The sequence below is a fragment of the Rhodnius prolixus genome, unplaced genomic scaffold (assembly GCF_049639745.1).
Source record: "Rhodnius prolixus isolate KJV_2025 unplaced genomic scaffold, Rpr scaffold_14, whole genome shotgun sequence".
Classification (NCBI taxonomy): domain Eukaryota; kingdom Metazoa; phylum Arthropoda; class Insecta; order Hemiptera; family Reduviidae; genus Rhodnius; species Rhodnius prolixus.
Genome location: NW_027411594.1, coordinates 1,405,874 through 1,982,589, shown reverse-complemented (window position 1 = coordinate 1,982,589; position 576,716 = coordinate 1,405,874). Strand labels below are relative to the sequence as shown.

General features: G+C 35.3%; 6 protein-coding genes, 3 long non-coding RNA genes and 4 other non-coding genes across 21 annotated transcripts; 7 read left to right on the top strand and 6 right to left on the bottom strand.

Moving 5' to 3' along the window:
• Positions 1–114: 114 nt before the first annotated feature.
• Positions 115–5,078, bottom strand: LOC141451639 (uncharacterized). Of its 3 annotated transcripts, none has more exons than XR_012456968.1 (4): positions 4,680–5,078; positions 3,954–4,056; positions 2,829–3,123; positions 115–1,408 (listed from the first exon to the last, which is right to left on the bottom strand). It is a non-coding gene; the product is annotated as an uncharacterized lncRNA (long non-coding RNA). The 3 variants fall into 3 exon arrangements; XR_012456966.1 differs by having other exon boundaries at positions 127–1,408; positions 2,829–3,085; XR_012456967.1 differs by having other exon boundaries at positions 129–1,408; positions 2,829–3,085; positions 4,806–5,078.
• A 12,761-nt stretch (positions 5,079–17,839) lies between these two features.
• Positions 17,840–22,273, top strand: LOC141451927 (uncharacterized). Its single transcript, XM_074123758.1, has 5 exons — positions 17,840–18,738; positions 19,964–20,063; positions 20,931–21,035; positions 21,361–21,516; positions 22,116–22,273. Exons 1-5 carry the CDS (start codon positions 17,969–17,971, stop codon positions 22,170–22,172), a joined length of 1,188 nt encoding a protein of 395 aa, XP_073979859.1. The 5' UTR covers positions 17,840–17,968; the 3' UTR covers positions 22,173–22,273.
• Positions 22,274–38,271: 15,998 nt separating this feature from the next.
• On the bottom strand, positions 38,272–40,153 carry LOC141451638 (uncharacterized). Of its 2 annotated transcripts, XR_012456965.1 has the most exons (4): positions 39,990–40,153; positions 39,301–39,467; positions 38,728–38,854; positions 38,272–38,405 (listed from the first exon to the last, which is right to left on the bottom strand). It is a non-coding gene; the product is annotated as an uncharacterized lncRNA (long non-coding RNA). The 2 variants fall into 2 exon arrangements; XR_012456964.1 differs by having other exon boundaries at positions 39,301–40,153.
• Positions 38,305–43,894, top strand: LOC141451637 (uncharacterized). The gene is made up of 3 exons (XR_012456963.1): positions 38,305–38,442; positions 42,792–42,888; positions 43,603–43,894. It is a non-coding gene; the product is annotated as an uncharacterized lncRNA (long non-coding RNA).
• A 2,583-nt stretch (positions 43,895–46,477) lies between these two features.
• On the top strand, positions 46,478–61,755 carry LOC141451635 (uncharacterized). Of its 2 annotated transcripts, XM_074123094.1 has the most exons (5): positions 46,492–47,469; positions 50,931–51,030; positions 51,913–52,017; positions 52,485–52,640; positions 53,887–61,755. In XM_074123094.1, exons 1-5 carry the CDS (start codon positions 46,565–46,567, stop codon positions 53,941–53,943), a joined length of 1,323 nt encoding a protein of 440 aa, XP_073979195.1. In that variant the 5' UTR covers positions 46,492–46,564; the 3' UTR covers positions 53,944–61,755. The 2 variants fall into 2 exon arrangements, with proteins under 2 accessions (XP_073979196.1, XP_073979195.1); XM_074123095.1 differs by lacking the exon at positions 52,485–52,640 and having other exon boundaries at positions 46,478–47,469.
• A 390-nt stretch (positions 61,756–62,145) lies between these two features.
• LOC141451636 (uncharacterized) lies at positions 62,146–73,873 on the top strand. 3 transcript variants are annotated; one of them, XM_074123096.1, is made up of 7 exons: positions 62,146–62,416; positions 65,836–65,926; positions 66,088–66,247; positions 66,662–66,761; positions 67,651–67,755; positions 68,052–68,207; positions 72,204–73,873. In XM_074123096.1, the coding sequence occupies exons 2-7, from the start codon at positions 65,920–65,922 to the stop codon at positions 72,258–72,260; spliced, it is 585 nt and encodes a 194-aa protein (XP_073979197.1). In that variant the 5' UTR covers positions 62,146–62,416; positions 65,836–65,919; the 3' UTR covers positions 72,261–73,873. The 3 variants fall into 3 exon arrangements, with proteins under 3 accessions (XP_073979197.1, XP_073979199.1, XP_073979198.1); XM_074123098.1 differs by lacking the exon at positions 65,836–65,926 and having other exon boundaries at positions 66,147–66,247; XM_074123097.1 differs by lacking the exons at positions 65,836–65,926; positions 66,088–66,247 and having other exon boundaries at positions 62,152–62,416; positions 72,204–73,871.
• A 21,495-nt stretch (positions 73,874–95,368) lies between these two features.
• Positions 95,369–564,882, bottom strand: LOC141451631 (lachesin-like). The gene is made up of 11 exons (XM_074123088.1): positions 564,714–564,882; positions 482,092–482,191; positions 225,032–225,156; positions 201,675–201,882; positions 151,438–151,611; positions 124,930–125,058; positions 117,739–117,877; positions 117,506–117,654; positions 109,220–109,288; positions 101,413–101,457; positions 95,369–97,370 (listed from the first exon to the last, which is right to left on the bottom strand). The coding sequence occupies exons 2-11, from the start codon at positions 482,153–482,155 to the stop codon at positions 97,099–97,101; spliced, it is 1,374 nt and encodes a 457-aa protein (XP_073979189.1). The 5' UTR covers positions 482,156–482,191; positions 564,714–564,882; the 3' UTR covers positions 95,369–97,098.
• Positions 98,268–98,338, top strand: TRNAG-GCC (transfer RNA glycine (anticodon GCC)). The gene has a single exon. It is a non-coding gene; the product is annotated as a tRNA-Gly (tRNA).
• On the bottom strand, positions 134,794–135,010 carry LOC141451941 (small nucleolar RNA U3). Its single transcript, XR_012457205.1, has one exon. It is a non-coding gene; the product is annotated as a small nucleolar RNA U3 (small nucleolar RNA).
• Positions 169,472–169,542, bottom strand: TRNAG-GCC (transfer RNA glycine (anticodon GCC)). The gene has a single exon. It is a non-coding gene; the product is annotated as a tRNA-Gly (tRNA).
• TRNAG-GCC (transfer RNA glycine (anticodon GCC)) lies at positions 170,126–170,196 on the top strand. Its single transcript has one exon. It is a non-coding gene; the product is annotated as a tRNA-Gly (tRNA).
• On the top strand, positions 211,552–217,400 carry LOC141451633 (phenoloxidase-activating factor 3-like). The gene is made up of 6 exons (XM_074123092.1): positions 211,552–211,703; positions 212,983–213,156; positions 213,258–213,475; positions 214,607–214,800; positions 214,922–214,979; positions 217,132–217,400. Exons 1-6 carry the CDS (start codon positions 211,699–211,701, stop codon positions 217,308–217,310), a joined length of 828 nt encoding a protein of 275 aa, XP_073979193.1. The 5' UTR covers positions 211,552–211,698; the 3' UTR covers positions 217,311–217,400.
• Positions 383,988–412,648, bottom strand: LOC141451632 (uncharacterized). Of its 3 annotated transcripts, none has more exons than XM_074123089.1 (2): positions 412,343–412,648; positions 383,988–394,435 (listed from the first exon to the last, which is right to left on the bottom strand). In XM_074123089.1, exon 2 carries the CDS (start codon positions 393,474–393,476, stop codon positions 392,400–392,402), a length of 1,077 nt encoding a protein of 358 aa, XP_073979190.1. In that variant the 5' UTR covers positions 393,477–394,435; positions 412,343–412,648; the 3' UTR covers positions 383,988–392,399. The 3 variants fall into 3 exon arrangements, with proteins under 3 accessions (XP_073979190.1, XP_073979192.1, XP_073979191.1); XM_074123091.1 differs by having other exon boundaries at positions 412,343–412,606; XM_074123090.1 differs by lacking the exon at positions 412,343–412,648 and adding an exon at positions 395,635–399,372.
• Positions 564,883–576,716: the final 11,834 nt, after the last annotated feature.

The window sequence follows — 576,716 nt, the reverse complement described above, 5'->3', positions numbered from 1 at the left end:
GCTGTCTGTTTTACCTCTCGTAACCTTCCTTGCACACTCTCAAGACTTTGGCAGCCATTGTTGTAACCTTTCTATCTTCTTACACACTCTCCAGACTTCGACGGCCATTGTTGTAACCTTTCTATCTTCTTACACACTCTCCAGACTTCGGCGGCCATTGTTATAACTTTGCGTACTGCTTCTTACACACTCTCCAGACTTCGGCGGCCATTGTTATAACTTTGCGTACTGCTTCTTACACACTCTCCAGACTTCGGCGGCCATTGTTGTAACCTTGCAATCTTCTTACACACTCTCCAGACTTCGGCGGCCATTTTTAACCTTTTTTTTATATTTTCTTTTTATTTCTCCGCATTTTTTCAATTTTTCATATTATTGAGAGATTAAAAGGGAAAATAAATACAATATTGTTATAATTAAATGGTTTATTATTTATTAATAATTATTTATACATTTTTTTTACAATAAATTTATATGAAATCTTTACAAAGCATAACATTATTATTTTACAAAGAAAACATGCAATTTTTAACAATCACAGCATGCTGGTGACTCTCAAGACTTACGTAGGACCACCTTACTCTCACATTTAGCCATGTTGGTGACTCTCTAGACTTATGTAGGACCACCTTACACTCAAATTTAACCGTGTTGGTGACTCTCAAGACTTACATAGGGCCATCTTACACTAACATTTAACCAGGTTGGTGACTCTCTAGACTTATGTAGGACCACCTTACACTCAAATTTAACCGTGTTGGTGACTCTCAAGACTTACATAGGGCCACCTTACACTAACATTTAACCAGGTTGGTGACTCTCTAGACTTATATAGGACCACCTTACATGCACATTTAACTATGATGGTGACTCACAACACTTATGTAGGACCACCTTGCACTCACATTTAACCATGTTGGTGACTCTCTAGACTTATGTAGGACCAGCTAACACTATCATTCAACCATGCTTGACACACTTTACACCTACATAGGATTACTTCACATTTACTTTAATTTTTACTACGTTACATGCACCTATTTATGTATGTTTTATTATTTTATTTTATTTTTATGTCAAGTTATCAACTTCCATCTTTTTATTTATTATATGCGCAATTATTTTTATTAATTTTTTGCACCTATATAAGTCCAGGGAGTCACCAACAAAATATGAGATGGTTCTCAAATAATTTTACAAAGATTCACGTGTTACTTTTAACTACAATTTCATTCATTGTCAAATAAACATGCTTATTACTTATAATAACTACATAATACTTATTTTATTAACTAATTTCTTACAAAATTTGTTTGTTAATGCTAAATGGATAGATGTTTTACGTCTTTTTCTACTTTTGCTGTTACTGATAAACAGTTTTGCAGGCAGCAGTATGGAGGTATTTAATCTGAAAATCAACATTAATTAGTGTAATTGAAATATCGTGTTTACTGAGTTATGTCTTAAATTAGGAAGCTATAGAAAAACATTTATAACTGATATAGTATTAACAGTAAACATTTTAGAAATGTAACTACCATTAAATTAAAACATTGATATGTTCATTTAAATATTTTCTTAAAGAACTTAAACTTGTTTATTCAATAACAATGAAATAAATTTCTACAAAATACATCTATTATTTATAAAAATAAGTTTAATTTGATTGAATAATACAATAAAATAATTCTTAATAATTCAAATAAAAAAGATTTAAATTGTCTGAGCTACATAATTAAACTTCTAGGGTAAGAAAGTTTTATAAAAGTCTAGCGAGTCGTCAACGTGGTTAAATGTGAGGGTAAGTTACTCCTCACATATAAGTCTAGTGAGTCAGCAACATTGTTAAATAAGACTGTAAAGTGGTCCTATATATGTCTAGTGAGTCGCCAACATGTTTAAATGTGAGAATGTAAGATAGTCCTAAATAAGTCTAGTGAGTTGTTCATATGGTTAAATGTAAGTGTAAGACTGTTCTGCATAAGTCTAGCGAGTCTTCAACATGGTAAAATCTGTGATTAAGATAGTCCTAAGATAAATTAATTATTATAAATCAGGACTAACGTTATCATAATAATTTTATTTAGACGTTCTACAACTGGTTAATCATGATTAAATGTGTCACGATTGAATTTGGGATTTAGTCGCGACTAATCTTTTAAACGCAATTATGATGAAAATATTAATCGTGACTAAAAATTTTGCCCAACTCTGTTCAAGTTTTGGGGAAAGACAAAAACAAGAAATAAGAATTAATCATACTTTCAAGAATGTATCCCTCTGTTATTGGCCCAGTAGTGACGCAAAATTATTCGTTTGCCCTAGTAGCTAATTTTACTTCACATGGACTTCAGTGAGAGAAGGAATAGTCCTATTTCGTCATTGTGGCTCCGATAAAAAGAGCAAACTCAAATAGCGTTTTAAGTAAGTGGAGATTTAAGGCCAAAGGGTAGATCTCAAATCCGTGTGTATTCGCATTTGTTTCGCCCTTAAATAGAGAAAGACTGATGTGAATATGTAGTAATACTTTATTTGGAACATCAACAGGCTCTGTATGAAAGAATAATCTTTGGGTCTCTTTTTTTGACGTAAATTTGCCCGCTGATTTGCGTGTCGAGTAAGGACAGTCCGCAGGCAAAAGGAATAAAAGGAGAACCAAGTCATTTCGACGCAAAGATCCTCTTTCATACACATTTAGAACTAAAGTTTGACAACATCTACGACATATACCTCTACTCTGTACGTCATGTCCTACCGGTGGGTGTTAGCAAATGTTGAATACCGCAAATCAATCGGCTGTTATACTGAAAATACACAAACACACTCACATTGTTAGCCAACATATTCATCATGTGATACCCCGCTTCTATTCTCCGCCCTCCTAACTCAGTGTGTCCACTATCTCATTCGGAGATGTCTGGGGACCATGTGAACAACATGGTTTGTTGGGTTTGATGGGAACAAATTGGCAACAGCTGTATCCTTCCAGTTCCTGGCTAGATTACTGTGGCGAGTTAGCAAATTTGTCATAAAATATGTCATACGGCCGGCTAAAGACAATAACTTCTCACTAGTTGGCCGAAACCTGCCAACAGTTTCCACAATATTTTCCAGTCAGCTTCTCTTTGATTGATTAGAAAAAATAAAATGTGAAGAAATTAGTTTGATTAAATCTCAATTTTTAAATACAGATTTTGACAAAGAATACTGTTATCCTTTTAGGTTTTGATGGAAAAACAAAGTTTTAATTGATGTAATGGCATTTCATCAGTGAAAAATCAGTTATATTCTTAGAAATTGCCCTGAGACCGGCCGATTGATCAGAGAATTTTGAGATACTTTTTTTTATAGAAGAAGGGAGAAGTTAAGCAAAAGCCTCTGGCTAATCACATTCTTTTGTAGCCCTAGCATCAGTACTTAGTAGTAGTCAGACCAAGTAGAAACCTTCCTTCATGTTTAATAGTGAAAATTTGCAACCCCAATTTACTCCACTGTCCAAAGGAGGGAATGATCAAGAAAATATGTTTTCTTCCTGATCTTTTTAAAATTACTCGACTTCCCCAAAGACACAAAATTCTAGATAATTCAGTTAATTCTTCTTTTTTGAGATGATATATTCATTAAAATTTCAACATTCACCCACGAATAAACTGTATTCCTCGCTTTGAAGAAGCTGATTTTTTGACAGATAAAAGCCAGCGTAGGAAAGTAAAATTAGTTTCTAAAAATGGGATTCCTTAAGCTAGGTCAAAATTGGTTTGATGGGTTTTTATTTAAGGTTACTAAAAGGGTAAAGTTACGGAAAACCAACCTTTAAGAAATCTTTCAGCTAGAATTCTGAAATATTTATTTCCAGACATTGTACCTGAGGTATGCACAGCCAATTCTTGAAATTAGATAAGCCAAAAACTCACAACTAAACTAGGCAGATAATTGAGATTATAAGTAGTTACCTTCTCAATCCCTTTGGTTACCGGTTCTTGTTAGTAATTAGTTACCATACGTTAACTGAATGTTTTGCAAAGCCAAGCAACTCTCTCCACTGTTATAGTACTACTGTAAAATTAATAAAAATCAACAAAAGCCATATAAACTGAAACATTAAGCGTAGACACTAAATATTCTATAACAAGATTGCTTACAAGCAATAGCGAAAAGGAAAACAGTATTCAACCTTACAAAGCACAGAAATGTTAATTGTTAATAACATACTAAAAGCTTGCAACATTAAAGAATAATAGCATGTAAATAAATGATATAATTTACCAAGCAATAGTATTGTAGATTGAGTACTGGATAATATATTTATATAATTCAATTTCAACGTTCCGAAAAGTAAGCACAGATTTTCAACATACATACATAATTATAATCTTTAAAAAGATTTTAGAATAAACGCTAAATAAAAGTCTAAAGTTATGTAAGGTTGACAAAATGTGAAATTAAGCAATCCTTCAACTATTTACATAAAAAAAGAAAAACTTTCTACACAACTAAACTAGGAAATGAAATAAATCTAACTCCAGCTTTTATAAAGAATGATTAAAATTTAAACAATTAATAAAGTATACTTTATAGTTAAAAGTTGAAATGAAAGCTTGTTCAAATTAATTAGAAAGTATTATATAATAATGGATTGATTGTAAGGTAAGTTTTAACTTAAATAAATGAATATTTACACATGCTCTTGAGAAATTGTCACTGGAACTAATAACATTAGCAAGGTAAACGATCATAAGTTCTGTTTTAGGCGGAATAATAAAGAAGCTGAAGAAGAAGAAGGTGACCTAGAGCCATGCACATACCTTTCCTTTTACTTTTTAGAATATTAACTTCAATATTCTTTCTTATCATTTAAAGCAAGAATAACTGCTCACTCTTCGGCCTTACGTTAGTCACCACTTTATTCTACTGTATCCCCAATATATCTCTTGTCCTCATTTTTCCTTGTACACACAGATAATATTCACAGTTTTTCTACCTCAAAGACAATTGGAACACAAGAAGAGTGCAAATAACATAAATCTATAAGAAACTATAGAGATCACCCGACATACTTAATGAAACCTAGCAGACTAGCTATAAAGTAACCTGGTGTTACCTTCTTTCCACTTACACAGTGTTGCCTTCCGATTACTAAATCTTGTTATATTTTTTTATTTATTTTATTTATTTATTACTCTGTTTATACCGTTAGGTTTACAGAGGAAAATAATATATATATATATATATATATATATAAATTATAATTCTTTACCTACCAAAATAATTGTTCTTTATAAATGAAGGCAAGTAAAGACGCCGAATCATAAATAAAGGTGTAAAATAAGGAGAGGGAGAAAGGAGATTTATTGAAGTTACATTAATAATAATAATAAGCCACTAACATTAAGATAATAATGAAATTCTTAATTTAAAACTTGCAATACAAAATAGGTATTGCATAATTGGCAGTGAGGACAAGTTAAATCTGCATCAAATTAATAGTACTGGTTATTAACATTAGATCTGGGTTGTTGCAAAAAAATACAGTTATAAAGGAGGGTTTGCCCTGTAATTTAAAGAAAATTTGGGAATTTTATCTTTTATAGAAAAAGAGAAATAAATTGTCAAAGTTGGGTGTTTTTCAACGTTCCGCATTTTCGTGCAGTTTTTGACGATCAACCCTTATACAACTGCCCTACCGGACAGTTTTAATTTATCGACACATTTTTCTATTATAAAGTTGTAGTTTTACTACAAATCTGAGCTTTCTTAAATGCATGTTTAACTTAAGGTGCGGCTCATTTAAATCATAAGTACTTAGATTGCGATAAGTAAGATTGTATCTACTATTTACAATGCCTTCAACATCATGGCTTATTAGATTATTTTTAAAACACATTAAAATAGACATATTTTTCTTCAACTAGTTTCAAATCGTTTGCTCACCATACATTGTCAAAACCTATATTATAAGAAAGATACTGTTTAAGCTCTCTTGCCCAATTGAATGGAATGCTTATATTGTTTACCAAATCTAATTGTTAAACTTAACTTATTTTAGAGAGATTATAATCACGCATTTTCAAATAGACAGCCACTAACTTAACATTCTGCTGAAAACTTTATATGAATAGTATGTGCACTCTTCCACATTTCATTTTAGCTTAATGGTTGGGAGTACTTTTCTAGATAAATGTAGCAGTAATTTAAAGAATCTCAATTGACCCTTCTCAATTTTGTCTGAATATCTGCATGCCCAAACCTTTTAAAGATTTTAAACATTCATTTGGTATTAAGTCTAGACCGACTGCTTTATTTGTTTTGCTTTTATTGTTGCTTTCTTTTTTTTAACTTCCTCTAGCGTTATTACCGAATCAAACCAAACATCGAAGGGGCAACAAAAAAAAATATATCTTTCATCAAAGAATTAGAATAAAAAGTGTCCCAGTCTCGAGCAGAAATTTCATTTGACTTTTTGATGGTTTTACATTTAAATTTGTTTAATTACCTGCCAAAATTCAGACGAGTTTCGTACGTTTCTTAAAGCAAGAGTTGTTTGCTCAATATACTTTCTTGTATTTATTTTTATGGCGGTGCGGTATTCTCTTTTTGAGATAAGTCTTTTTATAATGCGACGTTCTCTGAAGACTCATTCACAGATGACTCTGAAGACTAATAACCCTTTTACTCCTCAAAAAGAGATCAATGAAGTATTTAATACATTTTAAATCTCTGAGCTCATCCTATATTGCACATTAGTGGTGAGAGTTGTAATTAAGCCACAGTTAACAGCCTCCGCAAATCTCTGACAACTTTTTGAGTTAAGTTCAATGCTCAGTAGATGGATCCTTCCTTTTCTACCTTTAGATGGATATGCAGCTTCATCAAATGAGTATCGAAAAAAGACAAGGAGCAGAATTAAGTATTCATAAATATTTCAAACATAAACGCACACTTGTACTTATGTCAAGCAATAGTTGTGTTTGTTTTTTGTTGTTGTAGTAGAGAGGACTTTTAAAAGAATGATGCTTTTTTCTTTCTGCGTTGGGAGAGGGCAGATAATGGTTCTCCATTATCCCTCTGGTTTGCTGGTTGAACGAGTAACTTTACAGCAGTGCTTTTGTTTCTAGTTTTTGCACGGTCGATTTGCGCTCTCAGGATGGTTTCAAGAAGTCAAGAATTGTAGTAGAGAGTTTGGTAGGGTGGTGAAGCGAGAAGCTGGATGCTGCAAAGAGTGAAGGAAGGAGTTACATTGTTGGCCAAAGTCCAAGTATTACTTGTCTGGAGGTTGTCGGTGGAGGTCTTTGTATTTCTAACGCCGAAAACCTTTAGCCCAAACGACTTTACGTTTATTTTTAGTTTGTTTTTTTAAAAAGGAGAACAAAAAGTGGGCAAGTGGGTAAATATACAACTACACCATGGAATGTCATTCTCTTCTTTGGCATCTATCTACGGATTTCTACCCAATTCTTGTCTCTATAGTTTTGATCTCTCCCAAGTGTTAGTTTTAACTTTTGAGATTTAGGGATATCTTCACTAGGGTATCCTTATTCACACATAAAAACAATTTGTTCCAGTATATTATATGCGACGCTCATTTCCGTACTCAAGTACTCTATTATTTTATTTTTTTTTTTGCGTTTATTTATGCTAGAATCAGCGCGTTGGCGCTACAAGTAACAGTGATAACCGAGTAACAAACGATAAGTGACGAGTGGAGAAGTTACCCAGTGGTAACACTCCCAAATATTAGGCTATTAGTCGCTCTCTTTTCTAGAGAGGAGATCACGAGGCCACTGTCGTTTAAGACGTCTTGTCCGGGTTGTCAGGAAGAGTTCTAGAAGAAAGATTTTGAGCTAGAGGATTTAAATGAGATTGCAGGCTGAAGTGGAGTTTTCTGTATCTTGTTTTAGCAACTTGTGTGACAAAAGGAATGTTAAGGTCAGTGTGTATAGTCCAGGTTGGAGACATAAAAAGCAGCGTGTACAACAGTTCGAAGTATTTTGATTGTAGAGATTGAATCCTTTGGAGATTGGAGGTACTCTATTTAAAATTGATAAACAAATAAGTCTAAGACTTTAATAGCAAATTAAACTAACATTACTTTCTGTTACACAAAGTTTTAGGTTACAAACCTTTTTCCCCAAACCTGAATATTTGAGTTTCATTGTATTCTTTCCAAAATGTTAAAGTTTGCATGCAAATATTGTACACAAATGTAACAATACTGGGGGAAGTCTACCTTAACCTCTCCTCGAGTACTGTTCTAAAACTAACTGCACTAAAAATGATAATAATAAAAGTATAAATAAAAAGATTAAGGAATACCTTATGAACCATTTTCGAGAAAGTTAAAAACACATTGAGTAATAGGAAAAAGTTTATTTAAACTCGATTTTAGTTACAAATTTAACCCTCCTAAAGTGTACTATTACAGAAAATGGCACGTTAAAAACAATCTACTCTGTTCTTTTTCCCCAGATTAACTCTAAATAAATTTCTCATGAGAAAAAGTGACCGAGAACTAGAGTTTGCATGTGGGTACACTCGGAGGGATACCAAGCGCCCGGAAGAAGTGCTCTAATCCACTTCCTCCCTTAGGGAAGCGTATTGTTAACTCCTCTTCCATGGAAGCCACGTTTAGTCTCACGTTACAGTGGATGATTATTCAAGTCCTAACTAGAAGACACCAGAATGACGTTTAAGGCGACAATTTAGTGTCTTAGGGATGACTAGTTATTAGTACCCTCGACATCCACTTCCTCAGAGCTCCTAAATTCACTCACACCTTCTGACCCAGAAAATGAAAAGGGGCTAGAGGGGCCATACTTACAGCGCGACCAAACTATATACCATAAACCCTGTTTCCTGCGTTTACTTTGTTTTGGGCTAAAGTTTGCAAAGCCAAAACCTTGTAAATTTTCAAGTTAGTTGGCCGTCTCCCCTATACTATTGCCGATATTTCTCCACCGCAGTTTCAGACCATTGGTGTTGTTGAAGAAGTAGTTGGGTTTTGTGGGTGTGTGGGTAAATAGAGCGACATCTAGTAACAACAGTTTGCCCCCTTCTACTTCTTCAGCCACCTTGCTGTTAGGAATACACTGCCTGGAGGCGTTGTTGCCTTCATGGTCGCTATAACGACGAAGTGGATACGTTAAACGGGCAAACGGTTGAGAGTGAACTGAGTGCCAATTTCTTGTACAATAACTCATCAGTGTGTGAGTCTTGGACAAACTGCCGCACTGTCTGAACTTTACTCAGTTAAAACTCACCCTTCTTGGGACAATACTTCAGCCCTACTTGCCGGCCTAACTCTCTTCTCCGTTCTTCGTCTAGCACAAATTAACAACTGTTCTGATTTACAACACGGCTAGTTATACTTGTCCCTCTCTTGCCGCTTACTCACACACAGATCTCCACTGCAGAATATCATCCTTCCAAAACAATATTACCTTTTACCAACGAAAATTATTTAGCTTCGCCTCCTTGTTGCAAAAACCCATTGTCCACTACTTTACCCCATTTTTCTCTACAAGAGCGAACAACTTTACTCCTTTTCTCCTGTTAGAAATTACAAAATCATCTTAAGACGTACTCAGCATACTGAGTAACACTTTTCTTCTCCATTTCCAGGTTTAGGATATTGAACCAGCTTTGTTGTTTCTTGTTACTTGTTTTCTTTTTGTAATGAAAGGAATTTCAAAATGGGATTAGGTTAGTCGATTTTCCAATTCCCTTAAAATCCATTTAAATGCGGGAACTGTTCACGGTTTTATAAAATAATTATGTCGAATCTAACTCCCTGACGACTTCATCCTCCTTACTGTGAAACAATTGACAGTTTCATTTATAGCTATGAATGCTGTCTCGAACAGTGAGAAAATATCTGTTAGTGTAAAACAATTACAAATAATAATAAATCAGGTCACAAGTAAAGATGGACGAAATGAATGAAAAGGAACTGTTTCAATTTCAGCAGAATTCAGGAGATTTTTCTCATGTGATGTAAAGAATTTAATGTAATAATAATAATAATTTTTTATTAAAAGAGATTGTAATTACTGTTCAATATTTTTGGTGACTGATTCATTGTTTCAATATAGGATGAATAGCCACTGTAGCCGAGCGGTTAGAGGCGAGACTTGCGAAGCTAATATGTATTGAGGTACTGGGGGTTCGATTCCCGGTCTTTAGGCCTTGGATTTTATTTAATGGTTAATAAAAGAAATTTACAGTAAAGTATGTTTGCTAGTCGCCTCCGTCCACGACACCTAATTTAGTAGTTGGACGTTAAGCCCCGCCTGAAGAAATAGGCGATTACTTTACTTTTTTTTTATATAGGATGAAAAATTACTGCCATTTTCAGTATTTTGTATATTTTTATTATGCCGAGCTTTCGTCCTAGTAGAGACTAGATCATCTTCGGGGCTGTAGAATATGTTTACAGTGTGTTAACAATAATTATATTAAAATGAATACGTACAATGTAACTTATTTTACAAAATTATTTACCTAATTGACAATGTAATATTTTACATCATTAAAGGGTTGGTGTCAGACAGGAGACACTCTAAGCTTTAATGATGTTAAAATATTACATTGTTTTTTTAGCCCTGAAGATGACCTAGTCCCTAGGTCCAAAGCTCGGCATAATAAAAATATATCATGACTGAAATTGGCAGTTATTTTTTCATCCTATTGAGATTAAAATGTTTATAATTAACTTAGTAATCTAAAAATATTTACTCAACTTTGGCGAACACGAGTTTAAGTAAAAATCTCTGATAAAAATAGAGGACCTTAAATGGCATTAAGGAAGTTAGAATTAGCAAAACGTCTAATACACAACTACTAAACCTTTATTTAGACTATATTTCGTAAGTTTGTGTTTTCATTTCTTAAATTAGAATGTCCACTCTCATATCTGTAACATTTACAAAGAAATAAATAACTAATTCAAACCTTGTTTTTGGAGGGAGAGGAGAGAATCTCAAAATGTGTAATTCTAATGGCAGCTTTATGCGGTCGCTCTTCTATGTCTAGTAAAAGAAGGTTGGAAAAAAACATAACAATAAAAACAGCGTTTATAAACAAAATGGCTGGATTGTAAAAAGGCAAATGAAACTAGTTCTCGAGTGGCTTTAGATGGGCACAATTTGTCGATGTCACCCCCTTACAAAAATAATAATAAAAATAAAAGTGAACACGAATTAGAGAACGTATCTGTTAAGATAAAGAAGAGGCACGCGTTGTAGTGGTGCGGGCTTGGAGGGGAAAAACGCTAAACCACAAGCACTTGGCTGAACGTGTTCAACCAACATAACCATTGGGAGGTGGTTGGCTTTGAGGGGAGAAAAAAGAGAAAGTAGAAACTGGTTGTATGCTATCTTAGTTTTTATTTTATTTGCCAGAGTATTGTGGCAGAGGTTTGTGTTATGTGCCAGGCGGCTGTTGCCCCCAAGTAACAAACTAGCCGCCTCCAGTCCTTAAGCCTTCACACAATGAAGCACTCTCTACTGCTTCGTTTTGCATATGCAATTACAGTTAGGACAACAGCCTATGCTAAAAAAAAAAAGAAAAACAGAAAAAAGCCGCGAGTTCGTGGAACTCCTAGATAGTGGTAGTGACCAGGAGTTCAGATTTGCTGGAAAACAAATATACATATATATAACCTCTTTTCTGCATTCATAATTGTAATTTTTCCCTCTGCACACTCTGCCGAAATATATTAACATTATATATATCACACATGAATCAAATTTATGGCTACAATGTACTTTCTTTTTCCTGAAAATGAGAGAAATTAAGGAGAGCTAACTTCAAATTCATTTTCCTCAGAATTTATTTGCAGCAAGAAAAGAGAACCAACAAGAAAAGATCACAATTTTCCGATCTTCAAATCATTCTTTGCTACAGAGAACTTACGTATTCATTCATTCAGGCAGGAAAATGTTAAGAAGGTTCATCATTGATAACAACCCTATTCTTTAAGCAAGACTACTATAGTGGCTAACACTGGTGGCTATTGTGTGGTGGCTAACACTGATGGCTATTGTGTGGTGGCTAACACTGATGGCTATTGTGTGGTGGCTAACACTGGTGGCTATTGTGTGGTGGCTAAGCTTACGAGTAGAAAAACGATCCGAGCAGTAAATATTCAGCTAGTTTCTTTAAGCGTATTCGTCGTACCAAATAGGTTTCTTGTATCCATGACCGAGTTTCGGACTTTACCATCATTAGATATCATCGAAGATATAATAACCAGTGCTGTGGATCTTTCAATTCTCCAGTTATTATCATCACAAACCATTAACTCGCCAATATTCACTAAAGTTACATGTTATCATCAATGATCAACAGGATTTTTAATCTCTCCTGTAGACTACAGCATCGTGTACCAACTAATTGTGCGAAAACTCACACTATAAATTCCAAAATTGGGAGGGCCTAAAGTTTTCAGTCAGTTTATTCTTTACTAAGATTAGTCTGTGAAAACAAAGTACCTTCTGAAATAAGACGGATGCTAATCATTTTAACTCCAACTTCCTAGATAACTAATAATCTTATAAATCAAAGAGGATACCCTAGGCTTGCTAAATAATAATAATAGCAATACAGGAAGGTATTAGCTGAATGGTTAGCACAAATTGGATTCCAACTCTGAGATCTCGGGTTCGAATCCAGCTGCTGGTCCTTAGCTTCTTACAGCTTACTGCTGTCTGACATGAGAGAACTCTGTCCGGAGAGCTGAAGTGCACTGAGAAAAGCTCCGGGTGCCAATAACCTCAGATGTTGAGGCGCCTCTATTGAAGTTTAAATTTTATCTTTGGTTAAGGTGCTAACAATCGAACTAAACAAGAATGTGATAGGATAAAAATCAGCTGATTGAAAGTGTCATTTCAATATTTTTGGTGATTTTCCTATTTTCTTTTAAAAGTTGGCTACGATTTTTCTTAAAATTGTCAGAATCAATTCATAACTTTTATTTGAATCATTTAACCAGAGCGAAATTCGATTAAAACGTTAACCGCGGCATAGATATCGATTACTAGGCGTTTTACAATGAGTTTACATGTAACTCTTGTAATAGAAATAAGGGACAGCATAACAAATAACTGGAAGCATTGAACAAAGAGTGAATGCACGCTTCTTTAAATGTTAAATAAAGCTTACATCCGCAGGTGGGAGAAAATAATTAATAACAATTGGCGAGTAATTGTAGCATTTAAATGTCTGTAGGCAATAATGCCATGCTCAGAAATGACAGTCTAGCGTGCCTGGAGCAGATTTATAACAGGTGTGCGCGCGTACGTTTGCGCATGGAATGGAAGGTCTAATATGGTTCGAGAGTTTAAATGGTAATGCTTACTTGTGTATTATATTACAAGATGTCGCCCACTGTCACTGAGCAAACGTAAATAGCCTGGAAGATATAGGCGGCTAGGAGCGTGTAGTTCCGTCTGTATGCGCGCACGTGTGTAAAAGCGAGTGTAACAAGAAAAGGGCGGCAAACCATCACCTCCAACATACACCCTCACCACCTCTCGCCAAAGCTAACCGATTTTACACATCCGCTCTGTTTCGGCCATCTTGTTGGTAAAGTGTAAAACCAGCAACAGCCGTTCTAGTTAGGGAATTAAGTTTTTGCCGGCTTGCAGGTTTGAACATGCATAGTTTTGGGTCGTTTTCACTTCCGCTCCACTCCCGAGCAAAATGGTTAAAGTAAGATTTTGAGGCTGCTAGCTAGCAGCAAGGGTGTGAGAAATTAGACGGCAATTAGGGCGGAACCCCTCTTTCTATGCCTCCCAGTTCCCCACACTTCTCCACTTCTTTAGCGTATTGGAATATATATCTAGGTTTTTGCAGGAAATCTTTACATACACTGACTTGCCTGCCAGTAACTCTAGGTTTACTCCTGTTTAAACCTGTTAAACCTATTCAAAAGAAGAATTGGCTAAAGAAGATGAAGTAGCATAGAAACACGTTCAAAGTATTATCGCATGCTTCATCACTCATTCGATTTTAATAAGAATAGATTAGTTAAGTTTAAAATTTACCTCATGCCTAATTTTTGGAGAAATTAATGTTTCAATTAGAATTTCAATAAGAAACTGTTTTGTAAGTGTATCAAGCAGATTTTTCTTTTTATTTCACTGTGTTCGATCTTCGAAAGGATTTGCGGCCCCCCTGCCTAGAATTCCTCTTTTGGCGCTGATAGCGCATTATTGCCCAGTTGGCAGAAATGGAGAAGAGGATTGAGAGGGGGCTACAGCGTGTGCCTGGGAGTTCGAGCTAGTTGCCCGGGGGCTTCTCAATGATCACGAAGTCTGTGTCACCTTGTATGTCAGTTGCCGCCAAGTCCTGTCATGATCTAGATTAAGATGTCGTCCTGCTACACCGGCGTGTATGTCCCCTGTCCTGTGCCTCCTTAAAGACTTTAATATAAATATTTAATGGCCATTAATGTCGCGAAGTCTATGTCTATTGTGTTAAGGTGTGAATTAATGTTGTAATAGCGAGGGAACATAAATTGTAATAAGAAGCCAAGCACGTGCTAATTGTAATTGTATGTCTCGTAAGGTACCAAATTGTAAGTCTTTTTAATATATATTTTGTATGGTCTAGACCAGGGGTCGGCAACCTTTTTCTGTAAAGGGCCACATAAGGGTATTGGTTTTTTACCGAGAGCCGCAAAAGGTTATTGGTTTATTACCGAGGGCCGCAGTATATACATATATATTTCTTTTTATATTTATTTCGGGTTCTTATGTATTAATTGTTTTTTTCTATTTAAAATACAGATTATTAATTAAAATGAAATTTATTAACAAATCAACAAAAAAAAAACGGCATTAGTTACTTCTATGAAATTGCATCATATCTTCCTTCATCATTGTTTCTATTAAAAGCCAGACGAGATAAAAATAATGCGATTGCATTCACATTCATATATCACCATAAAATATATAACTAGAGAAGAAGCGAAAATCCGTAGCTTCGACGGCGACAACACGCTTTGTGTCGGTGTAAAAATGGCGTACTAAAAGTCGAGTGATCAGACAAAGAAAGAGCGCTGATTACTAATCTAAAGATTTGAACGCTGAGACAATAATTGTACTAGCGAAAATTACCAAACTTTATTAACATCAAATTTGAAATATTTTATGATTTAAATTTTTATTATTTGCCGTTTTGTGCCGCGGGCCGCAGGAAAATGTTAAAAGGGCCGCAAGCGGCCCGCGGGCCGCACGTTGCCGACCCCTGGTCTAGACCACATTTTGTGTGTTTTTGTACAATTTGCTGAATTATTTAAAAATATATGATCATTTCCTATCCAATCTCTGTTAGTATTCTGAATGTTGGTGGCGTCCCCCACCCTTCCCAACTTTATTATTAATTAGTCGTAATTCTCATTTTCAGTCTGCTCTCCCAATTCTTTCCTTTTAATATCTTTATATTTCTCTAATTGTCCCCCCTCCTCCTAGTATTTTTCACACTGAATGAGATGTTTCAAAATGTATGATGGCCGCTCGTTCTGATTATCAACAATGATAGCGAGGCAAAACCATTTTAAGATTTTTCGGTTTTAAGGCAACTACATAGAATTTATTGAGAGAAAAAAATAAAATAAAATTACTGTAGTACTAAATTGTAGAAACTCAGTACAAAATATATCACTCTGAATCCCTTTAGGGTATACAACAGTGACTCACACGCCCTGTATCTACAAGTGTGTACACAAGACCAGTAGTTGTACTCCACTTAGCGCTTGGACTTACTAGTTCTGGTTTCAAGGGCGTTTTGATTTCCCTAGAGATCACAAAAATGGACGAATAAGGTGTACAGGTGGTAGTAGTAGAAGAAGAAGAAGACGTTTGAGATAATTCTTTGGACAAACCTTTGTTTATAGAAAGAAAGAGAGAACACATCGTATTCTTGTGTCAATTCAAACTGAGTTTGATTTGCTTTAGTCAAATTGAATACAAACCAAAAACAGAAATCAACAAATAATTTTCAATATTAAAATCAATTTTACTTCACACTTGACCGAGAAAGCATTGTCCCCGTTAGCATTCCCCTTGCACAGCTTTAAATTTGTTTGTAATCCTTTTATAAATTAATATTTTCATTTGAGCTTTTATCTAGCTGAACTGGAAAGTCTTTAGACAGCGAAAAGTCAGGATAAGACAGGTTTTTTTCATGCTAGGATCAACTGCAGGAAATTATCACTGATTGGTAGTTAGTAAATCGGGAATGTCAACAGAAAATTGTATAAAGAAAGAGCTTAAAAATGAAGGGAAATCAGTACATAATGTAAATGCCCTCTGGAAACCAGATCTGGAAAGAAAGTTAACAATTTCTCTCTCGAAATAAAGACAAAAAATAGCATGTAAAATGATTAATTTAGGAATGTACCATTCAAATAATAGGAGACAAGCTACATCACATTGATTCGCTCGAAATAATATATATATATATATATTATAATAATATATATTTTGGTAAATATTCTGTAAGTTGGTAAATGTACTGATTGTAGCTGGCGATTTCATAGCAGATTTATAAAATAAGAATTGAATATTGAGATGACACTTGCCTGGGTGAAAACACAAACAATATATCATAATCCTTGCTTGCTCCAGGATGAAAAATGAGAGTTCAAAGTGTATCCAAGCCGAATAAGAGTTGGGCATTCAAGTCTGGAGTAACTGCATCCCCTCTGCTGACTATGTTTCCCTTCACTTTACCTATCGACGACCCTTTCATTTTTTTTTAAAGCCCTCTCCCCCACACATATGAAATATTTAGGGAAATCAAATATCCCCCCACGTCTTGCCTAACCTTTGTGACAAGTGGAGAGGCAGGCCTTATTCTATGTGTTGCGGAGACAGAATCGTTCTTCATTGTTCTTGTATTGGTGTGATTGTTTCTGTTAGTAAGAGGGTACATAGTACTCATAATGTATACATACATAGTGATTTACTACCACTTTGGGACAAATATATACTTTGGCCTTGGATGTTTTATCGAAAAATAAAGCATCAATTGCTGTAGATTTTCCCATGAAGTCTGAAGCTTTTTCGCCCGGCCATTGGCACTTTCTAGTGAGTGTTGAGTTTAGGCTGGGTAACAATGAAAGTGAGCAACCTAGACAAGTGAGCATCTCTGTAAGCCATGCATCACCATAGTACAGCCTCTATTTCACATCTACCCATGAATTTATATAAACCAGACTCCAGTATTCCCTATGTTCCTTTCTGAATCCTTTCTACTCAACTTCATCCCATTAAATCATTAGTTACTTATTTATTTCTTATCCCACGGAAAAAGGAAAATTAATTTTTCCGCACCATCGTTGCACCTTCCCTTATTAATCAATAGAGAGAAAATTAGGTATAATTATCTGTCATAAGAAGGGCATGAAATATTGCTTTTTAAAAAAGAAAAACCAAAGTTTATGAAAATTTTGAAAATACCAAGTTAAATAGTTAACAAAATAATAATCTATACTAAGAATTATCGATCCAATAATGTAGTGTAATAGTTTTATTAGTGTGAAAACCCACAAATCTAGTCTGGAAAAAGTAGAACAGTAAAACTAGAGAACATAATTTGTTTGAGGTTAGTAAACTGACATATTTAAGATATAGAGATATTTACACAATGAATTACTGAAGGTGTTGTTGATTCAAGTAGGTGGTCGTATCTAGCAGATAGAATGAATCATAAATAAGGGAATAATTTTTCCTTTATTGACTTCTAACCTGGTTATAAGTTATCAAATTGACATTATTCTTAGATAGTAAGGATAGTGCAGTGCTTGTAAGACCGACAGTGTGGAATAACCATGGGTATCTTGCAAAGATTTAAAGATTTCCTCCGTGAATATGATCGAGATAATGATGAAGTTGTGGATAAAACAATCTTCGATGAGTTTAACTATTTATATAGGATAACTTTTTTTTATTTAAATTTGAAAACAATGAGAATTGTTGGACTACAAATTATTCTTTTGATATTTTATCTAAGTTTCATTTTGTTACAAATTTTCTTTACATTTATGGGAGCCATATTTTCTGATGGAGATTTCTTTTTGATGGCACATTCTCTGCATATTAGCTTTATATATTCGTTAATGCCAGTGTTGACTTTCACGGCAATCACTCTACGCTCTCATCTATCTAATATATACAAAATTATTGGAAACGGATTTTATGAATACGATGAAGTTACATCCAAAGAGGGAATTCAAATCAAATTGAAGTATTTTAAAATGAAAAGAAATTTGAAAATTGGTTTTCCTTTACTTGCTTTTGTCGCTATGTTATTGGCTGTTACAGCAATCCCATTATCAAATGAATACTTTGGATTGGATGATTCAGTCATGATCAATAAGAAAGGTGTTAATTTGTGGTTGCCATTAAATGGTTGGTATCCTTTTGACTCAAGCGAGGGTTTACCATTTTGGATAGCATTCTCTCTGCAAGGAATATCCATGATTCTTGTTGCAAATATATATGTAGCAGGTTCAACCACTTATTTTACCATCGTTTTACATGTTATTGTTCAATACCATATACTAATTTGGAAATTACGTAACATAACTAAAAGAGCAATGGTTAATTATTTGAAAATTAAACCATATCTGCAGGGTAAAAATAGAAGCAGGCCTAATTTCGAGGATATGGAATTCCAAAAACAGATGGTGTTCTGTTTGAAACAAAATATACAACATTATCAACAAATTATCAGGTAACAAATCGATTTTACTTTAATACTAAAATTATAATTATGTTGGACGCCATAATAGCCGAGCAGTTTGTGACGAGGATCTTATGTCTAGCAGAGTTCTTTCTATTTCTAGTGGAATTTTATATTTTTATTTTTAACTGGGACAATTCCCTTTCGTAAAACGAATACACTATTATCTGAATTATATGAATAAGTTTTATAAATATTCAAGCTGACTGTAACTTCACATATATTTGAATGCCTTTCTTAATAATCACAAGACAAATGAAAAATAAAAATATCAACTCACACAGAAATACCTCAAATAAAAATACAATGCACATGTGTATTATTTACCATCAAAAGTTAATCTAAGATTGACCAATCGTTTTCCTAGTTATTCTGATTTTTGTAAAAAAGAAATCAATGCTGATAACACTAGCATATCTTTATATTCTTTAGAAGAGATGTATGAAACAAATGAATAGTTAATAGAAATTAGATTAAAAAGTCTGATATGAAAGGAAGTTGTACATTCAATGAAGTTTAATTATTGAGAAGCGTACAGTTTATAAAATTACTTGAAAGTTCACAAACGGAAATTACGTCACTAATTTGCTTTCCAGTTTCTAGTGAACTTATTAACAAATAAAGACTCCCATTTATTTCCACGAAACTATTGTTATCATATTTCAAAACGAATTCACTCATTTACCTGCTACTTATTAAAATCTTGATATTTATTACAATACTTATGGCTCGTTATATTTTATAAGTGAGAAGAAACTATTGGAAAATTACAAAATTATATTTTATTTTATGTCCTGTGCACCTAGATAAAGATAATCTTCAGTATGACAAGTCTAGGAGTTTCAAATATCTAGGAGCGGATGCCACCGAGCACATGTCACAGCTGAGGTGAAGGCCTGACTGATTGCAGTTAACAGATGTGCGCTATTTTGCACTCTGAAAATTCTTTTGGAGTATGAAGGCTGCCAGGGAACAGGGAGGAAAGACTAAAATCAAAAGATCCTTATGAGGATCTTGCTGCCATAGAGAAAGAAGAAGATATACTCGTACGCACCTATGCACATGCACATATTCACTGATTGACCCCGAAAATGACAGATTGAGTTAACCTCTCACTGGCGTCAGATTCTCCCTCATGATCCCCTCCCCCATTATGTGAGGGAAGGCGGCATGTTCTAATGACTATTGTATATCTATTTTTTGTTTTTGATTTCAGGGTCGTTAATCTGTATGCGGAAGTGTTAAAAGTGTCTGGATTTATTGTATTTCTCTGCATTACTTTCATTATCGCCCTTTCTGCATTTATAATAGTAACGGTGAGCATATTGATTTAGCTGGCATTGAGTAGTATATTGACGAATGTCTACTTAATAATTGACGCACAATTATATTTGCAATATAAAGATGTGGGAGATCCGCAGTTCGAATCCCGCGTAATACAACTTTTTATTAGTTAGAAAATTTTTTTTATTGTGATATATGTGCTTCCACGCCTGACGGCGACATCTAATAGTTAGAACTCGCCTGAACAAGGAGTTGGTTTGCTATGTAAGTTCGTTTTAAGTGTTTTTCTTAAAGGCTCCAAGGACTTCTCTTTTTTCTAAATCGGTAGTTAGTTAGGCTTTTATCTAAAATGCCATTAAGTATCATACATGATCCTGCTAAAATACCGAGCTTCGAGAGAATTTCACACCGGGAGTTATTATGGAAGGAGACTTACTGTGCATACACTGCAACCACATTAGATCTATAGCGGCACATTTAATGATTTTCTAACGAAATTCGGTCTCAGGGCATTTCCTAGCAGAAAGGAAAGTAGGCTTTCCTCAGACGTAACATTTGCAGTAAAAAAAATGAGCAGCATTTAATGAATACAGAAAATGTATTTTGTAAGAGGAAGTCGTGGACGTGATCGTCGATCTATGTTATTATGAACGCGTGATTATTTACTTCTCTTTCGAATTTCCGTATAATAGCCTAACCAGAATCAACAAAGTTTAATTATATTTTCGCCTGCACTGTTGCTTTTTTTTTGTCCTTCGCTTGGATATTTATTGATAAAAATAAGTAATTCTTTTATTATCGTAATTTTTCTTATAAAAGTATTGCTTTTATGATAACTACAAAAAGTTTGTTATTAAGCAGGTAAATGTTTTTTTTATTCTTATTGTTACCTTGTACAGGGAACAGCAAGACCAGGGATTGTATGTCTCACATTTGGTATTGCAACAGCAGAATTAGGCTATATGACAGCCCTTTGTGTGCTTGGACAAATGATAATCGATTTGGTAAGTGGAAAACTTTAACGTTAAATTTTAACCAGAAGCTAGAATTTACTCCACGTTGTCCACTGTTAAACCAGCAATGGACACTAATTTTCAGCACGATCGTAGGTATTATATTTCGTATTATCGATCAATTTCTTTTTGTATTTATCAGATATGTCACTTCTATTAATTGATATTTTTATGCTTAGCTTAATGCGCAACAACATCTTAGGTCATTTGCGTCAGAACCTTTTTCGGACAGTGCTGCCGAGGATTCGCATTTCTTCCCCGTTAATATAATATCCTATATTACCCATCCTGATATGAAATTGGTAATCTGTTTCAGAATGAGCAACTCCATTTTGAACTATACAATATACCGTGGTACCGTTGCTCTAAAGATTTCAAACAATGTATGAACATTACCCAAGCTCGGATTGGGTATGGCGTCGCAATAACAACTCTGTTTGATTACGTAATGGATATGGACACCTATTGTAAAGTGAGTCATTGATCAGAAGTAAATAAATCGCTTTTATATAAGGTTTTACAAATCGATAGCTATAATCATACCCATTAAATATTTATGTAAAAGAGTTTCTAAGTGGTAGTTTTCTATATAAAAAAAAAATCAAGGCAGATCGAATTTAGGTCCAATATTGAGCCTCTGGCCTCAGTTGTTACCTAAGATTCCCAGCTGTCTAAAACAAATCAAGTAACAACCTAAATGGCAACCAACCAGCCTAAACTCTTCCACCTACAACTTTGTTCCAAAGTAAAGATCTTAAACCTGACCATTGTAAGACCATGCTTCAGGCGAGAACACAAGTTTTCAGAACCTTCAGCCGAACCCAGATATCCGAGTTAACGAGTTAATTATCAGGTAACTTAATGATCGTTAACCAACCTCACTGAAAGGTAATCTTACATATGTATATGAATGGCCAAAGATATACGTTTTTACTATTCTATCAGAACAGAGGCTATTAAAAGGGATTTTTGACGTTTTCCCTATTAGACATAAAAGTGTTGATAATAATCCAAAATTTTAAGTTTAGACTTCAAGATATCCTCTGAATTAACTAAATTTTTATTTTGCAGTTGGTGAACACTTCATATTCATACTTCAGTCTACTGTTGGCGTTCAAAAGTACTTAATATTTTTTAATATTGTAGTCAAAAGTATAATTGTAGTGTAACACAGTAGTAGAATTAAAAATATATCGTTGGTAAGCACAAATTTGTAGGTTGTAAGCATACAGTAGTATGATACATTCTGAGTGGATGTAATTAACATTTTAATAATAATTCATAAAACTTTAGTTTAATGTGAAATTGCAATTTGTACTTGCTTTGTTAAATAATTGAAAAATAAATGTTTTTAAATGTATAATTTATTATTTATTTAAAATAACCTTAATTAATGTCCATTATCTTCAATCACATCACAACTTGATCTTTACAAATTAAAAGTTTCGAACTTTTTTTAAGTACCACTTTGTTTGATACAAAGTTTCTGTCACATCTATTGGAAGGGAAGAGATGATGAACAAAAGTTTTCGAAAAACAAAAAAATATCTAATTCTCAAAACTGCTTTTAGCACCAATAATACTACAATAAGTTTTACTTCCGTTTATTTGAACTAGTAAGAGAAATTATAGCAATTATGATAAATTTTAGAAACATGCTGTCTTCAATAAAGTGGTTTTTATAGATGTGTGTCTACGTTTTAACAAAATACCTCAAAAAGTAATTGCCGGAAACTGGAAATTTCCATTTCAATTTAGTTTCACAGAGGACTGGACTGTAACTTAGACACTGCTGCTAAAATATCGCTAAGATATTCGACTTCAATAAAGAAATGTATTTCCTTGATTTCAGAACTAAGTCGTAGGTAGTTTTGTATGTGATTTAATAAAGAATGAAGCATTACTTCAAAGTTTAAATACTTAGATTTTTTAGCGAGTAGTTAGTTCTTAAATCTACCAAGCTCTAACGAACAAGAAAATATTTTTAACCAAATAATGCATTCTAAGAAACTATTCATTCGATAATTAGTATTCTTAGTACGATATCTGAAATTAACGGAATGAAAAGAAGTAGATATGGCAGCGGAATCATGATAGAAATGATAAACTTCTCTAAGAATAAAAATTATGGCGCACTGCTGATTTTTCGTTAATAAATATTTTAAATGATAACTCAGACCACTGGGTCAGCCGAGTTGTGCAGTTTATCATAAAAGAAGTTCAAGTACCCTACCCACCAGGAACTTGGCGACTCCCAGACTGGGAAAGTTGAATTATTTAAATAGGATCTAGAATGGAAAATGACCATGGGAGAAGTATCAATTACTTGTACGATTTGTATTCTGAACGTGATAGAACTTATCAATTCATTGTACTGTTTGGAAGCAGGGTGTAGTTCTTTTGAGTAAGAAAAGTAAGGAGTGTTGGGGTGCTGAAGTTCTATAAAACAGCACCCGAAGACTCAGGGGAACGGTTCTTTATTTTTATTTTGGTTGGGGTCACAGAGTGTTCAGAGGGACAGAACTCGCCAAGTTGTATGCCTAATCTTAGCAATTATCCCAAAAAGGGTCAAGTTCTGTCACTGAATAAATCAGCAGAAATGATTCCTTGAAAATGAGGCTAACCTTTCTGCACTAGTTAAGCAAAAAGTTTTCCGCTTTTCAGTTACATTTCAGGAGTAGATGTTACCACTAGATTGGAATATTTTCTATTCAATCACTGCTACAAACGAAAGAAATATAAGAAAATTCGAAGTAGTTAGACCATGTTTTCCGTTTATGAGAATGATTATACCAGCCAGCACTACATCTTAGAACTAAGGTGGATCTTATTATATACACTTCCCTTATATTTTGTTTAGCAGTTTGTGAATATAAAAAGATCCACCCTAGTTGTAACATCCAGAACTGTAGTGAATTGTTGTTCTCATTAACGCAAAATACCTATTCTCTGGCCGAACTAGTTCGCATTTCCTTTTATTTCCATCGTTTTTACCGAAAAATGAATAGAATAAGATCCACCTCAGTTCGAAGATCTTCTGTTGGCAGGTATACATCCTTACAACCGAAATACGTAGTTTATCATACATAACTAGCTTGCCTTTCGTTATATTTCTATCGTTTTTAGCCGTGTGTTAATAGAAAAAGACCGACTCTCGTTGTTACATCCAGGACTGCTATGTGTTGCTGTTCTCATTGACGCAAAACACTGTTTCTCTGATCTAACTAGCTCATATTTCCTTATATTTCGTTCGTTATTAGCAGTTAGTGAATAGAATAAAATTCAACTTAGTTGTTTCATCCAGGGCTGTTCTTCTCCTAACCGAAAATTCGTTTAACCTTCTCCATTGCAAGCATTTTCTTCGTTTTTTCCGAAGAGTGAAAAGACTAAGATCCACCACCGTTCCAAGATCTTGGATTAGCAGGTACAGAAATTTTTATAACACGAAAAATTCTTTTATCTGGCCTAACTAGATCTCTTCTCTTATTTATAGCTGTGTAAGAATAGAAAATGATCCGCCTTAGTTGTAACACTTGTTGCAGGGCTTCTAAAGGGGTTCTCATTACCGGAAATCTCCTTTAACCGCCTGATCTTGCGCGTTTTTCCTTCTAATTCCTAACATTTTACCGAGGAGTGAATACAAAAAGATCCAATCTAGTTGAAACATACTGGGCCGTGCTGTATTATGTTCTCAATATAACTATACCTACAAGCCAAGCAACAGATGTTACAAGAAGGGTGAATCATTTTTCTGTTCAATCGATGCTAAAAACGATGGAAATATAAGAATGAATGCCTGCTATTTTGGCGACTCAAGTGGTGTATTCTGTTATAACAACAACAGAGAACAGCCCTGTATGTTACAACTAGGTTCTATCGTTTTCATTTCGCTCACACCAAATAACGATGGAAATATAAGGAAATGCGAGCTAGTTTTGCCAGAGAAACGGTGTTTTCCGTTAATAAGAACAACAATACCGATCAGCCCTGGATATTAGAACTGTGGTGGATCTTTTTCTATTCATTCGCCGATGAAATCGATAAAAATATAAGGAAATGCAAGCCAGTTAGGCCAGACGAAATTTTCCGGCTATAAGAATGTACAACTGCCAACACAAGATCTTAGAACTAAGGTGGTTCTTATTCTATTTACTTTTCGGTAAAAACGAAGCAAATATGAGCAAGGTAGGCCAGATTAAATATATTTCCGGTAATGAGAAACACAACAGAATCCCAACGACGGATGCTACATCTATGATAGATCTTTTTTCTATTCACTCACAGCAAAAATCGATAAAAATATAAGGAAATGCAAGCCAGTTAGGCCAGACGAAATTTTCCGGCTATAAGAATGTACACCTGCCAACACAAGATCTTAGAACTAAGGTGGTTCTTATTCTATTTACTTTTCGGTAAAAACGAAGCAAATATGAGCAAGGTAGGCCAGATTAAATATATTTCCGGTAATGAGAAACACAACAGAATCCCAACGACGGATGCTACATCTATGATAGATCTTTTTTCTATTCACTCACAGCAAAAATCGATAAAAATATAAGGAAATGCAAGCCAGTTAGGCCAGACGAAATTTTCCGGCTATAAGAATGTACACCTGCCAACACAAGATCTTAGAACTAAGGTGGTTCTTATTCTATTTACTTTTCGGTAAAAACGAAGCAAATATGAGCAAGGTAGGCCAGATTAAATATATTTCCGGTAATGAGAAACACAACAGAATCCCAACGACGGATGCTACATCTATGATAGATCTTTTTTTCTATTCACTTGCAGCAAAAATCAATGAAAATATAAGGAAATGCGAGCTAGTTTTGCCAGAGAAACGGTGTAGTCCGTTAATAACAACAACAATAGAGATCAGCCCTGGATGTTACACCTAGGGTCGATCTTTTTCTATTCGCTCACTGTTAAAAACGCTGGAAATTTATGGAAATGGTAGCTAGTTTCACCAATGAAGTGGTGTTTTCTTTTAATAAGAACAACAATACCGATCAGCCCTGGATGTTAGAACTGTAATGAATCTTTTTCTATTCATTCGCTGCTAAAACCGCTGGAAATATAAGGAAATACGAGCTAGTTTGGCCAATGAAATGCAGAACTGCCCTGCATGCTACATCTAGGGTCGATCTTTTTCTATTCGCTCACTGTTAAAAACGCTGGAAATTTATGGAAATGGTAGCTAGTTTCACCAATGAAGTGGTGTTTTCTTTTAATAAGAACAACAATACCGATCAGCCCTGGATGTTAGAACTGTGGTGGATCTTTTTCGCCGATGAAATCGATAAAAATATAAGGAAATGCAAGCCAGTTAGGCCCGATGAAATTTTCCGGCTATAAGAATGTACACCTGCCAACACAAGATCATAGAAGTAAGGTGGATCTTATTCTATTTACTTTTCGGTAAAAACGAAGCTAATATGAGCAAGGAAGGTCAGATTAAATAGATTTCCGTAAAGTGAAACACTATAGAATCCGAACGACCGATGCTACATCTATGATAGATTTTTTTTCTATTTACTCACTGCTAAAAACGAAGGAAATATACAGAAAATTCGAACTAGTTTGGCTCTATGAAATGGTTTTCCGTTAATAAGAACAATACAGATCAGCCCTGGATGTTACAACCAGGGTCGATCTTTTTCTATTAACTCACAGCAAATAACGATGGAATTATAAGGAAATGCGAGCTAGTTTTGCCAGAGAAACGGTGTAGTCCGTTAATAAGAACAATAATACAGATCTGCCCGGGATGTTACAACCAGGGTCGATCTTTTTCTATTAACTCCCAGCAAAAAACGATGGAAATATAAGGAAATGCGAGCTAGTTTTGCCAGAGAAACGGTGTAGTCCGTTAATAAGTGCAATAATACAGATCAGCCCTGGATGATACAACTAGGGTCGATCTTTTTCTATTAACTCATAGCAAAAAACGATGGAAATATAAGGAAATGCGAGCTAGTTTTGCTAGAGAAACGGTGTAGCCCGTTAATAAGAACAATATAGATCAGCCCTGGATGTTACAACTAGGGTGGGTCTTTTTCTGTTCACTCACTTCTAAAACCAACGGAAAAATAAGGAAATGCGAGCTAGTTTAGCCAGAGAAACGGTGGTATTCGCTAACAAAATACAAAATACAGAACAGCCCTGGCTGTTACAATTAGGGTGGGTCTTTTTCTATTCACTCACTGCTAAAACCAACGGAAAAATAAGGAAATTGGAGCTAGTTTAGCCAGAGAAACGGCGCTATTCGCTAACAAAAGACAAAATACAGAACAGCCCTGGATGATACAACTAGGGTGGATCTTTTTCTATTCACTCACTGCTAAAACCAACGGTAAATTAAGGAAATGCGAGCTAGTTAGGCCAATGAAGTGGTGTTTCCTATAATAAGGAACCACAATACAGAACAGCCCTGGCTGTAACAACTAGAGTGGGTCTTTTTCTATTCACTCACTGCTAAAACCAACGGAGAAATAAGGAAATGCGAGCTAGTTAGGCCAATGAAGTGGTGTTTCCTATAATAAGGAACCACAATACAGAACAGCCCTGGCTGTAACAACTAGAGTGGGTCTTTTTCTATTCACTCACTGCTAAAACCAACGGAGAAATAAGGAAATGCGAGCTAGTTAGGCCAATGAAGTGGTGTTTCCTATAATAAGGAACCACAATACAGAACAGCCCTGGCTGTAACAACTAGAGTGGGTCTTTTTCTATTCACTCACTGCTAAAACCAACGGAGAAATAAGGAAATGCGAGCTAGTTAGGCCAATGAAGTGGTGTTTCCTATAATAAGGAACCACAATACAGAACAGCCCTGGCTGTAACAACTAGAGTGGGTCTTTTTCTATTCACTCACTGCTAAAACCAACGGAGAAATAAGGAAATGCGAGCTAGTTAGGCCAATGAAGTGGTGTTTCCTATTAATAAGAACAAAAATACAGAACTGCCCAACATTCTACATCTAGGGTGGATCTTTTTCTATTCACTCACTGCTAAAACCTATGGAAATATAAGGAAATGCAACCTAGTTTAGCCAAAGAAACGTGTTTTTCGGTAACAAAAAACAAAATACAGAACAGCCCTGCATGTTACAACCAGGATCGATGTCTTTCTATTCACTTACTGCCAAAATCAACAGAAATATAAGGAAACGGGGGCTAGTTCGGCGAATAAATCGAGCTTTTTAATAATAAGAACCACCATACAGAACAACTCTGGATTTTACAGCAAGGATCGATCTTTTTATAATCGCTCACTGATAAAAACGATGGAAATATAAGGAAATGCAAGCCAGTTAGGCCAGATAAAATTTTCCGGTTATAAGCCAACATAAGATCTTAGAACTATTAAAATAGAAAGTACTATTGAACGAAGGATATTTAAGGAAATTCATGGGGAAATGGAGGGTACTCAGGAAGGTGTTCGGAAAAAGTATTTCTGATTGGTGAGCAATTAGGCTCACAAAAGGATACAGCCAAAGGGAAAACTTTGTCTGAAAAACAATGAAAATGATCTGAACAAAACAAAACAACAAAGAACATCAACAAAGAGAAAACGAAATTCAAGAAACCACAAGAAGACGATTATCAATGAAAAGCGAATACAGAAGCGTCGGCCTAAATAAATTAAATCTAATACGACAAATACGTTAAATTGCACAAAAATGAAACCATTAACGTGTAAAATCGGTGATTATGTTTTTGGTCGCTAATTACTGTGTAGAATCGTTCAATCGGCTTTAATTGAATAGTTTGGGATCATTCGTTGGTCAAAGATTCTAAAAAGTAAAATGTAAATTTATGAATGTGTGCGTCTGTACAGTGTGCTAGATTTTGGGGAACATGTACGTATTGTTCGTGATTTTAAGCTAGGGTACCCGCAGGGACGCAAGAAAGTGTTATTGCTAATGAAAATTTGGAAAAATTATAATTTTAATCTACTAGTGAGCATGAAATGTTTACTGTCTCTGTTAGCCTACTCCCGGGAGTAGTTGCCCGGGGAGCACCTCGAGGAGGTAGAGATCAGTTTCCGCTCCCCAAAGAACGCCTTTCTACCCATAACCGCATTCTAGTTGGTCTTTTAAGCAGGCATTGGGGTAGTAGAACTCCAGAGACAATGGTAAAAATGAATCTGGAGAAAATTGGAGGGAATAAAGGAATAGGGAAAACAAATCGTTTAGTTATTAAGGGAAATACAGGGAGATCTACCTGCTTAGACCAGTGACTAGAATGACGGAAACCTAGGTTTGGATTGGGCAATTAGGGTAATAGGAGGGATAATCAGAAAGGCGTTCGGAAAAAAAGGGTTTTTGGGCTGGTTGGTAATTGGACTGACAATAAGATACAGACTTGAAGAAAACCAAGTCAGCAGTACCAACAAAGAAAACAAAATTGAAGAAACCAATAACCACTACAAAAGGAAAACAAAATTCAAGAAATCACAAGAAGACGATTAACAAAACGAACGCCTGACAAAAGCCTTTGCTTGAAACTAAACAAATCAACCAAGAAACGACAAAAGCTGAAAAAACTGAAACGTGTAATCTGTAAAATCGGTGCTAGTGTATTTTGTCACGAAGTGTTGTACAGAATGTGTATCCGAAATTAGTGAGAATAATTGATTCACAGTTGGTCTAAAAAAACCGAAGTAAAACATTTTTAGTGGCCACTAAAATGTTTTAAATAATTATAATTCCAAGTATTCATTTAGGTGATTAGTGAACATGCAATTAGTGAAATGATTTTATTTGCTCATGCATTATTATCATGCTATTAGTTACACCATAGTAATTGAATATGAAAATGTAAAATAAGTGGAATTATAATTATTATTAAAACGCAAGATTATGATAGAAATTTGTAAAAGTAAGTGAATCAATTATTAATAATAAAACTCCTAAAGATTTCCGACTGAATGCGAACCTATTAATGTGGAAACAATCAGACTCCTAAAGACTACCTGTTGCTGGGGAAAGTTTTCCATAGAATCAGGTTATCCAGAAACATAAAAAGAAGATATCCTGTCCATAGAATCCTCATAGACTCTGAGTGGTTTGCTTCTAGGGATGTATTCTAAGCTAAGCAAAGTGATTACTAACTTAAATTTCTACCGAACTTAAAGGTAGCAGACTATAAAGGGGTTACTTGATGCACCCAAACGAAGACTTTGAGAATACTATCAATAATAGCTAGAAAAGATCACCTACTCTTATGTAATAATAACTACTTATTAACTAATGTTAGATCCACTAGTGGGCGTTCCAAATTATATGCTTTTCTTCGGAGCTGAAGGATGGATACTGCACCAACTTACAAGCTAACTTATAAACTAATTACTTAAGCTATCCATTGAGGTTCTTGAGATACGGTTTCTCCGAATATAGCAAGGGCATAGTGCCCAACTTACAAGCTAACTTACAAACTAATTACTTAAGCTATCTATTGTGGTCCTAGAGATACGTTTTCTTCTGATATGGCAGGGGCATACTGCCCAACTTTGAAGCTAACTTATAAACTAATTACTTAAGCTATCCATTGAGATTCTTGAGATACAGTTTCTTCTGATATGGCAGGGGCATACTGCCCAACTTACAAGCTAACTTATAAACTAATTACTTAAGCTATCCATTGAGGTTCTTGAGATACGTTTTCTCCTGACATGGTAGGAGCATACAGCCCAACTTAAAACTATGATTAAGCTAACTTATAAACTAATTACTGGCCAACATACAAGCTAACTTATAAACTAATTACTTATGTTATCTATTGAGATTCTAGAGATACGTTTTCTTCTGATATAGCAGAGGCATACTGCCCAACTTACAAGCTAACTTATAAACTAATTACTTAAGCTATCCATTGAGGTTCTTGAGATACGGTTTCTTCTGATATGGCATAGGCATACTGCCTAACTTACAAGCTAACTTATAAACTAATTACTTAAGCTATCCATTGAGGTGCTTGAGATACGGTTTCTTCTGACATGGTAGGGGCATACAACCCAACTTAAAACTATGATTAAGCTAACTTAAAAACTAATTACTGCCCAACATAGAAGCTAACTTATAAACTAATTACTTAAGCTTTCCATAGAGGTTCTTGAGGTACGGTTTCTTCTGGTATGGCAGGGGCATACTGCCCATCTTACAAGCTAACTTATAAACTAATTACTTAAGCTATCCATTGAGGTTCTAAAGTTACGGTTTCTTCTGATATTCCAGGGGCATACTGCCCAACTTACAAGCTAACTTAAAAACTAATTACTTAAGCTATCCATTGAGGTTCTAAAGTTACGGTTTCTTCTGATATTGCAGGGGCATACTGCCCAACTTACAAGCTAACTTAAAAACTAATTACATAAGCTATCCATTGAGGTTCTTGAGATACGATTTCTTCTGATATGGCAGGGGCATACTGCCCAACTTACAAGCTAACTTATAAACTAATTACTTAAGCTATCCATTAAGGTTCTTGAGGTACGGTTTCTTCTGATATGGCAAAGGCATACTGCCCAACTTACAAGCTAACTTAAAAACTAATTACTTAAGCTATCCATTGAGGTTCTTGAGATACGATTTCTTCTGATATGGCAGGGGCATACTGCCCAACTTACAAGCTAACTTATAAACTAATTACTTAAGCTATCCATTAAGGTTCTTGAGGTACGGTTTCTTCTGATATGGCAAAGGCATACTGCCCAACTTACAAGTTAACTTATAAACTAATTACTTAAGCTATCCATTGATGTTCTAGAGATACGGTTTCTTCTGAACAAGCTAACTTATAAACTAATTACTTAAGCTATCCATTGTGGTTCTTGGGATACGGTTTCTCCTGACATGGTAGGGGCATACAACCCAACTTAAAACTATAATTAAGCTAACTTAAAAACTAATTACTTAAGCTATCCATTGATAATCTTGAGATACGGTTTCTCTTGACATCGTAGGGGCACACAGCCCAACTTAAAACTAAGATTAAGCTAACTTATAAAGTAATTACTGCCCAGATTACAAGCTAACTTAAAACTAATTACTTCTGCTATCCATTGAGTTTCGAAAGTTACGGTATCTTCTGATATGGCACGGGCATACTGCCCAACTTACAAGCTAACTTATAAACTAATTACTTAAGCTATCCATTGAGGTTCTTGAGATACGGTTTCTCCTGACATGGTAGGGGCATACAACCCAACTTAAAACTGATTAAGCTAACTTAAAAACTAAATACTGCCCAACATTGAAGCTAACTTATAAACTAATTACTTAAGCTATCCATAGAGGTTCTTGAGGTACGGTTTCATCTGGTATGGCAGGGGCATACTGCCCATCTTACAAGCTAACTTATAAACTAATTACTTAAGCTATCCATTGAGGTTCTTGAGATACGATTTCTTCTGATATTGCAGGGGCATACTGCCCAACTTACTAGCTAACTTATAAACTAATTACTTAAGCTATCCATTAAGGTTCTTGAGGTACGGTTTCTTCTGATATGGCAAAGGCATACTGCCCAACTTACAAGTTAACTTATAAACTAATTACTTAAGCTATCCATTGATGTTCTAGAGATACGGTTTCTTCTGAACAAGCTAACTTATAAACTAATTACTTAAGCTATCCATTGTGGTTCTTGAGATACGGTTTCTTCTGAATGGTAGGGGCATACAACCCAAATTAAAACTAAGATTAAGCTAACTTATAAAGTAATTACTGCCCAACTTACAAGCTAACTTATAAACTAATTATTTAAGCTATCCATTGAGGTTCTTGAGATACGGTTTCTTCTGATATGGCGGGGGCATACTGCCCAATTTACAAGTTAACTTATAAACTAATTACTTAAGCTATCCATTGATATTCTTGAGATACGGTTTCTCCTGACATGGTTGGGGCATACAGCCCAACTTACAAGCTATCTTATAAAATAATTACTTAAGCTATCCATTGAGGTTCTTGAGATACGGTTTCTCCTGACATGGTAGGGGCATACAACCCAACTTAAAACTATGATTAAGCTAACTTAGAAACTAATTACTTATGCTATCCATTGATATTCTTGAGATACGGTTTTTCCTGACATGGTAGAGGCATACAACCCAACTTAAAACTATGATTAAGCTAACTTAAAAACTAATTAATTATGCTATCCATTGATATTCTTGAGGTACGGTCTCTCCTGTCATGGTAGGGGCATATAGCCCAACTTAAAATTAAGATTAAGCTAACTTATAAACTAATTATTGCCCAACTTACAAGCTAATTTAAAACTAATTACTTAAGCTATCCATTGAGGTTCTTGAGATACGGTTTCTTCTGATATGGCAGGGGCATACTGCCCAACTTACAAGCTAACTTATTAACTAATTACTTAAGCTATCCATTAAGGTTCTTGAGGTACGGTTTCTTCTGATATGGCAAGGGCATACTGCCCAACTTACAAGCTATCTTATAAAATAATTACTTAAGCTATCCATTGAGGTTCTTGAGATACGGTTTCTCCTGACATGATAGGGGCATACAACCCAACTTAAAACTATGATTAAGCTAACTTAAAAACTAATTACTTATGCTATCCATTGATATTCTTGAGATACGGTTTTTCCTGACATGGTAGGGGCATACTGCCTAACTTAAAACTAAGCTTAAGCTAATCCTAATTCTTAAACCTATATCTATTAATATAATTAAATTTTAAAACTACACCTACTAGTTTTACTAATTCTTAAAACTATACCTACTACTATTCCTAATTCTTAAACCTAATTCTTATTCCTAATTTCTATAACTAAATCTTAAAGCTATACCTACTAGTATAACTAATACTTAAAACTATACCTACTACTATTCCTAATTCTTAAAACTATACATACTTCTATAACTAAATCTTAAAGCTATACCTACTAGTATAACTAATTCTTAAAACTATACCTACTTCTATAACTAAATCTTAAAACTATACCTACTAGAAAAACTAAATCTTAAAACTAAACCTACTACTATTCCTAATTCTTAAAACTATACATACTTATATAACTAAATCTTAAAACTATACCTACTACTATTCTTAATTCTTAAAACTATGCCTACTTCTATAACTAAATCTTAAAACTGTACCTAAAACTATTCCTAATTCTTATAACTATGCCTTCAACTATAGCTAAATCTTAAAACTATACCAACTTCTATTCCTAATTCTTAAACCTAATTCTTATTCCTAATTTCTATAACTAAATCTTAAAGCTATACCTACTAGTATAACTAATACTTAAAACTGTACCTACTACTACTCCTAATTCTTAAAACTATACCTACTACTATTCCTAATTCTTAAACTTATACCTATTTCTATAACTAAATCTTAAAACTATACCTAGTACTATAGCTAAATCTTAAAACTATACCTACTTTTATTCCTAATTCTTAAAACTACACCTACTTCTATAACTAAATCTTAAAACTATACCTACTAGTATTACTAATTCTTAAAACTGTAGCTACTTCTATAACTAAATCTTAAAACTGTACCTACAACTATTCCTAATTCTTATAACTATACCTACTTATATAACTAAATCTTAAAACTATACCTACTAGTATAACTGATTCTTAAAACTATACCAACTTCTATAAGAACACCTTAAAACTATAACTACTACTATTCCTAATTCTTAAAACTATACCTACTACTATTCCTAATTCTTAAAACTATGCCTACTTCTGTAACTAAATCTTAAAACTATATGTACTAGTAGAACTAATTCTTTAAACTATTCCTACTTCTATTCCTAATTCTTAAAACTATACCTACTTATATAACTAAATCTTAAAACTATACCTACTAGTATTCCTAATTCTTAAAACTGTAGCTACTTCTATAACTAAATCTTAAAACTATACCTACTACTATTCCTAATTTTTGAAACTATACCTACTTCTATAACTAAATCTTAAAACTATACTTACTTCTATGACTAAATCTTAAAACTATACCTACTAGTATAACTAATTCTAAAACCTATACCTATTTCTATAACTAAACCTTAAAACTATACCTACTTGTATAACTAAATCTTAAAAGTAAAATCTTAAAACTATACCTACTAGTATTCATAATTCTTAAAACTGTAGCTACTTCTATAACTAAATCTTAAAACTATACTTACTTCTATAACTAAATCTTAATACTATACCTACTAGTATAACTAATTCTTAAACCTATACCTATTTCTATAACTAAATCTTAAAACTATACCTACTTGTATAACTAAATCATAAAAGTATACCTACTACTATTTATAATTCTTAAACCTATATCTATTACTATAATTAAATCTCAAAACTACACCTACTAGTATAAGTAATTCTTAAAACTATACCAATTTCTATAACTAAATCCTAAATCTATACGTACTAGTATAACTAATTCTTAAAACTATACCTACTTCTATAATAACACCTTAAAACTATAACTACTACTATTCCTAATTCTTAAAACTATGCCTACTTCTATAACTAAATCTTAAAACTGTACCTACAACTAATCCTAATTCTTATAACTATACCTACAACTATAGCTAAATCTTAAAACTATACCTACTACTATTCCTAATTCTTAAACCTATCCCTATTTCTATAACTAAATCTTAAAACTATACCTACTACTATTCCTAATTTTTAAAACTATACCTACTTCTATAACTAAATCTTAAAACTGTACCTAAAACTATTCCTAATTCTTATAACTATGCCTTCAACTATAGCTAAATCTTAAAACTATACCAACTTCTATTCCTAATTCTTAAACCTAATTCTTATTCCTAATTTCTATAACTAAATCTTAAAGCTATACCTACTAGTATAACTAATACTTAAAACTGTACCTACTACTACTCCTAATTCTTAAAGCTATACCTACTACTATTCCTAATTCTTAAACTTATACCTATTTCTATAACTAAATCTTAAAACTATACCTAGTACTATAGCTAAATCTTAAAACTATACCTACTTTTATTCCAAATTCTTAAAACTACACCTACTTCTATAACTAAATCTTAAAACTATACCTACTAGTATTCCTAATTCTTAAAACTGTAGCTACTTCTATACCTAAATCTTAAAACTGTACCTACAACTATTCCTAATTCTTATAACTATACCTACTTATATAACTAAATCTTAAAACTATACCTACTAGTATAACTGATTCTTAAAACTATACCAACTTCTATAAGAACACCTTAAAACTATAACTACTACTATTCCTAATTCTTAAAACTATACCTACTACTATTCCTAATTTTTAAAACTATGCCTACTTCTGTAACTAAATCTTAAAACTATATGTACTAGTAGAACTAATTCTTTAAACTATTCCTACTTCTATTCCTAATTCTTAAAACTATACCTATTTCTATAACTAAACCTTAAAACTATACCTACTTGTATAACTAAATCTTAAAAGTAAAATCTTAAAACTATACCTACTAGTATTCATAATTCTTAAAACTGTAGCTACTTCTATAACTAAATCTTAAAACTATACTTACTTCTATAACTAAATCTTAAAACTATACCTACTAGTATAACTAATTCTTAAACCTATACCTATTTCTATAACTAAATCTTAAAACTATACCTACTTGTATAACTAAATCATAAAAGTATACCTACTACTATTTATAATTCTTAAACCTATATCTATTACTATAATTAAATCTCAAAACTACACCTACTAGTATAAGTAATTCTTAAAACTATACCAATTTCTATAACTAAATCCTAAATCTATACGTACTAGTATAACTAATTCTTAAAACTATACCTACTTCTATAATAACACCTTAAAAATGTAACTACTACTATTCCTAATTCTTAAAACTATAACTACTACTATTCCTAATTCTTAAAACTATGCCTACTTCTATAACTAAATCTTAAAACTGTACCTACAACTAATCCTAATTCTTATAACTATACCTACAACTATAGCTAAATCTTAAAACTATACCTACTACTATTCCTAATTCTTAAACCTATCCCTATTTCTATAACTAAATCTTAAAACTATACCTACTACTATTCCTAATTTTTAAAACTATACCTACTTCTATAACTAAATCTTAAAACTATACCTACAACTATTCCTAATTCTTATAACTATACCTACTTCTATTCCTATTTCTTAAAACTATAGCTACTTCTATAACTAAATCTTAAAACTGTACCTATTTCTATAACTAAAACTTAAAACTATACCTACTACTATTCCTAATTCTTAAAACTATACCTACTTCTATAACTAAATCTTAAACCTATATCTACTACTATTCCTAATTCTTAAACCTATACCTATTTCTATAACTAAATTTTAAAACTATACCTACCACTATAGCTAAATCTTAAGACTATACCTACTTCTATAACTAAATCTTAAAACTATACCTACTACTATTCCTAATTCTTATAACTATACCTACTTCTATTCCTAATTCTTAAAACTATAGCTACTTCTATAACTAAATCTTAAAACTTTTCCTATTTCTATAACTAAACCTTACGGGAGGTGTTATCATTACTGTATTAATAAAGTATAATTAAATTTGGAAAATGATTAATTTGAAAAGTGTACTGTCTCTGTTAGCCTACTCCCGGGAGTAGTTGCCCAGGGAGCACCTCGAGGAGGTAGAGATCAGATTTCGCTCCCCAAAAATTATCTTCCGATTGAAGTAATAACAATATGGTATAGGGATATCTTTTCTAATTAATGCAATGTACAAACTTAAAATCTGGATGTTGTTTTTAATAACTGAGAAAGTTTGAACATTCTTAGTTTCGACGTGTAATAAGAAATTCAAATACGGAATAGTGATTTAGAAAAACTAATTGAATCAAACTCATGTGAATCGAAGTAAAAATGTTATGTAGATTCGTTCACATGAACAGTATAAAGAATATAAGAAATTAAAACATTATTATAACTAGCTGTCAAAACTTTTTATAAAAACAAGTTTATTTTTAAATTTTAAAAATAGTTTCAATTAATTATTTACAATTTATATATTTATTTAAAACTGCATAATACCCTTCAACACTGTCTTTCTGCAAAAGTGGGGACACAGAATTGTAGAAGGTTTCTTCCATTTGTCCCAAAAATTTCTTGTGGTGAAGTGAGGTAGATAATGAAGATTTTTAAAATGGTGATTTGGTTGTTTTGTGTCTAATATTCTTAATTTCAATAGAAATGCAGTCAAGAGATAAACTTCCGGCTGTTTCAGTTGAAAAATTCGTGTGAAATAGTGATTTTCACCATGTGATCTTCTTTCTGTTTCCAGTTTTATCTCCTAGCAATATACATTTTCTTTTTAGGCCAGTAAGAAAGTAAGCATGGTTTTAGTTTTTTTTAAAAGACTTTTAGAATTTTAAATCAATTAGAACTCAATTTTTAAAAAATCTGAACTAAAACGAGCCTGCGTTCACTTACTGCAGTTCAAAGTTAATTTTAATTTCTATGAACTCAAATTCATCACATCATTTTTATTTAAATTAGACGTAACTTATTTTAGTTTACACCTTATTTTATTTCATGATGTGGAATCAATTCTCTTTTGCTTTGTATTTTATTCATGTGTAGGAACTCTGAATTATTTAAAATTATAGGCTTACCTTATATCCATTAAATTTAGATGGAACATTTCGAATTGTAGTTAATTTCAGAATGTAGTTTAAAACGTGAAAGCAAAATGGTATTTACCACATTGTTTTTAATTGATTCCCTCACACCAAAAATTCACTATTTATGAAAATATTCAAAAAAATTGAACTTCTATTGAAAAAAAATGAATTGACTGAATCTTACTTATTGCTAAAAATTCTCTTGATAATCTTTTCGAACTTAGAAACTGCTGATTTAGGATTACTTACTGTCTTAGTTTTTATTCAATGTTTAATACTTATGTGAGGTTTATCTTTCATATTTTTTCAAAATTCAATCTTAATTTTTTTTTGTTAAATAGTCAAACTTATCAGATAATAATCTAACTCTACGGCGTCATAATTTCGTATAAAATCTAAATTTAAACTTCTTTTATTTAAAAAATTGTAGACTGTTTCTACATGTTTCACTTGAATCCTTAACTCATTTCATTAATTCATTTTAGTTTAAGCTATTTGGATTTTTATTAAACTTTTTACCTTTGCAGTTTGTTATGAAATAATATTATAAGTATTATTACTTACTCGTTTTTGTCTAAAATTTACTTAACCCTCCGTACTTCAAGGTAGGTAAAGACAATAGCCTGTTCTGGGAGACAGTTGCTTCATGAGTTGTAGTAAAGTTGTAAAGAAATGTCCCAAGGTACAAAGCTACTTCAAGATTGAAGTTGCAAAAAAAAAGCCTACTTTGGCTTAGTGGAAAAAAGAAACAAATTTTTAAACATATATTTTTCCAAGAAATACTTTACACAAATTTCTAAAGGTTCATTCTCTCAAATTTTGTAATTAAAAAACAAAAAATATATATCTTAGTATCTTAAAAAAAATAATAATAAAACTAAGCACAAATTAATTCAGAAAAATTAATTTAAATTTACTTACCAGAAATGGATTTAAGAAATTACCACAGATTAAAGAAAAAATCAATTATTAACAAAAAAATAATTACAATAATAATAATAATTAATTTCAAGTTAAAATGTAAAAATTAATAAACGCAAATTGAAAAAAAAAAAGGAATGATAATCACTGCTTGTTCAGGCATGCAAGATTCATTGGTCGACCACGTGCTAATTTAATTTTTTAATTTTTTTAGTTTAAAAATATCTAAAACTGCATAAATTTAGTATAGTTGTATCACTAATTTAATTTTCCATTAATTTTAATAAAAATTTGATTGAATTCAATTAAAAAAATAATAAAATCTTACTTACAAGTACTGCATAGATGTTCACTGGTCGGGAGCCCAATGGCAACTGACTGCAAAATCCGTTAGTCGGCCATATTTGAACTTGGATTTTTTTATAAAATCACATTTAAGTATAATTCTGTTTAAAATAGATTAATAATAAGTTAATTTAGATATAAAAATGATTTTCCCCACACTAATAATTGTTTAAAAGTCTTTTTTTAATAATAAATTTGGGACTACTTTATGACGTCATACCTAAAGCACGTGCTGGTGCGCAAGAACACTAAAAGTAGTTCCAATTAATAATTAATAATATTGATTATTTTCTTTTAAGAAATGTCTAAATTTGAAATAATAAAGATGAATTGAATGTTAAAAGTGGAATTTTTCTCTAGAAATTCGTTTTATATGGCAAAAATGAGCACCTATAATTCTGATCTTCTTTTACGAATTTTAAAAAAATCTGCTCGATAGATTTTCTTTAAAATTGGAGTTTTCATTGAAAAATAGGTAATGTTTAATAATAAATTAGTGGTAACACTTAATCTTATATTTAAATGCTAGTTTACGAGTTACGCCTGGGGCTGGAGGTTATTGAAGATAGTACCCCCAACAAGTGACTTCTAAATGAGATTTCAGAAAACTATTTTCAATAAAGTTTATAGATTACTATCTGATTATGAATTATACAAAGTTTGAACAAAATCCTTGTAGCCGTTTTTAGGGAACTTCTTAAAAACTACTTGACCTATTACCTACTCTTACACCTGGTGATTTTCCTTAAACCTACTAGATTAATTACTGTTTAAAGTTAATATTTTTGCAAAATCTTAATTGCTTTTAATGCTATATTGGTGGTAAAACCTTAATCTTATATTGAAATTGTTTGACACGTTAAGTTTAACATGGAAAACCTAGTTTCGTCATGATTCTTTCAAATTGAAGTTTTAGTTTGCATTTACTGATCATTTACTCATTATAATTGAATTTTACGTTATATAAAGGAATAATGATTAAGTTTAAACTGAAACTTTTATCCTTGAGCCTTTTTTAAAATAATTTCTTTCAGCTTTTACCCAAGTATCCTTTTTTTCCTTAAGATCATTCAATCAGTTTCCTTTTTATTGGTTAATATTAATCAAACAAACAATATTTATTATATGTTTTTATTATGTGCTTAGTTTAAACTAGTTTTGGGAAGCCTAAGGGCATTTTAGACCCTAAATGTAATGAACAACTCACCGAAACAGCTGGAAAACTAATTATCTGTACTTACATTCAATATTGTCATCTTCTAAAATTCTAAAACATCTTCTCCATGTATTCATTGAATGAATGCATTGATTATTTTAGTTTTCTCCGTAAAAGTATAAAGACTGAATCCTTTTTAGTTTGCAATATGTTCTATGTTAAGTGTTCCAAATCGTACCTGCTTACACTAACATTTAACCATGTTGGTGACTCACTTGACTTCTCTAAGACCACCTTTCACTCACATTTAACCATGTTTGTGACTCACTAGACTTATCTAAGATCACCTTTCACTCAAATTTAACCATGTTGGTGACTCACTAGACTTCTCTAAGACCACCTTTCACTCACATTTAACCATGTTTGTGACTCACTAGACTTATCTAAGATCACCTTTCACTCAAATTTAACCATGATGGTGACTCACTAGACTTATCTAAGACCACATTTCACTCACATTTAACCATGTTGTCTACTCTCAAGACTTATGTAGGACCACCTTACACTCTCATATGAACGAATTATGCTGATAAGTTAGTTTACTATCGTTTCTTAATATTACCTTCCTAAATTCAAAGACCTTGTTCAGGAATTCGAGCCCTCAAACAACTAATTATTGCTCACTTAACTACAACATTTCTAACCAGCCCATTAATCATAGGCCCTACGTTATTATTTAGAAGTTAAAAAAAAAAAAAAAAATCAACGAAGCCCTTAGTATTTATCGTAATTATGCATTTACTTCAAAGCGTGTACCTGAGTTATAGTTTGTTTTAAAAATGTTTTTAATTTAATTTCAGTAGATAAGAAAAGTAATGCGATCAATTTTCGAAATACAATAACAATCGAAAAAACTACAAATTTTATTCGTAACACTTTCGGTAAAACAGATAGTTTAAGAGCACTTCTTGGATAGGGTTGCTGGTTAGGCTTACCTTAAGTTCTATTTCAGTATTATGTACTTGTTCTTCTTACGTGATTATAATGTCGTAATAGTCTGTATTGCTTTAAATTCAAAGTTTGAAGAATTAACAACCAGAAGTTGTAAAAGGTGCTAGAATTTTTCGTAAATGTTTGGTAATTGTATCTGTACACGTTGCATGCATATAGAAAACTTACTTTCGTTTGAATAATTGTTATACCTACATTCTTTATAGAAGTGAATTACAGTAGCTTCCTCCAAAGAGTATACGAAATAATACGAAGTTATGAAGTTTAAAAATCGAGATAATAATTAGTAATAGTTTAATATTTAATCTAGAGCAGCAAATATGTGTAATACTGTAACTTTTTCAATAAAATGAAAACATTTTGAACTAAATTAAACCTTTTTTCATTTATCATGATTAAATACTTACTTTTCAACGAAAAAATATTTCAATTCTTGGACAAGTTTAATTCGTTTATTAAGAGGTATTGTTGCTACAATACAAACTGTATTAATAATAATTTTACAATATTGAATACTGTTATTAACTTAGGATTGAATAGGTACAAATAATTTAGTGAGTTCTAATGTAGTTTTTATTATTATTGTTAATAATTATCTTCGTTTGTCCTTTCTGCCTTTTAGGTAAAGGTCTTTAAATCCAGCAACCACAAAAGTTGAGGTGTTTCGCAATCCATTCCAGGGAAATCAAGCCAAACTATCTTATGGGGCTGTTTTTCATGTAAGCTTGACTTTTTTTAGTACATTACATTTTAGTACGTTGAATAGTTAAAACGTTTTATCAGATGAATCAAATCTTCCCCTTGAAAGGTTTTAATTTGATTGAAGTTCAATCGTTGTTGGTGAATTCTGTAGCTTCGTATATTTCTCTTTTATAAAGTTAAACTTTTTTAAATTTTGTTTATTCTGTTCAACGTACTGAAGTGTGGTAATAATAAAGTTATGTAAAAATGATATAAATAACCCGATCATCAGTTAAATCATAATTTTATTCTTATAAATTTAATTCTATGTGGTTGATAAAAACGTTTAAGTAGTCAAAAAAGAAATGTATGTACTCGTATACATATGTATATGCTATAGTTTTATTTGTTTTTCTTTAATAATTTAAATGTGCTAAATACGTGCTAAAATAGGCGATTACTTCAACTAATGCACGTATAACTTACGATTGTTTTTCAAGTAAATTTAATTCAGAATAGTTTATTTTGATTGAAGCAAACTAATTTGAGTGGAAAAAAATATCGGAATTCTTGATTAAGTTTAATTTGCTTAATAAAAGGTTTACAATAACAGAAAAAAGCTAGAAATGCTGCAATAATTTAGTAGCGAATAAAATTCAAATAATTTACAATATTTGAACATGTATTATTGAAAAGTTAGCTTTTTAATTCTGACTCAACACTTTATTTAATTGTATAATGTTGATTTTCAGATTAAAAACAGGCGTTACTGGAGGTCCTGCCTTCAAAATTGACCAAATTTAGGCCAAAACGTAAAAGACGAAAAACTTATGTCCAATGGAAAAATACAAAACGCTTTTATCTGAATTTGTAATTAATAAATGTACTCCAAATGAAATATAAGGTGTATTTGATTTATAATATTAATAAATATGTGTTAAATTGAGAATTTATACTTAATAGTAGTATATATTGTGTTAAAACTGTCTGTAAAAATGTATAATTACTAATAGAAGAAAATAAAAACCTTATTCAATTCAATAACATCTCTATTTATTTACCTATTGAACTAATGAAAGGAAAAAATATAGTTCGAAAAATGGCCACCAGATAGCCACACCTACTGGACCCTTATACGTTAACAGAAAATTGCATTTATAAAAAATGGCCGCCTGATAGCCACGCCTACTGGACCTCTGAACATATGTTTTTAGTTCACATATTTGCCACCAGGCAGCACTAAAAGTATATATACTGCTGTCAAACAAGATGTCTCCTCAGTACTAATGAGGAGGGCGCTATGTCGCTCGTCGCTCCAAAAATATCTTGGCTAGTCCAAACATCTACCTCCACCAAGAAATCTTCATAAAGTGTCATATTGTACGGTAGTAATGGTTAGAGTGATGTGTTCACCTCGACGGTCGGAAGGCAAATCTTCGCCCCAACCGGCCCTGCCCGCGCGGCGAACTTTCTTATATACCTTATATACTCTCTGGATCGCGTCATATCACTATGACAACGGGTTTCCCCCTACTTCTAGTTCCACCAGCTGTCACTAGATCGCTCGTGATGTCTGTTTTACCTCTCAGCTATTGTTGTAACCTTGCTATCTTCACATCCCTGGCAGTGAATCGCCAAAGATATACGTTTTTACTATTCTATCAATACAGAGGCTATTGAAAGGGGTTTTTGACATTTTCCCTATTAGTCTTAAAAGGGTTGATAATGATCCAGAAATAAGGACTTACAAAGGGTCTATTGGATGTATTGTCAGGGAAACAGGACCTAATCTATTCTGCAAAACATCCGCAATATATCTAAGAAAAATTCAAACCAAACACCTTTTACTGCAAAAGAAATCTTCTTCTCATAAAGATGCCACATGTGCATTTTAAGAAATCTTCATTCTAACATTAAGAAGAAATGCAATAACATAATTACATTTGCACTATTATATGCAACGCCAGAATTTACAGAATCAATTCTTTATTTGCAGTTCTTCTTCAGTCAGTTCTTGCTCAAAATAGATGAGTGATGATTTTAAAGATTTAGCTCATTTAATATAATGTTTTAACGCAGTAGTAGAATTAGAAATATATCGTTGGTAAGCACAAATTTGTAGGTTGTAAGCATACAGTAGTATACATTCTGAGTGGATGTAATTAACACTTTAATAATAATTCATAAAACTTTAGTTTAATGTGAAATTGCAATTTGTACTTGCTTTGTTAAATAATTGAAAAATAAATCTTTTTAAATGTATAATTTATTATTTATTTAAAATAGCCTTAATTAATGTCCATTATCTTCAATCACATCACAACATGATCTTTACAAATTAATAGTTTCGAACTCTTTTTAAGGACCACTTCGTTTTATACAAAGTTTCTGTCACATCTTTTCTCAGTAGGATATCAGAAATTAGGGGAATGAAATGAAGTAACTAGATATGGCGGCGGAATCGAGATAGAAATTATAAACTTCTCTAAGAAAAAAAAGTTATAGCGTTTCGTTAATATTTTAAATAATAACTCAGACCACTGGGGCAGCTGACTTGTGCAGTTTATCACAAAAGAAGCTGAAGTTCTCCATCCACGAGGAACTTGGCGACTCCCAGACTGGGAAAGTTAAATTATTTAAATAGGATCTAGAATGGAAAATGACCAGGGAGAAGTATCTATTACTGGTACGATTTGTATTATGAACGTGATATAACTTATCAATTCATTGTGCTATTTGGACGAATAGGATCAAGCAGTGTGTAGTACTTTTGATTAAGAAAAGTAAAGAGTATTAGGATACTGAATTTCTATATTATTAGCAACCGAAGACTCAGCAGAACGGTTCTCTACAACTTAGGGACAAATATACTTTGGCTGTTGTATCGACAAATAAAGCATCAATTGCTTTAGATTTTCCAACGAACCCTGAAGCTTTTTCGCCCGGCCATTGGCAGTTGCTAGTGAGTGTTGAGTTTAGGCTGGGTAACAATGAAAGTGAGCAACCTAGAAAAGTGAGCTTCTCTGTAAATCATGCATCACCATAGTACAGCCTCTATTTTACATCTACCCATGATTTTATTTAAACCAGACTCCAGCATCCCCTATGTTCCTTTCTGAATCCTTTCTACTCAACTTCATCCTGTTAAAACATTAACTTATTTATTTAAATTTATTTATTTATTTCTTATCCTAAAAAGAAATATTAGTTTTTCCGCACCGTCGGTGTACCTTCTCTTATTAGATAGAGAAACGATTATATATAATTATCTATCATAAGAAGGGGATAAAATGTTACACGTTTTTTTATTAAATAAAATACTTAAAGTTTATGAAATTTTTGAAAATACCAACTTAAAATGTTTATAAAAATAATATAAAAATTATCGATCTAATAATTTAGTGTAATAGTTTTATTAGTGTGAAAAACCACAAATCTAGTCTGGAAAAAGTAGAACAGTAAAACTAGAGAACATAATTTGTTTGAGGTTAGTAAATTGACATATTTAAGATATAGAGATATTTACACAATGATATTACTGAAGGTGGTATTGATTCAAGTAGGTGGTCGTATCTAACAGATAGAATGAATCATAAATAAGAGAATAATTTCTCCTTTATCGACTTCTAACCTGGTTATAAGTTATCAAATTGAAATTATTCTTAGTTAGTAAGGATAGTGCAGTGCTTGTAAGATCGACAGTGTGGAATAACCATGGATATCTTGCAAAGATTTAAAGATTTCCTCCGTGAATATGATCGAGATAATGATGAAGTTGTGGATAAAACAATCTTCGATGAGTTTAACTATTTATATAGGATAACTTTTTTTTATCCAAATTTGAAAACAATGAAAATTATTGGTCTACAAATTGTTCTTTTCATATTTTATATAAGTTTCATTTTGTTACAAATTTTCTTTACATTTATGGGAGCCATATTTTCTGATGGAGATTTCTTTTTGATGGCACATTCTCTGCATATTAGCTTTATATATTCGTTAATGCCAGTGTTGACTTTCACGGCAATCACTCTACGCTCTCATCTATCTAATATATTCAAAATTATTGGAAACGGATTTTATAAATACGATGAAGTTACATCCAAAGAGGAAATTCAAATCAAATTGAAGTATTTTAAAATCAAAAGAAATTTGAAAATTGGTTTTCCTTTACTTGCTTTTGTCGCTATGTTATTGGCTGTTACAGCAATCCCATTATCAAATGAATACTTTGGATTGGATGATTCAGTCATGATCAATAAGAAAGGTGTTAATTTGTGGTTGCCATTAAATGGTTGGTATCCTTTTGACTCAAGCGAGGGTTTACCATTTTGGATAGCATTCTCTCTGCAAATAATATCCATGATTTTTGTTGTAATTATATATGTAGCAGGTTCAGCCACTTATTTTACCATCGTTTTACATGTTATTGCTCAATACCATATTCTTATATGGAGTATACGTAATATAACTAAAAGAGCAATGGTTAATTATTTGAAAATTAAACCATATCTGCAGGGTAAAAATAGAAGCAGGCCTAATTTCGAGGATATGGAATTCCAAAAACAGATGGTGTTCTGTTTGAAACAAAATATACAACATTATCAACAAATTATCAGGTAACAAACCGATTTTACTTTAATAAAATTATAATTATGTTGGACGCCACAATAGCCGAGCAGTTATTGGCAAGGATCTTATGCTAACGATGTATATTTGGGTTCTATTCCTGGTGGAACTTTATATTTTTATTATAGCTGACACAATTCCCTTTAATAAAAACATTGTTTCCTAGTCAATAAAAAGTTCTATAAATATTCAAATTAACACGTACATCACATGTATGATGTATTTACATATATCTGATATATTTACATCTTATCTGATATATTCACGTATGTCTGAATGCCTTTCTTAATAATCATAAAACAAATAAAAAATTAAAATATCACCTTACAGCATCCAATTATTTACCATCAAAGTTTAATTTAAGATTGACCAATCGTTTTCCTAGTTTTTTTTTTTTTTTTTTTTTTTTTTTCTGGCGCATCGACTGGGTTGGTCATTAGCGCCCACTAATACTATTCTTTTCACTTTCCAAATACTACTCGAGCTGGGATGGCACGTGCAGACCCATAGCTCTACTGCACCTTGCTCTACAAGGTAGGATGGAGTCTGGGTCCGCAAGTGTGTCTCTACACATCCCCTCTTATTTCATCCACCCTATCGACGAGGGGGAGTGTGGAATATGATTGTGCCACCCCTTTAATACGCTAACTTTTATAATAAATATCTATATAATCCACATCTATACATATTAATTAATAATTTTAGTTGTAAACTATTATATTAACTTTAGGCAGAACTAAAAATATTTCTGTTTCCATTTCCTTATTACTTGGGCTCTATTATACTAAACCCAAGGAGACTCTACTAGTCGGTGAGATGCGCAATACTTTGAACTAAGAATCCTGCTCATCCTAAATTAAACTAGAACTAATTAAAATAACCTAATGGGGTTGAAATACTTGTATAAAAAACCTAACCTAAACATACATACGACTTTCTCGTCAATAAGTACATTCACATCAATAAATACACTAACGCCAATAAATACAATCTCGCCCATGAATACATATACACCAATAAATACATTCACAGCTGTAATTCATTCACACTACACTTCCACAACAGAAGAGGAAAGTACTTGATATTCCTTTCCCCTTTAAAAGAACTAACCTAATTATTAACCAAGATTTTTTTAAATAAATTAATATCCTTTAAATAAGTAAATAGCCTCCTTACATAAGGAGAACCCTCTTGGAGAATTGCGCGCTGGTCATGTGGCAGGCCTGCTCTTTCTCTTTGGCTACGCAGTGCCTGACACCCTTCCAACACGTGCGACACTGTCAGCCTTTCTCGGCATCGTGGGCACCTCGGCCTTCTTTCGGCAATGAGGAGGTACTCATGAGTCACACGTATATGTCCAATCCTTAGCCTCGTTAAAATTACTGATTCATGCCGCGGGTAGTTCTCGACTTTAGCATTTCGCACACATGGTTTAAATTCTTTTAGTTTTTCATCTACATCATCCCACTGACTTTGCCACTTTTTATTAATAATATTTTTCATATATTGTAAGTCAGTGGGCCGAACAAGGATGGTATGGTCGGTATGTGTAGAGGCTGCTCATTTTGCAGCCTCGTCCGCCCTTTCGTTTCCAGACACATCAATGTGACCCGGCACCCAGGCGAATACCACCTTTTGACCATGTGCGCTTAGCTCAGACAGTAAGTAGTAAATTTTCATGACCATTGGGTCTGTCGAGAATCTATCCCGGAGAACCATTATTGCACTTAAGGAGTCTGTCAGTATTAATGCTTTGGTGCAATAATTTTCTTTAATGAACTTCATATAGCATACATTTCAACTGTGTACACGGTTGCACAATGCGGAAGTGTCCAACTAAGGGCGACTCCCTCTGTGTACAAAGCATTGCCAACTCCGTCGTTTACCTTCGATCCGTCTGTGAAGATCGGTCGGAAATCATGATAAAAATTTAAAAGTTCCAGCAGTCTTTGCCTGTAATCACCATCATAATTCAATCACCACAATTGTAATTATAATTTACCCCAATCCATCACCGAACATAATTGTATTCCCTCCGCGTTTAAGAGCTCTTTGGCCCGAACCCGAAGTGGGCGTGTCCGCGAGCGTTGTCTCCAAAATTCATTTTCATGTGGCCTCTCGAATTTGTCGGGAAACAAAGGATTGAATCGTTTCCCCCATACTCCGGCTGTGTAGGTCAGGGTAAGCTGTTCTCTTCTTAGCTGAGGAGGCAGCATCCTCCGACTCTACATAGAGGCTTTGTAAGGGACTGGTTCGGAAGGCGCCTGTAAATAATCTGATACCTTCATTATACACTCTGTCTAATAGATTCAGGCTTGACTTACGCGTAGAACTGTAAACTGAGGCTCCATACTCAAGTTTATAACGGGTGAGGCATGTAAAAATACGTTTCAAGATTTCCCGCTCTGTGCTCCATTTGTAGTTTCCTAGAAATTTCAGGATATCTAGGGCTCTCCTTGCTTTTGTACATGTGTACTCAATATGTTGCTGCCAGGTTAACTTAGTGTCGAATACGAGGCCCAGGAAACGAATACTCTCTTTATATAGAATTTGTGTGCCATCCAAATACAGTGTTGGAAGTATATGCTCATGTCTTAGACGGCAAAAGTGTTGGCACACTGTTTTGGTTTTTGAAAACTTGAATCTGTTCCTGGAAGCCTCGTCAGCCACTTTAACTACTGCCTGTTGTAGGGGATTCTCTGATCTCTTCAAGGTCCTTTCCTGATAAATAGATAGCTAGATCGTCGATATATAACGACACTTGGGTAACTTCGTTTTCCTAGTTATTCTGATTTTTGTAAGAAAGAAATCAATGCTGATAACATTAGCTTATCTTAATATTCTTTAGAAGAGACGTATGAAACTAATGAATAGTTAATAGAAATTAGATTGAAAAGTCTGATATGAAAGGGAGTTATACATTCAAAGAAGTTTAATTTTTGAGAAGCGTATAGTTTATAAAATTACTTGAAAGTTCAAAAACGGAAATTACGTCACTAATTTGCTTTCCAGTTTCTAGTGAACTTATTAACAAATAAGTTAATATTTAATAAGAGGGAAGAAATATTGGAAAAATACAAATTTATATTTTATTTTTTATATCCTGTCATTATTGATGAGCCTGTGTCTAACCAAGGAATCCATAATGTGCTGTACACCCAGACAAAGATAATCTTCAGTATGACAAGCCTAGGAGTTTCTTCAAGTATCTAGGAGCGGATGCAACCGAGTGCAATGTCAGAGCTGAGGTGAAGGCATGACTGATTACGGTTAACAGATGTGCGCTACTTTGCGCTCCGAAAATTTTTTGACAGATTGGGTTAACCTCTCACTGGCGTCAGATTCTCCCTCATGTAGTCCCCCCATTATGAGAGGGAAGCCGGCATGTTGAAATGACTGTTATATGTGTAATTTTTGTTTTTATATTTCTTTTTCATTTTTTTTATTTCAGGGTCGTTAATCTGTATGCAGAAGTGTTAAAAGTGACTGGATTTTTGGTATTTCTCTGCATTACTTTCATTATCGCCCTTTCTGCATTTATAATAGTAACGGTGAGCATATTGATTAAGGTGGCATTGAGTAGTATATTGACAAATGTCTACTTAATAATTGACGCACAATTATATTTTCAATATAACAGATGTTGTTCATGTGTTTATGAAGATTGCTTTGTGAGTGGGAGATCCCAGTTCGAATCCCGCGTATTACTACTTTAATTTAGTTAGAAAAAATGGTTTATAGTAAAGTATGAGCTTCCGCGCCTGTCGGCGGGTTTTACCCGCCTGAACAAGGAGTAAGTTTGCTATGTAAGTTCGTCTTAAGTTTTTTTTTTTAATGGCTCCAAGTACTTCCCTTTTTTTTTTTCAAATCGGAAGTTAGGTAGGCTTTTTTCTAAAATGCCATTAAGTATTAAGTTGGTCCTGCTAAAATACCGAGCTTTAAGAGTATTTCACACCGGAAGTATTGACTTTATGGAGGAGACTCTCTCTGCTTACACTGCAACCAGATTAGATCTATTTAATAAGTTTCTAACGAAATTCGGTCACAGGGCATTTCCTAGCAGAAAGGAAAGTAGGCTTTTCTCTGACGCAACATTTGTAGTAAAAAAAATAGGCAGCATTTAATGAATACAGGAAATGTATTTTGTAAGAGGAAGTCGTGGACGTGATCGTCGATCTACGTCATGTTGAACGCGTGATTATTTATTTCTCTTTCGAATTCCCGTATAATAATTTAACCGGAATCAACAAAGTTTAATTATATTTTCGCCGGCAGTATTTTGTAGCCCTTCGCTTGGATATTCATTGATTAAAATAAGTAATTTCTTTATTATCGTAATTTTTCTTATAAAAGTATTGCTTTTATGATAACTACAAAAAGTTTGTTATTAAGCAGGTAAATGTTTTTTTTATTCTTATTGTTACCTTGTACAGGGAACAGCAAGACCAGGAATTGTATGTCTCACATTTGGTATTGCAACAGTAGAAGTAGGCTATATGACAGCCCCTTGTATGCTTGGACAAATGATAATCGATTTGGTAAGTGGAAAACTATAACGTTAAATTTTACCCAGAAGCTAGAAGTTACTCCACGAATCACGTTGTCCAATAGACACCACCAATTTTCAGCATGATCGTAGGAATTTTATTTGGTTTTATCGATCAATTTCTTTTTGTATTTATCAGATATGTCACTTCTATTAATTGATATTTTTATGCTTAGCTTAAGGCGTCACAACATCTTAGGTCATTTGCGTCATATCCTTTTTCAGACGGTAATGTCGCGAATTCGCATTTCTTCCACTTTAGTATACAATAATATCCTGTTTTTGGATTGCTTTAATCTCTCTTTCACTTTTGTATACTTTATTTGATTTTTTATTTATTATGTCAGTCATAAAAGGATTATAAATCGTAATGGCCTTCGCTAGTCCCCTCACACTACTCGAATTATTAGATTCAGTCATTCATTCCCAACCTGTTATGAAATTAGAATTCTGTTTCAGAATGAGCAACTCGGTTTTGAACTATACAATACACCCTGGTACCGTTGCTCTAAAGATTTCAAACAATGTTTGAACATTACCCAAGCTAGGATTGGGTATGGCGTCACAATAAGAACACTGTTTAATTACGCAATGGATATGGACACCTATTGTAAAGTGAGTAATTGATCTGAAACAAATTAGTTGCGTTCCCTATAAGATTTTACAAATCAATAGCTAAAATCATACCCATCAAATATTTATTTAAGAGAGTGTCTAAGTGGTAGTTTTCTATATAAAAAAAACGGTGTACAAAGCAAATCGAATGTAGGTCCAAAATTCAGCCTGTGGCCTCAGTTACCTAAAATTCCCAGCTGTCCAAACAAATCAAGGAACAACCTAAATGGCAACCAACCAGCCTAAACTCTTCCATTTACAACTTGTTCCAAAGTATAGATCCTAAACCTGACCTCCTAACAATATACCTAATGCTGATTGGTGGACTAAGAAGGGAACCAATCTCTCCTCTTTATCCAAAATCCCTAGATGACCACCGGCACTCAGTGACTAGGAGTCTGATCTTTAACTGATCATGATGAGCTAGCCTAGTACCCTAGAGCATTGTAAGATGATCATGCTTCAGGAGCAAACACAAGTGTTCAAGAAGCTGCAACTGAACCTGGTTATCCGGGTTAACGGGTATAATGCCCCATTTATCTGATAGTTCGGATCCTGACAACTTATCTGAAAAACTTCATAGAATAGCCCAAACCTTGGTCTAGACAACAATGGTTCACTACCCAAAGAGTACCATCAAATATTCTTCCGCGGCTTCTAGTCAACTAAAGTAATTAGCAAGCAACTTACTGGACAGATCCATCGTTAACCAACCTCACTAAAAGGTAATCTTACATATATAAAAGGCCAAAGATAAAGTTTTTTACTATTCTATCAATACAGAGGCCAATAAAAGGGATTTTTGACATTTTCCCTACTAGTCTTAAAAGGGTTGATAATGATCCAGAAATAAGGACTTACAAAGGGTCTATTGGATGTACTGTCAGGGAAACAGGACCTAATCTATTCTGCAAAACATCCGCAATATATCTAAGAAAAATTCAAACCAAAATCTTACTACTGCAAAAGAAATTTTATTCTTATAAAGATGCCACATGTGCATATTAAGAAATCTTCATTTTAACATTAAGAAGAATTGCAATAACATAATTACATTTGCATTATTATGTGCAACGTCTGAATTTACAGAATCAATCCTCTATTTGCAGTACTTCCTCAGTCAGTTCTTGCTCAAGAACTGAGCAAGAACTGACTGAGGAAGTATAATTCTTTATATTCTTTAGTATAATTTTTTAAGTTTAGACTTCAAGATGTCCTCTGAATTAACTAAATTTTTATTTTGCAGATGGTGAACGCTTCTTATTCATACTTCAGTCTACTGTTGGCTTTCAAAAATACTTAATATTTCTTAATATTTTATTCAAAACTTTAATTGTAGTGTAACGCAGTAGTAGAATTAGAAATATATCATTGGTAAGCACTAATTTGTAGGTTGTAAGCATACAGTAGTAATGAAACATTCTTTCTGAGTGGATGTAATTAACACTTTAATAATCATTCATAAAACTTTAGTTTAATGTGAAATTGCAATTTGTACTTGCTTTGTTAAATAATTGAAAAAATAAATGTTTTTAATTGTATAATTTATTATTTATTTAAAATAGCCTTAATTAATGTCCATTATCTTCAATCACATCACAACTTGATCTTTACAAATAAAAAGTTTCGAACTGTTTTTAAGTACCACTTTGTTTGATACAAAGTTTCTGTCACATCTATTGGAAAGGAAGAGATGATGAACAAAAGTTTTCGAAAAACTAAAAAATATCTAATTCTCAAAACTGATTTTAGCACCAATAATACTAAAATAATTTTTACTTCCGTTTATTTGAACTAGTAAGAGAAATTATAGCAATCATGGTAAATTTTATAAACATGCTGTCTTAAATAAAGTGGTTTTTAAAGATGTGTGACTGTGTGTTTTAACAAAATACCTCAAAAAGTAATTGCCGGAAACTGGAAATTTCCATTTCAATTTAGTTTCACAGAGGACTGGACTGTAACTTAGACACTGCTACTAAAATATCGCTAAGTTATTCGACTTCAATAAAGAAATGTATTTCCTTGGTTTCAGAACTAAGTCGTAGGGTTTTGTATGTGATTTAATAAAGAATGAAGCATTACTTCAAAGTTTAAATACTTAGATTTTTTAGTGAGTAGTTAGTTCTTAAATCTACCAAGCTCTAACAAACAAGAAAAGATTTTTAACCAAATAATGCATTCTAAGAAACTATTCATTCCATAATTAGTATTCTTAGTACGATATCTGAAATTTCAGGGAATGAAAAGCGGCGGAATCGTGATAGAAATGATAAACTTCTCTAAGAATAAAAATTATGGCGCACTGCTGATTTTTCGTTAATAAATATTTTAAATGATAACAGACCACTGGGTCAGCCGAGTTGTGCAGTTTATCATAAAAAAAGTTCAAGTCCCCTACCCACCAGGAACTTGGCGACTCCCAGACTGGGAAAGTTGAATTATTTAAATAGGATCTAGAATGGAAAATGACCATGGGAGAAGTATCAATTACTTCTACGATTTGTATTCTGAACGTGATAGAACTTATCAATTCATTGTACTGTTTGGAAGCAGGGTGTAGTTCTTTTGAGTAAGAAAAGTAAGGAGTGTTGGGGTGCTGAAGTTCTATAAAACAGCACCCGAAGACTCAGGGGAACGGTTCTTTATTTTTATTTTGGTTGGAGTCACAGAGTGATGAGAGGGACAGAACTCGCCAAGTTGTATGCCTAATCTTAGCAATTATCCCAAAAAGGGTCAAGTTCTGTCACTGAATAAATTAGCAGAAAAGATTCCTTGAAAATGAGGCTAACCTTTCTGCACTAGTTAAGCAAAAAGTTTCCTACTTTTCTGTTACATTTAAAAAGTAGATATTACAACTAGATTGAAATATTTTCTATTCAATCACTGCTAAAAACGAAAGAAATATAAGAAAATTCGAAGTAGTTAGGCCATGTTTTCCGTTTATGAGAATGATTATACGAGCCAGCACTACATCTTGGAACTAAGGTGGATCTTATTATATACACTTCCCTTATATACCTTTCTTTAGGAGTTTGTGAATATAAAAAGATCCATCCAAGTTGTAACATCCAGGGCTGTTCAGAATTGTTGTTCTCATTAACGCCAAACACCTATTCTCTGGCCGAACTAGCTCACATTTCCTTTTATTTCCATCGTTTTTACCGAAAAATGAATAGAATAAGATCCACCTCAGTTCGAAGATCTTCTGTTAGCAGGTATACATCCTTACAACCGAAAAACGTAGTTTATCAGACATAACTAGCTAGCATTTCGTTATATTTCTAAGGTTTTTAGATGTATGAGAATAGAAAAAGATCTACCATAGTTGAAACACTAGTGCTGGGCTTGTATAAGGGTTGTCATTACCGGAAATCTCCTTTAACCGCCTTATCTTGCACGTTTTTCCTTCTAATTCCTACGATTTTTCCGAGGAGTGAATACAAAAAGATCCAATCTAGTTGTAACATACTGGGCCGTACTGTATTATGTTCTCAATGTAACTATACTTACAAGCCAAGAAACAGATGTTACAAGAAGGGAGGATAATTTTTCTGTTCAATCGATGCTAAAAACGACGAAAATATTAGGAAAAATGAGCTAGTATGACCAATGAAGTGGTGATTTTTGTTATTAAGAACAGAAAATAGGACAGCTATGAATGATACAACTAGGGTTGGCCTTTATCTATTCACTCACAGCAAAAAAAGATGGAAATATAACGAAATGCGAGCTATTTTGGCGAAGCAAGAGCGGTTTTCTGTTAATAAGAACAACAATACAGGACAGCCCTGGCTGTTACAACCAGGGTCGACCTTTTTCTATGAACTCACAGCCAAAAACGATGGAAATAAAAGGAAATGCAAGCTAGTCTGGCAAAAGAAGCGGTGTTTTTCTTAAAAGGAAACAAAATACAGAACAGCTCTGGATGTTACAACTAGGGTGGAACTTTTTCTATTCTTCTTTGCTAAAAACAAAGGAAATAAAAGGAAATGCAAGCTAGTCTGGCAAAAGTAACGGTGTTTTTCTTAAAAAGAAACAAAATACAGAAAAGCCCTGGATGTTACAACTAGGGTGGAACTATTTCTATTCTTCTTTGCTAAAAACGAAGAAAATATAAGGAAATACAAGCTAGTCTGGCCAATCAAACGCTGTTTCTCGTTAAGAAGAAACAAAATAAAGAACTGCCCTGGATGTTACAACTAGGGTGGATCTTTTTCCATTCACTCACTGCTAAACCCAATGGAAATATAAGGAAATGCGAGTTAGTTCCACTAAAGAAACGGTGTTTTTCGTAAGAAGAAACAAAACACAGAACTTCTCTGGATGTTACAATTAGGGTGGATCTTTTACTATTCTTCTTTGCTAAAAACGATGGAAATAAAAGGAAATGCAAGCTAGTCTGGCATAAGAAACGGTGTTTTTCTTAAAAAGAGACAAAATACAGAACTGCCCTGGACGTTACAACTAGGGTGGACCTTTTCTATTCCTCCCTGCTAAAACCAATGGAAATATAAGGAAATGCGAGTTAGTTCCGCTAAAGAAACGGTGTTTTTCTTAAGAAGATACAAAATACTGAATTGCCCTGGATGTTACAACTAGGGTGGACCTTGTTCTATTCCTTCCTGCTAATAACGAAGAAAATATAAGGAAATGCAAGCTAGTCTGGCCAATCAAACGCTATTTCTCGTTAAGAAGAAACCAAATACAGAACAGCCCTGTATGTTACAACTAGGGTGGATCTTTTTCCATTCACTCACTGCTAAACCCAATGGAAATATAAGCAAATGCGGGTTAGTTTGGCCAATAATGTGGTGTTTTCCATGAATAAGAAAAACAATACTGATCAGCCCTGCATGCTACAGCTAGGTGGATCTCTTTCCATTCACTGACTGCTAAAAAACAATGTTAACATAAGGAAATGCGGGCTAGTTTGGCCAATAAAGTGGTGTTTTCCATGAATAAGAACAATACTGATCAGCCCTGCATGCTACAGCTAGGTGGATCTCTTTCCATTCACTGACTGCTAAAAAACAATGTTAACATAAGGAAATGCGGGCTAGTTTGGCCAATAAAGTGGTGTTTTCCATGAATAAGAACAATACTGATCAGCCCTGCATGCTACAGCTAGGTGGATCTCTTTCCATTCACTGACTGCTAAAAAACAATGTTAACATAAGGAAATGCGGGCTAGTTTGGCCAATAAAGTGGTGTTTTCCATGAATAAGAACAATACTGATCAGCCCTGCATGCTACAGCTAGGTGGATCTCTTTCCATTCACTGACTGCTAAAAAACAATGTTAACATAAGGAAATGCGGGCTAGTTTGGCCAATAAAGTGGTGTTTTCCATTAATAAGAACAACATTACAGAACAGCCCTGCATGCTACAGCTGGGTGGATCTTTTCCTATTCACTCACTTCTAAATCCGATGGAAATATAAGCAAATGCGGGTTAGTTTGGCCAATAAAGTGGTGTTTTCCATGAATAAGAAAAACAATACTGATCAGCCCTGCATGCTACAGCTAGGTGGATCTCTTTCCATTCACTGACTGCTAAAAAACAATGTTAACATAAGGAAATGCGGGCTAGTTTGGCCAATAAAGTGGTGTTTTCCATGAATAAGAACAATACTGATCAGCCCTGCATGCTACAGCTAGGTGGATCTCTTTCCATTCACTGACTGCTAAAAAACAATGTTAACATAAGGAAATGCGGGCTAGTTTGGCCAATAAAGTGGTGTTTTCCATGAATAAGAACAATACTGATCAGCCCTGCATGCTACAGCTAGGTGGATCTCTTTCCATTCACTGACTGCTAAAAAACAATGTTAACATAAGGAAATGCGGGCTAGTTTGGCCAATAAAGTGGTGTTTTCCATGAATAAGAACAATACTGATCAGCCCTGCATGCTACAGCTAGGTGGATCTCTTTCCATTCACTGACTGCTAAAAAACAATGTTAACATAAGGAAATGCGGGCTAGTTTGGCCAATAAAGTGGTGTTTTCCATGAATAAGAACAATACTGATCAGCCCTGCATGCTACAGCTAGGTGGATCTCTTTCCATTCACTGACTGCTAAAAAACAATGTTAACATAAGGAAATGCGGGCTAGTTTGGCCAATAAAGTGGTGTTTTCCATTAATAAGAACAACATTACAGAACAGCCCTGCATGCTACAGCTGGGTGGATCTTTTCCTATTCACTCACTTCTAAATCCGATGGAAATATAAGCAAATGCTTTTTATAATTAAAAACCACAATACAGAACAACCCTGGATGTTACAGCAAGGATTGATCTTTTTCTATTCCCTCACTGCAAATAACGATTAAAATATAAGGAAATGGGAGCTAGTTTCGCTATAAAAACACCGTTTTTCTGGCCAAACTAGCTCGCATTTCATTATATTTCCATTGGTTTTAGCAGTTAGTGCTGCCCATATTATTTAATAATTTTAAACTTTCTTTTATTTTTTGTATTACTATAATGTTTGTGAATAATAGTTAATTTCTAGTTCTGTCAAGTGCTACCGGTATTAATAGTAGTTTTCGTCTTTACAAAACACATCTTTATTGTTGAAACTTGCCATAGTTTCAAAATTGTTCTTTGTTTTTTAAAATGCAAGTAAAAATTAGGTCAATCATTGTTGCAATATATATAATCTATTTCTGGCTACTATTTGTAGTAGTTTTCACATTACCAAACACTCTGCTTTAGCGAAATGTTTCTCTTTTTTCCTTCTTTCTTTTAATGTTTGTCAAAAAAAGGTACAATCTAGTTATATCATCAATATTCTAACAGTTTTAATCGAATTTCAACATTTTCTACTCTTAAAATCCTATTTCTATGTTAAGGCTAAAATATACACGTCAGGTCGACTAGGTATAGATGCGTAAGTTCATAAAAATGAGAAAAATGGAAAATCTTTGCTAGTTTTGCTAGAAATTACTAGTTTCTTAATCTAACGTTCTATTTTTCCATGCTATTTATTTATTTCGCTGATTCAGTGTGTTTGTGGGTTCCTCTTCTACACACAAGCTCAAAATGTACATGTGTGAACTAGCTAAGTAGCATTTATGTATATATTTTGGTTTCCTCATCAAAGCTTGGTTCCACATCTTCATTATCCTTGAACTTAATTATTATCTTAACTATACTTAAAACTAACTGTTTGGAACAAGAAAGTAAAATTTGTTAAGTAAACTATAATGTTATTTCCGTGAAACGTCACTAAATAAACTAGACATAAACTAACGAAAGGCCTTCTATAATTCAGTCAGGCCAGAATGTTTATTCTACCATGAAGTATCGCTATGTACGAGGTATGTTCAAAAAATAAGGTGAATTTTCAAATTTCGCGGGCTACGTACATTCGAATTTCGATTGTCTTTTTTTTTTATGTTGGTACACTTGTCTCGAACATATTTTCAAAGTTGTAGCTATATAGCATGTTTAGGTTGTATGTTAGAGGCATAAATAAGACAAGTGTTTTGCGAGTTCGGCGATTTTCTTCTGTCGAAAAAAATGGATCAACGAATTTGCATCAAATTTTGTGTAAAAAATGGAATTAAGTGTTAAAAAACACTTGAAATGTTGAGAGTGGCGTACGGTGAGAGTACTCTGTGTCAAAAAAATGTTTACAAGAGGTACAAGCTTTTCACAGAAGGTCGAGAAGATGTGAATGACGACGCTCGCCCTGGACGCCCCAGCACATCAACAACCGATGAAAATGTTGAGAAGAATCGTCGAATCACAATTGGAGAAGTTGCTGAGGTTGTCGGCATATCGGTTGGCACATGTCCTGCAATTTTTTTCGGAAATTTTGGGCATGAAGCGTGTGGTAGCGAAGTTCGTTCCAAAATTGCTGAATTTTGATCAAAAAAACCGTCGCATGAGCATCGCTCAGGAATTGTTGAATGACATTATCATGTTTCAGCCACCGTATTAACCAGATTTGGCGCCCTGCGACTTTTTCCTGTTCCCATGATTGAAGAGACCCATGAAAGGACGGAGATTTGCGACGATTGAGGAGATAAAAACCGAATCGCTGAGAGAGCTCAAGGGCATACCAAAAAGTGCATATCAGAACTGTTCCGAGGATTGGAAAAAACGCTGGCACAAATGTATTATATCTGAGGGGGACTACTTTGAAGGAGACAAAATAAAAATCGATGAATAAATAAATATTTTTTAAGAAAAATGAAAATTCACCTTATTTTTTGAACACACCTCGTATATATTTTTCTGTTTATCACTTTTACTAGTTTTTGTAAATAAACCATTATTGATTTAAAAAGAACCCTGATTCCTAGATTAGTCCAGAAATTGTATATTTACCTGGCAATAAATTTTTCGCTAGTTAATTTAAGTTTCGATCATAAAAGGTAAACAGCAAATTTAAGCAAACGATGACATCAATGCAGAAAAAGGTTGAAAAAATTAAGCCCGCTTGCTGGAGTGGAAGAAATAACTTGACGAGATCTTATTAGTTTTATTTCAAGCTCGAACTGGAGCAGTAGTAGTTTATTTTTTAGCAAGGATTGTTACATATATCTCAAACGTTCGCGATACTGCACCAGATAACACTTTTATATTCTGCAATCCTTTTAAAACTGTACTAATTTATTGTTTGTAACCATTTCAAAAGAATAATCATTTTGCTTGGCTAAAAGAAATACGTCGCGGTTCTTAATCGATTAATCGACGGCAAGCCAAAACAGACAGAAAATTCTTCTGCCTGTTTTTAATGTCGATTGGGATAAGAAACATCATCTTTCAGTCCCATTTCCTAGAAGGCCTCCTTTCATCATTAAAATGTACACGGGTCACCAAGTTAAAAGAGGAACAATAATGTATGTACATTTGTGTAAGATTTGGTTAACGTGTATTGTTCGTGTTGTTAGGCTAGGGTATCCGCAGGGACGCCAAGGTCCCTGAAGAAGTGGCTAGTCCACTTCCCCCTTACGGGAGGTGTTATCATTAATGTATTAATAAAGTATAATTAAATTTGGAAAAATGTTTAATTTGAAAAGTGTACTGTCTCTGTTAGCCTACTCCCGGGAGTAGTTGCCCAGGGAGCACCTCGAGGAGGTAGAGATCAGATTTCGCTCCCCAAAAATTATCTACTGATCGTCGTAATAACAATAAGGTATAGGGAAATCTTCTAATTAATGCAATGTACAAACTTAAAATCTGGATGTTGTTTTTAATAATTGAGAAAGTTTTAAGATTTGCGGTTTCGACGTGTAATAAGAAATTCAAATACGGAATAGTGATTTAGAAAAACTAATTGAATCAAACTCATGTGAGTCGAAGTAAAAATGTTATGTAGATTCGTTCACATGAACAGTATAAAGAACATAAGAAATTAAAACATTATTATAACTAATTTCTGAAGTTTTTATAAAATCAAGTTTAATTTTAAAAATAGTTTCAATTAATTATTTACAGTTTATATATTTATTTAAAACTGCATAATTCTCTTCAACACTGTCTTTCTGCAAAAGTGGGGACACAGAATTGTAGAAGGTTTCTTCCATTTGTCCCAAAAATTTCTTGTGGTGAAGTGAGGTAGATAATGAAGATTTTTAAAATGGTGATTTGGTTGTTTTGTGTCTAATATTCTTAATTTCAATAAAAATGCAGTTAAGAGATAAACTTCAGGCTGTTTCAGTTTAAAATTTCATGTGAAATAATGATTTACACCATGTTAGTGCTCTGTTTCCCAGTGTTATCTCCTAGCAATCTACATTTTCTTTTTACGCCAGTAAGAAAGTAAGTAATAGTTTTTGTTTCTTTTTATTTTAAACTCAAAGAGTTTTAAATCAATTAGAACTTAATTTTTAAAAAATTATGTGCTTAGTTTAAACTAGTTATGGGAAGCTTAAGGGCATTTTAGACCCTCACCGAAAAGCTGGAAAACAAATTATCTGTACTTACATTCAATATTGTCATCTTCTAAAACATCTTCTCCATGTACTCATTGAATGAATGCATTGATAATTTTAGTTTTCCCCATAGAAGTTTAAGACTGAATCCTTTTTAGTTTGAAATAAGTTCTATGTTAACTGTTCCAAATCGTACCTGCTTTCACTCACATTTAACCACGTTGGTGACTCACTAGACTTATCTAAGACCACCTATCACTCACATTTAACTATGTTGCCTACTCTCAAGACTTATATAGGACCACCTTACACTCTCATATGATTGAATTATGGTGATAAATTAGTTAACCATCTTTTCTTAATACTACCTTCCTAAATTCAAAGACCTTGTTCAGGAATTCGAGCCCTCAAACAACTAATTATTGCTCACTTAACTACAACATATCTAACCAGCCCATTAATCTTAGGTTCCAAGTAATTATTTTGAGGTTTAAAAAAAAATAAAAGATGCCCTTAGTATTTATCGTAATTATGCATTTACTTCAAAGCGTGTACCTGAGTTATAGTTTGTTTTAAAAAAACTGTTTTTAATTTAATTTCATTAGATAAGAAAAGTAATGCGATCAATTTTCGAAATTGAGTTTTGAGGTCCTCTGAATCAGAAAAAATAGTTTTTAAAAAAATGTCTTAAAAAGTAAAAATCACATTATGAATATTCATGTTTGGATCGATTCTTCTAGCAGAACTGCCACCATCATTTAATGAATTATTCACTTCTTTAATTTAATTTAATTTCGAAAATAGTCCCAATAAGTTTCTTCAAAATTTGAATATCACCTAATTGGTAGTTGGATTTTAAGTCTCTCTGGGGGGGGGGGGGGGGAAATAAGCGATTACTTCACTTATTGTAAACACTTATTCAACTACAACTTTTATTCCTAATATTTTCGGCAGAACAGATCGTTTAAGAGCACTTCTTGAGGAGGGTTGCTGGTTAGGCTTACCTTGAGTTCTATTTCAGTATTATGTACTTATTCTTCTTACGTGATTATAAGGGCGGAATAGTCTGTATTGCTTAAAATTCCGAGTTTGAAGAATTAACAACCAGAAGTTGTAAAAGATGCTAGAATTTTTCGTAAATGCTTGATAATTGTTATACCTACATTCTTTATAATAAAATGAATTACGGTAGCTTCCTCCAAAGAGTAATTAAAATTTCGATTACTTCTATTTTCCTAGGTTCCGGTGGAAGATTAAGGCAGTTTGGAGAATAATTTATGCTTCAAAATGGTGTCAATTTTTAGGAAATTTATCTGTCTTTCTAACCATGTCATCAGAATCGAATTCGGACTAAAACTTTCTGAGTAATAACATTTTTATTGGAAAAAAGTAATGATTTTAGAAAAAAACTTTAAAGTGACGTCACTCAAGAACAAAGGAAAATAAGAAGTTGGCCAATACGTTATTGAACTCCACTTTAGATGTACTACACGCAGTAGGCCTATGGACAATACTTACTGGTTCACCCTGTATATATATATATATATTTTTATTTGTAATAAAACTGTGAGTTGGAAAATGTGCTGATTGTAGTTGGCGATTTCATAGCAGATTTATAAAATAAGAATTGAATATTGAGATGACACTTGCCTCGGAGAAAACACAAACAATATATCATAATCCTTGCTTGCTCCAGGATGAAAAATGAGAGTGCAAAGTGTATCCAAGCCGAATAAGAGTTGGGCATTCAAGTCTCGAGTTATTGTATCCCCTCTGCTGACTATGTTTCCTTTCACTTTATCTTTCGATGACCCTTTCATTTTTTTTTTTAATCCTCCTGCTGAAATCCCTCTCCCCCACACATATGAAATATTTAGGGAAATCAAATGTCCCCCCCCCCACGTACCTACTTCTTGCCTAACCTTTGTGACAAGTGGAGAGGCAGGCCGTATTCCATGTGTTGCGGAGATAGAATCGTTCTTTATTGTTCTTGTATTGGTGTGATAGTTTCTGTTAGTTAGAGTGTACATAGTACACGTAATGTATACATACATAGTGATTTACTACCACTTTGGGACAAATATGGCCTTGGCTGTTTTATCGACGAATAAAGCATCAATTGCTATAGATTTTCCCACGAACCCAGAAACATTTTCGCCGCCCGGCCATTGGCAGTTGTTAGTGAGTGTTCAGTTTAGGCTGGGTAACAATGAGTAATAAAAATATTTATTAATGAGTAATAAAAATGAGTAATGAAATAAATTTACTTATTTATTTCTTATCCCACGGAAAAAGAAAAATTAATTTTTCCGCACCATCGTTGCACCTTCCCTTATTAATAAATAGAGAGAAAATTAGATATAATTATCTGTCATAAGAAGGGCATGAAATATTGCTTTTTAAAAAAGAAAAACCAAAGTTTATGAAAATTTTGAAAATACCAAGTTAAATAGTTAACAAAATAATAATCCATACTAAGAATTATCGATCTAATAATTTAGTGTAATAGTTTTATTAGTGTGAAAAACCACAAATCTAGTCTGGAAAAAGTAGAACAGTAAAACTAAATAATATAATTTGTCTGAGGTTAGTAAATTGACATAGTTAAGAAAAAGACATATTTACACAATGATATTACAGAAAGTGGTGTTGATTCAAGTAGGTGGTCGTATCTAGCAGATAGAATGAATCATAAATAAGGAAATATTTTTTCCTTTATTGACTTCTAATCTGGTTATAAGTTATCAAATTGATATTATTCTTAGTTAGTAAGGATAGTGCAGTGCTTGTAAGATAAAAAGTGTGAAATAACCATGGATATCTTGCAAAGATTTAAAGATTTCCTCCGTGAATATGATCGAGATAATGATGAAGTTGTGGATAAAACAATCTTCGATGAGTTTAACTATTTATATAGGATAACTTTTTTTTATTTAAATTTGAAAACAATGAAAATTATTGGTCTACAAATTTTTCTTTTCATATTTTATATAAGTTTCATTTTGTTACAAATTTTCTTTACTTTTATGGGAGCCATATTTTCTGATGGAGATTTCTTTTTGATGGCACATTCTCTGCATGTTAGCTTTATATATTTGATAATGGCAATGTTGACTTTCATGGCAATCACTCTACGCTCTCATCTATCTAATATATACAAAATTATTGGAAACGGATTTTATGAATACGATGAAGTTACATCCAAAGAGGAAATTCAAATCAAATTGAAGTATTTTAAAATCAAAAGAAATTTGAAAATTGGTTTTCCTTTACTTGCTTTTGTCGCTATGTTATTGGCTGTTACAGCAATCCCATTATCAAACGAATACTTTGGATTGGAAGATTCAGTCATGATCAATAAGAAAGGTGTTAATTTGTGGTTACCATTAAATGGTTGGTATCCTTTTGACTCAAGTGAGGGTTTACCATTTTGGATAGCATTCTCTCTGCAAATAATATCCATGAGTCTTGTTGTACTTATATATATAGCAGGTTCAGCCACTTATTTTACCATCGTTTTACATGTTATTCCTCAATATCATATACTAATATGGAAAGTACGTAACATAACTAAAAGAGCAATGGTTAATTATTTGAAAATTAAACCATATCTTCAGGGTAAAAACAGACGGAGGCCTAATTTCGAGGATATGGAATTCCAAAAACAGATGGTGTTCTGTTTGAAACAAAATATACAACATTATCAACAAATTATCAGGTAACCAATCGATTTTACTTTAATACTAAAATTATAATTATGTTAGACGCCACAATAGTCGAGCAGTATTGGCAAGGATCTTATGCTAACTATGTATCGTTGGGTTCTATTCCTGATAGAATTTTATATTTTTATTATAGCAGGCACAAATCTCTTTAATAAAATGACAACATCATTATCTAGTCGATGATAAGTTCTATAAATATTCAAATTAACACATACATCACATATATCTGAGTATACTCACATGTATCTGATGAATGCACCTATGCCCATGCAAATATAAATGGTTGACCTAATAAATTACAGATTGGGTTAACCTTTCAATGGCGTCCCTTATCTTATCCCCCATTATGTGAGGGAAGCCATCATATTGAAATAATTGTTATATTGTATTTTTGTTTTTGATTTCAGGGTCGTTAATCTGTTTACAGAAGTCTTAAGAGTAACTGGATTTTTTGTATTTCTCGGTATTACTTTTGTTGTAGCCCTTTCTGCATTTATAATAGTAACGGTGAGTATATTGATTAAGCTGGCATTGAGTAGTATATTGACAAATGTCTACTTAATAATTGACGCACAATTATATTTTCAACATAGCAGATGTGTTCTAGTGTTTATGAAGCTTGCTCAGTAAAGTGGGAGATCCCTAGTTCGAATCCGCGCATTACTAATTTTTATTTGTTAGAAAAAATTGTTCATAGGACAGTATGAGCTTCTGCGCCTGGCGGCAACATCCAATAGTTAGTACCCGCCTGAACAAGAATTAGGTTTGCTGTGTAAGTTCGATTTGAAGTTGTTTTTTGGGGCTCCAAGGACTTCTCTTTTTGTCAAATCGGAAGTTAGGTAGGCTTTTATCTAAAACGCCTTTTAGTATCCTACATGGTCCTGCTAAAATGACGAGAATTTCACAACGGAAGTATTCACTTTATGGAGGGGTCCTCCTGTGCATACACTGCAACCACATTAGATCTATAGCGACACATTTAATAATTTTCTAACGAAATTTGGTCTCAGGGCATTTCCTAGCAGAAAGGAAAGTAGGCTTTTCTCTGACGCAACATTTGTAGTAAAAAAAATAGGCAGCATTTAATGAATACAGGAAATGTATTTTGTAAGAGGAAGTCGTGGACGTGATCGTCGATCTACTCATTTTGAACGCGTGATTATTTACTTCTCTTTCGAATTTCCGTATAATAGTCTAACCAGAATTAACTAAGTTTAATTATATTTTCGTCTGCTTAGTTTTTTTTTAGCTCTTTGCTTGGATATTTATTGATAAAAATAAGTAATTCTTTTATTATCGTAATTTTTCTTATAAAAGTATTGCTTTTATGATAACTACAAAAAGTTTGTTATTAAGCAGGTAAATGTTTTTTTATTTTTATTTTTACCTTGTACAGGGAACAGCAAGACCAGCGATTGTATGTCTCACATTAGGTATTGCCGCAGCAGAAATAGGCTATATGACAGTCCCTTGTATGCTGGGACAAATGATAATCGATTTGGTAAGTGGAAAACTTTTAACATTAAATTTTACCCAGAAGCTAGAAGTTACTCCACGATTCACGTTGTCCACTCCTAAACCAGCTATGGGTACAACCGTCGGAATTTAATTTGGTTTTATCTATCATTTTTTATTTATGTATTTATCAGATATGTCACTTCTATAAATTTATATTTTCATGCTTAACTTATGGCGCCAAAACATCTTAGGTCATTTGCGTCATATCCTCATACTTCTTGAATCAGCAGATTCGGTCATTCATTCCCATTCTGATATGAAATTGGTAATCTGTTTCAGAATGAGCAACTCGGTTTTGAACTATACAATACACCGTGGTATCGATGCTCTAAAGATTTCAAACAATGTCTGAACATTACCCAAGCAAGGATTGGGTACGGCGTCGCAGTAACAACTCTGTTTAGTTACGCAATGGATATGGACACCTATTGCAAAGTGAGTAATTGATCAGAAGTAAATTAATCGCGTTCTCTGTAAGGTTTTACAAATCGATAGCTATAATGATACCCATTAAATATTCATGTAAGAGAGTGTCTAAGTGGTACTTTTCTATATAAAAATAAATACGATGTACAAAGCAGGTCCAAAATTCAGCCTCCTGCCTTAGCCACCTAAGATTCCCAGCTGTCCAAACAATTCAAGCAACATCCTAAATGGCAACCAACTGGCCTAAACTCTTCCATTTACAACTTGTTCCAAAGTATAGATTCTCAACCTGACCTCTTAACAATATACCTAATGCTGGTTGGTGGACTAAGAAGGGAGCCAATCACTCCTCATTATCCGAAATCCCCAGATGACTACCGGCACTAAATGACTAAGAGACTGATCTTTAACTCATCATAGTGAGCTAGCTCAGTACCCTAGAGCAGTGGTTCTCAACCTTTTTTTACTCGTGGCCCTCCAAAAAAATATATTTGCACGCGTGGCCCCCTTCCCACTAGTAAAAAAATGCATTTATTTTATAATTTTTTTTAATATGTTTTATACTGTAAGGCGCGCTGGCCGCTTTAATTACATTCTTCTTTATTTAATCATTTGAGTAATTTTACTGTGCATTAATAATTTTTTAGTATTTATTAGATGTCACAGACCCAGATTCATTATAACATTTTGTTATAATAATGATAAAATGAACATTACATCTTCATAAATAAATAGGCACTATATTTTAACTCTATCTGGCTAATACGAAAGGAGATATAAACGTTTGAATTTCGAACGAATTTGAAACTACATCGAAAACATCTAAAATTTTACCTTCCATATCTCATTACCTACTATCACTAGAATACTGCAGTTTGTACAATACCGTAAAGAATACATTAAAATCTGAACAATACTAAAAGAGGTTTAATCATTGTAAGGGGCGCTTGCCAACCCGCACGGTGAGGAAACAGGAACTGGTCACTCCAACCACAATTCAATATAATTACAGATTTCGGCCGTAGTATTTATTTACAATAATTTAAAATAATTTATTTACAATAACAAATAAAAAGGACAAACAAATTATCAACAAAGACCCCAAAGTAAATCGGATCCTACGGTTCATCTCTTACATAAACCCACCCAGTTGAATATCTTATACAATTCTCTATCTAACCTCGCTTCTAATACACTCTAATACGTATCCCCACACATCAATAAGTTAAGTAATTCATTCATTCACCTACAAGTAACCTAATATACTATACAATTATCTATCAAAACCTCGCTTCTAATACATTCTAATACGTATCCCCAAACATCAATAAGTTAAGTAATTCAGTCATTCACCTACAAGTAACCTATTCAATCTTTGTAACCACTGAGTCGACCATACTGGGGCTAAACAAATACCGCTATTAAATTACTACTGGGCTACACTCACCAGCCACAAGCCAGCCGACGAACCTCTTCCACAGCAAGACCACTGGCTCCTCCGCAAGGCGGCTGGCTCCTCCGCTGGACAACTGGCCCCTCCGCAAAAAGTGTGAGACCCTGGCCAGCCAGTAGCCCAGTTTTTATATATGATACGGTGTCGACTCAGCGGTTCCTACACCTTTCGTAATTTAATTATTGCTTTTCCTCCTTGTCCTAATTCTTATAACCCCGATTACAAAACAATTCAGAGAGTAAAATACCTAAATTAAATAAAATTTATTTTCTTGTTTTAAAAACTAAGTATCCCAATGACTTTCTACAAAATGTTATGAAAAGCTGGACCCTTACAATACAATATACATATAGAAAAATAAAAGTGCAGTGCACGAAAAAATTATATCTTATTCTATAAAATTTCTCAAGGATCTCATTAAGAAGTTTTATTTAGTGAGATCCTTGCGCCTGATGTAAACTGGCCAATTTTCTTATATCTGGCTCCATAGACAGACGAAGGTCTGTAATGTTTTATGATGCTTTTTCAAATTTTTTTTCGTTTAAATAAGTAAAATTGTTTTTCTATTTAGTACAAAAAAGATTGCTAATGGTTTATTAAATTTATCTGAGGTTTACGTTTTCAAAAACCATAACCTAGAAACAATCCCTATGCACACATTTATCCATAATTTCTGTATTCAGTAAGATTATACAGGGTGTTCATTTTAAGACGGCCCAAATGCATTTCATGCTTAAACCTCAGAGTCTGAGATCTGAGCAAAAAAATGGTAGAGGTAAACTTTGTTACCCACAACTCTAGTTTCAGAATTTGTGACTTGATTTTAGATTCCTGCCCACATACGCGGCTGACGCGCGACCAAAAGTGAGGATTTGCAGTTGACCCCCATTTTCATATACACAGTTTTAAATAGTATAAAAAGTTATGAAAGAAACCGGAAACCGCAATTCGATATCTTCAATATTAAAGGTGCTAGGCCATTTCAAAATCTGGTTCTTATTAATCATATTTCCATATCTTGAACAATAAACTTGTTATCAAAGAGAATGAAGAGCACCGATAGGTCATTTTTATGTATTTTTCATCCCCTGTCTACTAAAAATATTGCGAAGGCAGTAAAGCTAGTATTTTTCTTAATATCAAGAAATAAGTCGTTTTCCGAGTGATTTTTCTAAGAAAAGCCAAATGTTAAGAGCTTTAGATGTTCTCAAGCATACACAAAATGGCTAAAAATTAATTTTACATCTGTTACAAACTAGAAGGTTTAATAATTTTTTGGTAATTTTGGGAGAGTTGCGCTTAATTACCAAAAAAATTGGAAACCACCTGCCCCATATTTAACTGATCAATATTTTTCATGTAAAGGATCAAACTTATTCCTTAATTTATCAAATAATACACTTTACTCAACTTGTGAAGCATGTACTGTGCTTTTAAAGGTGCCTTCTCTGGCTCGCAAGCCAGGTTAGCCTGGAGGTTATCAACTGCTCTCTGTATCTGAGGAGGTACCTTTGAAGGAACAGTACATGCTGCACAAGTTGAGTAAAGTACATTATTTGATAAATTAAGGAATAAGTTTGATTCTTTAATCCTTTTTTAAATATTTAAAATAGTGTTAGTAAAAATCTTTGTGGCCCCCCTACAGAAGTTTCCGAGGCCCCTCTAATTTAACTTTTTTTTCTGAGGCCCCCTTAAAACACGCTGTGGCCCACTGGGGGGGGGCCATATGGCCCTCGTTGAGAAACACTGCCCTAGAGCATTGTAAGATGATCATGCTTCAGGAACAAACACAAGTGTTAAAGAACCTTCAACTGTACCAGGTTATCAAAACTGGTATACACCCCTATTTACCTGATAGTTCGGATCCTGGCAACTCATCTAAAAACTTCATAGAATAGCGTAAACCTTGCTCTGGAGAACAATGGTTCACTACCTAAAGAGTATCATCAAATATTCTTCCGCGGCTTCTAGCCAACTAAAGTAATTAACAAGCAACTTAATGGACAGTTCCATCGTTAACCAACCTCACTAAAAGGTAAGCTTACACATATGAATGGCCACAGATTTACGTTTTTACTATTCTATCAGAACAGAGGCCATTAAAAGGGATTTTTGACCTTTTCCCTAATAGTCTTAAAAGGGTTGATAATGATCCAGAAATAAGGACTTACAAAGGCCCTATTAGATATAATGTTAGAGAAACAGGATCTAATCTATTCTGAAACATCCACAAAATAAAAAAATATCCATATCTATGACAAATTCAAAAACCGAAAACCTTTTACTGCATAAGAAATCTAGTTTTTATATTTTAATAAAGATACCTATTGTCCATATTAAGAAAACTTCATTCTAACATTAAGAAGAAATGCAATAACATAATTACATTTGCATTATTATATGCAACACCTGAATTTACAGAATCAATATTCTGTTCTTCCTCAGTCAGTTCTTGCTCAGAATAAATGAGTGAGGATTTTGAAAATTTAGCTTCTTTAGTATTTTTTTTAAATTTAGATATCCTCTAAATTAACTAAATTTTTATTTTGCAGTTGGTGAACACTTCATATTCATACTTCAGTCTATTGTTGGCGTTCAAAAGTACTTAATATTTTTTAATATTGTAGTCAAAAGTATAATTGTAGTGTAACACAGTAGTAGAATTAAAAATATATCGTTGGTAAGCACAAATTTGTAGGTTGTAAGCATACAGTAGTATACATTCTGAGTGGATGTAATTAACACTTTAATAATAATTCATAAAACTTTAGTTTAATGTGAAATTGCAATTTGCACTAGCTTTGTTAAATAATTTAAAAAATATGTCTTTGTGTGTGTTTTTTTACAAAATAACTCAATAAGAAAATTTCCATTTCCGTTTAGTTTCACAGAGGACCCGGATGAAATCTAGACTTTGCAACTGAAATATCTCTAAATTATTTGATTTTAGTAATGCAATGTGTTTCCTTGATTTCAGAACTAAGTCGTAGGCAGATTTGTGGGTGATTAAGTTTTATTAAAGAATGAAGCATTACTTCAAAGTTTAAATACTTAGATTTTTTAGTGAGTAGTTAGTTCTTAAATCTACCAAGCTCTAACGAACAAGAAAAGATTTTTAACCAAATAATGCATAATAATAGACTTTTTATAACATGAAAAATTCTTTTTTCTGACTTAACTAGATCGCATGTCTTTATATATCTCTTGTTTTTAGCTGTGTAAGAATAGAAAATGATCCACCTTAGTTGTAACATTTGTTGCTGGGCTTCTATAGGGGTTCTCATTACCAGAAATCTTCCATAACCGCCTTACCTTGCACGTTTTTCCTTTTAATTTCTTCGATTTTACCGAGGAATGAATACAAAAAGATCCAATCCAGTTGTAAAATACTGGGACGTACTGTATTATGTTCTCAATATAACTATACCTACAAGCCAAGCTTCAGATGTTAGGTTCTATCGATGCTAAAAACGAAGGAAATATAAGGAAATATGAGCTAGTTTGACCAATGAAGTGGTGTTTTCTGATATTAAAAACAACAATACAGATCAGCCCTGGATGTTACAGCTAGGGTCGATCTTTTTCTACAGCAATAAACGAACGAAATGCGAGTAATGCAACCTAGTTAGACCGGAATTTTCTCTATTAATATAGAAAGTAATATTGAACGAAGGATATTTAAGGAAATGCATGGGGAAATGGAGGGTACTCGGAAAGTTGTTCGGAAAAAAGAATTTTTGGTTGGTGGGAAATTAGCATCAAAAAAACATGCGGCCAAAGATAAAACTTTGTCTGAAAAACAATGAAAGTGAACAAAACTAAACAACCAAGAACATCAACAAAGAGAAAACGAAATACAAGAAGACATTATCAACGAAAAGCGAATACAAAAGCGTCGGCCTGAAGTAAATTAAATCTACATAAATACGACAAATTGCACAAAAATGAAACCATTAATGTGTAAAATCGGTCATTGTGTTTTCGTCGCTAATTATTGTGTAGAATCGTTCAATCGACTTAAATTGTATAATTAGGTATCATTCGTTGGTCAAAGAATGTAAAATGTCTGTATTGATAGTGAAATGTAAATTTTTGAATGTGTGCGCCTGTATAGTGTGCTAGATTTTGGAGAACATGTATGTATTATTCGTGTATTTAAGCTAGGGTACCCGCAGGGACGCAGGGAAGTGTTATTGTTAATGAACATCTTTGTATTTATAAAGATTAAATAAATTTGGAAAAAATTTTAATCCAAGCTATTTCTAATCTTTAAAAATTGTACTGTCTCTGTTAGCCTACTCCCGGGAGTAGTTGCCCGGGGAGCACCTCGAGGAGGTAGAGATCAGTTTCCGCTCCCCAAAGAACGCCTTTCTACCCATAACCGCATTCTAGTTGGTCTTTTAAGCAGGCATTGGGGTACGTAGAACTCCAGAGCCAATGGTAAAAATGAATCTGGAGAAAATTGGAGGGAATAAAGGAATAGGGAAAACAAATCGTTTAGTTATTGAGGGAAATACAGGGAGATCTACCTGCTTAGACCAGTGACTAGAATGGCGGAAACCTAGATTTCTAGGATTGGGCAATTAGGGAAATAGGGGAGATAATCAGAAAGGCGTTCGGAAAAAAAGGGTTTTTGGGCTGGTTGGTAATAGGACTGACAATAAGATACAGACTTGAAGAAAACCAAGTCTGCAAAACCAACAAAGAAAACGAAATTCAAGAAACCAGTAACCACTACAAATGGAAAACGTAATTTAAGAAATCACAAGAAGACGATTAACAAAACAAACGCCTGACAAAAGCCTTTGCTTGAAACTAAACAAATCAACCAAGAAACGACAAAAGCTGAAAAAACTGAAACGTGTAATCTGTAAAATCGGTGCTAGTGTATTTTGTCACGAAGTGTTGTACAGGATGTGTATCCGAAATTAGTAAGAATAATTGATTCACAGTTGGTCTAAAAAAAACCGAAGTAAAACATTTTTAGTGGCCACTAAAATGTTTTAAATAATTATAATTCCAAGTATTCATTTAGGTGATTAGTGAACATGCAATTAGTGAAATGATTTAATTTTTTCATGCACTATTATCATGCTATTAGTTACACCATATTAATTGAATATGAAAATGTAAAATAAGTGGAATTATAATTATTATTAAAACGCAAGATTATGATAGAAATTTGTAAAAGTAAGTGAATCAATTATTAATAATAAAACTCCTAAAGATTTCCGACTGAATGCGAACCTATTAATGTAGAAACAATCAGACTCCTGAGGACTACCTGTTGCTGGGGAAAGTTCTCCATAGAATCAGGTTATTGCTATATCCTGAAACATAAAAAGAAGATATCCTGTCCATAGAATCCTCATGGACTCTCAGCTCACTTGGAGTGGTTCGCCTTCTAGGGATGTATTAAGCTAAGCAAAGTGATTACTAACTTAAATTTCTACCGAACTTAAAGGTAGCAGACTATAAAGGGGTTACTTGATGCACCCAAACGAAGCCTTTGAGAATGCTATCAATAATAGCTAGAAAAGATCACCTACTCTTGGACGAATTTGAATTGAAACCTTCTCGACAAGATTCCCAATAACCAGCGAACACAATCAACTTGTTCAACCGTTTTCTCCTTCTAATCAATGTCACTCTTTCACCTAAATACTACCTGGTTTTATATGATTAAAACGTAGATTAATTTATAAAAATATATTGCCAGGAAATATACTCTATCTGTTCCAAAAGAAACAAAGTCCCTTAAATGCACCAATAATGCTATGTGTACGAAAAAAATATAAGCGAAATTTAAATATATACTAATACTTCATGAGCACTTCAACAGTCTGCAAAACAAAATTGAAGTGTTCACCTAAATTAGTTTAGGATGTGTTTTTATTAGATGACGTGCACTGAAATTACTATTATAGTCGGTATGTAACTAATTAAACTATTTGTTCCAAACATTTTCCTTAATAACTACTTATGAACTAATGGTAGATCCACTAGTGGGGGTTCCAAATTATATGCTTTTCTTCTGAGCTGAAGGATGGATACTGCACCAACTTACAACTAAGCTAACTTATAAACTAATTACTTAAGCTATCCATTGAGATGCTGAGATATGGTTTCTTCTGATATGGAAAAGGCATACTGCCTAACTTAAAACTAAGATTAAGCTAACTTATAAACTAATTACTTAAGCTATCCATTGAGATTCGTAAGATATGGTTTCTTCTGATATGGAAGGGGCATACTGCCCAACTTAAAACTAAGATTAAGCTAACTTATAAACTAATTACTTAAGCTATCCATTGAGATTCGTATGATATGGTTTCTTCTGATATGGAAGGGGCATACTGCCCAACTTAAAACTAAGATTAAGCTAACTTATAAACTAATTATTTAAGCTATCCATTGAGATTCGTATGATATGGAAGGGGCATACTGCCTAACTTAAAACTAAGATTAAGCTAACTTATAAACTAATTACTTAAACTATCCATTGAGATTCGTATGATATGGTTTCTTCTGATATGGAAGGGGCATACTGCCCAACTTAAAACTAAGCTTAAGCTAACTTATAAACTAATTACTTAAGCTATCCATTGACATTCGTAAGATATAGTTCTTCTGATATGGCAGGTATTTCCCAACTAATTACGTAAGCCATCCATTGAGATTCCTATGATATGGTTCTTCTAATATGGCGGTGGCATAATGTCCAACTTATAACTATTTACTATCTAACTAAGCTAACTGCAGATGATGTGAATAAAAAATAGAAATCATTTAACTAATATCGCGTACTAGGCTATAAGCTTAAATTATTCTATTCCTATAAAAACTAATCACGTTTGACACACGTGATATTCCAAAGATATGGGTTTCGTCTGACATAAAGGAGTATTTCGTCCAACTTACAGCTAACTTAACTTACTAACTAATCACAAATTTAACACTTGGATATTGCTAAGAAATGGGTTTCCTCTGACCTGATGCAGTATTTTGTCCAACTTACAGCTAACTTAACTTACTAACTAATCACCTTCGGCACTCGTTGATATTCCTAAGTTAAGGGTTTCGTCTGTACTGAAGCAGTATTTCACCCAACTTACAGCTAACTTAACTTACTAACTAATTCCATTTGGCAACTTGCAACTAAGCTAACTTATAAACTAATTACTTAAGCTATCCATTGAGATGCTGAGATATGGTTTCTTCTGATGTGGAAAAGGCATACTGCCCAACTTAAAACAAAGATTAAGCTAACTTACAAACTAATTACTTAAGCTATCCATCGAGATTCCTAAGATTTTGTTTACACCTAAATTACTAAATTACTTGCAAGTGATGTGAACACCAGTAGGTGAAATCTTAGAATACTAACGTGATCTTTTAAGGCTTAATCTAATCTATTACTTTATAAACTACACACCTGTCGCTCCCAATGTGATTCGTGGAATGTGAATTTGGTTAGGCCAAATCGTGACTCATATGGCTTTCTTCTGTTATGATTGGTAAAACATCCTCAACTTATAATTAAGTAAACTTAAAAACTAATTATAATTATAACTAATATTTTAGCTAGGCTTGGGATTTATAAGACGTAGATTTGCGTAATATGGTGGTTTGGTTTACTTCCATGTTCTAGCTGCCAACAGAAATAACAGCCTACAAAGAATTTATGAACCAAGGAACATCAAAGAAACATATAGCAGGAACAGCTGTACATCTATTTACTATCTACATAACAAAAGTAACTGCCTTTAAAGAAACAATTAACTTCCAATGGACTACTTTTGTCTCGAAGAAGATCTATCGAGAATTCTCTAATCACAAAGAACACAAACCAAACAAAACGAAACGCTGTGGATGCCTAACGATCTCCTCAGCTTTCGCAGATCAAGGTGAACGGAAATACAAAATAAAAACAGTACATTACTTTATACTTTGTGGTCGACAAACTGTTTCTAGAAGAACATGAGCTTCTAAATATTTGATAACTAATAGGTTTAAAATTTACATAAATCATAAAAACAAAAATACTTTTATCTAACTTCACACGTTTCGAATCTAAAAAAAGGGTTTCATCTATTGAGAGATTAACCCCTGTGGATTGTTAATCTACTGCAGCGAAAACAAGTCCATGAACATTAAACTCTCAACAGAAAGAAAAACTATCCCAAACAATAAATTCACAAACGTTGAAGGTAATAAATAAAAGCACATTTTTTGAAATTATGTAAAATTTAACACCATTTTCTCATAAAAATTGAAGAACATAAACCGTTTCAACTTTTAGTATTGCATTTAAACCTTAAATTAAAATAAGTTAAATGGAACATAATGAGCTTTACTTTCAGCAAATACGCTGATTTCCTTGCTAATTTGTTGCTCCAGAAAAGCATAAAGTGTAATCAAAATTGTTAACCAAAATCCTAATATACACATAAAACCATACAAATAGCCTATTTGAGTGAATCAAAAATTTGTTATAGTCATGGTTTTTTACTTAATAATTATCTCATCAAATCAACATCTTTAGCAACAATCTGTGTCAGAATGTGTAGGTAACCGAATTCGAAGCAAGACAAGCAATTTCACTAAATTAGAACTCATACATGCTCTGCACCCAGTTCTACTTGGCACATTAATAACAGTAAATTAATTCTTTGGCGACATATGCCGTATGTAATTGTTCTAGAGATCACATACGTCCGAAATACAGCGGTAACCGATTTAGTTCCGTTTGCCAAGCCGTATTACTTCCCGAACACGCACGGCGCCGAATAATCTGGAATAATAACCGAATATCGGACGGTGGATATTCTATACCGAATTGCTTCGATGTTCACGGATTATCTAAATACCCGGATATCTGATTTTATCGTTCGCTAGAAGACCCGCCGATATTAATATCACCACAACGATTTATTCTTCTCCGAAATAACGTAAATAATTTAGTCGCCCGGATATTAGTAGTATGGTACCATACTGTTAAAATATATCGCATTAGTGAACCCTAGAAGAATTGTCACATTTAAGGTAGCAATTATATTTTTTATTAACGTGCAAAGAAACGTAAGGTGCAGATAGTTTTAGAGGAATAAAATTGTAAAATTGCAATTCTGGAAATTAGTATCAAATTCACTTATCTGAGATATTAATTTGTTATAAGACTATGTTAATGTCAATCTTATGACTGCAACCAAATTTAAGACACCCTTTAGACTACTCTATCTGTAGGTTATGTGTTACTAATTCTTTAGTTAATAAATGATTCATTTTAATTCCATTATTTGGAGCAACAAATAAAAATAAAATCCAGGTACTTGCATAAAGAAAGTTGCATTATTTTTTGAGTGGAGCTGGCTGAAGCCTGTTCACTTTTAATGCAATTTCTTGCCCAACTCCTTCAATGACACAAATATGAATGGATAGTGGAACTAAGTTTCAATTTTTGAGTCGTCTATTCATGACTAATAGTTTTAAACAAATTAGGTTAATTATCTATTAAAACTGAATCTCTCAACACCTGAACTTTTTTAATGAATGTAAACTGATATGATGGCTTTTAAATGTGCTTAATTCTAAACCTACTTCTATAACTAAATCTTAAAACTATACCTACTTCTATAACTAAATCTTAAAACTATACCTACTACTATTCCTAATTCTTAAAACTATACCTATTCCTATAACTAAATCTTAAAACTATACCTACTACTATTCCTAATTCTTAAAACTATACCTATTTCTATAACTAAATCTTAAAACTATACCTACTACTATTCCTAATTCTTAATTCTATACCTACTTCTGTAACTAAATCTTAAAACTATATCTACTACTATTCCTAATTCTTAAAACTATACCTATTTCTATACTAAATCTTAAAATTATACCTATTTTTATAACTAATACTTAATTTAATAACGATTTCTCTAAATTAATACTATACTTAAACTAAACTAAACTGTAACTAAAACTAGTGCCATCTATCAGTATTTATTGCCACTTATGATAGAATCAGTTTCAATTATTACTTTCTAACATATAAGGAAAAGATTTACTAAATATTTTCGCATGAAATGTTTAATCAAGTATCATAGCTAAACACGTTATAATTGGTATTAAAAAACACAAGGATGGTAGAATTAGAGGATGTTAATACTGATGAGTTTCAGGAGAAATGAATGCCTAAATAATTAACAAAGTCTGTGCTAGGAGACTAACAATAAAATAGTAAAGATTAGAACAGTGTTCACAAGTTTGCTTCCCAAAGTATTGCGCTCCATTGATAAGTAGCAGCTATTATTAATCAATCAATATTAATTACTACTAGGTCTGGGACTGAAGGAAAGAATTGTATATAAAGTCCATGTGAACCATTTTTTGGGCTGTCAATTTAATAACTAGCAATCAAAGCCAATGTGAGAATATACAAACTACAATAAATCTAATCAACATTTTCACAAAAGAAAGAATAGGAATAAACAACAACCATAAGACTTTGCGACAACGGAAGAACCAATTTCAACAAAAACCAAATTGTGTAGAACAAATTCTTTTCTCCATTGTCCGCTAAGCCATCTGCTATTACATCCAATACATTTGTAGGACTGTTAAAATTCCACTCCATCCAAATCCACTTAACTAATCCATAAGGTCATCATTTAAAGGAAATCCCAGCCTCATTAAAACTAATTCTTAAAACTAAGTTTTTTTTACCTGGATGAGAATTTGTTCATTAAAAAAAAATCCTTCTATTTATTCTCCCATATGTAAAATATTGTAGAATAGAACTAGTTGCCATTGTCTATTTATCCATCTCATGTCTGACATCAAAGCTGGTACATGTGCGAATCACATAACTTCTTATTATAATACACACCTTCTGGATTATACTTACTTAAGAGTAAGTAAACTAACTAACTTAACTATGTTTGAACGAATTTTTGGTATTCACATCACCTCATAAAGATTATAACTCTCTTATAAAACTAACTTACTATCTAAATTAAGTTTGAAAAAATATTGGTTTCCACATCACTGCATTAGAGTTATAACTATTATTTAAAACTAAATTAACTTAATCACAGGACGATGTTTGGTTTTCTCATCACAGCATCAGCGTTTGCGTTTTCTTAAAACTAACTTATAACTAACTATCGATTAAATTATGAGTTGTTTCCACATCCCAGCTTCTTAAAACTAATTATCACTTAAATGGTAATTGGTTTCCTCATCGCAGCTTGGTATTAGCGTTCCTTTAAACTATCCTATAACTAACTAACAACTAAACAATAACAGGTTTCCCGAATAATTTAAGCTTTTTCCTAAAACTAACTTATGTTGAGAAAGATTTTGTTGTTTTCACATCACTGCATCACAGTTATATCTATAAATTTACTAAATTAATTAATTTAAAACATTTCACTCCCACATCACTGTGTCAGGATTTGGCTCACTTCTAAAGATACTTAATTACTTAATTTGTATTAACGATTTTTGACTTCCATATAGCTGCTTTGTCCTTGGTCGTACAATTTAATGTCATAATAGTGCTTAATAATAAGAGGATTAGGGAGAAAAAGAGAGAGACATCTTTTTTCTAAGTACGCTTTTAATGCTATGTACAAACTTAAAACCTCTTAATACTAACTTAACTAAACGAAGTTGGTTTCCCTCATCATAGATTGGAATTAGCGTTTCTTAAAACTAACTTATAACTAAATAGCATTTATATTTTTTGGTTTCCTCATCAAAGCTTGGTTCCACATCTTCATTATCCTTGAACTTAATTATCTTAACTATACTTAAAACTAACTGTTTGGAACAAGCAAGTAAAATTTGTTAAGTAAACTATAATGTTATTTCCGTGAAACGTCACTAAATAATCTAGACTTAAACTAACGAAAGGCCTTCTATAATTCAGTCAGGCCAGAATGTTTATTCTACCATGAATTATCGCTATGTATATATTTTTCTGTTTATCACTTTTACTAGTTTTTGTAAATAAACCATTATTGATTTAAAAAGAACCCTGATTCCTAGATTAGTACAGAAATTGTATATTTAGCTGGCAATAAATTTTTCGCTAGTTAATTTAAGTTTCGATCATAAAAGGTAATCAGCAAATTTAAGCAAAAGATGACATCAATGCAGAAAAAAGTTGAAAAAATTAAGCCCGCTTGCTGGAGTGGAAGAAATAACTTGACGAGATCTTATTAGTTTTATTTCAAGCTCGAACTGGAGAAGTTGATTTATTTTTTAGCAAGGATTGATATATATATCTCAAACGTTCGCGATACTGCACCAAATAACACTTTTATATTCTGCAACCCTTTTAAAACTACTAATTTATAATTTGTAATTATTTCAAAAGAATAATCATTTCGCTTGGCTTAAAAAAAATACGTCGCGATTCTTAATCGATTAATCGGCGTCAAGCCAAAACAGACTGAAAATTCTTCTGCTTGTTTTTAATGTCGATTGGGATAAGGAGCATCATCTTTCAGTCCCATTTCCTAGAAGGCCTCCTTTCATCATTGAAATGTACACGTGTAACAAGTTAAAAGAGGAAAAATAATGTATGTGCATATGTGTTAGATTTGGTTAACGTGAATTGTTCGTGTTGTTAGGCTAGGGTATCCGCAGGGACGCCTAGGTCCCTGAAGAAGTGGCTAGTCCACTTCCCCCTTACGGGAGGCGTTATCAATAATGTATTAATAAAGTATAATTAAATTTGGAAAAATATATAATTTGAAAAGTGTACTGTCTCTGTTAGCCTACTCCCGGGAGTAGTTGCCCAGGGAGCACCTCGAGGAGGTAGAGATCAGATTTCGCTCCCCAAAAATTATCTTCCGATTGAAGTAATAACAATATGGTATAGGGATATCTTTTCTAATTAATGCAATGTACAAACTTAAAATCTGGATGTTGTTTTTAATAACTGAGAAAGTTTGAACATTCTTAGTTTCGACGTGTAATAAGAAATTCAAATACGGAATAGTGATTTAGAAAAACTAATTGAATCAAACTCATGTGAGTCGAAGTAAAAATGTTATGTAGATTCGTTCACATAAACAGTATAAAGAACATAAGAAATTAAAACATTATTGTAACTAATTGTCAGAAGTTTTTATAAAAACAAGTTTATTATTAAATTTTAAAAGTAGTTTCAATTAATTATTTACAATCTAAATATTTATTTAAAACTGCTTAATTCCCTTTCAACACTGTCTTTCTGCCAAAGTGGGGACACAGAATTGTAGAAGGTTTCTTCCATTTGTCCTAAAAATTTCTTGTAGTGAAGTGAGTTAGATAATGAAGATTTTTAAAATGGTGATTTGGTTGTTTTGTGTCTAATATTCTTAATTTCAATAAAATGCAGTCAAGAGATAAACTTTAGGCTGTTTCAGTTGAAAAATTCATGTGAAATAGTGATTTTCACCATGTGAGTGCTCTGTTTCCCAGTTTTATCACCTAGCAATCTACATTTTCTTTTTAGGCCAGTAAGAAAGTAATAGTTTTTGTTTTCTTAAAAGACTTTTAGAATTTTAAATTAATTAGAACTCAATTTTTAAAAAAATCTGAACTAAAACGAGCCTGCGTTCACTTACTGCAGTTCAAAGTTGACATATTTTCTCATAAACGGTTAAAAAATTCACGACTTCTTAATTTCTATCAATTCAAATTCATCATATCATTTTTTAATTAAATTAGACGTAACTTATTTTCGTTTACACCTTATTTCATTTCATGATGTGGAATCAATTCACTTTTGCTTTGTATTTTATTCATGTGTAGGAACTCTGAATTATTTAAAATTATAGGCTTAACTTACATCCAATAAATTTAGATGGAACATTTCAAATTGTAGTTAATTTCAGAATGTAGTTTAAAACGTGAAAGCAAAATGGTATTTACCACATTGTTTTTAATTGATTCCCTCACACCAAAAATTCACTATTTATGAAAATATTCAAAAAAATTGAACTTCTATTGGAAAAAAAATGAATTGACTGAATCTTACTTATTGCTAAAAATTCTCTTGATAATCTTTTCGAACTTAGAAACTGCTGATTTAGGATTACTTACTGTCTTAGTTTTTATTCAATGTTTAATACTTAAGTGAGGTTTATCTTTCATATTTTTCAAAATTCAATCTTAATTTTTTTTTGATAAATAGTCAAGCTTATCAGATAATATCTAACTCTACGGCTTCATAATTTCGTATAAAATCTAAATTTAAACTTCTTTTATTTAAAAAATTGTAGACTGTTTCTACATGTTTCACTTGAATCCTTCACCCATTTCATTAATTCATTTTAGTTTAAACTATTTGGATTTTTATTAAAATTTTTAGCTTTGCAGTATGTTATTAAATAATATAATAAGTATTATTACTTACTCGTTTTTGTCTAAAATTTACTTAACTCTCCGTACTTCAAGGTAGGTAAAGACAATAGCCTGTTCTGAGAGACAGTTGCTTCATGAGTTGTAGTAATGTTGTAAAGAAATGTCCCAAGGTACAAAGCTACTTCAAGATTGAAGTTGCAAAAAGAAAGCCTACTTTGGCTTAGTGGAAAAAAAAAAAAAAATAGAAACAAATTTTTAAACATATCTTTTTCCAAGAAATACTTTACACAAATTTCTAAAGGTTCATTCTCTCAAATTTTGTAATTAAAAAACAAAAAATATATATCTTACTATCTTGAAAAAATAATGATAAAACTAAGCACAAATTAATTCAGAAAAATTAATTTAAATTTACTTACCAGAACTGGATTTAAGAAATTACCACAGATTAAAGAAAAAATCAATTATTAACAAAAAAAATATTTAAAATAATAAGAATAATTTCAAGTTAAAATGTAAAAATTAATAGAAATAAATAGAAAAAAAAATAAAAGAAATAGGAATCACTGCTTGTACAGGCATGCAAGATTCATTGGTCGACCACGTGCTAATTTAATTTTTTAAGTTTAAAAATATCTAAAACTGCATAAATTTAGTATAGTTGTATCACTAATTTAATTTTCCATTAATTTTAATAAAAAATTTGATTGAATTCAATTAAAAAAATAATAAAATCTTACTTACAAGTACTGCATAGATGTTCACTGGTCGGGAGCCCAATGGCAACTGACTGCAAAATCCGTTAGTCGGCCATATTTGAACTTGGATTTTTTTATAAAATCACATTTAAGTATAATTCTGTTTAAAATTGATTAATAATAATAAGTTAATTTAGATATAAAAATGATTTTCCCACACTAATAATTGTTTAAAAGTCTTTTTTTTAATAATCAATTTGGGACTACTTTATGACGTCATACCTAAAGCACGTGCTGGTGCGCAAGAACACTAAAAGTAGTTCCAATTAATAATTAATAATATTGATTATTTTCTTTTAAAAAATGTCTAAATTTGAAATAATAAAGATGAATTGAATGTTAAAAATGGAAATTTTCTCTAGAGATTCGTTTTATATGGCAAAAAGGAGCTCCTATAATTCTGATCTTCTTTTATGAATTTTAAAAAATCTGCTCGATAGATTTTTTTCAAAATTGGAGTTTTTATTGAAAAATAGGTAATGTTTAATAATAGATTAGTGGTAACACTTAATCTTATATGTAAATGCTAGTTTACGAGTTACGCCTAGGGCTGGAGGTTAATGAAAATAGTACCCCCAAAAAGAGACTCCTAAATGAGATTTCAGAAAACTATTTTCAATAAAGTTTATAGATTACTATCTGATTATGAATTATACAAAGTTTGAACAAAATCCTTGCAGCCGTTTTTAAGGAACTCCTTAAAAACTACTTGACCTATTACCTACTCTTACACCTGGTGATTTTCCTTAAACCTACTAGATTAATTACTCTTTGAAGTTAATATTTTTATAAAATCTTAATTGCTTTTAATGCTATATTGGTGTAAAACCTTAATCTTACATTGAAATTGTTTGATACGGTAAGTTTAACATGAAAAACCTAGTTTCGTCATGATTCTTTCAAATTGAAGTTTTAGTTCGCATTTACTGATCATTTACTCATTGTAATTGAATTTTAGGTTGTATAAAGGAATAATGATTAGGTTTAAACTGAACCTTTTATCCTTAAGCCTTTTTTAAAATAATTTCTTTCAGCTTTTACCAAAGTATCCTTTTTTCCTTAAGATCATTCAATCAATTTTCTTTTTATTGGTTAATATTAATGAAACAAACAATATTTATTATCTATTTCTATTATGTGCTTAGTTTAAACCCTAAATTTAATGAACAACTCACCTAACCAGCTGGCTAACCAATATTATCTCTTTTCTAGTTGATCAGTATTCATCTAAATTGCAGTTTTAGATCAAATTAATGTATATTTAACAATATACCATCTAGATACCTGAGCATTAAGGTACCAACCAAGTATTTGAATGTCTCTGGTCTCATATATCAATCATATTACTATTGAGACCCATCATTTAGTAAACTAATTTTTTGTCTTGAATAGTTTGCCGTAAAGAGCGATGTGTGGCTTTGGCGTTGTTAATTTTTGTAGTGTTAATTTGATGTATTTTATTTAGTTCGGAGAGAAAACGTTTTTGCCTGTTCCTTTGCTGGTTTATTTTAATTTCTTTTGTGAAAACAGCCTATTTGCTAGTCTGTTGATGGACATCGTGGAGTATTTAGGAAATCTTTATAGATGGAGTATGTTCTTTGCGTATGATATAGAAATAGAGTTAGTTAATAGCACAGTTAATAGTAGTTGGTTGTAGTTAATAGTAATTAGGGAGTATAGTTAGTTTATAGGATAGTTAGTTAGTAGTAGTTAGTGAATGTAGTTAGTTAATAGGATAGTTAGTTAGTAGTAGTTAGTGAATGTAGTTAGTTAATAGTATAGTTAGTTAATAGTAGTTAGTGAATATCGTTAGTTATTAGGATGGGGCTGAGAACTAAAATAATCCTATTCTTTCTGAATTCATATTCATCGAATTTTTAGTCTGGCAAAAATGAAATTAGTATTGCATGTTATTATAAACAGTAATGTTAGCATAGAATCTTAGTTTGTGAAGATGTTATTCTTGACATAGAATGCTGAAGCTAATTTGTAAAGAAAGCTTCGAACTGTTTAAATAATTATGAATATTTTATGGACATATCACCAGCTATCTTTATAGGTAAATTTCTCCATTTATGATTTTATTTCTTCTTTCAGTTTGTAAGGAGTTCCTTGGAGCATGTGGTCATAAGACGGCTTGGTTATCACCATTAGCGATCGGCAGACTTACGCTTTCTCTTGAAGGTTGCTACAATATAAGTTCTTTTACTTATTGAATGGCCATGTAAGCTAAAGTATTGAGAGGAGATGCTCTGCTTAGACTGGCCAAAGGACTGGTTGCTTGTCCAACGGCTGTGGAAGCTATCCAAAAAACAGTGAAAACTCATTGTCTACTTTTGTTTTCACTCATCGGAAAAACGAATAAAAGGTTTCTTTTTTACCGAAAACTCTACTTTAATAACTTCAAGCCGTTTCTGATTAATAACTGAAATAACTCTTCCACTGTCAGTCCAAACACTCATAGACAGTTATGGAAGTGTTCAGCAGTGTGGGTTTATAGAACTCACAGTAAATCACATAAAATCAAACATTCATCTATCTTTGCTTCTCCAAATTTGTTTGTAATGCTGGAAGTTTTGAGCTTGAAGACCAGACATGGCCTATCACAAGGCTTGTTTATGGCCAAGTGCTCTTACCCTTCAAGAGAAGGACGCCAGCTGGTAATCACGAAATATTACTTTTAGAATTCATCCACAGATGGCAACACTTACTGTGCTTTGAGCAAAGCAGTTAGATCAACAGTCGCGCCCACTAGATGTCAACCTTGAACAGCGGTACATATAGTTAATTCTGTAAAATGCCAACAGAGTGCACCAGGCTTTATTAGAACATTGTAGCTAAATAAATGGAGTTAGCTACGTGCAAACTGCCATAGAGACTCAAAATAAATAAATAAATGTTTTATAAATTAAGTGCAGCAGTTGAATAGTAATTTAAAAACTAGAATTCAAGTAAATTTGCGTTCACTTCTCCTTGTTGGTGCTGGTCTCTGTTGGTGATTTCTTAAACTAATATTTGTTTTTATAATGAAATTTTTGTCATATGGCTAAGTTATAATTCTTTTTTACGCCCCTTTTTAATATTACAAAAGTTCTTAAAAATCACTGTAATTCTCACCATTTTTAAGAACTTCACTCCCCCCCCCCACAAACAACTCAATAGTATTTTTTGGTAAAAGTTTGTCTTCTAGTTATCCGATTCCCTTGAAATTCAAATTCTAGCTAAACCCTAATTATTACTTTATATTTTTATGGCGACGATTACCTCAAAAATATAGGTTTACTCAAAATTACTAAGGATTACATTTTTTTCATTATCAGAGTACCCCAAAAAATGCATTTTAAATTAAACAGATATAATATTCAAATATATCTTACGAGTACTTGTTAACTCATACCAATTTAATGTTTTAATCTCTGGTTTACCAGTAAAAGTTCACTCTAAATTGGTCTTTCTTTATTTGCCAAACGTTTCTGAACGAAAGTGTGCCATCATCAGGTACGGAAATCGTAGAAGATGAAGGTGTACTTACGTGAGAGGAGTATGAAGGTTATAATACTCTGTTGAGGTTACAACCAGGTGACTGTAGCCACTGTTTTCTTGATGGTGACATTATTTGTTACTTGAAAGATTAACAAATTAGGTTTATTCCTTTTAAGAATGTAAATTCAATTTATGTATCATTTCGGTACATTGGGAAAACAGTTTTCTATATGTAGGAGCTCAGTTGAGATTTTTTACTATTAAATTTTTGAGTTAATCCTGTTATTTTAAACAGCAAATTGAGTGTCAATACGTTTTTAGTCCAATAAAAAAATCCAAAGATGGCCCTCGTAATTGTTATTTGAAAAGTTCTCCTAGAGTAAGCTAGAAGCAGCACTGTCGAGATGCTGTAAGGTTCCGCAAGATAGCTCTTGCTTCTCAAAGAGCAGGAGAAATTTGATTAATTCTTTAAATTTTTTCAGCTTGAATTTTGTTACATAAAATACCTTTCTTGAGGTCCTCTGAGTCAGTAAAAATTAGTTCTTAGATAATAGTTTTTGAGAGAGAGAGAGAGAGTGTATGAACAAAATACATCAAAAACTATGTAGTGAAACTGTATATTTGGATTCGATCTCATCATGGGGACCCGAAAGCATTTTCAATTTTTCTGAGATCTCTTCAAAAATAGTTAAGGCATTTTTTTCTAAGCTTTACTTACCCAAGAGCTATAATTATAATCGTATGATTTGTCTATTAAAATTTGGTTTAAGGCATTTTAAGGAGGAACCGGTATTCTGATATTGTTGAGGTTTACTAAACCTTTTTTAAGAATCATCCAAAATATTTAATTCCCAACGAATATTGGAGCCATTACTTTAAACTAGCAGCTGACATTAAATCCTACTTATCCAGTATGAACAGAGATAATCTGGTTTTAAAATCTTACCGTTCTGTTCACCAAAGGTTAACTACGGATGAACAAATCCAAACTTTAACAAAGTAAAATAAAAAAGTATACAGGAAACAGATTTCCCTTAGCCGTAAGATTGATCCCTCTAGGGCTAAGGTCATTCCCATTAGATTCTTCCAGCGAACAGTTCTATTCTGCCTTCAAACTTGAATGCTATTTAAGTACGCTCTTTGGTATCTTTAAACTTTTTAGTGGGCGCAAGAAAAATACCTGTACTTAACAATTTTTTTTTAAAACTAAAATGGTACTTTACGAGAAAGAATATCCCCTCCTTTCCCAAAAGCTCCTTTAAAAGTTGAAAGAAAATCGTAAAAGTCGTTAGAAAATTGGTCCATTTAAAGTCGAATTCCCCAAGTAAAATTTTTCAATTTAATTCCAAATTAAACTAGATTTTTACTTAAGTAACAATCCAATAAACATGTACTAAATTGAATTGAACGTACGCAGGTTAGGTAACAAGAGAAAAACCTTTTTAAATTGATGGCTATAATGTTAAATTGAATTCCCTCTTGTTCAATCAATCACAGGCGATACTGTTAATAAACTACTTGACAACTACGGGTGGAAATCAAAGACTAGTTTATCTAATCTTCAAAAGTTGGTTGATAAATGAAATAGAAAAGGAAATAACATAAAAGGCAGTAACGTGGGTCTCACAGGCTGTCAATAAACTAATTGATGAGTTGCAGCAAAATTAAACCGGAAATGTGTTTACACCCTAGAGCACTTTAATTTGCACAAATCTACTCTCCCATGTCTGTCAACTAGATGAAGAATGTGGCCTCTTTCATTACTGATTTCCAACATTTTCCACTAGTTTTTTTGGGGTGGAGAGGATGAAACAAAATGCTTGATTTCCTTTCTAGGGAAATGCACCGATTAAACCATAAAATGTTTAGATACCAAGGTTTTTGGTTAATAATTTTAGATTCAATAGAGAGTGGACTAGCCACTTCTTCAAGAATTTTGGCATCTCTAAGAGTATTCCGGCTTACAATATACGGGCACACAACTAATACAGCCCCAGCAGAAGTGGTTGCTGGCTACAATTGCTTGGGTTTAGCGAACCCACAGGCAAACTCAAGCTGATTACACTCACCCTGATGAGTGCAATTTGTAGACGCCTACAATTTACTCTCATCTGGGCAAGGCGCTTGGCGTCATCAACCTTTCGTCCATCATGGTTTCAATCATAAAAATGTGTTTTCTTTTAGTTTATACAATCGATTCCAATTACATTGCTAGCTAAGTATTTCTGAAAACTAAGTGCAGTAAAAGAGATGATCAAGAACGAGAAGTATGGAGGATAAAAGAGGACAGAAGAAGACCAGTGGAGTTATAAGAAGAAGAAAGTTATTCTGACTTCCAAAGCAATACACTAACAAAGTCAGCGACAAACTTGCTTTATGGAGCCGTTGAAAAATACAAGAAAAAAAAAGTGCTTCTCAGAGAGATTATAGTAAAAGTGAAAAGCAATGGTATCTTCTTCTCTTTCGCTCTCTTCAACGACTGGGTTTGCTCCACAGAATCGTACATTTAGGAGACGAGTGAGGAACAATGGGAAAGCGGTGTCTACAAAAAAAAAAAGTATAAAAGTTGTTCTTACCTTAGTGACACAGGATGGGCTTTAAAAGACCATCCTAGTTGCGCGTATTTCCGGCAAAACATTCAGACGGAAAAGAAAGTGTTTAAGTCGTACATTTTTCCCTAGCTTTCTAGTAGCACATCTCCCCTCCAACCTACTTGCCCTTGGTAAAGACAAACAGCTAGAGATACAAGGAGCGAAGTGAGAAGGCAGATTTTGGAGTCATTGTCTCGACTAGACTGCCAAAAGGAGGGGGGGAGTTTGCTCCAAGTGATAACCCTTTAGCTAGTACAGTTCGCCTCCTCACTTCCACTCTTAAGACATATGTAGTTCTTCTTTTAGACACTTCCAAAAGATGCAGAAAGTTCCAAAACTTCCATAATTTTTATAGAACTTACTACTTCATAAATTCTATTTTGACTTTTTTGTGTTTTTGTTTTACATTCTCTTACTATTTATTATAAGTTTCGCCTGTTTATAGGTCTGCAGAGTTGAGATGGAAACCCATTTTCTAAAATATGATTTTTCTTGGGCCCCTTTGCTGTACATGTAACAGAGAGAAAGAATCAGGCGCCAACCAATGTATGTACGAGTATGTACTTGGGAATTGCATTAACATCGGGACTTTAATATAACCTTGTAAGAACAGATTACTGTGCTAAGAATTAGCGACTTTGAGAGAGGCAAGGTGCTTTCCTGAGAATTGAAGCCAACGGCAGGCGATTGGGTTTGGAGGTTAATGAGGAAAAAACAAAATTCCTCTCCACTGACCCAACACAAAAAGACCCACTCCGCATACGGGACTACACATTTGAAAATATAGCTGAGTTTGTTTACCTGGGATCTCTTGTGACAGCCGATAATGACGTCTCCCAAGAAATAGGAAGGAGGTTGATGTCGGCTAACAGGTGCTATTATGGCCTAAATAAGCACCTTAAAAGTAAATTGCTGACAAGAGGCACCAAGCTTAGGCTGTACAAGACCTGTCTTGGCATATGCCTCAGAGACCTGGACCATATCAAAGACAGACGTACACCGTTTGCAGGTGTTCGAAAGAAAACTACTGCGCAAAATCTACGGCCCAATACGTGAAGGCACGACCTGGCGACGTAGGAAGAATAGAGAGCTATATGATCTAATGAAGGAACCCCCAGTAGTAGACTGGATTAAATTAAACCGGCTGAGATGGGCGCAGGCCATGTGGCGAGGCTGAGTGCCGATGAGATTCCCTCCAAACTGCTGCGCGAGACCCCTGATAGGAGACGGAGGGTAGATAGACCTAGACTGCGTTGGACTGATGGAGTTGCTCAGGACGCGAGGAATATCCTCGGACAGCGTAACTGGATGGCGGCCGCTAGAGATAGAGACGACTGGCGGAAGCATATTGAGGAGGCCAAGACCCACATCACTGGGTTGTAGAGCCAGGAAAGAAGAAGAGAAGGCAAGGCATTCCCGTCCTCGTACCAAATACATATTACACTGCAGAGCAAAGCGTTCACAAAAAGTCAAGCAAAGATCTCCTCCCTCTAACGAAATTTATTTCTGCAAAAAATTTATAACATGCGAACAGAATTCTATAGTAAATTTAAGACATTAAATAATAATAATAAAAAAAAAAAATCTGTAATCGTACACTTGAAGCTCTGAGTGATAGTGGTTTCAAATTCTGAAACCTAAATCAAAGAATTCCAATGAATGGAAAATTCACTGAAATGACCCCGGTTAAGATTCATCCTTTTTTTTTTAGCCTGGTTTTTGGTATAAAAATTAAGCCCATTATAGAAGGCACCTTGGCAGAGGATGCGAATATTATAAAGGAAAGAAAGCGCCACAGTAGCGGAGCAATAAGAGGTGAGGCCTGCAAGGATAATGTGTATTGTGGTTCTAGGTTGGATTCCTGGTCTACAGAATCTTCGATTTTATTTAATGGTTAATGAAAGGAATTTACAGTAAAGTATGTTTACTAGTAGCCTCAGTCCACGATTCCTAATTTGGTAGTTGGAAGTTAAGCCCACTAGAAAAAATAGGCCTTAAATTACTCCTACTTTACTTTATAAAAGAAAGAAAATAAGAGAATTTTGGACTAATTTTCACACCCCCATTTTCTGATAAAATCCAAATTTAATAATACATTAAAATGTTTATTTTTAATTCATTTCATTATTACATATTTCTTTTATGTTTGCTATATTATAAGAGTACAATAATTACCTATCATCAACAATTATAACAAATAGATTATTATTCTTATTTTTGTTTTCTCTTTAAATTAATTATTATTTATTGTAATTTTAATTAATTTTTAATTCTATGTTCCAATTTGTTTTTTTATTATTTTGTAATAGAAATTTATCAATTACAAAAAGTTTTGTTGTATGTATATATTTAATTAACAAACATACGAAACATCTTAATTAAAATCGTGGAATACATCGTTCGTTAATTACGTTTATATATTCACATTTAATTCTTCATTTTTTTTTTTTGTATTAATCCATTTAATTAATTTTTATTTTTAATATTATAGCTATAAAATTACAATGAAACACTTATTTATTTGTTGGGTCTTCAGTTTTGTTTCGGATAAATTAAAGTTAAATTGACAAACTTAAGTACACATTAACGTCCCATTAAGATTTATTTATTTTATTATTATTAATTTTTTTTTAATTTGACCCAGGAAGAGGGACGGCAACCGACAATTTTGCCACCAATTGATCTGTTCTTATCTCTTTATTATTATTTTAAATTTAAAGGACGCCAACAAGGGTTATTGGCGCAAGGAGCTTTATTCATTTCCTGCATACAGTTTTCTTATACAACAGACCACACATTGTCTCTTGGATAGTGAGCACTAAGAAGCTCCTAGGATTTAAAAATCTAAAGGGCCGGCAGGTGGATTCGAACACGGGATCTTCTCCGCGTTGGAATCCATTATACATTAACCACTCAGCTAATCGATTCCCTTTATTTTAATTTTTAATTTAAATTAAATTTATTAATTATTATTTTTATACATATAAATTTCATTATTATTTACATACAATATGTTTTTGAGCTTCCATTTTTTTTATTCTTTACACCTAAGCATTACTTTATTTTTGCCAATCAAATTTGTGATATTTACTTATATATTTTTTAATATTTATTTAATTTTAGTAATTTATACAGGTATATATTTTGTATATATCTAGCTTTCATGTTCGTGCGACAAATAATTTCTTTTAACCTAAAAAATGTCTTAAATATTAAACAAAACTCTAGACATTTACAAATGTAACTTTTATCATTGTCCCAATTGCTGGTATGAATTCAATAATTAAAGGTGCTTTTTCTTTTATGAAATTGAAAAGGCAATCAATTAGAGTGTCCACATGTATTATAATAGAAGTTACATGAATTTCTGAAAATAAAGGAGATACCGTGTGGGCAGCGAACACGATTCGCTGCAGCTTGCATTTAAATATACACTTCGCAATAAATAACCTTCTGTCATTTTATTTTCTTGTACAAAGGTGTGAGGAGGAAACTACTGTGATCCAGTCAAATTTCTGGATTTCCAAATTTTCCACCGCAAAATGGCCGTCTTGAAGTCCTCCAGAATAGTAGAGAACAGAATTAGGAATTTCAAGATTTTTTTAAATGACTTGACAAAGGTGCATTTTTTTTACTTTATAACTTCAAAATGCCTAAAATGAGAATGTCTACTTTGTAAAGACCATTTTTTTTTTCGGACACAAGGTACTTTATTTCATGTGATAACCCAAAATACAGGATCCTGTCAATTGCATAACTTCTCTAACTTTACTTGTTACATACAAAAGGTTAAATAACAGTAATAATCATAAACCAAAATGTTGTATTTTTATGATCTAGCTTACTAATGCAATTTAACAATTGTAGTTATTTACTTTTCTTTGTATGTACTACTACTTCTTACAACAATAAGTTGGCTACAAAGTAAACAATTAAGAATAACAATAATTATAACAACAAAAACAATAAAAATAAAGATAAAATTAGGTCAATGATAGAATGTACATATGATAAATGACTGTTGATATCACATTTGTCGTACGATCATATGATCATTAATCATATTAAATGCCAATAAATAAAATAAACGCCCCAAATATGGGATATGCATAAAATGATATGTACAATAAATTTGAATTTAAATATAATGTATATATTTTGTATTTACAAATTGGGATTTAAATTTTTTTATGTATATATTTATTTGAGGGCTATATTATAGTTTATATAAAACAAAATATTAATAATTATGTATTTAATTGAATTATTTTTTTTTTGTATATTTTTTGAAACATTTTTAATATAAAACTGAAATAATAATAATTTTTTCTTTTAAAAAAGTTACGACTCACGAAGTAAAGCGGAAATATAGCGATCATTTATAATTTTCCCAGTTAAAATTTCACCGGAAGTCGTAGATGTTTTCCAAGGATGTATTTATACTCAAAAAGACTTGACAAAAGATGTTCAAAGACTTCTCAATGCACTGCCAGACTCTTAATAATGTTCTCTTCTTAGATATTTCCTTTTTTTTTTTTTTTTTTTTTTTTTTTTTTTTTTTTTAAATGAAAAATGATCTGTGACCTCCAAAGGCTGGCTGCCCTAAATGTAACATTGGGTTAGTTAATTAAATTACAGAACCCCCGTTAGGGGGAGACTTTGCGAGAAGCTAAAATAGCCTCTGTTATTTGACTAACCAATTGGCATAATGATTGGTTAAGGGACGGAAATCAAACTGCTCTCTGCGATGTTCCACTTAGCCATGATGTCCTATAGGACTGGATAATGGCGTCTCTTATGACACTAAGTTCTTTCATTGATTAGATTATTACATTAAATTTGAAGCAACTAAAGCAGTGGTTCTCAACCTTTCTAATGTGAGTGACCCTGCAATACAGTTCCTCATGTTGCGGTGACCCAAAACCAAAAAATAATTTTGGTGTCATAACTTTAATTTTGCTACAGTTATGATTCGGAATGTAAATACATGATAGATAGAAGATTAAACTAGGGCGGCCTCAAGGCCTACGCCACTACGACCTCTTTGGATCTATTGTGGCTCCCCTCACTCTAAAGCTCACCCTCCAGACCTGTCCTTTTAATCAGACTCTTGATGCTGGAGAGCGGCTCTTAGGTAAAGCTCACAGGCCTTGGTTTTTCATCCCCGAGAAGTAACATCCTTAGCCATACGAGCCCCTCGCACTGACACAACACGTACAGTGCCGTCCTCTGTCTCCTCCTCTTCCTGACAGAACAATATTTAATTATAACGGCGTGCGTTCCAGCTGAATAGCGCTGCTGCAGACCATAGCGCGGCTTCTCAGCGGCTAAAGCCATCGGAAATAGGTACTTTCCGATGTCTTTAGGCGACCCCTGTGTTTTGGTCTTTCGATCCCCGTCGGGGTCGCGACCCCCAGGTTGAGAACCGCTGAACTAAAGGATTATAGGAACTAAGGAATAAGAGCTGAACTCTATATCTTAGAGGAATTTAAGAACCACAGATGGACAGTGCTACGAGTCAAGTACTGCCACAACATAAATCATCCCCTTATTACTAAGTCCAGGATATACCCACTAGTTTTCGTTGAGATATAATCTCCTTCAGCTGCACATGCGCTAAATATCTCCTATTGCAACCTCACGCAGACAAAACAGGATAACCAGTTTCCTCCTTTTCCCAGACATAGTCTACACAGAGGTTCTAGGTTTTAAATCCACCCTAATCCTGTGAAGATGTTTCCTGAACCTACAATGCACTGTAATTAGGCCAGCAAGATACCAGGATGTGTGCTACTTTAAGTTAAATTGAGTACCATAGGGGTGTACTTACCTAAACGAAATATAATGTTTGAACAGCCTGTGTTTGTTTTTTAGTTTGTGAACACGAGTTATTTACGGGAACTCAAAATGGAATTCCCGGTGAAACCCACTGAGAATCGAAAACTTAGCATCGCATTCTCCGTAATATTCGCAATAATAAAAAACAGCCTTACGAAAAAAAAAATTGCCTGAAATATTTCTAAAATTCCTTTCCCTCCAAATTTTCCAATTACATGTACTGATATTTATCTTATTTATAATTAAAATTACAATATTTTCAAAATTCTTTAAATAAAAACCATTCAGTCTTCTTTCTGCACAAAATATCAGCGCCTCTACTAATATTTTACCAATAAATTTTATCAAATATTTATAGAAGAACATACTATATTTACTGTTCAAATTGTTTCCAAGTCTATAATTTCCGTTGGTCAGCTGATGGCGATTAACGTTTTAAGCGCAGAGATTACAGCCGTTATCAGTGTATAAATAATGATAACATCATTCGCTGAACATAATAATAAAGACGACGTAGTTCTAGCTAGTAGAGAACCAGTCGCGGTTGAGGTGGCCGCCGACGATGATGAAAGTGAATACTGTTGTCTTCGGCGACTATTTCTACCACCACTCTTTACACTGCTGCTGGTATCAACTTCATTGTTGTTTAGGAAATCTTCACGATAGACTGGTTCCATTGTTGTGGCTGTAACAATAAAAGAAAAGAAAAACAAAAATTACAAAGATATTACTGAGCGTAATAAATTGGGATTCATAATTTAAAACTTTAACGGAAATATTTAGCTCAATAGATATGTAACTGTTGTCCACAATATTCGGTGATTGTAACGAGAAAACACTGCGCAGAGGCCGGCAGGCACCAATGCCTGAGATGTTGTCGCCTCTTAAAAAAACTTTTTCTAACAAATTAAAAGTAAACTACACACGGAATGCGAACTAAGTGATCTACCACTTACAAAGCCATGTTCATGACCACTAAACCAAAGCCCCGCCCCTTGATCTTTTATTATTATTACACATCTTATGTTTACTCGGGTCCTATCCCAGATGGACACCGATTGACCACTTGCACGCTGTGCTACTAGATGTCGCTAGTGTGGTCTACCACTGTTTACAACTTAACTGAAAGGTTTATTCAGTCTTTTTCGAACAGTGGATTATTACAAAGACGCAAAGCTGTACAACAAAGATATAAACATAAAATTCTGAAGCATATCTTGCTGTAAAGTAACTTGCATTTTAAGTTTTTTTTTTAAATTCTATTACTTTTTTAGTGTATGAAAGCAGATGACCTCAAACACATTTTGATGCAGTATTTGTAAATAAATGAATTTCAATTATTACACCAGTGCTATGCAAAATAACACCAATCTATTCATTGAAACATCACTTATGATAGGCCAATTTTCTTAAAATTTGAAATATAATTTGGTTACAGATGTTTCTGTGCAAATTCGAAATATAAAATTTAATACATACAGATCAAAATAGTTCTCATTTGTAGTAAAAAAAAAAAAAATAAAATAACAATCTGTACAAATAGGCCTATGAGAGAGATTCCTCGCCAAGCAGTATCGTAAAAGCATCGGTGGTTCAGTGGTAGAATGCTCGCCTGCCACGCGGGCGGCCCGGGTTCGATTCCCGGCCGATGCAGTTACTTTTTTTTTTATATTTTTATGTTGACAATTTAATTTGATTGAATACAAAAATGATTTAAATAAAAATGTGAAATAAATATGGATTTTTTTGAAAGGATGATTCATAAATGAAAAAAATTGTTCTTTCATTCACTAATTTCCATTTTATGATCCCTGAGCCACCCACCTCCCAAAGAAAAAGACGAAAAGTTTTATAAAAGTGAACACACATTCTCAAAAAAAAATCGTATTTTCCAAAAACTCTCAAACTTGTAAACTACAAAGTTGACTACAAACGTAAACGTGATATTAATTTAAATTTTTGTAAAATATATTTTACATTACTTTTATCATAATTCCTCCAATAATTTCTCCTAACATTTGAAAAAAAAAAAAAAAAAATCACCAAAGAAGGGCAGTGACAATAAATGAGAAATGAGACCAAAAAATGGACAACAAAGGACCTTGTCTATGTTTGGATGAATATAACATGAGTACACAATCAACTGATGTGACATCACAACAGCTTGTAGGGAACATGTGACACTCTGTGCATTGTTTGATTGGTATAGCTATCTAGGTGGCAGAATGTTTTGTTCAATAAAGGGCTTTTTTTTGATTGGCTGGAAAAACATCGTTATACATGAATATTGTACTTAGTAATTTTTTCATATTTTCTAACTGCAATATTAATAATTCGGAGGGGGAAAAAAAATATAGAAAAAATGAAAATACTAGTTTTACAGTTTTTTTGCTTTTATTTAGAGTATCCCCCCAAAAAAAAAATTCTTATAGTGTTATTTCCGTTTTGGATTTAAAAGGATTGTAGGAAGCGATGGTAAGCCATTCTTTCACAACATAATAAAGTGAGGCGAAGCCACGACAAGGTTTTAGTTCTTTCTCCAATCCCTTATTGAATCTAAAAAATCTTTTTTCGCAATAAATTCTTAACAAAAAAGAAATCTCTCATACACTGCGTACCAATTTCTCGCCATTACAAATCCTTCTTTCTAAAAGGCGGGAGAAGGTTTTAAATCTACTATCTAGGACTCAATTTTATTATACGATATACACGCTAGGTTTGTGTATACGTTCTTTTTTTTACTATCAGATTTATTTCGGATATTTCCTATTTCCCTTGTTTTGTATCAACTCAGATGTACATCTTCATTACAAACTAATCTGCATCTTCTATTTTACACGGCCTACTTAATAATTTGATCTTCCAACAGTTAATTACTTCAGTAGTAAGAAAAGAATAATGCCAATTCAGTCATGAATTTTTTTTTTTTATTCTGCGAAGCTTTCGAGACCTAGGGATTAGTACATCATCAGGGATTATTGACAATATAGTATTTTAACATTATTATAAGGTTGGTGTATCTTCTGTCCTGCTACTTAAGAACTGAGTGTGATCTAATATAAATATTTAATTAACTTAAATTTAAATTATATGAATATATAGTTTTCGTGACCGCAAATTGTTAAACTTAGGACGGAAGATTTGCGAGGAATCGGTCAAATAAATGACAGTACCTCGATAGGGAATTTCAAGTGAAATTTTCTTGAAATGTGCCACATAGTAAAACAGAACAACACAGTTAACTTTAGGACAGACACGTCGAATTTGGCCAACTGCTACAATTTCGTCATTAAAAAATAAATAGATATCCAAATTTTGTAAATAATTATTGCTGGGTTTTGTTAAATTTACTTCAAATCTTTTGGTTATTTGTTATTTAGTTCATAAGGGTTATTTGGTTTCTCCTGTGTTTTGTGTTTAACGGTTTTTGTTGTTAAAAGAAATTTCCCAATATTTATTGTATTTACTCTTTTGTTGTAATTAGTCTATTGTATCTGTCCCATTGTAATTACCAAAATTCCTGGGTAAGTCCCGCTATATCTGTATATATACAGGGTGAACCAGTAAGTATTGTCCATAGGCCTACTGTGTGTAGTACATCTAAAGTGGAGTTCAATTACGTATTGGCCAACTTCATATTTTCCACTGTTCTTGAGTGACGTATCTGAATTAGGTGTTACCCAGTACAACTAGGTGCCTTACAAATAAACTTCACTTATCCTGTTACCTTGGTTTCAAATTTTTCTATCGTACCATAACACTGTTGAGTGCTCGTGAACACGTTTTCTTGTAAAACAAACGTAATTTCTCATACGAAGATAAAAGGAATCCTGGAAAATGATATACCGTTTGAAAGCCCATTAAACAAGGAAACTTTTATAAAAAGTGCCAGCACCTAGGTCGGACAATGATCTCATAAGGGCCTAATGAGTTTTCTTCAAAAATTTCGATTACTTTTATTTTTCCAGCATTCGGAGGAAGATTGAGACTGTTTAGAGAATAACTTATGCTTCGAAATGGTATCAATTTTTAGAAAATTTATCTGTCTTTCTAACCGAGTTATCAGCATCAAATTCGGACTAAAACTTTTTGAGTAATAACATTTTTAATTGGAAAAAAGTAATGATTTTAGAAAAAAACTTTAAAGTGACGTCACTCAAGAACAGTGGAAATTGTGAAGTTGGCCAATACGTCATTGAACTCCACTTTAGATGTACTACACACAGTAGGCCTATGGACAATACTTACTGGTTCACCCTGTATATACCTGCTTCTCCATTTCTGGCTCTTAGTTTCTGTAAATCAACCAAACCCGCATAGCCACGTAAGTTTCAATAATTATAAAGAATTTATTGTATTTTGCTGTTTATTTTTATATTACTGATTTTCTATGTTACTGAATCTCTAAATTGTTTTGTATTTGTAATATCCAGGCTCTGAAGAGGACAATATATTTGTCGAAACGTTGGCAAAGAGACGAGTTGTTTTATTTGACCGATTCCTCGCAAATCTTCCATCCTAAGTTTACTAAATTATATGTTGCTTTCAGAAATCCACGTTGCTGAAAATCATTGCAACCCTACTTAAATAATTAATAACTAAAACTGAAAAAAGTTAAGTCGCATTTCCGGTGGGAGAGAGAAGTAAGAGAGATTGAAAGTATCAAATATCCACACAAAGTTGTAATAAATTTTAATGCATTAATAATAATCTAATTATTTACTTACAATCTGTGTAAATGAAAGTGGACAACTCAGATGTACTTGGTTCTTCTGAAAACAAATTAAAATAAAAATGGAAGAAAAATTAATAGAAAACAAATATGATTTCTTAAATTAAGAGCAAATATTGCATCATATCCCGGTAACTATAATGCAACTATCTCATTTGGCCGATTACAATATTTTGGTTTAAAAAGACACGGCAACTCAGCTTGAACTCGAGAAGAAACCCGCAAGGATTAAGGATTATACCCTTTTTTTCCCCCCTTTAAAACAGCAAAAGTCGTGAGAAAGGAACATTTTTTGCACATCGAGGACCTTAGAATCCTCCCTATTTTAGAAGCTCCAAGGTGGGATATTACTTTAGGACAGCCCTAAAGGCCCTCAGTTAATGGGTTTAGTAATTTACGGTCCTTAACGGCCCAAATTTTGGTAGCGGGTATCCAAGGCCAGGAACCTAACTTTAATAATCTGGACCTGCTATATCTTCGTTATATGATCAAAAATCCAGAAACGAAGGAAGTGTTGGATCAGGATATCAAAGACAACCTCATCCAAACATTGTATCTTAATAAAGATGCTCCTTTTAATAGAATAATAAATAGATTAAATATTTATTATAATAAATATATACAATACATAAAATAAATATAGAAGTATAAATGTACAAAAACATTTCAACCTTCTTAACAAAGTGAAGTAAGAGAAAAGTTAGGTGAGGAGGATTGGAATGCAGGGAAAAAGGAGGAAAAACCTGCAGCTAGTGTAGACAGTTGGAGTAGGATATGTTCTAGTCTTCTGTGTCTGTATGTTGTAGAAGGATCTGCGGGAGGCTATGTCGCGGCATAGTGGATTGGGATGGCAGTCTAGGATGGAAAGGAGTTTGAGCAGACGATGTTGGATAAAGGAGTGTACCGGGGATAATGAGAGTCGCAGTCTCCGTGGAGTGAGTCAATTCTAGTGCGTCGTGGAGAGTCTGTTGCGAGTCCGTAGAAATTTGTTTTGCGTTATCTGAAGTTGCTTGATGTTGCTACTACAAGTCCAGGCTCCAGGCGAAGCAGGCGTAGAGCAACATCGGCCTAATGACTACTTTGTAAAGGAGTAGTTTGTTAGTTACAGTCATTTTGGAGTCACGTGAGAGAAGAGGAAATAATAGTCTTATAGTCCAGTTTGCCTGCGTTTACTTTGTCCTGAACGTGCATAGTGAAAGTCAGTTTGTTGTCTAAAGTTAGCCCTAAGTACTTCACGTGGATAGACCACGGGAAGAGTGTGTTATTACATCTGATTTGTCGGTTAAGAGTGGGTCTGCGTTAGGTGAAGAGTATAACGTTTGTCTTGTCGTGGTTAATTTTAATTTTCCATTTGCTGCAGAATTTTGTAAGTCTGTCTATTGCAAGAGTAAGTCTGTTGGTGATGGTGTCCATTCCTTAAGATGACGTGTATAAGGCCACGTCATCAGCGTACAAGGCAAGGTTGACATGAGGAGGTTTGGGTAGAGATGCTACTTTTATTAACAATGGTATTTACGTACTTCTGATCGTGAAACTTCATACGATTCTTTCCTAACTTTTCGGCTTTTCTATTTTTCCAACGAAATTGATTATACACTGTTAAGAAGTTTTCTTTTAGCCAAGTTTTCATCTTAAGTGTGAAGAAAAATAAAGCGATGCAAGAAGATATTGTCTGGATCAGAAGGGCAGCTGGGCAAGAAAATAAGAGAAATTGAAGAAGGATAAGAAAATAGATCCTCAGAAGCGAAAGATCATTCCTGTAATGGTTAGGCCTACTCTGGGAAAAAATGCATGGTCAAAACCTCTTTTGGATAGGTGGCCACGAGGGAGGAGTTGAAGAAGACGGACCAAGAACGACATTCCTCGAGGAACAATACTAGAAGAATAGCTCGAAAGGATCACACAATATAGGATCAGGAAAATATGACTAAAATAAGAGGGAAAAAACCTTCAGAACAAGGAAAAATTCATTGAAAACATATCGCATGAGTTATAATTTTCATGGCCAAACTTTCACCTCATCGTAGAGTTAAATTATATTTCGCTTTTCATTATTACAAAAACAAAATAAATGGAGACGATTTTACCTTAATTATGAAAGTTGGAAAATGAACTACAAATGAAAAAAAGGTTTTCTCGAATCATTTTCCTGGTAAAATAAATAATTCGCAGAATAAAATAATCATAATAAAATCTAAATTGTTAATTAAGATGTATTATTATTTGTGTTTAATTATATTTTTTGACACTTTTGACAAATTTAGAGTTCACTTCACTTAGAGTGCAGAGTTTAATTTATTTTAAGGGTGAAAATGGTCTGGGATCCCTAAGGGAGTTAATATCCCTAAATCAATAGTATTTATTTCCCAATTCTGATGAAGATGAGATAATAGGGTACTGAGTGCCGCTACAAAAGAATTTAGAAAACACAGCACTACTTTCAAGGATTTCAGTAGTTGGGTCTTAGATTTTCTAGGAGCTTTTTCTTACATCTCATTGTCCGGTGATTGAACATTGGTTGTCTGTAAAGAGAGAACCACTGTTCGGCGGCAGTAAAAAACTGCTAGCTAGTAACACGCCTTTAAAAATAAAATGAGGTTTGCGAGTTAGTTGGTTTGCGAGCAAACGAGGTTTGTTAGTTAGTTGTTCGTGCCATTAACTAACTACAACTTTCAAACGATTATATCTCTTTTTTTATATTTATCAGAATTCTATGATATCTTAACCGAAATGTAGAGTAATGTTAGGTGTATAACTGGTACAAATTGCGATTTACTGGAGATAATGGTTAACGAGATATTAAAGATTAAATTTTGGAGGTTTTCAAACTCTTAGAATTTTTAAACGTTGATATCCCTTTTGGTACGAGGGTCGTTTAAAAAGTCCGTGCAAAGTCAGAGAGATAGCACCACTGGCGCGTATCGAGGTTATGTTTAGTTAGTAGCATCTCTTGGAAGAACACACACCAAGTTTCAGCCAGATCGGTCTATTTCTTTGTGTTTGGCATTCGTTTGAATCGAGGAAGTCGAGTGATTTTCAAAAAATGGACGAAAAAGTATTTCGTGTGTTGATTAAACACTACTTTATGAAAGGCAAAACGACTCAGGAGACTAAAGAGAAGCTTGATAAACATTATGGTGACTCTGCACCCTCGATTAGAACAGTTTATAAGTGGTTTCAAAATTTTCGGAGTGGCCATATGGGCACAAGTGACGCTGAACGTTCTGGACGCCCTGTTGTGGTTACTACTCCAGAAATCATTGATAAAATCCATGATATGGTGATGGATGACAGAAGAGTGAAGGTGCGTGAGATTGCTAGTGCTGTGGGCATCTCGAATGAACGGGTACATAATATTTTGCATCAACATTTGGACATGACAAAGCTATCCGCAAGATGGGTGCCGCGATTGCTCACGCTTGACTAAAAACGAAATCGTGTGCAGTGTTGCAAGGACGGTTTGCAGCTGTTCCAGAAGAATCCGCAGGACTTTAAGCGTCGTTTCGTCACTGTGGATGAAACATGGATACATCACTACACTCCTGAGACCAAAGAACAATCTAAACAATGGGTTACCAAGGGGGAATCTGCGCCAAAAAAGGCGAAGACCGTTCCTTCGGCCGGAAAGATTATGGTGACTGTCTTTTGGGATTCTCAAGGAATAATCCTCATCGACTATCTGGAAAAGGGTAAAACTATTACAGGTGCATATTATTCATCGTTATTGGACCGTTTGAAAACCGAGCTGCAAGAAAAACGCGTTGCAAGAATGCAACGTTATTGGTCCATAAAAAAGTCCTTTTCCATCACGACAACGCACCAGCTCACACCTCAGCAGTTGTGGTCGCAAAATTAATGGAAATAGGGTTCCAACTCGTTTCACATCCCCCCTATTCTCCAGACTTGGCTCCCTCGGACTACTATTTCTTCCCCAATATGAAGAAATGGCTGGCGGGAAAAAGATTTTATTCAAACGAGGAGGTGATTGCAGAAACGAATGGCTATTTTTCAGACTTGGACAAATCCTATTATTCGGAAGGGATCAACAAACTAGAGCAGCGTTGGACGAAGTGTATAAGCCTAAAAGGAGACTATGTTGAAAAATAAAAAAGGTTTACCCCAAAAAATTAAGTAGTTTTTATTTTTGCACGGACTTTTCAAACGACCCTCGTAGTTCATGAGACATTCAATACTGAATATTCAGACGTTATCAAATTCGTTTCGAATTCGATAAAAAACAATTAGGGGTTTTAATTTGATTTTCTGTAATTTATTAGTTATTATTTCAGCGAGAGAGTAACTGCACAAATTTAAATCAGAAAATTAGTGATGAAATTCAGCTGCTAACTTAGTTTTTTTTTTTTTTATTTTCACTTGCAGGTAATTAATTTAGTTATTATAACTAATTTTTGACCACTTAGTAGATTATATAAGTTACACCGCCATGCCTCAGTCTTTTCGGCTGAACTTACTGCCATCAATAAAGGTGCAAATCTCTTGGACTCGATAGAGGCACAAACTATAGACATACTTTCTGACCAGCAACAAGTGTGCTCAACAAGTTAAGATGTCCCGGGCATAACGCTGAATTCACCGTCCACGAAACTGTCCACCTCCTAAAGAGAGCGGGTCTTAATGGAAAGATGGTACGATTGATATGGGATTAGGGGCCACTCAGGGATACCTGGTAATGAAATTGCAGACTGCAAGGCTAAGGAGGCAATACACCTGGAGAATCGAATGCTTGAGAAAATGTTAATTGCAGATGTAAAGAACCTCTTTAAAAACGTACCCATTACAGGGAATGGTCTATATAGAGTACGAAAAATCAAAATATGCCAAAGGTAAATTTTACACCTCTCACTGCAGCCGTCAATTCCTAAAAAACCATGGTACACTGACTTCGCAGAAGGTAGAAAGTTCTGCACTACTCTGATACGACTGCGCTTCAACCATAACTTCTCGCCCCCACCATCTCAGCCGTATAGGAATTTCAGTCCCTCCAATTTGCTGTTGCCCTTCTGATACAATTATAGACGCCAGCCACCTGATCCTAGAATGCACTAGACACCAGGATGATTGGGGACAAACTGTGGAACTCAGTTATAAAAGCGAAATGTCCACTTCCTGCCAACCTACATACCATCCTCACAGAACCAACACCCGAAACATATCTGGCTATCTTCCACTTCATTACTAAGAACAAAATCAAACTTTAAAAAAAAAATAACCGTAACTAAAAGCAAAAATAACCGTAACTAAAAGCAAAAATAACAGCAACTAAAAGCAAAAATAACAATAGTACTCATAAGACATCTCATTAAATAATACACTAGTACATCTCTGGCTAATCTGCACAGACAGGAAGCCAACAAAGAAACAAAATAAAATAACTAATTTTTGCCTCAGATTAAACAAGTGTTCGTGATAACTCCAATCAAAAAAATCTGCATAATTGCAGCGATACTTTTTTTATGCAACAGGAAGTGAACAAACAATTTTTTTAAAAAAAGTACAATTGGTTCGTATACATAACCAATATTGGCTTCTAGCATTATACATATATAGAAATTCAAATAGCCTTGTATTTATATAGAAAATAGACATAAATAACTGCGACCATAATTAGCTGCTACATTGAGTTATTGATCAGCTACTGTCAGGGTGGGGGGGGGGTGGATACATAACTTGAACTCGAGGACCTAATTACCTAAGTTTGCAATTCCCTAGCATCAGTTCGCCTAGTTCTGATTGAAACAATTACAATTCGCTTGTATACTATAGTTTAGAATAGCGGTTATACATTTTACTAAACACTCTAACCAACATTATTTGGCTATGTGTTTTCTGTCTTAGTTACTATTCACACTATAGTTTATTTACTAATAAAATACTTGAATTATTTACAATCTATAGTGAATCTATTTGACTTTGAATCAATTGTCCCGATGAGAATGAAATTGGCGTAAGTCCATTTTGAGCAGTTCTGATATGAAACGAGTGACTTACTTAATGGCCATTCTCAGTATATCTGGCGCAAAGTTAAACAAAACGACATTTTAAAAACCAATTTTAAGAGTTTTATTCCATAAACCAATGCTTCAAGATGCAGAAGACTCGTCACAGAGACTCATTTTACTAGCAGATCTTATTTCAACATAACCGACTACACTATCCACAGAACTGAACACCCTGATGATACTGCCCATGGGGGGCACTGCAATTCTAATAAAAGAAACTGTCAACACGATCTGATCCCAACTAATCCTACCAATTCTCTTCCATCAACAGTCATCTCTCTCCCAATAAACTGAACAGACGATTCAAACTTCACTCTAGACTTCTCGACAAGCGATGTAAACTCTTACAAAAGAATAAACGACCTATCTACACTATGATACTGAAACCTACCTGGGGACTTACGGAATGGAACTTTGGGGCTCAGCCAAAGCTTCCAATATCTACAAGAATCCAATCCTTCCAGTCAAAAAAACACTCCGTGGAATCGCTAATGCTCTCGTACTTTGTCTCTAACTCTACCTTGCACCGAGATTTCCTTGTTCCCTAATGTTTCAGAAGCTGTAAGATCCCGTTATATTAAATTCCACACATCAATCACCTCACATCCTAATCCACTAGTATCCCAACTTACTGCATTGCCTGAATATTCTCCAAGACGGCTGAAGCGCAGGTGGCCACGCGATCTTCTGAATGAAGTATGTGCCAGTGCACAATAGTGAACTGTATCTTTTTGGGAGTTTTCTTTGGGAATGAGTGAATTCTCCCCTCATGCTATTCATGTACTTATCCTATTATCATGTTGTATGTATCAGCTTCACTTATTGCAGAAATATAATGCAGTTGTGAAAGTAAATAAAGTAAAGTAAAAAAATCCAAATTAAAATTTAACTATAATAACACCAACACTAAGGTTTATTTTTAATTTTTAGTTAACTAAAACCATATAGCAATTCACTAATTAACACCACACGACAATAAACTTCACCAAGAAAACAGTCATAAAGAGAAACCAACAATCTGGTGGACTTACGCCACTGTCATTCTCAACAGTATGAGCTTTTGATTAAGTACTAAAACTTTGTGCTTTTCCTGATGGCCAATAAGTGCACTAAGAACTTAGTGCATTGTCACTCTAAACAAAACAGTTGTTGTAGAATACAAAGCTGTCATCGTTACCTTGATTTCAATAAAAACTGGACTTCATTCTCACCGGGCCAATTGTTCGGCGTGAAATAATCGTTATTTATTATTTATTAGATTGTGAAAAGTATTTTGGTCAGGTTACTACACTTTGATCTTAGCCAAAAGGCCGAGAAGCGATAAATTTACGATAAATTTGTTCTCAGAGGAAATAACCACTCTGAGGAACCCTGGGTACAAATAAGTTTGTGAGTATAACTGATATAGCAAATTGATAGGAAATTCAGACTTTGTGTATCTCTTTGGAAGCTACGAGTAACTTCGTAAAAGAGATTCAAAAAATCGGAAGTGCCTCTTCCCGTAATGCTTTATTATATATTTTTATTTAGTGATCTCCCTCGGAAAACACAATTTAGAAAAAAATTGGTTACAATCACAATACTTCTTTTTACTATGAGTAAGAGAAAGAAAGGAAATTTAGCTTTCTTTGAAACTATTGAAATACTAGTTTTTCCTCCCCAAGATTTATCGATTTTCTTTCAACTAAACCCTAAACTAATACAATAGAAACCCTCTTCAAGAACTCTAGTTTATGATACTGATTCAAAATTAATTCAGTTTGATTGAACTAAAAATATTACCTTCTGTTGTCGTAGGCTCTTCTGTGGTTGTGGTGGTGGTCGTAGGAGTTGTAGTTGGAATCTTGATTTCTGAAACAATCAGAAGAAATATTCTATGAAATAAGACCCGCAAAGCTAATATGCATTGTGGTACTGGGTTCGATTCCCGGTCTTGGCCTTGGATTTTATTTAATGGTTAAATGAGAAATAGTAAAGTACGTTTGCTAGTCGCCTCCGTCTAAAGTCCGTTAAGTCCCGCCTGAAAAAATTGGCGATTACTTACTTTACTATTCTATGAAATATTAAAGGTTACTTGATTGGAGATTAACTAATCTCGCAAGTGTTTTTATGAAGAATAGAACATATAGGGGGATATGCCATCTTAATATGGGATTCACTTTTACAGACTCTGTGTAAGTGCATCGATTCAGGAAAAGCCCCAAGATGTTGAAAGTGGTACCTCACTTCCGCACATTCCCTCTCTGTCACACACAGACAAACTATACCACACCCTTTCTCTCATCATACCCTTATACCCAATTTAAACTAGTTAAGATTTGTCCCTTTGGATTGTTACGCTTGACCCTAACCAAAACCAGCTTAGAAACTTCCGCCCAGTAATCTGGTTAGTGCAAACTTGTAACTACCTAAATATACAATCATCTTATATTGTTTGTCTCAGTGTTGTTGAAAACAGTAACCTTAATTTTAACATTAGATTATTTTTGTTTCTAATTTGGGGTAAAGCTTTACTGTTGTTATTAATGTTATTATTTACAATCGAGGTAGGGACCGGGTTCCCTTTGGCACCAAAATGCTAATTGCAGCATCTCCGCTGAGTCTAAGTGATAAATCTTCTCTACAAACAAGATCCAGAGAGCTTCTCTAGCGCAACCTCCCGAAATCGCAATGCAAAGATGAATCTGAAGTTTCCTCCTTACATGGCCGCAGTCTATACACAGTTTTCAACACCCAACACTGTGTGAAAATGTTTTTTCTGAACCTGTAAGGAGGCCAGTCACAGAGATTAATCTTGGTTCCTTTAACTTCAGGATCTCCTTTTTTTTTTTTTTTGCACAGATCGTATTTGATTCCTTGGAACATCCTTTTCAAGTATTTGTCGACCTCCTGGTTAATAAAGTCAAAACCTTTCTTAACCAAAGATTATAGTAGATACCTCGTTCCTGGCCGGCTGATCAGGTAACTTCTTTACCTCTGATGCTAGAATGGATCGTTTACTATTCAATGACTACTTGATTGCACCGGTAAAACCGCCTCAGTGATTCGCTGCCTACATTGATAGTCGAGGGATGAGTTTATTTTAAATGCTACTTTTTAGCGCAGCTTTACTGCCCTTTCAAAATGAGAATCTCCTAATTTTTTAAGGCCTTTTCTCAGCTTCATCTCAGCCTTTCAGCCTGCTAATCCTTGGAGTAGAAGACAAGAGAATTCCAACCTGGAGATTTCGACTCTCAAGCCACTAGTAATCTAGATGGATCCTTTCGTCCAGTGATTAGTCAAACCTTTATCCTATTAGTTGCAAGTACCCTTGGAAAGGTTGTTCAAAACTCAGTACCTTGGCAGGATTTTTGTCCCAAAGTCATGTTGAAAAGAAGATCCTGGGACCACAATCTGATTCGTTTTGATGAGATATATTTCATTTCAAAAATACACTAAATCAATTTTCTGCTTTCTGCTTTAAGGTTGAATTTCTGCTTTCTGCTTCTCAAATGGCTTTCATTTTTTGGTTGCAGTCAATCTTACCTAGATTAAGTATTTTGGGCATTTTAGAAAGACCCACGTTAGCAACACTTGCTTTCAACAAGTAACACTTTAAATAACTCTCAGCATCCACAAGCATCTATATCCTGTTTTTGTTTTGAACCATTTACCAATTCTGTTAATAAATATAATAACTTTTTAAATAAACTAAAAGTTATCCGGTTCAATAAAAGTAAAGAAAGGGAATTCAGTTAACTAGAAGAGGCATAGATTTGTAAAAGTTTTCCTCGTGGGTTGGGAGGAAAGAAAAACAACTGTGAAAAGCCAGACACCCCAAAACCGGATACAGTTTTCTACTAAGATGAAAAACTTTTCCAAGAACAATTTTTAAAGATAAGGAAAATTTTAGGCGTGGAATATTGTTGATAAACGGAAAAGTGTTGAAAACCGGTTAAAATGGAAGGGAAATGGTTTTTACTAATACTACGAGCCAATCATAGTAATTTACTAATTCAAATGATTTTTTTTCAAGTTAATATTGTAAGGCACAGTTCTCCATTTTGAGATTATTGTCTTTAATTTAAATTGCATCTTATTCTAATTAAAATTAAAATGGGATTATTAGTTTCAACTTAGGTTAAAATAATTTGGTTTTTTGGGTATGAGAGAGAGATAGTGGAAACAAGAGTTCGTGCTTGGAAAATTTATAGAGAATTAGGTAGCCTAGCTTTAAATATTAGGGAACTTCCTCTCTAGGTTACTGGGCTTTGGCCCTAATATGAGGCATTTGAATTAGTAACCATAGGGGCTTAGTCAGTATTCTGAGGTCAGCAGCGTATTCACCAAAGGAATGCAAGGCATAATTTGGTGCGCTTTATTAAAAATGAAGCAATAATTCGCTGGTACAATTATTCAATTTACTAAGTTTACAATCGATGAAACTGAATGTACAGGATATGGGAAAAGCTACAACAAGACCAGAAAAAAAAAGATTGGTTGGAATGCATAATATGCCGGAAGTGGGTCCACGAAAATTGCTCTTCTTTTGCGTACGCTTGCCAAAATTGCAGTAAAAGAGCATTTAAAAAGAAGAATAAGTAAATATTAAGTAACCATTCATTTTTTTCTGTTATTTTTAAGTTTTACTAGCGCAATTTCATTTACAGTATGTGGCCATCTCTCCCTAGTTAGATTGGCCAACTCACCCAACCCAGTGGGGATAGATGGCCAATTGCTATTTTTTTTTTTTTTTTTTGTAAGCATAAAAAAATGTTTCCCTTAGCATTTTTTCTGAAATTTTTTCCTTATCTTATGTTAGTGAGCGAATGAGGTTTCCAAAAATAATAATAAAGTAAGCCTAGCCCTAACCAAAAATTTTGCAGGCACCCTCCAAATAAAATGGTGGCCATCTCACCCTACATTACCCTATTTGAAAATTCATCCATTTATATATTTTCCTCCCACCATTTTTTTGCACATCATACAACCATGCGATTGGTGGAGTAACAATAAGCTGTCAACACTAAAATGATGTGGATATTGTTAGAAGATTAGCTTTAATAGAAATCAAGTGGTCATAAATAGGCCGAAGTTTTTGTGCACTCCATAAGCTGCAGTGAAGTCAAATGCCGTTTGGTCTAATAAAATTTATAATAAAGTGCACTTTTTCAATTCTTTCTAAAGCAGGACTCAAAAAAATTGGTTGGATGAAAACAGAAAAGCTTCAGACAACTTGTACATTTTTTGGGAATACTTTACTTATTTTATTTAATTTTTTTAAAAAGTTAAGGTATTGCGATTAAGGCGCAGTTATCCGATTTGAGTTTTTTCACTGAAAATTTCTTTTTTGAGATCCCCTCAAAAACGGCTCAAATATATGGTCAGCATTAGACTTAATTTTAAGACCAATTCTTCATATTTTAAGTGCCACCCCCTACTAGACAATCAGCTTTTTAGCAAAACAAGTCAAACCTTCAGGCGACACCCTTTACTATAAAAAGATTTTTACGTGCCTTTTGTGATTTAAAGGCTCAAAAGATTTACTTTAAATTTGGTATACTGGAATACGTTTTGGCTTTAAGTAGCCGAACGGTTAGAGGCGAGGCTCACAAAGCTTAAGTTGTGGTACAGGGTTTGATTCCCCGGTCTTAGGCCTTGGATATTATTTAATGGTTAATATGAGAAATTTACAGTAAAGTATGTTTGCTAGTTGCCTCCGTCTACGACACCTAATTTGGTCGTTGAACAGTAAAGCCATCCCGAAAAATAGGCATTACTTTAATTTTTTAACCCATCTTTTGGGGAGGAGATTCCAAATAAGTCTTCTATCCCAACAGCTCTAACCAATTATTCTTTAAAATCAAATTTTTGTTCTTATTTCCGGCTAGAACGACTTTAGACCTAATTCAACTTATTGATTCCTCTAAGGATGCGCCAAATGCACTACCCAAAGTCAGAATGCAACACAAATATAATCGGCAACGAAAAAAGAAATGGTAAGGAAGTAATTAACTTATAAAAGAAGAAGAGAAAATACAATTTGATGGTGGAACAAATGATAAAGAAGGGACTAGGATGTATAGCCCGTAAAGCAGTTAGAAAAAAAGGAGACAATCATAGATGAAGTTAGAGGGTTAAGAAAGATCCGCAAGGGAGAGCAGGGTGTCGGGTTAGTGTAGCTTCCACCGGGGGGTTGTATGAGAATTTAGGGTATGTAATCACATTTTATAAGTCCCTAAGGACAAGTACTATCAGCTGGGCTCGCTTCTACTTTCCCTCTAGTTGTGGTGGACTTTAGTCAAAATACCAGTGGTAAAGGTTCCAAGGATGGAGAAGAGAAGTTACCCGGTTTCAGAAGTGAAGGACAATAGTAATTCTACAAGACCTTACTACTACTAAACTACAGAATGATTCTAACACACTGTCCCAGGAGGATGTTTCACTGCATAACGTGTTACAAAGGATGAACATCCAGATGGTCAGAGGGTGTCCTTTTCTCTGTCTGTTCTCTACGCGACCTTTGGGATACAGTGAGTGATTCTGTCAGAGGGTTAATCGTGGAATCCAAAACCTCCTCCATAGAATACTTTACAGAAATTCACCGTCTCCTTTCAAAAGTCAGCTATAATTGAGGAAAAGTTTTAGGAAGAGAACTCTGTACATCCAGGGCCTAACTCGGGGCCCTCAGCCAGCTGAAGGGAATCGCTAATTATATTACTTTAACAATGACAGAAAGGGACGCCATAGCCCTTTTCTCCTTTCACTTAAAACATTTTTTTCTTCCCTCCCTTAACTCTATTGCTTCAAACTTATCTCACCAGGTTTCGCTCGGGACTTCCACTTCCCCCAAAATCTTTGTGCTGTATTTCTTTCATTAACTTTAACTTTTCACTAGAAAGAGTTTTTACTTTAACTTAAAAAAAAAATCAAAGAAAATGAAAAAGTTGGAAATTTTCTTTCTGCTTGTTAAACACCCGTCTTTATTTTCAGTCTGTTATTGCACAACTTTATCTTTTGTTGCACTTTTCTATCACTTCCGGTAAGTAGTTAATAAGAGTTCTAAATGATATGAAGTCATGGAAATTTACTTCCTGATTCTAACACATAATCAGCTCTAGCCGCCTCCTAGATGTTCCTAGAATAATTGGGTAGTAATTCTCTCAATTGAATTCTCTCCAGGCAAGCTCTTTAAAGAAGGAAGAAGACAAGACAATGGATAACCCTCTTCTTAGTGCTAAATCACCTCAGCCTTCTAACACTTGGTAACACTATAGGAGCAACCTCAAGAAGAATGAGGGAGCTATCAGTCAGGGATAAACTAAACCTAATGCCAATACACCCATCTCCCATCTCTAGGAGAAAAAAAAAGTCCTCTCCCAGATCTAGGTAGTAGGATGGGTTCCTGCTAGAAGTGGTTTTTAGCATTGAGGATTACCTCAATACCAGTAGTGGGTTCTCGTACATTCTCTGTTGGACTAAACCATGAAAGAGGTATCTCGAGGTGGAGGTGAACTCCACGGATTAGAAAACGGATTTTTATTCACACTACTAGGTTTTGGTTCGTGAGAAAGCACTTCACATAAAAAGAAAAAAATCTTTGGGAATGCAATATTTGCTCCCATATATAGCGTAACCTACACATATACGAGAAAGCAACGGTCAATAAGAAAAGTAAGAAAACTATTTAAACGCAAATAGAGGCGAGTGTTGGTCTAGTGGTTATGAAACTGGATTTGTAATTGGGAGATCACCAGTTCGAATCCCGTGAATGGCTACTTTTTATTTGTTAGAAAAAAGTACTTCCTTCTCCATCCACGACACCTAATAATGCCCCACCTGGAAACTAGGCGACCAATATTTATTATTACTAAACAAGAATCTCATTTCATAAAGTCGAAAGAGACTTTTTTTACTGTCACGTTTATTGCTTATGATGGAAAGTCCTGGAGAGTGAACCGACCCAAGAAGCTCTTAGGAGTTGAGAAGAAGGACTTGATGGATGACTTAATTTTAGGTTGTCCCTTTTTTTCGACCCATCCCTCTTTTGCTACCAGGACCTATATCCACTATAAGAGGTAGGAGTCACACAGTTTACTGCATTCACATCCTTAAAAAAATCCTTAGGGATCCCACTCCATTACGTCAAATAAATATCACTTTATATAGCTCAAGTCTGCATTGTTTATGCTTACTGTCTGCGAATGCCAAATATCCTCACCAGGTGTTCTCTCTACTTCATCTCTCGTATAATCTAATATCAAAATTTTCCATTTCTTGTGGATGAAATATAAAGGATGTACTTGTTTTTCTAGTTTCTTGGGCCGTTCTAAGTGTAAATATTGAGATCAGTTCTAATTTTCGTAAATGATCTCCAAAGTGAAGGACTTGACCTCCTCAACCATTCTTCCCCACTCCTGACTCACCGCAGCAATCCTTCATCTTCTTGAATACACGAGACCACTCAAAACCAACTCGCCCTTATTCTACCTTCTAAGTCTCAACCTATCTTAACATAACATTATCTTGTGGAATTCTGATTCTTCCATTCTTTCAATATGGCACCAACAACTTAATCCTCCGACAAGTTCTTGATTACCTCATTCTGAACCTCTGAATCCTCTTTAATGGAACTTAATTTTGTAATCTTCCACACCCAAGTATTAAATGACTACCGACTTCGGTCACTTTTGTCTTGAACTACCCACGTATTTGCTGGCGTTCGTCCTTTTGGACTTAATTTAGAGTTGAAAATAACCATTTTCGCTCATTTCGATTGCTTTCGGAAGTTACGTCACTCTTCTTTCGTGTTTCTCCTATTCCTGCAGCTGCCCTTGATTTCTACGCTATTTTATCTCCGGTCAAAATTGACTCTAAATATTTGAAGACTTTAAGCTTTTTGAGACAATGAGATACGGCAGTTTTCACTTCCTGCGTTAACTTTCTGCCTGATATTAACCGTGGCCTTTATCCTTTCCTCCAATTATGGGCTGCAAGAAACTTTTTCGAAGCTTCTTCGAACTCTTGCAGGAGTTTCTCCCAGTAAGGATATGAATACTGATGGCTTAACTTGTGTACACTGTATCATTAGGGCTATGACATATGCCCTTCTTAAGTTAAACAATGAGCGATTTGCTGAATGAAGAATTTTATCGAAGACTGTATACTCAGCACTTACTTTAACAACAATTTAGTTATTCTAATGACCAAGTCGTCATGGAAGTTAGGAATCATGATAGCGTACGTAAAAAGGCAATGAGAAGCCCCTCCTATTAGCCAGGGGAAAAGATGTTTTCTATGGAGATCTAAAGCCGGGGATATCACAGGTGTTATAGCGATGAAATCCAGGTTTACCTTTTACCGGAAAAAAAGAAGCAGTTTAGAGAGGGTAGAGAGGGGCAAGGGTTTTATGGCGACTACGGTCAAGAGGATGTATAATAAAGGATTAACTGGTAAAAGGGTTAGAGATGGTGGGGAGGAGCAGCAAAGGATTACAGATCCTACCTACTGTTTCTAGACCATCCCTTTGGAGAAGGAAGGATAAAGCCCAGTTAGATCCACCTGTTACAATATTGTTAAATGTAGTGAACTTGTATATGGGGAATGAGAGGAGAGAGGGGAGGAATGGAAGAGAGAAAGTAGCACTAGAATGTCCATATACATGTATACATCCACAGCAATAACCTGGGCACAAAGTGAAGGTAACAAAGTTGGTATAACGAGAATGAGACGGTGGAATAACGAGATAGTAGGTGAAATCACGAGGTTAAACGCATTCTCAGTCTTCATTTCACGATATTACTATCCAAACATAATCGTTATACCCAATACCCAAGGAGAAAGTGGGTTTTTAGAGAAAACTCCCCCTTAAAATGAGAAAATAATCAGGAGAAAACATTTACTCGATTTAAAATTCTCGAAGTTCTTGATGAGCGAGGGAATGGATAGAATCACTTCTAAAGAGAAAAGAATTAAATATAACTCAAATTTTTTGGGAGTTTAAACCAAAATTGAGGTAAAATTTTGAGGATAGTAAAATAAGCTCTCAAATATTTAGTAGAATATGTTAATAATGCGACAATAGCTTACCGTACAATCTGACGGCACCTTCAGATTTGCCCAGTCCATTGGTAGCCACACAGGTATAGGTCCCCAGATCTGATAGGTTGAACTTCTTCACTGTTAACTTCAACACCACCCTATAATTGTCTCTCATCTCTTCAACGATATGTTTAGCTCTGCTCCAAAAAAATAAATGATAAATAATAATTTCATTAAATTATTTATTATTTTGCTAGAAAAAAAAAATATTATAAGCATACCCATTAAGAAGCATTTGGCCTCTATTTTTAAGCCAATAATTTATGGTATTTGGATAAGCTTCAACTACACACGTCATTGTGACGTCACTGCCAACAGGTGAGCCAAGCAATTGATTTGGCACTTTTACTACTGGAGCAACTGTAAAAGAAAAAAAAGATGGAGAACATCAAAACATCTTGAATAAATACGAAATAAGATATATTTTAAATGACACTAGAAGAGGAACAAAACCTCTGTATTTTACAAACGATTTCTTTGTAGATTTTTTATTAAAATTTGTTTATACAAAAATTAGGGACAAACTAAAAAGTGTTTTTTGTAATAAAACTGTCCGGCAGGACAGTTGTATAAGGGTGGAGCGTCAAAAAACTGCACGAAAAAGAGTAACGTTGAACAAAACACACCCAACTTTGACAAATTTTTTCTCTTTTTCTATAAAAGATAAAATTCCCAAATTTTCTTTATAGTATAGGGCAAACCCTCCTTTATAACTGTAATTTTTTTGCAACAACCCAGATCTAATAGGTTTCGAGAAAAAAGTTGCCAAAAATGAGCAGAAACATTTTCAGAAAATTTTCTTGTTGTTTTTTTTATATATATTTTGATTTATTTTTTTTTTTATTTTAATTTAAGGCGCGCCAACAACTTATTGGGTTATTGGCGCGCGGAGCTTTTTTCAGTGCACTGCCGGCCTCCGGGCAGTGTTCTCTCGTTCACAACCGGACAGTGAGCTGTAAGAAGCTCCTAGGAAGAGAAAATCTAAGGGTCAGCAACTGGATTCGAAGCCGGGACCTCAGCGTGGGAATCCAATACGCTAACCGTATAGCTAATCCCTTCCCTTCTTGTTGTTGTTACGTTTTTCTATTGTAAACAACGGACTGTACGAGGGTCGTTTGAAAAGTCCGTGCAAAAATAAAAACTACTTAATTTTTTGGGGTAAACCTTTTTTATTTTTCAACATAGTCTCCTTTTAGGCTTATACACTTCGTCCAACGCTGCTCTAGTTTGTTGATCCCTTCCGAATAATAGGATTTGTCCAAGTCTGAAAAATAGCCATTCCTTTCTGCAATCACCTCCTCGTTTGAATAAAATCTTTTTTCCCGCCAGCCATTTCTTCATATTGGGGAACAAATAGTAGTTCGAGGGAGCCAAGACTGGAGAATAGGGGGGGATGTGAAACGAGTTGGAACCCTATTTCCATTAATTTTGCGACCACAACTGCTGAGGTGTGAGCTGGTGCGTTGTCGTGATGGAAAAGGACTTTTTTGTGGGCCAATCATGGGCGTTTTTCTTGCAGCTCGGTTTTCAAACGGTCCAATAACGATGAATAATATGCACCTGTAATAGTTTTACCCTTTTCCAGATAGTCGATGAGGATTATTCCTTGCGAATTCCAAAAGACAGTCGCCATAATCTTTCCGGGCGAAGGAACGGTCTTCGCCTTTTTTGGCGCAGATTCCCCCTTGGTAACCCATTGTTTAGATTGTTCTTTGGTCTCAGGAGTGTAGTGATGTATCCATGTTTCATCCACAGTGACGAAACGACGCTTAAAGTCCTGCGGATTCTTCTGGAACAGCTGCAAACCGTCCTTGCAACACTTCACACGATTTCGTTTTTGGTCAAGCGTGAGCAATCGCGGCACCCATCTTGCGGATAGCTTTGTCATGTCCAAATGTTGATGCAAAATATTATGTACCCGTTCATTCGAGATGCCCACAGCACTAGCAATCTCACGCACCTTCACTCTTCTGTCATCCATCACCATATCATGGATTTTATCAATGATTTCTGGAGTAGTAACCTGAACAGGGCGTCCAGAACGTTCAGCGTCACTTGTGCCCATATGGCCACTCTGAAAATTTTGAAACCACTTATAAACTGTTCTAATCGAAGGTGCAGAGTCACCATAATGTTTATCAAGCTTCTCTTTAGTCTCCTGAGGCGTTTTGCCTTTCATAAAGTAGTGTTTAATCAACACACGAAATTCATTTTCGTCCATTTTTTGAAAATCACTCGACTTCCTCGATTCAAACGAATGCCAAACACGAAAGAAATAGACCGATCTGGCTGAAACTTGGTGTGTGTTCTTCCAAGAGATGCTACTAACTAAACATAACCTCGATACGCGCCAGTGGTGCTATCTCTCTGACTTTGCACGGACTTTTCAAACGACCCTCGTATTATTACAACAAGCACATATTTTAAATAGTATTTATCTAGGACAACGTATTCTAGCTGGCCATTTCTTCCGAGAAATTAACAACTTAACTGCTGCCACATTTTCCTGATCACCCTAAAGTAAAATAATCATAAGCAAAATTACATCTAATGGGGTAGAAATACTAGATATAAATTTCAACCCCGAGATGGAGAAAAAAGAGAAAACCATACAGCATCATTCTCGCTAATTACTCTGTAATTACTTTCATACTAATGTTCTTGTTGTCATTATTGTTTCTTTTTTTAGGCAAGGCTGTTCCCATCATTGTGTATTATTTATATAAAAATCTTTAAAAAATTAAGCGAATTAAATAGAAGTGCACAGAAACATAAAAACGCCTATCTAAAGACTAAAACATGTTCAAACAGGTCTATCTCCGCAAAAAAAACAAAAACATATTGATTACAGTGAAATAAACAAGTATGGACCCAATGGTAAACACTACATGTTCCCCTCCATTCGTACAAACTAACACTCAAAAAGAATAAGCCACCTCCCACTTCCTCCTCACCAGATAAATCCATCCAAGTGACTTCCCTCCGCTATTTGGCCGATAGGATTGTTTCATTATATGATGATCTGGGTAAACAAGGATTAACTGGAATACCGATCCTAGGCAACGTTAACAAACCAATTCACTTTTAGTATTCCACCTATGTATGTTTGGGGGGGAGGGTTTGTTAATGACCAAATTTCGCGTGTAGCTAGCCAATAAGACAAATCCAGGCGGGTTGGGGATTCTCTGTATCCTAATATCTAGCCTGGCAAAAACTCGTTGTAGTTTCGCTTGTTGGGCTTTGGCTTTACTATCAGCGCGTAGTAGAGTATAAGGCGATAATCAGCTTATACCACAGATATAAATTTGTTATACTATATCTATTATCTGTAGAAAAAGCGGTTTATGCTTGTGCATTATTATGTTTTTCATGCTGATACATGCTTATTGTTTGAATGTTTGTATTCACAGTAGTGCAAATAAAAAGAAGAACTATCGTAGGGCTTCCGGATTTCATTCACGGCTTAGATGGTAGCATGAGATCGGAATTAAGTAACATATACGCTTCTCCAGCTACTGGATCCAGGCTGTCTTAAAATAAGGAAGTCAAAGGTTCAAAGCCTACTTTAAAAGTGACTATAGGTCCATCTAAAAGAGTTTTCAATGAATTAAACAACTTGATAAACTAACACTGTTGAGTGCTCGTCAACACGTTTTCTTGCAAAACAAACGTAATTTCTCATACGAAGATAGAAAGGAATCCTGGAAAATGATATGCCGTTTGAAAGCCCATTAAACAAGAAAACTTTTATAAAAAGTGGCCAGCACCTAGGTCGGATAATGATCACAGAAGGGCCTAATGAGTTTTCTTAAACATTTCGATTACTTTTATTTTTCCAGCATCAGGAGGAAGATTGAGGCTGTTTGGAGAGTGATTTATGCTTCGAAATGGTGTTTTTTTAAAGAAAATTTATCTGTCTTTCTAACCGTGTCATCAGAATCGAATTCGGACTAAAACTTTCTGAGTAATAACATTTTTATTGGAAAAAAAAGTAATGATTTAAAAAAAAAAAAAAAAATTAAAGTGACATCACTCAAGAACAGTGGAAAATATGAAGTTGGCCAATACGTCATTGAACTCCACTTTAGTTGTACTACACACAGTAGGCGTATGGACAATACTTACTGGTTCACCTTGTATAAACGAAGTCTGGAGTGGGAAAAACCCTCTGGTTTTTCCAAAGCAAATTATGGGTAGTAGTATGCAATTTTCACAATTACACAAAAGAAAACCACGCTAACCACACTGTTTTTTTACTGATCGCCAACCTTTAGGCGCGAACAGAATACTTCCGAGCGGTTTCTGTCCCGTCCTAGTTTGCTGAATTATGCACAACAGTTTTTAAAAAACCAAAATAAAGCATGATGCAGTTAGGTTAGTTTTAGGCTCCAACTAGGATTGCAGAGAAACTCCAGCCCGCCCTGCCTCGTTACTACCGCAAATGATTCCCCACCTCCCTCTTCGGGTCTACGCCACTGCGTCGTCGGCGGACAATATGCATGCACTGCTTGTACCAACATCTGTTAATGGGCTGGCAGATAATGCTCTCTCCGTAACATATGTATGTCCAGGATTATATATGTCTGCTGCGAAATAATCAAGCAAAATATCTGCGGCTAAATAAAAAATAATGAATTGTGAATTTCTCTTATCACTTACGTAATAAAATTAGTTTAAAATTTTTAATTTTTTCTAAAAAGATATTTGATATTTTATTAAATATTACTTTTTAATAATAATAAAATAAATAAACGCACAAAACTAAAACTTCTTCTCTGAAATAAAGTTTAAAAACAAACTGATAGTTAAACTAACACGAAAAAGCCATTTTGTGAAGCGGAGTCTTTAAAATAACCACCGTTAACCTACAACTGATCTACCACTGATGGCTGGTTTGTTTCATAAAGTCATTCAATTTCAAAGTCATGAAATAAAACAGATTTCACCCAAATTCGACCATTTTTGAAAAAAAATGAAAAAATGAAATAATAAAAAGTATTCCCGTCATATTTTTGGTCCATTTCTAACAATAGAAGTATCAAATAAAGATTAATCCAAATTTCATAGAATTCTGAACAACAGTTGGACTTTAAATATTGCGTTATCTAGATTCATGTCAATCCTCGCATCGCTAATAGCAAATATTGCTCATTATTTTAGTAATAATAACAATCAAATAATTTAAAAATACATATCATGATGCTGCGATTCAAATTCTGGGCCCAAAGTTAGACAGTAACTTTTCAAACATCTAATATCACCCACATAATTAATATTTCTCATTATTAGGGAATGGATGCGTATGTATTTACATATTTTTTTCTAGGCAATTTACAGACGTTTTTCAACTAGAAGTATTCATACTGACACTTTTTAAGCCGTTTGAGTCTACTTTTATTTCAGATATTTCCACATATTTGGATGTTATCGCATATTTATACATATTTGATTAAAATAAATAAATATTTCTACATATTTAATCAAAATATGTACATATTTTTTCATATTTTTCATTTTGGGCATATTTTCATAATTGGGAGGTGGTTGACAGGAACTGTGAACCACAAGACTGTAGGACTGTGAATCACAGTGGGTACAATGGTTATTGTAATTTACACAGAATGCTGCTAAACAGTGACGGGCACTTGTTAGTTCTTTGAAGTTGTCTGTTCTTTCAGCTCGTTCGTTGAAGTGTCCAATTCATTTCGTTCGGTCACTTAGTGTATTCTTTTTTGGGTGAAATGCCACGAACATCGGCCTCAAACAAACAACTGGTAGCTAAATATCTTCGCGAGTTTCCAGCAGAACTTTTTCGAAGTGATGGAGACATTTTGTATTGCACAGCTTGTGACAAGCGCGTTTCTTGCTCTCAACGTTCCCAAGTCACCCAACATATTGCCACCGGATCGCACATAGAGAATAAAAACAGAAAGAAAGAGAGGACGTCCTATCAAGCCTTCCTTACATCTCCATCATCAAGTAAGTCTACTCTGAGTACAGATCTGTGTCGGGCTTTGGTTAGAGCAGATATCCCTTTCCACAAACTTAAAAATCCTCATTTCAAAGGATTTTAGTCGTTACAAGTCCATCTTACGCCCAGATCGTCGTCACTTTACGTTCCAACATTTGAAATTTCATGTGGTTGCAAACAATTTCGAAGAGTGAAGTTTTCAAAATTGAAAATTTAACACATCATTTTATAAATAGTAAAAATTGTTGTATAAATCATTATAACTTGTAAAAACAAATTATTTTGTTCCTAATAAATTATTATAAATTGTAAAAATGTTCTTTTCTTGTATAAATAATTATAACTTGCCCCCCCAAAAAAAATTTCATTTTCATAAAAAAAAATGTCCATTTTACTTAAATATTCCAGAAAATATTTTAAGAAAATCACATATTTTCCACATAATTGACGAAAATAAATGCATATTTTAATTAAATATTTGGCATTTTTAAATACATAAAAATCCGTTCCTTACTCATTATTGTGTCTCTGAGGGAAAAGTTTTTTTAATGAGATCACAAAGATATTGCACTGTTTCCCTCTATTTTAAGGAGATAATATTCTCAAATAATATCTACGTGTATTCTTCCTTGGTAGAATTTATTAAAAATTACAATATTTAAAAACCTACCAGCCAGATATTGCTAAAAACAAATACAAGTTGTTGATTGGTTAATAGAGTAAACACTAATACCAATAAAAAAAAATAAATAAACAAAAAAAAAAAATTGTGTCTCTGATTAATGCATATGATTGAGCAAAATTGCCTAGGATTCTAAACAATAGCCTACAAGGTAAAGCTAGAATAGCTTAGGGTTTATCGTACTGGGTTCTCCTACCCAGAACTGTTGACCCTTAAGAGACTAACTGCCCCCCCGTGGCCCACAGTACCTCGAATGGCCGCCAATGGCCTCCATATGTTGACGCGCTCTAAAAAAGCGTGAGTATCACACCAGATCCGGAAAAGGATACATTGATTTGATTGCTACGATCATTATAAATCATATTATTCACACTGTAATAGTATTGCCTCAAGGTGCGTCAACATCTGAGGTTATTGGCGCCTGGAGCCTCTTTTTCAGTGCACTGCCGGCCTCCGGACAGAGTTTTCTCTTTACAGATAACACTGTGCCCATCACCGGACTGTGAGGTGTAAGAAGCTGCTAGGAAGAGAAAATCTAAGGATCAGCAGCTGGATTCGAACCCAGGTCCTCCGCGTGGGAGTCCAATACGCTAACATCATACATAACTAATCCCTTCCCTTCATTGCCGTGTTAAATCTCATTGCTACCTTCCACTAATTCCGATTCTCATACTTATTTACCCTCCAAGGATTCATTCTATTGCTTATCTCAATCCTACTTAAAAAGTAATAAAAATGAATTAAGTTTATTTTACTTACAGTTTACATTGAGTGTAATCCTTTTGCTGACGGCTGGAGGGACATCATTGGAAGCTATACACAGGTAGGCACCCATATTGGTACGATCGACCTTCATCAAGGTCAGCGACTCTCCAATGTGAGAGTCAGCTGAAAATGAAATAAAATACACATAATGCGATAAAAATTAATTACTGTAATTAAAAAAATATATAAAAAAAATGTGGTGTAAAGGAATCAAAACTTGTAAAAAAATTATGGCTAAGATTTCTACGGGGCTCCGATGGTCGGAAATTCCTGCAACGCATGAGAGAGAAAGAGAGATCATGGTCAGAGATGGGCGAACCAAGGACATCCCGAAGAGTAGAATGAAGAAGAGAAGGATTTGGGACAGATGGAAGTGACATAGAAATCAGTATAGACAATTATTTGGGACAGTGTTGTCCTTTAACTTGAGAACACTGGTCCAGAGTTGGGCAGTGCACTGAATAAAGCTCGGGAGGGCCTCCAAAAGTACCTCCAGAAGTTGATGCGCCCTAAATTAAATAATAATAAAATATTGTAAGGAAGTTGACCTGAGCCAGAGAAGAAAGGGGCTAGATTGTTCTGGGAGTTTAGTGACCGAAGCCTAGAACGGTCCACCACTGTGTAAAAGCGGCCCCTATGGGAGTGGGGGGTAAGAGAGTCGCAGGTAGGAGTGAGTAGTGACAGTTGGAGTCAGTCACGGTTGGAGAGAGGCAGTAAGTCGGAGTTCTGCAGAGTTAGCCAGTTGGGCAGTTAGTCAGTTAGTGAGTAGAGCTTTGTTTAGTGAAGCTGCGACTAGTGCAATTCAGTGCAGTGCGGACCAGTAGTCAGTCGTTGAACAGTTTTTGTGTTGTATTTAAGTAGTGAGTGAGTAACAGTAAACTGTTGTGACTGCTGTAAATGGTAAATGCAAGGAATAGCGATAGTTACTAGTAAATGTTAATGTTAGTAATGTTAATGTGTTAATAAATCAGGTTACTACTTATAAGTTTAGCGAGTTTTATTATTTATCGAACCCACACATATTAATAACTAGTGGCAGCCACTAGTTGTAGTTAAAGTTTTTTGTAAAAGGACAAAAAACATTACAATACATTTATAAGTGTAGAATTTGGATTAAGAGCCAGGTCACTTTCTGTTTTTTTCAATTAACCCAAGCAATCCATCCTATATTACACAATATTATCTTCTAACAGCTGATAAACATCATAATCCCCTCTCTGGATTATAAATTCCCTTTTAGAAATAGGATGAAAATTAATCAAGACTAAGTATCCAATTTAATTACACTTACACATCGACCAGTTAAACATCAGCTAATGATATTTGCCCGACAATGGTAATGGTTTTGGAGGAGTGGAAGAGAGATGAATCGGCCAAAGCACAAGACATACAACGTGATAATTACTGCTATCTCCTATAGAATTCTCTACTGTTAATCTCATACAGAGCACTGGGGAAGCATTTCTGATTAAGCACTCGCAGCCATTGTTATATCGATCGTCGAACGGTTATTGCCGGGGCTTTGTGCGTGCTGCTCATGTCAAAACGACAAGGCTCGTATTTCCGTTAATGATAAGATCGGCTCTTTGTTTCCGGTCTTTTTTCCTTCTCTGACAAACAAAAAGTTAAAGAAAAGTTTAATAATGCGTAAAGCTTTCTAAAATTCTAGCGTGATCAACCAATTTATTGTTTAAATGTACAAAATTTATTATATACGCTCTAGGAAACGGTTCAGAATCTTTGCTATGGCTACGCACAAAACAGTAACAATTTTTTTTAAAACAGTCATTCATTAAGCAGAACAATGTGTGTAGCCCTAAAACAAAACTACCCTTCAGGGCTAATGAGACAAGAGGTTTCCTTTCCCCACTCTAGATCACAGGATAGCTGTATAAATTCTACCTTTTGTAGTTTGGGAATTTCAGAAAAATGTTTATCCCGATTACTATTAATTGTAAATTTAAGAATAATTTCTCTGTGAATTGAAGCATACCAAACTTCATAATTTGGTCCTTTATCTATAAAGGCCGCTTTTGTGTTAAAAAGAATCGTTGAATGATTTAAGGCGCATCAACATCTGGAGCTTTATTGGCGCCCGGGGCTCTCTTTCAGCACACTGCCGGCCTCCGGACAGTTTTCTCTCGTTACAGACAATACTGTCCATCACCCAGTGAGTTGTAAGAAGCTCCTAGGAAGAGAAAATCTAAGGGTCAGCAGCTGGATTCGAACCCGGGACCTCTGCGTGGGAATCCAATACGCTAACCGTATAGCTCTAATCTCTCCTCCCTCATAAATAATTTTATTTTAAAAAAAATGCCCCAAAATAACTATCCTGAAAACAAGAACAAAGTAAATAACCTCACTCTACCTATGGAGGGAGAAAAAGGTATTCTATTTGAGCACTTGTGGTATTTTTTGCTGATCGGACTTAGTACAGGAATCATTCTAAGTTAAATAATATAATCAAACGACATTCAAAAAGTTGAAAAAGTTAAAAGAGTTGATTCAGAATGACTTGAACTAAAAATTCAATATTGGAAAACTTCTTTTCCACGATTATGTCAGCAGAAGTGTTTGGGCAACTTAAAGCAAAAAAAAAAAAAAGAAAAAATATATATAAAAAAATAAAATAAAAATACTTAATTAGGTGTCTTGGACGGAGGCGTCTAACAAACACAGTTTGCTGTTAACTTTTAATATTAACCATAAAATAAAATCGAAGGTTTAGACACCGGGAATCGAACCCACTAAACCAACAATACATCTTAGCTTTGCGGGTCTAGCCTATAACCGCTCGGCTAACGGAGCGCCTTACAAGATAAAAACCATTAAATGCAAGGCCTAGACCGGGAGAATCGAACCCACTAAACCAACAATAAATCTTAGCCTATAACCGCTCGGCTAACGGAGCGCCTTACAAGATAAAAACCATTAAATGCAGGGTATAGACCAGGAGAATCGAACCCACTAAACCAACAATAAATCTTAGCCTATAACCGCTCGGCTAACGGAGCGCCTTACAAGATAAAAACCATTAAATGCAGGGTATAGACCAGGAGAATCGAACCCACTAAACCAACAATAAATCTTAGCCTATAACCGCTCGGCTAACGGAGCGCCTTACAAGATAAAAACCATTAAATGCAGGGTATAGACCAGGAGAATCGAACCCACTAAACCAACAATAAATCTTAGCCTATAACCGCTCGGCTAACGGAGCGCCTTACAAGATAAAAACCATTAAATGCAGGGTATAGACCAGGAGAATCGAACCCACTAAACCAACAATAAATCTTAGCCTATAACCACTCGGCTAACGGAGCGCCTTACAAGATAAAAACCATTAAATGCAAGGTATAGACCAGGAGAATCGAACCCACTAAACCAACAATACATCTTAGCTTTGCGGGTCTAGCCTATAACCGCTCAGCTAACGGAGCGCCTTACGTGAGCATCTACTACTCAAAATTAAAAAAAAATATATAAATCCAAAGCTCACTTGTTTAATAAGAAGTTTCTAAGCTTTAAGTTAAAAAATGATTCAGAATTATTTTAAAGACCAAAATATAGTTCAAAATCTAGAACGAACGAATATTGGAAATTACCAAAGAATGTTTACCATTCTATCTTACTTTACGAGACTAATTATTAAAGCAGTTTCAAATATTAAACAATTACAAGATTGTAAGAGCACGAGATTAACAATAACAACCACACCTGGAGGTCTTAGAATTTTATAGCTATTTTAGGCTGAAATTTCATTTATTACATGATAATGAAATTTATTTGATTAGCTGATGAAAATTCATGAACAGATAATGGAATATTCAACATGATTTAGCATAACCTGCTAGGCTCAAGCAATATAAACACTTGTAATGTGGCGTATGTGATGTAAATAAACAACGAGCCCAGAAAAAATTTGTTCAACACCACGCAAAACAGATGTTAATCGTGGTTTTACTAATATACAGGGTGAACCAGTAAGTATTGTCCATAGGCCTAGTGTGTGTAGTACATCTAAAGTGGAGTTCAATGACGTATTGGCCAACTTCATATTTTCCATGTTCTTGAGTGACGTCACTTTAAAGTTTTTTTTCTAAAATCATTACTTTTTTGCAATAAAAATGTTATTACTCAGAAAGTTTTAGTCCGAATTTGATTCTGATGACACGGTTAGAAAGACAGATATTATTTATTATTAATATTTTAAACAAGTGCTATTTTTGTATATTTCCTAACATTTTCTCAAATATTTCAGTGAGATCAGAAGTGCAATGTTTAAAGTGCAATTTGTAACCTTTGACTTCCTTATTTTAAGACAATCTACTGTAAAAATTGACTACTGGTCCATCTAAAAGAGTTTTCAATGAATTAAACAACTTGATAAACTAACAACTGTTGAGTGCTCGTGAACACGTTTTCTTGTGATTTCTCATACGAAGATAAAAGGAATCCTGGAAAATGATATACCGTTTGAAAGCCCATTAAACAAGGAAACTTTTACATAAAAAGTGCCAGCACCTAGGCCTGATAATGATCACGTAAGGGCCTAGTGAGTTTTCTTAAAAATTTCGATTACTTTTATTTTTCCAGTATTTGGAGGAAGATTGAGGCTGTTTGGAGAATGACTTACGCTTCGAAATGGTGTCAATTTTTAGAAAATTCATCTGTCTTTCTAACCGTGTCATCAAAATCAAATTGGGACTAAAACTTTCTGAGTAATAACATTTTTATTGCAAAACAAAGTAATGATTTTAGAAAAAAAAAAAAAATTTAAAGTGACATCACTCAAGAACATTGGAAAATATGAAGTTGGCCAATACGTTCACTTCAGATGTACGACTTCACACAGTAGGCCTGTAGACATTCACTTACTAGTTCACCCTGTATATATCGTACATTATTTTTCTGTCAGGCTGTAGGTGCCTGCCAATTGGAAGGAATTTTCCGGGATGGAAAATATGGTGGTTGCAGTCCCCCTAGTTAAGAAGACCAAAGCTATCAAACCCTGTCTATCAGGACCCCCAAAGCTATCAAATTAATTTCCACTAAATCGATTTCAATTTTCCTAAGTGACGTCATCACCTTGATAATCTCGTCACGGGTGATAAAGCTAGAGAGACCTGTAACAGTCATCAGTTCTACTATATATATATATTTACGATGAACAACAGGTATAATACATATTAGGCTGTATTATACTTAACTCATCCCCTTAAACCCATCGAACTTTCGTGCATCTACACTCACACACGCACATCATGTACCTTGACTCTCTACTTATCTAGTTTATCTATTTCAGCACCCATAAAGAGGGTGAAATGAAATCTCTTAATCGAACGTTTAATTAATTATAAATTTATTTATTCGGATAATTAATAATATTTGACAAAGTAAATTTTTGAATTCCTCTTAATCCCAATAAAACAAATGATGCTACGAACGAACTGATTTGAGTTTTCAAAAAGGAATCATCCGTTTTGATGACCCTTTGATCTTTTACAAACTGCTCTTTTCTCGTTTCTTTTACAGAATTTCACAGTAAAATAAAAACCCCAATGACAGGGCCCTGAAAGTTTATATTGCCTTTCCTCACTGGAGGACCCTTAGAGATGCTTTCAACGGGAAATATCCCTTTGCTCAAATATATTAAATCACCTTTCCCCCTCCCCAAAAATGGTTCTAACGAATTTTGTTTACACTTTAAAGAAACTCATAATGGCGTATAACTTGTTGTGTATAGGATATATTTTGCCAGGAAACTTGATTGAGGCCATTTTCTTGGACAGGGTATATTGATTGATTAGGCTTTTCTTCGTAGTGCCATTCAGTATGATGTACGGTGATGTGCCTTATATATATTAGAAGAGAGATTAATTAATTATTAATTATTGATTACAGCGGAAATGACGTAGCTGTACGCTGTCCATAGCCCCCAAAGCATTCTTTGTGTGACGGTGTAAGTAGATGTGAAATGTGGGGTTTTCTTTTTGGGATGCGTATAATCATGTTAAAAAAAAATATTAAGGAAAATATTGAAATGCCAATTATCTGGCGTGTTTTACGTTTGGATGGTGGCAACTAACAAAACACAATTTACTATGAACTTTTATATCAACCATTAAATAAAAACTTCACTGGGAAAAACTCACTGAGCCCTTAAAAGTGCCTCCTCTGGCACGCAAGCCAGGTTAGCCAGGAGGTTATCAACTGCTTTCTGTATCTGAGGAGGCACCTTTGTAGGCACAGTACAAGCTGCGGTAAAGTGCATTATTTGATAAATTAAGGAATAAGTTTGATCCTTTGCATGAAAGATATTGATCACTTAAATATGTGGCAGGAGGTTTCCAATTTTTTTGTTTTAAACGCAACTTTCCCAAAATTACCAGAAAAATTATTAAACCTTCTTGTTTGTAACAGATGTAATAATTATTTATTTAACAAGTGCGGAAAGTAGTACTTTTCCTCACACGAGGCAGGGTTTGCACGCACGAGCGAGCGAAGCGAGGCGAGTGCAAGTGCAAATTGCCGAGTGTGAGGAAAATACTTTAAACTCGAGTTAAATATTATATTTTTTCTGCAACCATTAGGGTTATTAACTAAAAAAAAAACTAAACAGGAATCACTAGAATCCATTTTAAATTTCTATTAGGTAACACTTTAACCTTTTTAAATGTTATAATTAAAAATATCTAATTATTTATTAAAATATTTTTTTTTTTTTTTTGGCGCATCAACAGCTGAGGTTATTAGCGCCCGGAGCTATTTCCAGTGCACTGCCGGCCTCCGGACAGTGTTCTCTCGTCACAGACAACACTGTCCATCACCGGACAGTGAGCTGTAAGAAGCTCCTAGGAAGAGAAAATCTAAGGGTCAGCTGCTGGATTCGAACCCGGGACCTCCGCGTGGGAGTCCAGTATGCTAACCACATAGCTAATCCCTTCCCTTTTATTAAAATATTATTTTTATTTCTATATTTCTTTCAATTTTTATTTAATTTTTTAAATATTCGTTTTTTAAATATTTAATAACAAAACTTCTTATATCAAGGAAGCAAAATAAAGTTTTTTCACTCACTAGTGAGGAAAGTGACACTAATGGGAATTTTCCCCACTAGTGAGGTAAAGTTGGGCATTACACAGCTGATTTTAATTGAGAATGAGAACATTCCTACATGGTTGCAGAAAAAATTAATTTTTAGCCATTTTGTGTATGCTTGAGAACATCTAAAGCTATTAACATTTGATTTTTCTTGGAAAAATCACTCGGAAAACGACTTATTTCCCGATATTAAGAAAAATACTAGATTTACTGCCTTGGCAATATTTTTAGTAGAAAGGGGATGAAAAAATACATAAAAATGACCTATCGCGTGCTCTTCTTTCTCTTTGATAACAAGTTAAAAAATTGAAATATGATTAATAAATACCAGATTTTGAAATGGCCTAGCACCTTTAATTTTGAAGATATCGAATTGCGGTTTCCGGTTTAAGCATGAAATGCATTTGAGCCGTCTTAAAGAGTAATTGATAAAATTTTCGCTACTTTTACACTCTGCAAAGACGGATTTGTGCCTTCTAAACTATTAATAATTGCTAGTAAAATCGAGATTCAATAAAAAATATATAAATTAGATCCTCGAGAATTGTAATTTTGTAATTCAGCATCTGTTGAAGATGGTAAAGTAATCTTGAAGTCGTGTTACAAGTAAAGGTCATCCTCTAGAGCCGGAGCCGATTTGTTTCCCAGCTCGTGTAAATCATAAACACTCTATTTGTCTACCTGTGTACTGTTTGCTCAGACTAAAGCATCTAAAGTCATATTTCTCACCCGAGTAACAAGATAGCCTCTCACCGTCCTCTCTCCAAGTCTCCTACTCAAGCTGGCTATGAATGGAGGTACCACCACCTCCCAGCAGCCTTCACCGCCCGACCTACATTACCTCCTACTTCCATTTTGCGTCTACTTCTTCTCGTACTCTCTAACCAAAACTACACCCGGTTGCTTATCATAAACAGAAAAGAGTTGAGAATATATAAATCCCAGAGGCTTTTGCTCATTGTTTGCTCAGTGGAAAGCCCGAGCTACCAGGGTTAGTCTGTAGCCTTCCCTTATTCCGGGACACAAGAGATTTCCTCTCTCTGCTTGTTCTTCATCTTCTTCTGGCCTCCATCCCCCCCTATTTCCAGAAATATTCTCCTTTCTTTCCTTCCACTCTTCCTTTTATGTGGTGTGTTTTACCTTGGGCAACCTCCACCTCATATCCTCTAATATCCCAAAGAGTAATATCTTTTCAAGCCTTGGATTTCTTTTTCCTTTGCTTATACCTTTCCCTTGATGCATTTCACCATTCCAGTTTTTTGTGGTTATTATCCTTACCATTTTTTTTTACCTCAAAATACTTGAACATGAAAATTAAGTTAACGAATTCATTTAACGTGATCACTCACACGAGCTAATCTTAACCGAAATTAACGTAAAGTAAGTTTTTCTTTTTTTTTTTTAAAAAAAAATGATCTAAGGCGCATCCAACATCTGAGATTATTGGCGCCCAGAGCTATTTTTCAGTGCACCGCCGGCCTCCAGGTCAGTGTTCTCTCGTTACAAACAACACTGTCAATCACCGAACAGTTAGCTGTAACAAGCTCCTCGGATTATTAAAACCGTGCAACTGAGTAACCAATCAATAGTAACTAGTCGGGATGCTGAGAAAACAAATTGAAGGAAAATCTTTGTAAATACAAAAATAAATAATATATCCATACAATAAAATAAAGGAGAAAGCAAGAATATTGCCAACTTCAGCCAACCTTTCAAGATATGAACTATCTTTAGAACTTAGGATGGAAGATTTGCGAGGAATCGGTCAAATAAAACAACTCATCTTTTTGCCACCACATTGACAACAAACACAATTTTGACTTTCAGAATGTGACAGTACTCGATAGGGGAAAAAACCAGTATAAGCGAAATTTTCTAGAAATGTGCCACATAGTAAAACAGAACAACACAGTTAGCTTTAGGACAGACACGTCGAATTTGGCCAACTGCTACAATTTTATCATTAAAAAATAAATAGATATCCAAATTTTGTACATAATTATTGCTGGGTTTTCTTAAATTTACTTCAAATCTTTTGGTTATTTGTTATTTAGTGCATAAGGGTTATTTGGTTTCTCCTGTGTTTTGTGTTTAACGGTTTTTGTTGTTTAAAGAAATTTCCCAATATTTATTGTATTTACTCTTTTGTTGTAATTAGTCTATTGTATCTGTCCCATTGTAATTACCAAAATTCCCGTGTAAGTCCCGCTATATCTGTATATATATATATATATATATATACATGCTTCTCCATTTCTGGCTCTTAGTTTCTGTAACTCAACCAACCCGCATAGCCACGTAAGTTTCAATAATTATAAAGAATTTATTGTATTTTACTGTTTATTTTTGTATTACTGATTTTTACTGTTTTTGCTATGTTACTGACTCTGTAAATTGTTTTGTATTTGTAATATCCAGGCCCTGAAGAGGACAATTTGTCGAAACGTTGGCAAAAAAGACGAGTTGTTTTATTTGACCGATTCCTCGCAAATCTTCCATCCAAAGTTTAACAATTTGCGGTCACGAAAACTACATATATATTCATATCTTTAGAACTTAGACTTAAGAATTAAAATAGTTTTTAGTAATAATAAACCCACTCAGCACTTACATTAAAAGAACGACCTACTCGTACCACGAATCTGCACATGACATGTAAATTAAGCGTCGGACACGTTCGATAACAGATTATATAGATTCTCAACCTTACGCCGCATTCTAGACTTACGATTCATTAATTTATTATGAAAGTAAACCACTCAGAAAGTGTTCTTCCCACGTCCCACCGTTTCCGGCAGAACCAGCGATCATCGATGACTGCAAGTTTCTACAAAATGAGAACCAAACAGTCTTTACTCACGCTCAAGGAAAAAACACTATGATTCCTCATCATGGTTTATTTTTCGCAAAATTTTACATTATTTGCAATCGACCACTTACTGCAGAAATGATCCTGTAGAAGTAAGGTCTTAACTATTTGATGCAAGCCACACAGAGTTAACCAGCCAACTGTTGTCTAACTTGACGGGAAGCAACGAGTTCTTAATCAAGTATTTCTTATTTACAAGCTAATATTGACCAACTTTGATCATAGGTAATGCTTTAAAATATAACGTTCTAAAAGAAAATAAATTTTCTCAGCTGATCTTAATTTGATTAATTTTTTTATTTAGAAAATTAATAAAAATAATTTATAAATTAGTACCTAGCGATATCTACTGGTGCGCAGAAGAACTACTGGGCAGTGGGGCTCACATGGTGACTGCTGTCGGGTAAAGAATTCAGTAGTCAAATAGCAAATTTACCGTTACAATACACAATATTTATATTTATGAATTTTTTTATTATTTATTACTTGTTACAACTTAGCAGTTTTACAAGAGAGTTGGGACTTGACAAAATATGGAAAAATATAATATACAAATATAATATTACAAAAAGTAGAAAAATTACACCTATATAATAAAAAGAAACAACCAATAGTGCAGCACAAGTATAAGAAAGATATCTTCTGGACATTTGAAAAATTTAACAAACTCACAAACATTTATATTGACTAACTATTCATTCATAATAAAGGATCTCAGCTTCAATGAACCCAACACGTAATACACAATGTCGTTGATCTTGTCTGTACTGTCAAATACAAACAAACTCACAATATCAAGGTTCATTGAAGGGAAATACTTTAATATATATTGATCGCGTAGAGGTCCGTATATAGGGCAGTAGAAAAAGAAATGTTCCAAATTTTCTATTTCATTTCTTTTGCACAAACTGCACAACACGCCGCCATCCAAACAATACTTATTGCCTTTATAGAATATCCTTATTACATTTTTATGAGAGAGACGAAGTTGAGCTATGATTCTAATTTTTGAAATAGATAAATTTGCTTTTAAATAAGTCTCTCCATCGCCCCAACAGGCTATACTTCTATAAATGTTACTGTAGCGGGAATTCAATACATTTTCAACCGCTAGACTGTACCAGTGGTTCGACCATTTCTCAGTTAAATCTTTAATAACATTTTTCACCAACTGAGGGTTAGTGGCATTCCACAACTCTTCAGAACCAATAGGACACAGAAGGTTTTTAATTTGTAAAGCCCAATTGTACTTATTGTATTTGTTGAGGCCACACTCACGAAGTTTATCATAACAAATGCGGGGATACCTACTTGGACTCATATGTAACAACTTGAGCCACCAAGATATTGTTCTTTTAAAAATAGCAACTTTAAGTGGTTTGCAGCCTGTTTCCACTAGCACATAATGATAAGGCGTATTACGCGGCAATAACAGTAATGTTTTGAAAAAGTGCTGCAGTACCTTTTCCACCATTTCCAGATATTGAATGGCCCATATTTCGGAGCAGTACAAAGTTATGGCAGACACTACGCTCTCAAAAAGTTTGAGTTTACATTCCCATGAACTATTCTTGCCTTTAATGAGAATTTGCTTTATTCTGCCTACAGCTTTGATTCCTTTATTAATAAATTCTTGGGCTGCTAATCTAAAACAACCAGAGGAGCTGAAAAGTACTCCTAAATATAAATAACTTTTAACGAATTCTACTTCATGTCCGAGATAGTGCAGAGCCCTGAATTTTTTCAGTCTCCCCCCAGCATGGAAAACGACTACCTTGCTCTTGTCTGTATTGACCTCAAGATCATTCAGAGCACAATATTCAGCCAACACATTCAATTTAGCCTGCGCATCAGGTCGAGAGTCGGCAAAAATAACCAAGTCGTCTGCCCACATCAGACATAAAATATCGCAATTTTCATTTATAGTTATTCCAGATAGATTGCGCTCTCTAAAAAATGATTCAAAATCTGATAAAAACAAGTTAAAAAGTAAGGGTGAAAGGGACTCCCCTTGCAAAACCCCACGTGAAATATCAATAGACCAATCTGTGACAATACCATTTAACTTTAGTCTGAACACTGAAGCTTCATAGAGTTTTTTTAAGATTCGCAACATTTTGCCACTTACCCCGATAATATGCAGCTTTTGCCATAGTTTAGAATGGTTAATACTATCAAACGCCTTCCGGAAGTCTATAAAAATGGCGAATAAATTTTTACGTTTCATTAGGGTATAAATACTAATAACTGAATAGAGGGTGAATACATTGTCAGCACAGCCCCTCCCACGCCGAAATCCGGACTGACATTCAGGGATTATAGAACAACTTTCCGCCCAGTCGTACAACCTATTACACAAAATAGACGTGAACAATTTCGCAAGGCAGTTAACTAAAGCGATGCTGCGATAATTATTGGGGTCACCCCTGTCTCCTTTTTTATGCAATAAGACCATCAGAACCTGGGACCACTGTGCAGGCACGCATTCATTACTCAATATTATATTAAACATGTGTAAGATATAATGTTCCCAGCAGTCCGGAAGAGTTTTTAATATATCATAACTTATTAAATCTGCTCCCGGAGACTTATTACTTTTAGCACTACTAACTGCATATTGTAATTCCTCGAGAGAAATGTCTAAATCAAGCTCTGGATGAGTTACGCTGGTAAGAGAAAGCATATCGTTTACTATTTTTGGCGGATACAAATTAGTATAAAATAACCTCCATGAATCACTGTCTATTATATTCACTATTGGAGTACAGCTTGACAGTGATTTAATAGTTAGCCAAAAACATTTAGAGTTTCTCACATTTGACAACTTAGAGTAAACAACATTATCGTACAATTGTTTTGCATGTTTAATACAAGAGCGATATTCCGCACGTAACAATAAATAATTCCTAAGGAAAGGTTCAGAGAAATTAGACTTCTTACATTTTCTATATACAGTCCGCAGTTTTTGTTTCAGAACTTTACAGTCAGCATTAAACCATTTGTTTTTACTTGTATTGTTAAATGTTATATATTTATTGAAATGAAAAATACTATTAAGATGGGCAGCATGATACACAGCCTCCGCAAAGTTCACATACAAATCCTCAGATGACACACTGTTAAAATAAATTCTTCTATCATTGGTAAGACACTTTTTAAAATCAATTTGTTTACTTTCATCCCATTTTATACTATAATTATGACCACAATTAAAAGAATCAATATCTGTACTAACAACATAAATACTGCTGGTATTATTTACTACAATATCATTATTTAATGATTGATCTGTATTGCCGAATAATTGCAAAATGACAGCGCTGTGTTCTAAAATATCACTTATATTAATAACTTCTAGATCTCTTACTTGTTTTACACCATCTTCATTAATCCAAACATGATCAATAACACTTTTCCCACCTATTCTAGAAATATATGTGAACATACCAAGTTTATCAGAAATGGTACGTCCATTACATAATACCATGCCCAATGAGCCCATCACTTCAGATAGTAATTTCCCCTTGCTATTCATTACCAAGTCTAAACTTTGCCGAGGATAATTAAGAAAAGTACCTTCAAATAAATATTGTTCTGACATGTCCAGTGAACCTACGCGACAATTAAAATCACCACCTATTATAAATGTGGTATCATCTGTTCTCATTTCAAACAACGAATTAACAAAATCAAACAACAGATCAGTGCAAGAAGAGATATCCGAGGTAGGCTTCCAGTAGACCACGCCCAACACATACTTCTTACTACCTATAACAATATCTATGAACAGCCAAATATTAGAGCTATCGATAATCTTTACAGAAACATTAGGGCTCTTTTTAACGCACACTATAATGCCACCACTAGCTCTACCTACAGATTTTTCTCTTATTGCACTTGAAATAAAGATATTATAATTATCAAGTAAAAAAGGCAATTTAATACAGGTACCTGTAAACCATGTCTCTGTAAAACAAAGAATGTCCTTAGAAAGGAGAATATTTAATTGTTCCAAGTCCAGATCATATAAGCTGTTTAAACCAGAGATGTTCCAGAAAAGTATCTTGAGACACACCACTTCGGAGATTATTTTTTCGTTTTGGATCTTGTACGGTCTTGGCTGGTTACTAGTAAAAGAAGAGTTGCTAGTTGCATTACTTAATCGTTTTTTGGAAGGGGAGTAACTAGATCTTGCTTAGGCTTGACAGACGATGTAGTAGATGGCAAATTAGGGTTAGTAGTTAATGGAGATGGCAAAGTAGGCTTAACATTTGGTAGAGAAGGCTTCAGAAACTCGGAGATTTTACATGATTGTGACCTTTTAAACTTACGTTTCTTAGATGGCTTTCCAATTTGATGTGTTAAAACCTCATCAGTCTCTGTTTCATCTCCAGTTGCAAATGAAGAACATTCTTCCAGGTCAGTAGCAATGTCGTAACCAAATTGCACAAAATCATTTCCATTCCTGATCAACATAGGCTGCGAATCTTCTTCCTTTTTAATAAATATTTTACCTTGTCTGGTCCAAATAAACCTTATTACACCTCTTCTCTGTAACTCCCTGCCTCTACGAAATAACTTGTAGGTTTCACGGCCCATATCTTCTGAAATATAAATCTTTTTCGGATTGTCTAATTTAGTGGCAAAAAATAAATTAGTATTGATTGACTCTTTTTTAGCCCAAAATAAACTAAAAAATTTATTTTTCATCTCTTTTCTGACAAATTTTATAATAATCGGTGGCAATGGCATCAACCGTTTTAACTTTAAACGGTAGGAAAAATCAATATCACTTTCCACAACTGTACATCCTATGAACTCACCAATAATTTTTATTAGAGAAAAAATATCTTCTGTTTCAGAGAAGGGTATGTTTGACAAACGTATTTTATTGGCATAAGATGCCTGTTCATATTCTATCATTAAAGTATTCAAATAACTAATCTTTCTCTCGAATAATGAGTGTTTTTTATTTAGAGTAGCATTTTTAACATTCAAGATCTTTAAGTCGTTCCTCAAACTGTTGATGTCTGACTTAATTTCAGATTTTAAGCCACTGATATTATTTGACAAACCCTGATTGTCTGCTTTTAGTGCGTCAAATTTCTGCTGTAAAAAATTCATAGACTGATTTATCTGACCAAGTTGTTCAAAAAGTTTTTCAAAATTTACAGAATCACCCATATTTGAGTCCATTTACAGCAATAGGAAGAGCAAAATATTAATTATTTATATAAAAAATACGATACAATGTATACCTTGTGAATACAGCTGTAAATCTCAATAAATTTGGACTGTGATACTGTGATGACAGAGCGAGCGAACACAGCAAGATTGTCAACAAGCACATATACACTGTTCACCCCACTTCTTTGTAATAACACTGAACTTCTAGTTTTATTAAAAAGTTAAATAATTTATTTTATTTAATTATTTGTGAACTAATCAACAGATTTCAACCATAATTCACCAACCGCAAAATACAATATTAAAGTTTATTTGTACAAATTTACATAACTTAAAACTAACTAGAAACCAATAAAAAATTAAGTTTAACAGCAGCACGATGTTTACTGCACCAAGGCTAGAACCCAACTCCTATATTTATGAATTGGAAATACTGATTCTAAAAACCAAAAATTCACATCACCTCACTGATTAAAATGTAAAATTCATTATATAAATATCAATCAATCAAACTTTGTATAGAGATACAATGTATCTGTTACAAAGGAGTTCAAGTTCATGTTCACTTTATTAACTTTCTCCTCTTACATTGATCCAGTATTTGAAAACAGGAATTCTTTAAATTCATCTCTTTTCTCTTGAGGAATGGTGCAAAAGATAATGGGAAAATTAAGTTTAATTGAAACCAAATCTTAAAACATATCTTTAACCTTCGGGGGCAGCATTACTCTTCCTCCGATCTATTATGGCTAAATTCCTATTCCTTCTGCCAATGTTGTCCAATATCTTTAAGACTATATTTTTGTCCAAAACAAAATTGAGTTGGAACCTGCAAATACGACTTAAACGAACTAAAATTAACCGGTGCTAAACACAAAAAGACTGCTAGTCCGATGTAATCGTTCACTTAATAAACAACGACTGATATACACTTCTGTACTAAAACCCGCCTGGAGTAGGTATTGAACTGTGGTGTTCAAGGAAACGCCCCAATCTTCACAGAATTCAATCTCTTCACTCAAAAATTCTCCGCACTATCGTTAAGTTAACGGTTCAGTTCTTAATAATTTTGATTGCATTTCAAATATGAAAAACACAAATTAAGCGAAAAGCAAAACGAAAATGAGCCTCTTCCTCCTCTGCGTCCCGGTTTGGCTCTTCGTAATTATGGTAAGCCTACCGTTAACGTTTCCATTTTATGTTTTAAATCTAACCATCTACACAGATCTTAGAAGTCCTGGTAGCTCGAACTAGCTCTAAAAAACGTTCATCAGTACTTAGGAGCCACATTGCAATCCTCTTGTCCGCGCATTTACTTGAGATTAAAACACCAGTGGCCACGCGATTTTCTCTCTCTTCTGAAGAGAGTAGTTAATCCTAGAGATGACTTATAGAGTAACTTCTCCCCTCAGTTAGAGATTAGTGTCAGTTATTGTCATTGTTACTAAAATGCATCTAGCGATGATGTAACTTTCAAAAAAAAAAAAAATCAACACCTTTTTAACAATATTTTTATAAAATATGAAGAATTTTTTTGATGTCTAAAAGACTGCAGACGGTTAGAGGCGAGATGTATTGTGGTACTGGGTTCGTAATTGGATTTTATTTAATGGTTAATATGAGAAATTTATAGTAAAGTCCGTTTGCTGGTCGCCTCCGCCTGCGACCCCTAATTTGGTAGTTAGTTGGACGTTAAGCCCCGCCTGAAAAAGTAGGCATTAATTACTTACCTTTACTATAGTTTTAGTCTAACGAAATCAACAACGTTTATTTGTCTTGTTTAAATTAGAGCTACCATAGTCTTTTGCCACAAATATCCAATCAAATATAATTATTAATAAACATGGTTGAAAGTAAAACAGTAAAGACAAACAGTCCTGTGGTTAATACGTAATATAAATCATTCAAAAGGTTATTAAAACTTTCATTAAATTTTAATTATAAATCAAATATTTTCTTAACTGTTGGTTGTAAAATTTTCTACTCAGTTTTGAGAGTTGTGTATTTGGGATGGAATTCCAGTAGAAGTGTGCAAACAAAGAGGAAATCACAAGGTTTCTTTCCACCGAGCTAGCATCGAGTTCCAGTTAATTATAAAGTTTGCCATATGAACTGGGCTGCTAATCGATAACCAAATGGTGTGGGTTAATTAAATTAGGAATTTAGAATACTGAAATCGGCCTAAAAATTCTTTAGTAATTTAATATTATTTGATTTCCTATTATTTCTAGTAAAGGGAAAGCATTTGAGGGAGAGAAAACCTTCCAGTTTTTCACTGGATGTATTATAGTTTAAGGACTTCCTGTAAGATACAACTTAGAGAAATATTTCCGCTGTAAGTATAACTATTCTTTAAACTAATGGTAGTTATGTATCTAAGTAAGGCGCCACAATAGCCAAGCAGTTAGAGGCGAGACCTGTAAAGCTAACATGTATTGTGGTACTGGGTTCGATTCCCGTTCTTAGGCCTTGGATTTTATTTAATGGTTAATAAAAGAAATTTACAGTAAAGTATGTTTGCTACTCGCTTCCGTCCACGACACCTAATTTAGTAGTTGGACGTTAAGACCCGCCTGAAAAAACTAGGCACTACTTTACTCTTACGTTAAGTATCTAACACTTTTGTTTGAAACATATTCCGTGCAAAAGCAATTATTTTGTAGGAGTTCTCAGATGTCTCCTATTTAGAGAATCTATCTTCCAAAATGCTTTTTCTTTTTCTGAAAAATTCACTTTATCTCCTCATAAAATATGAATTAATATTAAAGGCAACGCTGTGGAGTTTCGAAAATTAAATAAAAAACAATAGAATTTTCTCAAAAATGCTCTAACAATTTTTCAATTGGTTTTGAAGCCATGAGACTCTCTACAAACAATGTCTTACGATTTCACGAAGATGTCACCAAGTTCATTTTCTAATCCTAAGGATTCTGTCATCACGTTCGTCTAATCTATAATCCGAGTGATAACCGAGATATGACTTATTTTGGAACTATTTTGCTAACATGTTTTCTGTTCAACGTTGTATATAACCGTGATAACATTCATCATATCCGGCTATATTTTCGACAAACAATTAAATAATTACGGACGATAAAGCTAGAGATAGTTTAAAGATATTGTAACAGACATCAGTTCTATTAACATATAACCACTTATTTACGATCAATATCAGGTATAATACATACTAGGCTTTATTATACGAGGGTCGTTTGAAAAGTCCGTTCAAAGTCAGAGATAGCACCACTGGCGCGTATCGAGGTTATGTTTAGTTAGTAGCATCTCTTGGAAGAACACACACCAAGTTTCAGCCAGATCGGTCTATTTCTTTGTGTTTAGCATTCGTTTGAATCGAGGAAGTCGAGTGATTTTCAAAAAATGGACGAAAAAGAATTTCGAGTGTTGATTAAACACTACTTTATGAAAGGCAAAACACCTCAGGAGACTAAAGAGAAGCTTGATAAACATTATGGTGACTCTGCACCTTCGATTAGAACAGTTTATAAGTGGTTTCAAAATTTTCGGAGTGGCCATATGGGCACAAGTGACGCTGAACGTTCTGGACGCCCTGTTGAGGTTACTACTCCAGAAATCATTGATAAAATCCATGATATGGTAATGGATGACAGAAGAGTGAAGGTGCGTGAGATTGCTAGTGCTGAGGGCATCTCGAATGAACGGGTACATAATATTTTGCATCAACATTTGGACATGACAAAGCTATCCGCAAGATGGGTGCCGCGATTGCTCACGCTTGACCAAAAACGAAATCGTGTGAAGTGTTGCAAGGACGGTTTGCAGCTGTTCCAGAATAATCCGCAGGACTTTAAGCGTCGTTTCGTCACTGTGGTGAAACATGGATACATCACTACACTCCTGAGACCAAAGAACAATCTAAACAATGGGTTACCAAGGGGGAATCTGCGCCAAAAAAGGCGAAGACCGTTCCTTCGGCCGGAAAGATTATGGCGACTGTCTTTTGGGATTCGCAAGGAATAATCCTCATCGACTATCTGGAAAAGGGTAAAACTATTACAGGTGCATATTATTCATCGTTATTGGACCGTTTGAAAACCGAGCTGCAAGAAAAACGCCCACGATTGGCCCACAAAAAAGTCCTTTTCCATCACGACAACGCACCAGCTCACACCTCAGCAGTTGTGGTCGCAAAATTAATGGAAATAGGGTTCCAACTCGTTTCACATCCCCCCTATTCTCCAGACTTGGCTCCCTCGGACTACTATTTCTTCCCCAATATGAAGAAATGGCTGGCGGAAAAAAGATTTTATTCAAACGAGGAGGTGATTGCAGAAACGAATGGCTATTTTTCAGACTTGGACAAATTTTATTATTCGGAAGGGATCAACAAACTAGAGCAGCGTTGGACGAAGTGTATAAGCCTAAAAGGAGACTATGTTGAAAAATAAAAAAGGTTTACCCCAAAAAATTAAGTAGTTCTTATTTTTGCACGGACTTTTCAAACGACCCTCGTACTTGACCGCTCGGACTTGCACGCACTTAGCACAAAACGAGCGAGAACAACGTTTAACAGTTCTAGAAAGCAATAAAATTGCCTTAAAGTCAGAAATCCTGACTGAATTATCCATTTTGAAAGCAAGAACTACGCTCACATATTTATCTACTTACTGTTGTCTGGTGAATCAATCTGGCGATTTTTACTAGAATTTCAAACTGGAGGGAAAATATACATTTTCCAAAAAAGTATTGATCAATGGTGCCTGAGAATCCCTATTCAGGGCACACACATTTCCGTTTTTTTTTTTTTTTACAAGATGTTTCCTGAATGTAAAAAGTTGAAAAAGCATTATGTAGGTGTAAGACGTGATCGATTTGAATCTGCCCTGGGCTACCCTAGACCTTAAACTTGTTTCTCTCTTATCTTGACAGGCCCTTCCTCTAGAAAAGCCCCTCTTTAACGGAAATACCAATACGGCATTTCCTTAGATAAACAGGAAATTATATTCTTTATGTACCGGAAGACTTTTCTTTTATTTTCCCTTAAAGCTGTTCTTTTAATATTTTCAACGGAAATATGTTTTTTTTGTTTTTTTTTTTTTAGAAATAAAGTACTTTAAAACCAAAAACCAAGAATTTTTACTTAAAAAAAGAAGATAATTGACATCAATGAAATACTTGAACACTTTAAAAGAAAAATAAAGGTAATCGCCTATTTTTTCAGGCGAGGCTTAACGTCCAAACTACCAATTAGGTGTCGTGGACAAGGGCGGAAGCTCATACTTTACTGTAAACAATTTTTTTTACTAACAAATAAAAAGTAGTTATACAAGGGATTCGAACTGTGGATCTTCCACTTACAAAAGCAACGCTCTTGATCACCAGACACGCGGCTCTTATTAATTAAAACTGTCCAGTAGGACAGTTGTATAAAAGGTTGATCGTCAAAAAAATGCACGAAAAAGCTGTAACGTTGAAAAACACCCAACTTTGACAATTTTTTTTTCTCTTTTACTATAAAAGATAAAATTCCCAAATTTTCTTCATAATATAGGGCAAACACTCCTTTATAACTGTAATTTTTTCGCAGCAATCCAGATCTAATAGATTTCGAGAAAAAAGTTGCCGAAAATGAGCAAAACCGGCATTTACAGAAAATTGTTCTTGTTGTAACATTTTTGTAAACAACCTAGCGCCAAAACGTGAGAACCGATTTTCATGAATGAGGCTTCATTCGATTCGGAATTTCATGTAAGTATATGTGCCTTTTTTTTGGGGGGGGGGGGTCTTGACCCTCTGTACATCAAATGGCAGAGGAGTTAGCCCCATATACTGGGTGTACAGAGAGAGGTGATTCAGCAGCTCAAATGCAATAAAAAATATTCTATTCACAATGGCCCGATTCTCAATAGTGTCCAAGATACTTGCATTTTTAAATCTGTTCGTCGATATTCTCGTTTTTCACCATATAAACGGCCGCAATATTTCTATCCTTTATCTGCTAAAAATCGACTTATTCCAAACGAAAGAGCATTAACTTTCCTATAACCCTGCTTAACCCAGAGCCCCAAAATGTTTCTTATAAACAATGAAATTTTTACTTAAGTATCTAAAAAATTAGTTTTTTGTTTAAATTTTTATCTTCACTTTAGCCTGCAATCTCTTATAAATGCTCTTGCTCAAAATCTTTCTTCTAGAACTCTTCTTGATAACCCGGACAAGACGTCTTAAAAGAGACAGTGGCCTCGTGATCTCCTCTCCAGTGAAGAGAGTGGGCTAACCATCTAATATTTGGGAGTGTTACCACTGGGTAACTTCTCCACTCGTTACCTTATCATTTATTGCTCAATTGTATCACTGTTACTTATAGCGCTAACGCGCTGATTGTAGCATAAATAAACGCAAAAAAATTAACTGTATTTTTTCAATGATTAATGAATCAATGCGTCACCCAATTATAGAAAAAGTTGTGCATTTTTTAGAGCTTCAAGATCATATGGATTTTTTTGGTTTTTAATAAAACCTTATACACACCGTAATGGTACTAAATTTAAAAATAAATACATTTTTTATGAACACTCGTATTTCTTTCGTATAACAATTCTTGAATCGTTTGAATTAAAGAAACATTTTAAAATCACCTCAAAATGCTCAAGACGTTTTTTTTTAAAAACAATCAAGACGATTAATAAAATATAAACAAGACTAATTACGAAGTTAAGGTAAAATTCTGGATTACATTTTTTTTGGGGGGGAAATGTCAGAAAAGTGGGAAAATTCGCTGAAGAATGTGCAGTTGTAGATAAACAAGAAAAAAATGTCATTTTTGGGGATAACGATATACTTCCAGTGGGAGCACTCAAAATTTGACGTAATCGCAATACTTTTTCAAAATGGCGATTAAGAGGGAAATAAAGAATATCAGAACGATTTCCCGTAAATCTATATCCGTATCATTTATTCTTATCTGATATTTTAGAGAAGATTCTTCAATAGCTAGCTCTATATAGCTCCATATATGCGCTCCAATAGTAGCGAGCCCAAAACATTATATAAATGTGTCAGAGCGTTAGAAAGGAAAAAGGAAAAATCAGCTTACCCCCGCCCCCCTCCTCGCCCCGTTACCGGAAGCTGGCCTAAATATAATACCCTACACACTATTATTAAGCATTAACGAACGAACTGTTCAACCGGAAAGATAGATAAAACCTTCCACCGAACTTTCTATAGTATATGGAACCTTCACACAGGTGAGTTTCCCCAACACTCGCGCGCCTGCCCCATTCCACCTCACTCGTTTCAATGAGTTGTGTACAAGTTTCAGCGCCAGCCAACAACACAAGAGCGCTGAACAACAACGGCCATCTATTTAGTGACCTCACTTGGTAAATAGCTTTAAACTTTTATCATACGTCCCAAGTTACGTATTAAATATACACTCCAGTAAATTCAATTTAATTCAATTAAAAAATAAAAATGGTATAAACACGTCACATATTACGTAATCTAAACTTTCTTGATAGCTTGCACATTTTTTTAGTAGTTTTTTATGCGCGTAGTCAAAGCATTCTTTTCAGACTGGTGTCTCCCGTAATAGTACTGATAAACACTCTATTAGATTGATCGCTTTAATAAAAACTTACGGTTTAAAAAGTTAAGTATAAGGGTTGATTAAACACTAAAAGGTACACAAATTAGCAAATACCCAACATTTCATTTATAAGTCATTGAATCAATTGAATTATTTGATTACCTTTATTTTATTACCTTCTCATTGAATTTTTTTACAATTTATTACGTTTTTCTTTTTAATCTTTCATGTGGCTCCCCTCACTCTAAAGCTCACCCTCCAGACCTGTCCTTTTAATCAAACTCCTAATTCTGGAGAGCCTCGGTTTTTCCTCCCCGAAAAGTAACATCCTTAGCCCAGACAAGCCCCTTCGCACTGACACAACACGTGCAGTGCCCGTTTCCTCCTCTTCCTGACAGAACCTACAGAGGCTATCATCTGCCAGGCCCATGCGATGCATGTGTTTTCTGAGCCTGCAGTGACAATAGTTAATGAGAAGGTTAAATTTTGGAGGTTTTGTAATTCGTTCAATTTTTAAAACTTTTTATCACTCTTTGTATTAATCAGGAATTCAATGAATTCTTTACCAAATTTTACCGAAAAGTTTGCTCTATTACGGGTATAAATTGCATTGTTTTAGTGATAATAGTACAAGAGATATTTAAGGTTGAATTTTGGTGGTTTTCAAATTCGTTCTAATTTCAAACCTCTACATCTCTTTTTGTATTGTTCAGATTGCAATGAATTCCTTACCGAATTGTAGATAAATGTTTGCTTTATAAGTGGTATAAATGGCTCTGTTTTAGTGATAATAGTTAATGAGATATAAGTAGAATGCTAAATTTTGGTGTTTTTTTTAAATTCGTTCAAATTTCAAACCTTTTATTTTGAAAAGTGATGTCAGTAAAATTACTCTAATGATATCATTGAAGTATTAATGAAATATTGGGTACTTGCTGATTTATGTACCTTTTTGGCGTTTAATCAACCCTTATACTTAACATTTTAAACTGTAAGTTTTCGTTAAAGATTAATAATAATAAATAAGAATAAAATATTAAAAATTTAATAAACTTTAATATAAATAATAAAACTAATAGTATTGTTGTGAAGCTCATTACTAAACTTAATATGGCAGACTAGCTTTAACTTGCTTAAACACTACAGCTGTTATCGCCTTTATTTACTCTTTCATCGGTACTGTTATTTCGCAAAGTAAAAAGAAAATTTGTAAATATAATAGTGAAACTTAATAATGATTTCAACCATAAAAATGTAAATGTAAATTTCGAAAACTTTACAAGGATTATTGTTTTTGGAAATATTCTAATTTTATGTGGATTGGTGTGTAATCCATATGTATGTCTGAGAATCAAAAGTATACCAATGAAGAGGTTAAAGTATATTTTGTTCACTACTAACTAAGGCACTCAGTATAGGCTTTCAAAATGTTTAATACAGATTTAGAAAGGAGCTCTAAAACTTTATTAACGAAGATCCTTATTTCATGGTGGTAAGTTGGAGAATAAGTAAGTCTAGTGGTGTATAGCAATGGTGTCGAGTTTCATCAACTACCAAATAGCATGCCTTGCTATTACACTCGGTTTTCTAGAATGTGTGTCACCTCCCTGTTCTCTGTCTCTCTCTCTATATATATATGTATAAAACAGCTATCCATTAATGCTGTTGGCACGTCTACCCAGGGTTTAAAGTTTGACAGAGAATCTCTTCTACATTGACTAATACCATTACATACATTACTATACACCTTCAAGTACTAACACACGTGAAGGCTTATTCAAAACTAACTAATTCCTCTTCAGGAGAGTTTGGTACTTAGTTGGAGTTGGGTGTATAAAAACGGGGATTATTTTTTTTTTTTTTATTCATTTATGAATGTTTTATTTTTCGAGGACTTTGTACAATTATATCTCTTATTTATATAAATATAAAAGATATTATGCAAATGTGCAGGAGTCTTTATTTTAAATATTCATCAGAAAAACTTACTAAAGGTCAACTGAATACAAAAATATATCTACACATACAGAGTGTCCCAAGCTATATGGATAACGACTTTTTCTCGGAAACTAAGATAGCTAGAAAAAAACTAAAAAATACGTGTTCCCCTAGTTTTTTGTTAGGAATCCAAATTTACTTTGTAAATTTTTTTCGGTGCTTCCAGAAGCGAGATACAGGCACCAACTTAATTTTTTCAAATGGGAAGGTGTGGTTTTTATTTCAGAAATAGATTCCTCTATTTTTTTAAAGAAAAATTTACTTGAACGGTTTTTTTCTGTGAGCGATATTTTAGAAGTTATGAATGAAAACATGATTCTTATAAGAAATGTCAAAATGATATTATAACGGTTTTTTGATTGAATAAGAAGAAAAGTACTATTTTATTATAAATGTTATTCCTCATTAATATTAAAGATCATGGCCTCCACCATTAGAGATGCATAGGCATGCTCTTTCCTGCCAATTGCCTCTTACTGCCAAAGAAATAGATTCGGCTTTAACCGACTTACACGTATCTATTATTCTCTGCTTTAGTTCATCTACAGATGCAATCCCGGCTTGATTCTGATGCACCTAGATTTAGAAATGCTTTTAGGTAAGCAGTAATAAGGAAAGAAAGAAAAAAGTTATGAATAATCTCCTTGTTTTTCAGGGATACCCAAAGGAAATAGTCCATAGGTGTCAAGCCCGGTGAGAGAGGTGGCTACTGAATAGCCCCCGTGTCGATATAACATGCCCATCAAATTGCCTATCGAGATATCTCTTTACATGCCTGATGGTGTTATATCGACACGGGGGGAATTCAGTGTCCACCTCGTTCACCGGATTTGACACCTATGGACTATTTCCTTTGGGGATACCTGAAAAACAAGGTGATTATTCATAACTTTTTTCTTTCTTTCCTTATTACTGCTTACCTAAAAGCATTTCTAAATCTAGGTGCATCAGAATCAAGCCGGAATTGCATCTGTAGATGAACTAAAGCAGAGAATAATAGATACGTGTAAGACGGTTAAAGCCGAATCTATTTCTTTGGCAGTAAGAGGCAATTGGCAGGAAAGAGCATGCCTATGCATCTCTAATGGTGGAGGCCATTTCGAGCATGATCTGTAATATTAATGAGGAGTAAAATTTATAATAAAATAGTACTTTTCTTCTTATTCAATCAAAAAACCGATTCTTAAACTGATTCTTCTAGAATGGAAAAATTATCAAAGGAGCAGTTATAAATCTAGGAGTATCAGTGGCATCTTTTTGGGAGCCATGTTTCAAGAAAGTGGAACCCCATTGAGTTAACGGGAGATAATTCCGGTTTGAGAAATTTCCCTTGAAAGGCGATTTCAGCAATACTTTTCCGCTTATCAGTAGAGAGCAGAGATCAGACCGTTTATTTTAGAAGACTGATACTTTAGAAACAAGTCTAACTATCTTGTCTTTTCCTGGAGTACTTTTGAAATGTTTCAAATAATAAGAACTACTTATGCACAATTGGTACACAAATTTTAAGAAAATAATGTGAGCTTTAAAAATTAACTAAGTAGAGGTTTATTCAGGTTGGTCGATTCTAATCAACTCCTGACAGTATAATCTTCTGGTGATACCGATGCGAAATATCAGATTTCTGCGTTACGGTTGGATACAGTGAAGGAGATAAAGAGAGGTCTACAAAAACCACAAAACAGGGGGGGCCTCAAAACAAATAATTCGGGTGAAATAAAATAAAAAAAATCAAAGATCAATAATCAAAGAATTCAACAAATAGAAAATTACTTACGCCTATCGGTTGACCTGGCCTGACTTCGTCCATTTTTTATTGGATTTGAGTCTTCTCTTCTCCACATAATCCTTGGCTGTGGACGTCCTCGAGCTCTACACACTAGAGTAGTGTTCTCACCTTCGGACACAGTTACATCTGAACTGGTTCCTGAATCCACTATATCCGGTGGTACTGTACAAACAAAAAGATAGAGGGCATGATTTAGTAAAAAAAAATTGCGTCAGACATTGGTAAATAATTGTATTAATTTTGTTTCATGTCTAAACTGAATTTTAGTCTTGTACGAGAAATAATTTAAAATTTAGACCTAAAAAAAAAGAGATCAATCGGCAGAATAGATAGTGCTTCAAGGTATGGATGATCTGAGCAGATCATGTCTCCCATTATAATAATTAACTGTCAATCAATCAATCTAGCAATCAAGCAATCAAAAAACCAAATAGCCTCTTTCCCTACTACTGTTTATTTGAACAGACACGCCTGGTTAGGTGGTTTAAATTGAAAACAACCACAACAGACCTAAGAGTTCGTATCTGCTGTTGGCTAATTGGCCATCTTATATAAATGAACCTCTGCTAAGCTTTTTATAGCCCTCTGCAGTTTTATGCACTAAATTAGAGGTTAATTAAAATTTGTCAATTGCAGTAAGTAAAGGTCGTTTTAGTATTTATGGACTACAATAAATAACACAAGATACTTGACTTAATTTCTTTCATAATACTATGGAACATTGTTCACTGTAAACACACGTAAGGATCAAGAGATGGAACTTAATAATTCGCAGATTAACTTTGCAGACCTGTTTCGGCTGCTAAATCTTTGATAATTTTCATTTTATTTAAACCTAGATGATCTGCAGGTAAGCCAGCTAATTTGTACAATCAACGGCGATGGTGGCGTTGAAGAAGAGATTATTGAATATTATTATTATTATAGCAACTAACTTGGTGCCTTCGGTGCTTATCTATCGTAAATCAATTTATTTTTTTTTCAAAACTTTAATACGATCCAAGAAGCTGCATTCTTCAAGAATGGAAAATGATTTATTAAGCCAAAAAGTAATGTGAACAGCAGATTCACATCTACATTTAATTCCCTATAATCTGCTTATTATTAGCCTGGTAATGATCTAATTAACGATTATAAGCACACTATCTTTAATTATGTACACGTGTGTACAATGGGTATTATAGTTACATTATTATAATAATAATTAACTGTTAGGTAATTAGATTTATGGAATCTGTGCTAATTATATGGGTTCAGAACGTTTAAAAATCATAATTGTTTTTAGCGCTAGTTGTTTTCGCTCTCTTAGACATTCAATTTTAGTCAACAAGAGATTAAACAAGAGTCAACGAAGAGACAACGCTCGGTTTAATGAAGACGATTCACATCCTAAAGACCCAATGTGGAAAACAAGAAGGCTCGTCCAAATTTCTATTTGCTTTCATTTAGATCTTGGTCTTCATCTATATTTGCTACCTTTGTCCCATAGCCTAGACTCTGGAGACATCTCCATATCCACACAGTAACTACCTTCCCTCGGGCAGTGCTTCTAGGAACAGCCTAATTTAGACTGAACATCTTGTCCCATAGCCAGAATTGAGCTAATCCTCAAGATGTAACATCTCTTCCCTCACAAAAGCGGCCAGAGGAAGCCATTCTCAGAATTGATGAGAAAGATAGAATAAAATAGATTAAATTAGGGCGGCCTCAAGGCCTACGCCACAGCGACCCCTTTGGATCTATTGTGGCTCCCCTCACTTTAAAGCTCACCCTCCTTACCTGTCCTTTTAATCAGACTCTTAATTCTGGAGAGTGACTCCTGGGTAAAGCTCCTCAGGCCTTGGTTTTTCCTCCCCCGAGAAGTAACATCCTTAGCCACACGAACCCCTCACACTGACACAACACGTGCAGTGCCGTTTCCTCCTTCTCCTCCTGACAGAACCTACAGAGGCTATCATCTGCCAGGCCCATGCGATGCGTGTGTTTTCTGAGCCTGCAGTGGCCCAGTTAATAGGCCTACAATTATCCTTATAGCCCCACGCGGCCTTGACGGATTAATTCTGCAGTCAGCCTCGGCGAATAGCCTCTGATGAACTCCTTCGCCGGTCTCTGTCCAGTGGTGGCTTTGCCACCACTCCTGAGACCTACTCTGCACCCACAAATTAATGGCCCGCAGTTTTAACGCACTTCGAAACCCCAAAACAGGGATGAGAAAGATAGTGAGAGGTTATTACCGATTGCTTGTCCTCCGCTCTTCATAGAACTTCTCGAAGAATCATGAGTTATTAACCAAAAATTAGACAAGAATATACCTTCTAAAAAAAATCCACTCAAAGACTGGAGGCAGTAGTTTCAAAGCTTTAATTGAGGGCCCAAAGAAACTGTGCTGATTGGAGTTGATATGAACCGTTCACTGCACAAATCGAATCACTCCACTTTTATGAAATATCTTAAATTTAAGTGACAAAGCACTGGGTTCAGTCATGGCTTTTTTTCTATTTATGAGAATAATAAATTTGCCAAATAATAAAGATTAACACCATTAAATGTTAAAATTATTTTGGCCACAGTTAAATAATACACAGTTAATAAATAAATAATTTATTTCAGAAGCCATTTTGATTAACTCCATGTTGTAATGTAAATCGTTGTAGTTATTCAACTAAAATTCAGTAACCGGCGCTGAATGGTAGGTAATGGTAAATTTATTTGAATTTATATTATAAACTGAATTTTAAATAATCTATACAAAATTTCATCGCATTTCTCCAATTTTGTTTCATGGATTTAACCAAGTTGTGCAGCGAACGGCTCATTTGTCATTACCAAACGAAATAAAAAGTCACTTTAACAGCTTGTATATAAAAACAATGCTGCCAAAATATGTAATTTGGCACGAGATGGTCGATTATCTCATTTTTAGAAATAATTTTTTTTAAGAAAAGTAATCTTATTTAAATAATATTGTTAAAACTATTGGCAAGAGGAGTACTGAAAAAGTTGAAGATATTTAGCGATTTCCGTTTGTATCGAGTTATCAACTAGGATGTATTTTGTTGTTATTACACACAGGCGTAGCAGAATTCCCTATGTAGTTGTGTATAGAGTTGATGCTATCATGAGAAATCATCTAGGAGAGAAGTTACAGTCTGTGCATAGTGATCATACCCTGAAGAGCTAGGTAGAGTCTAGGATATGGAGAACTAGACTGATGATAGGCCCAATCGCTCTTCAATAGCTAAAGGTAATATTCTATGCATGTAAGTATTTGTTCTATTTGAACAGCAATACACCAATAAATGGATCTAGTTGAACTAAGGTTCAACTAGATTAGTGCTGCCGGTAACTGTGATGTGCAAGTTAATCACTTTAACGAGCTGTGATTGATTGGGTAATCAGCAGATGTTTCTGCTTTTAGTTGTACCACAGAAGTCTCGCAAGTTGACATAGGGTAATTTCACTAACTGCGCATGCTCCGTGCTCGTACTCTTGAACAGTTAAAGATCTTCACTACACTTGTTACGGGCTTGATAAACTAACCACTGTTGTTGTGCTCGTGAATACGTTTTCTTGTAAAAACAAACGTAATTTCTCGTACGAAGATAAAAGGAATCCTAGAAAATGATATACCGTTTGAAAGCCCATTTAGGCAATGAAACTTTTACATAAAAAGTGCCAGCACCTAGGTCTGATAATGATCAAAGAAGGGCCTAATCAGTTTTCTTAAACATTTCGATTACTTATATTTTTCCAGTATCCGGAGAAAGATTGAGGCTGTTTGGAGAGTGATTTATGCTTCAAAATAGTATCAATTTTTAGAAAATTTATCTGTCTTTCTAACCGTGTTATCAGCATCAAATTCGGACTAAAACTTTCTGAGTAATAACATTTTTATTGGAAAAAAAGTGATGTTTTTAGAAAAAAAAACATTAAGTGACGTCACTCAAGAGCAGTGGAAAATATGAAGTTGGCCAATACGTTTTTGAACTCCACTTTAGATGTACTACACACAGTAGGGCTATAGACATTACTTACTGGTACACCCTGAATATACACCTCGTATACTCGTATACCCGACTCTTTTTCTACAAGGTACATACGTTCCTTAGAAAATCGTGCACAAAAATACATGCAACATATGGTTAATTTAGGGATATGTCCCACAACTTTAAAAAAATCGTGTAAAAAAAAAAGTTTGGTATATATCAACTATCTCCCTCAAAACACTCTTTCTTCCCATACATAATATAAAGACATACAGCTGATCCCAGAGATATGTCCATAGAATTTGGTTAAATTGTGACTTTAGCTTGACAGATTTTGCAAGCAGTTCAAACCATTTGACGCAGAATATTTCTCAAGAAAGATATTAAGGGACCAGCAAACCGACAATTCTACCTGTATTCAATAAGAGAAGAAATGACGCGGAACAGGATATAAGCGGAAATTGCTCTAGAAGAGACCCTAAAACATTTCCGCACGAGGTAGCCAATCAATTAAGAAATTTAAAAAAAAAAACCGTAATTCTGGCTTGCTTATGTTACCCCAAACCAGAGTGAAATTCTGCATCTAAATTGATGCAAACTAGATTCTTCCCCTAAAAAAGTCCATTGGTAAATACTATGGCTAGGGAAAAGCTAGAAGGAAGTTGTTTTTCCTTTAGAGCTGGAAAAATTTCCACACAATCGGCTTCCCGCACTGCCCACTTTACTGCACTATTTTCCACCTCCTTTGCAGAAACTCTATTCTTTGGCATAAAGCCCTTAATTTTTTTTTCTTAGCTTAGGACGCTTTTCCAAACAACATTTTCTGGCTACCATTTCTCTATTTGTCTGATTTTTCACTTGACAGGAGCCCTATTACTTCCGCTACTCTTTTTCTTAATCCGTTTCCTTTTCTTTCATCTCCTTCACTACTTCATCTTGTAATAATTTAATTAAACTTCTTTAGATAGAAAGAAAATTAAACTAAGAATTAAGTAAAATACAAAAAAAAATAGCAAGGTTTTCTTTTAATGCTTGGAAAAATAAGTAACTAGAAACAGTAAAGAATTATAGCCAATCCTTGTCACTGAGAATAATGTCGCTGATGTTATTGGCGGAATTTCTCGCTAGCTAATTTTACTTCTCCTCATTGGTAAATAGAAGAGCAGCCAATAAAAATTCATCTCTACATATTTGCTAACAATATTTTACATCATTTTCCAAGTAATTTTTGTTTTATTTGTTTGAACGAATCATTTGGAGAATAAATATTTGTTGTACCAAATATTAAATATTACACGATTGCTCATATTATATTCCAAAACATATCCTCCATAATTCAGAATACATCGATAAAGAAATAAATTTTTTAATATGTTTTATATTAAAAAATGTATACCGGATGTACGTAGATAAGTAGGAACGATAAAGGATTAAAAAAGAAAATTACAGAAAATCCTCTTTGAATTTTTGAAACTTTCAGAATTCTTCCCACGTAAAAATGCAAAACAAGGGGATTCTGCTGGGAAAATTATTCAAACATAAAATTAATAATAAATATGAGTTTTCCAGTTCTACGAGGTTCAAAGAAAATGTGGGTGGCTTCAGTTCAATTATAAAATTTTATCTAAATTCTAAATTTTAACAAATTATTTAAACAGATTCAACATTACACCTGAAATAGAACCATACATTTAACAGAAATGGTACTTTAGAGTGAATCATACTCGTACTAAACCCTTAACTTCTAAGAAGTTTCCTTAGTCGACCTTTAATTTCTCAGAAATATGTTTCAAGTGCAAAATTAGCAAATTAACAGTGATTATTGTTCCACTTCCAATGTGTGTAACGGAAATTGTTAATAGTCTAGAGGAAACTGGAAGAGGAATTCGGACTGGAATTCCGGAGCAAATTCTGGTAAACATAGTTCACTCATGCATTCTCGTATTAACTATTTCCCCGTTTTACTCGTTCCTTGTCCCAGTACTTGGGGTTCTTTAAGGACCAGTCCTCAGGGGATCGTTTTACAAGAAGGAGATGTCACTGCTGCGGTTAGTGTGAGTGCAAGAACTTCCAAGAAAAAAGAAGCGCCCTAAGACGCAACTCCCACTTGGCCCATTTAACCAGTTAAGAGTGGAATTTAGCTTTCAACCCCCCCCCCCCCACACACACAGTGTGTGGAATTAAAATCAAGACAATGACGTTTATACACGTCGATCGCAGGGCAACAAAACAACCAAAAGTTCACAACGTCAGTAATAGTCACTGCAAGCGACTTTTTCTGCAATTTCTGGGGCTTGAGCTTGCACAGAGCATTCCTGTACCCATTCAAAAATCTTGCACCGCTTCACGTATGCATTGCTATAGTTAACTAGGGACGCAAGAGCTTTTTTTTACAAGGAAGAAAAGAGCTTTTTGAATTCTGTGTAAAATGAAATCATGCTCGTACTGAGGTCTGAACCTCTATCTAAGGTAAAAACGGCATTGCACAAGGGTTGAGAGCTTCTATTTGTGTGCGTAATTCCCCAATCTCTAATGCGGAGAGCAAACATGTACCAACCACTTATCATTTGGCTGACTCCATCCATCCTCCTCCGAATAAAATACTCAGCAGTTCTATTGGTAAGATAAAGGAAACATCTCGCCAAATAATATCCTTATTGTATTTTATTAAAATTTCGAGTTTTTATAGTTAATGGCAATTTTATATTTTTCACGAGTATACACGTCGAACACCGTAATAGAGATTTGGTTTGACGTGTACAAACACGCTTAACTGGTTAAGAGCAGACTGAATTCATACAGCCAACGCGTCAAGTGGCAATAAACCATTAAATTACACTACTATAGAGTTAAGAAACGCATCTAACAAGTTGCACTTCTAACTGCGGGCTGTCACCGGGGGATAATTTTTAGAGCAGTTCACCTTCTGCTCAACACATAATCACAGTTACTGGAGTTAATCGACCACTACGATTCCAAGTTAATTGCTAGCAATGGCCTGGAACTTGGCTTGCACTCGTAGTCTACTGTTCAGTGTCTATAGTTTACTGTAACTGATCGTACGTTTTGATGACCTAGTCATCCACTTATTTGTGTTCAGTGCGAAAAAGAACAGAGGTGCAATGACCCGGGGATTCTTGCAGGCATCCCTGAAAAGAGGTTAAAGAAAGGATGGACAAGGAAAAGGTGGGAATCACCAACCTGCAGAGCCAGAAGCTCACTGCACAGCTCCTACTCCAAGATATAAACTATTACATGAAATACTAGCCCTAGACTAGGGGGATCGAAGCCAGCAATACATCTTAGCTTTGCGGGTCTAGCCTATAATCGCTCAGCTAATGGGGCGCCTTACAATATTAAAACCTTTAATGCAAGGTTTAGACTGGGGAATCGAACCCACTAAACCAACAATACATCTTAGCTTTGCGGGTCTAGCCTATAACCGCTCAGCTAATGGGGCGCCTTACAATATTAAAACCATTAAATGCAAGGTATAGACTGGGGAAATCGAAGCTACTAAACCAACAATACATCTTAGCTTTGCGGGTCTAGCCTATAACCGCTCGGCTATAGTGGCGCCTTATTTTGTTTTAACTGAGTACACACATTGTACTCATGGAATCCCACATTTATTTTATACTTTTCATCAAAGCAAAAACATTTTTGGGGGATTCAGGGAAGGTTCCTCTTGAACCTCTCTCTAAAAATGGCCCTTTTTTTGACGTTACGCATTTTGTATAATGTCACTTCAACGCTACAGTACGAAATTTGAGGAAATTTTGGGTAAATCGGCCGTGCAATTCTACAGAATTAAATTTAAAGTTTATTTTGATATTTTTTTGTGTAAATCGGCTTCAACGATCCAACAAAAGTCCTAAAAAAAATCTACATATTTTATCTATTCCTTTTTTTCCCGTTTTTGTCGCTGCTGTGTTACCTACGTCAGGGCGTGCACGAGTTGTATGTTTTAAATGAATAATGATAGGGGTTTGAAGTTCTAAAATAAAAATATTTGAACACCAGAGGGATGTAGATCACTAGAAAGAGAGAGTGGGGTACCTGAAAATACACGTTTGAACCAACACTCGTCTGTTATTCCCAAAGGGCCTGTCATACCGGCAGTTGTTACATGACGGTTCGCTGCACATTTGTCGTTTGACGTTTGACCAAAAATATAGGATAATTCCAGGTGATGTGAACCGACTTTCCAGACTCCAAGTGTTACTTAATAATTATCAATCCTTCTATTAAATGTTTCAAATAAAAGTATTTAATATGTATGAGGGCAATTATTAATCCAAGTAATCGGTAGGCTGCTACATTGAACGCATGACTGAAACTGTAGATCCTGAAAAAATTCTGTTTAAAGCCGTGTTGAGGGGGGTGGGGGAATTGAAAGGTCGACAGAACAGGTAGACGGACAGTTATGCAAATTATGCAAGGCTGCTGGAGGTGCGGAACTACTTGATCACGTCAAAAGGGAGAGAGAGTTGGCATGAGATTCTTGAGAGGGTTGTGACACCAAGAAACTAGTTAGCCGAACGAAATGGAGTCAAGCATACTTATACTGTAATTCGGATACCTGAAGTCAAAAGTCCTCTAGCTTATTCCTGGATTGTAGGTCAAAGTTAGTTTTGGAGCAGATCTACAACTTTCCTATCCAATAATGCAAAATTACACAATTCCCAATCCAGTTAGATTCTATAGAATAGAAAAGAAATTTATTATTCTGGGACAATTATCCCCTAAGAATAAATACAGGTACAATTAGAGGCCTTAATAGTTTGGCCTGTGTTAAAAAGAAAATAAATAAGTATTTACAAAAAGTGAAAATAAAAATAACAGCAGAAATTAAGGAAATAAATTAAAACAATTAGAATTTCGGAGGAAGCTGGATAGAAAGGAGATAACTGAATAGACTGGATTTAAAGATAGATAGGGTAGGAGCATGGCGGACAGGTGATGGCAAGGAGTTCCAGAGAGAGGTAGCACGTATTAGGAAAAATTTGTCAAAGGTTGAGGTACGGTGTGAGGGAATATAGAGATCGGATGAGCGAGATCTAGAATTACGGGTATGGATGGAGGATTTAAACTTAAAGAGTTAAAAAAAATATAGAATGGCCTTTGAGACTGGATGACTTGAAAATGGGAAGAAGCCAAAAAATAACTGGCGGCGATAGAGAGAGCAAGAATTTTCCTTGCGTATTGTCACCAGGGTGAGTTTATCCCTAACTGATCGCCTGTCCTCTCTTCCTGGAGTTTCCCAAGAAAGCCTTGGAGATCCATAGAAGTAGTAGCAATGGTTAACTAATTCTCTGCCCTTTCAACAGTTAGAAGAGCTCTAATTATACTCTCCTGATTAGAACCCTCTGATTCATTAATTACGAATATTCATCGTTAATCCAGCAAAAGCATTGAAGGTTAGGCTGAAGATGTGTTAATAAATAGTTGTCAGGTTCCACTTATCCTAAAACTTCTTTAAAGAACCAGGGCGAGTGCATTATCCCAAGAGTTATTGTATGAGGAAGTGGTCCTACTTGGCTCTAGTGCGTCACAGTAGGAAATATTATCTTGTTTGAACACCCACAACTACTCTGACAACTCTCCTTAAAATCTGACTTATAACTTTTTTTACTACTAATACGAGGGTCGTTTGAAAAGTCCGTGCAAAAATAAAAACTACTTAATTTTTTGGGGTAAACCTTTTTTATTTTTCAACATAGTCTCCAATTAGGCTTATACACTTCGTCCAACGCTGCTCTAGTTTGTTGATCCCTTCCGAATAATAGGATTTGTCCAAGTCAGAAAAATAGCCATTCGTTTCTGCAATCACCTCCTCGTTCGAATAAAATCTTTTTCCCGCCAGCCATTTCTTCATATTGGGGAACAAATAGTAGTCCGAGGGAGCCAAGTCTGGAGAATAGGGGGGATGTGAAACGAGTTGGAACCCTATTTCCATTAATTTTGCGACCACAACTGCTGAGGTGTGAGCTGGTGCGTTGTCGTGATGGAAAAGGACTTTTTTGTGGGCCAATCGTGGGCGTTTTTCTTGCAGCTCGGTTTTCAAACGGTCCAATAACGATGAATAATATGCACCTGTAATAGTTTTACCCTTTTCCAGATAGTCGATGAGGATTATTCCTTGCGAATCCCAAAAGTCAGTCGCCATAATCTTTCCGGCCGAAGGAACGGTCTTCGCCTTTTTTGGCGCAGATTCCCCCTTGGTAACCCATTGTTTAGATTGTTCTTTGGTCTCAGGAGTGTAGTGATGTATCCATGTTTCATCCACAGTGACGAAACGACGCTAAAAGTCCTGCGGATTCTTCTGGAACAGCTGCAAACCGTCCTTGCAACACTTCACACGATTTCGTTTTTGGTCAAGCGTGAGCAATCGCGGCACCCATCTTGCGGATAGCTTTGTCATGTCCAGATGTTGATGCAAAATATTATGTACCCGTTCATTCGAGATGCCCACAGCACTAGCAATCTCACGCACCTTCACTCTTCTGTCATCCATCACCATATCATGGATTTTATCAATGATTTCTGGAGTAGTAACCTCAACAGGGCGTCCAGAACGTTCAGCGTCACTTGTGCCCATATGGCCACTCCGAAAATTTTGAAACCACTTATAAACTGTTCTAATCGAAGGTGCAGAGTCACCATAAAGTTTATCAAGCTTCTCTTTAGTCTCCTGAGGCGTTTTGCCTTCCATAAAGTAGTGTCTAATCAACACACGAAATTCTTTTTCGTCCATTTTTTGAAAATCACTCGACTTCCTCGATTCAAACGAATGCCAAACACAAAGAAATAGACCGATCTGGCTGAAACTTGGTGTGTGTTCTTCCAAGAGATGTTACAAACTAAACATAACCTCGATACGCGCCAGTGGTGCTATCTCTCTGACTTTGCACGGACTTTTCAAACGACCCTCGTAACTACTAATTTTAAAACGAAACTACTAACTACTAATTCAGATAGTAAAGTGAACACTTCTCTTTAGAGGGAACCCACGTTATCCATCCTCGAGACTGTTCCACATTTAATTTTTCTTCCAAAATTATCCAATTAAATTTTCTTTGATTTCCATGTATGTAATGCGTAAAACAAAACCCGTTTTGTTTTTCTTTTCATCGGTGCAACGAATAAAATACCGCCACCGTTTGAGATGAGAGTACAAACAGCAGATGTGCATTACTTGCAGTTATCACATCGTAACACCCTAGCTTACACTTTATGCAGCAATGCTGTTCTGATGCAGTTTGCATGTCTACAGCCTGCTCCGCGTATCTCCCACTGCAACTCATTTAGTGTTATCCACATGTGGAATGGGTATCGCTGCAAACTGTTTCCCCCTTAACCTTTAACTTCCTCCCCGTACACCCTAGCACCCTGTAGTGTACACAAGTAAGACTTGTCTCTCCCCTCGTAACAACCCCCCCCCCCCCCCACAAATGTATAAATCTAAATCTTCCACGTGTTTCTGTGGCCACAGTTACCACTACTTTTTGTTTATGTTTTCGTTTAATATTTTGCTCACGGAATGTACATCTTTTAACTCGTTATACTTGTTTATAATGCAGTAGATGTACTAGTCTAGACCTTCATTTTGGAGCACATCTCGTTTGTTGTTTCCTCAGCCAGTTTGTATTTTTTTACATTATTGCACAAAACAAGTAAGAGAGTATATAATAAAATTTATCTATGTTTTCATTCCATTATATTTCCAATAAATGTACATATTGTGGGGTTTCTTTTAAAACAACGCTGTGGAACTTATACTAGAACATACAATTCGTATTTTCTGGATAAAAAAATTTAATCGATAAATTTGAAGATAATCGATTCCATGGAAGAGCAATGAAGTTTAATTTGTGCAATTTTTAATTTAATTTAAATTGTTTCAATAAAATTCAATCAAGTAATTTATGACATTAAAGACGTCATTAATGTGATCACATTTCAAATACAGTAAAAGCTCTTTATTCGCGGGGTATATGTTCCATAAATATGCCGCGAATACAGAAACCGTGAATACGGAATGGTAATTTATATGGGATTATAGGGGATACGTTCCTAGGTGACAAAATAAAAAAAAACAAATATATAAAAAAATCAATTTAATTGAAGTTTTTGAACATTTTGATTAATTATCTTAAGGCTTAGGCAATGGTTTGAAGAATTTTGTAATTTTCTCTTGCTTGGCAGTTTTTAAAAGCTTTTGTTTCCAGTCAAAGTTTGAACTTACCACTACAACTACCATCAGGTTCTTTAAAATGAGCGTAAAGATACTTTGCCTTCTCCCGGACCATTGGACCACTCATGGGGCACCCTTTTTTTGGATGCGGTCTTCGATCCATAATGACAACGCCACTTCCATTTTTTCTATTGCTGGATCACGAACAATTGCTTTCATTCTGTGCGTTTACATTCTCAAAATCACCGATCGCGGCGAAGGCGGCTTATGTCAAAGTCCTCGGCGATATCATTTAACAACATACTTTAGGCAAAGTTGTAATAAGATCTATTTTTACTTTTTTTATTAGTCCATTTGACGGCATTTACAAAGGATATTGGGTTGGATACCTATTGGAATCCTTTTATTATCATAGTGTACTTCTGCGAATATCCGCGAATATAGGAATTGGGTCGCATTTTTTTAATCCGCGAATAGTGAAAACGCGAATGAAGGAAGCGCGAATAAGGAGCTTTTACTGTACGTATATTTTTGCCCATATTTGGCAACGTTTTTCTTGAAATCTATTGAATCTATTTAATTGCAAAAAAATTACAGTTATAAACGAGGATATGGCCCTTATTTAAAAAAAAATTCATAATTTAAACTTTTATAGGTAAAGAGGAAAAAATTGCCAAAGTTGGGTGTTTATCAATATTACGCTTTTTCATGTAGCTTTAGACGATCAAGTAAAAGTAAAAAAAGTAAAGTAATCGCCTATTTTTTCAGGCGGGGCTTAACTACCAAATACCAATTAGATGTCGTGGACGAAAGCGACTAGCAAACATACTTTACTGTAAATTTCTTTTATTAACCATTAAATAAAATCCAAGCCTAAGACCGGGAATCGAACCCAGTAACCAGGCTTGTCCATGGGACATATTTTTCTGTCCTATCCCATCCCATCCCATGGCAATTTATGCCTGTCCCATCCAATCCCACGGGATTCCCATTATAATATTAATATGGAATACAGTTCAAATAAAATTATTAAATTTATGAAAGTTTACGTTTAGTGTCTACTAAATAGGACTACATGTACAAAGGGACATGCAAAACGACTAAATTTATTAACTTTAACACTCAAAAGTATAATCTAAGTATGACAATTCAGTATCATTCTGACACGAAATCCTTCTCATAGCACCATGCAGTTGCATAGATGATGAATGAATTCTATTTTGTTGCACTTACGCAACTGCAAATTTCAGCCTAAATTTATTTTACAATATCAAGTATCGACTACCATGGGAAATACAAATGTGTGCTGTCCCATCCCATCCCATGGGACGTTTCCCATGGGATTCCCATGGAAATAACATTCTTATGGATAACACTGCCAGTAACACAATGCATACTAGCTTTGCAGGTCTCGCTTCTAACCGCTCGGCTACCGTGGCGCCTTAAATCGGTCTAAATTAAAGTAGCACACATCCCAGATTGGAACCTTATCCAGCTTTAGACGATCATTCCTTAGCCTACTGCACCGTTCTAATTCAGAATGCTTGAAAAAGAAAAAAGGAAAATGGTGGAAAGTTTGTTGCAAATAAAAGAATCACTGAAGAAGTGCAGATATTGAATAAATTTAAGGCTTCACACTTAGGAGCGGAAATCGTAACCCGGAACATGGAGAAAAATAACTTGAGGTTAAAAACACACGAGAGGGCATTTACACGCGTTTCTTTACTTACGACAAACGCCCAAACACATAAATATTTGGTTATCCCTTGTTATAGGAAAGAAGATATTTTTTTTGCTAAGCCTATTCCTTTCAGGAAGTAAATATTTACGAAAAGTATCGAATCTTCTAGCTTACAGGTGTTACCAGAGATGTTAAGGATAAAGGAAACCCTGTTTCACTAACAAGCTCATGGTTGTGGTAGAAGAATTTCTGTTGGAAGTATGTGGAGAGAGAGTAAAAAAAACAACAAGTAGAGGGTCCTGTAGGTCGAAGGATAGAGGAAAACAAAGCAAGGTTTCCATTTAAATATTCAGGGTTTAACATTTTCTTTCCTTTACCCCTCGATTTTCATTGCAAATAAAAAGCTTTGCAGATCCTGTGAACTCGAGAAAAATACTTGCCTGAACAGTTAACTTTTCACTTTCCATTTTACTATTTTGGCGTAATTGTTTTTTTTTTTTTTTTCACAGGACATTTTCATTTTCGAGGTACCCTGAGACAGAAAAATGTGTTTTCATATATCGCGTGTTTGAGGGGTGGGGAGTGTTTACAAAATATTTCCACAAAAACGAAATTTGGCCTCATCAGGGGACTCAAGAGATCATAATCCTTAAATTGGAAACACCACCTTTTAGGTAAATTTATTATTTATTTGCAGTAGAGATTTCCACTTCACCGTAGAGTGTTTCCGTCGTGCACGGAAGCAAGTATAGTCGATATATCTATAACCAAAGTGATTAATCTACCCTCTGGTGATGGAAGAAAGACCTAAACCGGTCAGGGGTACAATAAAAATTACGGCTACGATGAACAAAATCAACGTTAACAATATTGAACTTAGACACTTCCGTTACTACTTATAAAAGAGAAAAATTACCTGAACGACAGGTATTCTTTGGAGGTTGCCTGCGTTCCTTTCCCTTTTTGGTGGAACCGCCCGTTCCATACAATCTACAATCCTTTGGAGGAGGGAAGATGGCTGGCTAATCTATCCTGTCTTGTCGTAATTTCGAATTAACTATTTTAAAAAACAAATTTTAATTAAGTATGTGTATAGAAAAGTATTGGGTTCTGTCAGGAGGAGGAAGAGGAGGAGAAAACGGCACTGCACGTGTTGTGGTCAGTGCGAAGGGCTTGTCTGGCTAAGGATGTTACTCCTCGTGGGAGGAAAAGCCAAGGACTGGAGAGCTTTACACCAGGAGCCGTTCTCCAAAATTAGGAGTCTGATTAAAAGGACAGATCTGGAGGGTGAGCTTTAGAGTGAGGGGAGCCACAATAGATCCATAGGGGTCACAGTGGCGTAGTCCCTTAAAGGTCGCCCTACTAGAATCTTATCTAATCTTATGGAAACGACTGGCCTGCCTAGAAATCTTACTGTATAGCTTCTTACCTCTCTCTATAGAACAGAATTAATAAAAGAATATAATAATTAAACAGTTTTCGTTTTTTGATTTCAAATACTTTTTGGCGAATCAAAACTAACGTTACGAAATCAAAGTTTATAGTATTTACTCTTAGGACGGAAAATCCTATCTCCCATCATCTTGATCCAAACTCCTATAACAACTGTGGACAAAGTACACTACCTTGGACTGTACCTAGAAGCAAACGGTTGACATGGAATACCCCATACTAGACTGAAAAGACAAGAAACTAACCAAAGCTACAAAACGTCTCGCTAGACTACCTGACAAATGTTCGAAACTTAACCTACATAAAAAATGACTCGTATATCTACTGGTTACTTGCGACCTATTTGGTCATACGGCATCGAAGTATGGGGGATCGACTAAGCGTTCCAACTCAATAAGCCTCCAGGGACATTACAGTCAAAAAGACTTCGAAAACTTCTTAACTGCTCCGTTCTATGTATCTAATCTCACTATCCATAAATGACCTCAAAATCCCTTTCATTACAGGTTCTTGCAAACACCCGTTTTCTCAAATTTCATTCCTCTCTAAGTAGCTCATCCTAACACCTCTCATCCACATTACGCCAGTTAATCCTCTAAGGAGATTGAAAAGAAGATGGCCTCACGTGATCTACTCTTAACGTGAGAGCAGTATAACAAGAGCACGTTACTGGAGTGAGACACCACTGGGTGCCTTCTCCATTCGTGTTTTTCACGTATTTTTGTTTATCATGGACCACATTTGCATGTTGCAACAACCGTTGCAGTTGTAAATTCCAATAAAAGATTTAAAATTTTAAAAAAATACTTTCCGGTTATCAAAATTTGAAAGAGTGAAGGTGCGTGAGATTGCTAGTGCTGTGGGCATCTCGAATGAACGGGTACATAATATTTTGCATCAACATTTGGACATGACAAAGCTATCTGCAAGATGGGTGCCGCGATTGCTCACGCTTGACCAAAAACGAAATCGTGTGAAGTGTTGCAAGGACGGTTTGCAGCTGTTCCAGAAGAATCCGCAGGAATTTAAGCGTCGTTTCGTCACTGTGGATGAAACATGGATACATCACTACACTCCTGAGACCAAAGAACAATCTAAACAATGGGTTACCAAGGGGGAATCTGCGCCAAAAAAGGCGAAGACCGTTCCTTCGGCCGGAAAGATTATGGCGACTGTCTTTTGGGATTCGTAAGGAATAATCCTCATCGACTATCTGGAAAAGGGTAAAACTATTACAGGTGCATATTATTCATCGTTATTGGACCGTTTGAAAACCGAGCTGCAAGAAAAACGCCCACGATTGGCCCACAAAAAAGTCCTTTTCCATCACGACAACGCACCAGCTCACACCTCAGCAGTTGTGGTTGCAAAATTAATGGAAATAGGGTTCCAACTCGTTTCACATCCCCCCTATTCTCCAGACTTGGCTCCCTCGGACTACTATTTGTTCCCAAATATGAAGAAATGGCTGGTGGGAAAAAGATTTTATTCAAACGAGGAGGTGATTGCAGAAACGAATGGCTATTTTTCAGACTTGGACAAATCCTATTATTCGGAAGGGTTCAACTAACTAGAGCAGCGTTGGACGAAGTGTATAAGCCTAAAAGGAGACTATGTTGAAAAATAAAAAAGGTTTACCCCAAAAAATTAAGTAGTTTTTATTTTTGCACGGACTTTTCAAACGACCCTCGTAAGAGGAACGGAACTTGCTTATGCACAGCTTTGGAAGTGTATTGTGAAGATTGTAGTGGACAAGGTGTAAGTATTGATAGTCCATATTAACATTTAGAATTCGTATTTTTAAATCTAGTATTTACTTGCTTGCAAATAAAGGGCAAAATACATTACTTTATTTTAGTTTCAATAGTTCAGTTTTCTCTTGTATTATGTGGTTGATGTTAGCCTATTTTAACTAATTAAAAAATGTATTTTTATTTTTATATAATTATTTATTTAGTTTGGTACGTTTAAGTCTCGTATGGGGGTTCCAGGTAAGTCTCTTGTCTACGTACATTCCAAGGTACCGCACTTGATATTATATTTTATGGAAAGAGAGGGGACACATTTCAACATCACCAGTTAAAATGTGCCGCCCTACCGACCTGCAAGTTTGTGACTTTTTTTTTTGTTTAATCGCAGAGAAGGGGAAAGTGGGTCCGAATCTACATTAAGAAGCGCAACAAACCGAATATTTTGTTCAAACTTCCTAAACCCATCATCACTTCGGGTACAACATCCCGAGAACTGAGTCATTCTTGATTTTTGAACTAGATTTCTGTGGTTTAAAAGAGAAAGTAATGTAGTAGTGAGAGAAATAACTGATTGAAGGTAGATTCAGAGTAAAGTAATGTCATTTCTTTCTATTTTATGTTGTGTTTAAAGGTGCCCCACCAGTGGGGCAGATATTAACATTTGACACAAAATTTTTAAATTGAAAAAATATAGGTATGTTTGTAAAGTACCAACTGTTTATTGATATAGATCTGTTAGGAAGACTTGAAAGTTGTAGAAAACAAAATAAAAAGGTTCAATAATACGATTACAGTGCACTCTGTAACAGAAAATGTAAATTCTGTTCAAGTGTGCCCCCCTCTACTCTATATTATTTTAAACCTAACAAAAAAAAAAAAAAAAATTAAAACATATTTAATTGAACGAATAACAAAAATTTTAAAAATTTGAATTGGAGGTAGGAAAAAATTAATCTGCATCGGCCGGGAATCGAACCCGGGCCGCCCGCGTGGCAGGCGAGCATTCTACCACTGAACCACCGATGCTTAGTAACAATCCAAATCAATTTCTAAATAAAAGTAAATTATCAAACACCAATTTTCACTAAGCACAAAGTAATTTATAACTTTTAATACAAAAATTAATTGCATGTAATTATTAAATTGCGAGAAATATCTGCGAGAAAGTTGAATAAAATTTAAAGAGCTGTAGAATACAATAAAACAAATATTCTCAACATTATAAGGAATATAATACCTCAACATATAAGGAACTATATGAATACACCATTTAGGAAATTTAAACTCAACATTATAAGGAATAAAACTATATGAATACACCATTTAGGGAATTTAAATGAGAAGATGCAAAACAGGAGCTAGTAAAAAAGAAGTAATAGAAGCCAAGACCTTGGGAGTCTGTGGGGGAGACGAACACAGTAGGGTGGCACTCCACGATAGTATTAACTAGATGGGTCCCTCTGGACCGATTGAAACCTAATAATATATGCATCCTTTTGGGTATTTTTTTACATTTAAATGGTTCAAAGAAAGAAAATACAAAATCTACTTCTGTTGTAAAAAGAGATAAACTATAACTGAATTATTGGTTTGTCGTTTCAAACAGCAAGCATCGGTGGTTCAGTGGTAGAATGCTCGCCTGCCACGCGGGCGGCCCGGGTTCGATTCCCGGCCGATGCAATTTATTTTTTAATGTAGATATGAAAACTGTACTACTAAAGTTCTACACTATTCTCTCTACAGACCGACTATTCACTTTTCTTTTTTTTAATAGACTGGCTTTAATAGACGGATAACTCCATTTAGAAAAAGTAACACGAAAGGCAATATATTTTTTAATAGGACTAGATAAAAGTATTGGCCCTATTTAATCTTCCTTTTTAGCACAAAGGATAAGGGCTGTAGGTAGAGGCTTAGAGGCAGGTACCTGCTACTTCTTCGTTTAACCGCATGTCAAACTGGTTTGGGACTGTCTGGGTGTCCTGAAGGAAATTAGCGACCATAATAAGGTCTTTCTGGTTAAGGTACATGGTCATTCAGGTCATAAGGGAAACGAAGCAGCAGATTTATTGGCCCGGGAAGGCTCTGCGGTACACTTCGTTGGCCCGGGGTCCTGTTTTGTGGTTTGAAGTGTGTGAAGACTGCGACCATTAACTTATGGGTGCAGAGTAGGTCTCAAGAGTGGTGGCTTGCCACCACTGGACAGAGACAGGCGAAGGAGTTCTTTAAAGGCTATTCGCCAAGGCTGACTGCAGAATTAATCTGTCAAGGCCGTGGGGCTTTAAGAATGATTTTAGGTCTATTAACTGGCCACTGCAGGCCTCAGAAAACACATGCATCGCATGGGCCTGGTAGATGATAGCCTTTGCAGGTTCTGTCAGGAAGAGGAGGAAACGGCACTGCACGTGTTGTGTCAGTGTGGGGGGCTTGTCTCTGGCTAAGGATGTTACTTCTCGGGGAGGAAAAACCAAAGCCTGTGAGCTTTACCCAAGAGTCGCGCTCTCCAGCATTAAGAGTCTAATTAAAAGGACAGGTCTGGAGGGTGAGCTTTAGAGTAAGGGGAGCCACAATAGATCCAAAGGGGTCGCAGTGGCGTAGGCCTTGAGGCCGCCCTAGTTTAATCTATCTATCTATCTTCACCGCAAGTCTATAAGAGAGAAATTTAGCCAAGGACATTGTAGCAGAACTCCCTGTACAAAAATGGGATACTGTCAATTTGGAAATTGGGATGAAGAGTGCTGGTCAATAACTTAATGGGTGAAGGATCTCTCCTGCACTCAACATGGAGCATCTCTTTGTCCTTTGAATGGAGTATACATTATCCCTTCTTACAATTATTCAAGTGATCTCTGCGCAGAGATGCTGTGTGTTCCATTATAAAACTCATTTACAAGGGACACTCGCTGTTTTCAGAACCATAAGTCTTAGACACTCTACTAACAACCCTTTTATTTCTTCCCTTTCCCTTCTACTTAGAAGCCCTTTAAACCAGTATTCTCACACTTAGATCTCATATACAAATACATATACACACACTCATACATATGCAACTGCCTACGTAGTACCCTATTCTACGTTCAATAGCCAATTATTCCAAAAAAAGAAGGGGCACTCAATTAAACTAAACCCATGGGTCAATTATTTATTCAAGAGTTTGTATAATAGCTTTGCCCTTCTCCATTTCCTTTCTAGAATCTTGTTCAAAAACTCTTTTCATTCTGTGTTATTCCAGCATCCAAAGTTTCCATTCCTCTTTTCATTCCTGAATAGCCAAGGAATGTCTCTTGCTGGTTCTCCAACACATCCGCCGCCGCCTCCTCACTAAGCGTAATCAAGGAAAACCCGTTTTCTAGTTACTCACCCAAAGTAATGTCCTATTCAATTCACTTAGATTACTACCATTACACTACATTAATTCTAATTACTACTTCCGGCTTGCAACAGTAAACAAGGGAAATGTTATCTTCTACTTCTCCATTACACATAGTATAATTTAATTGCAATTAAGTATAACTGTGTAATCAATTAAAACGTAACTTGAGACAGTAAAACTGTTAGGTTAGAAGGAAATTTTTGCAGGTTTTAACGTACAATTTTCTATGTACGCAATATTTGTATTACTACCAGTACTACTCTCTTGGAAGAATATTTTGTTTGCAATTTTTCTGCTGTCTACATTCTTTTGACAAGTCGAGGAAACTGTTCGGCTCAGGAGGAATGGGCCCTGAAGGATAAATATAAAACAAGAAATTACAAGAAGAGTGAGACTCAACTGGGGAATATACGATAAAGAAAACTGTTCAGGTCAAATGTGAATATAGAAGTTATATAAGAAGAAACTAAGGACCTGCGCGATCAGGCCTACTTTGATATACGGCAGTGAAATTTTCAAGCCTAACAAGAAACGACATGAACAAACAGCGAAGAACTGAGCTAAAGACATGGACAGCGCTGAGCCAGTCATGAAGGTACGGTAGGAACATATTGTCAGGTGGACCAAGAAGACTTTTTAGAATGTTAACCCAGAGAATAGAAAAGAAAACTTGGAAGACTGAATATCAGTTTGGGATGAAATGCCTGTGGTGGTGTCATTGGGCAAAGAGTAGCTCTCCAGCGATTTGAAATGAAAAAGAACGAGTCAATATTTAGACATTGCTTGTAACCATGTCTATTGTGTTGTATTCTATTTTAATGGTTACCACAAGAGCAATGAACTGAATTTGATTGGTCCTCAACTATTAATTGCAATAGGGTTAAAAGTGACAAAAGTTGAAATCGGTTTATTTTAGTGTAACAAATAGATTTTTCATTTATTTGTATTTTTATTGACTTTCTTTATCATTATATTTGTAAAATGATAGTTAGTTTATTTTAATGGTGAAAAACACTTCGATTTTGTTTTGTTTGTAAACTTTTAGAGTGATAATACTAAAAATAAATGATTTTGGCAACATTGAGATTTCGGCCAATCAATAAAACGTGTAAAAAACAAATTAAAAATAAAACCAATCATAAATTGAAAATAATAAACCCCATAATTAAAACGCAATAAGAAAATAACTTGTAAAAAGTGAGTAAAATTTAAGCAACTGCGATTATCCTAGAGCAGCGTTTCCCAACCTGTGGTACTCGAAAAATAATCAATAATGGCGGTCATAAAACACAAATCATAATTGTATTTCAAACCCCTTCTAAAAAGAAAATTTAGGAAAAGCTACATCATTATCAATAAAAGATAAAGAAAATTTAATAGAATTATCATGTGACAGAACTTAAATGATTACCTAAAAATCTGCTTAAAGAGACTGATTATAATGAGCAAGCTCTATCCAAGCAAAATTAAGTTTCATTGGTACTTACAGGTAGTTGAATGCTTAAAAGAAATTAGTTTAGAAGATTTTGGGCACAAATATAATAATCCTAAATTAGAACTTTGTAAATTAATTAATAATTTTGAAGAGAAAAATATGTGCGTAATTTTTAATTATTTTTTTTTTTTTTTTTTTTTTTTTTTTTTTTTTTTTGGCGCATCAACAGCTGAGGTCATTAGCGCCCGGAGCTTTTTCCAGTGCACTGCCGGCCTCCGGACAGTGTTCTCTCGTTACAGACAACACTGTCCATCACCGGACAGTGAGCTGTAAGAAGCTCCTAGGAAGAGAAAATCTAAGGGTCAGCTGCTGGATTCGAACCCGGGACCTCCGCGTGGGAGTCCAGTATGCTAACCTCATAGCTAATCCCTTCCCTAATCCCTTTTTAATTATTTAAAAAAAGTTTTAAAACTGAGATCTTACACTGTACAAAGTTTATAAAGTGAACATGAACTTGGAACTCCTTCGTAACAGATACATTGGTATCTCTATGCAAATAAAGATAATAATAGTAGAATAACACTCGGAATAACAAATTTGCACGAAATACAATCATTTTTACGAAGTGGTACAATTTAGCATGATGTACTCTACCAAGTGGTACGGTGAGCCAAAAAAGGTTGGGAAACGCTGAACTTGGCCAAAGCTACATCTGATTTAGATATTGCTAATAACCACGTCTAGTCTATTTTATGTATTCTGTTTTAATAAACCGGCCATTAGCATTATAAGGGCCCATATTAGCGGCGAGACTAGTTTATCCTTAAGGATAATAATAAGGATTTTTCCCATAATATTATTCAGTTAACAGATCAGCATTAAAGTGGCACTTCACGAATGTTAGAATTAGATCTCAGTTCCTTGAGATCAAAATATGAAAACAAAAAGATGTTTAATAAAGAAGATAAGTAAAATAATTAGTCCAATAAAATTCTTTTACACACAGAATCTATGAATATTTAAGCTATTCAAATAATAATTTATTTAAATGACAATTTTTATTATATTCTAGAAGAAAATGTCTCATTTCGCATTTTCCATTCATCTTTTTTCCAATTTCCTTCCTTTATTAAAGGTAAACATGAGCAAATGGAAGTAAAACATTATTATTCCTCTTTAGAATATTTCTTCAATATTTTTGTGTCCCTCCGTTTACTCGTACATGTTTTATGTAAATTTGTTTTCATTATTAAATTTTCTTATTTTAATTGTGTAGTAGTAATGAGAAAAACTAGGGAAAATAATCAATTCCCTGCACAGAAATGGACATTTTAATTTATTAAAACATATAAGAAGCTATTTAGTTTTGTTTCGCATTTGCTGGATAAATAAATTAGTGAATTTCTTATAAATAAAGGCGCCACACGGTAGCTCGCAACGCTAAAGTCTGGTAGAGGTTCGGACTTCCGGTTTTAAATGTTGAATTTTATTTCATGTTTTATTTAATGGTCAAATAAGATCTCTAGTCGCTGGCTCCATCTACGACATTAATTACAAAGATGGACGTATAGCTCGCCTGAAGAAATGCCTAAAAAAAAGTGCACAGGCAGCTGATTCTGTTATTCTAAAAAGTTTTTAGGAAAGACTCACAAGACTTTCTTTTAAAAAGTAGTTTACGTAATCAAATCATAACCCTACATCAGGAAGAAGCTGGAAAAACTAGATACTAATTTATAGCTGAGCTGAACTTTAGATTCGATTAGGAAGACGGAAGTGCTAAATAGAATAAAAGACATTACTATTTTCTTAAAATTCGTGTACCAATTGTGCTTAAGTAGTTCTTATTATTTGAAACATTTCAAGAGCACTCCAGGAAAAGACAAGATAGTTAGACTTGCTTCTAAAGTATCACTTTTCTATAATGTACGGTCTGATCTCTGCTCTACTGACAAGCGGATAAGTTAAATGTGTTCAGAAAACGCCTTTCAAGGGAAATACTTCAAACCGGAATTATCTCCCGTTAACTCAATGGGGTTCCACTTTCTTGAAACATGGCTCCCAAAAAGATGCCACTGATACTCCTAGATTTATAACTGCTACTTTCATAATTTTTCCATTCTAGAAGAATCAGTTTAAGGTTAGTAAGTAGGGCCGAGTAACGGTGGGCTTTTCTGCATGGTTTACATTTCTTTGTAATTATGATTATAGATGAAGTTGATGTCGGAGTATAGCCTCGAAAAGGAGATTTAAGTAGTTACTAATTTATAGGCACAAGCGGAATATTGAGATTTGATTAGGAAGGCTGAAGGGCTAAATAGAATAGAAGATAATATTACTGACTAAGAGTTTAGTGGCTAGCGTTAACACTAACTTAGGGACGAGCGTAAATTACAATAACTAACTGGGGTAAACTAAATATAAACTATTTCTGGACTGAAATTGGCTGAACTGAATGACGAGTAGAGCAAGGTCGTGAAGAGAGTGTAAGAATGAATCCTCAGCGAGTGAATGCAATGCCTGGATGCGATTGGGTGTTCTAAAATACTCCTAGGCAGCTTCTATTGTTCTGAGCCCTAAGTGGCTAAAACCCTTCTAAAAGAATTGGCTGAACTAAATGACGAGGAGAGTAATGTCGTGAAGAGAGTGTAAGAATGAATTCTCAGCGAGTGAATGCAACGGCTGAATGCGATTTAGTGTCCTTATATACTCTTGGGTAGCTTCAGGATGCTCTGAGCCTTACCTCGCTTTAACCCTTCTAAAAGAATTGGCCAAACTGAATGACGAGTAGAGTATGGTTGTGAAGAGAGTGTAAGAATGAATCCTCAGTGAGCGAATGCAATGGCTGAATGCGATAGAGTCCTTATTGGGCAGCTTCCACTGTTCTGAGCCCTACCTGGCTTTAAACCTTACGACCATTTTTCCCCCTTTTTATTACAATTTCCTAATTTTGTGACACTAAAATATCCGTTTTCACGACCAGCATTTTTTTTTGTTTTGCTTTGTTTTAGATACTATGTCCAATAAGAATTAAATGTGTTTCGAAAATACTGACTTTACGAGTAAATGAGGAGAAAATGGAAAAACCACAAAAAGAAAAGAGAAAGTGATGCGTGTTCACACAACATTTATCAATTTTGTTTTCCCTTTTTTTCTTGGCACGAAAATATGGAAAATATGTCTTTTACATCGAGCTTCCAAAGCTCATTTCTGACAACTCTTCTTCCTTTTTTTGCCAACCCCATAAGCTTGCCTCCCACCACACTAGCTAATGCTTACTCTCTAGCTGGAGCTGTTAATGTAATGAATGTTTAACATAATTACACAAAATTAGGATTATTGTTAACATAATAAAAAATAAAGCCCAGCTGGGAGATTAACATCCAAATTAATTAACAAAATGTAAATACCTACTCACCGATAAGCTAATAAATAACATAGTTATTTCCAATAGCTCAAATATTGAATACGTTAAGTTTTTTTTTAATTAAAAAATTACACTGTTATTAAAAAAGTTAATTACCTGAGTGGTGAAAAATTAAAAGCGTGCCCAAAATTAAAACCTAACCTTTTAGCTTTTAATTTTAACAGATTTTTTTAATTAAGACTAATAAATTGTTTTTTAATTTTAATTTTTTAATTAATTTAAGGCTCGCGCGTCAACATCTGAGCAATAATTATTATTTACTTTATTTAATTTGTACTAATTACACTTTTAAATCAAATACTTTTTGATTTGCAGTAAATCACTTCTTTTTTTAATCAATTTAAATTTTACAAAAGGAAAAAATGTGTGAACACTTAGTTTTCGAGTTCCTGTTTGTTGGCATTATAACTTGAACCATTTTTTACAATTGGCTATGCGTAGTATAATTGGCTATGCGGGTTGGTTGAGTTACAGAAACTACACCAACACGCATAGTCAAAGAGGACAATATATTTGTCGAAACGTTGGCGAAAAGACGAGGTGTTTTTTTTTCTTATTTGGACCGATTCCTCGCCAATCTTGAATCCTTATTTTAATAATTTACGGTCACGAAGTCTATACGAGGGTCGTTTGAAAAGTCCGTGCAAAAATAAAAACTACTTAATTTTTTGGGGTAAACCTTTTTTATTTTTCAACATAGTCTCCTTTTAGGCTTATACACTTCGTCCAACGCTGCTCTAGTTTGTTGATCCCTTCCGAATAATAGGATTTGTCCAAGTCTGAAAAATAGCCATTCGTTTCTGCAATCACCTCCTCGTTTGAATAAAATCTTTTTCCCGCCAGCCATTTCTTCATATTGGGGAACAAATAGTAGTCTGAGGGTGCCAAGTCTGGAGAATAGTGGGGATGTGAAACGAGTTGGAACCCTATTTCCATTAATTTTGCGACCACAACTGCTGAGGTGTGAGCTGGTGCGTTGTCGTGATGGAAAAGGACTTTTTTTTGTGGGCCAATCGTGGGCGTTTTTCTTGCAGCTCGGTTTTCAAACGGTCCAATAACGATGAATAATATGCACCTGTAATAGTTTTACCCTTTTCCACATAGTCGATGAGGATTATTCCTTGCGAATCCCAAAAGACAGTCGCCATAATCTTTCCGGCCGAAGGAACGGTCTTCGCCTTTTTTTTGGCGCAGATTCCCCCTTGGTAACCCATTGTTTAGATTGTTCTTTGGTCTCAGGAGTGTAGTGATGCATCCATGTTTCATCCACAGTGACGAAACGACGCTTAAAGTCCTGCGGATTCTTCTGGAACAGCTGCAAACCGTCCTTGCAACACTTCACACGATTTCGTTTTTGGTCAAAGTGTGAGCAATCGCGGCACACCCATCTTGCGGATAGCTTTGTCATGTCCAAATGTTGATGCAAAATATTATGTACCCGTTCATTCGAGATGCCCACAGCACTAGCAATCTCACTCTTCTGTCTCGCCAGTGGTGCTATCTCTCTGACTTTGCAAGGACTTTTCAAACGACCCTCGTGTATTCATAGTAATTCAATTTATTATTTTTTATTCTAGTTAAAAGCAAAAATTTAATTTATTGTATATATTATATATTTACTTTATTTTATTTACTTATTATTTCATTTTGAAAATTGAGGGGGATAAAATTAATTTGTTTGTACATAATTAATTAACCAAGCTTCTTTGTATGAGAGAATTGTATCTTCAAAAAAATAAAGTATGTCTATGTCTACGCCTAAGAGGCATTTGTCGACTTAATTATTAAAAGTATAAGCTTCCTCCTCCAAATAATTCGTCAAAATCAACCGCTGACTACTGGTAATGAAAATGAAACATTCTAAAACTAGTCAATTACAGCTTTCACTTGTTTTCCATTCTAAAAAAGGAGCACTACTTTCTTGCAGATTTTTCATTTTGAGTTCCCAATGGATACATCCGGTTTTTGATGAGCTCCTATGTAAGAATAATTTGTTTATTTTGTCGCATGAAATAGAGGGAAGTGAAACTCGTATCCAGACTTCCCTCCAGCCCCGCCGAATTTCGGGAAATCTAAACCTCATTTTCTGTAGAAAATCAATTTCATAAATTGGTAACATGATCGTAATAACACCGTTAAGAAAGTGGAAATGTTTCTTCCTGTATTTGAGCTTGGCGTGTGTGTCTGTATTTGAAGAGGATAGATTTGAGAGAAAAACATATTTGTGTTCAAGAAATGGAGTTAGAAGTGGAAGCAACGGGCCAGAGGAAGCGAAAAGCCTCGGCAATTCCTTTAAAGGCAGCAGAACGGCTGAAGTGTCTATGTGTAGGTTAGGGTTTGTATTGGGTATGAAGTCCACGGAGGCCACCAATAGAATGTTAGCAAAGAAAGTTCCCTCTCCACACACTCTCCTCTCTCTTTACATTCTTGATATCACTCTATCTCTCTCACATAACCACCAAACTACCTTTTTTTGGGGGGGTGGATGGTTAACATCTTCCTGAAGTCCTTGCCGCTCCCACATATAGCCTGTGCTCTCTTCTACTCTTCGACTGTTGCAGAAAGCTACAGGGTTTCAACGAATACCAAATGTAATTTTCCTTTTACCTTGAAGATGGGTATGGCGGATGAGAGGGTTGCAAGCCCCCCCCCCCCCATTGGTATAAGGAAGAAACCAAGGAGGCTATAGAGTATGCTAGCAAGTTTTGGCCTACATAAAAACGTGGTAGAAGTTGTCCTTACGTTTTTCAAGTAAATTCTTACGGTAATAAATAATTCAAATCTTATTGGAGGAAAGTGTACTACCGCATAGGATGAGCATTGCATTGCTCAGAATCGAAAACATATAAAAATGTAATAACCAAAATAAAATAAATGAAAGAAACGGAAGAATAAAATTTTTATCTACTGTAGAACATCTTATTTTCCACTTCTTCTTGTAGGGCCTATTTGTAAAAGATTTTTTTAAGACGTTGCCTTAATACAAATCGATGGACTTTTGGTTTATATTTAGATTACATGAATATTTGATAGTAATAAATCATGACCTTGCTCTAATTACAATAATTAACAATGTTTTATCGCAAGCTCGAATTCACTTTGATAAAAGTTCTAGACAATATTGCCGGATTTCACATTACTTTAAAATCAAATATATGAACTAAAGTACACTTACATATCAAAAAAGGAAATCGACATAACAGAAACCCAGGAAGCAGTGACTCCCGTGTGCATTACATACATCTTCCGCTCTCCAGCAACACAACTTTATCCCACTCCTGTCTGTCCATGGCTGACAACCACCATCAAGGGAACTCCCCAACTTGGAAGCATCCTTGCCAGTCTGAAGTAACCATCTCGATTTCGGTTGGCCAACTCTTTCTTCTTTATCCTACCGGAGTGTAATCCTTTATTCTTTATCTTCGGCATCTTCTATCTTCGCTCATCCTCTGCACATGTCCCCAGCCATCGAAGTACTACTAATCCGGACTACCTTTACAACGTTCATATCTTTATACTTTTCGTAGAGCTCCTGGTTATACCTTTTCCTTCTAACTCCACCAACTTGGACTTGCCCATAGAATCCGCCTTAAGATTTTTTATTTTTTAAATGCAGCTAATTTTTGTTCGTCTTTTTTTTTTTTCAACTTTCTGAGTCATACATTGATGTAGGCCTTATCAAAGTCTTGTACAGCAATACCGTAAACCAAAATTTTAATTTCCTTCAAGTACACATCCTACGTCAGCTTCATACAAATTACAGACACACTTACGTAAAATAGGATCCTGGGCAAAGAAGTGGCGGATTAAAATGAACCCACAGAAATGCCACAGCATGCCACGTTTACTCTCCGGCGGGGCTCTTGTCCACCTGTCCTCTTCAACAACAATTCTCTTCCTTATACAGATCTGGTGCGCTACCTTGGGCTCTAAATAGACAAGCGACTCACGTGGAACCCATACACTTGACTTAAAAGACAAGCAATGACAAAACGTGCGAAACTGCTTTACAGACTTCTTGGGCGACGCTCCAAATTAGCCTCTGAACTGAAACGATTAATATACAGTACTATTCTCAAACCTATGTGGACTTACGGACTAGAGCTGTGGGGTTCAGTCAAAACTACAAACATACGGACAGTACAAACATTTCAGTCAAAACTCCTCCGACAGATGGCTGACGCTCCTTTCTACGTGACTAACCTCACTCTTCACAACGATCTCAACATTCCCTTCATAGACCAAGAAGCCAAGACGAAATACCAAAAATTCCATACTACTCTCTCGACTAGCTCTAATCCTCTTGTACTGTCTCTCGCTTCCTCTGACATCCCTAACAATCCTACTCGACTACTGAATCGCCAGTGGCCCCGCGACTTCCTTACAGTCTGAAGAACTAAATCTCTCCTCTCTCCTACTCATATTCTCCTCTTCACATTCCCCTATCTCCTATAGAGATTGCTACCGCTGGGTAGCTTCTCTCCTCCTGCTCTTCCCGCACCAGTTCATCTCATTCACCTCCTATTTACTCATTGTATATATTTATACAGATTGTAAATTACAAAATAAATAAATTTAAAAAAAAAAAAATTGCTTATAATTCCATTGAAATTTAAGACTTTTCTTTGAGCCTTAGTTGAAATTGAGAATTTAAACAGTGGAAAGACAGGATGAAACATGTTTGTACATGCTCAGATCTGCAGGGATGATCAGGAACTATACTTCTCTTTGGACTCTAGGAGAACGAAAAACGGGTAATTCCAGTGAATTTGGCACAATCTATTTACATAAGAGTAAGAAAATTTCCTTTACTGCATTGCAATGATTAAAATCAAGCGTAGCTTGTATAAAAGTACTTTATTTATGTTGCGAAAGATATTTTGGATGTTGTCTGCTATGAATGTAACTTTCTTAGTAACTACTTTGCATAAAACTGGAGAAAGAGACGGAATGAAGAAAGAGATAGAGATAGAGTAGAGCGAGGAGGACTTGAGCCTCAAGAGTGGTATTAAGTGGCGGCGAACCACTCTAAAACGTACACCAACAAACTGGCTGGCAGAGAGAGTAGGCTAGCGATTAAACACCCGCATTGCCAGGTGCTTCTTCGCTAAAGCATTGCAGTTAATAGCTCAGCAAGAACGCTTTCTGCACAGAATGCTGCGGTAGAGGAGGAGGAGGAGACAAAAAGAAAGAAAACAGACACAGCGTACTAATATCATTATGATAATAAGGTTTTCACACACATACGTATACCGCTACAAAGAGTCATTAACCGCTATTTTACAGCCCAGCTTTCTTATGAAGCCCACAAGATTGCGCTGTACGTTGAGTATATAATATACATAAAGTGTTTTAACTATTTAGTTTGAGTTGCTGTTAGCATTTTACTTGTTTTTCGTTATCATTTCATAATAACTAGCGCTTATTTTGTAAATACCTTTTTACTTAATATATTTTTTCGCCCGTATTTTTTATACATTCATCATCTTTTCTATTCTCATCAGTTTACAATTGAAAAATCGAGTTCTAATATTTACGAGGATTTCAGGAATTCATAGATAAGAGTACGTGCAGTTCATATATATTCGATTTGAGAACCAAATAGCACCGCGAAGGAACGTAGGGTTAAGGGTATTAAAGGACTAGCTTGAAAAAACCAAAAAGCAAAGCCGTGAGTGACTTAGAAGCGATCAAGTGGTAAAAACTTAGGGGAGTGACTAAAAAGGACATAAGGACACACAACTTGGTCGAATAACTGAGAGATAATTTCAGTTATGATCCCGACAGCCAATCAATTTGTACCATTCCAATGGTTTTAATCAATCTGGTGCGCATGGTACAGCGATAATACTTCGTCATCATTGTAACTCCGTTAATCAGCTGATTCTATATCTATCGTACCAGTTGTTATTTATGAAATATTTACAGAAAATTTTCTTTATTTACGACTGTAAACACTATAAAATAAGTAAAATATGAGACCAAAATAGCAAAACAAGTGACACTTGATGACGAAGTGCACTCCCAATTGATGGGCCTTCCTAACTAAAAATTAGCCTTATAGAAAGAGCTGGCCTCCAGACCACTTACGCTTTAAAAGCATTGCCTAGGGATTTTCCGGAAGAGTAGTAAATGATAATGAGGATTCCAGGGTGACTGGGATAGGTGGGGATAAATAAGAAAGCTGGTTAGAAGTAACCAGATTTTTGAAACTAGAGGGATATTTAGGTCATTATGGTGGCTAAGAGAGGTTCTGTGATTAGGAGAAGGATTTTTAGATTGGGATTACTGAACGAGAAGAGAATTCGAAGGTTCAGGAAGTCCAGATAGTTGGAATAATTGTCAAGAAAATTTCTGAACATTTAATTGTAAATTGTAAAGTAAAGTAATTGCCTATTTTTTCAGACCGGGCTTTACGTCCAACTACCAATTAGGTGTCGTGGACGGAGGCGACTAGCAAACATACTTTACTGTAAATTTCTTTTATTAACTATTAAATAAAATCCAAGACCTAAGACCGAGAATCGAACCCAGTACCACAATGCATATTAGCTTCACAGGTCTCGCCTCTAACCGCTCGGCTACCGTGGCGCCTGCTTTATTGTAAATATTTCATTTCCTCCAAAACAAAAATAAATTAATTGGTTAAATATCAATTAAATACGTAAAATAGCTTTAATCCAATCATTAGAGCTGTATTGAAATTATCCGTAATATCCTTCAGGCACGGTAATTTACGGTAATTTTGAGCCTATTATCAACAATTAGGCAATCATATTCATGCACTTGTGCAACCATTATTGGAAACAAGACCAATAGCTTTTAATCAATTCAAAATTACTGGAAAAATTATCAGCACACAAGTAGTATTAAAGTTGAAAATCTCCCAGATAATCAGGTCATAGGAAGTGACGATGGTGTACAGACTGAGGACGTATCCGGTGCAAAGTAGAGTGGTAATTCGAAAATTTGAAAAGGCAGAGAAAAATGATATTGAATTATTAGAGACTGGTTGAAGGGCAATTGAAGAGCTGAAAATCCAAATTTGCCTCGATATATCGGCATTAAAATGTTGTTACATCCTTCTTCTTTAAATAGACTTGCTTTTCCAGAGACTCTTTACTAATGGATAGCCTTTAGTTTGATCCCTTCACCAAGCTGCAGTAAAGCAATTAGTTGTGTCTACCACTTCTTGAGATGGTGAAGAAGAAATATTTAGAGTGAAATGGAGTTAGCGACGCTTGCTTTCTTAATATATATATTTTTTTTTTCAACAAATCCAAAACTAAATTATGGATTTAAGTCACCTACTTATTCAAAGATTTATCTTTTATAACTGAATTTAAATAAAAAGTTGTCAAAAATAAAAAAAGAAAATACTAAAAAGAAAAACAAGGTAAAAAGCAATTTTTTAAAAGAAAACTTTTTTAAGTACAAATAAGGAAAAATCCTGACTATCAAGCTATTCAGGTGAATTTGTTTCTATCTCTGTCATTATAGGACTGTCATTCGATATTTCGCTCCCTAATTTTTACAATTACATAGACAAGAAGATCAAAGGTTTGCTCTAAATTCAGATAGAAAGAGACAGCGAATGAAAAAAAAGAAAGAAGTAATGAATTGACTTTTGAAAGTACAGGTGGACAGAGTAAAGGAGGGACAAGATCTGAAAGAATAAGTACCATTGACACCATAACTAGGGCTAGCCCTCTCCCTTCAAGTCTTTTTTTTACTTCACAGAATAGAGCAATTAGGGGGGTGAGAGAGAGAGGAGGGTAATTTAAGGGCACAACCAGCACAAAACAGCCCTTCTTTTACTAATCTGCAGAAAAAAAAGAACCTTTGGTACAAGTTTGAAAAAAGAAAACACACACATGCGTAAAGGGTCAATTTGTGAACCTGCGACTCTACAAAAAAGATTCTTTTCCTTAACATTTTTTTACTTCCAGATACATAATGTTCAAAGTTAGGCGAGTGTATTTCAAGTAGAAAATTTATTGTGATATTACTCTGATATAACAACAACACAATTTAAATCAGCGTTTCCCAACCTGTGGTACGCGAGTACAATAAAAAGTAGAATAAAAATAATCAATAATGGCGGACATAAAAAATATCATAGAAAAGTTCTTTCCTAAAATTCATAAAAATTATTTTAATTAATAATATTATACAGTAAAGTTGTTAATATGTACAGCAATAAGGTTAGTCTGTCTCAAGATATACGAGAAAATATAATAGCACGTTTAACAGGATTAAAATTGTCTTTCATGGAGTATTTTCCCAAAAACCTGAAAACACAAATGATAATTGGATTTTAAACTCCCCCCTTCTATAAAGAAAATTTAGGAAAAGCTACATCATTATCAATAAAAGATAAAGAAAATTTAATAGAATTATCATGTGACAGAACTTAAATGATAACTATGTAAAAATCTGCTTAAAGAGACTTGATTGTAATGAGTAACCTCCTATCCAAGCAACATTAAATTTAATTGGTACTTACAGGTAGTTGAATGCTTAAAAGAAATTAATTTAGAAGATTTGGGCACAAATATAATAATCCTAAGGAAGAACTTGGTGAATTAATTAATAATTTTGAAGAAGGCGCCACGGTAGCCGAGCTACCCGGCGAAGAGGCGAGACCTGTAAAGCTAATATACAGGGTGAACCAGTAAGTATTGTCCATAGGCCTACTGTGTGTAGTACATCTAAAGTGGAGTTCAATGACGTATTGGCCAACTTCACAATTTCCACTGTTCTTGAGTGACGTCACTTTAAAGTTTTTTTCTAAAATCATTACTTTTTTCCAATTAAAAATGTTATTACTCAAAAAGTTTTAGTCCGAATTTGATGCTGATAACTCGGTTAGAAAGACAGATAAATTTTCTAAAAATTGATACCATTTTGAAGCATAAGTTATTCTCCAAACAGCCTCAATCTTCCTCCGATTGCTGGAAAAATAAAAGTTATCGAAATTTTTAAGAAAACTCATTAGGCTCTTATGTGATCATTATCAGACCTAGGTGCTGGCACTTTTTGTAAAAGTTTCCTTGTTTAATGGGCTTTCAAACGGTATATCATTTTCCAGGATTCCTTTTATCTTCGTATGAGAAATTATGTTTGTTTTACAAGAAAACGTGTTCACGAGCACTCAAGAGTGTTATGGTACAATAGAAAATTTTGAAACCAAGTCTAACAGATAAGGGAAGTTTATTTTTAAGGCACCTAGTTGTATTGGTTAATACCTAATTCAGATTATAGTGTGTATCCTACTCACAGTGTGTAGTAAACAACTGTGAATACCGTGTTTGTGAGTATTTCTATTTATATCTAGTTTAAACGTCGTTAAACTGAAAATTCAACTCTTTGAACTTGGCGAGTACCCATATTATAATATTTCGTTGTCGATTGATAGATTTGGTGATGGATTGTCTAGATTAAACGTGATAATTCCGTGATATTTGTGTCGTGTACATCTTGGTGAGTACGTGTTAGTCTGAAACAACATGACTGAAGCCTTAGTACAAAAATAAACCTACGTGGCGTCTTCCTCCAGTGGTTGAGGTTAATATTATTAACCCTTGAGCCGTCACCTCGGGTCATATTGACCCAGCATTAAAAACTATTAAATAAAAAGGAAAACTAACTAATATCATGTTATAGGGAATAGAAATCAAAGACAAAACTTTTTGGCAGCAGGCCCTTAACAACTGGATCCATTCTAACCCGGGACGCAGAATCACCAGACTTCAATTTGGGTCTTTGCTGAGTGAAATCTGCACTTTCAGCATACTCGTACCTTCTCTAACTAGTAGAGTAGACAGGAACTAAACTAAAAGTCATGTGAGTATTTGTATAAGAAAATAAATGAAAATGAAACTTGACCAAAATTCCCAAGAGTTATGCAATGTGTGGGTACGGCTTAATAATCAGTAAGAAGAAGTAGAGGAGAGGTAATTTGTGGAGGTCGAGGGCGCACAGCTTAAATGGTCGAACACTAGGGTGAGTTCTGGCGAATACCTCACGGGGTTGGCTGTCTCACTCTGTGTCTCGCTTGCTGCGAGACCTGAAATAGGAGAGCAACAGAGAGAGAGAAGAATGGTAAACCTTCCCCAAGCATAAGGGAGGTCACGAGAGAAAAGTTGTTGGAGTGAGGATTTCACAATGTCGGTTCATCAGGAAATCAAGGGTCCCCGGAGGATTGTTGGTCTATCCAGGAGGGTAATGCCGGTCCCTATAGCCCGGAGGTTACTTTGCTGTACTCTCTCTGGCTTTTGCTGTGACCACGTACTCCTGTGCAAACGGGCACGTCTCTTTACTAACATGCCTAACATACACACATACACACTCAAAAGAGTTACCGTCCTCTCTTAATCTGCTCTTCTCTTATAATTAACTATTTAGTAAGCCAAGAAAACCAAGAGAACTCTCAGATAGAAAGATAAAGAAACCCAAGGAAAGAAAAATAAATAAATAAATAAGTCCTGTGTTAATAATTAAAATAAACATAGTTAGTGTGATAGTTTCAACTCTCAGTAAGATTATCTTTGTAGTTAACTTTATTAATTTAACGTCTAAAATAAATAGTTCCTACTAAGATGGTGCAAGACAAAAAAAGATTGCAAGCAAAATAATAAATCAGCAGTTAAAAATCTCTAGAGAGAAAAGCGCGTACGCTAAAATCTCTCTTAACTGCAATGTAATAACTTTCTCATCTCTTCAGTTTCAGCAAAAAGGAAGCAATTGCAGCAATTTTCTCATTAAAAAATGGAAATTATGAGAATCTCTGAGAACTGGTCTGTAAAAAATCAAGATTTTCTCTGGCTACTTATCTCGAGCATTTATTTTCATCAAACTATGAATGTTTCAGTCATATTTATTACTTCCCATATTTATATTGCCTTTTAAACCCGGACATAAAAATAAAATGTAACCCATAATGTAGCCTAGAACAATCCTTCCATAAGAATTTAAAAGAAATTTTACCATACAAATCAATGGCACTTATTGATATTTACAATCAAAAATGTTTCAAATAAAAGTGTATTTTTATTAAATTAAATTGTAAAAACATTTTAGAAAAAAAAAACGAGAAAATTCGGGAAAACCTATTCAGTAAACTGGTATAGTTTCCGTCAAATTAGGAAATTTATTCCCACATTATTAATATTATACAGGTGTCAAGTCCAGTACCTAAGCAGTTAGGACAGAATAAGTACCAATCTTTAACTTAATCACAATTATTTGCCGCACCATCTAGCCAGGAAACAACGCACAAGTGTTCAAGTACTTCTGGAATAATAGTATACGCTAACAACCTAATTCTGGAATGTGCTAATTACTCTAAGGGAAGAGAACGATTGTGGAGGACTGTTCTAGCGAATGGATGTCCTTTACCAGTTAATCTAAACACTATTCTTGCATCTGATGATGGCAGAATTTACACAGAGCTCATTGAATTCATAAAAAAAACAACAGGATAACTCTGTAAATATTCTAAATACTAAAGAAGCTTCGAAAGAAGAATTTAAATGGCTGATTTGCTAAGCTCAAGACGCCAAAAACAAGGGGCAAAAACCTTTAATGTTTAACAATGTAAAACAAATTATGACTGTTCATAAAAATAAGTCCTAAAGATGACCTAGTCCCTAGGTCGAAAGATAGGTCAAAATAATATTTACAAAAATTGGCAATAATATTCCCTCATTTTGGGTTAATGAATTAGCCACTATAAACAAAAATTAAAAGTACAATTTAGACTAACCATTCCCCTTAGAAATACTCTAATCAGAAATTTGCTTGAAAAAATGTCTACTTCTAAACAACTACTAAATCCAGTATTAGTTAAATCGAAACAGCCATCTTTATGAAAATCTTTAAACAAAAAGATTTGGTAAAGTAGTTGAACTTCTAATTGACCCGATTCTGACCAAAAACTTATTGCGACTATTGTTGGTACCTAAGCAACACCTATGAAACAGTTTAAACTATCGGAAAGATTGAGTTTTTGAATTACAGTTAATATTATAGAGAGACAAACTAGTCAAATACCACACTTTCTCGATCTCAAAGGATCTGTGAAAACTCTAAAATCGATAATATGCAAGATAACCATTTTTTTTTTTGTTTGTTTTAGGAGATATAAAAGAAGGAAATAAGCTGTATCTTTTGCATATTTGTTTTTCTTCCTAAGAAAAATACCAGCACTAAGGTATTCACGCTTATTACTACAAAAGACTTGACAAAGGTGAAAAGTGACAGCCCTTCACGAAAGTAAAGTACAGCAGTAGTAAACCTCAGTGAATATCTTGGCACGCAGTATAAACTAAAATAAGGTAGGATGGAAATAAAAGTGAGGAATGTAGCCTGCAGTGGCTGGATTATGTAAAAAGGGGAATGAAATCTTGGAACACCCCTATCTTTAAGTCTGGGTGAACAAGGAATAAAGGGGAACAAATATCTTTCTTATGAACAAATCTCAGAGAGCAGTTAACCTTAAAGCAAGAGCTATAAAAATAAGTAAATGTGCCTGGCGATCGTTACACGCAGGTACTCTTTGATTTTTTTTTGAACAGTAAGGAACAACAGATCCTTTCATTAAAACTGAATCAAATATAATTGCAGAATACAGATATAATAGGACTCGTTTCAAGATGTAAGGCGTAACACATTAGTTGCACCAAAACCATCAAACTTTATTCACTTAATTTTAAATTGCTGACAATATTACGTTACATTTGGAAATATCTATTTGAACAACTCTTTTTAAAGAAACCTAACTCTGAGAAGAAGTGATGTGAAAGAATTATACTCATCATAAACACTGAAAGCGAAAACAGTTTCTTCAAAGTATTCAGTGTCAGTTTAAATCAGCAAACGTTTCTATAATACAGAAACAAACTTAACGATGAAAAGGCTACCCTCTAAAGGTTAGAATGCTCTATTAATTTGAGCATTAGAAGTTTAAACATTAATAAGGAACATTGCCAGTTTAAAACATAATTGAAGTTTTAACAAATTACATGCATAGGTACTTACAGTAAATTGTATCCATTACTGAGCTTGGTAGGTGGGTAATATTGATGTTGATTAGACACTCCTTATTATATTAGTAAGTTTGAAGTAAGTTATCTATTAGTTTGTTGCAATTGCTTCAATTTTGGGGAGGAGTACTTTTACTAAAACAATCACCATTGCCACGAGCTTTGTAATCACTGCACAGTAGTTAGTCTAGTCTGTGAGAAGGTTTCTGTTAGGTTTCAGAACAGTGATGCCCAACATTTTTAAATGATATTTATAAGGTATTGCTAATCTAAAATTTATTATTGCATTTATTAGAAATGAAATAATTTTGGATTAAATTTATAATATTAAATCATTTTGTTTGCTCTAAAATATAAAAAAGAAAACTACACATAATTATAATGCAAAAAAATGTTTATTTAAATTTCAAATCTTTTCATTAAATTAAGTTTAATAATTGTACCAAAATCAGTAGAACTTAATTTAGTAAGAAGGAACAGCTGTTGACAGTTGTACAATATTTCTGATAGTTAAATATATTGTGAAGAAAATTTGTCTCTTACATTTTGCCACGGGCAGATCATAGCATCGCAAGGGCTTTTGTTTTTTTACCAAAGTCAGTATTTTTGTAGTAAAATTTCCTTTGTTCAGTAACTGTATTGCCTCAGTAAGATTCTTTGAAATATAGGAAGATAAAAGTTAGTGAAAATTATTTATAGGTGAAGTTTGTACGAGGTACGGAAGAGCTGCAGGATGAAGGTACAGAAGAAGCAACTACCATCTACTTGGTAAAGGGGAAAGTGAAGTTAGCAGAGTTACGTACGACAACCCATCACTGTAGTTCTAGCAAGGGAAAAGTTGTACTTGCAAAGAGGAAACATAAGTTGCCTCCAGTCACAACACAAAGTTACATATGTAAGTTATGTTAAAGGGAAAATGCCCTTTAGTGCATAAAACATGCAAAGTGTGGGGTGGGGGTTATCTTTGGCGCCCACTCTAGTATTCAGATCTATGGGCCCTGTATCCCTACCATACCCATCCATCGGTTAACCATCAACTTTCCTAGCAACTGTAACCCTTAGTGAAAACATCAAAATGAAATTGCAATAAGTTGATTTTAATTAACATTATTACGCACGCCCTCGTACGTTATACTTTAAGTCGACCTACAGTCGCAACTTTGTTCTATTTGAGGTACTATCGTGTCCATGTAAAATGTTACCCATCCTCCAATGAACTGACCAAGCTATGAAATTATTCAAGAGATATAACCAGAAGAATAAGTCTTATTCTATCTTCACAGGATCAACAAAAAAGGTCCTTTCCTTCCTGCGTAGATTGCAATGAGGAGGAGAATTTCAAACATATAATAATGATATGTCCTCGTCATGTAGTAGAAAGAAAACGAATGTTTGACGACTTATACAGGTATTTAGATGCACCATTTCGCTACGAAGACATAATATTCTCCACCAACGTCTATGTGCTTAAGTCTATAGCAGAGCTAGCAATGAAATATGAACGTATTTAAAAGTTATAGCTGATTAGAATGAATGGAAGAAAATGATTAGAGAAGGATTACGATGATTTTAATTTTGGTTGAGCTATAAGGATGGCAGGAATATAGAGTACTGATCCATCCATTAGTTGTAGTTTATGTAAATAGTTGTATATAGTAGAGGGATGAATGTGTGAAGCGAATGTATCTATAAGTAAGAATGGAGAGTGAGTGATATTCTAGTGATAAGCACCTAGACGATGCTGGCTGTATGGCGGAAGCCAATGCCAAAAAAAGGCAAAAAAAAAGTCTTTCTAATTTAATAATTATTAAATAGATTTTATTTAATGGGTATCATCGTCTAATAACTAGTCATCTCCGAACACAACTAATAATTTGATAATAGAAGTAAAGCCCGCCTGAAAAAATTAGCATTATTTTACTGCTTCTCATATAAAATACAACCTTTTTTAATGCTTTGTGGACGTCCGATATGAATACAAGTATGCAGAGTTAGTTTCCCTCTAGTATAATCACAGATTATGACCCTTTGAAAGAGATTTACGATCGAGATTTACCTAGTAAGGGATCTGCCTCCATTTACTGTCTGAGTGACTACACTCTAGGCACTATTACTACCCTCCTTTATATATTAACTACTTCCCAGCGCGGTACATATTGTACCATCTATGTTAAATAAAAGGACCATCAAGAAGGGTTGTTAGGGCTTAAGCTAGTATATGGTGCGAAGGTGAATTGGTCCAGGTATATGCAATATTATAGTAGATTCAAAAAAGATGTAAGAGGGAGTGTAGAATGTTTCCCCCCACTCCCTCTTGTCACGACGGCCCTATTTAGTATTGAAAGAGGGACAATACCAAGAGAGCCCTTCAGGTACCCTTCTAGTTCCTCTATCACGTGCCCATTACACGTGTGAGTATCGGACTAGCCCATTCAGGAATTACCGTCTTCCCCACACATATAACGTGCTATACCGGCCCCTCAGCCGCCAACCCCGGGGGGGCCCTTTTTCGTTAGGTCTAGCCAACTCGTTAAATCGCTTCAGTAAAAGGTCTTATCTATAGATATCCTTCTCCTCCCAGGACACGTACTTCGACTAATAGGATGAAATTGGAAAGAAAATGGCCGTCGTAGAGCGATGGAAGCTTCAGTTAGTAATAATAAATAAATAAATGTCTAAATTTATTCCCGGAAAATTACACGATTTTCTTTTTAATTTCCCCCATTTTTTATTTTTAATAATATTTGAATCCTTCCTCTATCTTTATTTTAGAAAAAACCAAGGCTCTGCAGATCTAATAGGAAAACTGCCTTTGGACGTGTTGATAATGAAGAGGTTCTGACTTTGCCTTTCCATGAAGAAAAGTTAAGATTCATCTCTTATCCAATAATATGGATCCACTAAATGGATTTTAATCGAAAAAGAGCGAAGAAAACAAAACTATATCCACGGACTAGTTCTTCCAAAGAAACTTTGTTGGGGCGGATGTTGGGTCCAGCGGTTAGGAAACGAGGATTTATAAGTAGGAGATCACCAGTTCGAATCCCGCGTGAAGTAGTTACTTTTTATTTGTTAGAAGTAGTTAAGATGCTTCTGCTCGCGTCCAAGATACCTGATTGGTAATTGGACGTAAAGCTCCACCTGAAATAAGTTGGCGATTACGTTATGATTGGCCCTGGGTTTCTATTGATAGAGTCATCATCCATCAATAACAGATCTATATGGAACATTCTTGTGTCTATTGCCTTCCGCCTTCTCATGCTAGCGACGATCACTCGTCCTTTAGCACCAACAAGTGCTGCCCTTAAACGAATTCACCCAAAGTTATAGAACTACATTCATGAAATGAAAATACCAAGTGAGGGTAAAATCAAAAAACATATTTCAGGGATTATTTGCATTTAATCCTTAAACATATAAGAGGTAGAATGAGAAGGGATTAGGATTCCAACGCGGAGATCACGGATTAGAATCTAGCAGCTGGCCCTTAGATTTTCTCTTCCTAGGAGTGTGATGGCGAACCAATGTCACGCTTGTCAGTGGTGTTACTCGAACTCATTTTGGGTGACAAGCATTGACAGAGACAAAACATTATAATGTACGAGTTATTTTAAATAATACTCGGGCGATTTGTGGAGTACTTTGAAGAGATTACAGTATTTATTGAGAATACGGATCTGGTAAACTTTTCTTAGATCAATGATCATAAAGTGGATCATTTAATAATTGTTTTTGGAACTACATTTGAAAATATCAAAAAAAAATTATGAATATTTCTATATGTGACACGGCACCAGAGTTAAGTTAGTTAGGGTTTTACAAAATTTCGCCAAGCCGAGCTCAAAAGTCAATCACTGTCTTAGCAGCTTCTTACAGCTCGTATCGACATGTCCACTTCGGGGGACGGATTGTGCCGTGGGCTGCCACTATCAGGTATCTTGGGGGCGGGCTGACTTTTACCCCCACATAAAGGACCAGAGTCAATAAAGGGTAAGGCAGCCATTCGAGTGTTATTCCCGCTGTTCAGCAGGGACTCTAAACTGTCTCCAGAGTATAAACTCCTTCTGTACAAGGTAGTGGTTAGGCCCATGTTACTTTATACTTGTCCCTCCTGGAGTTGGACATGTCGATCCAATATCGCCTCGTTGCAGATCATGCAAAATAAATTCCTCAGGCTTGTGACAACTTATAGACTTACACTCTAACACCAACATGGACTATGTAGAACAATACATCAAGTATCTCGCTACTGGTTTTTACAGTAAGTGTGAATCAAGTCACAACCACCTCTGCAGACGAATAGGTGACTATAGTGTGGACACGGTGCACAGGCACAGGAGAGTTAGGGACTCCCTGAATTGAAATCTCTCTTATAAGCTGGGGGTTTTTCATTGTTTTTCCCCTTAATGTATAATTTAATTTCATTTGTTTGTACAATTTCTGAAACTATGTCTGGAGGTTATAGTACTTAACTGGCACTCCAATGTATATATGTATGTATTTTGTATATGAAATACATTTTTATCTTATCTTACAGCTCGCTTTCCAGTTATGGAAAATATCTGTAACGGGAGAACGCTGTTCGGAGGCCGGCAGTGCACTGGAAAAAAAAACTCCGGGCACCAACGACCTCAGATATTAACTCGTCTTGAATTAAAAAAAAGAAAAAAAGTTCTTATTACAATTATCGATTATAATGATCGATTACAATTTCCAAAAAGCTGTACTCGCATAAAATCTATCAGTAAGCTCTGAATACACTCTAGTTTCCTACTCCCTACAATAAAATGAAACAAAAGAAATAAAAAAAACAAAAACTAGCATTTTGCTTAATGAAAAACTGCAGCGATGCGTATAATAATTACAAAAGAACGGATGCATTGTCGCCGTTAGTGAGTACGTTTCTAGCCAGTAGTCACAGTTCCTGTATGCATCAGCTGCTTTCTATCGGTAATGATAGTCGGAAATAGAAGCTAAGCATCCCTCATATATGTGAATTTTAAAACCTACGTGATCCACTCTTACGTAGAACATCCACAGCGAGAGCAATATTATATCCACAATCTGCCTTTCATGATTTGCGAGTTATTCCGGATTCTATTTTGTGCATAAATCTTTCACACAGTTATTTACTTTCAATTAGTTCTGTTGTAGGTTAATCTTAACGATAGTAAAAAGAAGAGAGGTATTAGCACAATGGTTAGCGTACGAGGTGTGCTATTAAATAACGAGACTGATGCTGCTACAGAAGAACTATGCATGCGCCAAATCCTACCGACCGACAGCTGTGCAGCGTAAAGCCTTCTCTTTCGATTGCAGCATCTCACGTGTTTGTAGAGAAATCTGTCTGTCTGGAACCGTCGTTTGTGTAAGAGGTTTTAGTTTCGTTTTGCCGAAAACATGATACTACACATGTAGTAGAGCAACGAATTGTCGTAAAATTTCACATGAAACTTGGTAAAACTGCTACTGAAATTTATCTTTTATTATAAGAAGTTTATGGTGATGAATATTAATCACGTGCGCAAGTTTTTGAATGATTGAAGCATTTCCAAGATGACCGAGAAGACGTCGGAGATGATGACCGCTCTTCCACGTCCAAAACGGATGTAAATATCGATTATAATTAATCAACACTACTGCCGTGAGGTGCTTGCTCAACTCCGTGAAAGAGTAAGGAAAAAAACGACCCGATTTGTGGAAGAACAAGTCATGAGTTCTCTATCAAGAAAACGCGCCGGCTCACATTGCATTGTCTGTCAAGACGACGTTTCTAGCCAAGTACAACATCCCAGTTTTAGGCCATCCTAGCCTTATTCGCCTGACCTGGCCCCCATATGACTTTTATCTGTTTCCCAAAGTCAAATCTGCATTGAAAGGAACACAATTTCAGTCCGTTGAAGCTGTGAAAGAAAAAGCGGCACGCGTCATGCAGGAGCTCATAGAAAAAAAATCCAACACTGTTTCGAACAATGGTAAATTTGCATGGAGCGTTTTAGGGATAGGGGAGAGGTGCATATTGAAGGTGATAATAACTAAATATGTATAAATTTTGAAATAAAATGTTTTACAGCAATAGTCTCTTTATTTAATAGCCACACCTCGTATACTGGGTTGCCATACGGAGGTCCCGGGTTCGAATCCTGTTGCCTTAAAGTATTAGATATATTATATACCATCTTATTTTACCAGTTTCAAAATTCCACAATGAAAAAATCACATATTCTTCATTTTATGATATCTTTATTTTTTTAAAAAAACCTCTCATTGTATGAAGAAGACAAGAAAATAACTAATCTCCTGAGAAGCCGCTTTACTTATCAGGAGCTTATCAAGGAGACTAGGTTTCGATCTTCATTGAGTCACTCTTAGATGTTGGTTTTATCGTGCACACTCAGACCACTTAAAAATTAAGTGAAAACTCGGTTCTATAACCGTAATTATACACTGCAATAAATAAATGAACCGATTCTTTAAGCGAGCTCTTTTAATTAAAAAATAATTTCAAGTTTTGGGATGGCTTTGTTAGTAGAAGATCATCAGTTCGAATCCCGCGTATGGCTACTTTTTACTTAGCTTCAAGAAAATTTCATTACGCTTATTTTTGGTTTGAAGAATTAATGTGTGTGCTCAATTATTTTTTAAATTGTACAATTTGCTGATTTGTAATCCAATCAGACAGAATGTGTACACAAAAAATAAAATAAGGAAAGATCAGCGCAATTTACCGGTCCAATTGTCGCCACTTTTCACCTTAAGAAGCTAAGCGAGACAAGAAGTGGAAAAGCAGAGAAAGAGCATTGCCTTTTAACAGAATTGCTATTGTCGATTTCTCTATTTCAAGCTTGTATTGAAGTAAAGTGGGGGAGATTGGGTATTTGCGCGGAGAAGAAGGCCAAGAAACTGAAGCCAATAGTGGGGTAGAATGTAACCCGGAGTGTATGAACTGGAGGAGAAAAAGAAAGAAAGGATGGCAACGAGCGAATCCTATTGAGTGTATAGGATGTTAAGGAGGACAGAAAGGAAGTGAATAAGGAGAAAATAATAAGAAGGAGGCAGTAGGAAAACGGGTCGAGGAAGACTTTCTTTTTTTCTATTAGTTAAGTTGGCTCGAGTTCCTGTAGAAAGAACAACCAATAAGGTTAGCAAGGGGGTAGAGATTCAGGGAGTATTCACACATGAGAAGCGGGGTCTTGGAACTATTCTAGGTTCCTGGTTGTCTTAGGAGTTGGCAATTGGACAAAGATACCTACCTAGAGAAAGAGAGAGAGCTTTAACCAACTCAAGCTATAGAGGGGGCTGGAACTAGCTTTTGGAAGAATCACTCGTGCCAGAGGATAAAGTGGGATTTTCTAGGTTTTTAGTGGAAGAAAGGGAAACCGATTTGGGCTTGCACATTCCCCTATAAAAGCTGAGCGCAGTGCCAACTACAACTTCACTACAGACACACTAGCAAGATTGGATAGAAATTCGTTCTTAAATAGGCCACAGATTGCAAATCTTCATTGTTGGGCGATCCGTCTCTCTTTTCTTAAGAAAAAAAAACAACAAAAACCAATAACTCGTTTTACTTATAAATCCGCATTCTTGTATTTTGAAATATTGTATATCAATGGAGAGATAGACACGATAGCCGAGCAGTTAGAGGCATGGCCCAGCAATGCTAAGAACTTTCAATCTTCGCCTTCAATCTTCATTTTCATCCTCCAGATTTGCCACACACATTAGACAACTTGGCAAGCTCTCACTCTGCTGACATTCCTTCTAATGTAGCCCAACCATCGGAGTCAGATATGTCACATAATGAAGGCCATCAAGTCTACGACATCATTGAACGATCACAAAACTCTTGGTTCTTCCTTACAAGCCATATCCCTATTTAACCAATTAAGGCTCTAAGTATTGATTATGCCCAGCAATTATGCCTAACTACAATTACTACAGGTTAAAACCCAGTTCTCTCTTACATTCGGGTTTAATAGTAGTCTTTTTAATGCTCATAAAAATAAAGACAACCACTGAGGCTGAGAAGGACTTAAATCTTAATAGTTTTGTTAAAGCATAGAAATGCCAGCTACCGTTTTCAGCAGCTATTCAACTAGCAATAATATCTTGTTTTATGTTGTTGTTATCCTTGAGAACAAGCTTTCCAAAAACTATTTAAATGGAATTTTCCCCTTTAAAGAAAAGAAAGTAGCTCCATCTCTTGTGGATTCCTGGAGGTTTCATATTCTTATATATCGTATATATACCGCCTAATCATTTATCCGCAGATCTAAGAGCTCGCCGATTTCGCTGCTAATGTTCTTTATAATCTTGTTTGCTGCAAAAGCCTATTATGGTCCTCATTGGCTTTAGCCTTAAAGCCTCTTTTGGCTATTGCCTTGGATAAAACTCAAAACATTTATTTCCATTTTAAAAAAAAGAAAATCTACTCGAAAAAACCGCTTCTTTTGCGCTGAGTACGACAAAGAAAAACAAGAATCGAAGCAAAATAAATGTAACATAACATTCAAGCTTATAAAGTTGAAAGTAAATGGTATTTTCCAAGATAAGAAAATGTCTAGCGATGGAAAAACCGCTGCATATAATGTGAAAATAGATTCACTTGAAGGAAAAAAAGTGAATGCGTGCTTATGACATTTTGTATAATGTCATTTCCACACTGAGGCTCTAAGAAATAGAATGTAGAACAACTCGCTGAAGTAATAGTTTTCTACTGCAGGTTGCTTTTCCGTCTATGTAAATTTTCTATTTGCATTTTTTTTTTGTTTAAAACAAAATAATTGAATACAGTCTCGGATAATGTCTCGGATATCGATGTTCATTATCACGTGTTCGTTTAATCAAGTGTCTTAGTTTTTCTTCTTTGTGTTTAAGGGGAGCAGCAGCGAATTCGAGGAGCTCTTAAATCTCCAGATAAATGATGATTAGGTGGTATATATTATAAGAAAGAGAAACCTCCAGCAATCCACAAGAGATGAAGCTGATTTTCCAATCAGCAAATCATTTCTTTAAAGGGGAGAATTCCATTTAAATGACTGGAATTTAAACAAAATAAAAGCCGTTTTACTACTTGAAGCAAATCTCGTCCATTTTGATCAAAGTCTCACAACCGGAAATAGGACATTGATGAAACGTTTATTTGGTGTTTATTTTATTTTTCCCTGAAGAGCGGACCTATTTGCAATGCTCCTTCCGCTTTTATTTTATCACGCTGATCTACCGCTTAGACGGATCGCTATAAAGCCTCCACTAGATTTTTAATTGGGCACAATTTATACACTAGTACAACAGAAGTTTTTTTTTTTGCGTTTTTTTTGCGTTTATTGTGCTACAATCAGCGCGTTAGCGCTATAAGTAACAATGATAACAGTGAACATGTCGAAGTAAATGAGTGGAGAAGTTACCCAGTGGTAATACTCCAAAACATTATATGTTTAATCACTCTCTTCACTTGAGAGGAGATCACGAGGCCACTGTCTTTTATGACGTCTTGTCCGGGTTGTCAGGAAGAGTTCTAGAAGTGGAGTTTTCTGTATCATGTTTTCAGCGACTTGGGTGATAAAAGGAATGTTAAGGTCAGTGTGTATAGTCCGGTTGGAGACATAAAATGGAGCGTGTACATTCGAATTATTTTAGATTGTAGCGATTGAATCCTTTGGAGATTGGAGTGTTTGGTTGAACCCCACAGCTCTATTCCATACGCCCAGATGGGTTTTAAAATAGAAGTATAAATCAGTCTTTTGTTGTCCAGAGAGAGTTTTGATCTATCGTCTAAGAGTCTTTTAAGTAGTCGATAGCGTCTGTTTAGTTCTGTTCTTTTAAGTCTAGTATGGGGGTTCCAAGAAAGTCTTCGGTCTAAGTAAAGCCCAAGGTAGCGGGCAATGTTCACTACTCGTAGAGGTGTTAGGTTATAGAATACTGGAGGAAGAGTAATGCGACGAAGAGTGAAGGTAATGTTTTGCGACTTAGTTTCATTAAGCTTTATAGCCCATCACTTGAACCACTGTTCTAATGAGGAGAGATGAGGTTGCAGATTTCTGTGAGCTATTACAGGATCATGATTAGTAGACAGTAAGGCGGTGTCGTCTGCGTATGTGAGTAGTGTGGTGTTAGGATGAGTTGGTATGTCTGAAGTGTAAATGGAGTAAAGAATAGGGCCCAGAATGCTGCCCTGTGGAACTCCAGCGTCGATAGGTTTAATTGGGGAGAAAGAAGATCCTATTTGCACTCGGAAGTATCTGTCGTACAAGTAAGATTTTAGGATTAAATAAAACGTGGCTGGTAAAATATTCTTAAGCTTCCACAAGAGGCCAGTGTGCCATACTCTATCGAAGGCCTGCTGTACATCAAGGAAAGCCCCCGAACAACTTTCTTTCTTTTCAAGAGAGGATGCAATTATGTCCACTACTCGATGACATTGCTGAATAGTAGAGTGGTGACGTCTAAATCCAAATTGATGATCTGGGATCACTTTAGAGATTTCGAGGATAGGAAGGATTTGTTTGAGAAGAAGTTTTTCGAAAATTTTTCCTAGTACAGGTAATAAACTAATTGGTCGGTAAGACGAAGGATGTTGATGAGGTTTTTTAGGTTTTGGGATAGGACGGATTATGGAGTACTTCCACAAGATGGGGAAGTAACAACAGAAGTTAGGAGCTGTTTCCTGCTTTCCCAGGTAGAATTTGTGAACATTAAAACGGTCCGGTAGGACAGTTGTATAAGGGTTGATCGTCAAAAACTGCACAAAAAAGGGTAACGTTGAAAAACACCCAACTTTGACCATTTTGTTTCTCTTTTTCTATAAAAGATAAAATTCTCAAATTTTCTTTAAATTATAAGGCAAATCCTCATTTATAATTTTAAAAGGTATTTTATGATAAAGAGAGAAATGTGTATTTATAAGAGAAATAAAATGAGACGGAGCGAGAGTGAGGAATGCAGAGTTAGCATTAGATGTAGACCAAGATTAATGGAAACATTTGATGACACGAGACTGAACTATATTAAAGTTGAAATATAATTAAGCCGAGCTTAAGACTTAGGGTACCATCTAGATTGAATACTAAGCATATTGATTGACGTATGGTAATTAGAGCTAGAGCAAGATAACAAATGATCATCCTTGCTAATCTGAAGAGCTTAAATAACAAAACGTCTTAAATTATACTTCCAGCCCCCTCAAGTTTTTTGGTTTCAGTTTTAATTGATTCCCGGTTTTTTTTTTTTTTTTGCAAGAACAAATTCATTCCTGAGTAAGTAGGAATCAAATTTTGCCAGATTAGAACTCCTTAATAATAACGTCAGAAGTTGTAATTCTCTCATTACGTATAGCCAAGGCATTTTCAAAACAGAAAATATCTCTGAGAAATGAAGACAAAGTTTTAATCTTTAGGGAAACTCTCTTAAGCGAATAGAGAGGCTTTTTCAGTTCCAGCTGAAGAGAATTACGAATCATCCCGATTAGCTGTTGATTAGATGGATAATAACAACGATTTGATCCAGCATTGAAGAACCTAACCAGATTTTCAACGTTGCCCGTTCATTATAACTTGGCCAATTACCAGCCTAGAGACCAAAACACTAGATAAACATACGAAATACACACAGGAATAGTTACGATAATTCTGTTTTACTTTCAAAAGTAGTGCTGCATCGGTAGCCTGAACCGAAGAGCAATAAATTCTTATTGTTAATAGTAACAGAGTTGGAAGGAAATCCTGTGTGACGATCATCGTAAAGGCTAAGAATCAGGCTAAAATCTACGCTGACAATATCGCTTTGCAAACATAGGGTCGCAAGTAAAGAATACTTGAAGTTCATACATGCAGATTATAGAATTCACCAGAGCAAAATAAAATGAAACATGCAACTCACCATGAACATCGACACAGCCAATCTGTTTCTTCATGACATTAGTATTGATCTGACACATATAGCATCCTCTGTCCGACTCTTTTAGCTGTCTAATGTGAAGACGCCAAGTTCTCTGATTGTCGTGTGTCACAGATACTCGGGCATTGTGTGTAACTACTCTGGTGTGCAGGCTAAGTATAGTCTGATCTTCTGCTTTCAGCCAGCCCACCTGAAAAGCAAGAAAATTAAGTAATTAAAACAAGATGGGAGGCTGTTTCGCTATCTTATTGTTGGCGTTTTCTTTAACTAATTACTTAACAAAGTATTTCATATGCCTGATGTGAAACATTCACATCAATTTGTGTTGCCAAAATTTGGTGCAAAAAACGCTAAAGTATTTCATACTAATATGTACCGTTAAATAAATTACGATAGACTTCGCTCGCATCAAAAATAGAAATCAGCTAATCAATAGGACGATAAGATCAAGTTGATGTTATTTTCCGAGTATGGAAAACAGAAGGCAGCAACCTGGAATATCTGCAGAAGCGAATGTGAGTTGAGAAGATTATGGAAATTAGGGAAACTCTTGACTGATATTCAGCTACATAACTGATGAAATAGCTTTAAGTATGCTGCTGAAAATCTACTGAAAGTTACTAATTAGAAGTAGTTATTGCAACTACTACTAGAGAGCGAAATGGACTTCTCCGTCACCACAGAGTTCTGACCCTGAATTCAGATAATGACCCTTTAGGTCATTTGCTTACTATTCACATTATTACGACAATGACTTATGTTTATGGGATATGATAAACATGTTCTGTTCCATTTCACTGCACCCTAGAACATGGTCATTATCTATGCATTCAGCTAAACTAACCAATGGGGTTTAGTCTAGCATTAGTTTATCGTAAATGAAATATAGGTTAATTTAGTTGACGAAATACTAGACCAGTTATATAAGATAGCAATCTTGTTTTACTTTACCACAAGTTATTTGTAAATCACTCGCGAGTAACACTCCTAAAATCGCACATCACACGGAAATATTATGAATAACTGTCCAGTAATTGCTATTAAAACAAAACTCTGGAAAAATAATTAAAATATTACTTCTGAATAATAACCTACGCCTCCAGGATGTTTACAGTAAATCGTCGAGATTTTCTAGAAGAAAATTTCAAAATAAAGGAAAAACCTTTCAGCGAAATGTTACTGAGTTTCAGTTAAGGTTTTGAATTTCAATTTTTTAAAATACTTTTAATTTCCCTTAATTTGTATTTATAAATTAGAAACGTCATTAACGGCAATTGGCACTTTAAAAAAAGAAAGAAAAGCGTCTTCACTTCCTTTTCCCAGAAGTGCCCTTAATTGCATAATTGCATATCTTCACTTAGAGAAAGTTTGTGCATTCAAATCCTGTCTTTGTGCATAACTCTGGGAAACATCCAATCATCTTCTTTACTTATTGAAGGGGCAGTTGCACATTTCAAAAAAGTTATTTAAAAAATTTATGTAAATATAACTAAGCCCTGCAATGCGATAAAAAATTATTTGCGCTCTTTTAATCCAAAAAGTTTCATTAAATGAATTTGAATTGGAAATTTTCACTTTTTCCAGTGTATAAATATTGTATTTTGCAGGAATTTTTCTCATTTTTGAAAAGTCCCATTCCCTTCCACAAAAAAACGATCTATTTGTTAAGTAAGCTATGAAATGCGAGAAACCCTTGTTTTTGCCTTATTTCACTTTTTCCAGTGTATAAATATTGTATTTTGCAGGAATTTTTCTCATTTTTGAAAAGTCCCATTCCCTTCCACAAAAAAACGATCTATTTGTTAAGTAAGCTATGAAATGCGAGAAACCCTTGTTTTTGCCTTATTTCACTTTTTCCAGTGTATAAATATTGTATTTTGCAGGAATTTTTCTCATTTTTGAAAAGTCCCATTCCCTTCCACAAAAAAACGATCTATTTGTTAAGTAAGCTATGAAATGCGAGAAACCCTTGTTTTTGCCTTATTTTGCTCAAAAATGTCTTTTTTATTGATTTTGAATGTTGAAATTTCATTTTTATCATTTATAAAATACATCAATCTGTCGGAAATTCCCTCAGCTTCAAAATGCATGCATTGGTTTTGCAAAAAACTGTATTGTTTTTCCATTTATTAGGCTTAACAATGCAAAAAAAAAAAAAGTTTTTTGACCTAAAAAATTAAAAAAAAAAAATCCGCAACGTAAACTGATTTGGTTTTCAGTGGATTTTGGTTATTTTTGACCCAAATAATAAGGAGAAAGAAAAATTTTTCATGTTGGTGAACATTTCAATTAAAATCGTTCTAGGCGAACCGTGATATAAAGTAGTCTATCTTTTCTGGCAGGCTTTACGTCCAACTACCAAAATAGTTGTATAGGTTAAAATAGTTGGCTATTGGATAGGTGTGAGTGTCGTGGATGGAGGGGACTCAAAATCATATTTTACTATAAAATTTCTCGCATTACCCATTAAATAAAATCCAAGGCCTAGACCTGGAATCTTACCTAGTACCAATCTTAGCTTTACGGTTCTCGTTTCTAAACTGCCCAGCGACTGTGGCGCCTAGAATAGATGCTTTATTTCCCTTATAAAATCAATAACTTGCATCACACATTGTGCAAACAGTGATAAACTAAATATTATGGACACAAACTATAATACTGCCGGAAACCAAACCAATTGCTAACTCACCAATTTCCGCTATGGTTAAAACCATATAATATAAAAAAGTAAACCAATTGGCACGAGATAAGCACGAACTGTATAAATAAGCGGATGAATGGGCTGGAGATTACGGATAATAACACATTTATATATATAGCCATTTACCGGAGAGTTTACGATGAATGGCGTACGGTAGGTAGTGGCCAAAACGATAATCCCCTAGATTGAACGGTATATAAAGAGTAACGAAGTAATAAAGGTTGTATGAGCAGTGTTCCACTAAACAGGAGGACAAGGGATAGCCCAATGGACGTACTCTTCCACGGGTCTAGTCAGCTCTGGACGTCACCACTTCTCTCTCTCTCACTCTCTGTATCTCTTTCTCTCCCAGAGTAACTCTTCAAGGTAATTCTATTACTTTGGGAGTCTTCCAACGTAATAGTTTTCCTGCGTTAGACAACCTTTTTTCCAGCTGATGTACCACGCCTTTCAACAGTTTTCTTTTCTTTATTCCTAAACTTCCAGTAGATTTTCTATAAAAGGAAAGTTTTCCGTTTTTCATTCGATTTCTAAACATCTACTAAACCAGTTCTATTTTTTCTTTTACACCAATTAATAAATTTTGGAAAAACTTGCTGTGAAATCTTCCACGACTTAACCCAAATTTACGTAATTCAAATTTTCTTGGTACTTAGAAACGAAGGTCCATAAAGGTATGTTGTATTGTAGTATTGGTTTCGAACCAAGGCTTTTAGGTCTTATTAATTTAATGGTTAATATGAGAAATTTATAGTAAAGCATGTTTGTTAGTCGCCTCCATCCACGACACCTAATTTTGTAAAGCCTGCCTGAAAAAAATATAGGTATTACTCTACATTACATAAAGAGTTTGTGACAATCTTAAAAGGTTTTTGAAAAATATAAGGGTAAAAGATTATTTTTAATATGATACCCAGTCTTCTACATATTTTTTTTCAAAAAAATAACGTAGCCTTCTTTTGCAAAATTCAATCTTTCGATTAGTACGAATAAATTTTCTAAATCTCTTATTTTATTGAAGTCAAAACCATTTTTACGAAAAAAAAAGTTTTAAGAAAATAAAATGGTCGAATCATCGAAAACTCTTGAAATTTAGACCCATTATAAATGAAGATTTCCGTTGCAAATGAGTTTGTAGTATCTATTTTCTTGAGTATGGTCAATACAAATCAGGCAAACTCAGTCAAAAATCTCGATTTTTTTGAAATTCATAATCTATACAGTTTACATTACTTCAACTTGTAAAAATGCTATTTACCCAACTGGTGACTAACACCACAAAATCCCAAATATTTACTGTGTGTTGTTGAAAATAAGGTTAGCGATGGAAAATATATCTAATGCTGCACGAGAATCGAGACAAATCTCGGTCTCACTATCATTAATCTAATACTTTAAAACTTTGATATTATTTGATTTATATTTTAGAATGCGGGAAGTTTGTTGGGAGGTGTATTTTTTATTTCACGAATCGACTTGTCATAGCAGGCAGATATGTTATTTGGGTCTTTCATTTGGCGCGTTTTCAACATCTTTTTGAAATTATATGAAGATATATAACAGTAATAGTAACATATGATGCATTGAAGTGTAAGTAGTTGTCTTCTTTTACATACTTTTTTGTATGTATGAAATGGAGGATGTTTATCACTATTTGAGTGTATGCACTACCTTACAGGAATGGCGAGGAAGTGGTTTGGTAAGAAGTGTCTAACACTGAATGAAGTGATAAACCAATTGAATGGTGATAATTGGAGAAACTTAATAAATTTTCATACGTGTGCTTATAAATATAGAAGCCTACTTGTGCAGGAGTTCAACTGCTGAGCACAAAGGGAATCTCACTGTTACTATTGTATCGTATATATCATTATTATTACTATTATAATTATACATAAATATTTTTTTGCTTTATTTTCACAGGTATTTACTTTAAAAAAAAATTTGTTTGATTATTTAATTATTGAAGTTTCATTCACTTTGTTTAGTTTTTTGTAAATACCACAGTCCATAATACGAGGGTCGTATGAAAAGTCCGTGCAAAGTCAGAGAGATAGCACTACTGGCGCGTATCGAGGTTATGTTTAGTTAGTAGCATCTCTTGGAAGAACACACACCAAGTTTCAGCCAGATCGGTCTATTTCTTTGTGTTTGGCATTCGTTTGAATCGAGGAAGTCGAGTGATTTTCTCACGCTTGACCAAAAACGAAATCGTGTGAAGTGTTGCAAGAACGGTTTGCAGCTGTTCCAGAAGAATCCGCGTGACTTTAAGCGTCGTTTCGTCACTGTGGATGAAACATGGATACATCACTACACTCCTGAGACCAAAGAAAAATCTAAACAATGGGTTACCAAGGGGGAATCTGCGCCAAAAAAAAGGCGAAGACCGTTCCTTCGGCCGGAAAGCTTATGGCGACTGTCTTTTGGTATTCGCAAGGAATAATCCTCATCGACTATCTGGAAAAGGGTAAAACTATTACAGGCGCATATTATTCATCGTTATTGGACCGTTTGAAAACCGAGCTGCAAGAAAAATCGCCCACGATTGGCCCACAAAAAAAGTCCTTTTCCATCACGACAACGCACCAGCTCACACCTCAGCAGTTGTGGTCGCAAAATTAATGGAAATAGGGTTCCACAACTCGTTTCACATCCCCCCCTATTCTCCAGACTTGGCTCCCTCGGACTACTATTTGTTCCCCTATATGAAGAAATGGCTGGCGGGAAAATTTTTTTATTCAAACGAAGAGGTGATTGCAGAAACGAATGGCTATTTTTCAGACTTGGACAAATCCTATTATTCGGAAGGGATCAACAAACTAGAGCAGCGTTGGACGAAGTGTATAAGCCTAAAAGGAGACTATGTTGAAAAATAAAAAAGGTTTACACCAAAAAATTAAGTAGTTTTTATTTTTGCACGGACTTTTCAAACGACCCTCGTAGATGACAGCTCTAGCTGACGGTGTTAAGCACCAAGCCAAATAGCTTTGAAGTTTATTTTTGTTTAATTATGTTATATTTTTGTTAATAAAGCATTTCTATTCTATTCTGCATACTTTTTTATTCTTTATATCAATATCAATATAAATAATTATTAGAATTTTTAAAAAGATTATTAATAACAAACCATTTTTTTAATTTCATTTTGATTGCCTCAGATATTGGGTTCATTTTTTTTTTTTTTTCATTTTTAATACTTAAACAAAAAAAAAACGAGATATCTCGACGAGACCGAGAGCGAGACGAGAGTTGGGCGACCGAGACCGAGATCGAGACAACACACTTGTCATACGAGACCGAGGCGAGATTTGCATAAAGTCTCGCCTCGCCACGGTCTCTTGCAGCCCTAAATATATCGCATAGCAAGCATACGAGGTGTGTTCAAAAAGTAACAGGAATTTTTAAATTTCGCGGGTTTGGAGAGTCTGATTGTAAATTTTTTTTTTTATTATGTTGGTACACATGTCCCTGAAGTACGATAAAATTTTCAGTAATATTCATTGTTTACTTCTTAAGTGGCAGCCGTTAAGGTTAGACGTGTTTTTCGAGCTTGGCGATTTTTGTTTGTTAAAAAAAATGGATCAAAGAATTTGTATTAAATTTTGCGTAAAAAATGAAATAAAGTGTGTGAAATGTTAATAAAGGCATATGGTGAGTCTGCTATGAGTAAAACAAGGATTTACGAGTGGTATAAGCGTTTCCAAGATGGCCGCGAAAACGTTGAAGATGACGAACGATCTGGACGTCCAAGCACATCAACAACCGATGAAAACGTGAAAAAAGTGAAAGAAATGGTTATGAACGATCGCCGAATCACAATCAGAGAAGTCGCTGATGATGTTGCCATATCAATGGGCTCATGCCATGAAATTTTTTCGGATGTTTTGGGTATGAAACGTGTGGCAGCAAAATTTGTTCCAAAATTGTTTAATTTCGAACAAAAACAGCGGAGAATGGAAGTTGCTCAAGAGTCGCTCAATGAAGTCGACAACGATGCGGATCTACTGAAACGTGTTATAACAGGTGACGAAACATGGGTTTACGGATATGATGTCGAAACTAAGGTTCAATCGTCCCAGTGGAGGCATTCTGGATCGCCAAGACCGAAAAAGGCTCGACAAGTGCGGTCGAATGTGAAAGTTATGCTCACTGTGGTCTTCGATTTTAATGGCATAGTGCATCATGAATTCTTGCCACAAGGTCAAACAATCAATAAGGAGTACTACCTACAAGTTCAATGCCGTTTGCGTGAAGCAATCCGAAAAAAACGCCCGGATTTGTGGCAAAACAATTCATGGATTTTGCACCACGATAATGCACCTGCTCACACTTCATTGCTTGTTCGTGAATTTTTGGCCAAAAACAAAACTTTAACGATGCCCCAGCCTCCATATTCGCCAGACATGGCTCCATGTGACTTTTTTCTATTTCCAAACATAAAGAGAACATTAAAAAAGGCCGTCGTTTTACAAGCATAGATGACATTAAAAGCGAATCGCTGAAAGAGCTGAAAGCTATCACAAAGATCGAGTTTCAGAAGTGTTTCGAGGATTGGAAAAAGGGCTGGCACAAGTGTATTGTATGCGAAGGGGACTACCTTGAAGGCGACAATATTAATGTAGATGAATAAATAAATATTTTTTTCAAAAAACGAAAATTCCCGTTACTTTTTGAACACACCTCGTATCTATAATCTATTTCTGACCAGTTCTTTTTTTGCGGATTTTAATCCATCATCTTGAGATTGATTCATTAGAATTATCAGTAAGAATTTGATTTCTACTTATTAAACTTCTTAAAATGTAGAAAAAGTAGTAGTATACTTTGAAGAATCAGGAAAAAAATAGTAAATTTTGTCACCCACCTGTGATATCTAGACCAGTGCTGGATGATACTGGTTAGATGGCCCAAAATTTGGAAATCAAACAAGAATTATACCAAAAAAAGAATTGTCTCCTTAATGAGAAGAAACAATTACTTAGTTTTGGTATAGTTTTTGAATAAATTATTGTTTTTTATTGAATGAAACATCTGAAACACCTGATGGTAGATAAAGATCCGAAACCGATCAAAAATAATAGCTTGGTACGATAAATAAAATAAACGATATTAACTAAATATAAATTCATTTAGCGATAATAGAATTTCGTTTTTTCGCATTATTTTTTTTTAGTCTAAATTATTTAATTAAATTCTAAACCAAAAATAAATATAAAAGGAAAAGCAATAACAAGGCAAGAAGGTAGTAGGCATCTGTGGGTAACGACTTTTCCTTAGCAATTAAATATTTTATACCACTTTTCACATTACGCAAAGTGATTCTGTTTTCTACATCAGTGGTTTCCCTTCTAGAATTTCTTTTATCCGAAAGGTTTTTTTTTCGGTCCCTATTTTCCTTCTTTGGTTGAAGCTTACAAAAATTTTTCTTTCTTCTTCGACTAAGCTAGGGAGAAATAAGTTTTTCTTTTTCTTTAACTTAGGTACACCTGAGAAAATATTCTTAGCCTTTAATTGGCGGCACTTTAAATTAGCGTGCAGTTTAAAGGGAATGGCTCCCCTAGCTTAAAACTTCCAGAGCTTCTTTCTGTTACAGAGAAGAGATCTGTTGAACGGGTAGGAGTTGGCAATTCTAATTACACGGCTCCATTAGTATAAAGTAAGGGAGTAGTAGACGGCAGGGCTACTTCTAGCCAGGTTTTTACTGAGTTTAAGACCGAGTAGGAAGGGATAAGAGGAAGGAGGGGATAAGGAAACACTATTTTGGCAAACTAAGAGGCAGTCTTCTGCAAATCTCCAAAGCCTGCCAAGTCGCCTTTCTTTCTGGTTTTAAGTACTCTTAATACTTGTATCTCCGTTTAAATTATATTCTTCCATTTCCTGTACAATAAATTTTTTAGATAATGCTTACTAGTCTAAAAAAAAACCTGTTTAATGAAACAGTTAGGGCTGCTGCATTTATGCACTTGAATTGCCTAAAACATTTAGTATACATAGTCTTAAACTGAAACCATTTTCACTATGAACAAGAAGACTATTGGTGAGAACAACTCTTCCAGGATCTCTGTGGAAGTTCAACGAAGAACGATGGTAAAAGAGTAACAAGATTCATCCACCTAGAAAGCACATGAACTAATCATACCTGAAGAGGCATCAGAATTCAATGTATATAAAAACCGGAATGAAGTTACTCGAAAATCCACTGTAGATTAGAATTCTATAAAAATCATATATCGCACCCCCGCTAAAAAAGAGTCACAACTCAAAAATCGCTTAAAAAAAAGAAAAAAAGAAACGAATTATTTTTTGAGAAAATTACTGCGCCAATAGCATTGAGCTAATATATTCCTGAAACAGTAAAACAACATGTTAACTTGTATTTTGTCACGGTAACTGATAAATGATTGGCTCAAGAGAAATAAATTCTTTAACATAAATTTTCTCAAAACAATGTTTTTTGAGTTGTGACTCTTTTTTAGCGGGGGTGCGATATATTTTTTTTGCCTTTTTCTTGGCATTGGCTTTCGCCATACATCCAGCATCGTCTAGGTGCTTGTCACTAGAATGTCACTCACTCTCCATTCTTACTTATAAATACATTCGCTTCACCCATTCATCCCTCTACTATATACAACTATTTACATACAAACTTACAACTAATGGATGGATCAGTACTAAACCTAAATTAAAATCACGTAATTCTTCTCTAAACATTTTCTTCCATTCATTCTAATCGGCTATAACTTTTAAATACATTTATACTTCATTGCTAGCTCTGTTATAGATTTAAGCACACAGATGTTGGTGGAGAATATTATGTCTTCGTAGCGAAATATTGTATCTAAATACCTGTATATGTCGTCAAACATTCGTTTCCTTTCTAACCACATAACGTGGACATATCATTATAATATGTTTTGAAATCCTCCTCCTCATCAGCAATCTACACAAAGAGGGGAGGACCTTTTGTTGATCCTGTGAAGATACGATTCGCAGAACGCGTGGTTCGCTCTCAGCCTGCTTATTGTCGTAACAACCCATTCAAATCATATCTTATTTATAATAATTATAATTAATTTTTAGAACCGCGAGAATTTTAATAAAAGATGTTCTCACCAGAGTGAGTTTAGAGAAGAAGAGATTTTATCGTTGAGCAACTCCAAGGTAACTAAACGTTTCTATGTGAATATAATTTTATTACATTTATGTAATTATTTATTTTATATATTTAAAAATTTATTCATTACAATTTTTTCATTAAACAAAAAAAAATCTAAAGTGAAATGTCTATCCGGAAGAATAATCATTATGAGGTAATGTAAAAGGATAATCACAATTATTATTTGAGATTAATGAATTGATTGAGTAATACCGATTGCAGCACCAATTTTTGATGATTTTTGTTCATCTCAAATCGGCTCGGATAAACCTTCTATTTTAGAACGATCCTATTGGAAAGCGAAATATAAAAATTCATGCCTAACCTTTGCCAGTTCAATGTTTATACGATAATGATGCTGTTATATCTAAGTAATTGCTGGGAATTATCATTATATGAAGCTGTGTGTTGAAATCTTGACCGAGTGCGTTGAATTATTGAATCGTTTTGGATCGTGAGAAGGTAGTTTTGAAGTTTGTTCTAATTTCTTAGCGGCCTAAATAGATCATAACAAGGGCGCCACGGTAGCGAGCGGTTAGCGGCGAGACCTGCGAAGCTAATATGTATTGTGGTGGTACTGGGTTTGATTCCCTCGGTCTAGGCCTTGCATTTTATTTAAAGGTTAATAAAAAGATTTACAGTAAAGTATGTTTGCTAGTTGCCTTCGTCCACGACACCTAAACGGTAGTGACGTTAAGCCCCGCCTGAAAATATAGGCGATTACTTTACTTTTTTTTTAGATCATAACAATTAGCATAAGAGGAATGTTAGGAATGATAGTTTGGAACCATGTTCGCGAACTGTTGGAAAGCGGATACAATTTAGACTGCCGTTAGTTCTCCTTGGTAGCTTCCAATGGTGGTACCATTTTGATGCAGTCTCTTTTTCAAGCTAGTTCGGTCTTCACAAGTAGCTACACAAGTCCTTCTAGCTAGTTCAGTCTTCAAAAGTAGCTTTACATGCCATTCAAGAAACGAAAGTAACATACAGAAGACTTTTGCTAAAACCAAAGAATAAGGATAAAGGAGTATTGTGTTTCCTCTGTCGGCAAATCCGATCCGTAACTTCGGGATAAGGATTGGCTCTGAGGACTGAGTCATGCCGGGCTTGGTCGGGAAGTGGAGCGGTGTCAACGTGCCGGGCCTGGGCGAGGAGAAAATTGCGTTTCTGCGCTTTTGGATCCGAGCTCGGTCCCGTGTCTTGGCCACCCACGGATCTTTCTTGCTGCGAGTCGTTAGCCGTGTGGTTACCTCTGGCTTTTGCTAGCTGGTCGACCTGGCTTACGATCTCTTCGGCCGACATTCAACAGTCAACTCAGAACTGGCACGGACAAGGGGGGAAACCGGCTGTCTAATTAAATCAAAGCTTTGCGATGGCCCCAACGGGTGTAATCTATTGGTTATTTTGCCTAGTTTATGATTTTTCTGTTTTAGTACAGACTTTGAAGAACCTGGAGACATAACTGGAGTAACACATGCTAAGATAAATGAATTCCCATGGATCGTAAGACTCGGATCAACAAAGAAAGACATTATTTCCATTGATTATCAAGGATCCATAATTAGCCCTAATTATGTTATCACTAGTGGATATTGTGTACACGATAAGTGAGTCTATATTGAAGGAAGGAATGGCAGAGAAGATGTATTTTATCATTATATTCTTATGGAATTCACCATGAAACTAACAATTTTCCTATTACTTCTAGAACCAAAGAGAAATTGTTCTGCGTAGTTGGTGTTAATGATTTAAATAAATACTCTACTGGAAAGGAAGGAATGAAGCTGAAAGTAAAGGATATTATAATGCATGAAGAATATGCAGAACATGCGACGGGTATTTTGAACAATATAGCGCTAATAAAATTGGCCCATCCATTGAATTTAGGCAAATGTGGCGTTGATGCTATAAAGTTACCACCAGAAGGTATATTATATTTTAATTTATTTATAGGAGACAATGGTGAAAACGACTCATGAAGATAATAGATACGATATAGATCAAATGATACTTCATTCATTAAAATTTGGTTCTCCCGTTTTGGCGCTACGTTGTTTACAAAAAATAAAAGTAAAAAGAACCATTTTTGCCCATTTTTGGCAACTTTTTCATGAAATCTATTTAATCTACGATGTTGCTTAAAGATTACACTAATAAACAAAGATATGCTCTTTATTTTAATGGAAGTACACGAAGATCTGCAAGCCAGGGCCGGATTTAGATGAAAAGAGGCCCTAGGCTATTCCACTTATGAGGAGGCCCTTTCACCTCCCATTTTTAAGTTTGTAAATTACATGAGAGATAATAAAATATATCATTACTGTGATATATATCAATATGTTAAATGAAACATTGATATTGATTAAATCTTGATCTTGAGGCCCTAAACAGAAGCCTAGTTAGCCTATAGGAAAATCCGGCCCTGTCTGCAGCATTTGTTTAAAAGATCTTTTTTTTTAAAAAAAATCAAATTGCACTCCTAGAGGAGAATCATAGTTATGCTTCCTTCTGAAGCCTATTTCAGTATAATGTACGGTCCTAAAGCTTACAGAGGCGCTACGGTAGCCAAGCGCTTAGAGGCGAGACCTGCAAAGCTAAGAAGTATTGTTGGTTAGTGGGTTCGATTCCCGGTCTAAGCCTTGGATTTCATTTAATGGTTAATAATAGAAAAATTTACAGTAAAGTATGTTTGCTAATCGTCTCCGTCCACGACTCCTAATTTAGTAATTGGACGTAAAGCCGGCCTAAAAAAAATAGACAATTACTTTACTTTACTTTTTAAAGCTTACAGATTACTAAGGATGATTAAATAAATGATACATCGTTATTTGGTGGAGCCTCGCCACTGGATATGGTAAATGGAATCGCCTAGTTCTGGTCATTCCTAAAAAACGAATTCCTGCTCGCTCTTTGGGACCAAATAAGGAAAAAGCAAAACAAATACCAAATAACTAATTACAGCTTCCAATTCAGATCAAAATTTGCTTCTCCTGATTCCTCTTATTACAAAAAAAAAAAATAAAAGAAAAGTATTTTGAAAGCTTTCAATATTTACAGGTTCAGGTTATTGTGGAAAAACCGCTACCGTAGCTGGTTGGGGTATGAATCGTATAACACTTCAAAACGGAAAACTTATGAAAAGGAAATTAAGGATTCATACAAAAAAGAAATGCAGGACATTTATGAAGAATAAATTATACGAGAAAAATTCTTTGTTATATGTTACAATGAATTCGGCACCGTCTTGCTATGTAAGGAAAATTAAATTTTCCTTATTTCTAAAGTAAATGTTATTATTTTAAATGTCTGGCGGCATAAGTCCGTGTTTAGATTTTGGGAACCTAGGAATCTAATTTTCTCATATGATTGCAGGGTGACACTGGAGGTTCGCTTATGGTCAAAAATTCTAAAGGAAATTTCGAGCTAGCTGGTAATATTTATTGTTCAGTAAATAGCTAGGATGTAGTTTCATTACTGAAATTCATTCAAAAAAATAGTTCAGATAAATTTCCTAAAAATTGACACCATTTTGAAGCATAAATAATTCATTTTCTCAATTATACGAGGGTCGTTTGAAAAGTCCGTGCAAAAATAAAAACTACTTAATTTTTTGGGGTAAACCTTTTTTATTTTTCAACATAGTCTCCTTTTAGGCTTATACACTTCGTCCAACGCTGCTCTAGTTTGTTGATCCCTTCCGAATAATAGGATTTGTCCAAGTCTGAAAAATAGCCATTCGTTTCTGCAATCACCTCCTCGTTTGAATAAAATCTTTTTCCCGCCAGCCATTTCTTCATATTGGGGAACAAATAGTAGTCCGAGGGAGCCAAGTCTGGAGAATAGGAGGGATGTGAAACGAGTTGGAAACCTATTTCCATTAGTTTTGCGACCACAACTGCTGAGGTGTGAGCTGGTGCGTTGTCGTGATGGAAAAGGACTTTTTTGTGGGCCAATCGTGGGCGTTTTTCTTGCAGCTCGGTTTTCAAACGGTCCAATAACGATGAATAATATGCACCTATAATAGTTTTATCCTTCACCAGATAGTCGATGAGGCTTATTCCTTGCGAATCCCAAAAGACAGTCGCCATAATCTTTCCGGCCGAAGGAACGGTCTTCGCCTTTTTTGGCGCAGATTCCCCCTTGGTAACCCATTGCTTAGATTGTTCTTTGGTCTCAGGAGTGTAGTGATGTATCCATGTTTCATCCACAGTGACGAAACGACGCTTAAAGTCCTGCAGATTCTTCTGGAACAGCTGCAAACCGTCCTTGCAACACTTCACACGATTTCGTTTTTGGTCAAGCGTGAGCAATCGCGGCACCCATCTTGCGGATAGCTTTGTCATGTCCAAATGTTGATGCAAAATATTATGTACCCGTTCATTCGAGTTGCCCACAGCACTAGCAATCTCACGCACCTTCACTCTTCTGTCATCCATCACCATATCATGGATTTTATCAATGATTTCTGGAGTAGTAACCTCAACAGGGCGTCCAGAACGTTCAGCGTCACTTGTGCCCATATGGCCACTCCGAAAATTTTGAAACCACTTATAAACTGTTCTAATCGAAGGTGCAGAGTCACCATAATGTTTATCAAGCTTCTCTTTAGTCTCCTGAGGCGTTTTGCCTTTCATAAAGTAGTGTTTAATCAACACACGAAATTCTTTTTCGTCCATTTTTTGAAAATCACTCGACTTCCTCGATTCAAACGAATGCCAAACACAAAGAAATAGACCGATCTGGCTGAAACTTGGTGTGTGTTCTTCCAAGAGATGTTACTAACTAAACATAATCTCGATACGCGCCAGTGGTGCTATCTCTCTGACTTTGCACGGACTTTTCAAACGACCCTCGTATCAGAGAGATCAGAAGTAAATGTTTTTAAGTGCAATTTGTAACCTTTGATTTCCTTTTTTTAAGACAATCTACTTTAAAAATTGGCTACTGGTCCATCTAAAAGAGTTTTCAATGAATAAAACAAGTTGGTAGCTAACACTCTTGAGTGCTCGTGAACACGTTTTCTTGTAAAAACAAACGTAATTTCTCGTACTAAGTTAAAAGGAATCCTGGAAAATGATATACCGTTAGAAAGCCCATTAGGCAAGAAAACTTTTATATAAAAGTGCCAGCACCTAGATCTGATAATGATCATATAAGGCCTATTAAATTTTCTTAAAAATTTCGATTACTTTTATTTTTCCATTATTTGGAGGAAGATTGAGGCTGTTTGGAGAATGACTTATGCTTCAAAATGGTATCAATTTTTAGAAAATTTATCTGTCTTTCTAACCGTGTCATCAGAATCGAATTCGGACTAAAACTTTCTGAGTAATAACATTTTTATTGGAAAAAAAAAGTAATGATTTTAGGGAAAAAAATTAAGTGACGTCACTCAAGAACAGTGGAAAATATGAAGTTGGCCATTGAACTCCACTTTAGATGTACTACACACAGTAGCCCTATGGACAATACCTACTGGTTCACCCTGTATATAAGTACCGGCAGCAGGTTTTGAACCTGGGATCTAGGCGAAAGAATCGCTTCCTGCAAATGATTTTATTATAATTATTTTGTCTTTACAGGAATAGTATCTTTTGGGCCTATAGCAAACATGTGTATTTGTGAAAATGAGAAACCATGTCTAGCCGGATGCTATTACGTCAACGTAGAACACTACTTGGATTGGATAAAACAGAACACTGCCGGTGAAACGTATCTTTGGGGTGAAAGTCCATTCACCTGGCTGATAAACAATATATAAAATGACGAAAATGTTAAATTTAAATATCTGAATTAATTTTGTATTTGTATTTTAATTTTGCGAAGTAAATTATTTATATTTTTATTAATATTTGTAAATATCTATTTTGTAGCAAGCATTGAGATTAAGTTAAATAATTTAGTTAGAATTTTTTTTTCTCTCCATAACTCCCTCTCTATCTCTCGTTTCATCTAAAACAACCAATCGTAGAGGCTATAACATTCATCCCTGTACCACCAGGAGAGCCGACTGTAGGTTAGATTAAACTCAGCATTGAACCTGTCCTCAGTGCCTGGAGTGGAAATACGCCTTTAGTGCCCCAGCCGCCTAGCAGTTCTAATATCATTACTAATGAATAATATGGAGGAACGAACACCATCGCTATCTAAAGCCCCAATGGGCTTCATATAGCTTCCCCCCCAACCAAAGTATGACGACGATATGTGAATGTGAGGGAGAGTTTTGTGGTAGGTCCACCTACAGGGTATTCAGCATAAGACTACCGTAACTTCGGGAGGCGATTCTGGGCATCATTTGCAACAAAAAATTCCATATAAACTATGGCTCGATTCGGCTCCGTTTTATAGATATTTTTAATTTTATGTTTTTTTAAGGTATTACTACTTTTTAGCAAACAGTTGTCTATACTTCTCAAACTATTAAAGCTTCAGCAATTTCAACAGGTTCATTAGAAAGAAGGTTAAATTTCCTTTTAAATAAGCTAATTTATATTCCAAAATAATTATATCAAGTATTTTACTTTGTGGCCCAAACATAAGAAATAGCAAGTTTCTAATTTTTTCCAAAAACTTTGACTTCATTTTTCTCAAAAACATTTTATATGAAAAAACCGTGCACTATTCTGGAAAAACATCTACATACGATCACCTTTCGTAGGGGTTATGTTAAAAATTGATGCAGAAATTTGTGATTAATTGCAAAAAAGTAGGCCTCAAAACAGCGTCGGCATTATGAAAGGAATTCACCTACCATAAGAATATATTTGATCAGAATCATCAAATCCAGTACGATTTTATTGCAAACGTGTAATTTAATAATTAATTTATTTAAGAACTATATTCAAAAATATAAAATTTACATTTGAAATAATAAAATAAAATAAACAGAAGAAAATGGTATATGATGTTAAATGAGCGGTAGGTACCAATTTCGAAAGAAAGGATTTTCGTTTAACGAGTTTAGGACTGTGTGTTATTCTTTAGTTAATTAGAAAAATATGCTAAATATGTGAATAAAACACAGATTTTCTTGAACTACGTACACAATAAACTTATGGAACTAGGCGGTTGTGAAGTTTGTGCATTGTTAGGCTGAGATACCACCCGCTGGGATAGCCAAGATCTCTGCAGTAATGTCTAGTCCACTTTCTTCCCCTAAGCCAGAGAAACCACTTTCTCTTTGCAAGGACCACAGTTTCCCCGAACAATCGTGTTTAGACATTTCTCCTCTGGTCTCGAAGCGCCAGAGATCTCATCATATCGCAAAGTAGGCAAGAGTATAAGTCCTTCTATCAAAGAATACCGCGCAGAGTTCGCTTTAATGGAAGGATAAAAGTCCAAAACCGATCAAGGATACAATATAATCAGCAATATTATCACAGTACTTCGGAATCTCTTTAACAAGATCTTCAAAAGTAAGGCAGTTTCACGCATTGAAGAGCATTTAATCATTTATTTAATTGCATTCAGCGCAAGTTATCTTTCCGTCATCATAATTTTGGTCTTGTGTTTATCATTTTCTTCGCTTCATACACATCATTTCATCTTAATTTTCTTTTGATTGCCTAGTAGAAAATATGAGCCAGAATACAATATCCAGTGTGTGCGTGTGTAGTTTACAAATACTACCAATAGAAATAGAAATAAAAATAAACTATATCAGAATATATCTCCATAGGTAAATAAAAATTCTCATAGAGAAGCTAATACTCTTTGCAAGAACCATATATATAGTACATAACAACATAAATACTCCAAAGGGAAATTTATGTTTACATGACTCGATAGCTTTTCAAATGTTCAAATAAGAAATATATACGTACATATGTGTATTTACAAATACATATATATATTCTATATATACTGTAAGAAAATTTAATTTTAAGGCAGAATTTGTTTGGTATTTTTATAATAAAATATTGGCTGGTGGTGCAATATGGCGAGAATATTTGCAAATATTGCACACGAAAAGAAACGGGTATCTGTTACAGTTTATATCTTTATGGAGCGGATTTTAATTTAGCCTACTACCATTTTGGGGATATTTAGGAGTTTTGATTTTTTATTAAATATCTTTAGGGCTACAAATAAGCCTTAGCATTGTAACAATATAATAATTACTACCTTATATGTAAGCATGAAAAGACTTTCTCCTATTGGGCCATATTCTCTTCTTCAAACAACGGAGAACTGTTTGGATTATAGATTGGACAACAACGGAGGAAACAGTTGAAGGATGGATTGTGATTAGGTGCCAAGATTTATTGGGGAAGAAATGGAAGATCTTCATGAAAAGATCACTTGGTATTTCCAGACAGAAAATGCTTATCATCAGGAACCTTTTATTGGAAGGAGGACTTGAGACTAGGCCTAAGTGAAAAAAAGGTTCTCATTTTCTAAGAACAGCCAGAGCTCTGCAGAACTATCCTCATGCATGGAATTCTTCATCCCAAGACCTCTCAACCTCCAACCTTCCAACTAATACTCCACGAGAATAAAAGCTGCGGTAGCTTCGCGACCGTACTGCGAATGTAGCGTCACCTGTTAAGTGACAAAATCATGAACCTCCTATCATGATGACATATTACGGTCTTCGATCGCAGGAAGGCCGACTTTCACATCAGTCTTTCAGCCAATTATTAGTGCCATCACTTATGGACAATTAAGAGTCATCTGTTTTACTTGATTGCATTTATTTTTGTGCAGTAGCAAAAATCCCATTAAAGGTTATAAAAGACAGAAGCTGAGAAGGTATGGAGTGTTCATTAGGCAGCTTTCACGACGCAAAAGGGTTATCGTTTAATGAGCGCCTTCAACAAGCAATGGCAAAACTTCTTTGGAGAAGAAGTTTTATGAAACTGGATCTTGATTATTGAAAATGTGGTTTAGATCCGCAGCGCTGGATAATATCGTAGACTATATCCGCCATAGCACGCTTGTTTATTGTATCTCTAACTAGTTTTGGACTTTCCTCCACAATCAGAGGTAGATTAGTCACATTGGTGGGGAGAATTCGACTTCACGTACTTTACCGTCTCGTAGTTACTGGTCAGCAAGTGTATTGGAGGCAATAAATATGCGAGGTAATATATTTCTAAGATATTTCGCTTAACGTTTGAGTACCCTTTGGGTGGTTACCTGTTTCCTGCAAGTTTTCGTTTTTGAACTGTTTTGATCATAAACAAAGACCATTTTCGAAACAACACATACAACTACAATACACTCTTTAGCCAGAGTGTGAGTAAGAGGTGTATACACAAATAACAATATCGTAATAAGGTCCAAAATTACAGATTGTTTTGTAACTAAAATTGAAATTATTAGTGCCCAACGATCATTGGTTTATAACAGGTGTAACCCCTAACAGAGAAGGCCTAAAGCTGGTTTAATATGCAACAGTTAACAGTGAACTAAAACCAAGAGAGGAGTTTGGGAAGCCGAGTACCGCCCTTTACCAATAAAATAAATTTGCTGAAGGCAAACTGGTGGTTGCTGGGCGACCGTTCGGTCCTGTGGAATTAACGAAGGCTGTGCAGAAGACAGGGGGATGGTCAAAAAGCTTGGTCATTTCCAAAAATGTCGTTGTTAGATGGTTTATGTTTTACAAGTGGCATTGTGGTAGCGGCTGGAATACCTCTAAAATGGTGGAAAATTATTTATTTTTTTCACACCAACAATAAACATACTCTCGCAAAATAACTATAAATTTTACCGAATTGATAATACTAGAATTGTATTCTACTTCATTTCTCTAGGTATTGAAGTGTACAATGGCGATATTCATGCAATTGCTTCCAGGCAAATAATTTTTATGTTTAATAAATTTATGAAACGAAAAAAAAATAATCTAGATTCAAGTAAAGTCTGCAAATTTCAATTTTTGGTGAAATTGAAAACTGATGCACGTATTAGCACGCGTACCTTGTTTACAGAAGATACGAGGTGTGGCTATTAAAAATAACGAGACTATTGCTATAAAACATTTTATTTTAAATTTATACATATTTAGTTATTATCACCTTCAATATACACCATTCCCCTATCCCTCAAACGCTCCATGCGAATTTAACCATTGTGCTGGAAGTCTTTTTCTGTGAGCTCCTGCATGACGCATGCCGCTTTTTCTTTCACAGCTTCAACGGACTGAAATCGTGTACCTTTTAATGCAGATTTGACTTTGGGAAACAGATAAAAGACAAATTCAGTCAGATCAGGCGAATAAGGCGGATGGCCTAAAACTGGGATGTTGTACTTGGCTAGAAACGTCTTGACGGGCAATGCAGTGTGAGCCGGCACGTTGTCTTGATGGAAAACCCGTGACACTTGTTCTTCCACAAATCGGGTCGTTTTTTCCTTACTCTTTCACGGAGTTGAGCAAGCACCTCACGTGGTAGTAATGTTGATTAATTATAATCGATATTTTCATCCGTTTTGGACGCGGAAGGGCGACCCGGGTGGTCATCATCTCCGACGTCTTCTTGGCCATCTTGGAAAAACGCTTGAACCACTCAAAAACTTGCGCACTTGATTAACATTCATATCGCCATAAACTTCTTTTAATAAAAGATAAGTTTTAGTAGCGGTTTTACCCAGTTTCATGTGAAATTTCTTTGCTCTACTACATATGTAATATCATATTTTCGGCAAAACGAAACTAACACCTCTTACACAAACGACGGTTCCGGTCAAACTGATTTCTCTACAAAAACGTGAGACGCTGCTGCAATCGAAAGAGAAGGCTCGAGTATTTAAACTACTAAAAAAAAAAAGGACATGACAGAAGAATCTGGGATAAACTCTTATAAGCCTTTAAGGAACTCTGAACATCTGGGTTAGATGTACTCGCAATAGCTCATAGAATAACTGAGATGATTTGCACAAATTCCGTTTCAACAAACTCTTCTGGACTCGTTCGATCGATAAGGCGTGCCACGATAGCCGAACGGTTAGAGACAAGGCCCGCTAATCGAAAATGTATTGTGGTATTATTTAAATTCAATGGTTATTAAGAGAAATTCCTTTGGCCTTCGTTATTTGGTAGTAGAACGTGAAGCCGGTTTGAAAAAATAGGCATTACTATACTTTGCTTTAAAAGAGACTACGCCAGGTTAGCGAGCGGCTCTCAAACCCAGAACAAGAACAAAATGTATTAATTAGTTTTCTTTCGACGAAATTGATATTTTTGATTGCAAAAAAATCCAAAATTTCAATGGCAACGGTTTGCTTATGCTGAAAGCATCTGTTGAAAATATTGTGCATAAAGATTTGTTGGATAAAATAATTGTTATCTTAAAAGTTTGTTAATGAAGATAAGCTTTCCAAAACTTTATCTAGAGAGACGCTAAAAAGAATGCAAGAAGTGTGAGAAAGTGTGGAAGACTGAGAACGCCTTTTACTCGTAGACGCGTTAAGAAGAAAGTCAGCCGTTGCTCTTGTAACTAATTGAGGTCTTGTTAGCCGCAAAAGAGCAAAAAGACCTAAAAGCAAGAGAGTTTGGTGGTACACGGTTGGCTGAATTAGCTGCTTTCTCTGACTGCAGTGTTAGTTGGGAGAAATTGTTTTGGAAGACAAGAAGAAAGTATGGTCACGACAGAGAGGGATGAGAATGGAGTGTGAGTGAATGAAGAAAGAAAAGTGAACTGCGGTGAAGAGAGAAGTAGCTGGAGGCGGTTTTGCCACACAGCGGAAGTGATAAAGTCTCCAAACCATAGGACTTTAGTGTTGGTGATGCACAAAAAGTGAAATAGCAGTCAGCGTACCAATTAACTAATTCACATAGACTCCATTGGGGAGCAGCATGGACTTTTCCGGTCTGACACACTGGGAATTATGAGCTGCTTTTGAACCGGGGCGTGACATAATTTACTGGGCGAGTTAAACCTCTATTATATCTGCTCCCACCACGTACTTGTCGAACTATGTATCACTGCAGTCTGTTAGACGAAATAAACAAATAAGTTTAACAAAAATATTCAGCAAGTATGTAAAATGTTTTATTTTATATTCGATTCAAATATAATGACACAGGCGAGCACCGACTGTGAATAGTACAATAAATAGTAACGAATCTACCCAAAGGTTAAGGTTTAAATTCTTTCTCTAATTCCACTCGTAAATTGGGTAAAAAAAGTACATTAAATAGCACTAGGATTGATTACCTAATTCTAAGTAGAGCATAAGAAGCTCCTCAGAACCCAGCATTGAGTTTAGTTACAGGCATCCCACGTTTAACCTTTATTGCTGCCATGGCAACCAGACAGCTGCAGATCCACTCTCCAGTAAAGAAGGACTCGGATACTATTTCACTTCATGAGACTATCTATCCTAGGAAATGCGAGTATACTATTCCACCCGGCAGCGCCTAGAATTACTGACAGAGTAAATAAAGTCCTCGACGTTCGTGGAGCCAGAAGAAGATTCTTTTCCCTAAAACGACAGTATGAACACTAAGATGCACTCGGCTGAAGGACGCCCCTACAGCTGTCCAGAGGATGTGTCTAACAGCAGTAATCTTGACTACAAAGTCAAAAAAACAAAAAAAAAAACAGTAAAATAATATCCCCCTCTGTCGAGGACCCATATTTACACCGATGGTTCACCCATCAATGCAAGGAGGAAACACAAGGCCTAGTGAATTTAATGTCAACTGTTCAGACCACCGTGTACATTGATCTTCAAGATGTAGCCCTTAATCTTGGAGCTACCCTAGAGAGGCCTCCAGTCGCAAGTTGTCTTTTTTTTTTTTTGTTGATTCATAAGGTGCCATTGCTTTTTAACTTAGATGACAAAGAGATTTAGAGGACTTCATCAAGGAACCCACTGGAGGTCTAGACAAAATAATAATGGGAAATACGAAATGAGAACCTATGAAAGAATTACGTTCATAGACGACTAGTACGAAAAATAAATTGTCTTTATATTATATTGAATATAAGTGCTAGACTCGTGCAAATTGTGATTGAATTCACACCTACGAATATACTCATAGATCAACCAACAGATTCACAGGCATTTCTGAACCACCTGCCAAAAACACCACCCATTAACGTAAATAGTAAATGGTTTCAAGTTACATGCAGAAGGAATTAATATTAATCGTTATCGTGGTATTGATTGGATTATCGATGCAATCACAATGCTGTTTCGATAATTAAAAAAAGTTGGGTCTTTTAAGGGCATCGCTCCGATTTCTGGTTGAATTTCTTGCTGAGTATTGTAGTTTCTCAAGATACCTGGTGCATAATGGTGCTTATAACAGACTCTTTTTGGTGGAGTTTGTGGGGAATAAAAGATTAGCTTAAGATGCGAGAACATCATGTTCAAAGATGGTGTATTTCCCTCTCATAAGGTTACAATCCGAATCATTCATTAACCACCCACCATTCAACTACCAATCACCACCTCTTCTATTATATATTTATGTATTAACCAATTACGTAAAACTGTCACCAAACCAATAAATAAAAACACACAACTATTTACCTTATAAGGACCAAGATCTGTGACCGAACAGGTGAGCACAGCTTCCCTGCCCAGAGCTACCGTTACGTTCTGTATCGGACTGGAGAAATTAGGCTCTGCCAAGTCATTCGTCTCACCGGACAGTTCTGTAATCATAAAAAAACAAAAATAATTATTGCAACAATTACCCAATTGAAAAGAACATTAACTGTACCACTTAGTAAAGACAGCTTTTTTATTTTCATTTTATTGTCTAATCTATTCTATCTTCTAGATCTAGATCGATATTTTTTTCTTGATTTTTGAAATGTAGCAATCAAAGAGCTTAATATCTTTGAGACAACTTCAACCGTCCTTTGATGACTCGTTTTCACTGAGAAAGGTTCAATAAAGACAAGAAAATCATCAAGGAAGATTCAGATTGTTGGAAAGAATATATATTAGTTTAGTGACCGTAAAATATTAAATTAAGGATTCAAATTGGCGAGGAAATTCAAATTGGCAAAAAAAGACGAGTTGTTGTTTTTATTTAAACTGATTTCTCGCCAACTTGAATCCTTAATTGTTGAAAAGAATCCTGAGAACAAGAAGTTGAGGATTTAAAAGTGTACGTGATGAGGAAATAAAGTTTCAGCGGTTTTTACAACATTCTTTGATCGCAGACTCATTGAAGAGTAACCAAGGGGCGGTAAATCCCCTCATGTCACATCCAATCATCTGTTTTACTTATTGAAGGGACCCCTACAATTGTTAATTTCAATACAGGAAAAACCACTAGCATTGCCAAATTAGGTGTCGCGGACGGAGGCGACTAGCAAACATATGTACTTTAGAATAGAATAGAATAGAAAATAAATTTATTATTCTGGGACAATTGTCCCCTAAGAATAAATACAGGTACAATTAGAGGCCTTAATAGTTTGGCCTGTGATTAAACAGAAAATATAGGTAAGTATATTATTTACAAAAAGTGAAAATAAATATAACAATAGAAATTAAGGAAATAAATTAAAACAATTAGAATTTTGGAGGAAACTGAATAGAAAGGAGATAACTGAATAGAAGGGATTTAAAGATAGATAGGGCAGGAGCATGGCGGACAGATGATGGCAAGGAGTTCCAGAGAGAGGAGGTAGAGGTTAGGAAGGACGTCAAAGGATGAGGTACGGTGAGAGGGAATATAGAGAACAGATGAGCGAGATCTAGTATTACGGGAATGGATCGAGGATTTAAACTTAAAGAGTTGAGAAATAACTTTACTGTTAAGTTCTCGAAATAATCATTAAATAAAATTTAAGTCCTACATTGGGAATCGAACCCTGTACCAAAATATTTCTTAGCTTTGCGGGCCTTGCGTATAACCACACGGCTAACGTTCCCAAGCGAATAAGCTTTTTCATTGCATTTGGATGGGAGCGATAAACTATATGAAGTCAGAAAATCGTCAGGTCGTACAAACTTTTGAATACATTTTCCAAGTTTTTTGTAGATAACATTTTCTCTGTTACGTCTGTGTTTTGGTGGATAAGCTGTGGAACTGTATTAGGTGGAGGATTCGAGGAGGCGTCCAGGACGCACATTTGTACAATTATATAACCAACTTGGGGCGCCCCCACATCCTTGCATGCTCTTCAAAACTAAACTAATAAGTAGCATTTATCAAATGTTTGGGGGGCTTGAAGAACCGGCGATTGGGGGGTTGGAAGGGCCTGTAGAGAATCGCAGCCCTCACTGGACCAACCCTTGATATATCGCACACATAAATCATCCCAGAATCTCCTAGGCTGCCAGTCCAACAAGTTGCAAAAGTGGCCACCATCAGCGCACTGCTTTTCCCAATCCATTCACTCTCTCTGTCTTGCTACCTTTGACATTTCTTTTTATTTACAAATAAATATTTTATTTAAATTAACATAAATTTCCTTTGATTTATTTTACGAATTTTTCTTGCTATCGTAATAAAAAAAAGAAAAAAGAAAAACTTATAAATAATAAAACCAATTTAAGAAAAACTCTTTCCCATAAATCCTACGTGGGAGTTCCGCCCACCCATCCCATTTGAACATCTTGAAATATATGAACGACTTGTTGGGGATAGCTTTACTTCTGAACTTGCCAAGTTTGCCTGAAGGTGCACACATAACGTAGATTAATAAAATATTATTTTCAAGTTTCTAGTTTTCAGTTCTTGCAGTTTGACTACATCGCAGTGAGCTGCAGTAAATCAGAATATATGTAGAGACGGAAACGTGGATACATGAATCAAAGTAATAAAGCGGAAGTAAGTGTATATTAAGATGATTTAATATAAAAATTAGGATATTAACTATTACCAGGGCCGGATTTTCCTATAGACTAACTAGGCTTCAGCCTAGGGCCTCAAGATCAAGAGGGGCCTACATTCAAATTGTTAGCAAAATTAAAATTACACTATTCTAAATACAGTGAACACTAATACACTGAACCGAAAATATGGAGAAATTCAAATTACTAAATTGCACCAAAGTATAGTTCATACATTCCTGATTGCTACGGCAAATATTGACTTGCCTTAAGCTACTAGCGATGTATTTTATTATCTCTCATGTAATTTACAAACTTAAAAATGGGAGGTGAAAGGGCCTCATAAGTGGGAATAGCCTAGGGCCTCTTTTCATCTAAATTCGGCCCTGACTATTACAACAACTAAAATCTACTCTAATTTGAATAAAAGCATGCAAGGGTGAAGAGATCAGCATATACTGGAACCCGGGTTCGAATCCAGCTGGTGGCCATTAGATTTTCTTTTCCTAGGAGCTTCTTATATCTCAATTTCAGTGATGGACAGTGTTGTCTGTAACGAGAGGACACGAGAAAAAAAAAAAAAAAAAAAAATCTGAAACGTTTTTGAATTAACTTTTTCAATTTTCATGAAATCTTGCTAGATTTCATGAAAATTATAACATTTCATTATGGAAAAGAATAATTTTTAAAAGAAATTAGCGAATTACAAAGAAATTAGACTAGACTTTTCTTTAGTTTTTCTTTCCTAAGCTCAATTTCTCTCAAAGTATCTATTTTTTTATAAAAAAAAAACTTCAATAAGTTTTCATTAATATTTTAAAATCAACATTTTGCATTGGTATTACTACATCCAACCATTTCTGATATTGTTAACGAAGTTGGTAAACTAATAATATCAACTGTCATGAACAGATTATTACTATTTAGAAATTTGAAATTAAATGAATTATACTGTTATTGATATATTCTGTAAAATGATAAAAATACCTAAAATTTCCTTTGGAAGATGAGCCCTGCGGTGTGTTCTGACATTTATGTGATATGAGAAAAGAAATAATTTTGACTTCAAGAAATTACTGTTTAATTAAATATAATTACAATAGAATTAGAAAAGGGAGCTATACCCAACGGCAACGCAGCCACAGGAGACTTATTGTGCCTTAAATTGTAATAAATAATTGTTTATACAGAGTGAACCAGTAAGTATTGTCCACAGGCCTACTGTGTGTAGTACATCTAAAGTGGAGTTCAATGACGTATTGGCCAACTTCATATTTTCCTCTGTTCTTGAGTGATGTCACTTTAAAGTTTTTTTCTAAAATCATTACTTTTTTCCAATAAAAATGTTATTACTCAGAAAGTTTTAGTCCGAATTCGATTCTGATGACACGGTTAGAAAGGCAGATAAATTTTCTAAAAATTGATACCATTTTGAAGCATAAGTTATTCTCCAAACAGCCTCAATCTTCCTCCGGATGCTGGAAAAATAATAGTAATCGAAATTTTCAAGAAAACTCATTCAGCCTTTACGTGATCATTATCAGACCTAGGTGCTGGCCTGGAACGATGAATCCTGGAAAATAATACATCGTTTGAAAGCCCATTAAACAAGGAAACTTTTACAAAAAGTGCCAGCACCTAGGTCTGATAATGATCACGTAAGGACCTAATGGGTTTTCTTAAAAATTTCGATTACTATTATTTTTCCAGCATTCGGAGGAAGATTGAGGCTGTTTGGAGAATAACATATGCTTCAAAATGGAATCAATTTTTAGAAAATTTATCTGTCTTTCTAACCGTGTCATCAGAATCGAATTCGGACTAAAACTTTCTGAGTAATAGCATTTTTATTGGAAAAAAGTAATGATTTTAGAAAAAAACTTTAAAGTGACGTCACTCAAGAACAGAGGAAAATATGAAGTTGGCCAATACGTCATTGAACTCCACTTTAGATGTACTACACACAGTGGGCCTATGGACAATACTTACTGGTTCACCCTGTATAATACAAAAATAAATACCTAATTGGTAGTTGGACGTTAAGCCCCTCCTGAAAAAATAGGCGATTACTTTTACTACTTTACTTTGTATAATTCAACCAAACGCTCCAATCTCCAAAGGATTCAATCGCTACAATCTAAAATACTTCGAACTATTGTACACGCTCCATTTTATGTCTCCAACCTGACTATACACACTGATCTTAACATTCCTTTTGTCACCCAAGTCGCTGAAAACACGATACAGAAAACTCCACTTCAGCCTGCAATCTCATATAAAACCTCTAGCTCAAAATCTATCTCCAAGAACTCTTCCTGATAACCCGGACAAGACGTCTTAAAAGACAGTGGTGGCCTCGTGATCTCCTCTCTAGAGTGAAGAGAGTGACTAACCATATAATGTTTGGGAGAGTTACCACTGCGGTAACTTCTCCACTCGTTACTTATCATTTGTTACTTGGTTATCACTGTTACTTATAAGCGCTAACGCACTGATTGTAGCATAAATAAACGCAAAAAAAAAACTTTATATAATACAAAAATAAATTTAAAAGGTCAATTTAATTTGCATAATGAAATTTTCCTATGTACGAAAGAAAACGCTAGGTTCAGAAAAGTTGGACTTCCGTTCCTACGTTGTTCAAGTATGAAATTTTAACGATATATTGACATCCTGTTACTATATGAGTAATGGGGGGCCATACATTACATTGACTTGACACTTTTAAAAGAAAGCTCCTTTTTTTGTTTCCTGTGACTTAGTAAACATTTAATACATGTAAAGTAGAGCGGAAAGAAAGAATATTCAATGAAGCGACCATTGAGCATAAGTGCACTGCAGAAACGCACGAACATACAAAAAAAAAATAAAACATCAGGGCAGATTTGAGAACCAATGAGAAGAAGCAGATTTTGTGAAGAGCTATGTGAAGGAGAGCGGGCCGGCGTTCTCAACTTACACTGGCTCTGTAATCAGTATTTATACAGCGTGCACTGGTAAGAGCAGTAACCGCAGCCCGATTATTGCTGTAATTTCGAACCCTTGATGGTGAATGCTGGCAATTATCTAAAGAGCGAAGTGAGAAGAAGGTACTAACTTTGCTCCGCCAGTACAAAGTCAGATAAGCCTAACGTTACACCTTTAACTATAATTTATATTATTATTATTTATAAAATTCAACCTATAATTCCAGTTCAAATCTGTTACGGGTTGGCAAAGTTCGAAGGAAAACAACATAGGAGCCATTAATAAGTAAACCTCAAAAAACAAACACAAAAATCGAATAACTTCCGGATATCTGTTCTTTTGTCCAAAAACCTTATTGTCGCGCCACTGGTGGCATGAGGTGGAAATATCAAATATAAACTTTCTCGTGTCTTTTTTTTTTGTTTTAATGCTACATCTGCTGTCTTCGATCTTCTCTTTAGAACTAAATCGTCGGCTTAACCATTAGATTAGATTGTATTAGAAGGGCGGTTGCACCGAAAACGGGAAGGAACGCAGGCAATCCAAAATGCCCATTGTTCCTCATAAGAGACACCGGGGTTTCAAGACCAACAAATCCAGCTAAAGATTGCAGGATAGCGGAACAATAAACTAGTAAAGTAGTGACAGGACACTATAGGGAGCATGGCAACTCAATCGCTACTGTGCACTGAATAAACTTAGAGAGTTCAACTTAGGATGGATGATTTGCGAGGAATCGGTCAAATAAAACAACTCGTCTCTTTGCCAACGTTTCGACAAATATATTGTCCACTTCAGGGCCTGGATATTACAAATACAAAACAATTTACAGAGTCAGTAACATATAAAAAACAGTAAAAATCAGTAATACAAAAATAAACAGTAAAATACAATAAATTCTTTATAATTATTGAAACTTACGTGGCTATGCGGGTTGGTTGAGTTACAGAAACTAAGAGCAAGAAATGGAGAAGCAGGTATATATATATATTAATATATATAACGGGACTTAATATACACGGAATGTAATATCCAGGCCCTGAAGAGGACAATATATTTGTCGAAACACTGGCAAAGAGACTAGTTGTTTTATTTGACCGATTCCTCGCAAATCATCCATCCTAAGATTAACAATTTACGGTCACGAAACCAATAAATTCATACTTAGAGAGTTCGTTAAGATTATCAGATGCCACAATCTTCCGGTAGGGAAACATTTAACCTCCCGAAGAACGAGAAATCTAGTTTTATAATAAATGGGACACACCTGCGACAAAGCGCCGCACAGTCTCATTGGACTCACCACAGCCAGCGCGCAGATTGGCTTAACCATACTTGGCTTATTATAGATTGATGTCCTTTCTGAACAGTTCGACCGAATACTAAAAGAAAGTGAAAATTGGGTCGATCGAACCACATTGGCTTCACAAGCCACAAGCGGATAGACAAGTGAAGTAAGATGGACTCTGTGTGTATGTGTGGGTGTTGTAGTGAGTGAAGGGAGAGAGCTGAAGAAGTAGAGGCTTCAGGGAGACAGGATCTATAAAGGACAGTAAAAGGATACGAGAAAAGTAGAGCAGCAATTCCCGCTGGACCCTCCAAAGTGACGACACATTGATATACGAGCTTTTGTAGTGCTTGCCTCTAGTGACCGTCCTCCTCCAGCCACTCTATCAACCTCTCCCCAGTTTCCACTTCCTCTATCCTTCTCGCTCCCTATCAAACCTTTTTTTTCCCCTTTCCTTTCTTCTGCCTTCCATCCCAAAAAAAAGGAAGCATATAGGGCTGAAGAGTAAGTCCCCCCCCTTACGGACACACAAGATGAACTATATCAATTATACTCAGTTTTCCTTTTCACTTTTCCAGAGAAATGGCTCCAGTGGTAGCCACTACACAACACAGCAAAACACCTTAGAGTGGACAGCCTTGTCACTTTGTACCATATCTACTCCACCTGCATGCCAACAACATCAGCGTCCTCCATTGGCATCACTGACTGTGCCAGCCAACATAACGTTGCCAATCCTTGGCACGTTGCTAAAAAAAGAACCCAGACCCTCTCACCAAAACGCAATCTATTTCATACAGTCCCATTTCTTTACCCATGAAAAACCTTCACACCCTATCCCCCACTAACCCCTTACCACCACTGCCTCCCCCTCCAAAAACAGAGTAGTGAACAGTTGAGTGAATAATGGATTCCATTCAATATAGGTTTGTTCCCAATACTATGTACGTGGGTGAGTTTGTAGAGTATTTACAGCCAGTTGTATTGGATGTTTGGGCAGGTTGGTGATAGATCGGAGGAAGTCCTGTTTATAAATGGGCTTGCAGCAGTTCAAGCTTTACTGCAACTTTGTTTCGTGCACTCCTAAAAAAGGCACTTTCACACATACAAATAAAAACATCTGCATAATTACTAGCTGCACCAGACTAGTGTCATTACCCCCCCCTTAATCGCTTTGATCACTCTATTCAGATAATAATAGAACCAATTAAAACCCTTAGGTGGCATTGTTTACTATAAATACGCTCTTCATTACAATGTTACACATTTTTTTTCAAAATATAAATGGCAATGATGGACAAAAAAAGTGGCCATTCCCATTACTATACTTAGATTAGACTAGGGCGGCCTCAAGGCCTACGCCACAGCGACCTCTTTGGATCTATTGTGGCTCCCCTCACTCTAAAGCTCACCCTCCAGAACTGTCCTTTTAATCAGATTACTATACGTATTAGTTGGGCGCCACGGTAGCCGAGCGGTTAGAGGCGAGACCTGCAAAGCTAATATGTATTGTGGCACTGGGTTCGATTCCCGGTCTTAGGCTTTGGATTTTATTTAATGGTTAATAAAAGAAATTTACAGTAAAGTATGTTTGAGTCGCCTCCGTCCGCGACACCTAATTGGTAGTTGGACGTAAAGCCCCGCCTGAAAAAATAGGCAATTACTTTTCTTTTACTTTACTTATACGTATTAGTTTCCAGTTAATTGCTCATTAACAATTTCACTATATTTTACTATAGATTACAACCTATAGGAAAGCAATTGAAGAGCTTGGTGCAAAAAGGAGTTATCTACATTTTTTTCAGTAAACGTGTTTAGTGGCGCCCCCTATTGTATGTTCAATTCTACATCTTTTGGTGCATAAATGAGTCTTTATGCAGACTCGTTTATTATTACATTACTCTCTAACCTAGGTTAGATTTGGAGCAAAAATGAGTTTTCTACTGCAGATAACTTTCTTTTGCTCCAAACAGAAAAGATGACGCCATCAATGAAACAAAAATTTTTATAATAGGTTTATTTAATGTTTATATTAGGTAGATATTATTATTTTTCTTTTTGACAGGTATAATAATATATCTAACGTTCGCTTCGATAAGACACAAAATGCCACTTAAAAGCTCAAAAACAAGAAATCTGTTTACTTACTCAAGTTTTACTGAAAATTATGATTTTGGTGCAAAAAAAGAGTTAGCTGCCAAATAACTTTTGCTTATAGCAAGCTTAAAAAAATGCCCTAGAAAGTTCAAATTGAGCCCCAAATGACCCCCATCACAATATATTAACTAATCCTTACAGCAGACACAACATAAGGAATACATCTTAAAGCATATTTAGTCTTTTGTCCCTACTAAAAATTTTAAAAAATTGTAGATAACTCCTTTTTACACCAAGCTCTTCAATTGTATTGTTGGTTAGTGGGTTCGATTCCCGGTTTAAGCCGTTTTTTTTTTTTTTTTTCTTTTTTAATGGTTAATATGAGAACTTTGTAGTATAACATGTTTGGTAGTCACTTCCGACTGCGACACCAAATTTGGTAGTTGGACGTAAAGCTTGACATAAAAAAAGTTTACTTTTTCACTTCACTAAGAGGAAGTGGGGCTTATTAATAAGGAGTACGACAAAATTCCTTCATCAAGAACCAAACAAGAAGTCATGTACAATGAACTGAACAACTTCAACTACTTCACAAAGTTTCAAAATACTTGTTTACAGAGAAATAAATGCGGGTATGAGCTAGCGCTCGGGGACCGCCAATTAGATTTCTCAAATAGATTTCTAGAAATATGTTGCCAAAAGTTGGATAAAAATGTCATTTTCAGAAGTTGTCGTTGTTGTTCATGTTACTTTTTTCTTTTGTAAACAACGTAGCGCCTAAAAAGTAAGAACCGATTTTCATGAATTAATAAGGAGTAATTGATACCTCCTGTTTTTTAACACTTCCTTGAATACGATTCTGCGCAATGCTGAGCAGTAATTCTCACTTTATGTTACATTGAAGCAACCTTGGATTGGCTTGCTAATTATAAGGTGTTTTCTGTGAGCTGGTAACACTTTGTTAAGTTAAAAGTATTACTTGTTATTCTTCTAGTAAGCTATCTATTACAGCTATTGGTTATACAGATTTCAAAGACAAAAATCCTATTGATCATGGTGCCCCCACCAAACAATTAGAATTTATTTTTGTTTTAATTCAACTGGAATTCCAACTGATCCATTTTTGCCCATCTCTGATCCTGAGGCAGTATCATATTCCTCTCTCAGAGCGGACCTCAAGTATTGGCGCATTTCTAGCAAAGCTGGACAACGTTTTATTCGTTTTCACAGCTCGTCCTGGAGATGTTCTGTGAGGTTTAGATTTGAACAGCTGGTTACTCTTGAATGTCAAAATAGAAACAATTCTTGCCGAATTTAGTCGAACTTTGTCTTAAATAAAAGAATATTCATCAACAAATGGCACAAATCAAAGGAAAAGCCTCTAAAAGACTGTCCCGTTCAAAAGGTAGCAGCTATATTAACAACTCCTTCATAACAATCAATCCAATTTGAGCCTCAAATTGACCTAAACTCAAGCCATAAATCTTCTAACATTATAACTTCTTCTTCTTTAAGAAAATTTGCTGTAGCATATTCCCCACTATAACTTATTGCACAGGATAAAGACAGATCTAGGCACTCCAGAGACACTCAAGAGAGTCCTAGTACCTTCCTGAAGAGTGCCATTTTTTAGGAGGAAGAGAAAAATGAAAGAATTATGACTCCTTAGTAGGAAAGGCACTCCTTCCTTAAGGTTCCTTTGACAAGGATGAGAAATGCCCATTTTCACTTTCCTTGCGAATGACAGCCTTATTAAAAGATTTCTTAGGTATTACGAAAAAACATTAAGAACAAAACCAGGTATCGAAACCTGTCCGTCAATCCTAGCGTTCACTAACGGAACCCTAGAATGTCTTAAGGAACAATTACCGGAAGACAATGGCGTAGTTGGGTTTCTTTCTGAGAAGGGCTTCAGGAGGAATATGAGTCAAAGTAGTCGACATACGATGCATTGAAGTAAAACAAAAAATACATTAATTCTTGAATCATTGATTGAAACATCTAATTTTCTGGCTGAAGCTTTAAGTAAAGTCTTAAAGATGTTTTTCACATGTAAAAAGGAAAACTATATTTTCCATTTTTTCCAGCGGAAATGAAAATAGAATGGAGGAATAGATTATTGCTTTGAAAAATTGTAAAAGAGCTTCTTAAACTTCCATTTAAGAAATGACAATAGAAAGGAAAAAATACAGATAATAAAGAATAAAAAGAGAAACATTAATTCTTTAAAAGGAAAAATTAATAAAAGAAGAGTAATCAGAAGTTGAAAAGGAATAAGAAGCTACTGTTTGGTAGAGATATTGAAGGCGCTAATATTGGAGAGGATCTGTGGAAATAAAAACGAAGGGTAACGGCTGGGATTGCGTAGAGGGTGACACGGATGCCACAGCTAAGAGGAAAGTGGAAAAAGAATTAAAAATAAAGGAAGCGCTGAGGAGATGCTAAGGGTGTGAGGGGGAAAGAGTCAATTAAATTTTTACTCCTTGGAATATCTGAGTGGATGTAGAGATTGGGAGCGGAATTGAAGAAGTGGAAAGAGGATTGACAAAGAAATACTGAACCGAAACGGAAGACGAATGCTTCACATACTTGGAAATACTCTTTGTTGCTTGGAGGGGCTTAATGGGCTTATGATCTTCCCCTTTTTGGATGTACGAGTATAATGTCAACTTTCGATTATCTTGAAGCGGATTTTCTATACAAAGCTCTAATTTTTAAATCCTGAACAATCAAACGATCGTCTTTCAACAATTTCCTGCATTAATTTTCTAGAAATTGATAATTTGTACACGTGCACAAACATACATTCAAACCAATTTGTAAGAACAACTTTTTCGTATTCGGAGGACCTCAAAACGATGGACAGTGAAGTCAGTAATGTGAGAATCCTTACTGGAGGCAGGCAAAGTACTGGGAAAGGCTCTAGTATCCAATACATGTATCAGTACCTCGGAGATACACAACACTAAGTCACATTTTTTATTTTTTACAGGAGAGCAAATGAAAGAGTTTTTTCGTGGTTTTATCTTACTTATACGCCCACGGGAGTTATTTTACTTAAATCTTTAGTGGATAATAAGTAACATAGATGCTCGTTGACAGATGGTTGGGTAATAAAAAAATAATAATTTTGAATTGGAAAGATTAAAAAAAGAAAGTTTGAAAAAAATTGACTTAGTGTTGTATACCTCCGAGGTCTACTGATATATTTTTTTAATTTATTCAGTAATTTACCATCTGTATATAAATATACGCAATAATTAAATAATATGGTGATGTAAATGATGCGTGGTCAGCAGAAATAGAGAAACTATTCAGCGGTAGCTCTCTCTAAAGAATATCTAAATTGGTGATGATGATGAAGATGATGATGTCCAGGAAGTCTCGGGGCTAATGGCGATTCAGTCGGCGTGGAGGATTGTCAGGAATAACAGTAGAGGCGAGAGACTGTACGAAAGGATTAGGGGCAATTAAAGAGAGCACTCTGGAACTTGCGATATTCCAAATTGGCAAGTTGTTGTACGAATGAGGGATGTTGAGGTCGTTTTCGAATAGTAAGGTTTGGTTACGTAGAAAGGAGTGTTAACTGTCGGTTACAAGTAGTTTTGGTTGGAATGTCTGAACAGTTCGTATGTTTGTAGGTTTGGAAATTAAAAATATAAATCTATATAATCTAAATAAACCTAGATTTTTCCAAACATCACCTACCTATGTACCTATCTTCCCCAAATAACCAGTTTCCCTGTACCCAACTCAATATCTACTTAATAAAGGTAGTGTACATTCTTCCTAGACACCATGTAAACATTTTAGGTTACTTAGAGTATTTTACACCTATCTTATAATATCCTGAGGATGACGGACAAGGTTTGGGAAACGAAATAGTTTGGGGAAACTATTCTTATTAATTAATTTAATTACAGATTTTACAGGTTGAGTGCATTTCTACCTATCGCTCCTATAGCGGAACGGGAAGTGCATAGTATCTGCCAGCAATCCTTCCTTTGTAGGCGTCCACCGTGTACTTAATGTAATCTAATTTAAATAGTTTCATTGATAGCTAGTTGCTCACTAGTTTAGCTGTATTGCAATGTCCTGATATACTACCCTCAGTTTTATAATTCACGAATATTCAAACGTTCCAGTATATCCCATAATTGAACATTTTGGACTAAATCAATACCCATAACATATATGCGATAAATAGCCCAATTAGTAACCAAGTTTGAAGTGGACACTTGGCGGACCGTACAGAGTCTTCAACTAAATTTAGTACCTTCCCTCTACCTCGTTCTAGCTATCATTAAAACTGGGTTCTCTGATAGTCATCCTGATCAGAGGAAATCTAACAACTTGTTTGTTGGGGTGGGGGTGTGGCCATCATCACAGGGTCTAGACCATTAGCTAATGAAGGGCTCAGTATTGGGCCAGGCATACTAACAGGCTTCCATTGATTAGTGGAGCTCACAGTTAAAGCCTCAAAATCTAATTCAATTTTGTTGGACATCTTTACTACATGTCACACAGTCTATGAACATAATAATTATAATATCACAGAACATATTATTTAATGAAATGTTTTTTTTTTGTGTGTGTTAATCTCATTAAAAATTGACGAATAACTTTTCTGCTGAACAAAAGTTTCAAAGCCAAAGTGATTGGCGTAACATACAATATGTCCAAGTTCAAATGAAACCATTACAAAACAAATAGTAAATTCGAAAGCAGCACTACAAAAATGGCCAGACAGATTACAGTAATGGTAATAAAGGGAGATTCTATAAAACTATGGCAGATCAGTTACCTAGACAACCATGGTTTAAGGGAACTGTCACTAATAAATGGGTTGTTTGCGACAATAAGCAGGCTGAGAGCGAACCACGCGGTGTGCGGAATGTATCTTCACAGGATCAACAAAAGGTCCTCTCTCCTCTTTGCGTGAATTGCAATGAGGAGGAGGATTTCAAACATATAATAAAATGATATGTCCACGTTATGTGGTAGAAAGGAAACGAATGTTTGACGACATACACAGGTACTTAGATGCACCATTTCGCTACGAAGACATAATATTCTCCACCAACATCTATGTGCTTAAATATTATAGCAGAGCTAGGCAATGAAATAGGAATGTATTTAAAAGTTACAGAATGAATGGAAGAAAATGATTAGAGAAGGATGACGGTGATTTTAATTTCGGTTAAGCTATAAGGAGGGCAGGAATATAGAGTACTGCTCCATCCATTAGCTGTAGTTTATGTAAATAGTTGTGTATAGTAGAGGGATGAATGTGTGAAGCGGAGGTATTTATAAGTAAGAATGGAGAGTGAGTGATGTTCTAGTGATAAGCACCTAGATGATGCTGGCTGTATGGCGGAAGCCAATGCCAAGAAAAACAACAACAACAACCAAATCGAAACATCGAACTATTCAGTCGCACATCCGAAGGGGATTGATTTTCATCCAACTTTGAATTTTTAGTTTTTTTTCCACAATATATTCTCACTAATTCATTATTTTGCTTGTTGCGTCATTGTATGCAGTTGCGAAATACAATAGATTAAAAAATAATAATTAAATAAGTAATTACATTAAGGAAGAGTTGTATGAGAATTTAACAGCAGATTGTGAATTCTCATTCTTAAGGAATAAAAAAAACATCATGATCAATATGAAGGCACAAACCGGTGGAATTGAACTAACATTGATGGCCTAATTTCAAAGCTGCCCGCAGTTACAGGTCGACCGTGAAATTGAACATCTAGACCATATTCTCTTTTTCCTTCATTCACTTCTTCCTGTTCTATTTACTTGTACTTGTAATTCTTGGTCTTCTCAGAAGCTCTTCGAATAACCGGGAAATAGAAACCTTGTAAAAATTAGAGCCATAAACGTAAATAACATTAATAAAAAGAAATATTTTTTATTTATTGTTAAGAACACACAATCTGGTTTAATAACTTCGTAAAAGGTACGATAGGTTATTAGTAAGGAACGGATTTTTATGTATTTAAAAATGCCAAATATTTAATTAAAATATGCATTTATTTTCGTCAATTATGTGGAAAATATGTGATTTTCTTAAAATATTTTCTGGAATATTTAAGTAAAGAATGCAAGGTCGTTCCTTAAATTAGGTTTCTCGAATAAAGACTTGGCTGTATTTATCGCTACTGCTTCGTCTTCGAGATGTGAAAGGACATTCTTGATTTTATTGTAGTTTTCATAGTAATACTGAGCTGCTTCCAGCCAAGTACCCCATCTTGTCAATATTGGTGGAAGGCACAAGTCTGGATAGAGATCTTTTAGCATTTTAATGCGACTTGGTGCTTTTAAGAACACTTTTTTAACCGAGGAGATTAAGGAATCTACGTCACTGAACAAAGATCGGACTGTTTCTGCTACTCGAAGCAAGGCATGAGCAATACACGTCACATGAATTATCTTAGGATAAAATACCTGAATAGATTGCCCAGCCTTGACCATGTTGGGGGCAGCATCAGAGAGAAACAAAAGAACTTTTTCGTTCAAAATTCCACTGAGCCATAGGATATGCATTGAGGCATCGAAGAATCGTGAAATGGTGGAATGATTGCATTTTTCTAGAACCTCACAGTTCAAAAGGAATGGCTTTGAATCCACATCAGCATCACTGTCAAGTTTTCCAATAACTGCATTGGCAATATACCTGCCCTCAACGTCAGTGGTTTCATCAATTGACACCCAAATCCATCTTTGATATGTTCTCGAATTTTGGTTAGTGTATCTTTATAGATATCTTCCAGGTAGTTTTTCCGCAGAGTGCTCTCGTCAGGCATTTTTTTTTCCAATATAGGTCTCTAAGAATCCTTTGAAATGAGGATTTTTAAGTTTGTGGAAAGGGATATCTGCTCTAACCAAAGCCCGACACAGATCTGTACTCAGAGTAGACTTACTTGATGATGGAGATGTAAGGAAGGCTTGATAGGACGTCCTCTCTTTCTTTCTGTTTTTATTCTCTATGTGCGATCCGGTGGCAATATGTTGGGTGACTTGGGAACGTTGAGAGCAAGAAACGCGCTTGTCACAAGCTGTGCAGTACAAAATGTCTCCATTACTTCGAAAAAGTTCTGCTGGAAACTCGCGAAGATATTTAGCAATCAGTTGTTTGTTTGAGGCCGATGTTCGTGGCATTTCACCCAAAAAAGAATACACTAAGTGACCGAACGAAATGAATTGGACACTTCAACGAACGAGCTGAAAGAACAGACAACGTCAGACAACTTCAAAGAACTAACAAGTCCCGTCACTGTTTAGCAGCATTCTGTGTAAATTACAATAACCATTGTACCCACTGTGATTCACAGCCCTACAGTCTGTGGTTCACAGTTCCTGTCAACCACCTCCCAATTATGAAAATATGCCCAAAATGAAAAATATGTACATATTTTGATTAAATATGTAGAAATATTTATTTATTTTAATCAAATATGTATAAATATGCGATAACATCCAAATATGTGGAAATATGTGAAATAAAAGTAGACTCAAACGGCTTAAAAAGTGTCAGTATGAATACTTCTAGTTGAAAAACGTCTGTAAATTGCCTAGAAAAAAATAAGTAAATACATACGAATCCGTTCCCTAATTATTAGTAAACATTAACACCGGGCTGTTCCGCTCTAGGTTGCTTCATTTCCTGTATAAACTATAAAAAGGAGGAGAAGAAACGTGTCTTAAACCATCTCAGATCGCAATGCAAGAGCTGGTTTTATGTTATGAGGCCTCTGGCAATTGGAATGCGAAAAGAATATGCGACTGCATGGAAACCCTGGTTCTCGTAATGGTTTCTCTTACATCTCAAGGCAAAGAAGCGTCACCATTAGCCTCATGTCATCATAGGGTAAGCCACTTCGCAGACACGGCCAGCAGAAGAAGGATTATGAAATCTTTCAACACCTTTTTTTTTATGATCTTGACGCACAAACTACTAGAGTTTATAATCCCTGGATATGGTCCAAAAAAAAAGGAGAGTTAATCTATTAGGCCTTCAAAGAGGATGGTGCAATAAGTCTGTTTGGTTCCAAAATTTGTTGTAGAACAGGACCCACAAGGTGTTTTAATAAATAGATATTGGGACGAGCCAAAGAGGAATTGAATAAATTCTTTTAGAATGTGGATAAAGCTTCGACTCAGATATAATCTCCTCTGAATTCAACGTGCCAAAGATCTCATCTCTTAATCTAGCTCTTGCAACGCCGACAGACAGTTATTTCTGTTCTTTGACCTGCACAGGCTTTTTTTCTTGTTTAGGGTAATTGAATTTATCCTTGGAAGATAAGAGGTTAATTTTGAAAACTCCAGATGGAAATAATCGCTTTTTTTTTTTACAAGATCCGGGATTGGAATGGGAATAATAAGGACCCATCTCTTGAAGAATCTCTCTCTCCTTCTGCAGCTCCAAGGGAAAACCTTAGAAGATTTTTTGATTTAAGAAGTAAACACTTAAGAAGAATTAGCCTTGCGTTGCTGGCATTAGCAGTTTTCAAATAAGCGTGGGTCACGATTGTTCAAAGGATGTCTTATATCGCAAAATAGTTCTACGTCTCCAAATTGTTCACTTAGAAGAAATATTGAAGAAGAAATATTAACATGAAAGCAACTCCTTCTACATCCTTATTAAGAGAGAGATATAGTTGGTCCTAGTGCTGCAGAGACCGAGATGAGGCGAGACTTTATGCAGATAAAGAATGATTCATCTTTTGAAGACGACGACGACGACTGCATCAATATTTTTGCACCATTTGCTCAAAAATCAGCAACTATCACCGAAGCATGGAAGACAGAAATAATTAATTACACCAAATTAGATCAAGCACCAGTAGACGTTGACATTTTAGAATGGTGGAAAACACTTGAGAATTCCTTTAAAAAAATTTCTAGAATTGCGAAAGATATTTTTAGTATCTGTGCAACTTCAGTGCCATCGGAAAGATTATTTTCGCAAGCTGCGTTGATAATGACTAATAGAAGATCTTCTCTAACTTCTGACTCAGTAAAAGCTCTTTTATGTATCAATGCTTGGGCAAAGTGTATCTTAAAAACGAAAATTTGTGGCAATATTTTTTAGGTGCATAGATAGTCTTTTTTTTCAAATTCACTAATTCAAAAATTCTAAAATACAATTCAAATAATATCTAAGTTCCAAGTATTAGATTATTAATAGTGAAATTTATGAAATTGAATGAATGAATGATATGAATAGTAAAATTTAGTGAATTTATGTACAAATTATGTAATTCGAATTCAAATAGATGTAGTATTATTGAACATATAATAATAAAATCGTATCTTTTAATCATTAATTCAATTCCCGTAAATTGTGTCATTTATTAATAAATAATGAACACAATTTTATAATTTTGTAGCTAAAAATTAATATTTGAAAAACCGAGACAAGACCGAGATTTCTGGAATAAATCTCGACGAGATATATAATAATGTCTCGATCTCAATCTCGGTCTCGGTTGCTCAAGTCTTGTCCCGGTCCCGGTACCGAGACCGAGATTTGTCTTGATTCTCGTGCAGCATTAGTTGGTCCGTAAACCAGTGCATCCGTTATAACACGCTAATCTCAATCCCTTTCCCAGCTAATTCGGTTAAGACACTTTTGCGAAGATGGAGGGGTACTCCTCCTTCAAAAATTGGATAAATTCTTCAGGACTACAACAATTTTGGGAGTCCTAGATGTTGATTTACTTACAATTATTGACACGACGGATTAGCTCTATGGTGGCCAGCAAGTAGCAAGAAATGGGTGATTAAAGCGCCTTTTAATTTAAGATACAGTTACGGTATTGAAGGATATTACTCAAACAGAAATACTACTTCAGTGAACGGATTTTTATAAATCTTTTTTTGGCAACATTCTATACGTTTCGTATCTACGTTAAAGATACATAGATCTACAATTTTCTATTGCAATCATATTTCTAGCAGTTCTAGGAAAGTCATCGGGGTACTGATCACATCCGTTCCTTTCTGTCTGAAATATTGTTTTGCAAAATGTAGAATATAATTTTAGTAATCTTCTCAAAAGAAAACTCCATTCTAGGCAACATTCGATTTATTTATCCTAGAAAATTTTTCCTCTAAACAGAAATTATATTTAAAGAAAATAATAAAAGAAAATAAATATGTTGGATAACATGTTTTATATTCAAGGCAGGAAATGCTAGAGAGTCAAGGCGCGGTTTAGACGTTTTGCAACATTTATCTTGTTCTTTCACAAGTCTGTAGGAGATTTGAATAAATTGTTTCCCTTATTTCTTTCTTTTCTTTCTGTCAGCATTTTCAGGTCAGTGTTTGATTAATTAAAAAAAAGACACCCACAAAAAAATAGAAAAGTTGAAGCCTGCCTTAAAGGTGAAATAATTAACGCAGAACTAAGGAAGGGAAGATGGGAGAAGAAGCTAAAAAAGTAATAAAAAAAATAATATATGTGAGACCTTTCTCAAACCGGGCAAGTGATTACTCTTTTTTTGGAGAAATTGCGCAGAAGGCAGGTGAGCCAACTGCTTTATGTTCCCATTTCTAGAGCGATAACAACCCTTACTACCCTCCGCCATCACCCAAAAAGAGAAGTAAGGAAGATAAAGAACACTAGCTAACTGCATTTTCAAAATACGAGTATCAGCAGGGCTAACATATATTCAGGGTGAACTAGAAAGTAATGTCTACAGGCCTACTGTGTGTAGTACATCTGAAGTGGAGTTTCAATGACGTGAAATTGTAATTTGGGGTAAATACCAACTATACGAATTTTTGTTTGAGTACTTGTTTAAAATAGTTCCTAACATTTTCTCAAATATATCAGAGAGATCAGAAGTAAATGTTTTAAGTGCAATTTGTAACCTTTGACTTCCTCATTTTAAGACAATCTACTTTAAAAATTGACTACTGGTCCATCTAAAAGAGTTTTCCATGAATTAAACAACTTGTTAAACTAACACTGTTGTGTACTCGTGAACACGTTTTCTTGCAAAAACAAACGTAATTTCTCGTACGGAGGTAAAAGGAATCCTGGAAAATGATATACCGTTTGAAAGCACATTAGGCAAGGGAACTTTTATAAAAAGTGCCTGGCACCTAGGTTTGATAATGATCACGTAAGGGCCTAATGAGTTTTCTTAGAAAATTTCGATTACTTATATTTTTTCAGTATCCGGAGGAAGATTGAGGCTGTTTGGAGAGTGATTTACGCTTCAAAATGGTATCAATTTTTAGAAAATTTATCTGTCTTTCTAACTGAGTCATCAGAATCGAATTCGGACTAAAACTTTCTGAGTAATAACATTTTTATTGGAAAAAAAAAGTAATGATTTTAGGGAAAAAAATTAAGTGACGTCACTCAAGAACAGTGGAAAATATGAAGTTGGCCATTGAACTTCACTTTAGATGTACTACACACAGTAGGCCTAAGGACATTACTTACTGGTTCACTCTGTATATTATTTAAAAGCATTGTACCTAATTTCCTTCTTCAAGTTATTATCAGTAATATCCGTTTTTAAGGCCTTTTAAATCCATGAAATCTGGCGCAAACTTCCCTGTTATTCCGTTTGGTTCCATTAACTAACAAGTTTTGGCCATATTTCTAACTATTACCGACATTTTGTAGTTTAAGAAAAACAAAAAACAAAACAGAAATTAGCTCTAGAGGGATGCCTACTTCAAACTTCACGTCGAGAGCGGTTTCCTCCAAATTCGACTTTTATCAATATGATTAAGCCTCTTCTACGTTCGCAAGAGACAAGACACGGCAGTTCCACAAAAATGGCGCTTAAACAAAGACATTGAACACTTTATAGAAGTGTTTATTAGGACCGTTTGTGGATTTAATGATTTAATTTTCGAATATATATTTTGCCATACCAGTGCACCAATAAAGGATCAAAAGACAGCGCTGTATCGCATTTATTACCTAAAAACTTCTTTCTGTAAAAACTTGCGCACCACCATAGGAGCTAATCCCAAGTGACAATCAAAGGACACTCAATTTGTGTCCCAGTTTGTGGAGCCTGTAAGGATGTATCCAGTTTTAATGGGATAATTTATGGTTAAAAGAGGTAAACCCCTCCTTACTTTTGGCATGGCATTAAACTGAATTTATCTTCAAGTCAGCGGTATTATCAGATCGTTAGGACATCGGCTTTAGCAGATCCCCATTCTTCGGCCAGGGCTTTGCATGTGGATAGCCAACATCCAATTTGAGAAGAACCAGTTGTATGGTTCTCATCTCTCTTACTCTAACTCTTCCGCTCTTAAAGATAAACCAATCATTAAATCAGTCATCATTCCCTTCCTTACCACGGTATTCCACTTCCTTACTTCCTTCGGTTTCACTGTTTCTTTCATCTAGGTAGTTTCTCTTATCTTTCTTTCCTTTTTTTACTACCTTTTTTTCTTTATTTTTTTTTTAAAGGGTTTCTTCATTTCCTGTTTATATAGAAAAAGAAGCTTAGTTTGTGAAGAGGCCGCCTCCTAGCTGTTAGCGCTACTGTATTTCTTCTTGCCCTCTCTGGCTACAAGAGAGAAGAAAAAAGACGGAAAAGGGTAAAAAGAAAAAGGAACTCTGCGGTAGATGTGGTTGTGTCTTAGGTGAACTAGTCGGGAAGGATGTGTCCGTTTGTGGCTCTGTGGATGTCAGTAGTGCTGGTTTTCTTTATCTTCTATCCTCATTCCTTGCTCCCGGTGTCTCACACACTACTATTAGATGTACGTAAGGAGAACAAGCTTACTCCCCACATGTGCAAGCTATAGTGCCGACTGGGACCATCCTCATCCCCTGTTAACCTTTTTTTTTTTTTTTTACAACCGTCAGAACTCACTCTAGCAAACCGAGCTCTCTACTTCACCACTAAGGTAGTAAACTACCTTTCTATTTCTTGACCAAGATTAGAGTCCTCCTATCTTCAAATAGGGGAATGAGTGTTCTTCGTCTGTGGGCAAGGTATGTTATTGCAGAAGACACAGGAGGAGGAGAAAAAGAAAAAAGGAATTGCGTTTACAAAGTGTAAAGAGAAAACTCTGTTTCAGTGTGTGTTTGTCAGCATGCAGCAAGATGCAGTTTGTCTAAAGTCTCTGTAGCCACACAAAAGCCAACTCTTTTTCTTCTTCCTAAACTAGTTATCACAACTGTGGAGCAAATTCTCTCACTCATACAAACTATAAACTCAACAAAAAAGACTCTAACAAACCCAACCGCACTTTAAAATTCACTTAGATTGATGGCACTAGATTGTGGTCAGAACTTCCCTTGGCTAACTCAAGATATCGTGTAACCATGACCAAGGATGATAGTATAGGTAGGCAATGGTAATTGACTGCTTGGTGAAAATGAAGACTTTGAGGCACAGGGTAGCCACATGGACTAAGTAGCTATTTCTGACTAATTTGGCCATATTAGGGCAGAAATTCTTCGTAGCTACCAAATGGTATTACAGGATCTTTTGGAAACTGGGTGGTATTTTGGCTATAGAGAGTGATTATACCAACCTATCGGTTCTTTTGGAGAGCGTGGTCGTTACCGTGGTTGGAGGAGGGTGTTGCCTACCTAGAAACCTTGTAACTTCTTAGAGTAGGGTCTCATCTTTGAAATAACTAAGAACGGCATTGAAGGGAATTGCTTGGGTGGGACAAAGAGGTTACCACTTTGTACTCACTACTATCGGCTCCCTTTTCTTTCTAGAATGTCCCAGGAGAGCTTAGATCTCTTCACTTGGGAAACTACCTTCAAAACAACTGGATAGTGTTTGGGGCTGGCATCCAGTTATACCAGTGACGATAATCTCAAACTACCAACTCCCCTCTCTATTTGGGGCTGAACGATTACCAATTGTAGTTTGGCTCGATGAAACAGTATTTGCTAGCAAATAAACTTCACTAAAGAATTTAGAAGATCTAGCAGAATTCTTGCGGAGTGAGCAGTCTTTCTAAAATCAGTGGGGGAAGTTAGACAACAGACTTAAATACCCAACCCAATGAAAAATACCCATTAATAAAAAAAATTGCTGAAAATTAAAATATCTCTTCGGCAAAAGATCTCATTTCCGGCAGAGTGATTTTAATGAGGAAGTAAATTACACTGAGCCCCAAGTTACATTAAATTTTAGAGAAAACCCTAATCCAATTCTTTTAAAGTACTTTAAAAAAAAAAAGCTCTAAAAAAAAAGTTTCAACTACAGAGATGATCTATATGCTCCTACGCATATCGTATATCCATGATTCGTCACCTGTTACAATCTTATACACGTCTTTTGAAGCACCGCCATTGTATTTCTTAAGCATTTGTTTGCACCGATCGACACGAGCATCTTCTTGAGATTTTGTCAGATCCAACGAGAACAAACCTTTTTCACGGCTAAATGATCATGCAATATTTTATATATGCTGGTGGAACTAATGTCTAAGGTTGCCTCAATCTCATAGTATGTCACATGACGATCTTGCATTATTAGTTTTTGCACAGCATCAATGTTTTCTGACACAACAACTGATTTTGGACGACCTTCACCGACTTTCGTCGGTGAGCGAACGACGACCACGATTGAATTCGTTATACCAGCATTTCGCATTGGCAAAGGATGGGACTTTATCGCTAAAAGTGGAAGTAAGTTGATCGATGCACTCCTGTCTTGATAATCCACGTCGAAAGTCGTAATAAATCAATGCACGAAAATTTTCACGTGTTAATTCCATTTTTTCGCTGAGACACAATTTTCAAGTGACTGTAAACAACACAAATCGCGCTCAAATAACAAAACGTTCTGCAAAAGGTTATGGTCAAAAATGTCAAACTTTCAAGTGGAAACGTCAGATAGCACCTGAAAACATTTAGTGTTGCCAAGGCTCAAAATATAAGTAGTGCCCTTCGTAAAAGGTTAGAACCTACCAAATCTAAATTAATTCATTGGAGACTATTTTTGAGATTTAAGCAGTCTCCGATTTTTCGCTTTCGAATTATTGGGGATAAATAGAATAGAATAGCTTTTATTGGGCAAAAAAATATATACAATTTTCAATTAATGAAAGGCTACAGAAAAATAAAAAGCATTTTCGGCTTGGTAAATAGCCTAGAGTTGCTGGTACTAAAACTGTCCTGTAGGACAGTTGTATAAGGGGGTTGATCGTCAAAAAGTGCACCAGAAAAAGCGTAACGTTGAAAAACACCAAACTTTGACAAATTTGCATCTTTTTTTTATTTACATAACTGAAAAAATAATAGGCAAAATTCAAATAAACATCCTATTTATCCTAATTAGCAATTAATATTTATGTAGCTGTTATATTCAGCTATGAGATAGGTCCGATACATATAAGCGGAAATGTGGTAATACAATAAATAGATAAATTAAGTTTAGCAAATTTTGGGACTGAAATTTAAATGAATTCGAAATCAACTGCACTAAACTGTTTAAACTATCTCTGACAATGGATGAAAATCTGAAACTTGGCGGAGGTTACAATAAACACGCGTGCTACGATGGATATTAATCATAGATATTAACCAGTACATCGGTCATAACCAATTCTCAACTTTCAGGGACTTTAGGGAACCACTTATACCCAGACTAATCTGGAATAACCACTTTTGTTGTTATCACTAAGGGGCATGTTACTTGAGCATACTGATAATAGAATTATTTAGTCCCTACTTTTTTAAAGAAACAAAAAATGCACAAAGCTGCCATTTTTATTTTGTTGGGACAGAAATAATTCTGGATGAATATCTGATTTTCAATAAAGCCAACTATTAACCAAACTGTAAAGATTACCTGGTACTAAACTAGAAACACCTTTTTGATAGATCCAAATCTTAGAAGCTAACATAAGTTACAAAGTGTTTTATAGCAGTGCAAACTAGATGGCTAGAGGATTGGTTACTTCTAAAGGGAAGGAAGGTAACCAAACAACAGAAGTTTCTACTTCCTGAGCTGTAGAATACGTTGTTGTCATGGCGACAGTATTTCATAGGAAGCGGTAGGCTAAAGGAAGCCCTTTTCCTGCTTTTGCAAGCTTCCACTATAGAAACTTGTTAAGTTCTAATCAGATTATTAGACTGGTGACGGGATGATATAGAGTGCCAATGTGAAGTATAAGGGCTGGGTGCAGGAGGTAGTAGAGGAAAGGGCCACTTTAGGGACAGACCTTCCAGCGGACCAACATCTGCCCTTAGTAGTTTAGTTGTAAGAGAACTAAGAGAGAAGACGGAAGGAGGTCGAAAGGCCAAAAGCTGTGTGTATATATAGACAGAAAGGAAGGATACAGTGTCAGAGGTGTTACCAACCCTCTTTAACTGTGAAACATCAACTACAGCTTGTTACCAACGGCTTAGGCCAAACCGCAAATGTTATCTATGTGGCACTGTAAGCCAAAATGCTATGAGCTTCTCCAGCATTTCCAGCGGGTTAAAGGGGCGCGCGCGGGAGCAAGAGAGAGTGAGAGAGAGGCAAAAGTGAGATTAGCGGTGGAAGTCGACACAAACTATGCTACACTGGGGTTCTAAACTCCTTCCCTTTTAAAGGTCTTGTTAAAGGACCAAGAAGGGAAAGGAGGTATATCTCCTTGCTGCCTTGATCTGTTTTCCGAAACGGAAAATTATTGTATTCAATCTATTTTTCACAAAACAATTCAATATTTGCTCTTCGAGAATTGTGATCAGAGAAAGTCGAGCGGATATTCACTTCAGATTTTGGGCGCTTTTGTGGTCACAGTGCGACAAAAAATAGAACCAATTATAATACATGAAAATATTTAGAAAGACATTAAATAAAATCATTAAAGAAGAAAGAGTAAAAAGCAGAAACACAAACACTGAGAAAAGAGAGATAATAACAGACCGTTTGTTCTATAATCAAAGTGAAATTCGAAACTTCACTGAAACACGAGGAAAAGCAGTTAAACCAATAGGAAAAAGGAAAATGAGAAAAAAAAAGAAAATGAAAAACAAATGAGAAAAGCTGCGTGTTTAGCAGGTTGCCGCTGGTCGTTATATCAAATTGCAATAGGTTCGTTATATCGCTTCCTTTATTTACTCTTTCGGTCGATTCTGTTATCCTTTTTCTTTATTTTGTCTTTTACTTTGTCCTTTATTTTTTTATCCCTTATTCTATCATTAAACTGTTTGTCTTTATGTGCATGAGCTTGCTATAAACTTTTACTGACTTCATACTCACAAAAATTAAAAACGGAGAAAAACATTTTTAACATTTATTTATAAATATTAATATGGAGAGGTTTAGGGATTCCGCTAGGCATTCCAATCTTTACCGAATCCAATCCTTACTTTAAGCTTTACATACTTGGGCCTAACTCCTCTCCCATTCGATGCACAGCGACGATACCTCCAAAAGGCACATCTACATAAAATTCCGAATCAAATGACTCCTCATTCATGAAAATCGGTTCGCGCGTTTAGGCACTACGCAGTTTACAAAAAAGGTAACAAGAACAAGAACAAGACCAATTTTTGAAAAAAAAAACCGTTTTTGCTCATTTTCAGCAACTTTTTTCTCAAAATCTATCAGATCTGGGTTGTTAGAAAAAAAATTACAGTTATAAAGGAGGATTTTGACTACATTTTAAAGAAAATTTGGGAATTTTATCATTTATAGAAAAAGAGAGAAAAAAAATTGTCAAAGTTTAGTGTTTTTCAACATTACGCTTTTTCGTGCACTTTTTGACGATCAACCCTTATACAACTGTCCTACAGGCTAGTTTTAATAAGATCATATGGCGTAGTTTGGTTTACGGTCTTTGCCATACGGATTTGGTAACGTCCTAGCCCATAAGAGGAGGATAAGAATATCCATTCACTGGATACTCTGAAGGAAATCAGACTGTAATGGTGTCAACAAGAACTTCAGTGATCAACCACTTAATCTTGTAATCCTTAGACTTAATCCCTTAATCCTTAGAGCTAAATCTCTTTCGTCTGTGGGAATGATCGCAGATTAGAGGAAAGATGGTTCGGAGATGAATTTTAGTTTTTGGAAATTGAAATTAGGTTCAGATCATCTCTGATCTTCATTAAATGGTCATTGGGTACATCGACGAGATATTTAAATGCGCTTTGACCCTTATGTTAAATAGAGAAGCTGGCGCTTCTACCAACAACACCATGTTTGGTTCTCATTGCTAGAATTTGGTAATACACACACCTTTCTACAAGTTAAGCTAGAAGTTCTGTTTTGGACAATTCGTCCTCCATAAGTACATGTAAGCTAAGAGACATATCCGGGAACTTTAATATTTCTCCAAAAAGTTTTGGTTTGCAATAAGTAGTAATAGATTTTAAAAGACATAGCTCTGGGACTGGATTATTTCTGGGTAAATAATGGAAACTGGTACCTGAAGTTAAAAAACCGACAAAGAGGGAATGACGCTCAACAGTAGCCAAGCGGCAATGCTGAATTGAAGAGCTTGGTGCAAAAAGGAGTTATCTACATTTTTTTCAGAAAATGTGTTTAGTGGCGCCCCTGTTGTATGTTCAATTCTACATCTTTTGGTGCATAAACGAGTCTTTATGCAGGACTCGTTTATTATTACTTATTCTCTAACCTAGGTTAGATTTGGAGCAAAAATGAGTTTTCTACAGCAGATAACTTTCTTTTGCTCCAAACAGAAAAGATGACGCCATCAATCAAACAAACATTTTTATATTAGGTTTATTTAATGTTTATATTAGGTAGATATTATTATTTTTTTTTTTTTTTTTTTTTTTTTTTTGGCGCATCAACAGCTGAGGTCATTAGCGCCCGGAGCTTTTTCCAGTGCACTGCCGGCCTCCGGACAGTGTTCTCTCGTTACAGACAACACTGTCCATCACCGGACAGTGAGCTGTAAGAAGCTCCTAGGAAGAGAAAATCTAAGGGTCAGCTGCTGGATTCGAACCCGGGACCTCCGCGTGGGAGTCCAGTATGCTAACCTCATAGCTAATCCCTTCCCTTGGTAGATATTATTATTTTTCTTTTTGACAGGCATAATAATATATCTAACGTTCGCTTCGACAAGACACAAAATGCCACTTAAAAGCTCAAAAACAAGAAATCTGTTCGACTAAAGTGCTTAATATGTACTCAAGTTTTACTGAAAATTATGATTTTAGTGCAAAAAAAGAGTTAGCTGCCAAATAACTTTTGCTTATAGCAAGCTTAAAAAAATGCCCTAGAAAGTTCATATTGAGCCCCAAATGACCCCATCACAATATATTAACTAATCCTTACAGCAGACACAACATAAGGAATACATCTTAAAGCATATTTAGTTTTTTGTTTCTACTAAAAATTTTAAAAAACTGTAGATAACTCCTTTTTGCACCAAGCTCTTCAATTAAGAATTTAATGAAGCCTAGACTACGGGGCATAAAACAGAAATTAATCGCTGATAATTAATGCGAGCAATTTTAAAACTGTTGTGATTAAAACTTATCCGATAAGTTGATTACTAAAGGTTTATCGTAATAAATAACTACAAATAAAGATACAATGTTGAACAACACCAAACTTACGAATGTTCCCAAATTTTCTGTAAAGTATATTTCTATATCGTTCTCAAATAGATTTCTTGAAATATGTTGCCAAAAGGTGGATAAAAATGTCATTTTCAGAAGTTGTCGTTGTACTTCATGTTACATTTTCTTTTGTAAACAACGTAGCGCCTAAAAAGTAAGAACCAATTTTCATGAATTAATAAGGAGTAATTGATACCTCCTGTTTTTTAACACTTCCTTGAATACGATTCTGCGCAATCCTGAGCAGTAATTCTCACTTTATGTTATATTGAAGCAACTTTGGCTTGCCAATTATAAGGTGTTTTTCGTGAGCCGGTAACACTTTGCAAGTTAAAAGTATTACTTGTTAGTCCTTTAGTAAGCTATCTATTGCGCCTATTTGTTTTACAGAATCCAATGACAAAAATCCTATTGATCATGGTGCCCTCACCAAACAAATTAGAATTTATTTTTGATTTAATTCAACTGGAATTCCAACTGATCCATTTTTGCCCATCTCTGATCCTGAGGCATTATCATATTCCTCTCTCAGAGCGAACCTCAAGTCTTGGCGCATTTCTAGCAAAGCCGGACAACGTTTTATTCGTTTTCTCAGCTCGTCCTGGAGATGTTCTGTGAGGTTTAGATTTGAACAGCACCACTGGTTACTCTTGAATTTCAAAATAGAAACAATTCTTGCCGAATTTAGTCGAACTTTGTCTTAAATAAAAGAATATTCATCAACAAATGGCACAAATCAAAGGAAAAGCCTCTAAAAGACTGTCGTTCAAAAGGTAGTAGCTATATTAACAACTCCTTCATAAAAATCAATCCACTTTGAGCCTCAAATTGACCTAAACTCAAGTCATAAATCTTCCAACATTATAACTTCTTCTTCTTTAAGAAAATTTGCTGTAGCATATTCCCCACTATAACTTATTGCACAGGATAAAGACAGATCTAGGCACTCCAGAGACACTCAAAAGAGTCCCAGTACCTTCCTGTAGAAATAATATATCTAACATTCGCTTCGACAAGACACAAAATGCCACTTAAAAGCTCAAAAACAAGAAATCTGTGGACTAAAGTACTTAATATGTACTCAAGTTTTACTGGAAATTAAGATTTTGGTGCAAGAAAGAGCTGCAAAATAACTTTTGCTTATAGCAAGCTTAAAAAAATGCCCTAGAAAGTTCATATTGAGCCCCAAATGACCCCATCACATTATATTAACTAATCCTTACAGCAGACACAACATAAGGAATACATCTTAAAGCATATTTAGTCTTTTGTCCCTACTGAAAATTTTAAAAAATTGTAGATAACTCCTTTTTGCACCAAGCTCTTCAATTGTATTGTTGGTTAGTGGGTTCGATTCCCGGTTTAAGCCGTTTTTTTTTTTTTTCTTTTTTAATGGTTAATATGAGAACTTTGTAGTATAACACGTTTGGTAGTCACTTCCGACTGCGACACCAAATTTGGTAGTTGGACGTAAAGCTTGACATAAAAAAAGTTTACTTTTTCACTTCACTAAGAGGAAGTGGGGCTTATTAATAAGAAGTACGACAAAATTCCTTCATCAAGAACCAAACAAGAAGTCATGTACAATGAACTGAACAACTTCAACTACTTCACAAAGTTTCAAAATACTTGTTTACAGAGAAATATCAATTTAGAAAATTTTATATAGTCGAAATACTTCCTTTTTAATAAGAAAAACGACAGTTATATGTATATATATATATTTGAGAGAATTCTAGCGTAAAAGTGGGACAAAGTTTGGAGAATTTAAGTATTAATCTATGGAACGCCCCCTTTTTCTTAAGACATAAAGCTGGGGCCTAATTCAGAGAAGGACTGAGAAGAAGAGTATACCCTGCCAGTGACATGCACCTCGTTTAAGCGCTTTTTCTGAAAAGAATAGAAGAGTGTCTGTGTGTGTCTGTGTGTGTGTGTGTGTGTGTGTGTGTGTGACGTCAAAATGAGGAAACAGCGTTAAAAGAAGCGAACTCGTGCACCCACTCGGAAAGTGTGATATCACATTTACATTGTCAAAAGTTCTGAAGAAGGGAGGAGAAGGGATGAACACTTATCGTATCTCTTATTCCCCGGCCCTTTGAAGGGCTCTTCTACCAGCCAGTTATCCCTTCTCCCCCCTAGTAGCAGTTTCAGCGATCATTCCATCACGTTTTACCTACAGGTACCTATCTCCATTGTCTTCGCTTTCGTTTTTTAACCTTCTCCCTCACCTCTTATTTCTTATTACATTTCTATCTTCCGTTAGAGCTGTTTCTTTCATTTACCAACTTTTATAATAAAAAGCGTTACTGTGTACCACCAGTTTGCAATATTCCTTTATTCTCTTAAAAAAAAAATTAAAGAACCCAACCGGGAAATTTGTGGAAGGCAAGGGGAAAATTAAATAATATAATTCATTATTTGAAAAATGAAAGTAAGAAAATCCGGAACTCAGAGTTTTTATGAATTCTAAAGTCTTTTATAAGGTGCAATATTTACAGCAATTTTTGTTATTATATATTCAATAATTTATCATGTGGAACCCACACACTAGACTTAAAAGAAAAGCAATGACAAAACGTGCGAAACTGCTTTACAGACTACTTGGACGACGCTCTAAATTACCCATTGAACTCAAACACTTAATATACAACACTATTCTCAAACCTATGTGGACTTACAGGACTAGAGCTGTGTGGGGTTCAGCCAATCCTACAGAACATACGGACAGTACAGGACATTTCAATCAAAACTACTGCCGACAGATAGCTGACGCTCCTTTCTACAGTGACTAACCTCACTCTTCACGACCTCATAGACCTTTATAGACCAACTCGCTAAGACTAAATACCAAAACCTCCACACTACTCTCTAGACTAGCTCTAATCCTCTTGTACTGTCCCTCGCCTCCTCTGACATCCCTAATACGCCTCGCCTACTGAATCGCCAGTGGCCCCGCGACTTCCATGAGGTCTGAAGGCCTAAACGCCATTTCTCTCCTATCTCTCCTCTCTCCACCTCGTGTACTTCTTCTCTAATTCTCTTCCTCACATTCTCCTCTCTCCTATAGACAGTGCTACCGCTGGGTAGCTTCTCTCCCCCTGCTCTCCTCCCGCACCAGTTCATCACTCTCTCCATATTTATTTATTGTTTACAATGTATACAGATTGTAAATTACAAATAAATTTTAAAAAAATTTATCATCTTAGCAATTTAAACCTTCACAGAAAAAAATTTAACTTTCTTACCACAGTGGGGGGCGGGAGTGCCTTAGGGCAGTTTACTTGGCCCCTTTCTCTACACAGTATACACATCAGACATACCTGTACAACCCTCTACACTACTCTGTACATATGCAGACGACACAGCCATACTAGCCACAAGTACACATCCTTCATCAGCTTCATACAAGTTGCAGACACATTTATATAAAATAGAATCCTGGGCAAAGAAGTGGCGGATTAAAATGGAACCCACAGAAATGCCAGCATGCCGCGTTTACTCTCCGGCGGAGCTCCTGTCCACCTGTCCTCTTCAACAGCAATCCTCTTCCTTGTACAGATCTGGTGCGCTAACTTGGGCTCTACATAGACAAGCGATTCACATGGAACCCATATACTAGACTTAAAAGACAAGCAATGACGAAACGTGCGAAACTACTTTACAGACTACTTGGACGACGCTCCAAAATTACCCATTGAACTCAAACGCTTAATATACAGTATATAAACCCCAAACTTATGTGGACTTAAAGACTAGAGCTATGGGGTTCAGCCAAACCTACAAACATACGGACTGTACAGACATTTCAATCAAAACTACTCCGACAGATAGCTGACGATCCTTTCTACAGTGACTAACCTCACTCTTCACAACGACCTCATAGACCTTTATAGACCAACTCGCCAAGACTAAATACCAAAAACTCCATACTACACTCTCGACTAGCTCTAATCCTCTTGTACAGTCTCTCGCCTCCTCTGACATTCCTGACAATCCTTCTCGCCGACTGAATCGCCAGTGGCCCCCGCGACTTCCCCGCAGTCTGAAGGCCTAAACATCATTAATATGTTTAGGCAGTGCTACCACTGGGTAGTTTCTCTCCTCCTGCTCCTCACGTACCAATTAACCTTGTACATCCTCATTTACTTATTGCATTTATGTACATACAGATTGTAGATAACTTAATAAATTTTTAAAAATAAATTCTTCCCTAACTTTTACCATCTATCGATCTACGATTGTAAAAGGAAATAAGTTTTCCTCCAGGTTTTTCATATTTTTAATCCATAAAAAGTTAAATATTGTTTAATAAAAACGTTTCTATTGTGTTAATAGCGCTTTATTGAAAATGTCAGTAGTAATGGTGGAACGCTTCATTGTCAGTATAACGATTTGTTTGGGGAAACTTGTGCTCTTATTGACAACAATAAATCAGACCCGGGGTGGCCCCCCGGCAGACAATGGCTGCCTTCGACACACACCACTAGCTTTGGCCTGTTTCTCTGCACCCCCTTCTTCACCGTAACACCCTCCTCCCAAAGACTACGAGTCTGCACAGTAAATTGTCTCCCAGTGTACCAATCACGATCGACCTGTTACTGAACATGTCTAGCCAGTTCAATTCTTGAAACATTTTGGGGTGGTTTGGGCCGGGAGGGGGGGTCTATATTCAATTTGTAATAAACATTTAATGATTGAAGTCAGACTAAAGTTGGCAACATTGACATATTTCCTCTACTGTGATTTTTTTTTTTTTACTTCACTGTATTGAATCTATTTTATGTATTTCCTTGTTACTTTCTGTGTTTTTTTATAGCCGCTAAATGGAAACATGTGACCCACAGAGTTGACAGACAAAGAAGTTTCCAAAAAGAAATAAACATAAATCAATTTGTAAAAACTACTTTTGCACGCGGTGTATTTCCGGTGTACGATTCCAATACTTCCTTTTTTAAAAAAAAGAAGAATAAGAGAAAGTACCAAATGGAAAATATCAAAACGTGCGATTATTTTAGTCCTCTGTTTGTTTTATAGATCGACTTTAGAAGCGATGCCTTTAAGCGATTCCCTTTTGTAAAAGAACTGCCGCGCCAGGGGTATTGTAAATAATCCGGTAAACCAGCTTGAGGCCAGAAAGTAAACATGGTCTAAAAAGAGGACATCGATACCCGGACAGGCTGAAGTGTTTCCTCTTACTCTCGTTTCCTTGGTAACTGACGAACTGAATAAACTGACCACAACAGAAAATGTACTTCAGTGTTCCTTTCTAACAATTGGACCCAAAACCTTGTATAGCTAGTAATCAAGATCTGTGGTAAACTGGTGACTTATTCAATTCTTATGAATAGATGGTAAAACCGCACCATTTACATTGATATGGCACATTAGAATCAATAAAAAAAGAAAGCTTAACAACCACTCTTTACCAGAAATGTCTTAAATCACATTTATCCTTAGAAAAGTTTTAATACTATTCCGCAATCTCGGTTAGACGCCACGATAGAGGTGAGTCCCGCGAAGTTAAGAGGCAATACCAGGATCGATTCCTGGTCTAGGACTTGAATTTGAATTATTGGTTAATAAAAGGAATTAATAGTAAAATATGCTAGCTAGTTACTTCCGTACAAGTCATCTAATTTGGTAGTTAAAACGTGCACAATAAAACAGTGTTGAACACAAATGCCAAACTATTTGGCAAACGTTCGAAACTTAACCTACATAACAATAGACCTTCTACTATTGCGGACCTATTTGGACATACGATATCGAAGTATGGGGATAGACTAAGCGTTCCAACTCTCTACGCCTCCAGACATTACAGTTAAAAATATCGTACTTCCAAAACTTCTTAATCTCAAATTTCATTCCTCTACAGCAGCTCATCCCTAACCCTCTCATAGAACACCTATCTTCCTCCACATTACCAGTTAATCCTCTAAGGAGATTGAAGAGAAGATGGCCTCGTGATCTACTCTTATCTTGAAAACAGTGTAGCACGTTAAGGGAGTGAAGGCACAAGGGTGCCTTCTCCACTCGTGATTTTCACGTATCTTTTTAATTTTATTATCAGGTACCACATTTGCTTGTTGCAACAATCGCAGTTGTAAATTCCAGTTAAAAATTTTAAAAAAAAGAACACAAATATCTAATTTGGCTTGTTATTTTTGAATTATTTAGTTAATTTTTGTCCTTTAAAACGAACTCGATCGCAATGATAACGAAATTAACATACATTATTTATGGTAATCAATTCGGTAGTGCGCTCTGGCGGAGAAACCGAACTTCCGCAACAACATAATTTAATTGAGTATACTCAGGCACTTTACAAACTTTGATAATTAATTCACATGAAGAGCAGTACAGGAGCGCTGATGGTTACCTGAGTGAATCATTAGATTATATACATGTCGCCAGTTTCTAACAAGACGTTTTATATTGGAAAGTCTAAAGATATACTTTATTCTGATATTTAAAATTGTAATAAATAATAAAATCAGATAAACATAACGATTAACTCAAATTTCAACTTAAAGTAGCCATCAAAATGCATCAAAATATGCTTTTGAGTGAAGCATATTGTCCCATTTAATTTGGTATCCCAGAAAAACTGTTCTGGACATCCACAAAGATATTAATTGAGACCCAAAGAGCGAGTAAATGTGAAGATCAATGCTTCAAGACGCTTGCGAGCATGGGGACCCTCTTTTCCCATATATTTTTTTAATTTGGCTCCGGAGAACGCCTCTAGAACCATGAAGACAAGTCTTAACAAGCAAAATAAGTTTAAGTGAAAACATTTTGGCGTACCTACGCAAAAGGGTTCATTTTCCGGAAAAGTTTCAATAGTGGCAAAGCTGATAGTTTTTCACACAAAAAATAAATAGTCACAAAAAAAAAATAGTCACAAATATATAGTCACAAAAAAAACAAAACTATATTGAGGCTTAATGGGTACGTGATAAAGTGTGCCTAGATGAGAACAAAATTGGATTGCTGGGAAGAAGTAGAAAGGAAGATCTTTGACAGAGAGAAGAAAGGAGATAGGTATCAGAGTAAGGATAAATATAGAGATAAAAGGTAAGAAAGAGGATTATATCTGACGAATCAAAAGGGCTAGGAAGACTCTAGAATCCCTTTAAAAAAAATGCTTGATAGGTCCTTAGAAGAGCTGGAAAATATTAGGAAAACTGGATGTAACTTCTAAAGAAGATATCCAAGAAGGAAGATTTTGTAAGGCAATGTCTTTAGCTCTATAACCAGCAGTGAGATCCGCTAAGCAACGTCCCTTATCTCTATCGTATGGATTATATCTTCGTTATTTCTTAGCTATCATTGTATTAGCTGGTGATCTATAGTACATATCGCTTGGAGTTCTTTATTTGTTCAATTATCTGGCAAAATTATTACTTCTAGTGATGAGAGTACTTAATTTCTGCTACATACCCACCCATGTTGATGGGTGTCGTGGGTACAGTTAGTCAGGAATACTCATAGGGGCTTAATAATCCCAGTAGAAGTGGCTAATCCAATCCTATATTCGGGGGTCCAGACAATATTATAAGACTGTTCACTGTGTAGATAAAGCATAGACTGTTCAAAGTAGAGAAACCTTCAAAGAAGTTGTCTATCTTTAATCATGTGGCATCCAGACGCTCTCAGCATTCAACCTTCAATTTGGTTACCCAAAATACTTAACTATGTGGGTTTAGTGTACCCACAGTTAACGCTAGCTCATCACACAGTCACAACACTCATTGTACGCTTTACCGACTCCTTAATTACTAACACTGTCACTAAAGGGAGCCACAATAGATAATTTAGATAGCAGTGGATATGACTCATTAGAAAACTCCACCTTCAACTTATAACCAACTATAAATAAATGTAACCTACTGGAATAAAGAAAACCAAATTCCATTAATGTTATTTACAGCTTTACATTAGCACAAAACATATTGAGGCGGCCCTAGTTTAAGTACCATCTAGCCATTAGTGGAGTCTGAATCCAGTTTTTTGTTTTAATTAAAAAAATACTTGTAAGCAATAAAACAATAAAAATGAAAAAAAAAAAACTAATTTATATTTTAACCACTTGAAATGGGCTGGGAAGAGCCAGAATTCCGCGTCACAACGTCGTAGCGGAGTAATTGTAGATGCGACGAACATAATTTCGTTTCAACACTTCCGGAACATTTTATTATGCGTGGATATGCTGTACTCATTTGTAGTTTTTTTTCTCTCTCTATATATATACAAATATAATTTCCTGTGTTTTCCACTCCTGACCTACTTCAGAAATCCTGAAACCACCTTCCTACTTCATACAGAATACTGGAGGCAGAGGGAGGATTACTAAGGACTTTCCGCGCTGGCTGCTAGGTACCTCCCTCCCAACCCAAACTCCAACTAAAGGAACTGGAATATTCCGCAGAATAGGGCGAGCGAGGTGGATAAGGCTGTTGCTGGCTGAATAGGAACTGCAGAAGAGTTTTGTATGAAGAGCAGGAACAAATGGAGGCGGCGGACGGTTTTCAGGCGGCTGCTGCCTACAACTAACCGCCCGCCTAGTGTGGTGCGCGGGATACCACAAAGTTTCCTCCGTCCAGGCATTTGTCACTTCCGCTCCAATGTATCATCTACTTCCTGTTTACGTCAACACGACCGGAAGACAAGAGTACAGTGTGGTGGTGGTGGTGGTGGTTTTGGACTTTGGATAGGGCTGAAAGGGTAGAAAGTGGGGGGGGGGTGCTTACAGTTCGAGAGAGATAGATGAAGAAGTTATGTGGAAGGCATGAAGGAGGAGGGTTAGAGGGGTAATTAAATTCTCCCTTCCCCTACAATAACTTCGCCCTACTGCTGCCATGGGGGCAATACATGAAGGTCTGCTTGCATACATATCTCTCTAGTAGACTGGTCTTATAAACCAGTGGCCCTCTACTTCTTACAAGAGCATCTCAGACTTGTAACAGCCTTAAGGTTCCTTAAAATTAACTTTATTCTTATTTTATTTATTCCATAACAACTAACACTAATTTCTTTTAGGCCTAGTCTCGAGATTCTAATTTATAAATTTTTCAAAGTTTCATTTTAAAATGTACTTTATTCATAATATTAATCAATAAAATCCAAGACATAGACCGGGAATCGAACTCCGGGAATCAGTACTACAACTTAGCTCTGCGGGCCTCGCCTTTTCCAACTCGCTCGGCTATTGCGACGCCTCAAAATAGATTTCCGATGAATACACAAAACCTAAAATCTTTTAAGATTACAATATACACTTTTTACAAGTGGTTTCAGAAAAAGTGTCTTCCGGTGTCAATATAGCCTTTGCTGATGAGTCAAAAAAAAAAAAAAAACTGTGGCTGTGTCATGGACCCGGCCGTGTGTTGTACGTGAATACGTTTTTACGTAACGGGTTATATTTTTTATAATAATATAATATATTATTAAGTAGCGGTAAGTGTTTTTCTTTTGTTAGCTCCAATGAGCGCAGAAACCATAGACGATCACACACATCACACTTATGTCCGAATGGATTGTTGACAAACGTCGTAGTGAAACGTGCACTAGCTGCTGCCCAATGTGTCTTCATAATCGACGATCGAACACAATCTATGCCTATACAGTCCGTTGTCGATGTAGTAGCGATTTCATCATCCACTTACATAATTTCGACCGCCCCAGCTGCAGATATGTAGTGACACCGTCGATGATCCGCTCGGCCGCATTCATTCTTTTACGTTCCCGGCACAGCTTGACTCGGTCATATGGTGTTTTATTATTAAACGAACATCGTAGCTTCTCCGAGTCAAAAGTTATACCATTTGCAAATTTCAATACGCAGCAAAATGATCTCAAATGGCGGCGCTTCCCCTCCACCGCGCGCGATGCGTCACAGTCCTCGCTTATCGTAATGAATTCTTTGATCCTTTAGCTATCCAGCGGTCTAATTTAATTTTGGATGTAGACGATAGATTCAAAACTATAACGCCAAACTGTATCCCCCGATTTCGTTATCATTAGGTTTTTTGGATTGCCTCCATATGATAGCAAATTTAAAGACGTATTCACGCCAAAAAAGAAAAAAAAAAGTAAATCTAATCATCATTTGAGCGCAAAAGGCAAGAATAATGTTCAAAGAGGAGAAAAAAGAAAATGTGAGAAAATACAGCGTCAAAGTACCGAACTTCATTACACAAACATAGATGAATAATAAAAACATAAGGGAATGCCAAAAATAGTAGAAAGAAATGTACAAAACTTGAAAAGGCATAAAAAAAGGAAAAGAAGAAGGAAAAGAGAAAATTGAGGACAGTGCAAGACAGAGACAGATGACTGACAGCCAGATAGAAAGATGAACAGCAGATTTCAATTACAAAGAGAAGCTAAAGTTCACAAGTGAACGTATGTTAGTACATATGTGCGAGTTTGAATGCGCTTACAGATAGATGAACTTACAGACAGCGGACATACGCTCCAAAGAGAGCGAGAGAGAGAGAAGCTCTTTTAATATGGTACCAAACACGTAGACACTCACTTTTTAGAGCGTATGGAAAACAAAGTGTTACCCACACTAACAAAACAGATACAAACAAAAACACACTCACACACATACAACAGATTTACGAGGACATTAAGAGTATGAGCGGAGTTCATATTGCTTGGGACCAATCCGCTCTCTGTGTGTCGGCAATACTGCCTCCGTATTATCGTATGGCTCTGATGGGTGTTTGTGTGTCGGTAGGTGTGTAGGCTTGTATTACGCCAAACAGAAAGCAGGAAGCTTATATCCTACCAAATAACCCTTAGTTCACTCCTTCCTCCCGTTAGACCACTCTCCCATTTACACACACTCACAGGCCTTACTCACATTTCTAGGATATCGCCAAAAACCCCTTAACTACCCTTCTTTCTTGACGTACACAGAATTTATAATTATCGCGTCTTGTTTTAAAAATATGTAGCATTTTATGACAACAACTCCACTCATGCTTCTCACATTCAAAAAGTTAAATAAGGGAAGTGTAGTGTACATTATTTTTTCCGTTTTTCGTTCTTGAATCGCTAATGACTTGAAAAATTGTGATTATTACACAAATGAAAAATCTCGGGTGAATACGCAAACGATTCCTTTACAGGTGGTCACCAAGTTCGATTCTCTTAGAAGTGTTCATCAAGTTTGGTTCCCTTACAGGTGGTCACCAAGTTCGATTCTCTTAGAAGTGTTATCAAGTTTGGTTCCCTTACAGGTGGTCACCAAGTTCGATTCTCTTAGAAGTGTTCATCAAGTTTGGTTCCCTTACAGGTGGTCACCAAGTGCGATTCTCTTAGAAGTGTTCATCAAATTTGGTTCCCTTACAGGGGAGGTCACCAAGTTCGATTCCCTTACACGTGGTCACCAAATTCGATTCCCTTACAGGAGTAGACCAAGTTCTAACGATCAAATTTCCACTACAATCTATTATTAATTATTAATAGGGTTCTAATAAAATTATTAGTAATAATAAACATAAAGGGAAGGGATTAGCTTAGAGGGTAGCGTATTCTGCATCCCCACAGGGAGTATACCGGGTTCTAATCCCGGTAGGAGCTTCTTTACATCGCTGTTTGTAATGAGGGAGCGATACCCGGAGGCTGGTTGTGTACTGAAAAAAGCTTAGGGCGCCGATTAATTCAGATGTTGAGACGCTTTAAAGTACTATTTTAAGCAAAGCAAAGATTCCGTCCTATATAGGGAGAAATATTAATAACAATAATAATAGTAGAGGGAGAACAAAAATTAACGCAGAGGTTAGAGCACTGAATTCCCTCGCGCCGATCCAGGGTGCGAATCCAGCTGCCAACCCTTAGATTTTTCTCTTCCTACGAGTCTGGACAGTGTCTTTAGGTGATGAACAATAATAACTAACGAAAGAATACTGTATAGAGGCTAGCAATGACCAATGATCTTAGATACTGAAGCATTAAGGACAATCACCGACTATCCTCCAACTACCTGCACAATGTGCGGCTCATTAGCTTGGAACCGTTGTGCAGACTGTGTCAGGAAGAGGAGGAGACGTCCTCTCATCTGTTGTTCGATTGTGTTGCAATCGAGAGACTGCACTACGATATCTTTGGGAACTTAGGAGGCCAAAGAAGATTGTAGCGCAGAAGGAAGTGGTAGGGAAAGTCCTCAATCTTTTTAGTAGGGGAGGTTTCAACTATTAGTCTCAAAAGGGGAAGGCACAATAAGCCTCTTGTAGCTGCGGTGCCGCGGGGCATGGGTCCCGTCCCGCCTTTTAAAATCTAAAAATCTAAAATCCTCCAGCTACAATTTGAAGAATGAAATTTTCATAAAACCAGCTGTGCGGAAGTTTTTTTTTAAAACAAAAAAAAACACAAAAATGCACAAAATTTAATCAGAAAAATGCACTTCCGCACTACAGATTGTTATATTTAGTTTTTGAGCAAAATTTTTTTTTTTTAATGAATGAGAATTAATGTGAAAATCGCAGAAAGGAAAAGCTGATTACGGTATCATTCAAGAAAATTTACATTACATAGGTTAATATTTTAAAGAAATTAAACCAAATATATAAGAAATAATCAATGAACATTTTTATGTGGAGATCTTTTGACGAGCTTTGAATTCTCGCAGGGTATTGCTGAAAATCATTCGCAGTATATAATGATTGAGCATTGAATGGAATGTCCCATGAAATATATATATATGTATTCGTCGGTATGAATGGAAACTTCTAAAAAAGTAACGCCTAAGCTGTGTCTCTTCTCCTACGTCAGCTAGAAATTATTTGAATATGAAGTCAGTGATATTGACGTAAACCGTGATGTTAATCCATTCTATCTTCTCGCCATCTTTACTCGCACGGAGCTAGAGAAAGTGGAAGATATCTCCTTTTATTGTCCCCGTGCCCATATTCTGCAGCCTAAACCCACTTCTTGGGTACTCCACACAGCTAGACAGCATCATTAAACACCTTTTCCCACTCCTAACTCCGTCTTCTATAGTTCACTTCTTCATCTCTTGCCAGATCTACTGTACCCACCACCTGCACCTTCTCAACCCATTTATACTACTCGCAAACTGTATTTTCTTATACCTCCGTAGAAACCTCCAGTCCTTTTAACATAATACCGAAAACTGCTTATATTTGAATATATAAATGTATATTCTCTGGTAAAGGTTCCAAAACTCACTGACATCGTCGCCGCTTGGAAATGGCGCTGGTTGCCTATACCATCCTGGGTTGTAGCTAGGAGGGAATCTACGCTTTCAAGTAAGTATCCAGGAATAACCTAGTATACATTAACTACCTAACCAATAAAGGCTTCTGACATATTTCCCAACTCAGCCACACCTAAACCTGCAGTCGTTTCACGTTTAAGTGAAGTATATACAAATGGGAGCCTCTATAATGATTACGTTACATAGTAAAACATAGAAGGCAATTTGTCTACACAAATCCATTAATTATCAACCGAAACATCATTCCAGGAATAACTGAACCTGTTGGGTCTTCGAGTGAAAAAATTTATGATGTAAGTGTGCAGTAGTAAGACATGAACATGGAGGAGCCTAGTTCTCAAACTCTTAAACTACCATCTCTGCCAGTGATGATGCATAAAAATTTTGAAAATATCAACTTGAAATCCGTCACATCATGAAATGTAAGGGTGTTAATTCCACCAAATGGCTGTGCTTTGAGGCCCGACATATTAGAGATAGAGAAGTCTCCTAAAATTATTGCAACCAGTAAAAGATCAAATCAGGATTCTGAGATTGATTTAAAAACCATCTTTATCAGCTAAATACCCCCCCAAATCTGGAACAAAGTTTAAGAAACTTTTTTTGCCATACTACCTGAAAGATTCAAGCACCGATTTCGAGATAAAGACATCTTAAAGAATTTATTGTCTTCGGCAAAGCCAGATTTTTTTTTTCAGCATCATACCGATTCATTGAGTTCTGAACAAAGAGTTGCTCAATCTGGAAGACGATTTCCTTTAAAAATTATTTACTCAATACTACACATGTTGGGTTAAACTTTTAATGGAAGTCTTTTTTCCAGAGTAATTCGTTAAAGCACTCTTCTGGAAGAGACGAGTAGGTTGATTCAGGTCTGCTCTGCCTGGAGCCTCACCTGCACTAGTAACATCAACAAACTCCAATATCAATGCAGAACAAGTTCCCCAGACTTGCAACAGACTCTCCAAGACATAGCAGAATAAACTCTCTCCATGAAATATCGTCCAGAATCACCTACACTAATTTATCCAAAACTGTATGCTGAAACTCCTCTTTATTCTAGATTGTCATCCTAGCCCACTCCGAAATAACCAAAGTTTTGAAGACTGGGAGAGGTATCTGATGAAATAGATACTTCATACTTCAGTTGTTGTTTTTTAACATAAACATTCATGGATTTTTTCTATAACTATAATAGGTCATTCGCCAAGAAACGTTTTTTTTTCTCTCTCTCTCATATCCTAAATGCCCTGACGATTTAAGGTAGCATTTAAATAGTCTTAATTTTCATAGTGATTGTGAGATTTGAAGATTTTATCGTCAAAGAGCAAATTGCCAAAGCTTTCAAATAGGTAGGAGGTGCAAAAAAGACTGAAATTAGTCTACCAAAAATCTTGACGATCCTTCCATTCCCTGCGGACTCCAGAAAAGTAAAACATGCCCTTCACTAACTTTTCCCCTTAAGATGCAGGTTTTTTTTTCTATCCTTTTTCTCTGCATATTCTATCCTTGTCCCATCCTAAACGTTCCCTAAAGGTTGTAATGTTAATACATTGGAACTTCTTTAGTATTGTCAATATTGTGTATATTTTTTAATAAACTTTGTATCTGCGTCGAGTATAAATATGGTTTCCCACTAGAGTACCATATCATTACCATTCGCCGCGTTCGCTGCACAACTCGATTAACTCCATAAAACAAAACAAAAATGGAGAAATGCGATGAAATAATGTGCATTGTTTTTTTATAATATAAATTCAAATTAATTTACCGTTATCATTCAGCGCCTGCTACTTGAATTTGAGTTGAATTATTGCAACGATTTACAATACAGCATGGAGTTAATCAAAATGGGGTCTGAAATAAATTATTTATTATTCAATGGCCAAAATAATTTATTCGTTTAATGGTGTTAATCTTAATTATTTGAAATATTTATTATAAATACAATACAAAAAACTATGACTGCACTAAAGTGCTTTGACACTTAAATTTAAGATATTTCAAAAAGTGGAGTTAATCGATTTGTGCAGTGAACAGCTCAATTATTGAAGCGAGATAATTAAGATGAACGCGTATGCTAGAACTTCGAGAATTGTAGTCAAAATGGGAGTCTTATGAGTATGCACACCAGATTGCCCCTCCTGGATTTAACTGGTTAAATCTGTGATGGTGCATTTGTTCGAATTTCCTCAAAGAGATTGTCAATCTAAGCATTTCTTAAAGAAGGGAATAAAGCTTGACAGTTAAGTTCAATACTAAAGGAACCTCATTATAGTAATTTAGTTTCAAACAGTGTTCTTTTATAGAACTCTTGAAACACAAGACTCTTGTTAGGAAAAGCCGTATTTTCCACGTTTTTTTCCCTCCAATTTTGTTTTCTATTTATTTTCACAACGCAGTTTTCTTCTTTTTTTTTTTCTTTTAATCCGCCTACATTTTCACCTCTATTTTCCGATTTACTTCAGCACCACCAAGAAGTGGAAACTTAACGAAGAAGAACAGAAAGAAAAAAAAGAAGAAAAACCCCTGTGACAGCAGTATGTGCAATTTTCATTGGACACGTTATCTAACAGATGGTACGGTAAATATTGGCAGACATCTTTAATTAACGGAAAAGAAATTGCTCGCAAAACGTGTGGCCTGTGAGCAAAACGTCGTATTGGTAAAGTTTACTCTTGACATCCTGTGAGCTAAACAAGCAGGAAGATGGCGAAAAGAACGCCCTCCCGCCTGTCCTGATATGCTCTGTCACATGTACGCGGCAGTGCTGCTTTCTTTCCTGAGAAAAGTTAGAGCGGAAAATTATTAGGAAAACTAACACCAATAATGAAATTAGATTTTCTTATTTATTATATACAGGGTGTTCAGCACAAGGCTACCGTTACTTCGGGAGGCGATACTGGGCAGCATTTGCAACAAAAAATTCCATATAAACAATGGCTCGATTCGGCTCCGTTTTGTAGATATTTTTAATTTTATGTTTTTTCAAGGTACTACCACTTTTTAGCAAACAGTTGCCTATATTTCTCAAACTATTAGAGCTACAACAATTTCAATAAGCACATTAGAAAGAAGGTTATATTTTAAAAAAATTAGTTTCTTGCTATTCCTTATGTTTGAGCCACAAAGTAAAATACAGTAAAAGCACTGTATTCGCGGGGTATATGTTCCATAAATATGGCGCAAATACAGAAACCGTGAATACGGAATGGTAATTTATATGGGATTATAGGGGATACGTTCCTGGGTGACAAAATAAAAAAAAACTAATTAAAACTGTCCCGTAGGACAGTTGTATAAGGGTTGATCATCAAAAACTGCACGAAAAAGCGTAACGTTGAAAAACACTCAACTTTGTCAATTTTTTTTCTCTCTTTCTATAAAAGGTAAAATTCCCAAATTTTCTTTAAAGTACAGGGCAAATCCTCCTTTATAACTGTAATTTTTTTGCAACAACCCAGATCTAATAGGTTTCGAGAAAAAAGTTGCCGAAAATGAGCAAAAACCGCTTTTTCAAAAAATGTTCTTGTTCTTGTTGTTCTTGTTGTTACCTTTTTTGTAAACAACGTAGCGCCTAAACGCGTGAACCGATTTTCATGAATGAGGTGTCATTCGATTCGGAATTTTATGTAGATGTGCCTTTTGGGGGTCTCGACGCTGTACATCGAATGGGAGAGGAGTTAGCCCCCTTAATGTAAGGCCCCCTCCAAAATTATTATTACTAATTACTCTGTAAATCTTGGCCCGATTTTGATAAAATTTGGTAGGATGATAGGGTTAGGGCACCCCTACGTAACATTAAAGCGGCGATCAGCTCTTACACTTATTAAGGGGAAGTATAGCAATCGTTTCAAATTATCGACACGTGAACCGATTTTCATGAATTAAGTGTCATTCGAATCAAAATTTTGTACAGATTTGCACTTTAAATGTCTCGACGCTTTGCCTCATAAAGAGGGGAGTTTGCCCCAACCAAGTAAGACCCTTTCTAAAACTATTGTTACCAATATTTCTATAACGCTTAGTCCGATTTTGATAAAATTTAGCACGAAGAAGTGATTAAAGCTCTTCTACGTGGCTGTGAAGTGCCATCGTGCCCTTACTTCTACTATGAGGAAGTACTGCAATCGTTAAAATTGTCAATAAGTGAACCGATTTACATCAATCGGTCGTTCGATACAAAATCTTTGCCTTTTAGGGAAAAGTACTGTAATCGCAGTTTATTTTTCTTGCTCCTCTTAAAAGGAAGTACTGAAATAGCAGTTTAATTTTACTATTTACGTACAAATAACTTCCTATTTTATTCAAAACGCTTTCTCACAAAAAATTGTTATTTAGGAAGGTTTGGAGACCGCAACTATAATCATTCTTTAAAAAGATCTCTCCAGTGGTAGTTACGGTTCCGACTTAACACCTATCAGGTTATAATGATAGCATTGCTTATTCCAAATTTTAAAAAAATCTGTAAAGCAGATATGTAACTTTGCCAAATAGACAAAAATAAAAATCTATCCAAAAGGTACAAAAATCTCCTTAACAAAAACTTACAGTTTAGAAAGTTAAGTATAAGGGTTGATTAAACGCCAAAAGGTACAGAAATCAGTAAGTACCCAACATTTCATTAATACTTCATTGATATTATTTAAGTAATTTTACCGCATTAATTTTCATTATTATTTTTAAGAATTTATTAGATGTCACAGACCCTTATGCTAGCCATCTTCATCCATATTTTTTTGTTATAATTGTGATAAAATGTATATTACATCTTCGTATAAATAGGTACTTTATTTTAACTCTATTCCAAATTATTCTTCTGATTTCTCTTTAATGTGCCCTTTATTCTGAAGTTGTCACATCTTATACATGCATGTTAAAGTAGAAAAAGACAAAGTTAGAGTCGGCTACTATTTAAATTTAAATCACGGAGGATTTAAAACAATATTTCAGTCTTGAATTCGTCTTACCGAAATATTCGTGAGCACAAATAACACACAGTTAATAATAAGTAGATTATTCAACATTATTTATTCATTTCTCAATTGTAATTTAATTTAGTCCCCCTAATTTTACTTATAGTAAAATACTGGAATAATTAGCTGTCCTAAAAATATTCATATCTTATTTATTTTATATTACATATATACAACATTGTGGGAAGAACACCTAGATTGAGAATAACAATTACTTCAATGGAAGAATGAACTTAAACCGACGATTTTTATTTAAAAATAAAAATAAATAAATAGATGAAGATGGCCAGCATAAGGGTCTGTGACATCTAATAAATTCTAAAAAATAACTTATTAATGAAAATTAATGCAGTAGAATTACTTAACTATTAATGAAGTATTAATGAAATGTTAGGTACTCGCTGATTTGTGTACCTTTTGGCGTTTAATCAACCCTTATACTTAACTTTTTAAACTGTAAGTTTTTGTTAAGGAGTATATAAAAAAATCAATTTAATTGAAGTTTTTGAACATTTTGATTAATTATCTTAAGGCTTAGGCAATGGTTTGAAGAATTTTGTAATTTTCTCTTGCTTGGCAGTTTTTAAAAGCTTTTGTTTGCAGTCAAAGTTTGAACTTGCCACTACAACTACCATCAGGTTCTTTAAAATGAGCGTAAAGATACTTTGCCTTCTCCCGGACCATTGGACCACTCAGGGGCACCCTTTTTTGGATGCGGTCTTCGATCCATAATGACAACGCCACTTCCATTTTTTTCTATTGCTGGATCACGAACAATTGCTTTCATTCTGTGCGTTTACATTCTCAAAAACACCGATCGCGGCGAAGGCGGCTTATGTCAAAGTCCTCGGCGATATCATTTAACAACATACTTTAGGCAAAGTTGTAATACTAAGATCTATTTTACTTTTTTTATTAGTCCATTTGACGGCATTTACAAAGGATATTGGGTTGGATACCTATTGGAATCCTTTTATTATCATAGTGTACTTCCGCGAATATCCGCGAATATAGGAATTGGGTCGCATTTTTTTTAATCCGCGAATAGTGAAAACGCGAATGAAGGAAGCGCGAATAAGGAGCTTTTACTGTACTCAATATTATTATTTTGAAATGTAAATTAGCTTATTTAAAAGGAAATTTAACCTTCTTTCTAATGAGCTTATTAAAATAGCTGTAGCTTTAATAGTTTGAGAAATATAGACAACTGTTTGCTAAAAAGTAGTAACACCTTGAAAAAACATAAAATTAAAAATATCTATAAAACGGAGCCGAATCGAGCCATAGTTTATATGGAATTTTTTGTTGCAAATTATGCCCAGAATCGCCTCCCGAAGTTACCGTAGTCTTATGCTGAACACCCATCGGGGTTTTCGTCTTGGTAATTTGGAAGTTTCATAAAGGAAAATACAAGGACAGCTCAATTATTGCCGCAAACCCAGCAATGGCCAAGGTAATCGGTTTTTTTTAATGATAGCAAAGCAATAATCACTTTCCTGCGAGAAATATTCAATTCTTTTAGTTTTAGTTTGCAAAGATTGAGGATTAAATGATAACCTGTAAATCAATAGAAAGAACCAATTTCGTTTCAGGATTGGTGCTGATAAAGACTGGAGATTTGGGCAATTCATAATTATCATATTAGGATGACGGAGAAACGTTTATACGTATGACCGAACTATGAACAAATTCAGTAACAGAAAACAAGAACAAGAACAAAAAAGAAATATATAACGCACATAAAGTGTGAAACCAGGCATGATAATAAATAGATTTACATAGAAACCCAGAGAAACACATTCAGGATTCAGCCAAAGAAATTTATTCAAATTCAATGAACACTGTAATCAGTGAGCGTGCTGAGTAAATAAATGGTTAAACGGTTACATTATTGCGACGTAAAACAAACCAATTTCACACACTAGCTAAATCTCTCTCGCATACTATGGTAGGAGTGCCTGATTGTAAACTGTGTTTGATCGTCATACATAATCAACAGAGAGCTGGAGGCTAGATACAGAGTAGCGACAACATTTTAGTCTTTAAGGGAAATCTAGATTTATTCATTTTAATGGAAATCAACTATGGAGACATCCTGAAGATGGGTCTATAAAATTTAGCCACTTATTTCTAGTTCATATTATTTAGGATAAACATAGTTTGAAAATTCACGTAATATTCTCTAACTAGTAAAAGAAAAGTAATGCCTACTTTTTCCTGGCGGGCTTTACGTCCAACTACCCCAATTAGGTGTCATGGACGGAGGCGACAAGCTAACATACTTTACTATTTACTGTTCACTATATTTGGTGACTGAATCATGGTTTCAGTAAGATGAAAAAATTAATGTCATTTTCAGTCAAGACAAACTTTATTATACCTAGCTTTCGACCTAGGGACTAGGATTCAGCCAACGAAATGGCTGAATATGATTTAGCCCATGAACAGACAAGACAGAAGGCACACCAACCAATGATGTAAAACATTGTACGAGGGTCGTTTGAAAAGTCCGTGAAAAAATAAAAACCACTTAATTTTTTGGGGTAAACCTTTTTTATTTTTCAACATAGTCTCCTTTTAGGCTTATACACGTCGTCCAACGCTGCTCTACTTTGTTGATCCCTTCCGAATAATAGGATTTGTCCAAGTCTGAAAAATAGCCATTCGTTTCTGCAATCACCTCCTCGTTTGAATAAAATCTTTTTCCCGCCAGCCATTTCTTCATATTGGGGAACAAATAGTAGTCCGAGGGAGCCAAGTCCGGAGAATAGGGGGGATGTGAAACGAGTTGGAACCCTATTTTCATTAATTTTGCGACCACAACTGCTGAGGTGTGAGCTGGTGCGTTGTCGTGATGGAAAAGGACTTTTTTGTGGGCCAATCGTGGGCGTTTTTCTTGCAGCTCGATTTTCAAACGGTCCAATAACGATGAATAATATGCACCTGTAATAGTTTTACCCTTTTCCAGATAGTCGATGAGGATTATTCCTTGCGAATCCCAAAAGACAGTCGCCATAATCTTTCCGGCCGAAGGAACGGTCTTCGCCTTTTTTGGAGCAGATTCCCCCTTGGTAACCCATTGTTTAGATTGTTCTTTGGTCTCAGGAGTGTAGTGATGTATCCATGTTTCATCCACAGTGACGAAACGCCGCTTAAAGTCATGCGGATTCTTCTGGAACAGCTGCAAACCGTCCTTGCAACACTTCACACGATTTCGTTTTTGGTCAAGCGTGAACAATCGCGGCACTTATCTTGCGGATAGCTTTGTCATGTCCAAATGTTGATGCAAAATATTATGTACCCGTTCATTCGAGATGCCCACAGCACTAGCAATCTCACGCACCTTCACTCTTCTGTCATCCATCACCATATCATGGATTTTATCAATGATTTCTGGAGTAGTAACCTCAAACAGGGCGTCCAGAACGTTCAGCGTCACTTGTGCCCAATATGGCCACTCCGAAAATTTTGAAACCACTTATAAACTGTTCTAATCGAAGGTGCAGAGTCACCATAATGTTTATCAAGCTTCTCTTTAGTCTCCTCAGGCGTTTTGCCTTTCATAAAGTAGTGTTTAATCAACACACGAAATTCTTTTTCGTCCATTTTTTGAAAATCACTCGACTTCCTCGATTCAAACGAATGCCAAACACAAAGAAATAGACCGATCTGGCTGAAATTTGGTGTGTGTTCTTCCAAGAGATGCTACTAACTAAACATAACCTCGATACGTGCTATCTCTCTGACTTTGCACGGACTTTTCAAACGACCCTCGTAAACTTTGAAAATTAGCCCTGTAGATGAACTAGTCCCTAGGTCGAAAGCTCGGCATAATCAAGTTTGTCATGAAATAGACCAGAAATGGAAGTCAAGCCCAAAACCTTGCTATTTCCGGAACTTGGAAATAAATTTAAAAAAATATTGTTTTTTGTTTAATAAAGTAATTTAAAAAAGAAATGGCGTCTTTCACCAAAACTGGCATAGCAGATTTTCGTGGCACACCGGATGTAAAACCCTAGGTGAGAACTTAATCCCTAACTAAGAACCGAGGAATAAAGAATCTTCTACAAGTGTTTTAAAACTGATTGATGTACTTCAATGCAGTATTTATACAATTTTTAAACATTTTAGGAACCAATCGAAAAGGAGGCATTTCTATACATTCGATTTTCTTAGCATTAGAAAATTTCGATTACATATTTAAGCAAATGAAAATTCAAAAGGGATAATGATCTGCACGGAAATCGCACAGTAAAGGAAAGCCCTTAATCGATTTTTTTCGATAATAAACGATAAATTTCTGACAATAAAAGTAACAACTAGAAAAACCAGTTCATTGAAGCGTCATTTCGGTACTCTGGTTTTGTCTAAAAACTCATTACCGGGCCTATCGTGGCACCCACCGACACAGTAGACCCCCCTCCCTGGAAAAGTGCTTTCTACCCAAAATTATCTTAGAATCTAATCTAATTGGTAGCAATCTAAACCAAACATCAAATTTGCAAACTCTGCAACTATTATGCTTCGTTTTATCACAGACACGAGCTGATAAACTAGCAATTATCATCTCCCCACACCCCTCAAGAAATATTCTCGTACTCAACTAAGGAGACTTTTAAAAAATCATACTTCCGATGCAAATTCAATTTTTGCAATTTTTGAAATACTTACTTCCTCTAAGATAAAGATGACGTAAGAAAGAAAGACGACATCTTTTACTGAAGAAGAAAAACAAAATATTCTATTTGCTAAAAGAAATATATTGTATAAATAAATGGGAAAATAATGGCATCATTTTCCGTCTGTCTTTCCCATTAGTACATTATCTTTAGGAAAAACAACGTCAGTTACATTTATCTTCAAAATGGATATTTTCACAGTCGTCACTCTTCATTTTCTCGACTCCCTCTCTGGGCTTTCTTGTTCTCTATTTCCAATTGAATATATTATAATGTAGGAAATTTCAACTACTTTATATCGACCAAGTATAATAAATAATATTTCGCAATTATTTATTGCAATGCGTTCAATTTTGATTCTCTGCAGTTTCCGAAATAATAAAGGTTTTCCTTGAGAGGAAATTGTTTCTAGTCAACACCAATAATCTATTACCTCCAGTTCTATTATCTACTCTTTCTCTCCCATTTTATCTATTACTATTCTCTCCGTCTCCCAGTCAACTTAATACATTATCTCTATTTCAGTTTTGCTCAACTATTATTTTATTATTAGAATTCAGATATATTACTTAAAAGCTATATTATCACAAAGAAATGTAGGCACCAAAAAGACAATATCTAGTAGCTTGGTACCAAGTACTACTGGATAAGACTTAAAGAAAAAAAAGCTTCTATTCACCGAGATGGATTACTGAAGAAAGACAGCATGAATAACAAGGCTTAACCGCTTCCGGTAAAATGACGAGTGTACCTCGTCATTGGTTTTCATGCCATACAGCACAATGACGAGCTACACTAAAGTTACTGTTGAATATGATAATTAATTTGGTTTAAATCTCTTGGGTTCTTATTTTGGCAACACTTTTGTTACTTGTGGAAATGTATCACAGATCAGTATCACACTTACGGTTAGAAGTTCTTGCTACAAGATTTCATTCTTGTAAATATTTAGTGAGAACATCGGCCAATATATATTGCTAAAGGAAAATCGTGCTTTATAAAGAATACTATAATAAGAATACCAGTCTAGGAAGATCAAGGAGATTGGAGCGATTATGAAGAATCAGAAGAAATAAGTATACATTTACCTGATACTGATAATGAAAGCAATGAAAGCGAAAACGTGCTAGGAACGATAAATTTACTAATTTTTACACTCCCAAAAGTAGTATTGACGAGTCTTTGATGAAACATAAAGTTCGGTTGAGTTTTGTGCAGTTTATTGCAGCATCCAAGAGAGCAAGATTTGGAATTAAATATAACCTGCGTGAATTAATTAATTAATTTGGTAATTTCATGCAAAGTTTTTCATTATTAAATCGTACAGGAAGGGGTTAAAGATTAAGAAACGAAGAAATAAGAAAGAAATAATAAACGTTTCAAAAAGTGTGACGCAGAAGGTGGAGGAAAAGAAACGTAGATGGTACGGCCATACAAAAAGAATGGGAGAAGGAAGAATCGGCTAAAGAGATCCTAGGCTGGGAAGACGAAGGAAGAAGAAGAAAGGGTATACCCTAGGAAAAGTAGAGAAATGACTTCCGAAAAAGTCTCCATCCTGGGACTTTGTTTAGAAGAAGAGGTGAAGAAGTTCGCGAGGTTGGTACTGGAGATTCTTTTAGCAGCAATACCTGGGAAACATGCCCTGCCTGTATGTACTATTTCTTTTTTGGGTTCTCCAGATGCGTTCTTTAATAATGTGGAGGGATTATGTCCTGGCTGCAACAAATCTTTGCGTTGCCAATGAAGGTATTAACAGCTCGCTTAGGTGAGCGTCACGACATTTCATCTCCTCCACTCAGCTTCCCTTTACTCCTTATTATAGGCATTACGGAAGGTGCTGAGAGTTTGGTGCCAATGTTAAAAGTTCAAAACCGATGTTCCAAAACTTAAAGTAACATCAAAACTGATTTGTGATCGATCAGAGCAATCAGAGAACCACAAATTGTGCACAATCAGATTGAGACATGCGCACTGTAGGGTCTTAACAAATTTTCTTTTAAAATAGCTCAAAAGTAATTAAAGTATTCCATTAGTAAAAAAATTGCAATCAAATTCAAACCAGTACAAGGATCGCACATGCGCACTAAATCAACACAAATTATTCGGCACCTCATGACAAATCTGGCGTGGATTTATATGAAAATGGATCTTGGCTATTGAAAATGTCGTTTAGATCCGCAGTACTGGATAATATCGTTGACTTCAACCGTAGAAGCACGCTTCTTTATTTTTTTTTTTTTTTTTGCGCATCAACAGCTGAGGTCATTAGCGCCCGGAGCTTTTTCCAGTGCACTGCCGGCCTCCGGACAGTGTTCTCTCGTTACAGACAACACTGTCCATCACCGGACAGTGAGCTGTAAGAAGCTCCTAGGAAGAGAAAATCTAAGGGTCAGCTGCTGGATTCGAACCCGGGACCTCCGCGTGGGAGTCCAGTATGCTAACCTCATAGCTAATCCCACGCTTGTTTATTGTATCTCTAACTAGTTTTGGACTTTCCTCCATTATCAGAGGTAGAGTAATCACTTTGGTGTGGAGAATTCGACTTCACCAATGTTTTCGTCTCGTACTAAAGTGCGATATAATTAACTTGCGTGCAACAATGGATAAAATCTAATTAATCACTCAGTAATTGGCACTTTTGATCACAAACCTGGAGCAGATCTATATGGAACAGAAGATCTTTGTTAATTATTAGCTAGATCACCGAGAAAGCAACTGTGGATGCGGAAAATTAGGATGCTGCAAGATTGGGACTAATATCTGAAAACTATTCTGGTTTTGTCTACAGAAGTTGACCGCGTACGTGCATGTGTGTTTTTGAGTGATTGGCGGAAGGTAACGCTGTTTTAACAAGCAGCACTGATAAAATACAAAGAAGAAACAGCAAAATCTGAAGAATTTATGGCAACTCGGAAGAAGATGAAGAAGAAGAAGAAGAGAGTGAAGGAAGAAGATGGATAAAAACTTTAAAGGCTAAGGAACGAGCGAGACGAAAAAGGGACTGAAGGGAACAAATGATGTCACAGAGTTAGCGTGATCTTGTCGCCGGCGGCAAGACCGTAATAGCGGTCTAGTCCTACGTTTTACACACACTCATACAAACTCTAGGAGGCGGAAACAGAAAATGTACTCTGCTTGCTGGATAGATAGAAGGAAAGAAGAAGACTACAAGTAACGTCACAAATGGCGTCGCTGTAGTAATGTTTGTACATATTTTCACATACGAACACATTTACACAAACATGCGCTTTTACAGGATATATATATATATATATATATACATTCCGAATGCCTTCTAAATCTAGCTAGACAAATAGCAGACGGACAGATGAAAAATTTGCCAACCACCGCCAGCTTTGCACCGTGACAGAGAGTTCCGTTCTCTTGAACTCAGCTCACAGCCATCCTGATTTCTCTCCTCCTTTTTGGCCCCTCGTCCTCATTTATACACCCTTAAGCTTGCTTTTTATCCACAGAACTGAGGTTCCTCATTCTTTTCTCTTTTATACATATATATTTGTTTTATTTAGTTATTTTTTTTAGATGTGAATAACGATTTCAGTACACGTATCGTCTATATATCTTCCTTTACATATTATGAGCCGCCCCCATAACAATAGCATCAAGAAGTAGAGGATGGATATGCACGAATAAATTGCTTAAAAAGAAAAAAAAATATTGCTCAGTAAAGTGACCATTTCCGGTAGTTGAAAGCTGACAATTTGAAATTTTTAATTTTGGAAAAAAAAAAATCTTTTTCTTGGTTTCGATTCAATGCATCGATACTATTTTCGATTACAGATGGAGTAAGAGAAAGATAAATGTATTTTTTTTTCATTTGTATTCTTGGATTAGTAGAAAAATTAATTAGATATTCCAGTTAGATACAGATGTTGCAGATGATTGACGTTCGGCCGTATCAATTTATATCCCAGTTCTGGGCGCTCGCACATCCAGACTGGCAACCCAGCTCTGCTCCCCAGAGTCCCACTAAAACTTCCCAACCAATATGCTGTTACTCGCCCTCGTACAAAGGCATTACATATTAGACTGAATTGCAATAATGATCTCTAACATCCATGGCACGCCCGCATTGACTTTTTTTCTCTCTAGCTGGATTTAAATTTTTGTAGGATTTTTTTTTATTTTTAATTTATTTGTGAGAGAGCGATGAACTGGTGCTGGAGGAGAGCTGGAGAAGCTACCGAGCGGTACCACTCTCTATAGAAGAGAGGAGAATGTGAGTAGGAGAATTAGAAAAGAATAACACGAGGAGGAGAGAGGAGAGATAGGAGAATAATGGTGTTTAGGCCTTCAGCCTACAAGGAAGTCGCGGGGCCACTGGCGTTTCAGTGGGCGAGGAGTATGAGGGATGTCAGAGGAAGCGAGAGACAGTACAAGAGGATTCAAGCTAGTAGAGAGAGTAGTATGGAATTTTTGGTATTTAGTCTTGGCTTGTTGGTCTATGAAGGGAATGTTGAGGTCGGTGTGAAGAGTGTGGTTAGTCACCGTAGAAAGGAGCGTCAGCTATCTGTCGGAGGAGATTTGACTGAAATGTCTGTACAGTCCGTATGTTTGTAGGTTTGGCTGAACCCCACAGCTCTAGTCCGTAAGTCCACATAGGTTTGAGAATAGTACTGTATACCAAGCGGTTCAGTTCAATGGGTAATTTGGAGCGTAGTCCAAGTAGTCTGTAAAGCAGTTTCGCACGTATGTCATTGCTTGTCTTTTAAGTCTAGTATGTGGGTTCCACGTGTATTATAAATGTTAACTTTCACTAATTGATCATACAAAGTGGTTCACAAATTTTAGATAGAATACAATCTGACTGGAAGCGTATGACTTTGTGTCGAAGAAAGCTTTTTGGATAATTTGAGCCTCACCCTGGGGGCTCTGCAAATTTATGGTCTCATATGGTCCAGCTGAATGATAAGAATGTTTGCTGCTTTACTATTTTTTATTCGACAAAATTACTTCGGATTAATCTTCTTATTTCTTTCAAAATATCTGATTGTTATTTTGTTATTTTGACTTGAATTGAAAGATGTCTGATTTTTTTTTAAGTATGATACACCAGCTGTAAGTTGGAATATTTAAGTTTTCAAAAGGTTAAGAATAATGGGACGATAAAGGAACTCCTCGCAGTACTACTCTGCACAGACTTGCCACGATGCCAAACACATAAGAATTTCCACTTGAAATTTGGGCATTATAGTAATGTAACGAGCAGGTTTTTTTTTTTTTTTTTTTTTAAGTGCAATTTGAACCTTTGACTTCCTTATTTTAAGACAGTCTACTTTAAAAATTGACTACTGGTCCATCTAAAAGAGTTTTCAATGAATTAAACAACTTGATAATCTAACACTCTTGAGGGCTCTTGAACCTTGTTTTCTTGCAAAACAAACGTAATTTCTCATACGAAGATAGAAAGGAAACCTGGAAAATGATATGCCGTTTGAAAGCCCATTAGACAAGGAAACATTTATACAAAGTGCCAGCACCTAGGTCTGATAATGATCACGTAAGGGCCTAATGAGTTTTCTTCAAAAATTTCGATTACTTTTATTTTTCCAGCATTCGGAGAATAACTTACGCTTCAAAATGGTATCAATTTTTAGAAAATTTATCTGTCTTTCTAACCGTGTCATCAGAATCAAATTCGGTCTAAAACTTTCTGAGTAATAACGTTTTTATTGGGAAAAAGTAATGATTTTAGAAAAAAAAATTAAAGTGACGTCACTCAAGAACAGTGGAAAATATGAAGTTGGCCAATACGTCATTGAACTCCACTTTAAATGTACTACTACACACGGTCGGCCTATGGACATTACTTAATGGTTCACCCTGAATAGTAACACAGCACAACTTTACAGAAACTTAAAGATTTGTTTACAAAAGTTCAGCTTCACAAAGCCACATTCTAGTACATCAGCCGTTGCCACACAAAGTCAAAAATTACTCAGAGATTATCAATCTTAGGCATCCTGGCTTCAGTCCCCAAAAAAATTTAACTTAATGAGAAAAACAACAGCAATAAAAACAGAGTTTTACTAGCTTCCGTCAAGCTTACAGTCTAGTGCTAATGGCAACGAAAGAACGTTGACCAGAAAACAGTAGTGCACAAAGAATGCTATAGACTTTAGGACGCCACAAATTAAAAAATAAAATAAAGACCCCCCAAAAAAAAATTCTCAAAAGTGGGGTGTCATAAAACATCCAATTATAACTTGGTAACCAAATACGAGAGTCGTTTGAAAAGTCCGTGCAAAAAAAAAAACTACTTAAATTTTTGGGGTAAACCTTTATTATTTTTCAACATAGTCTCCTTTTAGGCTTATACACTTCGTCCAACGCTGCTCTAGTTTGTTGATCCCTTCCGAATAATAGGATTTGTCCAAGTCTGAAAAATAGTCATTCGTTTCTGCAATCACCTCTTCGTTTGAATAAAATCTTTTTCCCGCCAGCCATTTCTTCATATTGGGGAACAAATAGTAGTCCGAGGGAGCCAAGTTTGGAGAATAGGGGGGATGTGAAACGAGTTGGAACCCTATTTCCATTAATTTTGCGACCACAACTGCTGAGGTGTGAGCTGGTGCGTTGTCGTGATGGAAAAGGACTTTTTTGTGGGCCAATCGTGGGCGTTCTTCTTGCAGCTCGGTTTTCAAACGGTCCAATAACGATGAATAATATGCACCTGTAATAGTTTTACCCTTTTCCACATAGTCGATGAGGATTATTCCTTGCGAATCCCAAAAGACAGTCGCCATAATCTTTCCGGCCGAAGGAACGGTCTTTGCCTTTTGTGGCGCAGATTCCCCCTTGGTAACCCATTGTTTAGATTTTTCTTTGGTCTCAGGAGTGTAGTGATGTATCCATGTTTCATCCACAGTGACGAATCGACGCTTAAAGTCCTGCGGATTCTTCTGGAACAGCTGCAAACCGTCCTTGCAACACTTAACACGATTTCGTTTTTGGTCAAAGTGTGAGCAATCGCGGCACCCATCTTGCGGATAGCTTTGTCATGTCCAAATGTTGATGCAAAATATTATGTACCCGTTCATTCGAGATGCCCATAGCACTAGCAATCTCACGCACCTTCCACTCTTCTGTCATCCATCACCATATCATGGATTTTATCAATGATTTCTGGGAGTAGTAACCTCAACAGGGCGTCCAGAACGTTCAGCGTCACTTCTGCCTATATGGCCACTCCGAAAATTTTGAAACCACTTATAAACTGTTCTAATCGAAGGTGCAGAGTCCCCATAATGTTTATCAAGCTTCTCTTTAGTCTCCTGAGGCGTTTTGCCTTTCATAAAGTAGTGTTTAATCAACACACGAAATTCTTTTTCGTCCATTTTTTGAAAATCACTCGACTTCCTCGATTCAAACGAATGCCAAACACAAAGAAATAGACCGATCTGGTTGAAACTTGGTGTGTGTTCGTCCAATAGATGCTACTAACTAAACATAACCTCGATACGCGCCAGTGGTGCTATCTCTCTGACTTTGCACGGACTTTTCAAACGACCCTCGTACTTTTAATTAAACTGCCAAGGAAAAGTAATAAAAATTTTTATAAATTGTAATTAAACAAATAAAAGCAATATTAGTTTTAAATATTGCTCTAATTATTGTAAATTTATTATACTTAATAACCTAGTAAATTAAATTTAAAACTTCAAGCGTTTCTCTAAATTTTAATATTAAAATAATCATCAAAGATCAAAGGTGAATTTTAATTTAAACAGCTCTATGTGAGCATAAAGTTTAAAATGAAGTGGAAAGATTTCTTTGTCCCTTCTTTATAAATATCTCTATTATAAAACCTAATTACTTATTGATTAAAATGATGGAGTGGTATTGAAGTGTTTGCACTTGATGGGAACATTCGTCCAGACTAACATCAATAACGAACATTTATATTCAAAATATCTCAATAAGAAGACAAAAAATACATGTGAAGTGCTGGTTCCGACTGGGTAGATCAAAATAGATGGACTTTACTAGAGTAATATTGACAAGTAATTACAAAGATGGAGTACCAATTGTAAATTTACTTTTCAACCTTCATAAAAGCACAGAAACCAGTTAAGATGGGACAAGGTTGGATATGCAGCGAAAAAAGATAGAAAAACCTGGCTGAAGTAGAAACTTAGAGGGATATGTTTAATTCTTTTGTGTCTTGGAAGGAATGGAAGGATCGTAGATGGGTATTTCGTAGTAGAGGTGGGTTAGAGCATGATAATCTAGAGTGGAAAGGAGTTTTAGCAGAAGGTTTTGTGGATAAAGTAGTGTACGGGCAGGAAGTCGATTCTAGTAAGTCAAAGAGAAGCAGCCGCAAGTCTCAGATATTAGTTCTGGGATGTCTGAAATTTCTTGATGTCTTCCTACTATAGGACAGGCTCCTAGACAGGCGCATAGAGTAACAACAAGCCTGATGACCACTTTGTAGAGAAGATGTTTTGTTGGGTACAATCATCATAGAGTCTCGTGAAAGTAAAGGAATGAATAGTCTTGTAATCCAGTTTACCAGAATTAACTTTGTCCTGAACGTGCCGAGAGAAATGAGTCTTACAAACTGGAAGAAGATTCATAAAACAGCATCAATACTCAGAAGGAATCACTTTGGATTAATGGACTAGCAGGTAAAATTAAATATCTGACCAAATTAAAAGAAAAGTAACATCTGTCACATCTGAGAACTCTCTAGGGAAGTGTCTCTCATAAAATAATTATTAAAGGTTCAAGATTGAGTCTTAACTGATAATAAGGGAGTGAGCTAAAAGATATTTGCGAATTATCAACCAATATATTCGTATATATATTAGGGTGGGTCAAAAAAATCGGCTATTTTTTTTTTTACAAGTGCAACGGAAAAATGGGTTCCTAGACACCTTAAAAAAATTCCCACCAAATATGAGCTCTTAATTTTGAAGGGAAGATCCTCCGCATCGCAGTTTTTTATTTTTTTTTCAGTCCAATAGAAAAAAATTCATACCTCTCTATTAATTGACTGTACAAAAAAATGTTTCGAATGAATTTTGTAGGAAATTTAATGCTCTACAAAAAAGGTACCTTATATTTTTTTCGTAAACCTCGCCATTTGAAAGATATAAAGGATTTAATTTTGATTATTTTATGACAAATTCCATTTTTGTTTATGAATTTTATAACTCGACAATAAATGACTTTTACGAAATGCAAAATACCAATTTTTGTTGGAAATTAACTGCTCTATAAAAATGGTTTCTTATGTTTTGGCGATAAAATTAACCGTTCAAAAGATATTCATCATCAAACTTTCATGTGTACGGATTTTAAAAGTTTTTGATTAGATATTCGAAAAATTTCAATTTAATTTATGATTTTTAAGAAAATTTACACGAATTTTAGTTGTTATCGATTGAGAAACGTCAAAATATTTTTTAAGTTTTTCTTTATGTTTAAGTATATTTGTCTCGATTTATTATCGACAATATCAAATAATGCTTTAAGTTCGTTCTGAAATTTTATTTCATTTTTGCATCGTCCTGATGATTGTTTTCGCGCAAAAGATTTTTGCAATTTCAACCATCGATTATGATAGCGAAGAATTTTTTTTATTACACTAGTCGATTCACTAGTCGGAATCTGGTTGTTTTTCCATAATTCAATAACTTGATCAGCTGCATTTTTGGCACTTTGTTTGACAGAACATTTCAAAACTTTGAGCTGATGAAAAAAAACACTCATAACCTCTTTCACTGTTGGTAACTTACGTTCTGAAAGTTTTTGCACAAGTTTTCCGATCAAATGAATTTCTTTATCCATATTTTCGATAAATATCAAGTTAATTCACGTAGTAACCACAATATTTGTAAATAATTAATCGATCGATCACATATACAAGACCATAAATTTTGGAAACACTAAAAATGCTGTAGAAATAAATGTATACAAACCAACGACAACATAACGATGAAGTAAAAAGTAGGTGGTGCTAGTTCAAAGTTCACAATTCAAACAGATGAAATAAAATACGAAACAAAAATTCTCTAGAGAAGAAATTTTCCCTAGGATCTCGTGATTTCTAATGATTAAAACTAAAATGTTTAGAATAAATGAAGAAAAATTTTGATAATTTTGAAAATAAAACTCAAATAATACTAATATTAATGACAAGAAATGAAATTTATAAATTAAATTGAAATTTTTCGAATATCTAATCAAAAACTTTTAAAATCCGTACACATGAAAGTTTGATGATGAATATCTTTTGAATAATTATGGTGAGAAGTACAGGAAAGAGTACAACCGGAAAAGTGGAACAAAAAATGAATTTGGAAAAATGTCTTTATTTGGCTCCCCTGTAAAATTTACTTTCTGTGACATGGTGCCTTTTCCCTCCGAGGTACAGATATATAAAATAATCTGATAACCAAAATTAGCAGATGAGTTTCTAATTATCATCTTTATATTTTTCCTAACCCGCTTAATTTTAAATTACGATAATACAGCTGAAATCAAAATTGGGATTTATAATTAAAATCCAATCAATAAGTAGGTTATTTGTACTGTTAAATCCCCATAAACTTCATATAATCCTGCATTCTCAAAAGTATTACTCAGCAGGGATTCGGGAGAATGAAATTAATCCATCCATCAATAAGTTTAAACAGATTAAGATTATTTAAAAAAAAAGAAGAAATGAAATTATTTATCAATTGGTTTATTATGAACGTTTTAAAACTAATGTTTGATGCAGTTAAATCTCATTAAGCGTAGCTACAAAGAAAACATGCTTGCAAAAGGGATGCTGTCCGGTTAGAGGTAAACTGAAGATGTTGCTTGGACGGCCTATCCCTAAACGTTCCTTAACTTTGTCTCCACCTCAAATACGTAAGAGAGGAATTGCAAAAACCAAAATAGCAAAGGTGAATTAACGGATACTGAGTTTTGACACTGGGTAACTAATTCAAAGGGTCTGTTTCAGAGATTCTGTTGTTTGCAAGGGTATCATCACTTACTTTACTTACTTAGGGAGTTCAGGTGAGCCAACCACTTCTTCAGGAATGTTGACTTCATTACGTGGGTTTTCGCTCCCCCAAAAACACAGATAATTCTTCATACTGACATTCTAAACATTCATTACAATGAACATTTAAAGATTGCAAAAGTATGCAGTCGAAAATATAAGTTGATGTGTGCAGCCTCTTTGGTACATCAGTTCAAAACTCTAGCTCACTCACAAGTAAAGTAAAGTAATCGCCTATTCTTTCAGGCGGGGCTTAACGTCCAACTACCAATTAGGTGTCGTGGACGGAGGCGACTAGCAAACGTAAATTTCTTTTATTTACCCATTACCTGCCATAAGCCCCATTTGGGGATCATAGCTTTATTTAGGTTTTTCTGTCGGCAGAATTGATAAGTTTTGATACTGAACCCTTCTTTATCTTTAATAAAATAGTGTGTAAACATTTACATTTTGGAAAGGGATAATTATGAAGAATTATCTGTGTTTTTGGGGGAGCAAAAACCGTAATGAAGTCAACATTCCTGAAGAAGTGGTTGGCTCACCTGAACTCCCTAAGTAAGTAAAGTAAGTGATGATACGAAGGAGATTCAAACTTTGAAACATTGAAACATTTTGGAAAGGGAGTTTGGAATAAGTAGAGTTCTTTTAAACTAAAAAATAACATTTTGAAGTAGTCAACACGCAAGGTGTGCGGTAAGAATAATTATGACCGAGTTCACAATTTAAAAAAAATATCAACGAATTGTAGTTAAAAACTTATTCTGCGTTTAATATGTGCCCTATATCTTTAACTTTTGAAACATATAGTTTTCTTTCCAAATGAAGCCTTTTGTTTCGAGTTTTGACCTTAAATTTAGTGACCCCCATTTGGGGATTATGGCTGATAGAGGTACATTTTTTGTGAAATCAGTTTTTTTGTTTCTCCAGCTATGGGTTCAAAACAATTCACTTTGGGCGAACTTAGAGTCAATAGAAAATGATCCCTATTTTCTAGAATAATTTGATGATGGAATTGAGGGCAGTGATGTTATGGACGTCATGAACTTACCACCAGATAAAGTAGCTACCCTGACTGATGACGAGGAGAGTGATGAGAATGTCTTAGAATCTACAGTCCCAAAGAACCTACCAGGACGTACCGAAATTTATAACAGTCTTCCTAAAGAAGGTATCAATGAAGAATTACTTTGCCTGCCTAAAAAAGCTAAAAAATATCCCAAAAAAAAAAAGCCTGTGAGGTCATCTTGGAAAAAAATGAAGTGATTTCTTCAATCTCTTTGAGGGTAATAAGGTAATTTTAGAAAAAGAGGAAAAAAGAAAAGGTTCTTCAAGGAAAATCACCTGGTCAGATGTTCGAAACCCTGATATCAGAAGACCTAATGCTGTATATCGTGAAAGTGAGTGTGTATCTGACGCTGCCAAAATAATCGTCATGAAATCCATTTTTCTATAGATAGCCTTCGTAAGTTTATTCTATTCCTCCTGCTTACTGGATACCTTTCTCTTCCGTAAGAACAGATATATTGGTACGAGGATGAAGATGTGGAAAACTTAGGAAATGCAATGTAGGGATACATGTAGAATGTATGGGAAAATGGCACTCCTATTTTCAAAAATTTGACAGTTCTTATTAATTTTTTTAAAACTTAATATTTTAAACCCTTAGGTACTTTCTTTTAATAATAAAATGATCTCTGTTGATGTATAAACTTAGTTTTTACAAAGATCAAATGTTTTTTAAAAAATGATTTTTTGTACCTGTAGTTGCCATAATCCCCAAATGGGACTTTTCAAAGAAATTAATTTTTTTAATAAAACGAAATGTTTAAAAACTATTTATTTAATACTGGAGTTATTAAAAAAGTATATTTTTTGAAAAAATAGTAAAATTACTCAAAAAAAAAAATTTGGCAGTTAATGGGTTAACCATTAAATAAAATCCAAGGCCTAAGACCGGGAATCGAACCCAGTAACACAATACATCAGCCCAATCCTGTACTCTATGTATGTAGCTGATATAGAGACAGTGTTGGTCGAAAATGTTAAAATGCTACAATACGCCGACGACGTGTGCATCTACACAACACAAAAAACTTCAGAGGATTGCAAAAAAGCGCTTGAAGAAGTTATGGTAAACCTAAAATCCTGGACACTTCTGAACGGGCTGTCGCTGTCAGAACCAAAATCAGTTCTCTGCCCTTTTACTAGAAAGAGGAGATTGGGCCTCTCCGGTGAGATGGTACTGGCGGACTGGAAATTTCCATGCCAAATGTCCGCAAAATTCTTAGGGTTGACAATGGACAAAGTACTTAATTGGAAAAAACACATCGAAACCGTGGAAATAAAAATAGAAAAGTACTTCAACACATTACGAGCCTTTTCCCACAGGAAGTGGGGGGCGGACCCGGAGGTGTCCCTAATGTTCTACAGGGCCACAATAAGAGCGGTACTGGATTACGGGTGTTTTCTGTATGGTCAGGCCTGCAAGTATGTTATGCGACCCCTTCACGTATTACAAAATAAATGTATCAGATTGTGTCTCGGATTCTTGAACAGCACACCTGTGGACGTAATGTACGCAGAGGCTGGCGAATTACCGCTCGCTTATAGAATAGAAGTACTGTCCGATCGATATGTCTTAAAAAAATTAGCCACGAACCGGATAATTTATAACAAAATAAGCCAATTAAATACCGAAGTCCTCACTCACAAATATTGGACAAAAAAGAAAGGCCCCATTTACACAGAAAGTTTTATTAGAATCTCTACCTTTAGAGATAAGGTATATTCTAATAATAAGTTAGATGTGTACAACTTAAAATACGAACATTTATTGAGCGAATTAAGTGTTAACACTTCCTTCGACTTGATAAAGGTACCGGAAAAGATGAGAACCGCGGCCTTCGAAGATTACATTTCTTCCCATTATCCGGGCTCATATCGTTTATTTACAGATGGGTCCAAAATCAATAATAAAGTCGGAAGTGCTGTGTATGATCCGGTTCGGAACTATTTTACGATAATTAAATTAGAAGATGAGGCGTCCATCTATACAGCGGAGCTAATTGCTATTTTAACGGCTTTAAAATATATTTATTCGTTGTCGGAGAAAAAATATACCATTATTAGTGACAGCCAGAGTGCGTTGTGTAAATTATCACATATACACAACCAGTCTACAGGAATGAATCACATTATCGCAGAGATTGTAAAAACTATTGCCATTTTTAAAGAGAAGGGAGTCTGCATTAATTTTTTGTGGGTAAGGGGTCATTGTGGTATAAAAGAGAATGAAATTGTTGATACACTTGCAAAGGAAGCCACCAATAGTGGGGAAATGGCTAATTATAAATTACCACACACCGATATCAAGGGTATAATTGCAAAAGCAGCACTACAAAAATGGCAGACAGATTACAATAATGGTGTTAAAGGTAGATTCTATAAAACTATGGCAGATCAGTTACCTAGACAACCATGGTTTAAGGGAACTGTCACTAATAAATGGGTTGTTACGACAATAAGCAGGCTGAAAGCGAACCACGCGGTGTGCGGATCGTATCAACACAGGATCAACAAAAGGTCCTCTCTCCTCTTTGCGTAGATTGCAATGAGGAGGAGGATTTCAAACATATAATAATGATATGTCCACGTTATGTGGTAGAAAGGAAACGAATGTTTGACGATATATACAGGTATTTAGATGCACCATTTCGCTACGTAGACATTATATTCTCCACCAACATCTATGTGCTTAAATCTACAGCAGAGCTAGCAATGAAATATGAATGTATTTAAAAGTTACAGAATGAATGGAAGAAAATGATTACATGAATGAAGGATTACGTGATTTTAATTTTGGTTAAGCGAGAAGGATGGCAGGAGCACAGAGTGCTGATCCATCCATTAGCTGTAGTTTATGTAAATAGTTGTATGTAGTAGAGAGATGAATGTGTGAAGCGAATGTATTTATAAGTAAGAATGGAGAGTGAGTGATATTCTAGTGATAAGCACCTAGATGATGCTGGCTGTATGGCGGAAGCCAATGCAAAAAAAAACAAAAAAAAACACAATACATATTAGCTTTGCAGGTCTCGCCTCTAACCGCTCGGCTACCGTGGCGCCTAGCTCATTCACAATTTTCATTTTAAAGACACCAAAAGTCTACTTGAAAAACAATAAAACTAAACAAAGCAAACAAACACTATCCATCTTTGGCTTTATTAAGCCATTTCCTCCTTAGATTGCAAACATCGGAGATGATGTTTGATGAATCTCTGTCTACAAAACCAAAGATTCAAACTGCAATTTGCCTCAAGGCTCCTTATTAAAGTTTAGTAAATGAAACCATACTGAATACATTGAGCCAATGAAAAACTGGAACAAATCCTTATGGAAGGGATACTAATCGCAATAAAAAGCACAAATATTTTTTAAAAAATAATAATACAATTGCCAGTAGTTAAAAGCTTTTCGAAAATCTGACAATTTGAAATCTTTAATTTTGATAAAAATACTATTTTCGTTTAGAGAAGGAATAAAAGATCTAATAATGCAATGCCTTTTAATTTAAAAAAAAAAAAAGCTCAGGAGGAGCTTTACTTGGTAATTTTTTTTTTCTTTGCAAAAGGTAACACAAAACTGAAAGAAGAAGCTGTCAGTCAACTTTCAGTCAAAGCTAGAGAGCTTCTAGTCAACTTTACTTTCGGCCCTAGTACGAAGAAAAATCGAAATTATATTTATTTGCTATTAAATCACCTGTTTGCCAACTAAGACTAGCCTAATGATTAAAATATAGAAACTATTAAGTCGTGCTTCATCGAAGATTCTAGATTCAACTTCTAAAATATGGTCTAAAATAAATTCGAGCCGAGATAGAATCTTATCATTGTGTCAAACAAGCAAAAACTTTTAAAGGTATTCACTTCTGAGTACAGTTAAATTACTATATCAGTAAGGGATTCGATGCCCTTGTCTTTTCCACGTTAGTTTAGTAGCGTAATTAGTTTTTTGGGAACTCTTACTACAAAAAAATAAAAAAAATAGAATGTCTCATTATTATCAAATGTTTTACAAAAACACAACTATAGCTCTCTTCAATAAGTTGCAATTTATGTAGTAGGTATAAGAGTGTAACAATGCAATTGCAGTTTTTGAAAAGCTAGTGAACAATTCTCTATTGTATTGTCTCCTCACAGCAGTTAAACTGACTCAAACACAATCAATGTTTAAATAAAATGTTAATATTAACATAAAGATTTGTCAGTATTTTTTTATTGAACTTTAATTATAACATTAAACTTATTTACTAATAAGGGATATTTATTGGAGAATCACATTTAATGCTGGGTCAGCTGTTTACAGAGAGATGATACGTTTGTTAAAAGTTGGACACAGCAAAACAGACTTTATGCAAAAGCTTAACTAAGTTAAATTGTTCAACTATAAGCTTTATTGACTATATGATGAAATGAAATAGAATAGACATTTATTTTCACGTGAATTATTCCAGATAATATCAAGTAAACTGCAGTGCAGAGAAAGGAACTCAAAGAAAATGCAATAAAATGTTGCAACTTTAAAACAACAAATAAAATTATTGTTACTATGTCTCTAAAAAAAATTAAAATAATAAAAACAAAGTATGCTTTAAGTTTATAAATAAAATAAACCTAACTGATATTTTCAAAATACTGACTAAGGAGTCAAAATAGATATTTTAAGTCACTTTGCATCAGTCTCTTTTACGATCTACATCAACCTTATGTGAATCAACATCAAAAATTATTGGTATCAGCTTAACCCTTATTTTTTACTATCTAATTTCCATTATTATTTCTACATTTCCTCGAACAATAGAGTACCGAGCACTTTATTTGTCATACTCTTTCTTAAGATGCTTCTTTTGAAGACAGCTACAACTTGGTAACTCCGATAAAGGACAATTCCTGATGTAAAAGCCCTTCTAATTGGATGTTTGTTGTTCGTGACCGCTGCCTTTTTTTTTTTTTTTTATGAACCCTTATTCATACCTAAGCCCTATTCATTCATTCTACAAACTCCTTTTTTAACATGTGGCCTCTTAAAAAGACTTTCTTGTGCATAGAAAGTAAAGTGACAATAAAGAACTGAATCAAAACAAGAATATGGGTCTTCTTTTGTTGATGAAGATGGAAATAGATGTGAAGAGTTCAGAGCAACAAGTTCATCATCTGTGACTTTTACAGAATCACTGAGCTACTGTTCCTTTATTACCCACAGAAATTCATTACCTCAAAACAATAATGTAGCTGTTTCAAAAGGTTTGATAAGGCTTCATGTCATACCTGATGAATGACATGTCCACACAAGGTCAGCCGTTGATTTACAAAAATTTATTTGTTGCATTGTGGCTTCAATGTAACAAACAGACGATATCAGTTTCTATGTCAAAAGGGGCTGCCAATTTAGATGGAAAAAGTAATACTGTAAATAAACATCATCGTTACAACAATGATGTTACTATTTTACCTAAAACCTTGGGTTAACTTCATGAATTAAGAAGAAATGTTAAGTATAACTCATGTCTGAAAGGCTAGGAAAAGTTTACAGTAAACGAATTTATACGACTGGTCAAAATCATCAGCAACATTTCAATTCATTTGAATGATGTAATTCAAAATATGACTTCGTATCAGTGCTTGAGGTTTGAACGTTTGACACACTACGAGAATTTACTTGTATTTAAGTTTTTGAGAGTGTTAAAAAATACTCAGTTAACGACACTTCCCTAATTATTCTACAGTTGAGTATGCCCAAAATTCTTTTCTACTCTAATTGGAACAGATAGATACTTCAAAATAGCTGAGCATTAATCAGTCCAGTCATTTATTGAATTTAAGATAAAACCGAGAAATCAAATTGACTAGCATTTTTGGTTACGCAAAAATCATGGTTCATTATCAGATTCATAATTGCATACCAGTTGCTGAATAACAATTCAGTGCAACGACTTGCGATCATTTAAAATTTATTTTAGACCAATTTCGTTTGTCATAAACACTCTAAAAATTTATATTCTTCTATAAAAATCTATAGTTCTTTGGTTAAAGCATTGATTAATATGCTTAATACCAAAAGAAATCATACAGTACAGCTAAGATTGATTAATCAGCTATTCCATCCCAACGAGTATATTCTTTTAAAATAACTAAATAAATCATACTACACAATAATATGCATTGTACGAAATAAAGTAACAGTAAAAGAGCAATAAAAAATCTCCTATAAGTCACAATAAAACTGTACATACCTTACATTATCCTTAGTAATAAGGAGGAACCCCAAGGATGGATTAAAGTAAAAAATGAAATTATATCAAACGTAAAATAGACACGATCGAAATTATTACGAAAAATAACAACATTTATTAACAAACTTTACACAATACTTTGGAAAATTATTTTCTCTACACATTTAGAAAAACTTAGAAAAAGAACACATTCACAAATTCAAATCGTATGATAAGTAGGTCAGACAGTAATGGCGACTTCAGAACTTCGTCATCTAGAACAAAGCATACATATAACGTATTAAGATTTTTTTAATTTCATTTAGTTCAAATTATAATTCACAATAAATGTACTAAAAATAAATATTAAGTAAATTAATTACAAAAATTATGTAAATATCTACTAATTTTTTTTTACTAATTAAGTTACCTTGACCATATCTTCATCCCCCCAACTTGGACCAGTCCATTTCGTGTGTGTTAAGTGGAACTTCAATTTAATGTGTAAGTAAATTTAAAATTGAAATTAATACTATTAAATTTAAGAAACCTGAATAATTGATACCCAAATCATTAAAGGGAATTTAAATGAATTAAAATTACATGAAATTATGGATTACTTTAATAAAATAAGGTTGAAAATTCAAGGGAATTTTGGTCGGTGTCTGCAATTCAAAATGGCACTATTTAAAATTAAGAATACATAACTTTTTTTCTGCTTTTTATTAATTAAAACATTAGTTAGATTGAATAATAAAGCTAAATCTTAATTCTTATAGATATTTTGGGTAAATTAACTTAGATTTTACTAATTTTTGGGGCCTTGACTATTTTGAAGAGCAATGGATGGCTCTATTGTATAGGGCTTAAATCTGTTTTAAGTTTGCAGTAATATGTTTAAAATTTTAAGGTAAAAATTTAAAGATTAAGATTTCCAAACTTGATTCACATCTTTGTTTTATACGCTACTGCATTTTTATAGAGACTTTTTTACTATTTTTAATCATTAATTAGTTACATACCTGGATTAACTCCTACTTAATTTTCCTTCTTATGAAATTATTTTTCCTGATTTCTTTTATAAAGTAATAAATTTTCTTTTAGAACTAGTTTCCCTTGATAATTTATACCAGAAATTCTCTCAAATTCACTTATAAAGTCAAGTCTTAATTATTGAATTTTCTCCATTATAGTCAGGGCATTAATTAAAACTGCTTTTCCTAAAAATAACCATAATGAATTATTCAATCATGGTAAGTTATATAAAAAGAATAATACAATAGTTTAAAAATTCATACTTACCCAGTTTCCTTGGCCAATTTCTAAATGTGTATCTTTTCTTCAGTTATAGTTTTTTTTATAATTGTACTAAGTCAAATTACATTTACTTTTTAATTACAGGCGCGTTAGTGTCCAGTGTTGTGTGCTGCAGAAATTTCCCAAAGTGGCAGGAGGATCACTCTTGACCTTACAGCAGCAAAAGGTGAGAGCATCATGCTTTAACATTTAAGAAAATAATAATGAATGTTAGTTTTAAAACTGAGTGAACTTAAATGCACACTTCTCAGGGATTTGACTCAACTGTTATGTAATATTCCAGCATAAAGTACCACTTTTTGTACTCTCAAAATACCCACACTGCCTTTAGACGCAATTGAATTGGTAATTATTTGAGTTTACTGCTTAAGCCTACTTAGGAAGCCCCAGTCTGGGTTAGTTCTGTTCACCAATGCCTAAATTATTGTTCGTCCCATCTTACAAACTTATCTAGGCGGACGTTAACTTTTTTTTTGTTCCAATTGTTGACCATCAAAGTCTGGAACAAAATGAACTGTCTTTTAGAACAAGTTAACCAATTATTACCGAGTGTAAACCTTAAAATTCGTAATGGGCATGTTTATCTATCTTAATATTAACATAGAGGGGCCTAGACTTATACCCACTCAGTAGTTTTAACCTCTAATATCTCGTAAACAGTCTTAACGTCTACCTTTATGCACCCTAAATTCGTTAAATACATTAAAAAACTTGTTCATCGATCAAACATTTTCAAAGTAAAAGCGTTTCAGCAAATGTTTTTTCACATTAACAAGAGAAGCATTCCAATTAGATTTAAATAAGCGAAAAAAGAGGAAACAAAATACTAACCTGCACTTCATTTTTCGTTTTCATTTCAGTTTTTTAACTAATACTTCAAACATATTAAAAATGCATAACATTTTAAGGTTATCTGATCATTAACACTTGATTTCACTTTCAACTGTTAGTCATACTTGACATGTAAAGAGAATAGTATTAATCAAAGAAAAACCTATAGATCTGAAAATCGTTTAACACCTCAGGAACTTTTCACTGAATTTTCCGTCTAATTGTTAAACTTCAACAATCCTAGAGTGTCCAACCGCAACCATTTCTGTTTGTTAGAATAGAACTGTGTCTGTCCCCACTACTTTGCATTTGAGTTCTCTTGTGATTGGATATAATTCTATCAGCTTAGTATCTTTCTAGGTTACTGTAGCGTTTCTGAAACTCAAGTGGCTTCTATTGCTTTGTTATTTAAAATTCCTTGCTTGTTACAATTCCTTTATTATAAAAGTAGTAGAGGGAATACTTAAAAAGAGGAATAATGTCATTAATGTAATAATATTGCTGTTACTTCTGTTTTTTTGTAATTTCTGTACTAAAAAGGGGAATTGTGCTAATGGTGGAATTTTGTTAAAAATCATTATTTTAGTGTTGGGCTCGACTGGACAGAAATTTGGGGCCTGTTACCTTCTAGAACCAAATTAATAATGAAAAATATAACAAAATAAACATGGAGAACTTACAAGAGAAATACGTTTGTAAACTAGCACCAAAACTGAAATCTCTTAGGTGAAGGAAGTAAAACAATGCTAGCCTCTTACAATATGCTGTGTAATTCATACCTGCAAATGTACTCAACACCTCTTTGTGTTAGCATTTCTAAATTACTTGTCAAAAACATAGCACCAACATATCTGGGAGAGAAGTTACAGGCATGGAAGTTTTCTAGTGAATTCACAATTGATCTACACCATTGATGCTTGTTGTTCATTTCAATGGTTGCTCGATATAGTCAAAATGTTGTTTTGATAGTTAAGACATTGGCTGTATCTTTCATTGGCACTTCACAAATAGCTGGTTGGATTCCTTGTTAAGCATTGTGCTTTCACTAGACATCTTTACACAAAGGAGTTTATAAGGTACTTTTAGTAGAGTTTGCGAGGAAGACAAACTAAAGATTTTGCAGTGTACGTTTTTGTTTTTTTTAATAATTATTTTAAACTATTTTTCGTATAAATTTAGAATATTTCATCTTTATACTGTCTATGTTAGTTAGCCTATAGGTAAATCCGGCCCTACTCCTAGCTTGGAAGCTGGCAAACGTTCATGATTTTAATAATGCTGCAACAGCAGTCTATGTTTCTTGGCAAATATTTGTCTTTCTTGCCTTCTTGAACAAAGACGTATTGCAATCGCGCAGAATATTTTTTTTTTAATTTATTTAGAGTTTTCAGTGCAAATAGATGTATCTTAGGTTTTACTGAACGGGAAAATGTTGAGATTTTCTGTGTTAGTCTATGGTCAATGTAACTTAAAAACGGATAATGACGTGTACGTTATTTTATATTATATATATATATTTTTTTTTAAGCTTGTTCAGTCGTTTCATAGGTTTACGTATTTTATGGCAGTTCTAATGGAGTAATGCAGTAAAGCTTCATTTTGAAAAATTACTTTAGCCTAAAGTTGGGTTCTATCTGTAAGGTGTTTTAAGTTTGAGAGCACAGTATAATTATGCTCTTTTGTAGAATGTCAGAATTTAGTGCAACTTATCTATCTCTTATTAAGTTACTAACGATGATTTGGTAGTGATAAATTGGAAAGAAGTTTTCCTGTACATTGTCTTCCTCCGGACAGTGTTCTCTCGAAGATTTTCTTGCAAATTACTTCCTTTTAATGGGATTGAAAAACTAACTGCCATTTCAGTCTGTTAAAATTTATTTTGCCGAGCTTTCGACCTAGGGACCTAGGTCATCTTCAGGGCTAGTTTAGAAAGTAATACTATTAGAATAGAATAGAATAGAATAGAATAGCTTTATTGGATAAATATTTGTACAATCATATTACAAATTAAAAAGCTACTAAAAAACAAAAGCATTTTCGGCTTGGTAATTACCGTCAGCCTAGAGTTGCTGCTATATTTACATAACTGATAAAATAAAAAATAATAATAATAACAAAAAATAGGCAAAATTCAACTAAAACGTAATATTTCTTGATTTATTAGCTGTTGTATTCAGCAATGAGAAAGGCCCGATACTTATAAGCGGTAATGTGGTAATAAAATAACTGTTTCCATCCTCCACCATTCAACAGGAATATGACTTCGGAAAGAGTTAGATACTTTTTCCCCAGCCATTTTATTCTATATTCGGTCAGTACTGGACAGACACCTACATAGTGATACAAATCCTCCTGTTCTTCTCTATTACACAGGGCACATAGTCTCTGTTGCTCTAATCTAATTACATTGTTATTAAGAGAGATTAATTGCCCACGTAATTTAAAGATCACTCTTATGAAGTTCAAGTTATTTACATCACTTATGTAGCGCCTGCCTCCTGGATCCAGCATAAGATCTTTATATAGATAATGGAATCTGGACTCATTTGCCCTCTCAACCATCGCATTCCGAAATTGTGTTTTAAGGTTAGCAAGAATGTCATCTAAATTAATGTCATCATAATGTGAAAAAGTAACACCATACTTGGTGCACAAATCAAGGTTATCCTTGTGCCAATAAATATTATATTTAATTATCTCCTGTGCGAGGATTCTCGGCAATCTCGTATTCGGCATTGCAAACACTTTCTTTAAATAATCAAAATGAAGCTGCAAAGTGTAGAAGTAAATCGGCAGAAAATCAGATTCGAGGTAAGCTATATATCGAGGGGTATGGACTGGTAGTGAAAACAGTTTCTTTATAAAAAATAGATTTAACTTTTCTACTTCCTCGAAATTTTGATGGCCCCACACCTGACCTGCGTAACAAATAACTGAACGCACTGCGGCATTATATACTTCTAATTTTTTTGTAAGGGGGATTACATTTTCATTTATAAACTTTCTGTAAGTGATATTTATCGCCAACTTGGCCTTATGCAATTTATCCAAAAAGTGTGGTTTAAGATTTACTAGTGGGGTAAGACCAATACCAAGATAATTGTAGAAATTAACAGTTTCCAGTCTTTTCCCTTCTAGGTACCATTTTTCATTATTTGCTAATCTCCCACCCTTCCGGAATACCATCACTTTGGATTTTGTTAAATTAACTGCAAGATTCCAAGCATTACAGTAACTCACCAGCCTATTAATCATCATCTGCAGGACTTTTCGCTCAGGAGCTACCAAAACTAAATCATCAGCGTACATGAGACAGCGGATATTCACACCCCCCATCCTAATACCACCTTCAATGAAATCATAGAAATCATTTATAAATAAAGAAAAAAGGCTAGGAGAGAGTAAACATCCCTGCCTCAACCCCACCGACGTAACAAATGCTTCTGATAGTCCTTTACTGGTCCAAACAGATGATTCTGTATTTTTGTATAAAGCCTGAAGGGCATTTATAAATTTATTTGACACGCCTAATGTAAAAAGTTTATAAAATAATGAGTTTCTATCAGGTGAATCGAAGGCAGCCTTAAAATCAATGAAACAGCAGTACATTTTTTGTCTTTTTTTACGAGTTTGTAGTTTAATTAAACCAAGCAAATTAAAGATATTGTCTACAGTAGAATATCCGATCCGAAACCCCGCCTGACATTCATTTAAAACATTATTTTCCTCCATCCACAGTTGCAATCTCAACAATAGCAAACCAGAAAATAACTTGGCAGTACAATCCATAAAAGATATTCCTCTGTAATTACTTACAATGTTGGTTTCCCCTTTCTTAAACAGCGGAAAAATTATTGATTTTGAAAAGCTGTCTGGGATATTGGAACTATTGTAAATCAAATTAAAATAGTGCAAAAGTTTTTCCAAAAAAACATCCGGGCAATCTTTAAAGAATTCATATGGAATACGGTCGTATCCTGGAGCTTTACCATTCTTAGCCCTGTTCAACACTTGCTTTAGTTCTTGAAATTGAAAAGCTTTATCTAAAGTCTCATTTGAAATAAAGGGAGGGGCATACGAAATGGGCGAGGCCTGCACAGGAGGGTTCAACAACTGATTGAAATAGTTAACCCATTGCTCACAAGTTATTCCTGGACAACCAATATATTTTCTATTTTTCACAATATTTATCAATTCCCAAAAGCCTTTCGAGTCCTTAACTGTTCTAAATTTATCAACAATTCTTAGATGAAATTCTCTTTTCTTATTCTGACACAGTATCTTATAATCTTGATTAGACTGTACATAAAGTTCTTTAATTAAATAACAATTAGTTTTTCTATATAAATTCAACAGATTAAAAGTTTTCTTTCTTAAAGCCACACACTGAAAATCAAACCATTTCTCTCTGAACTGGCATTTAAACTTATTTTCAATTTGATTAGTACTCCCTAAATACGATGCCCTCTTAATAATATTTACAAACAGATTTACACCTTCTTGTGGATCATCCGGGATATCTATCTGCATGTTTTGCATTAAATTATTTATATTATCCTTAAAATTTAAGGCATCATAACCAGTCCATTTAAGTTTTGGTAAGATTGGAAACAAATTTTCTTTATGGGTTCTTTCCAAGTTTAAAGACAAATGCAGAGGCATATGATCAGAAAAGATTTCTGCTCTTACTTGAAAGTCCTTTACTAATGCTAATATACTCATGGAGACGCTACATAAATCTATAACAGAGTTACCTCTTGGTCCTAAAAATGTAAATTCTCCTTTCCGATCACCTGGAGTTCTACCATTCAATACTATCAACTCAAAGTCAGAACATAATTCAAGAAAACGCTCTCCCTTATTGTTAATAATGGCATCCTTCGACTTTCTTTCGGAACTTAAATTCAACCCCACAATATCCAGTTCTTCAGGAATGACTTGATTCTCAGAGATTCGTACATTACAGTCCCCAATCAAAATTAAATTTGCGCTATCAGCCTGACGAAACATGTTACTGATTTTATCTAAATCCTCTTTCCATTCGTTAATTCGTATATAAACCGGAAGTAAATAAAAATTTAAATCCCGACCACTGTAATGAATAACAAATTGGTTTTCTATTTTTCGAAAACTGAAACCCTCCGAAATTAACTGATTCCTAATCCCATATAAATTACCGCCTATAGCTCTGCCAAACTTTACATTTCTCAAAGCTTGCACCCAGCATAACTGAAAACCGGTAAAACAATTTTCAAAATAAACAAAATCTTCTTCTACCAAAAAGGTTTCATAAAGTAAAAAAATATCATAACTTTTGACAAACTCAAAAAAGGATACTTTTTCTTTTTTATTTCTTAAACCGCAAACATTATAGCTCAAAATTGAACAACACTTATCATTACCACTTCTCACTTCCTGACACTCTATTTCACTATTACTAATCACTATTTCCTCTCGTTTTTTGACACCTTCTTATCAGCCGTCTTCATCTCCACGTCCACTATTATAGATGCGCCATTTTCCTGGGTTCCACTTTGAGTATTTAATTCCAACATATTCTTAAAAGCTCGTAAGTCCTCCTCAGGAAAAACAATATTCAACTCCTTCGCCAATATTTCGAACCCATCCTTACCTCCACACTTCAAACCTTCTTCAAAATTCCAATAAAACCTCCTTCCTTTTAAGATAAAGAACTCATTCCTCATCTGAATCAATGCGTTTCTATCAAATTCTATTATCTTTCTTCTAATCTTCATTAGGCAACCTCTTCTTCGCCTGGTCCTACCAGAAAGATCTTTATGTATAACTATGCCAGTACCCTTTAACTTCTTAGCACTTTTTAATATATCCCAGGTTACTTCTTCTGTATTAAATTCCGCCAGAATAATATCTTGGCTATTATAGCTTTTTAAACTATAGGCTTTAATAATGCCAACATTTTTAACCTGCAAAACGCCCTCACAAAGCTCTTTCACAACTCTAACATTATCTTCACCGGCATTTCTCTTTACACCTCTAAAAATCAGATTTTTTGCTTTACTTTTATTAACCAAATTCTCTACAATATTATTCATCCTGCTCTCTCTGATTTTTATCTCCTCTATTTCTTTTTTTAATGCTTTATTTTCTACTAATAAACAATCCACTTTATCTACTAGTGCTTTAAAGTCTTCCTTCGACGGCAAGCCTTCGCTGAATACTTTCAATCTACGGTCAAATAATTCACCAATACTTTCTAACGACAATTCCATATCGCTATCTTCCCTTTGAAACTTTTTATTTTTAATCTCTTCCGGTGAATTCTTACTTCTTCTCCGTTTGTTCGCACTATTGTGTAGTGGACTCGATTTGACTATTTCCCTTTCTTTTTTATTCATAAAAATAAATAGTACGTAAGAATATTATTTACAAGTATTTTTCTATAATTTATGAGTAATTTCTTCTAAATCTAATTAACGAAACCAATTGACAATAAAGTCAATAGCAGAATAAATCGTTAAAAATGAAATTGTTAGGTTGTAAATATTTACGTTTGTTTCTACGGTTATACAGTCCTATACTTTTAAAGGAGCCTTTGAAACTTAGGACTCTGTGACGTAGTGTAACGGAGTGACGCGTGCCGCTTATCGCTGTCAGCTGACAGATAACTTATCGGCTTATGACGTCAAATCCCTCTCCTAGTAATAAGTCATGCAAACGTAAACAGACATACCTGAACATGTAGCTCCAATACGAAATTTCTACAAATTATTTTAATACTTTTCTCAAGAACGGCTCGATAGATTTTCTTGAAAAATCACACAATTGTTCAAATCACCTTAAATTCAATATTTGCAAATTTTGAACACTGATCATCGCCTACAACCATACGAACTCAAAAAATGTGCGGACGAGAAGTTCACAGTACCACAGTTCAAGAGCAACTCAAGTAATACTATTACATTTCAGGGTTGGTGTGTCTTCTTTCTTGTCTGTTCATGGACTCTATGAACTCTATGGACAGTCCATGAACAGACAAGACAGAAGACACACCAACCCTGAAATATAATAGTATTACTTTCTAAACTAGCCCTGAAGATGACCTAGTCCCTAGGTAGAAAGCTCGGCAAAATAAATTTTATAATGACTGAAATGGCAGTTATTTTTTCAATCCCATTGAAACTATGTGAAGAGTCTTAGAGGGGAAAAATAAAAGAAAATAAAACTCCTAAAGGAAAGGGAAGGGTGGGGACGCCACCGACACTCAGAATACCTTAAATGATTGAGACAAATACAATAAAATTTTATATATTTACCAAGTAAGATACAAATTATACAAGGTCCTAGAGTCTAAATAATATATCATGGTCTCATGACCAGAGTAGACTTTAAAGGCACAAAATCTCACTAGACACATGCGCCTGCCGATGTGCCACAAGACAAAAGATGGCTGAACTGCAGACAAGACTGATATGCGTATAAGCCCCTATACTCTCCTGAGCAGCCCAAGGGCAACTGGCTCGAGCTCCCAGGCACACGCTGGAGCCCCCTCTCCGTTGTCTTCTCCAGTGCTGCCAACCGGACAATGCTGTGCCAAAAGATAAATTCTAGGCCGGGGGGCCGCACATCCCTTCGAGGATCGAACACTATGAATCAGTCACCAAAAAGAATGAACAACAATTACTTCCGTTTACTTTAGACTTAGTATCCTCCTTGCAGACATTCGAAACTATAATTTTATTTGGAAATTTTTTATTCAAAGAAAATGTTTCTTTTAACGCAATTTTGAGGGGGAGGTGGATGGTTATATTTTCTGTATAATAATTTTTTAAAAAACATGATTCGCATAAAATTGTTACTATAAAATTTCATTACGTAAGCTTTGCGAAGGAAAAGTCGTATAAGGGTTCTATCCAGACAGTTTTCCAACTCAAAGAAACTACAATATATTTCCTGTAAAAATCAATTTTGAAAATTTGAAAATATACGAATAGTACAGAAAGTTAAAAAAACTACTTTAAAGTTCTTTGTATAACCATTTCTGATTGCTCTGCCCTCAACTGTATAACCTTCTTCCCTTAACCTGCTAAATAAGTTCCCACATTTAAATGTAGGCCATTCGCTCAAGAAGGTAAGTGGTTGCGGTTTCTGAGTAAGGTCTCATTCTCACCATTCAGAGAAAGCAAAATGTGAGAAAGAGGTTAGAGGCAAAAGAGGGGGGGCGAGAAAACTCTTAACGCTTTTATTCTACCTTGGGAAAATCATTCTCAGATCCAACTTCCACTCTTTTCCAGCTAACACTACACCCACACACACACACACACACACACACACACCTCCTGTAGTTTTTCTTTTCTCTTCAGTTTGCTTCTTGTTCAACGGCCTTAAATAAATCACTCCTGATGCTTTTGGACCCCAGCACTGCTTACTACTACCAAAAAAAGTTCTACTCTCTTTACTTTTTTTTCGTTGCTTTGTTTGCGTTCACTCGTTTCCTCTCTCTCTCCTCCTCAAACACTTACATCCGATTCCTTTTACCACTGGCTATCACCTCCCAACAGAGGGGAGCTCTCTCCACCTAGATTAGAATTTGTACCTAAGACTTTCAATGGGAAAGTAGTATTTAAAAATTTATTGGCAACACTTCAAACTTACCGCCTCCTTTCCACTACAGGAAATTGTTTTTCCTTTATTTTTCATTCTTTTCTCACAGATCTTATTGGAATTGATTATTAACTTAATGGATAAAACTTTGGGAACATTGGATGAATAAAGTGGAATTTAAAAGGGGATATTTTCCACCTGTATTGTTCAGCTTCTTTTTTTAGGCGCCAAATCCATTAATCCAAAAAAGAAGAAGAGATTATTGCCAATTTCAGTTATAATATTCAATTTAATTTTTTTATTTTTTACCAAGTTTTATCCCTTTTGGATTTTCCATCACTTAAAGTGGGAATTCCATTGCTTAACCTGGAATTCAGAAAGAATATAACTGAAACAATTAGTTGTGACTTCTCTTACTGTATCTTAGTTTAATCACTATATTATTACATAGTGGCAACATAATCAATTCACTGAAACAAGTTAGAGAAAACTGTATGTAAATAAAGCTGCAGTAATATTGAAAATGGTATTTAAGAGAGCATTTATCCACATATCTTATGATTTCTGGCCCTTCTCAGCCAGGTTTATGCATAGGACTGTTTTAAGAACTCACTAATGGCAACTGAACTGTAAATACTCTATCTATCGTTGACTCTTTTTAGATTCGTTCATTGCTATCTGGTCCTCCATTACACTTGAGATAACTTACTCTTCCTTATCACATTCTAACCCGCAAGTTTCCTCATATAATATTACGTATATTCCTTATACTTTTATTTTAGGGCTTTAGACATAAAATTTATAATATTTATAATTACAAGTAACTTATTATAACTAAAAAAATGCAAGAAACAAAGGAGAAGTTAGTTTAAAGGTATATGTATGACTAGGTGATATTAACATTGTTGCGTCAATTCTGGTTTGCTGCTTTTGTCCAATAGCTTTTAGGTAGGTCTAATTGTTAGGCATTTAAGTTTTTTTTAATCTTTTATTGAAATTTACAACTGCAACAATTGTTGGTACAAGCAACAATATCAGGGTATACGAGTGGTGAAAGTACCCAGTAGTATCACTCCATTATCGTGGACATATATTAGTCTGCAAGGCCAGCTTTTCTTCAATCTTCTTGGAGGATCACCTGGTATTGGCCGGTAGAAGATAGGTGTTCTATTAAAGGGTTAGGATGAGCTGCTTAGAGTGGAATGAAATTTGAGAAAACGAGTTTTTTAGCATGATCTTTAATGAATGGCATTATGAGAAAATTATGGATGGTGAGATGGAGAAATATAGAATGGAGCGCTAAGCAGTTTCCGAATTATTTTTGGACTGTAAAGTCTGGATGCATGGAGAGATGCATGGGATAACCTTATGACCAAATAGGGTCGCAGTAACAGAAGTTACAAGTGTTGAGTATAGATCATTTGTCAAGTAGTCTGGCGAGAAGTTTTGTAAACGTTAGTTTCTTGTCTTTTCGAGTCTAGTATGGGGGGTGATTTCATGTCAATCGTTTGGACCTAGGTACAGTCCAAGGTAGTGTACTTTGTCTACAGATGGTACAGGAGTTTTGAGACATTAAAGTTTTTTTTTTTCTTAATCTTTTGTTGCAATTTACCACTGCAACAGTTGGTGCAACAAGCAAATATGGTAAAAGAAAAAAGAAATAGAAGAAAATCATAATCATAATCAATCTTCAATAGAAGAAAAGGCACCCAGTGGTGCTTAACGTGCTTTGCTCTCACGATAAGAGTAGATCACGAGACCATCATCTCTTCAATCTCCTTAGAGGATTACCTAGCGTAGAGTAGGATGAGCTGCTGTAGAGTGGAATGAAATTTGAGAAAACGAGTGTTGTTAGCTAAATCTGTAATGAAAGGGATTTTGAGGTCATTATGGATAGTGTGAGGTTAGATACATAGAACGGAACGTTAAGAAGTTTACGAAGTATTTTTGGACTGTAAAGTCTGGAGGCGTAGTGAGTTGGAACGTTTAGTCGATCCCCATTACACATTAGACATTAAAGTAAATATCAAATTTGAAATTGCTGAGAATTCTGGATCATGCTGACCAGACACTCAGGCACAGTAGCCGCACTTTTTCTCTATTGCGCAAGAGAGAGCGCAAAAAACTGTGCAAACAAGATGAATTATATCTAAAAATGAATACACTTTATTTAGAGGTATAAAATAAAGGTGACCTGTTTGAATGCTTCAACAGCTGGACTTTTTTCAGCACCCCCTCCAACCAAAACTTTTATTTGAATCATATTTATTAGGAGAATTAGTTTTAAAACATTTTAATGAGGGAAGAATCATGTACGTTCTGATTTTGAAAAAAAAAGAAGATAAAATCTAGAGCATTGTAAGGAGTGAGTCGGAAATCAATTCAATGTTAATAAATAACCTAAAAAGTGGTATATAAACTTTTTCAACGATTTGTTATTAACTCCTCATATTGTCTGGTAACCAAGCAACGAGTGACATATTTGTGCAAGTAAACAATTCCAATAAAGAGAATAAAAAATAATATCTTTTTGTACGAAAAAACAAAATTAATCCGATTAAATTAAACTATATCTCTGTACGCGAATAGGGTTTGTTTAAGGTTGACTGAAAATGAAATTTAAATAAAATCAAAAGCTTTCGGGTATATATGGTGCAAATCAAATAAAAAGAAGTCACGTGTATTCTATCCAGTCTTTTTTCATTTAGATATTTGTATTTAAATAAATATCAGGAAATATCACATCCATGTAATATATTTTAATTTAATTTCCATTTTTTTGGATTGTTTGCTGAGAGAGATACGTTTTGGATTTAATATAGTTGGATTAAACTTCTCTCTCAAACGCTCTCCTTTTTTTCTCTCTCTCTTTGACACACGCAAACTCTCTTTTTTCCTTATTAGTTCTTTGGTCTTTGATGCTTCCGTTAAGCGATTTCCTGGTAAACTCATATAAAATTTATTCCCTTCCTAAAGACGTATATTTCTTATAAAAAGAAATCAAACTCAAAAAGCGCCACCCCCTAATCGTATTTTTTTTTTTTTCCAGAGAATATGAAAGTAACCGAAAAACGTTGTCTGTATTATATATAGCAGTTAATATATAGCATATATTCAGGGTGATCTATTTAAAACGCACCAATCGCAAATAACTTTTTAGGAAAGCGGAATTTCTAAAAAACCCACGAAGTAAACTACGAGGGTCGTTTGAAAAGTCCGTGCAAAGTCAGAGAGATAGCACCACTGGCGCGTATCGAGGTTATGTTTAGTTAGTAGCATCTCTTGGAAGAACACACACCAAGTTTCAGCCAGATCGGTCTATTACTTTGTGTTTGGCATTCGTTTGAATCGAAGAAGTCGAGTGATTTTCAAAAAATGGACGAAAAAGAATTTCGTGTGTTGATTAAACACTACTTTATGAAAGGCAAAACGCCTGAGGAGACTAAAGAGAAGCTTGATAAAGATTATGGTGACTGCACCTTCGATTAGAACAGTTTATAAGAGGTTTCAAAATTTTCGGAGTGGCCATATGGGCACTAGTGACGCTGAACGTTCTGGACGCCCTGTTGAGGTTACTACTCCAGAAATCATTGATAAAATCCATGATATGGTGATGGATGACAGAAGAGTGAAGGTGCGTGAGATTGCTAGTGCTGTGGGCATCTCGAATGAACGGGTACATAATATTTTGCATCAACATTTGGACATGACAAAGCTATCCGCAAGATGGGTGCCGCGATTGCTCACGCTTGACCAAAAACGAAATCGTGTGAAGTGTTGCAAGGACGGTTTGCAGCTGTTCCAGAAGAATTCGCAGGACTTTAAGCGTCGTTTCGTCACTGTGGATGAAAGATGGATACATCACTACACTCCTGAGACCAAAGAACAATCTAAACAATGAGTTACCAAGGGGGAATCTGCGCCAAAAAAGGCGAAGACCGTTCCTTCGGCCGGAAAGATTATGGCGACTGTCTTTTGGGATTCGCAAGAAATAATCCTCATCGACTATCTGGAAAAGGGTAAAACTATTACAGGTGCATATTATTCATCGTTATTGGACCGTTTGAAAACCGAGCTGCAAGAAAAACGCCCACGATTGGCCCACAAAAAAGTCCTTTTCCATCACGACAACGCACCAGCTCATACCTCAGCAGTTGTGGTCGCAAAATTAATGGAAATAGGGTTCCAACTCGTTTCACATCCCCCCTATTCTCCAGACTTGGCTCCCTCGGACTACTATTTGTTCCCCAATATGAAGAAATGGGTTGCGAGAAAAAGATTTTATTCAAACGAGGAGGTGATTGCAGAAACGAATGGCTATTTTTCAGACTTGGACAAATCCTATTATTCGGAAGGGATCAACAAACTAGAGCAGCGTTGGACGAAGTGTATAAGCCTGAAAGGAGACTATGTTGAAAAATAAAAAAGGTTTACCCCAAAAAATTAAGTAGTTTTTATTTTTGCAAGGACTTTTCAAACGACCCTCGTATATGTTTTTTTTGGTCTAGTTTTTAAATTTTCCACCTCCGATGCTGTAACTTTATTTTTGGCGGAGTTAAAGGCCAACAACCCGATTGGGGTTTCATAAGGACCTCTGGTTTTGACAATGATTGTGAAAACTGCATAAAAAATTGTGAAAAATGACGTTGACCCAGTTTCGATATCCCTAATATTTGTCGAAATATTTAAGATCAAAGTTACTATTTTATCAACTCGTGAACGGTTTTTAAATATTAATTTTCCACTAGAAATACACGTTTTGGGAGGTCCTCTGACTACAAAAATAGACTAAACTAGACTAAAAAAAAAAACATATAGTTTACTTCGTGGATTTTTTCGAAAGTCTGCTTTCCAAAAAAGTTATTAGCGATTGGTGCGTTTTAAATGGATCACCCTGTATAGCAGTTAATAGGTCACAATATTGGGCGCCACGGTAGCCGAGCGGTTAGAGGCGAGACCTGCGAAGCTAACATGTATTGTGGTACTGGGTTCGATTCCCGGTCTTTAGGCCTTGGATTTTATTTAATGGTTAATAAAAGAAATTTACAGTAAAGTATGGTTTGCTAGTCGCCTCCGTCCACGACACCTAATTGGTAGTTGGACGTTAAGTCCCGCCTGAAAAAATAGTTGATTTCTTTAATACCTTACAATATTATAAATAATTAATTTTTCATTAATTAATTATTCCCATTACTGAGTACTTCTCCTGAGGGATCTCATTTGGTTTGTGTTACACTTCATTAGATAAGGATGAAATAATTAATGTTATTAGCATGAATAATTTTAATCATTATTCGCTCCTTTCTACGTCACCAATCAAACCATTCACACAGACTTGAACATTCCTTTTCGTGAAACACAAGTTGCTGAAACATGATACAGAAAATTCCATCTTAACTTTCAAACACATCACAATCCACTTGTACAACATCTATCTTCAAGAACATTTCCAGATAACACTTCCAGACGTCTTAAAAGACAGTGGCCTCGGCGATCTTCTCTCTGATGAAGAGAGTCAGTAGAATTTAGAATGTTTTTGGGGTGTTACCGCTGGGTAACTTCTCCACTCTGATATGTGTGATATGTTGCTTATTGTTATCATTGTTGCTTATAACGCAAAATGCGTTGATTGTAACTAAATAAATGTTTAAAAAAAAAATTATTATTGATGTTTTTGGTTCCTATTAATGTTAATATAAATAAATGAATAAATGAACATGGAATAAATAAATGAATAAATGTTGTACATGGAATAAATAACGGGAAAAAAATTATAAAAGTCATTTCATTGCAACCCAATTTCATATCAAACATACTCTGGGTTTTGACGAATATATTCATCATCGCTTATTTCTGTAGAACGCACGTAGGGGACACATTTTCCAACAAGGTCGAAACAGTTGACTGGTTAAGCTAACTAAAGAGCTAATCCATTCCCATAATAATATTAATAATTTCTTCCCAGGCGAGATGAATCCTATGGTCGTCTTTGCTTTGCTTATTATTATTTTTTTTTAATATATGATTTAAGGCGCGTCAACATCTAAGGTTATTGGCGCCCGGAGCTTTTTTCAGTGCACTGCCGGCCTTCGGACAGTGTTCTCTCGTTACAGACAACACTGTCCATCACCGGACAGTGAGCTGTAAGAAGCTCCTAGGAAGAGAAAATCTAAGGGTCAGCTGCTGGATTCGAACCCGGGACCTCCGCGTGGGAGTCCAGTATGCTAACCACATAGCTAATCCCTTCCCCTTTGCTTATTATTGCTAATAAATTTATTATTTTAATGAATATTGTTAATAATTTGAAATCTTCTTTTTTTTTTTGCAGGTAATTGAATCGTCTTTGATTTAGAACTGGATTCAGAGTAAGTCATTTAATTTTAATCATTGTGTCCGTTGTCAGTGGTCGGTGAACTGTAGTGATTCTTAGGAAGCAAAAGTTACTGGTTTGGCATGATTCACTTTCTTTCTTAAGACGCGACAACATCAGAGGTTCAGAGGTTATATAGCGTCCGGAGTACTGCCGGCCTCCGGACAGTTTTCACTCTGTACGTGACTTCACCGGGCAGTTGGTTGTAAGACGCTATACTAGGAAGAGAAAATTCTATGGGGACAGCAGCTGGATCATCAACTTCCGGATCTTCGCGTTGGAATCCAGTATATGCTGAGCTAATTCCCTCTCTCTCTTATTTTGAATCATTCATATTCAGTATTATTCAAGATTGATATCAACTGCGTATTGATTCAGTATTCAGTTTCACTCATCAGGTTTGGGAAAAAGGGATTTTCCTTTATAGAAGAAAATTTAATAATACCTAGAGATTAACTTTCAAAGAACTCTTTTCTTTTGACGACAAACGCCACCATTACGGTCCGATCAGATTAATTTTTTTTTATTCTTTGTAGAATCTCTTATTTGCAGTTATTATTTAATACAACAACACAATGCGATAGTGATCTCACAAAACTGGAAACTCTTGTCTTTATACTAAGTCTTAAAACTAACTAAGTAAGTTACTAAAACAGTATATTTTTAGTGGCCATTTGTTGAAGCATTTACTAAACAGTAAATCCTCATATCAGCTCAACACTAATGATCTGTAAGCGTATGCTTGTACAATTTTAAAGCGAGAGACGCGAAGATAAGCATTAAAACAGGTCAAATAGATTCCCAACAGATCTAAATGTACTCACACTAAACTATAAGCTCACTTACAATACCCACACTCACTACACACACTGAGAGGCAACACTCTGCATACCAGTGGTAGAATCGAATGATCATTAGGTCGGCTATCTAGTAGCCAGTGGTATGCTGCAGTTAGAATGTGCTCCGTATCCACATCACAACAACTCTGTCCAATCTCCCTTAGTAGCCATTCTAAAAACTCGGAACCTTTGATTTTCCTTCAACATTTATTATGAGTGCAAACCGCCATCAATGTTGATGATAGCGCTCCAATGTGCAAAGAGAGCAAACTAAACTTATACAACACACACTAACATACTTGGAAACTACCAATTTTATTCCACGGATTATTTTTTAACACTTTTGATTTGGCCTACAATGTAATGTAGCATCACCAGTTTTCATTGGCTTGCTCATACGTTCTTAGAATAAATAATTTTGTAAAATGAGGCTTTATGATACTAAAGTTTTGTCCGCAATCCCTCAAAATTGAATTATGTAACACTATAATTTAATTTTAATTTTTTTTTTTAGTATTTGGTAAATATTTCATGAAAGATTGCTTAAACTTGTTAATCTTTTGTATTGTAAAAAAAATTGTTAATTTTTTAAAGTTAATTTTGGGTGAGGTACCCTCAAAAAATTCAATTTTATGCATCTTTTAATAAAATATATTACCAATGGCTATTTACAATGCATTCTTATCTACCATTTCTTTTCAATTTTGAACGATATAAATCATTTCGCAACGTTTCTATTTACAAAATAATAATTAATTCTGTAGATTACTCAACTGTAAAAAAAGCAAAATTTATTCCGTTAACCTAGAATGCATAAATTCGCTGACGTTGAGTAGCCCAAGGTTATTTTAAGAGTTGCAATATGGCAATAAAAAGCTAACGGTATAGTAAATAAATAGTGCTGACGTAGTCAGTTTAAAACCGTACACATGTTTTTTTAAGTAAGTCACTGTAAGTCTCAGTAATTGCCCTGAAGATAGCAGCACAATGCAACCCGGCTTCTTGTTAGATTGTCCTGCTTATTAAATAATAAACTAATTATTGGGTTTGATTAATTTTTAAAAAATTATTTATTTAATTTTAAGGTTACCTTTTAACTTGGTATATCTATTGCTTGTATGTGGATTCTATCCTTCCCTGAATAATTTATATTTAGGACATATTTAGTGGGTTAAACCAGGCATATCTTTAAAGTTACATTTTAGAATGATGTATGGACTTTTGATTATTACTTTTATTATATTTTATTATTATTTTTTTATTTTGCAATTTTTCGGCTCCAAAAAATGGTTTTAATGATTCTTTTTATGCGCACTCAACATACATAAACATTTTTCTAATAGAAAAGATCTTTTGGTAGCCTGTTACTAAAGGAAGCTGGTTTATCTCTTAATACTGACTTCCGCTCTTTCAGGGTTTTCCTTGGAAAGCATACATGGGGTTTCGAGGCGAATCTACTCCAGCCTAGAATCTTTTCAAAATATAGTTAACTACGCCTAGCTGAATAATATCTATCATTGCTCGCATGTTTATTGAATCTTTGAATGATTTTTGGACTTAACGTCCATCTTCAGATGTAGATTAACCAGTGTAATGTAGAGAATTCCATTTCACATATGTTTTCGTCTCACATTACTCTTGCATTCAGACATTCAACTTCTAAAATTGAAACTTAATTCCTGTGGTAAATGGTAGTGCAAGATGTGGCGCCGTGCAATATAACCAGTCTCGCATTTATTACCTGAACGTGTGTGATTTATGGAACGGCTTAGAGGCTGTTTAATCCTTCTTTGGGCCACTAATAAAGTTTTCAATGTTGGAATAAGTGGTGAAGGGTGGAATTATCTTTGGAATGCCAAATGAAACTATCTATATTGGTGAAATGTAAATAAAGAAGAGATGGTAGTGACCATCCTTTTAACTGGTTTCGGTTTTTCATCCAACATCAGAGGGTAGCCAGCAAGAGTAGTTTTGAGCTGGAAACAAAAGTGAAATACCGATCTGATGATGGCTAAAAGTCTGAAACCGATCAGGAGTACAAATAAAACATGCATATGCTACGGACAGATAAAATTAGCTACAGTTTCTTTGAATTTGGTAGAGATTTCTTCAGAATCTCTTGAGATAACAGTTAAGGGGATGATGCTTGTTAGGGAGGTGGTAAATTCTTGATTTCCGGCTTAGTGTCCTTTTACCTCTAGTTTCCTGTCCATCCAGTGAAGGCGGATGTAGAGGTTGTCATTTTGTTTGAGATCTAGTAATCAGTAAGGTCCAAAAACCATTATACGTACAACTCTAAAAGATCTGATAAATTTTTCTGCGCTGATAAGTTTGGAACATCGACTTAAGATTTAATTTGATTTGATTTCCTCTTTAATTGTGGTAATTGGCACGAATATTTCGTAAAACCTGATAAGTCACAACGTCCAACAATTAACTATTCTTTTTTTTTTTTGCCAGATCACAAATATCTTGGAATTCCACTTCCGCAATCCAACTAAAAAACAAAATGCCTTAAAACTGAAATTGAAACGAATTAAAAAAAGAAATAGATTAAAAAGTGACAGCGGAGAAAAGGAATTCGTAAGAAAAAGAGAGAGCTGGGGCTCTTCACTTGAGACCGGAAGTTACGCCCCTCGTATTTCACCCCATTCTGCCTTTTATTTTCTTATTTTATTTATCACATTTCCCAGATTCTATATATTTAAAGGCCCTTTTCTGTTTAAAGCTGAGCAAACAGGGTGTTTATAGCGGAAATAGAGACTACAGGTTGCCACCTGTTTCCGGTGATTATTTTCACTTTCTCTTACTGTGCGTGTAAGAGAAGTGTTGTAATCGTGCTAAAATTTCGATTATTTTAATTTTACCGGAAGTATTCGTTTTAAATTTACTGGAGTTCGAAGAAGTGTTCTGTACAAATTACTGTCTCTCCTCTTTGTGTTAAAGAAGTTAAGGAAGTTAAAATTTGTTAATTTGCTTAGGTGCGGTCATAATACACTTTTTTTTTCCTTTTTTGTGGCATTGGCTTCCGCCATACAGCCAGCATCGTCTCGGTGCTTATCACTAGAATATCACTCACTCTCCATTCTTACTTATAGATACATTCGCTTCACACATTCATCCCTCTACCATATACAACTATTTACATAAACCATACAACTAATGTACTCCTATATTCCTGCCATCCTTATAGCTTAACCGAAATTAAAATCACCGTAATCCTTCTCTAATCATTTTCTTCCATTCATTCTATAACTTTTAAATACACTCATATTTCATTGCTAGCTCTGCTATAGACTTAAGCACATAGATGTTGGTGGAGAATATTAGGTCTTCGTAGCGAAATGGTGCAACTAAATACCTGTATATGTCGTCAAACATTCGTTTCCTTTCTAACCACATAACGTGGACATATCCATTATTATATGTTTGAAATCCTCCTCCTCATTGCAATCTACGCAAAGAGGAGAGGACCTTTTGTTGATGTAGATACGATCCGCACACCGCGTGGTTAGCTCTCAGCCTGCTTATTGTCGCAACAACCCATTTATTAGTGACAGTTCCCTTAAACCATGGTTGTCTAGGTAACTGATCTGGCCATAGTTTTATAGAATCTCCCTTTATTACCATTACTGTAATCTGTCTGCCATTTTTGTAGTGCTGCTTTTGCAATTCTGCACTTGATATCGGTGTGTGGTAATTTATAGTTAGCCATTTCCCCCCACTATTGGTGACTTCCTTTGAAAGTTTATCAACAATTTCATTTTTCTTTTATACCACAATAACCTCTTATCCACAAAAAAATTAACGCAGACCCTCTTCTCTTTAAAAATGGCTATAATTTCTACCAATCTCTGCGATAATATGATTCATTCCTGCAGACTGGTTGTGTAGATGTGATAATTTACACAACGCACTCTGGCTGTCCACTAATAATGGTATATTTTTTCTTCGACAACGAATAAAGCCGTTAAAATAGATGTATAGATGGACGCCTCATCTTCTAATTTAATTATAGTAAAATCGCACTTCCGACTTTATTATTAATAGACTTACCGGAAGTTTCCATTTATTTTTTTAGCTTTTACGAGATTTATTTATTATTTTAGCGGCTTTATTAGTAATCTTTTTCTTTGTCTTAGCCCTTATGCCTTTCAGCGAAGAGCTTTAGATAGCTTGGGCCATTAACCATCGGTTGTACTCTTCTCTATTACTTGCCAATCTTCGGATAGATGACCTTGTCTGATCTCGCTTTTGTGCCAATCGTTCGATGTAGTCTAAATAGCCCAATCTTGGTCTGCGGCCTTTCGCCTCCATCAAACACCTAATCTTCTCCTCTCCACTTCTCCTGCAGACTTGGCCAAACCACCTTAAACTGCCGATTGAGGCTTTATTAGTAAAGAATTTATTAGTGGTTTAATGATGAAAGAAGATAGTAATCTTATGAAAAATGATATATTATATATAGGCGACTATTCATGTAAAGAAAATATGGGGATATAGGTGCAACATCATGGTTAGAGAGAGCTTTATTGAGTAAAGAGGGTAAGGGAGGAATGAATGAGGTAGAAAGCTTTATCCTCGCTCTTGGGCTAAGTGAGCTTAGCTGTAGTAGACATTACTCATGAGAGAACTTGGGTGAAGCTGCTAGTATAAAGTGTGGGTGAGACGAGGTAAATAGTAGTAAAGGCTCAAAAGAGTTATAAAATTGGGAGATAGGGTCGCTTTTAAATAAGGAGCAAAGAGTTTCTGCTGCTACCCCCGCTGAACAGCGTGGAAATAAAGAATTCCACGTGATGGGTTGAGGGAAACCTAAGAGTAAATTGTGGTGGGGATTTTACAAAGTGGTGGGAGTGAACACAGAAACAAAAAAACGAAAACAAAAAAAAATAGTCCAATGATTGCAACAGATTTGTTTCCGGTTTGTTTATGTGTTCCACTGGTTAAAGTACCTTATATATTGACAGACGGTGAACGGAAGTGATGTTTTAGTATTGTCTACTGGTCTACCCTCCCAGCCACGCTTTATCGGGCCGACCTAAAGTAGTGGGCGGACAGAAATATATTGGACACTTTGCAATCCGAGAGGCTGTGGTTATTCTCTCTTTTTTTTATTACGCCTCATTTTCCAGGTCCCATTTCTCCAACAACGAGCGTCTTCTACACTATCTCTCTCCTCTCTCTCTCTCTCTCTCTGTCTTTCTCTTAAATAGTTCTTCATTCATTTATTTTCTTGATGTTCACAACAATTTGAAGCTCGACTTTAAATCGGGTAATATCAAGGATAATTTATTGCTTTAATGCAATTATTTATTGGTACTTTTATAGTTTGTAGCAGAAATGATTGAAATCGTGTCAAATCTCTAGGTTTCGAGTCCTGGCCGTACAAATTTTACGAAGTAACCTGTGTCCGAAACAGTGGGAACACACATCTTTACAGTAATCCTGACCAGTTTAGGGCTAGCAGTCATCATCAGTGGTAGATTAGAATGAGTTTTGTTTGTAGAGATTTCGACTTTACTTATGTTTCCGTTTATGGCTCCAAGATGGCCTGTGGAACTGTGACTGGAGTGTATGGGGTTAAACCTGAGTTACTCATTGCTCTTGGGAGATACTCCACTGTCTTCCAGGACGAAGACTTTGCTATTAAAACTTGTGCTGAAGATGGATCTTAACGGACAGCCAAGTTGCACTGAAGGCCCTTACTTCTTTCAGAACTATCTCTTTCCTGGTATGGGAATGTAGAAAGGCCTTGGATCTACTGGCTAGGCACAATATAGTTCGGCTGGAATGGGTGCCGGGTCATGTGGGGGATCAAGGGGAATGAAACAGCCGACTAACTGGCCAGGAATGGAGCTAACACTCCTTTCATTGGCCTTTGAACCTGTCCTGGGGATCACCAAGTGTGTAGTTCAGAGATTGGATCTGGAGAGAGAGCATGAAAAGAACTGGGTGATCTGTCCTAGGGTCAAACACAGCAAGACTGTGATGCCTTGGCTGTGTAAACAACAAAGAACCAAAGAGACTCTGTGCTTGGTCAGAAATCAGATCACTCTGATCACAGGCCTATTCACGGGGGAATGGTAGGTTCAGGAAGCATCTGTACTGAATGGGGCTTATTAGTTCGTGGTGCAGATTGTGTCAGGAAGAGGAGGAAACGGCCTCTCACTTGCTGTTCTCGATTGCTGCATTGCTATGAAACTTTTGGCTCTTTAAGACCAAAGGAGGTAGTAGCGCAAAAAGAACTAGTAAAGAAAGTCCTCAACCTCCTTAGTGGTGGAATTTTCGTCTTCTAGATCCAAAGGAAGAAGGCACAATTAGGCTCTTGTAACTCCGGTGCCGCCTTATATTCTTTTTTCTTCTTTTTATTTTATTTTATTATTTATAATGTAAATTATATATTTTTGAATATAGTTCTTAAATAAATTAATTATTAAATTACACGTTTGCAAAAAATCGTACTGGATTTGATGATTCTGGTATATGTATGTTATTCTTCGTAGTAGGTGAATTCCTTTTACGTATAATGCCGACGCCGTTTTGAGGCCTACTTTTTTGCAATTAAGCATAGATTTCTGCATCAATTTTTAAAATAACCCCTATGCATTGTATAACTTTCAAAAGGTGATTGTATGTAGATGTTTTTCCTGAATAGTGCACGGTTTTTTCATATAAAATGTTTTTGAGAAAAATGAAGTCAAAGTTTTTGGAAAAAATTAGAAACTTGCTATTTCTTATGTTTGGGCCACAATTTGAAATACTTAATATTATTATTTTGAAATATAAATTAGCTTATTTAAAAGGAAATTTAACTTTATTTCTAATAAGCTAATTGAAATTGCTGCAGCTATAATAGTTGAGAAATATAGACAACTGTTTGCTAAAAAAGTAGTAGTACCTTGAAAAAACGTAAAATTAAAAATATCTACAAAACGGAGCCGAATCGAGCCATAGTTTATATGGAATTTTTTGTTGTAAATGATGCCCAAAATCGCTTCCCGAAGTTACGGTAGTCTTATGCTGAACACCCTGTAGAGTCAGCAAGTGCAGAAACTTATGTGAAGTTGAAATCTTTTGTAAATTGCATAATCTGCCTCTAAATGATTGGATGTAAGACCAAAATCGGTCAGGGTTGCAATAAATCTTCTTTTGACGGAAAATTCAACGATGCTATTCAACACTACGCGCGCACCTAACCACATTTTCTGACTGCTGTTTTTCTGGATCTAACAGTAAACCGAACAAAATAAATTGTGTTGTTACCTTATTGTTTTTGCACAAAATGGGAACTTTGGAATAATTTGTCCATCTTTTTTTCAACAAGGCGCCGCCTAATACAACAAACATTAAGCGATCCTTTCGAAAGCTAGCTAAGGGAAGCGGAAATTCAAATTATTGTCAGTGAAAATGCAATAAATCAATTGGAAACAATAGAATAACAAATTTAAAAAAAAGCCAAACAGAAAAACCTGTCAGTCTAATAGAATATAGTAATTGGTTGTTGATTGTTTTTCAATTTGATCATTCATTTGTGAGTTCAGTGAATGTGCCCTAGATACTGGGGTCTGTGGGTATGCGCGTTCATTCTGTCAACAAAACTCACCGGGTTGCGTTCATCTTCATTCCGGCAAATTGTATGTACTGGTAACCCCTGCAGGATAATAGAAATATATATATATGTTACCTATCGATGACAGCACCTAGGATTGGGATGATTGATCATCGCACAAACACACAGAGCATATAGTCCGTGTCTCAGCCTCAACACATCATCAACTATCATCTCTCTTTTTGTGTCCGTTTCAATATGATTGGTTGATCAGCATCAGTTCACTTTCTTTTTCTTTTTTCTTTTCTTTTTTTTGTATTTGTCTGTCAGTTTTCATTTTATTTTCCTTTTGCTGAACGTGTCTTTTGTTAGATTTTTGATCTGCCTGGTTCTTGAAAAATGGCAGGCGTATTTTTAATTTTGTGAAGCATTAAGGGCACATTAAGGACTGTGAACACTGGGACTTTTCTTATTATTATTTAGGAAATTGAATTTCTTTAAAGTTCGCTTCAGTAACGTGGCACTTCCGGCAGCAATTTCTTACATTAGTGAGAGAGAATTGATCTTTCGCTTCCGCTTCAGATTTCAAAATAACGCCGAAAAAAGGAAGTCAAGTGAGTGTTTCACAGCAAAATTTCACCAAAAAAAAAAGAAGCCCTATATTTTGGAAACACCTTCTGCAAAATGATTTCAAATTGTCCCCCCCACCCCTTCAAAATTCGTCACTTTAAAACAAAAATATGGGTCGGCCGAAATTTCAATGGCATAGCTTTTAAGCAAACATGGGTCATACGAGGTGTGGCTATTAAAATAACGAGACTATTGCTGTAAAACATTTTATATTAAATTTATACATATTTAGTTATTATCACCTTCAATACACACCCCATAACCCCACAACGCTCCATGCGGATTTACCATTGTTCGAAACAGTGCTGGAAGTCTTTTTCTGTGAGCTTCTGCATGACTCGTGCCGCTTTTTCTTTCACAGCTTCAACGGACTGAAATCCCTTTTAATGCAGATTTGATTTTGGGGAAAAGACAAAAGTCATATGGGGGTCAGGTCAGGCGAATAAGGCGGTTGGCCTAAAACTGGATTGTTGTACTTGGCTAGAAACGTCGTCTTGACAGACAATGCTGTGTGAGCCGGCACGTTGTCTTGATGGAGAACCCCGTGACTTGTTCTTCCACAAATCGGGTCGTTTTTTCCCTTACTCTTTCACGGAGTTGAGCAAACATCTCACGGTAGTAATGTTGATTAATTATAATTGATATTTTCATCTGTTTTGGACGTGGAAGGGTGACCCGGGCGGACATCATCTCCGACGTCTTCTTGGCCATCTTGGAAACGCTTGAACCACTCAAAAACTCGCGCACGTGCTTAACATTCGTCACCATAAACTTCTTTTAATAAAAGATAAGTTTCAGTAGCGGTTTTATCAAGTTTTGATGTGAAATTTAACGACAATTCGTTGCTCTACTACATGTGTAGGTATCATGTTTTCGGCAAAACGAAACTAACACCTCTTACACAAACGACGGTTCCGGTCAGACAGATTTCTCTACAAACTAATGAGACGCTGCAATCGAAAGAGAAGGCTTTACGCTGCCCAGCTGTCGGTCGTTAAGATTTGGCGCATGCATAGTTCTTCTGTCGCAGCATGAGTCTCGTTATTAAATAGCCACACCTCGTATACAATAAGACAAATGAAATTAATGGTGCTGAGTACACAAACCTCCTCCACCAATGCCCGAGGCGTGATAATTAGTAAACAAATAAAGATGAGAACAGCTGTAAAAAACTTCTGGGTTCTTTTATTGTTTACATAACAAAGCAATGCAGAGCGTGTAGGTCTGTCATCAGAACACGATGAATAAACCGGAAACGGCTAATATATTTCCTTGGGGTTTTGTTATTGATAAGATAACACATTAGCAGCAGCAGCAGGAAGAACGCTTTCAATTTACTCTATTCTACATAATAATATCTCTAGTCACATTAGATAGATTACTTCCGGTAATTAAGACCCGCCATGGAAATATAATACGAATTAGAAGTCTAGTCGCGGTGTAACCAATGTTTGCATAAATTTTGCTCTCGCTTTATGGCATTATTACTTCATTACTTACTTGCTCGTTTGGTAATTGGAAACGAGGATTTACTCGATCCGCACTGCCTTGCTTTAATCCACGGAATTTGGCATATTTAATTAGAGTAGGTAATTTAATTAACTTGACAGGTAATTCTATAACGTTGTTTTTAAAAAGAAAATTTGTATAGGAAAAGCGGTGATGTAATGGTATTCAATTATGTTTTTCCAGTTAATGCAATGTTGATTATTATTATTTTTCACTTTTCCGCAAATTCTGGTCAATGAGAGGAGTATGGCAATCGTACCAAACTTTAAAAATGGAGTTTTTAGTGGGAAAATTTGAGCTGTTGAATTGGAATGGCAGAATAGGCTTCAGTGGAAATTGAGGAATCGTTTCAGTGGCATAAGGAATATTTAGGTCTTTGTGAAGGATGAGGTTAGTGACATAATTGGGAGCAATTTACAATTCGTTGGAGGACTTAGAAGGATTGGATGCGGAAGATATTGGAAGGTTTAGTTGAGCTCCACCTGCTTTGATCCGTGAGTCCAGATGGGTTGAAGTAACGTCTTCTAGAGGGTTAGTTTGTTGGGTGGGCTTAGTTTAGATTTCGGTCCGATCATGCGCCTTAGTTGTCTGTACCCTTTTGAGTCTCGTATGGGGGTTCCATGTGAGTCTAATGCCCAAGTATAAAACCCAGGTAGCGTACTACCTAGTTGGTTCATTTTTTTTGTACAAGATCTTGCTAACTTTTACCGTTATATGAGGTATTGCAAATTTTAGTAATCAATCAATCCACAGAAAGCCCACAGGATTCAGCTCTTTCATTAATCCACTCTTTCGACCCAAACAATCTATCCTATCTATCTTTAATGCCTAGCCTAATCAGAACCAACCGCTTCCTTATGTATCCATTTACAACCTTAAAAAAAAAAAAATAATGAAGCCTTTTCACCTCTATTAAGGCGAAACCTCTACCACATTCTTCTTATTTCAAATTATTTGACCATCTCTAGAGAAAATCTCTCCTGCAAGAAGTAAATAGTATGGTCCTAAGTGATGTGTGGGTGGATCATCACCCAGAGGTGATTTAGTTTTTATTCACTAAACCTCTATCGTTGCTTGTACAGGGTAAAAAAAAGGGAGATGATGAATTAGAGCAGGGGTTCCCAACCTGGGGATGCGAGAAAAGTCCAGATAAATAATAGGATATTATTATTATTCAAAATATTTTTCATATTTTTCTTTCTCTTGCACATATTTCAAGGAAATTATTATTTTTCTGTAAAGTATACTTTCTTTGTTATGTAGGTACTCCACGTGTTTGATTTTTCTTTTATTATATTTTTACTTGAGCAAAATTTCTTTAAGGATACGGGGCGACAAAAAATAGGTTGGAAACCACTGAATTAGAAGATAAAAGATGTGTGTCTAGAGAGAAGTAAGGAATTGAGATATGAGTCTTTTGATTAGCAGCATATTTTGATCATTAAGAATGATGATTTAGGTTATTCAGCAAAGAATTTCTTCAATTAAGAATGAAGGCGGTAGATGTTAGCTGATTCCTACAGTTCGAGGGTATGAGTTAAGGAACCACTTTCTTAAGGAAGGCTAATTCATTCTTGTACAGCCTTTTTCGTTTACTGAAAAATAACAACCGGTTTCCAGAAAGGCATCCTGCCCAGCAAACAATAGACTGCTGAAATGAACTTTATTTTTCATCCAGACAGACACAGTGGTTCCGTTTATAGCGCCATCAGCATCCATCGCGGACATTGCTGGTAGTTAGTTATTATTAAAAGCCCAAACTCTCCTCACAAAAATGTATATATGTATATATACTTCATTAATGCTTCAATTAACCAGAGTTTTATTAAGCGTAAACAATGAATTAATTTGTTGTATACCAGCGAACGACTCCTCTCCACTGCCAAGGATGAGAAGCAAGTTATCCTGCTCTCAGCGCGCTTTAAAGTAATTCCCGAGCCACTTTAATAAAGCTCAGAAGTTCCACCCTCTTCTGTGTGCAAACTAAATTAAATAAAGTTGTTCGCATTAAATGTTATAAACTTGGTAAACGCTGTAAATTCTAACTTAAATTTTTAACCGTACCGTGAAAACACTTTGCGTTCATTTCTCTTGATTTTACTTCCCTCTTACTAGTAAGAGAGAGAGAGAGGTAGCGGAAGTATGGGGATCGTGTCAAATTTTCTGACAGGAAGTGTGTGTTTCGAGTCACCCTGAATTGAATGTAAAAAAAGCAGGAAATATTTGTGTTTTTCTACAACCGCATTATTATTATCATTTTTTGGCTTCCCTCTTGTGACTAAGGCTGGAAACATAGTGGAGCGGCGAGCAAAGCGGCGATGATAGTTGCTTCCAATCAGAGAGACCGACGAGCAGCGAACAAAGAGTCGCATGCACATAGTGACCGAGATTAGTCGTGTTTCTCCTTTCGACGAGACATGATGGAGGAATAATTTCTATACGAAAAGTCTTCCTTGAAAATTTGGTATTTACAGCAGCTTATTAAGAAGGAGCTGCAGTGTTCATGATTAAAACTGTCCGGTAGGACAGTTGTATAAGGGTTGATCGTCAAAAACTGCACGAAAAAGCGTAACGTTGAAAAACACCCAACTTTGACAATTTTTTTCTCTTTTTCTATAAAAGATAAAATTCCCAAATTTTCTTTAAAATAAAGGGCAAACCCTCCTTTATAACTGTAATTTTTTTGCAACAACCCAGATCTAATAGGTTTCGAGAAAAAAGTTGCCAAAAATGAGCAAAAACCGCTTTTTCAAAAAATGTTCTTGTTCTTGTTGTTCTTGTTGTTACCTTTTTTGTAAACAACGTAGCGCCTAAACGCGCAAACCGATTTTCATGAATGAGGTGTCATTCGATTCGGAATTTTATGTAGATGTGCCTTTTGGGGGTCTCGACGCTGTACATTAAACAAGAGAGGAGTTAGCCCCCTTAATGTAAGGCCCCCTCCAAAATTATTATTACTAATTACTCTGTAAATCTTGGCCCGATTTTAATAAAATTTGGTAGGATGATGGGGTTAGGGCTCCCCTACGTAACATTAAAGCGGCGATCAGCTCTTACACTTGTTGAGGGGAAGTATAGCAATCGTTGCAAATTATCGACACGTGAACCGATTTTCATGAATGAAGTGTCATTCGAATCGAAATTTTGTACAGATTTGCACTTTAAAAGTCTCGACGCCGTGCCTCATAAGGAGGGGAGTTTGCCCCACCCAAATAAGGCCCTTTCTAAAACTATTATTACCAATATTTCTATAACGCTAAATCCGATTTTGATAAAATTCAGCTCGAATAAGTGGTTAAAGCTCCTCTACGTTGCTGATGCTCTTGCACCTACTAAGAGGAAGTACTGCAATCGTTTAAATTATCAATGAGTGAACCGATTTAAATCAATGAATTGTCGTTCGATTAAAAAATCTTTGCCTCTTTGCCTTTTAGGGAGAAGTACTGCAATCGTAGTTTATTTTTCTTACTCCTCTTAAAAGGAAGTACTGAAATCGCAGTTTAATTTTGCTATTTACGTACAAATACCTTCCTATGTTATTCAAAACGCTTTTTCAAAAAAATTGTTATTGAGGATGGTTTGGGGGAACGCAACTATAATCATTCTTTAAAAAGATCTCTCCAGTGGTAGTTACGGTTCCGACTTAACACCTTATCAGATTATAATGATAGAATTGCTTATTCCAAATTTTTAAAAAATCTGTAAAGAAGATATGTAACTTTGTAAAATAGACAAAAAGGAAAATCTATCCAAAAGGTACAAAAATCTCCTTAACAAAAACTTACAGTTTAAAATGTTAAGTATAAGGGTTGATTAAACGCCAAAAGGTACACAAATCAGCGTGTACCCAACATTTCATTAATACTTCATTAATAGTCAAGTAATTCTACTGCATTAATTTTCGTTAATAAGTTATTTTTTAGAATTTATTAGATGTCACAGACCCTTATGCTGGCCACTTCATTTATAATATTTTTTGTTATAATTATGATAAATCACATATATATGTACATGCATGTTAAAGTAGAACAAGACAAAGTTAGAGTAGGCTACTGTCTTGAATTCGTCTTACCGAAATATTCGTGAGCACAAATAACACACAGTTAATAACAAGTAGATCATTCAACAACAATTATTGATTTCTCAATTGTAATTTAATTTAGTCCCCCTAATTTTACTTATAGTAAAATGCTGGAATAATTAGCTGTCCTAAAAATATGTATATCTACATATATATGAACAAGCATGTTAAAGTAGAAAAATACAAAGTTAGAGTAGGCTACTATCTTGAATTCGTCTTACCGATATTACATATATACAACATTGTGGGATTGAGATCTCTCCTAGATTGAGAATGTAATTGAAACTATATTATTTGCGATAAAGCCAGATAATTATTATCTATTATTATAAACGTTTGACTACTTCATAAAATAACAATTGCTTTAATCAAAGAATGAACTTAAACCGACGATTTTTTTTTAAAAATAAAAATAAATAAATGAAATAAACAAAATCATTGATGTAAGTTTTTTATAAAAAAAAGTTTTGAATTTTTTAGCCTCATAATTTTTTTTTATTTTTTGTAACGTTTTTCTTTTTAACCTGTAATTAATAGTTTGATTATTATAAATAACTAGATATTACAGTCAATCTACAGTGCTACTTGAACATATTATATTTTGTAGACGAAAATGGCCAGCATAAGGGTCTGTGACATCTAATAAATTCTAAAAAATAACTTATTAACGAAAATTAATGCAGTAGAATTACTTGACTATTAATGAAGTATTAATGAAATGTTGGGTACACGCTGATTTGTGTACCTTTTGGCGTTTAATCAACCCTTATACTTAACATTTGAAACTGTAAGTTTTTGTTAAGGAGATATAAACAGGACTAGACATGAACATGGTGAATTCCATCACTTGTACCAACAACTTTGGGGAAGGATCTTGGCAAGTTTCATGCGTATTTTCGAATGTCTATTTCAACATTTGATTACATACTATCCAGTATTGAAGGCATGTTAATCAAGAAAAGGAAGAATTTCAATGTTAACCCCATTAATCTTGTCCCATTTCTTATCCAACACAAATCGGTTGCAATGTAGAGGATGTAGAGGAGTTTGATTCCACAGAGGTTTCTTTAAAATAACTGCACCAATAAGTGCACCAATATCCATTTTAACCATTGGAAATTGAGCGCGCTGAGAGCGAAGAAATCAAACATGTCACAACGCGTTGCTCTACTCTCTCTTGGTAGCGTTGCTCTATCTTCGCTTTGCTCGCCACTATGCGCGGTCCCATCTGTTTGTTTTCGACGCTTTGCTCTTCGCTATCATCGCCGCTTTGCTCGCCGCTCCACTATGTTTCCAGCCTAAGGATGCATCCTCATTCAGTTCAATGTCCTCTTCCTTTTCAGCATTCCATTGCTTTCTAGGCCCCGATCTTTCCTTCTGTGTTCCTCTAATTCAATACATTCAAGGAAGATCGAGTCAGTGATTTCCTTTATCTGTGGACATAAACTACAATACCTCATCGTTTTTAAAACTATTCCCCCCCCCAAAAAAAAAACTGTGGCTGTGTCATGGACACGGCCGTGTGTTGTACGTGAATACGTTTACGTAACGGGTTATATTTTTTATATAAAATATTTTTATTTATGTATTTAGGATGAAATCTAGAACCCAACAGTGGTGCGATACAGTCCGTTGTCGATGTAGAAGCGATTTCATCATCCACTTGCATAATTTCAACCGCCCCAGCTGTAGGTGTACTGGACACCGCCGTTGATCCGCTCGGCCGCATTCATTCTTTTACGTTTCCCGCTCCAGCTTGACTCGGTCATATGGTGTTTTATTATTACCATTCGATTGTTCTTGAGAAGCCCTTTCCAAACGTATACGATCTCTGTATTTGGTTTTGGCTTTTCGACGCGTATAGGCCGACATTATATATTTTTGATAATATTTTTTATTCTGACATCTTATTATATTCACTGTAACTATTTTACACTAATGTTTTATATACAATCGATAGATTGTGACTACAGCTGACGATTAAAACTTAAACGAACATCGTAGCTTCTCCGAGTCAAAAGTTATACTAATTGCAAATCTCGATTCGCAGCAAAATGATCTCAAAATGGCAGCGCTTTCCCCTCCACCGCGCGCGATGCGTCACAGTCCTCGCTTATCGTCATGAATTCTTTGATCCTTTAGCTATCCAGTGGTCTAATTTAATTTTGGATGTAGACGATAGATTCGAAACTATAATGCCAAATTGTAGCCCCCGATTTGTTATGATTAGGTTTTTTGGATTGCCTCTATATGATAGCAAATTTAAAGACGTATTCACGTCAAAATATACTCTCTAATATTCGCCATTCCTTTTAGGCCCACATTTTTCACTTTTTTTTGAAGTCTCTTTTTTTTAATTGAACTTCGCTAAAAGTCAGTTTTTGTGCTCTTCGACTTATTTTTAAGCATTTACAAAACTAATCAGAGTAGAGAAGATTTTTTTATTGTGATGAAGGAGATTTAGGTTGCACTATTTATGTTGCGAGATGTATGTAAATGGGGCGGCTGAATATTAAAATAATAGAAATACCAATGATACCAAATTGATGAAAGCATCATCAATGGTACAAAAATGATAAAAATACCATTGGCGCCAAATTAATAAAAGAATCAGTGGTACCAAAATGATAAAAATACCAATGGTGCCAAATTAATAAAAGAATCAGTGGTACCAAAATGATAAAAATACCATTGACGCCAAATTAATAAAAGAATCAGTGGTACCAAAATGATAAAAATACCAATGATACCAAAATGATTAAAAAAAAAGAAAAAAGAAATAGTGTTTCAGAGAAAGAGAGAAATATTTCAAAGATAAGCAGAACGAAACATGGGAAATAATTCCAGTTTAATGAAATCCTTTAATAAGGTACAAAATCCTTATTGCCAGCAGCAAGAAGATCAGCTGTTAACGGATATAAAGTTGTAAAGGAGCAAATGGTAAATTACAAGTCAGGCGTAATATCACGAAGGTTGACACAATGCCTTCCAAATCTCAAGAAGAAGAAGACACAAACTGTTAGGGCGTCCCTTCGTCCCAGGTTCAGCCTCTGTTACCTCCTCTCCCACTATTTCATAAGGCACAAAATTTCCAACACTGTTATATGAAAATGAAGCCAATATTCCTAATGAATGTCTCTCCAGATCTTTCCACCATCCTTCTCTCACTCTCTCTCTTTTTCTTTCTCTCTCTCTCTCTCGTATATATATATATATATATATATATATATATATATATATATATATATATATATACGACATATATAAATTTTTATTTAGGCATTTACAACTATAAATAAAATTTTATAAGCGTTTGGGGAAATGCCTCGTAATATATAGTAATTCCTTGCAGAACTTCTATTGGTTGGATTGATGTGTCGGTGACTGAAAGAGTTGCGAGCCATCGGTAATATTGAGTCTGCTAGGAGCTTTTCTTTATTCCTGCCATAATTTTTCTAGATAGAAAATTTTGAAGAAACATTGTGATGGTTTATGTTTAACACTTAGAATTATGGTCGTTAGTTTTTTTTCTTACTAATATTTAGCGTAATGTACAATTTTATAATCTAGATTAGTTATTCTTAGCCTTTTTTTGTTTCATGGACCCTTTTGGACAATAAGATAAAGGCTCTCTTCTCTATCTTACTCTACTCCGTCATTCGGTTTAGCCAATTCTTTTAGAAGGGTTAAAAACCAGATAGGCTTAGAACAGTGGAAGCTGCTCAAGCAGCGGAGGATATAATGACGCCAGACCATCGCTTGGGACTCTCAATCGTATTCAGGACATTGCATTCCCTCACTGAGGATTCATTCTTACACTCTCTTCACGACGTCACACTACTCGCCAATCAGTTTAGCTAATTCTTTTAAATGGTTAAAGACCAGATAGGCTCAGAACAATAGAAGCTGCCCAAGAGTATATAAGGACACTCATTCAGCCGTTGCATTCACTCGCTGAGGATTCATTCTTACTCTCTTCACGACGTTACTCTACTCGTCATTCAGTTCAGTCAATTCTTTTAGAAATAGTTAATATTTAGTTTAGTCCCAGTTAGTTATAGTACTTTACGCTCATTCCTAAGTTAGTGCTAATGCTAGTCATTAATCAAATCACAATATTCCGCTCGGCCCAATAAATTAATACCTACTTTTTACGGTCACTAAACCAATATGATATTATAGAAAAAGAGAAAAAAATTGTCAAAGTTGGGTGTTTTTCAACGTTACGCTTTTTCCTGCAGTTTTTGATGATCAACCCTTATACAACTGTCCTACCGGACAGTTTTAATACATATAGATTACCAATAAAAAAATCTAAGCCCTAAAGATGAACTTGTAGATTGTAGATTGTATTAAAATGGCGGTTCCACCAAAAAGGGGAAGGAACGCAGGCAATCCAAAATGCTCATTGTTCCCCGCCCACCCCTCATCTCATGAGAGATACCGGGGTTTTAGAACAACAAATCCGGCTAAAGGTTGCCAGATGCCAATAAAATAAACTAATAGATTAGCAACATGACACTAGGGAACATGGCGTCTCAATCGCCACTGTGCACTGAATAAACCTAGAAAGTTCTGGTAAAGATTACCAGATGCCACAATCTCCGGTAGGGAGACATTTAACCTCCCGAAGACCAGGAATCTAGTTTTAGAATAAACGGTGGGCACACCTCAACAAAGTGCCGCACAGTTTCATCGGACTCACCACAGCCAACACAATTTGGCGACTGGGTAAGGCCGCATTTGAAAAGATCATACGCTAAATTCGCATGTCCACTCACAACACCTGAACCAAACTGGCGGATCCGGGCAGTCAGCTCGGGATCTCCACCGTTTCCGATGTTCCTTCAAAATCCACTGCACCACATCTGTTCTACAACGTCGATAGGATACAGTGATAATTTTTGTTCATCAGCAAGTTCGTTAACCGGAATCCCAGAGTGACCAGGGGACCAAGCAACTGAAGATGAACTAGTTAATAGTTTGAAACGTTGGCGTAAAGATTTTTTTTAAATTTCTAAATTAACTGAAACTCAAGATGGCTCAGAAACTTAAACAGGGTGATCCATTTAAAACGCACCAATCGCTAATAACTTTTTAGGAAAGCAGAATTTCGAAAAAACCCACGAAGTAAACTATATGTTTTTTTTGGTCTAGTTTTCAAATTTTCTAACCCCGATGCTGTATCTTCATTTTTGGCGGAGTTACGGGCAAAAACCTAATTAGGGTTTCATAAGGACCACTGGTTTTGACAATGATTATGAAAACTACATAAAAAAACTGTGAGAAATGACGTTGACCCCGTTTCGATATCCTTAGTATTTGTTGAGATATTTAAGATCAAAGTTACAATTTTTTCAATTCGCGAACGGTTTTCAATATCAATTTTCCACCAGAAATACACGTTTTGGGAGGTCCTCTGACTGCGAAAAATGTTATTAGTGACGCAAAGTAAAAAAATAATAATAATTGAAGATTTTTAAGAATGTAGTGTAATGTAATGGTTATGGGTGAATCAGGATAAATTTGTTTTATCATCAAATAAAAGCAACGTCAGTTCGAATCCCGCGAATACAGTCATTCTTATTACTTAAATAAAGCCTAGTCATACGTGGGATTCGAACTGGGGATCTTCCACGTACAAAGCCACGCTCATGACCACTAGACCAACACCCGCCCATCCCTGGCAAGATATTCTTACCGTAATCATAGGTCAAGAACTCTTGCATACTGGGTGCATTAAAATGATGTGATGATTGCTTTTATTTGATGATAAAACAAATTTATCCTGATTCACCCACAACCATTAAATTACACTACATGTTTTAAAATCTTCAATTATTATTATTGCGTGGCAAATAACTTTTTTTGCAGTCAGAGGACCTCCCAAAACGTGTATTTGTGGTGGGAAATTAATATTGAAAACTGATCACGAATAAGATAAAATTGTAACTTTGATCTTAAAAATTTCAACAAACATTAGGAATATCGAAACGAGGTTAACGGCATTTTTCACTATTTTTTATGTAGTTTTAATAATCATTGTCAAAACCAGTGGTCCTTATGAAACCCCAATCGGGTTTTTGGCCGTAACTCCGCCAAAAATGGAAGATATAGCATGGGGGTTGGAAAATTTGAAAACTAGACAAAAAACAACATATAGTTTACTTCGTGGGTTTTTTCGAAATTCCGCTTTCCTTAAAAAGTTATTAATGATTGGTGCGTTTTAAATGGATCACCCTGTATAATAATAATCAAATATAGTACGTTTCAAAACTTGGAGTTTTTAATAATGCGTAAGATAGAGTTTCAATAGTAGTAAGGGGAAGTCGTGTGAGTGTTCTCACCGGATATTTTATTCCAGTCTAGCCAACTTTATACAGTTATAAAATATGCCTAAAGGAATAGGGAGGGAAAAAAAGCAAGGGTTGTAACTCTGTGTAACTTATATAAACCGGAAGTGGTGAAAATCCCTTACATAGTTTATTCGCTACATTTTTTGTTTGTTCCCTTTTTATTTGGAACAAAAAAAAGAACAAAACAAATTTACTGTCGACCTCTTGTAACAACAGTATGTACTTTTCAAAGAGTGCGCTATTATCATTTTTTGTTGCTGTTGAAAGGGGAACAGTTGAATTTCGGTTTTTTATTTTTTTATAGTTAAGTTTTATTGCTAGATCGCTGGAGTAATTCAGGGAATACGTAGAAACCAGGAATGTTTTGTATACTGATAAAATATGGGAATCGCCTTTCTTTATTTTTGCACAATTTCCCTTTGTTGTAAAATTTAGTAAATAAGAGATTATATTGCGGAAAAATAGATGGGTTATATTTCATCTTAGGATTTTGTACGCATGCTATGTAGTTATGTTTTAGAGGAATGATAAGGTTTTTAAGGGAACCCTCCTATGGAATAAAATGGTTTTCGAGATAAGTAAGTGAACGTTAGAGAATTATGATACGCCTAGTTGTGAGTACAAACAATGGTACCTGTACCACTGGTTTTTGTGTACAATGAGATTGTATTCTCCAGAGAAAGCAAAATGCTAATCTTTTTATTGTCTGCTTTGTTCTAAGAAAACAGGGTATAGGGATTTCTGGTGTGAAAAGTACTCCCAGGATTTTATCTTACAATTCTCGAGGTTTGAACTTATAATTTTTGTTTTTTGTTTTTAACCCGAATTTCGAAATCACATTTAATGCCCAACTCAGAATCCCGAAAAAAGATTTCTGCTGGAAAAATTATCCAAATAAAAAATATAAATAAAATTTTTATAACACTGGAAAAGACCATTTAGTAAAGTGGAATTTTCTTCAAATTTTAATTTTGATTTTCTAATTTAAATCTATTTTTTAAATATTAGAAGAAGATCGTAAATTATACTGAAATGACACTTAGATTAGATCAGATGCGCGCGTAGTGTTGAATCGTTTCGTTGAATTTTCCGTCAAAAGAAGGTTTATTGCAACCCTGACCGATTTTGGTCTTACATCCAATCATTTAGAGGCAGATTATGCAATTTACAAAGATTTCAACTTCACATAAGTTTCTATACCGTACTAAACTTGCTGACTCTATAGTACAAGACGGAAACAAGCGATTACCATTACAAAAGCAGGGTAGGATCTATGCCTCACGGCACCGCAGCCACAATAGCCTTATTGTGCCATCCCCCCCTTGGATCTAGTAGAAGAACCCCCCCCCCCCTACTAAAGAGGTTGAGGACTTTCCCTACTAGTTCTTTTTGCGCTACTATGGAGATAGGAAAAAGGAGTTTGTCCTCAAAGATCCAAAGGTTTCATAGCGCAACCACGCAATCGAACAGCCAATGAGAGGCCGTTTTCTCCTCATCCTGACAAAATCTGCACAACGGTTCCCGAGCTAATAAGCTCCACCTTGTACAGATGACTATACCCTATGTGTACTGAGTAAATGTACGGGGGGGGGGTAACAGTATATGTTGCTCATGTTCATGTTGTTAAGCTGGAATACCCGCAGGGACGCCAAGTATTCTGAAGAAGTGGCTAATCCACTTCCCCCTACAAAAGGTGGAAAAATGACTCTTTATAAGTTATAGATCTTAGGCCTTCGATATTATTTAATGTTTAATTAAAGAAATTTACAGTAAAGTATGTTTGCTAGTCACCTCCGTCCACAATTGATAATTGGACGTAAAGCCCGTCTGAAAAAATAGGCAATTACTATGTTGGGTATATTGAAAATATTAAGAAAACCAATGGTCCATTTTCGAAAAAAGTATGGCCTAACTGTATATGGCATTGGAAACGAAGTTAAGAGAAAAATCATAGGGGCCATTTAGGCGACACGGTTAGTGGCGAGGCCCACAAAGCTAACCTCGTATTGTGTGTGTGGTAGTAGGTTCGATTCCTGGTCTAGGCCTTCAATTTTATTATTTAATAGTAATAGGAATTTGTAGTAGTCTTCATTTCCTAGTCGTTGGTTGTGAAGCTCGCCTGAAAAAAATAGGCCACACTTTATTCAGACGTAACATCTATTCCTTCTGAAAATGTGGTTAAGACCTCAGTGCTGGATGGTATCTTTGATTTTATCCGTCGTCAGTCATTAAGGGTAGTGCGAGACGGTAATAAGTGAAGTCTCAGAACCAAACTTTACCAATCTAACTCTGGTGATGGATGAAATTCCGCAACCGGTTAGGGATTCTATAAAAAAAATCGAAGATCTTATCCTTTTTTTGCTGTCTCATATAAACGTTAAGTATAGATTTCTTTTAGGAGCGAAATAGACCAAATTAGCTTTCAAATTTATTTCTTACCTCATTCTATGACAAGCTTATTTTTTCAATTTTCGTTAAGTTTTAATTAATTTTTGCTTTTTACCCATATTTATTTAAACCTCCACAACTCTATATATGTGTAAATAAAAAAGAAGTATTATAAGTGAATCTGCGGTCGGTTTGTGAAATATGCATGTTTGGAAAACTTCGAGGAGATGCCTCTCAGTGGAGAAACTCCATTAAAACTTTAGATTACTGGCTGAAGTTGTCCTTTTGAACGAGAAAGATGTTCGCTAGGCCTAAGAGGATTGGGTGTTTGGAGGAGTCTCTGAGAATGGGCTGGTTATCAAGGTTGGACGTAGAGTTATGGAATTTTTTATTTGATAGCTGTTTTTTAAAAAAATAAATTGTTATCTAAAAAGAATTTCGAGACCAGGATGAAGGTTTTAGATTGGTACATAGAACGGGAAGCTGGTAATTCATCTGAGCACTAAACACTGAGTTTGAAATAAAAATTACTGTATTAGGAAGCGTGACCATTACAGCTCCGGAACTCTTCTAGAACACAGGAAGTGAATACATTCTATGAAAGGGTTAAAATCAAAAAGAGATAGGTCCAAAATCTGTCCAAATTTCAGAGAAAAATTTTTGGAGAGCTACTGTTGAACTGATGTTCTACTAATATAGGATTTCAGCTCAACATTTCATATACATCAAAAGGGTAAAGATGTTTGAAATTTACTGTATACTGGGACGCTATGTTAGCGAGGAGCTTTTACTATACCATTCTGGTAGAAATCTCCTTAAAACAAGTTTCATGGAAAATGAATAAATAAAAGTAATAGGCCTTCATGTATGTTAGGTATAAGGCGCCACGGTAGCCGAGCGGTTAAGAGACGAGACCTGCAAAGCTAATATGCATTGTGGTACTGGGTTCGATTCCCGATCTTAGGCCTTCGATATTATTTAATGTTTAATTAAAGAAATTTACAGTAAAGTATGTTTGCTAGTCAGCTCCGTCCACAATTGATAATTGGACGTAAAGCCCGTCTGAAAAAATAGGCAATTACTATGTTGGGTATATTAAAAATATTAAGAAATGGTCCATTTTCGAAAAAAGTATGGCCTAACTGTAATATATTAAATTCAATTATTGTATTAAAAATATATTATTTAGTAAATTAGCATTTTCGGACAACTATGTTCTTTAAAATTTATAATTTAAGTAACATATAAGTATTATACAGGAGATGAAGCCGTACTTTTTACTGGTAGAGCACGTTAGAGTAACGCTCTATTTCCAAACAGGCCCTTATGTGTATTTTCTTGGAAAAGAGTGTATCAAATAATGGTTATAAGTGTACACATCCTTTAGTACACCAATTAGGTACTAAAATTTGAACATACTAATTAAAGTAAAGTAAAGTAATGCCTATTTTTTCAGGCTGGCTTTACGTCCAACTATCAAATTAGGTGTCGTGGACGGAAGCGATTAGCAAACATACTTTACTATAAATTCCTCATATTAAACGATTAATATCCAAGGTCTAGACGAAGAATCGAACCCACTAACCAACAATACATCTTAGCTTTGCGGGTCTAGCCTATAACCGCTCGGCTAATGGGACGCCTTACAATATTAAAACCATTAAATAAAATCCAAGGTTTAGACCAGGGAAATCGAACCCGCTAAACCAACAATACATCTTAGCTTTGCGGGTCTAGCCTATAACCGCTCAGCTAATGGGGCGCCTTACAATATTAAAACCATTAAATAAAATCCAAGGTTTAGACCAAGGACTCGAACCCATTATACCAACAATACATCTTAGTGTTGCGGATATAGCCTACAGCCGCTTGGCTAATGGGCACCTTATAAGATTAAAACCATTAAATAAAACCCAAGGTTTAGACTAGAAATCGAACCCACTAAACCAACAATACATCTTAGCTTTGCGGGTCTAGCATATAACCGCTCGGCTAATGGGGCGCCTACATACTAAATAAGGTACTAATCTAAACTTAATTAGTATGCTAAGTTTAATGAAACGTGATTCGATCTTGGGGGTGGGGGAATGGTTTAGTTAAGCAGCCCATCGTACTGGCTTGTTTTTCTGAATAGTTCGTTGTCGGTCCTTATCTTATAGCAGGACTTAAACTAACTCACAAATTTGATCACTCCACACTTTTCCATTTTTGATTTGTAAAGAATACTTAGTTCCTGAAAGGCAGATGGACAAATAGGCACGTACAGGATGTCAAATAACGGAAAAACCTCAAGAAAAATTTCTTTCTAGTGAAGATTCAAAAGTGAAAATGTGCTTGGGCTAAACTATTTTCTGCTAAAGCAGGAAACCGAATTCATTTAGAATGATGGTACAGTAATCGCCAATTTTTTTAAGGCAAAACTTTGATGTCCTACTACCAATTAGATGTGCCGTGGACGGGAGGCGGAAGTGCCTACTTTACTGTTATTTCATTTTTTTTTTTTAACAAAATAAAAAATAGCAACATGTGGGAAACTCAAATGGGGACTGGGAATTTCCCTCCAATTTTCAAGTCCACGCTTCATTTACCTGCTTTTAACTCTTTGCCCGATTTTAATGGATGGTTTTGGAATAAATCTAGTCAGTTGGAGAGGGGGAGAGGAGAGAGAGAGAGAGAGAGAGCACAAGAAAGGGAAACAGGAACACAATGTTTCGGCATTCAGGCCTTTTTCAAACTTTGTATTCAGGCTTTAAAAAAACCAAAAACAACAAAACGAACAAAAAAATGAATATTTCATATTGTGGTATTGTTGAAGCTGTGCAATTCAAAGAGAGAAGGTTTCACGTTGCGGCCATAACCTTACTGTGGAACAGGGAATACATATGTAAAAAGGCGACCTATGTGTTTACGGGTCGCGTGTATATAAAAATAAATATGTTAGTAGTAGTAAAACCACTCTAACTATAGCCTAAATAAGGTTAACAAAGGAAACGGGGGAAAACAACCTGTTGTTAGCTGGATTCAATTCGCTTACTCCTCGCAGCATTTTCCAAGATACTAAATCATAAATTTTCTTTATTCAGTTATTTCTTAACATTGTACAATTTGTAATCAGTTATTTGCAAATCTTTCTAGAGATGATTATTGGGAAGATTCGGCCCTAAAATGAATTCTCCTTGGAGAACTATTCTGATTAAAGTTACGAATTTTCGATAAAATTATAGTGGCGATTTTTAAGGAAATATTTTTTATTTCATTTTATTTTAAATAAAAAAACGGATCAATAATACAATTTATAGAAACAATAATAATAATGGGAGGGAAGGGGAGGGATTAGCTATGCGGCTAGTGTGCTGGACTCCCACGCGGAGGTCCCGGGTTCGAATCCAGCTGCTGACCTCTTAGATTTTCTCTTCCTAGGAGCTTCTTACAGCTCACTATCCGGTGATGGACAGTGTTGTCTGTAACGAGAACACTGTCCAGTAGTGCACTGTAAAAAGCTCCGGGCGTCAATAACCTTAGATGTTGATGCGCCTTAAAAAAACTATAATAATAATTACATAAATAATACAAATAGTTCTCAGTCTATAACTTAGGCTTGTGATTAATTAGGCTTTAACATTTTATTTTACCTTTTAGAGGTTATTATACAGATTTATACAATACAAATAGCTCAAAGAAATAGTTAACATCTGGCTTTATTTAGAAAATTTTGTATATCTGTGCCAAAGAAATCTAAGTTAGAATGATTGGCTGTCCGCATCGTACGAAAGATTGGGGAGCCAAAAAACGTAATTATCTTTGCTGTACGGTACATCGAACGGAGAAGAATTACGTGTAGTATGGGATGAGATAATAAAAGAAATTAGAGAAAGAAGGTAAAGCCAGTCTATTTGAGAATGGAGAAGTTTGCAGAAGAAAGAGAGGTCATAAAAAATTCTTCTGGTGGCAAGTGGAGGAATATTGAGAGTGAGCTGTAGATCTGTGTAGATAATGGTTTCTTTAGAGATTTTCAAACGGGATTAGAGATTTTGCAAAATATGCAAAAAAAAAAGAGAAAATATTTAAGCTACTCAGTTAATCCTTCTAAATAATGTATTTGGGAGGAAGCGAACCACCTGCGTACTGAAGAAATATCCTTACACAAAATTCCTAGAAAATGTTTATTGAAAGTTATAAGACTTCCACATATACTCTTGGGAGTTCTAGAGGGAAGTTGATTAAGCAAGACAGCTAGACGTGTTCAGTATCATGTTGTACTCAAACAGAACTTGATGTTTAGAAACCTGATGCAGGCATTCTTAGCGCGATTCTAAGTTCACTTCGGTTTATTTTATTTAAGATACTGCCGACTACAGCACAGAAATCATTAAAAATGGAAGAATTAAAGAAAAAAGAAATTAACATTTAGCGAACTGATGCTTTAAATTTATCTCATTAAATTGCGAGGGCAGAAATATTCAGGGAGACCAATCCCTGTAATCTTAAGTAAAGTAACAACAATTAGTGTTGGATAAGAAAGTTAGCTGGGAACAGCAACAACAACAACAAGGAGCATCGTCCTTTCCCTCAATGATCATGCTACTGATCTTGGGGAAAAACAAAAATGTAGGCCAAACTAGTCTCAGCAATCCCCAGGATTACTCCAGGAACATAGATTACAAGCACCCGCCAACTCACTAACTGTTCCTAATTATCTTCTCTGTCTTTTTTTATGATTTCATAGTTTTTAGCTGCTGTCCCTCTTATTCAGTGAGAGCAGGGGGTGTTTTCCTTCTTCTTCTTCTTCTGGAATCTCTTTTATCGCTTTGTAACTGATCGCTAACTGTTGGCCGAGCTCAACTTTTACAATAATGATCTTAACTACAAAGCTACCTGTACACTTTTCCCATTTAAGTACAATAGCAATTAGGGACACGGTTTATAGTGGCTGAAATTTTTTCTACTTATTTATATCTGATACAAATATTTAACAAAAATATGATTTATTTAACTCCTCTTTAAATAAATTTGAGTAAGAAGAAGATATAAGATACAGAACTTTAGGTATTTATTCAGAGATTGTTGAGAGGATTTGAGAATTTTCCTTATATGAAAATGAAGAGAATAATTACAATGAAAATAATGGAATATGTATACGACCCAGAGATTTAAAGTGGAAAGGGAAAAGTGCCTAAAAGAGCCTGGAGAAAGATTTAAATAAATAACAATCTGGAGAGGAATAAGGTGCTGGAGAGATAACATAGTATAGCCTGAGATTTTGCAACATCACTTGTTAATCCCTCATCTCTGGATGCTTTTTCCCACTTCTACCGACTTCATCCCAGCATCCCTGAAAATGCTTTCATCGTTGTTCCTCTTCTCTCAGATTATAAATAAATTCTATTTCACACATTTATTATAAATATCATTATATACAGAGTTACGAACTTACTATGTCCTCTAATTTATTTCTACATTGTAAAGGAGCTAAGTGATTAATACTTCTGCTTTCTTAGTACATCAGCAATCTTTAATGTTTAATGGGCTTTTCCGTTATGTTTTATGAGTACTTTTTATTCCTACTATCTGTTCCTTTTATGTTGAGGAAATATTGGAAAAAAAAATTTCACATGGCTAATTCAAAGCCCAAAATACATATTTTGGACATCCTAATCTATTATTGTATATCAATCGTTGGTATGAGCAACTTTTACTTTGGATTTTTTGTGATTAGAAGAGATGATAGCACAAAAACAATATCTGACTTTAATCCTGAAATCTTTGAAGTCAGCGCTTACCAAGAACTACTAGGATCGCCTTTATTTCGAGGAAAAAGGACGTCTCTCGAAACTATCTACCTATGGCCGCTTTCAAACTTTTGAATAAGATTCTAGGATCTTTTAATCTGGGTTTGAAGAGTACCGACTGCTTTGAAAAGATTCTGAGTTTTGATTAGAGGATCAAAATATACGATATCATAGAGGTTTTGTGTGAAAAGTGAGATAGGATTTAATATGATTAAAAAGTTATAAAAGGGAGGTAATTCCTTGGATTATTATTTTTTTTCAAAAGGGAAGAACTAATAAGATTTGAAGGGAGCGAAACGAGGGATTAGTGTCCAATTGGATGTAGCCCTATTAGATTTACGAGATATCCAGTTGTACTTTTCAACGACACTTATATGTGGCCCTACATATGTGAAAGGCATTCCCTATAACTTTTTTTTTTTTAAATTCCTTCCGTTTCTAATCAAGGGAACAGTTAACAAATTGGATTTTTCTTTCACTGTTTAAGAAAGATAGAGTGTCGAAGTGGGACAGATAGCTAGGCTGTCTTTTAAACTTTCACACATGCTATCCTGTTAGTGTGTGTGTGGCGATGTGAAGGGCTGTCCTCAGGAGAGAAAGACGAGTGTGTAAAGAGAGAGAGAGAAAGAAAGGAAAATAAAGGAAAGAGGACGCTTTTCCTGATAATGATGGTACCATCCTTCTCAACATCCGCCTCTTTCTACAGTCTGCGCTCTTTTCTTCTTAATCACAATGACTCTCATATCTTCCATCTTGTCATCCTTCTTCTGCATCAGCTCCAGCTGCTCCTTTTTAGAAACTTAGTAAAAGGAAGTACTTCGATTGTGTTAAATTTTATTGTAAATTGAACCTTCCACCGGAAATAATATTTGTTTTGAAATTCCCCAGAATCTGAAAGAGTACTTTTTCAAAATAGAACTGATTGTTTGACAGTGTATGTGTCGGAAAATCGTGGAAATTTTATACTGTGCCTCTCTGTCACTTTAGTTGAAATATTTTCTCAAGGGAATACTAATCTTAATGAGGTTCTAATGACGTTTTGATGTGATTTTCCTTCCTTTAATAGTATATTTTTATTTTTTATTTATTTATTTTATTTTTTTAATGATTTAAGGCGCGTCAACATCTAAGGTTATTGGCGCCCGGAGCTTTTTTCAGTTCACTACCGGACTCCGGACAGTGTTCTCTCGTTACAGACAACATTGTCCATCATCCATCCGGACAGTGTGCTGTAAGAAGCTCCTAGGAAGAGAAAATCTAAGGGTCAGCAGCTGGATTCGAACCCGGGACCAATACGCTAACCGCATAGCTAATCCCTTCCCTAGTATAATTTTATTAAAAGGAGATAAGTCAGCCATCGTTTTAGTGCAAATTCTTGGTTAAAACTAAATTAATTACGCAAATTACGTAAGAGGAAGTTGAGAGTGTTCACGCTAAAGTTTATTTAGTCCCAAGGATTCAGATGGCACATCCTGGCTGTCTACTCCTCTCCAGCTTCTTCTTCTTCATTCTTCTTCGTTGTACCCATCAAGGAGCAGAACAAAGAAGCATGTGAAGTTGATTGCAGGACTGTACAGCTGCTTACATATATATGGAACTATAGGGTTCAAAAGATCAATGCACGATCTTATTTGAGTGATTGTAGAAAGCAAGAAAGGCAGACAGTTGCTTACATGGCTTGTTGCTGGTTGTTTACAAACCTTCTTCTTCTTCTTCTTCTTGTCGACGTCGAGCAAGAAGAAAAAAGCGACTCAAACAATAAATATCAGAACACAATGACTCTAACCTCCCCTTACTAGCTCCGTATTTGATCTCCTTCTTCGCGTTTTTTTGTTTTTATCTTTTTCTTTTTTTTTTCCTATTTTTATTGCTCTTCTTCCGCCATGTTTATTTCCAATCCTGTTTTTATTCTACAAGAAATACGTACAAACGGAAAATCATAGATCGACAGATACATGTGAGGTCTCCTTCCCCTAACCTCTCTGTCTTCCTCGAGACAATTCATGCTGAGATTGATCTTTTATTTCGAACGAATTCACAAGCATACGCTGTTAAAAAGAGCATTTCCAGGATTGTCAAACTGTAGAGGTTTTCTTTCTCTTTCGCTCTACGCTTTACAAACGCAAATTATCTTTTTTTTTGCTCCCCTTTTTTCTTTGTAAGAGCATCACGATGTCTAAATATTTTTACCGGAAATACGTGGGTTCCTCGGTATGAGAAAAATTACTTTATTAATTAATGGCGATGTACTATAATTATTTATTTTATTTATTTATTTCATGCGTATAAATACGAATTACTGCCATGGGTTTGGCCTAAACATATATTTACAGCATCAGTTATATTTTGTATTACATCTTAGAATAAAAGAATGTTACTGTTCTGTAAATGAACTCAAAGTGAAAAGAGTGGAAACAAGTAGATGAAAAAGTTGAATAACTCTCATACTTAGTTGCTTTTTAATAGAAATAGACTGGTCGTATATAAATTTAAAATAAAGGATGAAAATATGAAAGCTGAATTTAATAACGCTGAAATAAAATAAAATAAAATGGAAAAGTTACAAAAATATCAGCTTCTTCTAAAACTTCTTTTTTTTTTTAATACTTTAATAACATAAATTAATGACATAATTCGCCTAGTGCTGACTCTAGGAACATCTGGGAACTTATTACCTTAAATCATAAAAACATTGGACATGTACTTAAGGAGGGCTTAATATCGTCATCGTTCTGGACAAAGGCGTGGGTATCTCGCGATAATCCCTAAGGCGATGCAATCATCTTTTCTCTTTCCCATTCTTCTGCAGGCAGGGTTGCCTGCAAGTATCCCCGGGTTACTGAACCTCTGTGCTTCCTGCAAAGGACACAAATCAGTAGAAGATCACTTCATTGGGCATGAAAACACTGAACTACAAGCGCAAGCCAAATTCCAAGCCCGGGTATCTTACCATTGGTTTTTGAAATCGTAGTGGTTGGTGGTTTTATTAATAATTAACTCCAATAACTGCGGTTTTGAGTTGAGCTCTGAGGAGAAGCACAATATAAATTTAGCCCCAGTGCTTGTCCCTAACTCTTGGTTTTTCGGCCAATTCTCGCGTCGTTTGTACGAGTTCAGCCTAGTGTTGTTCAAGAACTGAGCTATAAAGGCTATAAGGTTCGAGCCTCGAGTATAAGGGCTCAGCGGGTGGCTCGAGTCAGAGCTCGAGCTGAAGCCTCACAGAGAGCTCGGTGAGCCTCCAAGGCTCGGGCTTTTTTTTTTTTTGTTTTTTATAAGAAGCATTTTATTTGTACTAGGTACTAATATATTCATTTCTTAAAATAAAATCAAGTTATAGCAGCTAATGTATTTTTCAAACATAATTTTGGTATAAATGAATACAATAATTTTTAAAATGTTCGTTGTTCATTGATTACTCGTCATTCCTTAAGAATTTGAAAAAGGCTTGCACTTTGTGAGCCTACAACTCCAGGTTTGTGAGCCTCCAACTTGAGCTTCACGGCTCGAGCTTCGAGAGCTCTGAAAGCTCAAGCCGTAAAAGCTCGCGTCGAAGCTCGACTCGGTTGAGCCTTCAGCTCGGACCTCAACTGTACAACACTCAATACAGCCTGCTCTCAAAAGATTGGCCCAAGCGATAGTTTCGTCCTAGTCATGTCTTGCAAAATAAACCTAGGTGGGTCAGAGACATCTTTTTTTCTTGTAACACGATCCGGGTGATCGGTACATCCTTAATAGATTTGGGTACGGTCCTTAAAGTTCACTGAGAACATTTAGGGAACAAGAATTAATATTGGAAAGAATGTCCTCCTTGCACAAGTGACAAATACCCATATCCTTTTTTTGTTTCCTGTTCGATCCTGCCCTTCTGTATTCCACTTTCGCTTTTCTTTCTAATTTCCCAAAATTTCCGAGAATTTCATCCAAGTTAAAAGTACTGAACAGACAAGTTACAGTAATTTCATATCTCTTATATTATACATTTAATAAAATATTTAGAATACACTAAATTTTAGAAAACATTAAACTTCATTGAGAGCAAATTCTTGTGAAAAAGGGGATGGTTGGGGTGGGGGCGGGGGAAGTAGATACTTAATTGTGCTTTTCATTTAATGGCCGCATTTCTCCCACAAATTAGTCAGTAAAATATTTGAAGCGGTGAATTTCTAGTATTTTCATAAAATATGTTTGAATTTTGTACCAACCTAAAGCGCTTATTTCAGGAAATAACTTTAAATTATTCCACATTATATCTTTATTGGGTTGGTAAAATTGTTCACATATGGGGGAGAAAATTTGCTTGAAAATTCACGAGGAAAAACGTGGAGAAAGTCGGAGCATGTGATGGTGGAGAGGGGGGGGAAGCATTTATGTTAACTAGTATTTAAATTTTATTTTATAGATAAATGCGGTGAAATTAATTCCGTTATGTATTTTCCAGTTGAAACATGAATACTTTTACACATACATAAGTGATACTTCTCTGTGCATACATGGGACGGCGCACACTGTTCCATACTCTAATAATATTTCCGCGCACGTTTTTGTAGCAATTTGCCTACCCACTGTAATTGCATATTGGTTTTTCGGGGTCGCTTGGAATTGTATTCGTTGGTGTGGACAGAGCGGGGGAATTAAAGAATACTTGTGTTTCTGTTACTATGGCTCAATATCTCTTTTTGGGTACTTGTTTCTCCTCTCTCAGAACATATTTCGAATTTCTCTCACTGAATCTCTCTCCTTTGTTCCCTGCACAAAATACTTCGTCATTCTTTTGTAACTTCTATTCTTTTGTTCTTTTTCTACTCTTTTCAATTTTACGAACTCATTGAACATAAAAAAAAACTTCTTTTTTTTATTCCCTAGTTATTGTATGACTTTGAAACCAATTGAATTCGCTCCCTAAATTTCTCAGCCTGTTGATATCCCTCTCATCTGTGCCCAGAGCCTCTCCAACTCCCAAAGCAAGCACTCCTTTATAAATCCGTCGCTTCGTCATCACCAAGTCTGGTTCAGGTGCACAGTATGATATACATACATGCAACTTCATCAAGTTTCGTTGCTCTCAGTCCCATTCATGTCCAGCTATCCAGGAAAGTGTAAACATCCTTTCTACAATTTACTTTTTTTGATTTTTCCTTTAATACTGTGAAGGGTAGCTCCTCCAAGTGGGATTTGGCTAGCAAATATGTTCAACTAAGAAGTGGCAACTTTCTAGGCTATCCAATAAGCCTCAAATAGCGCAGAGAGCCTTAGTTATGAATAATTATGGATCTGATGTCAATAAGCCCCACTCTCTCCTAACGCCCCACTTTCTTAAAGATTGCTTTATTCATAGAGGTTGTAGGAAGAGATGAGAGCCGTTAGTCAGGTTTAATAACTTCCGTGTTATCCCGTGCATGTCTCCCAGCAATGCCATCAACGATGATACCTCAAATTAGGAAGTTGGGAGTGTTCTCTGTGGTGGCTAAACAACCGTCCTGTGTAATTCCTGAGTATCCAGAAGTCGGCAGAATGGAATAACTATTCTGTAGTGGCAGAAACTTTTTTCCCAGTTCCTCCGGTATCCACTTCTAGTAACCACTTAGACCAGGGATGGCAAACCTTTTTGAGACGTGGGTCAAATTTTGTTCATTTTTTTTTTTTAGTACTAGCTCTTGGGTCACTAATGCCCATTTACACAAGAGTTAAGTTTAAAGATTTTAAACTGAATATTTTCAAAACTAAACATCTTTAAAATTCAGTTGGCTTAACGGGTAAAACGGGACGAAACAACAAGTGCTATGGAAGTCTCTTTTTTACAAGCATAACTGAACAAAAACCTTACAAAAGTGTGTTTTAGCTGAAGAAAAATCTAAATATGGTTATTTGCTTTGGGTTGTCGATTTTCTTAACAAACAAAATATGAGTAAAATTATACATTTTATTTGATATTTTGTAAACACTTTTGCTTTATTTCAAATACTACAAAAGCATTTGTCGTCATTTGCGTTTTAGAACTGTAATGATCAAACTAAAGGTTATAGATAGCATTTAAATTGCTTTTGTGTCAGATAGAATATAAATTATCCACACAATTAGAAAATCTAAATCAACCCGCGTAAAAAGAAAAAAAAAAAATGGTTGTCTAGCAATTGTGGGTCAGTGTCTGACCCGTGGGTCATAGGTTCGCCATCACTGACTTAGACTCTCTAGAGAAGCAGCTGGAACAGAACTCTTTTGAAGGAGACCTTTCTCTTTTTTTTCACCTTTCATAAAAAGAGATAAACCATCAACGTCTCATCAACTATACTTAGAGCTCCAACTTAGGAGAACACTCAACATTCTTGTGTTGAAAAGGAGGCGCAGTATGAAGCTCTTCTTCGACTTAATGGACTGAGATAGAAGTCGAATGTTTATGGTTACTCCAAAGATCGATGTTTGTTTTTTTTTTTCAATCACGTTTTTAGATTTAATTTGACTTAGTCACTCTGCCGACTTCTGGATACTCAGGAATTTTCCTAAGAGATCCTGGAGTAGTTATTAGGGAAGAACGGTTGTTTAGCCACCTCAGTGAACACTCCTCCAGCTTCCTAATTTGGGGTATCGTCGTTGATGGCATTGCTGGGAGACGTGCACGGGATAACACGGAAGTTATTAATCAAACTCAATGTTTACTTTAAATCCAAAATTACTTATTCAACGGTATAAACAATTAGGCATTCTACGAGGGTCGTTTGAAAAGTCCGTGCAGTCAGAGAGATAGCACTACTGGCGCGTATCGAGGTTATGTTTAGTTAGTAGCATCTCTTGGAAGAACACACACCAAGTTTCAGCCAGATCGGTTTATTTCTTTGTGTTTGGCATTCGTTTGAACCGAGGAAGTCGAGTGATTTTCAAAAAATGGACGAAAAAGAATTTCGTGTGTTGATTAAACACTACTTTATGAAAGGCAAAACGCCTCAGGAGACTAAAGAGAAGCTTGATAAACATTATGGTGACTCTGCACCTTCGATTAGAACAGTTTATAAGTGGTTTCAAAATTTTCGGAGTGGCTATATGGGCACAAGTGACGCTGAACGTTCTGGACGCCCTGTTGAGGTTACTACTCCAGAAATCATTGATAAAATCCATGATATGGTGATGGATGACAGAAGAGTTAAGGTGCGTGAAATTGCTAGTGCTGTGGGCATCTCGAATGAACGGGTACATAATATTTTGCATCAACATTTGGACATGACAAAGCTATCCGCAAGATGGGTGCCGCGATTGCTCACGCTTGACCAAAAATGAAATCGTGTGAAGTGTTGCAAGGACGGTTTGCAGCTGTAAACTGCAAGAAAAACGCCCACGATTGGCCCACAAAAAAGTCCTTTTCCATCACGACAACGCACCAGCTCACACCTCAGCAGTTGTGGTCGCAAAATTAATGGAAATAGGGTTCCAACTCGTTTCACATCCCCCCCTATTCTCCAGACTTGGCTCCCTCGGACTACTATTTGTTCCCCAATATGAAGAAATGGCTGGCGGGAAAAAGATTTTATTCAAACGAGGAGGTGATTGCAGAAACGAATGGCTATTTTTCAGACTTGGACAAATCCCATTATTCGGAAGGGATCAACAAACTAGAGCAGCGTTGGACGAAGTGTATAAGCCTAAAAGGAGACTATGTTGAAAAATAAAAAAGGTTTACCCCAAAAAATTAAGTAGTTTTTATTTTTGCACGGACTTTTCAAACGACCCTCGTATTTTGTCCCCGAAAAAGATTATTGAAGCGAGCGGTTGTTAGGAGAAAATACTTGATACAGATTTCATGTATTGGGTCGTCATTTTGACTACCAGATTATGTAGCTACATAACTATCTATATCCTACGACATAAGCTTAAAAATAACATTTAAGTTCCCTACAAAATTTATTACCTTAATAAAAAAAACCATAGAAAGTTAAGTTTGATTTTTAAGATAATGTTAGTGTTGCTTTTTTGTTTGTTTACAAACAACAGCCAATAAACAATTATTACATAGTTTAAGAAAGTAGTGTGGAAACTTTAAAACTAGATAAAATTGGTAATAAAGACTAGATTAGTGGAACGTGTTAGGGGGAAATTGGGTTGTAATGGACGGGGGTAAGAGAGGCCAGCCAATCGCACTAACTTTTAAGGAAATAAAAGTGCTAGAAGGAAAACTCGGCAAACCAAATCTTGTTCACTTTTCCAACAGCATCCTTTCTATCTCTAGAGAGGGAGGGCAAGAGAGTAGATTATCTGTGTGGGGAGGGCAGCAATTTTCTTTTACTATCCATGCTATAGAATTCTTTTTGTTATTTTCCACGTGAAAGCTGGGAAATGTCGTAATTTGTTCTGTTTGTCTCTCTCTCTCTCAGTCTATTTGTTTGATCTCTTGAGTTTGGATATTGTTTTGACCTACTTGTTAACATTATTACATTATTACCGGCGTAAAATTACTTGTAAGCTCACTAAACAAGTGAGCCAAGTCAAAGAAAAAAGAAAACTTAGTTCCACCATTTCTTCAGTCAAATTACACTTTTCATTTATACTTCAAATTGATGTTTATCTTTTGATTTGATTAGAAACTTTCATATTGATTTAGCCGAAAACTTTTTAGTACGAGTAGTTTGATTATTGATTATTGATTGTCTCATGAAATAAAATTCAATCAATTTGACTTCAACAGTCTACTCATTCGCTCAACAATATTATCAATAATCAATGAAATAAAGAACTCATTTTTCTTATAGCCTACCAATTTTTTGTACAGGTGCCTTCAACGTTATGTCCCCCCAAAAAAATGCGACGCTGAAGGGTAGTAGATTTAGCTCTACGAAAATTTCATGGACAAAGTTATAAAGTTTCTTTAAGGTTGCCGTCTGAATCCATTCCATCTCTGAGTGGAGAGCTAGCCATGTTCTCTTCCACCTCATATTTCCATTGCTGACAGCGTCTTCATCCACTTCCAGCGCTACTGAAGAATCCACGCTTTAATGGGCCTTCCAGTAAGAGGGCGTCCTTTATATCATAACTTTTTTTAAAACTATTTCTTTCCACATCTCTCATAATTCATCAGTCCTCTTATGTTCTCATTTTTTCATTTTGTGCTGTCTCTTTTTTTTTCTTCTCTGAAAGATCTTCATTAGAAGTCCATTTTCTGAGCTTTTCAACTCTATTTTATTCCTCGTCAAAACTGGTGAGGTTTAAGCGGAGTAAAGAAGGATTCCTTCGTAAGGAGTGATAGAAATTATTCTTTTATTCGCTTCGAAAAATGCCGTTCTCTGCATGCAGCATCCTTCTATCTTTTAATACTGTCTTTCATCTCTAATGCGAACCTAGATTCGTAAGAAATCTGTACCACAGCCAGTTTTATTACAATTTATACTCAAACCTCATCTAGAGTATCATGTTTTTAATTTCCTCATCGCGTACACTAAATCTACCTTTAATCTTTTCCAAGCATAACTTGGTCGTCGGCGAAGCAGAAATACTACCTTGCACAGTCTTTTTTTCTTATGATGTACTCATTTCATTTTATTTCATGTTTCATTCACCCAAAGCGTTTTTAGTATAAGACAATGAAGCTCCCTGTTTTTTTGTTTTTTTTAAAAGCCTTTAGTACCTTAAAACTATCCGGATATCCGTCTTCATTCCTTAATCGGAATTAAGTAATTTACTATAGATTATTTGTTTAAAGCTTTGACTCACTACCTTTTTTTATTAGGCCTACTTCAGCAATGGAAGTCCACAGTTCATTCTTGTGTATCGTAGGCCTACTTTTGCTCAATAAAGGCCATAAGTAATACCTTGTTTCGGCCACCAACTGCCTAACAATTATTTTGTCGTTGCATGATCTTCCAGAAGTAAAAGCGCTTTGATAGTTTCATGTTAAAGTAAAGTAAAGTAATCGCCTACTTTTTCAGGCGGGGCTTAACGTCCAACTACCAATTAGGTGTCGTGGACGGAGGCGACTAGCAAACATACTTCACTGTAAATTTCTTTTATTAACCATTAAATAAAATCCAAGGCCTAAGACAGGGAATCGAACCCACTAACCAACAATATACATATATTAGCTTTACTGGTCTCGCCTCTAACCGCTTCCGGAAGTAAAACCACTTTGATAATTTCATGTTTAATTACTAGTCAAAAATTAATTCCCATTGATCTTTACTATGATATCTAATTTAATTACTTCCGTAAATTGAAGCAAGAAAATGACGTGAGAGTTTAATTATTTTTTAGCAAGTTATTATTGCTTCCGCCTTTATTTATATTCTTTTTAAATTTGTACATATTAAATGTTTAAATAAAAAAAATTTATAATTTAAGAATGATAACTCACAATACAGTTTACTGAAGCTGCGAAGCATCAATCAGCTCTTACCTGTGAACAAAGTTAAGAATATTAATACTACATCCATTTATAAACTTGATGGGAAACAAATTGTTAAAAAAAAAGAGACAATTTGTCTAGAAAAAATATTTTTGGGGATTATGAGAGTTCGGTTTGGGTTAGAGTTCGATTTTTGGGTACTAGTTCGGCAAGTGGACTGGGAGGGGGCGCTCCAGTACTTGTTAATTTGGGGCCTTTTATAAATTTTAGTTGTAAAAAATGTTTCTTTGAAATAATGTGTCTTCAAACTGGTTTTTTTTTCTCTCTCTCGTGCTAATAAACGGAAGCAATGCAATCGAAAATTTGCTTTCGTGAGCAGAACCAGAACTCGAATAAGAAATCTATTTACATTAAAATTTCTCAATGATGGAACTTATTTGTTAATTAATGCAAGTTATTGCTGACACCGGGGATTCACATGCATCAGTCTTGAGAAGAACCTCCTGTTATCAAGTCGGCTACATCACAATCAATATGTTACGAGGGTCGTTTGAAAAGTCCGTGCAAAAATAAAAACTACTTAATTTTTTGGGCTAAACCTTTTTTATTTTTCAACATAGTCTCCTTTTAGGCTTATACACTTCGTCCAACGCTGCTCTAGTTTGTTGATCCCTTCCGAATAATAGGATTTGTCCAAGTCTGAAAAATAGCCTTTCGTTTCTGCAATCACCTCCTCGTTTGAATAAAATCTTTTTCCCGCCAGCCATTTCTTCATGTTGGGGAACAAATAGTAGTCCGAGGGAGCCAAGTCTGGAGAATAGGGGGGATGTGAAACGAGTTGGAACCCTATTTCCATTAATTTTGCGACCACAACTGCTGAGGTGTGAGCTGGTGCGTTGTCGTGATGGAAAAGGACATTTTTGTGGGCCAATCGTGGGCGTTTTTCTTGCAGCTCGGTTTTCAAACGGTCCAATAACGATGAATAATATGCACCTGTAATAGTTTTACCCTTTTCCAGATAGTCGATGAGGATTATTTCTTGCGAATCCCAAAAGACAGTCGCCATAATCTTTCCGGCCGAAGGAACGGTCTTCGCCTTTTTTAGGCGCAGATTCCCCCTTGGTAACCCATTGTTTAGATTGTTCTTTGGTCTCAGGAGTGTAGTGATGTATCCATGTTTCATCCACAGTGACGAAACGACGCTTAAAGTCCTGCGGATTCTTCTGGAACAGCTGCAAACCGTCCTTGCAACACTTCACACGATTTCGTTTTTGGTCAAGCGTGAGCAATCGCGGCACCCATCTTGCGGATAGCTTTGTCATGTCCAAATGTTGATGCAAAATATTAAGTACCCGTTCATTCGAGATGCCCACAGCACTAGCAATCTCACGCACCTTCACTCTTCTGTCATCCATCACCATATCATGGATTTTATCAATGATTTCTGGAGTAGTAACCTCAACAGGGCGTCCAGAACGTTCAGTGTCACTTGTGGCCACTCCGAAAATTTTGAAACCACTTATAAACTGTTTTAATCGAAGTACAGAGTCACCATAATGTTTATGAAGCTTCTCTTTAGTCTTCTGAGGCGTTTTGCCTTTCATAAAGTAGTGTTTAATCAACACACGAAATTCTTTTTCGTCCATTTTTTGAAAATCACTCGACTTCCTCGATTCAAACGACTGCCAAACACAAAGAAATAGACCGATCTGGCTGAAACTTGGTGTGTGTTCTTCCAAGAGATGCTACTAACTAAACATAACCTCGATACGCGCCAGTAATGCTATCTCTCTGACTTTGCACGGACTTTTCAAACGACCCTCGTATATAAAAGACATTGCAGCCACAACCCCGGCGCTCCTCTCCAACTCTTTACTTACACCAGGACACTTCCGGAGTTTGGTACCTCTAGTAGAGTCTGCTGTATTGCTTGATCATAATTGTAGTCCCATATTCTTGTACCATTCAATAAAGTTGTTTTTAAAAACGGTATTTACTCAGAAGAAATAGAAATAAACAAAATTTTTTAAAATACAAAAGATTGGCCTTAATTAACATGTTTAAGCAATCTTTTTTACGAGAAATTATACCAAAAATTAAAATTAAAATTAAATTGTAATGTTACATAATTCAATTTTGAGGCATTGTGGACAAAACTTTAGTATCATAAATCCTCATTTTAATAAAGAACCTCATTTTGTAAACCCGATAGCTAAACTTTCTCTTATGAACTAAGAGCAAGTAAAATGTGAAAAAGAGAAAGAAAAAGTAAAATATGTAAGAGAAATGCCAAATTATTATTATTCAACTGCTATTTATAGTCATATTTTTTCATTAAATAAAAAAATTTAACGTCATTTATCATTACGTATGAGCAAGCCAATGAAAACTGGTGATGCTACATTACATTGTAGGCCAAATCAATAGTGTTAGAAAATAATCCGTGGAATAAAATTGGTAGTTTCCAAGTATGTTAGTGTGTGTTGTATAAGTTTAGTTTGCTCTCTTTGCACATTGGAGCGCTATCATCAACATTGATGGCGGTTTGCAGTAATAATAAATGTTGAAGGAAAATCAAAGGTTCCGAGTTTTAGAATGGCTACTAAGAGAGATTGGACAGAGTTGTTGTGTTGTGGATACGGAGCACATTCTAACTGCAGCATACCACTGGCTACTAGATAGCCGACCTAATGATCATTGATTCTACCACTGGTATGCAGAGTGTTGCCTCTCAGTGTGTGTGAGTGTGGGTTTGTAAGTGAGCTTATAGTTTAGTGTGAGTACATTTAGATCTGTTGGGAATCTATTTGACCTGTTTTAATGCTTATCTTCGCGTCTCTCGCTTTAAAATTGTACAAGCATACGCTTACAGATCATTAGTGTTGAGCTGATATGAGGATTTACTGTTTAGTAAATACTAAACTTGCTAAGCACTAAAAGCAAACTGTTTAAGTGCTTCTAATTGTTTTGGAACTAAGCATAAAGCCAAGATCATCTTGTTTCATCTTGCTCATTGTGTTATGTTTTGTAAAAAAAAGGTACCGTAACGACTTGACATGTTCACTGTTAAAGTGGTACGGAAACATAATGTAGTTTTTTTAACTCCGAATTTTTATACAGGCACGAATTGGTTGAAACACAACATAAAATACACGTCATACGTGGGGGATTTTAGATTTTTTTAGGGAAAAGTTTGTGGATGTAAATTAAGCCTACCAAAGTAGTATTATTTCATTATTTTTTCATGATGCAAAAAAAATATTAAAAGCTTGATATTTTCGTTAAAATCTGTGTTTTTGTCTGTTTGTTCGTTTTGAAGGATAAATGTACTTCATATTGGGCAGTGCGGGATGTTTGTCATTATAAATAGAAATGTTTTAGCAAAATTAATGTCGAAATATTACATTTTTTTTCCTGTAAAAATGTATTTCTCTTCCAAATCATTGTGGATAAACTATTTATTAATACTGATGGCTAATAAAAGAAATAAAACATTTTACATGTTCATTATCGTATGTGATAATATTTGCTAAAGAACTGTCAAGCGTTAAAACTGTTCACTTACGAGTAATCACCGGAAACAGCACAAAAAAGCTTTCTGTTCAAAAAATAAAATAAAAAAACAGGAAATCAGGTTACTTTGACCATTTTTCCTCTTTTTTTTTTAATAAAAAACAGAAAATTGGCAAATTCCCAATGAAAATAAGGGACGTATCCCATCCTTCTGTATAAGAGTAATTTATCCCTGCTACGTATAAAAATTAAATTTGAAACAACGATTCGCCAAACATGGGCGAAAAAACATTGTTTTTTCAGAAATTGTTCTCGTTTTTCAGGTTCGTGTTTCTTGGTTTTAAGAAACAACATGGCGCTTAAATTAAAATCGTGCATAAGGTGCATTCATAGTCTAAAATAAATTGAATAAATTTATTTTTTGAATAAAATAATTATGGTCTTCCGTGGCTAGCATAGTAAGTTTCCTGTAACTCAGCCAACCCGCGCATAGCTACACCCTGAAGAAGGTAATAAATTTGCCGAAACTTTGGCTAAAAAGACGGAGTTGTTTTGGTTCTGAACCGATTCCTCGCAAAATTGAATCCTTAAAAAAATTTTTTTAGGAACACTAAAAGCTAATAAAATTTCGTAGTGTCTTTTTCATCTTGTCAAAAACATAGTTTTAGAAAAAGTGTTGAAATTAAACTATATGGACGACACTACAAATTGCCCATAGAACTTAAACGCTTAACATACAACACTATCCTCAAACCTATCTGGACTTACAGGACTAGAGCCAAACCTACAAACATACGGACTGTACAAAACGTTTCAATCAAAACTCCGACAGATAGCTGACGCTCCTTTCTACGGTGACTAACCTCCCTCTTCACACCGACCTCAACATTCCCTTCTTAGACCAACTCGCTAAGACTAAATACCAGAAAATTCCATACTAATCTCTCTACTAGCTCTAATCCTCTTGTGCAGTCTCTTGCTTCCTCTGACATCCCTAATACTCCTCGCCGACTGAATCGCCAGTGGCCTTGCGACTTCCTTGTAGGCTGAGGACCTAAATCATTATTCTCTTATCTCTCCTCTCTCCTCCTCGTATTCACCTCCTCACATTCTCCTCTCTCCTATAGAGAGTGCTACCGCTGGGCAGTTTCTCTCCTCCTGCTCTCCTCCCGCACCAGTTCATCATATTCTCCTCCTCACATTCTCCTCTCTCCTATAGAGAGTGCTACCGCTGGGCAGTTTCTCTCCTCCTGCTTTCCTCCCGCACCAGTTCATCATATTCTCCTCCACACATTCTCCTCTCTCCTATAGAGAGTGCTACCGCTGGGTAGTTTCTCTCCTCCTGCTCTCCTCCTGCCAAAAGGGAAGAGGAACTCGTTTTGTACTTGACTAATTTAAAATTTCCTGTAAATAAAAGTTAAACCTACAAACCTATACGGACTGTACAGACATTCTAATCAAAACTACTCCGACAGTTAGTTGACTCTCCTTTCCACGTGACTAACCTCACTCTTCATAACGACCTCAACATCCCCTTATTCGTACACGCCAACTCTTCAAGACAAAATATAACAAGTTCCATACTGTTCTCTCACTTTCTCTCTCTAATTGCTCTAAACCCATTCGTTCAGTTCTTCGCCTGTGCGGTCAATTCTGACAATTCGCCTCGTCGACTAAACCGCCAGCGGCCCCAAAACTTTCTTGACTTGTGAAGATCATTATAATCTTGTATTCCCTGCTAGGTAGTTTCTCCTCCTGCTCATCGCGTCCCATTTACATCTTCAGTCATATTTACTTATTGTATTTATTTAAATACAGATAGTAAGTTAGTTATTAAATTGAAAAAATAAATAAATAACTTTAAATTTTATTTGTATATTTATTGTTATCCACGGGAATCAAACTGTTTTATTTTATGGAAGATAACCTGATAATCAAAGCTCTAAATTCTCCCATAAACTTTTGGTTCTCATCAATTAACTTATTGAATTTATATTTGGGGTTCGTGTTCTTTAATATTTAAACAATTGAAAAAAATGTTAGAAAAATAAAAACGCCTCCTTATTTTATTAAGACTTTTCTGGTTTGAAAGGAGACCAAGCGGCCCTATTGTGAGGTAATCTCGTCAGAGTGCACCACATTACAGAGGAAGTCTGCTTTTCCACTGTATCTCTAAAGCAGACGATCCTCTTTGGTTAAAGACGGAAAGTCCTCTTTTTCCAACTTGATTCTTGATAAGATTTCCTTTCCTCACTTCTAACAAAGAGAAACCCTACATACTATACCACAAAAACATAGTTTTTCTTTTATGATCAAGAGGAAAACATTTTTACATAAAATGTTTTTTTTGCTCATTAGGATATTGAATGAATCAATTTTAACTTTATCTTGCTTCCGGTAAACCCTGACACGGCTTTCTCTTCTTAATACAATTCTCGATTTACAGACTTGAAGTAACTTTTTAAAATTCTAAATTTCTTAAATTAATTGTTTTAGAAATATTATTTAAATAGTAAAAACTTTTTATCTAATTATTTTATAGAAAATGGAGTCAGCATTTTTGAAAATAATTTCAGAAAATTGAAAAAATTAATTTAGTAATTTGTTATGAAAACAAAGATAATTACATCCTGTCTAAGGCAAACAATCCTTCCACCTGTTCACCTAAACCAAGCTCCTCTTTCCATAACAGATTGTGGTAAGCACCTAGGACTCTTCATGGACAAACGCCTAATCTGGGAATCCAAATGCTAGGCTCAAACGGAAAGACCTGAACAGACGATTCAAACTTCTCTCTAGACTTCTCGACAAACGATTGAAACTGTCACTAAACAACAAACGAATAATCTACGATATGATAATCAAACCGGTCTGGACATGCTAAATGGAACTTTGGGGCTCACCAAAAGATTCCAATATCTACAAAATCCAATCCTTCCAATCAAACATATCGTCCCGAATCGCTAATGCTCCTTACTTTGTCTCTAACTCTACCTTGCGCCGAGATCTTGTTCTCTATGTTACTGCAGCTGTAAGATCACGCTACGCCTCAATTTAATCACATTCACTAGTTTCCCAGCTAACTGCATTTTCCGAAAATCCTCCAAGACAGTTGAAGCGCCGATGGCTATACGTATCATCTTCTAGTTGAAGTAAAAATGCCCGAGCATAATAGTGTAAAGCTCTTCTTTGGGAGTATCACCATTGGAAGCATTCTCTCCTCATGCTACTCACGTGTATATTAATTTGTATCAGCTTCACTTGTTGCAGAAATAGACTGCAGTTGTGAAAATACTTAATGTTAAAAAGTATTGAAACATCATACTGGTGAAAAGATACTTTAGACCGCTGATTACCAAACCTCCCTATTGTTCTAGAAAAATTTCTCAATTAATAATTACAAAACAACTCTGGTGCAATGACGATACTAAATTTTTTAAGAAAAATGTAGTAGCTTTATACAGAACTTGGAATTTTAAAGATTCATTCAAATCTCCTAAATCCTCAAACCTGAGGACTCAAAACCGTAATCAGTATACACAAACAGCTTCTTCAGAGGACGTTCGCAGTTTTCCACCTTCATGAAAAGTTTTCTCACTGATGAATTTCCATTAGAGGGGATATCATCCAGAAAGAAGAATTTTATAACTGCTCGATATTCCAGTTAATCCATTTCTTTGAAATAAACCCAACAGTTCTACTTTAAAGATACATAAATACAGTTTATCAGTGTAGGTTATTGAGAAACATGTAGCTACTATAACAAGCTTTCATGATGGTAACGCCGAGAGAAAATTTCACCTTGCTCTAAATATAAAAAAATGAAAGAAAGTAAATGTAAAGTGCGCCTGGATGTTTGCAAAATATAGGTGTGTGTTTTTTTTATCCAGAATGTCTGCGTTTGACAATGAATGAGTGAATGAGCTAGACTTTAATAGAGAGAAAGAGATATTGCGTCACTCACCGAGCGAGAGAGACAGAGAGGAAGTGTGGATTGTAAAGTCGTGTCCTGGAAAACATAGTGACGGATTACTTGGCTTTACACAGGGACGGACGAGAGGATATGGACCAGGCTGCTGTAAAACAGTAATAAAATTCTACTGGCCTCGGTGCTCACTATCCAACATAGACAACGATTTGTCTTTTTCACAAACAAAAATCCTAAACTGTTAACGGAGCGCATGCGCCTGAATGTAATCCTTCGGGTTTTAGAAGAGCCTCTATCCGAGTTTACTAACTTCCCGTACATACAGTTGTAGATTACATAATCTACAAATTAAATTGGCATGTAATCAAAGTTACATTTTTTATGGCGCTCTACAATTGTACTAAATATCGTATATGCAAAATATGTGAATGGTTAACTTATACGTACCTTCACCAACTGGTATGAAAAACACAAAATTACCTTCTCTAACTTTTTAGGTTGACCTCAAATTTGTCCGCAATGTTTATTGATTTCAAGAATAAACGTTCATAGTAATAATGCTACAGAGAAACGTGGAAAGCTCTCTTGAAAATCAATTTCCACGAAATAATTCGAAACAAAAAGGGTTAAATCACTTCCACGAAGTTGAGGGGGTACTGAAATCCCATATTTTCCCTAAATTTCAAATTACTTACTAGATAATTATAAATAAAAACCAAGCCAAAAGCCGAGGGAATCGAAACCCTGTACCTCAACAGATGCTAGCATTGCGGAACCTCACTTCTAACCGCTCGATCACTGTCGCACCTTTCTTACCTTTATTTATCTATTTAGAAAAATGGTGAGGAATGTTAATATCAGGGAAAGGATGGGAGTGGAGAGAAACGTCCTGGAAAATAGAGAGAGACTAAAGCACTCACTTGGTATGGACATGTAAGGAGGATGGGTCCAGAGAGATTGCCTAAGGTGGTGATAGACAGCGAGGTGGATGGCCGGAGGAAGAGAGGAACCCATAAGTGGTGGGTGGAGGGACCAGATGGAGAAGATGATGGTCTGTCAGAGGAACAGGCAGAGAATCGAGTCGCTTGGAAGAAAGCAGTTACTAATGATGGCTGAAGGGAACCACGAGTTGTGGAGAACCCTAGGATAAAAAAAAAAAGAAGAAAAATGGCGCCAGCCTAGCTCGGTACCATCTCAAAAACAATGACTCCTCAGCCCATTATCCCTGTATCCTATCGACGTTGTAGAACAGAGGTGGAGCAGTGGATTTTGAAGGAACAAAATTTCCAAAAGTTTTCGGAAACGGTGGAGATCCCCCCGAGCTTACTGCCGTCAGGCTAAAGAAATTCTTGGCCTGTCAAAAACGGCTGTAGTTGGTTTTAGCAGGTCCCGGATCCGCCAGTTGGTTTAGGTGTTGAGTGGACATAGGGAATTTAGCGTAATCTGCGCCTGGCTGTGGTTGAGTCCAATGAGACTGTGCGGCACTTTGTAGAGGTGTGCCCCGTTTATTCTAAAACTAGATTTCTCGTCTTCGGGAGGTTGAATGTCTCCCTACCGGTGATTGTGGCATCTGGTAATCTTAACGAACTTTCTAGGTTTATTCAGGGGACTGAGCGATTGAGTCGCCATGCTCCCTGTGGTGTCCTGTCACTACTTTACTAGTTTATTATATTAGTATCTGGCAACCTTTAGCCGTATTTGTTGTTTTAAAGCCCCGGTATCTCTCATGAGATGATGGGTGGACGGGGAACAATGGGCATTTTGGATTGCCTGCGTTCCTTCCCCTTTTTGGTGGAACCGCCCTTTTAATACAATCTATCTATCTATCTCAAAAACTAATTGTTATATCCTGGAAAACTGCCTCAAGGACTCCTTATTTTGCTAAACAAGCTGTTAGCGCTAGTTTAGCGCAGCCTAGCTGTTCACTCAGTAATTTGGTACTCAAATAGTTATTTCCTGCATTTTTCTGTTAGCAGGAAGAATGAGGTTCTGTTTACGTATACGCCAAATAAAAAGATCGTGTTTTTGGGTTTTTTTACTATTTTGGGTTCAATGGACCTCAAAACGAACTAAATATGTATATTTTAGTGAAAATGTCAATTCTAAAAATTTCACTATCGCTATAATATAAATGAAATTATAAATAATAATTTCCTAATCTTAAAGGGCAATTTTTCAAGATTTCTACGTCATCAGATTTTATTGTGAGAAAGTTGTGATGAAAATAAATGGCAAGAAATGATCCTTTGTAGCTTCCTTTAAGTACTTTACAGCACCGGAAATAACCTAAAGATCTTGGTTCATTTTAATGTTTTGCGAGTTAGTCCCATGGCAAAGCTGATTATTTATTGAGATAATCTATCTTATGAGGAAAAGGATTCAAACTTGATTTAACCACAAGATGGCGTATAAACCCCTTTTACACCCTCAATATCCATGGTAACACAGACTGGGGCAGTCTTTCCCCCCTATTACATTCTGAGATATGACCGGATTATCCGGAATGAGAATGGTAGAGAGAGAGAGGGTGTCGAGGAAATTATTACTATTTCTAAAGGGCTCCACCCCCCAGGTTTTTTGGTGGATGGGAGGGTGAACAGTGTATGTGTGTGGTACTCTCTCTTCGACGATGGGTAGTAGTTGAAGTAAAGCAATGGCTCTCAGTGTCAGGAGAGAGCCCCGAGGAGATCCCAGTAAAGTTTGAATTCATCCAAATAAATTATGTCTCTTTTATAAGCATTAAAGCTTCCTTAATTGCCCCATTTTTAGAATAGAAGAGTAACGGTCCAAAAGGAGAGAATAGATAAATCTTACTTGAAATGGCAGAAAATATTACATTTCTCTTCATTTATATTTCTAAAATAATTTGGTGAAATGCTTTCTAAAATAAGGTTAATTGGCAAAACGATTAATTTGGCTAATCTTGCACATTTAGTTGTTCTATTGCAGCTATCATTTGCTCACTAGTAAAATAAATGCTCTGACTTAACTCCAACTGCAAGACTCTACGAGTTGTGGCTATTAAATAACGAGACTCATGCTGCTACAGAAAAACTATGCATGCGCCAAATCCTAACGGCCGACAGCTGTGCAGCGTAAAGCCTTCTCTTTCGATTGCAGCATCTCATGTGTTTGTAGAGAAATCTGTCCGACTGGAACCGTCTTTTGTGTTAGAGGTGTTAGTTTCGTTTTGCCGAAAACATGATTGCTACACATGTAGTAGAGCAACGAATTGTCGTGAAATTTCACATCAAAACTTGATAAAACCGCTACTGAAACTTATCTTTTATTAAAAGAAGTTTATGGCGATGAATGTTTATCACGTGCGCAAGTTTTTGAGTGGTTGAAGCGTTTCCATGATGGCAGAGAAGACGTCGGAGATGATGACCGCCCGGATCCGCCCTTCCACGTTCAAAACGGATGAAAATATCGATTATAATTAATCAACATTACTACCGTGAGGTGCTTGCTCAACTCCGTGAAAAGAGTATGGAAAAAACGACCCCGATTTGTGTAAGAACAAGTGTCACGGGGTTCTCCATCAAGACATCGCGCCGGCTCACACTGCATTGTCTGTCAAGACGACGTTTCTAGCCAAGTACAACATCCCAGTTTTAGGCCTCATCCACCTTATTCGCCTGACCTGGCCCCCATATGACTTTTATCTGTTCCCCAAAGTCAAATCTGCATTAAAAGGAACACGATTTCAGTCCGTTGAAGCTGTGAAAGAAAAAGCGGCACGCGGCCATGCAGGAGCTCACAGAAAAAGACTTCCAGCACGGTTTCGAACAATGGTAAATTAGCATGGAGCGTTGTAGGGATAGGGGAGGGGTGTATATTGAAGGTGACAATAACTAAATATGTATACATTTTGAAATAAAATGTTTTACAGCAATAGTCTCGTTATTTAATAGCCACACCTCGTACTGTTACGGAAATTCATTTGTCAAGAATACGCTGCACCTAGACTGTTGCCTGTTGAGTAAAGCCTTAGCCAGTAACTTGTAACCTGTTTAAAAATCTTCGCTTTACGATGTAAAAGTAAATTGGAGGATAACTTTAACCAAAATCTGGTGCATCTATTAAGATATAGCCCACTACTTCCGGAAATTAAGTAAGAATTTGAAAATTGTATACATCTAGCGTTTTACTAAACTAAATAATACGTACCTTGTATGAATTCTACTCTCTAATTTTCCATTAATCTTCTGTCGGGTACAACCAGCTTTACAAGTACATAGCTCGGAAAATTATCTACTTAATCTTTTTGGAAGAGAGTCGTCGTCTTTCTGTTACGTTACTTTGTGGTTAACTCTTCATTCGATTAATCTGATGGTTCTCTCCTTAGCCGTGGGTTGGTGTATGCTGGGGAAATGAGTCAGCCTTTTTGACTATTTTTCAGGCGAGCTGAACTAACAAATTAGGTGAACGGAGGCGACTGTCAATCATTATTTACTATGAATTTCTCAAATAAAACGAATAAAATCCTGAACCTAGACAGGGGCTCAAGCCTACTAACCAACAATACATCTTAGCATTGCTGGTCTAGCCTACAACCTTACAGCTGCCGTAGCACCTAACAATTAGCAGTTTCAGAAATATCCCATATTTAGGAAGCACGAGCCCGAACTAACACTATGACTTTTTTGGAAATTTTACTCATGTGTACGTTACAAAATATCATAAAAAACGCAAAATTACAGGGAAATTAAATCCATATATTTTATTTGGTCCTCCAAAAGGAAACTTGACTAAAAAACTTGAGCTATCGAAATTCCCAGCTGACTGGAAAATCGATTAAGGGCTCATCAAAGAGAGAGAGAGAGGAAGGAAGAGAGATTACGTAGGCTTTCCTCTAATCTGAAATACCATTTCAGTATAATGTACGGTCCTATTCTTATACTCGTATATTATAAAGAAGGAATAAATGTATTTATACAATTCCTAGATTGAATAGTATTCCAAAACCGGAAGTACTTTTTTACAAAATGGATTTCCGGCTACGCCTAGATCATTTAGATCATTAACTTCAATTTAAATGATAATTCTGAGCAAACGTTTTTAGAGCGTTTTGAGAAAAGATAGGTGAAACTTCAAGTTATCCCACGGTGTCATTTCGGCATAATATGCAATTTTATGACCTAGATTTAGTAATACTATCCATACTAGCCACAAGTACACATCTTTCATCAGCTTCATACAAGTTACAGACACACTTACATAAAATAGAATCCTGGGCCAAGAAATGGCGGATTAAAATGAACCCATGAAGCCAGCATGCCACGTTTACTCTCCGGCGGAGCTCCTGTCATCTTCAACAGCAATCCTCTTCCTTGTACAGATCAGGTGCGCTACCTTGGGGCTCTACATAGACTAAAGACTCACGTGGAACCCACACACTAGACTTAAAAGACAAGCAAAGACGAAACGTGCAAAACTGCTTTACAGACTTCTTGGACGACGCTCCAAATTACCCATTGAACTCAAACGTTTAATATACAGTACTATCTTCAAATCTATGTGGACTTACGGACTAGAGCTGAGGGGTTCAGCCAAACCTACAAACATGCTGACTGTACAAACATTTCAGTCAAAACTACTCCCACAGATAGCTGACGCTCCTTTCTACGGTAACTAACCTCACTCTTCACAACGACCTCAACATCCTCAAGACTAAATACCAAAAATTCCATATTGCTCTCTCCACTTGTTCCAATCCTCTAGTAAAGTCTCTCGCCTCCTCTGACATTCCTGATAATCCTCTTTGCCGACTGAATCGCCAGTGGCCCCGCGACTTCCTCGCAGTCTGAAGGCCTAAAAATCATATCCTGTAGAAAGTGCTACTGCTGGGCAGTTTCTTTCCTCCTGCCTTTCACGTCTTTGTACTTCAATCTTCCTATTTCCTTATTGTATAGTATATTATACAGATTGTAAATAACGAAATAAAAAAAAAAAGATTTAGTAATATTTAAATATATTTAAGATTTATAGTAAAAAACAAAAAGATGCTCAAGTTTTACCCACAGAGTTGAAGTCGTGTTTCCATTCAGTACATTTTTCATCTAAGAATCTTATAAAATACAGAATATTGATCAACTCAATATTGATTATTATTTGAAAGAATAATATTTACAAAATAAATAAGAGGGCCGCAACGAAATTATTTCAAGATTTTCAATAATTTTCTAAAATAGATGCGGATGGAAAATAATGAAAACCTTCTAAGTGGGAAATAATAGAAATTGGAATAATAACAATGGAAAGTACTTGAAGAATTTTGCAAGTGGTAGAAGGTGGTTTAACAAAAAGGGAAAAAGGGATCAGACTTCGTCCTTTTTTTTAGCTTTTAGTTTTATTTGATATTCTATTCAGCCCTATCCTTTCTTTATTTAGGATGCTGGCCTGAAGCGTCTTTTTTGTCCCCTAACCAAAATATCAGTATCTCTTTTTTCTTTTTTTTTTCTTTTTTAAGGAATCGCTTGTGTATGGACCTTGATGATTGAACTGCTGATTTCTATATTTTGGTTAGCGCTCCAGATACATTAGAGGAGGAGGTAGGAGTGGAATCCTCGGGTATAACCTGGGAAAATAAGGGGAGGGAAAGGAAATCATTTGTTTCTTCCAATTTAAAATTAGCCCAAAAATGGTATGAACGGTTAGATAGATAGATTAGTCTAGAGTGGCCTCAAGGCGCTACTTTGGTTCTATTGTGGCTCCCCTCACTCTAAAGCTTACCCTTCAGTTTAATCAGACTCTTGATGCTGGAGAGCGGCTCTTTGGTAAAGCTCACAGGCCTTGGTTTTTCCTCCCCGAAGAAGTAACATCCTTAGCCACACGAGCCCCTCACACTGACACAACACGTGCAGTGCCGTTTCCTCCTCTTCCTGACAGAACCTACAGAGGCTATCATCAGCGATGCATGTGTTTCCTGAGCCTGCAGTGACCAGTTAATAGGCCTACAATCATCCTTATAGCCCCACGGCCTTGACGGATTAATTCTGCAGTCAGCTTTGGCGAATAGCCTTTAATAAACTCCTTCGCCTGTCTCTGCCCCGTGGTGGCAAGCCACCACTCTTGAGACCTACTCTGCACCCATAAGTTAATGGCCGCAGTCCTCACACACTTCGAAACCCCAAAACAGGGCTCAGGGCCAACGAAGTGTCCCGCAGAGCCTTCTCGGGCCAATAAATCTTCCGCTTCGTTTCTCTTATGACCTGAATGACCAGGTATCCAAACCAGAAAGATCTTATTTTGGTCACTAATTTCCTTCAGGGCACCCAGACAGTCCTAAACACCCTTGAGTTGAACTGGTAGGAACTAAATAGCTCGTAGAACAGCCTGAGTATCCGAGAAAATTACGTCCTTAGAATTAATAATTCCTCGCCCTTTAATCTCGGTAGCGCAGAACCTAATTGTAGCTAGCTCAGCCTGAAAGACTGTAGCTAGTTTCCCTAGGCTAACCGAAAACCCACATTTCGACTTCACCCCGTACACTCCCGCACCCACACCCTCCTCCATCTTGGAGCCATCAGTGTACCACATATCGAATCTCCCACCACTGGGGGTCCACGACTCCAAGCATCCCGGTCTCCGATACAGAATTTGAAAGGCTTGTTGAAGTTATATTTGGGAGCCATACAATCCGAAGGCAGGCCCAAAATGTCGTAGGATCGGCCTTTAGCTCCTCATATAACTCTTTGATCTGCTCCTCAATGCCTGACGGTATTAGGAGCTTATCCTTCCATAAGCCTAACGACAACGGCCCTTGCAACGCCCTGGGTATCAACGTTTATTTTGTTAACTTTTGATTTTTCTATTTTAACATTTCTCCCTTAATTTGGTGTACGAAAAAGTGGTTAATTTAATTTTTATTTCATTATTTAATTACTAATAAATTAAAAACAATGTGAAAACTGACGGATCAGGAGGTAAAAGAAAATTGGCGAGGAATTTCGCAAAAAAATAAAAATAAAAAAGCTTGCTCTAAATTCAGCCCAAAGCGTTCACTGGCTGAACTTTTTTAATTAATTACGTAGGCTAAACTGTTACGTGAATTTCCATTAAAATAATAAATCTCAATTTTATGTTTCTACTTTTCTCTTACATCACAATCACTTCCAGAATATTCTGATTCTGATTTCTCTTGAGTGTGAAAAAGTTGTTGCTTTTTTTTGAGTTGTTTACAAAATAATTAAAAATAACACGAGACTTTAAAATATTATTATTCAACTTAGTGTTGTTCAGTTGAGATCCGAGCTGAAGGTTCAACCGAGTCGAGCTTCGACTCGAGCCTTTACGGCTTGAGCCTTCAGAGCTCGAGCCGTGAAGCTCAAGTTGGAGGCTCATAAACCTGGAGTTGGAGGCTCACATAGTGCACGCCTTTTTAAATTCTTAAGGAATGACGAGTAATCAATGAACAACGAACATTTTAAAAATTTATTGCATTCATTTATACAAAAAATATGTTTGAAAAATTCATTAGCTGCTATAACTTGATTTTATTTTAAGAAATGAATTTATTAATTAGTACAAATAAAATGCTTCTTATAAAAAACAAAAAAAAAGCTCTCTGTGAGGCTTCAGCTCGAGCTCTCTGACTCGAACCACTCGCTGAGCACTGAGAGCTCGGTGAGCCTCTAAGGCTCGAACCTTAAACCCTTATAGCTCAGCTCTTGAACAACAACTAATTCAACTTGGTCATATTTTATCCAATATTAACGTTAACAATAATTATTTTGCTTAAACATTTTGTTGGTCACGTTGAAATTGATGATAAACCAGGAAAAATGCTGCAGCAAATACTAAATTTGATGGAAAAATTTGGCACGATTGCAATAATTCCTCTTTCTGGGAATCACCAATGTTAATTTTTATGTTATACTATTCTGAATTAATTTTTATGTTTTTGTTTTTTCAGATGCCGGAATGTTGGCAACAAATTTTATTTATGCAAGGTAAGCTAATTTTTTGGTTGTTAAATGGTTTTTGTATTTATTTATTTATGTAGTTAGTTGCTTACATCGCCAGAAAATATAAAATAGAACAGCCTGGTTTTTTTTATATATGTATTTATCAGCGTTCTGAGATTTACTATTAAACAGTAAAAATTTTATTATACATTATTATTTTATAGTACATATTTTATTTTTACAATGCATAAAACCGTCAAGTACGTATAAATAATAATTTTATTGAGATAGTAAAATTATTATTTTTTGTCAGTCCTTAAATAATGGGCCCATTAGGCATTATTTAATTAATAAGTTTAGCAAAATCATTTCGAAGTACAGTTTCGCGCTCTACTGCTACCAACCAGACAAACAAAATAATGTAACAAATTTACTGATATTTTAATAAAAATTAATATTTCAAATTAGACTCACGTGGAACCTACATACTAGACTTAAAAGACAAGCAATGACGAAACGTGCGAAACTGCTTTACAGACTACTTGCACTCAAGAGTGTTAGTTTATCAAGTTGTTTAATTCATTGGAAACTCTTTTAGATGGACCAGTAGTCAATTTTTAAAGTAGACTGTCTTAAAATAAGGAAGTCAAAGGTTCAAATTACACTTAAAAAAAAAAAAAAACAAAAAAACCTGCTCGTTACATTACTATAATGCCCAAATTTCAAGTGGGAATTCTTATGTGTTTGGCATCGTGGCAAGTCTGTGCAGAGTAGTACTGCGAGGAGTTCCTTTATCGTCCCATTATTCTTAACCTTTTGAAAACTTAAATATTCCAACTTACAGCTGGTGTATCATACTTAAAAAAAAATCAGACATCTTTCAATTCAAGTCAAAATAACAATCAGATATTTTGAAAGAAATAAGAAGATTAATCCGAAGTAATTTTGTCGAATAAAAAATAGTAAAGCAGCAAACATTCTTATCATTCAGCTGGACCATATGGGACCATAAATTTGCAGAGCCCCCAGGGTGAGGCTCAAATTATCCAAAAAGCTTTCTTCGACACAAAGTCATACGCTTCCAGTCAGATTGTATTCTATCTGAAATTTGTGAACCACTTTATGTGATCAATTAGTGAAAGTTAAACATTTATAATAAACGTGGAACCCACATACTAGACTTAAAAGACAAGCAATGACATACGTGCGAAACTGCATTACAGACTACTTGGACGACGCTCCAAATTACCAATTGAACTCAAACGCTTAATATACAACACTATTCTCAAACCTATGTGGACTTACAGGACTAGAGCTGTCTGGGATTCAGCCAAACCTACAGAACATACGGACAGTACAAGACATTTCAGTCAAAACTACTGCCGACAGATAGCTGACGCTCCTTTCTACGGTGACTAACCACACTCTTCACACCAACCTCAACATTCCCTTTATAGACCAACTCGCCAAGACTAAATACCAGAAAATTCCATACTACTCTCTCTACTAGCTCTAATCCTCTTGTACTGTCTCTCGCTTCCTCTGACATCCCTAATATTTCTCGCCGACTGAATCGCCATTGGCCCCGCGACTTCCTTCTGGTCTGAAGGCCTAAACGCCATTACTCTCCTATCTCTCCTCTCTCCTATAGAGAGTGCTACCGCTGGGTACCTTCTCTCCTCCTGCTCTCCTCCCGCACCAGTTCAACTCATTCACCTCCTGTTTACTTATTGTATATATTTATACAGATTGTAAATTACAAAATAAATTTTAAAAAATATTCAAATTAATTATTTTTTTGCGCTTATTTGTACTACAATCAGCGCGTTGGCGCTATTTGTAACAATGATGGAAATGAATGGTAGATACATAGTGTTACCCAGTGGTAACACTCCCAAAACATTAGACTGTTAGTCACTCTCTTCACTTAAAGAGGTCACGAGTCCACTTTCTTCAATGACGTCTTATCGGGTCGTCAGGAAAAGTTCTTGAAAGATTTTGAGCTAGGGGATTGTTACATGAGATTGCAGACTGAAGTGGAGTTACCTGTATCGTGTTTTAGCAACTTGGGTGACAAAAGGAATGTTATGATCTGTATGTATAGTCCAGGTTGGAGACGTAAACTGAAGCTTTTACAATAGTTCGAAGTATTTTAGATTGTGGAGATTGGATTCTTTGGAGATTAGTGCAATTAGTTGAACCGCACAGCTCTATTCCCATTCGCTGAGATGCAGAAAAATATAAATTAGTCTTTTGTTGTTAAAAGACAGTTTAGATCTATCGTCTATTTTTCTGGCCTCTTTTTTGACTTTCGTCAATTATCAGTTCGGTGAAGAGAATTTCACTTTTACTTTTGTCTATTCCATTCGCTTCACTTGTTCAATTTAAGAGACGGAAGTTACATTGCCTGTATTTTTGTTACTTTAAATGTTAATGAAAGATGTATTGCCGGATTTTTTTTTTCGTCTATACGAGGTCTGTAAATTAAATAATGAGACTATTTTTTAATTTTTTTTTTATTCAAAAAGAATTACAATTTTATATTGTCACTTTCAAAATAACTTCTTTCTGAAGTCACACAGCGTTGGAGACGTTTCTTCTAATCCTCATAGCAGTGCTCGAACTCCGATACTTGAATAGCCTTCAGCTGGTCGGTTACAGCCGTTTGAATGTTTTCGACTCTGTCCCAAAATGAGTTCTCTTGAGGTGATTTTTTTTCAACTTCGGGAAGAGAAAAAAAAGTCACAAGGACTCAAGTCAGGCGAATAAGGAGGCTGAGGAGCCACAGGAATGTTTTTACTGGCTAAAAACTCTGGTTTATTGAAATTGCTGTGTGACAAGGAGCATTATCGTGATGTAACACCCACTTGTTCTTGATGGTCTTACACGAATGACCCTTTTTCGTAGTTTTTCAAGAACCTCTCGGTAAAAGTGTGTATGTTATGTTTTAGAATGCATTTTATACGTTGCATATCCACTAGTATTTGTGTTCTATACTTATTTACTTTTTATTTAATGAATGATTAGAATCCCACATCTATAAACATGAATGTAAAACAACTATTTATATCCACACGCTCCCCTTTAACAAAACCCCCACCATATGACGTGTAACAACTTTTCATATTTTTCTTCTTTTTCAATTATCCAATACACAGTACTAGAGGCTTTACATTCATTTTCTGGCCGTGCAGTTTTTCATTTCTAGGTGGATAGATATGTTTTTAATAAATGCTTTTTTTCTCCCTCTAATCATCATACTGTACAAGCCTCTTTGTATATATTTGACAATAATTTCCTTTCCTCTGGTAAAATATCAACGGCGGGTATATTGGGTGATAAAGGAATTAATGTATCATACTTTCAGAGTATGTACATGAACCACTCGCTTTGTAACAGTTTTAATTCAATTTCTAAATGAGAAATTTCCTGTGATTTATGCTCGATTGACGAATGCTCCAAATTTTACTCGATAAGTTTGATGCTGCGATCCCTGCTTTTGAATTTGAATATAAACGGTCTTTGGGAACAAATCACGCTACAAAAACCTTTACCCCCCCAAACATAAAGTACTCTCTGCAATCTATAATAACCCATAATCCTTTTTCTTCGACTGATAATGGGCGATGTCTCCGATTCTAAATCGACAAACGCCTCACGTAGAACCCTCTCTCACACACAAGACTCTAGCGACAGGAACTTAACTTAAGATCTTAATCGACAAACGATCTAAATTGACTCTAAGGAACAAAAAAAGATACTCAGCTTCTACTGGCCCCAATCTATAGACATATGGATTTAAAACAGTAAGGTACAGTTAAGCGCTCCTAACTTAACCGCATAGCTTAGTAATCACTTCCTGTTACAGTGACATTATTATTTTTTTTATTTACCCTAAAGCGCGTCAATATCTCAGGTTATTGACGCTCACCGCTTCTTTCATTGCACAGCTGGCTTCCAGAAAGTGTTGTTTGTAACGAGGGGACACTTTCTGGAGGCTGGACAGTGAGCTAAAAGTGAAAAATCTAAGGAGTTGCAGCCATTGGATTCTAATCTGGGATCTCCGTTTGGGAATCACCTAACTAATCACATCCTTAGTTGCATTATTATTTTTATTATTTAAGGCGCGTCAACATCTAAGGTTATTGGCGCCCGGAGCTTTTTTCAGTGCACTGCCGGCCTCCGGACAGTGTTCTCTCGTTGCAGACAACACTGTCCATCGCTGGACAGTGAGCTGTAAGAAGCTCTTAGGAAGAGAAAATCTAAGGGTCAGCAGCTGGATTCGAACCCGGGACCTCCGCGTAGGAGTCCAGTATGCTAACCTCATAGCTAATCTCTTCCCTTAGTTACATTATTATTACATTTTCTGCTGGTAACAGCAAGTATTGCAGTGGTATAATCAAATATGGAGGAAAAACTCGTAAATTTTGTAGATAACAATAATTTTGTAGATAATAACCGGATGTGTTTAAGAGAGTAAGTCAAGACCATCATACCATACCTCCTTAGCTCCCTCCGCCTTTGACCATCCAAAGGCGTTGTTTTGGATGCTGGGTACTTTGGGCAAGCGCCATTCTAGATCGAGTGGAAAGGAAAGAGCGTGAGGCGCTAATAACCTTGCAGTTGATGCGCCGGAAAAAAAAATAAAAAAAATAACCGGATGTGTAACTATAAAAAAATCAAATTTAAAATTTGTTTTTCTTCGAAAATGCTTCCGCTAATTTTCTTTAAAATTGATAAACTAATTTTAAGTGTTCAGAGTTTTCGTACGTAACTTTTTTTTGAAATAGTCTAAGCGAACTATTCAGAAAAAGAGGATTGAAGTTAGGATGTTTTCTAATTGATCGTTTTAGAATTTTGTAAATTCACCGGAAGTGCGACTACCCGGACTAACTAAAACGTCATGTGTCTGTTCATACCAGACTTTTACGATATATACTACTTTGGTTGAAACTTTATTTCATATTTTTATTACGATTTTATATTTTAATCTGAAGCAAAATTTAATTGTAAAGCCAGGCTGTCAAAGTCCATTTTAGTAATTCTATCCCGGTACCTGCTAGGTACAATTATTTAGATAATTAATAAGCCAAGAAAGAGGACACAGTGGATGCCTGTGTTAGAGAGAGAGACCGAGTGAGGTTCTAGCTGCAGGCAACATCCGTTAATTTTCCCGCTCTAATGTACGATGAACACACTCGTATTGTTCATCGCATAGATAGAAAGAGATAGTGGCCTGTTAGAAAGTCCGCCAAACTTGCATGTATTAACTCACCCAGGGATAGCACGAGATTTTGGCGGGCCTTTATTTCCTGACAAGGAGTATATGTCGACGTCCACCAAGGCTTTTCTCCCCCCCCCCCACCACCACCATTGTACATCCGGCAGAAATCTGTTAGAGAAACCATCTCATCCTCTGTTCTGCTGCACGTTCTTGTTTTAGAGTTCCTGTGTTGTCTAGGAGCTTGTTGTCTCCGGGTACTGCTCTCGTTCACAAGGAGAAGCAAATCTCTGGCATGGATACACACACACACACACACACACACATACAGCAAGCGAACTGATGTGTGAGTAAAGTGTGTGCGAGTCTATGTTTATCCCAGCGCCATCTGTTCTGACATACACTCTGGGCGTCTGGGGCTACGGTGTGCCAGTCCTTCCTTCATATTGCCTATGGAAATATTCCCGTTCTACCCACCCTAGGGTGAGCCCAATCCGAGCTCCTCACAGCCTAGCCGCTTCTAACAGCTATATCTACTATCTACGCTGCCAGATATTCTCTTCTCGTATCTACTTCACGCTTATAAGCACGCGTTTTCCTCTGCTATATAGTTTTCAATGTTAACCATCGCATCCCTAAACATTATTGATTTTCGTCTCAAATTTCTGTCTCTCTTATCTATCTGGAATATTATATAAATTTATATTTACCAAAGTAATGTGATAAAGAAGATTTATGCAATTACGTTTCCTATATCTTTTATGTAGGCAACATTGCTTAGGGCTTATTTATCTCAGAATTCGTTAGCTTCATACATCTTTATGTGTATTCAGTATAAATCTTTCAGTTTATTCTGGTTTCTCTCTAGGTTGTGTTACGATCACTCATCTCTGCTTAGTGGGAAGTACGGCAATCGTGTCAAATTTTCTTATATAGAATTAAATTTATAGAAAAATTTTGCACATATTTGTGTTGTTTGTGAAAAAAAAATGTATTTAAAAAATGCAAAAAAAATGCAGTAAGATGGAACTTAATTAGGACTTCTTGATCTCTACAGTTAAGGTTTCAAAATTGGCGAGGAATCGGTCAAATAAAAACAACTCATCTTTTTGCCAACGTTTCCGCACAGCCACGCCCTGAAGAAGACAATATATTTGTCGAAACCTCAAGGACCAATAAAAACTCATATTGTTTTAAAACTTCTATACTTTCTGAGGTATCTCGAATTTTAGTCTGTTCAAAAATAAGAAATGTTTACGCCAACTTTTCGAACTATATATTTAGCCCTTCTTCAGGTCTACGAAAACAAAAACTCCAGATTTATAAGTACAGTTATAAAGAAATAAAAGTAAAATGTGAAGTAAGGTTATGCTTATTTCTTCACACAGGGCTTAACACCCAACTAAGTTTATTGGACAGTGGCGGAAGTATGTATTTTGCTATTAACATTTTTTATAAAAAAATAAAAACTAGCTATCCTCGGGCTTCGAACTCGGGATCTCCTACTTACAAATCTACTCTTCATAAACCACTAGTTGTGGAAATTTCCAGTTATGGTTTCTATGGAAATATTAATGCAAGTGACGTACTTCTTAAGTCCAAGGGATTAAATTTACCTGTTTCATTTGATCTCCCACTAAGGTATTCAATTTCCTAAGGGAGAAATTGTATGATTAAGCCTTAATTAATATTGAATTCGTCCGCTCACTTCCTTCTGTGCACTGCCTGACCTACAATCGATTTATTATATCGATAGATGGATCTTTTTTTTCCCATCTACCATTTTTCCAACTGACTAGTCATATTAAATGACAGGCAGATTTGAAGGGAGAAGACACTGTACCTAAAACTGTGAAATTAAGATGATAATATTTGATGGACAGTATTTTTTTAAATTAATGATCTCCCGCCAGTTTTTTAATTGATTATTGGCGGGCTTTCGTGAGGGGGCCTTTTTTTATTTTTTTAGCATTGCCTTTCTGAATGAACATCTTGATAGCAAAGATATTACTAAAAGGTTATTAATTAAGCTGGGTTTAATGAATTAGCCCAGTTAGCTTTGTTTTCGCATCCAGGCCATCACAGAAATCCGGTTTGTGACCCTTAGATCCCAAGTTTTTTTCTTAAAACTTTTGAGATTTTGATTGGCTGAGTAGGTGTGCATTGAGTTCACAGCTTTGGGCGTAATTCTGGAGACAACACGGGGACGGGGACCTTCATCAGGAACTTAGTATTGATCCTGCAGTGGCACCACAAAGTAGACTAAAACTAAGATAAATTTGCAAAACGAAGAGTATTCCTTCTAGAATGAAAGAAACAGCACCAAAGGAAGGGCACTTTGAGCTGAAAATATAGTTGAGAATTTTAGGGGCTACGGTAGCCGAGCGGTTAGATGTGAGACCTGCGAAGCTAATATGTACCACAATACTGGGTTCGATTCCCGGTCTTAGGCCTTGGATTTTATTTAATGGTTAATAAAAGAAGTTTACAGTAAAGTATGTTTGCTAGTCGCCTCCGTCCACTGTCACCTAATTGGTAGTTGGGCCTTAAGCCCCGCCTGAAAAAATAGGCGATTACTTTACTTTTACTTTTTTAGTTGAGAATTGTTCCAACTGTAGTTCAACAGTTCTTAAGTATTTCTCTAAAAAAATATACTATGGTTTCGAAGCTTAGTTTTGTTTTTTAAGTGAGACAACCCCAGTTCGAATACTTCGTGCAACTACTTTGTTCATCTGTTAAGAAAGAAGGCTACCAATAAACACGTTATCTTTTATTTTAACCATCATAGCAAGCATGTATTATAGCAATCCCTGACCGGTTTCGAACTCAATTAGGGGTAGATTAATCATTTTAGTGTTCACTATTCGGCTTCACTCATGTTTCCTCGTCAGATTGTACTTGCTAGCTGAGTAAGTAAAGTTACGGTAACCAATGAAGTTGTGGACCTAACCACAGTTCTCATGAAAGGCATTACTTTCCTTTATTACCTATTTCAAGGCCCACAGACGTTACAATCTATTGCACGAATTGTCGTGCTACTCCATATTAGTATTAGACTCTCTGAAAAGGTAATCACACCGATGCACAATGTGCAGTGTGCCATCCGGTGTAGGACGGATGGTAATGTGTGGACTTAAATTGGTTGGTGGGTTTATTGTAAAGTTTCATTATTATTATAATTTTTTGCTTGCCCACTCAAGTTTAATGAAATTTAAAATAAAATTGTTCAGAAACACTAAATTATAGCAATATAAAATACATACTATGATGTCGATTGGCTTTTCTTTTTCTCTTTTTGAACAAAGCTTAGCCACTCTAAATAAAGACAATCATAATTACTTAGAGGTGAGAATTTTCACTATTTGTTTAGTCACACCTATAATAAAGTATATAGGTACGTTGCAACCACAGTTAACGCTGTATTCCAACAGCTTTGTGGTAAGCTTAACGCCACAGCCTGCCTCATACTTCTAGATATATATAATATACTCGTATATATATCTTTTACATACATCAAAAGTGGTTTGACGTAATAGTTTGTGAACAATGGAACGTAAAAGTTTCAAGTGAAACCATTTTTATTTATTTTTAGTTTAACGTTTATTAATAAAGTTATTTATTGTACAACTGTTTGAAGTTGAGTTTTCACTCATCGAGTTCAAAGCTTTGCTTATAAAGCGAAGCAAGTGGCCAGCTGGACTAAGCTGAAAAATAATAAAGCTTCTCTCACATGGGCAGTCTTTTTTGGCGGCAATCATTACAATAAATTTAAGCTAAACTCTGAAAGGCTACCCTTTAAGTAGATTATTGAAATAAGAATATTTTATTAAATTTAGCTTTAGAAGGGTAAAAATTAAGAAACTGATTAAAATTGCTTAGATTGATCTTAATTATCATCATAAAACAAATTATTGCTTTTTTATAATATGAAAGTTTATAGCACCTATAATTGGTTGGTAATCTTGCTGTTGATTTGTTACAACTATTTTATTAGTAAGTTTTACGTGAATTATGTAAGGGTAATAGTTTTAAAAAAATATTCATGATTATCGCCTGGTTGCCTAGAATATTAGAGGATTTCTTTCAGGTTACCGAACGGGACTTTTTTTAAAAAAATTCTCTTTATTTAATTTACAACTGCCTATTGGCTACAAGAAAATCGGATTATAATACATAGATAAAAATGGCTTGAAAGATTTGAATGAGAGCCATCCAACGATAACCATCAAGAGTCGACTAACACAAGTTGCCGTTGAAGTGAATTCGAAAGATGCCCTTTTTTATCATGCGATCGCGAAGCCATCGACGCTTCAGTCTTCGGGGAGGATTTAAGAGAAGAGTAGTTTGGAATAGATTGTTTATGAGCGGGTTGAAGTGTTGGGAAAGTTTGATGTAACGGGATTTGGCTAGGTCAAGGACAAAAAGGATTTTTTAAGTCAGTGTGGATGGTGTGATTGCTTACGTAGAAAGGAGCGTTTAGGATTTGTGCGTAGGATTTTCGATTGAATGGATTGGATGCGGTTGAGTTTGGAACGCTTTGCAGTACCGTACAGTACAAGTCCGTCTGTCCAGATTACGGCTAGTAGAGCTGTGTAGATTTTCTTTTTGTTCGGAAATAGATAATTTGGAGCGTTTTTTTGAGGAGTCTTTTGGTCATTCGGTAACGGTAAATAAAGTAAAGAGTCGAGTATGAAGGTTCCAAGTGAGGCGCTTGTCGAGGAAAAGATAACGCACCTTATCTGCCGGAGGAATAGGAATATGGTTCAGATAGATTGGCGGGAGTACCTTGTGATTGAGGGTAAAGGTTATGTAATGAGATTTTGACTAGTTGACCTTAGTTCTCCATTTGCGAAACCATGGTTCGAGGAAATGAAGATGAGACTGGATGGATCGGATTGCGTTCACTGGATCTGAATTATGGGATAGGATGGCCTAACGGGACTTAAATTTCATATAATATTTAAATAGAATTGATTAGCTGACTTTAAATTTGGTTTATTTATTCTAAATTTATTATGTATTATTTATTCATTTATTGTATTTTTTATATTGTTTGTTCATTAACCATGTATTGTGCACTGAATTTAACAATTTAATTAAATCTATAATAATATATTATTTTGTTTGATAAATGTAAATGAATACTTTCATTTAATTATTATTATTATAATTATTAATAATATATTGTGGTACTACAGTCCTATAGTAGGGCCTGGATCTCATTCAAGGGAGACTGTCATTCTTCCCCAATCTTCTTCGGCTTCTTGCCATCATCTTCTGATCTCTGTGCTTTCAACGAAGCGTTCTCTGCGTCATCCAGCCATTTTATTCTGGGACGACCTCTACGTCTAGCACCCCCTCCCACCGAGTGTCGATGTAAAAACTTTCCTTGGTATTCGGTGATAAGGCAATCTGTTCAACTTATCTCGAACTATCTCTATCTTTCTTTATTGATACGAGAAACTATCTCGGGTATCTCGGAACTAATTAGTCTTTTGAGTTCTTCGTTTTTTGTTTTTTTTCGGATCCTCCATTCACCCATTTAATAAATTACTGGACGGGGTAGAACTTCAATCATTGGTGACTGAAATTTGAATTTCCTAATTTAATTCAGTAAGATAATGGGCCCACTATTCAGCGATTGGAGAGAAAAAAATGTATTTTTTGTTTGGGTTTCACGATATCCAATTTGATTGTAAGATAGTTTGGAAAATGTATCGAGAGGATTGCGGAAATGATAAATGAAGCGCGATGTTTAAATGCAGCAGTTAGGAACAAAGCAAACAGAAATGTAAGGGTAGTGAAACCCCACCACTCATCCACTCTAGCGTAGGGGTAGTGAAACCCCACCACTCACCCACTCTAGCCAGAGAGAAAGAGACAGCCCCCTCGGCACACAGAGAAGGGAGGCTCGGCGAATGTATTTAAGAACGAGAGGAAAGTCAAAAAGGAGATTCTGAGATTCTGTGATTCTGTTCAAAGTCTTGCACTTTAATTGTACACATCGTTTTAGCCACGTCAGTCAGTCTGTTCTGTTCTTGTAGTGTAAAGTATACAGTCCTTGGCAGTCAGTCATATAAATACATAAAGTCTTATACCGACACTAAAGTGTTATTTATCCATCAACATCTACAACCAACATCTCCTCAAACACCATTACATTGGGATGATGTAAGGGTAGTGAAACCCCACCACTCATCCACTCTAGCGTAGGGGTAGTGAAACCCCACCACTCACCCACTCTAGCCAGAGAGAAAGAGACAGCCCCCTCGGCACACAGAGAAGGGAGGCTCGGCGAATGTATATAAGAACGAGAGGAAAGTCAAAAAGGAGATTCTGAGATTCGGAGATTCTGTGATTCTGTTCAAAGTCTTGCACTTTAATTGTACACATCGTTTTAGCCACGTCAGTCAGTCTGTTCTGTTCTTGTAGTGTAAAGTATACAGTCCTTGGCAGTCAGTCAAATACATATATAATATCTTATACCAATACAAGATGTTATTTATCCATCAACATCTACAACCAACATCTCCTCAAACACCATTACAAGAAATAATCGCTCAAACTTACTGAAAAAAAATTACAGAAAAATACTTTTAATATCTTCAATCTAAATCGGAGTTAATTTATGTGAGGAATATCTAGCAGAGGAAGTAAAAAATGAGTGCGAAATTTGAGGAAGAAATGGTGAAAAGTAAAGATGCCATCTTGTACAAACAACTCTAGTGCATTGGTAGCTTAATCAAACAGCGAATGGTTTAAAAATAAAATAAAATAAAATTTTCCGGTTAGGTACCATAATGTTATCAGGAATAATTTTGAGCTTTCCACAATTTTCTTTTCAGAGAATTATTATTATGAAAGATGGTAAAATGGTAAAAATACGATTGAGTGAATAATAGAGAAGGGAAATTCAACACAATTCTGAATTCATTCTTCTGCAGAGTGAAACATAAAAAATCTATATAAATTACGGCTTACTTGTGATTGTGAAATTTTTTTTAAAATTTATGGTTAGCCAATTTGTTACTTAACAAAATATGCTCCTTAAATCGTAAATCAGATTGGTAAATGAGCTTAAAATTGAATTACTAAAGACAGCTTGTTAACAACTCTGCCGTACATTGGATGAGAGGGACCCCCCACCAGCGTCTCGCGGCACCCACACCTCGACAAGCCTACTTATACAAAGAGGCTCTAGAGCGGTGTTTCAACTTAGCAGAATTGCAGATGAGATTTAGTTGTAGCCATGCGGAAAACTTAACGAGAACATGAAGAGAGGAAAATTAAACCAACTAAAATATTATGCTTTATATATATATTTACTCGTATATCTAATTGGTTTGTCTGTCTGTATTCCCAGATCCAGTGAAATTAAATAATAATAATAATATTAATAGTAATAAGGGAAGGAGAGGATAATAATGGAAGGGAAGGGAAGGGAAGGGATTAGCGGGCTGGACTCCCTCGCGGAGGTCCCGTGTTCGAATCCAGCTGCTGACCCTTAGATTTTCTCTTCCTAGGAGCTTCTTACAGCTCACTGTCCGGTGATGGGCAGTGTTATCTGTAACGAGAGAACACTGTCTGGAGGCCGGCAGTGCACTGAAAAAAGCTCCAGGCGCTAATTAGCTCAACTGTTGATGCGCAAAAAAATAAATAAATAAAATAAGGGAAGAGATTAGGTATGCGGTTAGCGTATTGAATCACCATGTGGAGGTCCAGCTGCTGACCTTTAGATTTTCTCTTCCTAGGAGCTTCTTACAGCTCACTGTCCACTGATGGATTACAGTGTTGTTTGTAATGAGAGAACACTTTCCGGAGGCCGGCAGTGCACTGAATTTTTTTTTTTTTTAAATCTTTTATTGGAATTTACCACTGCAACAGTTGTTGCAACAAGCAAATATGGTAAAAGAAAAAAGAAATAGAAGAAAACCATGAGTGGAGAAGGCACCCAGTGGTGCCATTCCAGTAACGTGCTTTGCTCTCACGATAAGAGAAGATCACGAGAGGCCATCTTCTCTTCAATTTGCCTCAGAGGATCACCTGGTAATGTGGAGGAAGATAGTTGTTCTATGAGAGGGTTAGGGATGAGCTGCTGTAGAGTGGAATGAAATTTGAGAAAACGAGAGTTTTAGCAAGAACCTGTAATGAAAGGGATTTTGAGGTCATTATGGATAGTGAGGTTTAGATTACATAGAACGGAGCGTTAAGAAGTTTTCAAAGTATTTTTGGACTGTAATGCCTGTACTGAAATAAACTTAAATCTTAAAAAGATAAAAATAAAAATTAATAATAATCCCCCCGTATTAACCAAAATTTAGACCACTCAGTTTTGCCAATTCCCTTAAAAGTAGACTGTTTGATTGTACTTAAGAATTAAGCTTAAAAAATGAGATCTAGCTAAAAATGGTAGTTCTCATAGCATAGAAAAAATGCGATTGATTTTGAGATCTCTTTAGTCCAAGAAACGAATGGTTTTTAAGAAATGATAGTGTATGAGTGTGTGTGTATAAGAACAGAAGCTCAAAAAATGAAAAATTTGCTGGAAACTCAAATTTTGGTTCTTTTTTTTTTTTGGTTACGCTCATTTTTGATTCTTTATTGGTTTTAGTCGTTTATTTAGTTAGACAATTCTAATGCGTCAATACGCATTTATTTCGTTATAAGGAACAAGAATAATACAGACCTATCCGCAATACACTCACAGAGTGGATAAGTTACCCAATGGTAACTCGCCCAACACTTCACTTCTATTGACACTTATTGCCAGGAAAGGAGATCGCCAGGCCAATGTCTTTTAAGCCGTCTAAGAGTGTTATCTGGAAGTGAGTGTTATTTGGGAGTATTAGTCCTAGTTAGTGATTATATAGCAGATCCCCAGTTCGAATCCCGCTGTGATTACTTTTTTTATTTGTTAGAAAAAAGTGTTAATAGTATAGGTAATATGTGTTTCTGCCCCTGTTTACGACACCTAATTGGTATTGGCTAGTTAATTCCTGCTCGAAAATATAGGCGATAGCATTACTAACTGTATAATGTAGATATACAGGGTGAACCAGTAAGTAATGTCCATAGGCCTACATCTAAAGTGGAGTTCAAAGACGTGAAATTGTAATTTGGTGTAAATACAAACTATATGAATTTTTGTTTAAGTACTTGTTTAAAATATTTCCTAACATTTTCTCAAATATTTCAGGAAGATCAGAAGTAAATTTTTAAAGTGCAATTTGTAACCTTTGACTTCCTTATTTTAAGACAATCTACTTTAAAAATTGTCTACTGGTCCATCTTTAAGAGTTTTCAATGAATTAAACAACTTGATAAACTAACACTGTTGAGTGCTCGTAAACACGTTTTCTTGTAAAACAAACCTAATTTCTCGTACGATGATAAAAGGAATCCTGGAAAATGATATACAGTTTTGAAAGCCCATTAGGCAAGGAAACTTTTATAAAAAAAAGTGCCAGCACCTAGGTCTGATAATGATCACATAAGGGCCTAATGAGTTTTCTTAAAAATTTCGATTACTTTTATTTTTCCAGTATTCGGTGAAAGATTGAGGTTGTTTGGAGAATAACTTATGCTTCAAAATGGTATCAATTTTTAGGAAATTTATCTGTCTTTCTAACCGTGTTATCAGAATCGAATTCGGACTAAAACTTTCTGAGTAATAACATTTTTATTGGAAAAAAATATTAAGTGACGTCACTCAAGAACAGTGGAAAATATAAAGTTGGCTATTACGTCATTGCATTCCACATTAGATGTATTAAACAGATTAGGCCTATAGACTTACTGGTTCACCCTGTATGTGTATTTTTGAACTTCCAAATTTTGGTATGAGTTAGTTTTTGGTGGTAATTGTTGTAGAAGTTGTAAGTCCCTTAACTTCAAAATAGATTTTCTCCTGTTAGTTTGTCACAGAGGTATTTGGAGGACGCTTTATGTCAGTCTAGTCTTGTACTGTATTAGCCCAGTCCAAACGGTACCCGTCATCTGGCAGTCAACAGAATAGTGAGTACCACTCGCATGAATGCGTACCGGTTTTAGGGATGGAGTAGGATACTAGGAAACTCGTCGCATTGTTACCAAATCCCTCCTGGTTCCTGCTTATATATATATATATATATATATATATATATATATATATGGAGGCCAGGATTTTGTGAGGGGGGTGTGACAAGAGGCAAAAAGCAAACCCAGTATGCAATCAGAATTCAAATATATTCCTACAGGAACTACTTGCGCTGCTACTATATATGGCCCTGATCCCAGGCCATGCAGCTAGTTTGTCACCCTCTCTCTCTCTCTCTCTCTGTGTATATGCTCCATTCAGTCTAAACTCTACCCGCCGGCGGCCTACACCAGCACAAACCTAGTTCTTGTGTCACACACAAATTGTGCAAGCATGCACAGACTGTGAACATTGAAAGCAGTATGTGTGTGTGCATGTTGGTTGGGGTGAACGTGTATAGGAGACGTAACCCATACAATATCCCGAAGTTCACTCATCCTCTCGCTTAGTTTCCGTATAATTTGGTATAATGTCCGGGGACCGGTTCACAGACCCACAAACCGACGAAGATAGTAATACAAAACTTTTCTTCTCTCTTCGTATAAAATGCTAATTCCTGCCCCTCCTCATTTTGGGGGGAAGGGCTAGTATTTCAACATTCTGAAAATTTCTTTCCTTAAGCAAATGAACAAAAATAAAATAACGGGTAACAGAAGAACAAAAAAAAGGGCATTAAGGGAGCATGTTCTGCCCAGCCATTGCATTGTCCATTATGTATTCTGTCCGCAGTTTGCTTATTTATTTGATTTTTTTTTTAAATTCAATTTCATTTTAATACTTAACTACACAGTATGTACACTTTTAAATAAAATGTACGTATTTACAATTTATTCATTCAACCGAGAATATTAATTAATTTATTAATTAAAAGACCATTCTCCATCGTTCGTAATGAAAAACGATGTGTGTTCATTTACGAAAAGTGGTTATTCTTCAGCTTCCACTGTTACACCCCCCCTCAAATGCTAGAACACAGTTCAATTTTTAATAAATAATTAAGTTTATTTTTAGCTTTCAACTTTAAATTGAAATTTTTTATTTTTTCTCAAAGTTTTATTTTAAAATTTTTAATTAAATTCGTACATTGCTTTGAAGAAAACAATAACAATTCTCAAACATTTCTTCAAACCTGGACTTTTTACTTTCTCTTACTACTAATAAGGAAAGTGAGGCGCCACAGTAGCCGAGCGGGTTAAGAGGTGAGACCTGTAAAGCTAATATGCATTGTGGTACTGGGTTCGATTCCCGATCTCTAGGCCTTGGAATTTATTTAATAGTTAAATGAGAAATAGTAAAGTACGTTTGCTAGTCGCCTCCGTCCACTTTCACCTAGTAAATGGTAGTTGGACGTTAAGCCCCGCCTGAAAAAATAGGCGCCTTACTCTACTTTACTTTTTTTTTTTTTTTTTTTTTTTTTTTTTTTTTTTTTTTTTTTTTTTTGCGCATCAACAGCTGAGGTCATTAGCGCCCGGAGCTTTTTCCAGTGCACTGCCGGCCTCCGGGCAGTGTTCTCTCGTTACAGACAACAATGTCCATCACCGGACAGTGAGCTGTAAGAAGCTCCTAGGAAGAGAAAATCTAAGGGTCAGCTGCTGGATTCGAACCCGGGACCTCCGCGTGGGAGTCCAGTACGCTAACCGCATAGCTAATCCCTTCCCTCCTACTTTACTTACTATAATGAAAGTGTTGTAATCATTTCAACATTTTAAAAATCAAATTTTAGTGTTAGACATCTCCTGAGTGTGAAGAAAGTGTTTTTTTAGCAACTTTTTTTTAAACTAGGCAATGAATACGTGAAGCGGTACAAGATTTTTGAATGAACACAGAATGCTCTCTAATCTCAAGCCCCTAGAGATTGTACAAAAAGTCGCTTGCAGTGACTATTTCGACGTTGTAAAAACTTTTGGTTGTTTTGTTGCCGCTGCGTTCGACGTGTATACACGTCATTGTTTGATTTTAATTCTGCACACTGTGGGGGGGGGGGGGATTTTTAAAATTAAATTTTCCACGCTTAACTGGTTAAAAAGTTGTTTTTTAATTTGCTGAATAAGTGAAAGTTTACACACATATGCTTGTGTATAATATACGTATATACGAGTAAAGTAATCGCCTATTTTTTCAGGCGGGGCTTAACCTCCAACTACCCCATCCAGGTGTCATGGACGGGGCGATTTCTATCATAATAAAACCTATACATAAGCATGCGTTAAACATGGTAATATGCGTGGCGACCAACCATTGCTGGGTATCCATTATTCAGCAGCCGTTACTGCAGACATGTTGGCAAACCTAAGACCATTGGACGTTACTTAAGTGGTTAAAAAGTCCATCTGTGTCTACAAAGAGGTTCTTAGTCGGGAGCGTTCTAGATGAAAGAGAAATGGATTAGAGGATTGTATTTAGAAGCTAATTTTGTCTTTTAAGGAATTTTTAAGTAAAAGGTATTGAGCTAAGCTTGTGCGACAGAGGAGAGTTGATGGTGAAGTTGGTGACATAAAATGTGGTGGTGTTCAGTGTGGATTCGCAGCTGGAGGGTTTGTATTTGGGTTGAAGATTAGTTCGTTTGGATGTCCCTTATAATTCCCGGATAGAAGCGAGTGTATTCTGCAGTTGTCCGTTAACGTAGAGCTTTAAGCCTGAGGGTTCCATGTACTCGTAAGTAGTTTGTCCAGTAAAACCAGGAAAAACAAGTTTTTACAATAGTTTTTTAAACCATAAACCGATCACCGGTTAAAATAAGCCGGATGAGCTTCCAACATCTGTGATCATAGACGGCAAACAGCATGTGTGGAGGTGTGTTCCTGTAAACCACCTTCCCTCTCTCAACCCACACTAACATCCAGAACAGCATGGGAATGTTAAACTCAGCTGGGTTTTCTGGTATTAAAGTTCATTTGAATTTATTTGATACAGTAAAGTGTAGAAAAACCACTAGACTTGTACAGCATCCTCCCTGTGCTTCACATCGTCGCGTACTAATATACTAGCAACTTCCTCCCCTTACACCTACCGGCACACAACGCTAGTGCTTTATTTCTAAAACTGCAATATTACAAGCTACAAGCTAGGTTTGTACCTAAACTCTCTACTGGCATACACATTGTTGTCGTGGTTGGTTATGTTACCTCCCAGTCTTGTTATAGTTTGTGTAAACCATGATAGTTTATTATAATTTTCAGAAAGGGGCGTGTTTTTGGTGTTGTGGTTACTAAGCTTGGATTAGCAAGTGGTAGATCATCAGTTTGAATCGTGCATAAAAATAGAGAACTATTCTAAGACCCTCGAAAACAACACGTACTTGATAGTTGGACGTTAAGCCCGCCTGAAAAAAATAGGCAATTACTTTACTTTTACTCTACTTAATAATTTCCCAAAATTTAATTTGTTAGATTTGTTAACCCGATCCTTCTTTTTTTCTTTAATTTCCTGTATTTCGACAGGGTGTGGGCACCCAGGATTGTTATACAAGCTGAAGCAGTTCCTTCCCACTCCTTATTACCAAATCTTTCTATCCTATTTGACAGACCACCACTTCAAGGTTAGATGTGGCATTGAATTCTCTGGTGCTAAGTGCATCCAAGCCGGTGTCCCGCAAGGAAGCATGCGAATATTTTTTTTTTTTTTTTTTTTTTTTTTTTTTATTGGAACATTTAAAATTATACATTTTACATTTATATATTATAATTTGCATCTGGGGTCTAGCCCCATACAAAAGGAGAAAAAAGTTTGGCGCGACAATACAAGTAAATATACAAAGAAATACTGAACAATACCACAAATATAGTACAAACAATGCAAAGATACAATTTTTTTTTTAATTATTTAAATGTTACCTAAATTTATTATTATTTTTTTAATTTTATTTCATTTTTTATTTATTTATTATATTTTATTTTATTTTTTTTTTATTTATTCTATAAAGGATCTCAACCTTAGTGCTGATGAAAAAAATAAATAAATATTTTTATAATCTTTCTTCGGCGAGGGGTTCAAAACCAGACCAGGCCAGGAGGAATCAGGGTTTATATGAGCGAGGTAACGTTCTCTAAATGGCGTGAAGGCCGGACAGACAAACATAATGTGGTGCAGATTCTCTTTTAAATTAGATTTACATAGAGCACAAACTTGTTGCGGATCTATTTTATAAGAAATGGCGTTTATTGTTATTTTAATGTGATATTTACTTGCAGTTCTAAGTTGAGCAATCAGTTTAATAAATGTTATTGATATATTCTGCGTGAGGTAATTTTGTGTATCCTCCAAGCAGTTGTAAATTTCTTTATAATATGCGTTAAAATTAGAAGTTTGCAGGCTGCACACATCATTATTTTTTAAATATTCTTTATATTCTTTCAATATTATTGGAATTTTTTGCTTTATATATTTATGATCTGCTGATTCTGGCAAATCCGCGTAACCAATCAACCTCAAAAGACCTATCAGCTGAGAGACCCAGTTATATTTTGAGACCGTATTAGCTCGCGATCTCTCTAACAATTTTGTGAAACAAATTTTGGGGTATCTTGTGGAGCTCATTTTGACAAGTTTTACTAAATAATTCAAGGTTACCTTTAATATATACCAGCTGATGTGGGGCAATCCTGTTTCTAATCTTATTAAATAGTTGGGCGTATTTTTCGCTAACTGTAGGTGACGCTTAAAAAAACATAGATGCGCTTTCTCTATTTCATTACCATAGCGCAGTCCCCACACTTGGGCCCCATACAGCAGGGTGCTACGTATAATGGCGTCGCTAAGCCTCAGTTTGGATTTCCAACAGTTCAATTTTGAGCGCGCGCAAATGTCAAGTACCGCCCCTGTAGCTATATTAGATTTTGAGATAGACTGCTTAACAGCTTGTATGAAGAGACCAGAATTTGAGAAAAGTACTCCTAAATAATGAAAACATTTAACTATTTCTACCTGTTCGTTATTATAGAATATTTGTCGTTCCTTTCTCGGTCTACCTTTATAAAATTTAATAATCTTTGTCTTGTTTACATTCACTTGTAACGAGTTTTCTTCTGAGTATATTCTAAGTAATTCTAGTTTATTTCTAATATCAGAGTTCGAGTCGCCAAAGATTATCAGATCGTCTGCATATAACAATATAATTATGGTAGAATTAGCTGAAATCGTAATACCATGAGCACCGTTTTTAGTAAAAAAGCTTTCCAGGTCACTTAGATATAGATTAAAGAGCAAGGGGCTAAGGGGATCGCGCAAGGAAGCATGCTTGGCCCAGTCCTATATCTAGTGTACACTGCTGACATCCCCACGCACCCACATACCTTAATTACAACCTATGCAGACGATACCGCAATATTAACCTCAAATCCAACCTTACGTGGACAAACTTGTCCCCCACTACTCATACACAACAGAGAAATACCGACCTCTACACAAGTACGCTATCTAGGACTGCATTTAGCCAGTCGACTTACATGGAACCCACACAATAGACTGAAAAGACGATACAGACAACTACGAAGACTACTAGGGCGGAGATCAGCCATGGATGTACAGAATAAACTGACTCTATACAAGACACTACTAAGACCCATCTGGACCTATGGAGCTGAGCTGTGGGGCTCTGCGAAACCATCCAACATCCAAAGAATCCAATCCTTTCAATCTAAAGTCCTACGGCATATCGTCAACGCTCCTTATTGCCTATCCAATTTAACCCTCCATTCAAGACCTCAATAAACCCTTTTGTCAATGACCTAATACATCCTCGGCTTCCTTAATTTCCATAATAGCCTAACCATACATCCTAATCCCAAAGCACAAGCCTTATCCACAACAACCCATCCTGACAGTCCGCCTGAAAAGACGTTGTCCCCGTGATCTTTTACCAATTTCCTAAACTTCCTTCCAACCTCTAGAGAGTTCCAGCATTGGCTGGCCCCTCTCAGTATGCCTTCCCGATTGTGGCGCTGGATCCTCCAGAATTCAGCCTACAATCTGTACATAACTCAATTAAGAACACATTTACTTGATGTATATGTACGGGTTGTAAATAAATATATAATAAAATTCCTGTTGACCAGGTAATACGAAATTGCTTTGAACTTTAATCAGGAATATCCGTTTGAAGGTCCCTCTTAGTTCGAAAAAGTGGTACCGGAAGGACCAATCTATTGAAACATTTTTTTAAAGTTTTTCTTAATCTACAATCTATAGGAACAAAAGTTCCCTGTGCCAGTAGCATGATGTCAAGCCTGGCAATTTGGATTTAAACTTTTTCCAGAAAATAATGATTCTAGTGCAGTTCCTAGAACGTAACTGTGAGAGATGTCACAAGTTCCTTCAACGAATTCAGTTTTTATAGAAAGTCATGAGTGTGTTCACATTTTGATTTTCTTAGTTTTTGATAATTTCAAAGAAAAAATTTTTCTTTTATTAAAAATGAAACTTGAGGATTTCCGTGGGCCGTTAATTACAGTGTTGACGAGTTACGTGATCATTAACAACTGCTAATGTTAGCGTACAACATAACTGATTTGTGGACGTGTTTTTAAAGCGTAATACTTCATTGTACGCGCTGCTTGTTAACGATGATGTTAACAAGGGGAAAAAAATCGTACGTGAATGCGCGTGAGCCGGTTGCATTGATCTGTCCACATTGGGCTTAGATGTGATGCTGTCATCATGGCTATTAAAAATAGTGGTTTTTTTTTTTTACTTGTAGATATTTGAAAGAGCGTGATTGGTGGGGATTTAAAGGTATTAGCGCAATGATTCGTTAGTTTGTTGGGGGAACATCAATTAGTTGGTCGATTTCCGTTCGAATCTGTTTTGTTAATGAATATACGAACGATTGTAACATTTATGTTTATTCGCTTTCCTTGAAACTTTAATCTTTAAAATTTGAAATTTACTTAAGAGAAATTGGTTCATTCAAATTTCTTTAATTTTTGGTTTGTTTTCTAGGACAGTCGCTCTTCTCCTGTATATCTTTGTTCTGAGCTTCCGGAAATAGTTCTCCATTGTGCGCTGATTACTCTTGCCATTATTACTCCTTCCTGTTCTGACTGAAGGTGCCTCTAGATCACATTGATTTCCTGCTTAACTGATTTATGAGTGGAGACCCTCTCCTAGAGAAAGAAAAAATATCACCTTCATTCTCTCCCCCCAATCCTCCTTCACAGAACTAGTGTAACGATATTTTTTAGGGCTTTATCGCGACTAGAATTCTCACTCAAGTTTTTAAAAAGACTTCGAAACTTTTTCTCGTAAGAAATAGAGCTTTATAGAACACTGTTTGACTCATGGTTGCGAGGTTATGAGTATTTTCAGTTTCTGAGTATAAACCAAATTTTCCATCTCATATTGTATTCAATCCTTCTGATCAATACACCCAGTAAATAACTTTGGAATGACTGTTTAAGTAGAGTTATTGCCTATGTAATTGGCCGATATTAATTGAGTCTGGGCAGCAATGAACAGCATCTATCTTGGCTTGTCTCCATCAAAAAAATTCGTTTAATATCCCAGCTTGGATTAGCAAACCTCAATAAAACAAAAATCGATTTCAACTCTTGTACTTATGTCTTTGATAGTTCCAATATATGCACCCTATATGAAAATAACCTTTCAGACTCCTTGCTGCACTTCCTTTTCTCCTGCCAGGTCTTCGAGCCTTTCCGATCACATAAATTAAACAACTATATTGCAACAGCTTTGCCTGACTCAGAAAACTATGAGAACCTATTTTCTATTAACTCTGTACATCAAATCAATGCTATATGTGATTATGTCAAAATTATCTTTACAAATAAGAAGTTTTTTACTAAATGAGTGGTAATTTTTTAAAAAAGCTAAGAAAGCTAATGAAAGCTAAGATCTGATGTAAGACAGAAAGGAAAAGAAAAACTCTTGGGAAGTTTATATAATTTTTTTTTCATGAGTTTAAATTTATTATTTTGCGTATTTTATATCTGGCATATACAATGGTCAAAAAAAGTATTCATACACTAAGTTATTTTACTTTATCTACTGAACTTTTGTTTCTAGGATGACTATTTCTTCAGCACTGAAATCGAAGATAGTAACCATGAATTTAATGCTCTCATTTTCTTTTATAAACATATAGAATTTATTAAAAAGCAACACTCAGTCTGAATGTTATAATTAACGCAAAACTAAAGACCTAATATTGTGTAAGCAATCACTTTGCATTTATTATTGCCTGAAGCCTCCTTGGCATAGATCCCACCAGGTTTGGTGCCTCTTGAGATGTGATTTCTGCCCATGATTTCTTTAAATTGGTTATGAGCTCTTCTCTGGAAGAACATTTCAATTTTCGAATTTTCCGCTTCAAATAAGACCATAAATTTTCAATAGAGTTTATATCCGGAGACTGTGGAGGGGTGAGAAGTTGTTTCCGGGCGTTAAAAAGCAGCCATTCCTTCGTTTTTTGGGCTGTATGTTTGGGATCGTTATCCTGTTGAAAGAAGTATGTGCTTTCGATCCCCAATTTACCTGCACTTTTGCTTAAATCATGGCGGAGTATGTCCACGTACCTTTCAGCGTTAAGAATTCCGTCGATGACGACAAGTTCTCCCCCTCCCGCAGCACTCATGCATACCATCACACAGCCTCCTCCGTGCTGTTCAGTTTTTATTATGTTTTTTGCTTCAAGTTCCCTATTACTTATAAATTGTTTTTCTGCTTTTTAATCAATTCTTTATGTTTATATAAGAAAATGAGAGCATTAAATTCATTGTTACCATCTCCTATTTCAGTGCGGAAGAAATAGTCATCCTAGAAACAAAAGTTCAGTAGATAAAGTAAAAAAACTTAGTGTATGAATACTTTTTTTGACCACTGTATATATTATATTATTTGTCAAATCATTCAATGTCAAACTCCAAGCTAAGGGGATAAGCCCATAAAGCATTATGTAATAAATAAAAATAAATCTTCAGCCCCTCTGAAGATGAATAAAAGCCCCTAAAACGGTCAGTAATGCTTGCAACGGCGATTAAAAATTAACGGTATTTATTTTTATTAAATTTACTATCACTTGTTGGTTACATAATTAAGTATAACAACCTCAAGGCAGTCTAACAGTTCCTTGTGCATTACCTGCCCCACAGCTATTCGGTGATACCGGTAAAATGATACTGTTATATTGCGTCATTGAATGTATACTTCAAATAGTATAATAAAAAGATTTTATTACAGGTCGTTTAGGTTGGTTAGTCATTAAATAGGAAGTTATGGTGCTGTAATTATCTTACTCATATTACCAGTTGGGTATTAAATGTTATCTGGTAGGAAATCTTATAAATGGAATACATTATCTTAATGTGTATTATTGACAAGACCTTTAATTAATTAAGCATAATTTAATTTTTAAAATTTATCTCAAAGGAAATGCCAATTTCCACGTGGACTTGATTCTCAGATCAGAAAAATTATCTGATCTGAAGAAAAAAGCAAAGTAATGCCTATTTCTTCTGGTAGATTTTATGTTCAACTACCCAAATTAGGCGACATGGACAGAGGCAACTAACAATTGTAAATTTCTCACAATAACTGTCAAGGTTTATGACTAGAAGTCGAGCCCCACTATACTGCATTACATCTGAGCATTGCGGGTCTAGACTATAACCGTTTTCAATTCCTATGGTTTCACACATACTTTTTGATCTAGAAATACGCAAAAGATTTTTCTCGAATTGTAAGGGTGACCCAGTGAAAATGACCACATTTATTTCTTTAATAACAACAAAAGTATTACAGATATAAAAGTAACAAAAAAATCTTTGAAAAGTAGAAACATGGGAGATTATTTGTGGGATATTACATCCTTCAAATGATGACCGTTCTGGGCTTTACATTCTTCCAATCGTTTAACGAAGTTTTTGAATACTTTCTTCAGCATGGAAGCCGAAATTTTTACGAATTCGGCTCTAATCCTCGATTTTAAATCCTCTAGATCACGGGGCTTGGTTTCATAAACACGACTTTTCAAATACCCGCACAGAAAAAAATCTGGAACCGTCAAATCTGGCGAGCAAGGCGGCCAAGCGAAATCTGAAGAACGTGACAATAAACGAATTCCAAACGTTTCTTTCAACAACGCAAGTGTAAGAGCGGCGGTGTGACAAGTTGCCCCGTCTTGCTGGAACCAGGTTCGATTCAAACGACGTTTGCGGCGGAGTTGGGGGATGAGGAACAAGTTTAACATCTCCCCATACCTCTCTCCATTGACGGTTCCGTCAAAAAAATACGGTCCGATAATTCCCCACGACGCTACACCGGCCCATACTGTAACTCGTTGGCCATGTGACGGTTTTTCTGGAATGAATTGGGGATTACCACTTGCCCAGTACCCAAAGTTTTGTTTATTTACCAATCCAGAGAGTTCGAAATGAGCTTCATCGCTCATTAAAAGATTATTTAAATCAATCTCACCATCGTCCAATTTCTTTAACAGGTTTTCGGCGAAAAGTAATCTCTGTCGGTAATCAGTTTCTTTCAACTCTTGAGTGATCATCAACTTATATGGATGGTGGTTCAAGTCTGAGGTTAGAATTCGACGCACAGATTCCCTTGATAACTTTAAAGAAGCTGCGTGACGGCGAGCGGAACGAGTTGGACTAATTTTTATTGCTTGGCAAACTTTTCCGATGTTTTCCGGTGTACGAACTGTTCTTTTGGCACCTGGATGAATCTTATCAGTCGTCTTGCCACTTTCACGGAAGTTTTCAACCCACCTTAGGATCGATTTTCGCGTAGGAACAGATTCATTACTTTTAACTTTTAACTGTTTACGAAACGCTCTATGAACTTTCACAACCGATTTATCTCGAAAATACGCTTCTACACAAAATGCTCGTTCTTTTGCAGTGTAACGTTCCATGATTACTAAAATGTTGATAACAGGAATCTCCCAGGTCTGTACTAACCATAGAGCGCGCGTTCGTCCCTGTAGCTGTGTTACCACCACAGTTATTCAAAAAAGAAATGTGGTCATTTTCACTGGGCCACCCTGAATTTGTACTTAAATCCATTCCATACAATTTTTCCTTTTTAAATCCTGAATCTATCAAAATCGCAGGTGGTTTCAAAACTTCTTAAAGGACTATTCTTCTTCTAATTTTGCTTCAACTTATTGTAAAAAAAAAAAAAAATGGTTTCAATTTTGTGTACTAACAACGAAACACGATGTTATTTGTGTATAGAACAGAGAGCAAGTTTTTGAATGTATTTCAAGGAATTAATCAGTAATAAAGAACAATATAACATTTATATATATGAGGAACATTCAATACTTTATTGATCAAAATTACTAATTATGTTTTTAATTGATACGCAGCCATAAAAAGGCAGTTTTAAATTAGTTTGCGATTGATTTTTCGATTTATTATACCTAATTTTTTAAAATCGTATTGCTAATTAATAAACCAATTAAATATATTCTTTAAATCAATTTCATAGTATAAATAGTACAATTTAAAAAACAAGTTCAACTATAAATAAATTATCAAATTAAAAATAAAAAACATTAAATTTATGGATTCGGATAATTAAAAAAGCTGCTCTCTTTGTCGAATAGAATCTTGATTCTGCGTTGGTCGATTTAATGTAGATATCTCATCGAATTTCATATTCGGCGTAGCGTGCACAATATAATCACGATTCAACCATCCTTCACTTGTCTCTAAAGATGATTTCGCCGCTGCATTAATGAAACGATCCACTTCCGGACCAAAATGAATTGGTACAGTACGCCAATAGTGTCCACCAGGAAATCCATGGCATAATTCAATTACTGTGACCAAAAATGTGACCAATATGAAGGGAAATAGTGTGATAGACCTGTAAATAAACAAATTGTAGAAATTGATTATGATGATTGGGAACTAATTAAAAGTAAATTAAAAATGAAAACAATAAAATAAAAAAAGCAATTATCTCAGTAATCATTTTTTCATTTTTACGAAAAGGTCTTGAAGAGATGAAATCATCAAGGTTCCTGTTTTGGAGGCTTTTGCCTTCAATTTTCCTAATATTCAAATATTTCTCTTAAATTTTCTTGCAAATAAAACAAATTGGGGGGGCTATGTTTATTAGCGCCCAGAGGCTGTTTCAGTGCAATAAAAGTGCCACGGTCTGGACACTGCTCTAAAGGCACAGCAGACTAGAAACCAGGGTCTTTTCGTGGGAGTTCAGTGCACTAATCACGGAGCTAATCCTTTATCCTATTAATATTATTGTTATTATTCATCCCCGGGTGAAGAACTAGCCCTACGCTATACGAAGCCTTCCTGAGCCTCCTATAGAAACCTTAAAGGGGGAAAAAAATGCCCACCTAAATCCGAGTCCGACGCAATAATCCTCATCTGGACTTGAGCCTCCAAAAGTATACAACTCTCTGAACAAATCGAACAATGGCCATTAAGTTGGTCCATCGTTAACACGTATAACCCGAGTAAAAGCTGTATTTACGCTGATGTTACTTCTAACAACATGAGGAGGTGTTCATTCTTTGCGAGATACGTAGTAACAAATATTTTTCTAAATTTCTGCTAAATTACAGAAAACTAGAAGATAACTTATTTACAACTTACAGCTAATCAACACCAAGATTACGATACCAATGCCAGTTATGTTAACAATTTTAATTACAGTAAATACCAACAAAAATAATAATTTTGAACATTTCAATTAAAAAAATGTAACAATTTTAATTTTTACACCCCGGTCTTGGCCTTGGATTTTATTTAATGGTTAAATGAGAAATAGTAAAGTACGTTTGCTAGTCGCCTGCGTCCACGACACCTAGTAAATGATAGTTGGACGTTAAGTCCCGCCTGAAAAAAAATAGGCGATTACTTACTTTACTTTTTTTTTTTACTAATTTTTACACTGCCAAAGTTCAAGTTAGTCCAATATTATAAATTCAATTAGTTATTTAATCTTTTCTTTTTTTATTTATCCTTTTAATGCAATTTACACCTGTACCTACAGGGTACAATAAGTAAATGCGATAAGTGTATGTGAATAGCGTGGCATACGTGAATGATGGTCTTCCAGTTGGTCACGGGGCCAACGGCGCCTCAGCCGTCTTCAAGGAATGGAGAGTAGCGTAGTTGAAGACAAGTTTGCAGCTAAAGGGTTGGGATGAAATGAGGGTTTTTGATGAGAAATTTTTATATCGGATTTTGGCAAGTTCGGAGATGAGTGGAATTTGGAGATCTGTATCGTACTGTGTGGTTGCTAACTTAGAATGAAGCGGAGTATTTTGGATTGGAGTGTTTGCACAGTCTACTGATGTTTGATTTTTTAGCTGTTCCGTAAAGTTGCGAGTCCGTAAGTCCCATATTGGTGGTGAGAAGAGCTGTATAGAGTCGTCGTTTGTTCTGTAGTGAGAGTTTTGAGCGTTTGTCGAGTAGTCTGGCTAGAAGTCAGCTAGATTTAATCTTCTGCGCACAGTTTAATCGTGAAAGATTAGAGTTAATCTTCTAAAAATTACTGAGAAAAATCGCATACAAAATGTTAAGTGTTGTTACTATCTTGTCCGGTTTCTCGTGAGAGCAAACCCTGGATTCAGTAAGTGAAAACTCTTACCGTTAACAGCTGTTTCAATATTAGATTTTCATATTGAAATCATTGAATGAATATAAGGGTCTGATATGTCCAAGTGTACCTATATGACAGCCATCAGCGGAAATTGTCAAGTTATGTTTAAAGACAAACTCAAAGCCCAATACAAAACTCAAAAATTTCAATGTTAAACAAATCAATTGAATACAAATTTGTATTTGTATCATCGAATGAATATTGAGAACAAATTGAAATTAAATCCTTTTTTTACATTTGAAAAGCGTTTTTGTTCAAAGGAATTCATCCATAAATATAGGATATTACGCGCCTTTGTAAAGATGTCAACATAACCGTGAATACTTGTATTACCGCATCAATACAACTCCCACCAAAAAATATCATTGATAATATTAAACCCATTCACGCAAATAAAGCTGAATATTTTTCCATATTCTTGTTTTTTTTTCTTTTTTTCTTATATATATATATTTCTCCAATATCATGTGATTTTGAAGAAGGAATAAGAACAAGGGGAGAAATGCGAACCAGGGTGCAGGGGATGCTGAAAATGAGAATGGAAAAGATGTAAGTTGAAGCCGTCACTTGCTGGGTACGCTTCCAATTTCTTGCCGGGTCCCCTTACCAGTGTACAGTATCAACCCCTTCCCTCCCTGCCTTACACAATCTACGAAGACAGTGGAAATCCATTTGTAGAGCTGTTGGCTTGCATTGAAAATTCCTTCCTTGCTTTTTCGAAAAGATCAGTGATTGTCTTTTTATAGAGTTGATGGTTTGGGAGAATGGAGGCGGTGCTGTAGCTGGGAATAGCTTCTGGAATTGGTGTTAGGTTTGGGGGATAGGGTGCGGTTCGCTGGAGACACTTGAGACCAAGGTGTCTCTATTGCTCTCTCTCTCTCACTCTCTTTCTGCCACTCACAGCCTCCTTCTTCTTCTCCTATTTCAAGCTACCTTGGCTGCATAAGAATGATGTCCACAACACCAGCTCCACCACCTTCTTGAACCACTAAAAAACTCACAAAAACTTCTCAGACTTCTTGTTCCAGTCCGGAGGACTCTAATATTTTTCTTTACTTTCTCTTACTCTGCTATGTAGGAGAAAATATTGTAACACATTTTCTAGTCAGGGTTTTACACAGAAATTCTCAATTTTCATTAAAACAAAAATATCCTTTTTGATTTTCTTACTGTTAAAGTCGAAAAAATGGATTTTATAAAATAGACTCTCTTCCCCCTTCTCTCTCGCTCCCTCTCTCTCTCTGTACCCACCGAAACTCAAAAACAAAAACAAAAAAAACCAGCTCAAAGTTCTTTAGTTCTTCCTTTAAGTGCTAATAGAGTATCATGTTTTGGTAAAAATCGATCGTCTGAAGTCATGAGTTTTAAGTGTTTCCTGAAAAATGGCTTTTTAAGATTTCCGTTGAACTTAGTGCACTAATTGCATACATGAATTTCCATGAAAATTCCATTCTGGGAGGAAGAAAAGTAGTGATTAAGGTTTGCCCCTAAAATTAACGTTACTTGTTAAGTCTTGTCGTAATATTTTTATTTTTTTAATCTTTTATAAATTTGCTTGTTGCAACGGTTGTTGCAACAAGCAAATGTGATGTTAATATACTTATGTCTTGAATATTAATGAAGACTGGAGAAGGCACCCAGTAGCGACACTCCATTAACGTGATCAGATCACTATACTGCTCCTTATGAGGAGAGTAGATCGCTGTGGCCATCTTCTCTTCAATCTCCTTGGAGGATTGTCTGGTAATGTGGAAGAAGATAAGTGTTCAATTAAAAAATTAGGTTGAGCTGTTGTAAAGGAATAAAATTTTAAGAAAAAGGTTAGAAATATAGAATGGAGCGTTAAGAAGTTTTCATAGTAATTTTGATTGTAGTCTGAATGCGTAAAGAATTGGAACGTTTAGTCGATCCCCATACTTCGATGCCGTGTGCCCCAAATATGGTGGCTTGCCACCACTGGGCTGAGACAGGCGAAGGAGTTCATCAGAGGCTATTCGCCGAGCTGACCGCATATAAGTTGATGATCACTCAAGAGTTGAAAGAAACTGATTACTGGCCGTGGGGCCATAAGGATAATTGTAGGCCTATTAACGGGCCACTGCAGGCTCAGAAAGCACATGCATCACATGGACCTGGCAGATGATAGCCTTTGTAGGTTCTGTCAGGAAGAGGAGGAAACGGCACTGCACGTATTGTGTCAGTGTGAGGGGCTCGTATGGCTAAGGATGTTACTTCTCGGGGAGGAAAAACCAAGGCCTGAGAGCTTTACCCAGGAGCCACTCTCCAGAATTAAGAGTCTGATTAAACGGATGGGTCTGGAGGGTGAGGTCTAAAGCCGGGGAGCCACAATAAATCCATAGGGGTCGCGGTGGCGCAGGCCTTGAGGCCACCCTAATTTAATCTAATCTAATCTAATGCCCCAAATAAGTCGCCAGTAGCAGCAGGTATAAGAGTCTTTTGTTTTGTAGGTTGAGTTTAGATCGTTTGCTAAGTAGTCTGGCGAGAAGTTTTTTAGCGTTGGTTAGTTTCTTGTCTTTTCAGTCTAGTATGGAGGGATTCCATGTCAACCGTTTGTCTAGGCGCAGTCCAAGGTAGCGTACTTTGTCCACAGTTGGTATAGGAATTTGGTTCAAGATGATGGGAGGTAGGATTTTCCGTCTGAGAGTAAATACTATATATTTTGATTTCGTAACGTTACCTAGTTTTGATTCTCCATTTGAAAAGCCAGTCCTGTAAATGGTTGATGTATGTTTGAAGAGCTCGTGTAGCGATAAGAGGATCAGAATGAGAAGATAGGATTGCAGTATCGTCAGCAAAGGTAGAAAGAATGGTAATTTGGATGTTGAGGTATGTCTGCTGTATATAAGGAGTAAAGAAGAGGACCCTAGGATACTGCTCTGAGGAACACCAGCTCTGGCTAGATGGATATCAGAGTCTGCTGCTCCACTATTTTTCCAATATGTCTAGAGTTAATGGAAATCGGCTGACCGCAAGTTCCTCTTTAGAAAAGTGATACTTCCGGTACAGGAACCATGAACTCTAAGTTACAGTTAGCTCCCTAAATGGTGCCAAATTTAATTATAAAATTTCATTTATTTTTGTTTTTCAATTTTAAGCTATTTTTAAAACATCCTGGCCGATTATTTTAAAATAAAATATTTTTCGTTTGCGGGGTGGGTGGGTGGGTGGTCTCTGGGAAAGCGGATATTTTTGGTGGAAATTCAATTACCAAAAAAAAATAATTGGCATTTCCCCTTTTCTTCTCTAATCCCAAGAAGCAGAAAGTGAAAACAAAAGAAAAGTGGCTAAAGTTTCAATCAAATTATTTTTTTTTATAATTTTTCTTTTCTCTTATTTCTGACTTTTTTATTGCAATTTTCTGTGTCTTAAAGTTAAAATATTAATAGAATTAGAAACGAAATGAGATAACCAGCAAGTGTACACAAAGAATAGAAAGCTCTACTTTTTTTAAGAAAGATACAAAAGTAATCCAGCTAATTTGAGTTAATTACCTGGGATAACCAGGTAATAATGTAAAAAGACCTTTATTATATATTTTTCTCCCTGAAAAAAAGAAAAGTTTTCATATTAACGTTGAACTTTTTATAGCGAAGCTGAGCTTTGATCCCACCTTTTTTCTTTTTTAAAAAAAGTAAAAAGTAGATAACTTAATTCTATGGAATGAAAAAATGTTGGCCAGCTTTTAAAAGAATAAAATTAATAATAATTAAAAAAAATAAAAAAAGAAAAGAAAAATTTAATCTGTAATTTTCTGTAAAAAAATATTAAATTATCTGCAAAAATATTACTTCTTTTGATGTTTTCAACTATATTAGTATAAAAATCTACTGAGATAACTCACACGACTTCCTGTTACTGCTACTCCCACAACGGGGACTTCCGGTGAGATCTCAAAATTGAATATCGGGCTTCTTCCCTCTCCCTTATTACACTAGGAGTCTACAAAAACTCTAAAAATACCCTTTAAACATTCAAACGATTCTACTTTATAACCTTAAATTTCGAATTGATAGATTATTGAAGATTTCTTTGTTCATAGCATAAAATAATATGGTTTAAATTGACGAATTAGGGCTTAACTAAATTTAGTAAATTATTACTCTGCCTAGAGTAGCCACAACCAATAGCTTCGATTTAAATTTAAATTTGTACAAATGAACCCACAGAAATGCCAGCATGCCACGTTTACTCTCCGGCGGGGCTCCCGTCCACCTGTCCTCTTCAACAGCAATCCTCTTCCTTATACAGATCTGGTGCGCTACCTTGGGCTCTGAAAAGGCAAACGACTTACGTGGAACCCACATACTAGACCTTAAAAAGACAAGCTATGACGAAAAGTGCGAAACTGCTCAACAGACTACTTGGACGACGCTCCAAATTACCCACTGAACTCAAACGCTTAATATACAACACTATCCTCTAACCCAGGCGCCACGGTAGCCGAGCGGTTAGAGGCGAGACCAGCGAAGCTAATATGTATTGTGGTACTGGGTTCGATTCCCGGTCTTTAGGCCTTGGATTTTATTTAATGGTTAATAAAAGAAATTCACAGTAAAGTATGTTTGCTAGTCGCCTCCGTCCACGTCACCTAATTGGTAGTTGGACGTTAAGCCCCGCCTGAAAAAATAGGCGATTACTTTACTTTACTTTACTTTTACTACTATCCTCTAACCTATGTGGACTTACGGACTAGAGGTGTGGGGTTCAGCCAAACCTACAAACATACGGACTGTACTGGACATTTCAATCAAAACTACTGCCGACAGATAGCTGACGCTCCTTTCTACGTGACTAACCTCACTCTTCACAACGACCTCAACATCCCCTTCGTACACCAACTTGCCAAGACTAAATATCGAAAATTCCATACTGCTCTCTCCACTTGCTCTCTCGCCTCCTCTGACATTCCTGACAATCCTCCTCGCCGACTGAATCGCCACTGGCTCCGCGACTTCCTAGCAGTCTGAAGGCCTAAAAATCATATCCTGTTGAGAGTGCTACCGCTGGGCAGTTTCTTTCCTCCTGCCTTTCACGCCTCTATACTTCAATCTCACTATTTACTTATTGTATAGTGTATTATACAGATTGTAAATAACAAAATAAATTAAAAAAAAAAATTACACAGTTTTTAAAATGCTTTAAACACAAATTTATTTATTTATATACAACCTGGATAAACTAAAATATGTAAAATGGTCTATCTCGAGTCAACACAGATTGTTTCCTGAATCCTGATGGATCCCAGCGCCACAATCGAGGAGGCATGTTAAGAGGGTTAGGATTGAGATATAAGGGTCCAAAGTCGTTTGAGGCGTCGTAGAGGACTGTTCAGGATGGGTTGTTGTGGACAGGGTTTGTGCTGTGGGATTAGGATGTATATGGTTAAGGCTATTATGGAAATTAAGGAAGCCGAGAATGTACGTATTTGGTGATTGACAAAAGGGATTATTGAGGTCTTGAATGGAGGGTTAAATTGGATAGGCAATAAGGAGCCGTTTGACGATTTGCCGAAGGACTTTAGATTGAAAGGATTGGATTCTTTGGATGTTGGATGGTTTCCCAGAGCTCCGTAGGTCCAGATGGTCTTAGTAGTGTCTTGCTTAGAGTCAGTTTATTCTGTACGTTCATGGCTGATCTCCGTCCTAGTAGTCTTCGTAATTCAAACAAAAATAACTGTTCATTTTATGTAAGCATTCCAAATTTAATAAAAAATTATGAAAATTAATTATAATTTCTCTTACAAAAATGAAAAATATTTAATAAATAAAACTTAGTTTTATTATCTTTGAAAGATTGAAAAACAATAGGAAGTTTCAAGGAGCGCTAATTATATTGCCGTCCATCTTGTTTATATAAAATGATGTTCATTAAATTGATCATTAATATCCTGTTTAGAGAGATAGATAATAATCTTGAGTATCGGAGATTTTCCTGAGAAATAAGGCCATGAACCTCATGATTTTAAAGCAATAACTAAAGTTTTAAGATAAACAGGTGATAATTTACATAACAAGAATTAATTATAAACTTTATTCACTAATTTAATCCATATCTCTCTCTATCTATTCAGTGCTCATTCTACCGTAATCTAGTTTTTTCAAAAGGTCATTCGAGAAAATGAATACGACTAGATTGGTGTAACGTGACCCAACCTGCCTTATTCCTAACAATTCCTATATTATTTCAATTTATTAATTATTAATCATCTAAAAGAGAAAAGCATATTCTAAACTTTCCTGGATCCCTAAAATTAGCTTTATTAAATTGATCATCGTGGTATATTGTTAATTATATAGTAAACAATAATTGATATGTCCTATACAATACCAAGTTACAATACATACACATACGAGGGTCGTTTGAAAAGTCCGTGCAAAAATAAAAACTACTTAATTTTTTGGGGTAAACCTTTTTTATTTTTCAACATAGTCTCCTTTTAGGCTTATACACTTCGTCCAACGCTGCTCTAGTTTGTTGATCCCTTCCGAATAATAGGATTTGTCCAAGTCTGAAAAATAGCCATTCGTTTCTGCAATCACCTCCTCGTTTGAATAAAATCTTTTTCCCGCCAGCCATTTCTTCATATTGGGGAACAAATAGTAGTCCGAGGGAGCCAAGTGTGGAGAATAGGGGGGACGTGAAACGAGTTGGAACCCTATTTCCATTAATTTTGCGACCACAACTGCTGAGGTGTGAGCTGGTGCGTTGTCGTGATGGAAAAGGTCTTTTTTGTGGGCCAATCGTGGGCGTTTTTCTTGCAGCTCGGTTTTCAAACGGTCCAATAACGATGAATAATATGCACCTGTAATAGTTTTACCCTTTTCCAGATAGTCGATGAGGATTATTCCTTGCGAATCCCAAAAGACAGTCGCCATAATCTTTCCGGCCGAAGGAACGGTCTTCGCCTTTTTTGGCGCAGATTCCCCCCTTGGTAACCCATTGTTTAGATTGTTCTTTGGTCTCAGGAGTGTAGTGATGTATCCATGTTTCATCCACAGTGACGAAACGACGCTTAAAGTCCTGCGGATTCTTCTGGAACAGCTGCAAACCGTCCTTGCAACACTTCACACGATTTCGTTTTTGGTCAAGCGTGAACAATCGCGGCACCCATCTTGCGGATAGCTTTGTCATGTCCAAATGTTGATGCAAAATATTATGTACCCGTTCATTCGAGATGCCCACAGCACTAGCAATCTCACGCACCTTCACTCTTCTGTCATCCATCACCATATCATGGATTTTATCAATGATTTCTGGAGTAGTAACCTCAACAGGGCGTCCAGAACGTTCAGCGTCACTTGTGCCCATATGGCCACTCTGAAAATTTTGAAACCACTTATAAACTGTTCTAATCGAAGGTGCGGAGTCACCATAATGTTTATCAAGCTTCTCTTTAGTCTCCCGAGGCGTTTTGCCTTTCATAAAGTAGTGTTTAATCAACACACGAAATTCTTTTTCGTCCATTTTTTGAAAATCACTCGACTTCCTCGATTCAAACGAATGCCAAACACAAAGAAATAGACCGATCTGGCTGAAACTTGGTGTGTGTTCTTCCAAGAGATGCTACTAACTAAACATAATCTCGATACGCGCCAGTGGTGCTATATCTCTGACTTTGCACGGACTTTTCAAACGACCCTCGTATTACAATGATTTTAACTAGCTATATTATATTATATGAATGAAATAAGAAAATAGAATGACAATAAAATATTTAAACAAATGAAAATCAAATATTATTACTTCTATACTGTAATTGAATAATATAATACGTAATATTCATAACATTAACGTTACCAAATATATCTGATTTATTGAATGGAGCAACAGCAACAGAATATTCAGTGATAACATTACGAATAAACTAAATTCACGGTCGTATTTTATTACTTTCAATTACTACGAAGGAAGGTGTTTTTGATATTGACGAATTTCCAAAATTAAGCCCTCACCGAAAAACATTACTTTTTTTTTGAGAAGTCTCAAAACAAGGCCTGTTTTTGTGTGTTTAAGTGGGATCAAAATATTCAAAAAGATTCGCAGAAGAATATCTGAATGGAGCCGTTCACTGCACAAATCGATTTACTCGATAAAAGAGAAATTGTGGAGAAATGCGATGAAATAATGTCGATTGTTTTTTTATAATATAAATGCAAATAAATTTACCGTTATCATTCAGCGCCTGCTACTGAATTTGAGCTGAATTATTGCAACGATTTACAATACAGTAGGGAGTTAATCAAAATAGGTTTTGAACAAAATTATTTATTATTTAAATGGCCAAAATAATTTTGTCATTTAATGGTGTTAATCTTGATTATTTGGGAAATTAATTATAAATATAATTCAGAAAACTGTGACTGAACCAACTGCTTTGACAGTTAAATTTTAGATATGTCCAAAAAGTGTAGTTAATCGATTTGTGCAGTGAACGGCTCATATTTCGAAAATGTGGTTAGATTGGCAGCGCTGGGTAACTATATTCGTCATAGTGCGCATGTTTATTGAATTACAGACTGGTTTCAGATTTTTATCCATTATCTGTAGTGGATTAGTTCAGTTTTTGTTTAAAGAGTTCGATTTTGAAATATATTGCCGTCTCTTACTACACTCGCTGAAACGGTGAGGCGCTTCTACATCCAATGGTGGTCCAAAGCCTTCTCAATGCACTGCCGGCATCCGGATAGTGTTCTTTCGCTGCGACAGAGAGATTTTGACATTTCCCAGTAAGAGATAAATCTAAGAATAGCACTGCTAGTTTTGGCTTCCAGACCTTCGACATTACTAGTGCATTGTGTATGACTATTCGATCCTAAAGCAGTCTAGACAAAATTACGAACTGGAGGAATACTACTCTACCGGATGTAGGGAACATCTTTGTCGAATTTACTGGCAGTGGCTAAAGAATTGCAATTAATCTTGGACTTATACTTTTTTTTTCACTGAGGTCTTTCTTGCACTGTAATTTGGTAAATGGATAACTTTATCTTAGTCTGACGTCTTATGATATTCTATGTTATATTTCGTCCATTACCAGAACTGTGAGCTTTTGGAAGCTGCTAGGGAAGAGAAAAATCTGAAGGCCCCAGCTACTGGATCCTTAGCCGGGAACACTGCGTGGGAATCCATGGCGCTAATCACTAAGCTAATCCCTGCAATATAGTTATTACTACTAATTTAATTAGTATTAAACATTAACAATAATATTTGTTTCCTGCTGGACTGCAGTGAAAGAGGTCGACTCCCAACTCTTTGCTCTTAAAATAACATACAGTTATTTAATAATAATATTATTAATTATTATTATTGTTCTTAATAATATATTTTAGTGAATTATAATTATAATTTCTTCTCTCCTTTTTTTTGCAGGAAGTGCTTCGCTTTTTACTGGAACTGGTCCCTCTCTCAGTAAGTATCATATTAATGATTATTTGGGTGTGTTTTGGGATGCTTGAATGAAACTGCTGTGAATCTTTTCACGATCGTTCTCTGACTCTAACAGCTTTGATTCTATCTGCCGATTTAATATAATTCAAATTATCTTCAATATCTGAATTTAGCTGGGCACGTTCAAATATTTTTCTATAAATTACTTGCTGAAAGTTGAGCAGCTAGTTACAACTAACAGCGCTACCATCAAATTCGGAAGTAGATTTCACACCCACACAAAACGTACAAATACGTACCATTTCCAAAAACTACTTTTCCGGAAATAGGGAACATGAAATTAGGTATTATTTGTGAAAAATGTAAATAGAAAATTTGATACAGCCCTAAAAATTTCATGAAACATTTCTAACTATTAGCTAGAGATTGGTAAAAAGTGCTACGAACAAAAGTAAAAATAGTTTTAAGGAAATAAGACGAACAGGAAAGTGGAATAGTTGGGGTTAATAAACTATGGATGAAGACATCACCGTTCAACTATGTCATGGAGGGGATATGCAACATGACGTAACCGATTCAAGGAAAACAGCGAAATTATTTGTTTGTTTTGTTTTTAAAGAAGCTTTTTGGTAGGAATGCAATACTGAACATGTGGTTTATAAACTATTGCCTTACATTAAATTTTACGCGGCCGATAGAAAGACTAAGAAATATTTGTTAGGCCTAGAGAGTTAAGAGAGAGGGTGTGATAAAGTATTGATAGAAAGACAATTAAAGAGAAAGAGTCTTAAATAAAAAAGACGAAAATAGTTTATGGTTACAGAACTTGGTATTGTCTTGCAGAGACCGTAAACTTTTAGGATTGAAACTAGCGAGGATTCGGTCGAAGTAAAAACCAGCAACTCCGTCTTTACAGCCTTTACAGCGAACGTTTCGTCAAATTTATTGTCATAAATAAAGGACGTGGTCATATATGTTTTTTGCGTAAATACAGAGTTGTTTTTTATTTTGACCGAATCCGCGCTAGTTTCAATCCTAAAAGAAAAAGAATCTATAGGAAGCCATAGAAAGAGAGAGTCTTAAAAGAGAGATTGAGTGAAAGAGAAATAACTTTAAGAGAGAGCTTAAAAAGAGATAATCGAGGTGTTGAGGTAGAAGGAGTTTAAGGAGTGTGGGAGTCTTAAAAGAGAGGGTCTTGAGAGGAAATATTTAGAGAAAGGCTGGGAAAAAGGCTGGCTCAAGAGAAAAATAAAGTGAAACTCTTAACACATGCCCAGATATTCCAAAATTAGCCCCGAATTAAAGGATTCAGGAATGTTTAAAGAGGTTACCCGCCGCACCAATCCTTGTAACCGTCTAGGCTCTCTAGAGAAATAGCAAGGATTGGGGACCCCCATCAGAATGGATGAATTATTCCCTGTGTTGTTAAAAAATTATATGTAGTCCTATAGTAGTAATTTCAGTAATCCTCAGTCGGTTTTCTGTCCATATGGGTTTTATTATTCTTATTCTGTAGTTCGAAGGTTCTTCAGAAGTCCGTGGGTTATGTATATACAGGGTGAATCAGGAAGTATTGTCCACAGGCCTACAGTGTGTAGTACATCTAAAGTGAAGTTCAATGACGTATTGCCAACTTCATATATTCCACTGTTCTTGAGTGACGTCACTTTAATTTTCTTTTCTAAAATCATTACTTTTTTCCAATAAAAATGTTATTACTCAGAAAGTTTTAGTCCGAATTTGATTCTGATGACACGGTTAGAAAAACAGATAATTTTTCCAAAAATTGATACCATTTCGAAGCATAAGTTGTTCTCCAAACAGCCTCAATCTTCCTCCGAATGCTGGAAAAATAAAAGCACACGAAATTTTTAAGAAAACTCATTCGGCCCTTATGTGATCATTATCCAGACCTAGGTGCTGGCACTTTTTATAAAAGTTTCCTTGTTTAATGGGCTTTCAAACGGTATATCATTTTCCAGGATTCCTTTTATACGAGAAATTACCTTTGTTTTTGCAAGAAAACGTGTTCACGAGCACTCAACATTGTTAGTTTATCAAGTTGTTTAATTCATTGAAAACTCTTTTAGATGGACCAGTAGTAGATAGACCATTTTAAAGTAGGCTGTCTTAAAATAAGGAAGTCAAAGGTTAAAAATTGCACTAAAAAAAAAATTCTAAACTCTGAAATATTTGAGAAAATGTTAGGATTCGTTCCAATGGCACTGAGTCTTGAGAGGAGTTTTGGGGATATTACGAGTAAACATAATCGTATGTTTACAACTCATTAAGAACTTAGATTAAAACATTTTTTCGTGCTCAGAGCAGCTGTATTTCCGGTGGTACAGTTACCATACTTTTACTTAACATCAGTAAAAGGAAACTAAAATAAAAGAAGTATGTGAAAAGAATTAAAAATGAAATAAAATCTCACATGGAAAATTCAAAATGGCGGCTAAAGACATTATTCAAGAAGGTAGGCAGTAGGGTCTGCCTATAAAGGAAGGTGAAACTGAAGGGGCCTAAGGATTTCTTCTTGAGGAAATCAATCACTAGAATAAACAAGAGAGAGATCTATATGTCGCTCTTTCCTTCTCTAAAAGTGTGCACAGAAACATTCGTATTTGCCGCAGAATAAACAAAGAAAACCAAGGAGTGAGATGTGCACAAAGGAGGGCAAGAGCAGAGTATACACAAACCAGTAGAGGATAGAAGAAGATGGTGCCACCCACCATGTCAAGCACACACAAATCTTTGCCACGGGGCTTCCACGTAGTCAAGATAAAGAAGGGGGGGAAAAACCTGTCCTATTTTTCCTTTGTGGAATTTGAAATGATTTGATACTTGGGAAATCTATGCGTTTCTATTTATTTGTATATTTATGTCGGTATTTTTTAACTTTTTTTTTTTTTTAGAGGGTAATTTTGATCGAATATAACGCAGAAAATAAGACCAACATTTTTCATCTTCTAGACTTCCTTATATAATATAAAAATATTGGTGGCGCGGGTAAATCCGTCATCTGTTCGGATTAGAGAATTTTCTCAACAAAATTTATCCTTAAATCAATCGAAAACTGCAAGAAACATCTTGAAGGCCCCACAGCATTGTATTGAACGTTTAGCGATTAAACGATAGCCGAAACCGTACACTTATGAGTAGAAAGAGTACGGCACACGAATTAGACATGAGAAAGATTCGTGCAAGATGTATGCTGCGTTTGTTAAATAATGACCGCAAAAACCCATTTCAGAAAATGAATTTCCCAGCAACCTTTTTTTGCCATTTTTTTTTTTAAAAAGAAAAACAGCCTAACCAAAGATGTGAATGTGGAAGCTGGTAGCTCTGCCCCGAAATGGGCGATTTTATCTGTCATTGCTTTCATTGATCATCCTGTGTGACAGCCAAACAAGTCTACTGCAGACCCAAGTTTTCTGTTCAACTTTGAATGGGAAAACTCAAGAGCAAAGACCTAATGAAAGAAAATTTTTCCCAAAACTTACCGCCCTCAAATTTGTGACCGGAAAACGCTTTTAAGTCGACTGAATAGAAACTGCGGAAAAGTATTTTGGATCCTTTCAAGAACTACCTTTACACAGGGGCGAATTCTTTAATCAATACGGGGCTGTGTAGAAAAATGAATACATTTTTGGACTAAAAACACTTTTCTTGCTAAGAAAATTTTTCCATCGTGCCCAAAATGATTTTGAATTTGAATACTCGATACCAAAAATTTCACCACTCAAATTATTATCCACACACTTCTCGTTCTGATAATCTTTCACGTCATTTAAAATTATCTAGACCTGTGACTTCATTGGTAACCCAACATTTTCACGTAATTCTAGAGAGTACTAGTATTGGCTGGTTGTTTTTGTTCATTACGTCTTTCCGGTTATGGATAACTGGGCCACTGCATGCACAGAAAACACATGCATCGTATGGGCCTGGCAGATGATAGCCTCTGTAGGTTCTGTCAGGAAGAGGAGGGTGGAAACGGGCACTGCATGAGGGGCTCGTGTGGCTAAGGATGTTACTTCTAGGGGAGGAAAAAAAACCAAGGCCTGAGGAGCTTTACCCAAGAGTCGCTCTCCAGCATCAAGAGTCAGTTTAAAAGGTCAGGTCTGGAGGGTGAGCTTTAGAGTGAGGGGAGCCAAAATAGATCCAAAGGGCTCGCAGTGGTGTAGGCCTTGAGGCCGCCCTAGTCTAATCTAATCCGGTTATGGAGAAGTTCTAGCTCCATGACACATACTCGTATTATAAATAAAGTATCCTAAAATTTCAAATTTGAAGCGGAAATCGGTTAACCAAACAAGCTTATATTGGAAAAGACTAACTAATATGAGAAATCATTACTAATCTGCTGGACCCTTCCGTCTAACGTAGTTATTTCTTTCCTACATTTGATAACCACACCTTAAGTTAAAAACGTCTTACCAAAGTGCTGTAAACACTAAACGTTTTTTAAACCAAGACTGTGGAACTTTATAAATATCTGAATTTAAAAGTTACCTAATTTTTTTTGCAAAAAAATCAAAAAAAGCACCATAATTTAACGGTAAATATTTTGATCAATTATAGTCATTATAGACAAAAACCAATCTTGAGTGAAACACGCCCACAATATTCTTCTTATTAAAATTCTTGAGATTCTAATATGGTATTTTGTTTTTAACTCCGGAAACATATTTATTTTTATCTCCTTAGAAATGTACTAAAATGAATTTAACTTTAAAAACATTCGCTGACGATACTGCCATTCTTTCATCCCACTCCGATCCGGTACAAGCAAGTCAGAACATTCATCTCCATTTAAATCTTCTCGAAACCTGGTTCCGAAAATGGAAAATAAAAATTAATGAACAAAAATCCGTGCACATTACGTTTGCTTTACGAAAAATCTGCGAGTCTACCAGTTCAACTGAACGGTGTAACGATTCCTCCAGCTGACGTAGTACGATACTTAGAACTGTACATTGACAAGATACTCACGTGGAACCCACATACTCGACTGAAACGACAAGACGTGAACAGACGATTACTAGACTACTTGACCGCAGATCCAAACTCGAATCACAAACTGACAATTTACAAGACACTGTTAAGACCCATATGGACATACGGAGCAGAAGTGTGGGGCTCAACCAAACCTTCTAACTCCAAACGCCTGCAGTCACTACAGTCTAAAATCCTACGGAAAATCCTAAATGCTCCATACTACATCTCTAACCTTACCATACACACTGACCTTCACATCCCTTTGGTCACCGATCTAATAAAGTCTCGCTACCGCCAAATTTCACAGCCTCCTAGCTCTCTCCATCCTAATCCTCTTGTCCAACAATTCTCCTCTCCTCACCTTCCCGACAATTCTCTTCGTCGCTTGAAGCGAAAATGGCGTAGAGATCTATTGCTGTGATTAAATCATTGTGTAAGAGTTTCACCAGTGGGTGATTGCTCTAACCATGACATTACAAGAGAACTGAACCAGTAAGATCAAATTTACTTGATGCAACAATTGTTGCAGTTGTAAATATACAAATAAAGTGAGAAAAACTTTAAAAAATTAAAGTAAATCAACTTGAATTTAATAGATACTAAGTTATGAAAAATTTTAAGAGATGTTTTCGAAAAAAAAATCTATAAAGAAATGATTCAGTGAATCAGTATTTCCGGTTGTGGATTTCGTTTTTTAACTCGAAATCCTGTTTCAAATTTGTTTCGGCAATTTAATAATATAAGTGGCACATTATCGCATTGAAGTGGTTTTGAAGAAGGCTATTTGTATGTCCTTCCTTCCCAAGAAGGGCCCTTGTAAGGGTTTCCCAGGGAAAATATGGGCTCAATGCGTTTTTCGCTAAGTTTGAAAATATCGTTACTTATAATATATATATCATGCATAATACAATAATCGAAATGGCAGTGGTATTGGGAGGAGGAAGTGAATCAAACGGCCCACCAATATCTCTGCGAGACCTATTAGCACCTATTGTAACGTCCCCTTTATTAATCAAAGCTAGCCAATAGCTCAGAGCATAATATACTGTAAACTCAATGCTCGCAGGCAAGTAACCCACAAAGGCCGTTTGAGGGTGACGCCTCCGCTAAACGTCGTGGGCGTTTCCGCGATTAGTTGGTTTAACCTCGGCTCTTGCATATTACACTGCTTTGGAGGAAGCCTTACTCAGAGAAATGCCTTAATCGAATTTTATCCGGAAAATGAATCGATTGTTTTTTAAAAAAAGTAATAAATTGTGGACCAAAATGAGTCTTTAAAGGAAAAATCCCTGGAGCTAACTGAAAATTAGGTAATTTATAGGATTATAATCCCTATGTTCAGTTTGGTTACCTGGTGGGAGCCAATCGAAATGAAAAGTTTAAGCTATTTGTGACTTTATCATTTTTATGACATTTCATTTACACCCAAACGCAAACTTTTCCGAACTCAAGTGATCTTTTAATAAACAAGGGAAACTCAAAATCGATAGTTTTTCCCTAATTGAAAATATTTTTCTTACTTAATAAGGGAAAGTGAAAAGTAAACTGCATTCCTATTACGAAAGCGATTGAATTTTCTCGGTAACCCTTGAATAATTAAATTGTTAATTAAAATTGAAAGTTACAATTTTCTCATTTTCAGGACAAAAAACTTTTGAAAAAATAACCTCTGAGACTGAATTCTTTATTTTATTAAATATAATTGAATTTTTAAAATAATAATAGTTTTTTTGTTACCTCATTTTATCGAAATAAAAAATAATACGGACGTAATGGTTATCACATTAATAGAATTGCGTAACTTAATGATGAAGTAACGGATTAAGTAACTGAACTCAACAAAGCAGTAGCACTATCACACTGGTAAACTTTAACTCACTGTATACTAAAACAAAACAAAAAAATTGTGTCTGTGAGTTTGTTTTGTAACAATGAGACTGATCTGCACAGACAGACTTACTAGCCTAGTTTGAGAACATTACTCACGAACAGTTTTATATATATACATATATATATAGGAAAGTACTAACAGCCTCTAAAGAAAGGTTAATGTTAGTGAAGTTTGCCCCTCTATTGGTTGGCTGAATATTTCTGTTCTTTTTTTTTCTCCGCTTGTGAATGCAAGTCTATTTTTTAACAGTAACCTGAGGGTAACCAGTGGTAACTCTCGGAGGGGAATATCCCCAGATTGGTAGCCTTCAAGGTCAAAGTTCCGTGCACCTCTTGTTAGATTCCCAATCCAATAGTCAGAAAGTGGGGATTTTTTTTTTTTACGACCTCCAGGTTCTGTGGTCACATAATCACACTGGAACGTTTGACTCATAATTTGGTTGACTCGGGTGGCGATCTTTTTTTTTCTTATTTTTCTGGTTTTAATAAGACTAATTTACAGTTATGGCTATGTATAATTTAAAGAGTATTTTTTTAATCCAGAGACTTGTATATACATATGCTTATATTTACTTAAAGTTCGGCTGGTGCCAGGTCATGTGGGGAAAAATGGGAATGAAACAGCTGTCCTGGGAATCACCAAGGGTGCAGTTCGGCTCTCAGAGACTGGATCTGGAGAGAGAGCATGAAACGAACTGGGTGATGTGTCTTGGGGGTCAAATACAGTAAGAGTATGATGCCTTGGCTGTGTAAACAAAGAGCCAAAAAGACTCTGCGCTTGGTCAGAAATCAGATTACTCTGATCACTGGTCTATTCACGGGGAAATGGTTGGTTCAGGAAGCATCTGTACAAGGTGCGGGCTTATTAGCTCGGAACTGTTGTGCAGTTTGTGTCAGGAAGTGGAGAAAACAGCCTCTCACATGTTGTTCGTTTGTGTTGCAAATCAAATTGCGCTCAGAAACCTTTGGATCTTTTAGTCCAAAGAAGATGGTAGCGCAAAAAATAAGAACTAGTAAGAAAAGTTCTCAACCTCCTTAGTAGGGGTGGTTTCGTCTACTAGATCCAAAAAAGGGGTACGCACAATAAGCCTCTTTAGGCTGCAGTGCTGTGGCGTTAAAGGTCCTCTACTCCTTGTTAGAGCTAGGTGTATCCAGAACGAACTAGAACATAGAACAAGAGCTACAACTTCGTGATCATCGTTCGGTGTAAACTATAGTCCCTTAGTTGTTCTGCAGCAGCGTTTCTCAACTTTTTGTGGCCCTCAGTATAATTTGTGAACAACATTTGCGAACCGGTGTTATTTTTAACAAAAAGACTTTACCAGATATTAAAAGACAACTACATAAGTTAATTGCAACTTTTTTACTTACTATAATATTTAAATGTAAATATAAGTAATTATTGCAAATAAATTATTGAAAAAATACATCAAAAATATTATTGTGTATAGAAGCTAAACAAAAAGTCAGTGTATAAGTTTTGGCTATTTGACTTGAAAGTTAATGAAAAATAATTTGAACTTTTGTTTTTTATATTCTTTTAAACTTCGGTTATTATCTTACAATGCTATATTCCAGTTTTTATAGTTTGGTTAACTAAGTAGAAAGTTTTTGTTTTTGATTTAGTTTGGTAGATAATTTATGTTCAAAGTTTCATTCTAAACTATAGCTCTATTATATGAGAGGGGAGCGGGTTATGTTTTGTACGATAAATATTATCCTTCCTAAAGTAAATCGCGTGAGTATAGAATAGCGCACCGGGTGATTAAGTACTAAGTTCAGTTTGTACTGATAATTGTAGAAGAAGGTATGAAAATAGCAATTAGAGGCTTTTTGTAATAGAAACTTTTAAAAGTGTAAACACGAACTTTGCTAGTCCAAATATTCTGTGGTAAATAGATAAGAATATAAATCTGATCAAGATATTTGGTAGCTCCGTATGGCGGACTATTCCTTCTAATCTATTAATATAAGTAATTATTTTCTCTGACTCAAAGTCTTGAGAGATCCATAGGAGCGATCGTGTGCAATTTTTCCAGAGGGAGATTTTTTTTTTTTTGCAGGAGATAGATGCTTTGAAATTGCATTATTCTTAAGCTATCTTCCTGCTAAAGAGCATCTTCGGTTGTTGTTGCGTGGCACACAGAATACCAAGTATTGTTTAAAGCATTCTATGAAAAATTTAGTTGATTCGTCGTGATATGCATTTTTTTTTTTCCTAATCAGTTTTAGACTCTGGGTGAAAGAAGCATTCTTGTTTAGATGAAGCTGGAAAGAAATTAGGCCTAGTTGTCAACCAAGCCAAGACAAAGTATATGCGGGCTGGTGGAGGTATCGATAGCGATATAACGGTGGGTTCCTATAAATTCGAGAGGGTTGACCACTTTAAGTACCTCGGATCCGTGGTTTACAACCAAAGGAAAGAAATATCAACAGAGATTAAAAGTAGAACTATAAGCGCGAATCGATGCTACTTTGGGACTCGCCAAGCAGATGAAAAGCAAGCTGATAGCTCTAGGGAGACTAAAATCATCCTCTACAAGACACTAATTCGCCCAGTTATAACTTATGGTTCGGAAACGTGGGCTTTTTCTAAAACTGATGGAAAAGACCTCCTGATTTTTGAGAGAAAGTTCTTAAGAAGAATATTTGGACCAATTTGGGATGGCCCGACTTGGCGAAAACGCACTAACACGGAAATCTACTCTCTACATAAAGAAAGGATAGGCAGACTAAGATGGACGGGACATGTGGCTTGAATGTGTGATGATGACGTGCCGAAGAGGCTTATGCAAATGGTGCTACACGATGGTAGGAAGAGAGGTAGTCCAAAGCTACATTGGCTGGACGGAGTGAAGGAGGATGCCCTGGCGATGCTGGGCGTACATGACTGGATAGTGGCTGCCCAAAATAGGGAAGACTGGCGGAAGCATTTGACGGAGGCCAAGGTTCGCTAGACGGACCAAATAAGAGAGAAGAGAGTTTTAGACTCTTCAGTGGATCGATTAGTTTGGTATAAAGAATCTAACTAATAATTCTGTTAAATATTGCACTTGCTAACTCATAAATTGAATTTAAAAAAAAAAAAAAATTGCATAATATCTAATAATAAAAATAGTAATTAACTAAATTTCCTCAGGACTTCCCCTTATAGAGGAAAAAATTATAATAAAAATCTCTGTTATCCAAAAAAGTATTACTCTTGAGGTATATTTTTATCCAATGTACCTGCTGAAATTGGGATGCATATTGAAGGAAAAGAGACAAGAGGAAAACTTGTCTTGTTAGATTAGTCACAATATCGGGTGACTGTACTAACCAGGCCGGAAAATATGTTGAAATCCAAATTCTTTTTTCTGCATCAGCCCAAAATCATGCCTAAATCATGGAGATATTTCTGGTATTCTCCTTTTGGTAGAGAGAATATGACAATAACAAAGTCTGAGATTACACTTCTATAGAATAAATAACCAATCAATAAGCCGATTTTGCAATACAGCGGTTCTTGTGATTTTTATCAGTTTATTTATCAAAAGATCCTTTAAAAAGATCTATAATCATCTGAAAGTTTCTTGTTGGCTATATTGAATGAAGGTTGTTGCCTGGAAATTTTATACGAGAAATGACTCGCACGACTCTTTTTTTAACAGCAATAATTGCAGTTTATCTATTCAATTAGGTGCTTGTAAATTGCAATTAGATGCTTTTTAACATTCAATTTAGTTGATCTTTCACTTTGTACTTCGCAACAATATGGTGTAGTTGAGCTGAAAATTGGTGAAAAGTGCCTCCATTAACTTGGGAAGTATTTAAGAGTTTTACCAGACTCAATTTTCCTTGGAAAACTGATATAGTAAATAAAAAAGAAGTCCGATTGTAATACAATTGATCCGAATTCAAAATTTAACGGAAATCCTCTTTGTCTTTTCCAGCGGGGTGGTGTAGGACTGGGAAATACTTTTCCGTTATACGCACTTCCTGTTAGCTAGTTTCCCTCACATTTGTAATTACAGTAAACCTTTTAATATGTATTTTGATTTTTTTTTAAATTAAAAGTTTATTTACAATTTAAAGTAGAGATACAACTCAACTGAGTAGAACTGCCGGATACAAATTAGACTAGCGATCTATGTTCTGTAGTACACTTCCTTATATTATACACTCTACTCGTATAATATGTATTGTGGCACTGGGTTCGATTCCCGGTCTTAGGCCTTGGATTTTATTTAATGGTTAATAAAAGAAATTTACATTAAATGTATGTTTGCTAATCGCCTCCGTTCACGACACCTAATTGGTAGTTGGACGTTAAGCCCTGCCAGAAAAAATAGGCGATTACTTTACTACTTCACTTTACTTTACTTAAGTAGAGATACAAATTGTACAAAAGGAGGTTTCAGGGTGCGGTGCCTTTATACATATACACTCCACAACCTTAATATTTACATTGGTAAATCTGTCCAAACTTACATACTAAGGCAAAAAACATAAAAAACCTTAACTACGTAGAGTTAATTAAAGCAAGACATGCTTTAGCCTTTTGTGCTTGTGTTTTTTATAACTAAGAGAACTTAAGTTATTGTCTACAATACTTCTTACATATGGGTAGGGACTATGTACACAGGAAGTTACCAATTTTCCCGTTGCGCTATAGATAAATGTCAACGCTGGCAACATCAAGTGCAGCATGTATGTTTTAGTCTATGGGTGTCCATCGAGGAATATGACCCAACTAGTCTTAAGCTTTTGTTTTGGACTCTTTGTAACTTCCCGTAGTTGGTGCATCAAGTATGGGACCATACAGGGGCTGCATGTAAGAGTACTGGACGGATGTAGAGATAATAAATTAGTTTTTCTATTAAGAAAATCTATGCTAGAGTCCTTTTAATATGGCTTATGAGTAGGTGGTGAAAATTGCTTTTAAGCGATGGCCACGCCAAATTTCTTAAATAGTGTTATCACTGAAAATATCCGTTTTGACGAAACCTGAGTCAGTAAAATGGCCTTGTGAGTTGTGAGTGTATGTGTGTGAAAACACTCCAGCCCAGAAATGAAAACTCAGACTTGATAACAATTAAAAAATAAATAAATACCTTCAAAAAAGCTGACAACAATAAGAAAATTCATAAACAGAAACTGTCAATTTAAAGAATGGTTTATTCAACTTCTTTAAATTTTTGTCTAAAATAACCAAAAACTTTAACCAAAACTTTGGGAATTTTGAATGTGTTTTGGTTATTTTTTTTTTTTGTGTGCCTTTTTTTGGCATCGGCTTCCGCCATACAGCCAGCATCGTCTAGAATATCGCACTAGAATATCATTCACTCTCCATTCTTACTTATAAATACTCGTACATTCGCTTCACATATCCCTCTACTATTTGGGTATTTACTTCAGATTTTTCTTATTTACTTCTAAAATGTCAGTTCTGAGTTGAATCAGGTCTTTTGATTTATGAACCACTGAAAATAGGTTTCAGTCTTGGAAAATACTATAATAATAATAATAATAATGATAAATAACCAAAAAATATAAATTCGCAATCGTAAATTATATTCATGTCTGGCTCAACTTGTTACAAATACATTTTGCAAGGCATACTTGTAAATCTAGTTGGGGGGCGGGGTTAGTGTGCCAGCCAGTGTGCATGCATGTACATGTTCGCTTTTGAGAGGAAGAGATTGGGAAAAGGACCAGGAGAAAGAGAGCGCGAAAGGATAACTTCTCCAACTAATTTCCTGCCTTCACATGAAAAGGTGTTGGTCTCTAAAGCGTTTAACGAGAGGATTCATTGGGTTCCGCTAACCCCAACGTGTACAGAAGGAAAACCCGCCGGATGTCAGTGAGTGGTCATGGGAGTTTTTCCTCCTAAGCTATCTTTTCTTCTCTTTTTTTCTTATTATTATTAAAAAAGTAAAATAATAAAAAATAATTTCTCAAAATCAACTTCTAATAATAGAGTAATATTTTAAATTAAGGTGAAGGAATGTTGTGAGAATTTTTAGGCCTGAGTTATTTTAATAACAAAGCATTTGTTAATTGCAAAGGTCGTTGCTAGAATTAACAAAACACAAAAAAAGAAGTCATTGTTTAATTAATCTATTTCTTTAAAAAAATATTGCTGATAAAAATCTTAAGATAACCAAATGGAAGAATACAAAACCAACAATTAGTTCTCCGAATTAATATTCCTACATACTATAAGGCCATGACTTGAATTAAAATGAAACTATAGTGGGTGTTGTTGACGGCCCGTCAAAATGGTGCTGACATGTCGTGAAGGTTTATCGATAAATTCAATGACAGATCGATTCTATTTAGTTTTTTTTTTAAATTATAACAAAGTGCTACAACCTTTTTGTTAACATCTATTGTGCCCACTTACTGATGTCAGCCGCGTATTAACAGATCTCCTTCAGAAAAATTCTAAGAAATACCCAGGATCTGGAATGCTTCCAGAGGAATTTATGTTCTCCTCTAATACCTGCAATCTTCCCAGGTGATTTTGCTTGTGTAATGTCACCGCAGTCAGTTAAGAACTATATATCAGGTTTCCACCATTTCCGCGAGGAATATCTCAGATCCAGCTTCTTCTAGGGCCCTCAGAGGTGAAAATATACTCTGGGAAGCCCGTCCAACTTGATGAACTCATTCTCATTCTTTAGGCAAAGGCACGGCTCTGATCCGTTCCGTTTATAAAGGCCAAGGAGACTAGTCCAGATCGTATCTGATCTTCTCTTTAGATCTCCTCCTCAAACAATCACTTAGTATCACTAGATATTGTTAATATCTCTTACCTTTTATAAAAGGAAATATTACAATCATGTAGGATATCTATTGCAAGCGGGAAAATGCAAGTTCGTGGTTTAAAGATCGGAAATAGATTGCAATAAATTGTTCGGTTTGTCTAAGGCGCCACAGTTATAGGCTAGACCCGCAATGCTAAGATGTATTGTTGGTATAGTGGGTTCGATTCCCCCTACTCTAGGCCTTTGATTTTATTTAATGGCTTTAATATGAGGAATTTATAGTAAAATATGATGGCTAATCGCCTCCGTCTTCGAAACCTAATTTGGTACTTGGATATTAATCTTCCTTATAGAAAACTAATGTGTGTTCATTTGTAGGTACAAATTGTATAGGTAGTTAGTGAATGTTTCTAGTTGTACTGTTCCTCAGAAGCGTTGCCAACAGCAAATCCTGAAAATATCTATTTCAACTACAGAATTTATCTATGTTTCTAACAACCTCTTTGAACAAAATCTAGAGAGTAATGTCTATTGGTTCAAACGGGCTTTTAAGTCCAACAACTTAGGAGTTTCTCATATTAATTAAATAAAATCCAAAGCAAAAAGATTGGAAATCAAACCTAATATCAACAATACATCTTATAGGTTTACGTCTTCTGAGACGCTTTTTCCGATCAAATTTGCTCCATTTCATTGCACAATCTCATTGTGACAAAGAACATAATTAAAACATCTTTACAGAAACTTGTACGAATTCCAAATTTCAATCAAGTTAAAATATCATTTGATTTTTATTTCTTTAATGGCTCTCAGGAGGTTTCTTATTACATGTTATGTAATACAGAAATTAATACTTCAAATTGGTGACGTCATTTTTAGCTAGTTCATTTTATTTATTAATTAATTTAAAACGAATAATTTGTTTGATATAAAAGATATGGAAAGTCCAAACTTATATTGTTATTCATTGTAGACAGTAATATCATGTTCGTCACTGAAATTGCTGAAAAGATCTATTTCTCTCTCTCTCTCTCTATCTAACTGCATACAACTAGATACTGTTTCTTTTACCATCTTCCTCAAATGAAATCTTCCATTAGTCCGCATATTCATAAGAAAAGCTATCAGTAATATTAATCTGAATTAAAATGAATTCATTTTCAAGAAAGTATATCATAGTCAGAGATACTTCAAAGAAATAGTAGATAATTTGATGGCGTAGATAATTTAAAACAAAAAAGTGGTCAATAATTTTCGAAAGCTAACCTCTAACATTATAAACAGACAAGCAGGAAGTCACCAGAGTCTTGTGAATCATTGCATAACTTCGAGGAAATAAAGACAGGTGACTCTTCAATCGCTGCCGACTTGATCACAGCTAAACGAATTACCCGTGTATAAATTAATAATACGTAATATTAAAACATTTTCCTTTAATTTTTAGATAGAAGGTTTTGAACTGTTGGATACTGATTTTGCACAGGGTATAATGTTTTGAGGTATCATGAGTCCTCAAAAAGAAAAGATATTTTGAAAATGGCCTTTGTGGTAGTGTGACTATTCTAGCTTGAATGCAAAACAATCGCCAGCAGCTTTTAGATTTAGATTTTTGAATATTGGTCTTTTTTGATCATCTACTCAATAAAAAAAGGCTGAGCCATCAGTACTGACTGAGCGATTATGAAAAACGGGTAACACTATTAAGCCCATTGCTCCTCGTTTCGTCATCCCTAAAAGAAGTTTATTTGAATGGGTATTCTTTAAGGGAGTGTTTATGGGATTAGAAACTTAGGGATATCCCGTAATGTTGTTGAAAGACCGTGAGGAGAATTACTTAGATTTTTTTTTGTTTCGGGAAGAAATATTAGGCTTGTGTCCCACGTTTTAGGCACCCCTAAAATTGTTACAATGAAATCAATCAAGGCCTAGAATCTCCCCTCCAGTCCTCTGGCCGCAGAGAGCCGAATATTTCAAAGATGATTTGAAAACATTACTGACCCAGTTTAACAAGAGGTTCCTGTTCCTGGTTAATAATCCCACTCTGGAGAGATGTTTTTTCAACCTTTTATTGTGTTTGATTTCTGCAATAGCCTTCCAAGGATTCGTAGAGCTTCCCATAAAGTTAATTGCTTATAGAGAAATGGATTGGAGTGGACATTCCATTCCTGGCTAGCAGAATGGTAACTTTATTTCCTCTTTTTTTTTTTTTTTTGCTTTTTCTTTTTGGCATTGGCTTTCGCCATACAGCCAGCATCGTCTAGGTGCTTATCACTAGAATATCACTCACTCTCCATTCTTACCTACAAATACATTCGCTTCACACATTCATCATTCTACTATATACCGCTATTTACATAAACTGCTGCTAATGGATGGAGCAGCACTCTTTGCTCCTGCCATCCTTATAGCTTAACCAAATTTAAAATCACGTAATCCTTCTCTAATCATTTTCTTCCATTCATTCTAATTCGGCTATAGCTTTTAAATACATTCATATTTCATTGCTAGCTCTGCTATCGACTTAAGCACATAAATGTTGGTGGAGAATATAATGTCTTCGTAGCGAAATGGTGCATCTAAATACCTGTATATATCGTCAAACATTCGTTTCCTTTCTACCACATAACGTGGACATATCATTATTACATGTTTGAAATCTTCCTCCTCATTGCAATCTACGCAAAGAGGAGAGGACCTTTTGTTGATCCTGTGTAGATACGATCCGCACACCGCGTGGTTCGCTCTCAGCCTGCTTATTGTCGTAACAACCCATTTATTAGTGACAGTTCCCTTAAACCATGGTTGTCTAGGTAACTGATCTGCCATAGTTTTATAGAATCTACCTTTAACACCATTATTGTAATCTGTCTGCCATTTTTGTAGTGCTGCTTTTGCAATTATACCCTTGATATCGGTGTGTGGTAATTTATAATTAGCCATTTCCCCACTATTGGTGGCTTCCTTTGCAAGTGTATCAACAATTTCATTCTCTTTTATACCACAATGACCCCTTACCCACAAAAAATTAATGCAGACTCCCTTCTCTTTAAAAATGGCAATAGTTTCTACAATCTCTGCGATAATATGATTCATTCCTGCAGACTGGTTGTGTATATGTGATAATTTACACAACGCACTCTGGCTGTCCACTAATAATGGTATATTTTTTCTCCGACAACGAATAAATATATTTTAAAGCCGTTAAAATAGCAATTAGCTCCGCTGTATAGATGGACGCCTCATCTTCTAATTTAATTATCGTAAAATAGTTCCTCTTCAGCCAGAATTTGTTGCATCGAAAGTGACGCCTGAGGACTCCCCCTACATTGCCCCCCTATGTAGTCCAGGATGTTTTGAAAGCTGTTAGTATTTTTTAGCCTGACCTAAACGAGAATCTCCCTAACGCCTTAAACCCTTAGTTTTTTCCTCAGCTCAGGTATTAATTACTTAGATATCCGTCTAGAAAACTGTGGAGTATCTGCCAAGAGGTTTTTCAATGAGTATCTCTGGCTTTACCTCGAAGAGCTTGGCTCCCATAGTCGCAAGCCATCTTTGTACTTGGATCCTTATCTCGTATCCTTCTTAGATATTCTGCTGTAGGTTTTTGTGTAGTGGTTAAATCTTATTAAAAAAATAATAAAAGAAAAAACCCGGAAGACCATAGATGTAATTTTTAAATGAAATATCCGTTTTCCATGGTTTTACTTTGAAACCAACACCAAAAACGTAGGCAATCAACCAAAATTTTTGTAATTAAATTCCAGATTTCATTAAAAACGATTTACTCATTAAATACTTCGCAATTTTACACACACAAGTGATCAAGATAAAGGTCAATATCTATTTCAGTTTGCCCATTGGTTTTTATTAATTCTGTTCAATAATGATGAAACGTCCGGAAATATTGATTAACCACGAAAACCAACAAAGTGAAAATCGGTTTCATCCCTTTGGTCATTGTAATTTATTGGAAATTCGCTTTGTTATAAAGGTTTTCCCCAATGTTAATGAAGTTGGTAAAGTGATATATATCGTGTGTTTTATATTTTAATATATATGGAAATTATAACATTTGAATAGAAAATTTTAATAATGTCACTTCCTGGGCATTTCTTTTGAACCTTTCAAGTTAAAGCGATGATTTTTTTTTTTTTTTTTTTTTTTTTTTTTGAGGCAGGCTTATCCATCCAATGAGCTATGAGATTTTGGATCCTTTAAAAGTTATCAAGTCGCGGCTGATTGGTCTTTTTATTTGCAAACCAATATCATTATTCAATATCCTTTAATAAAGTGGTTAAGTTCAAAGTGAACAGGAAAAAAAAAAAAAAAAGAAGCAGTACGTTGCACAACTTCCGCTGCTCTCCCCCAATTTAGGGAGATTCAAATTTCCTTTTTGAATTTTGCCAAAATAAAAGTTGAGAAAAAGTTGTTAACAAAAATCTAATGTTTATTTGTTTAAAAATCCCCAGGTACATTTGTGATAGGATTTCCATAATTCCAAACCATTTCCAAAATATTATTTTATTTATTATCAATAGGATGAAAAGTAAATGCCAGTATTCAGTCGTGATACATTATTTATTCTGCCGAGCTTTCGACCTAGGGACTAGGTCATCTTCAGGGCTAGTTTACAAAGTAATATTTTTATATTACAGGATTGGTGTGTCTTCAGTCTTGGCATAGACTGAAATGTCATGCCAGTCCATGAACAGACAAGACAGAAGACCCACTAACCCTGTAAAGTAAAGTATTACTTTGTAAACTAACCCTGAAGAAGACCTAGTCTCTAGGTCGAAAGCTCGGCAGAATAAATAATGTATCACGACTGAAATGGCAATTATTTTTTCATCCTATTGAAACTATGAATCAGTCACCAAAAATTTATTTATTATATTATTCTAATATTTAGTAGCATTATTGTGCAGTAGGGCTCGAAAGGGCTTAAGTTAAAAAAAGGAAAAGAAAAAACTGTTATAAAGTATTTCCTTCGCAAAGAAAGAAACGAGGAATTGTAAAACAGATTTTCCTTGAGCTTGAATCTTTTTTCTTTTACATGAAAGGAAGGAAGTTATGTATTGATAGGTATATCGCTGTATATGCTCCAGTTATATGCCCTTTTGATATCTTTATTGGAATTGATTGAAGCGAATGCTGGAAAATTGCAAGCAGAGTTTTATGTGTGGTAAAGAAGATCTATGGTTTTTTTTAAAAACATGTACTCGCTCTACTTCCTTTTACTACTAGGAAGAAGAAAGTATTGGAATCGATAGCATATTCGTTTTGATGTCCCATGAGTACCAAAAAGAAAAAGTGACTTTAAAAACTGATTTTGTTTGTGTGCTGGAAAACGCGGAAATTTTGGATTTGATATCGCTTAGGCACCAAGACAGCAACATCTACTAAGGGTTTTAGTCAAAATCGATCTATCAGAAGTACCATTTTAGTCAATTTAATGAACTATACGTTTGTGTGCTCCAAAAAACGCAGAAAGTTTGATATTCCGCTTAAGACATCAAGTCTGCAGCAGCTTACTGTAAGGTTTTAGTCAAAATCGATTTACCGGAAGTACTATTTTCTGTGTCAATTTTTCAGTTCTTTTAAACTTTACGTGTAACGAGTTCTTTCTTTTTCTTCAAACTGGGTGCATTGATTTCAAAACTTTAATTTTGCAACTTTGTGAAACTTTTTGCATTATGCTTATCTTTAAAGTGTCATTCATTACTGTAAGCTGTAGTGTTTAATCACTTGTATTATATTAAGAAGAATTAAGTGCAAAGGAAGGTGGCGTATACTGGATCCCAAAGAGGATTCGAATCCAAATGCTGGCTTTTAGATTTTCTCTTCCCAGGAGTTTTTGATAACTCACTGTCAGGTGATTGTTAGTGTTTTCTGCTCCGGGCGCCAATAACCTCAGATGTTGACGCGCCTTAAATTAGAGACAGAGAGAGAGAGACAGACAGAGAGAGGGAATAAGTGTCGAAATAAATTTTCAAATTTTGAGAAAATCGGCCGTCCGGTAGCAATTGTACAAATGGAGATGTAAAAACTTTTCTTTACGATTCATTAATATTTTAAATACAAAATTCCGAATCGAAAGACACCTCATTCATGAAAATCGGCCCATGCGCTTAGGCGCTACGTTGTTTACAAAAAAAGGTAACAACAACAAGAACAACTAGACCAATTTTTGAAAATACCGTTTGTGCTCATTTTCAGCAACATTTTTCTCGTAATCTATTTAATTTAGGTTTTGCCCCCCAAAAAAAATACAGTTATAAAAGGAGGATTTGCCCTATATTTTAAAGAAAATTTGGGAATTTTATCTTTTATAGAAAAAGAGAAAAAAATTGTCAAAGTTGGGTGTTTTTCAACGATACGCTTTTTCGTGCAGTTTTTGACGATCAACCCTTATACAACAGTCCTACCGGATAGTTTTAAATACAAATACACATCATGTAACCTCTCTTAATCAGTCAGCTAGTGTATGGTGAAACGGAAACATAAGTGAGGTAAAATTCTCTACGCTAGACTGATTAATCTGATGATGGATGTAAGTTCGAAACCGGTTAGAGATGTGAAATAAACTTGCACGCAAAAACGGATGTAATCAACCTCACATCCACTCTTTTTTTTTATGGATTCTGGGAACCTAAAAACGGATATTTCCGGCGGAAATTCGACATTATTACAATTTGAAATCGTTTTTTTTTGGACTCAAGGGACTTCAGAGCTTTGAAAACTAAATGCAGAAAATTTGTCACCATCACCAGTAATTCCTCATAACACATTTTGTAAGGAAATCTTATATCTATATATAAATATCTGTCTTACAAAATAGTCATCTGAAATATTAGCTGAGAAATATTAGAAGGCAATGACCGTGATTGGCTAAAAGTGAGATAGGGGGGAAAACAAAGAAGATGGAGAATCTCTACCCGGAAGAAAACGATATCCGGTTGAATGGACAATAAAAAAGAATTGATACTTTATTATTTCTTCACCACCATTTCCTTTTCGTGCTTTTTTTCAACAGAGATAGAGAGAGCAGAAAAGAAATAGAATTGGCGAAGAGCAGTATAATAACCGTAGATCCTTGATCAGCTCCTTAGAACAAAAGATCAGTAAGAACAGCAGCTGCGATGGAGCCGGCTGCTTTGTTTTAAGTATCCAACCATTCATTCACCCTGCTTGGAAATCTTTTCCATCATACCATTGATTCGTCTCAAATAAGAATATCTAAGAGCATCATCGCCCATTTAACTTGGATTTCTTAGAAGTTAATAAACATTCTGTTCACTCTCTGCTCTGCAATACAATGGGGGACTAACTTTGTTTTATCCGGACTACAGCCCTGAACATCTTCAAATGAAATATCAAAAACAACTGGCGGTAATTCATCCGAAGTTTCTTTTACCCATTAAACTTTCTTGGAACTTAACCTTGTCTTATAATTATTAGAAAATCTGATCAAATTTTCTAGACACTTTTCTATTATTTATTTAGATCTAGAGTAGTCAACCTTTGTATACAAGCCACCCACTTTTGGTACCATTATATTGGCTCTTATTTTTAGTCTAGTCAGTTACAATTACGCATTATTACGCTTTAAGCAAACAAGCATATGTGTGACTTTATATTGTAACTCTGACCGATTTCGGACTTGCATCAAAGTTAGATGATCAATTTGGTGTAAAGATGGTTCATACTTAGTTGATTTTCTTCATCTAACTTATGGTTTAGAGGCTTTCCAAAAGGACCGCCAGAAGTCTCTGTTGTTGATCATGATCTGCCATCCCCCAAAGAAGTCATGGATCTCCGCAGTTAAGCTCTTTTAATATTATCTTCCCAAGGGATCCTTCTTCGGCCGCTTCTCTAGTATTTTCGTTTCAAAGGAGAAGACGGAGTCCTGTAGATTTGACAGTGCGGATATCTCAGCTGCATTTTTTTGTATTCCACCAGGTCTATTAGTGGTTCAATCTTTTAACGAAGATTGTAACTTGCCTTTCTTTTTTCATTTAAAAAAAAAATTAAAGTGTGTACACATCTGTGATCATTGGCTATTATAGCTTTGTTGCACCTGCATAAGATAGGGCTTATTAACTCGTAACCATTGTGCAGATTGTGCCAGTAGGAGGAGGAAACGGCCTCTCACCTGTTCTTCGATTGCGTTGCAATTGAGAGACTTCGCTACGACAACTTTGGAACTTTGAGGCCAAAGGAGATAATAGCGCAGAAGGAACTAGTAGGGAAAGCTCTCGACCTTTTTAGAAGGGGAGGTTCACCTATTAGACTTAAGGGGGAAGGCACAATAAGCCACTTGTGGCTGCAGTGCCGTCATTTTAAAATCTAAAAAAAAAAATCTAATAGCTTTGTTCAGTTCACTGCCAGCCTCAGGACGGTTTTTCTGTCGATACAGACAATACTGTCCATCTCCAGGAGCTGTAGGAAGCTCCTAGGAAGAGAGAAAAATCTAAGTGCTGGTAACCCAGGATCTGCGCGTGGAAAGCAGGCTAACCTCTAGCTAATATACCTCCTCCCCTAACTTCACTTATGTTTCCCTCTTACACTGCACTTGCTGAGTCAACATTTGGGGAAAAGTTTAAGTACATATTCCCGGTGGAAATTTGAATTCAAAATTTAATATCAACAATACAGATCATACACTATATCTACTTGCTATAGCTTCGTTTACGTTATAGTACGTGACGTAAATAACATTTTATGCATGATGATTGGCTGAAAATTTCTATATCCTAACCTGACAAACCAATCAGAATGTAAAAACGCCTTAAATTTATAATACGCACCCCCATTGTAAACGAAGCGTAAGAGAGAAGGTGATGTAATGTTCATACTTCCGGCAAAATCATTATTCAAACCCAGATAAAGTAGATCTCCAGAAATAGGTCACCAAAAAAAAGGGGATTTTAAGGTAAAAACGTGTACGAGGGTCGTTTGAAAAGTCCGTGCAAAAATAAAAACTACTTAATTTTTTGGGGTAAACCTTTTTTATTTTTCCACATAGTCTCCTTTTAGGCTTATACACTTCGTCCAACGCTGCTCTAGTATGTTGATCCCTTCCGAATAATAGGATTTGTCCAAGTCTGAAAAATAGCCATTCGTTTCTGCAATCACCTCCTCGTTTGAATAAAATCTTTTTCCCGCCAGCCATTTCTTCATATTGGGGAACAAATAGTAGTCCGAGGGAGCCAAGTCTGGAGAATAGGGGGGATGTGAAACGAGTTGGAACCCTATTTCCATTAATTTTGCGACCACAACTGCTGAGGTGTGAGCTGGTGCGTTGTCGTGATGGAAAAGGACTTTTTTGTGGGCCAATCGTGGGCGTTTTTCTTGCAGCTCGGTTTTCAAACGTTCCAATAACGATGAATAATATGCACCTGTAATAGTTTTACCCTTTTCCAGATAGTCGATGAGGATTATTCCTTGCGAATCCCAAAAGACAGTCGCCATAATCTTTCCGGCCGAAGGAACGGTCTTCGCCTTTTTTGGCGCAGATTCCCTCTTGGTAACCCATTGTTTAGATTGTTCTTTGGTCTCAGGAGTGTAGTGATGTATCCATGTTTCATCCACAGTGACGAAACGACGCTTAAAGTCCTGCGGATTCTTCTGGAACAGCTGCAAACCGTCCTTGCAACACTTCACACGATTTCGTTTTTGGTCAAGCGTGAGCAATCGCGGCACCCATCTTGCGGATAGCTTTTGTCATGTCCAAATGTTGATGCAAAATATTATGTACCCGTTCATTCGAGATGGCCACAGCACTAGCAATCTCACGCACCTTCACTCTTCTGTCATCCATCACCATATCATGGATTTTATCAATGATTTCTGGAGTAGTAACCTCAACAGGGCGTCCAGAACGTTTAGCGACACTTGTGCCCATATGGCCACTCAGAAAATTTTGAAACCACTTATAAACTGTTCTAATCGAAGGTGCAGAGTCACCATAATGTTTATCAAGCTTCTCTTTAGTCTCCTCAGGCGTTTTGCCTTTCATAAAGTAGTGTTTAATCAACACACGAAATTCTTTTTCGTCCATTTTTTGAAAATCACTCGACTTCCTCGATTCAAACGAATGCCAAACACAAAGAAATAGACCGATCTGGCTGAAACTTGGCGTGTGTTCTTCCAAGAGATGCTACTAACTAAACATAACCTCGATATGCGCCAGTGGTGCTATCTCTCTGACTTTGCACGGACTTTTCAAACGACCCTCGTATATATGTGGTAAATTTCTGGATATCTGCCTATGGCTTAAAATATTCTCTTGCATACGTAATTATTTATAGTGGAAAAGTTGTGAGCTATTTTGAGCCGTTGGCAGAAAAGAGCAGAAGAGAATGTAGAGCCAGAGACTGCGAACAAGGTGTGGAAAATGTGGAAACTTTTTTCTCCTTCTTCTCTCTCTTCACTGCGAGTAGAGCAAGAGTATTGCTGCCGTAAGAAGTGGTAGAAGTTAAGGTTGGTTCTCTATAAAATACGAGTAAAAGTTTTGGTAAAAGTTCTTAACTTCGGACCACCGTCCGATCCCCAGGACACACTTAGTACAACCAAACTACCTAGTAGCTACCCAGTTTGGCCAACCTACCTCTGAAAACAATCTTTATTGCAAACCCGCATTCTCATTATCGTCCCCTTGGTCTACGCTTTCTTATTAAATCAACAAACCACTTATTTTATTGTATTTTTTTTTATTCATCTTGAAAAAAAGACACAAAATGAAACACAAAAATAACTTCCTTGATGAACAATAACTTAATTACCTAGTTTTTAATTTTATCAATTACATTTTTTATTGCGTAACTTTTGGTATAACTAATTAATTTTTTGTTCAAGTAATTTAATGCATCAAGAGTGGTTCTTGTAAAAAAATGATGCATTAAGTTTCTTTATTATTATTTATAAACTTACAAAGTTACATTAGCAAAGTTCATTGTTGAGCAATGTTGGGCGCGGAAAATTCGATTATTATGTCTATTAATTTCTCGTACTATATGACAAAAGCAGTACTATCGATTGATTGATTGCAATTGATTTTAGAAAAAATTGATTTTTAGAAAATAGTTCGCGTGTGAAAAGAACTTCCAGCCTCGAAACAGTGCGAAAGGCAACTAAGTTCTTGATTAATAGAATAGAAAATCTAAGAGCTGGACTCAAACCAAGATTCACGGCAAAGGCGACCAGCGCCATTCAGCTAATTTTTCCACACAAATCGTATTTTTAAGCAAAGTGTCAGGAATAAGTCCTAAATAGTGTCGAGTTTTTTTTTTTTTTTGTTTTCTTTTTTTGGCATTGGCTTCCGCCATACAGCCAGCATCGTCTAGGTGCTTATCACTAGAATATCACTTACTCTCCGTTCTTACCTACAAATACATTCGCTTCACACATTCATCATTCTACTATATACCGCTATTTACATAAACTACTGCTAATGGATGGAGCAGCACTCTGTGCTCCTGCCATCCTTCTCGCTTAACCAAAATTAAAATCACGTAATCCTTCTCTAAGCATTTTGTTCCATTCATTCTAATTCGGCTATAGCTTCTAAATACATTCATATTTCATTGCTAGCTCTGCTATCGACTTAAGCACATAACTGTTGGTGGAGAATATAATGTCTTCGTAGCGAAATGGTGCATCTAAATACCTGTATATATCGTCAAACATTCGTTTCCTTTCTACCACATAACGTGGACATATCATTATTACATGTTTGAAATCTTCCTCCTCATTGCAATCTACGCAAAGAGGAGAGAGGACCTTTTGTTGATCCTGTGAAGATACGATCCGCACACCGCGTGGTTCGCTCTCAGCCTGCTTATTGTCGTAACAACCCATTTATTAGTGTCGAGTTATCCATGAATCTAGGACCGCAATATTTAATCTATTATTTTCTTTAAATATCTACATTTTCCCAATACATTTTATAGTAAATATCTTATAAAACTTTTGATTAGATATATTCAACCTCACTCTTCACCACGATCTCAACATTCCCTTCATAGAACAACTAGCCAAGACTAAATACCAAAAGTTCCATACTGCTCTCTCTCTACTTGCTTAAATCCTCTTGTACAGTCTCTCACTTCCTCAGACATCCCTAATACTCTTCGCCGACTGAATCGCCAGTGGCCCCGCGACTTCCTTACAGTTTGAAGAACTATACGTTATTATTCTCCTATCTCTCCTGTCTCCTCCTCGTATTCTCCTTCTCACATTCTCCTCTCTCCTATAGAGAGTGCTACCGCTGGGTAGCTTATCTCCTCCTGCTCTCATCCAGCACCAGTTCATCTCTTTCACCTCCTATTTACTTATTGTATACTATATTTATATAGATTGTAAATTACAAAATAAATAATAATAATTTAAAAAAAAGAGGATATATTCAAATTTAATTTGATTTCAAAGATTGCAAAAACGCCATTAGGCCACCTTTATGTACTTTTCCGTTCTCAGAAGGCTTCAATTTTCCTGGATTTTCTTAAAGATCGCTGAAATCTTTTAATTAGACAAATTTAAATTTAATCGAATTTCAAAGATCCTAATTAAAAACTCCGTTTTGCTGTCCCTTTTTAATGCAAAATGGGATATATCAATATTGAAAATTTTCAGGACCGTCACAACTTTCTTGAATAAAAGAAAGTAAAATTTATCTTAGAAAAAGTGTGGAAATTTCTTATTTTTCCATTTCTTAGATCTTTTATTTCAACTATTATTTTGTCTTCATCCTCAACTTCTTTTCCTTGGTTTTTGTTCAATTCTTTGCGAGCAACTGTGATGAGAAGTGTGTCTGGGACATGTGGTTTTTCTTTCATTAAGGTTTCCCACATAAGTTTCTTTACCTTTCAAATATTTATTTTCTTTCCTCTCAAACAGGATTTGAAATCTGTTAATAGGATATTAAAAGAGAATTTGAAGTAAGAAGATGGGGTAGAGGAGCATAAGGTTTAGCTGATAGTACTGTCTCTCTCTCTCTCACGGATTACTGCCGCATCATTTAATCCTTACAAAAACTATTCTACCGTACCGTCTGATGATGACAGAATCTCATAAAAGATTTTATTTTACAAGTTTATTTCTCTTTCTCCTTCCAAGATATATCTTCTATTTCATTATAACGCCTAGAGATTATTTAAAAATATTAATGATTATTTACTAAATAAATAAAAAAAAATACTTATTTTATGACGTTCTATAAAAAATTAAAGTAATCGCCTATTTATTCAGGCAGGGCTTAACGTCCAACTACCAAAAAGGTTCTTTATAAGTGCTTGTAATGTGTGTGTTTGTGTTCCATGTAAATTTGGACGATTATGTCTTTTAGTTGTACTTTAAGATTATTTTTTAATAAATTATCATTACGAGAAATATGTTATGGTAATAAGAAACACTGAAAAATTTATAAGTTCGTTTTGACATTCCTATTATAAAACTTAATAATAATTCTGCGAATGCTTGGGGAGAAAAATTAAATGCAATAATAAGTAAATTACGGATAGAGGAGATGATAATTGCAGAGTCAAATGCAAGAAATGGTATCCACCATAAAGTCTATCCCAAATTAACTTATAATCTAGTTTTTTAATAATATTTAAGAATTATGAGAGAAGTAAATGAAGAGGTTGAGAAAGATAGCGAAGAAGGAGTCGAATGAAAATTGTAATTATTAATATTATCATATCGGCTGTCGGTATTCTCAGCCTCCTTGCGCACCTGCTCAGTTCTTCGCACCTTTGAGATTATTTCTTCAGGTATTTTGACGGCAAGCCTTCGAAAATATTTGAGAATTCAAACTACTCGCAAGTTACTTCCCGTAACAACCGACTTTCTTCTTCTGCTTGTTCTCCAGAGATCTTCCATAGTTCTTCCCACTTAAAATAAGCGCAAACTTGGTTAACAGAGCCATCTCAGGCTACAAAGGCATCTCAAAAAAAATAAATAATAAAAATCTGGACCACGCTATCTCTTTGTGATAATTATAAATTTACAATCTTGTTTTACATTTAAGGAAATTCGTGCGCTAAAACCTTGAGAATGACTGAATTAGAATGACCTGAAATTGCAGGAAGTGATCAGCTCAGAAATTCTCTCTTTCGCCAAAACGTCCTTCATGGTAACACTTCTATATTTATTTATTTAGAAAAGTTAACTATAATTAACCATTTAAACCTTGGTCGTTTTTTGTTTTTTCGCATCTATTTACCATTAAATTGTAGCTATTATTTTCATACTTCGGTGTTTATAAAACAATAAAGAATCATTGGTATTCTTTATAATCCGTTTATTTGGAATAAATAAATTAAAAAGAGAGAAAAAACACAAAAATTTGGTATTCAAATTGTTAATAGAATCGTAGACGTAGAACGGAATTACAAATTCTGATTTACAATAAATAAAAGAACTAATCCTTGAATTTAATAACTACGCTCTTTGAGCATTCTAATTTATAAAGGCCATATTTAGTTCTGCAAAACATCTGTTCTGGATTACACTTACCAAATACTATTTTGTTACTACGTACAAAATTTATGGTTATAAGTAAAAATGTAAACATTTTTGTTGCAAACATAACAATTTCTCAGTAATATTTAATTTAAACATAAGAGGATATGTTCTTCTGTTGAGGGATGATGTTGGTAAGATTAGTGTCTGTTGATGTTGACTGTCACATGTTGATTAGGTACCGAACCATATGTAATATATTAGTAAGATATGCGAAGAAAACGCTAAATAGAATAAACTATAAAGTAATAAAATAATCGCCTATTTCTCCCAGCAGGATTTAACTTCCAAATACCGATTAGGTATCGTGGGATTTTGGGGTGCAGAAGCAAAACTTTGCTATAGGGCAGGGGTCGCCAAACTTTTTTTGATCATGGACCCCTACGTATATAATTTTTCGAAATCTCCATCGATCCCCCATAAAAAGTCATTTTTAATTAATTAAAATAAAACTATCTATTAGGTACTGTGTTTGTACATTTATTTTACGATTTTAAACATTTATTAAAGTAATTTTACACTGTGTCAGAGTTTATAGTATTTACTCTTAGACGGAAAATCCTACCTCCTATCATCTTGAACCAAACTCCTGTACCAACTGTGGACAAAGTACGCTACCTTGGACTGAACCTAGGACAAACGGTTGACATGGAATCCCTCATACTAGACTGAAAAGACAAGAAACTAACCAACGCTACAAACTACTTCGCCAGACTACTTGACAAACGTTCGAAACTTAACCTCAGTAACAAAAGACTCTTACTGTTACTGCGACCCATTTGGTCATACGGCATCGAAGTATGGGTATCGACTAAGCATTCCAACTCACTAAGCCTGCAGGCATTACAGTCAAAAATACTTCGAAAACTTCTTAACGCTCCGTTCTTTGTATCTAACCTAGTGATCATAATGTCATATTCCATATGTACGCCTAGTGATCATAATTTTGCATATAGTGATCCATAATGACCTCAAAATCCCTTTCATTACAGATCTTGCTAACACTCGTTTCCCTCAAATTTCATTCCTCTACAGCAGCTCATCCTAACCCTCTCATAGAACACCTATCTTCCTCCACATTACCAGGTAATCCTCTAAGGAGATTGAAGAGAAGGTGGCCTCGTGATCTAATCTTATCGTGAGAGCAGAATAGCACGTTACTGGAGTGACACCACTGGGTGCCTTCTCCACTCATGATCTCTTCTATTTCTTTTTTCTTATATGTTACGTACCATATTTGCTTGTTGCAACAACTGTTGCAGTGGTAAATTACAATAAAATAACAATAGTGTAACAATAGTTTCATGAAAAATATCTTAATGTTGAAATTTAAACACCGTAATATTTATTAAATAATAGGTAAGTAAAGTATTTATAAATAGGTAAAGTAACTACAGTATTGCTTCTTAATTAATGAGATGGGTGTGCCTGGTGTATCTTTGCAAGGTTAGCTATATTGGTTCAAAATTGTTTTTCCTTTGACCCCCTGGCTCAGATCGACCCATACTTTTGTTAATTAGACCTCTGAGGGTCTAAATAGACCACTTTGGCGACCTCTGCTATAGATAAAATAGTTATAAAAAGTACGTAGTTGCACCCGAGATTCCAACTGGGGGTAAATCCACGTCCGTCACAACTAAACCAACGCTCGGCCCTCTGTTAAAGTACTATGTAGAGTTAAACTATTAACTAAACGTGAGATTCACCCAAAATAAAACTAAGGTAAACTAAACCATTCATTAATATTTGAAAATAGCTAACCGTTAGCATTGAATGTGATTGGTAATGTTTACTGCGGTTTTATGAAGAATATTGCCAAGTGAATTGCTACCCAGAGTGAATGTTTGTGTCCCTTATATTATATTAGAGACTAAGACAGTCTGAGAGAATTGTCAGCCTATCAGCTGATCTTGTTCTTTCTTCCACGGAGCAACCCTTCCGCAATTTTGGCGCTAAACTTATCTACCCTTTTAAATTTCACGAAGTGGTTGTTTATTTCTCATTTTCATATCACATTTTTTGTGAGTTTATCATCAATTTACTGGACTTGTCGGGCGCCACGGTAGCCGAGCGATTAGAGGCGAGACCTGCGAAGCTAATATGTATAGTGGTATTGGGTTCGATTTCCGGTCTAGGCCTTGGAATATATTTAATGGTTAATAAAAGAAATTTACGAGGGTCGTTTGAAAAGTCCGTGCAAAAATAAAAACTACTTAATTTTTTGGGGTAAACCTTTTTTATTTTTCAACATAGTCTCCTTTTAGGCTTATACACTTCGTCCAACGCTGCTCTAGTTTGTTGATCCCTTCCGAATAATAGGATTTGTCCAAGTCTGAAAAATAGCCATTCGTTTCTGCAATCACCTCCTCGTTTGAATAAAATCATTTTCCCGCCAGCCATTTCTTCATATTGGGGAACAAATAGTAGTCCGAGGGAGCCAAGTCTGGAAAATAGGGGGGATGTGAAACGAGTTGGAACCCTATTTCCATTAATTTTGCGACCACAACTGCTGAGGTGTGAGCTGGTGCGTTGTCGTGATGGAAAAGGACTTTTTTGTGGGCCAATCGTGGGCGTTTTTCTTGCAGCTCGGTTTTTAAACGGTCCAATAACGATGAATAATATGCACCTGTAATAGTTTTACCCTTTTCCAGATAGTCGATGAGGATTATTCCTTGCGAATCCCAAAAGACAGTCGCCATAATCTTTCCGGCCGAAGGAACGGTCTTCGCCTTTTTTGGCGCAGATTCCCCCTTGGTAACCCATTGTTTAGATTGTTCTTTGGTCTCAGGAGTGTAGTGATGTATCCATGTTTCATCCACAGTGACGAAACGACGCTTAAAGTCCTGCGGATTCTTCTGGAACAGCTGCAAACCGTCCTTGCAACACTTCACACGATTTCGTTTTTGGTCAAAGTGTGAGCAATCGCGGCACCCATCTTGCGGATAGCTTTGTCATGTCCAAATGTTGATGCAAAATATTATGTACCCGTTCATTCGAGATGCCCACAGCACTAGCAATCTCACGCACCTTCACTCTTCTGTCATCCATCACCATATCATGGATTTTATCAATGATTTCTGGAGTAGTAACCTCAACAGGGCGTCCAGAACGTTCAGCGTCACTTGTGCCCATATGGCCACTCCGAAAATTTTGAAACCACTTATAAACTGTTCTAATCGAAGGTGCAGAGTCACCATAATGTTTATCAAGCTTCTCTTTAGTCTCCTGAGGCGTTTTGCCTTTCATAAAGTAGTGTTTAATCAACACACGAAATTCTTTTTCGTCCATTTTTTGTAAATCACTCGACTTCCTCGATTCAAACGAATGCCAAACACAAAGAAATAGACCGATCTGGCTGAAACGTGGTGTATGTTCTTCCAAGAGATGCTACTAACTAAACATAACCTCGATACGCGCCAATGGTGCTATCTCTCTGACTTTTCACGGACTTTTCAAACGACCCTCGTACAGTAAAGTATGTTTGCTAGTCGCCTCCGTCCACAACACCTAATTGATAGTTGGACGTTAAGCCCCGCCTGAAAAGATGGGCATTACTTTACTCTTTTTTTTACTGGACTTGTCTAAGCAACAAAATTAGTGGGAAACCGCTGAGAATTTTTAAAGGAATTCATTTTTTTTTTCTGGACGTGCCATTTTGTGCATCAAACCTCAGAATCTTTGCACAATAGATAATTCTGTTTAATATTTTATAAATGATAGAATTTTGTACATCACACCAAAATGGCACGTTATCCGGAAGCCTATTTGCCTCTTTTTCCCCCGAAGGATACTTTAAAATATACTTTTCCAGAAAAACCCTTTCCAAAAGAATGTATGTAATTAGTTGCACCACGAGTTCAGGAAATCTTAGCCAGTCATTTTCAAGAAAATTATACTCTCTCTCAAAAAAAGTGGAAAATCCATTTTGCAGTGGAGCATTTTTTGACCCAAACTTGATTGTACTGTTCCTGGAAATCGCTTAGTCAAACACATATAAAATTAGACTTAGCTGTATTTTTCCGTTTATTTAATTTATATTGACCACAAAACAGACCGTCATCCATTAAAACGTGTATTTCTGGTTTAAAACCGTAAATCTACAGTAACTTCCTGTTACTATGGTTAACAAGAAAGAACCAATGAAAAATAATTAACAATTAAAATATTTTTTTCCAATAAATCCAATAATAGATAACGTAATTCCATTCTAGCGTGGCTAATAAAAACGAAAAAATACTGATAATCAATGGCGATTAGATTCATGTTAGTTTGATTAAAATTTATTGGATACCAGTAGGTATTGGATTTATTATATAGAGCAATGTCATTACTGCAAAGCAGTCTGGTGAGGGGATCAGGGAGACATAAAATAAATAAAATGCCCTTCGTAGATTTGATCAGGATAAATCCAGACAAAATAGAAACCCACACACGCACCTACCAAATAAATGATCTAGTAATCTGTCCTAAATGGATTAAGGATGAATACTGGATTTTTAAAAATACATATCTCTATACACTACTTTCTTGTTAGTATTCTCCAAGTTTTTAACTAAAATAATTCCTTCAAACTCCTGAGCGTTTCGAGTTGTATTCTATTCTTATTAACATTATTCAAAAATAAAAAAAAAAATTTTTTAATCCATCTTTAATGAAAGGAATTTTGAGGTCATTATGTATAGTGAGGTTAGATACATAGAACGGAGCGTTAAGAAGTTTTCGAAGTATATTTTGACTGTAATGTCTGGAGGCGTAGTGTGAGTTGGGACGCTTAGTCGATCCCCATACTTCGATGCCGTATGACCAAATAGGTCGCAGTAGCAGAAGGTATAAGAGTATTTTGTTAGGTAGGTTAAGTTTCAAACGTTTGTCAAGTAGTCTGGCGAGAAGTTTTGTAGCTTTTGGTTAATTTCTTGTCTTTTCGCGTCTAGTATGGAGGGATTCCATGTCAACCGTTTTGAACCTAGGTACAGTCCAAGGTAGCGTAATTTGTCCACATTTGGTACAGGAGTTTGTTTCAAGATGATGGGAGGTAGGATTTTCCTTCCCTTTCATTAAAGATCTTGCTAGCACTCGTTTTCTTAAAATTTCATTCCTCTACTCAACCTAGCCCTCTCATAGAACACCTATCTTCCTCCACATTACCAGGTAATCCTCTAAGGAGATTGAAGAGAAGATGGCCTTTCGTGATCTACTCTTATCGTGAGAGCAGTATAGCAAGAGCACGTTACTGGAGTGACACCACTGGGTGACTTCTCCACTCAAGATTTTCACGTATTTTTGTTTATCATGGACCACATTTGCATGTTGCAACAACCGTTGCAGTTGTAAATTCCAATAAAAGATTTAATCCATCTATTTCTAATCTATGCACGAAAAGATTTGCAGAAAAGCCCTAGAAATCCATTTTGGGAGGAACAACTACGGAACAATCGTTTGACTGAAGAAGTAAAAAGTAAAGTAAAGTAATCGCCTATTTTTTCAGGTGGGGCTTTACGTCCAACTACCATTTACTAGGTATCGTGGACGGAGGCGACTAGCAAACATACTTTACTGTAAATTTCTCATATTAACCATTAAATAAAATCCAAGGTCAAGACCGGGAATCGAACCCAGTACCACAATGCATATTAGCTTTACAGGTCTCGCCTCTAACCTCTCGGCTACCGTGGCGCCTGACTAAGGGTACGTTCACAACGGAGTTGTGAGCATAGATGATAGCGGAGATGATAGCAGTGATGCATCAGCGCTTATAGAATAACCTAGTACATTCTTATGTGAGCGTGCACAACGAAGCTTCGACTAGTGACTCATTCTCGCTGGTATAAACGAGCATAGATGATAGAATTGAATTTTTCATTTTTCTGCTAGCTGAACTCCAGTATCGGAGCTTCAAAATGGACGTCGAAAAATTATTTAGTGCTGTCTTTACTCATTATTTTTGGTTATTATTTTATTATTTACTTTTAAACAATATTTTGTTTTTTAAATCGTGCTTACATTTATTTTCATGTGTATTTATTTGTTTTTTTTTTTCAATAAAACCATTACTTACCTAAGAGTAATCACTAGTTTTTCTTCTATGGTTATAGGATTTCCATGACAATTTTTCCAAAGTTTTCTTAATTTTGACCTTATTTTTTCTAAAATATAGTCGAATGTGGGTGGACCCATCCTCACATATTCAAAAAAACGATCCGGATAATTTCTAAGTTCCTTATATAAATAGTGAAATTCGCCCAAAGTACTTCGTTTTTTATTTATGGGATGTACGAGGGTCGTTTGAAAAGTCCGTGCAAAAATAAAAACTACTTAATTTTTTGGGGTAAACCTTTTTTATTTTTCAACATAGTCTCCTTTTAGGCTTATACACTTCGTCCAACGCTGCTCTAGTTTGTTGATCCCTTCCGAATAATAGGATTTGTCCAAGTCTGAAAAATAGCCATTCGTTTCTGCAATCACCTCCTCGTTTGAATAAAATCTTTTACCCGCCAGCCATTTCTTCATATTGGGGAACAAATAGTAGTCCGAGGGAGCCAAGTCTGGAGAATAGGAGGGATGTGAAACGAGTTGGAACCCTATTTCCATTAATTTTGCGACCACAACTGCTGAGGTGTGAGCTGGTGCGTTGTCGTGATGGAAAAGGACTTTTTTGTGGGCCAATCGTGGGCGTTTTTCTTACAGCTCGGTTTTCAAACGGTCCAATAACGATGAATAATATGCACCTGTAATAGTTTTACCGTTTTCCAGATAGTCGATGAGGATTATTCCTTGCGAATCCCAAAAGACAGTCGCCATAATCTTTCCGGCCGAAGGAACGGTCTTCGCCTTTTTTGGCGCAGATTCCCCCTTGGTAACCCATTGTTTAGATTGTTCTTTGGTCTCAGAAGTGTAGTGATGTATCCATGTTTCATCCACAGTGACGAAACGACGCTTAAAGTCCTGCGGATTCTTCTGGAACAGCTGCAAACCGTCCTAGCAACACTTCACACGATTTCGTTTTTGGTCAAGCGTAAGCAATCGCGGCACCCATCTTGCGGATAGCTTTGTCATGTCCAAATGTTGATGCAAAATATTATGTACATGTTCATTCGAGATGCCCATAGCACTAGCAATCTCACGCACCTTCACTCTTCTGTCATCCATCACCATATCATGGATTTTATCAATGATTTCTGGAGTAGTAACCTCAACAGGGCGTCCAGAACGTTCAGCGACACTTGTGCCCATATGGCCACTCCGAAAATTTGGAAACCACTTATAAACTGTTCTAATCGAAGGTGCAGAGTCACCATATTGTTTATCAAGCTTCTCTTTAGTCTCCTGAGGCGTTTTGCCTTTCATAAAGTAGTGTTTAATCAACACACGAAATTCTTTTTCGTCCATTTTTTGAAAATCACTCGACTTCCTCGATTCAAACGAATGCCAAACACAAAGAAATAGACCGATCTGGCTGAAACTTGGTGTGTGTTCTTCCAAGAGATGCTACTAACTAAACATAACCTCTATACGCGCCAGTAGTGCTATCTCTCTGACTTTGCACGGACTTTTCAAACGACCCTCGTACATGATATTTTCTAAAGCGTTTTTCCTTTAAAATATACCTTTTTGTTGCTGCTGAGCATAAAAACTCTTCTTCACTTCTCGGACATGTTGCATGTATCATAGCTCTGTTGTGCACACTAATCAGCGATTATATTTTACTCTATCAGTTATCATCTCTGCTATCATCTATACTCACAGCTCCGTTGTAAACGTACCCTAAAGAAGTAATCCCGATCAGGAATTTCCTTCAAATTCGATTTCAACAATAAATCTAATTTCATCCTCTAACAGTACATAAAAAAAGGGTAGAACCTAAAAATATGGAAAATGGCAATTTAAAGGAAAATCTATCCATTCCTAATCCAGAATTTTAATTAATCGGAAAAATTTTGTGTTGAAGTGCCCTAAATTAAAAAATGAAAATTATTAATAATAATTTGCATCTCATTATGTATAATAATAATTCATATATTTTAAAATTATTATTAAAATAATGTTTTGGTTTTTCAGGTATGAACCACAGCCCTTCAATGCAAATTATGAAAACCTTTATCCGCATAAAAAAAGAAGTAAGTGTTCAATTTATTCAACATTCAATTATGACAATAATGAATACAGTTAATAGAATTAGCCCTTTTAAAAACATGGAGGCCCCCCCCAATATTAATTATGTACATTAAAGTATAAAAAAAGAATTAATTGAATAAAGTTTTCTCGTTGAAATAATATATAAATCTGGGAGGCACAATTAAATCGTCTAAGCGATAAAAACTGGTTAAAATAGAATTTTCCGGAGTTTGGAGCTCTCACCCCCTCCTCTAGGCAATTAGTTGTGGAAAAACTGGGTTTTTTGGTTGCGCCAGTGTCTGTAATGGGCTTGGGTAGGGGAGCAATAGTTTGTGGAAAAAGTTGGGAGTCTTTTTTTCTCCATCCATTCTCTGGTCCCTGAATTTTTTTTAGTTCACCACTCGTCTTCTTTGATTAATGTAACCAATTACGAGTAGTTCATTAGTTGTGGAAATTACTGGGTAGTGCCTTAGTAGTCTACCTTTCCGCGTTTTTCCTGCACCATTTTCTCATTTTCTTTCCTCTATCACCGTCTTATTTCATTTCAAGTCTGCCATAGCTTTGGAATTACTATCCTGGACTCATACTTGGCACAATAAATACTCTCACACATGCACAGAGAAAAATCCTCGTTTTTCCCGAGAAGATTTTTAAAAAAAAAGTAAAAGGAGAAGAACAGAGATGGAAAATAAAACTTTCTCCAGAACAAACACATAACTAAAGACATCTCTGGCTGTCCACAGTGGACAAACCAACACACAAGTGGAAAGTGGAAAATAGGAAAACTCCCCTATTCGGTGTTGCTATCCAAGGTTCCAATACAGCTTTTCTTCATAACTTTTACACCCACAGAGGAACAAATTAAATCTGATTGGATTTTTCTTTCTCAACTCATGGGACCAATCTCCTTTTTTTTCCGTTCTTGACTTCTTCTCTAATCTGGTACAACTGGAGAGATTTTTCACATTGACTTTATACTTTTCTTACTATACGTTCTTCCGGTTTCGAGCCCAATTAAAGCCTAAAGTAGAAGAAGAAGAAGAAAAATCTCGTGCAAGTTTCTTCCTATAAAATGACAAATTTTCGTTAGATTTTGTGGAAAATTCGCCATTTTAGCCCTTATTTAAGTTCTATTAACATTATGAAGGTGGTAAAAGCGTACAGTTCACAGAAAAGGTAATTAGTAACGAAATCAAATTACCTTCTACTCTTTCTCGGCTACCTTCTAAATACAATTTTCATGGATATAAGTGAATTACAATTTATAATTTTTTACTAGGTTATAAAAAAAAGTTTGTATTTAGACAAAGCTGATCTGATTACAACAATATTAAAACTGTCCGGTAGGACAGTTGTATAAGGGTTGATGGTCAAAAACTGCACGAAAAAGCGTAACGTTGAAAAACACCCAACTTTGACAATTTTTTTCTCTTTTTCTATAAAAGATAAAATTCCCAAATTTTCTTTAAAATAAAGGGCAAATCCTCCTTTATGACTGTAATTTTTTGCAACAACCCAGATCTAATAGGTTTTGAGAAAAAAGTTGCTGAAAATGAGCAAAAACGGCTTTTTCAAAAATTGTTGTTGTTCTTGTTCTTGTTGTTCTTCTTCTTCTTCTTGTTGTTGTTACCTTTTTTGTAAACAACGTAGCGCCTAAACGCGTGAACCGATTTTCATGAATGAGGTGTCATTCGATTCGGAATTTTATGTAGATGTGCCTTTTGGGGGTCTCGGCCCTGTACATTGAATGGGAGAGGAGTTAGCCCCCTTTATGTAAGGCCCCCTCCAAAATTATTATTACTAATTACTCTGTAAATCTTGGCCCGATTTTGATAAAATTTGGTAGGATGATAGGGTTAGGGCTCCCCTACCTAACAATAAAGCGACGATCTGCTCTTACACTTGTTAAGGGGAAGTATAGCAATCGTTTCAAATTATCGACACGTGAACCGATTTTCATGAATGAAGTGTCATTCGAATCGAAATTTTGTACAGATTTGTACTTTAAAAGTCTCGACGCTATGCCTCATAAGGAGGGGAGTTCGCCCCACCCAAATAAGGCCCTTTCTGAAACTATTATTACCAATATTTCTACAAAGCTTAGTCCGATTTTGATAAAATTTAGCACGAAGAAGTGATTAAAGCTCCTCTATGTGGCTGTGAAGTGCCATCATGCTCTTACACCTACTAAGAGGAAGTACTGCAATCGTTAAAATTATCAATGAGTGAACCGATTTACATCAATGAATTGTCGTTCGATTCAAAATCTTTGCCTTTTAGGGAGAAGTACTGTAATCGCAGTTTATTTTTCTTGCTCCTCTTAAAAGGAAGTACTGAAATCGCAGTTTAATTTTGCTATTTACGTACAAATACCTTCCTATTTTATTCAAAACGCTTTCTCAAAAAAATGGTTATTGAGGATGGTTTGGGGACCGTAACTATAATCATTCTTTAAAAAGATCTCTCCAGTGGTAGTTACGGTTCCGATTTAACACCTTATCAGGTTATAATGATAGAATACCTTATTCCAAATTTTAAAAAATCTGTAAAGCAGACGTAACTTTGCAAATAGACAAAAAGGAAAATCTATCCAAAAGGTACAAAAATCTCCTTAACAAAAACTTACAGTTTTAAAAGTTAAGTATAAGGGTTGATTAAACGCCAAAAGGTACACAAATCAGCAGTTCCCAACATTTCATTAATACTTCATTGATATAATTTAAGTAATTTTACTGCATTAACTTTTCCTTCACATTTTTTAGAATTTATTAGATGTCACAGACCCTTATGCTGGCCAGTTCATTCATAATATTTTTTTATTATAATTATGATAAAATGAGTGATGAATTATTCTGAGTAGTCACATATACATGCATGTTAAAGTAGAAAAAAACAAAGTTAGAGTCGGCCACTTTTTAAATTTCAATCACGGAGGATTCAAAACAATATTTCAGTCTTAAATTCGTCTTACCGAAATATTCGTGAGCACAAATAACATACATTTAATAACAAGTAGATTATTCAACAATATTTACTCATTTCTCAATTGTAATTTAATTTAGTCCCCCTAATTTTACTTATGGTAAAATACTGGAATAATTAGCTGTCCTAAAAATATGCATATCTTTATTTTCTTTATTTTATATTACATATATATAACATTGTGGGAAGAACACCTAGATTGAGAATGTAATTGAAGAAAACTATATTATTTGCGATAAAGCCAGATTATTTATTACTTATTATTACAAACGTTTGACTACAACATAAAATAACAATTACTTTAATCGAAGAATGAACTTAAACCAATGATTTTTATTTAAAAATAAAAATAAATGCATAAAATTATTGATGTAAAAAAAGTTTATGAATTTTTTAGCCTCTTATTTTTTTTATATTTTTTATAACGTTTTCTTTTTCACCTGTGATTAATAGTTTGATTATTATAGATAAATAGATATTACAGTCAATCTAAGTTAAATGGTGTGCTACTTGAGTAAATATTTTGTAGACGAAAATGGCCAGCATAAGGGTCTGTGACATCTAATAAATTCTAAAAAATGTGAAGGAAAAGTTAATGCAGTAAAATTACTTAAATTATATCAATGAAGTATTAATGAAATGTTGGGAACTGCTGATTTGTGTACCTTTTGGCGTTTAATCAACCCTTATACTTAACTTTTAAAACTGTAAGTTTTTGTTAAGGAGATTGATAAATATTGCCATTATAGTTTCGATTCCACTTTACCTGATCGATTTTTTTCAGATCTTAGAGATTTCCCTGATAATGGGCTGCCTCAATTGTAAATCTATATTTTCATTTAGAACAATTTTTTTTCTTTTAAGGAAGGTTAACATTTAAGTGGGAATGAAGTTTTTTTTCCCCCCGAGGATCCGAGGATCCAGTGCCACAATCGGAAAGGCATGCTGAGAGGGGCCAGCCAATGCTGGAACTCTCTAGAGGTTGGAAGGAAATAGGTACAAGGTCGTGGGGCCAACGTCGTTTCAGGCGTCGTGTAGGACTGTCGGGATGGGTTGTTGTGTGGATAAGGCTTGTGCTGTGGGATTAGGATGTATGGTGAGGCTATTATGGAAATTAAGGAAGCCAAAGATGGATTAGGTCATTGACAAAAGAGAAATTGAGGTCTGTGTGTAGGGTTAAATTGGATACATAATAAGGAGCGTTGACGATATGCCGAAGGACTTTAGATTGAAAGGATTGGATTCTTTGGATGTTGGAAGGTTTCGCAGAGCCCCACAGCTCAGCTCCAGATGGGTCTTAATAGTATCATGTATAGAGTCAGTTTGTTCTGTACGTTCATGGCTGATCTCCGCCCTAACAGTCTTCGTAGTTGTCCATATCGTCTATTGAGTTCTTGCCTTTTCAGTCTAGTGTGCAGTTTCCATTTAAGTCGACTGTCTAAATTCAGTCCTAGGTAGCCGTACTTGTGTGGAGGTCGGTATTACTCTTGGGGATGAAGTAAGGCTCTGTTTTTAGAAGTGCCCCTGGAGAGGTGATACTTTTCACCTCCTTCTAAAGTGGTTGGATTCTAAAAAGTTGAGAATTCTAAATTTTCATATTAGATTGCCTAGGCAAAGAATTTTTTTGGGATATGTTTTCACATCCGGCTTTTTAAGTAGCTAGAACTAAAAAAAAAAGACGGCTATCACAAGATTTACTTCCGTTTTCTCAAAACACATGTACTTCCGGAGCAAAATTTGAATTCTAAAATCTGCTAGAGCTGTTCAGAAAGTAGGAAGTTAAAAAAAAAAAAAAGGAGCACCGATAAAAGGCTAAAAAGGAAAGATTACTAATTTTTGCTCAGTTTAAAGTTTTGGCCCTTTTACTTTGTTATCTTATGAAAGCTCCAAGGGCTGGCGTATAAAAAATAAAAAGGTAAAAATAACAAACGGAGAAAGAAGGGTATTTAAACTGAGTGTTGGGGTTCCCTCTTTCTCAGACCTTCTCTATCTTTATTCTCAAGCTTACCCATTCCTTATTTCAGCGCTCCAGTTGAAAAAAGTTTTGTTTGCCAGAGAAAACTAAATAAAAGTCGAAGATCTAGAAAGAACTGTGAAAAACAAGTTAACTACGGCCGGAAATACTTAAATACAATGCTTTGCATTATAATCTTTATGTTTGAGGGCAGAACTCCATTTTTCTTCTCTCTCACTCTTGCCCTCCAGTTAATCCCACTTTTTACAGTAAAGTAGGGCAAAAACATGAAGGGTTGGTTCTTAACCAACCATAGGGAATGTGCAAGGAATACATGTTTTCGTTGTTAAACTTCTGCAAAAAAACAACAACAATTGCACAGGATATCCGTAAAATGTTCAACGCCCTCTTATGCCCCGCCAAAAAATAAAAAAGAAAGTTTTCCCCCCTCAAAAAAGGGCAAAAATTAACAGCTGCTTTCCCAATTTTCGCAATCACATTTGTGTGAATCCCTTGGGCAATCATTCCCTTAACCATTTTTCCTTTTTTTCAAGCGAAGTTATTTACTACTATATGCAAAGAATATATGGGTTCAGGGAAGGGATTAGCTATGAGGTTAGCATACTGGACTCCCACGCGGAGGTCCCGGGTTCGAATCCAGCAGCTGACCCTTAGATTTTCTCTTCCTAGGAGCTTCTTACAGCTCACTGTCCGGTGATGGACAGTGTTGTCTGTAACGAGAGAACACTGTCCGGAGGCCGGCAGTGCACTGGAAAAAGCTCCGGGCGCTAATGACCTCAGCTGTTGATGCGCCAAAAAAAAAAAAAAAAAAAAAAAAATATATATATATATATGGGTTCACTCGGACCCTTTTCACTAGACATATATAACCCTAGCTGGTATTGTTCTGAGTCTCTATGAGTTTTTATTTTGAATTATATTTGCAGTTTGCAGAGTTAAGTAACCCTTACAGCCTTCTTTGTTTTAGTAAAGTTATTCTCTAAGGTTATCTCCTATTAGGTGGCACCTAAGCGAAGTATCAAATATTTCTCTGCTCATACACACACCGAAAAGAAAAGCTCCAAACAAAAAAGCTCCAAAATGAAAAAAAAATCTTTTAATGAGAAACAAGAAAAAAAATAATAATAATAATAAAATCAGCTGTTTTCAACCAAAAAAAAAAGGTTCAATGAATCGATTCACTGTTTTAGATCAGCTGTGCAAAACCTGCGACCAGCTGGTTACTATTCTAACTTTAGATTAGTCCCGCATTAGTCAGAACCATGAATAAACCATTTCTCTAAACTATAAGAGATTTGTTGAAACCCTTTCAAAATTATGTTAATCGCTCCGAAAATGTAGAACGAATTGTCAACTCTTCATTTAATAATTATTACAGAAATATTAGCGCCCTGAGGTTTCCCTTGGCCACCTTTTGAGTTTCCTTCCCCAAAATAAAGAAGTTCAAGGCTAATATCGCTAATCTGACTGGAACAAAGTATGAATTCTCAGGACTTAAACCTTGTGAACTCTGTAAATCTGGCGAAGTTGGCAATTCTCAGCACTTCCTGAGTACTTACCCCTGTTTTTACCTCATTCAGACACAAATATATCGCTACATATCTCGCTCAAAAACCAAAATGGAATCTTTGATTTGATTGAACACTTTGTATATATTTCTGATTAATTGTTTAAAATTATGGAAAATTCTTAATCGAATATTGGTGAGCTAAAATTTTTCAAGATTAATAATAATAATAATAATAATGCGTTTATTTAAATACTTATTTTACAAAATATAGAAAATTTTATTAACCTCCCAAACACTTGAGCATGGACTCAGTCCATCTGCTGGAGAAGTGTTGAACATTAATTAAAAATCATAAAAAGTGATAAAAATAAAACAAAAATCCAAAAATTAAAGAATACATAAAACCAGTCCGGCGAACAGAAAAAATTAAAATAATGGAAAAAAAAAAAAAAAATATTTTCTACTTTTATAAATTAAACTAAACAACTTCTGAAATAAATATTTACAATCACAGAATCTCACTCAAATACAAATAAAACACCCATACAAATACCACACCACGCACAATCTTAAGGATACATAAATAAAAACGTAAATTAATTTAAATTACACTCCATTTTGATCAAAAAAAATAATAATCCTTTCTCTAAACTAAAAATTAAATTCATCGACTAAAATCTGCCGATACTTTCTAGCCTCTAAGTGATAATAGTGCAACTTCTTCCAATTTTTACCATTTAAAATTTCGATTACCTCCTCTTTTTTTAACAAATGCTTGCCAAACCATCGAACCCGGAATTCCCGCAGAATGGGGCACTCCCCCATATAATGAATTAAGTCCTCTTTTTTCCCCCAATTGCATAATGAGCAAAGTCTCCTGTCCTCAGTTCGGGAAACATTAAAGTTTAAATTCACTAATTGGCCTCCGAAGCATAAATATAGACCTCATAAAATTTAAGTTGTTTTCATCCGTCATGTAATGATTTGAGCCCAAATTCCAATTCAAATCTTTGTACAAAGAGTGGAAATAAGAATTTTGGGCCCTGCCCTTTACCGTTTCTAAAAAATTAAATTCTAGATCCTCTAAGATTTTTTCTTTATTATTCGCAGCTTGCTCATAAGATAATAAACCAACTTTTAAAAATAATTCCATGTTTACTTTATGCCAGTAAAATTTCTTTTTTATTACTTCCTCTGCTAAAACTTTCGGAAGGCGGCCACATGGTAAACTCAAAACTTTTCTGATGTAATTTAGATGAAGGAACAGGTAATAATGAAATAACGGGAAAATTCTGGACTCCAAATAGACAATATAATTTGGAGCATTCCTAGGTAGGGAAAATAACTTTTTAATGAAAAATAAATTTAATTTTTCGACTTCTTCATAATTTTCGAAACCCCATGACTGCGCACCATAACAAACAATTGACCTCATCATTGAATTAAACACTTCAGACTTACTGGATACGGGCACCTGAGGTTTCATCAGAAAATTATTGTAGGTTGAAGCTATTGCAAATTTAGCGGAGCTCGTTTTTTCTTTAAAATGTTTTGTTAGTGATAGTTGAGGGGTTAGGCCAACGCCCAAATACCTATAATAATTTACTATCTCTAACTTATCTCTATTTAATGACCACGATTCGTTCTTTTTCCTCCTTCCACCCCTCCCGAAAATCATGACTTTGGTCTTACTTAAGTTTACCACAAGGTTCCACATTTTACAATATTCTGCTAAATTATTTACCATTGATTGTAAACCCTTTGGTTCCGAGGACATAAGCACCACGTCATCTGCATACATTAAACATCTAATGTTCACATCTCCGATGTAGATCCCTCCACCAATGAAGTCATGCAGGTCGTCTACTCAATTTCTCGTAGATCTTAAATTTTTCAAGATTATTAGCATTATTATTTTGTTTTACAATAAGATGTACTCGATTATTCTGGTAATTGCGCTGATTTCTAAGTTTTCTCAGTTTTGCAAAAAAAGTTTTGTTATTGTTGTTATAACTTATGCTTTTTTATGTTTTATTTATTTATTTATTTAGTTACTTTTGTGTTCAAAAAATTGTGTAAAGACTAAGCTATGTATAAGTAAAAATCTTGCTGAAAGAACAAGTCTTTATAAGCAATAAGTAAAGTAAGTAAGTAAAGTAATTGCCTATTTTTTCAGGCGGGCTATACGTCCAACTACCAAGTGTCGTAGACGGAAGCGACTAGCAAACATACTTTACTGTAAATTTCTTTTATTAACCATTAAGTAAAATCCAACGCCTAAAGACCGGGAATCGAACCCAGTACCACAATACATATTAGCTTTACAGGTCTCGCCTCTTAACCGCTCGGCTACCGTGGCGCCAATTATAAGCAATAAATAAAATTACACTGTACCACAATACATCAAATTTAAAAATCTACACAAATGATCTTTCATTTAATAAGAGAAAGATTTTTTCAGAGTAACTAAAGGTCTAAGGGTGTAAAACAAATGCCCAAACGGGCACTTCAGATTTAGATAGTAATCATTACATTACTAACAGGGGAAAGAAAAGAGAAACGAATGAAAAATCCCGGGAAAGCTAGTTAATGTGTAACGATCATTGTATAAAGAGTACTCCAAGAGAATAAAACAAAAGGAAAAAGGAAAAACTGTGCGCTATGAAGAGAAAATTGGAACAAAATCTCATTCTCTTTTTTTTTTTTGAGAAAAATCTAAAGCTTTTCTTTTTTTTTTTTTGTTTTTATTCGAATTGTAGAGAATAACAATAATTGAAAGGAAAGCTGAAAAAAAAATGGAGGTGGAAAATGCAAACAAAAAAACACAGTGAAAGTGAGTGGGTTGGAAAGAGGTCCGGGAAATGCCTTTATAGCGAGTAGCAGGCCTCAATTTCCTCTTGAAACAAAACGGCCGTCCATTTTCACTTAAAGTTCCCGTTTCATTGCTTTATTTTTATCCCACTCCTCTTTTTCTCTTTTTCTGAAGCGACACTAGTTCGCTCTGGTGAGTGCGACGCGAAAAACTGGTACGGGTATGTGTGTGTATCCGGGGGCGGTGCTCATTGCTAAACATGCAAATAAATGTAAAACTAGTACTTCCGCTTGAGTTGCTCCCTTTATTAGTTGCACTTCCCTCCTCACCAGTGAGCAGAGAACTCCTCATCCGACGTTTTATGAACTGTGGCTGGCTCTTCATCAGATCTCCTACATCACATGCTCTTTCACATCTCCATAGAAATGGACCTGTATACAGTGTGACGTTCTAGCAATTAATTTAGTCCTTTACTAGAAGCGTTTCTGATAGGTCGGCTGTATCTGATGCATCATACTTTACACACAGATATATCATTTATCTTATCAAATAAATTCTGGCGTAAAGACTTACGCGACCTCCTTTTGTCGCACTCTTATTTTATAAATTGTGCCACATTGAAACACTAATAGGTTAGCGAAGGGCAATCACAAAAAAAAAGCACACGTAGGGCCTACAGAGGTGGTTAATATGTGCAGCTACTTTTTGTATAGCAAACATAAAGCCAAATTCTAGCTCATCAGTAAATGAACAAACTTATTCAAGTTTACATTCACATGTCTAAGTTCTTTTGCTAAAATCTTGACTAAATTTGTTTTTTAAAAATAATTTAACCCCACACTAGACTTAAAAGAACAGAACTAAACAGACGCTATCGACTACTTAAAAGACTCTTAGTCGACAGAACAAAACTCTCTCTGGACAATAAAAGACTGATTTATACTTCTATTTTAAAACCCATCTGGGCGTATGGAATAGAGCTGTGGGGTTCAACCAAACGCTCAAATCTCCAAAGGATTCAGTCCCTTCAATCTAAAATACTTCGAATTACAGTAAACGCTCCATTTTATATCTCCAACCTGGACTATACACACTGACCTTAACATTCCTTTTATCACCCAAGTCGCTGAAAACACGATACAGAAAACTCCACTTCAGCCTACAATCTCATATAAATTCTCTTACTCAAAATCTTTCTTCTAGAACTCTTCCTGACAACCCGGACAAGACGTCATAAAAGACAGTGGCCTCGTGATCTCCTCTCCAGTGAAGAGATTGGGCTAACCATCTAATATTTGGGAGTGTTACCACTGGGTAACTTCTCCACTCGTTACCTTATCATTTGTTACTCGGTTATAGAGCTAACGCGCTGATTGTAGCACAAATAAATGCAAAAATAATAATAATAATAAAATTTCCCCCGTTCAAGAACGTTAAGATGGAAAAAAACCTGAAGACTGAAAAGAACTTCCTCTTAATTTTTGGGGATTATAGAAAGTGAGAAGGCTATTTTACGAAATTATAACCAAGGAAGGGAAGGGATTAGTTTAATGGTTAGAAAATTCTGGATTCCAACGCGAGAGATCCTGGGATCGAATCCACTTGCTGGTCTATAGATTCACTCTTTCTAGCAGCATCTAACTGCTCAGTGTCCGGTAATGGACAGTGTTATCTGTAACGAAAGAATTACCATCTGGATACCGCAGTGCACTGTAAACAAGCTCCGAGCACTGGAGTTAATGTGCCTTAAATAAAGAAAAACAAAAACACTCAAGACAATATGAAAATCTTATCAAAGTATTGTTAAGAAAATTAATTAAACTGCACATTCTAGGTACACTTAGTGTTTTCTATTGAATTAGCAACAGCGGGATTTCCCTTTATTAGATTAAGATGAGTCTGCCGGGAAATGCTTTTGTTTTTAAGTTTTTTTGCACTTGCAAAAGAGCATTGTACTGACGAGAGAATGGACGGGAAATTGCAACGGGTTATGAAGCGCATTCTGTAATTCCCTAATTGAAGCGTTATTTGCTTGGCAGATAATTGGGTCTTCAGTTAGTTTTTCTTTCTTTGTTAGTTTGGATTACCTCTCACATTTTTTTAAAGATTCCTTCCTTCCCCCTCTCTTGGACTTAATGTAATAACTATAATTATGTAATTTTCCTGTAATAAACTTGAACCGGCGCCACTTTGTACATTACATATATATTTATTAGTGTTTAAACGGAAACATTCTGATACATTTTTTAAAATCTTGACTTGTTACGCTCCTGTTTCTAGGAAATGAAGTTTCCTGGGGATTAGAAATGTTTTCTAACCATTTCAATTTCTTTTTTACCCTAGATAATTTACTTTGAATAGCTCTTGCAGATCTTAGGTTTTCCTTGATCATCTACATCTCTCTTTACCAAAAATATTCACTTGACGAACACATATCTCATACTTCAATCATTAGATCATTATACAAGGCGTTTTGGTGGCGAAATATTTGAACCTCAGTAATTTTGGGTTGGATTTTGGTTTGCAAAGGTTGGACTAGCTAAAAAATCAAAATGGTTTATAATACACTCTCTACTAATATGACCATATTGGTCGCAGCAAGGATTTTTTGAAAGTAAATTTTAGATCTACTGACAAATGTTGAATGCAAATCTTCGGTTGGCACCCATTCTTTTCAGTGTGTCCATGTGAAACCCAAAGCAGTAGTAAAGTAAAGTAAAGTAATCGCCTATTTTTTCAGACGGGGCTTAACGTCCAACTACCAATTAGGTGTCGTGGATGGAGGCGACTAGCAAACATACTTTACTGTAAATTTCTTTTTATTAACCATTAAATAAAATCCAAAGCCTAAAACCGGGAATCGAACATTAGCTTCGCAGGTTTCGCCTCTTAACCGCTCGGCTACCGTGGCGCCTGATTACGTGGTTAAATATCAAAATATCCCAAAGCAGTATATTTTGTTCGTATCATTTTCCAGTACACAGTCAACCTCCAAGACTCTGTGTTCGCTGTTAGGAAGACCAGTGGGCGGACATCTGGAGTCTTGTAGATGAGATCTTCGCGGGAGAGGCTAGTGCAATTAAACCATTGAGTTAATTTCTTCCCTAAGGACATGTGTTCTTGGTAAACCTGTTTACCATATAGATCTTTTCAATCGTATTTATTGATTGTACATTAGAACCTCAGTAGATCGTTTAGACTGCAGTGGATTTGGTTTTATAATCCTTTTTTTCTACATTTGGATGTGAAAATAAATAAAGTGCAGTTTCAGTTGCACACAATTTTCAAATGCTTGCAAAACTTTACTATACTGCAGTAAAAGCTGTTGCAATTGGTGAGGTAAATAATTGCAAATGTTAAGAGGTCGCGTAGAGGAATGGCTTGCCCATTAATGATTCTTTAGAGAGTCCCATTCTTTGTCCAGAGACTCGCTGGTTTAGAATGCGCAGTAAAGGGAGGAAAAAGAGATACTGAGCTGAGCTGTAGATAGCGGGAGAAAACACATCTCTAGGGCATACAGTTGCTAATCAACATTGGAGTTTCAGAAAGATAGGGCATCCGGATTGTTGTACAGGAATACGGGAATAGAATGAGAGGGTCTGTGAAGGTAGAAATGCAAAGAGGGCAGAGAATGCCCCCTGGACCTTTATTCCACTCTGCTAGCCCTCTCCATCGTAACGCTTCTCTTCAGAGAGTCCTAGCTAGCGTTTCTCTTTGCTTCTCTGATAGATAATGCGGTACGTGAGGTCACGGACCATGGATACCGCACCCTAGAGGCTGCTAGCTACACTACTTGGTGTTGTAGGGCCAACAATGATGCTATACATATACTGTGCCTCGTTTCCCAGGGTACAGTATGTACCACGACATTGCTCATTGTACCTTAGTCGGCCCTATTTCCTACTCAAAGGGCCTAGCGTCGCAAGGGAGAGTCAACTGCTGACAATACTGCGTCTATTACAAGGATTTCCTTTCGTGTCTACAACTATTACTCCCTCCATTTTGGCATTAATTTCATTCCAAGATGAATATGTGTCCATAAATCGCACTTCCACTCAGTATTCTTAATATCATAGGGCACATTATTTGAAATTTAGATAACCACAACTTGCGGTCAATTCACAATCGATTCCAAGTAGTGTCGATATTCCATCGAATTAATCTGGTGAGAAAAATGAACACAACTTTCTCTTATAGAAAGACAAATGCCAAGCAATGTTAATAATGTTAGTAAGATCGTTTATTTAGAAAGAAAATCAGATAACGATTAACTACAAACATTTAGTAGCGTTAATAAAAAATAAAAATTTATAAAAGAATTTTGGTTTTACTATCTCCAACATTTTTGTAACCGGAAGTAATCTAATCGTTTTCTTTTCGATTTTGAATTTGCACCAGACTTTTTTATTCGTTTGAAGTCTCCTGAGGGCAAAAAAAAACTTGAAAATGTTGTAAGGTCCAGAGTACAGGGTAACACGAGTACCTTTGATTTTGTTCCTTGTAGGACGCATGTTTGTTGTGTCCTTGTCCGGTTTTTTTATCCAATCATCAGAGTTGGAATAATCAGTTTTGTTATAGAGATTTCAACTTCATTTACATTACATTCTTGAACTTTTATTAAAAGATGGTTTATACTAATTCGCCTGAGTATCTATCTGTCTGTCTGTAAGTATTCATCATGACTCGAAACCGAAAAAAAGTCGCAATGCTAAAATTTTGATTATCGGTTCAGGTATCGCAGGGATCCGACAAAAAGCTTATAGACAAAATCAGCCTATCGGAAAGCACCATTTTAATGAATGATTTTTTTCAAAAACGTTTTTTTTTGCGATTTTCATTGAATTTAGTGCATTATTTACATTCAACTGGTGCATACAATAACGTATTTGATAAAATAACATCAAAATTTGATTAAGAGCCATCTAAGGCGAGAGGAATGATTGGTATTCTTTTAACGTGCTATTTCAGTGCAATGAAAGGATGATATTTTAGTAAGAATTAACTGTTTAATTAAAAATCCAAATATTTAGAAAATACAAGGCTTTCCGGAAATGCTGTTTCAAAGCGTATATTTTGATGGTTTTTAGCGATTTTTGCCGGAAATAGTACTTTCCAATTAAAAAGTAAAGTAAAGTAATCGCCTATTTTTTCAGGCGGAGCTTAAAGTCCAACTACTACTAAGTCCAACTAGGTGTCGTGGTCGGAGGCAAATAGCAATCGTACTTTACTATTTCTCATTTAACCATTAAATAAAATCCAAGGCCACGACCGGGAATCGAACCCAGTACCACAATGCATATTAGCTTTGCAGGTCTCGCCTCTTAACCAGCTCGGACCGTGGCGCCTTACTTTCCAATTACATGTACGAGTATAATTATTGGGGCAATTGAAAAATTTCAATAAAATTTAAGTACGTGAAATCGCCTAAAGGAATACTGTATGAGTTTTTACACAAGATTTTTACAGTGGAATTGGTGATTGTGGTAAGAAAGATTTACAGAAGTTTGGTTGTTTGTGTCTGTGTGTTTAGGTAAAGTAAAGGGGCCAGAAATGGTATCTAGGAGAGTTGAGGAAAGTAGTCAGTGTCTGTTAAGTACAGAGTAAGCAGAAAATTACAAAAGTTTTATAATTAATCGTGTGAAGGGCATAGTGTTAAAGGTGTGAGGAAGAAGGATGAACGAGCGAAGTTGAAATAAGAAGATTGTGTTTGGGATGGGGGATAAGGAACTGGGGTTTGCCTGAAGAGTTTGGTGGTAGCGGGGTGTGTCAGAGAGGTTGTACAGTCTCTTCACCGCCCAGAGTATGGTATGAGCTAACTAAAAAGAAGTCAGAGAAGAGAGATCTTGGTAAGAAGACTTCCACTATGGACCCAAAGTAGTATCTTCCTAGCCCCTTTTTCTCGGATTAACAACCATTTTCTTTTCTGTATAATCTCTCAAAGAAGTTTTTGTGGAAAAATCTATGTTTTCACAAATACACAGTGTGTATGTGTGTGTAATAAAAACACCAGCATACTGCAAATCGTTGTAATAGTTTTTAAAGAGAAAAAAACACCCAGTTCTTAGGTATTTCCCTTTCCCGCTTTGTTGCCCAAGGAAGTTAGAGGAAGTTCTGGTTTTCCAGGAATAGTTTCTTGCAATCAAAACCTCTGTGTGTCACACAGAGTTAGTGGCTTCTTCAGACTTCAGAGTACAAAACTTATGCTAGTTCTGCGTGGGCAGAATCTGGGACAATGGGTTAGTAGAAGAGTCTATGCTAGAAGAGTTTTTAGTTTTTCCAACGAATACCCTAACCTTTTCACTTCCGCTCTTTCCTTCAGCAAAAGACCAATCCGGCCTGGGTCTTAATCTAATTTTAATTCAACCAACTCACTAATCTTTTCTCTTCGTAATTTTGCCAGAAGTCAAATCCTACATACCGAGGACTTCATGCACTGCCTATTAGTTCTTTCTTTCTGACTGTCCTTCAGCACTTGGCAAGATTTAAGCCTGCCTAAGTAATTTTTGTTTTCCTCGCTTTTTTATTTAAAATAACCATCGATCCTTGCGAGAAAATCCCGGGTTTATTTTTTATAGGTATTTATTTTTAAATTAGTATTAATAAAAGGATCTGAAAGAAAGAATAAGGAAACCGCTAGGTAGTGGCCAATTTCCTTAGGCTTCCCGTAGAATTTTCAAAGGGTCTTAGTTTTTGTACTTCAATTAAAAACTCTCTTTTACTTCCACCTTTCTACTGGCTAGAGGAAATGAAAAACTTAACGTCAACTTACGCAAAAACAACCGCATATATTTGAAATGAGATTTCCTGGCGAACAGGAGTATCAGGAGAACATGGTGTCGAGATAAAGATCCCAAGAGTCTTTTACTGGCCATCAAGACGGCGCATATCTTTGTCACTTAAGAGGAAAACCGATTTTATTTTCACTGTTTGCAAGAGATTTCCCTTCTACAGGCGATTATCAAACTGGCAAGGATTCCTCAACTACATGGAAGGACTAAATAAATCAAGTCCCATCCTGAATACTGTCCCAACAGAAAGCCTTCTCTGTTTACACAAAGGATAGGATCCTGTTTTGTTGGAGGGTGCTTGCAAGTTATCCCAGGATTAACAGTTTGAGTGTATAGGATTAAAAGCTTCTCTCTCTTTTTTTTTTATTTCTATTTCACTGGCGACATTTCAACATAATCAGCCCTTGGAAAATGTTTTTTTTTTTAAAAAAAAAGAAAATAAAAGAAGTAAATCAGATGGTTTTCCAACAGAGTATTAGTGAAAATGTTCTCTATAAGGGAGTGATAAAAGAAAAGTTATTTTGCTAATGTTTTCAGACCATTTTCCTAATCTTGTGGGTAGGTAAAATTTGGGACAACTTTTCCCCTTTTACGTGATAAAAGCATCCAAAATTATGAATTACTTTTTCTGTTATATGTGGGTGTTGAAAAATTCAAATTTCTTAATAAATAGACGACCGTCTTTTAGTCTGGAATCTATAATATTCTATGTTATATTTCGGATGATCGGCTTTGGAACTCAACTTCTAAAGGAATTTGTTCCTGCTTGGATAGTCAGGCTGCTATGAAGGCCTCACCTCGCCAAATTTGTGTTGGAATGTTCCAGCTGGCTGGAGCAATTATGTTCTCTCTGAATGTTCTCTTCTGGTCTGGATACCGTGTCGTTTGGAATGGATAAATGAGTAGATAAAATAGGTTGGCCAAAATTAGAAACTGCTCTGCCCTTTTGAAATGAAGCGGTTCCAGGCTTTTTCCTAGCTTCCAGGGATGGAAGGTTTTGTGAATGAGTTTTAGTTGGTAATCGGCCGTCTGCAAATGCAAATTGAAGGTTAGGGTAGGAATGGTGGTATTATGATATCCTTCATCGTCACCTTTCATAATTTTGGCCGGATTATTTACGATGCATCATGGTTTAAGGCAACATCTGTACATGGTGCTAACTCCTCTCTCATTCAACGTACAGCGTTGAGACCCCCAAAAGGCACATCTACATAAAATTCCGAATCGAATGACACCTCATTCATGAAAATCGGTTCACGCGTTTAGGCGCTACGTAGTTTACAAAAAAGGTAACAACAACCAAGACCAATCTTTGAAAAAGCCGTTTTTGTTCATTTTCACCAACTTTTTTCTCAAAATCTATTAGATCTGGGTCGTTGGAAGAAAATTAAAGTTATAAAGGAGGATTTGCCCTAAATTTTAAAGAAAATTTGGGAATTTTATCTTCTATAGAAAATGAGAAAAAAATTGTCAAAGTTGGGTGTTTTTCAACATTACGCTTTTTTGTGCACTTTTTGACGATCAACCCTTATACAGTTTTAATATCTGATCAGAAATTTTGGAAAAGATAATTCTTTTTAACATTTTACATTTTGTAAAACCTTTAAAGAGAGATATCTACCAACATTTTTCTTTCAGAAGCAGAAGTTTTCAAGAAAAAATCAAACATTTGAAAAACCATTCATTAAATTGTCATCTTGTACCGTGATTTTTGTCAAACTCAGAATCTTAACTACTTAAATAATCCTCATTAATAGGGATCGGGTGTTGTTTTAGTGGTTATGTTTGTTGCTTTGTAAATGAGAGATTCTCAGTTGATGGAAATTAGGCTTTTCAAAAAGATGGTATCCTTCTTTCAACAAGTACAAAGTCGTGTTGTTAGTATAAAAACTTCCACAATTACAATAAAATCGACAAGGAAATGGGACATCCGGAAATAGTGTCCTTTTTGTAATTTAAATAAGTGCGGAGTAAATTCTTTTATTTTCAAATTTAAATAATATTTTAAGGAAAATTTGCTTTGCGTCGAAAAAATACTTATTACAGGAAATAAATTACTAAACCATGAATCCCACAATGTTAATACAGAAATTAGTAAAGAAGAACTTCAAAATGAAGAGAATTCTCAACATGGGAAGAGAAATTCTCGTAGAGACACCGGGATGTGGCACAGAAATAAGCGACACTTCTCCCGAGGTTAATCAATTGCTACTTTTGAATAGAGTTGTGAACCATTTAATCTCTCGGTATGCTGAACCAGATGTTCAATGTCTGGAAATGATATCTTACGCCCTGATACACCCAAGTAGTCACAGATATATTGACATATAACTTGAACTTTATGGTTGTATAGAGACAGTATGCTTCAGATACCTTGTAATTATGTTAGTTTTGCTTCTATTATTATAATAGTTATTATAATTAATCAATTATAATAGTTATTATTATTAATTAACCTGTCGATAAGGAGAGATATTTGAAAGATATGGTTAATCGATTTTGGGCTACAGGAGCTACAGTGGTCTCGATAATCATTGTTATTGGGATGTCAGAGCGATTAAGGAGAAATACTTCCGGTCAGGCTATGATATTGCGAGATTTCTGAACTTCAAAGCTTCTAAACATCTATTGAGAGTTACTGATAGTTACTGATATCCTTAATTGCTTCATCACAATTTTAACCCACAGAACGTAACTTCCGCTTGTAAAATTTACAGGTTTTTCTCAGTTAATCTACTCAACCACTTTCTTAACTGCAACTTCCTCGGCTAGATAAGAATCTTTATGTCTCTCAAACAGATTTTTCTTTTTTAAATCAGGATATCTGTAGCAATAACTGCTTCGTGGTAACCATCTTTAGCTTTGGGTCACAGAGCGGTTTTTGAGACTTCCAGCCAATTCGTCCTCTTTCCATTGCACTCTATTACGGCATGTCCAGCTACTTAGATGATCTTCATATTGTCTGTAAGCGAGTATATTAAGATTTTTCTCATACTATCCTACCTTAGCTGGGGGAAGACATTTAGGTCGAGTAGGTTCTTGTTCGACAATTCTTAGCCACGAAAGGGCGCATTGTTGTTCAATTTATGGATTCAACTTGTAAAAATATTAAGGCCTTCGGTTCAGCTCAGGCGAGTTTTCTGGAGGACTCAAATTAACTTTGATTGGCTACATCATTTAGTTTATCCAAGCCTTTCCCTCAGTTGGATATATGATTTATTTAAAATAACTAGAGTTGCTGCAACAGTCTTTGTTGGACTGAAGATACAGTTGCTCTATTCATCAGAAGTTTCGTTCCTACATTGGCGCTTGAGTTTACTTCATTGCTTCGAAAAATCCTCAATTAATTTGGATCCATTGGTCAAAGAAGTTAATGCCTTTATTCATCGCACTGACGGTTTTCTTTTTGTGAGGGTGTTGCGAAGGCCAATTGCGTCAGATTAGCAGGATAACCAACTGTGAGTTTACCAGGAAAACCACTCGTAAAGGGATAAGAACTGATAACCGTCTCATAGACGGGAATACAGTGGATAGTTCTTCCACAAATTTGAGAGTGGATAGCTTTAAGAAACTCTTAAAAAGGTTGAACTAGTCCTCCACTTCTGGAGTTTGATGACCATCGGGTAAAGCTTGCTCTTCTTTGGGAGCTCTCTCTATATATATAACTCTCAATCCAACCTGTTTACTTCATATAAGGATTTTAAGGCGAATTAAAAAAAAAGAAGCAATTGTTCTACCCTAGGTTTCAATTACTAAATAACTATTTATTTAGATAAAATCGCTTTATTTTGGAAGGACTCTTTATCGAATCTCTGTTCAGTTAAATCCGCTGACCTATTGTGAAATTCACTTCTTAATAATAGTTTTCTTAATGAAGCTGAAATAAATGAAATGGAGTAAAGAGAACTATTGGAAGAGTTGGTAGAAGTAGAACAAAAACAGAGAGCTTAAGAGAAATAGTCTGGTTGGAATTAGCTAGATGTAAAAGTATGCAAATTAGATTGAAATCTGTAAACGATAAGACTATCTTGGAAGACTAACAGCTTCCCATTGAGACATTATAAACAGGACCCAACGTCGTCACTCCTGTAGATCTTCCAGTAAGGTCTGTCGCTAATGTTTTCACCGTGGTATATCCTCCCCCCACTGTCTTATCGCAGTAAACCTTTATAATCCAAGGGTCCGTGAGTTCGCATAAGTGTAGAAGGTTATAACGACTTGGTAACTGTTTCTCCAACAATTTAACTAACTCAACAGTGAAACCAGCAACTATTAACTACAAGGCTAATACCTCTATTTATGCACACTTTGTCCTTAATGTTGCTCAAATTGGAATTCACAAGGTATGAAGAACGTTACTTTTTTTGCAGAAGTAAGGTACTAAGAATTGATTGTGATGTTATTAGCTAAAACGCTGCAAAAGATTATTGCTATTTTGAAGAATGAAGCTTATCTGCACCCTGGATTCGAAAACAACAGGGAGAGTAATCACCACTTTGCAATTGGTCTGTTCTGCTTTACAGCGCTTGATCATCAATTGATAAAAAAAAAAAAAAGCAAAGCTGTAACAATTTCCTTCTCAGAAGACTTCATAACTAAGAGGAATTCAAACTCCAAACACCAATAGTGGGGAAATAGCTAACTATAAATTACCACACACCGATATCAAGTGTAGAATTGAAAAAGCAGCACTACAAAAATGGCAGACAGATTACAGTAATGGTAATAAAGGGAGATTCTATAAAACTATGGCAGATCAGTTACCTAGACAACCATGGTTTAAGGGAACTGTCACTAATAAATGGGTTGTTACGGACAATAAGCAGGCTGAGTGCTAACCACGCGGTGTGCGGGTCGTATCTACACAGGATCAACAAAAGGTCCTCTCTCCTCTTTGACGTAGATTGCACTGAGGAGGAGGATTTCAAACATATAATAAAATGATATGTCCACGTTATGTGGTAGAAAGGAAACGAATGTTTGACGACATATACAGGTATTTAGATGCACCATTTCGCTACGAAGACATAATATTCTCCACCAACATTTATGTGCTTAAGTCGATAGCAGAGCTAGCAATGAAATATGAGTGTATTTAAAAGTTATAGCCGATTAGAATGATTGGAAGAAAATGATTAGAGAAGGATTACGTGAATTTAATTTCGGTTAAGCTATAAGGATGGCAGGAACATGGAGTACTGATCCATCCATTAGCTGTAAGTTTGTATGTAAATAGTTGTATATAGTAGAGGGATGAATGTGTGAAGCGAATGTATTTATAAGTAAGAATGGAGAGTGAGTGATATTCTAGTGATAAGCACCTAGACGATGCTGGCTGTATGGCAAAAGCCAATGCCAAAAAAAGGCACACAAAAAACTCCAAACATGAAAATTCAAACTTAAAAAATTCTAAACGAAACCATCTATCTACTCTTCCAAATTAACCATGGTAAATAACTCACTGAGTTGCAAAATCAGCAAATGTCTTATTTAATAAAACTTAATCCTCAGACTAAATTAGAAGTCCTGTTCATCACGTCCTGCAGGTGAATGATGTTTTTAAGTGCTAATTTGTAGATTTAACCATTACCATCAGAATAACAGCTACAGCTGTTATTCTGTGTAAATATTTTTTAAAAAAATCCCCTAAATATTCAATAATTATAACTTAAATTCAATAGAACTGACGTACAAATCGACAAGCTGAAAAAATTCCAAGTCTTAAACAATGATAAGGACTAAAAAATTCTTTTATATTTAGATTCTGTGCATTCTGTCAGCGAGGAGTATAATTTCCCTTTACAATTTCGTTTATCAATAAAGTTTTCCCACTGGGTGCCATGTTTTTCTTTTATATATTTTTGGTATTTAAAGCTATGAATGAAGTTATAACTTGAATAAAGTCTAAGTCAAGGGGGCAAAAATGAAATATTTATATTGGTGTAGCCAAAAATATTTCCTTTAAACGTACGGCGTCATTTCCGGCTTTGGAATAGTTCTATATTTGGCACTTATCTACCAACAAGTCTACAAATGTTTGGTAAAAGTCCTGCGAGCGATTTAAAATTTAATTGTGTTACAAAATTATGAAAGAATATGAAATATTTTCTGTTTAGAATTATGTTTTTACTCATACATATGAATGTATATAGTTTATGTGAACATACATACAAGCCAAAAAAAAAAGATGCGATAATATTTTGTGAGCGAACGGGTAGAGGAATAGGGAGTGAGCTATGAGTAGAGCAATGGAATGTTGACCAGATAGCTCTAGTATAGCAAGGGCTATCTGACAGCTGGTAGAAGGATCTCTGCTTTGCTGTAGGGCAGAGCCTATATAGTATACCATATACAGTTAGCGATAGTGAGCTCTCATCCATATCACAATGCTGCATAGATAGCTAAATACATTGTTTTGTCGGTGTGTGCGTGTGTTGTAGAGAGAGAAAGAGACAGAGAGATGGGCTCTAAAGTCGTCCATTGCAGAAATGTCACATCGCTAGCTGTACATAGATTCCAAAACCCATGTGGTGAGACCTATCCTTCTTGCCACGGAGGGAAGAGGAGCTCTCGCCAGGGTTAGGCACTAGGGTATTCCATATAACTAAACAACGCAATCATTTCCTCCATGCTCCCTGGAGAGAGACCCAGTATGGTGACGGTAGAGATCACGGTTATGACGCAAATTACAAATTTATGCCCAGGGTTGTGAACTGTAGGAGCATGCGCTGTAAGTCCCCGCTGTGTCACACGTAGAAACTCCCACAGTATTGCTGCTCATACATACATACATACATATAAACACATTAGTAAAGCTATGTGAAGGACCTCCGGCTAGCCAATTACCTATTCCAATGCATCTATTAATCCCTAGATCGAATATGCACAGACACACACGTTACAAGTATTGTAACTAGGTAATAGATATTATTGGTTATTAAATAAATATTTCACGGATTTTTAGTGTTTTTTAAGACTTCCTGTAAGTAGTATTACATGAAACAGGAGAGACAACCAATTGTTTTTCTTGTACTAAAACATAGGGACTTCAGTTTTAATTTCAATGATCATTTGAATCTCCCCATTTACAAGCCATGTCTTCCCTATCCCATGGGAAACTATGTGTAATATTATTGCAGGAGATAAACACATGCACGCATAGACAAACAGACGGTTGAAGTGGCCAGAGTTTGAAGCACTTTTGTACTGTACACCAAGTGTTTATAATGGGTTTGGTGCGCTTCGTTAGTGAAATGGGAAACGATATAATCCAACCCATATCCTGACTATCGTCGCGGGTAAAGGACGGGAATACAATTGTACTTGCGCACTTTACACAAATTACAATAGAGAGATATATATTTAACAAGCACTTACCAAGAACTACATTATAACATTGCGTTGTTTAACTTAGTAAAACACTAAACTACATTATTATCATTTGAGTTTTAGTAGTTGCATTATTGTTATCATTGACCTTAATGAACATAATTTGGCATTAAGAGCAGTTAGAGTATAATAAAAATCTGATGGAAACATTTACCAGATTATATTACCTAATATAAACCAATGGAGCTCATTGCGCAATAGTCTTTGTGTAACTCTCCTCTTCCAGAGTTAACCATCTTAATCTACGACTATTATACAGGGTGTGCACGGAGGAGTGGTCGAAACTTCGGGAGGTGATTCAGCAGTTTAAAAGCAACAGAAAATATTCTATTCACTTTGGCCTGATTCTCAATAGTGTCCAAGATATTTGCATTTTTAACTATTCCGTTGATATTCGCGTTTTTCACCATAAAAACGGCCGTAACTTTTCTATCCTTTATTCTACAACAAATCTGCTTATTCCAAATGAAAGAGCATTAAATTTTCTATAAATCTGCTTAACCCAGAGCTTTAAAACATTTCTCGATGATTTCTGTTTAAAATTTTCAACTGTATTTTTTCAATGATTAATGAATCAAGGAGTCACCCAATTTCAGGGAAAGTTGTGCATTTAAGACCATATAGATTTTTTTGGTTTTTAATAAAAACCTACACCGGAACAGAGGGGTGCAAATGCAGAAAACTGGGATTTTGCGTAACCGACTTTTCATTACTAATTTACTCAAATGTCAATTTTTGGAGAAGGAACAAAAAGAAAAGTAACCATTTTAGTTTTTCACAATTATTATTTAATAAAACGGAAGTAAAAAATAAAGTAGCAAAAAAACACAGATTTATCGGAAATTTAATGCTCTTTCGTTTGGAATAAGTAGATTTGTTGTAGGATAAAGGATAGAAAAGTTACGGCCGTTTTTATGGTGGAAAACGCGAATTTCGTCGGAAAAGTTAAAAATGCCAATATCTTCACTATTGAGAATTGGGCCAAAGTGAATAGAATATTTTTTGTTGCATTTGAGCTGCTGAATCACCTCCCGGAAGTTTCGACCTCTCCTCCGGTGGAACACCCTGTACAATAATTGACAAAACCAAACATTCTATCAAAATAGCCTTAGATGGTAAATTCTTAGGTTCCTCTTCATTCAGTGTTAAAGTATAGGTTACAAAGGTACACCAGTTATTGCCTTCCAGAGAGTATATTTTTTTTTCTGAATTTGATCCTGTTTCTCTCAGTAATTCCTGCATTAATTTTCTCTTCTTTTTTTTTACACGTTATCGCTTTTAATTCAAAGACTTAACGGGAAACATGGAATTTGGGAGTTGACGGGTAATCTGGGTCTTCAGGACTACGATCCAGACCTTGCTACTTCTGTTTACGAGATGCAATGTATTCCGTCGCCACGTTATTTATTTTGTTTTTTCAGAGGGAAGCTAAACATGGAGGTTTTCTTTTTCTCTATCTAGTTTTTCACAATGTTGAGATTCACAGTTTTGTCTAGTGGGTTCAAATTATGGAACTTTATTGCTTGTATTTTGATTCAGAAAGCTCAAATACGTATAATAACTCATTTTCAATTATGTAGTACGAGAATTAAACAAAAAATTTGTTGCTTAATAAAAAATATGAACACTAAAACGTCCGCCTCCATAAATCTTTTACGCCATAGTGGATTTACGAGCAATTTCACTTCCGCTTCCTTCAGGCATCCATCTAGCGAACAAAGGAAATCCTAAGTTGTACTCCACCAAGTCTAGCACTCTCGTTTACAGTATTTTGTAACGCTCAGTTTTACGAACATGTTGCATTTGTCTCCATAATTGTATTAACATTCTTACAAAAACATAAACTACAAAATTAGGTAAACCTAAAGTGAGTCTAATTTAAAATGATGTAACCAAAGCTGTTCCTCTAACCTCCCCACCTCAGGGATCACTACACCAAAAACAGTCGCACGCATATTCGCTAACACACCAAGTTAGCATGTTAATTGGCAGAGATAAACTCACTAATTACATGGACAAGTGTTAATTGCACACGTTGAAAATTACGTTTCTACCAACTTACCCCCCCCCCTTCTGCCGCCGTCATGCAACAACATCTGTGGTCTCTTTTAACTCATGCCGACTCGTTCACTATTTGCGCGGATTAACATTAACCACTGTATACAGTTGTGCGTGTGCATGAGCGCATGGTTTGCATGTGCGCGTATACTCGTTTTTTAACCATGCGTGCATGAACAAGGCTCTCTAAACTCTGAGGTGTAATATGCTCAACTGTAAATCCACACTGGACACTGGAATCAAACATTTACAGGAACATGAAATTAAGTAATGTAAAATATAAATGACTACCGAGCTACAGGCATTATCTCTGGAGTTGAACATTTACTTAAAAGCCTCAAAACTAATATATAGTAGTACACAAAAACACTGGAGTGTAAAATGTTTGAATTATATTTTCATATTTCCCTTAAGTTAGCGGAAACATGGTGTTCCTGTCAATTTTTACAAAATTAGGTTTTCGCCATGAGTTCTTAAAAGTATTCGCCGAAAAATAACTTCCGACCATACATAAAAATACAATAAAATAAATAAGTACTTTGAGGATCTATATAATCAATATCCAGACCATCCTGTTGATATAGGTGGAACACCTTCTCTTACACTAAATCCTCCTCGACGCTTTCACTGTTAACTTAGTGACTTCATTGGAGCTTATGCCTTTCTGCTAAGTTTAACAAGCTTCTTTTTGTTTTTTTGGTTACATCAATTTATTGATTTTGATTATTAACTAAGTAATACAATATTGATCATATTTTTGTTATTTTTCGAACCGTCTATAGACATCGTACGTATAATGGCTAATCAATCTCCATTAGTACAAAAGGCAGTTTTTACCCTCATCAGATGATCAAAAGTGGACATGTACTTATCAAAAATTTTAAAATGCAACCGACCGAAATGTACTTGCCTATACTGTTCGTATTGCCGTGCAATTAAGTATATTATTTTATAAGACGCATTACGAGGTATGGCTTTTAAATAACGAGACTATTGCTGTAAAACATTTTATTTTAAATTTATACATATTTAGTTATTATCACCTTCAATATACACCCCTCCCCTATCCCTACAACGCTCCATGCGAACTTACCATTATTCGAAACAGTGCTGGTAGTCTTTTTCTGTGAGCTGCTGCATGACGCGTGCTGCTTTTTCTTTCACAGCTTCAACTGACTGAAATCGTGTTCTTTTTAATGCAGATTTGACTTTGGGAAACAGATAAAAGTCACATGGGGCCAGGTCAGGCGAATAAGGCGGTTGGCCTAAAACTGGGATGTTGTACTTGGCTAGAAACGTCGTCTTGACAGACAATGCAGTATGAGCCGGCGCGTTGTCTTGATGGAGAACCCCGTGACTTGTTCTTCCACAAATCGGGTCGTTTTTTCCTTACTCTTTCACAGAGTTGAGTAAGCACCTCACGGTAGTAATGTTGATTAATTATATTATATTTTAATTATTATATTTTCATCCGTTTTGGACGTGGAAGGGCGCTCCTGGGCGGTCATCATCTCCGACGTCTTCTCGGCCATCTTGGAAACGCTTGAACCACTCAAAAATTCGCACAAGTGATACAACATTCACCGCCATAAACTCCACCTCTTACACAAACGACGGCTCCGGTCAGACAGATTTCTCTACAAACACGTGAGACGCTGCAATCGAAAGAGAAGGCTTTACGCCATAGCCACACCTTGTATTAGTATCCGGAGCCTTTTTTTAGTGCACTACCGAACTCCATCCAGACAATAATGTGCATTACTGATCAGTGAAAGTGAAAATCTATGGTCATGCATCTGGAACTGGCCTGGAATCCCCACTTGGGGATAGTTATTATTATTAAAGGGGAACCTGACCGGTACAAGGCTTCACTAGCAAGGCAATTTTCCTAAAAGCTATTATGGCTTTCCTTCCCAGTGATATTTTGCCTAGAAGAAAAGGCCCACGACGTTCCTGAACATTATCATGATAATGCTTCATAGAACCCACTGCTTAGAGGGTTTAACACCCAGTTCCTTGTTAGCGCTACGTTTAACTACGTAAATTTAAAATTTACTGAGTGACTCATATGTATCTACGAGGTAAACATGCAAACAATTTAAATTTACCCAAAATTCAAAATGAAATTAACTGGACTGTCCAAATGTAAATATTGTCGATTTCACAAAAACAATTATCTAATTTCCATTCAATACAAATGCATTCTTTCACATTGAGCCTCTCAATTTTAATCTGATCCACCCTCTCTATCTCTATCTTTCCCTTACACACACTAACACACCCAGTTCACTGTAAAGCTTCCAAATTAAATGAGGAACATAAATAGTGGTAACCAAATTTTAATGTATGTAGCAACATAATATTATTTGAGTAAAAACTATTTAAATTTGAGCAAAGCTTCTGTTTTGTAACCATTACAATACAGAACTTAAAATAGCATTTATCGTTTAGATTGTATAATTACAATAAAAATAATTTAATTCATTTGAGTCCTATTAATTGAACCGTTCACTGCGAAAATCGATTAACTGCCCTCTTTTTTTTTTTGGAAATATCTGAAATTTAAGTGTCAAAGCATTTGGTTCAGTCCAGAGCTTTTTTATATTTATAATAAATTTCCCAAGTAATCAAGATTAACTACCATTAAACGGCAAAATTATTTTCGCCATTGAATAATACATAATTTATTTCAGAAGCCATTTTGATTAACTTCTGTGCTCTAATGTAAATCGTTGCAATAATTCAACTCAAATTCAAGTAGCATGCGCTGAATGATAACGGTAAATTTATTTGCATTTATATTATAAAAATCATTTTTTGTTTTATGGAGTTAATAGAGTTGTGGCAGTGAACAGCTCAATTAACACTTAGCTTAATGTATTTGTTATCCAAACATCTTTAAATAATTGATACTTTATTCAATTTTTTTTTATAAGCTTTAAGTTTATTGTGTGAGAAAATTGGTCTTAGTTGGTCTGAATGGATCATCGCGGGGTTTCGAAATGAGTGTTCATTGTGTGGGTTCAGTGGTACATTAAATACTGCCGATCATATGCGTAAATACGGTAACAACTATCGATGGCTTTTACTACTATCGATACTTTTACGATTAGCTCTGAATAGAAATAGGCAGCCATTACCATAAAACATTATTGTATTACATAATATCATTTCGGCTAGTTCTTTTAGTTTTAGAAGCTCAGTCTTTGCTTTGGAAGAAAAAATTCTAGAAACTTATTAAAACTTGTTTATCCCGATTTTGAGGACATTTGATTGCTCTAATTCACACCATCCTGGTTTGACTTCTGGTCCTCAAGTTTGAGGCAGGACAAAAAGTAAAGAAGCGCCTAATTTGTCCATTCCAATCAACTTACTAATTTCCTCAAATTCTTCCTGACTAAGAAGAATATGCTAAGACATGTTAACAGTTCTTTTCTAGTATGCTAGATATTTGCAGAACCTATTTGAAGGTGAAGAGTCATGCTTCTAGCCACTTGTAATTTAAATGATGTACTGTTTTGCTTAAATAGCTGTCTTAAACTTGAACAGTACTTCAACCACATGTTCATTAACCGACCGCCAACGAAACAACTTAGAGGAAAACACAAAGTAAAAAAAAAAAACTCCCAAGTTGAGCATGCCTAAGAGATTGTTATTCACAATAGTTAGAAAGAAACAGTAAGAGAGAGAGAGATACCTGAAGGAACTTAGTGTTTAGTGGAGTTTGTTGGTTTGTTAATTGCATCATTTAGTTGAAGAACTACAACAAAAGAGAAGGTGCTCTTTCCTTGTAAAGTGGGCACTGCTAAGAAGACAGTGGAGAAGTACTGGTAGGTTGAAGTTGCACCTTTTGCAAGTGAGTAATTATTGTAGCCCCGGCAAGAACACTGCACATAATGAGAAGGGCTTTGGGGACTTTAAGCTTTAATATGAGTGGCTACTTCTGCAAATAAGGGAACCACGTTAATTGTACCTAGCTTTGTTAGTAATGTCCTTGTCCGGTACAAGTTTAAGCAACCAGATGTACTCGAAACTTAAGTGACAAAAAACTCAACTTCTACTTAGTATAGATACAGCAGAATACTTAGTATAGATACAGCTGAATACTTAGTATAGATACAGCTGAATACTTAGTATAGATACAGCAGAATACTTAGTGTAGATACAGCTGAATACTTAGTATAGATACAGCAGAAAACTTAGTATAGATACTGCTGAATACTCGTAGAAACATACACGATTTCCTCCACTTAGAATTCCCAAGGTCCAGATCTTGGACTCCATATTTTTTTGCTTCAAAATCCGTATTTTTGAAACCCACTAACTTTATCCAGTTTTTAAAAACCGAACAATACCCCGAAATGGCTCAATAGAGTATAGAGGAAAGCGTAGCTCCAGAACTTTTACTGAAAACTATTGATAATGTGATTAGCAAAGCTACTGTAAAACGAATTTACTTTAGAACAATCAATAATCAATAAGTGAATCATTTGAGTTTAATAAAGTGTTGTGTAGTCACTTCAGCTAGTTCTATTTTTCCCAAAAAAGTTAAGGATGAAAACGGGAATGAAAAAAAAAAGAGGTCAACTCTTTTTAGAGGGTTAGAGGGCTGGCGTGGGACTGCAGCGAAAAAAAGAGTTTGAGACAAAGCCAAGAAGAGAAAATATGGGAAGGAAAAACCAAGATGACCTCAGGAGGACCATCTGCGGAATATTGTGCTGAAAAAAAGAGGAAGTCGTTGAGTGAAAACGGGGATTATGACCTGTGAAAATATGTTGAAGGATCTAAGTTGAGAGCTTACCATTCGAGGATGCTGCGCAAAAGAAGAAAGAACTGCAGTCATTAGTTATTGTTAGGGTGATCCCCGGGAACTCCTCAAAGTAGATTTCTTTTTTTTTTCTTCTTCTAGAACTAAATATTTGCTAAAAATAGGCAATATGGCTAAAGTAGGAGCTCTACTAGGATTTAAAGGATTGAACGTCTGATCATGATTGCCAAGTATTTCGCCTGGATGGAACACTATGTAAGATAATACCTCCAGATGGTGCTTGTAAGTAGTGGCTAAGCTTTCATCCTGAGACAATGGAGCTAGACGATAAGGTCACCCTTGGGGGGGTCTCTTGATAGGGATAGATCGCATAGGGTCGGGTGGCCCTACGAGTGAGTGAGAGAGAGACAGAGAGATATCCTCTGTCCTGGATTCTCATCACCACCAGTATTGTTCACAATGGCCATCCTGCATCAACCACCTAAACACCTACCACTTGAATTACCTTCAACATCATCATCCTTTATTCACTTTAGCTGTCTTAGTCTTACACTATCGGTCCTGCTCTATTCAGAGAACAGTAATTGACATTTAAATCCGTCCTTCTCTTCTCATACTTTAATCCATCAATATCGTAAATCAACAAAATACTTGGTTCTGCTTCAAATTTAGAAGAAAAATCGCGAAAATACATTTTCTCTTCCTCTCTTAGCTTTTCTAATAGTTAATTATAATTGTAGTGAGAGAAATTCGTAAGAGTGGGCACGCTATTTTATTTTGTTCTCCAGGATTTAGTTAATTGCTTACCAAATACGTGACTCATTGAATTAATTCCAATTCAGTAATTAATCTCAAGGAACACGTCACGGTTTATCTGTAAATGAGGGTATCATCCATTTACGTAATGATCACTAACAGATAGAGCCTATTGAAATGTTTGTAATTAAGTCTGCTTAATAAATTAGACATTTAAGTATAAATAGATAAATTAATTTATTCATTTTGTTGGAACTCCACCACCAATGGGAATGGCATGTTCCAGCTGTAGATCTATTAGATAATTTCAAAAGCGGGAAATTCTAGTATCCCCCCACAGTAATCTCTTAAATCAATTTTAGTAAAGTATATGAGGAAGGCGGCAACTGTGGACAATCTATTTATAGGAACATATATCATACATCATGGAGGTGGCAGCATTAGGGGGAGATATATACAATTTATATATATATAGTTAGACAGTTTACTGTTGTTATGTGTGGTGATAAATATTGGCACTCTAAACGCGGCAACTTAGCACTACAACAGGCCCCCTCCTCCCCACAGAGCACCTGGGACCACTTCTATTGTCATCATGTGGCAGGTCACGTGGACTGGCTGCTATACACTCGGCCACTATTGTGGTCACGTGTCAAACAAGTTTAGAAAGAAGCTTTGAACTTTTATTATTGATTGTGAAAATATGATGTGCGAGTGCTTTTTACTGATGGAGAAAACAGCTTAGAAATCTATTTTTAACCGAAAACGGTTAACTTCTCAGCCAAGAGATTAATTTGTTAATAAGAATTTTGTTTGGAGAATCTTTAAAGAGATAAATAATTTATTTTATCTCCCTTAATTTTTAAAACGTTCACGGAATGATAAAAAAACTTTACTTTCAGTTTATTTGATCTAAAAACAATTTCCTATGACGGCATAATCTTACAAGTACAAGTACCTCAATGAGCCAATAATGGAAGAACATTTTTGTCGCTAATTACTGCTAATCGGACGCCTAACTTAGGATGCATTTCTTTAGGCTTGCACTTCTAGGCTTGGCGATGAAAAAACAAGAGCGGTTTGTTTCCAGCTAGCTGTGGAGAGAAATGGGCAGAAATCGTCTTCTCTTATCAGTCTAGAGAAGGAGGATCGTCTAGTGTTCGTTGCTGGCAAGATGGTATGAAGAGCTACCGTTCTAGTATGTGTCCATTTTCAGTTAATACAAGTTACTAGTGATTAATGATTAAGAAATTATTTTCAGAGTAAAAGAGCCTTGCAAGTCATTAAAAGTACTTCCAAATTTAAATCCACTATCGTGAAAACTAAGAAATAAATGGACTAAGCTGTAGATAATTAAACCACGTAATCAGGCGCCACGGTAGCCGAGCGTTTAAGAGGCGAGACCTGCGAAACTAATATGTATTGTGGTACTGGGTTCGATTCCCGGTCTTAGGCCTTGGATTTTATTTAATGGTTAATATGAGAAATTTACAGTAAAGTATATTTGCTAGTCGCCTTCGTCCACGACACCTAATTGGTAGTTGAAATAGGCAATTACTTTACTTACTTATAACTACGTAATCAAAGCCCAATTAAGAAGGCAGCGGCAACTCGCTGTCACCTGATTGTAACCGCACAAAATTATAACCCTCTCATTATATAATGCTCCTCTCAGGAATCACACTCTCCTGTGATTAGAAAATAGAGAAAAACGAATTTTCAAGGCTTACATCTTTACCAGACCAGGGTTCAAAAGCATTTAAAAAAAAGAACTTAATGCATAAACATTGCGAGAATAGAAGTATATTTTAGCACTGCAATTACGTGAAAATTGTCAAAAAGTTTTCCTGCTTCAAAGCACTAAATCAGCGCACATTGTAACCGCTTACAAGTCCACTAAAACGACCAAAAGTAATAAGAAAAACCTCATTTCCTGGTTCTTTCTTGTTTTCACCATCCATTCCACATCTTTTCCCGCTTAACTAGCCTGAAATAAAAACTTGATAGTGGGAGAAAAACCGAAAAGTGTGATATTTGCTACCGTAGTTGGGATAAGGTAGTTTTTCCGGAGAAGGAACGGTGGCGGATCAAACTCTGTTGTGGGAAAAAGTTTTCTAATATCGTGTGACTTTACCACCGGCTCCAAACCTCTGGGAGCCTACTAAAGAGGGTGGGCCAGATTGTAGCCCTGTTGGAGGCAGCAATTGAATAACATCGCCGCCCCACGGCCGTCTAGACAACTTTTGCTAGGAGGATATTAACTACATCTGTTTACGCTGCGACCACAAACACACGCTTATAGCCACTCTGACGTATTTAGAAGCTTTAATATCATTGGATAATGGTTTAGGAATGTTTAGCGAGTAAAAATGTTTCTGTGTCATATCATTTTGTGCCCTTGGAACGCACATTACTGGCTACTGTAGGACGCTGTAATTTATTACATTCGAAGAACTAATATGCTCATTGTGTGTGCGTAGTTCATAAGAAAAGGGATTAGCAACTGTAAATTACAGAATATTGTTGGCCACAATAATGCTATCACCATCAAAATGCCACAGAAGCGTGTCTATAACGTTCCAGAAACTCCCGCATTTCGCACTGCTACGGTGAGTTGAAGTGGCTTTTTCCTGTCTATCGCCGCCAGTATTTTTTGGCTTCTTTCCTTTTTCAAGTCATCCATTCTCAAAGGCCTTCCTATATTTTTCAACACCTTTAGTTTAAATCCTCCATCCATTCCCGTAATACTAGATCTCGCTCATCTGATCTCTATATTCCCTCACATAGTACCTCATCCTTTGACAAATCCTTCCTAATACGTGCTACCTCTCTCTGGAACTCCTTGCCTTCATCTGTCCGCCATGCTCCTACCTTTTCTATCTTTAAATCCCGTCTATTCAGTTATCTCCTTTCTATTCAGCTTCCTCCGAAATTCTAATTGTTTTAATTTATTTCCTTAATTTCTGCTGTTATTTTTATTTTCACTTTTTGTAAATACTTACGTATATTTTCTGTGTAATCACAGGCCAAACTATTAAGGCCTCTAATTGTACCTGTTTTTATTCTTAGGGGACAATTGTCCCAGAATAATAAATTTATTTTCTATTCTATTCTATTTGGGGAATGGGGCGAATCTACGGAAACAGCGGTGAGCGTAGAAATGGAAAGCGATATTCATTATTTATAATAATGTTATTAATATTGATGCCAGTATCCTTTTAAAGTAGCAATAATAATAGTTTTTTAAATATTTTGCAAACACAGACACAGCATTTTCTAAAATCCACTTTCCAGCCTTAGGAGACATCAAAATAGATATTCCTGATTAATAATTCAATTTCAAAAATGCAGCATCATTGCAATACTTATCTTGTAAGGAGAGAGAGTAGTGAATAAAATTGAATTAGAAAAGTTTTCTTTTATATTGTTGGCTATTTTTGTCTAGTGACGTGGAATTTTCAATTTTGTGGAACAAAGTCTATGTGCCTTATAATTTAACCCTCCCCCCTCTTTGCGCTTGGAGTAAGGCATATTCGAGAAGGCCTTAATGTAATGGCCACAAAAATATGTGCAATATTAAGCTGGGAGAAAATGGGTACTAGCCGAAGTAGTTAGGGGAAGGGAAGTTATTTTGTTGGGAGTAGAGTGGCTGCTGGGGGGGAAATGAGAAATTGTGAGAGTTCGATGTCCACAATGAGGGGATGTAGAGGAAACGATCAAGATAGGGAGGTTAGTAAGAGCGACATATTTATGTGAGGTGTTTCCATGCGGCCCAGTTGGAGGTTGTCTGTGTGCGAAGTTGGTGGCTGGTTGGAAGGAGAACCCTCAGCTATTACAGTAATAGTAGTAGAAACACTAATGTATATCAATCAGCTGTGACAATTATAGATATGAGCCGTCCTGAGGGTAACTACATGAGACGGGGGAATGACATTGGCAGGCGAACGGCCCCGGCTGAACCCTTGATTAACCGGTAGGGAGTCCCGCAGGAGGGTCCACGGTGCCCCAAGATCTCTCTCTCTATCTATCTCTCTCTTCAAACCCGTATACCCAAACCCACTGCCACTAACAGCAGCTCGAACTAGCCGACCCAAACGCGCAAACTGTGCACGCTCTAACCGTCTGTAACATAACTGTAACAGATTTATTGTACAGTAACTGTGTACAGACAGATGTAGATAAGAGGGTGTTTGCGCGTTTATACATACATATATATATATATATATATATATATATATATATATATATATAAATATATATAAAACCAAGAGAGCGTTCCTAATCTATGATCCAAAACCCCAAGGCTAATTGTTAGATTTAGCGAGCTGGGTAATTGAGTACGCTTGATCAATCAACCATCAATAATAAATTCGATCAGTATTTTTCAATAAGATGTTTATCGGTATGCCGTAATTATTTTTTAATTCAATTAATTTTGAGGGTAGAGTGTTTCTAAAAAAAGATTAATTACTGAAAAAATGGAAGATTACCTCGATAGAATTATTATTAATTTTGTTCATTCTAAATGGAACCAATCAAGAGTATCAAAAATTGTCTAACTCAATATCCAGCTAACTGGGTAATTTCATTGGTTGTGACGACATACAAAGAAGAAGGCGTTATCAAGACGTGTGTACATTCCCATTAACACTACAGGGTTCATTTAGAAGGAAATGATCTGTTGACAAAATGACAAAAATATTTTGAAAGTATAGTCCAGTCCAGCTTGAAAAAGATGATGGACAACTAATTGACAGTTGAAAAAGTGGTTAAGTCTTCAGTGCGGGATACTATCCCTGATTTAGCAAGCATGTTTATTGGTCTCAACTGAACGGTTTCGAACTTACATCCATAATCAGTGGAAGAAGTCTGGTGTAGAGAATTCTACCTCACTTAGGTTTCCGTTTCACCATACACCAACTGACAGATTGAGAAAGGTTCATGCTGTGTATGGTATTTAAAATTTTAATGAATCTTTTGTAATTGTAACCGGTCAGCTGTTTTGCCCAAAATTTGAAAATCTATTTCCTGCCTTGATTCTTCTTAATACAATAAAGTTGATAAGACTATATAGTATTCAGTTATGCCACTTTAGAGCAGTTCTTCTGAAACTATGGGGCTCTACCCCACAGGGGGAAACGGAAATATATTGTGAACTGATAAATTAATTCACATATTAACATTTTAATTGTGAGAATATGCTGGAGGATATTGGGAGCGAAAAGTGTTGCGTAAAATCTACGGCCCGGTGGTGTACATTGACGGGGTGAATGGAGGCTCCGAAAGAACGAAGAACTCAAGAAACTATACGGAGAACTCGACATAGTTTCTTGTATCAAAAAAGGCCAGGCTAAGGTGGCTCTCGGCCATGTTGAACGGATGCCCCATCACCGAGTTCCTAAAAAAGTATTATATGGACACCTGGGGGGGGGGCGCAAGACGTATAGGTCGTCCCAGGATAAGATGGTTGGATGACGTAGAAGGAGATCTGCGAAAGGTGGGTGTTAGAAGGTGGCGCCTAAAAGCCGAGGACAGGGAAGAGTAGAAGTCTCTCTTGAATGCGTTCCAGGTCCTACTATAAGACTGTAGCACCATGGGAAGAAGAAGAAGAAGATTAACATTTTAGTAACCAGTAAATAGAAAAATCAAGTTTTTTTTTGGTTCACTCCAGTAACTTGCGAACGTTCACCAAGTAATGGGGATGTATGTTGTAGTGATCCTATCAAAGATACCATGCAAATGAAGTGTAAGTTTGTTGTTCTGTGGCAGTACACTATTCAATGCAATTTAGGTTTCACCCAATCGTACAGTGTACGTTAATCTTTCAAATACTTGGTAAATATTAATGGAGTTCTACGTATCATTCAATTTGAAAACATCCTTACTTATTAACGATTTATTTTAGTTAGAATTTGTACTCTAAAATGAATAAGTGGTTAAATCAAGCTAAGGAATGTGAATCCAAAAAAGAAGAAGCCAAAGCGACTTCGAGTTCATCGGAAAATAAGTCGAAAATACAAGAAAAGAGCCAGATTCGTCCAGAAAAAAACAAGAAGATTCAATGAATCATTTATGCAATACGGGTTTACTTTTAATAATTATCTCGATAAACAGCATCCGCTTTGTATAATCTGCAACGAAACATTGGCTAATGAAAGCATGAAGCCCACAAAATTAAAAAGGCGTTTTGAAACGTCGAATACTTTGAATGTCTTTTGAGTGATTAAAAAAAAGAAAACCTAAGAGTTGAAAAATATGTTTTAGGTCCAGGAAAAATAATTATTAGCTTCCTACGAACAGTAATGGTTCGAGAAACGTAAAATTAATGTTCAAAAAAATTTATTTTTATTTTTGCATAATTTCATTCTTTATTAAATACCTATGGGCGAAAAAATAGTGAAAAAATTCTAGAGTACATTTTTAACGAGAAAATAAAGCCTAAAAGGTCTTAATGGTGGACGATAGAAGTGGTATGTGGGCGTGTGCATTTCTCCCACTCTACGTAAGGTTCTATTGGCCATTATACACGCCCACCAGGCCCTTGTTCGATCCGCCATTAGGATTTTTAATGCTTTTTTTCTCTATTAAAACAATAGTTTAGATTTTTTTCACTATTTTTTCCTCCGTAGGTATTTCATAAAGAATCAATTTATGCAATAAAAATTTTCACCTCAAAAATTAATTAAATATTTACATTAACTGTTTTATTCTGACAAAAATCTTCAATCAAATCAAAATTAGGCACATTACAATTGAAATAAAAAATATTCCGCAATCGTTCATAAAGCGTAATGGTTCGTGAACGTAAAATTAATGTTCAAAAAAATTTATTTTTATTTTTGCATAATTTCATTCTTTAATAAATACCTATGGGCGAAAAAATAGTGAAAAAATTCTAGAGTACATTTTTAACGAGAAAATAAAGCCTAAAAGGTCTTAATGGTGGACGATAGAAGTGGTATGTGGGCGTGTGCATTTCTCCCACTCTACGTAAGGTTCTATTGGCCATTATACACGCCCACCAGGCCCTTGTTCGATCCGCCATTAGGATTTTTAATGCTTTTTTTCTCTATTAAAACAATAGTTTAGATTTTTTTCACTATTTTTTCCTCCGTAGGTATTTCATAAAGAATCAATTTATGCAATAAAAATTTTCACCTCAAAAATTAATTAAATATTTACATTAACTGTTTTATTCTGACAAAAATCTTCAATCAAATCAAAATTAGGCACATTACAATTGAAATAAAAAATATTCCGCAATCGTTCATAAAGCGTAATGGTTCGTGAACGTAAAATTAATGTTCAAAAAAATTTATTTTTATTTTTGCATAATTTCATTCTTTAATAAATACCTATGGGCGAAAAAATAGTGAAAAAATTCTAGAGTACATTTTTAACGAGAAAATAAAGCCTAAAAGGTCTTAATGGTGGACGATAGAAGCGGTATGTGGGCGTGTGCATTTCCCCCACTCTACGTACGGTTCTATTGGCCAGTATACACGCTCACCAGGCCCTTGTTCGATCCGCCATTAGGATTTTTAATGCTTTTTTTCTCTATTAAAACAATAGTTTAGATTTTTTTCATTATTTTTTCCTCCGTAGGTATTTCATAAAGAATCAATTTATGCAATAAAAATTTTCACCTCAAAAATTAATTAAATATTTAAATTAACTGTTTTATTCTGACAAAAATCTTCAATCAAATCAAAATTAGGCACATTACAATTGAAATAAAAAATATTCCGCAGTCGTTCATAAAGCGTAATGGTTCGTGAACGTAAAATTAATGTTCAAAAAAATTTATTTTTATTTTTGCATAATTTCATTCTTTATTAAATACCTATGGGCGAAAAAATAGTGAAAAAATTCTAGAGTACATTTTTAACGAGAAAATAAAGCCTAAAATGTCCTAATGGTGGAACTTGGAAGTCGAATGTGGGCGTGTAATTGGACGTGATCTACCCCTACCTCCCTACGCTAAGACACCAACGCTGCAGCAGCTACAATGAACGGGAATTGGCTACAGTGCGAACTGTTCAGGTTAAAATCAAAGATATGATTCTTTAGTTGTTTGCTGATTGGAGGAAACGACTTAACCTCATAACATAAACATTACTATTTGGTTTGTACTGCAAAAACGATTCGCCAAAACAGAGATTCTACCTGGTCTAGTTGTAGAAAGATACGACACATTCTTAAAACATGACATCAAGCTTTGCCTTGTTGGAAGATAGTCTACGTACGATCACGGTAACTGATCACTGCATCTGCTTTTTCGAAGATTGGTAAGAGATAGACGTAAACCTAGCAGACAACGTGAACCTATCCATATGTTCTAGATAGAACTCGTTCTTATGGACGTGAAACCATATCATCTATCGTAATTCCGCAATGTCTTCGAAACAGCAAACTGTAAATTGCGTACCTTTAATCCCCGAAACCTTCTTACCGTTAATCTATATTTAGAATGAGCATCTACAGATTCACGTTTCTGCTATAAATCCAAGAGAGTTAACTCTCATTTAATCTTATCTCAGAGCTCGTATTTTTTGTTAACTTTTACTCTGGGTGCCCCACTGAATACACAGTTGGAATTGGTAGCAAGACAATGTTAAAGATTTTATCAAACATTTCTTTCTTCATTTATTTGTTAAATGGTCTGACTCGATTCGAATTTCGCATTTCTGTTCCTTGAAATAGAAGTCAAAATTCTCTACACAACACTGATACACCGAAGATGGATGAAAATCCGAAAAAACTGTCACAATGTTCATTCAAATCACATTATGTTAGGATGAAATATTTTATATTTAATTTTTGTTTAATTGCTGGCTTAAATTAATATTTTCAATTTAAAATTGTCGTATATATATATATATGGCAGGATAGGTGGCAGAATATTCCCTTGTGGTCACACATAAACCCTTGCGGTCAGAAAAACCCTTTTAAAGTTCATTAGTCCATAGGGTATATTATAAGCTCATAATTCTCGCCCTTATTCATTGTGCACTTTTGAGGTGAATACTCTTTTTATAGTCTACTGTGGAGTATTAGGGAATATAATATACTCTATTAAGTTTTTAGAATCGAGTACTGGTACTTAGTACAGATAATACCTCTCAATGGAGTTAAAAAAGAATCGCTAAAAAAATAGCACTCGGCTGTACTTACCTTGAGTTCCGGTACCAGCCAGCAGGAGAGTGAAGTAGGCAATTAGGAGCCACAGATCGGTCATGACGTCACAACTAGGTGGTCACCTCCCGCATCATACCTTTAATAAATACATTATTAAATTAATTTTTACATTTCTCCGTGCAGAAAGGGTTGCAATACCTAAAAACATTGCTCAACTTATTCTAAACGCCAATATTAATTTTAAAAGTCTTAAATTTGGTCAGATCTTTGAAAATGGTACTGGTAATAATTGTTTGGATTTTGCGACTTTATTAAATAATACAATAAGCCAAATGATTTGATTAAATACGTACATTTTACACTAATTTACGAACTGAAATTCTTCTCTAATCATTTTCTTCTATTCATTCTAATCGGCTATAACTTTTAAACACATTCATATTTCATTGCTAGCTCTGCTATAGATTTAAGCAATGGTAATAAAGGGAGATTCTATAAAACTATGGCAGATCAGTTACCTAGACAACCATGGTTTAAGGGAACTGATCTGCCATAGCACAAGCACACAACTTGCGAGATAACACGAATGCTGTCGTTATTAGAAGTAATTAATCAGCTATATCAGCCAATCTGGCAGAAGGCGATGTTTTTGACATTTAAATGATGACGGAAACTTCGTCGCCTGAGTCTTCCAAAGAGGAAAGATTGATCGGATGGATTCTGCGGATATGGAGAGCGAATTAAGTGCATTGAAGTGGCAAGATAATTTGATGTGGAATTTCATGTGGCAGAATCAGGCTAAGGAGTCACTTCATAATAGTCACTTCATAAACAAAAAGAAAAAAACTTACAACCATCTACTTATGATAATTATTACACACCAGATCTCTTTGTTGCAGCCCTGGGGAGATGTACTAAATATAGCTCCAAAAATTGGAATAGTTGATTTTTTGCATTTCTAAATTGACCAAAACTCAAGATTCCTTAGAAATGCTCGGGAACAAGTTTGCTTCTCTGAGGAACCAGAATCAATAGAAGATGATGAACATCGGTTTCGCTTTGAACGAAGATAATCATCGTAATAATGAATTATAATATCCCTTTGTGCCCGTTTATTTTGTATTTGTTAATTTATTGCTTTTATTGTTATTTAAAATAATCTTTTATTGAAATTTACAACTGCAAACCGCTGTAGCAACAAGCGAATGTGATATAAGATAATGATATCAGGGAGTATTGATCGGAGACGGCACCCAACAGTGTCAATCCTTTATCGTGAATATATGTGCAGTACTATACTATCGCGAGGCCATCTTCTCTTCAACCTTCTTGGAGGATAACCTAGTAATGCGGAAGAAGATAGGTGTTCTATGTGATGGATAGAATGAGCTGCTTAGTGTGGAATGAAAGAAACGAGTTTTCGCAAGATCTTTAAAGGGATTTTGATATTTTTTTTTTGGCATTGGCTTCCGCCATACAGCCAGCATCGTCTTGGTGCTTATCACTAGAATATCACTCACTCTCCATTCTTACTTATAAATACATTCGCTTCACACATTCATCCCTCTACTATACACAACTATTTACATACAAGCTTACAACTAATGGATGGATCAGTACTCTGTGCTCCTGCCATCCTTATAGCTTAACCGAAATTAAAATCACTTTCTTCCATTCATTCTAATCGGCTATTAACTTTGAACTACATTCATATTTCATTGCTAGCTCTGCTATAGATTTAAGCAATGGTTATAAAGGGAGATTCTATAAAACTATGGCAGATCAGTTACCTAGACAACCATGGTTTAAGGGAACTGTCACTATTAAATGGGTTGTTACGACAATAACAATAATAGGCTGAGAGCGAACCACGCTGTGTGCCGGTCGTATCTACACAGGATCAACAAAAGGCCCTCTCTCCTCTTTGCGTAGATTGCATTGAGGAAGAGGATTTCAATCATATAGTAACGATATGTCCACGTTATCTGGTAGATTTTGATATCATTATGGATGGTGAGGTTAAAACGGAAACATAAAACGGAGCGGTAAGGAGTTTTTTGTTTTGACTGTAAAGTCTGGATGCGTAGGGAGTTTTGGAACGTTTAGTCGATTCCCATATTTCGATGGTTTTTATTTAAAAATAATTTTTCCAGTAATTTTTCCTCTTTAAGGCAATTCTGGGAGAGTAGTTGCGGGTTAAACTTCCCATAAGTAATCGTTCTAAAACGTCATAGGCTGCCTCTTTCCAAAGTATTGAACTGGAGTTAGGTACTTCCAATTTTTTGACTGGAATTATATTTTGAGGAAACTCATTTCCTAAATTGAAACCGGTTATTATGGAAATTAATTATCTTTTTTTTTTTTTGCTGCCGACTTGAACTTAAGCCTTCTTCTTAGTCAAGTAAAGTAATCGCCTATTTTTTCAGACGGGGCTTAACGTCCAACTACCAATTAGGTGTCGTGGACGGAGGCGACTAACAAACATACTTTACTGTAAATTTCTTTTATTAACCATTAAATAAAATCCAAGGGCCTAAGACCGGGAATCAAACCCAATACCCACTATACATATTAGCTTCGCAGGTCTCGCCTGTAACCGCTCGGCTACCGCGGTGCCCTAAACCTTCTTCTTATTTGACCCTTTTTAGGCTCAAAATTTGTCACTCTTGTATTTAAAACTACAAGACCTTAGATACATTAAAAGTCTTTAGCCAACAAAAAATTTGTATTTTTAATAATTGGTTATTTTTCACGCTTATAGAGGTTTTGAAACAAACTTCTAAAGTAAAAAGGGGGGGAAAAAACCATCCGTGACGTAACTTAAGTAAACTCATTGAGGAATGGAATTTTCGCATCTAGAAATTTTCGATTCAGAAAACTTTCAACGAAATGAAAAATCAACATCTAACTAGAGTTATAAATTATGGAGTCAGCAGGAGCCAGGAGTAAAAGGAGAAATGTGGAAAAACTAAGTTTTGTATTTTAATAAAAAAAAAACAAAAGTACGGGTTACAATTTTCCCCCCTCCAATATTGAAAAATGTATAATATATAAGTACTTGAAGAAAAGAAAAAAACCGGTAGTAGTGCTTTTTGGAAAGGAAAAAGGAAGAGAGAGATGAAGATGGAGAAAAAAGGTCAACTCTTACTTAAGAGGAGGTCGACAGTTGTAGGGAAACACAAAGATGATTTTCAAGCCTGAGGCAATTTCATTCTTGGCAAGGTAGAACAAGAAAATGAAGGCAAAAGAAGTGAAGCCTAAGATACGTACCTCCCTCTGCTCCAACATACAAACACTCGTCGTATCCGCCGCACACGTACACACGCGCTCACACAGAAGGAAAAAAAGTTTGCCGCACCAAATTGTTATATAACCTTCGCTCTCTCTACCCGGTTACTCTCCCGGAAATCCCACTTAAACCTCCCTCCTTTCCCCTTGTATCCCTCCGCTTTTACCCCCCCCCCCCCACCCACAGTTCTCAGTTAACCCAACTTTCCCTCCCAAGGAAAAGTTGATGAAGAGAGCGCAGAAAATTTGTCCTCTAGTAACAAAGTAACAAAGGTATTCAAACTTTTTGTTTTTATCAAAAGAGTGAGCCACCAGGCAACTACCGGAGTAGTTTGCTTGGTAGAGGGTGGTTGGTTGCCTCTCTCTCAGCCGGGAGGTGAGAAGAGGTAGAAATTTTCGCAAAAACTTTTCCAAGTTACATGGCTAATGAAAAGTATAAAGTTTTTCCGACCCTCTTATTATTAACTTAATTACGTAAGTTAACCGAGTAACGACACTGATCACAACAACGATACCGGGAAAAACTTTATCATGGTGTATGGGAGAATACACGTATAACGTACCAATCTCTTTCTCTTTCTCCTCACTCACTCTCAGAAGCAACGATGGCCTAACGTTTAGAGACATAGTCCGCAAAATAGAGACGTGTGTTCTGGGTACGATTCTTGGATTTTTCTAACATAATAGACCACGAATTTCTATTAGTATTTATAAAATATTTATCTTAAGGATTCAACTTAGCGTGGAAATCGATCCACGCCCTGAAGAAGGCAATAAATTTGCCGAAACGTTGGTAAAAACGTTGTTGTTGTTTGACGAAATGTTGAGTTGTTTTTTGGTTTTGTTCTGAACCGATTTCCTCGCTAATTTGCATCCTTAAGATAATAGACTATGAGAAAAGTCATAACAAAAAATTAGCCACCTCCGTTCAAGATATGTGACCTTAATGTTGAAGTTCAAGAACAATTGAATTTAAATAACTAATAAAAGCAATATTTTCTTTCCTTTGTTCTTTTCGAAAAGTAATTTGCGTGAGAAAATTTTAATAAGAATATATAGGCCCCATTCTGGAAGGGGTCAGATGGAGGACAAGGACCATCAAGGAAGTCAGAGATCTTTATGCTGAACTGGACCTAGTAGGACCTTATCAAGCAAGCAAGGATTAGATGGTTAGGTCACTTGGAACGAATGTGGGATGAAAGAATAGACAAGAAACTCTTTCTCGGACATCCAAGAACTAACGCCATTTACCTTATATCTTTCATCACCTTTGGATCCATTCTAAGTCGCAGATAGTTAACGCCGTGTAACTTAAATCTTTCATCACCTTTGGATCCATTCTAAATCGCAGATAGTCTAACGCCATTTACCTTATATCTTTCATCACCTTTGGATCCATTCTAAGTTGCAGATAGGCTAACGCCGTGTACCTTATATCTTTCATCACCTTTGGATCCATTCTATATCTCGTCCCAGATCTTGCTAGACATTTTAAATTCTTAATTTTTATTTTATATATAACCTTATTTATTTCCAGTAAGTCGAATGAGTCGTCACACTTTTTTTTTTAATGATCTTATTTATTTTATACAATAGACTCATTTTTCATAAATTCGTTTTTCTTGTGCCTGATATCAGACAAATAAATCCAAAAAGGAAAATAGATTTATCATCTTAAAAAAGGAAAATCTATTCACAAAATAAGTTGTCGAACAGAATGCTTACGTAATAGTCTGGAAAAGTGTCGAAAATAGAATTAAGTTGGTGAGGTGAAAATCGATAAAAGAGGGGGTGGCTAATTGGTGGAGGCCCAGAACAGCTAGTCCTGTGTCAGAGCTATAGCTTACCGTTTTGGGTTTGAGTTAAAGAGGGAAACCAGGCTAAAGACCCAGTGATTCGCCTCATTGGCTTCCAAATTGAATAATGAGGTATTCGAATTGGTTGAGGGGGTGGAGAGATAGCAGGAAAATCAAATTACAAGAGCTAAAAGGGTAGAAGAGCAGCAGGCCGGCCGTTGGCAGTCAGGAAATAGTGACTAGTTGACCGGATTTGAACCCCTCTAAAATCTGAACGAATCGCTTGAGTAGTTACTTAGTGAAGGGCCATTCCGCATAGCGTTCTAACGCATGTTTACACACACATACACACTTTAACATACGCACACCTCCACAAACCAGCCCTTTACAAATTAACCAGCCCTTTTGCACACGCATACTGATGCTCCTGAATGTGTTCAATGTAATAACCAAATGTTTAGTTTGACTTAAAAAAAAAAAAAAAAAAATCCCTGTATTACAAAATAGTGCTTAAAATGGTTAATCAATCATCTTAAGATTAGTAATAAAAGCTATGAATTTGTATTAGCTTTTAGTGGCCGTTAAATGTTTATTTTAAGGATTCAATTTAGCGTGGAAATCGGTTCAGAACAAAGGGTTTCCTGTGACCCAACCGACCCGCATAGCCATGCCCTGAAGAAGACAATAAATTTGCCGAAACTTTGTCAAAAAGACGGAGTTGTTTTTTTTGTTCTGAACCGATTCCTCGCTAAAGTGAATCCTTAAAAATAAAAGCTATCCAATAATTTGTTTCCAGTTACTTTCCTAATCAATTCAACAAATGGATATGGAGCACACCTGGGTTTCCCAGTTGGAAAATGTTCTCCCGCTCATTATTCTTTTTTGGATATTGTGATTGTAGAAGTATTAATCTATACCAATCTGCAGCTAATTGTAACGACCATTGAACCAGATATGGGCAAAAATTGAATTGACCTAATCAGGGCTAAATTACACTTGATTACTTGTGTTATTTCTGTATCCCGTACATTTATTAGTATTTAGATATATCTGGGTTACTATTTTGGCATCAGAAGTTCCTAAATTTTGACCATAAGTGATCAAAAAGTGTTCCCCTATATCACTTTAATTTGGGCAACTAAACTAAATCTAGGCACCCCGTTGTACAATGAGAACGTCATGGGGATTACCGTGTAATCATAATTGGGGAGTCTGTCCTGTTTATGGCTAGAGGAGTGTTATTATAAGGTACCTATTCTTTTGGTTGGTGGGTATAATCACAGATAAAGTAGTAGAAGAAGCTGTGACTAGAATGATTAAATCATTATCGTTATCTTTATTATTAAGTGATAATTTTTATGTCGACCGAATTGTCGGTATTACTAATCTAAAGTTTGCTGGATGGCCAATCAGTAAATCATTAATATCTGTAATAATTTCTATGTGGCTAACTGTGACAGCCAATTCTACTTAAGAAAAACGGGTGTATTGTTGTAGCTTATTTATGTAGCTTATTTTATTTTTGCATATTTTAATTCAACTTTGTTATTTTATATTCTTTCAAATCTCACGTTTTGTGTTTATAACATTTTGTAACGTTTAACGCAAAGTTCATAATTTACCTTAATTACAGATGCGCTATTGAAAAATATTAGCACATTTGCATTAATGCCATTCCCATTGACAACGAAAAATGCATATCATTTACACAATAATGTAACCAACATTCATTAACACTGTTAGCCAACTAGGTCGTAATTTCTCATTGGCTAATTTACGCGCAAACATTAGCTCACATAATTTTCCCTCTTTTTATTTGAAATGAACGGTTTGATACTGTCTAAAACTGGACAGCTACCAAACCAATAGAACGTCCATTGAATGATGGTGGGTTGGATCATTAACAAAGTCCATGAATAGAGAGTAGAAATGTTGCATCAGGAGAAGTGAGGAAGCGACTAGACTGGCACAGGCGGTGAAATGCATTTAGAACAATTGATGTACTTTCGGACGGCTAACATTGGACACTTCCGTCACAACCATTTTGTTACCACATATAACTTGACTGGAAATAAAATCGCCTGTTTACCGCTTGATCATTGCGCATGATTTTACGAAATTGGAGGTGGTATTCATTGCAGGGGTTGGTCACAATATGACTTTAGCACATCTTGTTGTGTTTGAAGCTTTCGCTTCTAATTAAATATTTCTGCACGTTTCGAACCCCTAGCAATAGGAAAACTGGGCAACAGGACTGGTCTAATGGGGAGGGATGCGTCTAATGGGATTCGGAAATCAAAGAACGAGCAATTCATAAAATATAAAAACCTAAAAAGTTGTTGATGGCCGCACATTAAAGTCGAAGGAAAAGAAACAGCTGATACTATCATACTAAAGGCATGGAATCGATTAGAACACTGGTTCTCAACCTTTGTACGTACAACTACAGAACACATTTCTCTTGGTATGTTTTCTGGCGGATCACCAACATACCAAAATTTGAAATTCTATGTTCAGTCGGATATTAATTAGAATGAAAATATAACAAGATATAAGTTGCTTTGCAAAAATCAATTAGTTTGCTGATGCAAGTTGCTTTGCATGAAACTATTAGTTTTCTGGTGCAATGAGCTTTGCAAGAATCAAATAGTTTTCTTGTGTTATGTACTATCATTATATTCGTATTTAAAGACTTGCGAAGCTAATATGTATTGTGGTACTGGGTTCGATTCCCGGTCTTAGGCCTTAGATTTTATTTAATGGTTGATAAAAGAAATTTACAGTAAAGTATGTTTGCTAGTCGCCTCCGTCCACGACACCTAATTGGTAGGTAGTTGGACGTAAAGCCCGCCTCATATTCGTATTTAAACATTCATTGAATTCAAAGTTGTATTTTTTAATAAACAAAAGACTAAATTTTATTTAGAACATTTTACTTTGATATTTGCACACAAATTTCTGAAATATTTGGTTGAACGAACGGCTTTGATATTCCTGCACTCGAGTTTTCGTGTATTTTCGAGTTTCATTACTTCAGTCGAAAAAAGTTAATTCAAGAGCTATCGTACATTTTTTTTTTTAAATAATTATTTTTTGTTAAGTTTATTTGTGCTACAATCAGCGTGTTGGCTCTATAAGTAACAATGATAACCGAGTAACAAATGAAGCAAACGAGTGGAGAAGTTACCCAGGGGTAACACTCCAAAACATTAGATGGTTAGTCACTCTCTTCACTTGAGAGGAGATCACGAGGCCACTGTCTTTTATGACGCCTTGTCCGGGTTGTCGGGAAGAGTTCTAGAAGAAAGATTTTTATCTAGAGGATTTATATGAGATTGCAGGCCGAAGTGGAGTTACCTGTATCGTGTTTTAGCAACTTGGGTGTCAAAAGCAATGTTAAGATCTGTATGTATAGTCCGGTTGGAGACATAAAATGGAGCTTGTACAATAGTTCAAAGTATTTTAGATTGAAGGGACTGCACCCTTTGGAGGTTTGTGCGTTTGGTTGAACCCCACAGCTCTATTCCATAAGGCCCAGATGGGTTTTAAAATAGTAGTATAAATCAGTCTTTTGTTGTCCAGAGAGAGTTTTGATCTATCGTCTAAGAGTCTTTTAAGTAGTCGATAGCGTCTGTTTAGTTCTGCTCTTTTTAGTCTAGTGTGGGGATTTTTTAATCATAGTATATTTTTCTCGAGAGTCTTCGAGAAAGTTTTGATTATAGTCCGAAGAATAAGGTATTAATTCGTCTTTCCATTAGCAGACAGTCAGCATTGTATACAATTTTCAAATATCTAGTTCAGATTGTTCAGAAACGTGGTCTGTTCACTCATTATCTTTTTATTCAACATGAAGACATTGAAACTAAGATAATATTATGTAGTCTTAATGGAAAGCGAAAGACCAATGACTTACTTCCTGTGTCACAAGAAAGATTTAAATTTCAAAGTGGTGCCGGTTATTGAAGGAGAACATACTCTCTTTAGGACGCTCCCCAGTTTGTGAAATTCTTCAGATATCTTAGTTTGGAGCGGAAGTTGTAGGGTAGGGGCACTTACAATCTTTAAAAACACCAAATCACCGGCCTAATTTGATATCTGCCTAAACAGTCCTAAAATTAAAGAGGCAATAGTTTCCTATTTCTTTTCTAGGCGAAATCGGGCCTTTAAGTACGTTAAATAAAATAGGTCAGAGTATGCCAGTTAACTTCTTGTTTTTTTTTTTAAAGTGATCCTAGAGAGGTACTTTAGCCGTACGGCGATGTAGGCGGGGTCAAGCAGGCAATGTGCTAAGGTCTAAATTTAAAGAGAGGAGGTATCGCGCATGGCTTTGCGAACCAGTAGAGCAACTAACTACCCGTGTTGGCTCTGTGAATGATGTGACCCATGAGTAAATTTATCTGAGCTTCTACTTACCACTTCCTGTGAAAATGTACAACTCTGAGTGAGGTGAAACATAACCCAGCTGGGTTAAAGAATATCTCTAGTTGTGTTAGATTTAAAGTGAAGACTACAACGTATTTCAGAGCCGCTAAGTGAAGCTGCCGTTACTATAGTTTCTCCAGTGAACTCCCACTTCCAAAGTACTTAACTCTTTACAGTTGTACCTCTTAAATGGACGAACTTGGTGGGGGGGGGGGAGAAGTAAAAACTTGAAGGTATTATATCAGTGAAAAAGAATGACTATGCCACTGTGGTAAGTTTAATCCATTAAGAGAATTGCTGCGGTCCAGTTGTAAACTGGTTTTAGAGAACATGCAATATAAAATTGTTTTAATGAATAGTCTGCTGGATCCGATTAACGTTGATATTTCAAATTCCTCAGGTTGGTAGGTAACAAAGAGGGACAAAATCAGTAACAGAAGGAATCTGTAATATAGAGGCAGGAGACAAAGTTTATCATTAGCCACTCCTTAAATTTCGCTTTCCAAAGAGCCTGGACAGCCATTCGGATAATCCTTGGCCTTCCAGTCTTGTCCACTAATTCGGGGTAGTGATCAGAGTGTTGCTTTAATCTAAGCTAAGAATAGGTTTCCACATGCAGGTTTCCAAATAGAGGCAATGTATAGTCTAGAGCAGGGGTCCCCAAACTTTTTACAAAGGGGGCCAGTTCACTGTCCCTCAGACCGTTGGAAGGCCGGACTATTTTAAAGACTAGTTTAAAGTAAAAAAAAAAACAAAAACAAAACGGGAACAAGTAGAATATTTAAAATAAAGAACAAGTAAATTTAAATCAACAAACTGCCCAGTATTTCTTGTGGGAACTATGGACCTGCTTTTGGGCTAATGAGATGGTCAATGTCCGGTTTAGTTATAGTGCTTTGCTTTTTCTTCCTACTTCTGGCTGTTATTTTACACTGTTTTCGGAGCCGTGACGCGTGCGTCCCGCGTCACCGGAAGTAGTACTGTACATGAGCGACACAGCGCTTTGCGGCACCGCCACTTATAGTGCTCCTCTCACTGACCACCAATGAAAGCGGTACCCTTCCGGAAGTGTGGCGGGGACCGGATATAAATGTCCTCAGGGGGCCGCATGTGGCCTGCGGGCCGTAGTTTGGGGACCCCTGGTCTAGAGAGAAAAGATGCTGGTAATGTAACGTCATGGAAGGAGATAAAGGAGACTTCAACACATTTCCAAACGTACTACGTTGCTATCGTACAAAGATGAAGGTAGTCATACTCTCCATAAAACTATTCCAGCTACTAAGATTTTACAGCACTCAGAGCAGGATGCTGTAGACTCTTATTCATTAGTTTTTTCTAAATTTATAACAAATATTTTAATTATTATTGAATGTATTATAATCATTACCTTTTGCAATTAAATTATATTGTAACCGGTAGCCCCTGAATAACTAAGAAGAATCCTAGGATTGTGGGTTTTTTTTCAGCTCCAGTAAAAGGAGGTAATAAACTGGAAGTGGAATTAAGAGATGAAAGCGATAAACTGAATGTGAATTTCAAAAATTTTTGTTTAATAAATAACGTTATTCTGAAAAATAAATTCATCAAACTTTTTAAATATTTAGATTAATAAAATATTAGAATAATGTATAAACAAGACGTTAATCACGTGATTATGAAACTCCTCTCTGCCTCTTCTTTTTTAATATCAAAACTTCTCTCTCAAAATGAAAATCTTTCTCTCAATTCTTTTAACACTTTCTTTTATTTTTCTAAGACAAAGGAAAAACTTATTAAAGTAATGTAGAAGCAATGCAAAATTATTCTTCTGCTATTTTTAACCTAAAACAAAAAGGAAGAAAAGTACAATTTTGTTTTGTAAAAAAGAAAATATTTGAAATTAAAAAATTATTTTCCTTTCAAAGAAAAAGAGAAAGCCTCTCTTAAAGTGTTTTCATTCTCTTTATTTTTTCCTTTTATTCTAAATTTATTGTGCAAATTTCTTTCTTTCGCGTTTCGTAACAATAATTTATTTACGTAAATTTGTTGCTTTTGCAATTTTAATAATAATATATGCATAAATTTAGGAATATATATGCAATAAGTTTAATTTTAACATTTTTTTTTTAATTTTTAAGGTCCGCCTGCGCCATGTTTGTAAATTGAGGGTTCCGCATTTGCAGCTCGTAAAGATTGGCAGATAAAGGTAAGTGATTTACTATTTGTTAGTTTTTTGTTTTTGGTATTTTCCTCAATATATACTCTATATCTTAGATGAAGTGGAATAGTAATCATGTCTGACTCCTGTAGTATTTTAGGCGGCAGTTAATGGGCGATATAAGTGGAACTGCATGGAATTCTGTCATTTTCTAGTCTAAGAAGTAACAATAAATATTTTAGGCGGCAGTTAATGAGCGATATAAGTGGAACTGCATGGAATTCTGTCATATTCTAGTCTAAGAAGTAACAATAAATATTTTAGGCGGCAGTTAATGGGCGATATAAGTGGAACTGCAGGGAATTCTGTCATTTTCTAGTCTAAGAAGTAACAATAAATATTTTAGGCGGCAGTTAATGGGCGATATAAGTGGAACTGCATGGAATTCTGTCATATTCTAGTCTAAGAAGTAACAATAAATATTTTAGGCGGCAGTTAATGGGCGATATAAGTGGAACTGCATGGAATTCTGTCATTTTTCTAGTCTAAGAAGTAACAATAAATATTTTAGGCGGCAGTTAATGGGCGATATTAGTGGAACTGCATGGAATTCTGTCATTTTCTAGTCTAAGAAGTAACAATAAATATTTTAGGCGGCAGTTAATGGGCGATATAAGTGGAACTGCATGGAATTCTGTCATTTTCTAGTCTAAGAAGTAACAATAAATATTTTAGGCGGCAGTTAATGGGCGATATTAGTGGAACTGCATGGAATTCTATCATTTTCTAGTCTAAGAAGTAACAATAAATATTTTAGGCCGCAGTTAATGAGCGATATAAGTGGAACTGCTTGGAATTCTGTCATTTTTCTAGTCTAAGAAGGAATAATAGATATTTTAGGCGGCAGTTAATGGGCGATATTAGTGGAACTGCATGGAATTCTGTCATTTTCTAGTCTAAGAAGTAACAATAAATATTTTAGGCCGCAGTTAATGGGCGATATAAGTGGAACTGCTTGGAATTCTGTCATTTTCTAGTCTAAGAAGTAACAATAAATATTTTAGGCGGCTGTTAATGGGCGATATAAGTGGAACTGCATGGAATTCTGTCATTTTTCTAGTCTAAGAAGGAATAATAGATATTTTAGGCGGCAGTTAATGGGCGATATAAGTGGACCTGCATGGAATTCTGTCATTTTCTAGTCTAAGAAGTAACAATAAATATTTTAGGCGGCAGTTAATGGGCGATATAAGTGGAACTGCATGGAATTCTGTCATTTTCTAATCTAAGAAGGAATAATAGATATTATACGCCGCAGTATCTCAGATGATGTCAGATTTCCCCAGAAATGGGAAAGTGGACTTCCATCGATCTGGATGTCCCAACGGGAATGCCAACCCAAATAACATTGAACTACATCTCCATAACATACATTTGACGTGTGCTGCTGTTTGCTAGGTATGCACCTATCTATCATATGGTGTTCTTCTTGGAAGTCACATTAGTTATATGGGTGACTAGTTATGGAAAATGATATTTAGATATTTTCCAAGAAAATGGGATATTGCAACAGTGTTGAATGCTGTTATCATACTAGCAAGACTTGCATAAACGCATATTGAATTATTTAATAAAGATCCATTGTTTTATTAAAAAAAATACCTATACAAAAAGGCTGCAACAAGCAGAAGAGTGACGTAAGAAGTAAAATAATAATGATAATAATGTAAATTAATTAATCAGGGCTAGAAAATTGATTTAGGGTCTACTCTGAAGAAAAGATTATAAATTGATTGAGTCATTGATTGAATCAACAAGTTTAGTGCAATGCGGAAATGAAAGTCGAAATCTCTACCCGAAACTGATTACTCTACTTCCGATGAATGAAAATCTGATACAGAGCAGGGATGCGTGCTACGATTGACAAAATTAAGGACATTATCGCTGGATGCGGACCTTTCCCAAATTTTCAATTATTTTATTTGTATAATCAATTTTGATGATCAATCCTTAACAGTCCTATCGGATAGTTTGGTATTGATGCTGGCTACTTATGTGTAAGCATGATAAATTTGCCTTTTTTTGTTGCCAAACATCACTTCACCATCTATTGTGCACTTTTTTCCCCCAATTAATGATTGGATGAACACATATATTTACACAATCATCGATCAAATCGTCACTGTTGGGAGTCTCAATGTAGGTGATGAATGGTTAAAGATCGGAAATCCTGTACAAAATGAAGGGAGTTAAGAGGAAAATGTTCCCGGATTCTGTTATTCAATAAATCAAGAGGCTGAAGGGTAGTTTAAGCGAAAGGTATTCATCTGTAGTAGGCTAGCAGCTTAAATAAGGTGTCCACTTTAGTTGTGTTCACTCAATATACACAAGGATACTGTTAGATAAAGTTCTGTCGTCCTACCAAATGGTAAATGGTAGCTTAACCATAGTTAAAGATTATATTTGTAAGTGTGTTAGTGTGTGTTGTTGAGTGTAGGCTGAAAAGTGAAGCGATTTATCTGAAACTTTCTGTGGTCAGTTCAAACACCCTCTCCTATCCAGCCTAAACTTTTCACCTCTGAACTCCCCATTGGCTGAAAAGTGTGATACTACTCCGTTGACTGGCCTATGTGATTTCAATTCCCTCTAACCTAACCCCAACTCTGCAACACTTCCCACTAGTTTTTCTCTTCACCATTAAACTACCTGGGAAATCCATTTCATACAACCCTAACATATATATAGATTAACAAAATAGAGTTTTTCCCCTCTTCTTATATATATATATATATTTTCTATTATATCAACGAAAAAGTTATTTCTTTATTTACGTTTATTTCCACCTCTCTCCGATCAAATTGTATCGATTTAAAGGAATTTTCTAACCATGATACACATTTCTCAAAAAGCTCAAAAATATTTGATTATAATTAATATTTAACTCTTATTCTCCCTTTCTGTCATTCTTATCAAATTTACTCCCTACAGTTTACCGAGAGACCATTGGAGCCTTTTAAGAGAAATTGATTCCAAAGTTATTATAGTCAAATCCCTTTCGAAATCACTAAACAGTATTCTATTATAACAATGATTAGTTATTGAGGATTTTAGAGGAATATTGAGGTGCGTTCAATAAATTCAATTCAAAATCAAAAATTTCTTTCTTCATTACAACGTTTCGGTAAATGATGTAGTTTAAAATTAAAACTCCACAAATTCTACAATATCCTGAAGAAGGTAACAGTATATTTACCGAAACGTTGGTATGAAGAAAGAAATTAGGTTTTTGAATTTATTGACCGCACCTCAATATTTTCCCAAAATCATCCATTAACAACGGTCGAAAACTATTATTATTAGTCATTCTTGACAATTAATTATTCAGCATAGTTTTTCGAGCTAGGAATAATTGATATTATAATCGTAATTATGATAAATATTTTCGATTATCAAGCAATTCATTATTTTATTCGTAATATGATATGCAGCTTTAGCAGTGATTTAATCATATAGTTATAGGATAAATAGTTGGAAGCATTAAATTCTGCGCTGAAAAAGGCGAAATATGTTAAGGTTCAAACAGTTTTGTGGGGGTGCAGAATCGATAATTGCTTTGAACTCATAATAAATAATAAGCTATTCTTTGAACCATCTTCAATCTTATGTCCAGAACCAGAGTAAAGTTACTGCTATGTAAAATGATTGGAACGCATTACTCAAGTGTTAGGCGGGTTTAGTAGCACACATTTGTTCAAAGAGAAGTTAAACATATAAGTATACTCGTATTTCACTTCAATAGAAGTGTATATGACGTATTACTTTGGTTTCTGCGATATGATTTCTAAAGATTCCGATACTGCTTAATCGATTTCGACGGAATTAAGTTCACATTTTATTCTTTTTTTTATAATTGTGGTAAAAATGCTGCAGTAATAATTTAAAACAGAATTTAAAAAAGAAACTTACTGATCCACATAAGTTAGAATTATCCTATGTTTGAGCTTTGCAACAACTTTAGTCAAGTTGACTATGACGCGGCACCCCCCCAAAAAATGGTCCCCCAGAAAAAGGCTTTCTTTGGCTAAAACTAAACTTTTCATCATATTTTAAGCCCTAGAACGATTCACCAACAATTTCACAAAGATAATGTCAAAAAAAAGTTCATATTAAAACGGGTAAAACGAGATAAGTTTATTCCACACCAACTCGTTGAATATCCATTTTAGAGATGCTTGTTTTTAAGATAATGTTTCCATGAAGATGATATCCCAGGACAGAGAAGATCCATTCCTTGATATGATTACCATCAAATTCTGTTGAGTAAAGTTGTCTGGTGATTCACCAGTTAGGAAATTCATATCTTTAGCGAGATATTAACCATAGAAGATGAAAATACAGAAGTATAATTTGTGAATATAATGCAAGTTCTAAGGTGGAAACTGACGGACCGAAGTTGCTCACTCTCTCTGGAAATTATATTCCAAGTTCTTGAAGTTCTTGTAAAGTTGTGTACTGTAGCACCCGTATCATTTACATGCTACATATATATTATGTTAATAGGTACCAACTGTATTAAATATTTTAGCAGGGTTAATATAGTTGAGCTGGTTTTATTATTCTAATTCTTCCTTTTTGATCTGTTTGTTAATAAGCAATAATACGTGCGCTATTAACCCTTAATTACAAGTCTTTAGTACAGGTGTTTGCTTTATAATTAATTATATTAAATAATTAATAATAATGGCTTATTAAGTACGGTCTTAAATATGGTCTTGCAGTATATACCGGTCTTTACCGGTTGGTTACGGTTTGAAAAGTAATTATTGGCGTCTGAAACTTATTTTCCGCGCGAATATCAATAAGCACCGTGGTATTATGGTACAATTAGACTATTTGATTTGTGTAGAAATACAAAAATTTAATTTTTATTATTTGCTTTTATCCCACACTAGACTTAAAAGAACAGACCTAAACTACGCCATCGACAATTTGAAAGACAAGAGACATAAACTGTCTCACTAGACAACAAAAGACTAATTTATACATTTTCGCATCTCAGCTGAATAGAGCTGTGGGTTTCAACCAAATGCACTAATCTTCAAAGAATCGAATCTCTTCAAACTAAAATACTTCGAACTATAGTAAACGCTCCATTTTACGTCTCTAACATTACTATACACACTGACCTTAACATTCCTTTTATCGCACAAGTCGCTGAAAACACGTTACAGGAAACTCCACTTCAACCTGCAATCTCATTTAAATCCTCCGGCTCAAAATCTTTTTTAAAGAACTCTTCCTGACAACCCGGACAATACGTCTTAAAAGACAGTGGGCCTCGTGATCTCCTCTCAAGTGAAGAGAGTGGACTAACCATATAATTTTTTGGAGTGTTACAACTGAAGTAACTTCTCCACTCATTTATACTTCTACTGTTCACTGTTATCATTGCTATTTATAGCGCCTACGCGTTGATTGTTGCACTAATATATTCTGCTTTTAAACTTACGCTGACTTGCTTTTCACCTGATGCTGTAATTCACAGATGATGTCTGGCAGAGCTTGAATCGTTGAGAATAAATAAAAACCATAAAAACTCTTCCCCCACCCAAACAACGGCCAGAACTTTTAATTTACCAAAGTTTTAAATTTTTTTCCCCTCGGATTTTCAAATTTTCCACTTTTAAGACTACCGAATCGTGACTGATTTCATGAAATATTTGAACCAAGCTAAAAAAAACCGCTAGCTACAAAATGACGTTAAATAAACTAAAGCAAATTAAAAAAAGGGTAAAAAAGGGTGAAGTGAGTACCCTATTCCAGCAAAAGTTGGATTTTTCGGGGGAATATGTTTCCAAAAAAGATTACAGAATAAAAGCTTTATAACCTTTTTCGAGAAGCATGCACGGACATGCAGACAATCTTAAGCTTTAAGTGACATTTCCAAGTCAGCTGAATTTGTCTGTAAGCTTAATGTTTCACCACCATAAGCATCTATACTCGTACAATTTGAATTTGGGTGCGTTTATGAGTGATGCTGATCGCAAATACATGTGTCACATTCTAGTGTATTCCTCCAAATAGAATTTCCGCCAGAAACCCAAAACAAGAAATCTGCATAATAACAGTACTGCGTTTTACAAGGAGTTAGTGAAGGAAGTGGATTAGCCACTTCTTCAGGGTAATTGATACCCTGCGGGTATCCCAGCCAAAAAACATTGAACATGAGCAATATTCACTGTTACACCCCATATACAGGGTGAACCAGTAAGTATTGTCCATAGGCCTACCGTGTGTAGTACATCTAAAGTGGAGTTCAATGACGTATTGGCCAACTTCATATTTTCCTCTGTTCTTGAGTGACGTCACTTTAAAGTTTTTTTTTTAAATCATTACTTTTTTCCAATAAAAATGTTATTACTCAGAAAGTTTTACTCCAAATTCGATGACACGGTTAGAAAGACAGATAAATTTTCTAAAAATTTATTCCATTTTGAAGCATAAGTTATTCTCCAAAGAGCCTCAATCTTCCTCCGAATGCTGGAAAAATAATAGTAATCGAAATTTTTAAGAAAACTCATTCAGCCCTTACGTGATCATTATCAGACCTAGGTGCTGGCACTTTTTGTAAAAGTTTCCTTGTTTAATGGGCTTTCAAACGGTATATCATTTTCCATGATTCCTTTTATGTTCGTATGATAAATTACGTTTGTATTACCAGAAAACGTGTTCACGAGCACTCAACAGTGTTATGGTACAATAGAAAATTTTGAAACCAAGGTAACAGATAAGTGAAGTTTATTTGTAAGGCTCCTAGTTGTACTGGTTAATACCTAATTCAGATACAACGATTATCTGTTAGAGGGTTCAAAGGGTTGTTAAGGCTTATTTACATTTTTTTCTTTTTCAACAGTGTATTGTATGTGAAATTGTAATTTGGAGTAAATACAAACTATGATTTTTTATATGATTTTTTTTTTATATAAAACTAGTAGGTAGTACTTGTTTAAAATATTTCCTAACATTTTCTCAAATATTTTAGAGTTTAGATTTTTTTTTTTTTTTTAGTGCAATTTGTAACTTTTGACTTCCTAATTTAAGGACAGTCTACATTAAAATTGGCTACTGGTCCATCTAAAAGAGTTTTCAATGAATTAAACAACTTGATAAACTAACAACTGTTGAGTGCTCGTAATCACGTTTTCTGGTAATACAAACGTAATTTCTCATACGAACATAAAAGGAATCCTGGAAAATGATATACCGTTAGAAAGCCCATTAAACAAGGAAACTTTTATAAAACGTGCCTGGCACCTAGGTCTGATAATGATCACGTAAGGGCTGAATGAGTTTTCTTGAAAATTTCGATTACTATTATTTTTCCAGCATTCGGAGGAAGATTGAGGCTGTTTGGAGAACAACTTATGCTTCAAAATGAAATCAATTTTTAGGAAATTTATCTGTCTTTCTAACCGTGTTATCAGAATCGAATTCGGACTAAAACTTTCTGAGTAATAACATTTTTATTGCAAAAAAGTAATGATTTTAGAAAAAAACTTTAAAGTGACGTCACTCGAGAACAGAGGAAAATATGAAGTTGGCCAATACGTCATTGAACTCCACTTTAGATGTACTACACACAGTAGGCCTATGGACAATACTTGCTGGTTCACCCAGTATACGTATATTAACACAGTACACATAGGGCATAGTCATCTGTACAAGAAGGGCTTGGAAACGTTGTGCAGATTGTGTCAGGATGAGGAGGAGACAGCACTGGCTGTCGATAGTGTAATGAAACCTTTGGATCTTTGAGATCAAAGGAGATAGTAGCGCAAAAAGAACTAGTAGGGAAAGTCCTCAATCTCTTTAGTAGGGGAGGTTTCGTCTACTAGATTCACAGGTAGAGGGCACAATAAGTCTCTTTTGGCTGCGGTGCCGTGAGACATAGGTCCCACCCTGATAATCTAATAATAATAAGAGGTAGTGAAACTAAAAAATAATATAAAAAAACACAACCAGCGAATGTGGAGATCGTAAAATATTATTTAGATGGTAAATATTCAAATGAAGTGGCTAGTGAGGCATGATGGAGGCTGGTTGGCTGATTATCAGTGGCTTATTAGCTACCTGGAGGGGATACCAGGTTCATCATCAATGACTCCCTGTCCCTTTCTACCAATATTGCTGGTATCAGCTGATTAGCGATAACCAAAATAACCAGGTTACAACCCAGCAGTAGAGTATCACGTACAACTCAACCCCTTCTCTTCACCAGTCACCGCTAATAATTACGTCAACACGGCCATCCCATATTGATCAGTCTTCAGGACTTCTGAAACAATTCCTTATGAAGAAATACTTTTTTTGCATTTTTATACTCTAAAATAGTGTATTAACCCCTTAACGTGCACACTCGAGATAATTCGAGCGGCGTTGCACTTTATGCTACTATAATTTTTCACTCTCGAATATAATCGAGAATTGAAAATAATGTGAAAGCAAAGAAAAGCAATCGTTTTATTGATATTTATCATTTACATGGGATTGCAAGCTATAACACTTACTTAATCGTATAAAATATAGCGGTTTTTTTCAAAAATACTGTGCATTAAGGGGTTAAATTAGTTAAAACAATGAAAGCTAGTCTTTCATATGTCGCCTTTGAAATTGGTCAACAGTTAAAAGGTCCTTTCATAAATTTTAAAATAATATTCTTTCACAAGTTACAAATTAAATCAAAAATCCATTGTTAAAATACAGTTACTAATCGTCAAAAACTACCATAGTTAGCCCTTGTTCTGTCCCAAGAGTTGATTGTAGTTAAATAGTTAAATATGTTCTATTTACCCCTGTAAAGACCGCCCTGATGTCCTATCCCTTGCATCTGCTCCTCAGCTACCTGTGAAAAACTGGGCAGCTCATTAGATGGGCAACCTAGAGCTAGCAGAAGGTTTTACCAAGTTGTAACACCTGGGATCAATGGGGGGGGGGTGGATCCTCCTCTAGTTTAAATACACTCACATACACATTCACAATTCCTGCTCTCCACTGAAACTCAACCATTACAACAAACTTAGTTCAATTAATTTTAAAAGCCTGTATAAAATATCGATAACATTAGCGAAGGGAATATAACGACCACCACGAACGCTAAATACCATTGCTCGTAATCACTAAAACACCATAACCTTTTTAGTAATCATAACGAATGTATTTGTTCCAAAAAAAGAAGAAACCGCACGCATATGGACATGGATAAATTACTCTAACGAGAAAAAGTATCGATTTAACTTCGTAATGAGAAATATATATCATTCATATACATATACATCATACTTGCTGACCAGCAGAGAACGATAAGTTTTATTCCATTTTGATTTATAATTTTATTGATTTCAGAAATGTTAATATAGCTTATAATTACTTCTTAACCAGATCAAGAATGCTTTTATCGATTTCTCACATCGATATCCCTTAAACTGCAAAAAGTGATAACGTGCACCGCTTTATTTACGTCAGCTGCACATCATTAACGGATTTCTTCGCTGCTTTAACTTCTTCATGCTTCCCAAAATAATCCATCAAACAATTAAGGTGGCACTGCTTTTTTTTCTTATTCTTATTATCGCACAAATATTGTATTTTGAGTTTTTCCTGAATCATCCGCTTTTCACGCCCCCCCCCCCAGACTATGGAAAAGTGGTGTTCAACAAATCTTGTCTGTATATTTTGCCTGTTAATGGGTAACTTGAACAATGAAAAATCATAGTATTGTAATCGTGCGGATTTCCGAATTTGAATTTACAGCAAATTCCATTTACTCCATTTACACTTCAGACATACCAACAGATACTAACACTACACTTCTCACATACGCAGATGACACCGCCTTACTGTCCACTAATCATGATCCTGTACTTGCTCACAGAAATCTGCAGTCACATCTCTCCTCCTTAGAACAGTGGTTCAAGAGATGGGCTATTAAACTTAATGAAACCAAGTCTCAAAATATCACCTTTACTCTTCGTCGCATTACTCTTCCTCCAGTCATCTATAACCTAACACCTCTACCAGTAGTAAACGTTGCCCGCTACCTTGGGCTTTACTTAGACCGAAGACTTTCTTGGAACCCCCACACTAGACTTAAAAGAACAGAACTGAACAGACGCTATCGACTACTTAAAAGACTCTTAGACGACAGATCAAAACTCTCTCTGGACAACAAAAGACTAATTTATACAGCTATTTTAAAACCCATCTGGGCGTATGGAATAGAGCTGTGGGGTTCAACCAAACGCTCCAATCTTCAAAGGATTCAATCTCTACAATCTAAAATTCTTCGAACTATTGTAAACGCTCCTTTTTATGTCTCCAACTTGACTATACACACTGACCTTAACATTCCTTTTGTCACACAAGTCGCTAAAACAAGATACCGAAAACTCCACTTCAGCCTGCAATCTCATATAAATCCTCTAGCTAAAAATCTTTCTTCTAGAACTCTTCCTGACAACCCGACAAGACGCCTTAAGAGACAGTGGCCTCGTGATCTCCTCTCAAGTGAAGAGAGCGACTAATAGCCTGTTTTGGAGTGTTACCACTGGGTAACTTCTCCACTCGTATTCTTCTGTTATTTGTTGTTACCCTGTTATCACTGTTACTTATAGCACTAACGCGCTGATTGTAGCAAAAATAAACGCAAAAAAAAAAAAAAGAATTTACAGCGAAAGTACCCGTTTTGAGGTCCCTTGAGTTCGAAAAACCAAAAATGGCGTGTGTGGCGTAACTCAAAAATGAAAAATTGCGCAGTTTGATATTTCCACTAACAGATGACGTCATAATAAGATTTTGGTATATGATATATTCAATATGATAATTGATAAGTACATGAATAGCATGAGGGGAGAGTTCGCCCATTGGTTGAAACTCCCAAAGTGGTACAGTGCACTGTATTGTCGACTGGCACTTACTTCATTTAGATGATTGCGTGGCGGCCACCTGCGCTTCAGCCGTCTTAGAGTATTTCCAGGCAATGTATTAAGTTGGGATACTAGTGGATTACGATGGGAGGTGATTGATATAAGGGGATCTTATAGCTTCTGAAACATTAGGGAACAAGGAAATCTCGGTGCAAGGTAGTGTTAAAGACAAAGTACGAGAGCATTAGCGATTCCACGGAGTGTTTTTTGACTGGAAGGATTGGATTTCTGTAGATATTGGAAGCTTCGGCTGAGCCCCAAAGTTCCATTCCATGATTCCAGGCAGGACTTAACTTATTCATTTTTTTTTCTTTCATTTTTTTTTTTTACTAACTTTCAATTGAAACAATTTTTCGATTATATCTAGATCTTCAAATCGATTCTGCTCAATCTCAGAGCTCAAAAGCAACCTATGGTTTGACAATTCTTTTAGATTGATAGATTTTTTTTTTTTTAAATTTATTTTGTAATTTACAATCTGTATACATTGTATACAATAAGTAAATATGGAGAGAATGATGAACTGGTGCGGGAGGAGTGCAGGAGGAGAGAAGCTACCGAGCGGTAGCACTCTCTGTAGGAGAGAGGAGAATGTGAGGAGGAGAATATGATGAACTGGTGAGGGAGGAGTGCAGGAGGAGAGAAACTACCCAGCGGTAGCACTCTCTGTAAGAGAGAGGAGAATGTGTGGAGGAGGAGTGATAGGAGAATAATGGGTTTAGGCCTTCAAACTACAAGGAAGTCGAAGCGCCACTGGCGATTCAGTCGGCGAGGAGTATTAGTGATGTCAGAGGAAGCGAGAGACTGTACAAGAGGATATTAGAGCTAGTCGAGAGAGTAGTGTGGAATTTTTGGTACATTGATAGCTAAGATCAAAATTTTGTTCCTTTATTAGTAACCAAGAATTTATAAAAACGATTAAACTTACCGCAAAGCATTCGTTTTTTAAGCATTTGTTCGTACATACACGTAAACCAACTGATATCTTTTTTTTAAAAAAACTTCTTTTCATGAAAACATAAAACTCATAATGGTTTTTATCTGATTTAAAATTACATAAAATTTTTTGATATTGATCGTAAAATTCACTTCTTATTATCAGGAAGCGAAGGTTTTTTGTTTTTAAATAAAGTAATAATGAAATAAAATACACCACAATAAACTGTTTACATTGCCAGCCAATCATCTGATTAAAAAATTATTCCAGCCTAGAGGTTAACTGATTACCTAATTATTCATAAATTCATAATAAAAATAGAAATAATTAAACACAAGTAATAAATTAAAAAATGATTAATTAGATGTATATAATTACATCATTAAAACTGGCCTGCCTGTTCTATATAAATCATCTCTTCAGTGTTTTTATAATTTTGTTATTTTTTAGACTCAGCGCCGAGAGAGCACGGAGGGTTCGTTCACTCTACAGTGAGCCTAACTGGGCTAAATTAATTTTTATTCGGTATGAATAAATTTATATAACCAATTGATGGAATATTTTATTCTAAATTTTTAATTTAATTTATTTTTAAGTTTTCGTCAACATCCGGGGTCATGAACCCTTTTTTTCTGCAGTACCCTGTCGACTTCCGGGTTGTAATTAAATTTATAATGTGCGTCGGTTTTTATTTACTTAAACAGAACAAAAAATAGAAGTTCAGTGTTCACTCTAAAACATGGATGCTATTTCGTAAGCTATTCAGCCAAATCAGTGACATTCTCCTGACCTATATAATACAGATATACTTCATGGTAAATCTACAAAATGGATAAAAGATACACACATTTTTTGCCGGTAAAAGTATACTTCTACCTACTTGTTTGGAAATTGTAAGTTTATTGAGTCGTTTCACCAAAATCCTACATTTATCGGATATAAGAAAATATTGCAAAGCATCTTGGGAAATGTGAGTTTATGTAAGTGCGCGATACCCCGGAAATTGTGCTTATCTATGATCGTATTCAGTAAGCTATAAGCGAAGAAAAATCGTCAAAAAGAAAATGGTACTGATGAAAAGGTTAATACAACTTTTGCCTAATATGATTGCAACATTTACACATTTTTCGGTGTATGTGTTCAAACTTTTTTCAATGTACGAGGTGTGGCTATTAAATAACGAGACTGATGCTGCTACAGAAGAACTATGCATGTGCCAAATCTTAACGACCGACAAAGCTGTGCAGCGTAAAGCCTTCTCTTTCGATTGCAGCGTCTCTCACGTGTTTGTAGAGAAATCTGTCTGACCGGAACCGTCGTTTGTGTAAGAGGTGTTTAGTTTCGTTTTGCCGAAAACATGATACTACACATGTAGTAGAGCAACGAATTGTCGTGAAATCTCACATCAAAACTTGATAAAACCGCTGACGAAACTTATCTTTTATTAAAAGAAGTTTATGGCGATGAATGTTTATCACGTGCGCAAGTTTTTGAGTGGTTCAAGCGTTTCCAAGATGGCCGACAAGACGTCGGAGATGATGACCACCCGGGTCGCCCTATCACGTCCACAACGGATGAAAATATCGATTATAATTAATCAACATTATTACCGTGAGGTGCTTGCTCAACTCTGTGAAAGAGTAAGGAAAAAATGACCCGTTTTGAGGAAGAAAAAGTCATGGGTTCTCTCCATCAAGGCAACGCGCCGGCTCACAATGCATTGTCTGTTAAGACGTTTCTAGCCAAGTACAACATCCCAGTTTTTGGCCATCCGCCTTATTCGCCTGACCTGGCCCCATGTGACTTTTATCCGTTCCCTAAAGCCAAATCTGCATTAAAAGGAACACGGTTTCAGTCCGTTGAAGCTGTGAAAGAAAAACGGGCACGCGTCATGTAGGAGCTCACAGAAAAAGACTTCCAGCACTGCTTCGAACAATGGTAAATCCGCATGGAGCGTTGTAGGGATAGGGAAGGGGTGGATATTGAAGGTGATAATAACTAAATATCTATAAATTTAAAATAAAATGTTTTACAGCAATAGTCTCGTTATTTAATAGCCACACCTTGTATATTTACTGTAACATCAGTAGAAATTGAACTAGAATATATTTGGTAATTAAAGTTAGGTCTTTCACATATACTTGTCGGGACATCTGGGCATGGCAATGAAGCGGCAGATCCTTTAGCTCGGTTAGGGGTATTGCGGAGATTTCCATGGAACCCTAACCCTTTTTTCTGATCTTGCTGAATGGTGGAACGATGCTCCAGGCTAGAGGCAGACAAAAAAGGGAATCACTAGCTACTCGCCTAGACTAGACGGTCCTTGGGAGATGGAGGTCTGTTGAGGATAACAATAGACTAAAAAGAATACATTAGGTCTGGCAATGAATATCCTGCGTGGGTTCCGGTCAGGGAGATGAGGAAACGGCTTTGCACGTTGCTTGAGATTTAGTGCCTGAGGGATTGTCCATATCTTAAAGTTCAATGATCTCCCAAGTAGTGAACCTATTCGGTCAAACCTAGATAGCCAGGCATATCATATCAACACCTAAAAACAAGTCCTCAATAACTCTTCGTAACACCACCAAATGGGTGAGGAAAGGATAGCTGTTTCCGGTAAAAATCCTACTTCATATCTACACTCTATCCTTGTCTAGGAAAAGAATAATAGGGTTTCAAATGGCACATTAAAAATACTTTAACCAAATTTTAATTTTTTGAAGTTTCTGTATGTTATCCAATCAAACCACATTCAAAGAATCCATTTTTCCAAATTGCGTAGTTGATTTATAAATTCAAATCTCCGCCAATGCAACACATCTTACAAGAGGAAGTGAAAACAAAGAATTTGTCTACCATTTCCAAATTAAACGGTTGTATTTTAAACAGAAGATTCACGAATCCCATCTATCACTCTTGTGATTCCAATATGAGCAATAACTTATGTAGATAATTCTATTTATAAATTCAACAACCAATCAGATTGTATTATTACAAAGATAACTTCCAATTTCAGGTGTTTTATTATGGTTCTGGACCAAGCTAAACAGTAGTATTATCGCTGTAATTGCGTCTGATTATTTGAAAGTTGGGGAAATAATGTAATCTGATTGGTTGTTTGTAATGTTGCATTGTTTGCAGTGCCGTTGTAATACTGTTTGAAGAGGACTAGGAATTAGCGCTAACAGCTGCATTTACATTATTGTTGTTAAGCCATTTATAAATATTTCAACATTTAAACGATTTATTTTATTAACTAATAAAAATAGCCAACTTTCGGTATATCGTTTTTAACTAAAACTTTTTTTTTACTTAAAGAGATTGTTAAGATTCTCTCCAATAAAATTACAACATAAACCTTAAATAAAATGCGTTACGATTGCAAGAAGTGCAGTTAGAGAAAGAATTTATGTTTTACAGGGAAAATAGCGGAAACAATCCCTTTAGAATGCATTTTATTGCATTATTTGCATTCAGTATAAATTTCGGTCTTAATACGAGGGAGGAAAGAAAAAAGAAGATGAAAAAAATCGTAAATTCGAACTAAATGTTTGAGTGGATACGACACTTATGTAAAGGTAAATGCGATAAACGTGCTCCTTAGGGTCAACCCAACATTTCTTTTTTACATATAAATTTACACATATATTCTCTGAGGATATACAAGCGAGTGAGGGATAACCCACCACATGATAGTTCCTGGTGGGTTTGTTTGGGAAAGTTTAAGGGTACAAGTGAGTTTTCCACCTCACTTTGTTATATTTCTTGTTTCCAGCACTAGAGAACAGCGTTTAGGATGTTTCCCATTCTGCTTCCCATACATCCCACCAGTTCTGGACAGGGGAAAACAGCGCCCGGGTTATACTGCGTCAGACTGCCTTGTTCAGTCTCTCTCTCCTCGTAGTATTATTCACCCTCTTAGAGTGAACCTAGTCCCAGCACCTAAGGTTGTTCTTTACACATTCAACAACCTGCCGCCTCCTTTCATTTTCAGTTCTCCGCGCCCCTCCCCCACCACATCTGTGGTGGTCGCCGGTACAAAACCTGCGGAGAGTGAGAGAATATCGCGTCCAATCCCCTCTTTTACATTTTCTGCATGCATATTAATGGTTCTTTACATTAAAATTTCAAATTAAATTATAATTTACTCTGTCTTGTTCAGTTGTACGGATGGTTGCTCTTCCTATAGTATGGTAGCACTAGAAAACGGAAAACAATGGCTACGAGGTAGACTTGATATTAAATGATTTACAATTAGTAAATGTTGTTAAGCAAGAATAACCCAATTTATACCCAGACCTAATTACTGGATATTTTAACAACTTTAAGAACAAAATTTACCTAATTACAATATATTTCTAATTTCTTTCTTCCCTTTTTCCTTTATCAGACAACTTCAGGCTTAAAAAATTTGTTTGGAAAACGTCCAATTAACTAATTTACCAAGAGAAAAACGACCATTACAAAAATGGTTTTATTTAAGAACTTATTGATTGGAAAAAAAGAGGAGACATTTCTAATAAAATTAGATAATTTCTTAAAATACCTTTTTGTTTTTAACAAATTATTTTTATCTATCTTCCTGTGAGGAATGAAGGACCACAGCCATTTCTATAATAAACTTTAGTAATATTCTGCTGGAGGGAATATCGCTTATCAGAAAGTGTAATTGTTACAATGAGAGGATCTAGTTGGAAGTGTTACCAACCAAAAACTTATTTATTCCAATTCAGAGTAAAATGACAGAGTAAATATTTAATCTATAGCAAAAAGTATAGCACTAAATTTGTGCTGTCTAGCCTGGGATAAAGCTTTATTAAACTTCTTCCTCCCAGAAAGGCGATAACTAAAACTGCTTTTAGAAATTCTTGGGTTGCCACTTTGCTATCAGTAAATCTTTAAGGAGTTGTTAGTGGTTTCCTTGTCTTGAGTGCAAGGAAATGGGCGGCGCAAAAAGGGGTGACTGAAACTTCACTCCGAACTGTTTTCCAGCTGATTAAAGAGGCTGTTTACTCTGGCTGGTCTCATTCGGCAAGAAGAAAATTACATCTCACTTCGAGTTTGGTTATTACCTTACCATTGGTTTATACATTATTAAACTTTTTTTAAAGTTTACCGAGCCAATGGTTGATTGCAATTTCTATCTAGTTATTTTCATTTGATTATATTATAGTTTAAAAAGCTTTAACTGAAGAAAATTATATTTACTAAAGCTTTTTCCAACTTATTTACTTGGAAATTACTTATTTACATTGGGGAATTATTTAATAGTTTAAAGTTTTTGCTTCGAGGTAGGTATAATAATACTATCAGTGCAGTAACTATTAGCTCTGTGTGGTTAGCGTATTATTCTGGGTTCGAATCTAGTTGTTGGCCCTTAGATTTTCTCTTACTAGCAGCTTCTTTCAGTTTACTGTCCGTAGTGCACTAAAAAAAGTTCTGAGAACTTCAGACTGATGATTTCAGATGCTGACGCGTCGTAAATTAAAAAAAAATAAAAGCGCTATCTACAGCCATATAAAATTTAAGCACGAAGAAACGAAAACTCTCATCATTTAGACAAGGAAGCTGTGTATTCTAGATTCTTTGTTGCAAACCGTTTTACTACGAAATTAACTCACCAAACATACGTAGCTGAAAACAGGAGGCCAATGCTCAAATTCTGATTGGGGCAGCTGTTATTTTCCTTAGGCTGGAAACATAGTGGAGCGGCGATGATAGCGAAGAGCAAAGCGGCGAAATCAAACACAAGTTAACATATGGGACCGCGCATAGTGGGTAGCAAAGCGAAGATAGAGCAACTCTATCTATAGAGAGTGTTTGTTTTCGCTGCTTTGCTCGCCGCTCCACTATGTTTCCAGCCTAAGAGTACTACTCAAGAGATCTGAAACTAAACAGATTATGGACTAGAAAACTGAAAAAGCTAGCTAAGACTGATACACCAACGGGCTGCTCAGACATTTCACTTAGTCTGGAACAAGGAATTGTAACCATTGCTCTAGAAGCACAAAAATAGCTTCCTGTAAATACTTCCAAGATGGACTGACCTTCAGTTTGCTTCTTGTTAATAAGAGACCAGCTTGATAACTCCCTTTTCTTTCATAGGGTAAGCCCTAATACACCTGTGTTAGAGCGAATGATCTTTCCTTGTCTCTCACCACCTGTATCTGTTTTTGTTGCTTACCGCAGTATTGAAGAAAAAATTTTTTGTAATGTTGTGCATATTACAAAAGTATATACGGTTTAGTTTAGCTTGAAATTGGGAGCGGAACCTGTGCGCTAAGCACGGTAACCAAATGTTAGATTGTTCTACCAAACTCCAGCTTATTCTCCCAAATCCTTTGTGAGTCTCCAATATCTATCGCATGCTTAACTCATCTGCGATTTCACCTAGCTTATCTTTTGTAAAGTGCCAAGATTCTGGTTTTGTTTGGAAGATGATCTCCTCTAGTCTCAAGATGCCAATAGTTCTCCATTTCCACGATATGTGAGGCCACTTTCTCTTACTCCAGCTCCTTGGCCAGTCTGCACAGGGGGTGGTCCCAGATTGGTTGCTCCTCCACTATTGAGGAAGCTCTCTAAAACTAGCGTGCTCTATATAAGCTGTCAAGCCACCGTTATTCTTGCGGCTATAAGATCCCACCTAATTCAGGATCTCTCTGTTCTAGTTTGGGGTGGGGGGAGAACTCCTGCATTAAAAAAAAAAATAAAAAAATAGTTCCGGAAACAGTATAAAAAGTCTGGCAATAATTATTACAGATTAAAAACTACTCCATTATTTTTACCCAAGTTATGTACACGCAATTTTGACACTAGGAAATTACTGTTTGGTGTTTGGAATAGATGCTCATGCAATAAATTGCTATAATCCGGTCCTACCTTAGATATATCAGAATGAAAAATGTGTTAATGTCATCACGGCAAGCAACGATAAATTTTTTACTAAAAGTGACTGAAAATAAAATAAATTAAAAAAAAACAAAAAACAAAGTAAAACCTTGTCCCAAAACTGACATGATTTCTCTACATTAAATCGCAGTATTTTTCTCTCCATCATTGGATCAAGTTACTTCTGTGCAGTGATTAGGTGGTATCAATCATTGATGGCGTTAATTAAATAAAACTAATCAGTAAGTGAATCTATCAAGCATTGATCATGATGATATTTAAGTACAAAAGACGATTCTGGAGTTGCCATAATACTCAAGATACCAAATTAGAAGAAACTTATGCTATTTTCTTTTTTGTTTCATTACGATTTTTTGAAAACGTTTTCTTTAAAGTATAAAAAAAAATTGAAGCAAACTTCTATTTTGTACAAATTTTTAAGTTTAAAAGAACAGCAATTCTTTTTATTGTTACTCGTATTTTCTTCACATTTTAACCAAACTTCACGATGCTCGCACCGCATAAAGCAAATGCAAACTTCAAGGTAGATTAGATTAGATTATCGGGGCGGGACCTATGCCCCAAGGCACCGCAGCCAAAAGAGACTTATTGTGCCCTCCCCTTCTCGATCTAGTAGACGAAACCTCCCCTAATAAAGAGGTGGAGGGACTTTCCCTACCAGTTCTTTTTCCGCTACTATCTCCTTTGGTCTCAAAGATCCAAAGGTTTCATAGACCAGCAAGTGAGAGACCGTCTCCTCCTCTTCCTGACACAATCTGCACACCGGTTCCTAGCTAATAAGCTCCCACCTTGTGCAGTTGCTAGCTTCAAGGTCAATCGATTTCAAGGTTTATACTAATTCTGACTAATAAAATGACATTAAACTGAAACTCCAAAGTTATATCCCACCTCCTCACGCTCATTGTCTCTCACAATGCCACCTTTGTCACTCAACTTTCATCTCAAAGATTAACGCCAAGATGTAGTCTAGTCCTCATATTAACATTATAACATCGCCCACACTCTCTAGCGGAGAGAATATCAACCACTATAGTGCACTTTATTATAAAATCTTGAACGTGAGCGACTAGTACAATGGTGCCCTCTTCTAAACTGAATCTAAGTTATTTTATATAACAACCTTTTTGCATTATATACATGCATGATTAAAAAATATATATATGTAGATACATTATATAGGTATAAACTTTAATCGTGCAGTTACAATAAGTTTATTTATTGCAAATATAAATTCGGAGTAGCACAATTGAAAATAGAGACCCTAAAACAGGCCAGTTGAGTATAAAGTTCAAGTGAAGATTTAGTTCATTGTATTGGCTTACTAACTAGGGCCTATTCCTATTATTAGAGAACAACATATCGTTTTCTAGCGCTAATGGAAGCCCGCTAAATAATAAACAAGTGGCTGAAGTGGCGATGAAGTGGTACTCACCACTTCTGTTTGTTCTGCTCTTTATGTTACCGGATACTTGTCCAGCCAAGTCTGTCTGTACTACTTCAAATAGCTACATATTATAAACTTCTTGTGTTTTTCTTTATTCCTGCCATCATTAAATAAAAACAACATTATTAAACCGAATTCAGGGAAGAAAGTTTAAATTTTAATCACTGATTGGTGCACTATTGCAACAATCAGTGCAGTAGTAAAGTAAAGTAAAGTAATCGCCTATTTTTTCAGACGGGGCTTAACGTAAAACTACCAATTAGGTGTCCGTGGACGGAGGTGACTAGCAAACATATTTTATTATAAATTTCTTTTATTAACCATTACATAAAATCCAAGGCCTAAGACCGGGGAATCGAACCCAGTACCACAATACATATTAGCTTTACTGGTCTCGAATATTGCTACAATCAACGTAGGCTTAATTATTAAGTGTTTGAATGTTCTCGACAAACACACAGCTCCTGCCTAGAAATATTTTATTAGTTTCCTCAAATATAGGTACCTCAAATACAGGTACCTCTAATTCTCCTCAAATTATGCACTTTACTTTTCTTTTTTATATTAATTCCCCCCCCCCCCCCCGAAGGTATTTATTAAATTATCAGATTATGCAATAAAAAATTTATGTAAAAATATCTATTGAAAAATTTAATAATATTTATTGATTTAACATATTTACGCTTAAGAAAAACAAGAAAATTAGGTTTATTTGAAATATTTTAAGGGAAAATCTAAATCCAAATCAGCTGTTTAGGTCAGATGAAGTAAGTCTGCCATGTTAATATGGCGGATGTCATTTTTAATGAATATGGATTTCCCAAACGTAATTGATTGAATAACATTTAGTTGATTGGGTGGATATGTTATATGTAATATGATTCACATTCGAGCTAAAATGAACGATACAGATTGTTTCCGTATTGAATACTGTAAATTCCACATATATCTCAAGCAGTTAGTGGGTTCAATGGGAGAAACTTACTCGATTTAAGAAGTTTTAACTTAAGAAATAGTTATACTGTACTGTATCTTTTGATTGAGATCTGACTTATTGGCCTGGGATTCGTCTACAAGATCCAAAAAATGGGGGAAGTGCACTATACTAAGTCTCTTGTGGCTGCGGTACAGTGCGGCAGAGGTCCCGGCTCGCTTTTCCAATCTTAATCTTAATCATTGCAACCTGTGAAAAAGAGTGCATTTCCTCGTCCAGTTGCTACTAAGCTCTTGTGGCCAAAATCTGGACTTGGTGAGTGAAATCTCAATTTTTCAAACTTTCTACAATAAGTAAACTGTTCGCATTATTACTATTATTATCTTTCATGTTAATTACTTTGCTCAAACGATCCTTTATTCTTCAATAATTAGTTGATTTTCTTTTTAATTAGTAGAGAATTGTGGGTGTAGTACTGCGCTGTTTATGTTGATTAGGTATTCTCCCATTGGTACCATTTCTTTGATGTTTAAGGTACACCTTAATTACTTCCATTTCTGGAGGTGTACCCTGCTTGCCTTTGTCAGCCTTGGCAGGATGTTCAGAACTAAGACGTCTCTATCTTCCAATAAACCAATTTGCTGATGCTAATTTCTCCATCTTTCACTTGCCCTCTCTCTTGAATTCATCTTCTTGTCTGTCACTTCTTGTATAACTATGGACCAACCAGGAATATCGATTTGAGCTTTTTTTTTTTTTAAAAAAAAACTTTAATTCCTAATCTCTTTTCTTAGTTTATAATTTTTTTTTTTTTTTCAGGTTGCTTTTATTACTTATTAATCTCTCAACAGAATAGCGTCTCCATTCGGCTACATACTTTTACTCTTTGAACTGCTTCATAAGATTTATTTTCAGCATTTCCAGAGACTCTCGCATTTCGCACTGCTACGATGAGTTGAAGTGGCTTTTTCCTGTCTATCGCCGCCAATATTTTTTGGCTTCTTTCCTTTTTCAAGTCATCCAGTCTCAAAGGCCTTCCTATATTTTTCAACTCCTTAAGTTTAAATCCTCCATCCATTCCCGTAAAACTAGATCTCGCTCATCTGATCTTTATATTCCCTCTCACCGTACCTCATCCTTTGACAAGTCCTTCCTCATACGTGCTACCTCTCTATGGAACTCCTTGCCTTCATCTGTCCGCCATGCTCCTACCCTATCCATCTTTAAATCCCGTCTATTCAGTTATCTACTTTCTATTCAGCTTCCTCCGAAATTCTAATTGTTTTAATTTATTTCCTTAATTTCTGCTGTTTTATTATTTTATTTTTACTTTCATTTTCACTTATTATATTTTCACTTTTGTAAATATTTATTTATTTATTTAATTTCTCTATAATCATAGGCCAAACTATTAAGGCCTCTATTTGTACCTGTATTTATTCTTAGGGGACAATTGTCCCAGAATAATAAATTTCTTTTCTATTTCTATTTCTATTTCTATTTCTATTTTGTGATTGTACAGCTATTTAACCATAAAAAAGACATATTTCTGTAGTCAAAATCAACAGAAACCAACAATGGAAGCGCGGCAGTCATGCCACAATTAAACAGGTTGCTTTGACGAAGTTGAATTAGTTTTAAGGTCAATGTGGATATTTTGTGGAAGATTTAAAAATAATGGATGTGTATTTTAAAATAATATATTTCTTACAAGTAATGTGGAAATTGATTAGAAGTGAATACTTATATCTTTAACAGGATGATAGCATTTTGGCTGTCATCTCATTGACTTTCCTTTTTTTTTTTGGTATTAAGAATGTACTGAATCTGCAAAGGATTCAATCGCTACAATCTAAAATACTTCGAACTATTGTACACGCTCCATCTCATGTCTCCCAACCTGACTATACACACTGACCTTAACATTCCTTTTATCACACAAGTTGCTAAAACAAGATACAGAAAACTCCACTTCAGCCTGCAATCTCATATAAATCCTCTAGCTCAAAATCTTTCTTCTAGAACTCTTCCTGTTAACCATGACAAGACGCCTTAAAAGACAATGGCCTCGTGATCTACTCTCCAGTGAAGAGAGTGACATTGGGAGTGTTACCAAATATTACCTTCTCCACTCATTACTTATCATTTGTTACTCGGTGATCACTGTTACTTATAGCGCTAACGCGCTGATTTTAGCATAAATAACCGCAAAAAAAGAATAATATTATTAATAATAATAATTTTTTTATTCCCTTATTTATCATACGAGGGTCGTTTGAATAGTCCGTGCAAAAATAAAAACTACTTAATTTTTTGGGGTAAACCTTTTTTATTTTTCAACATAGTCTCCTTTTAGGCTTATACACTTCGTCCAACGCTACTTTAGTTTGTTGATCCCTTTCGAATAATAGGATTTGTCCAAGTCTGAAAAATAGCCATTCGTTTCTGCAATCACCTCCTCGTTTGAATAAAATCTTTTTTCCCGCCAGCCATTTCTTCATATTGGGGAACAAATAGTAGTCCGAGGGAGCCAAGTCTGGAGAATAGGGGGGGGGGATGTGTGAAACGAGTTGGAACCCTATTTCCATTAATTTTGCGACCACAACTGCTGAGGTGTGAGCTGGTGCGTTGTCGTGATGGAAAAGGACTTTTTTGTTGTGGGTCAATCGAGGGCGTTTTTCTTGCAGCTCGGTTTTCAAACGGTCCAATAACGATGAATAATATGCACCTGTAATAGTTTTACCCTTTTCCAGATAGTCGATGGGGATTATTCCTTGCGAATCCCAAAAGACAGTCGCCATAATCTTTCCGGCCGAAGGAACGGTCTTCGCCTTTTTTGGCGCAGATTCCCCCTTGGTCTCAGAAGTGTAGTGATGTATCCAAGTTTCATCCACAGTGACGAAACGACGCTTAAAGTCTTGCGGATTCTTCTGGAACAGCTGCAAACCGTCCTTGCAATACTTCACACGATTTCGTTTTTGGTCAAGCGTGAACAATCGCGGCACCCATCTTGCGGATATCTTTGTCATGTCCAAATGTTGATGCAAAATATTATGTACCCGTTCATTCGAGATGCCCACAGCACTAGCAATCTCACGCACCTTCACTCTTCTGTCATCCATCACCATATCATGGATTTTATCAATGATTTCTGGAGTAGTAACCTCAGCAGGGCGTCCAGAACGTTCAGCGTCACTTGTGCCCATATGGCCACTCCGAAAATTTTGAAACCACTTATAAACTGTTCTAATCGAAGGTGCAGAGTCACCATAATGTTTATCAAGCTTCTCTTTAGTCTCCTGAGGCGTTTTGCCTTTCATAAAGTAGTGTTTAATCAACACACGAAATTCTTTTTCGTCCATTTTTTGAAAATCACTCGACTTCCTCGATTCAAACGAATGCCAAACACAAAGAAATAGACCGATCTGGCTGAAACTTGGTGTGTGTTCTTCCAAGAGATGCTACTAACTAAACATAACCTCGATACGCGCCAGTGGTGCTATCTCTCTGACTTTGCACGGACTTTTCAAACGACCCTCGTATTTGCTTTTTCTTTTATGGTAATTGAAAAGTAAGCATTCGGAAACTGTAAAAACTGTTGACTACCAAGAGCTCTCTCTCTGTTCACAGGACAGTTAGATACACTTAACCTCGGTCCACACAGTCTGGACATCCTAATATAATTACTTAAGCTGGTCAAAGGTTCAGACTACAATTCGTTGTGTACTTAATAACATTAACAAACATTGTTCTAACTCTGCAAGCTTTTCTACAACATCACCTTGTTGCCATGGCTACAGAAGTCTCTTGGACATTATTTGTCTGTTGTCCACTAAACATTTGTTTAACCCTTGATTTCATTAATTAATTGGTTCTAATTCTATTTTGAAATGAAGTATTCACCAACTTTACGGGAATAAATTCCTCTTGTTCTGGTTGTTGTAGTTCTATCGAATAAAATTAAAACTTAGCTTATTTATTTCCATTTGCTACCTTGATTCCACATTCCAGACATTACAAAATGTGTTCAATTAGTTAGATTTTTTATTATTATATGAAAGTTTTGGTTTTTTTGACCGTTTTTAACTGATGATTTTGGGAAAATATTGAGGTGCGGTCAAAAAATTCATAAACAAATTTTGTTCCTTCAAACCATCGTTTCGGTAAATATATTACCTTTTAGAAATAGAAATAGAAAAGAAATTTATTATTCTGGGACAATTGTCTCCTAAGAATAAATACAGGAACAAATAGAGGCCTTCATAGTTTGGCCTGTGATTATACAGAAATTAAATAAATAAATAAGTATTTACAAAAGTGAAAATATAATAAGTGCAAATGAAAGTAAAAATAAAATAATAAAACAGCAGAAATTAAGGAAATAAATTAAAACAATTAGAATTTCGGAGGAAGCTGAATAGAAAGGAGATAACTGAATAGACGGGATTTAAAGATGGATAGGGTAGGAGCATGGCGGACAGATGAAGGCAAGGAGTTCCAGAGAGAGGTAGCACGTATTAGGAAGGACTTGTCAAAGGATGAGGTACGGTGAGAGGGAATATAGAGATCGGATGAGCGAGATCTAGTGTTACGGGAATGGATGGAGGATTTAAACTTAAGAGTTGAAAAATATAGGAAGGCCTTTGAGACTGGATGACTTGAAAAAGGAAAGAAGCCAAAAAATATTGGCGGCGATAGACAGGAAAAAGCCACTTCAACTCATCGTAGCAGTGCGAAATGCGGGAGTCTCTGGGGAATGCTGAAAATAAATCTTATGAAGCAGTTCATGAGGCGGACAGATGAAGGCAAGGAGTTCCAGAGAGAAGTAGCACGTATTAGGAAGGACTTGTCAAAGGATGAGGTACGGTGAGAGGGAATATAGAGATCAGATGAGCGAGATCTAGTGTTACGGGAATGGATGGAGGATTTAAATTTAAGGAGTTGAAAAATATAGGAAGGCCTTTGAGACTGGATGACTTGAAAAAGGAAAGAAGCCAAAAAATATTGGCGGCGATAGACAGGAAAAAGCCACTTCAACTCATCGTAGCAGTGCGAAATGCGAGAGTCTCTGAAAATGCTGAAAATAAATCTTATGAAGCAGTTCATGAGGCGCTTAAGCTTAGCTTCAATATCACCAGAAAGACCGCGCCATACACTAAACAACCATAGTCGAAATGGGGGAATATAAGAGAGGAAACTAGGTGTTGCCGGGTCTTAATTGGAAAAAGGTGACGGGAACTATTAAACTGCTTAAGGATATGGATGGAACGACGAGAGATTTGGGAAACATGGTTTTTCCAGGATAGGTTTTGATCGAAAGTGATACCAAGGTTTTTCACAGAGGAACAATATTTTATTGGGGGTATTGTAAAGGAAAAGATTAGGAAGAGGAGCCAATGATTTAAGGAGTGGGTTGGAGCCAATAACAATAGCTTTGGTCTTTTCTACATTCAGGGTAAGGTTATTGTACAATTTGTGAAGTTTTAATGTTAAGCTACATCATCATAACTGTTGTTAAGCAGTTGTTAAGTAGCTTTTGAAGAAATGAATATGTTAGTGAATTTATTGACCGCACCTCAATTTCCCCCAAAATCATTTTTGTTATTGTTTTTTTCATGTATGAGAAAGTAGAAAATAAAAATTGGAGTTCATACTCACATGACTTTCTCATACTGTAGTACCGGAATACTTTACTTGCGGAAGTTATACAAAAAAATGATAACCTATTCCGGGCAATAAGCAATAATTTTAAAATGAAAAATTCAAAAAGACTAGCATTTCCATTTCCTGCTTATGACTACAGAATGCGATTCTATCGACTTAATTAATTAACTAGTCTTTTATTATTACTACAATAAGAAATTAACTTTATATAGTCTAGATTGTAGTTTCTTTTATAAAAAAGTTCATGCTTTTTTACATTACCGCCCCATGTCGGGCATTCTGAAATGATAATTGCTTTTACAAAATACAAAGGAAGATTAAAATCTGCCAAACTTATTTTCCTTCTCTGTTGTTTTTATATATAACTTGAAAATTATCTATTTTTCCAAGGAACAAGTTAAATACGATTTTCCTATCTTAATAGAGTGAATGAAAAGTTATGTTTAAAATTAAGAAAAATCTTTTGTGAATTTTAATTGGTTAAACTTTTCAAATATTTTGAAATTTCCATCAGCATTTAATTGATGCCAATATAATGTTGTATTTCTTGGCCAGAAAATGTTCTAATAAACTTGCTACTGTAGAATCTGGATAATTTTTTTGTATTCACTGGGCTACGACTAAGTCAGTTTTTTTTTTTTGCTTTTTTTTTTTGGCATTGGCTTTCGCCATACAGCCAGCATCGTTTAGGTGCTTATCACTAGAATATCACTCGCTCTCCATTCTTACTTATAAATACATTCGCTTCACACATTCATCCCTCTACTATACACCATTATTCACATAAACTACAGCTGATGGATGGATCAGTACTCTGTGCTTCTGCCATCCTTATAGCTTAACCGAAATTAAAATCCCCGTCATCCTTCTCTAATCATTTTCTTCCATTCATTCTAATCGGCTATAACTTTTAAATACATTTATATTTCTTAGCAAGCTCTGCTATAGATTTAAGCACATAGATGTTGGTGGAGAATATAATGTCTTCGTAGCGAAATGGTCCATCTAAATACCTGTATATGTCGTCAAACATTCGTTTCCTTTCTACTACATAACGTGGACATATCATTTTATTATGTTTGAAATCCTCCTCCTCCACATTGCAATCTACGCAAAGAGGAGAGAGGACCTTTTGTTGATCCTGTGAAGATACGATCCGCACACCGCATGGTTCGCTCTCAGCCTGCTTATTATCCGTAACAACCCATTTATTATTGGCAGATTTCAAAGTCCTGGTGACTACTGAGCAGGACAGACAAAGGAATCCATTTGAATAAACCTTTGCCTAAGCGAGTATTGGATTCCCAGGCGGAGAACCCCGGGTTCGAATCCAGGCTGCTGGCCCTTCAGATTTTTCTCTTCCTAGGAGCTTCTTACAGCTCACTGGTCCGATGATGGACAGTGTAACCGTGAGAACACTGTCCGGAGGCCGGTAGTGCACCGAAGAAAGCTCCAGGGTGCCAGTAACTTCAGATATTTGATGCGCCTTAAATCTAGAAACAAAAAAAAACCCTCGCCGAAGTTAACTGCAGAACCTGGCTTAATCAAGGATTGTTGAATGAGTGGGTGTTCAGATTGGGTCTTATACGCCAATAAACCTTACCAGAGTCTGCAGAGTCTGGTCAAACAAAATTAGACCAGATTGCACGTCTTCTTTGGCTGCAGATGACACTTCACGGGTCACAATATCTTCTCTTACGAAGTGTAACGCAAAATAAAAATAATAATAATTAGAAAACGAAAAAAAATGGCGTGAGATATTTATTTGAAACAAGGAAAAAAAAAAGTTTGTATAAATTTAGTCTTTTGCAAACATGAGTTCGAAGATACAATTTCCAGCACTGAGCACAACATCTCTTGTGTATGCTGATAAATCACCTGGACTTAATTTAAAAACTTTTTACTCCCAGTTATCAGAACCTTTTTGCAATATAAAAGCAACTTTGCTTTATTCACGTTCTGTTACAGAATGTAATAAATTACAGATACATGTATCTGTTGGACATGCAATCAGAAATATAATCTATTTATTTTATCGATACAGAATACAGCAATCTATTCCAAGGGGAAAAAAGTACAACTTTTCTTATTTAAAGAGGGGAACAAAAATTCATAATCTACTACTTTTTAAAAAACCAACAGAGAAATAAATTTAAAAGATTAAAAATATATTCTGAATACTCCACAATAGCTAATCGATTAACTTTATAAAATGGCGTATTTGATTATCGATAACTTATCTTAGATTCTTAAATGGAATTAAATTGAACACAAATAAAACTATAAAAACAGAGCAAAAGCTGAACACTGAGTTAAGACTAAGATATCTGAGATCAAATCTTCTGATCTACGGTTAAAAGGCTCAAAGACAGATTTTTCCGTCATCTTCCTTTCGCAACTTCTCGAGTTTTTTTGTCTACGACTTGCAGTTTTGCGCCTTTTTTTGCCTTTTTTTCGGCATTGGCTTTCGCCATACAGCCAGCATCGTCTAGGTGCTTATCGCTAGAATATCACTCACTCTCCATTCTTACTTATAAATACATTCGCTTCACACATTCATACCTCTACTATATACAACTATTTACATACAAACTTACAACTAATGGATGGGTCAGTACTCTGTGCTTCTGCCATCCTTATAGCTTAACCGAAATTAAAATCACCGTCATCCTTCTCTAATCATTTTCTTCCATTCATTCTAATCGGCTATAACTTTTAAATACATTCATATTTCTTAGCAAGCTCTGCTATAGATTTAAGCACATAGATGTTGGTGGAGAATATTAAGTCTTCGTAGCGAAGTGGTGCTTCTAAATACCTGTATATATCGTCAAAGATTCGTTTTGCGCTTTCCTTCTCTTGAAGATCATCGTCAAGAAAACTTCCACTACGTTTTAATTTAGCCTCTAGTTTCTTTACTGTTGAAAACCTTCACCAATTTTGGATGCTGTTTAGATAAACCAAGTCCAAATAGAGATAATGGATATCCAGTTTATACTTTTCCAAACAGTAGAATTTTGAAATATTTTCTCAGGAGACGTGGAAAGAAAATTATTCTATAGAACAAGTTAGCCGTTTTGTGAGGGTATACCAGTACATGTAAAAAGAAAATTTTATTGACATTAACGCGACATCTCTGTCGCAAAATTTTGCCAATTACCCTAGAACAGGAGTGTCAAACTGGCGGCCCCCCGAGGTAATCTCTTGTGGCCCACGAAGTGCTGAAATAAAATGAAAATAGAAAAACAAGTTTTTATGAAAGAAATAGCGCTTAGGGGAGAGATCAAGGCAATATCGGTACACATAATTCCCAGTTTCCGTTTAACTACTGAAGACGGAGTATACACGTGGTCCAGGGTCTTTCCCGGGGGCTTGTATAGACGCGGTGACTTAGTTCCAGGGACATTTGGAAGCCATATGTCCTGCAATTCTCAGTGGAATTCCAGAATGACGCGGTTTTAAAAGACGAAGTAGGAATTCCCAAAATATATTCTTATTTAGGTGAGAAATATCCAGAAATGTTTGCTGTACAAATTCTGTGTTATTTTTGGAGTACCTACTTGTGTGAGCAACTACTTCCGGCTGTGAAATTAAATAAAACGGCATACAGATCCAGATTGACTGATAAACATCTAATCTGCCTTAATGAAGATTGTCTGTTCTCAGTCTCTGAATCCCAGATATTGGAAAACTAGGGAAAAATTTCTAAATATGTTGAGGCCTGCGTGAATCTTTTTGCCTGTTGCACCAAGTGGCCCGTGGTTCAATTGAGTTTAACAACCCTGCCCTAGAAGATTTTGTTTTTGGTTTTTTGGGGTGTCTGCGATCTACATCACTGGGCTTAACTCCAGGATGTGCTAGGTAGAAAGGAGTGCTTCAGTCCGCAATATCTTGCACAATTCCCCTATATTGATCTGAGCATTATTCCTTTTCCCACATTTTGAGCAAGAAGATTGCAGATTACCTCATTGCCGACTATGAAACAAAGTTCTCTGATGATATGCTGGCAGAAGGAATGGTCTGGGAGGCCCAACAAAGAGATAAAGATTTGATTTTGCACCCCTGCTCTAGTAGTTGTGAACTTTTTTTGCAGAGAAGGTTACCTGTCTTTTACAGCTGATTAGTAAGTTTACGTCATTAGAAAAAGAAGGAATCTCCCTCCATATTCTCTCTCTCTCTCTCTCTCTCTCTCTCTCCCTAACCCCCCCTATTTCAGCTTCATTTATAGTTTTCATAACATTTCCAGCGATGTGCCCGAAAACGGGTGTTAATACCCATCACTTGGCAATATTATCAGCTGCCTCCCCATGCCACCAATCCTCCTGCAACTTTGCTCACCAACTTCCCACACCAACACACGTACACACCCCAAAACTTTTCGATATTTCTATCCTAATACTTCACTTATAAGAACTTAAATCTTTTACAAAGCTCTAGGATTAGCAAAAGTAATTAACTTTTCTTCAGCCATCCAATGACAGTTCACGTGGCTAAATCCTTTATAAATCCTCCTTCCTGCCAGTACCTTCAAAACTCTTTCGCTATTTCCAACATCAGCTTTTATAAATTTCCACCATCTCATATCTTTGATGGAAATACTTTAAAAAAAGTATTAACCAATAATAAAATAATCCAATCTGACTAGAGGTCATTTTAAAGTTGTCACGTTAAGCTACTATAATATTTCCCTCTCTTTTTTTTTTCTTTGACTGTTTGGATTTCAATCAAGAGATCCATAAGCGATTATTTTATCACTGAAAATGATTAGAGGTAAATTAAAGTTTTTGAGGATTAAATTGGTCCAATCATTTCAGAAGTTTCTTCATTCAGCTTCGATTGGCAGATATCCTATATAGAAGTCTTAGAATTCACCATCAGGCAAACTAACTTCCGTTTTTCTGAATCGCCAATCAAGGGAATTCTTTCAGTGAAGTATTCCCTGGTCTATAATCCTCTCTGTTTTTTTGATCTTCTTGGTCCATTGTGTCTACTACCTTTTCCTTTTTCTTCTTCTTCTTCTTCTTCAACTTTTTCTTTATTAATCCTGTCTGTAGCCCATATAAAACTTTTATCTAGGAAAATACGATTAAAGGAACCTCTGGAGAAAAGGTGAATAGAGTTCCTTGTAAAACACCCATTTCAATGCGATATATGGGTCTTTCATACATTTTAAGAAGTTTAAATGTGTTGCTAAAATTCAGTGTTTAGATAAAATTTCTCATAATATAACTTCAAATCAAATTTACCCCCTTATTGGGGGACATCATCCAGCAATAAGTTTTAACCTCGAAGTACCAACAGAAGGCGTAGTAGACTTTTCTTCTTCAAGGCCACCCTTTCTCAGTAAACTTTAAACTTTGTCATCATTAACTCAGAGAAGAAGAAATAAAAATTGCTATTAAAGGAGATTTCTTCATTAGCCTAATTAACGATAATTAGATTGTCGGCAGCCCAGACAACGTTCGAATTAAACGAGGAGCGAACAAGTTGGAAAAGATGTGAAAATTCTAGGAGTCAATAATGGCGGGGATGAGAATATGGGGAGTTAGTGAAGCTCTAATGAGTGGGGGGCGTAGTCTGAAGTTGTAAACTTTAATGAAGCGATTCGTGCTTCAGCAGCTAGGATATCATCATCTAAACTAGATAAGAGGTCGTTCTACACATTGTACCAAGCAGAAACAGATATATATTTATAAACAGTTTTAGAGAAATAAAAACCTTTGATAAACATTTGGCAGATTGTAGCTACTTAACTTAAATCTTTAATGGAACTGTACAGTGAAATTATCGTAGTTATATGAAATGTTTGGTAACTAAGCAATGTAGAGAGAATCTGAACTAGAAGAAATTTCTTTAATGGAATTTTAGGTAATGAGAATTCTTCTTTCAAAAGGGATAGACTGAATCCAGAAGTCACATTTTCTTGGGTTGGCTAAGGTCTCACAAAGAGGTGGGAAATAGCCTCCTTCAAAGGCTTAAATAAGGAGGCTTATCAATAAAGAGATACGTCCTCAGAGCTGGTCTGCAATTTAGAAGGCTCTCTCGTAGCGTAATTCGCTTATATGAAAGCTAAAAGGAATTTCTGGAGTGGTTATGATGAGATATCAGTGCTCTAATTGGCCAGGCTCCACAGTCATAGCTGAGAATAGTACAAGATTCCCTCATGACAGACGACTTGGCCCTCCCAAAATGGCGATATCCCACCCCAAAAAGAAACAAATCGAGCACTTACTTTAATCTAAATCTCCAAACTATACTCCACATTAACTCAAAAGCTGACGTTCCCTTTAACATATCTTCTCAAATCAATCATCACCAAATCCTTGAGCAGCTGGTCTTTGTTAGGTAAGCTTTAGGGGAACCACGAAGCAGAGGCTGCTGCCTGGGCCGGATTGAGATGAAAAGAGGCCCTAGGCTATTCCACTTATGAGGCCCTTTCACCTTTCATTTTTAAGTTTGTAAATTACATGAGAGATAATATTGTAAATAGTGCTGCACGAGAAACGAGACAAATCTCGGTCTCGGTCTCGGTGTCGGTACCGAGACCGAGACCGAGACCGAGACGAGACTTGAACAACCGAGACCGAGACCGAGATTGAGACATGATATATATCTCGTCGAGAAATCTCGGTCTCGTCTCGGTTTTTCAAATATTAATTTTTAGCTACAAAATTATAAAATTGTGTTCTTTATTAATAAATAATCATTACGGGTATTGAATTAATTATTAAAAGATACGATTTTATTACATATGTTCAATATTACTACATCTATTTGACTTCGAATTACATAAGTAAAGTAAGCAAAGTAAAGTAATCGACTACTTTTTCAGGCGGGGCTTTACGTCCAACTACCAATTAGGTGTCGCGGACGGAGGCGACTAGCAAACATACTTTACTGTAAATTTCTCATATTAACCATTAAATAAAATCCAAGGCCTAAGACCGGAAATCGAACCCAGTACCACAATACACATTAGCTTCGCAGGTCTCGCACCGCTCGGCTACCGTGGCGGCCCCCTTCGAATTACCTAATTTTTACATAAATTTACTAAATTTCACTATTCATATCATTCATTCATTCAATTTCATAAATTTCACTATTAATAATCTAATACTTTGAACTTTGATATTATTTGAATTATATTTTAGAATTAGTGAATTTGAAAAAAAAAACTATCTATGCACCTAAAAAATATTGCCACAAATTTTCGTTTTTAAGATACACTTTGCCCAAGCATTGATACATAAAAGAGCTTTTACTGAGTCAGAAGTTAGAGAAGATCTTCTATTGGTCATTATCATCGCAGCTTGCGAAAATAATCTTTCCGATGGCACTGAAGTTGCACAGATACTAAAAATATCTTTCGCCATTCTAGACAAATTTTTGAAGGAATTCTCAAGTGTTTTCCACCATTCTAAAATGTCAACGTCTACTGGTGCTCGGTCTAATTTGGTATAATTAATTATTTCTGTCTTCCATGCTTCGGTGATATTTGCTGATTTTTGAGCAAATGGTGCAAAAATATTGATGCAGTCGTCGTCGTCGTCGTCAAAAGGTGAATCATCAGATTCTTTATCTTCACCAACAGCCATAACTAATGGAGCGGGAAGTTTGTTGGGAGGTGTATTTTTTATTTCACGAATCGACTTGATATAGGAGGCAGATATGTTATTTGGGTCTTTCATTTGGCGCGTTTTTAACATCTTTTTGAAATTATATAAAGATATATAACAGTAATAGTAATATATGATGCATTGAAGTGTAAGTAGCTGTCTTCTTTTACACACATTTTCATTACCAATATATAAATTAAAATAATTATTAGAAAATAATAACATTTTTTGAAAAGATTATTAATAGCAAACCGCTTTTAATACTTAAACAAAAATTCAAAAAAACCGAGACCGAGATATCTCGACGAGACCGAGACCGAGACCGAGACTTGAGCGACCGAGACCGAGATCGAGACTGCATAAAGTCTCGCCTCGTCTCGGTCTCGTGCAGCACTAATTGTAAAATACATCACTACTGTGTTATATGTCGATATGTTTCTCCTTATTTTCGGTTCAGTGTTTTAGTGTTCACTGTTTTATAGAATAGTATACTTTTAATTTTGCTAACAATTTGAATGTAGGCCCCTCTTGATCTTGAGGCCCTAGGAAAATCCGGCCCTGGCTGCTGCAAACAGAGAGTCAATTGTCTATAACTCAAGACATAATTATAAGCTGCCTCATTTGACTGGAAGTTTCTAAAACGCTGATGCAGAAAAATTCACAATAATCGTGCGCTTATTTTTAATCTCAACAATTATATTCGATAACAGCACCGTATTCAAATCAAAAAACTCTCCCGTAAATAAATAATAACTAAAATGAATAAAATATAACAGTTTTATATTTTAAGAAAGTTTCGAACCAAACAATTGCATATTTAACAGCAACTGTCGGCTTTCATTTATATTTAATGGTGCTTTTTAGAAGTAAAGTATTCTTAAATGGCTTTTAATTTGGTCTTAATAATTAATAATCACGTTCAAGAACATCGAACGTCCTAATCGATATATTTTTAGCATTCGTTAATAATAAATTTTCATCGTTGACTTTTTTTTATTAAGTTCTTTTCAAAGGAAAAAGTTTTTTTCTAATTTTTACAAAAATAATTATTCACTTAAGACTTTACAAAATTATAAGGAGATTTTCTTCCTGGGACTGAAATGTTACTAATTAAATTTTCTTTTAATTGTTTACAGAAAAGAAAATGAAGAACGAATCAATAAAAGAGTTATAACACTTCCGGAAAGCAAAATGTTATTTGCAGGACTTGGGCTTTCTAAAACTAAGGTAAGTTTTCTTCTTCTTTTGTTTTTTGTTGTCGTATATATATGCTCTTAAAGCTCAGCTTTGAGATAAATTGCTTTAAAAAACAAAAAATCGCAGTTTAATGAGAGCGACGTCTCTGATTTCCCATTATATATGCAAAAAAAATAGTTAATACTTGCAACTATCTAGGGTTTAATGAATCTAAGTAAAATCTCGAACCTTTATCGATTGGTACGAAGTTAATTGAGTTAGCATAGGCCCAGTTATGTTGACTCACTAAGTAGAAGTAAGTAAACGATTGTTTGCTATAGCAGGAGGGCAAAAGTAGGATCTGCTGAATGAAAGATGTAGGAGGTACGAGGGTCGTTTGAAAAGTCCGTGCAAAAATAAAAACTACTTAATTTTTTGGGGTAAACCTTTTTTATTTTTCAACATAGTCTCCTTTTAGGCTTATACACTTCGTCCAACGCTGCTCTAGTTTGTTGATCCCTTCCGAATAATAGGATTTGTCCAAGTCTGAAAAATAGCCATTCGTTTCTGCAATCACCTCCTCGTTTGAATAAAATCTTTTTTCCCGCCAGTCATTTCTTCATATTGGGGAACAAATAGTAGTCCGAGGGAGCCATGTCTGGTGAATAGGGGGGATGTGAAACGAGTTGAAACCCTATTTCCAATAATTTTGCGACCACAACTGCTGAGGTGTGAGCTGGTGCGTTGTCGTGATGGAAAAGGACTTTTTTGTGGGCCAATCGTGGGCGTTTTTCTTGCAGCTCGGTTTTCAAACGGTCCAATAACGATGAATAATATGCACCTGTAATAGTTTTACCCTTTTCCAGATAGTCGATGAGGATTATTCCTTGCGAATCCCAAAAGACAGTCGCCATAATCTTTCCGGCCGAAGGAACGGTCTTCGCCTTTTTTGGCGCAGATTCCCTCTTGGTAACCCATTGTTTAGATTGTTCTTTGGTCTCAGGAGTGTAGTGATAAATCCATGTTTCATCCACAGTGACGAAACGACGCTTAAAGTCCTGCGGATTCTTCTGGGAACAGCCGCAAACCGTCCTTGCAACACTTCACACGATTTCATTTTTGGTCAAGCGTGATAGCTTTGTCATGTCCAAATGTTGATGCAAAATATTTTGTACCCGTTCATTCGAGATGCCCACGGCACTAGCAATCTCACGCACCTTCACTCTTCTGTCATCCATCACCATATCATGGATTTTATCAATGATTTTTGCAGTATTTCGGCTCAACAGGGCGTCCAGAACGTTCAGCGTCACTTGTGCCCATATGGCCACTCCGAAAATTTTGAAACCACTTATTAACTATTCTAATCGAAGGTGCAGAGTCACCATAATGTTTATCAAGCTTCTCTTTAGTCTCCTGAGACGTTTTGCCTTTCATAAAGTAGTGTTTAATCAACACACGAAATTCTTTTTCGTCCATTTTTTGAAAATCACTCTACTTTCTCTATTCAAACGAATGCCAAACACAAAGAAATAGACCGATCTGGCTGAAACTTGGCGTGTGTTCTTCCAAGAGATGCTACTAACTAAACATAACCTCGATACGCGCCAGTGGTGCTATCTCTCTGACTTTGCACGGACTTTTCAAACGACCCTCGTATGTATGTTGGGACTTAGGACAGTGAAACTATGAAGAGAGAGAGGAGGACAAAGCTTCCGAATACAGAAGAGAATTGAAATGACAGTAGTCTGTAGTTATGTTGAATGTGATGGTATTTTCGAATATAATCCCACTGAAGGATATTCATGTTTAGCTGAAAATCAATTGGATATACAAGAATCTGATGTAGAAGGCTAAAGAATATTGTTCGGTCGTGGAAAAAGGTATTCGGCAAAAACAAAACAAGAAATAAGAATGGGACAAGAAAATGATGGAGGTATAACAACAGTATTACACAGCAGGTTCATTGGGGGTGGCAGCTGTGCGTTTGGGGGGCGCGGAAGTAGAAAAGTATACAGGATATGAGATGTGCTGACAGTGCACACACCTCTAGGACTCGCAATGTCTGTATATGTTACCTTCTGGCACTTTCCAAACGGTGTTCTTCTAGCAGGGAGGAAAAAAAACCCGCACGCCGCCTCCAGTGGAGGTGGCTAGTGTTCTGCCACAATGCTCTCTCTCTCTCTCTCAGCACAAGTACCAGTCCACCGTATCATCATCACTGTATGCTACCCAAAAAGTAGGTAAAGTAGTCGGCTCCCCAAGAGTCAAGTAAAGCTGAGTGGCATAAAAAGAAGGAAAAGTGGCTACACCTCTTCAGGCTCAATTTAGAAGGCACACGCAGGCGATATATTTGTGTGTTATATGAGTAGCCGGAGGAGGTGGAGGAAGAAGGGCTATAAAGGCAGTTTGGAGGCGGTAAACACCCGTCCCCCTTAGACTTCCCGTTCGCTCATCAGCTTTCACTTTTCCTTCTCTCTCATTTCTTCCACTCATTCTCTTTCCTATCTCCCTCTATATATTTTCTTTGACGTCATCGCTAAATGAAATTTGATGATGTAGCACCGAACAACTATAAATCTCATTTATTTCTTATAATCATTCTTCATTTCCCTTTTGCAGTAAATTAAAAGAGAAAAAGGAAATAATACGAGGGACGTATTTACGAAAATAAAACTCTTGGGTTGGATTATCTCCCAAGATCATCTCTTTCTGCTATTCTCAAGGTTATAAACTCAAGCAGTTCCTTCAAACTCGGAATGTTTGGACCATATTTAATTCTCCCCCCAATATTGTACAGTTTGCAACAGTGCATTATACAGTACATTACCCGAAATTCTTGGGTTGGATTATCTCCCAAGATCATCTCTTTCTGCTATTCTCAAGGTTATAAACTCAAGCAGTTCCTTCAAACTCGGAATGTTTGGACCATATTTAATTCTCACCCTAATATTGTACAGTTTGCAACAGTGCATTATACAGTACATTACCCGAAATTTAACCTTCAACTAATACGAACTATTAAAAATGAAAATGAACTATTAAATGAAGAGCTTACGTAAAGTGGGACTTCCGTTAAAACATTTTTCTCCAAATTCAATTGTAACAATGCATTTAACTTCCGCTGGACAGTACACGAAAGATAGTTTACGTACATTACAAAAAAATGGGTGGAAAGCGGCGATGATAGCTGCTTCAAATCAAAGAGAGCGACGAGCAACGAACAAATTGTCGCATGCACATAGTGACCGAGTTTAGTCGCGTTTCTCCTTTAGACGAGACATGATGGAGGAATTATTCCTATACAAAAATTCTTCCTTGAAAATTTGGTATTTAAAGCAGCTGAAGTGCAGTGGTTATTAAGCAGGAGCTGCAATGTGCATGATATAAACAGGACTAGACATGAACGCGGTGAATTCCATCACTTGTACCAACAATTTCCGGGAAGCATCTTGACAAGGTTACCTTTTCCTAGACTAGAAATGGTTTGGAGTAAGAGTCTACACTTTAATACTGTTAGTATTCAAAAAGATATGGTAAGACGAATTAATTTCATCCGGCACCATAAGTTCTTTAGTTATTAGGTATATTAACCGAATCCTATCCAGACTGGATACATCCTTCGGGGTCTATAAAGAGTTGGTAGACGTGTAGATCATTTTAGTGGTGTTTAATGAGCCTAATCAACTAGAGAAATAAGCCGAGGGTTTATTTATAGTTTTATTAGCAAAAACAGTAGTCCGGATTTGCATAGGAACTAAAAGTAAACAATACAAACAAGCTAATAAGAATTATTGGACAGTAGCGCTAAGCTAAATAAAGCACCACGGCTGTAGAGGTATTTAGTAAAGGATATAGAAGAAGGGATGAGGGTGAATGAAGTAGAATGAAGGCTTGGTGCAAGAAGTACCAGGAGAAAAAAGAGAATGGAACGACCAGTGTAGAGAGAGGACAATGCTGTACACCGGGAGATCTAGAAGCACGGTGTATAAAATGGAATAGTAGGGGAAGGGGAGAGGGTAGTTTGTGCTATCGGGAAAACGGTGGCGATGCTAGAGCACTCTGGGGACGGCTAGACACCAGTAATCTCTGGAATTGCCTCCAGGGAGACACATGGGCATCTCTCAACTCTAGGCTTTGGATCTTCCAACGCACTCCACCCCCTTCCATGCACTTAGTGATCTAGTTACACATACCCACTTCCCACACAATGGACGTGGAAAGAGAAAACCGACCAAGGGTGGGAACGCCCGCACGCTGGTAATTTATAGCGGTCTCCACACACAAAACATGCATGCACGTACAAACTATCCTTGTCCAGGCTCAAATATCCTCCACTGGCTAGCCACCAGCAAGCGGGGGTCCTTTTCATGAGATTCTTCTAGTTAAGTCCTACTAGTATCCCTAGAAATAAATTACAACCAATGTGAATACTAAAATGCTCCACTGCAACAAATGGTATGCACGGTTTGGTGATATATATATATATATATACAATAAAAACCTAACTAAGTCAGTGAGTTTAAAATAACAATGCAAAAATATTCACATAAAATTCACGATTTTCCTACAATTTGTCAAATTTTTCTTATTTTCTAAACGCTAAACTTGAGCCACAAAGATATTTAATTCACTGTAATTGTATGAAGTTTAGTAATTCACCGTAAAATTCCCAGAAATAATACTTTAGAGAGAAACCTGATTACCCATTCAGTGTGGGCGAATAGGTTGGGTTATCAGAAAAGTAGATGATAAAAAGTAAGAGCTCAAGTGTTCCTGTTCTCCTAGGTTAAAAAAAAAAAGAAGAGCTCCTATTAGGAATATCAATGAAGTAGGAGCATAGTAAGATAAAACTAAAACAAATAATATAGGAGTTCTTTATTCAATAGCTAATATATCTCTGGTCTCTCTCTCTCCATTTAATGAAGTATGACTGAAGAGGGAGAGTGAAAAGCTCTTATCACTTATAAGACCTGAAAAGAGGGATAAGTTTCTACTAAGTTTAGATCAGAATGAATGGAACTGTTTCGAGTTAATGTGTTGGTATAAAGTGTAAAGTTTTGCAAACAGAACTTTCTCATTTGCGATCATACTGATGAATGTTTTAACCCTGAAAATTTCCGCCTTAATGACTTATTACAATGTATTGTTGAATGATAAAAAACTGGTTCTAATTACAGCCAACGGAACTTTTACAACTTTAACATTAGAATTAAAGTGTGTAGTAATTAAAGTGTTAACACAATATGTGTAGCATGTATATTGTACAATATATATGGCTAAATTAACTAAAACGCTTTAATTTACACAGCTCTCTCTCACACACCCCTCCTCCTCCTCCTCCTCATCCTCGTCCTCCTCCTCTTCCTCCTCCTCTCTACAGATAACAGATGATAAATTATTATGTGAAATTTATGCAAAAATATTTTGTTATTTTTCCTCTCTTTCTTTGTTCTTTTGTAGCTGTTATTTTAAACAATTGTATGTAACATATTAAATGAAATATCAACAAAATAATAATTTTATGCATTAATTGGTCACAAATTTTGTTTATTTATTAATTTTTTTCTAACAATAAAAAATAGCTTCCCGCGGGATTCATACTGGGAATCTGCCGCCTTTAAAGCCACGCATTGTAACCAACAACAACCGCCTCCATAATCGCAATACTTTTTGCCAAAGATCTTATGAGAAAAAAAAATAGCCTCTTAGAGAAAAGTTGACTGTTCATTTCTTCTACTTCAGGGAACTAGGAGTCACATCCAGGACTTACGAGGGTCGTTTGAAAAGTCCGTGCAAAAATAAAAACTACTTAATTTTTTGGGGTAAACCTTTTTTATTTTTCAACATAGTCTCCTTTTAGGCTTATACACTTCGTCCAACGCTGCTCTAGTTTGTTGATCCCTTCCGAATAATAGGATTTGTCCAAGTCTGAAAAATAGCCATTCGTTTCTGCAATCACCTCCTCGTTTGAATAAAATCTTTTTCCCGCCAGCCATTTCTTCATATTGGCGAACAAATAGTAGTCCGAGGGAGCCAAGTCTGGAGAATAGGGGGGATGTGAAACGAGTTGGAACCCTATTTCCAATAATTTTGCGACCACAACTGCTGAGGTGTGAGCTGGTGCGTTGTCGTGATGGAAAAGGACTTTTTTGAGGGCCAATCGTGGGCGTTTTTCTTGCAGCTCGGTTTTCAAACGGTCCAATAACGATGAATAATATGCACCTGTAATAGTTTTACCCTTTTCCAGATAGTCGATGAGGATTATTCCTTGCGAATCCCAAAAGACAGTCGCCATAATCTTTCCGGCCGAAGGAACGGTCTTCGCCTTTTTTGGCGCAGATTCCCTCTTGGTAACCCATTGTTTAGATTGTTCTTTGGTCTCAGGAGTGTAGTGATGTATCCATGTTTCATCCACAGTGACGAAACGACGCTTAAAGTCCTGCGGATTCTTCTGGGAACAGCCGCAAACCGTCCTTGCAACACTTCACACGATTTCGTTTTTGGTCAAGCGTGAACAATCGCGGCACCCATCTTGCGGATAGCTTTGTCATGTCCAAATGTTGATGCAAAATATTATGTACCCGTTCATTCGAGATGCCCACAGCACTAGCAATCTCACGCACCTTCACTCTTCTGTCATCCATCACCATATCATGGATTTTATCAATGATTTCTGGAGTAGTAACCTCAACAGGGTGTCCAGAACGTTCAGCGACACTTGTGCCCATATGGCCACTCCGAAAATTTTGAAACCACTTATAAACTGTTCTAATCGAAGATGCAGAGTCACCATAATGTTAATCAAGCTTCTCTTTAGTCTCCTGAGGCGTTTTGCCTTTCATAAAGTAGTGTTTAATCAACACACGAAATTCTTTTTCGTCCATTTTTTGAAAATCACTCGACTTCCTCGATTCAAACGAATGCCAAACACAAAGAAATAGACCGATCTGGCTGAAACTTGGTGTGTGTTCTTCCGAGAGATGCTACTAACTAAACATAACCTCGATACGCGCCAGTGGTGCTATCTCTCTGACTTTGCACGGACTTTTCAAACGACCCTCGTACAGCATGAAATTAAGGCCTGACACATATGCATTTAGTGTACACGTAGGGTTCGCATGGAAAGTTATTATGTGAAGCTATTTGGGTTTAAGTAAGCCCATAGACAAACTCTAATTCATTTTACACTTAATCACTCTCGCTTACCCAATGGAAACATCACTGACGCCTTTATTTATGCAATTTGATACATCAGAGAGCCGAAATAGATCTTTTTGGACGCAGTAGAGCCACTCCGTTTATAATTTAAGAGAAAAAGTGAAAATAATAGCAAAATTGCAATCAGCTCTCCTCTCTTTGCAAAAAAACGTTCTCCAAAAATCTGAGATCTTCTTTTCTAACTGATAATCTTAATTTCAAAAAAATTAATAATTTATCATAAACATATTTAGAAACGCGCTTCAGTTCTCAGATATCTTGTAATTATTTCATCTTTAAAATAAACATACAAGACTATGTTAATGATGTCATAAGCTTGTAAAGCTTTTCCTTACTGACGTAATCAGTCTTACAAATGATCCTATTCGTCACTGACAGTGTGTTTTATGTGTAATGATATCCACTCATCAATCATAATGACGTGTTACTTAATTTTTTTATTTCTGAGTTCAAATAAAAAATATTTTTCTGCACCATGTAGGGAAGTTCTCATTACTCAATTAAAATCAGCTGTGTAATGCCCAACTTCCCACACTAGTGGGGGGAAATTCCCATTAGTGTCACTTTCCGCACAAGTGAGTGGAAAAACTTTATTGTGCTTCCTTGATATAAGAAGTTTTGTTATTAACATAAATATTTTCTGTAAAACTCTAATAAGCTTATTTAAATTTATTTTATTTAAATAATTAAAAAACGAATATTAAAAAATAAAATAAAAATTGAAAGGAATATAGAAATAAAAATAATACTTTAATAAATAATTAGATATTTTTAATTATAACAGTTAAAAAGGTTATAGTGTTACCTTATAGAAATTTAAAATGGATTCTAGTGATTCCTGTTTAGAAAACACTCCTCCATCAATAAAAGAAACAGCAGAAAATGTAATAAGTAATGTGAATACGTAAGTAATGTAGATAATTGTAATATAACAATAAATGTTTATAATAAATAAATTACTTTTTGTAGACTGTAAAAATGAAATTTTTAATTTTATTAGTTAATAAATGGTTGCAGAAAAAATATAATATTTAACTCGAGTGTAAAGTATTTTCCTCACACTCGGCAATTTGCACTTGCACTCGCATCGCTTCGCTCGCTCGTGCGTGCAAACCCTGCCTCGCGTGAGGAAAAGTACTACTTTCCACACTTGTTAAATAAATAACTATTCTTTGTACTCCAGCTAACATTTGTAAATAATATTATCAACTTGGGCAACAGTAGTAATTGATAATTGATTTATGATTATCACTGTAATCAAACTTCTCTACTGTTAATTATAGAGCAGCTTTCTCAGATTTCTCTTTTAATGATCGATTCTCCTCTCTTATTTCTCTCTGAATCTTGCCTCTTGAATTTTTCTCACTTCTTATTCCAACGTAGTATTGCCTTAATTTTTTTTTTTATTTCTTTGAACTTTTGAAGAATTTCGAATCTATATCAGTTCCATGGGCTTCGCTAAAAATAAAAATGTAATGATAAATCTGCCTGAATTTGTTTAAGTTACGCGGGAAAGAGAATTCATTCATGTAATAAATAATGTATATATTCTCTCGTTAAAATTTCCAATTTGGTTTCACTGAAGGTTCTTTAAAATTGGCTCTAATTCTCAGCAAATTGCTAAGCCACCCTTATTAGGCTTAAAAAAAAGTGGTTGCACAGTCTCCTAATGTAAGCAATGAAAGGGCTTCAGGCGTTTGGTTTTCGTTGGTATTCTTCAGGGCTTTGACAGAGTTCAATAATTGTACAGTTAATGACAGTCATATTCATACAGCACGTTTTTGTATTATTTTTGGTGAGTCAGGGTGAAAAAATTAGTGCTGCACGAGAAACGAGACAAATCTCGGTCTCGGTCTCGGTCTCAGTACCGAGACCGAGACCGAGACGAGACTTGAGCAACCGAGACCGAGATCGAGGCATGATATATATCTCGTCGAGAAATCTCGGTCTCGTCTCGGTTTTTCAAATATTAATTTTTAGCTACAAAATTATAAAATTGTGTTCTTTATTAATAAATAATCATTACGGGTATTGAATTAATTATTAAAAGTAATTATATATGTTCAATATTACTACATCTATTTGACTTCGAATTACATAAGTAAAGTAAGCAAAGTAAAGTAATCGCCTATTTTTTAGGCGGGGCTTTACGTCCAACTACCAATTAGGTGTCGCGGACGGAGGCGACTAGAAAACTTACTTTACTGTAAATTTCTTCTACTAATCATTAAATAAAATCCAAGGCCTAAGACCGGGAATCAAACCCAGTACCACAATACTCATTAGCTTCGCAGGTCTCCCACTATTTTCGTTTCTAAGATACTCTTTGCTTGATACATAAAAGAGCTTTTACTGAGTCAGAAGTTAGAGAAGATCTTCTATTGGTCATTATCATCGCAGCTTGCGAAAATAATCTTTCCGATGGCACTGAAGTTGCACAGATACTAAAAATATCTTTCGCCATTCCAGACAAATTTTTGAAGGAATTCCCAAGTGTTTTCCACCATTCTGAGGTGTAGTTTTTGTTTCCCGAATCGACTTGTTATAGCAGGCAGATATGTTATTTGGGTCTTTCATTTGGCGCGTTTTTAACATCTTTTTGAAATTATATAAAGATATATAACAGTAATAGTAACATATGATGCATTGAAGTGTAAGTAGTTGTCTTCTTTTACACACATTTTCATTACCAATATATAAATTAAAATAATTATTAGAAAGTAATAACATTTTTTGAAAAGATTATTAATAGCAAACCGCTTTTAATACTTAAACAAAAATTCAAAAAACCGAGACCGAGATATCTCGACGAGACAGAGACCGAGACCGAGACTTGAGCGACCGAGACCGAGATCGAGACTGCATAAAGTCTCGGTCTCGTGCAGCACTAGAAAAAATAACGCACACATATTAAGTAAATTTTTATTTTTCAGAACATAAAACTTTTTTTAATTCATAAACTGTAAAAATTTAGCCAAAATAGATAACAGTTTCGAAATAACTCCGACAAATTTTAAGTTAAGTTAAGACGATTGCCGACAAAATTTTGATATTGCACATTTGAGGCAATCCAATAAACACTTATGTTTACCTTCATATAATCTGTTAATGGTGAAGAATAATGAAAAAGTTGTAATGTCTACATATTATCTGTTCGGTGAAAATAGACTACTTTTGATAAGTTTTCCTATCTCCAGTCTTTTTCATTATATAGTAACGAATAGAAATCACTCAGCAAAACGTCCATTATGGCATAACAACAAAAAAGCTAAGTTTGTTTTTCTTTTCAGAAGAGAAAATGGATGGAGAAAAATATTGAAAAAGCTTTTTCATACAATCAAGAGGGGAAAATCTGTTAACTTTTTCTTCAACACATTTTCTTTGAAGGTATTTATTTGTAATTATATATTTTTTTCTCTTTTTATATTCTCTTATGAGAAGTAGTATTTTCATTGAGTCGCTACCATTTTTTTTTCTAAAGTGAGTTTTCGCTGGTGGCATGTTTTGATTACAAAAGCAAAAAATCAACACGAAAAATAAGTTTTTAGCGAGTGGATTGTGCTTATAAGTACAATATGTCAAAATGCTTTAACCTTATTTTCCACTTTCGAAATAACTCGTCACCAACTAGACTTTCATTTTCATACATTTGCAACAATTAACGTTTCTTAATTATATATATAAAAAAAAGTCAATATTTTGTTGGGTAGCCTTTTCTCTTAATTACTTCAGGTAACCTCCTAGGCATCGACTCAACAAGTTTCTTGGTGGTTTCCGGAGTAATGATGTACCATTCTTCAATTACTTTCTCCTTCAGTTGATTTGCATTTTGGATCTGATGATTTTTCAATTTTTTTTTTCTGGTGACTGTGGGGGGGGGGGGTGTTGCCATCACTTTGGGACAATTATATAATAGCCATTCTCTGGTTTTATGGACCTTGTGGTTGGGATCGTTATCCTGATAGAAAGTAAAATTCTTTTAAATTTTTTCTTAAAATATCTACGTACTTCTCAGCATTCATAATGCTGTTGATAAATTGAATTTTCTCTACCCCAGATGCTGAGAAGCACCCTCCAAATCCACTCAGATCCATCTGTAAACTGTCTGTTGAAGATTCTTTACAGAAAGACTTTCATGAAAACTTTACAGGTTCCATCGCATTGAAAAAATGTTAACTTTAGTTTCATCTGTAAATAAAACATTTTCTTTCTTCTCTTTTTCTTACATCGTGTTAGCTTCTCGTATAAAGTGAAACTCATATCCAATTGATCCCAAAGAAGATAATCCATCTTAATCACGATCAATCTTGTTGCTTACAAGAAGCGGAAACCAGAATACGGCTACCGGTATAATCCTGGATTGTTAGTGGGACCACTTCCGCTATAAATAATTGTGATTCACGCCCTGGTAATACTAATTTGATAGTTCTAACATAATTACTTATTCTGGATTTTTGTTTGTCAATTAACTGTTTATTTTATTGTCTTAGTCAAACAATTTTATTCTTCTTAAGAATAATTTTCTAACAATAATGATAACAAAGAATAGTGTACTAAAGGAATAATGAGAACGAAAAAAGAGTACGGTTTAGAGACTCGCAGTTAGCGAGGTGTTTTTCGTTTTATTATTGCCAAAAAAAAAAGAAGTAATATTTTAATATTTTACCTTAATAATACATCAAAGAGACTGAAAAGAAAATTTCACAAAACGAATGAGTAAGAAGTAAGATTAATTCTATACAAAGGAATATTTGAAAGGAGAGCAATTTAGCAAAGCAAAGCTTTACTGAGCGAGCAAATATTCTTTTCTTTATGCATTAGGAAACCATCGTCTGGCTGGCTGTAACGTGTTTACTTATTTATCATTGTATTCTTTGTAGTCTTTTTTGTTTATTTAAACAAAAGAAAACTTAAATTGCTTAATCTGCAACAGAATGGGAAAGCAGAATGGGAAAGCAGAATGGGAAAGCAGAATGGGAAAGCAGAATGGGAAAGCAGAATGGGAAAGCAGAATGGAATTTTCCGCAAATAATGGAAACAAAAATAAGAGATTTTCAATTTGGCGAAATAAACAATACAGTTTCAAGTGATTGGGTATTCTTCTTAAAGTATTGATGGTCCAGCCTGATTCTAGATGCCAATCACTTAGCCAATCTTTGCTTCTGAAGAATAAGATTCTTTAATTGTTGAAGCTGAGACCATCTGTTCAGTGTATTGTGACTGCAAAACCTTTGGGGCTAATGATTTTGGGTAATATTGAGGTCATAAATACAAAAAAACAAATTCTGTTACTTCATGCCAAAGTTTCGGTTAATATATTACCCTTCTTCAAGGTATTGTAAAACTTTTTTTGAAGTTAAATGTTTAGCTACATTATCATAACAGTAATCATCAGTAAAAAGAAAATGAAATTATTGATAAACTTGCGAAGGAAGTCACCAATAGTGGGGTAATGGCTAATTATAAATTACCACACACCGATATCAAGTGCAGAATTGCAAAAGCAGCACTACAAAAATGGCAGACAGATTACAGTAATGGTAATAAAGGGAGATTCTATAAAACTATGGCAGATCAGTTACCTAGACAACCATGGTTTAAGGCAGAGTTGGACAAAAATTTAATCAATTAAAAAACAATTGAATTAAACCGAAATTTAATTTTAATCATGATTAAAATTAAAAAATTTAATCCGCCAAAATTAGTTGATTAAAATTAAATTCACTTTTAATTTAATCGGAATTTAATCAATTAAAATTTTTAATCATAACTAAAAATTAAGATTAAAATTAAAATTAAATAATTAGAATTTTAATTGATTGAATTAAATTCCAAATTTAGTTTTAATCACTTCGGGCGATTAAATTTTTTAATTTAATCAAAATTTGAGAGTTTAAATTTTTAAAACCAAACATTGCCAATGGTTAAACCAGAATCGGACCAATGCATCTTTATTCCGCCTAGCTGGTGCCTCTTCTCTATCAATATTATCACTTTTCCTAAACTTGGCACCTTCATTCTACCAGTCTGGTGTCTCATCTATACCATGTTGGTGACTCTCAAGACTTACATAGGACCACCTTACACTCACATTTAACCATGTTTACCACTCACTATACTTAGATAGGACCACCTTACACTCACATTTAACCATGTTGGCGACTCACTAAACTTAGATAGGACCACCTTACTCTCACATTTAACCATGTTTACCACTCACTATACTTAGATAGGACCACCTTACACTCACATTTAACCATGTTGGCGACTCACTAAACTTAGATAGGACCGACCACCTTACTCTCACATTTGACCATGTTTACCACTCACTATACTTAGATAGGACCACCTTACTCTTACATTTAACCAAGTTTACCACTCACTATACTTAGATAGGACCACCTTACACTCACATTTAACCATGTTGGCGACTCACTAAACTTAGATAGGACCGACCACCTTACTCTCACATTTGACCATGTTTACCACTCACTATACTTAGATAGGACAACATTACACTCACATTTAACCTAGTTGGCGACTCAATAGACTTATGAACAGGGTGACCAGAGTTATGTGCTCCACCCCCTTTTTTTTAAAACGGCGGGAAATTTCAAAAAAATAGAAAACACGTATTTAATCAAATCTAGTTTTTTTCAGTAAATGACCCATTTTTTAAACCCCAATTTCCCCAGATACAGTATCTAAGTATTTTTCAAATGGAACAAACCAGATCTAGACAGGCTAGAGCTACTCGATATTCCAGATCTTCGATTGAAGCCAAGGGATTAAGGTTACTGTACACTTTATTTTTTAGATATCCCCTCTGAAAATAGTCTATTGGGGTTAAATCCGTAGTTCGAGGTCAAAATCGAGCTCTTCTTGAACCGGATGATAACTGGGGATGAAAAGTAGATTACCTACGAAAACATCGTAAGGAAAAGGACATATTGTGAACCAGGAAAAGCTAGCCCTTCCACCTGAAAACCTAATTTCACTCTGAATAGAGAATGTTGTGTATATAGTGGGACATTAAAGGACCTACACATTATGAGCTTTTAAAACCGAACGAAAAGCTAAATTCGGAGATGTATTGTTAGCAAATGCATAATTTAAAGACAGCAGTCCAAGAAACAAGGCCGGCGATGTTCAATAGGAAGAACATCATAATGCATCATGATAATGCCAGGCCAAATGCTGCTTTAAAGACTCGTCTAAAAATTGCAGAACAAGGCTGGAAAATTCTGTCGCATCCACCATATTCCCCGAACTTAGCACCCTCCGACTATCACTTGTTATTGTCCTTACAAAATTTTTTGAAGGGCGAAACATTTAAAAATGAAGGAGATATCAAACAAGTAAGTACTGGTTCAATTTCTCGCATCAAAAAATAATTACATTTTTCAAAAATGAAATACATAAATTGCGCTCACGCTAGCGGGATATCATTAATAATAATGGCAATTATATTATTTAATAAAGTTTATTGGTAAGAAAAATTTGTATCTTCTTTTATACCAAAAACGGACAGAACTTTCCGGTAGACCGTATATAAGTCTAGTGAGTCGCCAACATGGTTAAATGTTAGTGCAAAGTGGTCCTATTTAAGTCTAGTGAGATATAAAGGGTTGAAAATTTTTTGGGTCATGAAATTCTGTAAAATTATGGCCGTTCTATATCTCCCACTGTGAACCACGTATTGGTATGGAATTTCGTTCTCTTGTACACTTTGTTTTTCTCAATTATAAACTATAGTTATTTTGTGCACAGATCTATAAATGTAGAAGATATCAAGGGTTGAAAATTTTTTGGGTCATGAAATTCTGTAAAATTATGGCCGTTCTATATCTCCCACTGTGAACCACGTATTGGTGTGGAATTTCTTTCTCTTGTACATTTTGTTTTTCTCAATTATAAACTAAAGTTATATTGTGCACAGATCTATAAATGTAGAAGATATCAAGGGTTGAAAATTTTTTGGGTCATGAAATTCTGTAAAATTATGGGCGTTCTATATCTCCCACTGTGAACCACGTATTGGTATGGAATTTTCTTCTCTTGTACACTTTGTTTTTCTCAATTATAAACTATAGTTATTTTGTGCATAGATCTAAAAAGGTAGAAGATATCAAGGGTTGAAAATTTTTTGGGTCATGAAATTCTTTAAAATTATGGCCGTTCTATATCTCCCACTGTGAACCACGTATTGGTATGGAATTTCGTTCTCTTGTACACTTTGTTTTTCTCAATTATAAACTATAGTTATTTTGTGCACAGATCTATAAATGTAGAAGATATCAAGGGTTGAAAATTTTTTGGGTCATGAAATTCTGTAAAATTATGGCCGTTCTATATCTCCCACTGTGAACCACGTATTGGTGTGGAATTTCTTTCTCTTGTACATTTTGTTTTTCTCAATTATAAACTATAGTTATTTTGTACACAGATCTATAAATGTAGAAGATATCAAGGGTTGAAAATTTTTTGGGTCATGAAATTCTGTAAAATTATGGGCGTTCTATATCTCCCACTGTGAACCACGTATTGGTATGGAATTTTCTTCTCTTGTACACTCTGTTTTTCTCAATTATAAACTATAGTTATTTTGTGCATAGATCTAAAAAGGTAGAAGATATCAAGGGTTGAAAATTTCTTGGGTCATGAAATTCTTTAAAATTATGGCCGTTCTATATCTCCCACTGTGAACCACGTATTGATATGGAATTTTGTTCTCTTGTACACTTTGTTATCCTCAATTATAAACTATAGTTATTTTGTGCACAGATCTAAAAAGGTAGAAGATATAGAGTGTTGAAAATTTTTTGGGTCATGAAATTCTTCAAAATTATGGCCGTTCTATATCTCCCACTGTGAACCACGTATAGGTATGGAATATTATTCTCTTGTACACTTTGTTTTTCTCAATTATAAACTATAGTCATTTTGTGCACAGATCTATAAATGTAGAAGATATCAAGGGTTGAAAATTTTTTGGGTCATCAAATTCTGTAAAATTATGGCTGTTCTATATCTCCCACTGTGAACCACGTATTGATATGGAATTTTGTTCTCTTGTACACTTTGTTTTTCTCAATTATAAACTATAGTTATTTTGTGCACAGATCTATAAATGTAGAAGATATCAAGGGTTGAAAATTTTTTGGGTCATGAAATTCTGTAAAATTATGGCCGTTCTATATCTCCCATTGTGAACCACGTATTGATATGGAATTTTGTTCTCTTGTACACTTTGTTTTTCTCAATTATAAACTATAGTTATTTTGTGCACAGATCTAAAAAGGTAGAAGATATACAGTGTTGAAAATTTTTTGGGTCATGAAATTCTTCAAAATTATGGCCGTTCTATATCTCCCACTGTGAACCACGTATTGATATGGAATTTTGTTCTCTTGTACACTTTGTTTTTCTCAATTATAAACTATAGTTATTTTGTGCACAGATCTATAAATGTAGAAGATATCAAGGGTTGAAAATTTTTTGGGTCATGAATTTCTGTAAAATTATGGCCGTTCTATATCTCCCACTGTGAACCACGTATTGGTATGGAATTTTGTTCTCTTGTACATTTGTTTTTCCCAATTATAAACTATAGTTATTTTGTGCACAAATCTATAAATGCAGAAGATATCAAGGGTTGAAAATTTTTTGGGTCATGAAATTCTGTAAAATTATGGCCGTTCTATATCTCCCACTGTGAACCACGTATTGGTATGGAATTTTGTTCTCTTGTACACTTTGTTTTTCCCAATTATAAACTATAGTTATTTTGTGCACAGATCTAAAAAGGTAGAAGATATAAAGGGTTGAAAATTTTTTGGGTCATGAAATTCTGTAAAATTATGGCCGTTCTATATCTCCCACTGTGAACCACGTATTCGTATGACATTTCTTTCTCTTGTACATTTTGTTTTTCTCAATTATAAACTATAGTTATTTTGTGCACAGATCTATAAATGTAGAAGATATAAAGGGTTAAAAATTTTTTAGGTCATGAAATTCTGTAAAGTTATGGCCGTTCTATATCTCCCACTGTGAACCACGTATTGGTATGGAATTTTGTTCTCTTGTACACTTTGTTTTTCTCAATTATAAACTATAGTTATTTTGTGCACAGATCTAAAAAGGTAGAAGATATAAAGGGTTGAAAATTTTTTGGGTCATGAAATTCTGTAAAATTATGGCCGTTCAATATCTTCCACTGTGAACCACGTATTCGTATGAAATTTCTTTCTCTTGTACACTTTGTTTTTCCCAATTATAAACTATAGTTCTTTTGTGCACAGATCTAAAAAGGTAGAAGATATAACGGGTTGAAAATTTTTTGGGTCATGAAATTCTGTAAAATTATGGCCGTTCTATATCTCCCACTGTGAACCACGTATTGGTATGGAATTTTGTTCTCTTGTACACTTTGTTTTTCTCAATTATAAACTATAGTTATTTTGTGCACAGATCTATAAATGTAGAAGATATCAAGTGTTGAAAATTTTTTGGGTCATGAAATTCTGTAAAATTATGGCCGTTCAATATCTTCCACTGTGAACCACGTATTCGTATGAAATTTCTTTCTCTTGTACATTTTGTTTTTCTCAATTATAAACTATAGTTATTTTGTGCACAGATCTATAAATGTAGAAGATATCAAGGGTTGAAAATTTTTTGGGTCATGAAATTCTGTAAAATTATGGCCGTTCTATATCTCCCACTGTGAACCACGTATTCGTATGAAATTTCTTTCTCTTGTACATTTTGTTTTTCTCAATTATAAACTATAGTTATTTTGTGCACAGATCTATAAATGTAGAAGATATCAAGGGTTGAAAATTTTTTGGGTCATGAATTTCTGTAAAATTATGGCCGTTCTATATCTCCCACTGTGAACCACGTATTGGTATGGAATTTTGTTCTCTTGTACACTTTGTTTTTCCCAATTATAAACTATAGTTATTTTGTGCACAAATCTATAAATGCAGAAGATATCAAGGGTTGAAAATTTTTTGGGTCATGAAATTCTGTAAAATTATGGCCGTTCTATATCTCCCACTGTGAACCACGTATTGGTATGGAATTTTGTTCTCTTGTACACTTTGTTTTTCCCAATTATAAACTATAGTTATTTTGTGCACAGATCTAAAAAGGTAGAAGATATAAAGGGTTGAAAATTTTTTGGGTCATGAAATTCTGTAAAATTATGGCCGTTCTATATCTCCCACTGTGAACCACGTATTCGTATGACATTTCTTTCTCTTGTACATTTTGTTTTTCTCAATTATAAACTATAGTTATTTTGTGCACAGATCTATAAATGTAGAAGATATAAAGGGTTAAAAATTTTTTAGGTCATGAAATTCTGTAAAGTTATGGCCGTTCTATATCTCCCACTGTGAACCACGTATTGGTATGGAATTTTGTTCTCTTGTACACTTTGTTTTTCTCAATTATAAACTATAGTTATTTTGTGCACAGATCTAAAAAGGTAGAAGATATAAAGGGTTGAAAATTTTTTGGGTCATGAAATTCTGTAAAATTATGGCCGTTCAATATCTTCCACTGTGAACCACGTATTCGTATGAAATTTCTTTCTCTTGTACATTTTGTTTTTCTCAATTATAAACTATAGTTATTTTGTGCACAGATCTATAAATGTAGAAGATATCAAGGGTTGAAAATTTTTTGGGTCATGAAATTCTGTAAAATTATGGCCGTTCTTTATCTCCCACTGTGAACCACGTATTCGTATGAAATTTCTTTCTCTTGTACATTTTGTTTTTCTCAATTATAAACTATAGTTCTTTTGTGCACAGATCTAAAAAGGTAGAAGATATAAAGGGTTGAAAATTTTTTGGGTCATGAATTCTGTAAAATTATGGCCGTTCTATATCTCCCACTGTGAACCACGTATTGGTATGGAATTTTGTTCTCTTGTACACTTTGTTTTTCTCAATTATAAACTATAGTTATTTTGTGCACAGATCTATAAATGTAGAAGATATAAAGGGTTGAAAATTTTTTGGGTCATGAAATTCTGTAAAATTATGGCCGTTCTATATCTCCCACTGTGAACCACGTATTCGTATGAAATTTCTTTCTCTTGTACATTTTGTTTTTCTCAATTATAAACTATAGTTATTTTGTGCACAGATCTATAAATGTAGAAGATATAAAGGGTTGAAAATTTTTTAGGTCATGAAATTCTGTAAAATTATGGCCGTTCTATATCTCCCACTGTGAACCACGTATTGGTATGGAATTTTGTTCTCTTGTACACTTTGTTTTTCTCAATTATAAACTATAGTTATTTTGTGCACAGATCTAAAAAGGTAGAAGATATAAAGGGTTGAAAATTTTTTGGGTCATGAAATTCTGTAAAATTATGGCCGTTCTATATCTCCCACTGTGAACCACGTATTGGTATGGAATTTTGTTCTCTTGTACACTTTGTTTTTCTCAATTATAAACTATAGTTATTTTGTGCACAGATCTATAAATGTAGAAGATATCAAGTGTTGAAAATTTTTTGGGTCATGAAATTCTGTAAAATTATGGCCGTTCAATATCTTCCACTGTGAACCACGTATTCGTATGAAATTTCTTTCTCTTGTACATTTTGTTTTTCTCAATTATAAACTATAGTTATTTTGTGCACAGATCTATAAATGTAGAAGATATCAAGGGTTGAAATTTTTTGGGTCATGAAATTCTGTAAAATTATGGCCGTTCTATATCTCCCACTGTGAACCACGTATTCGTATGAAATTTCTTTCTCTTGTACATTTTGTTTTTCTCAATTATAAACTATAGTTATTTTGTGCACAGATCTATAAATGTAGAAGATATCAAGTGTTGAAAATTTTTTGGGTCATGAAATTCTGTAAAGTTATGGCCGTTCTATATCTCCCACTGTGAACCACGTATTCGTATGAAATTTCTTTCTCTTGTACACTTTGTTTTTCCCAATTATAAACTATAGTTCTTTTGTGCACAGATCTAAAAAGGTAGAAGATATAAAGGGTTGAAAATTTTTTGGGTCATGAATTCTGTAAAATTATGGCCGTTCTATATCTCCCACTGTGAACCACGTATTGGTATGGAATTTTGTTCTCTTGTACACTTTGTTTTTCTCAATTATAAACTATAGTTATTTTGTGCACAGATCTATAAATGTAGAAGATATAAAGGGTTGAAAATTTTTTGGGTCATGAAATTCTGTAAAATTATGGCCGTTCTATATCTCCCACTGTGAACCACGTATTCGTATGAAATTTCTTTCTCTTGTACATTTTGTTTTTCTCAATTATGAACTATAGTTATTTTGTGCACAGATCTATAAATGTAGAAGATATAAAGGGTTGAAAATTTTTTAGTTCATGAAATTCTGTAAAATTATGGCCGTTCTATATCTCCCACTGTGAACCACGTATTGGTATGGAATTTTGTTCTCTTGTACACTTTGTTTTTCTCAATTATAAACTATAGTTATTTTGTGAACAGATCTAAAAAGGTAGAAGATATAAAGGGTTGAAAATTTTTTGGGTCATGAAATTCTGTAAAATTATGGCCGTTCAATATCTTCCACTGTGAACCACGTATTCGTATGAAATTTCTTTCTCTTGTACATTTTGTTTTTCTCAATTATAAACTATAGTTATTTTGTGCACAGATCTATAAATGTAGAAGATATCAAGGGTTGAAAATTTTTTGGGTCATGAAATTCTGTAAAATTATGGCCGTTCTATATCTCCCACTGTGAACCACGTATTCGTATGAAATTTCTTTCTCTTGTACATTTTGTTTTTCTCAATTATAAACTATAGTTATTTTGTGCACAGATCTATAAATGTAGAAGATATCAAGTGTTGAAAATTTTTTGGGTCATGAAATTCTGTAAAATTATGGCCGTTCTATATCTCCCACTGTGAACCACGTATTCGTATGAAATTTCTTTCTCTTGTACACTTTGTTTTTCCCAATTATAAACTATAGTTCTTTTGTGCACAGATCTAAAAAGGTAGAAGATATAAAGGGTTGAAAATTTTTTGGGTCATGAATTCTGTAAAATTATGGCCGTTCTATATCTCCCACTGTGAACCACGTATTGGTATGGAATTTTGTTCTCTTGTACACTTTGTTTTTCTCAATTATAAACTATAGTTATTTTGTGCACAGATCTATAAATGTAGAAGATATAAAGGGTTGAAAATTTTTTGGGTCATGAAATTCTGTAAAATTATGGCCGTTCTATATCTCCCACTGTGAACCACGTATTCGTATGAAATTTCTTTCTCTTGTACATTTTGTTTTTCTCAATTATAAACTATAGTTATTTTGTGCACAGATCTATAAATGTAGAAGATATAAAGGGTTGAAAATTTTTTAGGTCATGAAATTCTGTAAAATTATGGCCGTTCTATATCTCCCACTGTGAACCACGTATTGGTATGGAATTTTGTTCTCTTGTACACTTTGTTTTTCTCAATTATAAACTATAGTTATTTTGTGCACAGATCTAAAAAGGTAGAAGATATAAAGGGTTGAAAATTTTTTGGGTCATGAAATTCTGTAAAATTATGGCCGTTCTATATCTCCCACTGTGAACCACGTATTGGTATGGAATTTTGTTCTCTTGTACACTTTGTTTTTCTCAATTATAAACTATAGTTATTTTGTGCACAGATCTATAAATGTAGAAGATATCAAGTGTTGAAAATTTTTTGGGTCATGAAATTCTGTAAAATTATGGCCGTTCAATATCTTCCACTGTGAACCACGTATTCGTATGAAATTTCTTTCTCTTGTACATTTTGTTTTTCTCAATTATAAACTATAGTTATTTTGTGCACAGATCTATAAATGTAGAAGATATCAAGGGTTGAAAATTTTTTGGGTCATGAAATTCTGTAAAATTATGGCCGTTCTATATCTCCCACTGTGAACCACGTATTCGTATGAAATTTCTTTCTCTTGTACATTTTGTTTTTCTCAATTATAAACTATAGTTATTTTGTGCACAGATCTATAAATGTAGAAGATATCAAGTGTTGAAAATTTTTTGGGTCATGAAATTCTGTAAAGTTATGGCCGTTCTATATCTCCCACTGTGAACCACGTATTCGTATGAAATTTCTTTCTCTTGTACACTTTGTTTTTCCCAATTATAAACTATAGTTCTTTTGTGCACAGATCTAAAAAGGTAGAAGATATAAAGGGTTGAAAATTTTTTGGGTCATGAATTCTGTAAAATTATGGCCGTTCTATATCTCCCACTGTGAACCACGTATTCGTATGAAATTTCTTTCTCTTGTACATTTTGTTTTTCTCAATTATAAACTATAGTTATTTTGTGCACAGATCTATAAATGTAGAAGATATAAAGGGTTGAAAATTTTTTAGGTCATGAAATTCTGTAAAATTATGGCCGTTCTATATCTCCCACTGTGAACCACGTATTGGTATGGAATTTTGTTCTCTTGTACACTTTGTTTTTCTCAATTATAAACTATAGTTATTTTGTGCACAGATCTAAAAAGGTAGAAGATATAAAGGGTTGAAAATTTTTTGGGTCATGAAATTCTGTAAAATTATGGCCGTTCTATATCTCCCACTGTGAACCACGTATTGGTATGGAATTTTGTTCTCTTGTACACTTTGTTTTTCTCAATTATAAACTATAGTTATTTTGTGCACAGATCTATAAATGTAGAAGATATAAAGGGTTGAAAATTTTTTGGGTCATGAAATTCTGTAAAATTATGGCCGTTCTATATCTCCCACTGTGAACCACGTATTCGTATGAAATTTCTTTCTCTTGTACATTTTGTTTTTCTCAATTATAAACTATAGTTATTTTGTGCACAGATCTATAAATGTAGAAGATATCAAGGGTTGAAAATTTTTTGGGTCATGAAATTCTGTAAAATTATGGCCGTTCTATATCTCCCACTGTGAACCACGTATTGGTGTGAAATTTCTTCCTCTTGTACATTTTGTTTTTCTCAATTATAAACTATAGTTATTTTGTGCACAGATCTATAAATGTAGAAGATATAAAGGGTTGAAAATTTTTTGGGTCATGAAATTCTGTAAAATTATGGCCGTTCTGTATCTCCCATTGTGAACCACGTATTGATATGGAATTTTGTTCTCTTGTACACTTTGTTTTTCTGAATTATAAACTATAGTTATTTTGTGCACATATCTATATTTTTAGAAGATATAAAGCAGTGGTTCTTAACCGGTGTTCCGCGAATATGGTCCATGTGTTTAGCGAAATTTCAATCTTAAATGTATTGAAATTTAGAATCTTAGGAAATATACGAAAACTAAAAATTGTTCCTTTTTTTTTAATTTGAATTTAATTTTAAGTTCTTGCTAAATACCGAATTTCAAATTATTTAATGTTAGTGTTCCGCGAGGAAAATATATACATATAATTGTGTTCCGCGTCTATGAAAAAGTTAAGAACCACTGGTCTAGAGACTCGTGAAGAAGTCCAAGTCTAGAAAAATTAACCGAAAATTATTTATTGAAGACGCTTAAAAAAAGGGCCTCGCCAAAACGTGTTTCGAACCATTGGTTGAACAGCTATAAAAGTGGATGATTAAATTAGTTTAATTAACGATTGAAATTGAACTAATTCGGTGATTAAAATTAAAGTTCAATTTAATTCTCAGATTTAATCATAATTTTTTTAGTTTGATTAAATTAGTTTGATTAACGATTAAATTGGAAATTTAATTGATTAAATAATTTCTCATATGATTAAAATTACGATTAAATTCGCCGATTAAATTCTGATTAAAATTAAAAATAAATTTAATCAATTAAAAAATTTAATCAATTAAATGTAGAATTTAATTTTTTTTTTAATGTGCCCAACTCTGGTTTAAGGGAACTCTACTATATACAACTGGGAACTGTCGCTAATAAATGGGTTGTTACGGACAATAAGCAGGCTGAGAGCGAACCACGCCGGTATGTGGATCGTATCTACACAGGATCAACAAAAGGTCCTCTCTCCTCTTTGCCGTAGATTGCAATGAGGAGGAGGATGATTTCAAACATATAATAATGATATGTCCACGTTATGTGGTAGAAAGGAAACGAATGTTTGACGACTTTTACAGGTGTTTAGATGCACCATTTCGCGACGAAGACATAATATTCTCCACCAACATCTATGTGCTTAAGTCTATAGCAGAGCTAGCAGTGAAATATGAATGTATTTAAAAGTTATAGCCGATTAGAATGAATGCAAGAAAATGATGATAATTTCGGTTAAGCTATAAGGATGGCAGGAATATAGAGTACTGATCCATCCATTAGTTGTAAGTTTGTATGTAAATAGTTGTATATAGTAGAGGGATGAATGTGTGAAGCGAATGTATTTATAAGTAAGAATGGAGAGTGAGTGATATTCTAGAGATAAGCACCTAAAGCCAATGGCAAAAAAAAACAGTTTTGATGATGTAGCTAAACATTTAACTCCAAAATATTTTTTTACAATGCCCTGAAGGTAATATATTTACCGAAACTTTGGTATGAAGTAACAAAATTTGGTTTTGAATTTATGACCTCACCTCAATATTCCCCAAAATCGTCAATCAACAACGGTCGAAAACCAAAACCATCATTTGGGGCTAATGGATTACTTTACGCTCAGACCAACTACACTAATTTAAAAATGAATGCACAAGATACAAGATCGTACACAAAAAATTAATACGCTGTATGGAAAGAGCTACAATAAGTCGCGCGAATCTACAAGTGAATTTAGGGTTTTGGGTTTTGCAATAGATGTTAGTGCACAACATATGGGTTGCTGTTTTTAGAATAACTATCATGTGATTGGTGTGTTAAGAACATTATTAGTATTCAGTTTTGTAGTTAATTTGGTATCTGATTTTGGGTTTTGGACCCGGAGAAGCAGAGAAATGTGGTAAATGCCATATTTATTGTTAATTTGTTAGCATTTATTATTCATATAAGTACAAAAATATTTATTATTTATAGAAACGAGTTGTGAGTTATAAGAGAATAAACTCCGTTGCACATAATCCTGGTGTTTTGATCTGGATTCAAATACATACAATAGATCTACCAAGTTCTACTCGACTTTTTTCCTCTTTTTTTTAGAAAATGTCTTTATCATCTCCATCGTTCTCATTCGTTACATCATTAGAGTAAAGATGATTCTGGGAAAACATGCCCTGTTCAACAGAATTATTTATCTACAAACGTCTATGTCTTAATAAATGAATTTTTCTTAACAGAACATGGGAAATTTGTTACAAGATAACTTTTGTTTCATTATAATAAAACTGATATTTTGGAGGGGAGTGGCATCCTGGTTCCCCCCCCCCCAAAAAAAAGGTGTAAGGTCAGTTGAAGGCTGGGCCCAATTGCCTAGGCTAAAAGTTTGTCATTCAATAAAGATGTGAAGAGAGTGTAGTAGAATGTAGATAGGTCCACATGAGTCGATAACTTGTTCAAGGAAAAACAAGAACTTTGGTTTCCTGGGTACTCAAAAAAAAAAAAATCGTTCCACACACCAGAAAAACTACAAACGTTTTCGCGATGTCTTAAACCAAACAAAAATTAATAAAAACAAGTTATTATATATGAAAATAAGTTAGCCAGAGAATTTCGTACAGGAAGTAAGTTACTTCACTGTTATGCACCAACAACTTTAGAACAATTATACAAGTTTAGCGGCATATCTAGTCGCCCGGGTTTTTCAGTTTACAACAGAGTTACAGGAAAACAGGAAATGGTTAAGTGGTTAGAAGCTACAGGTGTCATGGCGTATTTCCAACTTTTCTGTGTGTGTATGTAAATGAGTGTGTGGTCGTATTTAAATTTTAAAACTATAACTACATTGTTCCTTCATTGAACGATACCAATACAATTCTATTAAAAATTACAAGAAAAATATTTGATACGGAAAAAAACTCATGTACAACTTCCTCTTACTCTATTAGAGGAAGTTCTGCGATCGTACCAAAATTTCTCAAACTGAGCCTTCAGCGGAAATACTTCTTTGCATCTCAACTGAGCTTTAATTTTCTATTTTATCCCATTTTTGCGACTTTTTTCTTTTAACTTTGGGCCCTTATTTGAAATACTGTCTCCGAAATTCGATAAATAGAGGATACTATTATGGGTCTAAGGGTGGGAACAAAGCTTCTCTATGCCAATAACTACAGACAGAAGATGAAATCTCAGAGACAATATTAGGCAAGAGATTAGCTCAGTTGATAATACCATGCAGAGATCCCAGGTTCGAATCCTGCCTGCTCTTAGATTTTCACTTCTAAGGAGCCTCTATGATATTGTTTGGAAACCAGGAAGACACTTTAAAAGTATCTGAACGTTAATGACGTCAGATATTGCTACGCCAGACCTGAGAAGCTAATATGTATTGTGGTACTGGGTTCGATTCCCCGGTCTTAGGCCTTGGATTTTATTTAATGGTTAATAAAAAGAAATTTACAGTAAAGTATGTTTGCAAGTCGCCTCCGTCCACGACACCTAATTGGTAGCTGGACGTTAAGCCCCGCCTGAAAAAATAGGCGATTACTTTACTTTACTTTTACTTTATTGCTACGCCGTAATATAAAGTCTAGGACTAAAATCGATTCGAGGATTAGAGCTACCATCAACACGAGTAGGTAGCTTAGGTAGCATCCTAGGTAAGAATACATATTCTTGACAAATGAACAATAATCTTATGAGCTCCACTAGATTCCACCTGTTCTAAAGACCCCGGACCATAACCTCTTCACAACTCAAAATCAATCTTGGTTGGGTCTTTCCTCGTCTTTTCTTCAGAAAATCTGTAAAAGTTGTTAGCGTTGCTCTGGTAACTACAAGGGTTTCTTTGGGACCTAACAAGGATTAAGTTGATTCCAGAATTGTATGTTAGCTTGTGCAGTAAATTTAACTTTTTCCCCATTACTGATTGTAAAAATTTATTCAATCTGCTCTATACGATTTTCTTCTATTTTTGAAAAAGGTTAATGCATTTCATATCTACGCATTTTATTTATAGGCTTTAGAATAGTATAATATAAAATTATGGGGGCATTTTCCTATAATACTGAGTTTCAAGAAGTTGCATAAATTCTGCTCATCCTATACTTTATACTTCCGTTGTAATCATACAAGTCCAGGAGTATTATCTATTAGACTAAGCTCCCCATTGGTCTAGGAGAAGCTTAGCTGAATAACTGCATTAGAACCTGTTACAAACTGCACCGGTGCAGTGTCTATAAAACGTTTATAGGGCTTAGTAATCAATACAGACTTACATGTCCACATGCACAGATTCTGAAGTCCATGTGTAGTTTGAGAAGTTGCATATGATAATCAACTGTCATAAGAGGGTGCCACGGTAGCCGAGCGGTTAAAGGCGAGACCTGTAAAGTAAAGATGTATTGTGGTACTGGGTTTGATTACCGGTCTTAGGCCTTGGATTTTATTTAATTTACAGTATTAGTATGTTTGCTAGTCGCCTCCGTCTACGACACCTAATTTGTGGTAGTTGCACGTGCCTGAAAAATAGGCATTACTTTACGTTTTACTGTCATAGACAACCCAACCAGACATGACTTCTGACCAATAGAATAGAAATAGGCTCTTATTTCCACTTTCCTAGTCCAATACCACCTGAAAGCCTGGAGACACAATTCTAGCGAGTTGACTCATGATACCCTGTTTTGTTTTGTATATTATTAGACAAAAATCTAGTCAACCTAGAAACAAATCTTGTATAAACTAGAATAAATGAATCTCAAAGAACAAAAGGCAACCAATATGTTAACGAGACAATCCAACTTAGAACCCCCGCCATTCGTTCATTTCGTACCAGACCAAGTGTTCATTTTTATGAGCCAGCCCCAACTTTCTGAGAAGATAACTGAGTCTTCAATGCTCCATGAGGATAACCTATAATCTATTCTCGTTGACCTTTTCCAGTCTCTATCAGTCTCGACTGATTCTCCAGAACAGTGCTTCTTCATCCTACTCAAAGCTTGCTAGGCGAACCTGATTCCTTGCATAAAATATCACATTTAAACTTCTCGCTACTTTGTGCGTTTTCTTTTTTTTAAGTTCAAACTTATTCATTCCAAATTCTAAACTACACCTTTTAAAAGAACTTTATACCCTATATTTTCAAAAATATATTTCAAAAATTTGATGCACTCTTAAAACTTGGTCTTATTAAGAAAAACAATCGTAGCATTTTTAATATTCTAAAATTAAAAAACTACTGACACAAACGGAATCTACGTGTGAGACAAAGCACTAGAATAATTTAATCAACTGTCGCGCAGGTACAATATAATTTATTAGAATATAAAATACACAAATTTAATTTAATTAAAGTTGAATGAAATCTTTGTTTCTTTGAATTCTTTCAGATGTCACATTTAATAGACTCTCTGAGCAAAACAAGAGTTTTTATTTTGATTTTTTCTTATATTAAAATATACAAATAGAAGCTTTAATAAAAGTTATTGGAACTTTAAAAGTTCAATTTTGATCAAAAACCAATTTAATCAACAAAATCAACCAATAAATATCATAGAAGGTACTTGGAAAAACTCTCTGATTGGATTGATAACATCGTTTCATGCACATACGAGTATCCCACAGCACAAGTAGCATTTGAAACTAAATAAATTTGCATGGAGAGTTCCAGGGATAGAATAAACTAAAATATAAATGATAAATTCCTATTTAGGGTGAAATTACGAATTGCACGACTGACGGCAGGATCTTATTACTGGGGGATAATTTGGTGCAAAAACAAGAGATAAAGGTTCATATCGCGTAATTTTGTCACCTTTTGTATCATATATTGTTCATGTCTAAGGTTTTGTGATTGCATTCGTCGTCATTGGTGCCTTTCATTGGCTCCAAATCATCATCCAATAGCGCGCAGATTTTTGGCCTCTATCCTCAGTAATCACCAATATTCCCTACCCATAATGCCGCACTACCAGACTGACGTCTGATTCTAAATAGTGCTCGCCGCAGAGACTGAAGTTGACAATATGTTCGTTACTTATACGATGCTTTTCTTCTTCTCTTTTTTGCTTTTAAATTCTGTGTTTTTTGGGTTTTGTCTTTGAGTTCATAAGCTTAGGGTTGGAGGTGAACCTAAGGTCAGTTTTGTACCTTGAAAACTATACGCGATTAACTTGAACAATGGAGGGCACTTTACTGAATCCACTGTTGGAACTGTTGGTCAGGTCACTTGTAACACTTGTCTTTTTACTGAAGGGTTGCATTTGTTTGTTGTAATGAGTTGAAGTGGCTTTTTCCTGTCTATCGCCGCCAATATTTTTTGGCTTCTTTCCTTTTTCAAGTCATCCAGTCTCAAAGGCCTTCCTATATTTTTCAACTCCTTAAGTTTAAAAATACTCCTCCATCCATTCCCGTAACACTAGATCTCGCTCATCTGATCTCTATATTCCCTCTCACCGTATCTCATCCTTTGACAAATCCTTCCTAATATGTGCTACCTCTCTCTGGAACTCCTTGCCATCATTTGTCCGCCATGCTCCTACCCTATCCATCTTTAAATCCCGTCTATTCAGTTATCTCCTCTCTATCCAGCTTCCTCCGAAATTCTAATTGTTTTAATTTATTTCCTTAATTTCTGCTGTTATTTTTATTTTCACTTTTTGTAAATACTTATTTATTTATTTATTTCCTGTATAATCACAGGCCAAACTATTAAGGCCTCTATTTGTACCTGTATTTATTCTTAGGGGACAATTGTCCCAGAATAATAAATTTCTTTTCTATTTCTATTTCTATTTCTATTTCTAAAAGTAAAGCATTGATATGAAAGCATTGATAAATACAGGTAGTCCTCGGGTTACGACGGTCTCGAGTTACGACGTTTCGTGGTTACGACTCCCATTTACACAACAGTACTGCACAGTTGTACTAAGAAAAGCCCGCGAACTACTGTACGTGTGTTGGTGTACAGTACTGTACAGTAGTATGAAAAGCCCGCGTACGTGATTTAGTGTGCAGCGGCCACGGGACCGAGGAAGACGGCGTCACCATCATCCCAGTTGTCACGAACACTTTTTGCCCTTCATTATGGCTCCCAAACATGGGAGCAGACTCTTCTGATGGCAGTGCATCGAAGAAAAGGAAGGCCATCACCATGGAAGTGAAATTAGATATCGTAAAGTAACTTCTGTTTTTTATTACTGTTTCATTTCATTATTAAACATACTGAATAGTATTTTATATGTGTTTTTTGATAATTATGTTGGGTACTGTGTTAGAATAGGCTAAGTGCTTACAGTACTGTACTGTACTGTATATGGTACAGTTTACGTATGATCTGACTTACGTCGAAAAAACGGTTTACGACGCCGCGTAGGAACGGATCAACGTCGTAAGTCGAGGACTACCTGTATACCTCAAACACTACTTGATGCAGTATTTGTATGGTTTTTTAAATTAACTATTTATTGATTGGCCGAAATTTCTTGAAAGAAAATATCTTGATGAAGGCCCTATTGACCAAGAAAATAGATATTGATAGAGATAGTCACGTAGATACTGAACACCAAAACTTGTATTCCAAACAGTTCAATATCACTGATATTGCAATCAATAAATATGTTATAGAAGAATTATTTTAAATAAAGAGAATTTAATTTCGATAAATATTAAAGCGAGTAAACTGTGAACAGGATGTAGGAAAAAGTCTGGCCTCTCCACAGTTGGATCTACTCAAACAGAAGAGAAATAAAACTATTTTCCTTCAATCCAAACTCTTTCTCTCATATTTTCCATTCGGTGCGGAAACTTTCATTTCAGACAGTTAAAAAAAAAAAACCATTTCCTTGTCCAACAAAACTTTTATAATTATATTTCCTCCGGAAGAAAGTTAACCAATACTGCTGCTCATACGATGAAGACAGATAAATGTGTATGGCATAAGCGGATCATAGCTTTTACCGGAAGATGGACTTTTAAAACTTTTTGTAGGTAAACACATGACTTAATCTTCCTACTATTCTCATGGTTCGAGCTCACAAATGTTCTTCAAACTTCGAAATTAGTCAAATTTAATGTTTACCAACATTATAAATTTTTTAAACCTTCAAAGACCGCTCTAAAACCTATTTTTTATTTATTTATTTTTTAATTATAAATAAATGTATACGCACATTTGAAGTTTAGACTAGTTTTAAGAAAATCCCAAACAAGTGAACAAGTCTCGAAAATATTTTGAGTTATACCCTCTACTAGGAACTGAGTAAAGACAATTCTAGGATATCATACTTACTGGAAGAGACAATAACTTAGTATACGGCATTCCTATGGTAAAAAAATGTACGTCCACTGGTATTATGATAAAAACACAACTGTTCCCGCCATCCAAATCAGCCACTTTTAGACGCCTGATGGACAGATTAAAAACATACCTCTTACACTGACCAACTTATAAGCAAGAAACCAGCACGATTCGCAAAATAGCCACAAAAAAAGAAACTATAAGACTACCTACATCAATAATCAACTACTATGAACAAGCAAACATTACGCAAAACCATAACACACTTCAACTTACTTGCCACTTTTACTTACATCAAAAACGAGTCTCACCAATAATGTTTACAAGCAAGAAGGAAAACAAGACGTATGGATATCTTAGAAAGAACTGAAATATACAAACAGAAAGCCATTCAAAAAAGAAAAAAACATTAAGAACAACCAGATTACCTGTTGTTACTCCTCAATATTCAATTCCGTAACACACAGACTTAAAATATTCAATAAAAAATAAAATAAAAATAAGAAATCAATAAAAACATGAATTTACGAGCATGATGCATTTACTCCACTATTTTAAGATTTATCTTATTTACGCATTAATTATTCAGATATTAGAATCCCATTTTATAAATATTTAATTTAAAAATAATTATTTCCCAGTACAAATGAACAAGAATCAGTATCACTAGTTTGAATTCGCGCCCCCCTTCTTATAAAATGCAATTTTAAATTTACGATTATAAAACATTATTTGCAAATAAAACAGATAGAAATCTTCATAAATATTTGCTAATTGTCATTATCTTTCTTAATATTTTTACAAATTCAGTTCACTTTTTATTAAACTTATAACAAATATTCACACAATGTAACCTTCCTCAGTCAGACAGTACTGTAGTGTGGTAAGAGAAGGTTAAATTCCACCCAATCTTCTATTGATAGAACTACTGTTAGGGCATAAGGTTTTCGTGTCGAATAGTTAAGAACGAGTTTTCAAAGGCATCCAACAAACCAGAAAAAATAATCAAAATATTCTAATCACAATAGATCATGTACATATGTAAGCAACTCAATTAAAGAACACCCACAGAGAAGACTGCACTGCAAATTAGGGTCATACGGATAAATCTAGAATAAGAAACCAATAGCGTGGATTCCTACTACGAGACGTTAGGTTTGTGGTAAATAAAAGTAGTAAGTTTGTAGAATATTCTTGATTCAAAATTGTACCTAACCTTCAGCGAGTAGCCTTTATGAGTTTTATCTTTTAAGTTATTAAAGCGATTGCAGACTAAATTTTGATATTGCACATTTGAGGCAATCCCATTGTTGTGCAATAAATAACTACTTATGTTTACCTCCATGTAATCTGTTAATGGTGATGAATAATGAAAAAGTTACAATGTCTACATATTATCTGTTCGGTAAAAATAGACTACTTTTGATAAGTTTTCCTACCTCCAGTCTTTTTCATTATATAGTAACGAATAGAACAGAAAACTCAGCAAACGTCCATTATGGCATAACAACAAAAAAACTAAGTTTGTTTTTCTTTTCAGAAGAGAAAATGGATGGAGAAAAATATTGAAAAAGCTTTTTCATACAATCAAGAGGGGGAAAAAAATCTGTTAACTTTTTCTTCAACACATTTTCTATGAAGGTATTTATTTGTAATTATATATTTTTTCCTCTTTTTATATTCTCTTATGAGAAGTAGTATTTTCATTGAGTCGCAACAATTTTTTTTTTCTAAAGTGATTTTTCGCTGGTGGCATGTTTTGATTACAAAAGCAAAAAATCAACACGAAAAATAAGTTGTTAGCGCGTGGGTTGTGCTTATAAATACAATATGTCAAAATGCTTTAACCTTATTTTCCGTTTTGATACTTGTTGACGTTTGTGATAATATTTTTTTTGAAGAGATTCGTTAATCAGAACTTTACTCAAGTGATTTTTTTAAGCTGTTCTTAAAAGAAAAATGACTCAAATTCTCCTGAAGTCGCCCCATAACCTAATTTAAAAACTGATTTTAGGGGAAGGCAGATACGGTAGCTTTTTTAAGACTGGAGCCACAATTTATGATTCGAAAGTTTGATATCAGAAGTTTCAAAATGATAGTTTGAGCTTACTCGTACTTTTCTTATTTTAATATTCTGTTCAGAGGATCAGACTGAAAATTTTCTTTTGTGTTCAGGGGATCTCAAAAGATGTATTTGTGGTAAAGGTTCAACTTCTTCAAACTGACAAGATTATAGCAGTTTTTTAACTGTACTTGATAATGAAAATGTTAGCTATTATACAGACTTTTTGTTTTATAATTTCTACCTGATATTTCTGTTTTGATATCTCTCAGAGTCAAAAGTTTTTCACAAATTGGCTTATATATGGTATTTTGGTTAGCACGTATTGGTTAAAGCTGCAAAAATACATTCCAATAATTTAATTGTCTCAAAAAATGATCTATTGTCTTCATGAAGTTGTCAAAAAAAAAAACCTTCCGAGAGGTGTCTTGTGGTGAGAACACTGTAAAGCTAAGCAGCTGTTTAGTTGTTCTGGATTCAATTCCCAATCTTGGCATTGGTTACTGGTTATTATTTAATGGTTTATTTAAGAAATTTTATGTTAAATTATGACCTTAAGATACATACATATCATTCTATGTTTCGACATACTTTGTTTATGCCACACATACGAACAGTTACACATGCACAGCTCTCTAACTGAGATTCAAGGAACCGCTATATTTTAGAAAGCTAATGTGAAGCTTTATTGAAATCTCGAGATACTATAACTTCACGAAAATAGGCTTAGGTTATGTGTTAGGGACAGCTCAATGCTGGATAGTATAGTTGATTTTATCAGTAATAGCTGGCATGTTTTTCCGATATTTTAGATTGGTATCTGATTTTCAGGAGTTGATTTCACTTGAGTATAGATAATTAGTCTTCCATTTGTAAAGTTTATATCACACCCTGCACTTTTTTTTTGTTTTTTTGTATATATTTACTTTCTCTTACATATTTGTAAAAGGAAGTACTGCAATGGTGCCCAAGTTTTTTAAATTGTGTTTTCTGGAGGAAAAACGTTTTCTTTTTTTTTTTTTTAATCAGTTCCATTTTCAAAACTGATGTGAAAACAACTCTGTTAACGCACCTAATTTTTGGCAGACTTTTACGGAAAATATCTTTCTGCGCCATTTGTCAATTTTGATGGCCCTCATAAACGTAGCCTTAAAAATAGAATAATTAAAAAAAAAAGTAATCCTCTCCAGGTTCTATAAAAGAGCTACGAGTTTATCCGGACGAACCCTGGATTAATGGAAATTTCTATCCAGTAATATTAGGATTTTAAATGAGTTTAATATTTTTATCTTTATTCTTTATCAGTAATAATTTGCTTGGAAAATAGAGCTTGTAAGTTATCGTTAAATTTTATAATTTCTATTTTTCAACTCATCAAGAGAAATTTGGCTTCAATTTTTCTTAAAAGTAGAGGGGTTTTGTTTTTATTAAGGCGAAGTTGATATTCGCAATGATTTGTTTAAAGATAAATGTATAAATAATTATAGGATTTTACGAATTTCAATTTAATAAATGTATTTAGTATTTATAATCAATAAATTTTTTAGATAATCCATGCAACGTACTCTGTAATTAGACTGAAAAAAATAAATAATAATAAAGACATAAATATATAAGCATGCAAAACAAAAGTGGAATAAACAATTATAAAGAAAAAGATAATTCACAAATAATATAAAATGAATAGATGCAGCTAAATAAATTGTATTAATTTCAATTACTTGTATTTTATATAATAAATTTATTTGTTGAAATAGATCGCGGATTTTTTTATTTTTTGTATTTATTAATTTTTTTTTTTTTTTACGCGTCAAATTTCGCACAATACACTCGCGGTCAGCACCAGTAATAGCTTACAAGTTTTACAGCCTGTATACAGAGTAAGACTGGCGAGCCGTCCCTCTAGAGGCGGCTAAGCTGGTAGGCAGCTGGAGGCGGAGGGGTGGAATTGTTCACTCCCCTACTACCCCCACTACAAAGTTAATGATGCTGTTTGTAGCTCTATGGCTCCCATAGCTCTATATCATTCTAAAACCAAGTAGGTAGCTCTCTAAATCTATTTACTTACACAAATATAAACATAAAAATAGTATTTTCTAAAAAATAAAAGGTCGATTATCAGCCACTCCAATTTTTAGATCTGATAATAATAAATCAGCTAAAAAAAAGCCAAGTATCTGATTCTACTTTTCTGAAAAATTGATTTAAAATAGCTATGAAGTTTTTTTTAAATGTACTGAACCTAATTTGCCTTTTTTCATTAAATGGAATTGTTGTTGAAACTGGTTCGCTTGGTTCAGTCACAGACTTTAACCCTATTGGTTGAGCCACTTACTTCAACCCTATTGGTTTAGTCACATCCTTCAATCCTATTGGTTGAGTCACACACTTCATCCCTTTTAATCCAAATTAGGCATATAATTGGTTTATTAGCTAGTAAGAACTTAAAACATATTTCTGGCAGTCTAAGAAGCAGTCTGTATTGTATTTTTTGCTTTTGTCGTTTAATCTCGAGAGAGGATTCTGTGTAAGTTTTTTTGTCACAAGTATTTGACGGTTTCTGCACCGAGAATATTGTAATCCTCCGAGTTGGGGCTCTTGCTTTTGTTAATTCCAATTTTCCAACGCTTGCACTCCAATTTGAGTGAGATAACTTTGCATGTTTTAGGTTATGACTTGAGAATCTAGATGAGAAGAAAGAGAAGTCAAACAGATATGTAGATTATTGAAAGTATTAGTTAAAATTTATTAGAATTTTTTAATTTTGATCTGAAGGATATTGTTTTGCCAAAGAAGCTAGTTTATACTCGTAGTAAAATTTTTAAATTAAGGGGAAAATTAAATTTAATGCGCTCTAAATTGCCTCACAGGTGAATATGAGTTTTTCATTCTTTTTGTTATAAATTAAAAACTACTGTTTCCTCTTTAAAAAAGAAGAAAACTGCTGGAAAACTTGTGACGCTCTAGGCGCCACCAGGCGAGCTTTAATGGAAAAAGTTACGGCCAAAGAAAAAAAAAAAAAATTCTTGCATATCCACCACTAAAGTGAGTTAATATTAACGAAATTTACCCTCAAGTTTGCTTACACTATTTAGAAGGCAGTTATCCTATGAGAGTTAACTTTTTTTTCTCTCTTTGCTAATCTTTTTTTCTTAAAGAGATGTTGGTAATCACATGAATTGTCTTTTTTTGAATATATTTCGTAACTTTTTTGCAACATTTATGATTCAAATGAGGATTCTGATTTAAAAAAATCATTTGAATCATTTGTACGAGGCTCGTTTGAAGAGTCCGTGCAAAGTCAGAGAGATAGCACCACTGGCGCGTATCGAGGTTATGTTTAGTTAGTAGCATCTCTTGGAAGAACACACACCAAGTTTCAGCCAGATCGGTCTATTTCTTTGTGTTTGGCATTCGTTTGAATCGAGGAAGTCGAGTGATTTTCAAAAAATGGACGAAAAAGAATTTCGTGTGTTGATTAAACACTACTTTATGAAAGGCAAAACGCCTCAGGAGGCTAAAGAGAAGCTTGATAAACATTATGGTGACTCTGCACCTTCGATTAGAACAGTTTATAAGTGGTTTCAAAATTTTCGGAGTGGCCATATGAGCACAAGTGACGCTGAACGTTCTGGGCGCCCTGTTGGGTTACTACTCCAGAAATCATTGATAAAATCCATGATATGGCGATGGATGACAGAAGAGTGAAGGTGCGTGAGATTGCTAGTGCTGTGGGCATCTCGAATGAACGGGTACATAATATTTTGCATCAACATTTGGACATGACAAAGCTATCCGCAAGATGGGTGCCGCGATTGCTCACGCTTGACCAAAAACGAAATCGTGTGAAGTGTTGCAAGGACGGTTTGCAGCTGTTCCAGAAGAATCCGCAGGACTTTAAGCGTCGTTTCGTCACTGTGGATGAAACATGGATACATCACTACACTCCTGAGACCAAAGAACAATCTAAACAATGGGTTACCAAGGGGGAATCTGCGCCAAAAAAAAGGCGAAGACCGTTCCTTCGGCCGGAAAGATTATGGCGAATTGTCTTTTGGGATTCGCAAAGAATAATCCTCATCGACTATCTGGAAAAGGGTAAAACTATTACAGGTGCATATTATTCATCGTTATTGGACCGTTTGAAAACTGAGCTGCAAGAAAAACGCCCACGATTGGCCCACAAAAAAAAAGTCCTTTTCCATCACGACAACGCACCAGCTCACACCTCAGCAGTTGTGGTCGCAAAATTAATGGAAATAGGGTTCCAACTCGTTTCACATCCCCCCTATTCTCCAGACTTGGCTCCCTTGGACTACTATTTGTTCCCCAATATGAAGAAATGGCTGGCGGGAAAAAGATTTTATTCAAACGAGGAGGTGATTGCAGAAACGAATGGCTATTTTTCAGACTTGGACAAATCCTATTATTCGGAAGGGATCAACAAACTAGAGCAGCGTTGGACGAAGTGTATAAGCCTAAAAGGAGACTATGTTGAAAAATAAAAAAGGTTTGCCCCAAAAAATTAAGTAGTTTTTATTTTTGCACGGACTTTTCAAACGACCCTCGTTTTTTTTTAATCAAACAAGAATTGAGCCAACCGTAATTTGATTTCTTGATTCTAAATCAGGGGCTATAAGTGGCCATCCACTTCTTCAGCGATCTTGGCATCCCTGCCTTAAATAAATAATAAATCTTGAAATAACACAAACATTCACTTTCACAAAGCGTGTACATTCACCTTCGATGAAAATCCTATTTCCAAAAATTGACCCTGTATTAAGTAAGACTGGCTATCAAAGCTTAGGTATCGTGAAAGAACCGACGAATTTTATGCTGTGTACGTGGGGGTTATCTTCTTAATTTTGTTAGGTACGTTCTCGAGAAGTGAGGCAAAATCCTTAGATTATATTTTAATAAATTATTTAATTTCTAATAAGTTTTTTAACCGGCTCAGAACTGAGTATAGGCTACAATTGCCAGTCAGGAGAATTACTGGGTGTAGTCGCTAGAGCCCTACATGAAAATAAGATAGTACCAGAACAATTGAAGAGCTTGGTGCAAAAAAGGAGTTATCTACAGTTTTTTTAAAATTTTTAGTAGGGACAAAAAACTAAATATGCTTTAAGATGTATTCCTTATGTTGTGTCTGCTGTAAGGATTAGTTAATATATTGTGATGGGGTCATTTGGGGCTCAATTTGAACTTTCTAGGGCATTTTTTAAGCTTGCTATTTTTTGCACCAAAATCATAATTTTCAGTAAAACTTGAGAGTACATATTAAATACTTTAGTCAACAGATTTCTTGTTTTTGAGCTTTTAAGTGGCATTTTGTGTCTTGTCGAAGCGAATGTTAGATATATTATTATGCCTGTCAAAAAGAAAAATAATAAAATCTACCTAATATAAACATTAAATAAACCTAATAATTTTTTTTTTTTCCAAGGAATGTAAAGAATGTATTATAGAAATGAAATGTTTTATTTCTTCTCACAAAGTACTCATACATTACAAAGTACAAAGTAAATAAAAGGTTGGAGAATAAGTAATATAAGTAATAATAAACGAGTCCTGCATAAAGACTCGTTTATGCATCAAAAGATGTAGAATTGAACATACAATTGGGGGCGCCAATAAACACATTTTCTGAAAAAAATGTAGATAAGTCTTTTTTGCAGCAAGCTCTTCAATTTTTTAACAATTGCTTTTTTCTTCACCAACTGTTTTTGATAATTGATTTTTGTTGACGAAGGAAAAGTATGTAAGAGAGACGTCAACCAATCAGTGCTTGTTGGCTAGCAAAGTTTTCTGCGTTTTTTTTTTTGTTTTTTTTTGGCAAGAATAGTTCCTTGCTTTAGCGCTGAAAACTTTATGCAATTCTGTCAATAAATTAATTCGAAGCAGTTTGCAACCCACTGTGGTTAATAAAATGTCACCGGTTAGCGACTGGTGAAGAATGATTTGCTGGATAACGTCAATGAGAGTTTCATTTGTTAAAAGGTTATTCAGTTTATAAATTATGGATAATTCTAATTGTACATCGGCGATAGTGGGTCTGTAACTCTAGGACAGAGGGAGGATGCTGCTATCTTAAAAGTTTCTTTTAACTGTCATTCTATAAAATTAAATTGTCACTTTGAGAAAAGTAGCAATACAAACTCTTCATTTTTTTTTGTGAATAAATGTAAAAAAACAAAAATATGCATGAGTTGTTTGAGTAATAATTCATGATAAAGAATAATAGCGTTGTCAGGTTATGGAGTGGAGGAAGTTAAAGTGTTGGTTATACTTTCTACGAGGTTAGAAGCAAATAAGGTCGCACATGGCGCCCTCTTACAGACTAAGCTATTCTCTTCCCACTCCTACCCATTTACATCTGCTTCTTATAGGTGTTGTTTAAAACGTCTTCCTTATTTATATTTCAGTATGCAGTAAACTGAAGTGCTGGAGGGTCTGTCAGGGTGTTACGGCGGCGGCGGGTGGCTGTTCATTTTCTCTACCACCATCTTAGCCATGCCGATGGATATAACCTCAAAAAAGAAAAAAACCTTCTTCGTTGCCTTGTCCAGGTATATTATCTAAACCTACTCTCAGTAAACCTTCCCCTTTATCTCTATCGCAACTTCTTTTAGCCACCAGTTACTTAGAACTATATCTTTGCCTGATTGGTTACAATCAGCATCCTTCTCAGCCGGGTACCAGCGTATATCCTTTACAGTTAAGTTTCCACCCTATCTTTGAATAAACTCTCCATTGATTGCATTAAAGAAGGCTATTGAGGCCCTCTGCTCCAATCAGTAGGCCCGGCCCACTTTCAGCTCCTATTGTTTTCACTCTTCTTTAGATTCTTCCTTGGGTATCAGTAGTGCTGGTCCTGCCACAAAGTATTCACGCTCTAAAAAGTTTCTATCTATTTTACTTTAATTTCTTCTTTACGTCTTTATTCACAATAATTCTCTTCTATATACACAAAATATTTTAGAATGATCTAAATTCTATAATTCTGTACAAAATACGAATTTAAATTTTTGCCAAATTTTATCTGCAATGAACACCCCACGGTTTTCTTATATTGCAATTCCCAAATAATACTGAAGACTGCAGTTAGCAAAACCGTTGCATTTCCACAAAGTAGAGAGAGTCTTCACCCATCGCCTCCCTAGAACTTCCCCAAAATATAATTAGTTTTACAAATTGGGTAACGTTATAAGAATTAAGTAACACTCAAATTTTCTAATTTTGAAGAAAATTAGTGAGCTAAAACATTTTAAGAGAAAGTGGTATAAATGTCACATCAGATTTCCCTTAACCGTAATCAATTGATTGTGTAACCAAGACGATAGTAATCAAGTGATTGTGTAAGACTGGTAGAAAAAAAAAGCCATGGTTTTTCCAATAAATATAAATTAGCTACGATACACCGTATCAGTAAATTGCAGAACAATATCCTCTTACGTGTGCGTATTGGAAACGAACTTTCATCGTAAGGACTAGGCGGCCATAATAACCTTTGCCCTTGCCCGCAGGAAGGGGAGTGAGCGAAATGCCGTTATTAGGTTGGACCCAGGGAACCCGCTGCTTTGTATCAGAAGAACTAGGTAGGAGCAGAAGGCAGGCTTCCTTCTAAGCTTGTGATAAAGATGACAAAACAAGCTTGTTATGTGTAGAGTAACTCTACCCTGGGCTCGTTTGTTCCTTTCACCCTTCCCTTTGATTTTCCTTCTTCTTTTTCCCTCCATCTACTTAGAGCTTTTTCATCCTTTTCCCTAACCGAGATACATATATTTTGTGGCCTGTTTTCGTGCTTTGTATCTAATCTGTTGGGGGGGCCTTATTTTTATAACAAGAAATGGAAAGTGACAGACATTTCTTTCATATTTGGCTGGTGCGGATCAATCGCCTCTAACTACCAGTGTTCATTGAAGTCGTCTTCTAGAACCCAGCTGACTTCTGGATGCCGAAGTGCCATTCAGGTTCGGGGTCTTCCTCTACTTCTTATAAAAGATATTTTTTTTTTTTAGCTTAAGCTTTGTGCAAGAGGTCCTCCTGGTTAGTGTACTGGTACTTCTTCTTCCGCACTTTTACTGGTATGTTTCCTTCTGAAATTCCTACAATCTGGAATCACTCTACGGAGGATAGCTCCTCTTCCAATGTTGTTTGTAAAATTATTTGTATGATGCCATCGAGTCAGATCAGTTGAGTTTCCTGTTTCTTCCGTACAGTAATTGCAAACATTCTATGTGGAGCTTCTTTAGGTGACCTAGTGTGGTCAACGTTTCATGATAGCCAGGAATCTACTTGCTTTTTTTTTTTGGATCCTCGAACTCTTGGTCTTAAACCAGTGTGCAACCCTCGAAGAGGAGGCTTTGACTTTGACTGTCAAAGACACCTATCTTTCATTTTCAGTTTTTCAGTGAATCTTTCAGTTTTTCCCCTCTTTTTTAAGTAAATTTATTTAATCCTTCATTGGCTCGAATGTCTTTCTTATTTTTTTTTTTTTCTTTTCGGCGCATCAACTGCTGGGTTATTAGCGCCAATGTCTTTCTTATTAAAAGGAAAGCTATTTCCGCTGTAGCAATGCAACAGACCAAAACTTTCTTTCATGTTTATTCCCAGTGCATGGTAGAATCTGGCCAGTCATTGTTTTGCAATTTAACATTTCATCAATGTTTAAGATTAAGGAGTAGACTCCTTTATAATCCTTCAACCATTTATTGATGAATTCCCTTTTTCTTTACAACATTATGAATTTTAATTTTCATTTTATCTATTTCAGCGTCATGCTCTAAACAAAGCGGAATTTAATGAAAAACACTCATAAATTAATTTGAAAATTGTCATTCGTTAAAAGGCTGCGTGTGCCAATACCATCAAAAACCAAATTCAGTAGTTGGCTGCGCCATTTTTGTACATAGTTAAGGACTGTTCATCTTGCCCTAGAAGGTAGTAAAACCTCCAAGTTTTTTAAAAAATAGTTTGTTTTTTTGCGTTTATTGTGCTACAATCAGCGCATTAGCGCTATAAGTAACAGTGATAACCGAGTAACAAATGATAAGGTAACGAGTGGAGAAGTTACCCAGTGGTAACACTCCAAAACATTATATGGTTAGTCCACTCTCTTCACTTGAGAGGAGATCACGAGGCCACTGTCTTTTAAGACGTCTTGTCCGGGTTGTCAGGAACAGTTCTAGAAGAAAGATTTTGAGCTAGAGGATTTTATATGAGATTGCAGGCTGAAGTGGAGTTTCCTGTATCGTATTTTCAGCGACTTGTGTGACAAAAGTAATGTTAAGATCTGTATGTATAGTCCAGGTTGGTGACATAAAATGGAGCGTTTACAATAGTTCGAAGTATTTTAGATGGTAGCGATTTAATCCTTTGGAGATTGGTGCGTTTGGTTGAACCCCACAGCTCTATTCCATACGCCCAGATGGGTGAAAAAAAAAAGTAAATAACTTATTATAGTAGTCATAGTTTTTATGTATCCAGCATCACGGAGAAAAGTACAGGTGAATAATTGTTCAGGTGCATGGGGGATTTTTAACGCTACCTAATCCTAAACATGCATACAACTTGGGCGTAGCTTCTCTTATACACAAGGGAACATTATTTTTCATTATAATTCCTTATCTGAATTACTTGCTATATACTTGTACAAGAACTAATTAGACGTGAGTTCCCCTCCACTCATCTTGCTGCCTTCGCTCACTACAGCAAACAGTTTCACCCAGATTGGCGTCCGCTTAAAGAATAAGAGTATCTGCAACCCAGATGAGTAGAGAGAAGTTAATATTAGCGTAATCAAGGTGAGCGGTAATGCTCAGAGAAAGTTGTTCCTTTATAACCTCCGCTGAACAGCAATCCCTTGGAGAACATCATAAAGTCTGTTAGGTTTTTTGAGCGTAGTAGAGCGAAAAAATGGTAAGAACGCTCATCCAACAAAAAAGAGATAGCAGCCCAAAGAAAAAAGTTTTCATTAAAAAATCGCGAAATAGGAAAAATATTAACCATTTTCCATTACAATAACAATATAATAATATATATTTTCTTTTGTACACCCCTCTCTCTCTTACCCTACACTCTTAAGTTTTCCTTATTTCCCGAAATAAGAGAAATCCCAAAGTGATTAAAATAATTTTTAATTCTTTTTCATGGGATATGGTTAGATTTTCTTTTTTCTCAGTTCTTTCTCACTCAGTAAAGACCAGTCGAGGTTATACACAAAAAAAATTTATCTTTTTTATTTTTTAATAAACATTGGATTTTTATTTATTACTTTAAGGGTGTTCTCTTATTAAAGTTGTCTTATCTTCAGCTTTTTTAAGAAAAAAAGAAAAAGCAAATTTGAAAAGTTAATATTAATGAAAATTGTATTAAAATAACATTTTTTTCTCTCCACAGAATTATTCTACATTTCTATATTCATCTTGTAATGCAGACCATATTCCTCCGGCTGTATCAGTTTCATCTTAGTAATAACTTTTCATTCAGAGTGGTCTTCGGGTAGACTAAGCTATCTCTGGATCCCCATCGTTCTTGGATTCCTCTTCATATCCTCTAACCAGAGTACTTATTCTCGCGCTTGTTTTTTTTTAATTCTTTGACCATCTAGTTGCTTGTGAAACTAATTTTTTTTTTTTGGTACTTTATTTCTTCATTTCTTCCAAATGTCCGCCTCCCAGGATCTTAAGCAAGCCTTATTCTTCACCCTTTATGGATCAAACCAGATCTTGGTCCATACTATTTAATTTATTTTCTTATTTTTATTTTTCCCTGTATAATTAAAAATACAAAAAACTCATTTTACAAATAGTTACAACACATTATAGTAGGGTAGACAACTATTTTATTTTTTTTACACATTGTTATATAAACTTGAACAACAAACTCTGGTTGATAATACTGAACTAATCTCAAATTTTGATTCGAAATCATCAGCGCACCAGTTTTTACATCAGTCAATTCTTTTTATTCAGTAAAAACTATTGATTGTTTTACAATTGTCTCTAGTTTTTAAAAAAAATCCAATTGTCCGAAATTTGCTTAGATTTTTCATAAAACTTAATTTCTTATTAAAGCAACTTGCGGAAGCTGTGAAGTTCGTTCATTGCAGGTAAATGAGCATGCTGTTGTCTTCTGCTAATGGTAATGAATTAAATCTTTTTTCAAGAACATTTGATTAAGGATACTCCTGCAAGAGAAAGGAAAGTTAGGCTTTAAGCTTCGCTTTAAAGGTGTAATTTCATTGCAGTTTCAAGTCTTATCTTCTGAGTAAAATTAATTAGAATCAAATTTAAATCTTGAGTTTTGTAACTTGATGAAAATCAGTTTTTTTGAAAATATGGAATTTATACATACAATTATTTTTATAACCATTACTTGAATAAATAATCAATAAAAATTTGTTTTAGGGTAGTTCTCGGAGAAGAGAATTGTGATGGCCTTTCCAGTAAGGCTACCAAGTAATGAACACTTTTACAAACAATATAATGTAAAGTAAAAATTGAAAATGTCTCAAAAACATTTAAAGATGGAAGAAAATTTGTGAATTAGAACCTCGAGAATAAGTAGTACCAGTATGTTTCGTGGGTTGACGAAAGTGTGCTTATAAAATTGTTTCAAGAAACAAGTTTTGTACTGTTGCAGTAAAGGCAATAAATAGATCGCATATAATTTGTTGCAGTTTCATTGCAGATTTAACAATAATATCATGAATCCCTCTTCTTGACATAAAGCCGGCAATACATCTTGTATGGCGTAATTCAAACGTGAGTTCTTGTACGTTATTCTACTGCATACTTAACGGAAAATATTAACACTACAAACAGCAGAACACGGGCAGCCAGTTTAAAAACTCATCTAATCACTTAACCCGCGTCATGCGCAAAAGTGTCATCCTAACAAAGAATATAATAGCTATACTGTCGCTGTGACTATACATACCAAAGTCTTGTGAATTATGGCCGGGTTGCAGTTTTGCTGCTGTGGAATGCAACATTGCTGACAGCCCCTTTTAGTGCTGTAAAACCGCTTTGCTATCCTCTCCCTCCAAACCATGAAATACCATTGTATGCTGAATACGACTGGCGTACTAAACATAGAATTAAATAATTCCTCTTTACAGTGAGAGATACATTTCTCTTTGCAATTTCTGGTACAGAAAGTATGTGTAAAAGGGTTAGGGTATCCTAGTTCTGTAGAGGGAAGCTTGCATATATCATGACAGTAAAGAGTTAGTGGCGTGCTTTCACTTGGTATCAGTTGCAATATTAATGCAAACAAATTCACGCAGTTTTACTAAGAGAATACTGAAGAAATACATTAATGAAATAAATGAAGCCGTCGAGTGCGGTACATCGTTCAACAACCTTTTCAACACAACACTCCAGTACCGTGTTGAAAGGTCTCATAGACTAGACTGTGTTCAACTATTTCTTTTATCCTTTGAATGTTGCTTGGAATTCCTTCATAAGCTGTTGTTATCAGCAGGAATTTAATGTCGAAAACTTTTCCCTGCTGGAGTACTGACGAATGGCGAGTTTAAATGACCTATTAGTCTTCATGTACTTTCTCTTACCTTGGTTTGAAAAAGTGTTGTACATGGTGCTCATTTTAAGACGGCTCAAATGCATTTCACGCTTAAACAGTTAATCTGAGCAAAAAATGGTAGAGGGAAAATTTGTTGCCCGTCACCTCTAGTTTCAAAATGTCTTACTTGAAAGTATGTGTAAAAGGGTTAGGGTATTCTAGTTCTGTAGAGGGAAGCTTGCATATATCATGACAGTAAAGAGTTAGTGGCGTGCTTTCACTTGGTAGACTCCTGCCCGCATACGCGGCTGACGCGCGACCAAAAGTGAGGGTTCGCAGTTGACCCCCATTTTCATATAACAGTTTTAAAGAGTATAAAAAGTTATGAAAGAAACCGGAAACCGCAATTTGATATCTTTAAAATTAAAGGTGCTAGGCCATTTCAAAATCTGGTATTTATTAATCATATTTCAATTTTTTTAACTTGTTATCAAAGAGAAAGAAGAGCGCGCGATAGGTCATTTTTATGTATTTTTTCATCCCCTTTCTACTAAAAATATTGCCAAGGCAGTAAAGCTAGTATTTTTCTTAATATGTATCGGGAAATAAGTCGTTTTCCGTGTGATTTTTCTAAGAAGAAAAATCAAATGTTAAGAGCTTTAGATGTTCTCAAGCATACAAAAAATGGCTAAAAATTAATTTTATGTCTGTTACAAACAAGAAGGTTTAATAATTATTTGGTAATTTTGGGCGAATTGCGTTTAATTACCAAAAAAATTGGAAACCTCCTGCCACATATTCAAGGAATCAATATCTTTCATGTAAAGGATCAAACTTATTCCTTAATTTATCAAATCTTTACGCAACTTGTGCAGCATGTACTGTGCCTTCAAAGGTGCCTCCTCAGATACAGAGAGCAGTTGATAACCTCCAGGATAACCTGGTTTACTAAAAAATTAAATTCTTAGCAGAACGATTTTTCATGTAGCACACTATATTAAAATGAAGTAGAATTATTTACAGATTTCTGTAGTTACTCTAAGTATTAATACCCATGTAAACAGTGAAGACTTCAACTAGGCGATACTTCTGCAGGAATTATAACTAAGTAACAAATCTTAATACAAAGAATTTAACTCCGGTTATTCAGCTTGCAAATCGTCAGGATTGGAATTAACAATTCCAGAGATTAATTC

Excerpts from the sequence above, each read along its gene's own strand:
- LOC141451927 (XM_074123758.1), top strand. The coding sequence starts at position 17,969 with ATGAGAATTGTTGGACTACAAATTATTCTTTTGATATTTTATCTAAGT. Across the intron at positions 20,064-20,930 it reads CTGCATTTATAATAGTAACG|GGAACAGCAAGACCAGGGAT; the intron begins GTGAGCATATTG and ends TACCTTGTACAG. Across the intron at positions 21,517-22,115 it reads ATATGGACACCTATTGTAAA|TTGGTGAACACTTCATATTC; the intron begins GTGAGTCATTGA and ends TTTATTTTGCAG.
- LOC141451635 (XM_074123094.1), top strand. The coding sequence starts at position 46,565 with ATGGATATCTTGCAAAGATTTAAAGATTTCCTCCGTGAATATGATCGA. Across the intron at positions 47,470-50,930 it reads CATTATCAACAAATTATCAG|GGTCGTTAATCTGTATGCAG; the intron begins GTAACAAACCGA and ends TTTTTATTTCAG. Across the intron at positions 52,018-52,484 it reads GACAAATGATAATCGATTTG|AATGAGCAACTCGGTTTTGA; the intron begins GTAAGTGGAAAA and ends ATTCTGTTTCAG.
- LOC141451636 (XM_074123096.1), top strand. Across the intron at positions 66,248-66,661 it reads CATTATCAACAAATTATCAG|GGTCGTTAATCTGTTTACAG; the intron begins GTAACCAATCGA and ends TTTTGATTTCAG. Across the intron at positions 66,762-67,650 it reads CTGCATTTATAATAGTAACG|GGAACAGCAAGACCAGCGAT; the intron begins GTGAGTATATTG and ends TACCTTGTACAG.
- LOC141451633 (XM_074123092.1), top strand. Across the intron at positions 213,157-213,257 it reads GGATATTGTGTACACGATAA|AACCAAAGAGAAATTGTTCT; the intron begins GTGAGTCTATAT and ends TATTACTTCTAG. Across the intron at positions 214,801-214,921 it reads ATTCGGCACCGTCTTGCTAT|GGTGACACTGGAGGTTCGCT; the intron begins GTAAGGAAAATT and ends ATATGATTGCAG.
- LOC141451632 (XM_074123089.1), bottom strand. The coding sequence starts at position 393,476 with ATGGAACGTTACACTGCAAAAGAACGAGCATTTTGTGTAGAAGCGTAT.
- LOC141451631 (XM_074123088.1), bottom strand. The coding sequence starts at position 482,155 with ATGACCGATCTGTGGCTCCTAATTGCCTACTTCACTCTCCTGCTGGCT. Across the intron at positions 201,883-225,031 it reads CAGATCTTGGTCCTTATAAG|GTGGGCTGGCTGAAAGCAGA; the intron begins GTAAATAGTTGT and ends CTTGCTTTTCAG. Across the intron at positions 125,059-151,437 it reads GGCCAGGTCAACCGATAGGC|CTGACTCTCACATTGGAGAG; the intron begins GTAAGTAATTTT and ends TTTCATTTTCAG.